Source organism: Lagenorhynchus albirostris, chromosome 1, assembly GCF_949774975.1.
Source record: "Lagenorhynchus albirostris chromosome 1, mLagAlb1.1, whole genome shotgun sequence".
Lineage (NCBI taxonomy): Eukaryota > Metazoa > Chordata > Mammalia > Artiodactyla > Delphinidae > Lagenorhynchus > Lagenorhynchus albirostris.
Window position 1 is genome coordinate 110,701,747 of NC_083095.1, and position 505,100 is coordinate 111,206,846.

Sequence of the window (505,100 nt, forward strand, 5' to 3'; positions counted from 1 at the left end):
CTCTGTCTGAAATGCCCTCCTTGCCCTTGTCGATCTGACAAAACACAATTTAGTTTAAAAGTCACTTAGTAAAACCTTTCTTGTCTAGCCCCAAACACCTTGAGGCTTCTTCCTCTTGAAACACACATATCACATAGCAATCTAACTTGGTTTGTGTCTGTTTCTTCTACTAGAGTTGTAGATATTTCAAGTCAGGATCAGTATCTTATTTTCTCTGTGTCCCAGGTGCCTGAATCATAGTACTTTACTTGTACTGACCTACGAGATTTTAGGGCTTCCCTGGTGGTGCAGTGGTTGAGAGTCCACCTGCTGATGCAGAGGACGTGGGTTCGTGCCCCGGTCCGGGAAGATCCCACGTGCCACGGAGCGGCTGGGCCTGTGAGCCATGGCCGCTGAGCCTGCGCGTCTGGAGCTTGTGCTCTGCAACGGGAGAGGCCACCACAGTGAGAGGCCCGCGTACCGCAAAAAAAAAAAAAAAAAAAGATTTTAAAGTGAATAAGATCACCCAATTTTTCATGAAAAATTTATGGGGTAAAAAAGAACCTGTTAGTATACATGTATTTATTTGTGCGTGTGAAACTGTTTAAATGATTTTCAGTGGTTTTGTGGAAGGAAGTAGTACATACTCATGTTAATGGAGTATACTATGTACAGTATATTGGGTTCTAGGAAATCACAAGTTCTGTATATTTAATTGTATACTACTAACCATGAATAAAGGTACTAAGCCACATTTTTTTTTAAATAGTGAAAATATTGCAGACAACAAAATGCACACACTATGCGTGAAGTACCATAAAGGCAAATACTGGTGCTGCATCTTGGTACTAGCAACTAAACAGCATGCCACAGCATCAAATAAATTTGGGGTAATTCCTATACATACAGTATATATCAGTAAAAATTGGTATAAAGCAAGCAGTTAGATACAATAAATTTAAATAAATTCCTTTATAAGAAGGAACAGGGACTTCCCTTTTGGCGCAGTGGTTAAGAATCTGCCTGCCAATGCAGGGGACACGGGTTCAATCCCTGGGCCAGGAAGATCCCACATGCCGCGAAGCTACTGAGCCCACGTGCCTAGAGGCCATGCTCCACAACAAGAGAAGCCACTGCAATGAGAAGCCCACCCCCCGCAGCAAAGAATAGTCCCTGCTCACCACAACTAGAGAAAGCCCGCACACAGCAATGAAGACCCAACGCAGCCAAAAATAAATTAACATAAAAAAAATTTTTAAGGGAACAATACATACAACAAATTAATAGATTTGAAGAAATTCCAACATCATGTTCATACATAAAGGCAGATATTTTACTAAACAGTAATGCATGTTGAATAACAGAAAAAATGAATATGATATAGACGCTACTGTTTTAGTGAGTAATAGCTGTATACTAAGAAATAAACACTGGGTACTTCCCTGGTGGCCCAGTGGTTAAGAATCCACCTGCCAATACAGCGGACGGGTTCGAGCCCTGGTCCGGGAAGATCCCACATGGCGCAGAGCAACTAAGCCTGTGCACCACGGCTGCTGAGCCTGCACTCTAGAGCCCGCAAGCCACAACTGAGCCCACATGTTGCAACTACTGAAGCCTGACCGCCTAGAGCCCATGCTCCTCAACAAGAGAAGCCACCGCAAGGAGAAGCCTGAGCACCGCAACGGAGAGTAGCCCCCACTCGCTGCAGCTAGAGGGCCCGTGCGCAGCAATGAAGACGCAGACATACATACATACATACATACATAGATAGTTCCCTTAAAAAAAAAATAAATGAACACTGTTTGTAAGTGTCATAAAGAATTTAATCTTCACCCTCAAAACTAGAAACCCATATTTTCAAAGCTCGAAACCCATTGCCACTACTGGATTTTAGATGAGTTTCTTAATCTTCAACTTTTGCTCCATTAGAAACTGAGTCAGGGACTTCCCTGCCAGTCCATTGGTAGTTAAGACTCTGTGCTTCCACTGCAGGGGCACGGATTCAATCCCTGGTGAGAGAACTAAGATCCCGCATGTTGTGCGGGGCATCCAAAAAAAATAGAACCAGACTCAAGGAATTCCCTGCTGGTCCAATGGTTAGGACTCCGTGCTTTCACTGCTGAGGGCCTGGGTTCAATCCCTGGTCGGGGAACTAAGATCCCACAAGCCACATGGCAGTGCAGCCAAAAAAAAAAGAAAACTGAATCAAAACCATTACCAAACAAAAACTTATACTCAGATTTTCAATAGGATTTTTAATTTCACATTAGTTAAACCATTTTACAATTGGCTCTCATTTTACAACGTTCCATGAAGTTTTGGCCCATTCACACAGTTGTGAAATTGGAAGCCTCTTCCTTTTGGTATCAACTCAAAATCTGAAGCCTGCATGTACCTATACCTCTCTTCCCTCATGAATCCTTTAAATGACTTCTTGATAGCAACATCTCAAAGTTGTAACTGGCTGGTCAAGTCTCCTGGAATTACAGCCAAGCCTTTGTTGTCCAATCTGATCAACCAAAACTCATTCCAGACTAATATGGCAAGTTTTCTTAGTAGCCCACCCACTAGGACAGCTTTACCACATTTTGACTGTCCACAGTCATTTCTTCCTTGTTCATCAACATTTTGCATGGACCTAAAAATAAAGTGGGGATTCTTTCTTCTGATCTGGAAATGACTTTCTTTTAAAAATTAGAAACAGTATCAGTTTTGTATCATTAACAAAATATTCCAATACAACTGTAAGGTATGGCTTCTCATGTCCACAACTTTTTGTTTTTGATTGAGGTATAATTGTTATATATTAGTTTCGGGTATACAACATAAAGATTTGCTATTTGTATATTTTGCAAAATGATCACCACAGTAAGTCTAGCTAACATCCATGACTTCACATAGTTATGAAAAATTTTTTTCTTCTGATGAGAACTTTTAAGATCTCTTCCTTTAGCAACTTCAAATATGCAATATAGTATTATTAACTATAGTCGCCATGCTGTACATTGCATCTCCATGACTTATTTATTTTATAACTAGAAGTCTACAAGTTTTAATAGTAACAAATATTGTACCTTTGGGGTTGGGTTTAATGGAACACTGGATGTCTGAGGTACTTAGTTTCCCAGCAGTAATCACATACTCGTGTGCACTAGTTATCAATTACTGTGTAACAAATTACCCCAAAACTTAGTGGCTAAAATCAACAATAAACACAAAGTTTCTGTGCCTCAAGGATTCAGTAGTGGCTTAGTTGGGACGTTCTGGTTCTGAGTGTCTCAAAATGTCAGCTAGATAATAAAAGAAGCTAGACACAAAAGACCACGTACGACATGATTCCATTTCAATTAAGTTTTCTGAAAAGGCAAATCTATAGACATAGAAAATAGATTAGTGGTTGCCTGGGGCTGGTAGTGGAATGGGAAGTAAATGCTAAGGGGCATGGGGTTTCTTTTGGCATGATGAAAATATCCTAAAAATAGATTGTGGTCATGGTTGCACAACTCTGTAAATTTACTAGAAATCACTGAATTATGCACTTAAAATTAGTGAATTTTATCATAAATAAACTGTAACCTCAATAAAGCTATCTAAAAAAGAAGTGTCAGCCAGGGCTGCAGTCATCTGAAGGCTTGACTGAGACTAAAGAACCCTCATCCAAGATAGCAGACTCTCTGGCTGGCAAGCTGATCCTGGTAGCTGGAGGGAGGGCGGGGAGGGGAGGCCTCAGTTCCTCGCTATGTGGTCCTCTCCATAGCACTACAAGACATAGCAGCTGGCTTCTCCAAGAGCAAGTGATCCAAGAGAGAGACCAAAGTGGAAACTGCAACGTCTTTTATAACCTGGCCTCAGAAGTCACACACCGTCACTTCTACCATATTTTATTAGATACACAGGCCAGCCATGATTTAGTGTGGGAGAATATTCCCCCAAAGAGTGAATACCAGGAAATGAGAATCACGTGGTGCCACCTTGGAGGCTGACTACCACACCTAGAACTTAAGGATTTTATCTTCAAGCGTTAAGGGGCATCATTTGTGTCACTCTTCTTCTTACCTTCAGAGGTAATTGGAAGTTCTACTCGTAAATCTAGAATGCTGTAATGCTGACCTTTGATATATCTGTTATCAGCTCTTTATTGGTGAACTATCTGTATGTTTTAAATATTGAATTTCCCAAGTGAGTCCATTTGTTTGATGGGTCTAATACCCATATATTTTTTTTCTTTGCCTTTTTTTTTTTTTTTGCAGTACGCGGCCCTCTCACTGTTGTGGCCTCTCCCGTTGCGGAGCACAGGCTCAGCAGCCATGGCTCATGGGCCCAGCTACTCCGCGGCATGTGGGATCTTCCCGGACCAGGGCACGAACCCGTGTCCCCTGCATCGGCAGGCGGACTCTTAAGCACTGCGCCACCAGGGAAGCCCGCATGTGTCTTTTTGAATTATGGGTTTCTCTGGGTATATGCCCAGTAGTGGGGTTGCTGGATCATATGGTAATACTATTTTTAAGGAACCTCCACACTGTTCTCCATAGTGGCTGTATCAATTTACATTCCCACCAACAGTGCAAGAGGGTTCCCTTTTCTCCACACTCTGTCCAGCATTTGTTGTTTGTAGATTTTCTGATGATGCCCATTCTAACTGGTGTGAGGTGATACCTCATTGTAGTTTTGGTTTGCATTTCTCTAATAATTAGTGATGTTGAACAGCTTTTCATGTGCTTCTTGGCCATCTTTATGTCTTCTTTGGAGAAATGTATATTTAGGTCTTCTGCCTATTTTTGGATTGGGTTGTTTGTTTTTTTAATATTGAGGTGCATGTGCTGTTTATATATTTTGGAGATTAATCCTTTGTCTGTTGATTCGTTTGCAAATATTTTCTCCCATTCTGTGGGTTATCTTTTTGTCTTGTTTGTAGTTTCCTCTGCTGTGCAAAAGCTTTTAAGTTTCATTAGGTCCCATTTGTTTATTTTTGGTTTTATTTCCATTACTCTAGGAGGTGGATCAAAAAGATCTTGCTGTGATTTATGTCAAAGACTGATCTTCCTATGTTTTCCTCTAAGAGTTTTATAGTGTCCGGTCTTACATTTAGGTCTCTAATCCATTTTGAGTTTATTTTTGTGTATGGTGCTATGGAGTGTTCTAATTTCATCCTTTTATATGTAGCTGTCCAGTTTTCCCAGCACCACTTATTAAAGAGACTGTCTTTTCTCCATTGTATATCCTTGCCTCCTTTGTCATAGACTAGTAGGCCATAGGTGCATGGGTTTATCTCTGGGCTTTCTATCCTGTTCCATTTATCTGTATTTCTGCTTTTGTGCAAGTACCATATTGTCTTGATTACTGTAGCTTTGTAGTATAGTCTGTAGTCAGGAAGTCTGATTCCTCCAGGTCTGTTTTTTTTCCCTCAGGTCTGCTTTGGCTATTCGGGGTCTTTTGTATCTCCATACAAATTTTAAGATTTTCTGTTCTAGTTCTATAAAAAATGCCACTGGTAATTTTATAGGGATTGCATTGAATTTGTACATTGCTTTGGGTAGTACAGTCATCTTCACAATATTGATTCTTCCAATCCAAGAACATGGTATATCTCCCCATCTCTTTGTGTCATCTTTGATTTCTTTCATCAGTGTCTTATAGTTTTCTGAGTACAGGTCTTTTACCTCCTTAGGTAGATTTATTCCTGGGTATTTTATTCTTTTTGTTGCAATGGTGAATGGGATTGTTTCCTTAATGTCTCTTTCTGATCTTTCATTGTTAACATATAGGAATGCAAGAGATTTCTGTGTATTCCTTTTGTATCCTGCAACGTTACCAAATTCATTAATTAGCTCTAGTAATTTTCTGGTGGCATCTTTAGGATTCTCTATGTATAGTATCATCTCATCTGCAAACAGTGACAGCTTTACTTCTTCTTTTCCAATTTCTATTCCTTTTATTTCTTTTCCTTCTCTGATTGCCGTGGCTAGGACTTCCAAAACTCTGTTGAATAACAGTGGCAAGAGTGGACATCCTTGTCTTGTTCCTGATCTTAGAGGAAATGCTTTCAGTTTCTTACCATTGAGAATGATGTTTGCTGTGGGTCTGTCATATAAAACCTTTATTATGTTGAGGTAGTTTCCCTCTATGCCCACTTTCTGGAGAGTTTTTATCATAAGTGGGTGTTGAATTTTCTCAAAAGCTTTTTCTGCATCTATTGAGATGATCATATGGGTTTTAGTCTTCAATTTGTTAATATGATGTATCACATTGATTGATTTGTGTATATTGAAGAATCCTTGAATCCCTGGGATAAATCCCACTTGATCATGGTGTATGATCCTTTTAATGTGCTGTTGGATTCTGTTTGCTAGTATTTCGTTGAGGAGTTTTGCATCTATATTCATCAGTGATATTGGTCTGTAATTTTCTTTTTTTGTAGTATCTTTGTCTGGTTTTGGTATCAGGGTGATGGTGGCCTCTTAGAATGAGTTTGGGAGTATTCCTTCCTCTGCAATTTTTTGGAAGAGTTTGAGGAGGATGGGTGTTAGCTCTTCTCTAAATGTTTGATAGAATTCACCTGTGAAGCCATCTGGTCCTGGACTTTTGTTTGTTGGAAGATTTTTAATCACAGTTTCAATTCCATTACTTGTGATTGGTCTGTTAATATTTTCTACTTCTTCCTGGTTCAGTCTTGGAAGGTTATACCTTTCTAAGAATTTGTCTGTTTCTTCCAGGTTGTCCATTTTATTGGCATACAGTTGCTTGTAGTAGTCTCTTAAGATGCTTTGTATTTCTGTGGTGTCCATTGTAATTTCTCCTTTTTCATTTCTAATTTTATTGATTTGAGTCCTCTTCCTGTTTTTCTTGATAAGTCTGGCTAAAGATTTATCAATTTTGTTTATCTTCTCAAAGAACCAGCTTTTAGTCTTATTAATCTTTGCCATTGTTTTCTTTGTTTCTATTTCATTTATTTCTGCTCTGATCTTTATGATTTCTTTCCTTCTACTAACTTTGGATTTAGTTTGTTCTTCTTTCTCTAGTTCCTTTAGGTGTAAGATTAGATTGTTTATTTGAGATTTTTCTTGTTTCTTGAGGTAGGCTTGTATTGCTATAAACTTCCTTCTTAGAACTACTTTTGCTGCATCCCATAGGTTTTGGACCACTGTATTTTCATTGTCATTTGTCTCTAGGTATTTTGTGATTTCCTCTTTGATTTCTTCAGTGATCTCTTGGTTATTTAGTAATGTATTGTTTAGCCTCCATGTGTTTGCGTTTTTTTCCCTGTAACTGATTTCTAATCTCATAGCATTGTGGTCAGAAAAGATGCTTGATATGATTTCAATTTTCTTAAATTTACTGAGGCTTGATTTGTGACCCAACATGTGATCTACCCTGGAGAATGTTCCATGTGCACTTGAGAAGAAAGTGTAATCTGCTGTTTTTGAATGGAATGTCCTATAAATATCAATTAAGTCTATCTGGTCTATTGTGTCATTTAAACCTTGTGTTTCCTTATTAATTTTCTGTCTGGATGATCTGTCCATTGGTGTAAGTGAGGTGTTAAAGTCCCCCACTCTTATTGTGTTACTGTCGATTTCCTCTTTTATAGCTGTTAGCAGTTGCCTTAAGTATTGAGGTGCTCCTATGTTGGATGCATATATATTTATAATTGTTATATCTTCTTCTTGGATTGATCCCTTGATCATTATGTAGTGTCCTTCCTTGTCTCTTGTAATAGTCTTTATTTTAAAGTCTATTGTATCTGATATGAGTATTGCTCCTCCAGCTTTCTTTTGATTTCCATTTGCAAGGAATATCTTTTTCCATCTCCTCACTTTCAGTCTGTATGTGTCCCTAGGTCTGAAATACGTCTCTAGTAACCAGTGTATATATGGGTCTTGTTTTTGTATCCATTCAGCAAGGCTGTGTCTTTTGGTTGGAGCATTTAATCCTTTCATGTTTAAGGTAATTATCGATATGTATGTTCCTATTTCCATTTTCTCAATTGTTTTGGGTTTGTTTTTGTAGGTCCTTTTCTTCTCTTGTGTTTCCCACTTAGAAGAGTTCCTTTAGGATTTGTTGTAGAGCTGGTTTGGCAGTGCTGAATTCTCTTAGCTTTTGCTTGTCTGTAAAGCTCTTGATTTCTCTGTCAAATCTGAATGAGATCCTTGCTGGATACAGTAATCTTGGTTACAGGTTCTTCCCTTTCATCTCTTTAAATATATCGTGCCACTCTCTTCTGGCTTGTAGTTTCTGCTGAGAAATCAGCTGTTAACCTTATGGGTGTTCCCTTGTATGTTATTTGTCATTTTTCCCTTTTTACTTTCAATAATTTTTCTTTGTCTTTAATTTTTGCCAATTTGATTACTATGTGTCTCAGCATGTTTCTCCTTGGGTTTATCCTGTATGGGACTCTCTGTGCTTCCTGGACTTGGGTGGCTATTTCCTTTCCCATGTTAGGGAACTTTTTGACTATGATCTCTTCAAATATTTTCTCTTGTCCTTTCTCTCTCTTCTCCTCTGGTATCCCTATAATGTGAATGTTGTTGCATTTAATGTTGTCCCTGAGGTGTCTTAGGCTGTCTTCATTTCTTTTCATTCTTTTTTATTTATTCTGTTCCATGGCAGTGAATTCCACCATTCTCTCTTCCAGGTCACTTATCCGTTCTTCTGCCTCAGTTATTCTGCTATTGATTCCTTCTAGTGTAGTTTTCATTTCAGTTATTGTATTGTTGATTTGTTTGATTGTTCTTTAATTCTTTTAGGTCTTTGTTAAACATTTCTTGCATCTTCTTGATCTTTGCCTCCGCTGTTTTCCCGAGTTACTGGATCATCTTCACTATCATTATTCTGAATTCTTTTTCTGGAAGGTTGCCTATCTCCACTCATTTAGTTGTTTTTCTGGGGTTTTATCTTGTTCCTTCATCTGGTACAAAGTCCTCTGCCTTTTTATTTTGTCTATCTTTCTGTCAATGTGGTTTTCCTTCCACAGGCTGCAGAATTTTAGTCCTTCTTGCTTCTGCTATCTGCCCTCTGCTGGATCAGCTTATGCCTCTTAAACAATGGGAGCCAAAGGGACTCCCTCTACAGACACACCACAACTAATTTCTTCCGCCTGCAGTTTCTTCTTCCCTCCCTCTTCTCCCCCAGCTATAATTTCACCTCAGTTCAACTCTTTTTTTCAAACCCCAGCTTAAAAATCACCTCCTAGGTGAAATCTTCCCTCCCCAGTGATGGCAAATAAATTGATCCCACCTGTGTTCACAAAAATCTTCATGCCTCCATTATAGGACTTATCACATTATTTCTATTAAAGTATACTTTTTCAAAGAGCTGAAAGCACCACTACTATGCAAATATAAAATGAAATTGTGCCAAATATTTTATTCAGCTCACTCATTAATGAGGAAACCAGTAAGATGTTAAAACAAGTTTATCTTCACTTACGGAGATTTATATGCTCTGCCTGGCAACATTCATTTGCATTGCTATGAACATGAATTATTTGTATTGCTATTAGCTTCCTAAAATTTAACTTCTACTCTCACAGAGTTTTAAAGTAGCCTAGTCAATAGAAAATCAATCAAAAAGAATAAGATAATCCCTAAAGTTCCCCCAACACTCTACTGAAAGGACAGCCAATCATTTTTTTGCCCATTTCCAAGTGTTGGATAATGTTTCTTGACACTTTATCACTTGGATATCTGTCTACAGTCCTGCTAGAAGATGAACTCAAAGCTAGATCTTCAGATACGGGTTCAATACTGAGCTCCTGCTTCTTTCTCTCCTTCCTCCTCTTTCTCCTCCTCCTCCTTCTCACTTATCTCTTTTTCCCTGTGCTTCCCCTCTCCCCTTCATTCCTCCTCCCCTCCCCCCTCCTCCCCTTCCTTCCTTTCCCCTCTCCTTTTCCCTCCCTCCCCCGTTCTCCTCCCCCCCCCCAGTTTCCTCAGCTCCTCCTCTTCCTGCCCTCTGGATCGTCCTCTTCCTTCCCAAGTGTGTCTGGGGTCTTAGAGCATGGGGCAGAGAACCGAGGCTAGCACTGTGCTGAGAGAGACAAGGTTTAGCCAGAGTCGCTTGGAAACATGTTGCCTATGAGAAGGGAAACTCATCCCTAGGCCCTGCTTGGTACCAGGATTCAGTGGTCTTCTGAGGAGGAAAACAAGGTTCTTTAGCAGAAGATGAGAAGACAACATCAGAACTTCTACATCTCCTATTTAAAAAGACAAACAAACAAACAAGTGAAATCAGCCTTCACAAATAGGACAAGTGGCTGAAGAAGATTTCCACAAAGAAACCAAGGTTAAAGTCAACAGTGATGATGCCAGTAGAAGAAAAGAAGAACCGGGCCATTCTGTCATGTCCTCTCCTCACATAGCCTTTTGACCAGCCACCTTAGGAGATGAAAACAATGGTAATCTAATAAGATCTGAAATAAAAGGCAATTGTTTGGCCAAAACCAATTGAAATTATCAAAAAGATTTACAACCCTATTGTTGATACCAACCTATCCCTAAGGGGATATTGTGCTGTGAGATATTAGCTAATGAGAGTACGCAGCCCTCACAATTAGAAAAACATTTTATTTATTTTTTTTGCTTTGGTAACCTTGGAGAATTTATTATTCCTTGTTTACACTCTAATATTTGCTTTATTTCCTTTCCCTGCACTCTTTTTTTTTGTTTACATCTTTATTGGAGTATAATTGCTTTAGAATGGTGTGTTAGTTTCTGCTGTATAACAAAGTGAATCAGCTATACATATACATATATCCCCATATCCCCTCTCCCTTGCGTCTCCCTCCCACCCACCCTATCCCACCCCTCTAGGTGGACACAAAGCACGGAGCTGATCTCCCTGTGCTATGCAGCTGCTTCCCAGTAGCTATCTATTTTACATTCGGTAGTGTATATATGTCCATGCCACTGTCTCACTTCGTCCCAGCTTACCCTTCCCCCTCTCCGTGTCCTCAAGTCCATTCTCTATGTCTGCGTTTTTATTCCTGTCCTACCCCTAGGTTCTTCAGAACCATTTTTTTTTAGAAAAATATTTTAAAATACTGCTCATTTCATTAACTCATCATTTCAAAAATTTATGTTTTGTGTATGGGCATGCTTTACAGTGTGCATGAATTCATTGCTTCACTCAACAAAGCATTGATCTGGAGACCCTGGGGATATAGTAATAAAGCAATCATGTGGCTCTCATGGAGCTTATATTCTCATGGGGAGAGGCCAACAATAAAGAAAAAGCATAGAGAATATAGTGTCCACTATAGATTTTAAAAATTTGGTAACTACAAACCTAGATATTTAAACATGTTCCTTTGTCGTGGATGTTATTTTGAAGGAAAAGTTTGAGAGGTACTAAGATTAAATCTAACTCCAAAATAATGATGGCTTAACACTCACCAGCCTCCCAACCCCTGCCAATGCTCACTTCTGTTCACCCTTCTTCTTTTGTATTAACCTGATTAAAATAAAATTCCAAGAAAAAAAAATACTGAGCTCCTTTGTGCCAAGCTCCAAGCAAGATTCTAGCAGACACAAATGTGACACAAAGGCAGGAAAATATCTTCCCGGATCATAGCAACCCATTTAGTGTATGTTAAATGTATGTAAGCAAATAATTTATAGACAATATATAAGAGCTATATGGTTGAGGAAGATTGATCTGTGACATCAACAAAATGGAGCAGTGAGAGGACTGGGAAACAAAGGACACAGGGTTATTTTTAAGAAAGAAGTGATCCCATGGAACCCTAAGGCAAAACCCACTCATGATTTACCAACCGAGAATTCAGTTCAACCTCACACACAGAAATTTTTGAATGCCACTCGCTATTGGTATGTTGGGAACAGGGAAACTGAAGAAGCTACAAAGAAGAGGAGATAATATTGATAGGTAATATTTACTGAGCACATTATCTTTAAAGCTTGCAAGCACCTCATGACCTAGGTACTTTTATGAATCTGTAAGTGAGGGTAAATTTTCCACCCTACCTCTCTTGAGTTCCTGTGGCTAGACTAAGAATAAAATTGACCCAAGACAGATTAACAGGAGAAAAAGAAACAAATTTAATTTGTGTGTACAGAGGTCTCATAGAAATAGGACCTAAGAACTGTTCAAAGCAGGCAGCTTTTATACTTTTTAGATAAAGAAACAATAAGTTTGTGAGGAATTGACAGGATAGATAAACTGGCTTTGGGTGCTTAATTAGCGAAGAATCTAAACAGAGTTTGGGCTCCAGGTAGTAAATTAAAGAAGTAACAAGGTTTCTTTATATCCAGGCTTGCCTGCCATTTCAGTAAACAAAGGATGTTGTGGGTCCTAAAGCCATCAGCCACTGCAGCCAAGTGCGCCCTGAGGGGAATTCAGGATGGAGAAAAATAGGATACTGGCCCTAGACAGTTAAGATGCATATCAAAGGAATAATTTCAATTAAGCCCAGACTCTTGCATCTTCCTGTACATACAAAAGCACTAAACTCTTTAACTTGAGATGTCTGTTTTTGGTAATTAGCAGTAATCTTTTGATGTTTGACTACATGGGTTTTTTTTTTTTGGTTTGTTCTTGTTGTTTTGAAGCAAAAACTCCTATATATTCTGGCTCCTTCCTTGCCCCTTTACAACAGTCCCTCAGAGCTACCCAAGAGGCTGCCATCCTGGGCTATAGTTCTCAGTAAGGCTGCGGAATAAAATATAATTCCCAACCTTTAGGTTGTACATTTTTTTCAGTCAACACTCCAGATGTGGGAAGTGCACCTTCCATGTGAGAGATTTACTTCCTGCTTTCAGCAGACAGAAAGGAGGATCAAAGTCCCTCTTGCACTGACCACTTCTTAAGTAATTTTAATTCAAAAACAATCAACTTGCCGTAGAGGCATATTTGGGCACAGCCTGTCTGCCAACAAATCCCTCTTCATAGATGAGGAAACAGAAGAACACTGAGGTCATACAATGCCAAACCTTGCCTTCTAGCAGCTGAGAGTCTAATGAATAAAGAAAAAGAGAAAAACCACAGAGTCACACAAAAACGACAATGGTATTAGGAACTACATAGTAATAACTAATTGTGCCAAATATAACAGACATATTTTGGGATGTCAATCTAAAGCATGCTCCTTCTTTGAAATTGCCTCCATCTACCTTCTCTGCTAAAAGGGAAAACTAACTGACCATGCTTGTCCCATCTGACTGCCACAAAGGCTTGCATCAGCTAGTTGGATTGGGACTCCACACCTATTCAAGTGAGAAGCAGCATATAGGCCGGCTGGAACAATCAGAGTCTCTGAGCTGGGAATGTGAAATTGAGACAAGGCGATCCTGAGTTGAATCGTGATGGGTATAGGACTTGAAAAGTTTTGTAAAGATAGGACTGAAGTGAGCATAAGAACAGGCCAAACTATGGAGAAGAAGAACACTAAATGAGCAGAAAACTCTGGGCCACAGAAAGAAGCAGGAAACAAAGTACAGCACAATAGGAAGCAGAGATCAGAGCCATTAGCAATGGAATGCAGAGACTCTGGCCTTGTATTTCCAAGTTCAGATCCTGCATGGCCCAGTTGCCTTTTCTTTTCTGGATGTCCATGAGATGCCTGCTGCATCCATCCTTTTTATAAACCCTCTCCTTGCCTTTCTGTTTTAGGTGAACAGTCCTAACTTGTCAGGCTCATGAAATATTCACCAGACAAAGAAGTGTGAAGAGCATGTGCAAAAACAGAGGCAGCAGGTCCATGGGATGCTCAAAGAAGGCCAATCACCTCACAGAGACTAAAGAGCGGGCTCCATCGTTATCTCTGTAGCTTCTAGACTAAGGTTCTGTTCAATTAGCCTTTGTTTACTTGAGTTGGCTCCTTTTCCCACTGTACTATCCCTTACCTAGAGGTTTTTTCCCATCTCTCTACCCACTACCATGTGAGCGTGTTTCGGCACTTCTATACTCCTTTATTTCCAGCTGGCTGAATGACTTTCTCACTGATTTGAGTTGAAGGTGTGAGGAGTACCAAGTCCAAAGCTAGCAGGCCAATTTTATTTTAGACAGACATATGAACTGTAATTTTACTAAACATTTTTTTATAATAAAAATTGGATAGTTTTTAATTTTAAATAGTTGGCTACTTGCAGGGAGAACGCTAAATTAAGAAAGCCATAATTCCCTAAAACTCTTTCAGCTAAAGAATAAAATCACATTGCCTTTATGTAACTGAAACAGAATTATTATTTAGCCATTGGCCTGTTGCCAGTCATTCCTATGGGACACTTTCTGCCCATTTTCAAGCTACAAAATCAAACTTGGCTTCAGATTCTCCACACTTTAAACTTCTAATAAGATGTTTCCTCTGCATTATCAGCCTCTAATAGACTTTTTACATTTTGTCGTCATTTTAATTTTTGAGTGAGTTTGTGTGGTAACTGACTGGCTAGCTTTATAACCCTTTTCTTGCTTTTGTTTTGTTTTGTTTTTCAATAGTTTTCACTTAGAGTCTGGTCAATATGTCGGCAGGGGTTCATGAATTAATTGTGCATAAAAGAGCAAAGTAATGTTAGTTTGAGATTATCTCACTACATAGAACTTGACGATATTAATGTGATGGGATCTTGCCTGAACCCTAAGAGGAGTCAGCCTGGTGAACTGAACACCGTGGGACAATCACACAGGCCTTACAATAAATTATCTACACCTGTGGCACATAAACTTTCAGCTCAGTCAGTTATTATTCCTGCCTTCATCATCCTCCATCACCCACCCGAATCTCAAACATCTCAACCAAATTGAAATTATGTGAAAGAAAGGGGTGAAAATGAGGATTATTCTGGACTCTACCATCTATTCCTCTGGGTTCACAACATTTCTTTTCACTTTGTAATTTAAGTTCTGGTTTCTTTCCATATGAGAATCCGAGTCTGCTAAGAAGGTATTTACACATCTCATTCACTTATCAGGAACAATAGGATAATTCTGAGGCTCCTCTGGTGGCGCTGTGGTTGAGAGTCCGCTTGCCGATGCAGGGGACGCGGGTTTGGGCCCCGGTCCGGGAGGATCCCGCATGCCGCGGAGCGGCTGGGCCCGTGAGCCATGGCCGCTGAGCCTGCGTGTCTGGAGCCTGTGCTCCGCAGCAGGAGAGGCCACAACAGAGAGAGGCCCGCGTACTGGAACAAAAAAAAAAAGGATAATTCTGAAAGATTAAAGAAACATCGCTTGTATTTCATCTACTCTAAAACATCACCAACTCTAAGACTACCGTTATTTCATAGACCAAAGGAAAGAGCAAAAACTGTCAATTAAACCATTGACTGATGCTGGGCTAATTGCAGAAGCACCACCTGGAAAGCCTGTTAAGATCCAAGATCATGCGTCCTACTCCTAGAGATTCTGATTGAGTAGGGGTTGTAGTTCTCCCCTGGTGTTTCTAATGAACAAACTTCCAAGGGGGAGGCAACGTAGCATGAAGAATAGTGACATATGCTAGGTTCATATCCCAGATCTACCACTTGCTAATTATGTGACCTTGAGCAAGTTAACCATGCCACACCCTAGTTTTTCTAATCTGTAAAACGGGGGTGATAGTAGTGCCTGTCTCATGGGTTGTTGCAAGAATTAATTAACACCTAGGAATTAAATTTTTTTAAAAATACATATATGTATTTAAATATGAAACACCTCAGATACTGCCTAGCACAGAATAAGTGCGATGTGTTTCAGGTCAAATTTAATAATAATAACAAAAAAAATATTATTAAATTTCACCTAGCAAATACATCTGTATCACTGATGTATCACTGTAAAGCCTAAGGACAGTACTGGTGAAAGTAATCAAAAGACTACTTATTGAACATTTACTACAAACCAATAGCTCAGAAAATGGTATCTCTCTTCTGCCTTGTATATTTGGAGAATTCAATAGAAATTTATAATAAAGCTATTATCTGGTTCCTGTTTCCTAACTAAATCATCAGAAAAGGTGTCCCTATTACTGAGTCCTCTCAGGCAAACACTACGTATCTTTTACAATGATAAAACTTCACTTAATAAAGCATGTGATAGGAATGCATAACTTCACTTTTCTTAAATAAGTTCACTCCCCCTACTGGATTCAGTGCTGCTGAAGAGCAGGGACTGTCTTTGGCTTTGGGTTGGGATTGTTTTGTTTTTGTTTAATTCTATGTTGTTTTATTTTCATTTTATCTTGTGCTGTTTCCTTTATTTCTTCTAAATGTACCTCATAAACATCCAGAGGTATCCCTTGATTCTAATTGCCATGTTTGGGTAAATAAGCCTCCAGTCAATTTGTCTTTGTCTGTTGTGATTTTATGTGTCTTTTATTTATTCATCCATTCATTCCACAGACCTTATTTGAGCTCCTTGCTTGGCCCAGGACCTCTGTTAGCAGAGGGTTATGCACAGTCTCTGCCCTTGCTGGGCTTGGAGCCTAGGGACACCATAAACTATATTATTATGTCTATGCCTGACACTAAAATAAGCGCTTAATAAACATTTTTGGCTGAAGCACTGAAACTTCCTTGTTTTTTCTCTCTCAAGATTTGCAAATGGAGAATTTCCTTCTGGTTCTTGAGTCACCCCTGGCTCAGGCTAACATCCAGATACTAGTGAAAAGGGCTTAGCAAACTTAAAGATGAGTTACCACTTTAAACAAATGACTAGCGGAATATAATTTTATGCTTCACACTGCAAATTTGTAATAAATATTGATACCAGAAATGGAAATGTCACTCAGCTCCACTTTTCTGTGACTTAAGATGTACTCATTGAAGAACCAATGATCTTAAAAATAGGGCAGGACTTGTTTGATTGATATAATGTGGAGGTAAGAGCACAGGCTTTACAGTACATCAACTATACATCAATTGAAAATAAATAAATAGGGACTGCCCTGGTGGCACCGTGGTTAAGAATCTGCCTACAAAGCAGGGGACACGGGTTCAATCCCTGGTCCGGGAAGATCCCACATACCGCAGAGCACCTAAACCCAGGAGCCATAACTACTGAGCCTGCGCGCCTAGAGTCCCGTGCTGCACAACAAGAGAAACCACCTCAATGAGAAGCCCATGCACCACAAAGAAGAGTAGCCGCCGCTCACCGCAACTAGAGAGAGCCCATGTGCAGCAACAAAGACCCAGTGCAGAGGAGGAGCTTCAAGATGGCGGAAGAGTAAGACGAGGAGATCAACTTCCTCCCCACAAATACATCAGAAATACATCTATATGTGGAACAACTCCTACAGAACACCTACTGAATGCTGGCAGAAGACCTCAGACCTCCCAAAAGGCAAGAAACTCCCCATGTACCTGGGTAGGGCAAAAGAAAAAAGAATAAACAGAGACAAAAGGATAGAGACGGGACCTGCACCAGTGAGAGGGAGCTGTGAAGGAGGAAAGGTTTCCACACACTAGAAGCCCCTTCGCGGGCGGAGACTGCGGGTGGCAGAGCGGGGGAGCTTTGGCGCCACGGAGGAGAGCGCAGCCACAGGGGTGCGGAGGGCAAAGCGGAGAGATTCCCGCATAGAGGATCGGTGCCGACCGGCACTCACCAGCCTGAGAGGCTTGTCTGCTCACCTGCCGGGGCATGTGGGGCTGGGAGCTGAGGCTCGGGCTTCGGTCGGAGCGCAGGGGGCTAGCGCGCCATGGCTAGCCGGAAGGGAGTCCGGGAAAATCTGGAGCTGCCGAAGAGACAAGAGACATTTTCTTGCCTCTTTGTTTCCTGGTGCGCGAGGAGAGGGGATTAAGAGCGCCGCTTAAAGGAGCTCCAGAGACGGGCCTGAGCTGCGGCTATCAGCAAGGACCCCAGAGACGGGCATGGGACGCTAAGGCTGCTGCTGCCGCCACCAAGAAGCCTGTGTGCGAGCACAGGTCACTATCCACACCACCCCTCCCGGGAGCCAGTGCAGCCCGCAACTGCCAGGGTCCCGTGATCCAGGGACAACTCCCCCGGGAGAATGCACGGCACACCTCAGGCTTCTGCAACGTCGTGCTGGCCTCTGCCGCCGCAGGCTCGCCCCGCATCCGTACCCCTCCCTTCCCCCGGCCTGAGTAAGCCAGAGCCCCCGAATCAGCTCCTCCTTTAACCCCGTCCTGTCTGAGTGAAGAACAGACGCCCTCAGGCGACCTACACGCAGAAGCGGGTTCAAATCCAAAGCTGAACCCTGGGAGCTGTGCGAACAAAGAAGAGAAAGGGAAATCTCTTCCAGCAGCCTCAGGAGTAGCGGATTAAATCTCCACAATCAACTTGATGTACCCTGCAACTGTGGAAAACCTGAATAGACAACGAATCACCCCAAATTGAGGAGGTGGACTCTGGGAGCAACGATATATGTATTTTTCCCTTCTTCTCTTTTTGTGAGTGTGTATGTGTATGCTTCTGTGTGTGATTTTGTCTGTATAGCTTTGCTTTTACCATTTGTCCTAGGGTTCTGTTTTTCCGTTTTTTTTATTATTATTATTACTACTTAAAACATTTTTTTCTTAATAATTTTTCATTTTAATAACTTTTTATTTTATTTTATTTTATCTTCTTCTTTCTTCCTTTCTTTCTTTTCTCCCTTTTATTCTGAGCCATGTGGAGGACAGGCTGTTGGTGCTCCAGCCAGGCATCAGGGCTGTGCCTCTGAGGTGGGAGAGCCAAGTTCAGGACACTGGTCCACAAGAGACCTCCCAGCTCCACGTAATATCAAACGGTGAAAATCTCCCAGAGATCTCCATCTCAATGCCAAGACCCAGCTCCACTGAACAACCAGCAAGCTACAGTGCAGGACACCCTATGCCAAACAACTAGCAAGACAGAAACACAACCCCATCCATTAGCAGAGAGGCTGCCTAAAATCATAATAAGGCCACAGACACCCCAAAACACACCACCAGACGTGGACCTGCCCACCAGAAACACAACATCCAGCCTCATCCACCAGAACACAGGCACTAGCCCCCTCCACCAGGAAGCCTACACAACCCACTGAACCAACCTTAGCCACTGGGGACAGACACCAAAAACAACGGAAATTACGAACCTGCAGCCTGCGAAAAGGAGACCCCAAACACAGTAAGTTAAGCAAAATGAGAAGACAGAGAAACACAACAGATGAAGGAGCAAGGCAAAACCCCACCAGACCAAAGAAATGAAGAGGAAATAGCCAGTCTACCTGAAAAAGAATTCAGAATAATGATAGTAAAGATGATCCAAAATCTTGGAAATAGAATGAAGAAAAGTTTAACAAGGACCTAGAAGAACTAAAGAGCAAACAAACAATGATGAACAACACAATAAATGAAATTAAAAATTCTCTAGAAGGAATCAATAGCAGAATAACTGAGGCAGAAGAACGGATAAGTGACCTGGAAGATAAAATAGTGGAAATAACTACCACAGAGCAGAATAAAGAAAGAAGAATGAAAAGAATTGAGGACAGTCTCAGCGACCTCTGGGATGACATTAAATGCACCAACATTCGAATTATAGGGGTCCCAGAAGAAGAAAAGAAAAAGAAAGGGACTGAGAAAATATTTGAAGAGATTATAATTGAAAACTTCCCTAATATGGCAAAGGAAATAGTTAATCAAGTCCAGGAAGCACAGAGAGTCCCATACAGGATAAATCCAATAAAGAAACACACCAAAACACATATTAAACTATCAAAAATAAAATACAAAGAACAAATATTAAAAGCAGCAAGGGAAAAACAACAAGTAACACATAAGGGAATCCCCATAAGGTTAACAGCTGATCTTTCAGCAGAAACTCTGCAAGCCAGAAGGGAGTGGCAGGACATATGTAAAGTGATGAAGGAGAAAAACCTACAACCAAGATTACTATACCCAGCAAGGATCTCATTCAGATTTGATGGAGAAATTAAAATCTTTACAGACAAGGAAAAGCTGAGAGTTCAGCACCACCAAACCAGCTTTACAACAAATGCTAAAGGAATTTCTCTAGGCAGGAAACACAAGAAAAGCAAAAGACCTACAATAATAAACCCAAAGCAGTTAAGAAAATGGTCATAGGAACATACATATCGATAATTACCTTAAATGTAAATGGATTAAATGCTCCAACCAGAAGACATAGACTGGCTGAATGGATACAAAAATAAGACCTGTATATATGCTGTCTACAAGAGACCCACTTCAGACCTATGGACACATACAGACTGAAAGTGAGGGGATGGAAAAAGATATTCCATGCAAATGGAAATCAGAAGAAAGCTGGAATAGCAATTCTCATATCAGACAAAATAGACTTTAAAACGAAGACTATTACAAGAGACAAAGGACACTACATAATGATCAAGGGATCAATCCAAGAAGAAATAATAACAATTGTAAATATTTATGCACCCAACATAGGAGCACCTCAATACATAAGGCAGATACTAACAGCCATAAAAGGGGAAATCGACAGTAACACAATCATAGTAGGGGATTTTAACACCCCACTTTCACCAATGGACAGATCTTCCAAAATGAAAATAAATAAGGAAACAAAAGCTTTAAATGATACATTAAACAAGATGTACATAATTGATATTTATAGGACATTCCATCCAAAAACAACAGAATACACATTCTTCTCAATTGCTCATGGAACATTCTCCAGGATAGATCATATCTTGTGTCTCAAATCAAGCCTTGGTAAATTTAAGAAAATTGAAATTGTATCAAGTATCTTTTCCGACCACAGCACTATAAGACTAGATATCAATTACAGGAAAAATCTGTAAGAAATACAAACATATGGAGGCTAAACAACACACTACTTAATAACGAAGAGATCACTGAAGAAATCAAAGAGGAAATCAAAAAATACCTAGAAATGAATGACAATGAAAACACAATGACCCAAAACCTATGGGATGCAGCAAAAGCAGTTCTAAGAGGGAAGTTTATACCTATACAAGCCTACCTTAAGAAACAAGAAACATCTCAAATAAACAACCTAACCTTACACCTAAAGCAATTAGAGAAAGAAGAACAAAAAAACCCCAAAGTTAGCAGAAGGAAAGAAATCATAAAGATCAGATCAGAAATAAATGAAAAAGAAATGAAGGAAACAATAGCAAAGATCAATAAAACTAAAAGGTGGTTCTTTGAGAAGATAAACAAAATTGATAAACCATTAGCCAGACTCATCATGATTGTAAGAATTAAATATAAAAATATATGTGTTTAGGATCTAGCACACAATAGACTCTCAGTAAAAGTAGCCATGTTACCTGTTTACTCACACTACCTCTATAAAGTAGTTGGAAGTTTTTTGATGACTTTTTTTCATTATATAAACACACAAAGAGGGACTTCCCTGGTGGTGCAGTGGTTAAGAATCCGCCTGCCAATGCAGGGGACATGGGTTCGAGCCCTTGTCCAGGAAGATCCCACATGCCGCGAAACAACTAAGCCCGTGTGCATGCACTCTAGAGCCTGTGAGCCACAACTACTGAGCCTGCATGCCACAACTACTGAGCCCACATGCTGTAACTACTGAAGCTCGTGCGCCTAGAGCCTGTGATCCACAACAAGAGGAGTCCTCACAAAGAGAAGCCCATGCACCAGAACAAAGAGTAGCCCCCACTCGCCGCAACAAGAGAAAGCCCGCGCACAGCAACAAAGGCCCAACGCAGACAAAAATAAATAAATAAATATTTATTTAAAATGTTTTAAAAAAAAGACAGACATTTTGAACAGAAAAACTACAGTTATATCCTTCTACTTCCACCTCTCACCCCTCACCACCTTCGTTTTTTTAAATATTTATTTATTTATTTTTGGCTGCGTTGGGTCTTTGTTGCTGCATGTGGGCTTTCTCTAGTTGCAGCGAGCAGGGGCTACTCTTCATTGCAGTGCACAGGCTTTTCACTGCGGTGTCTTCTCTTGTTGTGGAGCACTGGCTCTAGGCGCACGGGCTTCAGTAGCTGTGGTTCGCGGGCTCAGTAGTTGTGGCTTGCAGGCTTAGTTGTTCCACGGCACGTGGGATCTTCCCGGACCAGTGCTCAAACCCGTGTCTACTGCATTGGCAGGTGGATTCCCAACCACTGTGCCACCAGGGAAGCCCCTCACCACCTTCTTATTCAAGTACAGAGCATGGTATTTCAAGGCTACTCTTCAGGTAAGAAATCATTAAAAGCAGTTAAAGAAAGTGTGAACAAGAACTACCACATGATCCAGAAATTTCACTTTTGGGTATTTATCAAAACAAAACAAAACACAAACAAAAACAGATAAAACACCAAAAACACTAGCTAGAAAAGATATCTGCACTGCTATGTTCATTACAGCATTATTTCGAACAGCCAAGATATGGAAAAAACCTAAGTGTCCATCAATGGATGAATGGATAAAGAAAATGTGATATCACACACAGACACACACACACACACACACACAAAATGGACTATTACTCAGCCGCCATAAAAAAGAAAGCAATTCTGCCATTATCAACAATATGGATGGACCTTGAGGGTGTTATGCTGAGTGAAATAAGTCAGACAGAGAAATACAAATACTATATGATCTCTTATATGTGGAATCTAAAAATCAAAAACCGAAGCTCATAGATACAGAGAATAAATTGATGGTTGCTGGGAGAAGAAGGAGAAGGAGAAAGGAAGAAGGAGAGGGAAAGGGAGAAGGGGAAGAAGGGGGAAGAATGGGGAAAAGTAGAGGAGGAGAAGTGTTGGATGCGTTTGAAGGAACCTGGAGATTCCCACGTGGAGCTGTTGAGAAGAGATCAGGGAGTGTGAAGAAATGAAGGTCGCTTGGTGTCCAGGGTAAAATGAGGGTTGGATCTTAGCACCAAGGCAGCAAAGTGTAGCAGCAAATACGTAACAGAAAGCCAGAAGAGAGACATTTCCATCTGGATTTATTCAGAAAAGGCTGTTGGAGAACTATAACAATAAAAGCAAATAAATCACCATTGGTTATGTCGGATCAAAATGCAGGACAAATTTAAAAGGGGCTCTTCACATACATATTCTTATTTTGAGACACTCTATACGCTATAAATTATTTTGTAGATAAGGATATATTGTAGCCCTATATATTTAGTTTATTTTTTTTAAACCCAAACACTTCTTTCCACAGAATATCATATCACTTTACTGTTAGGAATAAATATTCCTAGTTGATTTTTGGAATGAAATATAAGTATTCTGGCCTTAACACTGCTTCCCAAATTTAGTTTTAGGAGATGATACAGCAGAAACAATCATGTTGTTCTCTACATATATTGTATAGTTTGAGAAAAAAATTTTTAATTAATTTATTTATTTTGGCTCCATCGGGTCTTCATTGCTGTGCGCGGGCTTTCTCTAGCTGCAGCGGGCGGGGGCTACTCTTTGTTGCGGTGCGCGGGCTTCTCATTGCAGTGGCTGTTCTTGTTGCGGAGCACGGGCTCTAGGCGCACGGGCTTTAGTAATTGTGGGTCGTGGGCATAGTAGTTGTGGCTCGCCGGCTCTACAGCACAGGCTCAGTAGTTGTGGCGCACGGGCTTAGTTGCTCCATGGCATGTGGGATCTTCCCGGACCAGGGCTCGAACTCGTATCCCCTGCATTGGCAGGCGGATTCTTAACCACTGTGCCATCAGGGAAGTCCCAAGTTTGAGAAATGTTGAGATAATTCAGTAACCTTTTGTAGGGTAGTGATGAAATTCAAGACTGGAGGGTGATTTATAGGTCAGTAGAAATATGTTGCTGCTTATTTCTGAATGTCAAGTCCCAGTGACCTCCATTTTTTTTCCTTTTTTGCATATCTTTTTCATGATTTAAGATTTTCAGGCATAAAAGAGAGGCAGAAGTGTCAGAGCCCAGAAAGAAGCTAAAATAGAAGCAAGGGGCAGAGGGATCCAAGGAATGTGGGCATCCTCTAGAATACAAAGAAGTCTGGGAACAGATTCTCCTCTAGAGCCCCTAGAGGCATATAGTCTTTGATTTTAGCCTCACAAGAAGCATTTCAAAGCTTAGACCCTCAGAACTTAAAAAAATAAAGTATGAACAATGAAAGACAATGATGTGCCTCCACAGCCTAAAGATAAAGTTTCCTCTAAAAATGAAATTATAAAAATGTACCTGCAATAGCTGAGATCAACGATCTGTGGAGATCATTCACACTAAGCACTAAGGTCTAAATGGGTGACCAGTGGTCTCCAGCGAGCGCAGCTCTACTGGTATATCTAAAGCCTTAAACTAGTTAGGTGCCTACAGGGGAAGGGGTGTTTCCAGTGGAAGGAACAATGATCCCATACCCAGTAAACCACCTTCCTAGATAATTTGACTTCCCAATTGTATTATATAGAAGGAAAGAATACTGAAGCAGCTGTTTTTGCATGTGTATGATTATAAATGAATACATAAATAGGCAGTTTCTTGTGAATCTTGTGTTTGTGTGAGTTCTTCCTTCTGAACTCAATCACAAAGTTGACAGAAAGGAATCAAGCTTTTGGCCTGTGAAGCACTCTATAGTGGTTCACAAGATTTTTTTGTTTTGGCTGCACCACACTCCTTGTAGGATCTCAGTTCTCCGACCAGGGATCGAACCCACGCCCCTGCATTGGAAATGCAGAGTCTTAACCACTGGACCGCCAGGGAAGCCCAGTTCACAGGATATTGATTGCCCTGGGAAACCAATTCATGAGGGGCTAGCTAGTATTTCCATTAACAATGATGACGACGACGATGATGATGATGATGGTCATGATGGTGATAGCTACTATGCCAGGTGTTATATTAAGCACTTTACAAGAATCTCTTCTTGTAGATAACCAACAAGGACCTACCATATAGCACAGGGAACTCTACTCGATATTCTGTAATAACCTAAATGGGAAAAGAATTTGAAAAAGAATAGATATATGTGTATGTATGTCTGAATCACTTTGCTGTACACTTGAAACTAACACAACATTGTAAAATCAACTATACTCCAATATAAAGTTAAAAAAAATCTCTTCACGTAATCACCATAGCAATTCCCTTTTACAGATTAGGAAATGGGGCTTAGACAGGTTATGGCTGCCTAAGGTGACACATATATGAGCTATGAGTCAAACCAGATCCGTCTATCTTGGAAACAAATACCTGATCATTGTTCTTGATTACATCCCTCAAAAAACAACAAACAAATATGTGTGTGTGTGTGTGTGTGTGTGTGTGTGTGTGTGTGTGTGTGTGTGTGTATATATAGTTATCTAGATAGATATAGGTATAGATATTGATATAGATATATAGATATCTTCTTTGGATCCTTAATAAACTTCTCTAGGACACTTCTAATTCCATAAAAAGGCAAATGCATTTCATGACTCAAACTTGCTTCTTAGTGAGAGATGCCAGAAGGTTTAATGCAGGCAAATGTTACCTTAACTATCTAAAGAGGATAGTGAGATACCAAAAACTACAAACTAGTAAACCTAGAAAAGTCTTTAATAGATAATGGAACATATCTTGTGGCAATTCTTTGAAGGAATATATTTATCAGGAATCAGCCGGGGCTCACTAAGAACAAATCATGTCAAATTGACTTAATGTCTACTTTTCAGTAGCATGACTAATGCCATAAATAACTTATTTTGTTTCAGAGAGAAATTTGACAAAACCCTTACTGGCTTATCATGCCAAAATATACATGCTGATCAAGGTTCCACTTGGTCTCTGCAAAATGACAGATCTCTTGGTAAATTCACCATTGTTGAGATTCTGACCTTCAGCCTGGCCTGCTCAGAAACTCCATCTCTTCATGCTTACGAAATCCATGAGAAACTGATGATTAAAAACAAACACTTTTTATTATTTTAACAGTGCTATACTGAAACGTATTACACATAGAAAAGAAGCCCAGACAGTGGGGTCCATCATAGCAACCTATTCTCTCCCTGTGGATTTATTACACAGGAAGCTGAATCTTCAGAAAGTGTCTGTATAAGACTGGAATCAGGTAAAACAAAGGGAGTTTGTTAGGTGATCCAAATATCCAACTCTGAACAGAGGTATTGTATCAAGAGGCTTGACAAAAGTCTGGATGAGCGAGGATGATACTGGCCTCAGGGATTCGCCTCTATTTCTCCACAGCTGATGCCACACCCTTATGATTGACACATCCTCTCTTTAGACATACTGTTAATCTTAGGCATTTCCCTCTTCGAGAATATGCTTTGAGGGCTTCCCTGGTGGCACAGTGGTTGAGAATCCGCCTGCCAATGCAGGGGACACGGGTTCGTGCCCCGGTCCAGGAAGATCCCACATGCCGCGGAGCGGCTGGGCCCGTGAGCCATGGCCGCTGAGCCTGTGTGTCCGGAGCCTGTGCTCCGCAACGGGAGAGGCCACAACAGTAAGAGGCCCGCGTACCGCAAAAAAAAAAAAAAAAAAAAAAAAAGAATATGCTTTGAATATCTCAGCTGTTGATTTTCGGTTGAATTATCTGAAGTCCCTCCTTCCCTCCACTCCTAGTTCTTGTGTGGAGGACTTCCCTGTAACCCTGGCCTAAAGGATAACCTACAAGATATATCCTGCAAGTGTGGGTTGATGGCACTCCAGCCACCTGGAAGAGTCATGTGGAGTCAGTACCCCTCTCTTCCTTACTCTGCAAGGTTTGAAGGAAGATATTAAATGTTGTCAAATTTGTACCTGGCCAGGATAGCTGGTGCAGGGGCTATCAAAGTACAAAATAATTTAAACAGACTAAAATACAAAACTAAACCAATAATATAAGTATAGGGAATTAGATAGAGGTTCAAAAAACATCAACTACAAGTACAGTTTTGGAGAAATCTGATTTGCCAAAATTCCCATTTGAATACAGTTTTACAGAAAACCACTGTATTAATAGAAGCATCATGTTATTTTACTCTGCATTGATTCAGACTGTATCTAGGGAATAATTTCCAATTCTGCCTACCACAATTTAAAAGAAATTCTAATTCTAGTAAATAACATCATAGAGAGATGACCGGCTAAGAGGTTCTGCCCCCAAATCTGTGTGTGTGTGTGTGTGTGTGTGTGTGTGTGTGTGTGTGTGTGTGTGTGTGTGTGTGTGTGTGTGTGTGTGTGTGTAGGGGGTTTCCCACACCACCAAGCAATTCTCCAACACCAGCTGAGTGTCTTACAATTCAACTCAGTTTTGACACTATACACCTGAGGTAGCATCAAACCGCACAGATTAAGTGCTCAGTTCTACAAGAGTGCACTTCCTCGCTTCTTCAGAGGCCAATCAGAAGTCCAGGTTGTAATCAGAGGTTCCCATGACCATCTCCCTGGGTTCTATTAATTTGCTGGAACAGCTCACAGAATTTAGGAAACCAGTTTACTCACTAGATTACCAGTTTACCATAAAAGATATAACTCAGGAACAGCCAGATAAAAGAAACATAGAGCAAGGTATGGGAAAAGGGTATAGAGTTTCCATGCTCCCTTTGAGAATCACCACTCTCTGCGATCTCCACGTGTGTGCCAAACCAGAAGCTCTCAAAACTGTCCTTTTGGGGGGCTTATGGAGGCTTCATTGCATTAACACAATTGAATAAATCATTGGCCATTGATGTTTATTCAAACTCTAGCCCCTTTCCCACCCCCATACCCTCCTACCCCCAGGTCAGGGGTGTGGGACTGAAAGTTTCAACCTTCTAATGACGTGGTTCTCTTGGCAACCAACTCCCGTATTTAGTTGTGTCCTAAAGCCACTTCATTAACATAATAAAAGACACTTCTGGTAATTCCCTGGCGGTCCAGTGGTTAGGACTCCGTGCTTCCACTGCAGAGGGCACAGGTTCTATCACTGGTCAGAGAACTAAGATCCTGCATGCCGCGTGGCATGGCCAAAGAAAAAAAAAGAGAGAGAGACTTTTGTCACTCTCATTACTTAAGAAATTCCAAAGGTTTTAGGAGCTGTGTGCCAGAAACAGGAAATAAAGACTAAATATTTATTTCTTATTATAAATCACAATATCACACCAGCAATAAATTATTCATTCAAGAAGTATTTGAGTATTTTATTTTGTGCCAGTTTCTGTCATACTGACAGGGTTACAGCACTGAAAAAAAAGGCCAAGGTCCTGCCTTATGGTCCTTATATTCTAGAAGGAAGATAGGAAATAAGCAAATAAAAATATATGTTGGTTCTGGAGAAGTTCAATGAATAAAAATAAAGCAAAGTAAAGGAATAGAGAGAGAAGGGGAAGGCTGTTTGGGATTAAGTGGCCAGAGAAAACCTCTCCAAAGAAGCGACATATGAACAGAGACCTGGCAGATATAAGTAAGGCAGCGGTCGGCTAACTGTGGACTGTGGCCAGATTTGACTAGCTAGCTGCCTGTTTTTGTACAGCTCAAGACCTAAGAATGCTTTTTATATTTGTAAATGATTTTAAATTTCTCGAAAGAAAAACATTACATATATGAAAATCATATGCAATTCAAATTTGTGTCCAAAAATAAAGATTTATTGGAACACATCCACACCCATGCATTTATGTATTATCTATGATTGCTTTTGTACTATCACAGCAGTGTTGAGTAGTTGCAACAGAGATGATATGGACCACAAAGCCTAAAAATATTGACTCTCTGGCCCTTTATGGAAAATGTCGACCCCTCATCTAAGGGAGCAGGTCCTGCCAATATGTAAAGGAAGAATGTTTTGCCAGAGAGAACAGCAAAAGCAAAGGCTAGGACTATGCTTGGCTTGTATTCAAAGAATTGCACAGATGACAGTGTGGCTGGAAGGCAGGGAAGGAGAAGGGGCTGGTAGGAAATGGCAGGAAATAATAGCAGAAAGGAAACTGTGGGCCACTTATTCTTAGGGTAAAGATTTTAAGTGAGATGGGAAGCCACTTAGGGGGTTTGAAAACGAACTGACATGTTCTGACAGCTGGCTGGATAATAGACTGGAGGGCCCAGAGTTCTTAACCTACATCGCATGGATAGGAAAAAGAAACTGTCTTTATTGTCACTAGGTTTTAGTTGCAATTTAACATATCCTTCAGTTATGAATATAGCCAACAAAACACAATGACTTTGTCACCAACAGAAATCACAAATATTTTCATATCAAATCACAGTTGTTTTAATTATCTTGAAATATCACATTAATATTTCCACTTAGAAATTATTACTATACCTTCTACTATATCTTATTTAGTGTACTGATAAATATATATAATATAGATATATTATTTAATATATAATATATATTATATATACATGTCAGTATATCACAAATTTGTTCTTTAGATACTTTAATAATTGTATTTCAAAGTAACTTGTTTCCTGTTTAATGCAATGTGTTTTATTTTATGCATTTAAAAACATTCTTTTGGAGTCCATATGCTTGATCAGGCTGCCAAAGAGGTCTAGGGCCCAAGAAAGTTTAGGAATGGAATCAGAGGGAAGCATTAGAAGGATTAAGTTAGAGAAGGAAAGACTAGGTGGGTCCAACGTAGCTATTTTAATCTACCTGTCACCTAGTAAGCACTGAATATATGTTAATTATTATTGTCATTATTAAAATGTTGATGCATTTGTGGTCTTTTAGCTGTGTGTGATATATGCTGCTTTTGATCTGCATTTTTCACTAAAAAATAGATCTTAAACATCTTCCTGTCACTACACATTTTTAATATCACTTTAATGGTCAAAGCATAGTTAATTGCAGAGGTGTATTATTATTTATTCAATAAATCCTCAATTATGGGACATATACATTCTTGTCTTTCTTGTTATTAAAAAACCACGATAAACATCAACGTTAAACCTTTGCACATCGGGACTTCCCTGGTGGGACAGTGGTTTAGAATCCGCCTGCCAATGCAGGGGACACGGGTTCAAACCCTGGTCCTGGAAGATCCCACGTGCCGCGGAGCAAATAAGCCGGTGGGCCACGACTACTGAGCCTGTTCTCTAGAGCCCACGAGCCACAACTACTGAAGCCCGCCCGCCTAGAGCCCGTGCTCCACAGCAAGAGAAGCCACCGCAATGAGAAGCCCGCGCACCGCAACGAAGAGTAGCCACCGCTCTCTGCAACTAGAGAAAGCCGGCATGCAGCAGCAAAGGCCCAACGCAGCCAAAAAAAAAGAAAACAAAAATGACACACACACACACACACAAAACCACACACACACACACACACACACACACACACACACACACAAAATCTTTGCACATCCACGATTATTTCCTTAGGATAGATTCTAACATTGGAATCAGGATGCATTACTCAGCCATAGTAGATGTACAATTCAGTCCCTTGAAGATTTCCACTTCAGTCTCCCTCCTAGTTGGGATTTCATCTTTCCTCCTTGGCTCACAAATACATGAGCAACTGTCTGAGTTAACCCTCCTGGTTCAACCCAAGCCCCCAAAGTTTCCCCAGAAACACACGCCCATTGCCTGGTCTATTGACTTTTTATACAGAATTAAAGCAACAGGAACCAAAACTAAGTTCCTACCATCCACTGGGTGGCAGTATTTCCTAAATGTTGGGTAGAATATCTGGGAGGAAATAAATACCTTCTGTTATTTCAAGAGTACTTTCCATGTAAACCCAATCCTATAAAGTGATGTCCAGTGTCACGTGAATGGAAAGAGGTAGGATTGTTTCAGCAAATGCTTACTAGGTCAGCACATTGGTATGGTATTTCTAGAAGTTTATTTTGAGGATTGCTTCAACAAATAGCTTCTTTTTAAAAGCTTATAATGTTAATTTTTCTCATTAAAAATATCAGATTGCAAAATTTTTTAATAGGGAAAAAAATCACATATATTTTTATTAACATAACCTGTTAGCATACTATATTCCTTTCTGGTCCATTTTTCTCTAAGTATATTTTTACAGTTGGAATCAAACTATACATAAAATTTACTCCTACTTTCCTCCTAGGATTAATCATACTGAAAATTAATATATTAAAATATTAATACTATTTATTTCTAGGAGAGGTGATTGTTATTTACTGCTTTAAAACTTTTGTATTTTCTACGTTTAAAATCAGAACAAATTTAATCCTAAAAAATTCTCTTTGGTTCCATTTGCATCCTATATAATCCACCATTTCTACCCCTAGATGTATCCACAACAGACAGGCAAAGAAATGTGTTTCCAAAGGCACATACTAAATTGTTTATAGCAACATTATTTCAACTCTCAGTTGATGACCTTGCTTCCTATCCACTGTGAAAACTTAAGCAATCACAAGATGACTTTCACAAGCCCCCTACTATCTCCCATCTCCTAGCACCTATACTCAAACACTGGGCCTTCCTCCTGTTACTATGGAGGATGAAGAGATCATGCTATGGCCAGCCTGTCTGCTTGTGCCCTAGCTAGATCTGAACCCTCTCACCTATTCAAGAGCACAGCTCCAGCAATTTTTACCTCTCTGTCCTACGTCAATTTTTTTTTTTTTTTTTTTTTGCTTTCTACCAGATTGTTCCCATCAACCTACAAATAAATATGCTGTATTTCCCTCATCTTTAAAAAAGCTACTCTGGACCCCAGTTCCCTCTTCAGCTCCTACTCCTTTCCCTCTTTCCTTTACAAGAAAACTCAGTGGAAGATATGTCTCTACTCATTGTTTCCCATTTCTCTCCCCGCATTCCACCTTGAACATGTCTAGTCAGGTTTGACTCCAGTGTTCAAACTGAGACTGTTCTGAAGGTCACCAGAGCCCTCCGTGTTACTAATTCCTAGGTTAACTTCTCATCTTATCTGACCTAGCAACATTTATTAAGTGGATCACTCTCTCTTCCTTGGAATACTTTCTGCACTTGGTGTCCACTTGCTTGGCTTTCTTCCTATCATTTTGGCTGCTCCTACTGAATCTCTTTTTCTGGTTCTTCTTTATCTCACTTTTAAGTGTTTAAGAGCCTCGGAGCTTAGTTAGGTCTTGTCACCTTTCAATCTACACTCACTGAGATGACGATTTCATTCTGCTTCATGGCTTTAAATACCATCCATAGGCAATCAGCTTCCAAATTTACATCCCCAGCCTAGATTTCTCCTCTGAACTCGACCCGTATGTCCAGAAGCTAGCTGGACACCTCCATTTGGATACCTAGCAGGCATCTCAAGCTTTTTTTTTTTTTTAATATTTATTTATTTGGCTGCATCGGGTCTTAGTTGCAGCATGTGGGCTCTTCGTGGCGGTATGTGGGGCCTTTCGTTGTGGTGGGCTTCTCTCTAGTTGTGGTGTGTGGGCTCCAGAGTGCACGGGCTCAGTAGTTGTGGCACGCAGGCTCTCTAGTTGTGGCGTGCAGGCTCTAGAGCACGCAGAGTTAGTTGCCCTGCAGCATGTGGGATCTTAGTTCCCCTACCAGGACTCAAACCTGCGTCCCCTTCATTGGAAGGTGGATTCTTAACCACTGGACCACCAGGAAAGTCCCCATCTCAAGCTTATCGTGTCTAAAACTGAGTTTCTGAGAGTCACTCACCACCACCACCAAACACACACACACACACACACACACACACACACGTGTTTCTCTTGCAGTTTTCCCATCTCAGCTGACAATTCCATCCTTCCAGTTGCTTAAGTAATATTTGACTTCTCTCTCACACCTCACATTGTGTTAGTCACCAAATTCTGTTGGCTCTCCCTTCAAAATACATCCAGAATGTGATCATTTTTCATAACTTCCACTGCTACCACCCTGGTCCAGGCCACCACAGGCTCTCGACTAGGTTCTACAACAGCCTCACTTCTCTTCCTCTTTCTATGCTTTCCTCACTTCAGTCTGTTCTCAAAATGGCACCCGAAGTGATCCTTTTATTTTAAAATAGTGAGTCAGATTCTGTCATTTCTCTGCTCAAAACTTTGTGATGGTTCCCCTATCATTTGCAACAAAACCCCAACTCCTTACTATGACCTGCAGGATCTTGTCTTTACTAACTCTCTAACTTCATTCCATTCCCTTCTACTCCTCTCTCACTTCCTCACTCTACTGTGGCCACACTGGCCTCTTTGCCGTCCTGGAGCAGGCTGGGCACCATCCCAATCCAGACCCTTTTCATGTACTTTTTCCTCTGGAGGTGCCCCCTGTATCCCTAGGGCTAGCTTCCTCATTTCCTTCTCAAATATTTACTCAAAAGTCACCTTGCCAGGACTTCCCTGGTGGCGCAGTGGATAAGACTCCATGCTCCCAATGCAGGGGGCCCGGATTCGATCCCTGGTCAGGGAACTAGATCCCACATGCGTGCCGCAACTAAGAGTTTTCATGCCACAACTAAAGAGGCTGCATGCCACAACTAAGGAGCCTGCCCACCACAACTAAGGAGCCCACATGCTGCAACTAAGGAGACTGCCTGCTGCAACTAAGACCTGGTGCAACCAAATAATAAATAAGTAAATAAATATATAAAAAATTTTTAAAGTCGCCTTCTCATTGGGGCCTTTCAATCCCACCCCAAACATCATATCCCTCTACCTGCTTTATTTTTTCTCCTAAGCACCTGTTACTTTCTAACAATATATATTTTGCTTATCTGTTTTATTTATTTTCTCTTTCCACTTGAATGTAAGCTCCAGGAAGGCAGGATCTTTGTCAGTTTTGCTCACTGATGTTCACTGACTCTTTTGTTTACTAAGACTGTTTCAAAGCCTAGAACATGAATGGCACATGAATGGTGTATGCTCAAAAATATTGAATTAATCTATGTATGAATGATGGTGGCCTGAATTAGGGCAGTGCGGGAGATGGAGAGGAGGGAGATGGATTGGACAAACAGAATGAAAATGATTGGTGAGCTGTGGGGGGTTAAGATGGTGTCAGATATGACCCTCAGCGTCTCAGTGGACAGTTGGCTAACATCCTCTGAGATACAGGAGGAATGAGGGTGGAAGGGGAATGAGTAGTTCCACCTGGTACCCAAGATACTTATAGGTCATTCAGGTGCAAGTAGGCATCCAGAAATGAGGTCAGGGGATTGGTCAGGGATGGAGAGACAGAAGATGGCCTTAAAGTCTAGAAATATAAATAAGATTATACCATGTATTATAATATCAATAAAGAGTATGTTACATATTTACCCATGTTTCCATTGTAGAATCTTAATAAATATATGGCAAAGGAAATGACTTTCTCCTGTGAGATTTCTCAGGATGGCTAATCTTATCTTTGTATGTAGCTGTCATTAAAAACTTTCCAAGAATTCACCAAATGTAAGCCTATCTTTGTTACTTTGTCTTCTTTAATGATGATATAAAGTTTTGAAGTATAAAGAATAGCCTCAGAGACTGTAAAGCCAATTCCAGGCAGACCCCACAAGAACACACAACATATAGAGTTCTGCATATCAACCACAGACTATAAAACTCCTTTAATTAAACTTTTCCCTGTGGAATTAAAGATAATGTCCAGGAGTACTCTTCAAGGTTAGATCTTAATTTTGTAATCAGAGTTATATTACTGCCTCAGGCAGGACTACCTTATGTACCTGACCTGGTGTTCTGAAGGTCCTAAAACCTCATGAAAGCCCAAACCATCCCTTTTTCACGCCTTGGATATACCCACCCCCAACTCCCTTATTTCTTGAATTTTTCCTGCCTCCTTACCTTAGCTACTCTTCTCTCCACTAGAACAGCTAGTCCCCCCATGACGCTAAGCTCCATCAGGGCAGGAACCATATTTTATTCACCACCATAAACTCAACACCAGCACATAGTAGGTATTCAATAAATATTCAGGTATCCAATGAGGAGAGAAGTTCTATCTGAAACACAATCCAAGCTATTACACTGTGGCAGACACTGTTGCTTGCCTTCTGGCAGCCATTCTTCTACCAACCTCTTTGCTGGCAAACCCAATTGTTTTCACCCCAGGAGCTCTAATTGTGAATATTATTGGTCTAAACTGTTAGTTCTCATCTTTAACCACACATTAGAGTCACTTAAAGAGCTTTTAAATAAGACAGATGCCTGGGGTCCACCCCCAAAGATTATTTTCAGTTGGCTAAAATGGGGGCCCAGGCATCAGGTTTCTTTTTACTTTTAGAAAATTGATATATAATTCATATACCATAAGATTCATTCTTTTAAAATGTACAACTCAGTGTTTTAGTATGTTCACAAAATTGTACCACCATCAGCACTATCTAACTCCAGAACATTTTCATCACCACAAAGGAAACCTGTATCTATTAGCAATCACTCCAAATATCCCCCTCTTCCAAGTCCCTGGAAACCACTAATCTACCTTCTTTCTCTATGCATTTACCTATTCTGGACAATTCATATCAATGGAATTGTACAATATGTGGTCTTTTGGGTCTGACTTCTTTCACTTAGCATAACATTTTCAAGGTTCATCCATGTTTTATGTCAGTACTTCACTCCTTCTCATGACTGAATAATGTACTCTTTGTAAGTTACTGTGTGCAGCGCATATCTAAGGCATAAGGAGTGACGCTCCCTCTCCTTGAGGGTGGAGTATCTGCATAAATTATATTGAATTCTTCTCCAAGGGAGAACTTGTCTCTTCTCTCACGTTTATTTAGTTATTCAATCAATCATTTATTTATATCAGTATGAACTCTTGGATAGTTATTTTATACTTTGGATTATAACCCAATACTACCTTTTTTTCTCAAATTGTTTCAGTTTTGGCCATTGGGAGCTCTTTCAGTTGACTCCCATGTCCTTTTGGTGTATCCCATCAATGTAGGGTTTTTATTTATTTGTTCTGAGCATTTTCTTACTTCCTAGTGCTATGAGATGGTCCAAGCTTGTCTTGTGTATTTCCTGCCCCAGTTTTAGAATCCCTACTTCTCTAGGGTGCCCTGGATCCTTTTATTAAAGAGTGGTATTAGAAACCAAGATTTGAGCATTAGGTGTGCTCATTGCTACCAGGGTGTCTTTGCTTCTAGACTCCATATATGTAATTTTAAATGTCCTAAGAGTCTCCTTTTTTTTTTTTAAGGTAAAACAAAAGAGGTGAAGTTGGTTTTAATAATATTTCTTACACAACCTATGTAATCAATACAAAATTTGATTGTGATTTTTACTTATTTTTCATATAGAGTCATTGAAATCTAGTATGTGTTTTACATTTACAGCACATCTCATTTTGGACTAACCACATTTTGAGTACTCAATAGTCACATGTAGCTAGTGGCTGCTGTATTGAACAGTGCAGCTCTAAAAGCTTTATAGTTCCAGTTATTACCATGTGGTCTATTATTCATTTTGAATTAACTTTTTATGTATGAAGTGAGATAAGAGTTAAGATCTAATTTTTTTGATACTCATATCCAGTTGTTCCAGTGTCACTTTTTAAAAAAGACTTTCATTTTTCTATTGAATTGACTTGGCACCTTGGGTCTTTTGCTGGATTCTCTATTCTGTTCCATTGATATGTATCTATTTTTAAGTCACTATCACACTGTCTTGATTATATAACTTTATGGTAAGTCTCAAACTCAGGTAGTGTAAGAACTCCAACTTTGCTTTTTCTTCAAGATGGTTTTGATGATTCAATTCGTTTGCATTTCCAAATAAATTTTAAACTAAGCTTACTGATTTCTTCAAAAGAGCCTGCTGGGGTTCTGATTAGGACTGCATTGAATCTACTGGTCAATTTGGGGAGAATGGATACTTCAACAGTACTAATACTAAAACATGAACATGGCCTTTCTCATTTATTTCGGTCATTTAAAATTTCTCTCTGCAATGTATTGAAGTTCCAGCAGAGGGATCTTGTACATTTCACTAGATATATTCCTAGACATTTGATATTTTTTTGGATGCTGTTATAAATTGTATTTAATTTTTTTTTAATTTTAAGAAGAATAAAGCTAGAGGCACGATATTCCCTGATTTCAAACTATAGCAACGAAAACAGTATGGGATTGGCATAAAAACAGACACATATCAATAGATCAGTGGAACAGAATAGAGAGCCTAGAAAAAAAGGTACACATATATGGTCAATTAATTTTGACAACTGAGCCAATAATTAATATACAATGGAGAAAGAATATTCTCTTCAATAAATGGTGCTGGGAAAACTGGAGAGCAACATGCAAAAGAATGAAACAGAGCCACAATATTATGCCACATACAAAAATTAACTCAAAATGGATTAAAGACTTGAATGTACGACCTGAAACCATAAAACTCCTAGAAGAAAAGATAGGCAGTAAGCTCCTTGACAGCAGTCTTGGCGATGATCTTTTGGATTTGACACCAAAAGCAAAGGCAACAAAAGTAAAAATTTTTTAATTTTAAATTTAAAAATTTAAAAACTAAAGAGCTCTGCACAGCAAAAGGAACCATCAATAAAATTAAAAAGCAACCTACTGAATAGAAGAAAATATTTGCAAATCATATGTCTGATAAGCGGTTAATATTCAAAATATGTGAAGAACTCATACAACTCAATAGCAAAGAAACAAATAATCTGATTAAAAAGTGGGCAGAGAATCTGAAGACATTTTTCCAAAGAAGACAAACAAATGGCCAACAGGCATATGAAAAATGATCAACATTACCAATCATGAGGGAAATTCAAGTCAAAACAGAAATGAGATATCACCTTACACTTGTTAGAATGGCTATTCTTTTCTTTTCTTTTATTTTTTTGCGGTACGCGGGCCTCTCACTGTTGCGGCCTCTCCCGTTGCGGAGCACAGGCTCCGGACGCGCAGGCCCAGTGGCCATGGCTCACGGGCCCAGCCGCTTCGCGGCATGTGGATTCTTCCCGGACTGGGGCACGAACCCGTGTCCCCTGCATCGGCAGGCAGACTCTCAACTACTGGGCCACCAGGGAAGCCCTAGAATGGCTATTATTAAAAAGCAAGTATTGGTGAGGATGTGGAGCCAAGGGAACCCTTGTGCACTGTTGGTGGGAATGCAAACTGGTGCAGCCACTATGGAAAACAGTATGGAGGTTCCTGAAAAAATTAAAAATAGAACTACCATATGATCCAGCATTCTACTTCTGAGTATTTCTCTGAAGAAAACAGAAACACTAACTTGAAAAGATGTATTCCTTGCAGCACTGCTTACAACAGCCAAGACAATGGAAACCACCTAAGTGTCCATCCACAGATGAATGGATAAAGAAGATGTAGTATATATATACATTGGAATATTATTCAGCCATAAAAGAAGAATTAAATCTTGCCATTTGTGATAACATGGATGGACCTTGAGGGCATTATGCTAAGGGAAGTAAGTTAGACAGAGAAAGACAAATATGGTGTGATCTCACTTATATGTGGAATCTAAAAACAACAACAACAACCTCAACCAAGCTCATAGATACAGAGAACAGAATGGTAGTTGCCAGAGGCAGGGGGTGGGGTGGGTAAAATGGGTGAAGGGAGTCAAAAGGTACAAACTTCCAGTTACAAAATAAATAACTCATGAGGATGTAATGTACAACATGGTGACTATAATTAATAATACTGTATTGCATATTTGAAAGTTGTTAAGATAGTGAATCTTAAAAGTTCTCATTACAAGAAAAAAAAAGTTCTGTAATTATGTATGGTGATGAATATTAACTAGTCTTATTGTGGTAATCATTTTACCATGTATACAAATATTGAATCGTTATATCGTACACCTGAAACTAATATAATGTTACATGTCAATTATATCATAAATAAATAAATAAAACCAAACAAATCCTGCTGGGAGGTTACAGCTCTACTTTGAGCCAACAACCGGATATGGATTTTACTGTTTAGAATGGTCTAGGCCATTTACTACGACAACAAATGACCTTTAATTGCTCATTTCTAGTTCCTCTGAAGAAAGTCTTTTGCAGAATAACCACCTTTTGCGGAATTATTGTAACCAAAATTGCAGCAGTATCTGGCGAGGAACACACACACGTTCAGTGCTGACTTCAGTAAATGTACCCTGTCACTTCATGCTGTGAGAAAGGATGAAAGACACAGGCTTTGGTGCTTGAAAGGTCCACCTCTATATCACAGAAGTCCATGTGCAGCTGAACCCACTGTACCAGCTTCAAGCACAACAGGCTCCTCTTTCTCTAAAATGATCTTTTGGTGTAAAAGATGTCTCAGTGTTTAAAAGACCGTTTCCAAAGCTAAGAATAATATTTGGATGACTTAAGTGACTTGAATAAAGGGTATGCACAAGTATGAGAATGGCCAAAAAAAATCATTTTCTAGTTGTTGCAAGTATGTAGAAATACAATAGAGTTTTAACTATCTTAACTATTGACCTTGTATTCTACAACCTTGCTAAGTTCACTTGTTCCACTTTTAAAAAGTAGAATCCTTTGGTTTTTCTATATAAACAATCATGTTATTTATGAAAAATATGGTATTATTTGCTTTCCTTTTAAGTCAGAAATGTTAGCCTAAATTAATTTGCATTTTCTGTCAAGACAGTGTACAGGTTGTCTGATGCAAACTCTTCGGAAAGAAATTTGGCAATATAAACAGGAGCCATAAAAATATTCATATTCTTTGATTCAGTAAATTCCCTCCTAGAAATCTACCAAGGAAACTAATCCTTTAAAAAATGATATACCCACCGTATGTCTACTCAATTAGTAGACATTAAAAATGAGGTTATAGGAGTTTCTGGTTTGGTGAACACATGGAGATTTGGGGACAGTGGTGCACTCACAGAGCACGAAAGCTTCACACTCTTCCCCCATACCTTGCCCTCTGCATCTCTTCCATCTGGCTGTTCCTGAGTTATATCCTTTCATGAAACACCGGTAATCTACTCTTGCTCTCTGAGTAATATTCAATGTTAAGCAGTAATATTCACTGTTTAGCAGTGAATATTAATGTTACCAATGGAAGCTACAGCTGAAAGTAACCTTGGAGGACACCTGCTCTGACTCCTTCATTTTACAGAATTCATCACCCTGATGATTAAAAGCAGCTGAGAGATGTTGTAGCCAGGTCATCTCTGCACCTAGAATAAAACAGTCACACGAAGCCTGAAATAGCCCTGTGCCTCTCACAGCATGGAGTTGGAGCTGCAAAATTACTCTGAAGCTGAGCACATCTCAAAGTTGAAGCCATCCTAGTGGTCATCTCCTGTAATTTTCCATTTTGTCACAATATTCCTCATAGCAAGACAACCATCCGCTGTCTGAACACCTCCAAGGACAGGGAGTTCTCTCTCTCACAAGAGCTCTTATCATTCAACAGCTCTAATCATTAAAATGCCTGCAGTTATATGGTCTCAAATTATGCCTCTGTATGACTTGGGCCATTTTGTCTTCTAGAATCTAGACAAAGTAAGTCTATGTGGCAACGCTTCCAATATTTAAATTTAGTTATTAAAGAGTAAGTCTTAAGTTAAAAAAAAAATGCTCCAATCTAAAATTTCCATTTAAGTTCTTCACTATCCTTACATGAATTCTTGTTTATCCATGTCCACTTTAAGAAGTAAGGCCAGGGCTTCCCTGGTGGCGCAGTGGTTGAGGGTCCGCCTCCCGATGCAGGGGACACGGGTTCGTTCCCCGGCCCGGGAAGATGCCACATGCCGCGGAGCGGCTGGGCCCGTGAGCCACGGCCGCTGAGCCTGCGCGTCCGGAGCCTGTGCTCCGCAAAGGGAGAGGCCGCAACAGTGAGAGGCCCGCGTACCGCAAAAAAAACCCCAAAAAACAAAAAACATACTGGGAACAACTGGGAAAATTTAAATATAGGCTTAGGCTGGGTATTAATCAGTGTTTCTTCAAGTGAAAAAGGTTTTTTTTGCCCAATTTATTGCAGACCATTACATTTGTAAAATAAAATAATTTAATTATTTGAAAAATGAAGTGAAAGAAAGATGTACAACAAAAAAGGTCTTTACGTATTTCTTCACAGACAGGTAGCAGTTTATGGGCCAGCATAACGATCCATGCATCACGTTTTGTGCAGCGCTGTATTGGATGATATTAAGGAATTATCGATATTATTTCTTACTGAACATTAATCCGACTTCCAGAACTACCCATGACCATTGACCCAACATCCAACCTGAGGGGAAGTTTGGTGGGAAGTTGGAGTACAAAGGTCTAAACCAATTGTGTTTTAAAACTTATTTAAATTTTACAAAAATATATAGCTATATGAACAAAAGCTAGGGCTTTTCCCTGGGACTTGGAAGGGGCTTGTACAAGCTTAAGCATGCTTCATTAGCTTCACAGTGATTCTGTCCTTGAGTGTAGCTAACAATGGCTTGACTAGAAGTAGGATAAAATAGCTATTCGTTTTTGATTTGCCACTGACCCTACTGAGAGAATCTATGTACCTCTTCTTCCCCAGATCACCTGAATGATAAGAAATAGCAAAAATGGGGAATTCCTAAGCGGTGCAGTAGTTAGGACTCGGTGCTTTCACTGACAGGATTCGGGTTCAATCCCTGGTGAGGGAACTAAGATCCCACAAGCCACTGTGCAACGAGGCCAAAACTAAAAAGTAAATTAAAAAAAAAAAAGAAATACCAGAAATGAGACAGAAATCTTTGGGTGGACAGAACAGGGGAGGCAACTGGACTATGGAATGCTAGATCAGCATATCAGGAAATTAACAAGTTTCTTTTTTCTTACTGTTGTCTGTTCACTTCTATTGGAATTTTAAGAATACAATGCTTCTAACTTTTAACATATGGTTAAAATTGCTGTTTTTTTGATCCCAATGTAGGGATCAAAATATGATAAAGACTTTTCCTGGTTTGTGACTTTATGTGCATGAAAGTTTTACGTAGGTATAAAAATTAAATAATTATATATATTTTAAATTCCCTTTACTTAAAAAAGAACAGCATTTTATGAAATACAATACAAAATTCAATAATATTTGTGTTGTTATTTTGCCATGCACATGTCTACTGCAGAAGTTGGTACAGCACCTGTACTTTAACATAGAACTCAGAATTGCTAAAAATTATTTATACTTCTTAATTTATTCAAACATCTCTTGGAAAAATCTTTTTTTTCCCTTTTTGCCATTTAATAGCTGTCCCCAAAACTACATAAACATCATTTACTTACTGCACTACACAACCTATCAAATAGTAATAAGCATTATTTTCTTTGCCTGTCTCTCGCCTGTCGATTTTGAGCATAATATATGAAACTGTGTGATGAGGTCATCTTTTCCATTCAGATTAGACAAGTTTCTGAACTACAACCAACTGCACACTGTTTTATAATCCATAAAGTCATAAATCCAGAATGCCTTTCAAAATTCTTACATTTGTTCATTTATGTAATTTTCTTTGCTGTTTTGAAAGATGGTGGTATAGTGCCACCATGTGGCCTTATTTTTATTAGATACATAGTTGAAAAGCTACTTTGGAGCTCTCCTTTTGGTCTACTAATAATTCATTTTTCAACATTATTATTCAAAAGGCATTTTTAAACAAAGAAGGTCTTCACTGTTTCCACCATTGATGTGACTTCACTTAGCTGTTTAAAGATGTTTAGATTGAAGACATATTTCCTAATTTTATCCTCTTAGATTAACTTTGTTAGAAGTATCACAATTCCGTTGCATTAATGATACACACTTGCATATTTCTTTCTTTTTTTAAATAAATTTATTCATTTTTGGCTGCCTTGGGTCTTCGTTGCTGCGCGTGGGCTTTCTCTAGTTGCGGTGAGCAGGGGCTACTCTTCGTTGCGGTGTGCAGGCTTCTCATTGCAGTGGCTTCTCTTGTTGTGCAGCACTGGCTCTAGGCGCGCGGGCTTCAGTAGCTGTGGCACGTGGCCTCAGTAGTTGTGGCTCGCAGGCTCTAGAGCGCAGGCTCAGTAGCTGTGGCGCACGGGCTTATTTGCTCCGCGGCATGTGGGATCTTCCCGGACCAGGGCTTGAACACGTGTCCCCTGCATTGGCAGGTGGATTCCTAACCACTGCGCCAGCAGGGAAGTCCCTTTTCTGATTTTTTAAAAAAGTAAATTACAGACATCATGACATTTCACTCCCTAAATATTACAATGGACATCTGTAAAAATTAAGTATATATAACCATAATCCCTAACAAATTTAACAATATTCTTTTATATCATAAAATACCCATTCTATTTCTAAATTTTCCAATTGTATCAAAAATGTCCTTTCTAGTTGGTTTGCTCAAAATAGCATCCAGCGAAGGCCCGCACGTTGCATTTGTTACATCTCTTAAGTCTTGTGAAATCTGGAACTGTTTCCATCCACACTTTTCCTTCCATTACAATGACTTGCTGAGGAGGCTAGAAGAGTCTGCTAGAGCTTTTCACCTTCTGGATTTGTCTCATTGCTTCTTCATGGAAACATAGAAGTTATTCCTAGAATTTAGGTCTAAAACCTTAATTAGATTCAAATAAACATTTTTTAATTGAGACTACTTCAGAGGTGCTTCAAATTGCATCGTAAGAGGATATTCATATGCCTGGTTGCTCCACTGTTTGTAATGCTAAGATTGATTCCTAGATTTGGATAATGACAGCCTGATTCTTTTTTTTTAATATAATAGCTTTATTGAAATATAATTCACATACCATACGGTTTATCTACTTAAAGTGTATAATTCAGTGGTTTTTAGTATATTCAGAGTTGTGGAACCATTACCATAATCACTTTTAGAAAAATTTTATTACCCCCAGAAGATAACCCATACTTAATGGTAGTCACCCCCCCAATTCCCAACCACCACCAGCCCCCAGCCCTAGGCAAACACTAATCTACTTTGTCTCTAGAAATTTGTCTATTCTAGACGTTTCATGTAAATAGAGTCACACAGTATGTGGTAACATCCTGATTCTTGCATTGTACAATTGCATCCTTCCTTTCCTCATGACTAGCAAGTAATCTGTCAGGTCAAAAGTTACTTAAATAGTGAAATCTCCTTTTCTAGTAGTGTTCATATTAGGCAGTGAGAGGACAGATACACACATTTTTAAAATTAAAATATTATGTCAAAAATCCTTAAGTAACATTTATCTTTGATCTGTAGAATTTCCTGTTCCATCAAACTGGCAATTTCTCATTATGACATGATTTAAAGATACATATTCATTTAAAAATTTATGATAGTGTGAAACAGGAGAGAGACGACCTTTGGAAAAGATAAATTGGCTGAGAGACTGACAAAATCAGGAAGATGATTTTTCATTGCACTTGTGTTCTTCTTCAGATCATTTCATTAGGACTCTCACATGTAATTCCAAAATAATTCATAGAGGTATCGATAGTTACCTGTCAAATATTTAAATTAGTGATTCGCTCCCTAACTTAATTGCACACTAGAATTACCTAGGGAACTTTTAAACACTTACAATGCCAATGTTCAGGTTCTACTCCAGGCCAGATAAATCAGCATCTTTGGAAACAGTATGAACACTTGATAGTGATGCTTGTGTACTTAATTTTACATCCCTTCAAGAGGCACATAATGTCAAGTCCCATAAGGAGTGATGCTAAGTTTCATCACCAAATTAAACTGGTGACTACCAAATAACTCCATCTTAAAGGTACATGTCTTCTTTGCATTAGCAAGTAATTTGTCGGGTAATATTTTAGAAACTTGGCAAATTTTTCACCTCATGGTTTTAGGTGAATTCATTGATAATTCTTGCAATATGAGGTTGCAAAGTGGTGGTTTTCTAGTTCTAGTATTCTTTTCTAAGGTGTTAGTTTGCATTCTTCAGTAAAGAAGAAGGACTTCAACTACCCCCACCCCTTTCTAAGTATCCATTATGGACCCATGGATTATTTTTCCTGTGTGTTACTTTCAGTTATCCTGTGTCATTATTTTGATGATAAAATTGTTCTGAGTTTGTAATTGGGGATTTCTTCAAGCTGGCTCCTGTTTATGTCCTTTGCCCATTTTTCTTTTGGACTACTCTATTTTATTATTGACTATTAAGAACTTTTTATATATTATGTAAATTTATTTTTGCAAGTATTTTCCAAACTTGTTATAACATATTTTATAAAAAATAAATTTTACGTAGTTAATGTATCATTCTTTTCCTTTATGTTTTCTGTTTTGTCTATAATATTTAGAATAGCATTTCTCTTCTCAAGATCATAAAAGTATTCACACAATTTTTCATGTTTTCATATTTAAATCTTTGATCTATACACAACTTATTTCAATGAAGGTGTAAGGAAAACTTCTATCATTTAAAAAACTGCTAGTCAGTTATCCCAAAATCATTTATGAATTATCTTTTCCCCACTGATTTTTAAGTGCCACTTTTATCATACAATGAATCAACATATTGCAGGGAAAACAGTCAGGAAGCTATTGCAGTGATTCTATCTCTGGACTATGGTATTCCATTGCTGTGTCAGGGTCAAAATGTTCTCATTACTGTAGCTTTATAATTTAATATCTGTAAGAGATTTCCCTTTGTTTTCTTTTAGAATTTTCTTGGTTATTTATCTGTTCATTCATTTAAAAAATATTTATTGAGCACCTACTAGATGCCAGACTCTGTTCCAGGTGTTGGAATTTAAAAGAAGACAAAGTTCCTGCCTTTAGAGAGCTTTCATAGCCTGGAGGAGGAGATGGACAATGAAACAAATTTATTAAAGGTTGTAATAAATGCTAAGAAAGAAAGAAATCGAATGATGCAGCAGAAGATAACTGAGTGAGGAAGGGACATCTACCAGAATGAGAAGGAGCTGGGTCTGTGAAGGAGCACTCCAGGCAGAAGCAAGTACAAAAGTCCTGTGTTGAGGGAAATCTTGTCATATTCTGGGAATGATATAAAGGGCCATGCAAGTGGAGCAGCATGAAAGAAGAGAAAAAGTGGATATTTTCGATCTTCTCCCCTCCCCTGCCCCTACCCCAGATTCACTGTTCACCCTGCCCTGTGTCCAAGAAGGCTAACTTCTAAGGACTGTCTCAGTGACTCCCTTGCCCTCTGGTTTCTAGTTGAGTTCAGCCACTGGGGTCCACTTGTAGGAGATGACTGGAAGAGAGGAGAGTGGTAGCAGGAGATTTATTTCCTTGGCTCCCTCCTTGTTAGATTGCCTCCTGTTGGCTGCATCCTCTACTGAAGGCCACAGTCCTGAAAGCTGGCCCTCTTACACAGCTCATACCAGGCTCAGGCCTTGGGTGGTAATGTCTCCCACCTGTGACCAGGCACAGGGTACTGCACCTCTCTATGTTGCTTTGCTCAAGCTCCATCCTTACCCTTGATCAGACTTCCACTTTTTAAAGATCACTCTGGTTGCTTTAAAGTATGAACTGGGGGGATGGAGAAAATAGGGCAAGAGGAAGGGAAGCAGAGAGATATTGACAGGAACAGAGTTAAAACCAGGACTGACTTGAAAATCTTGAATGTATGGTCACTGGCTGAGAAACACAGGACTCTGAGCTCCATTCGTTCATTCAGTGTCTTCAATAACTATGTTCTGGGCACTATTATCGGCACTTGGGACAGATAGATTAAAATTTACATAGTATGTTGAAAGAGAAAATTGGCAAAGAATAATGAAGAAGTAGAGCAAGGTAGAAGGGTAGGGAGTACAGGGGTGGCAGAAGTGATACAATTTTAAATAATCCATCATGGAGAAGGTGACACAAGCCAAGATATGGATGAGGTGAAGAAATGAGCCATGTGGAGACTGTTCCAGGCAGAGGAGGAAGTCACTGTAAAAGAACCAATGCGAGGGCTAGTCTGACCATGCCTGGAAAAGCAGAGGCTGGGGTAGCTGGAGCTCAAAGGCCTGGGGGTGAGTGGAAGGGAATGAGGTCAGAGAGGCTACAGGAGTCATACCATGCAGGGCCTTTCTTAGGGATTTGTTTGGGGTAGAGGGGGCAGAGAAGAGGGTACTCCTTTTCTTTGTGGGTCAACCTACCCTCCACTTTGTGGAGAGGTGAGCACTCTCACACAGCCTCCTCCTGTCCACTGTTCTGTGACAGATGGGAGGGGAAATCCAGCAATCATTCTTAGTTTCTCAGAATGCATCTAATTGTATCTACGCAGTGTCTAGCAAGAAATGCTGGCTTCATTCTCTGATGTCTGTAAAATGTTGACATCCTAGGAGAAGAAAACTGAAATTGTACCACTAATCCTGCAGGGGCATTGGCAGCTAAGTCATCTGGGGTCCCCATGGCAGCAGCATGCCTACAGGGATGACTGGATGATGGGTTTTGGAGCACCAGAGCAAAACTATTGATTTTCTGTTCCACTGAGAAAGTTGTTTAATTGTATTTTCGGATACACCTTAGGGAGAAAGAAGAAAGAAAAATAGTCTCTCTTACCGCTGTCTCTACTGGTGAGCAGTAAATTTAAAATAAACATTTTCTTTTAAAGCTTTTTATTACGAAGATTTTCAAGCTTATACAAAATTACAGAGGATATAGTATACTGAATCTGTGTACATGAACTCATTACCCAGATTTTCAATGATGATCAACTAATGGCCAATCTTATTTTTTCTATTTATCTAGCTAGCTATATATTTTTTCCTGTTTGTTTTTTTTTTCTTTTTTTTTTTTGGTTTTCGGTTTTTGGTTTTTTTCGTTGGGGGTGGTGCCCCAAGTGGCTTGCCGGATCTTAGGTCCCCAACCAGGGATTGAACCCAGGCCCTCAGCAGTGAAAGCACAGAGTCCTAACGACTGGACCACCAGGGAATTCCCATTCCTCGAAATTTAAAGCATAGTCTTGGGGTTTTAAAGCATATTCCAGGCATCAATATGTATTGTGCACTTACTATATGTCAGACACTATTCTAGATGCTTGAAATTCAGCAGTGAAAGAAAAAGTATATACACAAAATCCCTGTCCACAAGAATCTCACAGTCTAGTTGCGGGAGAAAGAGAAATAAAATCAACAAGTGAATTATATGGTATGTTAGATGGTTAGTGCAATGGGGAAATATAAGGCAGAGAAGGGGGAGGGAGCATGTAAGGGCAGGGGGTACAACTTTAAATAAGGGGGTCAGGGTATGTGTGGTAAAGGTTGGGATGCACTGCTCATATGCCAGCCACTTCAGGTCTGAAAATCTTATTTCCCTAGCTACAAAAGAACCGGTGGCGCAGTGGTTGAGGGTTCGGCTGCCGAAGCAGGGGACACGGGTTCGTGCCCCGGTCCGGGAAGATCCCACATGCCGCGGAGCGGCTGGGCCCGTGAGCCATGGCCGCTGAGCCTGCGCGTCCGGAGCCTGTGCTCCGCAGCGGGAGAGGCCACAGCAGTGAGAGGCCCGCGTACCGCAAAAAAAACAAAAAAAACAAAAAAACCCCCACCTCATCCAAGGTTCTGACTTCTTCCCGGGAAGGCTTACACCCAATGACTGATCTATGCAAAAGTATAAAGGCCTACTTTTTTGCTCCAACTCAAGACAGCTCTGAAGGATCATCTCTTTTTTTTTTTTTTTTTTTTTTTTTTGCGGTACGCGGGCCTCTCACTGTTGTGGCTTCTCCCGTTGCAGAGCACAGGCTCCGGACGCGCAGGCTCAGCGGCCATGGCTCACGGGCCCAGCCGCTCCGCGGCATGTGGGATCTTCCAGGACCGGGGCGTGAACCCGTGTCCCCTGCATCGGCAGGCGGACTCTCAACCACTGCGCCACCAGGGAAACCCAGGATCGTCTCATCTTTAGACCTCCTTGTAGGGTTGGCTAAAGCCTCCACTGATATTGTATTGTGGCTCAATTTCTCCTGCTGGTAAATCCTTCCATCTTTTCCCTTCCATAGGTATTGATTCAAGAGAATACCCTAAAAACTTCCTGCCTGCTCATCTCCATTTCAGAGTCTGTTTCCCAGGGAACTCGACCTGAGACAGTAGGCTTTCCTAAGACTGTGACTTCTTAGCAAAAATATGATCTGTGTAAGGGATTAAGCCCTGGGACTATCTGGAAGAACATTCCAAGAAGAGAAAACAGCAAGTGCAAAGGCCCTGAGGCAGAAGTAGGCCTGCTGTGTTTGAGGAAGTCAAGAATGGCCTGGACTTCATGCAAGCTGAGCACATCTTGCAACTAGTACCTTGTGAAGATCCACAAGGAAACACATGCCCTCAGTAATTTAGCAAATCCTCCTAGAACACACCCTACTGAAAGGAATCCCAGGTTGTATGCTTTACCTTCCTTCCCCACAACCCCGAAACCTGTACTACAGAACAGGGGAAAAAAACCTGGAATAATCCCCTATTCCTAATTCCCAGTGCCACAGAGGCCAGCTGTAGAGCCTGGGAGGGTGTAGGATGGGTCCTTGGGAAGCCTTAGCCCACCTCAAGCATGCCCCAGACCATCTAGCAGCTTTGCCCCTGGAAAGGGAGGGTATGGGTAGCGATGATAGAGAGGGATGGTGTCCGGCATAGTTGGGCTACTTGAGATACACCTGCGCCTTGGGAAAAGGTCTCAAACCTCATGTAAGAGAACTACTATGGATAGATTCATAAGGTGATAAAATTCCATTCGACAAAAATTTACTGACTTCCTTGTAATATACTAGGCGCCAAGATAAAAACATGAATCCTGACCAGCCCCTCCCCTCAAAGAGGTCACAATAAAAAGGAAATAAAAACAATGACCAGGCACTGTAAAAATTGTTTAGAATGGCATTCAAATAGTAGCAGAATGTCATAAAAAACAAAACAACCCTTGTACTAGATTTTAATTGCCCCTCTGCTGACCTTATCACAATCTATTCTCATATCCCAGAAGGAGATAATTCATTACAATTGTCTGAAACATAATAGAATATGTTTTTAGTATATAAAATTGAATTATTGAATTAAATATAGATTATATTGCTTTATTGAGTATTTTTTTCTGATTATAAAACAAGTACATATGCATGTTGAAAATTCAAGGAATTCTGAACTGCCCAGTTAACAAAGAAAAAAAGTCCTAACCTGGCAACCACTGTAAACATTATGGGAAATAAAATTTTCAAATCACTATTTACGATCACACACAGGCACACACACACAATTTTTATAATAGGAATCATACTGCTAATAGGCCACTTGATTTTTTTACTCAATAATGTTTAATCTATCTTGAATATCAATACTACATTCTACAGTGTAGTGAGCATCTGTTGTTTTTGTTTGCCTTACACCCTCACCCTGATTCCTTCTGGGAAACTGCTCTACACTTGTATCTCTGGAGAGAGCCCTTGTATGACTCACACATTCCTCCCATGACCTCTGGAGCAAGAGATTGACACAATCTGGTTCAATCATGGTACAAATTAGGTAAGTGAAAAACAAAAATCTTTGCCATCCAGCTGCCTTCTCCTCCTTCCCACTCTCAGATTCAGTGTTGGCACTTTGCACTCTGTAGGTGGCCTATCACATCTTGTCATTTGGGCCCATTTTCTCTATTCATATACTCTTTGCATTTCCATGTTTTTACTTTCCTTGTTTTCGTCTTTTTATTTGCTCATTTCCATCATCCTTGGTTACTTCAACTTTCCTCTGATGGTGAATTTCCAGATTCCACATTTCTCTTTTGAGCTACACCAGTAGCCATCTCTAGTGTTGGCATTCTGTGTCAGTCTTTTCAACAGCAATGGATCCATTCCTATAGCTCTGAATCGGTGTGAGCCTTTGCCAGCTCTGGATCTCTATTTTTAGGCCTTTCAATGAATACTCTTCTGCAAGCCTACTCTTTTGTAAAGAAAATGCTGAGTGGATGATCATGCTGACAGAGTGACTAACAGCTCTTGAAGGAACTGGCAGCTCCTGGCCCTGCAAGACTGTCATGATCCTCCAATGTGGGACAGCCATCATGGTCTCAGCATTTGAAGACCAAAGGTAAACAGGCAACCCTTCATCACTTCATTCATTTACTTAAGCAAATGGATTTCCAGATGCTGTAAGAAGGGCTGAGAAGTGAAGGGTAAGCAAGATAAGATCCTTTCCCTTAAAGAGTTCACAATTTAGTGGGATAGACAGCTAAATATGTAAGGAGATAATTACAGTGAGAGATACGATTTTATAAATATGTGTATATTTTCTTAGAAAAACATGCACCAAAAGGAAATATGCCCAAAGTTAGCAGTGGTTGTCCCTATCAGATAATTTTTCTCCTTTTTACTTCCTGTCTTTTCAGAATTTTTCCTTCAGTGTATATTTATTATTTTTGAAATGAAGAGAAAAGAATCATGTACAAAAAGCAGCACAATGGGATACATGCTACACTGGAAGTGTGCACAGTATTCTAAGGAAGCAACTAACTTGTCTGGGGAAGGGAAAGAAAACCTTGCAATATCTTATACTAATATGGGTCTCTCACATGCCAACCAAATGCAACATATGGCCTTATTTGGATTCTGGTGTAAGCAAACCATCTGTAAAAATATTTATAAGGCAAGTGGGGAAATTTGAACTCTGACTGGATATGTGATGATACTAAAGGAATATTATTATTATGAGATATGATAAAGGTATTACAGTAATGCTAGGACAAAAAAGAACCTAATCCTTTAGGTAAACATACTGACATACTTGTGGATGAAATGATACGAAGTTTGGGATTTTTACACATAAATCATCCATTGGTTGGGAATATAAAATAAAAACAGTGGTCATGGGCTTCCCTGGTGGCACAGTGGTTGAGAGTCCACCTGCGGATGCAGGGGAAACGGGTTCGTGCCCCGGTCCGGGAGGATCCCACATGCCGCGGAGCGGCTGGGCCTGTGAGACATGACCGCTGGGCCTGCACGTCCGGAGCCTGTGCTCCACAACACGAGAGGCCACAACAGTGAGAGGCCCGCGTACCGCAAAAAAAAAAAAAACAAAATAAAAAAACTGTGGTCATGAGTTAATGATTATTGAAGTTAGGTAATGAATTCAAGGAGTTTGTTTCAGTATTTTTACTCCTTTTGTGTTTGTCTGAAATTTTCTGTGATATAATATGCAATAATAATTAATATAAAATTTTTCCTCTAATAAATATAAACAAGTTCAAATATCTCTATCTTCAAGACTCAGCACAAAAGGCATTTTCTATACCAGTGAATGAGCATAAAACAATCAAACCATGTGTGTGTTCATACATATACAAACAGCATTGACAAAGTCACTGTGCATTGTATGTTGTCTATTTCATGATCACCTGATCTGTGTCAATGACACTTGTCTTGCAACTTCAACATATATTTTTATATTATTCAATGTTTATAGTGTGCTGACACACAATAATCAAATATTTTAATTTTTTATTATTAAGGAAAGAGATCTTCTCTTTGAAACCTTTCCTGATCATTCACTCCATTATTTGCACCCCACCCGAACTCTGCACATACAACAGGGAACCCATAACACACTCTCATGTTTATTTGTTCACTTACATTTAAGTGAGATCAATGTGTAGCACATGAAACCTATTCAGTAAATAGTTGTGGTGGTGCTTGTTATAATCACAGTCCTTTCTTTCAGGCTATAAGACCAGCAGTGACCATACCTTACTTATCTTTGTATACCCAGCAATTATCTCAATACCTGGTACATTTTGAGTACTCAATAAATATCTCTTAAATGAATGAATGAATAAATGAAACTTTATCTCTTAAATGAATGAATGAATAAATGAAACTTAGGATTACTCCACTCATAGACCGATACTACGTCTGGCAGAAACATCTGTAAGACTGAGGAATGTAAATGACTCCATGCCTTACAGTTTACTCAGTGCTCCACAGCTCATTTGGTCAGCAACAGAACATGTTCTTAGATTTAACACAGTCACTTTGAGTACAAATGGCGGAGAAAAGTCAAATACCTTTTTCATTTTTGGCAAGCAATGCATCGTGCTCAATAGCCATCCCTTCCCTTAATTCCATCCTGAGTCCCTCCCAGCTGCAAACATACATTGTGGGGAGAGGTAAGTTAAGGACAGGACAAAGGATGCAGTGAGGCTGAGGCGACAGAGTAAATCTCAGTGACTGACTATTTCACCTAATATTTGGTAATGTTTATGAAAAGCTGAAAACACTTCATAGCTTATTTTTTAGGCTGTGTCAAAATATTCCTGGCATCAAAATGATTTGATCCAGACATGTACTCAATTGTTCTCCACAATTACACTGTAAGGTAAACAGAGCCTGCCACCTCTGTTTTAAAGAAGAGGAAATTTGCCCTTCACTTGGCTGGGATTTTAAATTGGGAGACAATATTTTTCATGCAGCCTACTGGGATATTAATGCTATGTCATCACTGCCAAGAAACAACTATTTGTTTCGAAGTAGGTGTTAGAGCAAAAGTACTCTTCAGATTCTTAAAGAAAGTATTTGAGTGATATCCAAATTCAAAGACCTCCAGAATGAGGGAGATGCATCTGTTTATTTTTAGGTACTTGAACAACTAACTTGCTCCTTGAAAAGCCGGGGTGCAGAAATCAAAGGCCTGATTGTGCTGAATTCTTCTCTTTGGTCATTATTCAGACTAGTTCCCAGCATGCCACAGTCCAAAGGAAAGGGTCCAAGCTCTGTTTAAAAATCAGAGACTGAACAGCTTACTCAGCACCCTGCTCACATTAGTGTTGCTTGTATTCATCATTTTAAAGTCTTTTGATAGCTCCTTTTATGCAATAATCTTAGGCTTCTGGGAATATTCTCAAAATATAGGAAGAACCTCCCTGACCTAGTTATGATGAAAAATGCTTTTCATGACTACCCACTCTCTTCAAGGAATGCTGGAACAACCAAGTCCTTAGGCATAATTGAATCCTAGGGAAGAATTTTACAAAAGTGCTGCTTTTTTTTTTCTTTTTTTCCTTTCTTTCTTTGAAGAGGGGTTTCCCACAGTGAGGAAGGGGAAATTTTTTATTGAAACTGGCCCCTATTGCTCACCTACCCTGGACTGATGAGGATATTCACCCTTAGGGGAACAAACGATGATTTTTGTTGTTGTTGTTCTGTTTCCTCATCTAGGAGAGTGAGAGTGTGCTGCAGCAATCTATTTGAAAGAATGTTCCTTAAATATCCCAATTCAAAGGACTCCATAGTGCTGAGACCCAAATAAGAGCACCAAGGGAGCCCTGGTACGTCAACCCAAATCACAAAAGGCACGGCTTTTCTAAGAATATAAGAATTATATCTACCTTTTAGGTACAGAAGGTGGAATGGAAAGAAGGGCTTTTTGGAGACGGTATCCCAGAATAATCTCTAAGCAGAACCCCTTGCACAAGGTTATCCAGCTTTCCTTGACGGGTGCACGGGCAGAGAAGGCATTTGGTCCCTGAGGTAACGTTTACTTGGGAGGTTACGACAACGATGTGCACGTTTACAGCAATCCAGGTGACCGTGAGCGCAGGAGCACCCCTAGGACTGCGGCACCGAAAACACGCTGGCTAGTCTGTCGTCCTCCCCGCTTCCACTCGCTGCGGGGATTGGAGCAGCTTCCGAGTCGCTGACACCACCCCTTCCCGCCTCTGGCTCGCAGGGAGCATGCGCTTCCATCCTCACTTCCTCTCAAGGAGGGAGCGAGAATAAGGTGACGCCCTAGCCTACCCGCTGACCGCTCCGCGTCACAGGAACTTCAGCACCCACGGGGTGGACAGCGCTTTCCTCCACCTGAAGACCTGAGTCCCGAGCGCCCAGAGTCTTTCTCATCCCTTTACTCCGGAGCCGCAGAGAGCGCCACCAGCTCCGAGCCCCCGCCACTCGCCCTCCCTGCGCCCGCCCTCCTAGCTCTTCCTGTTTTTACTCCTCCTTTTCATTCATAACAAAAGCTATAGCTCCGGGAGCCCGGCGCCAGGCTGTTTCTGAAGCCAAGCGTGGAAGAATGGGGTTCCTTTGGACCGGCACTTGGATTGTGGTGTTGGTGCTCCACAGCAGCCCAATTCAAGCTTTCCCCAAGCCGGCAGGCAGCCAAGGTACGTGGACACTTTTCTGCCCACCTCCCTTTTATTTCGCCATGAAAAGGTAAAGCTTGGTATAATCCGCGAGCTGTAAATCACCTTGCCTCATTTTCTGATCACGTCATATCCGTGCATATTGACAGAGAAATCAGTTCGAATTTAGAGCCAGAAGACAGATTTTCCTCCCTCACTTTTTACATGATAGAACAATAATATAAGTTGTTTTGAAAGATCTTATTTTGAAATTGGGAGGGGGTGGCTTTCCCGCCTAATACATGGTTTTTTTGTTTGTTTGTTTTTTTCCTAGTCATCTTACAACCTTTCTCAGATATTCTATTCATAAAACGTGCAGTGTATGAAGAAAGCTTTTAATGTGCCAATAATACCAATCCAGACTATGCTCTGTCTAGTTGAAAACAGCTGGTAAACCAAGTGTTAGAACAATATGTTAGATTTCTGGTCAAAAAAAGAAAAAGGAAAAAGTGTAATTCTATTAACTCAGGAAATACACCAAGATAATAAGCAAGGCAACACTGATAATCATCGTTATTGGATAATCTTGATAATCTCTGTTAATATATATATTTGTTTCACAGTCATCCAAAAATATTTCTTTTTTTGAAAATTTTATTTAATGAGACATATTGTCTTTCCAATGAACAATTAAATTTGTATTTGTGTGTGTTTATTCTAGACAAACCCCTACATAATAGAGAATTAAGTGCAGAAAGACCTTTGAATGAGCAGGTAGGTCGGAAGTAAAATTATAAATGCTATTCCATTTTATTTTAGTTATTATTATTTAATGTAACTATGCCGTGAATTTTTAGCCATTTTGAATTCACAAACCTCAGGAGCTTAATAATAAACATTGAAATTATGATGGGAAATATAATTTTGGTAATTTTTATGTCCCAACAGTTAAATATAGAGAGTTCAGTATAATGCAAAGAGCTGCCTGCATAATAAGCCAGTAAGCGCAACATCACATCCATTCTATTGTAAGATTTCTTTATCAGAGATTTATCTTTTACCAATATTATCAGAGAGGGAATTAATATTTATAGACCATCTGCCCTTTATTTTATCTCATTTAATCCTTATGACATACTTTGAGATAGAAATTATTAACTACATCTTACAAACAAGAAAGCTAAATCCCATGGAGATTGAATTATTGAGCTGTCATGTTTGGTAAGTGGTGGAGTAATGATTTAAAACCAGGTCTATCTCCTGTTTCTTTCACAGATTGCTGAAGCAGAAGCAGACAAGATTAAAAAAACATACCCTTCAGGTAATAAGAAATTACATTGATGTTAATTTAAATAATGTAGGCTATGAGAAGCTTAACTAAAACGGATGTGCCTGGTTTGGGGGCTTTTCTTCCAGAAAACAAGCCAGGTGAGAGCAATTATTCCTTTGTTGATAACTTGAACCTGCTAAAGGCTATAACAGAAAAGGAAAAGAATGACAAGGAAAGACAGTCCGTAAAAAGTTCTCCAAATGATAATAAATTGAACCTGGAAGATGTTGATTCAACCAAGAATCGAAGACTGATTGATGATTATGATTCTACTAAGAGTGGACTGGATCATAAATTTCAAGGTAAATGAAGAAAAAGAAGTTTTGCTACCTATTTTCTCTAATTTGGAGTTTCGCATTATGGGTTAAGAGAAAGTCCTGTATTTTAAAAATATCTCTTACACACTTACAATCCTTTATTAGTCATGTCCAAAATTGAGATAAAGCCCAAACTTACTGATAATGTGCAAAGCTCCAGCTCCACAGAAGCCCAGATTTTATTTTCTCTTTAAAGCTTCCTTTACTGATGCTTTGAAAAAAATTTAAATCTACTCTCTATATTTTATGTTATTGAATTCATTTTAACATTCCAATTTAACTATTAGTACAAGCAAAATATCATAATTCTCAAACAATTAAATCAACAAAATACCCCCCCTCCCCAAGTGGAATATTCGTCACTCCCTTTTCAGTGTTCTCTTCCTAGCTATATCCTTTCTCCCTAGGTCATTCTAACCTTTCCACGGCTTCAGTTACCATCTATATCCTGATGTTTCATATCACTAGCCCAGAATGCTCTGAACTATAGACCTATATCTAGCTAACTACCGACTTATCTTCCCTTGGAAGTCTCAGATGCACCTCAAACTTAACATGTCTAAGATTAAATTCATAATTTCTGTACACCTTACAACTTAGCCCTCTTTCCTCTAGGAAAGGCACTACTATACATCCAGCTTTTCAAGACAAATCTATGAGTCAAACTATTTCTTCTTTTCTTTACCTCTCAAATTCTAATCCACCAGTCTTAGCAATTTTATCTCCTGTGTATCTCTCAAAATCTTTTTCTCTATCCCCAGTCACCTCCATCTTTTTCCAAGCTCCAATCATGTCTCATTTGAACTAGAGCAAAATCTTCCAATGGATCTTCTAGCATTCGCTCTGACCCTCTCCATCTTATCCTTCATGTAGCAGCCAGAGTGATCTTTTCAACACACAAACATGAGCATGTCTCTGTTTTGCATAAAACCTGTTAATAGATTCCCATTTCTCTTAGGATAAAACCCCAAATCCTTAACGTGGCTTCTACAGTCCTACATGGGCTGTCTACTTCTCTAGGTTCATCCAGCGCACACGATCTGATAGAAACCTTATTTCCTTCCTTCATGGCACGTACTGCAGTTTGTAATTTTACGTCCTTGAGTGTGACTACTTCTGATTTATCTTTTTCTCCTAAACTCAACTGAAAACTCCATGAGAACAGAGACGGTATAGTCCAAGTGTCTGGAGCTCGTGAATTTGTTGCATGAATTGAAAAATGAACAAATGCACAAATAAAAGAATACATGAGGGAGTAAATTAACTATTGTACCGAGGCATTGAGGTCTTCCTCAGTGTGTCTTCCATTCTGAGTACTGGTGCTTAGGAGTGACTACAGATTTTCTTATGTGTCTTAATTCTTTTCCACGGACCACAAGAGAATTATACTGATTATCTCTGTCAGAAAACAACTGCCAATTAAATTTGACTTTTATAGGCTATTGTAGCCTGAGGAGAATTCAGAAGTGTGTTTTATATAGATGGCGTGGGGGAGATGGTCTATATTTTGACACATTTCACTTTGTATACTATTCAGGGAAATGTTTTGGGGTTTTTTTTGTGTCAGGGTTTTGTTTTTGTTGTTGTTGTTTTGTTTTGGCTGTGCTGTGCATGGCTTGCGGGATATTAGTTCCCCGACCAGGGATTGAACGTGGACCCATGGGAGTGGAAGCGATGAGTCCTAACCACTGGACCACAAGGGAATTCCCAGGGACATTTTTTTTTTTGAATTCTACTTTTTAAACTAAGACATTTGGGCTAGAAATAAATAGGCACTGGGCATAGCCCCATGAAAAATAGATTTAACCACTTTGATTGAATCGACGACTTGATTTAATAAAATAAAAAAATAGTCTAAAGTTTGTTTGACTGCATTTTTTGGTCAGATGGGCTGTACATGCAAACAGAGGCAGATCTGTTTGTGATCTGATCACTAACTTGAGCAACTTATGTTTAAATTGTTCAACATTTTATTAACATGCAAATAGGTTCAGAACTACCAAGTGCTAGTTTTGATGGTTCCAGGTTTACCCTAGGGGTCATTTTAAGTCCACTTGAGTATACAAAAAAGATTCTTGGAGAGAATGATATGAGTGAATTGCTGATTTTCTCTCATACCCTGGTAATCCTGGAACCAGAAGGTTTGGGACCACTCAGGTGACTAGAACCTCAGAGGTATGCAGACTTACATCCCAGAAGGGAGGGCAAGGGGCCTAACTGCTGCAGGGTGCTTTTATACCTTTAGGAAACCTCTAAATGGGCTTGTGCTATAGGACCCACCAATTCTCCGTCTCAGTGTTTTCTACAGTATGTATGATTCAGGATTTTTGTAAGTTTCTTTTAGGAAATAGTGCTTTGTGGCTCCTGTGTGCACTCACCAAACAAATATCCATTGAGCAATTACTATGTATCAGTCTGTGAGCTAGACAGTAAGCTCTGTGCAGTTAGGGACCACATCTAAACTCCTTATCACTCTCTTTCCAGTCCTGGCCCATATTAAGACTTTAATACAAATATATTGAATACACGAAGGCCAAGTGCCATATTAGATGCCTGGAGATTCAAATGTAACTGAGCAGATGACAACTTTGAACAAGGCCCTTTCGCATCCACTTAGAGTTGTAAATGCTTTAAAAACTTACAAATATTGAACTCATGTCTGGTTTCCCTCTGAGGTCTGTATAGGAGGGTGAAACACCCCTTCACGAGCAGTAGAGAAGCCATTCTGAGTAATTCTGTCCATTGTAGAGGAGCAGGGGAAATCACTGGAAGGCAAGGAGCATTGCCCACCTGCTCAACTATCAACCCCATCTAGCGAAGCTCTGCTAGGGGAGCCTGAAGTTCCTGGCTCAAGAGAATACAGCATTGCAGAGGAGGAAGCTATTTCTTCAGAGTGTTGCTAATGTTCTTCCTGTTGTGAAGTAAATGAACTGAAAAACAGTCATCTCATTTATTTTCCAGCTTCAGCAGGCAACCACTATTCTTCCTTTTTCAGATCCCAAGGGATAAGTGGGAAGGGAAATAAATGCTTCCACCTCTGCATAGACCCAGGGAAGTGTCTGCTCCACATATTCCCGAGAGTCTGACTTGCAACCCACAAATGGAAAAATCAGACCTAAGTGATAGTGAGTCTCTGCTCCTGAAAAACATGGGTGATGAGCCCAATTTTCAGTCAGCCAGGAGGGGAACTGATTTTACAGGGTTTTCTAAGGGACTTTTCTGCTCATTCGTCACGCTGGTACACAGGACTCAAAGGGCTCACAGCTCATGGGTTGGCCAACAATTCAGCAATCATATACTGTCAGAGAACTTCCAGCCCTCTGTGTGTACTCACCCTGCTCATTTTCCTAAGCTTCTTTCCAAACAGCAAGAAGAGGATATTCTGCCTGAGGCTGCACATACTTCCAGCTTCATAGAGTCTAGAAGAAGTCTATGAATCCCCAGGAGCTATGGAAGAAAAGGAGAGAATCAGAATAGAAATATGTACTAGGTTCTTCTTTCTTTGAGTGAATATCAGAATTATTAGGGTAGGATTTGGCTAGGGATGCAATGTCTATTTTCTCTAGAAGATAATTGTAGTTCCCTTATTTCAGGTACAAATCTACGGTTCATAAAACTACGTTAACTTTCATACGATACTTTGCAATTTAAAAGGTGCTTTTACATCTTATTCCATTTGATCCTCACAATCCCATGAAATAGATACTCTTTTTAACTTCCTTTACAGTGGTCCAAGGATATATAGATAACAAGAGGGATCACTGGAGCTAAATTTCTGATCTTTCCAAGCTGCCTAGAAGTGACAGGTTAAGTGCCTTGTAAACTTGCATATATGAATATACTGTTCCATGTGGTATAGATTGGAAAAGACCAGTTAATTCCTGGGAGTGCTCTGTGGACATAGTGCAAAGCGTCCTTGCCACCAACCCTACTGTATCCGTCCTTTCCCTCAGGAAGGGCCCTTGCTTTAGTCTGGAGTAGTGCTGCCAAATGTATTCCCAGGAAAGCCAAGGATACATATCTGCGAGCTTCTCTGCTGAGATTTACATAGATTTACATATTGCTTTGTGCAAACCTGTGATCACATTTCAAAAGCTTAAATTCCAGGCACATAAAATAAGTTCCCCATTCTCTGGAGAAAGAGGCTTGTCACATTAAGCTGCCTTACATAAAGGTGCCCTGACACATACTCACAAGTAAACAGTTATTCCAGGTAAGTCATAAAATCTTCAGTACATACTCTCTGATTCTGGGTGTAAGGCAGGTTTCCCCACCCCCAGCCCAGGAATTTGCCTGCAAAGGGAGTACATTAATACAAATCTACTCTTGTGGGGAAATGGAATATCAAATTATATAACATATAGAAGGGTGCTTTGAACAATACTGCATACTATCTAACAGTATTTTACTTTTTGTACTATTAGTGCTAAAAACGGAGAGGCCTTTTGTGTTATTTTCAGATCTTCCTCCTATAATCACATAAGCAGCTTTCAGAACTTCCATTATCATCCCAGGTTCTTAACTTGAAGTCAAATTTTATTTTAAACCAAGAGTTTACATGGACTAAGCACCACCTTAAACATACTCCAAACATATTTGAGTGTACAAGATATAGATTATAAATCTAATGTAATCCAAGAAATAGGTCTGTGACCACCACAACGTGAAGTTGTGATTGCTCTGTCTAGATGATCCAGATGGCCTTCATCAACTAGATGGAACTTCTTTAACTGCTGAAGACATTGTCCAGAAAATTGCTACCAGGATTTATGAGGAAAATGACAGAGGAGTATTTGACAAGATCGTTTCTAAACTGCTGAATCTTGGCCTAGTAAGTCATATGCATGAGAATGAACCAAATCTTAGGTTGGAATATGCTAAGAAGCCAAGCCACTTCATTCAAAGAGCCAAATGTTTATAACGCATCTACTTTATACCAGTCACCATGGGTCTCGAGGACAAGTAAGACACCACTCTTTCCCTCTAGGAATTTATGGTTTATCAGAGGCACTAGACAAGTACGCAAGTGCTCATGATGCAAGGTGCATAAGAACCATCTGAGTGGTTCCGTGTGCCAGAGGGTGGATTATATCCAGTTATGCAACAAGGAAAAGCTTCAGAGGAGGAGGTGTTTGAAGTGAGCTTAGAAGGATGGTTAGGATTTAACCAGCAGAAGTTTAAAAAAAAAATGTGTTAGATGAGAAGGAAATAAGATGTGCAAAGCCACACAATGATTGGGAAGCCCTAAGCAATTCAAACTGACCCTGCCCCAGCTTGGCTCCCAGATACTAACACAGGCCTGGCAGGCTTTAGGAGAGCACTAAATTTGCCGGTTTCAAAGGTTACCTACTGTGACCTGCAGCTGAGGACTGAGAAACAACCCTCAAGTTGTTTCTCAAATTAAGTATTCTGTGGGTTCCAACAGATAGGACTGATGCTTGCACAATGGGCCCAAAGACACTTCTTCCCAGGAGTGCTGAGCAGTTACTGTGAAGGCCAGCATGTAGTAGAGGCATAATCAAGGGATATTCAGAAGAGGGACCAGAACATTCTCTAGTCTTCTAAAAATATGTGTTCAACTAAAGAGTTTAGTCTAGATTTTTTTTAAATCACAAAAATGGGAATAACAGTTATATGTTTTGACTCTTCATAACAGATCACAGAAAGCCAGGCACACACACTGGAAGATGAAGTTGCAGAGGTTTTACAAAAACTGATCTCTAAGGAAGCCAACAGTTATGAAGAGGAACTCAATAAGCCAACGAACAGGACTGAGAGTCAGACTGGAAAAATACCAGAGAAAGTGGTATGTATATGCAAATGTATATGCATCTATTATGTATGTGTATATGCATGTGCATGGATGTGTGTGTATACTTGTATATAATTAATACAATCTGTGTATAATTAGTACTTCAGTTTGTGCCAAATAAGAATTGGGGTATGTGACATTTTTAGCCCACTTAAAATATATACATTAATGAAATACCAATGAGTTAAAAGATATAAATGAACTCCACTTTGAAAATAGTATAAAGATGCATGTTATATTACATAGTAAAGATTATGCCTTATACCCCAGAGTAAAATAACGCATAATATTACGTGAACCGGTTATTTCACATAACAATTCATATAATCACAGTGCACTGGATCCAAGTATTTCACAACAGAAGTTGGTATCCAACTTCTGTTCACAGTGGATGTCATCATCTGCTCCCAAAGCCCCAAAAAAGAAACTAGGGCTGATTTGATCCTTTTCCACACCAGCTTTTATACTCCTCAGAGCTAGTTGCCTCATGCTGCCTCTCTGTCTACCCTGTGTCCTTCCACCTGCTCCTTCCTCTTTCCATTGGCTCGGAGGCCTGTCTGTCATCCTTTACTTAGACTTGCCATTCACTTGTCCTTGTCCTTGCTGGACTCCTTGCCTCTTCATCTTTTCTTTGGCCTCAGCCAAACTACTAAAATCATTCTCTCCTCCTTGAATTCCTTTTTAAACTTCTAGATGGAGCTAACTATAGGAGGATATAAGAGGATATCAAACTCCTCCCCTCTCCTTTCATTTTCTCCACCAGAGCACCCATACCCCATGGCTGTCCAACATCGTATCCCAAATACAAGGAAAAAGGGTATATAGACCTATGGTCCTATTTTAGGGAAGGCTAGAAAACAGAAATTGGTATGGATTGTTTTTGTTTTGTTTTTTACTGCTAGCCAAAAATTCTCCTTTGCTCTCCCTACATCCAATCCCCACCATCTGCCATTTTTAAAAACAGCTTTTGAAGATCCACCCACCCTAAAAAAAAACTATCTAGATTTATCACAGAACTCATGGCTTTTACTCAAACTTACCAATCTGAACTAAAACTGACACAGCAATTTTCATGATCCTTCACTCCTATTATATACTCCTTACTTCCCATCTCTAAAATGTCCATATGCTTGACCTGCTCACTCATATTATCTAAATGCATAAATGCAAACAAAATATTCTTTCAGCAAATGTTTATTGAGGTACCACCTAGGTACCAAACACTGGGGATAAAATGCTCATTTAAAAAGATACAATCCCTGCTCTCATTATGCTTAAGGTCTAAGGGAAGAGGTAGATGGTCTTCAAATAGTCACGTATTTTATTTTATTTTTTTAATATATTTATTTATTTATTTTTGGCTGTGTTGGGTCTTCGTTGCTGCGCGCAGGCTTTCTCTAGTTGTAGCGAGTGGAGGCTCCTCTTCATTGCGGTGCACGGGCTTCTCATTGCGGTGGCTTCTCTTGTTGCAGAGCATGGGCTCTAGGTGCACGGGCTTCAGTAGTTGTGGCATGTGGGCTCAGTAGTTGTGGCTCGCAGGCTCTAGAGCTCAGGCTCAGTAGTTGTAGCACACAGGCTTAGTTGCTCTGCGGCATGTGGGATCTTCCGGACCAGGGCTCAAACTCGTATCCCCTGCATTGGCAGGCAGATTCTTAACTACTGCGCCACCAGGGAAGCCCAGTCATGTATTTTAATTGTGACTGCGTTAAGTACTCTGAGAAAAGAAACATGGTTCTACTAGACCTCATAAAAAAGGAACCTGTCTTGGACTTAGGCTTGGGGAAGGCTTCCCAGAGGAGGTGACTTGAGCCAAAAACTGAAGGCTGAATAGGAGTTAACTTGTGAATATGATAGGCAATATGTAGAGAAGGATGTGTGGAGTACCCAAGTAACTGAAACAAGGACAGTGTGGCTGCCACACTGAGAGAGCAGTGAGAGATGAGACTGGGGAGGTGGACCCAGGCCAGATCAGCAGGGTCTTATCAGCCATGTACAGATTCTGATCTTTATTATAAGAGCAATGGGAAAACACTGAAGGATTTTAAGCAAAGGAGTTACATGATCATATTTTTAAAAAGATAACTGGCTACAACGTGGAAAATGCAGGGTTGGGAATAGATTGGAAGGTGGGTGGTGTACCAGTTAAAAAGTAAGAAGTGAAGGTAGCTTGGACTAGAGTGGGGTAGTGGAGAAAGTGAGAAATGTACAAATTTGGGATAAATTTAGACAGTATGGCCAATAAGGCTACTGATGGATCGAATGCAGGGAAATGAAGAGGCAAGAAAGGCTCTTACATTTCTGTCTAGTTCACTCAGTGGAGAATGGATCATTAAGATAGGGAACACTGGACACACATCAGGTTTGGGAAAAAGAGTCTTGTGTACCCTCCCAGCCAGCGTTTAAAATGTCACCCAGGAATCACTAAGGTATGATTGTTCTGCTAGTATTAGACATTGTGACAGGCTTTCCTGTATCTTGGCACCATCCCTCTTGGTAGATTCTATAAACTCAAAGCTCCCCTCCTTGGTGAAAGGCAGTTTATGAAGAAACACTCATGAGAACTACTGGAGGGAAACTTGGCCAGAGCAGGAACCTGTCTATTCTCCCCTGAGCAGGAGCCAGGGTCTTCAGGTAAAGCACCTGTCTCTAAATCCCAATGATCTTCCCATGTAACTAGATGCACACACGCCTGCAAAAGAGTTTGATCCTGCAGGAGCTTACAAAGGAAGAGATATTCTTGCACTTCAATTCAAGCGCGTCACAGAGGAAAGAACCATCCTGGATTGTCATCAGTTCTAACAAAAATGTTTATTTTGTATTGATTTTTCCCCCACTGTAGACTCCAATGGCAGCAATTCAGGATGGTTTTACTAATGGAGAAAATGACGAAACAGTATCTAACACCTTAACCTTGACAAATGGCTTGGAAAGGAGAACTAAAACCTACAGTGAAGACAACTTTGAGGAACTCCAGTATTTCCCAAACTTCTATGCACTACTGAAAAGTATTGATTCAGGTAAACATTGTTTTCTGACCATGTGGAACAGAAACAGTAATTCCAGGAAATGTGTGGGTGGGGTTTTTTTCTTCCTGTTTTCAATTTCTAAATTCAACTATCAATGACGTATATTATGGCCTCAGGGAAAATAGTTCACATTGATTTTTTTCAAAAGAAGTGTACTAGCCATGGAAATATTTAGGAAAGGGTAATCAGGAAAGGTGGAATTTCTGGATAATTTAATCTTCATGTTAACAGAGGGTTCATTTATTTGTTCAATTTGTCAGGTATTGAACACATGCTGTGTTCCTGGGATTGTAGTGAACCTTGTACCGATATAGAGATGAATCAGAGTGTTCCTGGCCTGACCCAGTTCAGCCTCAACTTTTATTGCAAGTCTCTTTTCAAAAAGGCTTTATTTTCCTCTTTTAGTAAGAACAGTGTATGGAACATAATTTATTATTTTTAAATGATTCAGAATTTTGTTTAGATATTTTCAACTTGTCTTCAAATGAATTGAACTAAACATTGGACTAATGAAGATCAGGAACCCAAAACACGCTTGGGAAATGTTCTGCTTTTTTTAAAAAAAAAGTCCTTAATGTGTTGCTCTCTTTTCTTTTATATGTGCACCAAAATAAGTTGACTGAAGATTTCAGTTCATGTTTATTTTTGGTTAATCTGCAAGGAGGATAATAATGTGCCAATTTTCTGTTGTTATTGTCCATATAGCTGCCCTGCACTTCCTTATAGCTTTTCTTCTTCCTGTTTAAAGATTCATCGCCAGTTTGAACATTTGTAATAAAGACTTCTGTAATTGTAACATCTTTCCCCAAGAAGTGACCTTAGAGTAGACTTCATTTCTGGGGAACATCCTTTTGTCCTTCAATCCCAGACATTGGCCAGATGGCACCAGCCCCCCTGCTGGTGTCTGCAGGGCTTGCATCTTGAGGGTCTATTCTTGCCCCACTGGTTGGCAGATACCCAGCTCAGAACCTCTATTATCCTGGTGAGTCACTTCTTGTCAGTGAAGTGTATCAGCATAATACCAAATATTTATATGGATGTGACCTTGAGCAAATAATGTGATTGCTGAAGTTATTATTTACCTGCCCTTTTCCAGGATTTCTCTCCCGCACCTCTTCTCCCACCTTCCTCTCTCCCAACTTTGTGACTTTTGTGGTATTTTTAAGATTCCACTGTATGGAATATTCTTTATTTTGTGTGTTTTTATCTTTCAGTTTCCTTGACCCCATTCCTTATTGCCTTTGTTTTTATAGACTTTTAATTTAAATACTTACACTGAGGTCTTTGATAGTACCCATCTTTTTTACCCAGGGTCTGAACCAATTGAGAAAACCAAAGTATCTTTGCTACTGATACAGACCGGGTTGTAGAATGTAGCTTGGTGTGAGAGCCAGCAGTGGGCTTGTCTACTCCCTACCCCCAGTCTAGCTCTTGGAACAGCCAATCCTGGAAGAGTTTGAGTCTGCAGAGCAGGCACATTTTTCAGTTCCCTGCCTTCCACTGTTCCAGGGGAACGGAAAGAAGAAAGATTCCAAATCCCCATCCTTCAAGAAAAGTAGACTAATGGCTGTTGGCTACCAACCTCATCTGTGAGGAGGATGAAGAAATGGGGGGAAAGGCTAGAAGTATGTAGAGAAAATCCTTCCTGGCAGCTGAAAGAATAGGGAAACAGTTCTCTAGCAACTTAGTTTTTCTTTCCTTCAAAAATGGAAATAGCTTTTTTTTTCTGATTTTAGAATTAATATAGCCACTGAACTATTATGGAGTCATTGGCCATCTTGTTCTATCAGGATACAGAACAGTATGTCAAATATGAAGTTTCCAAGAAACTGTTAGTAGTGGTTGCTTATAGGAAGTAGGAGTTGTGGGGAGGGAGAGGAAGAGAATATTGCTTTCACTGTTTACTTCTGTACCACTGGAATATTTTCACTATATGCGTTTATTCCTTCAAATGAAATAAATGTTAGAAAGCAATATATACTACTGTTAAAAAGTCAACATTGCATTTAAAAAATAAAGAAACATGTGTGTCCCTATTTCAAATATTAAGCTTGATTAATGAAAACAGGTCATTGCTTCCCTCAAAAACATACAACCAGAGTAGAGAAAGGTTGTTGGGTTACCAATCTTCTAACTTTCCTTTTGAGTTTATATTATCTCAGGTTGCAAACTGTCTCTATCATCTACTCTATCAATAAAATATTTTAGATTAAGGTAAACCGTTTTGGAGAAGTTATAATTACCCATTTCTGAAAAAGTTCAGTATACCTGTACATTGTTCTGTATTAACAATCAAGTCTTGGGCTTTTCAGAAATTAAATATATTTTAGCTATAAATGGTTTAGCTATATATGTAGGGAGAACTATTTCAATAAGATGCTGTATTTCATAAATGAACATTGAAAGATGAAGCTATACTCCACTAGTCCTTAAAAAATTATTTTGTCCTTTTATATAGAAAAAGAGGCAAAAGAGAAAGAAACCTTGATTACTATCATGAAAACGTTGATTGACTTTGTGAAGATGATGGTAAAATATGGCACCATATCTCCAGAAGAAGGTGTTTCCTACCTTGGTGAGAGTCCTACCTCTTTTGTTTTCACAGTGGTTAGTTTTCATTGTCCAAAATGAATGAGGGATTTGGCAACAATTATTTTACTAATTGGATAATTTATGCCAAAGTAGCCTGAATCATCCGGGTAATCAGAATTGCCCAGCTTGACAACGCATACAAAGAAAATTAACTAGACGTTTTCAGCTCTTTATATTTACAGATCCAGTTCAAATACAGACATTTCACCTTTGTTATATTTTGTCTTATTAACATTTTCTAATAATCTCGCCAGAGATAATATTATTAAAATTTGACTTTTTTTTTTCCCAATTGTGTTTGCATGGTTTGGGACAAAAAGAGTCTTGATTTTAACCAGTGCGGCCTGTGTGTGGTGAGGAGGAAGGAGCACTGGACTAGGCATCAGAAGTTCTGCTTCCTGGTCCCAGCTCTGCCTCAGACCAGGTCTGTCATGCCGGGGAAGGCACTCACCTTTCTGGACCTCAGTTTCTGTATCTGTGAAATAAAGGACTCTGTTACCTCTAACCGGGGCTGGTAAACTACTGGCCATGGGCCAGTCTGTCCCATCACCTATCTTTGTATAGCACACAAGCTAAAAACAGCTTTTACATTTTTTTAATGGTTGAAAAAAAATAAAAATAATAGGGTTTTGTGACATGAGAAAACTACATAAAATTCAAATTTCTGCATCCATAATCAAGTTTTATTGGAACACAGCTGTGCTTCTTTGTTTTAGTGTTGTCCGTGGCTACTTACATGCTACCATGACAACGCTGAGTAGCTGCATATGGCCCTCAAAGCCAAAAATACTTACTAACTGGCCCTTTATAGAAAAAGTTTGTCAACCTTTGATTCCTTGAACTTTACAGATAAGCTTAAACAATCTTTGATTCTGCATGCAAGTTGTTAAAAGAAGAAAAGCCTTTTGTTTTCCTGCTTGGTTTAGTTAATCACCAAATACCATTCATCTCAGAAGTCCTTTGGGCAAGATGAACTCATGGCCCCTTACTCTGATCACTGATGCGGGAGGGAGAATTAAATGGAAGAGAAAATCTCATAGGATAGAGTAATCCAGAGTTGTTCTGTATAAATGCCATTTTTTCCTACATGAAAACTAGTTTTACTGTTTTTTTTCTGATTATAAAAGAACATATTTATTTAAAAAAATCAGTCAATGCAAAAAGATATTAAAAAGACAGTGAAAAAATCACTCATAATATATATATTATGTATATAATACATAATAATATATGCACACATACACATACATACCTATGTCATTTTTTTTCTTTTATCTTGTTTAACAAAAAATGGGCTCTAGTTACACACCGTGCTTTGTGGCCTACGTTACCCACTTAATAGATCTAAAACATTGTTTCAAATCAATCATTGTTTCATATCAATACCCTGTGACTCATATTTCGTACTTAAGTCATTTATTCTATGGAAATAAATTAGAGATGCCGCAAAGGCTTGTGTGCAAACCAGGTATTTCCACTATTATTTATAGCTGTGCTGTCCAGTGTGATAGTCACATGTTGCTATTTACATTAACAGTAATTAAAATTAAGCAAAATAAAAAATCTGGTTTCTCAGTTGCTCTAGGCATATTTCAAGTGCTCACTTGCCACAGGTAGCTTGTGGCTACCATATTGAACAGCACAGAAATGAGTATTTCCATCGTTGCAGAAAGTTCTATTGGACAGCACTGGCTTATAGAAACAAAACAATAGAAATAAACTTGCTACCCCACAAGAGGAGACTATATAAATTATTAATTCTTATTTAGACTAAATTTTATTTTTTAATGTTTGCGTTTTTAATAATTGTATGTTTATAAATTGTGTTTTAAATATTGTTTACAAACAATATTTTATAAACTACTTTTAATAATTATAGTGTTTATAAACAATAAATAAATAAATATTGTTTATAAAGACTAATGATGGGGGAAATGTCCATGATATATTATTGAATGCTTAAAGCCATTTAGAATATGACCTTAATTTTGGTGTTAAAAAATGGATATGCATAAAGAAAGAAAGTTGGGGGAAAAAAAGTTAGAAAGAAATATACCAAAACATTATCTGGGCATAGTAAGTGTTATTTTTTCCTTATAATTTTCTGTTCATTTTCGTATGTAACTTTTACAATCAGAAAATGAGTTGTATGTAGAGAATTTTTCTGTACAAGCATGTTGGCTTTTGACTGTCGCTGCCATGAAGGTACACCCTCAGACCCTCAGGGGCAGCATGGGTAGAAGAGAGAGGATTAACTAATCTCCTCTCCTCCATCTCAGCATGTGACAAACAATGATCAGTGATCTACCCTTCTGTTCTGGTCCCAACAATGTATGGTGACTACAAAGGTTGCCAGCTGTGGTCGCTATTTCAAAGAAGAAAGCAGAATGTGTCACATAATAGGATATACTGATTTTCTTCTCAAAAAGGGGTGGGGTAGGGTAGAAGGAAGAATTTTCTTGGGGAGAAATAATACAAAGTAATAATGGACTCTTTATAGACAAATTGCAAAGAACTGCTTGTTTGCAAATAGCCCTGTCCTATTAGTAAGATGGATATGTGACTGGTTAAATAACTGAATACCAGGGTTGTGGATTCTAATTCATTGACTGCCCTGAGGTGGTCACAGTCTAGATTCCTATCTGGTAACACCTACAAGATGTTACTCCAAAGAGCAGAATTAGGACAAAGACAAGAATACAGATTTCAGCTTAATATGAATAGAGAAATTCTCACCCTTAAGACATCTAACATGAACGAGGTGTTAGCTAACCGTGGTAATCATTTTGCAGAATATAAGTGTATCAAATCAGTATGTTGTACTATACCTTAAACTTACACAATGTTCTATCTTAGTGAAAAAATATTTTTTAAAACTAACAATAGAACTGGCTGCCTCGTGAATTAGTGAGAGCCCTGAATGACAGAAATCCAACTGTTTGGCTTAAGCGACAAGGGAATTTATTTCCTCACGTAACTGAAAAGTCCAGGGGTGGCGGTAGTCTGGCTTCAGGTTTGTGAAGCCCACCACAGTGTGAGGAATCTATCCCTCCCCATCTCACTGACTTTTTGTATGTTGATTGATTCCAGATAAACTCCTCCATTCTGGAAACAAGATGGCTGGTACAGCTCCAATCTCACATCCGCACAGTAGAGCAATCCTAGTGGAAAGAGAGCCTCTTTCTCTTAGCATTGAATCTCACTGGCCTGGCTTGAGTCATGTGCTCCTCCTTGAACCAATCACCATAGCCTGAGGGCTGGAGCAGCCAGGCCTGGGTTATTCAGCCACCAGTGGAGCAAATATGCTGAGAGTGGGAGAGGTCTGGGTTCCCCAAAGGAAAATCAAGGTGTAGTTACCAGAAGGCGTTGAGTAGGCCAAAACCACAGTTGTCCATTATAGGCCTCAATCACAGTGGTCACAGAAATGTGGAAGGGACTTCTGCAGTTAACTGAGTAGGAAGCTGAACTTGAGGACCTCAAATTGTATGCCTTTCCATCTTGAGAGTCAATGAAATATAATCCATATCAAAGCCCCTTACTAGCAGTGCTAATATTGTGGAATTGCTTTTTTGCTATTTCTGGTGAGATTTAAACATTTTTAGGAAAACTTTGAAATGGTCTTTTAGGACATAAAATTTTATTTCTTCTCCTCCCCCCTCCAGAAAACTTGGATGAAACAATTGCTCTTCAGACCAAGAACAAACTAGAAAAAAATGTTACTGACAATAAGAGCAAGCTTTTCCCAGGTATGATTTATTTTAGTATTTTTCCCCCGACTTTTAGCAAAATAACCCTTTTGAGTGGTAAACCATGAACTTCAATAAACATTGATAAAGAATTACAGATTTCAAAAAGTTTGAAAACCTGAAATCCAACCATGGGATTAAGTAGCGATAACCTTGGCCAGTCAGCACAGAAATTTAATCCCAAGAAGCATTGAAAAGAAATGAGGACTTTACTGAAGCGGTGGCTGGTGGGCAAAGGTGAGAGCTATATCCCAAGTTGAGCAATCCTTCCTAAAATTCTCCTTTAGGTACCTTTTTCTCTCCCCAGATCACCACTGTCCCTTACCCTCCGTCCCCTCCTGCTGCTCCCTCCCATACTCTCCCCTCCCAGCTCTTCTTTCTCCTCTGGGACAGTCTGTGCCCCCGTGTGGTATGATTTATGCCCTTCTCTTGGTTTCCTCACTTCTGCATCTCTACTCATCACCCTGCTTAGCATGGCGAACACCACGGAGCAGAGCCGTACAAAGGAGAATTTCAGGGATGAGGAAGGCGCAAAAAGAGAAAAGATCACCAACTCTTTTTTTTTTTTTTTTTTGCGGTACGCGGGCCTCTCACTGCCGTGGCCTCTCCCGTTGCGGAGCACAGGCTCCGGACGCGCAGGCTCAGCGACCATGGCTCACGGGCCCAGCCGCTCCGCGGCATGTGGGATCTTCCCGGCCCGGGGCACGAACCCGTGTCCCCTGCATCGGCAGGCGGACTCTCAACCACTGCGTCACCAGGGAAGCCCAAGATCACAAACTCTTATACTTTAATTTTGTGTCCCTATCACAGAAATTATGTACCTATATTTGATAGAATATACAGCCCTTTAAAATGATGTTTTCAAGCAGTTTTTAATAACATGGAAACATTCTTCCATAATGATGCTAATGACAAAAGCAAGGAACAAAATTGTACCACAAGTATGAAAAAAAATGCATCAAAAAAGTATATATATATACTACAACACTAGTAGTGGATGTTTAAGGAGACAGTAACTGATTTTTCTTTTTTCCTATTTTTCTGTAGTAATAAACCTTTTACTGAAAAAAGAAAAAAGCTTATCATTAGACTGCTTGACATTCCCTATTTTACTGACTACAGGGATGCATTACCATTGTTTTCAAGGGGTTACCTACTTCAAGTTTTATGATTCTTTAATTCAATATAGGATTTCTAGAAGGAAGTATAGTTATTTTTAAGTGAGAAGTGAGCAAGCGTTATTATTGACAGCAAGGGTCCAATACTCTTCTTTGCATTAGGGTGACCAGGGATAAGGGAGTATGAAGAAAGAGGCAGGAGAGAAGTCCAGCCATAGCCCCAAACCCTTAGGTGCTACTCTGAGTAACAGACTGTTCTTCAAAAACAACATCAAGGAGAGATGGGGCAACTACAGAGTTATTTTCATTTGGAATCAAGACTCAAATTTACTTTGCAAACTGACCTATCCCACTTGAATGCCAACACTGATTAAAATAAGGAGAATAATCTACCCTCTAATAACACAGTGTCGCAGAACAGAAAAAAACGCAACCAGAATCTAGAAAGCTGGGGGGGGGGGGTGTTGGCCCAGCTCTTCTGCTAACTCAACGGGTGGCCTTGGGCACATCTCTCCCCGCTTTGGGCCTCAGTTTCCTCTTCTGTGAAATGGTGGGGAGGGAGGAGTCACACTAGATAATCACTAAGATCTCTTTCAGCTCAAAAAATGATCTGACCTCAAACTACACCTTTTTAATAAAATTTATTTCTACACTAGGAATTAATTAATAGATAGGAAATAGGGTTATAATAGTGCACAATCTGATTACAGTGCCATCAGAGAAGAGTCATGAAGAAACAGACAGTACCAAGGAAGAAGCTGCTAAGATGGAAAAGGAATATGGAACCTTGAAGGATTCCACAAAAGATGAGGACTCCAACCCAAGAGGAAAGACAGATGAGCCAAAAGGTATGGAATTGACAGCTCTACATTGACAATGAAATTGGGGAAGCAAACACTTTCACTTGAAGGGTCATCCACAAGTCAAGCCCCACCAAATCGGAGAAATTAACATCATCTGTATACAGAAGATTCAGCACGTGGTACCTTTATTTGAATAGCAATTTTTTTAATGGTCTTGAGTCTTCTGGAATGGCAAACTGGTTTCATCTTTTGATGGACTTTAACGTCCAGTGGGCTTTTGCACTTTGGGAGGAACACTCATGACCATTTGTGCATTGTTCAATGTCCAATTTATGATCTTATGAATTTATTAAGCAATATTCATTTAAACGTAATTGACACTCCTCTTAATAGTCACATACTACTTATTTAACAAAGTCATCAAAATTTATGGATTTAACAAAGCAAATTTTCTTAATCATTTATACTGATTGCAATCTGACACTTTCAAAGACTTGATTAAAAATCATAAATCAAATATATTACATTTCCTTAAATAACCTAAATACCTTAAAAAAGCAAACACTAAACTAGCCCAGTAATTATAAAACTTGTTTTTATCCTTATTCTTACACATTCCTGGGGTCAAATTTTTACTCAGCTCTAGTAAGTCTATATGATATAAATTCACATCTTCCAAGGTTTGAGAAACTTAACTGTGCCCAAAGAAAAAGACCCTATGAAGTTGCAAGTTCAAAGTCATTAACCCTCTGATTTCAGGTCAGGATGCGGGATCTGGTTGCACAGTCCAATGTTTCAAGCCCCTTTAATTACAAAGTGTGCTGGTTACATCATAGAAAATTTATGTCTGTATCTCAGATAGATATTCTTTTTCTGAAACTCAGTGTCTTTACCAGAAGCTGTGAACAGATGGCTTAAACCTACTTTATTTTTTGTCATGATATATTGAACTCTTTGGTATAACTGGAACCCTATTTATATCTTTTTCTGTATCTCATTAGTAGGGTCACCTTGAGGTTTCCTTCCCTGGAAGCTGAGGGAATGGGTCACTGCTCTCTTGGGAGAGGGGGTAGCAAGTGTGACATTCAGCTAATTTATCATCTGGAAATACACCATTGGGCTCCCTTTTCATTGTTTATTACATATAATCATTAGTGGCAATGAACTGAGGGACTTCCCTTATTCCTTGCTGTAATATGATAGGAGACCACAAAAGCTGATCATGTTTATGGTATAGCTCTTAATTTTGAAGAGACTGCTTGGCCCTCATACAAGTTCCCAATCTCTCTTGCTCATACAGATAGAAACAGGTTCACATTCATACTTGATAATAGACCCATGCTTAACAGTGTCTATGTATTAAGTAGAAAAGAAAGAAGCTAGCTATGTATTTAATACCTTGTAACTTAATAACAGCAATAAAAGTACAAACTATTTCTCTCTTATATTACTACTCTCTTTGTTAACACTTTATATTAAATTTCTCCATTTATGTAAGTTGTTCCAGTTAATGATGATAATGACAACGATGATGATTTTTCTGTTTAAATTGGTGTAGCTTGGGCAGTAACCCTGCCTCCAAGTTTCTCCTTTGTCCTTTTTGCCCTGTACCCAGTGGTTTTTAAAGCATCTATGCTCTCTGGCAACAACAGACTATTTTTTTTAATTGAACTATAGAAAAATGTTGTATTAGTTTTAGGTATACAGAAATATATATATATATTTTCAGATCCTTTTCCATTATAGGTTATTACAAGATATTGAATATAGTTCCCTGTGCTATACAGTAGGTCCATGTTGTTTATTTATATATAGCAGTGTGTATCTGTTAATCCCAAACTCCTAAACAGGCTATTCTAGACCTACTCTGAATTTTCCTGTCCCCCCCCCCCAAAAAAAAACCTTGAAATCAATTCTCCTTCAAAGAGTTCTGGTTCCTTTATGTAGAAAATATAGAAAGTCCAACCTGAGTTACATGGGTTCAAATGAGTGGTGATGTTGGCCAAAGGTAATGCTTGTATTCCAGTTATTGGGACTTTTTGACACAGGGCCGAAAAAGAAATTTTTTCTTAATATATCAAGTTCATGTTGATTTTTCCTATCTCATGAAGTTTTAGATTATTACACCCCTCTTCTCTCTAGGATGGATTTCATAGACCACCACTATTTTCTCCTATATTGACATTACTGACATATGAACTCTAATTGTTTGGTGGTAGCCTATGTTGGGAAAGGTTATGAGGTTGCATCTGGACTCAGGAGGAAAGAATGTTGCGATGATTAATTAATAATGTTTGTCATGGGCATGGAAACGGGGAATTGGTGATATATGTGTCACTTTTGCTGGCCAGTCATGCTGCCTTGATGTTTCCAGTCAACCCTAGGCCCACTTTGGATGAGTGGTAAACTTTTTTTTAATATCTTTTTAAAATTATAGTAAAATATACATAACATAAAATTTACCATTATAGCATTTTTAAGTGTACAGTTCAGTGGCATTAAGTACATTCATATCATTGTGCTACCATCACCACCATCCATTTCCAGAACTCTTTTCATCTTGCAAAATTGAAACTCTAAACTCATTAAATAGTAACTCCCCATTCCCCCTCCGTCTTCAGCCCCTGGCAACCACCATTCTACTTTCTGTCTCTAGGAGTTTGACTACTCTAGGTACTTCAGATAAGTGGAATCATGCAGCATTTGTTCTTTTGCTACCAGCTTATTTCACTTAACATAACGTCCTCAAGCTTCATCTATGCTGTAACGAGCGTCAGAATTTCCTTCCTTTTTCAGGCTAATAGCCCATTGAATGTATATACCACATTTTGTTTATCCATCTGTTTACCTATGGACACTTGTGTTGCTTCCACATTTTGGCTACTGTAAATAATGCTGCTCTGAACAAACATCTCAAGACTAAAAAATACTCAATTTGGGCAGGGGGAATATTCCTAGAAGTGGAATTTCTAGATCATACGATAATTCTATTTTTAATTTTTTGAGAAACCAGTGTTTTCCATAGTGCTTTCACCCTTTTACATTCCCACCAACAGTGTGCAGAAGTTCCAGTTTCTCCATATCCTCACCAACACTTTTATTTTCTGGTGTTTTTTTGTTTTGTTTTGTTTTTATGGTGGCCATCCTAATGGATGTGAGGTGGAGGATGAGTGGTAAACTTTTGAAAGACAGCTAAGCAGGAAAAGAGTGGTCCTGTGGCCTGAGATAGAGAGCTAGGAATTGGGCAGCACAAAGGACTACAGCTCAGTGTGCCTGGATCATCTCCTCTGGGAGCAACCCACATGTGATGACCATCCTTCCCTAGAACAGAGCAAGCCATATCTATCTAGGTCAGCTGACTCGCTGAGGCAGTATGCTCATTGCTTAGGACAACACCTTATATCGCCGTGCAAATATCCCTAGGAATGGGTGCTACCCGGTCTCTTACTTGTTTTAGGAAAGCATTATGTAAAAAAGGAATATGAAGGAGTTGATTCTTGGTAGCCCACTACTTCCTGTTTAGGGTGTGAGTGTGTGGAGACTAATGATGAGGTTAGATTTCTCATTAGGATTTCCATCAGGTAATAATGGGGAGAGAGAAGAGTAAAACTCCATCCAGTTAGTGTTAATCTTTTTTTTTTTTTTTCTTTTTCCGGTATGCGGGCCTCTCACTGTTGCGGAGCACAGGCTCCGGACGCGCAGGCTCAGCAGCCATGGCTCACGGGCCCAACCGCTCCGCGGCATGTGGGATCTTCCCAGACCGGGGCACGAACCCGTGTCCCCTGCATCGGCAGGCGGACTCCCAACCACTGCGCCACCGGGGAAGCCCAGTGTTAATCTTTGTAACGGCTCTCCTGAAACATTAGGAAAAGGGTAGGGATTTGGGGCTAAAATTAGTCCCCCCCCTCTAAAAATTATTTAGAGACTTAATTTACTCATGCTACCCCGATCCTATTTACTCTGGGATAAGAAAAACTGATTCTAGTATGGTTTAGAAAACACCAAACTGAGCTTAAGCCAAGGGCCAACATTTCTTGGAAAAGATGTAATTAATGCCCAAAAGGACATATTATGACATACATCTTTGTATTCACAGTTGCTTTATTTGCACTTTTCTCAAAGGCTATTTTGCTTCTTTGTTATAAAACCCAGGGAGAAAACACCTGTTGTCTCTAGGCAGAAAAATAAAAGAATCTACGTGGGTGAAGGCAGGGTTGGCTGGGTTTCTTGAGACATTTATTCAGGAATAAATAAACATTTATTCCAATGGCATGTCTGGCACTGTGCTCAGAAAGCTACAGAAGGAATTTAAGGACCAATGCCTGCCTTTGAGGACTCAGGCAAGCTCTGAAATGACCTAAGAATAGGCCTTAAGTCATATGTAGGCAAATACAACACAAGCCACATATGTGTCTCCCTTACTGATGAGTCAGCAGCATGTAGAACAGGCTCCCTTCAGAGAGGAAGCTGGAGGACGTTACAGAGCAGAGCAAGAGATGAGGTAATAGCTAAAACCACTTAAGGAAATAATTAGAAGCAGGACACATTGGCAGGAATATCTGTAGGGAGTCTGTTTTGGTCTTGTGATGTGAAGTGATGGCCCCATCCAACAAAAGCAAATATTGATTAACCATGCCAAGCATATGCTGAGGCCTGGGAGGAATAACAACAACAGGAATAACAACAACAGACTACATTTATGTCACTCTTCAACTTACAAAGCAAGTTTACATGCATCTCACTTCAGGCTAAATGTAAAAATTCCAATTTAATTACCAGTGATGAAAAATGACACGTTCACCTTTGAAAATATTTTAGACTATTTAAACCCTTGCTTTCTACAGGGACTCACACTAAGAATAATATTTTAATATATCGATTTCTAGTTGGTGCAGTTATTTGAATGATTTGATAATTATTCCTAAATATAGGGATATGCCAATGAAGTCAAATTTACTCCAATTTCAACCATATCTATAATGGTGCTTAATTTTTCAAATAAATTGCTCTCTGGAGACCGAAGAACTTTAAAGTTTTATTCCATGAGCTAAGTGGGGCTCTTTTTGCCAGTTTGATGTTTACACATTCACTTCTGCTCTATGAGTCACTGAAAATCTTTTAAAACACTCATCCAAGGGGTGAAATAAGCATTACAATACCCATAAACTCATTCCAATGCTATCATTTGTCAAGTTTATGGCTAGATAATGGAATTAAGATGAAAAGGTCATCTCTAAGATAACTTTCCCCTAAATATCCTAACATCCCCCTATCTTTTTTTTTTAAATCTTTTAAACTATTTATTTATTTATTTATTTATTTTTGACTGTGTTGGGTCTTTGTTGCTGCATGCGGGCTTTCTCTAGTTGCAGCAAGCAGGGGCTACTCTTCATTGCAATGTGTGGCTTCTCATAGCAATGGCTTCTCTTGTGGAGCACGGGCTCCAGGCACGCAGACTCACTAGTTGTGGCTCGCGGACTCTAGAGCACAGGCTCAGTAGTTGTGGCGCACAGACTTAGTTGCTCTTCGGCATGTGGGATCTTCCGAGACCAGGGCTTAAACCCGTGTCCCCTGCACTGACAGGTGGATTCTTAACCACTGCACCGCCAGGGAAGTCCCCCCGTATCTTCTTTACAGAAGCCAGAAAAGAGAAAGCAGCTTATTTAATTAATAAATTGATAATAAGCTGACTAACTCACGGGGATGCTTTTATTTTTAAAGCAACACAGCAGGGGAAAATTCGTGTCTTTATTCAAGCCCCAAGGCATTCTGTTGGAAATGTCCAAAAATAGTGAGGCTGTCTTCTTCCCTATGAGTCAGCAAGTGTGCCAGGAGCTAAGGCAGGCCAGAGACCTACCACCAACACAAGATTTTCCAGGACAGCAAAGGAGAATTTCTCCCCATATACAGAAACCACGGATCTTCTTTTCAGAATTCACTCCTTAATTTACAAATAAGTAAACCAAGCCTTAGAAGATGAACAGTCTCACCCAAGAGCTCATAGGCAAAGAGTGGCAGAGCTGGGGCTTGAACTTCTGTCCCTTGACTCCCACCAGTGGTCATCCCAGCATCCCATGCTGCATCTTGCAGGCATGTCAAATGGCATCATTTTGCCCAAGTTCTTTTTTTTTTGGCAGTGCCATTCAGCTTGTGGGATCGTTATTATTATTTTTTGGGGGGGTGGGCTGCGTTGGGTTTTTGTTGCTGCGCGTGGGCTTTCTCTAGTTGTGCAAGCGGGAGCTACTCATTGTTGCAGTGCACGAGCTTCTCATTACTGTGGCTTCTCTTGTTGCAGAGCATGGGCTCTAGGCTTGTGGGCTTCAGCAGTTGTGGCACGCGGGCTCAGTAGTTGTGGCTCTCGGGCTCTAGAGCACAGGCTCAGTAGTTGTGGCGCACGGGTTTAGTTGCTCTGCGGCATGTGGGATCTTCCCGGACCAGGGCTCGAACCCGTGTCCCCTGCATTAGCAGGCGTATTCTTAACCACTGTGCCACCAGGGAAGCCCAGCTTGTGAGATCTTATTTCCCTGCCCAGGGATTGAACCCGGGCCCTCAGCAATGAAAGCGCCAAGTCCTAACCACTGGGCCACCAGGGAATTCCCACAAAAATTCTTTAATTGAATGGCTCTGGGGCCCACCTTGACATCCATGATACCAGTATCAGTTGCTTTGTTCAAACCTATAATCATATAATCTTTACTATATGGAATTTTAAGCATTATATCAAACAATTTTCATAAGCACTCTTTTCAAACATTTAATATCTTCAGTATATCCAACATTCAGTAGGTTAAAGCTATTGATTTCTACAGAGTTGTTTGTTTTGTCTTGGTTTGGTTTGGTTTTTTTGAGGGGATGTTTGCAGATCAGGGGAGCATATCAGGATCAGGACAAATTCATGTATAATAAAGGATATTTCTCTTGCAGGGCTGAGAACCAGAACAGCCAGAAAAACAGGGCTGCATCTTGACTCTGGCCCTCTTCCCATCTGCTTCAGCATACGTTTTAAGGCTTGTGCCATATTACCTCAGCCATGAGCTATTTTTTTCCAAAGGAAGCTGAGATTTGAAAAAAATAGGCCAGTTTTCCAAAGTGGACTCTCATGGGCTTTTAATGCACACTGTGTAAATAAAAGATTTGCTTTACAGCTCCCGAGAAGAGAAAATGTAAACAGGAACCAGCTGCTTGTCTCTAAGAGCAGATGAACACCTGCTTTTATTCCCGTTGTTTCCAGGGCCCCAGCAAATATGCGGAGGTCCCAATACTGGTGGCAGTGGTTCCCAAATTTTGCCCCACATTCGAATCATCTCAGGATTGCTTTAAAAAAATCCTGATACTTAGTCCCTCCGCCAGATATTCTGATCTATTTGGTATAAGGAGTTACCCAGGCATCAGGATTTTTAAAAGCTCCCCCAAGTGATTCCAATGTGCAGCCAAGTTTGAGAACCACTGCCTGTTGGACAGTTTGGTAATGACAACAACAGTCACTAAATCTCTAGTCGAAAGGGTGAATTTTACCCAGTTCCACTCATTAGAGGTTCCAGATTCATTCTGGTTCAAGATCAGGCTCTGACCCTTACTCAGCTGTCTGCTTGGGCACATCACTTAGCCTCTCTGAGCCTGAGTTTCCTCATGAGTAAAATGGCAACAATAATGCTTATTTCATAGAGCTCTGTGAAGATTAAGTGACACATGGATATAGTATGTTTAGCACTTTGGTAGGTGTTTTATTTATTTGTTTATTTATTTATTTATTTTTGCCTGCATTGGGTCTTCGTTGCTGCACACAGGCTTTCTCTAGTAGCGGCTAGCAGTGGCTACTCTTCGTTGCGGTGCACAGGCTTCCCATTTTGGTGGCTTCTTGCTGTGGAGCATGGGCTCTGGGTGCTTGGGCTTCAGTAGTTGTGGCATGTGGGCTCAGCAGCTGTGGCTCACGGGCTTACCTGCTCTGCGGCACGTGGGATTTTCCTGGACCAGGGCTCGAACCCGTGTCCCCTGCATTGGCAGGCGGATTCTGCCAATGCAGAATCCGCCTGCCAATGCGCCACCAGGGAAGCCCTCATAGGTGTTTTAAATTGTTTCTGATGTAATTATCATTTAAATTCAGAATCCATTGAATTTCAAGTCTTGTAAATAAACAATTCATTTTTTGAGGAAGGAGGGAAGGAAGGGAGGGAGGGAAGGAGGGAGAGTGGAAGGAAGGAAGGAAGGAAGGAAGGAAGGAAGACTTATACCATTTCTTTTTAAAAATTGTAGTTTCCCTAGTTTGGATGCCATGCTCACCAAACAATCTTCTGATTATGATTAGCTTCTATATAAGAAGCCTTCATCCATTTACTCACTCAACAAATATTTACTGAGTGCCTATTTTGTATTAGGCTTTATTCTAGGCGTGGGAGTACATCAGCAAACAAGAAATATTTCTAAGGGAGGAAGACAAATAATAAGGTTAATAAATAAACTATGTGATACGGTAGAGAGTGATACATACTATGGATAAAAATAAAGCAGAAAATGGGAATGAGGGTGATGGGGGCGGGGGGATTCTATATTTTAAGTTAGAGAAACAGCCCTAATCATGTATGTTATGATCCACAAGATAGTAGTCTTTTAATGGATTACAGTCTAGCTTTCTTTAAGCTGCAGTAAACTAAGTCTTTTTTGTGGGATGATAATGTTAATATGGTGATGAAATTATTTTTCATGCATTTCATACTTTTAAAAATTCAACACCATTTTTATAGGTAATTGGTCACTGAGCAAAAGGCAACCTGACAAGATGACGCTGAGTCCCCTACTTCCAATTGTCTTAGGTTAGGTTCCCTCCAAAGCAGACTGAGAGGAGGATTTGAGGTGGCGTTTTTAATTGGCAGGTGACCCCAGGAAGCTCTACTGGGGGACAGGTCCATGAGACAGGGAAGGGAAAGAAGCCACTGTGGTGTGTTAATGAGCAGACTTCAGCTGTGGGTGTGGGGCTCAGTCCCGTGAGGACCTCTGGGGACCATGTGGACCGAGCCCGAGGAGTGAGGAAGCTGGGGTGTATATCTGCCAATCCTGTCCATCACTGGCTGCGGGCTCCTCTGTTAGCATATCTAGAATACGGGAAGCATGAGGGTGGGGAATCAACAGTGTCTGCTACACTATGGCCAAAACCTCATTTTACTCTCCTAATTCAGAATTTTTAATATAGTGTCTAAACAGAGTCTAAGCTGGGATATTCCTTTTCCCAAATAAGCTCTCCACAGGGTGTGGAGAAAAGGGAACCCTCCTACGTTGTTGGTGGGAGTGTAAATAGGTGCAGCCACTATGGAGAACACTATGGAGATTCCTTAAAAAACTAAAAATAGGGCTTCCCTGGTGGCACAGTGGTTGAGAGTCCGCCTGCTGATGCAGGGGACGCGGGTTCGTGCCCCGGTCCGGGAGGATCCCACATGCCGCGGAGCGGCTGGGCCCGTGAGCCATGACTGCTGAGCCTGCGCGTCCGGAGCCTGTGCTCTGCAACGGGAGAGGCCACAACAGTTGAGAGGCCCGCGTACCGGGAAAAAAAAAAAAAAAAAAACTAAAAATAGAACTACCATACGACCACCAATCCCACTACTGGGCATACATCTGGAAAAAACCGTAATTCGAAAAGATACATGCACCCCAATGTTCACTGCAGCACTATTTTCAATAGCCAAGACATGGAAACAACCTAAATGTCCATCGACAGATAAATGGATAAAGAAGATGTGGTACATCACTCAGCCATAAAAAGGAACGAAATTGAGTTATTTGTAATGAGGTGGATGGAACTAGAGTCTGTCATACAGAGTGAAGTAAGTCAGAAAAAGAAAAACAAATACCGTGTGCTAACATACATATGTAATTTAAAAAACGGTACTGATGAACCTAGTGTCAGGGCAGGAATAATGACGCAGATGTAGAGAATGGACTTGAGGACACAGTGGGGGAAGGGGAAGCTGGGACAAAGTGATGGAGTAGCATTGACATATGTACACTACCAAGTGTAAAATAGCTAGCTAGTGGGAAGCAGCCGCATAGCACAGGGATATCAGCTTGATGCTTAGTGACGACTTAGAGGGGTGGGATAGGGAGGGTGGGAGGGAGGCTCAAGAGGGAGGGGATATGGGGATATATGTATGCATAAAGCTGATTCACTTTGTTGTAAAGCAGAAACTAACACAACACAACATATAAAGCAATTATACTCCAATAAAGGTGTTTAAAAAAAAAAGATATGGGGGCCTCCCTGGTGGCGCAGTGGTTCAGAATCTGCCTGCCAATGCAGGGGACACGGGTTCGAGCCCTGGCCTGGGAAGATCCCACATGCCGCGGAGCAACTAGCCCCGTAAGCCACAATTACTGAGCCTGCGCGTCTGGAGCCTGTGCTCCGCAACAAGAGAGGCCGCGATAGTGAGAGGCCCGCGCACCGTGATGAGGAGTGGCCTCCGCTTGCCGCAACTAGAGAAAGCCCTCGCACAGAAACAAAGACCCAACACAGCCATAAATTAATTAATTAATTAATTAATTAAATTTTTAAAAAAAGATATGGTATGTAAACGGAATACTACTCAGCCATTAAAAAAATGAAAGAATGCCATTTGCTGCAACATGGATGGACCTAGAGATTATCATACTAAGTGGAGTAAGTCAGACAGAGAAAGACAAATATCACTTATATGTGAAATCTAAACTATGACACAAATGAACTTATCTATGAAACAGAAACAGACTTATAGACATAGAAAACAGACTTGTGGTTGCCGGTGGCAGGGGAGGGGATGGATCGGGAGTTTGGGATTAGCAGATGCAAACTATTATATATAGGATGGATAAACAACAAGGTCCTACTATACAGCTCAGGGAACTATATTGAATATCCTGTGATAAACCATAATGGAAAAGAATATGAAAAAGAATGTATATATATGTGTGTGTATATATAACTGAATCACTGCTGTACAGCACAAATTAACACAACATTGTAAATCAACTATACTTCAATAAAATAAATTTTAAAACTTAAAAAAAAATAAGGGGACTTCCCTGGTGGCGCAGGGGTTAAGAATCTGCCTGCCAATGCAGGGGACAGGGGTTCGAGCCCTGGTCCAGGAAGATCCCACATGCCGTGGAGCAGCTAAGCCCGTGCTCCACAGCTACTGAGCCTGCACTCTACAGCCCGCGAGCCACAACTACTGAGATCACGTGCCACAACTACTGAAGTCCGTGCACCTAGAGCCCGTGCTCCACAACAAGAGAAGGCACAGCAATGAGAAGCCCACGCACTGCAACGAAGTGTAGCCCCTGATCGCAGCAACTAGAGAAAGCCTGCGCGCAGGAGCAGAAGACCCAATGCAGCCAAAAATAAAAATAAATAAATTTATTTTAAGAAATAAGCTCTCCATATTAGGATATAATATCATAGGTAAGATTGTGGGAAGAATGCTTAAAGTTATTCAAAGAGCAAGACTTACTTTTTTTTAAACATCTTTATTGGAGTATAATTGCTTTACAACGGTTAGTTTCTGCTTTATAACAGAGTGAATCAGCTGTACATATACATATATCCCCATATCTCCTCCCTCTTGCGTCTCCCTCCCACCCTCCCTATCCCACCACTCTAGGTGGTCACAAAGCGCCGAGCTGATATCCCTGTGCTATGCGGCTGCTTCCCACTAGCTATCTATTTTACATTTGGTAGTGTATATATGTCCATGCCACTCTCTCACTTTGTCCCAGCTTACCCTTCCCGCCCCCCGTGTCCTCAAGTCCATTCTCTACGTCTGCATCTGCCATCTGCGTCTTTAGAGCAAGACTATTTTCACACATCCTCAAAAGTTTCAGAAGCCCTAATTACCTGATGTGCTAATGACAAATCATTATTATCTATTCATTAAAGCAAGCCCTATGAGAACCACTAATGTGATTTAAATTCTTTAAAAATAATGAAGTTGCATTCTTTAGAAATAGTCTAAGATTTCTTTCCTTCTTCAAACTGAATTAATTTGAAATACTGCTGTGTTTTTTGGTTTTGCTTTTTGTTTGTTTTGTTGTTGTTACCAAATCTGATGACCTTCGTAGCAAATGGGCAACAGACAATGAAAATCTTTACATTCATTGTGCTGCAATGTTATAACATCAGTCAGGAGGACATTGGTCTTTCACGTGCTCTAACGTTAAAAGCAAAGAATTAAAATCATTTACACAGGCAATTGAACTGAATAGGGGCTGGAAATTGTGGCTCTCTTCTTTTGTCCACTTACCCCTTTTTGCAAAGGAGTTTCTTTGTGCTTCATTGGGGACCAGGTAACATGGAACCCCAGTGGTGACGTAAGAGTGAGCTCACAAGATCAGGAAGAAAGATGCTCAGGAAGTCACTTAAGTAAATGTTGTGGTGGAAATTGGAACGTCAGCAAATCTTAAGGCAATATTACTGTTCATGGACTATAGTCAGATGTACCCAGGTTCAAGCCTGGCTCTACTACTTACTAGCCTTGTGATCAAGGCTAATAAGTAGTAGCCTTACTTCCTCTCTCTAAGCCTCAGTTTCTTCACCTCTAAAATGGGGATTAAATAGGACTGCATCAAAAGGTTGTTGTGAAGAATAAAAGAGAGAATGTATTTTGGAGCACAAAACACAGCCCCTGGCACACAGTAAGCACACAGTACAGGTAGCTCAACCAAGAGGTCTGGGCAGTAGACTAGGGGTAACAGGGTTCAAAGGGGGTTTAGAACAGGTGGTCACCGCACTGAGCTCTGACAGCCATTGCTTCTGCAAAGGCCCTGGACTTTAAAAGCCTCTTTTCTTAGGCCATCCAGTACTCTCCAGATCAACTGATCTCTTGGTGCAGACACTCTGAGCATTAGGGACCCACCTGATTAAGGGGATGGTTGATTTCTTTGAGACACAACAAAGCTACATCAGTGCTCATGTCTGAATACAAGTCTTATCTTTCAGACAGTGCAGGTAACAGAAACTTGGCCAGACTAGAGTCCAAATTTCACCTCTGTTATTTCCTGTATGGCCTCAGCCAAATCACTTAGCTTCTCTGAGCCTTAGTTTCCTCATCTCTGAGTTAATGATCATACCCACTTGCAGACAACAAGGCATCTAAAGGGTGTCACAGGGCGGGTGCTTCAGTGATGCCTGGTATTCTCCTGACACACTTAAAGTCCATCAGAGAACGTTTACATCCAGGGGAATTTTACTAGAACGGGTCCTAAGTTTCACTATCCGGCCTTAAAATGAGGTCCAGGTCTCTTCTTCATCTAAGTTTTTACATACTCCCTAACAGATTGGGCAGAAGACCTGTATAGCAGCTTACACAAAGCCACAAACTTGGACTTACTTCTCATTTATTTGGTGATGGAGTCTTAAGTGTCTGCCACTCTGATTCAGTTCTTGACTTGATAATACTCTTCAGTTTGAAAGAACCATCCCTAACTGGAAATGACCCAATCTGAGACTGGTAGGGACCCACCCATCCTGTGAACTGAATCAAAACTCTTCTCTGCCAGGACATCAAACTGTATTTATTTGTGTTGGGGGATAATGGCCTCTTGACATTGCCAGCCTGGACCTGCCTCCTGGACTCTTATCCCACCCACCCACAGAAATATGCACACCACCTACTTAGGGATGGTCCCCACCAAGTGCTTGATAAGTCCAATATTTGTTCATGGTCTCAAACGTAAGTGTGGTCTTTAAAAAGGGATGCAGTGATATTTTTATGAGTGTTTAATATGGTTTCTCTTGCCTTTTCCAGGGAAAACAGAAGCCTATTTGGAAGCCATTAGAAAAAATATTGAATGGTTGAAGAAACACAACAAAAAAGAAAATAAAGAAGGTAAGGAATTAGTATTGTTATAAATTGCAAAGTTCTCCAATTTGTCAGGAGCTCTTATTTTTTATTTATTTTATTTTATTTTGGCCGAGCAGCTTGTGGGATCTTAGTTCCCCGACCAGGGATTGAACCCCGGCCCACAGCAGTGAAAGCATGGAGTCCTAACCACCAGGGAATTCCCAAGAGCTCTTATTAAAGATTCCCACAATTGGGCTTCCCTGGTGGCACAGTGGTTGAGAGTCCGCCTGCCGATGCAGGGGACACGGGTTCGTGCCCCGGGCCGGGAAGATCCCATATGTCGCGGAGCGGCTGGGCCCGTGAGCCATGGCCACTGAGCCTGCGCGTCCGGAGCCTGTGCTCCGCAATGGGAGAGGCCACAACAGTGAGAGGCCCGCGTACCACAAAAAAAAAAAAAAAAAGATTCCCACAATCAAATTAGGCTAAAGTCCCCTCTCGGGGCCCAAAAGACCCTAGGTGCTTCTCAGATGCGGAAGGGAATAGACCTCCATTTCTCTTATTTTTCAAATCAGCCTTTCAAGCAAAGGCATTTTCTTTTCTTTTCCATTTTATTATAAAAAATGTCAAACAGGAGCAGAGAGAACAGTATAATGAATTACCATGCATCCATCACCCACCTTCAATAATTATCAACATTTTGCCAATCTTGTTTTGTGTACCCACCCGCCCCCCTTCTCTTGGAATATCTTAAACAAAGACGTTTCCTGAGCACGTATTAGGTGCACCCTGCAGTCACGAAGGTAGTCGCTCACTTAGTTAAAACAAAACACAGAACCAGACTCCGTTCTGAGTGTAAGAGATGTGAAGGACCATAAGATGCAGCCCCTCACCCCCTGCCAGGTTGCTCACACCATCAATAAACCTCCGGTGGGCACTGCTCAGGGCTAACAGATAACATGGTGGTGCAAAGGAGGTGAGAGGAGGGGGCACATCTCCTTACATCGGGAGAAAGAGCTGCAGGAAAGCCTTTGCTGTAAAGGCAAGGAAGAATTTACGTACGAGTGAGGAGAGATAGAGGCAGAGGGAACACTGGTGCAAAGACATGAAGGGACAAAACAGAGTGATGCATTACAGGAACTGGAGCCAGTTTTTCAGGAGCACTGAGGTCTGCAGACAGGGCTGGGGAGGTGGGCAGCGGCCAAGTCAGGAGGAGGCTTGTGCACCCTGCAAAGGAGGTTAATTTTAGCCCAAGGGCTTAAAATTAGGGCTTAATTAGGTTAAGGACTGAGAAATCTCTCTGGCAGCAGTATGGTTACAGATTGAAAAAATAAAACCCCAGGGCTTCTCTGGTGCCGCAGTGGTTGAGAGTCTGCCTGCCGATGCAGGGGACACGGGTTCGTGCCCTGGTCCGGGAAGATCCCACATGCCGCAGAGCGGCTGGGCCTGTAAGCCATGGCCGCTGAGCCTACGCGTCTGGAGCCTGTGCTCTGCAACGGGAGAGGCCACAGCAGTGAGAGGCCCGCGTACAGCAAAAAAAATAAAAATAAGAATAAAAAAAAAAAAACCCCAGAAGCCAAGTGAGAGATAGGAAGTAAGGATCTGGAGCAGATGTAATGCGGCTTAAACCAAGGCAAAGCAGAGGAAATAAAGAAGAAGGGAGAGGCTCAAGAGCTATGTGGAGAGAGGATTCTAGTATGATTCCCAGGTGTCTGGCCAGAGCAGTTGCGAAGTGATGCTTTTAAAATGAGATTAGCATTGCTTTTCAAACTTGAAAATGCATTCAAATCACCTTTGGAGCTTCCAAATATCCTAATGCCCACAAGACCACTAAATCAAACTTGAGGGGCAGGGCCCAGGCATCAGTATTTTTTAAACTTTCATGATTCCACTGTGCAACCAAGTTTGAAAACCAATGAGATAGAACACAGTGGGAGCAAGAGGTATGTATTTTCAGCACCCCTTTAGCCTGTGATCATACAAGTTGAGTGAGATGGAAACAATTATCAGGTCTTCACACACACTTTATTTGGTTCAAAATGATACGAATTTCTGCGCTATCAGCTCCATTAAAGTTCACATGAACCATATTTCATCAAATCTGTCATTGACTGAAAAATGCACCATTGTTTCATGTACCACTACAGAAGAAAAATTAGAACATGCCATCAATTATGGCAAAGGCTTTAAACATTTTTTAAAGTTTATCTTAGAATCAGTGTAATACAGTACGTACCAAAATACATTCTGAAACCAATGTAAATTGTAGGGACCAACCATTTAGAGTATTTATGTTATTTCTTTCACTTACTAACACATGAATCTGACTCCTGGTCCTAATCTGCAACATCCTGCAATTCAGTCTTCCATTTCCAGAAACGACCAACCTAGTAAATCATGGAACCCTAGTGCATGCATATTGAAGGCTCTGTGAGCAAGCTTCCGAATGACAGTGGTGGGTATGAGGCTCCCTTCTGCCTCCAGGAAGTGAGGGTGACATGCAGTTCACCCTTCTGAAGGCAGAAACAGAGAGCTCTTCTTCCACTGCCTTCGTATGTGCTCTGCCTGACTTGGGCAATCTCTCAAAGCCTGTGGGGACCCAGTCCTAGAACCATACAGCTTCTGCAGCTGTGGGAGCAGGAAGTCTTACCATTAGTTCTGACCTTCCTTAACCTCTGCAGATGCCCTTTGCTTGACAGGGGCCTGGGTGACCTGAATCTCCTTCCCAAATCCAGGAAAGGGAAGTCCATGTGATGTGACAGTGAGGAAGATGATGAAATCTTATGGAGCCTTAAAAAGAAAGTTTGTACTTTTAGAAAAGTGAATTACAGCCCTTATCTCTTTTGAGCCTTACAGCCTTCAAACCTCCTTTAAGTAGCAAGTTAGCTACTCCTAGTGTACTCTAACAGCCAGCTAGGGCAGAGCTGGGATGGACTCCAATGGCCTTTCCTCTGCACCATGCCAGTTTTCCCATGGCACACAGTGACAGCCATGCCATCAAGAGACCATTTTTCCATTTCAAAAGAAAGCCAAATATTTTCCCGTTTGTCCATTCAAATCACCTGGACCACTTCACAGCTGTTTGGGGGAGTCTGCCTTTTGTCCCACTAAAGATATTGACCCAGAACCGATTCTGAAGAACCAGTGATGATTAAAAGGTGTCTCTTGGGCTTCCCTGGTGGCGCAGTGGTTGAGAGTCCGCCTGCCGATGCAGGGGACACGGGATGGTGCCCCAGTCCGGGAAGATCCCACATGCCGCGGAGCGGCTGGGCGCGTGAGCCATGGCCGCTAAGCCTGCGCGTCCGGAGCCTGTGCTCCGCAACGGGAGAGGCCACAACAGTGAGAGGCCCGCGTACCGCAAAAAAAAAAAAAAAAAAAAAAAAAGTGCCTCTTTGTGCCCTACGAGTCAGTCAGGAATCAGCTCGGGAGGTGCACACAGAATGTACACTCAGCTTGATTCTCTAACTCGCGCCTGAGAGAAAGGGAAAGAGTCAACAACCAAAACAAAACTGAGCCTTCAAACACTCATTGAATGTTCTGCACGTGTTAGATGCTTCATATTCACTACCTCAAGGCCGTAGAGTGGTCAAGGCAGTGACTACAGACCTGAATTCAGAACCTGACTCTATTATGACCGGAGCAAGTGACTTACCTCCTCTGTCCTGTTTCTTCATCTCTGAAACGGCGACAGTAATGCTTTCCTCATGGGGTTTTGTGAGGAGCAAATAAGATGATGGCTGTAAAGTGTCCAGGACTGGGAGTTCTCACTTCGATCCTCATGGCCGAGCCCAAACTGAAAGGAGCAAATGCCCTCCTGGGTGGAGAGAAAACAATCTCTCTCTGAGCCTCAGCTCACCACGGTATGATAAACACCTGGTGCCTGTACAGCGGTCCTTCAAGTCTGGTTTTCCTTTCATGCAGGGGCTTAAAGATGCCCGAGTGACCCAGGTTCAGCTTCTACTCAGGGTAGCTAAAGGTGGCCATAGAATGCTCTGAGCTTTTGTATCCCCCTCTCTCCTTTCTCCTCCATAGGATGTATTGTATGCAGCCACTAAAAATGGTGTTTCTGAGGAATATCAATGCTCACTGTGTAAACTGAGTGAAAGGAATTAGGTATAAGGTTGAATGTACGCTGTGATCATAACTGTGTTGAGAAAGATACATCCAAAAGCTAAAAGGAAAGAGAACAAAATATCCACTCTGGTTATCAATGATTAATAGATTTCAGGTGATTTCAATTTTATTTTCATGTTTCTGTATTTTCCATATTTTAAAACAATAAGCATATAACACTTAAAGAATCAAGGGAAGATGTGGGGTTTTTTTTCAAGCCTTCAGAAAGATGCCACCAGCCCCCTCCTTACTTGGTTGAGGATCTCTTGGTTTTTTGTGGACGGTTCAATGGTTTACCTAACTTTTTTGTTTAAGTCGGACAGAGGAACCACAAAGAGGTTATGGTTTCGTTTTTCACTCCATGCATGTAATTCAAACAACATGAAAATCAAGGTAATTCTTAATGCGGAAAAAAAAAGTGGGTTGTCACGGCAACATGGGCTTAACCAGTGTAACAAGTTCAAGTCAGAACACCTGGTTCTGATTATAACTTTTATATATATATAACTTTTACCAGCGGCGTGACCTTGAATAAGGCACTTAAGCTTTAGGGTCTTGTAACCCCAAGTGTGTTTCCTGAGCCAGCAGCATCAACATCTCCTGGACCTTGTTTAAAATGCAGAATCTGGGGCACCACCTCAGGCCTACTGAATACACATTTGCAACTTTCCAAAAGCCCCAGGTGATTGGTATAAATATTAAAGTCTGCCAAGGCCTGGTTTATGAGCCTGTTCCCTCTCTGGTCAAATGAGAGCTGTTCTCCCCATCTGAACACCTCGAAAAGTTGTGATGAAGAGCAGGTGGGATAACATAATGCGTGTAAACATGATTTGAAGCTGCAAACTACAGCACAAATGCCAAGAACTAAAATGCCTTCCAACGTGAAAGACAGGGCATGGTAATGATGTTCTACAAAATGCTTCTTCGTTAATGGTAATCACTGTAATGGGCTGTGCTTTCCTTATCTTTGCTCATGATACTCTAATGATATTTTCCAGATTATGACCTTTCAAAGATGAGGGACTTCATCAACCAACAAGCTGATGCTTATGTGGAGAAAGGCATCCTTGATAAAGAAGAAGCCGATGCCATTAAGCGTATTTACAGCACCCTGTAAAAATGGCAAATGACCCAAGAGTCTTTTAACTGTTTCAGAAAACATAGTGTAGCTTAAAACACTTCTAATTCTGTGATTAAAGTTATTTTGACCCAAGGATTATTAGAAAGTGCTGAATTTACAGTAGTTAATCTGTTAGAAGTGGTTAAAACATAGCTTTCTTGCCATAAAACTATCCAAAAAGTAAAGTTGTATGTAAGCTGAGATTTTGTATATAGAATCCTTATTTCCTTATAGATATACATTTTATAAGCAGATCTATGTTGCTTTGGAAAAGCCTGTAATGGACTGAACTTAAAACTGAACCCTCATCCCACTGTGTCACACATATAAGCACCCCCTGAAGAATTAGGGGGTTCTGTTTTCAAGGCATGCCGGGTACCAAAGCACCTCGTAGGATATCTCTGTTATAAGATGTCATTTCCATACCTCTTCCCTTTTGGGAGTTTAAATAAATTCACATTTCCTCATATAGCTTAAAGTACAGCCATCTGCTTTTTTGCCTGCTCCTGCTGGCTCTTTATCAGGCCCAATGGCACAGAAAGGAACCTGAAAAATGGGCATAGGATTTGCTGGATTTATTAACAATTCCCCCCCACTCTCAACATTTTCTATTAGTGAGTTTTCAGACATTGAGTTTTTCTCTTAAGAGGGATACTACCTATGTACTTTCCAAGACAAACGAGGTCATAAACGCTACATAAAGCAAGATAAAAATTGATGCCAGGTCTGAGTTATCTAAACGGAATTTGATCCAAGCCAAGGTTTCTCAACAGAGAGCAAGAGGGCCAGGAAGTAGGGTAGATATAGAGATAAAAATCATTCCCTCCCCTGTGAACCAAGCTGGTAGACGAGTTTCCCTAGAGGACAAGGTTAAAGAATGTCAGATCCCTGCAACCCCTCTTCCTCAGCCACCACCACCAACACAGTCCTGGAAACAACACACAGTGACCCAAGGTCCTCCGGAAACGTTAATGCTTTGAAAATGTATTATTCAGTATAAATTAAGTACATAAATATTTTTCTACACATTTCAGTTGAAAATCATAAAAATAACTTAATACTATGTATATCAGCTGGCACTACTTCAGATGGCTTCTGACACCTGTCTTGCATGGCCCTACCTCATATTCAGTTTTTGGTGAGGACCGGGGAACATACAGGAAAGCTACAAGAGGCTGTTTTCACAGGGAGGAGACCACTGCTGCTCTTCCCTACTCTCTCTAGAATTGCAAAAACAAAAACCACAGCCTGACACACACAGAAACAAAACTCAGTATGTTCTAGAGAAGCCCATACACGTTGGTGAATGGTGAGAGGGAACTAAAAACGTCTTTGCCGGAACTATACTTGCCAAAGCACAACGAGTCAGACTGCATGAGTCATCTTTGATAACATGGCTGACTCGACTTCATCATGGCCTGTAGTCCAAACACGCTGCTTCTGCATTAGACAGAATTAGATGATTATGACTCAAGCATTTTATCCATTCACTTTTCTATAGTTTATCTAAATATCTATGCAGTATTTTTAAAAATAAGACATTTACTAAGGGAGTTCATTGTAGCTTTCAGAGCACATTGACATTCCTTAGCTCCTACTAATAAGCAGGACAGAGGGAGCTCTTCAGTCCTGTTTCATACATGAGGTTCACAAAAAGAGCACTGGGGGCTTCCCTGGTGGCGCAGTGGTTGAGAGTCTGCCTGCCGATGCAGGGGATGCAGGTTCGTGCCCCGGTCTGGGAGGATCCCACGTGCCACGGAGCGGCTGGGCCCGTGAGCCATGGCCGCTGAGCCTGCGCGCCCGGAGCCGGTGCTCCACAACAGGAGAGGCCACAACAGTGAGAGGCCCGCGTACCACAAAAAAAAAAAAAAAAAAAAAAAAGAGAGAGCACTGGACATGCTCAAACTCTGATGGCCAAGAAGTGGTAAAGCCAGGATTAGAACCCAGGTTCTTGTCTTAGTTCCCTCCTCCACAGCACTTCTGTGTGCAAGGCAGCGACTAAAGAACTCTAGTCCAGGACGTTTCAACTGTGGTCTCAGTGAAATCAGTTTTTAGTAACTTGAAGATGAGGGAAGAGATGTTTTGGCTAGGAATTGCTAAGAGAGACCTTAGGCAAAAATAAAAGACTCAGAAAAATGTTTTTGAGATTGTGGTCTTCATTTCAAATTTGAACTTATGTCTTTTGGATAGTGTTTTTGGATTTGTGTCTTTTGCATTACTCTAAAATTTCAGATTATTTTATGTTAAATAGCATAAAAACTATTAACATTAAAAAAAAAAATCCCTGGACTTTTTTTTAGAGGCCTTAACCTTTTCTTACATACACAACTGTTTCCCTTCCTTTATTTTTTTCTTTTAGCTTTCTGCTTTTCCAACGACCTCCCCATAGTTCAGGTAGCGATGGATACAAGAAAATAGCAAAGCATGACAAGGAGATCACCCTACAGCAAAGATGATAATAACGTTAGGAAAAAGAAACATGAGAAATAAAAACAGAGGTTATCATGAGAAAAAATAATGAGGAAAAAACCCCAAAATACAAGGGATTGTGGACGTTATGAACAAACAAGAAATTCAAGACATGGGCAAACAGCTACTGTTTTCCCATTCATGTCCCTGTTAGTCTCAAGGGGTGGATATATGCAGTTCTGGTTCAACAAGTTCTGCTGCACCAACATCTAAGGGCACTTGTTTCCTGCTTAATGGAAGACTTGGAGGAGCAAGGCAGGGAGAAGATAATGAGGAAAAAGAAAAGGGAGAAGAGAAGGGAAACAATGTCCTTCTTGCCCCACAGGACGCAGACTCCTTTTGGGATGTTGGTGAGGGATAAATACAAGGAATTTTTGTGGAAGCTTAAAGATTTATTTAACCTGATACTTGAATAGAAATGGAGATCAAAAAAATTTAATTGCAAATAATACATTTCTTAAACTTTACTGCTGTAACCTGTACATATAAAAAACTAAGACAAATTATGTGAATAAAAACCTAACCCTTCAATTCAAATGAGCATTTGACTGTAAAATGCTGTAAAACATTCTATAAAGTGACTTATCAATGAAATCTAAGCTAAAATTCACCAGTGTGTCCAGTCATGGTGTTGTTTACTTCTTCTTTTGATATACTTCATATTTTCACTATATCTGAAACACACCAAGTCAGATATTATTTAAATGCAAAGGTTACTAGTAATTGCAATGTATTTGCTTTTAGATTATTGAAACCTTTTTCAAAACTACAGTAATAATAATAAAGACCATTAAAGTAGAGGAGAAGCTGTCACCATTTAAAACTATAATTTAAAAATCAATTTAATATTCCCATTTGTTGAAAAAAACTGAAGACTAAAATATGAAAACATAGTTTATTTTCTCATTCAGACTTTTGGAGTTTATTTTTACAAAATAGCAGACAAAATTTGTTTCTTTATAGTAATACAGAATATGTAATACATATCGAAATATATATATATATAGCACTTAAGTTATAAACACATAGCAAAATCAGCATCACTTAAACAGCAACCATGTTTTTCACATAATTAGGATTTCTCAGGAAATAAACATTTTTACCTTGAATATGTAAACAGTCTTTGTGGCTTTATGTCAACTAGTATTTACAAAAGCTAGTCTAAAAACTACCACCGCTTGCAAAAGTGATGAGCTTTAAGATACAATTTTGCTGTCATGCCATAATAAAGACTGAAAATCATGGAAAGCCAGAGGGAGCTAGTCACTTCAGTGCAATTGCTGTAGGTGGAACTACTTAATTGTGATTTAAAGATGTATGCTATGAGAATCCAAAAGGGATGCTTTTGAATCATCAGTTGTTGGTTTCTTTATGATCTAACCATCTCTTAACCCAGGTTAGATTATGCCCCCTGATCATCTAACTGTGATAGAGGGAAGCTGCAAAGAGACTTTCTTCATCTCTGAAAAAAAGAAACACAGCATAAATCAGTGTTTAAAAACTGTACTCAGAAAACGAACACACATATTCATTATACAACTTAATATCCACTTGCCAAAGAAGGGCAGGAGTTATATCAACTTATAATATCATGCATGCCTTGAAAGTTGTACAAAATGCAAACACTCACTAAGGAATATTTCATTGTCCCCATTTTACTGGTGTCTCAGTTATTGGAATAAAGAATGGTACTTGTTATATATTTGTATTTGTTTATATTATATAAGTTTATATTAAATTATAAATTAATTATATTCATATTTATATTTGTCTATATTTTTAATATTCTACCTCTTTCTCAAAAGGATTTGAGGTACCTACAACAAAAGGCATACATATACTATGAATAAAATAGAAATTAAAAATCACGACTAAGGAAAGGAGAAGGATACAAATATATTAACCATCAGCAATATTGTAGTAGTTGAACTGAGGACCAGTTTTGGCTGCGAGCTCCCTGGTAGCCAGGGCAAAAAAGAAAACACAATAGGTTGTGCCATTCTTGGAATGATAAAGGAAGAAGGAAACCAATTCTATAGGAGAGAGAAAGTTTTGCCCTAGTACCAAATTAAAGAACAAAGAAAAAAAGTTCACATGAGATCTTATATAGGAAACACCTGGTAACAAGTAATAACTGTCTGGCAAGTTTTATAAAGAACAGTATTTTACAAGTAATCTATAGGGCACTGCTTCCTCTGACGGTGTCAACTAGATGTCTACTTGGATGCTCTCCAGAACTACTAGCGGGACAGTTATGCTATTAAAGCAAAGAAGTAAACTTTTTATACGAAGTAACAAAAACAAAAGCATTGCAACAGATAAAGCTTTATGCAGAATGCAGTAGCTCTGTTTAGACTTTATACATTAAAAATGCCTGTCTAGGGCTTCCCTGGTGGCGCAGTGGTTGAGAGTCCGCCTGCCGATGCAGGGGACACGGGTTTGTGCCCCGGTCCGGGAAGATTCCACATGCCGCAGAGCGGCTGGGCCCGTGAGCCATGGCCGCTGAGCCTGCGCGTCCGGAGCCTGTGCTCCGCAACGGGAGAGGCCGCGGCAGTGAGAGGCCCGCGTACCGCAAAAAAAAAAAAAAAAAAAAAAAAAAGCCCGTCTAGAATGAAAATCTACCTTTTAAAGCAAAAAAAGAAAAGAGAATTTGACCAAGCAAGGACATCTTAAGAGTAGTTTGTTCAGCCTCTGACATTTTTCCAGCATATTTTTACCTGCTCTCTTCCTTCAGTTTCTTGGCTGCCTGTGTTGATAACTTAATCTGCAAGTCCAGCCTTTGCAGGAAATCTCTGGCTGACACTTCCTCGGGCTGCATGGGCTGAGCATCAGATTCTTGAGGACTGGGAGAGGAAAGGTCTTCCCCAGCCGCTACCAGGTCTTCTTCATGAGAAAAACTATCAACTGTTTCATTTTCTGGAGAATCTATTGAGTTAAGTCCATTAAACAGCAAAGGCTTCTCTGATATAACTGGGATGTTCAAAGTTTTCTTCAGAAATATACAATCATTGGTAAACAGTTTATTTGCCCTTTTAATCTGCTCCATCTAAAATATTTTAAAAAAGCAACAGAGTTACATATAAATAAATCCAAGAGTAGGGTTTATTATACAACACAAAATAAAATATTCATAAGCAAAATGTGTGCAATGCTATCTCTGGATCTGAAATTCTTAATTCGGGGTTAGTCACCTCTCCAGATACCCCCAGTTATTTCAAGAGGTGCCAGAAAATTCTCTTTCACAATTTTATAAGAAGAAAGACTAGTTTTTTCCCTGCTATATTATTTCCCCTACAAGGCAGCTTTTACCAAGCAGCCTTAAATCCCTGAAGTTAAAAAATGTAGGATATTTAGCACTTATTTAATACACTTCAATCTTATTTTAACATTTCTATTATCTGATTTAAAAAAACAAAATTCTTAGTGCTGTGATTTTCCTTATGGAGTGCTTCCCATCTCTAGAATTGCGTTTGGTAAATTTAATGGATACAGGAGGTGGTAAAGAAAAAAGTACAACGAGAATTAGGAAGAATGGTATAGGCTGGGGCTGCAGTCATTAAGAAAGCCCTCACGGAGAAGGTGGGGTTCTGATTTTGATTCTTTTGACTTTAGACGGACCTTGAAGAATGGGTAGAAGTGGGACAGGTAAGGAAAACAGGTAGGGAGCACTTTACATAGAGTATCTTATTTTTTCTACCTTACAGATTAGGTATCTGAAGATCCACTTTTCAAATAAAAGAAACAAAACTCAAGGAGATTATGTACCATGGAATCATCATGCAACTAGCAGATGAAGAAGACAGAATTTAATACAGGTTTCAAAACTTCAAACTCTTTCATACCCTGTGAATTCCTCCAAACCAAAGAAATGGGGATAGCAGGTAGGGGTGAAAGGGGGAATGGAATTTACGTATGTTACCTCATTTAACTTTGCTAACAGAACTGCAAGCTAGATATTATCACCTCCTTTTTACAGATGAAGAAAGGGAGACTCAAGGGAGTTAAGTGGCACGCCTAAGTCCACAAATGTGGGTGAGTGCAGACAGGACTCTTGCAGAGCTGTCGGAGAAATACCTACCCTCATGTTCATCACACCTGACTATCATGCATCTGCAGACTTCTCCACCCAACTAGCCTGGGAACTCGCACCATGCTAGGTTCTTTACATGCACTGTACCATCTAATTTTCTTGTGAGGTATTGTCACCAAGACAGCTTGGTACAACAGCGAAGCACACAGGCTTGGGAATGTGACAGAGCTAATTTCAAATCCCAGCTCCACCAACACGAACTGTCTGAACATAAGCGTGTTACTTCTCTCATTGAGCCTATTTCCTCATGTGTAAGACAGGTATCATCTACCCCTCACAGGGTTGTTGGAAGGATTAAATGAGAGTTTATACATGTATATGCATAGAGGATATGGATGTAGGTGTAAAGATATAGGTGTGAAAGGGAGAGACAGTTTAGCAGTAAATGGTACTTACTGTCCATTTTCCTATGAAGAAATTAAGGCACACAAGAGATGACTGATTTGACCAAGTGCATATGGCTCCGCAACTGGATAAGCCAGAATTTCCGTCTGACTCTAAAGTCCATATGTACAACACCAAGATTAAAGTGCATGACTAATGGAACCCAATTCTGGGATCCTTTAATGCCAAATTGACTGAGTGAAAAAATTAGATTTCCACTTCAAAGAGCCTGAAAAAATAATGGTTGAATAAGATGGGCCCTGCTCCTCCTGCGTTCTAGCTCTAAGGTGAATCCACACAAATAGTACATTCAATGCTTTCTTTTTTCATTTAAAGATACTACTTTAAAGTATCTTTTGTGTAGGGTGGTCTTTTATGTTCTAGTTTCTAGTTAAAAGAGAGAAGGCAAGGGTGAGAAAGAACATGAATAGGCAGGTACACTTTTAGAGACAGAATTAACATCTAAAAATCCTAAGTGTCTCTGGTCTAGTTTAGGCTTAGATGTGAGCAAATTAAAGAACTTGAAAACTTACCCATAGCAGGTTCAGGTATATCCTAATCTGCCTTTAGTACCTCTTGTTTTCACCACCTAGCATCCACGCCCTCCATCTCTCTTAGTATAAGGGCTTCCAGGGGCACTGAGTCCTCCCCTGGCTCCAGGGTAAGCACATGACTCATTCCTGCCCTTTGAAGTATCACAGTGCCCCGGCTCCTGAAAGGTCACAGTCCCATCTCGGAACAATTCAGAGATGCAAGGAGACTTCTGCTGAGTCTGGGAGGTGAGGGACCTCTATTTTTTCTGTGAGAAAGAGACGGGCCTGGAGCTGCTGGCAGCCATCCTTCCACCACAAGGAACCTAACAACAATGCCACCTTGAAGGAGAGCGATCAGACCTCTGAATCAAAGCCTGAAGCCAGAATACCCTCGCACCCTTCAGTTCCAGTAATGAGCCAGTAAATGCCACTCTGTTTTGTTTTTATTGCTTAGGCCAACTTGAGTTTTCTGTCACTTGTAAATGAAAGAACCCTCACTGATACAGTACCCTTGAAATACTTATTGACAGGGGCCTACAACTGCTAACAGACACTGTTTCCTGGGAATGATGATGGAAGACAGAAACAGCCAGGAACACCGGGATCTGATTGCTGAAGCTGGGCTGGGAACATCAGCCGTTAACTGTGAATTCCCTCAGGTCAAGACCGGTTATTTCTAGAGCCTCCCAGGTTTAACAAAGATCTTATGCACACTAAGTGCTTAGGATGGATGGATTAATTAATTAATTAATAATTAATACAGGTCAGAGAAACAGGCATAAAAGATGAACCCAGAGAAGTAACCAGGAAGGGGTGGTAAGTTATCTGTTTTGTTGGTTATTCTCCCTTTAAACCCACCCTCACCTCCCAATCCATCCCCCAGTCTTCTTGAACTTGTTCTAACTGCAGGAGGCTGACCTCTTCAGAACTGCACTCCCCAAACCCCCTTGTTCTTGGAATTCCAGTCAGTGTTCCCAAGGAAGTCACCAGCAGAACAACCACACCATGACTCTGGTGCCTCTACAGCATCCCTCTACAGCAGAGCTCCTACCAGGCAGCCCCTTGTCCACTCCTCCCGTTCTCCTTGGTGTCGGGTACCCCACTCCTTCCCCTGGCTCTCAGGCCTAGCGGTAATGTCTCCCTGCTGTTGCTGCTCTCGGGTGCTGCATCATCCCTTCCTGGTTCTCTTAATCCTATTCACACTTCTATAAATGTCCCTGCATTAAACCCTCTCTGGCCACACCCTTGGAGTGCGCTAAATGTATTCTGTGGGGACACTGATACATCCATCACTCAGAGCAAGACAGGCCATCATAGCCAGGCAAGGGGCCGAAGACAGGAAGCACAAGACAAATGGACTGAGTAAAAGGCTGCGTGTAGTCAGGGAGTCCACAGGGAGTGAAGGGCAGGGCTCTCCTAGCTCTCATGCATGCCATTCTACCATTGATTCACCAATAGAACTGCCTCTTTTAACAAGTCTATGAGCTTCCCAATGTCAGGAACTGCTTCTTCTCCATCTCAGCATTGCCAGCAAGCATTTAAGGTGTATGTTGACCATTATGGTCTAGACTCTAAGATGACACATGGTTGCCAGCATCAAGGACATCAGGGATGTCCAGACATAGTTAGCATCAAGGTGGGAACCAATCTAAGGATGGGCAGATTTGAAACTGAAGGTGAAAACAGATAAAAGAGGTTAATATAAGGTAGTACTTAGAAACAAGGGCTCTGGGGCCATACTTTCCAGGTTCAAATCCTGGCTTTACCACTTTCTAATCATCCCCTATGTCTATTTTCTTTTCTGTAAAGTAAGGAAAATAGTACTTTCCACACAATATGATTATTATGAGAATTAAATGAGTTAATTCATGTAAAACACTTAGAACAATGCATGGCACACAAAAATGTTAGCAACTATCATTAAACTTGGTTAAAAGTGAGAAAACAAGTAAGGGCAGATCCTAACATGTATTCAGCAAATAAGGAGGAAGTAGGTAGGAATTTTCTCTCCATAAAAAATATTTCTGGGCTTCCCTGGTGGCGCAGTGGTTGAGAGTCCGCCTGCCGATGCAGGGGACGACATGGATTCGAGCCCCGGTCCGGGAGGATCCCACATGCCACGGAGCGGCTGGGCCCGTGAGCCATGGCCACTGGGCCTGCGCGTCCAGAGCCTGTGCTCCGCAGCAGGAGAGGCCACAACAGTGAGAGGCCCGCGTACCGCAAAAAAAAAAAAAAAAAAAATTCTCCCACAAAGTAAAAACATGTAAGAAAATTTCATATAAATAAGCCCAGATGAATAACATAATATACTGTCACTGCCCTGAGGTCTGAGCGTTTTTTTTTCATAAGGTATTTAATTTGATCTTAACTCGTTCTCCTTTACAACCATAGGCTCCAAACTCTATTACCAGTAGTGAAGTTAAGGAATGAAACCAGCTACACAAAAAGCCAGGGGAAAAAAAAAAAAAAGGAGTCCTTCCAGAAAGAGTAGTTACAAGGCCCCAGAGCAGGAAAAAGTGGTGTGGCTGAAATAGGGAGTAATGAGCAAGCTGCAGGCCACTCATATAATAAATAAAATTTGGATTTTACTTTAAATGTGATGGGAAACCATTGGAGGGTAAAGGAAGGGAGTGACATGATTTGAATATCACTCCAGCAGCTTTATGGAAAATGGATTGGTAAGAAAGAGGCATTAGTGGAAACAGGAAGCTCAGTTACGGAAGAAACTGCAATAGCACAGATAAGAAATATAAATAATCCCAAACAGTGAAATGATATTTTAATTTGCTTTGGAATGTTTTATGCTTTTATCTGAACTTGGATGGGTCTAATGTTCTGGGAATTTCACCTCACATTAAACTAAGAAAAGTCATGATCCAATACAAGGAAGAGCTGAAAAACTCTACAGCTTTACCACCTGCCCTCTGTTCAATATCTCCTACTACCCAATGAACGCTGAGAATAGAAAGTGTGACCTTTTCAAAGTGATGCAGAACTACCCTCAGTTTCTTGAGAGCAAATGACTAGTGGAGGAGATACAGCAACCAAATGCTTTCATTTTAAAACTGTCTCCTAATCAGGATGGAGTAGCATGATTCAGTGAAATTTACCATCTGCTTACTAAGAAACAATTTATGGAATAATCAAGTAAGAGCTGACAGGATGGCCACAAGGTCTACCCTGGTGAAATCAGGTAGAACAAATACCATCAACAACTTGTTTAAAATGATTCCCCTGTAAATACATTTGTAAAGGTGAATTCACTGGGGAGGGAACTCACAAAACATCCCCACCCCCAAGTTATCTCAACAGCTGCCGCTGGGCATGATCAAGAACTCTCCCCAAAGGCTACTTTCGATCAGCTTCATTAGGCCACCTGCCTAACTGGGGATGCAACATTCAAAGCTTCTTTTTCTTCCTCTCCATTCCTTAAAAAAAGACAAACTGTTCTGAAAACATTTCAGGACACATGATAACTAACATTTACACAGCACTGTGTTTGCTTATGGAATATTTCCATATACACACAACTCTCAGTTGATTATTATCATCATTATAGAGGAAAAGACTTAAACATAAAAGCATTCTCTCAAGATCATGTTCTAGTAAGTGCTGGATTCAACCTCCTCACTCCGCTGTCTCCTATTAAGTGCTAGGTGTTGGTGGCTATCAGCCTCCTCCATTGCCAGGTGCTAATAATAAGGGATAGGATTTTTTCTTCTCCATGCTATCTCAGAAGAATATATGAGATCCCATTTATGAAATGTCCAGAAAAGGCAAATCTATAGATTAGAAAGCTGATTCATGGTTATCTGGGACAATAGAAGAGAATGGGGAGTAAGGGATCTTTTCGGGGTGATGGAACTGTTCTAAAACTGGATTGTGGTGAGGGTTGCACAACTCTGTAAATTTACTAAAAGTCCTTGAATTGTACACTTAAGATGGGTGAATTTTGTAATATGTAAATTATGTATCAATAAAGCTGTTTTTAAACAAAGAATGCATGAGAATCTATTAAAACCTAAAACTACTAAGGGCTACTTTACCATACTTCTTACAACAGGTGGCACTATTTAGTTATGGTTCTCTTCCCTTTGACCAGCAAAGGTCAACAATTTCCAGCAAGAGCAGGAGCTAAAGTTATAAACACAAAAGTTTTATATACACTTATATTTCTAACTCACCGCACTTGTTCCCCCTAAAATGATAATCATTTCACCTTTTCTCAGCAAGGTGACATCTGATAGGAGAAGTGTGAAGAAGCAAGTGGGCTTAGCAGCTCATTGGAGGAGAAAGAGAAGACCCCGGGAATAAAATTGGATAGGAAATGACTCAGGATATGGGGGGCAATGGTCTGGAGAGGGTAGAGGACAGGGAAGTTTCCAGGGGGTAACAAAAAGATGAAGAAAAAGTTTGTGAAAATAACAGTTTCCCTCACTGCCTCTCACCCACTTTCAGTTTATATACAGGGCTTCCTAACAAAAAGTTCACAGCAGCTGCCTGGAGCTGGTCAGTTCCCTCCAGAGGCTTGCCTCCAACTGAAAGGAGCTGGGATCACCACAAAAGACTGGGTTGGGGGAGGAGACTTAATGTCTCAGTGGAGATGAGCAAAGCCCAGGAAATTCCAGCCCAAGCAAGTCTGTGTCTGAGATTTGAATTACACTGAATAGTTTCTCAATTGATCCCCAGCAGTTTCAGTTTCTCTCTGTGAGGTCTTCCACCGCCATACCATTTGAAATTGCAGCTACCTCCAGCAGCCCTGTCTCCTTTCCCTGATTAATTTTTTTTTCATTTTGCTTATCAACACCTGATATATAACATATTTTGTTTACTTACTAACTGTCTCCACTGACTAAAATATAAGCTCCATGAGGGCATGGATTTTTATTTATTCACTAAGGTATCACCAGAAAGGTAGAAGCTGGGAAAAAAGAGGAAAGAAAAATCAGATGAATGATAAACACTGTTGAGAAAACAAAACAGGAAAGGGGGAGGGGCACTGGGATGAGGGAGGGTTGCAGTATGACATGGAGTGGTCAGGAAGGCCTCAGGGAGGAGACATTTATGCAGACTTGAAGGCAGTGAGGGAGCAAGTCACACAGCCAATATCAGCTACGTGATTTGTAGGTCCCAGAGAAAAGTGAAAATGTGGGGCATTTGTTCACAAATTATTAAAAATGTCAACAGTAACAGCAGAGCATTAAGTGCAGGGCTCTTCTCGACATGGGGCCTATGTGACTACACAGGTCCCACATCTGCACGTACCTGGGGCCCTGCATGCAGCTGTCAGGGAAAGTGTTCCCAACAGATGGATGGAACAGCAAGGGCAAAGACCCCAAGAAGGGACAGCATTGGGAAAGAGCAAAGAGACCCTGCTTGTAAAACAGGAACATTCCTGGGCTCCTTTACTGGATATTCTGATCCAGCAGGTTCAAGGTAGGCTCTAAATTTCCAACATCTCATCACCTACTCCTTTAAACACTAATTTAAATACAATGTGGGTGGGACTGCCCTGGTGGTCTAGTGGTTGGGACTCTGAGCTTCCACAGCAGGTGGTGTGGGTTGGATCCCTGGGGCTGGGAGGGGGGACTAGTATCCCCATGCTGCGCAGCCAAAAAAAAAAAAACCAAAAACAGTCTAAATACGATGTGGGTGATCTTGGCAGTCAATATTAGAAACTTAACTCACTCAACTTCTCTCTGTTCAGTCGGGGAATGAAAAAAACCTTTCTGCCTTTTTAACTTCCACCTGAAATATCAATTTCAATGAGTAAATCCGATTAATGTCTGTAGTTAATATCTGCAAGAATATCAGTTCACTGTTATGGTGATTATCTTCACTTTCACTAGTTCTATAGAACCAGTGGAAAGAGTCTCTTACAATTTCATCAACTAGAGTTCAGGGTCCAAAGTAAATGAGAACCAGTGATTCTCAACCAACAGTGAGTGCTTCTCAGGGAATATCTGGCTATTTCTGGATGGGGGGGAGGGGGGCAGGGCTACGGGTATCTAGTGGGCAGAGGCCAGAGATGCTGCTAAACATCCTACAATGCACAGAACAGCCCCCCAAGACAAAGAATTATCCAGTCTAGTATCAATAGGGCTGCAGTTGAGAAACCCTGAAACAGACTGTCTGCGGCTACAGATTATAGTTCCCAATTCATTACACTTGAGCTTAACATCTTAAAATCAAGTCTTTATAAAGGTAATGAAAAACCTGATTTATGCTTTAATGAAAAGGGATAAATTTATAAGTAACAGGATCTACATCAGTGAAAACAGGAATTAGAAAGCATTTGATCAGGACTTACCTGATGGCGCAGTGGTTTAGAATCCGCCTGCCAATGCAGGCGACACAGATTTGAGCCCTGGTCTGGGAAGATCCCACATGCCACAGAGCAACTAAGCCCCTGTGCCACAACTACTAAGCCTGTGCTCTAGAGCTACTGAGCCTGCACTCTAGAGCCTTCGAGCCACAACTACTGAGTCTGTGAGCCACAACTACTGAAGCCTGCGCGCCTAGAGCCTGTGCTCCGCAACAAGAGAAGCCACCACAGTGAGAAACCCAAGCACTGCAACGAAGCATAGCTCCCGCTCGCCACAACTAGAGCAAGCCCGCACTCAGCAATGAAGAAACGACGCAGCCAAAAATAAATTAAATAAATAAATTTATCTTTTAAAAAAAGAAAGAAAGCATTTGATCAAAGGTGGAGAACCTCAGTGAGCAGATGTTCAGGAGCTCTGAGCAACCCAAATGAAGTCATGGAGGGCAGTGGGATGCAGAGAGATTGCTGTGGGTAGGGACCAGGAAAACAACACTTCTCTGGGTATCATGGATTCCTAGGTGCAGTCAGCCTAGCCTAGTAGATAAGATGCACAGAAACCAGACAGAAAAGACCTCCCTTCTTCAGTAATCAAGATGCTAAGAGAGCTCTTGATAAGACTAGGATAAAAGTAAGGATGGAGGGCTTCCCTGGTGGCACAGTGGTTGAGAGTCCGCCTGCCGATGCAGGAGACACGGGTTCGTGCCCCAGTCCGGGAAGACCCACATGCCGCGGAGCAGCTAGGCCCATGAGCCACGGCCGCTGAGCCTGCGCGTCCAGAGCGTGTGCTCCGCAACGGGAGAGGCCACAACAGTGAAAGGCCCACGTACCGCAAAATAAATAAATAAATAAATAAGGATGGAAATCAGAAGTAATACCTAGAGCAAAGCAAATGCTTTGTCACTGTGATAATTCAAGCTGGTCTCAATGAATAAGCATACTTGGAAAATATCCTCACCTCTCATCCACGTTCACATCTGTAAAAAGGAGATTAATTACACCTATCTCCAAGACTTACTAAGAAAATCAAACTGAATAAGAACAAGATGGAACAAGACAAATGCAATGCCTGGCACACAACAGGCATTCAGCAGAAAGAGTAGCTGCTGGTACTTCCCAACGCTGCTTTCCTCTGGCTCTGACTCAAACCAGGCCCCATGAATGCAAATACAAGAATTGAAGTTCTATGTTCACTTTTAGAAACTCCCAAGAGGGCAGAATAGGACTAACCATGGCATGAAGTCTCCAGTACATGCCTGCACAGCAAGATCCCTGCTCTCAAAATGTTGAAAGGATAGAAGGACCTGCCAGGTAAACACATACCAGCATGGGTGTGCAAAGGAGATGACTCAGTCTCTGTCACTGGTGAAGGGCCAGAAAGAGTTTCACTTAAAGAGAACGATAAAGATAAGATCACCTTTCTTCCCATTGCTGTCTAGGGTGCTTCAGGAAGGAACATTGAAAACTGATATAGAGCTCAAATGTAAAAAGGCCATCACATAGTTCAGAGTTAATTATAAGTAATTTTAATGAAACAATATGTTCCCTCAGCTTTCCATGTTCTTCCCAGAGGTGTAATGCAATAGGCCCAAGACACACACACTTATAAATTTATAATAAACACAGCTCTGCAGCTCACCTAGACCACATTCTTGGCCGCTGCTTAGCGACAGGAGTCACATTCACAGTTGCCAGTGAGCCCAGGGGTGTAATTTCACTTCTAAATGAAGAAGCATAATCAATAGAAACAGAACCATCCTGCGGGAACAACTGTACCCTTCCTGACTCATCACAGCGATTGTTTACCCAGAAAACAAAATTCTCTGCCCAAGTCCACACCTCAGTTCGGCTTTCAGGAAATATATAGCAGTACGACCGGGACTCAAAATCGGGCGAATTTGGCTCCCAGGGTGCCAACGCCCTGGTCCTCTTTGACCTTCCTTCCTCACGCGGCAGATCCGGTCTGAGTACAGGCAGGGCATCGAGAACTGGATGCACCCACCCGGGGAGGGAGCCTTGGCGGCCCGCCCCTCTGGCTGCAGGACAGGCTCTGGCGACCGTAGCTGTCCCGGCAGCGCGCGCTGGGCAAGCGCTCGGGGCCGAGCCGCCAAGGACGGCTGGCTACCTCCCCTACGCCCCGATACTCGCTGCGCCCCCGCCCGCAGCCACCAGCACTGCTCACCGAGACTCCGTACTTGAGCGCGATGCCCTGCAGCGTGTCGCCGGGGCGCACCCGATGCTCCACATGGCGCTCGATGACGCCGGCGCCCAGCGGCGCCCGCACGCTGGCCGTGCTGCCGTACGAGCGGGTCTTGGTGCGCGCCAGGCTCAGCGACAGCTCGGCCTCCTCGGCCTCGGAGAGCGAGCGCGACGGTGGCGGCGGCGAGGGGGCCGAGGGCCGGGGCGTGCGGGGTCCGGCTGCCCGCAGGGACCGCTCGGGCGAGGAATCAGCCATGGGTCCTGCGGAGGCCGCCAGGTCGGGAAGCTCGCCAAGAGGGCGGCGCCTCGTCCGCCGCCGCCTCCTCTTCCTCCTCACAGGGGCTGCGGAAGGCCGTTCCGCGGGGACGGCGGGCTGGAGGCCGCGGCGGAAAGCTGCGGACCGGCCATGGTGGGCACCTGCTCCTACGCGTTCCGCCTTCCCCAGCGCACCTGCAGAGAGGAGAGCGAAACGAGCTCCAGCTGCTGCCCCGCCGACGCCCCGGCTCCACCCTGCGCGCCGGGACCCGGCTGGCCCTGCGGTGCGAGGAGCGGGGCGCGCTAAGGCCCCTCGCCGTGGAGCTACTGGGCCCCATCCCTAGGCTCCCTCGGCCCCGGAGGCAACCCCGCGCCGGGCCGACACAGCCTGGTTAAAGCCCTACCCTGTAAACAGCAAAACACCAAAGCTTTGCTCTGACTCCTTTATTGATTCCCCAGCAGGCGCCAGCTTTCTCAGACCTTCAAGCTCCCCCAGCCAAGGGTACTTCCCGCTCCCACCCCATTACCCCAGGACCTCACAGAAAACATTAAGACCATTAAACACACACAGTTTCTCCAGGCCCATCTCAACAGCCTGGAGGGTCTGGTGTGCTCAACACTCCAGGGGGGATAGTGCTTCTAAGGCCGGATGGCTGACCTCAAACTAACCCTCCAGTTGCTTTGCTTTCACTCTCCATTGCACACCAGTGCCAATTTTAGTCCTGTGCTGCCTTGAAAGTCTGCCTAGCTACAGTTCATTCTCCTGGCTCACTGCTTAGAATTTACTATCGGCACCCAATTTTTTCTTATCAGTTTCCTCTTTGATACCCTGAAATCATGACTCCCCAAAGTTTTGTCATTAACGCCATCAGTGACCTCTTATCTGTAGTCTTTTTCTGAACACCCTCTCCTCAACTTTCTGGCTTCCGATCGTATTCTACACAGAGTGGGTGCGCGTTTACTAGAATCTAGCGCTCAGGATTCTGTTGTACTCTGGACAGCTCTCCAGGAGGAAGTACCCTACAGGCAGGTTAGGAGACTGGAGGTTTGATTCATTGGCTGAAGTTTTGATATGTCGCTGTGCTGGACAGAGGCAAAGGAACTAGAGTATAGGAGACAGGACGAGAGTGGGGGAGGAACACGTGGACCCCGAATCACCCTCCCGCTCAAAAATTCTTCAGTGGCTCCCTGTGGACAGCAGTATTAACTCACACTGGCATTCAACTCTTATTTCCATTTTTATTATTCATGCTCTGGCCGTACCCCATTTACAACTCATTCTGCAAACTCCATATACTCCTGCCACTTGAACTTCTTACCCTCATGCCTTGCATATGCTATACCCTCCACCTGTAACCCCACTCTTCCAATACTCTCTGTCTACATTTAGAAAATATTAAGGTCCATCCCAAATGATACATCCCAAAATGAGATCTTTCCTGATTCGTCCCACCTGTCCCCCTCCCCCAACTGCCCAATTGTTATTGTTTCTCCATTGAATATCAAGGTGGTTTGTACCTCTTGTTTAGCATTTAACTCGTGTTTTGTGTCATGTACTTGTCTTATCTCCTCTATACATACTCCTGGGAGGTATAACTAGATCTTACTCATCCTTTTTAGCTCCAGCAGTGCCTACCTAGCTCAGTGCCCTGAATAAAGCGTCAAAAGTGGTTGAATTGAGGTGTAGTAAAAAGATCCTGAAAGCTAAATTAGGTAATGTAGCAAGAGTCTGCCATAGAGGAACTCTTGGGTGGTGTCCAGTGTGGCTATCCCAGGACCTAAGAAAGAGGCAGAACCCCAGAGTTTCAATATATAAATGAGATCAGGTAATACTTCAAGAAAACAGGAGAAATTGCCCTCAGAGTCGACAGTCTAGTAGAGAGATAGCATATAACATGTCTTCCACTAAAGAAAAGTTTACTGAAGAAATGGAAGTTTTTATCTGAAAATTAATGAACTGGGTTCTATGACGTATTATTAGGTGTTGTTTGAAAAGGGTTCCATGATCAATTAATTGGAGAAACACTGCGATATATGCTTCCCTTTTGGAGATTCACAGTGCACATTAGGATACTGAAGGCTCTAGAAGTCCTGTAGTAAAATAAGGTACTGGATTTTGCTTGACACCATATTTCCCAAACTCATTTGACCATGGAACCCCTTTTTTTCTCAGAAATTTTACAATTTGGGAAATGCTGAATTAAAGTGGGGAAAGACAGGCCTAAATAAGGAACCAGGAAGATAGCTTTGGGAGTCAGAGATTCCCAAAAGGCAGAACAGTATACATAAGGAGGCAGAAAATGAGCCAGGAAGGAAAAAGGCTAGGTGATGATCACTTAATTCCTTTACAAAAAGACCAAGTCCTCTGTAAAAGTGCAAGGGAAAAGTTATCACAAGAAACGTATGGCGATTCGAAAGCCATCCCACTTCTCTCTTATCAGAGCTAATTTCTAAGCTGTCCCTAGTTATTTTCAATTTCTCCAGCCATAAGAAATCCTGGGTCAGAAAACACGTCTAGAACAGTTCTAAAATGCTCTGAAATAAATTCAACACAGTTCTCAGAATTTTCTCCACTGATTCCTTTTTGTGATCCTCACTAGCGTTTCCTCTAGCTCTCAGAAATTAATCGGCTTAAATAAGTACTTATTTGATGTTGCATGGTTAGGGTTCTTTGTGAGTTATTTTTTCCTAGATAGATTTGAGCTGTTGTCAAATATCTAGTGTTCCTGGGAATTTTTTAAAATAAATTTATTTATTTTTATTTTTGGCTGTGTTGGGTCTTCATTGCTGCACGCAGGCTTTCTGTAGTTGCTACGAGCAGGGGTTACTCTTCGTTTGGCTTCTCATTAAGGTGGCTTCTCTTTGTTGCAGAGCACGGGCTCTAGGTGAGCAGGCTTCCGTAGCTGTGGCACACAGGTTCAGTAGTGGCTCGCGGGCTCTAGAGCACAGGCTCAGAGGCTTAGTTGCTCCGCGGCATGTGGGATCTCCCTGGACCAGGGCTCGAACCCATGTCCTCTGCATTGGCCAGAGGATTCTTTTATTTATTTATTTATTTTTGGCTGTGTTGGGTCTTCGTTTCTGTGCGAGGGCTTTCTCTAGTTGCGGCAAGCGGGGGGCCACTCTTTATCGCGGTGCGCAGGCCTCTCACTATCGCGGCCTCCCTTGTTGGCGGAGCACAGGCTCCCGATGCGCAGGCTCAGTAGTTGTGGCTCACGGGCCCAGTTGCTCCGCGGCATGTGGGATCTTCCCAGACCAGGGCTGCATAGGCAGGCAGATTCTCAACCACTGCACCACCAAGGAAGCCCTGGCCGGAGGATTCTTAACCATTGCGCCACCAGGGAAGCCCCTGTGAATTTTATATTGATCTCTCCCTAATCCAAAGTTAATATCTACAATTTGTGGCTCAGATTGAATTTTTTGTACATTTATTTTTCCTTCTTCAACCAGAACTTCAAAATTAATTTTATGTATATCTACCTACAACATAAAACAAACCTCATCATTAGTAGTGACCATTAGAAGCACTCCCTCTGAGATCAAGAATAAGAACAGGAAGGCTTCTGTTACTACTCCTGTTTAATTTTGTTCTGGAGGTCCTAGCCAATGCAATAAGAAAAAGAAGGAGAAATGGAAATGAAGATTGAAAAGAAATAAACTGTTATTTACCAATAAAAAACAATACTAAAATGTTTACAGATAACACAGATAATGTCCACATTGGAACTGTTCAAACTATAAGACATAAGACTATAAGACACATTATGCAAATATCAATTGCATCAATCAATCAGAAAATATTTTGTGGAAAAGACAACCTTTTAGATACCAAAAAAAAAAAATCTAGGAATAAACTTAGCAAAAGAGAAGCATGCTTTATATGGAAAAATTATTACATTCTATTAAAGGACATAAAAGAAGATTTAAACAAAAATAGAGATATACCATGTTTATAAATGGGGACATGGAAAATTTTCATTTCCTTCCCAAACTCATATATAAATTCATTGAAATTCCAACCAAAATCCCTATAGGATTCTTCAAAGGACATGACAGGCTTACCTTAAAATTCATATGGAAGGGCTTCCCTGGTGGTGCAGTGGTTGAGAGTCCGCCTGCCAATGCAGGGGATACGGGTTCGTGTCCCAGTCTGGGAAGATCCCACATGCTGTGGAGCGGCTGGGCCCGTGAGCCATGGCCGCTGAGCCTGCGCATCCAGAGCCTGTGCTCCACAGCGGGAGAGGCCACAGCAGTGAGAGGCCCGCGTACCGCAAAAAAAAAAAAAAAAAAAAAAAAAAAAAAAAAATTCATATGGAAGATAAAGGCTAAGAAGAGCCAAGACATTCCTGAAGAAGAATGAGAAAGGGAGACTTAACTTTACAATCATCAAGATTTACAAAAAATGTGATGAGAACTAAACTATTACAGTAGTGATGCTGGGAAAGACAAATAAATGTAAGAAGGGGACAACAAAGAAAGCCCAGAAGCAGACCCACACATATCAGAGAAATGAATCTATGACAATAAATGCTGCTGCCACAATTAGCCATCCACGTGGAAAAAAATTGTAGATCTCTACCTTATACCATATGCCAAAATCAATTATAGACTGATTAAATACATAATTGGGAAAAGCAAACTTTAACACTTTTAGAATATCTTTATAACCTTAGGATAGCAAAGAATTTCTTAAGCAAGATACCAAAAATACAAACTACAAAGAAAAAACTGGCAAATTCTATATATAAACATGAAAACCTCTGTCCTGAAAAGGCACCTGAAAAATTTCAATAGACAAGGTGTAAAATGGGGAAATATATTTGAATACCTATAACTGACAAAGTATTACTATCCAGAGTATGTTAAAATGCCTACAAGTTATTAGAAGAAAAACACCCACTAGAAAAATGGTCAAAAGATATGAACAGACAATTTACAGAAGATAAAACGCAAATGGCCAATAGAAAGATGCACAACCTTACCAAAAAGCAGAGAAATTCCGTGTAAAACTACAATTTCATAGGCATGAGACTAGCAAAAATTAAAGAACTGGACAATTCTAAGTATTGGTAAGATTCCTGTGGAACAACAGAAATTCTCAAACAGTGTTGGTGGCAGTATAAATAGGTGCAACCACTTTGAAGAGCTGTAGGACAATATCTAGTAAAGTTGAAGAAATGCATATCTGGTTCTGGTTCTAGCAAGCTGGAAGTCTAAACTAACTTGAAGTCCTCCTAATATAAGTATTTATAATTTAATTTTTTAATGAAATTCATAATTGAGTTGGCAATAAAAAAGGGACAGGCTTATGTATCAAAACAAGAGGGATTTGTAAGCTACAACCATAAACAACTTGCCGAAACTAATACGTGACAAAATAGAAAGTCTGAATGGTTCTATAACCATTAAAGAAACTGAATCAGTACTAGAGTTAAAAATCTTGTTACCAAAAAAAAGTCAGCATCGGAAGATCTTATTGGAAGATTCTATCAACCTTTCAAAGAACAGATCAATCCAATTTTATGTGAACTCTTTCAGAGAAAAGAAGTAGCAGGAACAATCTTCAACTTAGTTCATAATATAACCATACACCCAATCCCATATCCATCATGGTATAACCATGACCAAAACCAGTTGAGGAAGGTAGCACGCTCATAAAGATGGATATAAGAATCTTAAAATATTATTAAGCCAAATCTAGCAGTGCATAAAAATGATAACCCATCATAAACAAGATGACTTTATCCTAGAAATTCAAGGGTGCCTTCATATTAAGACATTAGTAGATTAAATGACAGAATAGATAGAACAAAGGAATGAATCTAATAAAGGATGGGCAAGACCTTTACAGAGAAAAAAATTTTAATATTTGAAAATACATTAAAGAAGACTTAAATAAATGGAAAAACGACACCATATTCATGGACAGGAAGACTCAGTATCATACAAAATGTCAGTACTCTACAAATTGATCGTATATTCTATGAAACAGCAATGGGTTTGCAAAAAACATGACAAGCTAATTCTAAAGTTAATATGGAAAAGCAAAGACCCACAGACAGCCAAGATATTTTTGAAGAATAAGGAAAGGGAAACTGCCCTACCAGATATCAAGAATTATTATGAAGCTATAATAGTTAAGCCAGGGTGATATTGATGCTGGAAAACCAATGGATAATAGTGCACCCAGAAACACAATCACAAATGTATAAGAACTTCATCTATGACGAAGGTAGCATTGTAGGTCACTGGGAAATGGTCTATAAAACACATGATGTCAGGACAATTAGTTATCCACATGGTAGAATCTCTACTTCCTACCACACACAAAATTTAAGTTCAGTTGAATTACAGACTTAAATGTGAAAGATAGGGCTTCCCTGGTGGCGCAGTAGTTGAGAGACCGCCTGCCGATGCAGGGGACATGGGTTCGTGCCCCAGTCTGGGAAGATCCCACATGCCGCGGAGCGGCTAGGCCCGTGAGCCATGGCCGCTGAGCCTGCGCGTCCGGAGCCTGTGCTCCCCAACGGAAGAGGCCGCAACAGTGAGAGGCCCGTGTACCACAAAAAAAAAAAAAAAAAAAAAAAAAAAGTGAAAGATAAAACTTTTAGAAGAATATAGAGAAAAATATCTTTATGATCTCAGGACAAGAAAAGATTTCTTTAGTAGGATGAAAAAAAGCTCTATTCATAAAAGATTGATAAGCATGACAACGTTAAAATTAAGAACTTCTAACAAAAAAGATATCTTAAAGAAAATAAAAAGACAAATTAGAAACTAAGAGAAGAAACAGGTGTCCTAGGAACCAAAAATATTTGAATAAAATGTTGAATTATCTCATTATCCAAATTCTAGCTAACTTTTATATGAAAATAAAGAATGAAATAGATTCTGAAAACTAGGTATTCTTCATTATTTGAACTCTGGTTATCTGAATTCAGAAACTTCATAAATTCTGGTAGCAAGGAATGTCTATTTGTAACATATGCAATCAACCAAAGATTAATATCTAGAATATTTAAAGAGCTAATTCCTACATAACAATAAAAGACATAATCCAATGGGATAACTAGAATTTTATAGAAGAAAATATCCTAATTGTGAATAAACATATGAAAAAATACTCAATCTCATTAAAATCAGAAAAATTCACATTAAGACCACAAAGAGTAACCCTTTTACACTCACCAGATGGGCAAAATCTAAGTTTGGTAAGACCAGTTACCAGTGAAGATAAGAATTCTATGCAATGCTGGGAGGAGTACAATTGGGTACAGCCACTTTGAAAAACACTCTGCCACTATCTTGCAAAACTGTACATGCACATTCCCTACAAACCAGAAATTCCAATACTAGACACTGTATATCCCCTGTTGAAAATCTCGTACCTATACACCAGGAGACATGTTGTGAAAACGTCCATAGCAGCATCATTCAGAACAACAAAAACTGGAAATGATCAATTATTCAGCAGCAGAACAGATAAGTAAATTGTGCTATAATTATATAATTGCATATTTTAACAGGCTTATTGAGAAATAGTTCACATACCATACAATTAACCCATATAAAATGTTTCGGGCTTCCCTGGAGGCGCAGTGGTTGAGAGTCCGCCTGCCGATGCAGGGGACACGGGTTTGTGCCCCGGTCCGGGAAGATCCCACATGCCGCGGAGCGGCTGGTCTAGTGAGGGCCCGTGAGCCATGGCCGCTGAGCCTACGCGTCCGGAGCCTGTGCTCCGCAACGGGAGAGGCCACAGCAGTAAGAGGCCCACGTACCGCATAAAAAAAAAAAGTTTCACATTACATTATTAGTTTTTTAATTTGTGGTAAAATATATATGTATAATACAATATAAAATTAACCACTTGAACCATTTTTAAGTATACAACTTAGTGGCACAAAATACAATTCACAATGTGGTACCACCATCACAACACTGTCTATCTCCAAAACGTTTTCATCACTCCAAAGAGAAACTATAAACACTAAGCAGTGACTTCCGATTTCTACTTCCCACAGTCCCTGGTAACCTCTAATCTACTTTCTATCTCTATGAATTTGCCTATTATAGACATTTCTTACAAATAGAAACTTAGAATATTTGTCCTTTGTGTATGGTTTGTTTCACTTAACATAATGTCCTCAAGGTTCATCCATGTTGTAGCACGTGTCAGAACTTCATTCCTTTTTATGGTTGAATAATACTTCATTGTGTGGATATATCACATTTCGTTTGTCCATTCATTGGCTGATGGATACTTGTTGGGTTGTTTCCGCATTTTGGCAATTGTAAATAATACTGCAGTAAACACTGGCATATAAGTATCTGTTCAAGTCCCTACTTTAGATTTCTTTAGAAAGATACCTAGGACTGAAATTGCTGGGTCACATGTTTAGCTTTTTGAGGAACCACCAAACTGTTTTCCATAGCAGCTGCACCGTTTCACATTCCCACTTGCAGCAATGTATGCAGGTTCCAATTTCTCCACATCTTTGCCAACAAATATTCTCCCCAGTCTGTGGCTTGCCTTTTCATTCTTTTAACAGTGTCTTTCTCAGAGCAGAAGTTTTCAATTTTCATAAAGCCCAACTTATCAATTTTTTCTTTCCCGAATCTGCTTCTGGTGTTGTATCTAAAAAGGCATCATCAAATCCAAAGTCACCTGGATTTTGTCCTATGTTATTTCCTTTAAGTCTTATAGTTTTGTGATTTGAATTTAGGTCTATGATCCATCTTCAGTTAATATTTATGAATGGTGAGAATTCTGTGTTTAGATTTATTCTTTTGCATGTGGATGTCCAGTTGCTAAGCACCACTGGTTGAAAAGACTATTCTTTCTCTATTAAATTGTCTTTGCGTCTCTGACAAAGATAAGTTAACTGTATTTATGTGAGTCTATTTCTGGGCTCTCTATTCTGTTTCATTGATCTATTTGTCTATTTTTTCACTAATACCACACTGTTATGATTACTGTAGCTTTATAGTAAGTCTTGAAATTTGGTAGTGTAAGTCCTTTGACTTTGTTCTTCGTCTTCAGTATTGTATGACTAGTCTGGGTCTTTTACCTTTCCATATAAACTTTGGAATTAGTTGGTTGATACCTACAAAATAACTTGTTCAGATTTTGATTGGGATTGCCCTGAATCTATAAGTCAAGTTGGGAAGAAATGGCATCCTAACAACACTGAGTTTTTCTCTCTATAAACATGAAATATCTCACCATTTAAATTTTCTTTAACTCCTTTCATCAGAGCTTGTCGTTTCCCTCATATAGATACATATACCTAAGTATTTTTTTCTTTCTTTCTTTTTTTTTTGGTACTAAAATAAACGATGTTGTGTTTTTAATTTACAATTACAGGAAAGCATTTGCCTTTGTCTATTGACCTTGTAACTTAACAACCTTGCTATAATCACTTATTAGTTCCGAAAGGTTTTTAAAATAATTCTTTGGGATTTTCTACATAGACAATCATGTCATCTATGAAGAAAGACTTTCATTTCTTCCTTCCTAATCTGTATATACCTTCCCTCCCCTTCTAGTCACTCTGCACTAACTAGGATTTTCAGTATGATGTTGAATAGGAATAATGAGAGGAGATATCCTTGCCTCGTTTCTGATCTTAGGGGGAAAGCATCTAGTTTCTCACCATTAAGTATGTCAGCTGTAGTTTTTATATATCTTCTTTATCATATCGAGGACGATCCCCTCTATTCCTAGTTTTCTGCGTGCTTTCTATCATGAATGAATGTTGGATTTTGTCAAATGCCTTTTCTATATCCATTGATATGATCATATAAGTTTTTTCTTCTTTAGCCTGCTGATGTGATGGATTAATTGATTCTTTAAATGGTGAACCAGCCTTGCATACCTGGAATAAACTCCACTTACTAGTAAGATTCTTTTTATGCGTTCCTGAACTCAATTTATTAATATTTTGTTGAAGACTTTTGCATCTATTTTCATGAGAGATACTGACCTGTAATTTTTCTTCCTTGTAATATCTTTGTCTGGTATGGGTATTAGGGTAATACTGGCCTCATAGAATGAGTTAGGAAGTGTTCCTCTGCTTCTATTTTCTGGAAGAGATTATAGAGAATTGGTATCATTTCTTCCTTAAATTCTTGGTAGAATTCACGAGTGAAACCATCTCAGCCATAGTAAAGTTAATAAGGATTATAGCAAAAATAAATGAAATGGAGACTAGAAAAACAATAGAGAAAATCAACGAAACCAAAAGTTGGTTCTTCGAAAAGATCAACAAAATTGACAAACCTTTAGCTAGACTGACCAAGAAAAAAAGAAAGAGATGCATATACTAAAATTAGGAATGAAGGAGGGAACATCTCCTAGATCTACATATCACTACTGATATTACAGAAGGAAAAAGGATAATAAAGAAATATTATGAACAACTGTTTGCCAACAAACAAGGTAACTTAGATGAAATGGATAAATTCCTAGAAAGGCACAAACTAACAAAACTGACTCAAGAAGAAATACGTAATCTGAATTCAATCACAAAGACTGAATTAGTAATTTTTAAATTTCCAACAAAAAAAGCCAAGGCCCAGATGGTTTCATTGGTAAATTCTACCAAACATTTAAAGAATTAAAAAAATTAATACCAGTCCTTCATAAATGCTTCCCAAAATTAGAAGAGGAAGCAACACTTCCTAACTCATTCTATAAGGCTAGTATTACTCTGATACCAAAACTAGTCAAAGCATCAAAAGATAAGAAAACTACTGACCAATATTCCTATGAATATGGACACAAAAGGTTTTCAACAAAATACTAGCAAACCAATTCCAACAATACATAAAGAGGATTATACACCATGACCAAGTAGGATTTATCTCAGGAATGAATAGTTAATTTAAGATCTGAAAATAAATGTAATACACCATATTAATAGAATAAATGAAAAAACGCACATGATCATCTTAACAGACACGGAAAAAGTCTTTGGAGCAATCTAACACCCTTTCATGATAAAATCATTGAACAAAGCAGGAATAGACAGGAACCTCTTCAAACTGATAAAGGGTGTTTACCAAAGGATACCATCAAGAAATTAGAAAAAAGAACAACCCACAGAATGGGAGAAAATATGTGCAAATAATATGTCTGATAAGGAATTTATAATCAGAACACATAAAAAACATTTATAGATCAATAATAAAAAGACAAATAGCCCAGTTTAAAAAGCAGGCAAAAGATTTTTTTAAATTAATTTATTTATGTATTTATTTTTGGCTGCATTGCATCTTTGTTGCTGTGCGCGGGCTTCTCTTTGCGGTGACTTCTCTTGTTGCGGAGCACGGGCTCTAGGTGCACGGGCTTCAGTACTTGTGGCACATGGACTTAGTTGCTCTGTGGCATGTGGGATCTTCCCGGACCAGGGCTTGAACCTATGTCCCCTGCCTTGGCAGGCGGATTCTCAACCACTGCGCTACCAGGGAAGCCCAAAATTGTACACTTTAAGAGGGTAAATTTATGGTATTTGGAATATATCTCAGGGAAGCTGTATTTTAAAAATACAGAGATTAAAAAAATAATAATAAATTAAAAAATAAAAATACAGAGATTATTCAGCCGCCAAAAAGAATGAAATCTTGCCATTTGCGACAACATGGATGGACCTTGAGAGCATTATCCTTAGTGAAATAAGTCAGATGAGAAAGACAAATACTGTGTGATCTCACTTACATGTGGAATCGAAAACAAAAACAAAAACAAAAACCAAGTTTGTAGATACAGAGAACAGACCAGTGGTTGCCAGAGGCAAGGAGCGGGGAGTGGGTGAAATGGGTGTAGAGGGTCAAAAGATACAAACGTACGGTTATAAAATAAATCAGTCATGGGGATGTAATGTACAGCATGTGACTATAGTTAATAATACTGTATTGCATATTTGAAAGTTGTTAAGAGAATAGATATTAAAAAGTTCTCATCACATGGGAGGGGGTCAAAAGTTACCAAAAAAAAAAAAAAATGCAGAGAGAATGGTTTAATAAAGCTCCATTACTCAGCTTCAACCATTATCAACTCATGGCCTATCTTGTTTCATCGATACCTCCACCCTGCCACCCTACCACTACTCTCATGCTGGATTATGTGAAAAGCAAATCCCAGATATTATTTCTTCTGCAAATATTCAGTATTTTTTCAGTAATATGCAGTAGTATCTTTCCAAAAGATGACTCTTTTTAAAAAAATAACACGATACCATTATCACATCCAAACAATTTTAAAATAATACCCTAAGATAATCAAATATTCTGTGTTCACATTCCCGCCAGTTGTCTCATAGATGTGATTTTTTTTAACGGCTGCTTTGTTCAAATCAAGATAACACACTACATATGGTTATTTGCCTCTTCTATTTCTGTGTATCTATAAACTCTCCTTCCCTTATTTTTCTTGCAATTTATTGAAGAACTGGGTTGTCATGTAGAGTTTCCCACATTCTGGACTTTGTTGCTTACATCATTGTGGTGTCATTTAATATGATCACTATTATATAGTGATTCACTTTTAGATGCAGCACCAGGGCTGTTATAGTGTTATTTATTATACTATAAATAAGATAATTCATAGTTCATCAAGATAGTCACCACTCCTTTAGTGCTTACTAGACACCATATCCTTTGTAGCATACTTGACACAAATTATCTCATTTCATCTTCATAACAACCCCATGTGGTAAGTATTATTATCCCCAGCCTAGAGATGAAGAAAATGAGGCTTAGAAAGGTTAAAGAAACTTGGCCACAGCCAAGCAAGCAGTAAATATATGGGTTCGACCCACGTCTGTCTGGATTGGAAACCACAATTTAACCATAGTTAAAACGCATACTTCTATCCATTTATAATGGATAATATCCCTAACCTTTGCCTGGGTTGTGGTTGTTGTTTGTTTTTATTAACTCTGGGAAGTAGTCCTTCAGTCCATCCAAAGAATTTACTTTCACATTTCATCTGCAACACTTAGGATTCTTTCAGTTTCAAGTAACAGAAAACTCCATCTCAAATGGGCTCAACAATAAGGATATTTATTATCTCCTACAACAATAAGTCCAGAAGTAGGGCAGCACCAGGGCTGATTGGTTTACTGTCTCAAAAACAACATCACAGACCCAAGTTCATTCTATCTCTTTACTCTGCCATCATCAGTGTGTTGGCTTTGTTTTAAGGCTGGATCCCCTAAGATGGCTATTCCAGTTTGAGGTAACACGGCCAGATGCAACAACATCCCGTGGAGATGGTGGCATGTTTCCCTGTATGCCTCTGTTTAAGAACAAGAAAACCTTTCCTAGAAGGACTTCATCTGACCCCTCCTCAGGCCTCACTTGCCAGCACTGGGTCACATGCCCACCCCTAATCTCTCAGTGGCCAGTCAAGAGGATTGTATTCCCCTTGCCCATGACAGGTCGGTATGGGATGGTAATAGGGTCAGGTTCCCTAATGGGTGAACACCTTTACAGGCTTCTGCAAAGAAGAAGGAAAAGGCGGGAATGGATGTTGAGTAGGCAAGCAACAGTATCTACTACGTGTTCCAAATGATGTATGCTACATATTCCATTGCGAATTTACTGTCGATGTGTCAGCCTCCTCACTGCACGAAGAGGCAAGACAAGATGATCCGTAAGGTCCCTTCCAGCTCGAGGAGTTGTGTTTCAATTTTACATTTTCATATAAATGGGACTGGGACAGTTGGATAGCTCTTGTATCTCTGCTTTGGCTGCCACCTATGACTTTAACCTAAGAAATCATTTCTACACCTGCTTCATTTCACAATCTTCATCTGAAGCAGTGCTCCATTCATTTCATCACATGCAGAACTTTTCCTTTCAGGGAATCACAAGGAAGCCAATGAGAAAGATAGTACACCACTAAGTATCTTTGCTATATCAAACCTTTGCTACACTTTCTTCAAATCTGAATAAAATTGCTTTATTATTTTCAGCTTATGCCTACCATCAGCTTTCTCCGAGGAAGCTACTAGCTTGACCTGTAAGCAGTCCTATTCTTATTTAACAGAAAGCTATAATTTGTGACAAATGTACAACATAAAAAAGTCAAAGACATCTGGTCTGTTACATAGGGTATTTGGAATAACAAACATATAGGAAAACTTGGGAATGTGATTTAAATTGATTTGGTCACACCTCCATTTAAGTTCACTCCTTCCTGCTCAGATTAGTCATTCTGGTGAGGAGGCCAAAACTATAGTTCATTACTATAGTGTTGATAGTGGAAACAACACTGGTATCTCAATCAGCAGCTACTGTATGCCATTGTTCATTTTTATAGTTCCAAGAGCCTTTGAGAATTAACTTTATTTTCTGATTCAGCCCTCTTGCTGGGGAAGGTATGGCCCTGTTTTGAAATGTACAAAGGAAAGCAAGTGCTGTGAGTGCCTCTTTGGGGAAGGTCAGGGCTGAAGGAGAGAAGATGGGCTTAATGACCAGCTGGATGACCGAATAACTCATATCACCTGTGTCTCTTAGAACTCTTAACTGAAGAAAAAAATCCTCACTCTGCCTCTTACAGGGTTGTTGCAAAAATCAAGCTAGAACATGGATAGGAAAGTACTTCCACAAATGCAAAGTGATGCTACTATTTTCAAACATGGAATTCTCTGCGGCACTTTTTCTTTTTGGTCACATGATTACCGCACAGGTCATGCCAGATTATGATACTGTTTCACCTCCATTCACCCTTTGCCTATTTCAGAGATTATGCCAGCAATGGTGCATCCATCTCTTTCGTTCATTTTCCTTCCACCACATCTGGAAGATGCAAATCCCAGCATAATGTGAAATATTGCACTGAAAATATGCAGCAAGGGTTCAAAAAGGAGAGAGATCACATCTGATTAGAAAACATTTCTGGAAGGTAATCCTATTATGCCATATATTTTCATAATTTCAATCTTTGTCCAATGTTACCCCACCCCACTTCATGCTTCAGAGACCAGACAGTATTTTCTCTATCTTTGTAGTTCCCAAGAACCTGGCATAGAGGACACATCACAGTTTACATCCCGGATGAAGTGAGCCTGCTAAACGTGTGACAATAGCAAACCCGGCGGGTTGTAACATTTATTTATCTAGACCAACGAGGCCGACTATCTTTAGCTTAGCATTATACGTAGGGCTTTCGAGGCCGGGAGTGTGCCCGGGTCTCCCCTGCAACTCCCGAGGAAGGAACATTTATTGAGTATGTGCTAAGTGCCAGCCACAGGTGCTTTCACATATGCACCCGCGCATTTGTTGTACTAAAATGCGTTTAGTCCTCACAACACGTCTTCAAGTTTTAAGCCTACCTTACAGATAAGGATGCTAAGGCACAGAGAGGCTAAATTAGCCAGCCTCTCCTCTAGTGACGCCACTGCGTGTGCGTGGGCTCTCGAACATTCTCACCCACAACCCTTAGATCGGCCTCGCTACACCCCACCTCCCTACCCCCAGGCATGTACCCCAGGTACTCCTCCCCACGCCCCGCCCTAGGCCGGCGTAAAGCCAATAAAACCTAGGGCAGGCCTGCTCTGTCTCTGAGCCGGTGTTAACAAGGCTTCCACTTAAAGATGCTCACTCACCCAACAGCTCCTCACGAGCTTGGAGAGCCTTTGCCACCCACCCTGTCCGTAGCCCCGAGCTTCTCCAAAGAGCCCGCACAGCTTGGTCCCAAGGCTGAGGTCCTCCTCGCCTGCACAGCGGTTACGGGGTCGGGACGCAGATTCTGGGCGAGGACACCCTCAGGGGAGGGGTGAGGAAGCCCGGGGTGACAGCCAGTGGGCACGGGGTCCCGCCTCCGCGCGGCCGCCGCACGCCGCCTCGAACTACGCTTCCCAGCCTGCTCCGCAGCAGCCGCGCGCCCCGGCGCCGCGCCCGGCCGGGAGCCGCCTGTTGATTGCCTCGCTCGCCTGGGCCACGGCGCCGCCCTGCTCGCCGGCCCCTCTACCTCGGGGCAGACGGACTGACTGCCAGCACCGCCGGCTCCGGGATGGGTGCACTGACTGGTGAGCGCGCCGAGGGGTGGGTGGGAGCGCGCCCGGGCGAGGCGCCGTCCGCAGCCCCCGGCCCGCAGCGTGGGGCGGCCGCGCCCTCCCTACCCTCGGGAGGATGCTCCGCGGCGTCGGCGCTCGGCCGGGCGGGCGCTCGAGGCCGGGGCCGCCTCTGGCCTCCTCGGCTCGACGGGCGGCTCAGGGCGGCGCGGAGGAGAGGGCGGCGCAGGCCGGAGGCGCCCGGCGGGTGTGGGTCCCACGCCCTGCACTGCGGCTCCGCAGTCTCTGCAGCCCCCGGGCCGCCGCAGTGAGGGCGCGGTCTCTGTCCTCCCTGAGCTGCGGGGCTGGGTTTTTCTACGCTGGGCTTTGTTCCCCATTTTATCCTCTCTTGTTAACGTTTGACAAGGTCCTGAAGTCTAATGCCTGTCACTGCAGCGTTAGAGCAGGCGACGGGGAAGGGTAGACTCCGGCTGGAGCTGTCACCCGCAGGGCGTTTCAGCCTCCGAGAAAGCAGCGTTCCGAGAGCGGCCTGATGCAGGTTCTCAGGACTCATTTTTTTTCTGGTTAAAGTAGTGGTAGCATGTGCTCCCTTGAGTCTTCCAAAATTTTCCCTGTTGACCTGCAGAAATGAAAATTGCTTTTTAATAATAATAATGGCTCCTAAAGGGAGTTTTTACTTAACGTTTTCGAAGGTGGGAAGGTGATGCGGGCAAAATGCAAATTAGCAATGAAGGAGGCTGTGAATGCTACGGGCTTCCTCTTGCCTACTAAACATCTGAATCACCAGGTCCTTGGGAAGGGAATGAAAAGAACATCGGAGAAGGTATTTATAAAACCCATTTCCAGCTCTGCCATTAAGGAGCTGAGGGACCCTGGACAAGTCCCTTCATCTCTCTTATCCTCTTTCTCCATGGTAAAACGGGGCATTCGGGTCACATGATTTCTAAACGTATGTTCTTCCAAGACTCTCATTATCAGGGAACTGAGGAGATGAGGGTGCTGGTGTTCAACACCATTACAAAAACCTGATTGTGACAGAGCAAGCGGCTTTACCTAGTGAGGAGGAAAGATTTTTCAGGGTTTAGGCAACCTGATTTTTTAAAAAATAAAACCAATTTCCTCTATCTACTCTCTGCAGTCTAACCCAATAAATATGCATTACAACTTTTATTTTTTGTAAATTACTGTAAATTCGTAGACAACAACAGGCTGTGGATGTTCCGTGTTTGTTTTTAATTTGCTGAAGGTGAAGTGATGGGATCAGCAGGTAAAGGGAGAAGCAAATGGCTCCCCCGTGCTGGGCAGAGTGGTCAGATGTGGTCAGCAAGGAGGAGGGGAGGAAACCGCAGCAAAAAGTAAGCAGAGAGTACAGACACTGAGGATAGAGAGGATGGGTATTGATGGGTCATTGTTTGAATAATAAATACACAATAGAAGGAATGAGAGAACCAGAAAACCAGTGCTATGCAACCCTAATGTAACTGATTCAGGCAAGGATTCATCCAGGGGTACAAAACCTTTGAGCAAAAGGTTGTTGGGGAATAGGATTTTCACATTTTTTAAAAGTATCTCGGCATTTTTTCAAAGTATCTCGGCACAGATTACCTAGGGAAAATGTGTCCTTACAATGGAGAGATGAGGAAGCCATCACCTTAGCTGAATGATCAAGCTTCCCAACACCTATCTTGCATCTCTTGTTGGGATGCAATAAGAAGGTCATAACTTGACGTGTGTGGTGTTCCTGCCAAAAAGACGGTGGGAATGGGATACTGTAGATTAAAATATTCAAGTAATAACCAATCAGGATGTATGAACTTTGGATCCTAGATCAGAAAAAATAAATAAAAAATAGCTATAAACGATGAGTTGGGGACAATTGGAGAGATTTGAATACGGACTGCATATTAGGTAATATTATGGGATTACTTTTCATTTCCTTAGGTGCAGTGGTGGTACTGTGATCATGTAGGACACTGTCTTTTTCTTTTGAGATGTGGGTATTTGAGGCACAGTGTCATGACATCTGCAACTTTCAGTGGGTTCAGGGTGGAGGGGGATTTGAAGAGTTGGGGAGGACACTCCAGAATGCAGCCAAGTGGTGACAGCTGGTGAATTAAAGAGAGTGGTATACAGGTGTTTATTGTACTATTTTATGTTTTCTGTAGATTTGAACTTTTTAAATAAAAATTGAGGTGATCAATAAAATAGATAAGTAAACAAAGGAAAGGATTGTAGAGGACAGCGTGGTTAGTGACAGAAAAAAGCAGTGGATCCGCGGGGGACTCACAGTGAGTCTGTGGCTTCAAGTTCCCAAGATTTAAATCCTATTGGAGGTGTGAGTTGGGTCAGGGGAAGTTCTGTTTTTTGGTTTGTCTTGACTACTATGAATCATTTATTCTTAAGACATCTCATCCCCTAACTCCAACCTTAAAGTATTAATAATTCCCAAACCTTAGAAATTCTAGCCTTACCCAAGAACCATTCTGAAAGTGCTATCCCTTTCCTCTCTCCGTTCAAGATCTGCACCCATGTGGCTCAAAGAGGCTCATAGAAGGCAGATGGAGAAGAGAATTATTACCTATTACCAGACCAAGAAAACAGAACCAATTCTTAAGATACAGCACTTAATTTTATACAGAACCTTTTGCTGCAAGGATGTTTTTCCTATACCTGAGATTTATATATATATATGCTTTTATGTTTTGCCCCCCTGTTTTGGCATCAAGCCTACCCCATTTCTTTCCTGTGTGTCGCCGGTATTCCTGGGTTTCCCTGGTGACGGCTGAGTAGAGTAGGAATGAGAAGGTCAGCTCTAGGACTGTGGGTAATAGGAGCTCATGAAACAAGGTGCAAGGCCAGCCATGCTGAGCCAGGACATGAGGAGTAAGGAGCCAATCTGAGGCACCAGCCCAGTGAAAGAACCAGGAGGCCTCTTGTCAGAGCAGTGGGAGGGGTCTTGAGGCTAGGGAGCTGGGCTACTGTTCAGCCAGTATATACAGGGTCAGCCATCCCTGTCGTTTATAGCTGACAACCATTCTGATAGGACAGTGCCCATTTCATACCAGTTAAATATTTTGCATATCATCTTGATAAGCAGTCATGAGTCAAGGTACACATAGCACCTGTAAGTCATAACAAAGCTTTGATCAAAACCTAACTGGGATACAGATGCCAGAGAAGGAGAGAAGATAGGTGGGTCAAAGATGCATAAGCAGAGAGAAAAGACAAAAAGTAGAGAACCCATAGTGCCAGTCAGGAAGTGAGAAGCCCATAACTTCCTGAAGCCAAGATGAGGGGACATAGCTAGAACCAATATGCAGTTGAAAACCAAAAAGACCCAGACACCCATGTGGAAGGCAAGGAGTTAGAAGTCAAGAAACAAGAACTCCTCAGAAAACAGAGAATAGGGCCTGACAAAGGGGTAGGGCAGCAGCAGGGAATAGGACCTGCCAAGATAATTAGAAACCAGGTGGCAGTCTGGGCAGACAGTGAGACTTCCATGCTAGAGCCCTTCTGCCCCTGCCAGGAAGCTTCTTGGCAACTTCCTGCCCAGGTGGAAACCTATCTCATACTTTGGCCAGCCTACCCATGGCGGCTTGCTACACCTGGCGGCTTGCTACACCCAGGGCTCCTATAGGGTGCTGCCTCTCCACGTTCAACAGATCCTGACAGGGTTAACAGAGGGAACCACCCTCTGAAATAAGTACTGCTCTTTGCCTGTTTTACAGAGGAAGGGACAGAGACTTGGAGAGTTTGTCACTCGCACATGGATCTGTAACCATCAGTTCAAGGGCTGGCTGACTCCAAGGCCTATGCTTTTTGTCTTCTGTGCTCTTCTGAACCTGGAGGGGGTGGTTACTGGTGGGCACATTATTTTAAAAGGAGACAGTTTTCAAGCACAGTTGGAGCTATGGCAACTTTTGCGTTGTAAGATTGGAAGTTAAGAACAAATGATCTCAGAGACAAACTCTTCATTCTGGTAAGATGTGTTCCTCATTCCCCATTCAGCTTGCCCCTTCCAATTGCCTTCTCATAGTTTTTGCCTGAAATTCCTCCTCAGCACACCCCAGTCTCTGTCCTGCATCGCCTGCAGATATTTCCCAGGATATGGCAGGAGCCATTTGGTTATTTAAAAAAAGAACAAACAGACTTGAATGGGCCATCTTCAGATAGCTAGATTCCAAAACACAGGCTATGTGTTTTGTACACATCTTTGTATTTCCCTGCAGCTAGAAAGGAATTAAATATATAGGATCAATTCCTGTTTTGTTGGAGGATATATTGATAAACTGATTTTTTTTCTAATTTACTAGTTTTAGAAAATGTAGATTTGGCTCTTGTGCAAACTGGTTCACTGATTGCTTAGAGATTACTACAAAATATTGAAGATATATAATACAGAATAAGAACTTCTCACTTACTGACTACCCCTCTTGGGACTAAATCATCATCAGTGCGGTGGAAGCCCAAGTCCTCCTTCCCCAATTAACTCCCCCTCCCCTCGCTACGTGGTGTCTGTCTTTTCCATGTGCAGTCCTTTGTAGCTTTCCCAGATATGTATGTACTCCAGAACAATTTATGGCACTGTTTTACCCATTTAAAAAACTTCTCACTAGGTTTTACAAGTATTTTTTTCTTACTCTTTTGTAAAAATTGGTCTCTGGTTTGGATCAGATTTAATAAATAGGGCTGCTTGTTTTGGCTTTGGTTCTAATCGTGTGGGGAGGGAGGGCCAAAGGCTGGGCACTTCGTGCTGTATCTGATTTTCCTCTTTCATACCACAGTTATACAAATAAGGTAGCGGAAAGAGAAGCGAAGGAAGCCACACTGCTTGTTTTCCTTTTCCGGACAGGTATCTTTGGTAACAGGAAGAGTTATCAGAGGGCCCAAATCATCCTCCCTTCAGCTCAAGTCCTTGCTCCTCTTGTCCATTTTCTAACCGGTTGGTGTACGTACATGCCTACCTGGACTCCTGGAAGCTCTGTTTGGCGCTTGCTTCACTGCAGTGTGCATATTAGTTTCTCGTTGCATGTTGAGAGCTTGCCATGGGACACACTCTGCCGGAGGTGAGGCTGCGGCGGCAACTCTTTGGAAACTTTCCGAAGAGGACAAATATGAACTCTGGGAGGCCTGGGTAGGGGCTAGCGCAGGCTAGCCATGAGCTAGAAATCTGTGATTTGACTTTAAAAGCTATGTGAATAATGTTTTCACATATATCTATAATTGTTATTAAAAATAAAACCAGCTTTCCCCCAAATCTTTAAATCAGAGTTGTGCTCCCGGAGGATACACTTTTTTTTCTCCTCTGGCTTTAAGACACCCCCCCCCATGCACTGGCACAACATATGCAATTTGTTTTAACAGGTACTGTTACATAGTATTAACATGTTATTGTAACTACTTAGTTAAAGTCTCTCTCACTGCCAAACTGTAAGCTCAGTTAGGGCACAAGATATCATCTGTTCTGTTCACTGCTTTTGTCCCAGCATTGGAAAAGGTGGACTTTCAGTAGATACTTGTTGACTGTATATACAAGAAGCCCAGGAATATAAAGAATTATGACATCATCCCTGTCCTCTACGAGTTGGTGGTGTAGTTGGAGAGAGAACCATTTATGTAGCATACATAAAAAGTAATGAGAGAGGGAAGAACACTCAACTGGTGACATAGGCAACGAGATGTAGGAAACAGAGCAACTTCTGTGCGTTTAGGTGGCCTCAGAATGTTCCGTGACAGAGAGTGCAGGCTGTGGATATGGTGGAATGATCTCTGGACCAACGGGTCACTTCACCTCTCTGAGCTCATTTCCTTCTTTTGACATTTGTTGCACAATACTTGTTGGATGTCTTCTCTGGGTCAAGACCTGTGCTGAGAGCCAGGATTATAACAGTGACTAAAACTGATACAGTCTCTACCCTCACAGAGCTTAGCAAGGACGACAGAGATAAAACAAGCAATTGTAATAAAGTCAAGGAGAGCTCTGAATAAGGGGTGTGCCATGGGGTGGGGAGTGACTCAGACCTGCCTGGGGGTCTGAACAAGGCCTCTCTGAGGAACTGAAGCTTACATTGAGACTGGAAGATGAGTTGGCTACCAGTCAGCCAGAGAAAGAGGGGGTAAGAGTGCTCTGAGCAGAGGAAACAACATAAGGCATGATCCAGGAGTTGGAAGTGGTCCAGGGGGCTGAAGCCAGGAGGAGATGGGGAGTGCAGTGCAAGATGAGGCTGATGGGAATGACAGAGGTCAGACTGTGAATTTGAACCTTACCCTCCAAGCGAAGGGAAGCCACTGGAGGATTTTAAATAACTAGGGCAGAGTTGGTTAAAGAGATCACTTTGGCCATTTGTATGGAGAATGGATGCAGATGGACTAAGGCTGGATGAGGCAGTGCAGGCAAGTGACGTAGGCGGATTCGCAACAGTTTAGGTATGGACCAGATTTGGTTATTGGTGGGCGGGGAGGAGACAAGGAAGAGAAGATGTCAAGGATGGCTCCCTGGTTTCTTGGCCAAATTCCTAAAATTGGAAGTTCCAGAGGAGAAGCTATTTGGAAGGAAAGATGATGTGAATACTTCTGACATTTGAGATGGCTGATTCAGCGAAGTAGAGATGTTGATTCGGCAGTAGAAATATATGGACGTAACCCTCAAGGAACAAAGTCTAGATCAAAGATATGGATTTGGGGGTCTTCAGGTTATGGATTATAATGAAAACTTTACAGTGTAAGAAAAGAAATGCTAAGACAGGATCTTGTAACATGCCAGTATTTAAGGTGGAGGAAGAAGAATTGCCAAAAGAGACCAAGGAGTGATCAGAGAGGCATCAGAAAAACCATCTGTGTTGCTGGACTGGATGATCGTTAAGGCCTCACTCAGCCCTGATGTTCTGTGGTCCTGCAGAGCTGAGATCTGAGCCAGGTCTCAAAAGCAGAGCACATGGATTGACCATGAGAATAGAGAAGGGCATTCCAAGTAATATTACCATATCAGCCAAGGTCCCAACAAGAAACAGAGGACACACTCGAACTGAATAATTTGAGGGAATTTTAATAAAGAGACTATTTACAAAGTTGTAGGGAGGGTTTGAGGAATCCAACAAGGCAGAAATCTGGCACTAGTCACATAGGAACCCTTCACCACCCCCAGGCCTGAAGTCAGCAAGGGCGTAGGGACAGCTGTGTAGAGGGGGCTTCCTGGTAGGCAATGTGGCCCTTCTGGACAAACCTCCCTCTCCGCCTGCCCTCTATTTTCCTGCTAGTGCCTCCTGTTGGCCAAACAGAAGCCAGAGAGCAAGGGAGCCTTGATGCTGTGTAAATACAACGTCTTCCTAGGGTACACAGCAGGGTGGGAAGTGAATTGGGAGGGCAAACGAGATATCCAGAACAATTATCTCGGAAAATGGAAGTCTATGAATAAGAGAGTATATTAGTTTCCTGTTGCTGCTGTCACAAATGCAGGGGCCTAAAACAACACAAATTTATTATCGCGCAATTTTGGAGGTTGGAAGTCCAAAGCAGGTTTCTTTGGGCTAAAATGAGGGCGTCAGCAGGGCTGCATTCTTTTCTGAAGGCTCTGGGGAGAATTCATTTCCAGGCCTTTTCCAGCTTCTAAAGGATGCACACATTTCTTGGCTCTCGGCCGCTTCCTTCATCTTCAAAGCCAGCAATTGCATCACTCTGTCCCTGTGCTTTGGTCATCACATCTCATTCTCTGACTCTTCTGCCTTCCTCTTCCATATTTTAAGAGCCCTGTGATTACATTGCACCCACCCAGATAATCCAGGATAGTCTCCTAGTCTAAGATCCTTGATTTAATCACACGCAGTCCCTTTTGCCATGTAAAGTAACATATTCCCAGGTTCTGGGGATTAGCATATGGACATCTCTAGGGGGCCATTATTCTGCCGACCACAGAGAGCGAATAAACAATTTTGGCTGGATTGGAGGGCTCCCTAGGAAAGTAATGAAGACAGAAAACAGAAAGTGCAGACCAAAGCCAAATAATAGGAGTTTGGGATGCTAGACTGTCTGAATTTCATTGTGTAGACAAGAGGGAGCCTTTGTAAGTCCTTAATCAGGGAAGTGGCTTGTTAGCAGTGTGAAGAAAGATGATCTAACCATGGTGCTCTGGGTGGCTTAGAGGGAAGAATAGAATCCTTTCAAGATGCAATGAGAGTACTCCAGGTCTGAAAGAACAAAGATCTAAAGCAAGAGTGACAGGAAGAGATGGTGTGAAAAGTATTGTGCAATAAGAATCCACAGGAGGTGTTAACCAACGACACAGGGAAAGAAGGAAAAGAAACTCAAGTGGTCTGAGTTTTGGCAGTGACTGACTGGTAGATTAATAGTATGATCCGGAAAACCAGGAGAGCAAGTCTGTTTCAGGGGAAGATAAGAAGTTGGGGTATAGTTGTAGAATCCTGGAATAGAACTGCAAATAGAATCTTATCAACTCTTAAGATACCATCAGTTGTCAAATGCACCAGTATTTTACATACCACCGAGAAGAAAAATGCTGCCAATTAAAATGTGACCCTTCTTGGGAATTCCCTGTCGGTCCAGTGGTTAGGACTTGGCACTTTCACTGCCAGGGCCCAGGTTCAGTCCCTGGTCAGGGAACTAAGATCCTGCAAGCCACACGGTGTGGCCAAAAAGAAAAAAAAAAAAAAAAAAAAAAAGTGACCCTTCTTAAAAATATAATTTTTTTACTTTATTGAAGAGCTGTTTTAGACTTACACATAGATTTTTTGAACTGCCATTCAACAAATTGCACATATTTAAACCGATGCAATTTGATGAATTTTGACATATGCATGCACCTGTGAAGCCATCACAATCAAACGCCCAAAATTTCCTCATGCCCCTTCGTGAGCCTCTTCCCCTCCCTACCTCTGTCCCATCCCTAAGCAGCAACTGATTTGCTTGCTGTCATATAGAGCAGGTTACATTTTCTAGAATTTTAGACAAATGGAATCATGCCGTATACATTCTTTTTGATCGGGCTTCTTTCATTCAGTATAATTGTTTTGAGGCTCATCCATGTTACTGTGTGTATCAATAGTTCATTACTTTTTCTGAGTAGATTCCATTATGTGGATATACCACAATTTGTTTATCCACTCACCTACTAATGATCATTCACGTTATTTACGGTTTGGGCTATTACAGATAAAGCTGCTATGAATACACATACCTTTAAAAAAATAATATATCACCTCTGCATACATAAAAAGGGAAAATGGAAATGAATGGGTTAATATTCTTTTTTAAAAAAAACTAATTAATTAATTTTTGGCTACGTTGGGTCTTCGTTGCTGTGCACAGTCTTTCTCTACTTGTGGCCAGAAGGGGCTACTCTTCGTTGCGGTGCGTGGACTTCTCATTGCGGTGGCTTCTCTTGTTGCGGAGCACGGGCTGTAGGCGCGCGGGCTTCAGTAGTTGTGGTGCATGGGTTTAGTTGCTCTGCAGCATGTGGGATCTTCCTGGACCAGGGCTCGAACCCGTGTTCCCTGCATTGGCAGGCGGATTCTTAACCACTGCACCACCATGGAAGCCCCTGGTTAATATTCTTAAAGCTCCTTCATGTTCAGACTCCAGCTTTTGGAATCACTCATATTCATCAGTGTCTGGTCTTTTCCACACAGTATCTCCTCTGTGCCATCAAGAGTGGTAATTAAAAAAAAAAAAAAATCTGTAAAAGAACTAAAAGCCTTTGATGTTGGCTCTTAAATCTACTCTGTAAATTATGTTAGGTTTTAAAAGAGTATTCCACTATTTTAAAAAGTCCCTGAGATATTTTCCAAACTCCTGACACACCTTTTGCTAGTTTTGAAGCTGGTGCTTTTGTTATTTATGCATACACAGGCAATGACAAGTATGACATCTTGACCGCTGCTGGGTCGGCAATAATTGTAGGACCATCAGTTGCAGGACACGCAATTTCTGAGTGTTAAGTATGGGAAACTGTGCATCTTAGAATCTATTGGTTAGGGTAATTCAGTCAGTTCAGGCTAAGAGCCTGGCAGATATACACCTTAACTATCTAGAGCCAGTATCCTGTTCTTTCTCATCCTGAGTCCCCTCAGGGTACACTGCTGGAGATGGCTGTAAGTGGCTGAGGGCATCCTCTGCTGATATGGCAGGCGACATTCTTAGACTCACACAATAAATTAGTGGTAGTTGGGACCAGAACAAAGTGTATATGACCCAGTTGGTTTCTTTGACTTTAGTGGGAGAGGATTTTTGTTTGTTTTGGTTTGGCTTTATTTTTTTTTACTGGAATATTACAATTAAAGCTTAAAAGAAGGTGGGTTGATGGAAGGGAAAGAGAGTTACATTGTATATGGAAAAGACACCAAAATAAAAAATCACAAACTGGAAAATGGTGAGCAGTTGAAGTAAGGACAGAGGAACAACATTCCAATAGCTCTTAAGTGGCCCCACCCACAACCATTCTCTTTCCATGACAACCTGTTTTTCATTCTTACCATTTGAATTACCTTATTGAAAACAGGTCTTCTCAGATCACTTCCTCTCCTTTAAGCACTTGTGGTGACTCCCCATCTCCAACAGAATAAAGCCCAGGTTCTTTGGCAAGACGTATAGGAAAGGCCCTTCACAGTTGTCCCTTCTTCATCTTTAGTTGTTTCCTCTCCTCTTCCCCCTGCTCCGCTCTAGCCACACCAGCCATTCACCAAGCATCATGTACTTTCTTATCTTTGTGCCTTTGTTTATGCTGTTCCATTTTCCTGGAAGGAGCCTTCCCTGCCCACATCCACCTTAGGACCTCTTCCTTCAAGGCTCAAACACAACTTCTTTCCGTGTCAACTCAAAACCCCCATCCCCATCCAAGGATTATTTCCTCATGTGTTTTAAACCTACTGTGGACATGACTTCTGTTATAACACTTGTCAACTGAAAAAAAAAAAAGCACAACCTAAAAGTTGAGAATTATGTTTTCTTCAGCGGACTTTCTGAGGACTCCAGCCCAGGAGGCAGTTTCTCAGATAGCTGTGTATGACAGGAGCCAGGATGTATAGGGGTTTTTGCTAGAAAACCCAGGGAGTCCGAACATCAAAAGATTACTATTAGTTAAAACCAAACATCTCAAGTTAATGAACTCAGCACTTTTCTGTGTAGGATGATAAATGGAATATTTATAAATGGAATATTTCCTGCCATATCAATAAACAGAGGATGTCACAGTCACCAATGGTTGCAGCCCTCCAACGTGAGCTGGTGAGCCCTGAGGAAACTCAGGGCTGAAAAGAGTACCTGCCATCTAGCAGCCAGCAGACTGCAGCCACTCCCTGCGGTGAGCCCTGAGGAAACTCAGGATGTGAAAACACAGGCCCCAGATAGACAAGGTGCATAATCAAAGGAATGATTTCAGTGAGCCCAGACTCTTTCGTCTTCCCATACATAGAAAAGCACTAAATTCCTTAACTTGAGATGTCTGGTTTTCTTTATTTAACAATAATCTTTTGACGTTCCCAATTACCTGCTCTTTGTTGCAAAACTCCTACATATCCTAGCTCCTCCCCTCTCCTCCTTGGAGCAGTTTCTCAGAGTTATCTGAAACGCTCTCTCCCGGTCTGCAGTCCTCATTTTGCCCCAAATAAAATTTAATTCGCAACTCTCACGTTGTGCATGTGTGTGTTTTTTTTAAGTCAACAAGGGGAAGATGCAAAAGTCTGGGCTCACTGAAGTAATTCCTGTGATATACACCTTAACTGTCTAGGGCCAGTATTCTGTTCTTTCCCATCCTGAGTCCCCTGAGGGTGCACCATTGGGGGTGGCTGTAGTGTTTGAGGGTTGCATCCTTTGCTGATATGGCAGGCGGCATTCTTAGACCACACACTTATCCAGTGGTATTATCCCTATGTATGTATGTCTCACTGAGTTGTGTTCTCCTTGGGGAAAGGGTCATATCTTGTTTTATCTGTGTATTCCTGTTTTTTAGAACCATACCTGGCAAATAGTAGGTTGACAGCAAGTATTCATTGCCTTGAAAGATCTGCTTGATATTAATACGGCCAAAGGAGAAACACAATCAGTTAAGTACATTGCTATTTCGTGAATGCAGTATTATCTTTTGAGGGAAGATCTGTAAAATCCTCTGCCAGAAAGAAGGGATTGAGGAAAAATTTTGCTTTGAGTGGAAGTTTAGGAGGGAGGTGATATAAAAATAGGAGGTTGAAAAAAAGAATGGACTAGGGGTATAAAGAATTAGGGAGGATGGCTTAAGGAACAAAAAGGAAATGAGACTAGAAAGAGAATGGGAGATGAAGAAAGAAGAAAAGAGGGGAGAAAAGTGGAGAGAGTACCAGGATTTTAGACTCTTACTTAGCTTAATTGCCGGGGAGTTTCTGGACGATGCTTTCTCACATGGACATCCAAACTCTTTCCTGAATGAACCCCATTTTGTATTCTTCACATCACTCTCCCTCTGAAAAGACACAAGTCTGCTCCTTACACTGCCTGACAATTAGTGCATTGTTCTTCATTGTTCTCTGTAGAAAGCAGGAGGCAGAGTCCTCTGGTGGGAAGGCACTCACTACACAGGGACTCAAGGGCCTGGCACATCCCAGCTCCAGCCCCTCCAGCAAGGCGCTCAGCCCCTTCGACCTGAGAATCTTCATCTGTAAAATGGCATATCGATATCTGTCCAGGCTTCCTTTCCAGGTCATTGTAAAGATCTAAATAAGTGAGATAACATATATGAAAATACTTTATAAGCAGTCGGGCTGCTCTGCGAATGAAGGTGATATTACTTACTTTGTTGAGTTATTCGTCAGGGGAAAGACCCCATCGGCACATAGCATAGCCCTGTCTCCTGCTAATAAGTCCTGTTCACCCAAAGGAGATAACAGTGTTTCTTTCTTCTCAGCAGTATTCTGAAGTCTCGGGAAGCTGGTGCAGTTAAATGTTCATGGCCCATGAGAAAGGCATATAGGAAACCATGGCACTCCCCTTTCAAAAAGACCTGGAGAAATACAAGAACATTGATGAAGATGAGCTTCTTGGCAAACTCTCAGAAGACGAACTGAAACAGTTGGAAAATGTTCTTGATGACCTAGATCCCGAGGTTAGTGACCTGGAACTGAAGCAGGTGATTAGTGATAGGATGGGATAAACGGTGTGGTGTGGTCCTTAAACAATAGTGTAGAAATTCCTGATCTCTAAATGCAAATTATGTGTTCTTCCCTGACTGGCTGTGGGTCATTACTTTTATAAACGCATGGAGAACCTTAGTAGCCATATCTATGATACAGCAATTGTATTTCTCAAAAACCAGTTTAATGTAAATGGGGGAAAATATTTTCCATTGGCTGAAGAAGGACTAGACTGACTTACGGAAAAAGAAGGGAAGAGGGAGAGGAAACAAATATGACTGAGTTTCCTCTACGATTCATATACTCTGCTGGGCCCAGAAGCGCTTGAGATAAATTGTATTATCCTCATTTCATAAATGAGGAGACACACCAGGAGAAGTAATTTACATAAGATCCTATACTGGTAAATGTCAGAGATGGTATTTAAACCAGATCTTTAACCACAAAAGCAGATCTTTTTTATATCTTGTTTCTTTAACATGTATAAACAACTTGAAATCTTTGATGATCCCACAACAGTGGATAGATTAGAGTAAATGTGATGAGAGAGTTCCCTGACTCTCCAGTGGTTAAGACGTCCAGTGGTTAAGACGCCACGCTCCCAGTGCAGGGGGTGCGGGTTCGATCTCTGGTCAGGGAACTAAGATCCCACATACCACATGGTATGGCCAAAACCAAATTTTTTTTAAGTATTAAAAAATTAAATAAATAAATAAATGTAACCATAATATCAGGTAAATTTAAATGGAGGTTCTCATATTTTTATGAGCTCTTGAAAAGGTAATTACCTTGTTATAGTGATTGTTTAGCAAGCACTTTCTTCAGCCCTGCTAATATTATCTCAGACATAGAATAGGAGGCATCTAAAATAGTGATTTTACTATAAATAAAAATGTCACTAAAATATTTATATGATATTCCATTATGCCAGATAATTTGGATATTGTTTTTACTTTAAAAAAATACTAGTATCCTTTTTTTACTTTTTTAAACTTGAGAAAGTTACCTCTATATTTAATCAAGGAGGTATCAGCATCTACCATAATACTCACTTACCAGTTTGGATGTTTCCCAGGAGAGGTTAGAAATAACAGAGTGTGGTCGCATTGGCTCATCCACACGCCTGCCTGGGAGCACAGACCTGGCCAAACCTAAGAGGGATCTACGAAGAAAAAGGTTGTGAAGGGTGGCTGGCCTTTGCTACCACGTTCTAGAAGGCAGCTGCAGGAGACAGGCCGCTCCAGCTGTGTGTGTTCTGCCTGAGCTCACCAGGAGCCCCCGTCTCAGCACAGAATGTTAGAGCAGGTGGGGCCTCAAAGATATGCCAGAGCCCTAGCCCTCAGCTCACACCCACATCTCCCCATACACAGCAGGGGTAGGGGAGGTAACAGGTGTCAGTCAGGCATACACCCTGCTTCCTGCTCACGCTTCTGTCTTGTCAGAGCGCACTGCTGCCAGCTGGATTTCGACAGAAAGACCAGACACAGAAAGCAGCCACCGGCCCGTTTGACCGCGAGCACCTCCTCATGTACCTGGAGAAGGAGGCTTTAGAACAGAAAGACAGGGAAGACTTTGTGCCCTTCACTGGAGAAAAGAAAGGTAAGACCACAGGCAGCATCTGGGAATGTAGGTACGCCTAAGGTATTGTCATGGAAGGTCAAGTAACAGAACTGGCCTGAAAGGGGGAAATAAGACCACGAATTGGATTCAGTATTAAAAAGAACCGTGGCTGGTGGATACATGTCTGTGTACACTTGTCCAGACCCACAGACTGTACACCACCAAGAGTGAGCCCTAATGTAAACTGTAGATTTGGGGTGATAATGATGTCAGTGTGGGTTTATCAGTTGTAACAAATGTACACTGTGCTGCGGGCTGTCATTAGGAGGCTGTGAGTGTAGGGAAGGGTGGGGGGACACAGGAACTCTCTGTACTTTCCTCTGCTAACCTAAAGCTGCTCCCAAAAATAAAGTTCATTAATTAAAAAAAAAAAACCGTGGCAGAATATGAAGGCTGCAGGTATAGAGAACAAACTAGTGGTTACCAGAGGGGAGAGGGAGGAGAGGAAGGGTGAGACAGAGGTACGAGATTAAGAAACACAAACTACTATGTATAAAATAAGTAAGCAACAAGATCTATTGTACAGCACAGGGAAATATAAACATTCTTTTTAATAACTTTAAATGGAATTAATCTATAAAAATATTGAATCATTATGTTGTACACCTGAAACTAATATAATATTGTAAATCAACTATACTTCAATAAATTTTAAAAAAAAACACAGACTGTTTGCAGAGAAATTAAAGATCTGAATAGCCAACAACAACAAAAAAGCTACCAGTTCAAAAGAAAGAAAATTGTCATTAGAAAGGTATGAATCTTGCTTCTGAAACACATGCAGGTAACCATAATTTATAAAAATAATCTGCTTGAGTAAGGGGGAAAGAAAAAGGAATATGTAGGCTAATTAACTGAATACTTAGAGTGTAATGGTACTCACATTAGTTTTGTAAAAAAAATCTTAAGCCCCAAGAAGCAGTTTTGGAAGTGTAAAGTAGCGTCGGGCTTAAAAGAGGGTCTCACGGCATTGGCGTGTTCCTCTTAGCCCGGGGCTTTCCTAGCTTCAGGGGTCTACTCCAGGTCGAGGCGCTGCCTCTATTCCAGTTGCTACCATTAGAGGCCATTGCAGTCAATCATCTGTTCATCCAGCATGCACCAACCACCTCCTGGGTGCAGAGCCCTGTGCCGTGTGCTGGGATCACAGGGAATGAGACCCTGCCCTGCCCTCAAGGAGCATGTGGTCCAGCAAGAAACACTGATAGATCTGGAAAGGCCTGAGGAGTAAGGGGATGTTTCTCCACACAGGGGGTGAGCTCTGAACTAAGACAAGGAAAATCCTCCTCCCTACCTCCTGACCCTGAGCTCCTTTTTGGAGGAAAAGTGAATACCAGTCACCTGTCCAGGTTCCTCAGCTATAAGCAGTGACTTGGGCCCAAAGATATGACTGGAATCACTGATAACTTCATAGTAACTACGGTCTTTTTAAAGCACGAATCAGATCATGTCAGTTCCCTGCTTAAAGTCCCAAATCATTGCCATGGTCCTCAGAGTCCTGGCAGAGCTCACCTTGCCCACCTCTCTGACTGCATCTCTCCTGCCCTCACTAAGCCTGGGCCCCACTGTCCTCACTTCGTTTCCCAAATTGTCAAGTTCTTCTCCCATCTCAGGGTCTTCTTCCCTCTGACCTGCGTCCCTGTTTTTCACCTCCTAAAAGCTCCGGCTTAAATGTCAGGGCCTCTAGCTTACCCTGACCTCTCTGTCTAAAACAGACCCCATTTATCGCTTTCTTAGCACTGTGACAGTGTTCATCATTTTGTTTACTTACTTTAGGATTTGTGTGTTTTCCATAGGAGATTGAGATTAGCAGTGGGGCTGTGTCTCTCTTGCATCACGGCACAGAAACTGACACAGGGGACACTAGATAAACGTGGATTGGAATAAATGCCATCTCTGAGCTTTTGTGCCGTGGCCACGGGGAGCAGAAGCACGGGCTGCTTGGCTGCTGCCTTCTCTATGCAGCCTCCCAGCCGCTCTGAATCATGCACATCCAATGGCTTGTGCACCACTCATAATGTCATTTTATTAAGAAGGTAAAGTTGGGCACTGACACACTGGGCAGATAACCGAGGATTGCTGTAGAAATACGGAGCTGTTTCTGTGGCAGCACGGTTATTGTTAGACTAATTTAATTGTGAAGGAAAAAATAAATTATAATGTCAAATCTTCCATAAAATCCCAGTTAACATCCAGTGTTAGGGTAGTGAAAGAATAATAAGAGGGAAGCTGCTGTTTTCTGTTCTCAGAGCAGTGGTCTGAGGAACAGCTATGGTAAATTACCTCCTGATCCGGGTTAATCTACAGATGGTTCTTAGGGGGTTAGGAGTACAGGAGCAGTCAGAGTAATAAATGGGGGTACAGAAGGGGTGCACAGCTGCACCAGGGAGCTTAGGAGAAGGCTGAGAAGCAGCATGATTGAGCTCAATGAGCAGAGAGCAGGTTTTCCAGAAAGAGCGGAACGATCAGAGCGAGGCATGTGCAGGGCCCCTGGAAGGACAGCGGTGATGCAGGAGCTGTGGTGAGGGCTTCGGGAGAGGGACTGCCCAGCCTCAGTTCTGAATGCCAGGTGCCCTGGGCCTTCAGGTTGCTAGGCTACATTATTCATTTAGAGCTTCTCGTTCGGTGAGACCCCAGGAATGGATATGCAGTAGCAGTTCTCCTGAATACTGGTAGCTGGGCCACCTGCGCACCTAGCATTCAGAGTAATCCTAAATGGTACCAAGGAGTTAGGAACTCAGAAACCCTGTTTCGACTCTGGATCCAAGATCTTGGCACCAGAAAGAACATACTTCGGGCTGCAGACACTATGCAAAAGTCTGGGAGGAGGCTCGGTGTCTGAGATGTTATTGATTGATTGATTTGATTTTTTTTCCTTTTCTGTTCTCTGGCTGTTTTCCTGTTTTGTTTCCCAGTCTGTTTCCCTTCTTTCTGGGAAATGTGGTAGCTTATGTGATGGTCAGTGATAGAGACCTTGTGGTCAGGATACCCCAGACTGACCACAGCAGTGGTGCCTCTTTGGGGTGCCCAGTTCTGCCTGGCCCCCGTTGATGTATCCAACCATTTGAAGGTCTGGTAAACCAGCAGGAAGTCTGTAGCCCTGTAACCAGGGGAGGCTCCTGGAGAGTTTTCATGAGGGAGTACTTGACTTGGGTTATGACCCTTTCCTTTCCCATAAGAGTGGGGATGGCCAGGCTAGCCCAGGAGACCTGGCAAGAGCTTGGGTTCTGATTGTCTGAAGCTGGAGCCAGCTGTCTGTTCTAAGGTGACAAAGAGGAAAAGCAATACAGGGGTGAGTCTTCAGGGACCTCCGGCAATCAAAATGGAAGAGGCCAATTTCAAAGATGATGCCAAGAGGTAAGAGCCTCTCCAACAAAGAGGGAAACCAAGAGTCAAAGCTGGGAGGAATTGGAAAAGAGTGTGAGTAGGTCTGGGGTATCCTATGGTGGCTCTGTAGTGGCCTGGGTTTACCTCGAGGAGCCACTGCACACGTCGGATGTGGCTGTGTTGGCCTGGCTGGAAGTTAGGAGAAGGTCATGTGCCATCCTCCCAGAACTGCGATCATCAGTCCAGAGGTTTGGGCTGGTGGGGGGCGGGGGGCGGGCGGTGGTGGTGCTATAGATTTCAGCATATTCAGAAGTGAGTAGGGGGCAAAATAAATGGAATCAGACTGACAGGATGAAGTGGGAGGTGATGGCAGAGAATGCGTATTTGGGTAGCACAGTGTGTTGCTGCTCAGAACTCCACATCTCTAAATATGACAACCCTGATTTTTCCTTTTAAGTCAGGCAGACTTGGATGTGCTCTAGAAAGGCGACTGTGTCTCCAGGTCACAACACTAGTCAGGTACCCTAGATAGAGCATGCTGGTTGCCTACAATCTCAGTTGGTAGGAGGAAAACTCTAGGAGGGGGATCTCAGGAGCCCCTGGGGCTGTTTGGACGCATCTGCCCCCCATATGCAGGATCCAAGGCAAGAATACAAATAGAAGTCCATGTGCCATTTTTATAAATATGTAAAAGCTAATAAGCTGTTAAAATATGTGCTGTCCTCCTACCTAGACCAATATTCTTGGACTTCCAAGAGTTCCACATAGGGATATGGGTCCACCCTGCACTGCCAAGGCCTCAAGCACCATGGCTGACACCCCAGCCTACATATCCAAGCTTCGTCCTTACTCACTCACAGACGGCATCCTGTTGGCCTGTGGGTACACGCCCCAGCAGTGTGACCTGCCTTCAGGAGGATGGACATGGGGAAGGGACTCATGCAGGCCCTGGAAGCAGGTTCAGGGCTCTTTGGCAGGGAATTGCAGGGCCCCAGGTGCCTGGGGTATAGTCTAGCAGGTGGCCTGTATTCTGGATGGAATGTCCCTTTGTCCCCGTGACTCCTCCCTCAGTGGGATGCAGGCAGTGAGGACGGGTGTACATCCAGAAGAGACCAGAGTTGGGCCCCTCTAGAGCAGAGGGCTCATGGCAGGGCCCCTCTTGCCCAGGTCTAAGGGCAATGCTGCCCATGATAGGGAGGTAGAAGCCCCTGTTTCCCTCTCTGCCGCCTCAGATCTCTGTGTTGCAGAATGCAGGATTCCTCCTCTGACCTGCCTTCCTCTAATAGTGGATTATTGATACTGGCATCATCCCAGAAATTAAGGAGTTCCAGTTAGATGTGCAATGGTCTAATGCTTCAGCTCTTAATGGCCAGAGCTGCATGTTCTCTGGTTAGTTCACTTACCCTACAACAAGGCAGCAGCACACAATGGTTTTTGTTTTTCTTCTGATTTAAAGGGAGAGTCTTTATCCCCAAAGAAAAGCCCATAGAAACTCATAAAGAAGAAAAAGTGACCCTTGACCCAGAACTGGAAGAAGCTTTGGCCAGCGCCTCTGACACTGAACTCTACGATCTTGCAGGTTAGTCCTCAGCTCTGGGAAACTTTCCTGTCTGGCTCTGTGACCTCCAGACGGGCACTGACCCGCCTGGCAGCAGCCTTTGAGCTCCTGTGTAACTATTGATTGTTACTGTGATACCAGGTTGAGTTCAGCCATTAGGCAGCTGTAAGGCTGGATGCAGGTGACTTAAACCTCTCTGAGCAAACATTTTGCTGTATCTCAGCTATAAAATGTAAAATCATATTTCAGCTGTAAAATACTCCCAATAGTACCGGTCGTACAAAATCCGAGAGTTACTGTGAGAAATCAAAGAGAATAAATATGAAGGAGTATTCAGAACTGAATAAAATTACAGTGCTTATGCTTTCTAAAGAGCTTCACATTTGGCTTTTTTTTTTTTTTTTTTTTTTGCGGTATGCGGGCCTCTCACTGTTGTGGCCTCTCCCGTTGCGGAGCACAGGCTCCGGACGCGCAGGCTCAGCGGCCATGGCTCACGGGCCCGGGTGCTCCACAGCATGTGGGATCTTCCCGGACCAGGGCACGAACCCGTGTCCCCTGCGTTGGCAGGTGGACTCTCAACCACTGTGCCACCAGGGAAGCTCCCCATTTGGCATTTTATCATCACAGAATTTCCATTTCCATCACAAAATTTCTTGTTCTTCCCCACAGTCACCGTTCAATTTTGATTCTGTTAGCCTAACCATGGAACAGGACCAATTTATTGTTACATTTCCCCAAGTAAAGTAAATCCATATTCAGCCCACTCTGCTGATTTTTTCTAGTTTTCTTAACAATAGCAACAACACAGTAATTATAATAATTATGTGAATTGGTTATACGTACAGATAGAAAAAAAAACCCCAAATAGTACAAAAGAATATGTAATGAAAAGTCTCTCACCCTCGTTCCTAAGTCCCCTCCCGTTTCTTACATTTCCTTTGAAAAAGATTCCATGCACGTACCAGCATATTTGTGTACTCATTGGGTGGAAATTTGGATTATTAGGGTCATTAGGTCCTCCCAGGATAGAGGTGCTTTGAGAAACAGTCCACAGCTTTGGCAAGAATTCTCACGTTGTTATTCCATTGGAATACGTAAGTAATCATAATCTCCTTCCTCCCAGGAGAACCAGTTATGCCTTATTCTAATAGCATGCCAACCATCTCAGCTACATTTTCATTCCTTCTGTGATGATATCAGTGGTCAGTATTAAGCTCACATATTTGAAACCCTCTCAGAAGTCACTGCAGGAGTTGAGGCACCTGCATCTAACACACACGAAGTCATTTAACCTTTGTGGTAGGTAAAGTGTAATTATTATCCCTATTTTACAGATGGGGAAACTAAGGCTCAGAGGCATTTAACGACTTCTCAAGTCATACAGATAGTACGTGACAGAGCTTGGATTTAAGCTTGGCTGACTGCTCCTGACTGTCACTCTCAACCCCTAGACTCGCTGGTTCTGAGCATTTGCCCTTTCTCAGCTGTACGGGCTGCCCCCCTCCTTCTCAGGTATAGATTACAGTGCGTGAGGAGCTCAGGTGCGCCTCTGCCACCTGTTGGCAGACTCTTCTGGGATCCTTCCCCAGGCGGCCGCCTGTAATTTCTCACCTGGAATTTCCTTAGCAAAGGGAAAGCTGGGCAGTTGGAGTTAGAGCATGCTCAGTGTTGTCACCCCAGTGCTGTCCCCTGCATACTGTACTGCCCCCTGGTGTAAGTTCCACGTAGTACAAGAGACTCAAAAATCTCAGCCTGCTTATCTGACTTTTTATTGTTGACATCTCTTATTTCCCACCCTGGGATGTTCTAGATGGGAAAAGAACCACTCTTTTTGGTACTGACAGATGGGAGAGATGGGGAGGCTTACATTGGAAAAGGCCCATGATCTTTCTGCTCTTTGTCTCTGGAAAAACTACATGCCATAGTATGTATTATGTTAGATCTTAAACTATCCTTAGACTCAGTCCTGCGTTTACATTTTACAGATGAGAAAACATAAGGGATGAATCTACTTAACTAGGACATCTATGCAGATTTTCAGTGTGGAGCTATGACGAGACCATTGTCCCTCAGATCCTACACGATGCTACACGTATAGATGTAGAAAGACATGTGAAGATTGCCAGTGGTCTTGGGAGGAGGGTTTCTTTTTTTTAAAAAATAAGCTTATTTCATACTATACACGTGTCATTCACTTTGCAAGGCAAGAGGGTCTGGAGACTTATCTTTATGATATGAAGAATTGTTCTTCGAGGGGCAAATTAACAATGTGGACATCTTAACACGCTTTCTCAAACTTAAGGTTTATTCACTGATTATCTTTGCTTTCAGCTGTTCTTGGAGTACACAATTTGCTCAACAATCCCAAGTTTGATGAAGAAACGGCCAGCACGAAAGGCGGCAAAGGGCATGTGAGAAGTAAGCTGACGTGAAATCTGTGGTTTTATGAAACTTGGGAGCCTCCGGGTGTTGCTGGTAGGAAAGAGGCCTGTTGACTGGGCCCCCTGGGGAGTCCAGAATTCTTTTAGGCTTTGAAGGTGGTTTTTGCCAGTTCACCAAGGATCACTAGGCTCTGAGCAGTCAAACCAGGATAGACTAGCCAATACTGGGAGCTCTGTCTGGCAGCGTAACTAGTACCAATCAGTGTTTTGCCCAGAACACACTGTCTTGATAGGTCTGTTCAGTCAAAAGAGAAAATTACTGATAAAAAAGGTTGCTTAGGGCTTCCCTGGTGGCGCAGTGGTTGAGAGTCCGCCTGCCGATGCAGGGCACATGGGTTCGTGCCACAGTCCGGGAAGATCCCACATGCCGCGGAGCGGCTGGGCCCGTGAGCCATGGCCGCAGAGCCTACAGGCTCCGCAACGGGAGAGGCCACGGCAGTGAGAGGCCCGCATACCGCAAAAAACAAAAACAAACAAACAAAAAGGTTGCTTAGCACAGAATGCAGAGTTTTATGTTCTTAACGATGTTTTAATCAGCTCTGGTATCAGATAAGTTTCCTACTCTATTCGAGTGCCTTTTTGTCCCAGTAACGGATGTTTGTCATTAGAATTTGAATACCTGCTTCCCCCGGAGAGCATGAAAGACACACTGGCATGGACTTGCTGGCACAGAATGTACCAGACCGCTATCTTCTATGTCACCATTTTCTGGAGAAACGTACAATTCATTAGACTCTCTCACTCATTCGTCAGTCATTTACTAAATACCTGCTGTTGCGGGAATGTTCTAGGCTTAGGTACAAAGGTAAAAAAGGTGGTCCCTGCCCAAAGGAACTTATCTATCCGTGGGAGGGATGGATCAGTAATGAGGTAATTTCAGTACAGTGTGATCCAGGTACTATGAAAACTCACAGAAGATCACAGCTTTTCTTAGATTAATTATATTTTATTCTCTTTGACGGTGGTTTGGGCAATGCTTTCTAGTCTCAGCAGTCTATTTATCAGTTGCTGTTTATACAGGGTAATTTACCCAGACAATGAGCAATATTCCTTTTATTTACCTTCTGTTTTCTTATGCATACAGATGCAAAGTGTTCATCCTTTTAATTTCAGTATCAAAGGGTAACATTCTGACAACATGTTTGTCATTAAAAGTCTGGTGCATAACCTTCTGGGTTTTTATACATACACATACACACACAAATCATTAACTTTTTAAAAGACTTAATTTTTTTAGAGCAGTTTTGTGTTCATGGCAAAATTGAGAGAAAGGCACAGAGATTTCCCATATACCTTCTGACCCTCCACATGCACAGCCTCCCCCATTATCAACATGCTGCACAGAGTGGTATGGTTTTTACAGTTGATGAACTTACCTTGACACATCGTTATCACCGAGTCCATAGTTTACATTAGGGCTCACTCTTGGAGTTGTACATTCTCTGGGTTTGGAGAAATTAACAATGGCATGTTTCCCATTACAGTATCAGGCAGAGTAGTTTCACTGCCCTAAAATTCCTCTGTGCTCTGCCTATTTACTTCTCCTTCCCTGCTAACCTCTGGCAACCCCTGATCTTTTGTCTCCATCATTTTGCCTTTTCCAGAATGTCATATAGTTGGAATCATACAGTATGTAGCCTATTCAGACTGGCTTCTTTTACTTAATAATATGCATTTAAGGTTGCTCTATGTCTTTTCATGGCTTCATAGATCATTTATTTTTTTTATTGAGATATAGTTGATGTACAATATTACATGTTACAGGTATACAACTTAGTGATTCACAATTTTTAAAGGTTATACTCCATTTATAGTTATTATAAAATATTGGCTATATTCCCTGTGTTGTATAATATATCCCTGTAGTTTATTTATTTGTACTTCTTAATCCCCTCCCCCATCTTGCCCCTCCCCTCTTCCCTCTCCCCACTGGTAACCACTAGTTTGTTCTATGTATCTGTGAGTCTGTCCTTTTTGTTATACTCACTAATTTGTTTTATTTTTTAGATTCCACACATAAGTGACATCATACAGGATTTGTCTTTCTCTGTCTGACTTATTTCACTTAACATAATACCCTCCAAGTTCATCCATGTTGTTGTAAATGGTAAAATTTCATTCTTTATTATGACTGAGTAGTATTCCATATATATTATCCATTCATCTGTTGATGTACACTTAGGTTGCTTCCATATCTTGGCAATTGTAAATAATGCTGCTATGAACATTAGGGTGCATGTATCTTTTTAAGTTAGTGTTTTTGTTTTTTTCAGACATATACCGAGTAGTGGAATTGCTGAGTCATATGGTAGAGATAGATCATTTCTTTTTAATGCTGAGTAGTATTCTGTTATCTGGATATACCACAGTTTATTTATCAATTCACCTACTGAAGGACATCTTGGTTGCTTCCAAATTTTGGAAATTATGAATAAAGCTGCTATAAATATCTGTGTTCAGGTTTTAGACATAAATTTTCAGCTCCTTTGGGTAAATATCAAGAAGCCTGATTGCTGGATCTTTCAGCAAGGCGTTTGGTTTTGTGAGAAACCACAAAACTGTCTTCCAAAATGGCTGTACCATTTTGGATTCCCAGTAGCAAAGAATGAGAGTTCCTGTTGCTCCACACCCTCACCAGCATTTGGTTTTGCCAGGGTTCCAGACTTTGGGCATTCTAATAGATGTGTAGTGGTATCTCATTACTTTAATTTGCATTTCCCTGACAAATACGATGTGGAACATCTTTTCATATGCATATTTGTCATTTGTATATCTTCTTTGGTGAGATATCTGTTAAGTTCTTTGGCCCATTTTAAAAATCAGGTTGTTTTCTTATTGTTGAGTTTCAAGAGTTCTTTGTATGTATTGGATAAGTCCTTTATCAGATGTGTCTTTTTTTCTGATTTTTTTTTTTTAATGAATGAAAGATTTTTAAAAATTCTATAGTGCTTTACAAATTTCAAAAGTTTCGTACACACGATTTCAAACAATCCCATAATAACCCTTTTTTCCCCCTCTACCCCTATATTGCCCCTCCCCTCCTCCCTCTCCCTACTGGTAACCACTAGTCTGTTCGCTACATTTGTGAGTCTATCAGATACGTGTTTTTTTTTTTTCTTTGCGGTACGCGGGCCTCTCACTGTTGTGGCCTCTCCCATTGCGGAGCACAGGCTCTGGACGCACACGCTCAGCGGCCGTGGCTCACGGGCCCATCCGCTCCGCGGCATGTGGCATCTTCCCGGACCGGGGCACGAAGCCGTGTCCCCTGCATCGGCAGGTGGACTCTCAACCACTGCGCCACAAGAGAAGCCCTATCAGATATGTCTTTTGCAAACATTTTCTCCCAGTCTGTGGTTCATCTCCTCATTTTCTTGAGAGTATTTTTCGCAGGGCAGAAATTTTTTATTTTAATGCAATCCAGGTTACCAGTTCTTCCTTTCATGGATTGTGCCTTTGGGGCTGTGTCTAAAAATTCATCTCCAAACCCAAGGTCATCTAGATTTTATCCTATGTTATCTATCTCATAGTTTTGCATTTTATATTTAGGTCTGTGATCCATTTTGAGTTAATTTTTGTGAAGGGTGTAAGGTCTGTGCCTAGATTCACTTTTTTTTTTCATGTGGATGTCCAGTTGTTCCAGCATCATTTGTTGAAAGACTATTCTTTTCTCCACTGTATTACCTTTGCTCATTTGTCAAAGATCAGTTGACTATATTTATGTGGGTCTCTTTATGGATTCTCTATTCTGTTCCATTGATCTATTTGTATATTTTCACCAATATCACACTGTCTTGCTTTCTGTAGCTTTAAGTCTTGAATTTGGATAGTGTCAGTTCTCTAATTTTGTTCTTCTCTTTCAGTATTGTGTTGGCTATTCTGAGTATTTTGCCTCTCTATATAAACTTTAGAATCAGTTTTTTGATATCTACAAAATAACTTTCTGGAATTTTGATTGGGATTGCATTGAATCTATAGGTCAATTTGGGAAGAACTGACATCTTGACAATATTGAATCTATCCATGGAATATCTCTCCATTTAGTTCTTCTTTGATTTCTTTCAGTACAGGTTTGTAGTTTTCTTCATGCAGATTTTATATATATATATACACACATACACACATATATGTATATATATATACATATATGTAGTTAGATTTATACCTAAGTATTTCATTTTTCATTAACATTTTTTTCAAGTTGTGATTCTCTTCTCTTATAAATACCTGTAGGTTTACCTTATTCTTCTAATGAATAGATCGCCTTGTATTATGTGATTATGCTATAACTTGTTTACCATTTTTGCATTGATGGACTTTTTTAATTTTATTTTTTTATGTATTTTTGGCTGTGTTGGGTCTTTGTTTCTGTGCGAGGGCTTTCTCCAGTTGCTGTGAGCGGGGGCCACTCTTCATCGCGGTGCGCGGACCTCTCACTATCGCGGCCTCTCTTGTTGTGGAGCACAGGCTCCAGACGTGCAGGCTCAGTGGTTGTGGCTCACGGGCCTAGTTGCTCCGTGGCATGTGGAATCTTCCCAGACCAGGGCTCGAACCTGTGTCCCCTGCATTGGCAGGCAGATTCTCAACCACTGCGCCACCAGGGAAGCCCTTGATGGACATTTTGTTTATCATGTTTTGCTGTCATAAGTAACGTATCAGTGAACATCCATAAATATATATCTTCATATATTCATGCTACTTTTTCTGTAGATTAGACTTTTAGATATAGAATTACTGGGTTGTAAAGTATCCACATTTTATATTTTAATAGATAATGCCGGGTTTCCCTGGTGGTGCAGTGGTTAAAAATCCTCCTGCCTATGCAGGGGACACGGGTTTGAGCCCTGGCCCAGGCAGATCCCACATGCCGCGGAGCAGCTAAGCCTGTGCGCCACAACTACTGAAGCCCGCGCGCCATGCTTCTCAATAAGAGAAGCCACTGCAATGAGAAGCCCGCGCCCTGCAACGAAGACCCAACGCAACCAAAAATAAAAATAAATAAAATAAATTAAAAAAAAATAGATAATGCCAAATTACTTTTCCAGAAAATTTGTACCAGTTTACATTCCCACCAACAATGTATGAGGATGCTTTTTCCTCCACATTGTTGCCAACTCTGAATATTTTCTTTTTACATTTCTTGGCTAATCAAATGGTATCTTATTTTAAAATTTCAGAGCTTAATTACTTATTATCTTTTTTGGTTGACTGATAGAGATTCCTCTGATCATTAGTTGTTCATTTTCGATTGGGTTGTATTATTGACTTGAAGGAGCTCTGTGTATCTTGGGATATGAATCCTTTGTATGTTACACATATTGCAAACATTTTCTGTTAACTGCTTTTGAGAATTCTTCCATTCTTCTTTTCTATTCCTTTCTCTTCCCATACCATCCTCAAAATTAAAGCTCCAAAATGGAACTCAGAGGACGGTGGGCCAGGGGAGGATTAAGGTTTGGGAAATAAAGAGACTCATTTTTGGGCTTCCCTGGTGGCGCAGCGGTTGAGAGTCCGCCTGCTGATGCAGGGGACACGGGATGGTGCCCCAGTCCGGGAAGATCCCACATGCCGCGGAGTGGCTGGGCCCGTGAGCCATGGCCGCTGAGCCTGCGCGTCCGGAGCCTGTGCTCCGCAACGGGAGAGGCCACGGCAGTGAGAGGCCCGCGTACCAAAAAAAAAAAAAAAAAAAAGACTCATATTTTTGCATCTTAGATTCTTTGGTTTGGTTATTATAGTCTGAAAGAGGTCCATGTGGAGCAGCAGTAACTACCCACGGATATTCTTTTGGGTGTTGGAGTTTGCTGTAGGGCCTCCTGCACTTCTGGCCCCATGGAGCATCAGCCACTGAGACTTCTCATAGCAGGTGAAAAACACCCACCTTTGAGGCTGTAACTCAGAATCATACCATTCCTGTGCTTGCTTAGTTGAGAGTAAGCTTACTGTCATTGATATCGGAGTATTATTGGAATCAGAGCATATGAAAGGAAGGTCATTTTGGGGGACGTCATCTCTGATTTTTATGGGAGAGCCCTTACGTTTTATTTTTAAAATTAAAACTTGTGTCTTAGATGTGGTCAAAGGTGAAAAGGTCAAGCCAGTATTTGAGGAACCACCCAATCCCACAAATGTGGAAGTAAGTCTGCAGCAGATGAAAGCCAATGACCCCAGCCTGCAAGAGGTCAACCTCAACAACATTAAGGTATTTTATTACAATTGTTATCCGTTGAGGTCAGAAAACTTACTGGAGATGACTGATTGCCTGTTTTACACCTGTTTAAAATCCTTTGTACTCACTGGATTTTGAGGCACAATATCCTATTTGAAAGAAGTGGGTTTTTAAAAAAGAGTGATTCCTAGAATTCTTTGAAAAGAATCACAGTACTTGTGTTATACAGTGTATTAGCTATCTATTGCTGAGTAACAAATTACTCCAAAACAACAAACAGTTATTATTTCACATAATTTCTGAGTGTCAGGAATATGGGAGTGACTGGGCTGGGTTGCTGTGGCTCAGGGTCTCAAATGAGCCTATAGTAAAGCTGTCAGCCAGAGCTGCACTTGTGTGAAGGCTTGACGAGGGCACAGAAATCCATTTCCAAGATGGCGCAGTCATGTGTCTGTTGGCAGGAGGCCTCAGTTTCTCAGAACGTGGATCTCTCAGTAGGACTGCCTGAGTGTCCTCACATCATGACAACTGGCTTCCCCCAGAGCAAGTGATCCAAGAGAAAAAAAGAGAGACTAAGCTGGAAACCACAGTGCCTTTTATGACCTATTCTCTGAAGTCACACATTGTCACTTCTGCTCTGCCATAAGTCATGTCACTCTCAAAGGGAGGGTAAGATGTGTGTGTGTGTGTGTGTGTGTGTGTGTGTGTGTGTGAGAGAGAGAGAGAGAGAGAGAGAGAGAGAGAGAGAGAGGGCACTGCCTGACATCTTTTTTGTTCATTCTTTTTGGGCCAGTTTCTAGCATTTAATAATATTAACTAATTTTTATTAAGTACTCGCTATGTGCCATATCCTTTGCTAAATACTTGAAATTCATTATCTCATTGAATCCTTAGTGGGACTTAAAGAGGTTCAGTTGCCCACAGTCACAGAGCTGGCCTGTAGTACTCTGTAAACTCACATTAGTCTCTAGCTGTGCCCTATATTGTCTGCCTCCCCAGTGCCCAGTACTAGGCTAAGTGCCGTGGAAGAGGAAGTAAGAGTCACGCGGTATTCATTCTGAAGAACTTAGATTACGAGAAAAACACTAAGCGAATAATTACATGTGATCAGCCCCCACATGTGGAATTGTGGGTAAGGAAAATTTTGATCCTGCCTAGGAGAGCCAATAAACCAAGGAGGTGATATTTCTGCTGGGTCTTGAAGGCTGAGTAGGAATTAGAGCAAAGGATAAAGGAATTTCTAGGCAAAAGGAAAAGCATATCTAAAGGTATGGACGAAAGAAAGACCATGGGATAGTAAAAGAATGGCAAGCAGGTCAGTCTGGCTAAAATATAGACAATGAAAGAAAGAAAGAGGAAAGTGTGCTCTATGCATAATTTGGACAGTAGGGTAAACAGAAGTGATACCAGAATGTCACATTGTGTTAGATTCCCTTATTGGACACTAAGTGGTGCTATTTGGCTTAGGATAGGTTGGTTGCTAGAGAATGGGTGATGAAAGTCTTTTAGAAAGGGTAACATCTAAACATACAAGGTATTTAAAAGCTGTTGGTCGTTAGCTTGGGGTGAAGGTGCTGCAGAATGATTCATCAAGGATCTGTGTCTTCCTCATCTTAGAACATTCCAATTCCAACCCTGAGGGAATTTGCAAAGGCTCTGGAGACCAATACTCACGTGAAAAAGTTCAGCCTGGCCGCAACCCGCAGCAATGACCCTGTGGCGATTGTGAGTAAAATTCTTACAACTATAATGTGAAAATATTTAATTCATTAGAAGCTATTTTAAATTTGTTTTATCAATTAACAATGTTCAGATCAGGTAAATTTATTTTCTGTATAGTTAATAAACAAAATTAGTTATAATGAGACAGTAAAACAAGAACCCAACTATCAGGCACTTTGAATTCACTAGAATTTTGTTAGCACTACACTTTTTGGAGAAAGAGACAAGATTAGATTTGGTATTTAGCTAAGTAAATATTTAGATTTTGTTCTGTGCTTAGTACAAATTTTCTGAAATGTTTGTATCTACAGTAACATTCTGTCCCAGTAAATGGATATTATGAGACACCCCCGGCCAAAGCCTACAGGAACTCGGCCCATATAAAAAATGTTAACATATATTTCATTTTAATCTTTGAAATGGATTACACAAAAACAGAAAGATAGATCAATGGAACAGGATAGAAAGCCCAGAGATAAACCCACGCACATGTGGTCACCTTATCTATGATAAAGGAGGCAGGAATGTACAGTGGAGAAAGGACAGCCTCTTCAATAAGTGGTGCTGGCAAAACTGGACGGGTACATGTAAAAGTATGAGATTAGATCATTCCCTAACACCATACACAAAAATAAGCTCAAAATGGATTAAAGACCTAAATGTAAGGCCAGAAACTATCAAACTCTTAGAGGAAAACATAGGCAGAATACTCTATTTATCATAAATCACAGCAAGATCCTTTTTGACCCACCTCCTAGAGAAATGGAAATAAAAACAAAAATAAACAAATGGGACCTAATGAAACTTAAAAGCTTTTGCACAGCAAAGGAAACCATAAACAAGACTAAAAGACAACCCTCAGAATGGGAGAAAATATTTGCAAATGAAGCAACTGACAAAGGATTAATTTCCAAAATTTACAAGCAGCTCATGCAGCTCAATAACAAAAAAAAACCCAATCCAAAAATGGGCAAAGACCTAAATAGACATTTCTCCAAAGAAGATATACAGATTGCCAACAAACACATGAAAGAATGCTCAACATCATTAATCATTAGAGAAATGCAAATCAAAACTACAATGAGATATCATCTCACACCAGTCAGAATGGCCATCATCAAAAAATCTAGAAACAATAAATGCTGGAGAGGGTGTGGAGAAAAGAGAACACTCTTGCACTGCTGGTGGGAATGTGAATTGGTTCAGCCACTATGGAGAACAGTATGGAGGTTCCTTAAAAAACTACAAATAGAACTACCATATGACGCAGCAATCCCACTACTGGGCATATACCCTGAGAAAACCAAAATTCAAAAAGAGTCATGTACCAAAATGTTCATTGCAGCTCTATTTACAATAGCCCAGAGATGGAAACAACCTAAGTGTCCACCATCGGATGAATGGATAAAGAAGATGTGGCACATATATACAATGGAATATTACTCAGCCATAAAAAGAAACGAAATTGAGCTATTTGTAATGAGGTGGATAGACCTAGAGTCTGTCATACAGAGTGAAGTAACTCAGAAAGAGAAAGACAAATACCATATGCTAACACATATATATGGAATTTAAGAAAAAAATGTCATGAAGAACCTAGGGGTAAGACAGGAATAAAGACACAGACCTACTAGAGAATGGACTTGAGGATATGGGGAGGGGGAAGGGTAAGGTGTGACAAAGCGAGAGAGAGGCATGGACATATATACACTACCAAACGTAAGATATATAGCTAGTGGGAAGCAGCCACATAGCACAGGAAGATCAGCTCGGTGCTTTGTGACCGCCTGGAGGGGTGGGATAGGGAGGGTGGGAGGGAGGGAGACGCAAGAGGGAAGAGATATGGGAACATATGTATATGTATAACTGATTCACTTTGTTATAAAGCAGAAACTAACACACCATTGTAAAGCAATTATACTCCAATAAGATGTTAAAAAAATGAAATGGATTAATGTGTCTCAAAAATATTTTAAACAACCGAATCTTGAAACAATTTTTGTTTGATACTGTTACCCAGAATATGAAAAAAATAAAAAACAACCAAAAGCCCTATTCCTTCTATGCACTTCAGTTAATTCAGGTAAATAAGGAAGCCCCTGAACCCAAGGAAATACTACTGCCATTACCATTATCAGCGTTAACCCTCCTATTAATAGCTCACATTTCTTGAACAATTAGTAAATGCCACTGCTGATCTCTGTGCTTTACTCACGTCATCTCACCTAATCCTCACTATAATACAGTGAGGTGTGTACTATTATTAGTTCCCACTCTAACAGATGAGCAATTTGAGGCTCAGAAAGGTTAAGTAACTTTTCCAAAGTAACACAACCAGCAAGTGGCAGAGCCAGGATTCACCACCAGGTCTTTCTTGTTCCACAACCAGGATGCCTAACCACCAAGCTATGCTATATTTACATACTGTGCCTCACTGTCGTACATTTGCTAAACTATGGCAGTTGTCAGAAGCCTGAGCATCAGGCTACATCAGTGGTTCTACAGCATCTGATTCTCAGCACTTGAATTAAGCCAGAAAAAAGAAAATTTTCTTGACTTGATGATGCGATTTAAAGTAACATGTCTTTTGGAAGATCTAAAAGAGCATTAGGGACTTCCCTGGTGGCGCAGTGGTTAAGAGTCCGCCTGCCAACGCAGGGGACACAGGTTCGATCCCTGGTCCGGGAAGATCCCATATGCTGTGGAGCAACTAACCCTGTGTGCAACAACTACTGAGCCTGTGCTCTAGAGCCCGCGAGCCACAACTACTGAGCCCGCGTGCCACATCTACTGAAGGCTGCGTGCCTAGAGCCGATGCTTCGCAGCAAGAGAAGCCACCGCAATGAGAAGCCTGCGCACCGCAACAAAGAGTAGACCCTGCTCGCCGCAACTAGAGAAAAGCCCGTGTGCTGCAATGAAGACCCAACACAGCCAAAAATAAGTTAAAAAAAAATAGCATTAAAAACGGACAACATGAAAGTAATGACTACTCATCACAGTGTTGGCACAGAGTAGATATTTGAAAAATACTTGTTAAATGAATGAATGAACCTGCCCTCCAACCTCTCAGCATTAGACAATATTTCCATGATGACTACAGCAAATTTGAATTAAGCACTCATGTAAAAGAGGGGCTAAGCTACAGAACTGATGTTTTCACCAGTAATTCTTACATATCTAAATTTGTAGGTTGAAAGCAGTTTTGAATTTGAAACCTATCATTAAAATAGAAAAAGCAGAGCTAGATTATTGGTAAGGTGAAGTTAGCAATTTAAGGGTTCTTATCTGTGTATGATTTTGTGTATAATCTCTGCCCTTTAGTAGGTTTGTTTTCAATAAAGCAAAAATATTCACAATACATTTTGTAAGTAAGTAACTAAAGGGATAAATAAAGAAATGATTTGTCATTTCTGTTTAATATATTATTTATAATAAAATGGCAGGGATGCAAATAGTGTATAGTTCATTGTCAGCACTACTAGTAAGCAGTCTAACTTCTACTCTAAGTCAAATAGATAACTTGCTAAATGGACTAAATAAATTTCAAATATAATAATCTCTTTGTTACTGTTTTTAATCCAACAACTATGTATTGTATGTATGTCATGTGACAAGCAAACCATACAACTTCAAGGAAAAACTGTTATCCTTGAGGGTGTGAAAAGAAAAGCCTCCTTCAGCCTTATGCCTGGATGGCTTCACATGGTCCAGCCCTCACCTGGCTGACCTATAGTCAGGAAAGAACTTTTCTATAGGTTGTAATTTGGTTGATTACCCCACAGGCAACAGAGATATTCAGACTGTTATTTTGGCTGAACAACTTGCTGTTGAGAATTACAAATCAGCATTAAAGCAAGAACTTCAAGACTTTTCTATGTAAGGTTCAGAAACAGATTCAACAAAGTACTTGTGGGATTATTGTGAATGTAGGCCAGCTATGTGTATGTGAGATGACATTATCCCCATTTTACAGATGTGGCAACTAAGGCTCAGAGTTTGAGTAATTTAAGATTACACAGCATGTGGCCAAGCCAGGAAGCAAACTTAAGTGACCTGTAATCAAATTCAGTTTGCCATGCTCCAAGCACTTCCATATAACCACACCTATAGCAGGGAGTATTAATGAAACTTGCCATAGTAATGAATGCCGATGTAGAGAAAAGGCCCAAATATGTAAAAAAAAATGCTATTACATATTATTAACAGGTATGCCACATAAAACTCAGAAGTTTCGGACAGCACTGTCCAATAGGAATAAAATGAGAACCACAAATGTAAGCCACATGTGTAACTAAATTTTCCAGTAACCACATTAAAAAAAAATGGTGAAATTAAACTTAATAATGTATTTTATTCAAACCACCATATCCAAAATATCATCATTTCAAAATGTGAAGATGTAATGAGGTCTTTTACAGTATTTTTTCCATACTACATCTTTGAAGTCCAATGCATGTTTTACGTTTAAAAACATTTAAAATTCAAGCACATCTTGATTCAGAACAGGTGCTATTTAAGGGCTTCATAGCCACCTGTGTCCTGTGGCTACCACTGGAATAGTACAGGTTTGGACAGTGCATGAAACTGCTTTTCCGGGCAATTCTATAAAGTACTGAAAGCAAAACCTTCTCTTTAAAAATGTATTTCTACTCTAATTATTTATGTAACCTTTAAGAAATCTAGTCTTCGTTTTACTAATGTTATTATCCCCAGCACATGTAGTAGATGCTCAAATATTTGCTGAACTGTGGTGAACCTGGGCGTACAGCCCAGGGTTATGTTTGGCTGGATCTCTCTTCCCTGTTTTGTTCAGTATGTGAAAAGTGTTTTCTCAAGTTTAAAAGAAATTGGCAGGATCGTGGCTACTTGCCAGGAGGTCCTGCAACTTTTTTACAAAGACCTAATTGCTCTGACATTTTGTTATTCTAGTAATAGAAGTAAATCCCAAAGCTTGCAGCGTCCATAAGGAAAGGCTTGATGCATTCCCTTCTGGGGCTCTAATTAAAATGCATACACTTAATTCTAACTAAAGACCTAGCACTGAATAAATGCACTTTAATTTACATGGTGTACAATAGCATCAGTCCAAATCCTTGAGCTTCCTGGTAGTTCAAGCAGCTGCTTGACTAATACACAGGATTGTTCTTCTAGTCCAGTGATTGTCAACTCAGGGTGATTGTGCCCTCTAGGAACATTTGGCAGTGTCTGGAGATATTTTGGGTTGTCATGACTGGGAGGGGTACTGTTGGCATTTCGTGGGTCTCAGAGACTGCTAAACCTCCTACGATACACGGGACAACCTCCCACAACAAAGAATTATCCAGCTTCATGTCAGTAGACCCGAGGTTGGAAACCCTGTTCTTGTCCCAAGTTGGATTCCTTCTTCTTGTCTTTTCTGCCATAAAAGCAGTTAAAATAGTTCAGAAGTTCCTCGTTCTACTCCCCAGAGCAATCACTGTTAGCAGTTTATTTTTCATTCTTCTCATTGTATGACTTTAATTAAAGTGGTTTTCAATCCTTGCTGAACATTAGTTACCTGGAGAGCTTTTCAAAAATGCAGTTATAAATCAACTACACTTCCATAACAAAAAACAAAGCAAACAAAAAAAGCAACTGTCCAGGCCACAGCCTGAGATTTTGATTTAATTCTTCTGGGGTGGGGCCCAAGCACTGCTATATTTTTTAAAGCTTCCAGGTCATTCTAATATGCAACCAGGGTAGAAAAGCACTAATATACATGCACTTATTTATTTTTTATTTTTTGGTACGCGGGCCCCTCACTGTTGTGGCCTCTCCCATTGCGGAGCACAGGCTCCAGACGCGCAGGCCCAGCGGCCATGGCTCACGGGCCCAGCCTCTCCGTGGCATGTGGGATCTTCCAGGACCGGGGCATGAACCCGTGTCCCCTGCATCGGCAGGCGGACTCTCAACCACTGCGCCACCAGGGAAGCCCTGCACTTATATTTTTGATCAATTATCTTAGACAATTTTTGATTCTCCATTAGAAAAGATGAGGGCGGTTCTGTACCCACTCTACCTTCTATTCCTCCTTCCTTTCTACCTCTGAATTGTAGTTATTCTATCATTTCACGCATTTGAGCTTTATACATTTTATGTCATTATATTCTGTTATGTATATAGATTGACTCCAAAAACATTAAAACATCACCAGCATTTACAATTATCTGGCTGTATAAATATATGAATCTCTGTTCTCATGGGCCTTAAAATCTGGTGACTAATGGCAGCCTGATTCTTGTTCCTTTGTGAGTAAATTCTTCTTGCGAAAAACTTTTAGGACTCTCTTTTCTCCTGGAGTTCTGAAATTTCATCTGTATGTGCCCACATAGTCTTTTATTTAGTCTGCTGAGCATCCAGCAGGTTCTTTCAGATAAAAACTTGAAGCTTTCTTCAACTCTGGGAAATGTTTCCCTATTATTTTATAGTTTCTTCCTTTCTGTTGTCTTTATTTTTATGGTCCTTCTGAAACTCCAATAAGATGAATGTTGAGCTTCTGGATCTTTCCCTCCACACCTCCTAACATTTCTCTTGTATTTTCTCTTTGTCTTTTACTCTACATTTTTTAAAACATCCTCAGTTCCGTATTCTAGATCACCAACTTGCTCTTCAGCCATGATCATTTTATAATTCTCAATGCCCATTGCTTTTTAACATTTCAATGTAGTACAGATTTTCAAAACTTTTTCTTGTTTGTTGTCTTCTTTTTAAAAATATATGTAATAGCCAGTATTTATTTATTTATTTATTTATTTATTTATTTTTATTTACTTATTTTGTGGTACGCGGGACTCTCACTGTTGTGGCCTCTCCCGTTGCGGAGCACAGGCTCCGGATGCGCAGGCTCAGCGGCCATGGCTCACGGGCCCAGCTGCTCCGCAGCATGTGGGATCTTCCCGGACCGGGGCACGAACCTGTGTCCCCTTCATTGGCAGGCGGACTCTCAACCACTGCGCTACCAGGGAAGCCCCATTTATTTATTTTATGGCTACAATGTTTTTTCTTTCTCCTTTTTCTTTTCTTTTTTTTTTTTGAAGTAGGGCAGGGTGGAGAGAGACTATAGCAATTAGAAGTTTTGCATATTTACGTTTTCTGAATAATCTCTGTTCCCTGTATGGCATGTTCTCCTTTTTGGTCAACTTGGCTTTTCTCTTTCATGGTGTTGGTTTTCCTAATATGTCTAGTAATCATTGGTTGCCTGGTCATATTTTCAGTTAGAGAACAAAACTGATTTGTGTAAACTAGGACTATTTCCTCTCCTGTTATGTCAATCTGGTTCACCAACAGCTCTCTCCCTTATAAGGGAAGCCCCTTTATGTTTCTCTATTTGTTACCAACTGACAGGCCATATATTTTATTTATTAATTACTGACTCTGCCCCTGCTACTCAAATATAAGCTCCCTAGAACAGGGATTTTTGTTTTCTCTACTGCTTGCACACAGTAGAAGCCTGATAAATAGTCTTTTCTGGTTGAATGAATGAATGAATGAGTGAGTGCTATTATAAGCAGGCAGGTGAATTGATAGGTGGACTTCTCTGCAGTGTGTGCATGAGAAGCTGGCAGGCAACCAGGGAGTACTCTGCAAGTGCTCCAGGTTGTAGGGCTTCACTCTGCAAGGGATACATTTCAGTATATTTCCTTCCTGGGCAATGGCCGCCTCTCCTCTCCCTTCTCCGCGCAGTATCTGGTGGAAGATCTGGAGGTGCCTCAGTTTCTGCACTGCATCTCTCTTGGGACCTAGCACCTTCACTAGAGCCTCTTCCTGGGAGATATCTCACTGATGGTTATGCAGGCAGTTGCTCTTTTTCAGGGAAGCGACAGGGAGGGATGGTGTGCTCGCCACCTGCTCTAGCTGATCCACCTGTTCCTAAGGCAGCTCTTTAATGAGGCGCCCTAATCAGCTCTTACCTCTGGCATCTCAGGCAATTTTATGCTAATTTCTCCACCAATCTTTCTGTTTTCTGTGTTTAAGTAATTCTTCAAGATAATGGCCCTCTTTTTTTGTTTTCTTGCACTGTGAGAGTTCCAGCCACTTAAAAATTCTATCTTTTCTTCATGACAGTGGGAAACTTTGGGAATAAAGGGAGCAGATGGGTTCATGTGTGCAGTCTGCTGTCTTGAACTGGGACGAGTCTTCAGCGGTTCTACCACTCTGAGTGTTGATTTTGTTCCAAAAGTTATCTTTGAAAAATCCTGATTTGTGACCACCTGAAGTAGTGCCCAAATGCTAGTCAATGATAAAAATTTTTTATCCATTCATAGTAAAAGGGAAAAAAAGAAATAATTCTGAGATTATGTCCTTTCTACACTTTTCCTAATGTTAAAATGCCTTTTCTCAAAAAAAAAATTGACAGTGATAACAGATGGTAGTGAGTTTTTTTTTAATGTCCTTACTTAATAAAACAAAGTTGTTAATTCTATGTCAGTATCCTTTTTTTTTTTAGTTTTGCATGTATGTGAAATTCATAAGCCTGGACTCCTGAACTGAACTATCTTTATTGCATTTTTTAATTATTATCTTTGTTACTTGGAGGTGAAAGTATGATTTAACTAAGGTTTTCTTTAAGTACTGTAAAAAATATGTATTTAATGTGGGGGTGGGAAGCTTAGTAAATAAATCTTCAGAAACCCTAATGGTTATTTTCTTTTTCACATAATAAGGCTTTTGCAGATATGCTAAAAGTAAATAAGACCTTGAAAAGTCTAAACATAGAATCCAATTTTATCACTGGTACTGGGATCCTGGCCCTTGTAGAGGCACTCAAAGAAAATGACACCTTGACAGAGATCAAGATCGACAACCAGGTGAGTTAATGCACAGGGTACATGTGAAAGGGAGGAATACCACAATGGAGGGAGTTAAAAGACAACGTTCTGTGACTTAACTTGATGTTCTGGCTTTCTGGTAAATTTTGACAGCTTCAGGCGTGTGGAGGGTGTGTGGGAGAGCATGTTAATGATTAAACGGTGCACAGTGGGGAAGCCTGAGACAGAAAGCTCTCCCCAGCCCTGCGCTAGTCAGGAACCAGAGGAGGAAAAAGAGATGGGGGCAGAGGTGTTGACAGCTGCTTTGTTCAGCCTTCATCATCCTTGCCTCTTAGCAGGAACTTCAGCGCAGTCCTGCCCCAGCCTTGCTCTTGCCTCTCACTGGGACTATGAGAAAAGCAGAATGGCCACACCCAGAAACAGACTCCTTGTCCTTGGTTGGAGGCTGCCAGAGCCAAGCTCCTGCTGTCTGGTGCTGGACACAGAGCCTTGTTTCAGGGACTCGGGGTTCTAGTAGATGGCCTGGCTTAGAGTAGTAGGCCACACCCACAGTGTGATCACAATCCCGGCTCTGCTGCAGCATTGCTCCAGGTCCCACCAACAGCCAAAGCAAGCCGCTTTTCCCTGGAGCCACCCCCTCCTGTAACCCCGAAGACCTCTTTTTCCCAGCATCAGCCTACAGTGTTGCTGTAGTCGCTCTACTGGTTTCAGCTGGTTGCTGCTCTCAGACAGCAACTCTCAGTTCTCAGCATGATGCTGTGCCCTTCCCCTTTGGCTACAGGGACGTGTCTGCAGTGGGATTCAGTGAATCTGCGAGGTCTAGACACTGTATAGTTGGAATAAAGGGCCTTGGAATGGACCAGAAAGAGGAGAAAGCAAGGAGACTTGTGCTGTGAGCATTCCCCTGTGGGGTGACGGGATGGGCAGTAGGGGAAGTGAGTGACCCCTGCATGTCTAGGAAAATCCCTGGTCTAGACCCTCCAAGATGTAATGAAGCCCCAGGGTCCCACCCAAGACTATTGCCTAAGCCTGGAGGCCCCCAGCAGATCACATGAATAGTTCTACTCTCCTTTTTTTTTTTTTCTGCGGTACGCGGGCCTCTCACTGTTGTGGCCTCTCCCGTTGCGGAGCACAGGCTCCGGACGCCCAGGCTCAGCAGCCATGGCTCACGGGCCCAGCCGCTCTGCGGCATGTGGGATCTTCCCGGACCGGGGCACGAACCCGTGTCCCGAACCCGTGTCCCCTGCATCGGCAGGCGGACTCTCAACCATTGCGCCACCAGGGAAGCCCTCTATTCTCCTTTTTTTTTTCTAACCAGAATAAGTGGGCTGTTTCAGTGCAGGTCCTCTGTCCCTAGACGACTCCTGAGCCTTGTTGCCGGGGGAGCAGGGGAACCCCACCAGGAGACAGGTACTCCCTCATTCTCACCCTCCCTAGAAGGGATGCATTATCAAAACAGCTTTCCCTTGCAGAGATGTGGAGTGAATCCCTGGGAATGTGCACACGTGGCTGTACACACTTAGGAAGCTTGCTCCTGTGTATCCTAATGTGTCCAGCTGCTAGTAAATTAGGGAGTGGGAGAGTAGGAAAACAAGAGAGGGAAATATTAAGTGAATGAAAAGAAGTGATAGCTCAGGGATACATATCAAATAGGCTAGTGTCAGGAGGAAGTTATGAGGACTCTTCGTAAATATTTCTGGAGTGCTAAGACAGAATTGGATACCTCATTCCAAAGTATGTTTAACTTTCTGTGTTGGTTCAGGCCATTGTGAAACCCCATATCTGAAATAATGTTCCAGGTAATTCGTTACCAGTTCCTTGTAAGATACTACCTAGTTAGGGTTGCCAGATAAAATACAGTTAAATTTGAATTTCAGATAAACAGTGAATTATTTTTAGTACAAGTATGTCCCATGAAACATTTGTGACATACTTATACTAAAAAATTATTTGTTATTTATTGAAATTCAAATTTAGTTGTGTGTCCTGTATTTTTATTTACTAAATCTAGCAACCTTATACCTATTAAATGAGCTGAAATCCTGAAAATTTAGAATAGAGTAGCTTTTTAGAATGCATGTGAAGAAGACCCTGAAATATAAAATCTGCTCTCTTAAATCCCTCTGAAGGATCAAACCTCATCTCCCGTCCTCAGTCATCTAGGGGTGGATTTGTGTAATTTTTCAACTCGCAATATGCCTCTGAAATGGCTTCTCTTTACTTATGATAAGAAAGAGTGTTAAGTTCTAAAGCAACTGGAAAAATTATTTGCTTTATTCCAATAAAGGAAATTCAGACTCAAAACTTCTCTTCCATCCATATTTTCTTCATTGACTCATAGACTGTTAGAAGTAGACCTCAGTTTCCTTATCTGTACAGTGAAGGGTTTGAAATAAAATAATCTCTAAGACAGTTTCCTCGGGAAGGGCCAGCAGCTGAGACCAATTTAGCATCATTGCAGCAGGCAGCTGCACCAAAATGAAGGCCTGCTGAGAATCCAGCACTGGCGTGAGCTGCATAACTAAGCTCCAGGTAAACAAGTGATGATTTAATCAGGTGCCCCTGTGAGAAGAGCAATCAGTGATGCATATTAATGAAATGGGTAACTGCTAAATAAGTTTGAGTAGAGAAAAAAGGTCACAAAAAAGGTGATCTGAAGGACTATGTGCTTAACTTTTGTTTCTTTTTCTTTGTATTTAGTGACCTAAAATTAAAAAGAGAAACATCCAAATTATAAGAAATTTTGGTGCCCATTTGTTGCCCTGGGTTTATACAACACAAAAGATCTCAAATCAAAAAAAAGAAAAGATTCAGGCTAAGAAAGAAAGATGCTCCATGCTATATTACTTTCTCCCCTTCTTTTATATGCCCTCCTCCCAATATAATTTTCTTTGGCTCTTATATCCTTTTATCACCACAGCATGCTCAAGCTGTATATTACCCAAATCTAAGACTCCAAATGCCTAAGATTTGTGAGGGGAAATAGAGGGGTGTTATGTCATCCCCCTCAGTCAGCTACATCCATCTTGAGCTCCTTCTGCCCTTGGATAGCACCTTTGGCCCACCCCGGGGGCATAAGCCATAACTATGGCAGCCCTGGCCTTCGCTCAAGTCTCAATCTCTAATACAGCCCTGTTGTTTGAAAGTGTGTCATGAACTAAAGTTGCTCATGAAACTTTGAGGTCAGTATCACTTACCTTTTTGCTGCCTCTCGCTCCCATGGACCTACACTGCTGAGAACAGTAACCTCTATACTTTGGATACCCAGAATTGTTATTTTCTGACTTGAAATGTCACATTTTGTTCATTTCTTGGGGAGAGACTCGTTTGACAGGTTGCTGGATGAAAAGAAAGAAGAGGAACAGAGTTAAACCTTAGAACTTGCCTAGAACACAAAAATTCCTCCATTAACTTTTCTTCTTCATCTGCCCAATACTTAAATTTTCCAAATTTAAAAGATATATATATTTAAATATATCTTTTAATGTATTACACATTTTAATATATTTAAAAGGTGTGTGTATATATATATTTAATATATTTAATCAAAATTGCATGATTCAGGCACAGACAGAGCTGGCAAAGCTATAGGGTCCAGAAACACACCCAAGTACACCTGAGAATTTTGCAGCAAGGTAGTATTTCAACTCAGCGGGGAAAGAATGAAGTAAAAGATGGTGGGTCTACTCACTAGCATTTTTTTTTAAATTTCTGTTGGCGAATAGTTGATTTACAATGTTGTGACTCACTAGCATTTTGGAACAAAATTAGGTTGGGGCTGTATCTTAATTCTTCTACTAGAATTCGTTCCAGGTAAAATGAAGATTTAAATACTAAAATATAAGAAATCATAAAACAAATGGAAGAAATGAGAAGTAGAGAGGCTTCCTCAACATGACATAAAATCTAAGAGACTAATAAATTTGACTGTATGAAAATGAAAAAAGGTCTTAATCAGAAAGTCAAAAGACAAACTGAGCAAAGTTTTTTTAGCATGTTTGACAAAGGGCTAATTTCCTAATATATAAATTTTAAAAACAGGAACCAGAAGCCGGTAGAAAAATATACAAATGATAGAGGTTGGTAGTTTCCAAACAAAGAAATACAAATGCAAAAGAAAATTAATTGTTCTTAGTCATAATTTGAGAAATGCAAATTAATTAAATAAATACAAGTGAAATAAATTTTTACCCCTTAGATTGAAAAAGGTGAAAAAGATTCATAATATCCCATGTTGGCTAACGTAGGGAACACTAGCTCTCCAACACTATCAGCAGGAGTAAAAATTGTCACAACCTTTGAGGGTAAGTCAGTAATTTATCAAAATTTGAAACATGCTTCCTCTTGGGCCCAGCTATAATTTGCCCTACAGGCACACTGGCAGAAATGCCCCAGGACGTACTTTGTGTGCAAGGGAAGTTCACCATAGCATAGTTTGGAATAAGAATGGAAAGGAATGTAGCAATCAGTAGAGCAAAGCTAAATAAATTATGATCACTTACTACAATACAATGCTGCACAATTGTTTACAAGGATGAGGGAAACATACTTACCTACATGAAAACATGTTCTTAATGTTAAATGAAGAATAAAAACATGTTTCAGAACAATATGCTAGTGTGACCCATTTATGTGAAACAAAGCGTAGATGTACATGTGATTATGTAGACGTATGAATGCACAGAAAATGTTTCAAAGACTACATGCCGAACTGGCTTTCTGTATGGGGAATGGGAGTACTGGGGAAAGGGAGCTTTTATATTTTATATACTTTTTTTGTTTGTCTTTTCTTTGTACTTTCTAAAAAAATTAATGAATATAGTATGAAACAATATACTATGTTCCTTAAATTTAACTGTAAAATCCTAAATGTACATGCCCCATTTTTTAACTCTACTTTTTAAATTATTATTGTATGTCTCAACTTAAAAAGCAAACAGGCAAAAAACCTCTTTCCACCAACTCAAAAAACTTAGGGGATTTTCCTGTAGTCCAATAACCCCTTCAGTGTTCGATAATTCAACTAGCTACAGTTCAAACCACTTTAATAAAGCCTCTTGAGGATCTCCTACTGAGACTGTTGGGAGAGAATGGCCCATCTTCAGTTATTTTTGGATATGAACCCCAGAATAGAAAATTCTGTAATTGGATTGATTGCTATAAGACAGTGTCACTATTAAAAAATAATACCCTTTGTTCAAACAGCAGATACTGGGGTAATTGGAAACACCAAGTATTAGTTTTGCTTTAATTTTACATCTGGAATTGCCTTTTCCTTCATAAATAATTTGCTTAGTCCTTTCAGTTTAACATGCCAGCAGATTCAGCTGTCTGTTGGATTTTGCTTCTCCACAAGGAACAGATCTCAAATAACTGTATGAGAGAAAACACCTCAAGTGATTTTGTCCCTTTCAATTTGAGACTTTTGCCTTTTTGTCCAACAAATAGCCATGCATCTTTCCCATGCGAGTAACTGTTTGCTCTTCCTTCTTGGCCATTCTCTGTATGTGTCCACACGTGCAATCAGAGACAGCAGTTGGGAACAGCCGTAGAGATGGAAATTGCCCAGATGCTCGAGGAGAATTCAAGGATCCTCAAGTTTGGATATCAGTTTACCAAGCAAGGACCACGAACAAGAGTGGCAGCTGCCATCACAAAGAATAATGACCTGGGTAATGCAGCCACAATATGTGCTGTTAGCAATTAGAAGAGCAGGATGACCATTCATTTCTCCACTTCAGATATAACATCTCACAGATACCTTTCCACTGGCCTTTGGTGTCAGCCCTTCATTAGAAGCACATTATTACATGGTCATAGGAATCCTCATCATCTTCACAGTGTTTAAGTTTTATTGTAGCATTCTTTCAAGAGGAACTGTTCTTTTTTTTTCCAGACAGGCTTTGATTTTTGCTTGATTTCCTTTGTGCATTTACTTCTCCTTTACTTACCTCTTACATGTAATCACCCTCTGTTATCTACACCACAAGATGGACACAGTGACATGGAAATTCCTAATTCACTTATGTTTGACTCCTGACTGTGCTTTTGTACTTGGGTTTAAATATGGTTATTGGTGATTTACATGTGAAATGACCTAACAGAGCTATGTTTTTTAAAGGTTAAGCTCAGAAGTAGCTTTTTCAGTTAGCCTCTGTTTAATCTTTCCTGCTACCCACTGTTTGCTGAGGACTTCTGTTAGAATGAGGTGGGGCATGTCCTGGTCAACCACAGCAAAGAAGAATGGGACTGATTGGGAAGGCTTGTTCTGGGGACATCCCAGCCACCTGAAGCAGTGTGGAGCAAGACCATCCAGGTGCAGATAGTCCAGTTGGCAAGCTGTCTGCCAATAACAGAGCTCAGTCCCCAGTTTGAGGTTCAGGGACAGAATGCCAGACCTTGGACAGGGAAACTGGACAAGGTGTCCCACCAAGTATAGTGCTGGCCATGGAGAGGGTTCAGATGGTGGACAAGATGGAAGTTAAGGGTTAGAACCGGAAGGGGACAGGTACATGTTAGTGTCCAGTTTGCTGCCCAAGACCTTGAGGCCCAGCAAAGGTGCAGTGTATGGCACCCAGAGGCTGGCCAGGCATATGACAGTGCTTGGCCTCCAAGGTGCAAAGAGTGAGGCTCAGGGGGCAGCCCAGCAAACAGGGCTTTGGGGAATGATTAGAGCAGCAGTTGGAAGATTCCTGGGAAAACACATGGGTCCTCATCTGAACAACACGGAGAGCAAAGAAAAAAGGCAAAACAAGAGGTCTGAAGGAAATGGAGAGGCAGTCCTGAGACCAGGAGCGGCAGCTGTGGACAACAGCTTTTGTTGAATTTTCTGCAGCCGAGCAGGAGCAGGCTGGGCTATTTAAAGTGGGAAGTTGAGGCAGGGCCACAGCCAGGGCACCTTTTTTTTTTTGCCAAATCCAGGAAGATTGGAGCAGCCCTCTTCCTATCCACCAGAGGAGCCTGCAGGTGGGGTGGTGAAAGGGGGAAGAAGAGGATTGCAGAAACTGGGAAGGCAGTCAGGGCAGCTTCTTTGATACTAAGTACCAGATTAAAGGACGCTTAATCTCTTGAGTTTGTTAGCCATCTGAATCCTACCTTCCTCGGAGGTTGATACTTCGAAGTTTCCATTTAAAACAGATTTAGAAACTTTAAATTTCTGTTTGCAGCTCCTCTTGGTTTTCAATCCAAAATCAGAATTGTGAATGTGTCATCCTGGGGAGTTAGTTATAGCCAGTTGGTGACTGAGTTACACAGAAGCTGAGAAGATGTGTTGTGGATAAGTAAACATGAAAATATTTAGAAGTTCACTGTTTCGTGGGTTTGTTCTGGACCTTCTACTCCATAGAAATGGGAGAGCTCTAACATTCAAGTCCCCAACTATCAGACTTAGCTTTATTTGAAAGTAAATTACACAAGGCCCTGGACTAGTCTGTCATTTCCATTTATTGCCACGGGTAATTAAATGTTGAAATTTTTGATAACTGTGTTCTCAAGTGTGTGAGATTGCTATTCTGTGTGATTATTGTTGTTTGTCTGAAGTTTAAGGAATATGCCTTCATTTTGTCTTTTTAAACCTTTCTTTCTCACCTAGTTCGTAAAAAGCGAGTTGAAGGAGACCGAAGATAAACTTCCACAAGAAGAGGAAGTGGCAATTTCACCATGGTGGCAATTTCAAAACAAAAGCTCTTCTCCTTCTCCATTGGGACCATTTTATCAAAGGTTGTTCATTTCCGTTAACCACACAACTAATAATTTAATTGTTATTCTTTTTTAGCACTACGTATTTGTCTTGGATTTTTAAACATATACGATTGTTTTATTTGCTCATGGGCACCTCTGGCAACTTGCACCAATGGACTTATGCAGATCTTAGTGGGTGACAATTGAAAATGGTTTAGTGACTTTCATATTGGGTGGTCTTGCTTTCTTACATGAACTTTTTTTTTTTAAAGGAAAGGAACTTAGTATATAAATGTGTTTGTAACTATGATTAAGATATAGAGGCCTATCTCTGTTTACATGCATAGCTTTGAGTTAGGCTAAATACATCAGAAGTGTTCTGCTGACCACATACGAAGTTAGTATTGCCAATCTTTCACTGGGTGAAAAAATGTGACCAACTTAACACAAATTCTCCCTTAGTTCCAGAAAAATCACTAAATGCACATGCCCTACTGGTTGAAGATCAGTGGTGTCATCTTCATAAAAAGAAGACAGCATTAAGATACGTAAGCATAGCTTTAGCAAATAGGTATGAAATATTCTTTCACCCACAAAAATAGCTTCAAACCAGACTCACAAGTAGCAAAATGAATTAGCATACCTACTTTTACTGATTATTCCACGTAATTCGATCTTTAACATCACTCTATGGATAACTTTTTACAAAGATGTTTTAAAGTTTTCCAGCCATGATGGCAAATTTTTAAATTTTAGCAAGAGGGAAGCTTTTAAAATAGTACATTCCTAAATAAAACGATAATAATCACACCTTAAGGTTGTCTGTTACACATGATTGCATTATTTTGGCAAATTTTAGAAGCATTTATTGCTTTGTCTTTAGGGCAACAAGATCACAGGATGAAATGTGAACATTCAAGTTAATTATACAGATTTTGTCCACATGGCATGATCCATCCAGACATTTTCAAACATCAGGAAAAAATGTGAATTATCGTTTATCCAGATGTTTGTCATCCCAAGGACAAAGCCTATGAAAGTACAATTGAGATGATTGCATGGTAGATTCATGAATCTTTTCGTCTAGCAGTGCACCAGTGCGATATTAAGCTAAGGAAACATATGACTGCAGCCTTTGACACCAGTTCACAACTGTCAGTGCCTGAGGCTGGACTTGGTGACCCTCTGACATTGCCTTAGGCACCTCTGCCTCCCTTCCCCACCTCCTTTCCTTCCAACTCTTTCTCTTTTTTTCTTCTTTTCCTTATAATTCTGAGCCTTGTAAAGGTGACATCCTTTGTCCTGGTGACAACTGGATCTAAAGAAGTTGCTGACTCAGGCAGAAGGTGGGCCCAATCCAGAATTTACTAAGTAATTGAGTGTTCCTGAGTTGCTTATAGCAGTAAAACAAATAAATGAAAAAACAATTCCTATATTATTCTAGTCAGTTTATAAAGCACGTGGAAACTGTTTAGGATGGAAAGCCCTTATAAAATTGAACATTTACCTGTATTATAAGTGCCCACATCTCTATCTCTAAAATCCTTTGGAAAAGAAAATAGAAGAAAACAAAATAAAATCCTTTGAGACATAAGAATATTTTATACTTTTTGAGGGAATAATGAGCAGAGCATGTTGAATTTTGGAAACCCTAAAAATCCTTTAGCTAGCTTTCTACTGCATCTCCTTATCTATCTATCATCTATCTATCTATGTAGCAACTACTACTGGACAGTTTTCAGTCTGATTTTTTCTTTCCCTCTTACTCATTTAGGTGTGGTATGTTAGAGTCAACTCACAGGCTTACTCATTATTAAATTATCAAGAATTTTGTAAACTGGTTGTGAAACACAACCATTATTAAAAAGTAAATGACATGCACTTACAGTTAAATAAACTATGTTAAAAAACAAAAGTAATACTCAAAAATACACTTTACTATTTTTCATACTCCTGAGAGTATTTGCACTTACTGTGTCTGTATGGCAGAAATACTGTATCATGGTGTGCTCTTAAACATCTCTGCCCAACTCAGTAGTTCTTCCCAACTCAGAAGTTCAGTACTTCTTGTTGGTGGGAGTATTTATACCATGGAAATTAGCAAAGATTACAAATCAGGGCTTTCACCCCATCTCCCCTACCCCTAGTTTGCTGGTTAATAAACATTCAGCAGCACACCACTGGGTAAAATGTATACAGTTCTTCTCCTTCTTCTTCCTCTTCTTCCTCTCCCTCTCCCTTTCTCTCTCCCCCTCCCTCTCCCTCTTCTTCTTCTTCTTTTTGTATACATGTTTTGATTACCATATTGCCAGGGAAGACACATCTCTTAGTTGTCTTTCTCCTATCCCTTTAGATTTGTTGCAAATATGTTTAAGTGCAGAGTCACTGACATGCCCCTCTAAGTAAGGCTTTTTCCTTTCTTTTCTCATTTACTCTCTTTCTTGCCTTCACCCCTAAGAAATCTTGGATCCTACGGAGTGTTCCCTGCAGCCCCAAGGTGCTGTGGACCGGGGGCTAAAGCAATTCTTGGCAAACCGTGTCAGAAAGCAAGAAAAAAAATCAGGACTTGATAGTGACTGTGCTGCAGTTGTCGATAGTATTAAAGCAAGATAATGGGATATTGTCAAAATTTAGCACTGTTTTTAGCTTATAAAATAGTTGGGTCACATGTATATAGAGTCTGTTAAATCAAATATTTATTATTAATCAGTTTATCTTATCATTACCTGTGTTTTTGTAGTAGCTCGAAAGGTGACATTTCCATGAGTATTCATATAACTATTAGAAGATAAACTTACATTTCGGGGAGTTATAAATCCTTTAATTAGCCTAGGACTTCATTTCCCTGTCTGCCAAGTGTGTGTAAGTAGAAGCTCTTTCGTGATCCTGAGCATGATTAATCCCTTACCATCCATCGTGGTGGGGCATAATGTATATAAACTATTTTTATATGTATGCATTTTGCCAAATATTATATCGAGATATTTGGCAACATCTGGACAGTTGATTGAAAGGAGATCATCTCTCCCCAGACCACCTTCTTTCCCCTTTTAGACTTGTACAGGCCCACCCTAAGTGTAAAATCACTCACCTGGACTCGCAGGCTCCTGTCACCAACACCCATCACAGCATATGTGGAAGATGACTTTTAGGAGATACATTTTGGAAGTCTAGAGAGATCATATAATTAGTTCAGCACTACATCTCCCCATCTGCCAGACGTGTATAAGGGAAACTTTTATCCTCATCAGCATGATTAAATCCCTTCCTTTCATCTTGGTAGGGCATAATGTAAGTACGTGCGCGCGCGCGTGTGTGTGCGTGTGTGCATGTTGCCAAATATCCAGATATCTAACTGGGTATTTGACTGCATCTGGACCACTGATTGAAGGGAGATACTGTCTCCCCAGACCCACTTCCCTTGTCCTTTTTAGAGTTGCTTCAGGCCCAGGTGAAATGTGAAATCACTCCCTAGAGTTTGTGACTTATGTCACCAACCACCAAATTTCCCAGCATGAATGGAAGATAACGCTTAGGGAATGAATATCAGAAGCCTGGAAATCATTTCATTGTTCCAGCACCAAATCTCTCCATATGCCTGAAGTGTATGAGTGAAAGCACTTTCATCTTCATCCACATGATTAAGCCCCTTCCTTCCATCTTTGTAGGATATATTGTATATAAATATTTTGTACATAAATATCGCCAAATACTGTAAGGAGGTGTTTGGCCAAAGCTGGACTCCTGATTGAAGGGAGATGCTGTCTCCCAGTCCCTCTCCCCTTTCCTTCTCAGAGTTGCTGCGGGCCTAGGTTAGGTAGAGAATCACCAACCTGGAGGGGCTCATGCAACTCGCCCATCTTAGAGCATGCAGTTCATCTTACAGTAAAAGCCCATCTCCATTTAAAAACTGAGAAAGCATCCCAATGCCTATACTCCTCAAAACAATTTCCCTAAGGGAAGCCTGGCACATCATACCAAAAGAACAGCTGCTTCTCTTCCAGACAGAAAGGTGGCCCCTGGCAGGTCACCAGCATTAGGGAAACCAGTGTGTTCTGAATAACTACCGTGAGAATATTTCAGACAGTCAAACGTGAAACCAGTTTAAGCATCAACATGTTTTAAATGTAAGATAGCCCTTTAAAATTTACAAAAGAGTTTGGGGATATTTTCCCTTTTTTTGTTGGCATGATGTACTTAGCCCTCTTCTAGGCCCTGTGAAGGAGACAGGAAGTGAAAGAACTCTGGATTCATATAATTTGATCAGTGTTTCTGGGTTTTGGGGTAGAGTGCCTTATTGAAAAGCGGATACCATCGTTAGCTCAAGTATTGATTGCATAAGCAAAAACGGGCAGGGGGCAGTAAGCTGTGAATACTTTCTTCTGTGCTATGTTACCTGTACTCGGTGGAACTGTTTCTGGAGTTGGGTTTTAAGTCATGATTCTGAAGCTTCCTTCCTCTGTTCCACTAATGAAGCAATGATGGCTATTTTCATTTTAATGAATAGAGAACTAAGAAGAAATATTTTAGCTCTGCCTTCCAGTAGCAGTTTCCCCTTATTGCTCCTCATGTAAAATATCCCTACCACTCACCATGCCATCGTCAATGCTCAAGGATTGAGACACATGCAAAGGAAAAGTGTGAGAATGCTTGGGAGCCTCAGGTGAGCCCTCTGGATGAAAATCACATGATCAGGCCCCCTGGTAACAAGCTGGAGAGAGAAAAGTACCCAGAACCTTAAGGACGTATTCATTGTCCTTGCTCCCAACTCTAGGTCAGATGGAATTTTGTTTTGTGCTTCAGGAGTTTAGTAGAGTGGAGGGGCTAAGTGCTGTGGGGAAGGAAGATGGAAATTAAAGGTTTTGATTTGCTTAAGGGTAGGAGTAAGCTCTGCTCAGCTTACCTCTTTCCCATCTTCCCCTAACAGCTATAATTAAACATTCATTAGATGGATGGAGGAGTTGCAAGGTTCGAATTTATAACCTGCCTCTGGGCACTATGCTAGGAAGGTTGTACACGTACCAGAGGTTATCCCAGTTTTGTGATGCATCATTGACTTGGGAGAGGGTGAAGGAGACTAGACTTTTCTCTGACATCTTCCATGGTAGTCATTCTGAGCACATTGGCTCTGCTAGTTGGTATGGTGGAAGGGCACCATACTAACAGGTTTGGAGGCTGACTCTTAATCCCATCACCAACACTTAGCAGGTATATGATCATGGGCAATTCATTCAATTGCCTGACAATTATAGACTATATAGGGGGAAGAGCACTGGATTTGGAGTCAAGAAACTTGGACACTTGGCTCCATACTTTCTTAGCTGGGAGACTTTGGGGCAAGCCGCTTAGTCTCTCAAGCCTTAGGTTCTTCAGCTATACTATAATGGGAATAAACTTCACTAACTACCTCACAGACTTGTGGTGAGAATATAATTAGATAATGGGATGAAAACACTATACTGGAAAGGGCTATACAAAAGTGGGAGATCATTTTTATTATCTATTCACTAATGTTTTCCACTGCCTCTGGAATCCATTTTATTCTAACCAACAATTACATCTCTCACATCTTTTTGAATATGAGGAATTAAAACATGGGTATGATGTAGGGGACTGGAATTATTTTACTTTCCACATAGAGGTGGGAGAAGTGGTTGATGGGCGCAGTGGGTGTTAGATATACCAGTGAAGTATGTGGGTGGGCATTTTCCTGGGCCACTTTGACAGTACCCTGGGATGTGATCAGGACCCTTGCAGAGGCACTAAGGGGAAAGCAAACAGTGATGAGGAGTTGAGAGGAGGGTCTGGCGCACTGCTGCCCTCCTGTCAGCTTTGTCACTACTCAGGGGGTGGGGTAGGCTAAGATTCGAGGTGTGATTGGAGGCCTAGGAAAGAAGACTGTCCTTAGGGCCCCAACAGCTGTGTAACAGGCTCGAGCCCTGATGGTGAAGGGGAGAAAGTGTTACTTGTGAGATCAGCTCTCCTGGGCATCAGCTGCTTTGTTATCACCAGCAACCTTAGTCCTGGTCAGTATTATTTTCTGCTAAGAAAGATATTGAAACATAGCCTCAAGGAACTTTCATAAGCACTGGGAAGCAGGGACTGTCTCATCAATCTTTGCATCTTCAGTAACATCTAGTAAGGTGCCTTGTGTATAATAGGTGCTTAATAAATGTTGCTTGAATTGAATTATCCTCCAGCCCCTCAAGAATTGTGCTCAATTTTCCACCAAGTGATATTTTTGGAAAATAGTACTGATTTGTATGTCAGCTATGTGTTCCTTTGGGCAGGTCTTTCCATCTATCTTGTCTTCATTTCATTTGTAAAATGAAGTGAGTTAGATGCTCCCTAAGGTCCCTTCCAGCCCCCAGATGTTACAATCCTGTGATTCTAAATGTTTCCATTGCCTCTGAACGTGGGTGCGGGTGCGCAATGCCTCCCTTGTGGCTCCATCTCTCCTCCATAGGCTTTGTTCAGAGGAAGAGGTCTGAACAATCCACAGAGTTATTTGTTCCTCTGCAGCGGTTTTTACTGTTTTCAGAATAGTTCTGGAGGAGCAGCCTTTTTGACATTTTAAAATGTATGATATTTTCTCCTCATATTTTATTTCTCATGGTGGAGAAAGAGAGGAGGAAATGCAAAGAAAGAAACTGAACACAGTAAACATGGCATGTTTTTCATAGATTTTTATTCAGGGGGGGAGAGAGAGAGAGAGAGAGAGAGAGAGAGAGAGAGAGAGAGAGAGAGTGTGTGTGTGTGTGTGTCTGTGTGTCTGTGTCTGTGTCTGACTGAGCACATATTGACTGGATAACAGAGAGAAGCCAATCAGAATCAGAAGTACACTGTGTGATTGGGAGAAGCTGGTCCAGGATTAAAACTTTCCCATGGATAATCTAAATGTGGATAGATAAGAATTGGCCATATGGTGAAATGAGATGGGTAGAAAATGTACTTTTTAAGGAAATTTTATTTTAGTACCAAATTTTGCCAGTGACAATCTTTAGTTAAGAAAGAAATTATTCAGAACTAAAATTCTCATCTCTGCCACTTTGGTTTTAAAAAACCCCACTGTATTCATGGAATAATATTTATATTTTAATTAAAACTTTATCTTAATTCTGTTTCATCTATTTAAAGAAAACAAATAAGCAGCATTTTCACTGCATTTAAAAATGTAAAATACTTGCATGCCACCAATCTGTAATATCTTACCAGTTCAGATGCCTGTAATGTGTGACCTTATGTGTACCTGTATTGTTTTGAAGAGAACAAAGGAAATAATACTTTGTAAGCTGTTTAAACTTATATTGGCAACATTTATCTGGCTAAGCAGTTATTGATAAATCCACATAGTTTCATTTTGAAACTTTTCACAGGTAGACATTGATTATATTCATTAGGAAATTAAAGATTAATTTGCCTTTTAAATGTGAAATTGAACATTATGTGGGAAATAAATGTGTAAAAAAGCAAAATGTATGAAACGTGAAATACTTTTACCATGATAATTAATAAGGATCCCAGTCGGCACAGATAGGTGCAGTGTTTTAACTTTTGGAATTTGCCAGCCTGACCTAATGCTAAGGTAAAGGTATACTGTTTTAATTAATCAAGATCTTTCTGCTTTCAAAGATGTAATGTATTCATTTGTGTCTGGAATGAAGTTTCCAAGTGAAAGTGTACAGAACATTAGGAATAATAAACTTTTCTTTTAAAATGAAAGTAAAGACTGATTTAATCTAGATAATTTTAAGACACATTGTCTCTTTAAAATAAATGATTGGCACCATGTTCTCATATTAGAAAAGTACATTTGCTAGAAAGGACCATAGAGTGCCCTTATTATGAGGAAGATAAGAAGTAGACAGACAACCAGAAGTAACCAGAGGAGAAACAAGACCTCCTTATTAAAACGAAAATACAGACACACACACACACACACACACACATTCAGCTAAACAGTTAACATTTGTTAGAATAAATGGGAGCAAGAATACAGATATACTTAACCCCAAATGGGTTAAGTGTTTTACCTTGAATTTTTTATATTAACTTTGGAATTAAATTTTTTGTAAGCTATGCTGGGATTCAAAACAGGGAACACTAAAAATAAAGTTACATTGTAAAGGCTTGTCCTGGAAAAACAAGAAAACCTACTCTTTCTGCCACCCTGCTGAACTCTGCCCGAACTCTCTGTCACTTAGACTGATGATGAGGTCCAAGAAGCAGCATAGAAGGCCTGTATCTAATTTCTATATTTGCTGTCTCACACCTTTTCATGGTCAAGGAGGTAAAGTAATTATTTTCTTTGAAGAATTCTCTCAGTCTATGAGGCAGTAATGAATGGGAGTTACAGGTGTGCACTTTGGGGTCAGACTCTCAGTCTATGAGGCTGTAATGAATGGGAGTTACAGGTGTGCACTTTGGGGTCAGACTTGCCCAGTTCAGATCTCACTTCTGTTAGTTGTGTGAAATTCTGCAAATTACCTAGCTTCAGTCTCTTCACCTCTGAAATAGGAATCACAGTCGTACTTCACAGTAGGACTATTATGAGGATTCATGTGTAAAAATACTTAGAGCAGTGCCTGGCATACAGAAGGCACTTAGGTATTAGTATCCTAAATTCTAACCTAAATTAATATCCATGGATATTAACAGCAACAAAGTTCTCCGTTTAATGCTGACAATGTCAGGAATTTAAGGAGGACTGAATCTTACTCATTTTTGTGTTTCCACTGTCCATGCCCTTATGGCCGACAGGCCCTCCCCCCTCACTCCAAGAATCAAATGTAAATTAGATACAGCTGACTCAGAAGTTACTCCTGACCCACCCTCTCATTTAGCTCCTCATGAATTCCCTGATGTTTCAACTTGCTTGTACTTGCCCTGCTTTCTGGGTGCCCTCCTTTGGATTTGGCAGTCTGGCTTTGAGCAGTGACTCCTTGACTTTGGGTCTGTTGTCTATTAGACTTGACTCTGTTATGGACCACCCTCTCTCAGTTTGATCATTCAGCCTTTCTCTGGGACTGTAAGAAGTGGTGCCCCACACCCTCCCTGCCTCAGCTAACAGCTCACTTCCCAGCCCACCAGTCAGGGAAATCAGATGCCCACAGCTTCCTGCAAGTATCCCACATATCACAGGGCCTCTGTAGGAACTAGATGTACATGAGCTTGAATGAGGCGGGGCTGTGCTTTGGCCCAACCAACCTAAGAAGGGAGATGATGTAGGAAAATCAATGCATGACTCAAAAGGCATGGTGGTGGAGGCCAGGTGGAGGTGGGGGAGGTCTCCAAATTGTAGACCACTGAACTTATCAATCCTGAGCAAAATTTCAGAAAAGTATTTCCACTTTAGTGGTTTGTAAGCACTTAGAAGTGAAGCAGTGATCTCTAACAGGTAGCACAGATTCACTTATATTAAATGATAGGAAATCATGAGAGTACAGTCAAAAGAACGTACTGTGTTTGGATTTCATCAAGACATTTGAGAATGTCTCAACACCCTTGAGAAATGTGGGCTGTGTAACAGTTTAACTAAATAGTTAAATGACTGGTTTAAACAGTCTTTTTTTTTTTTTTTTTGACTCATGATCATAAGTAAAGGCTGATGAATGGAAGAATTTCAACCAGGAGGGCTTAGCCACTACATTGGTCTTTCCTTGATGAGTTTTGGTTAGCAGTTCATCAGTAATTTGGATGTGATACCCATAGAATACAGACTGAGTCTTTAACTAATGGGCACTGGGAGAGATAAGGAATACTTCGAGAGGTTCAAAACTATCTGGACAGGCCAAAATCCAAGCCTGTATCTAATCAGATGAAATTGAATAGAAACAATAGTAGTTCTCTACTTTTATATATATATATATATATATATATACACATAAATTTATTTATTTATTTTTGGCTGTGTTGGGTCTTGGGTGCTGCACATGGCAAGCGGGGGCTACTCTTCGTTGCCGTGCACGGGCTTCTCATTGCGGTGGCTTCTCTTGTTGCAGAGCTCGGGCTCTAGGCGCGTGGGCTTCAGTAGTTGTGGCACACGGGCTCAGTAGTTGTGGCTCGCTGGCTCTAGAGCACAGGCTCAGTAGTTGTGGCGTGTGGGCTTAGTTGCTCTGCGGCATGTGGGATCTTCCTGAACCAGGGATCGAACCCATGTCCCCGGCATTGGCAGGCGGATTCTTATTCACTATGCCACCAGGGAAGTCTCTAGTTTTCTACTTTTAATCCAAAAAGTCAACTACAAAAGATAGAATGGGAAAAATGTGAGTTAATTGCCATCTGTGTGGATAAAGACTTTGGTGTTGACGAAAAGCTTAACTGTAAGACGTAGAATGTGCCTGCCTAAAAGCCAACTCTAGCTTCCGTGACAGTAGACAATGAGTCTTGATATTTGTCCAAAAATCTGTTATTTGTCCTGGGCTTTGGGCCTCAGCTTTTGGAATGCCTACTTCAATATTATTCCCATCATCCTTAAACTTTGGCATGGTTGGTGGTAGGTATTTTTAAAGGTAATTCTTATATATAATCAGTCAACAGTGTCACTGATAAGAACAAAGTATGTCATTTAAATTTGCTATTATTTTATGAATATTGATCTTCAGATATAGGCAGGTATTCTAGATTGAGTGAAAAATCTGTTATTTATTTCTTGAAAGTTCTATCAAATATAAATGTATATTGCTAATTGGATAAGTAGTTCTATCAAATATAAATGTATATTGCTAATTGGATAAGTAAAATGCTGTAATAATTGCTGACTGTGAAAGGTTTCTTTTGTCTTCAACATTGATTAAAAATAAATTAATTCAAAAATTATTAAAAAGTATTAAGAACTTTCAAGTAGATAAGTAGGGAAATAGGTTGACAGTTACTACAAATATAAAGAGGGTGCATTAGTTAGATAACTTAGGAAGAACAACAATATCTTTTTTAGTCAATATATGCTTAAAATTTTAAAATAATAATACAAGGAAAGATAAGTAGAGATTACATCATACTATTATTCTTTTTTTTTTTTTTGGCGGTAGTGGGCCTCTCACTGCTGTGGCCTCTCCCGCCGCGGAGCACAGGCCCCGGACGCACAAGCTCAGCGGCCATGGCCCACGGGCCCAGCCGCTCCGCGGCATGTGGGATCCTCCCAGACCAGGGCACGAACCCGCATCCCCTGCATCGGCAGACGGACTCTCAACCACTGTGCCACCAGGGAAGCCCATACTATTATTCTTTATAGAAATCTGTGGTGTACCTAGCATGTATAATTTAAAACCAGAATTGAATTCTTATTTAGTTCCATTTAGGACATGGCTCTGTTCATCCACTCGCCTCTGCTGAAATCTGGCTCTCCAGTGACTGTAGGAGAGTCTAACAGCTCACAGAACTGGGAAATTATTGTTCCTATGTTATACTATGTTAAACTTTACTATTTTAGCACTAACATTTTAAATAATATTAAAACAATAATTTAAATTTTGGCATCAAAATTTAAGTTTATTTGTATATCCAGAAGTTTATTTTTTTGATAGTGATATCTGTGAGCAGCCTTGGCTTCAGCTGAAAATTTAAATTCTCAGCCCTTTGGCACTTAGCTGAAATATGCATTTAATGCACCTTCAGCGGAGGCACAGTAGGGTATGAAAATATGAGGAATGGCAAAACCAATTCCAGCTGATGGCCTTAGGGAAGTTTGAGTCAGAAACAGGCATTTGAGACGGGCAATGAAACATGAGGAAGCTTCTAACAAGCAGAGATGGGGTGCTAGGGCAAGATATTTCAAGCTAAAGGCTTTGCCTGAATCCTTTCTATAAAATTGTGCACCCCAGCTATGGTGTTTGTCTTCTCTGATTCCTCCCTCCCACTGCTTTAACCAACTCCAAGCTCCCAGGAATGAAATCCTTACCTTTTAGTTACAACTTGATGTCTTTAGCTTAAGTTTTCTCAGTTCTCCTATAAAACACATTAAAAAAAAAAACTTCAGTATATCAAGGAAACTATTTCCTAAAGGAACTTTTGATAACAAGAAAATTGCTGCTGGCATTAATTTGCAAATGATGATTCAGTGTGACACGCTTTATGAGTTACTCTGGCAGGAAGTTTAACTATAACACAACTTAGGGCTTGTAATACATTAAGTAAAGTCACAGTGTCATTTTGTCAATCACTTTCACTCTGACAAAACCCTGAAAACTAACAGGATGTGTACTCTGTTTCTTATTCAAATATTTTACCTAACAGTCTCAGATATGTTCTCTTCACTATGTTGAACTTAAACAAACTGTTTTCCATTACTTGAAGTGGGATTAAATGTGTGGGGGAGGGGTGCCAGACCACTTCTATTTCAGAGGATCGCCTGTCATGGAATAGGCACTGCAGTAGTCAGCTTTGCTAGGTCAGTCTATAGTAACAAACAAACCTAAATCTCTGTTTACTTCTTGCTCGCATTACACATCAGCACCTGTGTCCAGCCGAGGCTCTGATTCCATGTGACTTCTCGTTCTAAAACCCAGGCAGAAGGACAAGACTCTATTTGGGACATGCCATTCTCTTGGTAGAAGGAAAGAGTAAGCACACGAGTAGGAAATGGCACTCTTAAAGCCTCCACTCAAAGCTGTCGTATTGTCGCTTCAATTCATTTTATTGGCCAAAGCAAATTCATGTTTGTAAGCTTTGCGATTACAATATGACAGTATTTTTGTGAAGAAAGAAGGAAAAGAAGCCTGAAAATATCTACAGAGAGGCACTGCAAGTCATATAACAGTGGGTAAGGTAGTCTTTTCCTCTACGGGAGAGCAAATAGTTGGGAACAATATCGCAATCCACCACAGGCATTTAGTGGATTAACCTTTTCACTTATTTATGTAAATATAATTTTGAGGTTTTGCCTTTTTTTCCCTCTTCTAGAACTCTGCTTTTTCTAACCGTAAGCTAATAATGGCAACCCATAAAGTGTAGTCCTTTTAAGAGAGCTCTGTCTCCACTTCAGGATGAGTTTCACTGGATCTTGTCCTGTGGAGCCAAACCCTCTCACAGCTGCTGTTTATAGCTGCATCAGGACCTTGGCTGGCATTTACCATGAACCTTGTGGATCTGTATTCCACTCATGCGCAGGAGGGGAGGGAAAGTTATTCATTTATTTACAAATATTTATTGAATACCTATTGTATGTCAAGCATTGCTGCAGATGCTAGGGAGAGAGGGGTAAATGATGCAAACTCCTTAAGCTTACATGAGTAAATAAAGCAAGATGTTAGGGAGTGACAGGTGCTAAGAAGACAAAGCAAGTAAAGAGAAAGGGTAAGAGGATCAGAGAAGACCTTTCAGAGGTGACATTTGAACAGAACCTTCATGAAAATGAGGGCGTGAGCCACGAGTCTTTGGGAGGAAAGCATTCTCCTATGTAGTAGAAAGAACTTGAAGTGAGAAAATATTTGGCAGGATTGAGAAACCTCAGGGAGGCCCCTGTGACTGGAGTAGAGCAAAAGAGTGTATGTGTGGTGGGAAATAAAAATTTTCATGTAAGGACTGGTGGGGGTGGATTTAATTGTAAAGGAATTTCCTTTCCTTTCCAAAGGAAATGTGTTGGGAAGCCCTAAGTGGTCTGGAGCAGGAGGGTGACATGATCTGATTTATTTTAAAAAGGTCATTCTGGCACTGGTATACAGAATAGATTGTAGTTAGAGAGAGAAAGCAGTGAGGAAGGTTCTATTTTTTTACAGTTTTATCCAATACTAGGATGTTATTCTTAATACGTCTGCTACCATATGTGGTATTTAATGTATATGGGTTTAGGCGATTCATATTTGTGCGTCTTGTGATTACAATATGATAACACTTGTCTGAAGAAAAGGAAAGAATCCATCATTACATCACTTTATTTTAGAAAAAAGAATTAGAATAAGATGAAGATATTTGTTAGGAAAAACTTAAAGAGCTAAAAAAGAAAAATTTAATGTATGCCTAATACCCCATATTGGAAGGTCAGGGAGGAAATGTGTCATAGTTTAAATCAGTCAGACATTGAATTAAAAGCCCTCTCTGCTTCTTAAAGAGCAAAGCAGAAGAAGCCATATTGCTGTAAAGGAAAGTCCTTCTTAAAATAAACCATATCTGGATAACCATGGTTCTCTGCTTTGCTTTTTCAGGAACTCTATTTTGTCAGTTTCCCCAGAGGTGTAGGAACTCACAAGAGACTTGCCAGTTAGCATAACACCTATCTATTAACTTATAATGAAATACAGAACTACCAAATGAATCCAGATATTCAGCTCATCCAGTCAGAACACCATCTCCCTGGACTGTGTTAGAGAATTTTTTTTTATGTACCTTGGACATGGTCACAGGTGATCTTACTTTAAAGAATTTGATGAAATTTAGGAGACAGTCTGATCAACAGTGAAAAGCATGCTAGAATTTAAGTCAGGCTTCTTGTACTTCATTTCTAGATCTCCAGTTACTGGCTGTGTGACCTTGCACAGATTACTTAACTTTTCTGGGTCTTAGTTTTCTCATCTGTAGAAATGGAGGATACTAATATATTCTTTGCAGGGTTATTTAGAGGATTGGATGAGATATTATAAAGGGAGTGCTGGCACAGTTCTTGGCGTGGGTTAAATATTCAATAAATATTAGTTGAACCTGAATTCTGAATTCTGTAGGAAATTGCTCTCAGCTATTATCTCCAAGAATATTTGAGAAATTGATTCCCACGAAGATGCTATAGAAAATAAGATGCAATGGCACAAAATTTAATATTAATTGCCTTCTAAGTGTATTTGCATTTTGGAGGGTTTTTTTTTCCTTTTTTTCCTCTTTCTTTCTTTCTTTTTCCTGAAGAACTCCAAATCATCAGTGATCTTCATTGCTAGAATTAGTGGATGTTAATTGCATGAAATTCCAGGGTGTTTACCTGGGGTGCTCCCTGCTCTGAGGGGAAGAAGTAAATGCCAGGGGAGGCTTAACAATTAGTCAGCTCCCACACTGGGTGTAGCTGGAATGTGTCTCAAGCAGGCACTTCAATCCTCTATCTGGCTGTATTCTTTGAGAAGGCGTATCAAAGCTGAGCATTACCCCGGGGAATGGTTTATTCCTGAAGAGCAGGCCAGGAAAATTACCAGTGAGTGATTAAAGGAATGAATGCAAGGCCGTGGCTGTCCCCTATCCTCAGAGCCCTGGACAAAAGGCAGCCATTTCATAGGCCACCCTAGAGCTGCCATCTGAAGTATTCCCGCTGTCTTCCTCTTCGCCTTCAGAGTGCCCACCTGCCCCAGTTCCCCCCTTTAAGCAGCGCTTCTACTTTTTTCTCCCACTTACATCAGCCCAGTTCCACTGCCTGTTGTGCAGCTTGAAGCTGGAATGCAAAAATGGGATGGGGTGGAAACTGATCGCGGCGACATCACCCCTGGTTGCAAACCTAAGGAAATCACTAGGGCCACTATGCGCTTGAGGTGACATCCGCCTGATTTACGTCACTCTCGTGGTTGGCCTGTTTCCTTTTCTATCATTTTTTCACGACGTTTAGAGGTCTCGATGTTATGTCCTCACATTAGCAACGAAGGGTACAACACAAGTCCTGCCTTGCGTCCCTCTGGACTAAAAGTCAAAGTAAAGAGGAAATCTATACTAAGGAGCCTCTAGCTGCTGTTTATAGCTCCCAAAGGGTGCTAGGTAGATATTTCCACTAGTAAATTACGTTTTCTCAGGCTGGTGTAAGGCTTGGTATCCGCAGCCACTTCCAAAGTCCTGCACGTAGAAAAGACCAGAGTCTGCGCAGAGCCGCGCCCTCCTCGCTCGAACTACAACTCCCAGGATGCCCCGCGACCAGGGAGTGCGCACGCGCATAGGGGGCGGAGTGGAACCAGGGCCGTCGAGTTGGGGGAGCTGCCGGCGGTGTTTCAGACAACTCCCTGGGAGGCGGCAGCAGGCAGACGGGCGGGTACTGGGAACTGAGCGGCAGGCCGTCCCTGTGGGTCTGTGAAGGAGGTCGGTGGCCCTAGTGGGCTCCAGTCAGGTAAGCCAAGCCCGTGCTTTCCAGGAAGTACGTCTGCGGGCGCGGGCAGGGAGTCGCACCGGCCATGGTGGCTGAGGCGGGAGAGGTTGCCTTCCAACTGCCAGGCTGTGAGCTCCTTCCCTACCAGTCCCTCTCGGGGAGCGAGGGGACGCTGGGGTCTGCTTCGGGGCTAACGGGCCGGGGTAGCAGCCGTGGGACGCGCTGGGCGTTGCCCGCGGTGGAGGCGCGCGAATCCCGAGTTGCTGATGAATCACTCGGGGGCCCGGCCTTGCCGGGTTCGGGACCGGACCCTTCCCCTCCCGGCTGGAGCCTGCGCGGGCCGCGACCGTGCGAGCTCGCGGTGCCTACCCTTTCCACCTCACCGAGGTGTAGCTCTGGGGACTAGCGTCTGAAAAGGTTTTTTTCACCAAGACTCCTTCAAAGGTTTCTGCTGGGTGAAAGTTGCAAAGAAGAAAAAGAGAAAAAAAAAAGTGGGGCACACCCTTTTCTTTTTGATTGAAATCTGGCTTGTCTTGCGTTCGCCGTTTTGATCTGTCTGCTCTTAGAATAAATTCCTGGCTCCTGCGCAGCACAGCTGGATCCGGCTGTGAAGTTTGTATGTTGGTTTGTTTTGAGAACGTGACTGGGTCGTTACATTTTTGCTTACAGAAATTGGTGTGTTTCCTCTGCAAGCCCGCATTCTGATTACAAACAAATGAGAAACAGCCGCAGGGGGATTTTTGTTCTGGTTTTTGGTTTTTTTATGTTTAGTTAAGAATCATATTTCCAACTTGCCCTTGGCTTCTCTTAAAACCAAAAGTCATCTGGTAATGAACACTGCAGTAAAACTTATCCCAGGAGGTCATACTTGAACAGGAAATAAGCCTGTGGAGATTTAAGTTAGTTATGTGCGGTCTCCCTTGGTTTGTAACATTTTCATGCAGCTCATGTTTCTTTTTCTGAGAATTCCTTCAGATTTATTTTTCAGCAGATTAAATTGATTAATTAATTGGCCTGACCAAAAGTATATTAGGCTTAGAAAAATAGTTGTGTCCAACCTCATTTACCTTTGCCAGTCTCCTCTTCCTAGTCCTAGGCGCCTTTTTACCCTATCACTTCTTTAGGAGCCCACAGTCATTTTATTAGAATACTTAGAATCACTTTTCTAACACATTCCTAGGAAAGGAACAAAAAGGGAAACAGTGAGATGCAGCATATTTTGGCTCGTTTAGCTTGCTTGCTTTTGAATCCCTCAGGATTTCTAGTTTGCTCATCTTTAAAATGAGGTTGTTTGGCCAGATGACCCCAAGATTGTCAGCCCTAGGTATCTGATTGTAAAAATTCATTTATTTTATTCAGTCAGGAAACACTGGCCACACCTGTCATTCCAAGCCCAGTGCTAGGCATGAAGGAACAAAACTGAGTTCTTGAGGATGTCGCTGACCTAATGCTCAATTTCTTTTAATCATGTTGTTATGACTAGTTACAAAGTTTTGTGGCATACCTTCCAGGCCAAATTACTCTCTAATTAATAACTTAACCTAAAGTTAAATACATACAGATCAAATCCAATTACAATAATCAGTTTCCTCTAATCAGAGATTTTTCAATTGTTAGCTACTGGTCCATTTAAATAAAACACAAGTTCAGTACAACAGAAAGGACTTGAATGGTGTAGGTGGTGCTTCTCAAACTTTAACAGCCATAAATCACCCAGAAACTTGTAGGTTTTAAGTGGGGGCTTGGAATCTGCTGGTCAGAAAGGGAATACTGTAGTTGCGGTGCGAGGCCACACTTTGAATATCAAGGGTTGGGAGATATTTTAAGGTGTTTATAATGACAGTTTAAAGACCAGTGTTGATAAATGCTGGAGAGGGTGTGGAGAAAAGGGAACACTCTTGCACTGTTGGTGGGAATGTAAACTGATACAGCCACTATGGAGAGCAGTAGGGAGGTTCCTTAAAAAAGTAAAAATAGAACTACCATATGGCCCAGCAATCCCACTACTGGGCATATACCCTGAGAAAACCATAATTCAAAAAGCATGTACCACAGTGTTCACTGCAGCTCTATTTACAATAGCCAGGACATGGAAGCAACCTAAGTGTCCATCGACAGATGAATGGATAAAGAAGATGTGGCACATATATACAATGGAATATTACTCAGCCATAAAAAGAAACAAAACTGAGTTATTTGTAGTGAGGTGGATGGACCTAGAGACTGTCATACAGAGTGAAGTAAGTCAGAAAGAGAAAAACAAATACCATATGCCAACACATATATATGGAATCTAAAAAAAAAAAAGGTTCTGAAAAACCTACAGGCAGGACAGGAATAAAGATGCAGACATAGAGAATGGACTTGAGGACATGGAGAGGGGGAAGGGTAAGGTGGGATGAAGTGAGAGAGTGGCATGGACATATATACACTACCAAACGTAAAATAGATAGCAAGTGGGAAGAAGCCGCATAGCACAGGGAGATCAGCTAGGTGCTTTGTGACCACCTAGAGGGGTGGGATAGGGAGGGTGGGAGGGAGACGCAAGAGGGAGGAGATATGGGGATATATGTATATGTATAGCTGATTCACTTTGTTATACAGCAGAAACTAACACACCATTGTAAAGCAATTATACCCCAATAAAGATGTTAAAACACACACAAAAAAGACTAGTGTTGATAGCTGTGATATGAGGTGCATAGCAATGGCTTTTTCCAACTCTCAATTTAAAAAAAGTAATCCTACTCTAACAAAAAGAATTTCCTTCACAAGTTTTCTTTTTTCTCTTCTTTTGCTCCTTCCCTTCTCCTTTCTCTTTGATGTATCCTCTCAGCTTTTTTTTCCCCTCTCCTCCTCTTCCACCCTCAACTGTTTTCATTTACGTTAATTCAGTAATTCAACTTGTGTTTTGCCCCATCCTGTTCAAGGTATTGTCTTAGGCTCATGGTGAATACAGACATAGAAGACATGTTTTTTGTCTGGGAGCCTACTCCCTCTGAGATTAGGCATGTGTACTTGTTTATAGTTCAGAGCACTGTAAGAGTTGTCTGTAGGGAATAAAGTCTTGCGGTAGGAGTTCAAACGGAGAGATCTTCTGCAGTTTTCGGGGTAGGAAACAAGTGAAGTCATCTTTTTCCCACTCATTGGTCATCTGTTTTCCCCCAGGCTGTACTCTCTGTACTGTTTGAGTGTGTTTATGACATATCTACATAGAATATAGTACAATTTCATAAATTAATTTATTTGGAACTTTGAGTGAGCTGGCTATATGAAAATCAGTTAGGTCTGAGCAGTATTCTAGGGAGGATGAGAGGTGGTGAAGATGAAAATAAACCTGGATAGAGGCACAGAGGAGGACTCAGTAAAACAATATAAAGGATCTCGGTGGTTTTCAGGTGTCTGTCTGACGTACAGTGCTCTTGTTATTTAGGATGCATTATCTTTTAAAGTTCAAATTAGCTAGAAAATTATGCCAGCTTTTCAATTGTTCTTTTTCCATCCAGAGGTCTTTATTTTTTTAACATCTTCATTGGAGTATAATTGCTTTACAATGGTGTGTTAGTTTCTGCTGTATAACAAAGTGAATCAGCTATACATATACATATATCCCCATATCTCCTCCCTCTTGCGTCTCCCTCCCACCCTCCCTATCCCACCCCTCTAGGCGATCACAAAGCACCAAGCTGATCTCCCTGTGCTATGCAGCTGCTTCCCACTAGCTACCTGTTTTACATTTGGTAGTGTATATATGTCCATGCCACTCTCTCACTTCGTCCTAGCTTACCCTTCCCCCTCCCCATGTCCTCAGGTCCATTCTCTACATCTGCGTCTTTATTCTGGTCCTGCCCTTAGGTTCTTCAGAATCATTCTTTTTTTTTTTTTAGATTCCATATATATGTGTTGGCATATGGTATTTGTTTTTCTCTTTCTGACTTACTTCACTCTGTATGACAGTCTCTACGTCCATCCACCTCATTACAAATAACTCAATTTCGTTTCTTTTTATGGCTGAGTAATATTCCATTGTATATACATGCTGCGTCTTCTTTATCCATTCATCTGTTGATGGACACCTGGGTTGCTTCCATGTCCTGGCTATTGTAAATAGAGCTGCAGTGAACATTGTGGTACATGCTTCTTTTTGAATTATGGTTTTCTCAGGGTATATGCCCAGTAGTGGGATTGCTGCGTCATATGATAGTTCTATTTTTAGTTTTTTAAGGGTCCTCCATACTGTTCTCCATAGTGGCTGTATCAATTTACATTCCCACCGACAGTGCAAGAGGATTCCCTTTTCTCTACACCCCCTCCAGCATTTACAGTTTGTAGATTTTTTGATGATGGCCATTCTGACTGGTGTGAGGTGATACCTCATTGTGGTTTTGATTTGCATTTCTCTAATGATTAGTGATGTTGAGCATCCTTTCACGTGTTTGTTGGCAATCTGTATATCTTCTTTGGAGAAATGTCTATTTAGGTCTTCTGCCTATTTTTGGATTGCGTTGTTAGTTTTTTTGATATTGAGCTGCATGAGCTGCTTGTAAATTTTGGAGATTAATCCTTTGTCAGTTGCTTCATTTGCAAATATTTTCTCCCACTCTGAGGGTTGTCTTTTGGTCTCGTTTATGGTTTCCTTTGCTAACGAAAGCTTTGAAGTTTCATTAGGTCCCATTTGTTTATTTTTGTTTTTATTGCCATTTCTCTAGGAGGTGGGTCAAAAAGCATCTTGCTGTGATTTATGTCATAGAGTATTCTGCCTATGTGTTCCTCTAAGAGTTTGATAGTGTCTGGCCTTACATTTAGGTCTTTAATCCATTTTGAGTTTATTTTTGTTTATGGTGTTAGGGAGTGTTCTAATTTCATTCTTTTACATGTAGCTGTCCAGTTTTCACAGCACCGCTTATTAAAGAGGCTGTCTTTTCTCCATTGTATATTCTTGCCTCCTTTGTCATAGATTAGTTGACCATAGGTTCATGGGTTTATCTCTGGGCTTTCTGTCCTCTTCTATTGATCTATATTTCTGTTTTTGTGCAGTACCCTACTGTCTTGATTACTGTAGCTTTGTAGTATAGTCTGAAGCCAGGGAGTCTGATTCCTCCAGCTCCGTTTTTTTCCCTCAAGACAGCTTTGGCTATTCGGGGTCTTTTGTGTCTCCATACAAATTTTAAGATTTTTTTGTTCTAGTTCTGTAAAAAATGCCATTGGTAATTTGATAGGGATTGCATTGAATCTGTAGATAGCTTTGGGTAGTATAGTCATTTTCACAGTATTGATTATTCCAGTCCAAGAACATGGTATATCTTCTTCATCTGTTTGTGTCATCTTTGATTTCTTTCATCAGTGTCTTATAGTTTTCTGAGTACAGGTCTTTTACCTCCTTAGATAGGTTCATTCCTAGGTATTTTATTCTTTTTGTTGCAGTGGTGAATGGAATTGTTTCCTTAATTTCTCTTTCAGATCTTTCATTGTTAGTGTATAGAAATGCAAGAGATTTCTGTGCATTAATTTTGTATCCTGCAACTTTACCAAATTCATTGATTAGCTCTAGTAGTTTTCTGGTGGCATCTTTAGGTTTCTCTGTGTATAGTATCATGTCATCTGCAAACAGTGACAGTTTTACTTCTTCTTTTCCAATTTCTATTCCTTTAATTTCTTTTTTTCTCTGATTGCCGTGGCTAGGACTTCCAAAACTATGTTGAATAATAGTGGTGAGAGTGGACATCCTTGTCTCTTTCCTGATCTTAGAGGAAATGCTTTCAGTTTTTCACCATTGAGAACTGATGTTTGCTCTGGGTTTGTCGTATATGGCCTTTATTATGTTGAGATAGGTTCCCTCTATGCCCACTTTCTAGAGAGTTTTTATCATAAATGGGTGTTGAATTTTGTCAAAAGCTTTTTCTGCATCTATTGAGATGATCATATGGTTTTTATTCTTCAGTTTGTTAATATGGTGTATCACATTGGTTGATTTGCGTATATTGAAGAATACTTGCATCCCTGGGATAAATCCCACCTGATCATGGTGTATGATCCTTTTAATGTGTTGTTGGATTCTGTTTGCTAGTATTTTGTTGAGGATTTTTGCATCTATATTCATCAGTGATATTGGTCTGTAATTTTCTTTTTTTGTAATATCTTTGTCTGCTTTTGGTATCAGGGTGATGGTGGTCTCATAGAATGAGTTTGGGAGTGTTCCTTCCTCTGCAGTTTTTTGGAAGAGTTTGAGAAGGATGGGTTTTGGCTCTTCTCTAAATGTTTGATGGAATTCATCTGTGAAGCCATCTGGTCCTGGACTTTCATTTGTTGGAAGGTTTTTAATCAGTTTCAGTTTCATTACATGTGATTGGTCTGTTGATATTTTCTATTTCTTCCTGGTTCAGTCTTGGAAGGTTATACCTTTCTAAGAATTTGTACGTTTCTTCCAGGTTGTCCATTTTATTGGCATAGAGTTGCTTGTAGTAGTCTCTTATGATGCTTTGGATTTCTGTAGTGTCTGTTGTAACTTCTCCTTTTTCATTTCTAATTTTATTGATTTCAGTCCTCTCCCTCTTTTTCTTGATGAGTCTGGCTAATGGTTTATTAATTTTATCTTCTCAAAGAACCAGCTTTTAGTTTTATTGATCTGTGCCATTGTTTTCTTTGTTTCTATTTCATTTATTTCTGCTTTGATTTTTATGATTTCTTTCTTTCTACTAAGTTTGGATTTTATTTGTTCTTCTTTCTCTAGTTCCTTTAGTTGTAAGGTTAGATTGTTTATTTGAGATTTTTCTTGTTTCTTGAGATAGGATTTTATTGCTCTGAATTTCCCTGTTAGAACTGCTTTTGCTGCATCCCATAGGTTTTGGATCGTTGTGTTTTTGTTGTAATTTGACTCTAGGTATTTTATGATTTCCTCTTTGATTTCTTCAGCAATCTCTTGGTTATTAAGTAACATATTGTTTAGCCTCCATGTGTTTGTGTTTTTTACGTTTTTCTCCCTGTAACTGATTTCTAATCGCATAGTGTTGTGGTCAGAAAAGATGCTTGATACGATTTCAATTTTCTTAAATTTACTGAGGCTTGATTTGTGACCCAAGATGTGATCTATCCTGGAGAATGTTCTGTGTGCACTTGAGAAGAAAGTGTAATCTACTCTTTTTGGATGGAATGTCCTATAAATATCAATTAAATCTATCTGGTCTGTTGTGTCATTTAAAGCTTCTGTTTCCTTATTAATTTTCTGTTTGGATGATCTGTCTTTTGGTGTAAATGAGTTGTTAAAGTCCCCCACTATTATTGCATTACTGTTGATTTCCTCTTCTATATCTGTTAGCAGTTGCCTTATGTATTGGGGTGCTCCTATGTTGGGTGCATATATATTTATAATTGTTATGTCTTCTTCTTGGATTGATCTCTTGATCATTATGTAGTGTCCTTCCTTGTTTCTCGTAACAGTCTTTATTTTAAAGTCTACTTTATCTAATATGAGTATTGCTACTGCAGCTTTCTTTTGATTTCCATTTGCATGGAATATCTTTTTCCATCCCCTCACTTTCAGTCTGTATGTGTCCCTAGGTCTGAAGTGGGTCTCTGGTAGACAGCATATATATGAGTCTTGTTTTTTTATCCATTCAGTGAGCCTGTGTCTTTTGGTTGGAGCATTTAATCCATTCACATTTAAGGTAATTATTGATATGTATGTTTCTATTCCCATTTTCTTAATTGTTTTGGTTTTGTTGTTGTATGTCTTTTCCTTCCCTTGTGTTTCTTGCCTAGAGAAGTTCCTTTAGCATCTGTTTTAAAGCTGGTTTGGTGGTGCTGAATTCTCTTAGCTTTTGCTTGTCTGTAAAGGTTTTAATTTCTCTGTTGAATCTGAATGAGATCCTTGCTGGGTAGAGTAATCTTGGTTGTAGCTTTTTCCCTTTCATCACTTTAAATATGTCCTACCAGTCCCTTTTGGCTTGCAGAGTTTCTGCTGAACGATCAGCTGTTAACCTTATGGGGATTCCCTTGTATGTTATTTGTTGTTTTTCCATTGCTGCTTTTAATATTTTTTCTTTGTTTTTAATTTTTGATAGTTTGATTAATATGTGTCTTGGTGTGTTTCTCCTTGGATTTATCCCATATGGGACTGTCTGTGCTTCCTGGACTTGATTGACTATTTCCTTTCCCTTATTAGGGAAGTTTTCAACTATAATCTTTTCAAATATTTTCTCAGTCCCTTTCTTTTTCTCTTCTTCTTCTATAATTTGAATTCGACCCCTATAATTGGAACGTTGGTGTGTTTAATGTTGTCCCAGAGGTCTCTGAGACTGTCCTGAATTCTCTTCATTCTTTTTTCTGTATTCTGCTCTGCAGTAGTTATTTCCACTATTTTATCTTCCAGGTCACTTCTCCGTTCTTCTGCCTCAGTTATTCTGCTATTGATTCCTTCTAGAGAATTTTAAAATTTCATTTATTGTGGTGTTCATCATTGTTTGTTTGCTCTTTATTTCTTCTAGGTCCTTGTTAAATGTTTCTTGTATCTTCTCCATTCTATTTCCAAGATTTTGGATCATCTTTACTATTGTTACTCTGAATTCTTGTCCTGAACTCGCCTCTCCCACCTCAGAGGCACAGGCCTGACAGCCAGCTGGAGCACCAAGACCCTGTCAGCCACATGACCAGATATGTGGGGAGTTTCTTGCCTTTTGGGAAGTCTGAGGTCTTCTGCCAGCATTCAGTAGGTTTTCTGTAGGAGTTGTTCCACATATAGATGTATTTCTGATGTATTTGTGGGGAGGAAGATGATCTCCATGTCTTACTCCTCCGCCATCTTGAAGGTCTCCCCTTCAGTTGTTCTTAAATTTAAATGACTCTGTCTTGATAAAAATAGTTGAGAGCCTTTTTCTTTAGGCTGTGATAGTGGTCAAAGCACTGTTGTCCTTCCTTGCTGACATTCGATTTACATGCCTTACTCTTTCTCAGTCATTTTTATATCTGACCCTCTAAAATGACAACTATAAAATCATTGGGAGGAAAATGGTAAAGAAAACAGAAAATTCTACTGAACTTCTCATAGTCCATTAGGTATGTATTGAAATTGTGAAGAATCAAACTTGATTTGCCATTTATGAAAAATTAAACATGAACAGATACATATATCTATGTACCTATGTACATCTGTAATCCATTAGGTGATTTGCAATAATGAAGGAATAGAGATGTCAGTAATCCAAAGTGGAAAGTAATTGAACATGTGGAGGGTGGTATTCTAGAATTTCATTTGAAACAAAATCATTATATCTTGAAGCAGAGTGCTACTTTGTATTGTTTTACTGAGGTGTAATTAACATTCAGTAAAATGCACATATCATGTGTCCAGTTCAAGGAGTTCTGCCAATTTTATACACTGTAACTTCTACCAAAAGAGATAGAAAGTATTTTTATCACCATAGAAACTACCCTCATGCCTCTTTCCAGCCATTTTCCTCACCCACCCTCCGAAAGGTTACCACTTTCTTACTCTGTATTTCTGACACCATAGGTTTGTTTTGCTTAGTCTTGGACTTGACATAAATAGAGTCATACAGTAGTATGTGCTTTTTTATGTCTGACTCTTTCCTGTAACATGATGTTTCTGAGATTTATCTGTGTTGTGTGTATCAGTGGTTTGTTCTCTTTTATTGATGAATAGTATTCCATTGTATGAATATACCACAATTTGTTTATCTCATTTCTTATTTTTTTTAAAAAATATTTATTTATTTATTATTTATTTTTGGCTGCGTTAGGTGTTTGTTGCTGTGTGCAGGCTTTCTCTAGTTGTGGTGAGCGGGGGATTCTCTTCGTTGTGGTGCGTGGGCTTCTCACTGCAGTGGCTTCTCTTATTGCAGAGCATGGGCTTTAGGCACGCGGGCTTCAGTAGTTGTGCCTCCTGGCTCTATAGTGCAGGCTCAGCAGCCGTGGCGCATGGGTTTAGTTGCTCCGCGGCATGTGGGATCTTCCCAGACCAGGGCTCAAACCTGTGTCCCCCACATTGGCAGGCGGATTCTTAACCACTCCACTCTTAGGGAAACCCTACACAATTTTTTAAAAAATTTGTTTATTTGGCCGCACCAGGTGTTAGTTGCGGCACGCGGGATCTTCGTTGCCATGTGCAGGATCTTTTGGTTGTGGCATGCAGGATCTTTAGTTGCTGCACGTGAACTGTTAGTTGCTGCAAGTGGAATCTAGTTCGCTGACCAGGGATTGTACCAGGCCCCCTGCATTGGGAGCACAGAGTCTTAGCCCCTGGGCCACTAGGGAAGTCCCCAAATTTTAATTTTTAATGTTGCCAAATTTTAGTGCTGTTAGCCTTTTTTATTTTAGCCATACTAGAGGATGTAAAATGGTACCTCATTATGGTTTTAAGTTGCATTTTCCTGACGATTAAGGACGTTGAATGCTTTATCATGTGCTAATTAGCTATCCTTTATTTTCTTTTGTGAAGCATCTGTTCAAGTCTTTTGCCTGTTTTTTTCATTGGGTGATTCATCTTTTTATTGTTGTTTGCAGGAGTTCTTTATATATTCTGAGTACAGGTCTTTTGTCTGGTACGTGTGTTGGAGATTTTTTTTAACCTAGGCTTTGGCTTTTCTATTTGTTTTCTTAATGATATGATGAGCAGAAATTTTTTATGGAGTCATTTTATTAACTTTTAATTTTATGGTTAGTGTTTTTTTATGCCAATCCCCAGGGTTGCAAAGCTTTCTTTAAAAAAAGCTTTTCTTGGGCTTCCCTGGTGGCACAGTGGTTGAGAGTCCACCTGCCGATGAAGTGGACATGGGTTCGTGCCCTGGTCTGGGAAGGTCCCACATGCCGTGGAGCGGCTGGGCCGTGAGCCATGGCCACTGAGCCTGCGCGTCCGGAGCCTGTGCTCCTCAACGGGAGAGGCCACAATAGTGAGAGGCCCGCGTACCGCAAAAAAAAAAAAAGCTTTTCTTCTTTAAAGCTTTCTTTTTCTAGGTTTTAGATCTTTGTTCCATCTCAGATTAATTTTTGTGTTATGATGGGAGGTAGGGGTTTAGGTTTATTTTCCTTTCATACAGATATCCAGTCGTTGCAGCAACATAGGTTAAAAAATCTTTGCCATTAGATTGACTTGGCAACTTAATTGAAAATAAGATGAGCTACTGTGTAATTTAGTTTTGCTTATATTGTCAGTTTCTTAAGAAGGGTCCTGTATCTTTAAAACAAACAAAGCAACAACTTTTATGCACCTCTTCCATACTGCAGCTAGACTGAGATTGCTCTAGGGCTAGTTACCATGTATTTCCTGATGGAGGTGCTAATAATGAATTTGAATTTTATTTTATTTATTTTTTAGCCACCCCACCGGGCATGTGGGATGTTAATTCCCGATCCCTGCGCCCCCTGCAGTGGAAGCACAGAGTCTTAACCACTGGACCTCCAGGGAAGTCTCTAAGTTTTAATTTTAAATGGCTTTTCTGTTGGTTGAGTTAATGGAGCCGATCTCATTTCAGTAGAAGTTGCACCCTGAGCAAGCTACAGAGAGCTTAATATTTTCCTGTTTATTGACTTGGTCAAAATAGATGTAAATATATATATACATATAAAACCCATGCATTTTAGTTTTCATCTTTCTACTGCACTACCCCAGTCCAATCTTTTTTTTTTTTTTGCGGTACGCGGACCTCTCACTGTTGTGGCCTCTCCCGTTGCGGAGCACAAGCTCTGGACGTGCAGGCTCAGTGGCCATGGCTCACGGGCCCAGCCGCTCCACGGCATGTGGGATCTTCCCGGACCGGGGCACGAACCCGTGTCCCCTGCATTGGCAGGCGGACTCTCAACCACTGCGCCACCAGGGAAGCCCCAGTCCAATCCTTTTTGACACAGTTCCTGAATTTGTCTTGGAACAGTTTCTAAGGAGACAGGTTGGTTCTTTTTTCTTCCAGATTTTATTGACTGATAACACAATACAATGATAACATTTTTAAAAGAACGTCAGCTTAACCATGTTACTCTAATGTAATTGTTTCATTTTTCCTCATTTCCTTCCAGGCTTTGTTCATCCACATACCTATTTCTGTATGGTTGAAATCATAGTGTACATGTGCTTTTCTGTGATAACCAGTGGACATCGTGTTCTGTATGTGGGTCACCCTTGTTAGTAAAGATAAATAAAGCTGGAGATGGAGATGAGACCACTAGGGGACTTAGCAGTGGGAAATCTTGAATCCAAAGCTTAATTAAAATTGAAGTCGAACAAAGTTAAGATTTTCAGAGACAGGGTTACCCTTCCATGGAAATGCGGGACAACTTTTGTTTCCCTATTCTCTCTCTCTCTCTTTTTTTAATGTATAACAGCTTTATTGAAATATAATTCACATATACAATTCACCCATTTACAGCGTACAAGAAAATGGATTTCAGTATATTCACAGAGTTGTGCAACCATCACCACAGTTCATTTTGGAACATTTTCATCACACCAAAAAGAAACCCCTGGGACTTCCCTGACAGTCCAGTGGTTAAGGCTCCAAGCTCCCAATGTAGGGGGAGTGGGTTTGATCCCTGGTCGGGGAACTAAGATCCTACATGCCACGTGCCGTGGCCAAATAAATAAATATCAATAAATTAAAAGAAAAGAAAAGAACCCCCTTGACCATTAACAGTCACTACCTACTTCCTCCCAACACCCCTAGCCATAGGCAACCATTCTGCTTTTTGTCTCTATGAATTAGCCTCTTCTGGACATTTCATATAAATGGAATCATACAATATATAGTCTTTGTGACGGGCCTCTTTCACCATTTGTGACGGGCCTCTTTCACCATTATACTCTTATAGTTTGCTCTGAGAATCATATTACAAGGTAGGTTCCTCCACAGATGTGCACACTTTTTGACCTGTAGAGAGATACACTCCCTTTGGTACATATGCTCAAACACTTACACCTACTCACTAAGGGAGGAACACAAACACACCAAGACGAACTTACAAACTAAGGTAATTCATACATGGAGATAACCCTTTACAAATAAACAGTTTCATATCTGGGCATATCTAAGCACTAATATCACTACACGTACGCACATGTGAACACAACTCCTGAAGCATATGTGAGAAAATGGGTGAGAATATGATAAACTGGGAGGAAAAGAGGCCTGAGTGGACAAGAGTGAATGAGAGTGTGATGATGGCAAGTTGTGTTTATTTCAAAGTGTATTCTCCTGGTGTTTAAAACACTTTCTAGAGCTCTTCATCTTTTAAACCAGTAGTAATTGTCTGATATGTTTGTATTATTTAATACGTATATAGGCTTGTAGGAAAGATTGTTGTAATTAGCTTATTATATAGCAGTCCTTTTGAGCAGGATGTTATTAACTGTAAAGTAGGGGATTTGCACATGGAAAAGTATAACCAACAAAATATTTTAGTTCCCTGGGTGTGGTGTTATCATTTTAATGAGGAGTTGTTAAGGAATATTTCCTTGATATGCATACCAGTGAAAAGAGGATACACTGTAATGTATACAAACGTATACGTTATAAGTCTGACATCTTCAGGCAACCCTTACCCTGGAGCAAGCGTGGCAAGATTTGATATAACCCCAGGATTTATTTTTGTTTGTGGTGGGCGATTATTAACCCAAGTTAGTATTCTTAAAGAATTGTTCCTTTTTTTTCTTTCTTTTGTCTTTAATGGCCACTGGGATGCTTGCTTGGCTTGAGGGTGGGATTAGAGGGGTGGGGAGATGGGGAAGAAAGTTTAATTTGATTGGGAAATATCAATAAATGATTATTTAAAAGTCAGCCCCCCACTTTTTTTCCACTCCTTTGTCCCAAAGATCTACAGTTTCTTAGAGAAAATCACAGAACCATACACAGAAATGGACCGCGACAGATTTGCACATTTTTATCTCTGCAAAGCCTTCTGTGCAGCTCGGCCCTTCTGTCAGCTGTCAGCACACCCTCTACAGCTGCTTTTTCTTTGCCACTTTTCTGGAGCCCCCATTACTCCTCGTCAAATGATCTCACTTCGTACTCTCCTAAGATATCAGACGACATCGCAAGTGAACTGCTGGATATAGTTTGCTCCCCACCACAGGACAGCCCTTGTCACTGCATTCAGCTTCTTAGCCTTCCCATCTGACATATTCTCTTTTCTATCTTTTCCCACTGCCAGATAGGAATTCTGGCTTATAACTCCTTTTGAATGGGATACCAGGGGAGCCTCTTCAAAGAAATGTTCTAACTGGTCCCTGAAAGATGTGAAAGGATTTGAACATGAAAAATGGTAGAAAAGGATATTTCACGTGTAACGAACAGTGTAGTCTGAGGGCTGGAGGCAGAAGAGCGGGGAACTGTATTTACTTCTTTGGCTATGATCCAGGGTGTGTGAAGGTCATGCCTTCCCCTTTACTTGACTTTTCTTCCTCTTTTCCCTGGCTCCCTTCCCATCCTCCTTCCACCCCTTTTTAGCATGTCCTTTGATGTCTTTGCTTAGATATTGCTCCTCCCCACTTCTCTCTAGTTAAATCTATCCTTCCCTGACCACCCATAGCGATCTCTGAACTTCTGTATCACTAGTTGCCAGTCCCATTCATTTGTCAGTTAAATATGTATTGCCTTGATTTAAAAAGGAAAAAAAAAAAGCTTTATGTGCATGTCTCATTTTCCCAAATAGAGTTTATTAATCAAGGTTCTTAGGTCTCAGGGAACACCACCCATTTAAGCTAGGCTACTAGAAGATATGGCAGCAGGGCTGGGAGTTGTAGTGGGTTTTTACCCTGTTAAGGCAGCTGTGCTCCTTAAAATGAACTACAGCTGGAACCCAGAGCAGGCACTTGGAAAGTCCCTGTCCTTTCTCCCTCTGCCTGCAGTTTTGCATGGACTGTCTTTGGCTTCTTTCTGTGCCTCTGCTTCATTCCAGAACAGTAATTTGGATTTTTTTAAATACTGTGCATAACACTATTACCTATCTTGATTACTGAGTTTCTTGGCATCCTGTTAAATCTTGCACCTGAGGCAAATGCCCCAGCGCTGCTCCATTCTCTCCTTTATAGACTGGCTTTCTCTACTCTCTCTTGCTTTCTTTCTCTCTTCTGCTTTCACCTTAGCTTCAGCTTCAATGTGACTTTATCTTGCTCTGATGCTGCCTCCAGACTGGATGATATATGATCTCTCGGCTTAGGTTTTGTTTCTCAGCTTTCCAGATTCCTGGGGAAGAACTGGATTTGATGTATCTTGCTTGGGCTAGGGGTACTGCCTGTACCGAATATCTGTGAGGGAGGGGCACTGTTATGGTTGTATACTTCACAGGGCCTGGGGTAAGGGTCCCAGAGAAAGCGGTTTAGGGTTGGTCATCCCCAAACATGCTTACTTTAGTACCAGAGGTGAGAGGGAAGTGACCATGTCATTGTTTTTGTATCTGCACTGCATCTGGCAGATTAACAGCTAAAACGTGGGTGTGCCTCTTTAGTACTTGTTTATTGCTGTGACTCCCTGACCATTTGGATTACCTTTTGGGCATAACAGGCTAATCAGAGAAATATTTTTTAAATTTATTTATTTATTTATTTAGGCTGCATTGGGTCTTTGTTGCTACATGTGGGCTTTCTTTAGTTGCGGCGAGCGGGGGCTACTCTTCGTTGTGGTGCATGGGCTTCTCATTGCGGTGGCTTCTCTTGTTGCGGAACCTGGGCTTTAGGCATGCAGGCTTCAGTACCTGTGGTGCGCGGGTTCAGTAGTTGTGGCGCACAGGCTTAGTTGTTCTGCGGCAAGTGGGATCTTCCCGGACCAGGGATTGAACCGTTGTCCCCTGCATTGGCAGGCAGATTCTTAACCACTGGGCCACCAGGGAAGTCCCAGAGATTTTTTTTTTTTTTCGGTACGCGGGCCTCTCACTGTTGTGGCCTCTCCCGTTGCAGAGCAACAGGCTCCAGACGTGCAGGCCCAGCGGCCATGGCTCATGGGCCCAGCCGCTCCACGGCATGTGGGACCTTCCCAGACCGAGGCACGAACCCGTGTCCCCTGCATCGGCAGGCGGACTCTCAACCACTGCACCACCAGGGAAGCCCCCAGAGATATTTTTAATATCAAAAATATTACCAAAATTTGTTTTATCATCATTTGAAAAATTTCTAATTTTAGAGCAAATTAACTTTTTTTAAACATTTTTGAAATTTATTTTCTAGTTCAGAAAGAATAGAGGAGTAGAATATTGATAATCAGGGCTTCCCTGGTGGCGCGGTGGTTGAGAGTCCGCCTGCCGATGCAGGGGACATGGGTTCGTGCCCCAGTCTGGGAAGATCCCACATGCCGCGGAGCGGCTGGGCCTGTGAGCCATGGCCGCTGAGCCTGCGCATCCAGAGCCTGTGCTCCGCAACGGGAGAGGCCACAACAGTGAGAGGACCGCGTACTGCAAAAAAAAAAAAAAAAGAATATTGATAATCAACTAAATAAAAAGTGATAAGTCTTTACAGACTCTGCCCCCCAGTCTTATTAGGATATGGTAAAATCAGGTACTCCCATCATTGATCTCAAATCTTATTGAGTCCCACCCCCTTATTATTTTGTTATATACTTAGTATCTGCTATGTTGCAGGTACTATGTTGGGCTGATAATATAAAAATAAGTGCCTGGGGACTTCCCTGGTGGCACAGTGGATAAGACTCCATGCTCCCAATGCAGGGTTCCTGGGTTTGATCCCTGGTCAGGGAGCTAGATCCCACATGCATGCCACAACGAAGAGTTCGCATGCCACAACTAAGGAGCCCATGAGCTGCAACTAAGGAGCCCGCCTGCCTCAACTAAGACCTGGTGCAACCAAATAAATAAATACTAAAAAAAATAAAATAAAAAAAAATAAGTTCCTGCCCTTAAAGGGCTCACAGTCTATGAAGAAGATATGTATTAAGCAACTGATTATGATGAGATAAATGTGGATAGAAGTGTAGGCAAAGTGGTGACTTAACACCTCTCTTCTTCTGTTGCTTTCTTTGTACACTCATTGTCTCTCATTTTTTTATATTCCCTTTTTTAGTCTTCATTGCTCTCAACCAGTCTTTGCAATTAATTGTCCGGATTATATGGATCTCAGTATGGTAATATCTCATTTACCTAGTATGAAATAATGAAGTATTCCTTAAAAATGAATTTTGAAGATAATGACTTCATTGGCTAAAATTTATTGAACCCTTGCTCTGTGTCAAAACTGTTCTAATTGATTTATATGTATTCATTTAATGAATTAATGTATCAGCCCCATGAGATAGGTACTATTATTATTCTCATTTTAAAAACAGAGAGACAAAATGTAGTTTACTGTCTTGCCTAAGATTACAAAGTGAAATATCTGTAAGAAGGTTGAGATCCTTTTAAAAAATCTATTTTGAATGTCATTTTTGGTAAAATGCATTATAAAACTTTTCCTGGTCTTCTTAAATGAAGTTCTTCAAACTTAATTTAAGCAAGATGATTTGGAGGATATAGAATTTTGAATTCATTGCATGCATCAGGTGTATTATTCTGTGCTACTGAATTGCCTTCGGAGGTTGTTGCTGTTCATGGACTATTGGTAATTACATTAAATTGTCCCACACTTTAGTGCTTTACTTTATAGTTTTTCCTTTGCTTTTGCCTCCAGCTGCGGCTTCTTAATTACCAATTACTGTCATATCAGTAACTTGTTTCTGTTAATGTGTGGTGTGTAGTAACAAAAGTAAAAGCATGGTAGAAACTAAGTATTTTATAGAGGCAGTATGATATAGTATAAAAAGCATGGATTTTAGGGTCAGGTTCAAATCTCACATCTACTGTTGAGAAAGAAGTTATATATCCTTGAGCAGTCTCTTTATTCTGAGCCTTAGTTTCATCATTTATGAAATGGGGATAGCAATATTTTGCAGAGTTATTATGAGGAGATGTATTTGGTAAAGTAAATACCTGGCAAATAATAGGTATGCAAATAAAAATTGATACCTTTATTTTTCTCTTCATTATGTTGGAATATGGCATATGGCCTCTTTGTTAATCCGAGAAACTCAGGTAAATGAAAGAAACTTGTTTCTAAGATGTAAGAAAGATGTAGACACTTTTATTCTATCACTTAAAAATATTAGTTTACAGTTGGTGTCATAAGTGTTAATTTGAGCATTACCCTAAACTTCTGTTTTGGGCCCTTGTACTAAGCTCTCAGTAACCTCCTCTCCTTCTCTGCTTTAAATTAAGTTGCCTTTACTTCTTTCTAGGTGGCTTTCTTGATTTTCCTTGTTTGCTATTAAAGGAAAAATGTCCCTTAGCCCTTTTCAAAAGAACCTATGCCAAGGCAGACCTTATGACACTGGGGGCAATAAACCAAGCTTCTTGGCCAATAACAGTGACTTCTGAGACTTCCTTTCTTTCATCAGTTCTGCTTTTTTCAGCTATCTCCATCTTAAATATGAATTTGTTTTTCTTTCTAGCCCCACCCCCTTCCATTTCTCCCTTCTCAGAAACTATCCACATTAGCTGTATGGTTATTATTTCACTAGTTTTATATAGTTTGGTTTTTATTGTGTGTGTATATGTATTTCTCAAAGGCTATATTTTGGTAATTTTTATTATTTATAGGGAACTCTCCTATCTTAATATGATAAAAAATTTGGCACCAGAGGTTTTGCCTTCTGTCTTGAAATTCCAGTAAAAACCTGTGATATCCTCTCCTTACTGCACTGTCAGATGCTTCACCACATGCAAGTACTCCAGCTCAAGTCACCAAAAAAAGTTTTTGAACAATTTTACCGAGGCATAATTTACATATCATAAAAGTCATCCTTTTTAAGTGTACAATTCAGTAATAGCAAATAACATTTTCCTATCAAAAACTCTTCAGCGGGCTTCCCTGGTGGTGCAGTGGTTGAGAGTCCGCCTGCCGATATAGGGGACACGGGTTCGTGCCCCGGTCCGGGAAGATCCCACATGCCGCGGAGCGGCTGGGCCCGTGAGCCATGGCCGCTGAGCCTGTGCGTCCGGAGCCTGTGCTCCGCAACGGGAGAGGCCGCGACGGTGAGAGGCCTGCGTATCGCAAAAAAAAAAAAAAAAAAAAAACAAACTTCAGTGCTGTCTTTAGTCTATAAAAGGATAGTCATGTTTTTGTTCCCAAGGTCATTTATGGTGGGTTGTGTGGTCTTGCTCCTGGCTGCCATGTGGTTACATACACATACCCCATCTGTTGGTTATTGCTTCTGTTATTCACTCTGGATATCATAGTACTTCATTAACAGTGAGGTTCTCTATAGTTGGGACACTGAGTCAAAGTGGTGGGACACTACCATTTTGTTGAAGAATGGCTCCTTTTGGGCATTAACTGAGGGAACTCATTCTCTCATCTTAGGTATTCTCCACCTGATGAGAATTATACTCCAGGGCCTTCCAAATCTCTCTGATTGGTTCTGTATTCCCCACTTCCCCCTTGAGACGTAAAGACATTATGTAAATTTAGGCATGTGCCTCTCCAAACATAACTGCTTCTCCATGTTACTCTGAAAATTAATTCAATAATTGCTATAGCAAACTTGGTATGCCCCTAGTCCCCTGAAATTGATTAGGGTAGAACGAGTGGTATCCCTAAAAGTCACAAGTGTGCTTTTTCTCCAAAGGTGTATATGAAATACTTCACCGTGTAGGAGTGGGGCATGGTCCACTGGGGGGCATGCATTCATAGCAGGCGGGGCATCAGACACCTGAATCAATGGCAAGTATTGGGGCTAAATGGTGTGGTGCATCCTGAGTGTTGTTGACCTGCGGAGTGGAAAAGAGGCCAAGTAGGGTTGGAGGAGCTAAGAAAGGCTTTGGAGAAGATGGACTTGAGCTAGTCTTTGAAGGGTATGCAAGTTTGGATAGGATGGAGAAGTGAAATTTGGGGTTGGGGTAGGGAGGATTGTTGAAGAGAAGTGCAGACCATATTGGGAAACAAATGAGGCAAAAAGGTAAAAGTGAACTTAGGATATTTGTGAGACCCTGAGGAAACCAGGCTGATTAGAGCTGAGGATTCCTAGTAATTCGTAGTGAAAGTGGAAAAGTGGAGTTTTATCAAAATCACAGGAGAAACTGTCAAAATACAAGCACCTAACAAATAAGAAAAAAATTCTTAGCAAAGGAATGAAATGTAAAAGCAGTGTTTCAGGAAGCATAGTCAGGTGACTGTGATCAAGATCGTTAGAGCAGGAAGGCAAGAGCTCAGTCAGGCAAGGAGTTTGCTTGCCCCTAGGAGGAAGGGCTTGGTAAAGCATTGTTTTTTACTTCCTTTCTTTATGCGACTCCAGAAATTTCCCTAGGTACTGGAACTGTTCCTGGGAAGGGGCAGGGTCCAAAAACTGAAGGCTTTGAAGGCCTGCACAGAACTTCAGAAAAGTTATTTCTCTTTATGTTTCCTTAGGGAAAAGGAATAAAACACCCCAAAACTGGCCCCATCCCAGTTTCAGAGTCTCAGTTATATAGGACCTTTGGGCCCAAGCTGTGGAGCTTTGGAGAATATATATATTTCTCTTTAAATGATTCTTACTATTGCTCTCATAGATTGTTAGTCTTTTTTCCCCTTAATTAATGTTCTGAAATTCTTTTAATAGGACTCTCTAATGGCTGATGCTTTTCCTTGTTTTGCTTTTCCACCAAAGCACTTTTTGCTATTACCTGGGGGTGGCATGCATAAGGTCAGAGGCAATACTTGTTACTGTTTTTTCATACACAGCAACAAAATGCAACAAATGATTGAGTTACTATTTAAATTAAAAATAAAATAAATGCGCATGATACAAAGCTCAAAAGTGACTACTGGATATCTGGTGAACACTCTCCCTGTATCTTTAGCTCTCTAGTTTGTCTCTGGTTCTTGTGGATCTTTCCAGAGTTATTCCCAAGGCACTTATTTTTAAAAGTTGAGTGATCTTAGACTTTTAGATTTGGAAGGACCATAGGGGTCATTTGTCAACCGTTAGTGTTTCTTGTGGTATAGAGAAAAGTGGGCCAGATTTGAGGAATGGACATGGGTGAATTAATGGGGTTGAGTGACTCCTCTAAAATTTCTTAGAATATCACCATCTGAAACTAAAGCCTTTATGAAGCTTGTTTCCCAAAGGTCTCTTTCCTAAATTCCAAATCTATTTTTCCAATCTATTTTCCTTGTTCTAAAGTCTTTTTCCTAATATCCTCCAGTACTGTCCTACTCTTGATTGTCTTGGATTTAATATTTAATTAAAATAGAGACAGTAATTAGATACTTTTAAATTTATTTTAAAAAAAGAAAATGAAATAAAGAACAAGACAGAAGTGCCTGTGCTGCTTTATACTTCAGTAGTTTTACTGTATTACTAAAATTTATATTTAATTTTGTGATTAAAATTCTTTTGCATTCGTTCTTATGATTTATGATGTATTGGGAATTCATGTTTTCATAGAAACAGTTCTAATTTTATTATGGGAAAATAGGAAATGATCTGTAGAAATTTGCTTTATTTGGCAACTTTCAAGAAAGCATTTATTAATATGGTCATTCCACTTTAACTTCTTTTTATCTAGTACATAACAACATAGGCCCATGTTTGACTTCATTATTTACTTTTTTTTTTTTTGCGTTGCGCGGGCCTCTCACTGTTGTGGCCTCTCCCGTTGCGGAGCACAGCCTCCGGACGCGCAGGCTCAGCGGCCATGGCTCACGGGCCCAGCCGCTCCGTGGCATGTGGGATCTTCCTGGACCGGGACACGAACCCGCATCCTCTGCATCGGCAGGCGGACTCTCAGCCACTGCGCCACCAGGGAAGCCCATTATTTACTTTTTTTCATTGTTTAATCTGTTCTGGTTTTTCAAGTCACTTTCCTAAAGTATGTCACGTTATTGTTTTTGTGTTTACCTAGCATAATTCAGCTCTCATATTTTTCCTTTCTACTTATACATTGTTCATGTTGGCAAGTTTGAGTTAGTGTTTCCTTAAGATCATAGACATTAGAGCTACAAGAGACCTGAGGACATTGAGCCTGGGAATGAAGTGAATAGGCTTCATCCCTTTGCCACTTCTCATCTGTTGATAGTGGCTGCCTAAAGACTGAGGCAGAATTTACCCTGACTGGGGAAAAGGCTGTTTTATTTCCCGTGTCTGGACCTGGAGAAGTCTACTGTCAGAACTAGGACATATCTTGGTTATTCCTCATCTAACCCAGAAAACTGAGGAGTGAAGTAACTTGCTCAAAGTCACAGAGCCCTTGAGTCCATGGATCTACTGACCCCCAATGCTAGGAGCTAAGTGCTAGGCCTTTTTTCTCCCTAAGAATTATGGATTTCTTTCTGGATTTTTTGGTTTGTTTTTCCTCTGCGAGTCATAATTGAATTATATTAAGTATATCAACTTGTCACAGTTTGTTGTATCTTCAGGAAAGACTCAGAAGTATTCATCTGGCAGTTTAAAAATAGGCTTTTCCTTTTTCTAGGAAAGAAAGGGGCCTTGAGTTACATAGTCTAGCTAAAACTGAGAACTTTCTTTTCACTTATTTTTTTTTTAATATAAATTTATTTATTTATTTGTTTTTGGCTGCGTTGGGTCCTCATTGCTGCGCACGGGCCCTCTCCAGTTGCGGCAAGCGGGGGCTAATCTTTGCTGTGGTGGGCGGGCTTCTCATTGTGGGTGGCCTTCCTTGTTGCAGAGCATGGGCTCTAGGCACACAGGCTTCAGTAGTTGTGGCACACGGGCTCAGTAGTTGTGGCTCATGGGTTCCAGAGTGCAGGCTTAGCAGTTGTGACACACGGGCCCAGCTGCTCCATGGCATGTGGGATCCTCCCAGACCAGGGCTCGAACCCGCGTCCCCTGCATTGGCAGGCAGACTCCCAATCACTGCGACTTCAGGGAAGCCCCAGCAGGCAGATTCTTAACCAGTGTGCCACCAGGGAAGTCCTCACTTATTTTTAAGACTGAAAGTTTTCCCATTAAACTTTTAAAACTTATCCTCATTACTATCCAACCAGACCCACCCACCCAAAAAGGGAGGAAAAGCAGAATTTTATGAGAAAGAGTGAATTTATTAGAGTGAGATTGTTGGTTCAAACCAAAATCTGGTGTAGAAGGATTAAAACACTAGCAGAGTGAGACAGGGTAGGGAGGTCCTTTAATAACATTTTACTTTCAACATTTATCAACGGTACTATTTGACATTTTGGCCAAGATCATGCATTATTTTGCAATTACGAATACAGGTAACACAATACACAAGACAAATAACAATAGTAGCTGTATTCTGTATGTATGTTAGTATTTATTTTATGATCATTGATTTGGGAAAACTTCATATTAAAAAATATATATTTTCTCTGACATCTTCTACATCTTATGGGCTTATTTTGGTGGTTTAGAATAGTTCTGGTAATTCCTTAGAGCACTTTGTCCCATGTATTACCAAAACCTTAACTTTTTTTAAGACTCTAGAATGCTGGGACAACTTTCATACGAAATATATATATATATTTTTTTGTGGTACGCAGGCCTCTCACTGCTGTGGCCTCTCCCGTTGCAGAGCACAGGCTCTGGACGCGCAGGCTCAGCGGCCATGGCTCACGGGCCCAGCCGCTCCGTGGCACGTGGGATCCTCCCAGACCGGGGCACGAACCCATGTCCCCTGCATTGGCAGGCGGACTCCCAACCACTGCGCCACCAGGGAAGCCCCACACAAAATATTTTGCCTTATTAACTGTTAACCAGCAGGTCTGCAAGTATTGCCAGTGACAGTTATGTACATCTTCATCAAGTCACATTTTGTTGAGAATAGTTGATTTCGCCCGGGATCGTTTCCTCATTTGGAGGTATATTTTTCTATTTAAACACATTTTCAGTTGAACAGTGATGTACTTCTTAATCCTTTTTTTGTGGCACAATTATTGATACACAGCATTTCTAGAGGATAGGGTTCTGCATACCCATGGACGTAAAAAGGGAGTGGAGAAGAGAAGAGACATGCCAGTGAAGGGTTCTTTTCAGTGTGCCACCTGGGCTGTAGTCTTATGATGGAAGGTGGCAAGAGAAGGTGTGAGGGAGAATCAGATTTACTTTCACTATATGCCCAGCTTTGCTGATCACCAGTTTTGCATATTGAGACAGCACAACAGTGTATCCAAAGAAAACTTTAAAGTGTTGAGATTGAATCTGCATTTAACATTACATCTACAGTTGAATATTACAATCTCTGTGCCCTATTTTTGCCATGTCTTTGATTCTTATAATCGTTTAAATTCCAGTTTGAGAAACACTTATAAAGTTGGGAGAGAGAACAACAATCTGTACAATTTTCTCAAATTCTTTTCCTCTCCTTCCCGTGGTCCCTTTCCTCTCCCTATGCCCTACCCTGCTCCAGCCCAATGTCTCCTTTCCCCAGGACAGCACGTTAAATGTAATAGGCACTTAATAAATATATACAAATACATATTGATCTGAAGATGGGGAAATTGGTAAGGTTGAAAAGAATTTTTCAGAATGAAGGAAAAATTCTGGTCTGAAGCCCAGGAAATTCATAAGGGTGAAACTGAGGCAAGATGTTGCCGTTCACCGTTTGTTCACTGCATAAAACTCAACTTGATCTCAGTATGATTTCTTTAAGATCTAGCCTAGTTTATTTTAGGATTTTGTATGTAGTTTTACTAACTCAGTATATTAAGAAAATTCTTGCAAGAGGAAGAATGAGTCATAGCGATACTTCCCTTGGTAGAGAAGGAGAAAGAAAACCCTCAGTCTCTCCATTATATACTTGGAATGGATTCAGCATTTTGATTGATGGCTGAGCACTGATAAGTTTTTCCCTCAAGCCACCTCATGTCATATTTGATTTTGTCCACAGTATAACTGGTAGAAGAATCTTTTAGGTTAACCATCAGAGATAAAGAGCTCTGTAACCTGATTATCGTGAGAGACTTGTTTATGATGTCATTCCTATTTTAAGATTTTTTTGAGTTTGCAATAACTTTTAAAAAAGCTTGAGCATTTCCTCCTCTGCCCAATCTATTAAACAAACAAACCAAAAAGAAGGCTGGAAAACATTTGGTACTGAGAAACGGGTGTGTTAAGGGTGTGGCTGTTGTGGCTGGTGTGGCATTCACCCCAGCACAGAGTGGGTTCCTCTCTGACCTTGCCTTGTACCTCTGTTGCTGCAACTCCACAAAGAATAAATAGAGAGGAGGTGGGCTACGACTGGGAGCTGGTTTGGCTGCTTTGAGCCAGAAAAGGAAATGGGGGTACTCACATAGGAGCCACAAAGTCTCTCGGTAGAGTCTTGTTGAAAGATTGTTTTTGAAGTGCTATGAGTAACCTATGAAGTATTTCTCTTAATAGTCACAGAAATGACCTTGCTGCTTTCTACTTTAAGGTTGCCCTCAGTAACCTGCTTCCAATTAAATCTCTTCTCTGTTCTGTCCCTAACAAGTTTTTCCAGACTGCCCTCAGACTTCAGACTTTATTTTCTTTCCTTGTGCTTTTGGGATCTACAGATCTCATTTTTAAAAAATCGAGACGGCATCAGTTGCAGTGACAGGAAAGACGGGGCTGCTTAGCTAATCTCATACTTAGTGAAGGTTGGTAAGTTTCTTTTACACAGAATAATCAACCACCAGTTTCTCAAACTTCTGTGTGCTGAGCACCTACCTCACTCAGATGTGCCCACATCTGGGTCAACCGTAGCATCCTAAGAACTCCGCAAAAATCATTACTTAATGCACTGCCTTTTACACTTCATTGTATAGAAGAGGCATTGAACAGAACAGAAGGATAGATTTAGCATCCAACTTATTTCCTTTAAAAATGTCTTATTTACTACAAAAGTAATATACATAATATACAACTAAAATAAAATGGTTTTTAGTTTTTAGAAGGTAAATACTGTGTGCATAGTGCTTTGGACGCAGTGAGCACTAAGTACATTTTTTGGTTATAATTAGTGTTATCACTAATTAGAATCATAAGCTCATAAGAAGGAAATGACCTTATGAGACTCTTAAACTCCCTTGCAGTTGAGGAATCTGCTGCACAATATCCCAGACAGATATTCATACTCAGCCTGTGCTTTAGCAATGCCAGAAATAAATAGATTACTTTCTTTACTTCAGCCTTCTCCATCAAAGAGAATGTTCCTCAGACCAGCAGAGATGAAACTAAAGGCCGACATTAAATGGGACAACATTTAGATGCTTTAAATGTTAAAATCTCCAGGTAGAGATAACTTATTTTATAAGTATTTTTTGCGTGTTTATTTTATTATTTTATTTTATTTTTTTTGGCTGCAACATAATACATGTGAGATTCATTCATGTTTTTGCACATAATCATAGTTGCTCTTTAATGTAGAATTGTCTTTTATCACTGTACCACAGTTCATTTGTGTATTCTCCTGATAGTGGACATTTGGCTCATTTTCTATTAGTTTGAAGATATTATGAGTAAAGCTGCAGTGAGCATTTTTGTACATCTTATTTTATTAACACAAACACTATTTCTCTTGGGTAGATAGCTAGGCATGAAATTGCTACACCATTGTGGTATGAGTATGTTTAGTTTTAGTAGATACTACCAAATACTTTTCCCAAGTGGTTGAATCAGTTTGCACTCCATTAGCAAATTATGAGCATCAGTTGCTCCACATCCTTGTCTACACTTGGTATTGTCATTCTTTTTCATTTTAGCCATGCTGGTAGGTATATGTATTTTTATTTTTAAAAAGACAAGTTATGAAGAAAAAAAAAGCCAGGCCATCTCAGCAATTTAATATGAGAAACTTAAAAATACAGAGTTAGGCAGCTCAGTCGAGTGTTAACTTTCCTATTCTTAGCTTAATTTATTTACTTCTTAATAGATAAGCCTCGATTTAGTTCTTAAACAACTTCTTAACTTAGATCTGATCTAGGAAGAAACATCATAAACAAAGCTACTGTCATATAAAGGTAAGAGGTTAGTGTTTCAATAATCTTGAATGACTACAGGTTAACTTAAGTGACTTTAATAAGTTTACACTTAGCCTTGAAATTAGATATATCTGCTGTTTTTTAGTACTTGGCATGTGCCGTGATCTATTCTCTGTTGAGGATGTAGTAGTGAACAAAATAGAGTCTCTGACTGAATATAGTTTAGATTTTAGTGACAAGATATAGATGATGAATCAATAAATATATAGCATGTCAGATAATAATATAGAGGGAAACACAGGGTAAGAAAATAGAGATTGCCTAGTGCAGTACTGGAGGGGCCTGTGGGAGTTGATATTTTGTATATAGTGGACAGGGAAGTCCTCTCTAAGCAATTGATATTTAAGCAGAGATCTTAAAGAAGTGAGGGAACAGGTCATTTAGCTGTTTCAGGGAAGAGTTGTCCAGGTAGAAGGAACATCAAGTGCAAAAGCCCTCAGGCAGGAGTATGCCTGGTTTGTTGGAGGAAGAGCAAGAAGATCAGTGTTGCTGAAGTGCTGTGAGCAAAGTGGAGAATGGTTGGAGATGATTTGAGGCTTAGTGGGGTGGTGGGGATTGTGTACGGCCTTGTGGACCATTGTAAAGCCATTTGGCTTTTATTCTGATTGAGATGAGATGCCATTAGAAGATTGTGAGTAGCAGAAGTAATGGAATCTGGTCAGTTCACACAAGAACCTGTACACAAATAGACATTTTATTTGTAGTAGTCAGGAACTGTCTTTCAACATCTGAATGGTTAAACTGCAGAAAATACATACCATGGAATACAATTTTAAAAGTGAACTATCGATACACAGCAACTTGGACGAATCTTTAGGAATTTATGCTTAATGATCCCTAAGGTTACATATTGTATGATCCTATGTATATAGCATTTTTTTAATGACTTAATTTTAGAAATGGAGGGCAGATAAGTTGTTTGCCAGGGGTTAGAGAAGGAGATGGGTGTGGTTATAAAAGGACAACATGGGGAATCTTTGTGATGTTGAAACTGTTCAGTATCTCGACTGTAGTGGTGGATACACAAACCTAAAAGGTGATAAAATTGTATGGAACAACAATACACACATATACACAAATATGAGTACAAGTAAAACTGGAGAAATCAGAATAAGATCAGTGGACTATATCAATGTCAGTATGCTCATTGTGATGTGCTATAATTTTGGAAAATGTTGCCATCACGGGGAGCTGGACAACGTGTTCAGGGGACCCCTCTGTGTGGTTTCTTACAGCTGCATATGAATCTATAACTATCTCAATAAAAACTTCAGTTAAAAAGAATAAGATAGCTCTGGTACCTTTGCAGAAAATAGACTATAGACTATATGGGCATTAGAGTGGGAGGAGGAGCCCCAGTTAGGAGGAGATTGCAGTGGTCCAGGAATGATACGTTGATGACTTGCACCAGAGTGGAAGCAGTGGATATGGTAAGTCCATGATGTTTTAAAGATAGAGCCAAATGTTTGATGGATCAGATGCGGAGTGTGAGAGAAGTCAAAGTTAACTCCAAAATCTGTGGACTGAGCAACGTAAAGAATGGAATTGCTGTTTATTAAATGATAAAAACATGGCAAGAGCAGGTCTGGGGGAGAAAATTAAGAGTCTGTTTTGTTCATTCACATTTGAGATACCTGTTAGCCGTCCAAGTAGAGATGTTACATAGGTAGTTATTTTTAAGTCTGGAGTTGGGGAGAGAGGTCCAAATTGGAGATATAAATCCAAGAGTTGTCAATGTATGAAATCACCTAGGGAGTGAATATAGAAAGAGAAGCTGTCCAAAGAACTTAACTCCTGGGGGCACTCCCACATTTAAAGGTAGGAAAGATGAGGAGGAACTAGCAAAGGAGAATGAGGTGGGAGAGTCAGAGAGATAAAGGGAGACCAAGAGGAAATAATGTCCCCATGGCCAAGTGAGAAAAGTGTTTTAGGATAAAGGAGGGATCTGTTGTCAGATGCTGCTTCTCATAGGCCTCGTAAGGTGAGGACTAAGAATTGACAGCTGCCTCTGTATCTTGATTGTGGTGGTGGTTGTACAACTCTATGCATTTATCAAAGCTCACAGAACTGTACATCAGAATGATGTACAGTTCTATATGTAATTTATAAAACGTAATAATATACTATAGATAATTAATAAAATATTTTAAAATTTAAAAAAGAAGCATTGACAGCTGGATTTGGCACCATGCAGGTCATTGCTGACAGGGTCAGTTTGGGTGGAGTAAATGCTGGGAACAAAAGCCAAATTGGAGAAGGTGTAAGAGGATAAGAGGGAGGGAACTTGGGGTACCAAAAACAGTTCTTTCAAGGAATTCTGCTATAAAGAGGAGCCAAGAAATTGTCGGGAGGGGGATGCAAAGTGTCTGGAGGGGGATATGAAGTCAAAGGAATGCTTGTTTTTAATTTGGGAGGTGTGTTACAGTCTGTATGCTGATGGGCATGATCCTGTAGAAAAAGGGCCCAATTATTGAAGTGATCTTGTATAAATGAGCATGGATGGGATTTGGTCACAGGCAGTGGGATTGGCCTTAGATGAGAGTCTGGACAGTTTATCTATAAAAACAAGAGAGAAGGGCTTCCCTGGTGGCGCAGTGGTTGGGGGTCCGCCTGCCGATGCAGGGGACACGGGTTCGTGACCCGGTCCGGGAGGATCCCACATGCCGTGGAGCGGCTGGGCCCGTGAGCCGTGGCCGCTGAGCCTGCGCCTCCGGAGCCTGTGCTCCGCAACGGGAGAGGCCACAACGGTGAGAGGCCCGCATACCGCAAAAAAAAAAAAAAAAAAAAAAAAAAAACAAGAGAGAAGATAGAGTATATGGGTACAAATTTAGGTCGGTTGGTAGATGTAGCAGTGGGAGCTTAGTTATCTATCCTTTTATGATTGCTTCTATATCGTCAGTGAAATATTAAGGTAGGCTCTTCATCTGAGAGTGATAGATAAGAAATATTAAAGGTCTGAGGGAAAAAAAGAAGTAAAATAGTCAGATTGTGGGAGAGTGACTGGACTAGGGAAATGCAGTGAGATTAGTAGGCAGCACTCTTTGATGTTAGTGGTGATAAGTATTAAATATGGCTGGTCAGTTGGTGTGTTTTTCTCCTGCTTTATCTGTCACCCTGGTACAGGTGAGAAGTAGGAAGAGCGTTTTAACCAGGATTGGGGTTTTGCTAGAGGAGTTCCAGAGAATTTCCAAAGAAATTGAGAGTTATGGAGGGGTACAATTATTGGTAATGATTAGAGCTAGGTTACAACCATAGGGATGTAGAGCTGAGGTAGGGCAGAGGACGGGACCATCAGAAGAGAGAAGGTCAAGGAACTCAGAGACTAGGTGTTGAGGGTCAGCAGTGTGGATCTTGAAATCACAGTGATTGCTGGGTGCCAAATTCATGATCATCTCTTCTTCAGCAGTTTGACTATAAGTATTAAAAATATTGGAGAGAAAAGTAAGTTTGGAGCAGTAATTGTATAATATTTAAAAAAAAATCATGACAGAACATTTGCTTGTTTCACTTTTTAGTCTCAGCTCTTTGCAAAAGATGATACCAGAAATAGTATTAACATAGGCAGGCACTTTTGTTTAGCCTACAAATATATTTAAAGGCCATAGCCAGCAACTGTTTTATTTAGTAATTTTTAATTGGTTTATTTTGTTTCATTAATTGGTTATTATTATTATGGGTGTTGAAGATTTGTCATATGAGAACAGTTTACAATGTGGATCTCAAAACAAACGATTATGAAAATATTAACCAAGAACCATTTTTTTTTCAGACCTAGAAATAGAGGTGGCATAGGGCCATGTTCAGCTCTTCAGAAAAAATAGGTATGGAACAACAACAACAAAAATTATTAAATACTAACTGAAATTAACACAGAGGTCATCCCTTAGGGCATCTTTTGTCCTTATCTCCTTACAGCCAATCTGTGAACAAGTCCTTTTGGCTTTGCTTCTGAAATATGTCACATGTTTTTTCCCACTTCTGTCTTCACAGCTACAACCTCAAGCAAAGCCACCATTGTTTTTCACCTAGATTGCTGCTGTTAGCAGAGTCCTAGGCTGAGAGAGTTGCGAGAGACCTTTAGATCTTGGCTTAAAAGTCACCTTTAGAACAGTATCTGAACCACTTAAAGTAACTTTCCCAACCCTCACTTCTCCTATAGCATTGTCCTGGGTTTTTCCTTACCATATTTATTGCTATCTGTTATTACCTTGGTTTTTTGTTCATTGTTTTTTGTCTTTCCACCACCTTCAAACTGGAGCAAGGAACTTGTCTGTCTTGTATACTTCTTATGCCTGTTGTCTGGAACAAGTCAATTCCTGTACAGAAGATGTTCAAAAATATTTGTTGAATGACCAGTAAATATATTGGAAAACAAATAATCACCTGGGAATCTTGTGACAGAAAAAAAGAAGTTTCTGATCTGGCGGGTCAGGTTGGTTCAGTACCCAGGGGTCCTAGGAGAAGCCAGTGAGGAAAAGACACGCAGTCTTAAGCCCAGCACATCTGAAGAGTAAGGCTTGGTATCTCCCAAGGAGGAAATTCATTTCTACTGAAAAGAAAATCAAATCATCATCAGGGGCATGTATTTAATTTCAGAGGTCTGGTGACTGATAATCAGATATTTTTCTTTAGTTTTAACTAGGGAAGATTAGGCAGTAGAGAACTCTTAGCCAAAATGGTTTGACACTGAGGGAAGAAAAGATGAACAATGCAGAGGCTGTAAAGGATTAGCAGAAGTATCAAGGACTGATTATCAGTGCCTTTTTAGTTGTGATAAGGGAAATAGAGTGAGGGAGCAAGAGAGATACTAGATACCTGGGGCAGGTAGAGGGAACTACCAAAATAGGGAAAGGAGAGACTGATATATGATCCAATTAAATCAAGTTTGGCTTAACTATGTGTAACCACGTACTGCACCTGTTGATGGCAACCCAGTAAGAAATGAGATCTAGGAGAGAATCTCTCTTCCTCAGGGGGCTTACAGTGTCCAGCAAGAGAGACAGAAGATGACCTAATGCACTGTCATTGTTGGTTTGACATGAGATAGAGGTTGTCTTTAGGAGTAGCTGGCCAGCCATCCTTGGGATAGGATTTCATGTGATGGTCCTCAGCCTTGCTTTTGCAGAGACCTGATTTCAATCCACCAATAGGTGCCTACTTTCTTAAAAAGTGACCCGTACTAACCACACTCATAAAAGACTGGTGCATAAGTCAAAACATCAGTTTATTAATCTACAGTGAGGAAGACTACATGAATAGCCAAGTTTTAATTAGAAGATTACTTGGTGTGAGCATGGAGAGGAACAAGGGGAATTGAGTGATGTAAATGTCGAATGACATCAGGCATTGGCCATCTGATGCTTCTTCAGATGGGACATATAACTGCAGTGGGAACCAGCCAATCACATCTGCTGGTCAGGATATCATGCCTCCTTTGTGCTTCATGAACATGGCCAAATCTTGCTTAATGAATCCCATTGTCTTATATCTGCCTGCTTACTGCCTTCTTTCCATGGTTATGTTACCATCATTCTATAGTCATTTGTTCTGTCTACTTTTTTGGGAAACATTCTCTTGTTGTATGTTGATCTTATCAGTTGAAGATACTAATCTTTCCTGGGGGTCCGATCAAACAGGAGAGCAGGGAAAATTTCAGGGAAGCTATGTATGACATTTTAGCTAGGCCTTGAAGAATATGTAGGGGTTTGAGGACAGAGGTAAATGAGAAAGAGTGCATGCATTGTGGAGAGAGGGAATGAAATAAGCAAATGGCCTAGAGACCTAAAACTTTGGGGCCTATTTGGCCTATAGGCTATATGATGGTGAGCAGCCTGAGATAATATTATAATAGAAAGCTAGCTGGGACCTGGTTGAACTACATATATCATGCTGAGGAATTTGGACTTTATCTTGTAGGTCAGGGCTTGGCAAACTTTTTCTTTGAAGGGCCAGATAGTAAATACTTTAGGCTTTACAGACCATATGGGTCTCTGTTGCATTTATTCATCTTTGCCATTGTAGCACAAGAGCAGCCATGGACAATACGTAAGTGAATGAATGGCACTATGTTCCATTAAAACGTCATTTACAGCCATTGGCAGCAGGCCGAGTTTGGCCCACTGACACTGTACTTTGCCTAACCCCATTGAAGGTACTATGAGTCTATTTTAGATTTTTGAACTAGAGAACAACATGATCACATGTGTGCATTTAAGAGAGAACAGATAAGAGTCTGAACTCTGAGCCTGCCCTGTTGAAATAGTGATGAAATGGGGGTTAACACCTCATATTTTGAGAGAATGTAACTTTGAATCACGTAATTCCAGTTTTTTTCTTAATAGTCAGTGTCAAGACCTTACTCTATAAAAAAATGTGAAACTGAAGGCAAATAAGTGGAGATTGGTTAAATAGATAAGTATTTCTCTTAAAAAATTGTTGTGGATCCTAGTGTTAATTGATTTTCATGAAAACTAAATTGGCATCGATGGGAATATGGTACTGACTGCTTCAGTACAAGTTCTCTCTGAGTTCACTGTGCCTCTCTGACCATCTACCATGTGCAGGTAAAGCTCTTCTACTGTTTTTCTGTTTTGTACAGATTTTTAAACATTTTATTTATTTATTTTTGGCCGCATCGGGTCTTAGTTACAGCACACGGGATCCTCGTTGCAGTATGCTGTATCTTTCGTTGCAGCGTGCGGGCTTCTCTCTAGTGGCATGCTGGTTTTTCTCTCTCTAGTTGTGGCGCGTGGGCTCCAGAGTGCGTGGGCTCTGTAGTTGAGGCATGTGGGCTCTGTAGTTAAGGCGCATGGGCTCAGTAGTTGCAGTGCATGGGCTTAGTTGCTCCGCGGCATGTGGGATCTTAGTTCCCTGACCAGGGATTGAACCTGTGTCCCCTGCATTGGAAGACGGATTCTTGACCAGCGGGGAAGTCCCCTTCTACTATTTTTCTATGTTTGAATCTCAGAGAAACCTTTGGTTACGTAGTGCTGTGTCTCCATTTTGTGCAAGTGCATCATTTAGGTATTAAGACTGCCTCTGTATTAGTTTAGAACAATTAAGGCAGTTCTACCTGGTGCTGATGCAATGATAAATATAAATGTAAATATGGCATCTGAAATCTCACAACAGTGCTTCATTTAAAGTGATCCCAAAGATCTAGAATACAGCTATTTAAAAAGTATCTAAATAGAAAGCTAAAATTTAAAACATCTGTGAAATGAGATGGCTGAGAATCCACCTGGAAATTAACAGGGTCCTGAAAGTCTTGTGTGAAAAATGAGGATTCTAGAGACTAGTAATACATGAAAAGGAAGTTGGTTAATGGAATGAAAGCTTTTGGCCCAGAATACTCCAGGAGTTTCCTTATGTTCCTCGGTATTGCCTCCGCTAACTGAAATCCAGTGAAGCAGTGACAGAGTGAAAAGGAAAGCATACCACGGCAACAGTTCCCATAGACTCTGGGGACTATTTTAACAAAGTTCTTCAGCCAGTGGGTAGGACAAGATAGACTGCCGCAAGAATGTGAGGACTAGTTGTCAGAATTTACAAATTTATGAAGTCAGTTCCTCTAGAGCAGTGCCTCTCAAAGCCTAGTTCCTGACCGGCTGTATCAGCACCACCTGGCAGCTGGTTAAAAATGCAGATTTTCAGCCCTACCCTATACACCTATTCAATCAGGAAACGGGGTGGGGCCCACGGGTGGTGTCCTAACAAGCCCTCCAGGGGGTTCTGATTCAGTCTAAAACATGAAAACCACTGCTCTAAAAAGTGAGTTAAGGATGGAGAATTAAACAGTCTGATCATACCAGAATTTCAAGTTAGAAGATTTTCTACATCTGCCTGAAAGTTTACCTAACTTATCTGGCAAAACTAACTTTTGCTTATATACAACCTTTAGGAAAAAAAAAAGACTGAGAATATTATGCTTAAAAAAATCTATTCCTGTGCTGTGTAGATTATGAAGTGTATTTTTATGAAATGTATTTTACATTAGCTTGGAGATGAAAAAAAGTTCTTGTAGACCCAGTGTAGATTTAAGATAACTTTTCTAGCACACTGGTTGAAACCATTCAGAATTTGTTCCCCTTCCAAGACACAGATGGCAGAGGACAAGCAAGAGAGGACATGTTATCCATGGGACAGAAAGCAGAGCAAAGCACGGCTTCCAGAGCTTCCCTTCTTAAGGAGTTCTGAGCTTCTCTTGCTAATACTTGGCACAGTGTCAGCACACAGATAATCCTCAGTAAAGGATGAGAGTTGAGAGAGAAGGTACAATCAAGTTAGAGACTCTGAGCATGTGAACACTTGTGGTGAGTTTTGAGCAGCATTAAATAGGATGAGCAGCAGTTGTTTGCTTTTTACTGAAGCAGAATTGAAGCTTCTGGGAAACTCTGGTATAGTACCTGGAAGTTCTTGGCAAGATCTCATAATCCGAACTTGAAGGAAATGCCTTTCCATTGCTTTGAAAAGGAAAAAAACAAGCCAAAGAAGTAAATTCCTTAAATAATTAAATGAAAATAATTAAATGATATGTTTCTCCCCGGAAATACCTTAATAAACTAATGAGTTAAAAGAAAATGGAAGAGATTTTTAACATATAACTGACAAGATTAGTATCCAGAATATAGTAAAGAGCATCTATTTTTTTTTTAAAGATAACATAATATAAAAATGGGCAAAGAGGGCTTCCCTGGTGGTGCAATGGTTAAGAATCCGCCTGCCAGTGCAGGGGACACAGGATCGACCCCTGGACCGGGAAGATCCCACATGCCGCAGAGCAACGAGCCCATGCGCCACAACTACTGAGCCTGCGCTCTAGAGCCTGGGAGCCACAGCTACTGAGCCCTCCTGCCACAACTACCGAAGCTCATGTGCCTGGAGCCTGTGCTCTGCAACAAGAGAAGCCACTGCAATGAGAAGACCGCGCACCTCAACAAAGAATAGCCCCCCACTCGCTGCAATGAAGACCCGACGCAGCCAAAAATAAATAAACTAAATAAATTTATTAAAAAAAAATGGACAAAGATTCTTCACAGACTAAGGAATACCACTATGTCTAAGTGACTAAGGCCAAGAACGTATGAAAAGATACTCAACCTCATCATAACTCAGCAAAATGCAAATTAAAACCACAATGAAATATCATTTCACATCCACCAGAATGGGCAAAAAAACCCCACAACAACTGATAATATCAACAATCAGCAAGGATGAACAACATGAAATTGTCATGCATTGAATCTTCTAGGAATGTGAATTGGTACAAATGATACAGAAATGAAAATGAAAGAAGTTCAGCTCTAAGCATGAACTCAAAGCAATGCTGAGTGTAAAAACCAAGTCACAGGATACATACTGTGTGAGTCCATATATATATATATATATATATATATGTGCAAAAATAGCAAAACTAAAACTGTTTAAAGATATGTACATTTAAGGTAAAACTGTAAGGAAAGTAAGGGAATGATTAATTCAGAATTCAGTACAATGGCTACTTCTTTGGAGGGAAGAGATGCAACTGGAAAGGGGAACGTGAGAGTACAAAGTAATATTTTCTTTCTGAGGCTGGGTGGTGTGTTCATGGTGTTCATTTTATTGATCTTTAAGCAGTACTGTAAACATGCTTTGTGTGACAGATTTTACTTTGGAATAAGGAGCCATCTCTTGGAGTAACCTGTTTAGTCACTCTAAGGAATATCATGTTCCAAACCTATAGACCCTGGGTGGCATATAACATTGCCTTTGCCCCTAATACCTCATTCCTATCATATTGCCCATTATAATACCTTATTAGTAGGATGACCGTTGAATTTATGGCCCAAACTGGAACACTTGAGAGTAAAGTGAGGGGATGCTCAAAATAATATGTATTTCTTTGAAATGTTTATTGAACAAGAAGTTGGTTTTATTCTGTGTTACAAACCTCAAAAATAAATTATATTAAACTACATAAAAAACTTTTTGGATTGATTGTCCAAACATTAAAAAATAGTGAAAACTAAATAATTACTCATGGTACCTATTCATGTACTTTTATCAATTTCTTACCCTTATCTGTCTCAAATACCATATCATTGGTATTTTAATAAACGGAGTATTTTTTCAAAATGTTCTATTTATTTTTTCTCCTAAAATTGCCTGCCACCTTCTTTATTTTATTTTATTTTTTTAAGTGAATTATTTATGTATGTATGTATGTATGTTTGCATGGGGTCCTCATTTTTGTGCACGGACTTTCTCTAGTTGTGGCAAGTGGGGGCTACTCTTAATCGCAGTGCGCGGGCTTCTCATTGCGGTGGCTTCTCTTGTTGTGGAGCATGGGCTCTAGGTGCGTGGGCCTCAGTAGTTGTGGCGCATGGGCTCAGTAGTTGTGGCTCATGGGCTTAGTTGCTCAGTGGCATGTGGGATCTTCCTGGACCAGGGCTCGAACCTGTGTTCCCTGGATTGGAAGGCATATTCTTAAACCACTGCACCACCAGGGAAGTCCTGTGCCACCTTCTTTAAAATTGCATTTTACGGTTAATATATTTGAAAGTGCTGGTACCTTCTATTGAATCGTCTCCTCAGACTGTATTATTTTTAATTGAGAAAATTCACTCTCAGGATACTTGGTAAGCTTCTTGTCTTAAAGTTGGAAATACAAAGGATGTTTACCAAACTTAGTAATGACAACAATGATAATTATGTTTTCAAAAAAGCGAAAAAAATCCAGGGTAACTGCTCAACCAATGAAGTGCCAGTAGAACAGGTGTAAGCCAGACCTGTCTTGGGCAATTACACAAAATGCCTGCAATTTAACATCTGCATAAGCACAGCTCTGATAATTTGCTTGTTATTGGTCCCAGATGCTTGCTAGCTGACAGACCCCTGTGGTGAACCTTCCTGTCTTCATAGGAGATGAAAACACATAAAAGGGTCCATAAAATGTTACTAGTTTGAGGAGGAAAATGTATTAGTTAAAATATTAAGTTGGGAAAACTTGGGAGAAGGGAGTAGAAAGTATATCCAAACTTTGAAGTGCTGGGCGTTTTACAGCCAAGAAAAATTTAGCCAAATCAGGAAGTCTAAGGATTATTTCTTATTCACATAGGAACATTTTATGAGGCAAATGATCTACATATATGGCTAGCATTTATAGAAATACTTCATTTTTACTTCATGCTTTTTGCAGTACTTATTTTAAGTATTTTTTTTTTTCCTATAGAATAGTCCTGCTATATCTGGAAAGATACTGCTTTTTGAGTCGCTTCATAGCTGTTTGGGAGGGATGAACATGGTGAGGAAATGGTGAAGATCCTTTCCTACCACCAGACCCTCCTGACCAATCTTGCCAGTCAGTGGATGACATATCCCAGCATGGTTTTGAGTATTTTGCTGAAACCTTTTCAGAATGCTATGTTTTTTTCCTTTAAAAATGCCTTTTCCTAATAAGAATGCTAGTATGTGCTCGTTAGAATACATCGAATATTTCATATTTAAAAAATCAGTGCACTTTCTTCAGAATTTTCTTTTATTTCAACTTGTAACCTAGATTACTTTGCCAAATAAATGTATTGTTTTCATAATGCAACAAAATATAAATTAGAAGAAAAAATGCAAAATTTTTTTTAAATGAACCTTTTCAAAAAATGTTTTTTCCAATGGCCATTCCTCCCATGGAGAGTATATTAATATCTCCCCTATATTAATATTGAGTCAGAAAATAATGTTCTAAGCAATTTATAGGAAAACAAGCATGCCTCAAACATACTGTGCTTAAACAAAGTATTCTGGTACTGGTAGCAATCATTCGAAAGCAATTGATGGAAAAAATTATATTTTGGTACATAGTTCTTCCCCCCTAAAACTCAGTTATCAGGAATCTAAATTCTGTCAAATAGCTGTTTTAATGGATTTCAATTTTCTTCTCTCCTCCCCCTCTTTTTTCCCAGTGTGGCTTTTTGTTTTTGTTTGGTTGCTTTTTGTCAACAAAAGACAAAAGGTAAAGACATTGAATGATTCATAGGCAAGGGTAGTGTGTGATACGTAGTCAAAGAATATATGACACATGGAAATTACATTTCATTTAACCTAAAATAGATCTAACTAGGTGGGGATGACTTAATATTTTAAATGTTTTTGTTTCTTCTCTCCATAGCTTTAAGAAAAAAAATAAGAAGTCACTTCCGACTGTACTGAATAGCAAAAATTAAGTGACTGCAAACCATGGCACTATCGTTCCGGAAGGACTTAGAAAAGTACAAGGATGTTGATGAAGATGAACTCCTTGGGAATCTATCAGAAATAGAACTGAAACAACTGGAAACTGTGCTGGATGATCTTGACCCTGAGGTAGGTGCTAGGCAATAAAGAGAAATGAAATAATTTTTCAAACCCTTTGATACTAAGTAGCTGCCTTTGAACAGTTAGCTTTTCCATGACTTTTCCCTGACACTGCTGTCCCCCTCCTCCTCTTTATCCAAATGAACTTTTGGCCTCCTTTCCAGTACCCCCACTTCTGCCTGGTATCTCTAATGACATGACTGTTCTAAACTGTTTTCTCCAACATTTTTATTTTCAAACATCTCCTGAAATTTTCTTCCCTTTAAGAAATCTTTTCTCTCTGGGCTGGGAAGAATGTTTTTGGTAAAATGCAGCAGATGGTTAGCTCTTTGACATACGCCAGCCTATATGCCTCTTCAGGGCTTCTGTACCAGGATGGCTGCAGTGTAGAGAGTGTCTCTAGAGGGTCCTTCATGACCTTAAATCTAATTATTACCTTTCTGAAAGATGCTGACCAAATTGGATCAAAGTGTCTAGTTACTGGTAGAATAGATCTAAGCAGACTCTGGGCAATACTGCAATCCATGTAGAGCAGACCTGAATATATGTATATATGTTTTATTTTGCAATATGGCTGTTGCTGACCTTATGCATTACATAAGGCTAAGGTGGAGACCCTTGACCCTGGAATTGTTAACCCCTGGTATGTTTGGAGCGGTTGTTGTGGCAGGGCGTGTGCAGCTGGGAGGCAGTCAGGGGAGAACACTAAGGTTGTGGCTCCTTGATCTGAAGGTAGTGGCTATTTGCTAGGCTGCTTTTCTTTACCACATTTTATTATGACAAGACATTGACTTTAAAAAAAAAAAAAGACATTGACTTTTAGTGCCTTTTAAGGACTGTGGTAAGAGTTTGTTTTATGAAAGTGTTCTTGTCACTACCACACATTTATTTCCTGCTAGAAGGTTTTCTAATTTATATTGAGAATTACACTCCTTTTCTCAGCATTACTTTAGCACTTGGGTAATGTGTCAATACCACTGATCAAATCGCTTAACCATAATGGTTACTATAAGGAAGATTTTTCAGTGCACCTGAGTCTGTGGGGTAACTCAGAATAACAGTGCTGTTTTGCATGTCACAGTGGTATCTGCTCCAGGCAATTCAGCCTATCAGACCTATTTGAATCAAATGGTAGGAGCATAAGAGTTCATCTGGTCCAGGGTTTCTCAGCCCTGGCGCTGTTGACATTTGGGGCTGGATAATTCTTTGCTCTGGGGCTGCCCTGTACATTGTAGGGTGTTTTGCAGCATCCCTGGCCTCTACTCACAACATACTAATAGAATACCCTCCTGATTTAAAATGTACCTGGTCTGGTGAGGTACCATACATGGAAAGTTCCTTGAAAGAAGAGTTTATTACTTTCAGTTCCCAACAGCAGGAGGCGCACCAAGCCACGCAGGGCCACATGGGGGAGCAGCTGGCTTGGTCAGGAGGTAGGAGTGAGGTGCAAGTGTGGCCCAGAACTTTTCTTGTGGTTTCCAAGGGAAGGAATAGGTGAGGCAGGGTGGGCAGATTTGAGCAAGTTTAGAATTAGATAGTTTGAATAATTTCAGTGGCTCTGGGCTACAGGAGTGGTCTCTAGTTGTCCAGTTCCTGGCCCTGGGCAGTTTAGGGCAGGGGAAGTATTGGCTTGGTGTGTGAAAGATGAAAGAGGTGGTTGGGGGTGTGGGCTCTGGATTGGCTGGTTTTCATATGAGAGGCACATGGCAGGGGCTGGGGGGGATTTGTTTGCTATCCCTAGGAATTAGTTAGCCCTGGGAGGGGCAGTCTTTCCAGAATTAGCAAGGCCCCCAAGATGTCAAAGCATCATAAAATACAGAAAATTAAAAAAGTGATTAATATGCCCTCCCCCCAACTGTGACAATCAAAAATGTTTCGGGGTATTGCCAATTGTCCCCTGGGGGATGAAAACACCCCCTGTTGAGAAACATTGATCTAGCGCTTGCCCTCTGTTTCACAGATGGAAAACAAAAGTTAGGTGACTTGCCTCAGTTATTACAATTAGGGAAAGAACTGAGGCTAGATCCTTTACTACCTGATTGATCCCTGGCCGAGTCTAGTGGTCTTTCTGTTAAACTACCGTGAATCCCCTTTAACTCGTGCTTTATTTTATAGGTCTAAAAGCTGATGGCTTATATTTTCTTATTTGAAGTCCATGGCCTGCTTCTTGTATGGGGAGGCTTGGGTTCTAACTTCTGGATGTATTTTGTAGACTCCCCAACCCTAGTTGTAACTTCCCCAACCTCAGATACTGTTAGTTGAGACTAGAAGAACAGTGATGTTTACTGACAGCTTGCCACTCGTTGGGTGAAGTTTTTGGAAAGTGTTTCAGTAAAGGACCAGGGGAGACAAGAGGGCCAGGGTAGCAGCAGCTACTTCAACCAGAGGAACACACTGTACCTTCCAAAGTCTCAGAAGGTAGATAAGAGCAGATGAAGTTTGTATATGGTGCTATTTTGTTGTATTTTGGAGGGCTATTTTACTTTCCTTACTCTGCATTCAATATATGTATTTGCTAACTTAACTGTGTTTTCTCAAAACTTCTGTCTCAAAAAGACAGCCAGCCAGCTTAGGCAAAAGGTGTTTTTTCGTTTCTAAGACTGGGAATAAATTATTACAACAAAATTCCACTGCAAGGGAGAAGCATGTAATTTTCAGTGGCAGTCATTTTAATGAGATTTTTTATCTATTTGTTAAGTAATTATGATCCATTAACTTTCTTGATTAAAGTGTGCTTCTAATAAAGCTTAGCTCATAGCCTCCAGAGCCAGTTAGCTCTCATTTATTTTGTGGTCAAAGACTGTTTTTAAGGGCCAGGATTCCAGCTAACATATCATTTAAAACCTGTATGTTTGACATGGGCTTGAACAGGCAGGTGGTATAATGCAACTCCATTGCTACCACCATGAAGTAGCAGTATGTATACATGTACCTTATTGATGGTGAAGGAAAGTAACTTATATTAATTTGCCTTAATGAGCATTTTTCTTTAAAAGTATTCTCAAATCTTTATTCAATAAGTATTGGGGTGGGGGGCAACCTATAGATCTCAGGTACTATGCTAGGCTTAGGGATATGAGAGTGATCAAAACAAATGTGGTCTTTGCCCTCCTGATGTATAGTCTGGTAGGAGTGTGAGGAATTAGACATTAATCAAATAATCGTGCCATATATAAGAGCATATAATGGGAGGTCAGGAAAAGCTTTCCTTGGGGGAATGGAGCTGCAGTCTGAAAAATGAGTTGCAAAAAAGGATGGACAGAGCATTCCAGGGAAAGAAGTATATGGCAAGTACAAGGGAGGAACAAGGGTTGATGTGGTTAGAATCGGAGGGTGTGTGAGATGAGGCTAGGATAACCTTAGGGGGTGGGAGTGAAGGTTGAAGAGTATCAGCAGCTGATCCAGGGAGACCAGTTGGGAGGCTAATGTAATAGTCCATCCCAGCTTGGATCATAGTGTAGACCAAAGTAATGGTATTGGAGATGGAGAAAAGTTAGACAGTTTTTAGGAAGTAAAAATGGATAGGACTTGATGGTTTGTTGAGAATGGATTCTTCATGTACAAGTCTTGTCTTGATTTCAAAGTCTGAGGGTAGAAATCTTGTGTTTCTTTTTTATATTCCTATAGACAATTTTGTGTTGTAGAAACATTTTTGGTGAATGGTTAGGAAAAACCTCTTTTGTATTTCATCTTGATAGGTGAGCTTTCTGTGTTATGCATACAGCATTACATGAGGAAAACACAAAGGCGAATTTTATGAAAATTATTGTGGATTTCAGCAAATGGCCAAAGTTGAAGTGCCATATTTTCTAGTTATAAAATGAGTATTTCTCATTATCATTATCCATACAAGATCCCTCTTTGTAATGAAAAATGATCTTATAACACCTAGGAGATTCAGCATCCTTGCCAATATTGTGAGGTGTTGTAGAACAGAGTTGGCCCTTTTCTGTAACTTTTCTGGCCGCCTCCCATTTTCAAAGCAAAGAATACTTGGGAATTGTGAGACAAGGTAGTATCACGATACTCTTCGGTTTTTGACAAGCAAAAAGATGCAGCTCACATTGTTTAGTCACCGCTTGTTATTCCTGGGCTTAGTGAAAATACAGAGTAGGGACTAAAAGAGACAACTTTAGTCCATTGCCTCTCACCCCTCCCGCACTCTCAGTTACTCCATGCACTCAAAAAGGCTGTACCCAGGTGGAAACCTAGGGATATAACTCTTGCCATGAGAATCTCTGAGTGTCTTGAGTAGCAATGACAGTGGTTGCTGCAGATACGTCCTAGTGCTGATATATACACACATACATACACACAGAAATTGAACCTTTGCATTTAAACACAAACAAGTAAACATTAATATCCTGATAGCCTACTGTATGATGTACATGTTTTTCTTCTGAGAAAGTCTTTATGATGAAATAGCAGACATTATGAAGGACTATGATGTATATAGTCATTTAACATTCTTTTGCAGTGGAATTATTTTCTATGTATACATATATGCTGAGCTGTTATTAAGCATTACAAACTATTTTTCATTACTGTCCCAGGATACTTAAAAAGTAAAGGGTGTTTCCTGCTAGTAGAATACTTTCTGAAGAAAAGGTGAATGTGCCTATTTTAATAATAATGTAAGTGAATTCTACCTAATTTTAAAAAACTTTGTTTGGAACACTTTTATGTTGCTGCCCTAAAACCCTGTAATGAAGTCTTTAATGCCTACATCCCATTCTAGTCTATAAATCTTTCTTAGATGGTAACATCTGGACGTATATAGCATTATGATTCTTGCTGGTCATAATGGCCGATTCATTCTCTTTGGCAGAATGCCCTTCTGCCTGCAGGGTTCCGGCAGAAGAACCAGACATCAAAGTCTGCCACAGGGCCATTTGATAGAGAACACCTCCTTTCATATCTGGAGAAGGAAGCTTTGGAGCATAAGGACAGGGAAGACTATGTGCCTTACACTGGAGAAAAAAAAGGTAAGCACGAATTTTGAAGTCATTATTTGACAGCACTTGATTTTTCTTCTTACAGGTAGGACTGGAGAAAATATTTTTAAAGGTGCATCGTTGATAGCCTCAAAGATATGATACTGTTGACTTTAAAAATTATTAGGGGACTTCCCTGGTGGCGCAGTGGTTAAGAATCCTCCTGCCAATACAGGGAACATGGGTTCGAGCCCTGGTCCTGGAAGATCCCACATGCTGCGGAGCAACTAAGCCTGTGTGCCACAACTACTGAGCCTGCACTTTAGAACCCACGAACCACAGCTACTGAAGCCCGCATGCCTAGAGCCCGTGCTCCACAACAAGAGAAGCCACTGCAATGAGAAGCCCACGTACTGCAGCGAAGAGTAGCTCCCGCTCGCCACAACTAGAGAAAGCAAGTGCACAGCAACGGAGGCCCAACACAGCCAAAAATAAATAAATAAATAAAATAATTATTAGGTAATTTGGGCACTTCCTTTACATTCACCTACTTGGCCAATAAGTTCCTTGTTAATGATTTGTTAGTGGGGTTTTATTACAGTGATTTTTAGTTCTCTTTAGAATTCTTTAGTTCTCAACTGTAACAAATATTAAAAGTGTACTGAGGTAAAATTTTAAATGCACTACTATATTACAAAATGCAGTGATGTCAAAGTGCCACTCAATTCTAACTCCTGTCTTTAAAGTGGAATGCCATAAAAGAATTCAGGACATATTTTCAAAGACTCTTACCCTACAGCCTTCCTTATTAATTGTGATTCATAACCATTATAATTATAATTGTCAGTGCTTCATAATCACTACTTTCAGGAAATTCTTCTAGTCCAAGTCCTTCCCATTGCAGATTTTTTTTTTTAATTTATTTTATTTATTTATTTTTGGCTGTGTTGTGTCTTCATTGCTGTACTCAGGCTTTCTCTAGTTGTGGTGAACAGAGGCTACCCTTCGTTGCAGTGTGCGGGCTTCTCATTGTGGTGGCTTCTCTTGTTGCAGAGCACGGGCTCTAGGTGTGTGGGCTCAGTAGTTGTGGCTTGCAGGCTCTAGAGCTCAGGCTCAGTAGTTGTGGCAGACGGGCTTAGTTGCTCCTCAGCATGTGGGATCTTCCCGGACCAGGGATCGAACCCGTGTCTCCTGTTTTGGCAGGCGGATTATTAACCACTGTGCCACCAGGGAAGCCCCCCATTGCAGATTTTGACCTTAGCTAGCCTCAGTGGAGAAGGAGTACAGCTATAATTTTAAAAGCTGTCTATATAATAACATTTAACATGAAGTAGGTTAAATTTCTCAGCTTTCAATACAGGTTGGCCTAAGAAGCCAGATTCTGCTTGCACTCCTATTTAAAATGCTGTGCATGGAACACTGGGGAATGGTGGCAGCAGTAGAGTTGATCTTCAGCTCTTCCAGGCACTGGTTTTACATCTGAATCCTTAGTAGGCCAGGTGGAGAGAATGGTTAGGGCATAGTGCTTTTTCCTAGTAAGGCTTTAGCTTTTTATTTGGGAAGGAAGCCCTTCTGGCCACAACTCTGTTACATGGCTATCCCTTAGTTGCAGGGGAAGGTGGAAAATTCATTTTAGTATTCCCACCTCTGTAATAGACGAAGGTTGTGAATGGCTTTTGAGTAGGTATTCCACAAGGTCTGCCCATGCCTTTTCAAAATTATCATCCCCAACCCCTCTGCTCTTTTTATCGACCCCACTTCCCCTTATCTCTAGTTGAGAATCACTACCTTAGATACTTGTATTAGTCAGGGTTCTCCAGAGAAATAGAACCAAAAGGGTGTGTGTGTGTGTGTGTGTGTGTGTGTGTAGAGAGAGACAGATTTATTTATTCATTCATTTGTTCATTCATTCCTTTTTGTAAAAATTGAGGTATAGTTGATGTACAGTTTATAAGTTTCAGGTATACAACACAGTGATTCACATTTTTAAAGGTTATACTTCATTTAGTTATTATAAAATATTAGCTATATTCCCTGTGCTGTACAGTATATCCTTGTACCCTATTTATTTATTTATTTTTAAATATGTATTTATTTAGGCTGTGCTGGGTCTTAGTTGCGGCACACAGGATCTTTAGTTACAGCATGTGGACTCTTAGTTCCGGCATGCATGCGGGATCTAGTTCCCTGACCAGGGATCAAACCCAGGCCCCTTGCATTGGGAGCTCGGGGTCTTACCCACTGGACCACCAGGGAAGTCCCTATCCTATTTATTTTATACATAGTGGTTTGTACCTCTTAATACCCTATCCCTATTTTGCCCCCGCCCCCTTTCCTCTCCCCCTGGTAACCACTAGTTTGTTTTCTATATCTGTGAGTCTGTTTCTTTTTTGTTGTATTCACCAGTTTGTTTTATTTTTTAGATTCCACATATAAGTGATAACATGCGGTATTTGTCTTTCTCTGTCTGACTTATTTCACTAAGCATAATACCATCCAAGTCCATCCATGTTGTTGCAAATGGCAAAATTTCATTCTTTTTAATGGCTGAGTACTATTCCATTGTACATACATACCACATCTTCTTTATCCGTTCATCTGTTGTTGGACACTTAGGTTGCTTCCGTATCTTGGCTATTGTAAATAATGCTGCCATGAACATTGGGTTCATGTACCTTTTTGAATTAGTGTTTTTGTTTTCTTCAGATGTATACACAGGACTGGAATTGCTGGATCATATGGTAGTTCTATTTTTAGTTTTTTGAGGAACCTCCATACTGTTCTCCACAGTGGCTGCACCAATTTACATTCCCACCAAGGGTTCGTTTTCTCCACATCCTCACCAACTTTTGTTATTTGTGGGTTTTTTTGATGATAGCCGTTCTGACAGGTGTGAGGTGATATCTCATTGTGGTTTTAATTTGCGTTTCTCTGGTGCTTATGACGTTGAGCACCTTTTTGTGTGCCTCTTGGCCGTCTCTTTGTCTTCTTTGGAAAAATATCTCTTTAGGTCTTCTAACCATTTTTTAATCAGGTTGTTAGTTTTTTTGATGTTGTGTTTTATGAGCTGTTTATATATATTGGGTATTAACCACTTATCAGTCATATCATTTGCAAGTATTTTTTCCCGTTCAGTAGGTTGTCTTGGTTTCCTTTGCTGTGCAAAAAGCTTTTAAATTTAATTACATCCCGTTTGTTTATTTTTGCTTTTCTTTTGCCTTAGGTGACAGATCCAAAAAAATACTAAGATTTATGTCAAAGAGTGTTCTGCCTATGTTTTCTTCTAGGAGTTTTATGGTTTCAGGTCTTACATTTAGGTCTTTAATCCATTTAGAGTTTATTTTTGTATATGGTGTTAGAGAATGTTCTAATTTCATTCTTTTACATGTAGCTGTCCAGTTTTCCCAGCACCACTTATTGAAGAGACTGTCTTTTCTCTATTGTATATTCTTGCCTCCTTTGTCATAGATGAGTTGACCATAGGTGCATGGGTTTATTTATGGGCCCTCTATGTGTCATGTTCCTCAGGCCAAGCCTTAAAAGCCATGTTGCAGTATTGTAGACATGAAGAAGGGCAAGTTTACCTTCAACAACTGGAGAACTTTGGTTGCAGAGCTCTGTTTTGAAATACAGCTAAAAGACGGCTCTTGGCTTCTTAAAGCCACCCTGGAGCTCAGTCTTAAATTGGTTGGCCTTGGTTATTCGTAGTCACTAATATGCCTTCCTTTCTTTGGGTCTCATCCCCAAGATTTTGATGACATTCCAGAAGATCCTCAGAGTAATTCATGTACATCGTATTAACATACCTTCCAATCAAGCTAAATGTGAATCCCCTCCTTAGCTCTGAGAATTCAGAAGCTTGTTTTTTTAAGCTGCCTCTCCAATGACCCTTTAAGCTGCCTCTCCAATGACCCTTTACCTCTCCAATGACCCTTTACCCTCTCCAATGACCCTTTTAAGCTGCCTCTCCAATGACCCTTTTAAGCTGCCTCTCCAATGACCCTCACCTGGGTTGAGTACCAGGTTTCTCACTTAATGGCTTATTTCACAGGAGATAGACTTTCAGATGGAGGATGCCTTCCCAGACAGAAGAGTTTCTCCTGGTTCTTCTTAAAACAGTTTGCAAACCTGTTAAGAAATAAAAGCATTTTACTTTTTTGGTGTGCTCAGACTAGTTAGAATCTGTAAAATGTGCCATTGTTCTCTAAACTAAATCATTTTTCATACTAAGATGACTGGTTTCAGAGTTCAGTCCCCAATGGCAGTATTAGTTTTCTGTACCAGGGAATGTTACAGCGATTCACTCAGTTCCTTGAACTTCTTCCAAGTTATATGCCAGAATCTCATAGGGATCTCTCATTGTAAATTATTTTTAAAGATGACTACTCAATTCTCTTTTAAAAGAAAAATTGGGAACCACTAAAAGGAATAGTTATCCAACTACTTTCTTATATTCTGAGACTAAATGATGATTAATTATACTTGTTATTTTTTAACTTAAAGACACACTCTTTCTGGAGCTAAAATTATACAGAACTGGTATGACAAAAGGGAATACCCATAAAACTGAAAATTGGACATTTCATGATTTTTCTTTTTGACCATGAACAAAAACTACACACTCATGCCAAATTTCATCTTTCTAGATCATCTCTGACTGCCTCGAAAAGGCACTTGAGGGTTGTTATATAGAGATATATTAGTAATTTCATTTTGTGATTTGTGAAATGGTTGTTTATAATTGTACATTTTACGGAATTAAAAGCATATGTCAACATCTGAGAAGGAGGAATTCATCCTAATTAGGTGAAATTCAAGGCATTATGTCTTCGATGCATTTTGGGAACATTTTGTCCTACAGTAATAAATGTGCTCCTTTTAATAACTAATTTTGTTGACAGCAAAAAAGAAGGTATTAGGCAGCTAATAAGGCACAGCTGACAAAAGATATATTAAGGATTGTTTTTAACTGCATTGTTTACAGTAGAATCCACAATATACATCTGTTAAGTTCATCTAAATCTAACAAGCTCATGGTAGGAATGGTATCATGGTATCAAGTAATCTTGGTAGAGATTAATGGAAATGTCTTTGCTATGAGCCTACTGTGTTCAAAATGTTGAGAAACTAAGTGTTTAAGAAAATTAAAACAATAACATAATTGCAATATAATGTTCCTTTTGCTTCAAGATATAATATTAAAATGTTGGGAAGCTTTTTACCCTTTTCTCCTTGAAATGTTGCAGAAGATGTAACTGAGGCATAGATCAAGGGTGAAGGAGAGTATTTATCCAGCTCTTTCTCATTCCTGAGAATGGTGAAAATGCAGAGTTCTGACTGGTTATTATTTCTCATCATATTTTTACATATCTTGAATATTCTGTCTCCAGGATAGATAAGGCTCAAAGCCTTGCCATGGATTTGACAGTTAGAGAAATAATTGGGCCCAGTTTTTAATACTTCTTACTGACTCTCATTTTGCTTTGCTTTGCCAGGAGTCTTCCTCCCCACGTCTAACATCACACTTTACCCTTACCTAGCCGAAGACTTTTTTTCCCCTCATTGTCCCTTATTTCATAGACTAGAGCCTGCTGTACCTTGTACACTCTCTCCTATGCACCACCAAAGAACCCCGCCCTTCGAGCCACTGACACTCCTAGGTTGGGCTCCTCCCCACCTTGAAGAGCATGCCTGTGCTCCCAGTTGGCCCTTGGGGTAGAGCCACCTATTCTTTCTGGTGGTTTCCCTTCCCCTCCTGGATAAAGGAATGCCCTTGGGTTTTCTTCCCAAGAATCTCCTATGCCCTGCTCTGCTTAACTAAAGGTGAATTTAACCAGATTGCCTTAAAGTAAGGGTTCTCATATACTTTCTAGATTATTTATTCACAGTTCCCTTAGCCTTCCAGAAAACTTACTATAGTCACTCTTCTGAAAGATGCTTCCCTCATCTTTCTGAGTACATGATTTCTTTTTGGAGGAAAGGCGGACTTGATTCCTTCAACCAGAAGGATCATAGTTATAAACTGCCTAAATCAGCAGGATTATGTAACTGCGAGTGTGCAGTTGGTTTCCACTAAATTCAAGATAAAGACTGGATCTATTTTTGTACTCAAATTTCATAAATTCTAAATGTCCTTTATATACCTCTAAAAAGTGGTCTTATCAGGCACTGATATGCAGACTGGGCTATTTAAATTAGTCATGCAGATGCAGGCATCTCCTTTGGAGACTAGTCACTGTATCTTTTGAATGATTCACTCACTACTCCTTTGGGGTGGGGAGTTAGCCTGATGGATTGTTCATGTTTTATGGGAAACTTTCCCTGTATAAACATACCCACTCTAGATATTCCTGTCCCTCCAACATGTCTGTATATAATTTGCATACCACAGAAGTTTGATTTTAATTGTTCCACAATCATACACTGTGAGGCTCTGTTATTAGGTTTTTTATTTTTTAATAGATCTTTATTGGAGTATAATTGCCTCACAATACCGTGATAGTTTCTGTTGCACAACAAAGCGAATAAGCCATATGCATACACATGTCCCCATGTGTGCTTCCTGGACTTGGGTGACTATTTCCTTTCCCATATTAGGGAAATTTTCCACTCTAATCTCTTCAAATATTTTTTCAGACCCTTTCTTTTTCTCTTCCTCTTCTGGGACCCCTATAATTCGAATGTTGGTGCATTTAGTGTTGTCCCAGAGGTCTCTGAGATTGTCTTCAATTCTTCTCATTCTTTTTTCTTTATTCTGTTCCTAGGCAGTTATTTCCACCATTTAGTCTTCCAGCTCACTTATTTGTTCTTCTGCCTCCGTTATTCTGTTATTGATTCCTTCTAGTGTATTTTTCATTTCAGTTATGGTGTTGTCCATCTGTTTGTTTGTTCTTTAGTTCTTCTGGATCTTTGTTAAACATTTCCTGTATTTTCTCAGGCCATGCTTCCATTCTGTTTCCGAGATTCTGGATCATCTTTACTATCATTACTCTGAATTCTTTTTCAGGTAGATTGCCTAGTTCCTCTTCATTTGTTTGGTCTTGTAGGTTTTTACCTTGCTCCTTCATCTGTGACATATTTTCTTGCCATCTTTTTTTTTTTTTTTTTAATGAATGGGATTATGTTCCTGTTTTACTGGTTGTTTGGCCTGAGGCTTCCAACACTGGAGTTTGTAGGCTATTGGGTAGAGCTGGGTCTTGGTGCTGAGAGAGGAAGTCTGTGAGATCTCACTCCGATGAATATTCCCTGGAGTCTGAAGGTGTCTGTTAGTCCAGTGGTTCAGACTCAGAGCTCCCACCGCAGGAGCTTCCACCCGACCCCGTGCTAGCAAATCAAGATCCTGCAAGCCGCATGGGGTGCCGAAAAAGAAAAGAACAATAACAAAGTAAAAAAAAAAAAATTAGACTAGGAAACTAACAGATATGTTAGAAAGGATGTAAAAATAAAAATATAGATGAATCAACAAGTGGAAGGTACATCAGTACCACAATAGTAAAAAAAAGAGGAGGAGGGAAAAGAAAAATAATAATAAATAAGAGGAGCGGGGGAAGGCCTTGGCTGTGGAGAGCAGGGCCTAAGCAAGGGCGAGGTTTGGGTGGTGGGCAGGGCCAATGCTCAGGACCCACAGCACTGGAAAAGGCCCTGGGGGCTGTGTGGGGTGGGGCTTAGGCTCAAGGAACTGAAGGGTCCCAGTCTCAGAGGGCAGGGGACCTCACCTGGGAGTGCAGCAGGCTTCCTGGGCTCGAGTGGGTGGGGCAAATGCCCTCCTCTCCTCTCCTGCTCCTCCAGTCTGGGGTGTGGGAGGGCCCCTCCCACCTGCGTCTCCTGATCTCCCTGGCCTCTCTCCTATGCCCCCAGGACCCATGTGGCCTGGAGGGGGCTTTGAAAAGGTGGGGAACCGGCTTGGGAGCTCAGCAGGCTCCCTGGCCCCAGTGGTCCAGGAGATCACCCTCCACTCCTCTCCCGCTCTTCCCAGAGAGTCCCTCCCACCTGCCTCTCCTGATCTCTCCAGCTTCAGGGTTGCCGATCTTGTCTGGCCTCTACTTCTCCTTCCCCCTAAGTCCCCCTACATCCTACTGGTTCACTCTGGGGTTCCTCCCATCTCCTTGGGGGTAGAGTCCTCCATCAGCGGCCGGCACATGCCCTAGTTGTGGGGAGACGCTAACTCCTTGTCCTCCCACACCACCATCTTGACTCCTCCCTCCATGTTTTTTCTTTTTAGTTGATTTAAGCTTGTATATCCTCTTGATGCATTGCCTATTTTATCATTATGGAATGACCTTCTTTATCCCTGGTAATATTCTTTGCTCTGAAATCTACTTTGTCTGATATTAATATAACCAATCTTGCTTTCTTCAGATTAGTGTTAACATAGTATATCTTTTCTATTTGTCCCATCAGTTCTTTGTTCTCTTTCCAACTTTTTGTTTGTTTGTTTCATATCTTCCATGTCTCTATATAACATTTTGAACCTATGGAATATAATAACTGTTTTAATATCCTTACCTGCTGATTTTATCATCTGTCATTGCTAAGTCAGTTTTGATATATTGATTTTTTTTTTCTCTTCCTTACGGGTCGAATTTCCCTGCTTCTTTGCGTGCTGGTAATTTTTTTATTGGATACCAGACATTATGAATTTTAACTTTTTGGGTGCTGGATATTTTGATACCCCTATAAATAGTCTTGAGTTTCATTCTGAGACAAGATTAAGTTATATGGAAACAATTTGGTCATTTGATCCTTTAGGGTCTTGCTTTTCAGATTTGTTAGGTGGGACTGCAGCAGTTCGGTCTAGGGCTCATTATTTCTCCACTACTGAGGCAAGACTCTCCTGAGTTCTCTACCCAGTGCCCTGTGAATTATGAGGTTTTCCAGTCTGGCTGGTGGGAGCACGTTCTATTCCCAGCCCTGCACGAGCCTGTGCACTGTTATTTCTAATTTTTTCAGGTGGTTTTTTTCCTTCGCCCAAGGTAGTTTCATCATACACATGTGCTGCTCTGCTGAACGCTAAAAGGCAGCCCTCTGCATATCTCCAGAGTGCACTGTGTAACTCTGTCCTCTCTGGCACTCTGTTCTATAAACGCTGGCTGCCCTTGTCTTTCTGGACCTCAGCTGTGTCTCTTTGGTTCAGATAGTTCCCCAGGCTCTGCCTGGGTTCTGTTCTCTGTGCTGCAGCCTGGACACTTTCCTCCAGGCAGTAACCTGGGCAGTCATGGAGCTCACTTTGTTTCTCATCTCTCAGGAATCACTGTTCTTTTTTGCCTGATGATCAGTGTCTTGTAAACTTTCTTATATTTTGTCCATTTTGGGGTTGTTTCAGTCATGGGTAAATCCTGACCCTATTACTCCATCTTGGCCAGAAGTGGAAGTCTCCAGAATCATATACAATAGATATCCTGTTTCCCCAACTAGAGTATAAGCTCCTCAAAGTAAAGAATCTCATATTTCATTTTCCTTATGTTATCTTTCTAGCTCATTATCTAGTATATACAGGCTCACTAAACATTTGTTGAATAAAGAAGCATTTTTTGGTGATCATATTGTAGTATTGAGAAGGTGTCATGTGTGCTGTTGGGTCAAACCAAAAATGCCTTTCCAGTATCTGCCCCCTCATCCTTTGGTTGGGTTGATTTGAGGTTTGGGCTCTTCCTGTCAAAAGGATATCCCAAAGCCCCCTGTGGAGATTATAGTGGCCTAGTTCCCTTAAATCTTTTCTGGAACAAGGTAGCTTATAAACATACACATAGTAAAATTAGCTAGGGCCTTTCACCTCTGTAGAAATGAAATAACTAAGAGACTGCTCTGTTTCTAGTTATTGTACTTTTTTTTTTTTTTTTTTTTGTGTGGTACGCAGGCCTCTCACTGTTGTGGCCTCTCCCGTTGTGGAGCACAGGCTCTGGACACGCAGGCTCGGCGGCCATGGCTCACGGGCCCAGCCGCTCCGCGGCATGTGGGATCTTCCCGGACCGGGACACGAACCCGTGTCCCCTGCATCGGCAGGCAGACTCTCAACCACTGCGCCACCAGGGAAGCCCCTAGTTATTGTACATTTTATATACTTAGCAAGGATGGGACCATGACTAAGATAATTCTTAACCTTGTGGTAGCTGTAACTTGATATCAGAGCAAAAGAGATGAAGACTTGTGAAGAAAGGTCCTGGCAATAAAATTGTTAACATGGTTCATACTATCTTACTTATTTTAGAACAATAACAAGGATCTTGGCAAGATATTCCTTTTTTTTTTTTTCTCCTCTTGGCACAAACACAGGTTTGGATAAATGCCATGCATTTAAGCTACCATTATATGAATTCTTATCTTGGTTTATTCTATTTCCTTAGCTGCCATTTTGTAGTTACAGAAACATTACTGAACTCTTTCAACATTCTTAGCAACCAAGAGTCATAGCCCTGTTTTTGTTTTGTTTCATTTGGGGGTGGCAAGCATATCTTTTCATACTTGTCTGAGAGATTTTTTCTGATCTTGTCATTGCTTATTTTCATATTTTGCTACACTGTAAAGAACTGTAATTTCAGTTTTTAAAAAATCCAGTTTTAGATGTTGCTTTGTTAAATAAGGTATTTAGATAGAATGCTGTGTACTGAAGAATAGAAGTGAATAACCATTTTTTAAGACATTATGTTATTTCAAATAAATACAAATATTAAAAGTTATAAGCCAGAGCTTTTAGAACATATTTCAAGGAGAGGAAAAGTAAAATTAGATCAGTACAGGAGTACTCATCCTAATCTTTTCAGAGCTGTAATTATACAGATTAGCACTTTATCAACATGAGTAGGTAAAAATCAGAATCATGTAGGGAGCTTTTTCAAAAATATCCATGCCTAGTCAGTGTTCATTTTCTGAGTTTAGGAATCACTGATATAGGGCTTCCCTGGTGGGGCAATGCTTAAGAATGTACCTGCCAATGCACGGGACATGGGTTCAAGCCCTGGTCCAGGAAGATCCCACACGCTGCGGAGCAACTAAGCCCATGTGCTACAACTACCGAGCCTGCGCTCTAGAGCCCGTGAGCCACAGCTACTGAAACCCGCACGCCTAGAGCCCGTGCTCCGCAACAAGAGAAGCCACCACAATGAGAAGCCCGCACACCGCAACGAAGAGTAGCCCCCGCTCACCACAACTAGAGAAAGCCTGTGCACAGCAACAAAGACCCAACTCAGCCATAAATGAATGAATGAATGAATTTTAAAAAAAGAATCACTGATATAGATACTTGGAACTTTATGGTTTTCAGTCCTCCTGGGTTGTTTGTTTTGGAAAACTCTCTGTGTCTCTCTCACATACACATGCAAGAAATTCCAGAGAAAATAAGAATAACTAATTAACGTGTCTATTGCGTTTACTGTATACCAGTTGCTTTATATATGTTGAATCATTTTATCAGAATGAGACTGAAATTTCTATAAAGAATAATCCATGATTTTTAAAAAAAACATCAGAAGAAAGATGATCATAATAAAATGGTGTACTAATTTTGTTAACAGATGGTTTTGGATAAAAGCAGTATCAAATTTACACATTCCCCTACCCTCTGCAAACACGCGCGCGCGCACACACACACACACACACACACACACACACACACACACACACACACACACACACACACACACACACACACACACACACACACACACACACAATACCTATACGTCGAATGAAAGCTGAACATTTCACTCATCCTGCAAGACATTGAGGGCACAGATCACATTAACCATTATAATGGAGATCTATTTATCAGCATCTCTTAGTAATTAAGATTTGTAACTTAAATCTAATTTATATGAGACTAATTTAAATTAACACACATGTTTAGAAATGCATTTTCTGTTAATATGGAATCAGTCAAGCAGTTTGCTAATTATGTATTTCCCAGAGAACAGCTGATTTTAACTAAGAAGCACAAGCACTATCTGGCTGAATGCGTTTAAGGTGCAACCCACATCATAAAATTTACCCATTTAAAGTGTACAGTTCAATGGTTTTTAGTACATTCACAGAGTTGTATAACTATCACCATAATCTTAAGTTTAGAACATTTTTATCATCCCAAAAGGAAACGCTGTACCTATGAATAGTCTCCATTCCTCACTCTATTCTCCAGCCCCAGAAAACCGCTAATCAACTTTCTGTCTCTAAATTTGCGTATTCTGGACATTTCAAATAAATGGAATCATACAGTATGTATTTATGACTGACTTCCTTCACTTAGCCTAGCGTTTGGGAGTTTCATCTGTGTTTTAGCCTGTTTCAGTGTTTCATTCCTTTTTATGGATGAATAATATTTCATTGTATGGAAACACAAACTTTGTTTCTCCATTTATCAGTTGATGGACATTTGGATTGTTTCCACTTTTTAGCTATTATGAATAATGCTGCTGTGAACACTTGTGTACAGTTTGCTATGTATACCTACTAGTGGAATTGCTGGGTCATTTAGTAACTATTTTTTAACAATTTGAAGAACTGCCAAATTGTTTTCCAAAGTGGCTGCACGATTTTACATTCCCACCAGCAATGTATTAGGGTTCCGATTTCTCCACATCCTGGCCTACTCTTGTCTGTCGTTTTGATTATAGCCATCTTAGTAGGTGTGAAGTGATAACATACTTTGTGGTTTTGATTTGCATTTCCCTAATGACTAATGGTATTGAGCATTTTTTCATGTGCTCTTAGACATCTTATATCTTCTGTGGATAAATGTCTCTTCAAATCCTTTGCCTATTTTTAAATTGGGATGTCTTTTTATTACTGATTTTTGTCAGTTAATCAAACTATTTGATTTATTATTGATAAACACTTTTTATATAGTCTAGATATGTTTCTTATCAAATATATGATTTGAAATTTTTCTTCTCTCATTCTGTAGCTTGTCTTTTAATTTTTTGGTGGTATCATTGTCCCACAAAATTATAGATTTTGATATAGTTCAATTTATGTATTTTTCTCTTTTGTTGTTTGTAATTTTTTTTGTTTTACAATAACCTTTTAAATTTTATTTATTTATTTATTTTGGATGCATTGGGTCTTTATTCCTGCACACAGGCTTTTTCTTTAGTTGCGGGGAGCAGGGTCTACTCTTTTCATTGCGGTGTGTGGGCTTCTCATTGCAGTGGCTTCTCTTGTTGTGGAGCGTGGGCTCTAGGTGCACAGGCTTCAGTAGTTGTGGCACACGGGCTTAGTTGCTCCATAGCATGTGGGATCTTCCTGGAGCAGAGATCGAACCTGTGTCCCCTGCACTGGCAGGCGGATTCTTTTTATTTTTTATTTTTTTTTTTGGTTTTTTTTGTTGTTGTTGTTTTGGGTTTTTTTAACATCTTTATTGGAGTATAGTTGCTTTACAATGGTATGTTAGTTTCTGCTTTATAACAAAGTGAATCAGTTATACATATACATGTATTCCCATCTCTCTTCCCTCTTGCGTCTCCCTCCCTCCCACCCTCCCTATCCCACCCCTTAGGTGGTCACAAAGCACCGAGCTGATCTCCCTATGCTATGCAGCTGCTTCCCACTAGCTATCTATTTTACGTTTGGTAGTGTATATATGTCTGTGCCACTCTCTCACTTTGTCCCAGCTTACCCTTCCCCCTCCCAATATCCTCAAGTCCATTCTCCAGTAGGTCTGTGTCTTTATTCCCATCTTGCTCCTAGGTTCTTCATGACCTTTTTTTTTTTTCTTAGATTCCATATATATGTGTTAGCATACGGTATTTGTTTTTATCTTTCTGACTTACTTCAGTGTGTATGACAGACTCTAGGTCCATCCACCTCACTACAAGTAACTCAATTTTGTTTCTTTTTGTGGCTGAGTAATATTTCATTGTATATATGTGCCACATATTCTTTATCTATTCGTCTGTTGATGGACACTTAGGTTGCTTCCATGTCCTGGCTATTGTAAATAGAGCTGGCAGGTGGATTCTTAACCACTCTGCCACCAGGGAAGTCCTGTTGTTTGTAATTTTGTTGTTATATCTAAGAAATCATTCCCTAACTCAAGGCCATGGATATTTACTCTTAGGGTTTTTTTTTCTCAGTTATAGTTTTAGCTCTTACATTTAGGTCTGTAATTCATTTTGAATTAATATTTGTGTATGGTATGAAATATAGGGGTCCACTTCAACTTCTTTTGCATATAGCTATCCAACTGTCCAAGCACTATTTGTTGAAAAGACAACTCTTGCTCAATCGAATTGTCTTGGTATCTTTGTAGAAATTCAATTGACCATAAATATGAGTTTATTTCTGGGTTCTCAATTCTATTTCATTGATGTAAATGTCTTTCCGTGTACACCATAACACTATCTTGATTACAGTAACTTTGTATTTAGGTTTTTTAAAAAATTATTTATTTATTTTTGGCTGCGTTGGGTCTTCGTTGCTGCGTGCAGGCTTTGTCTAGTTGTGGTGAGCGGGGGCTACTCTTGGTTGCGGTGCGTGGGCTTCTCATCGTGGTGGCTTCTTTTGTTGCCGAGCATGGGCTGTAGGCGCACAAGCTTCAGCAGTTGTGGCTTGCGGGCTCTAGAGCGCAGGCTCAGTAGTTGTGGCACATGGGCTTAGTTGCTCCACGGCACGTGGGATCTTCCCGGACCAGAGATTGAACCCGTGTCCCCTGCACTGGCAGGTGGACACTGGGTCACCAGTGAAGTCTTGTATTAAGTTTTGAAATTGGGAAGTGTGAGTCGTTCAGCTGTTCTTTTTCAAGATTGTTTGGCTATACTGGGCCTCTTGGATTTCCGCATGAATTTTAGAATCACCTTGTCACTTTCTGCAAATAGCTGAGATTTGTTTAAGGGGTTAAGTCTATAAAGAGTTTGAGGAGAACCGTACTGTATTCATAATAGAACAGTACTGTATTCATAATACTAAACTTAAGTTCTGCCTATTTTATCCTTTCTTACAAAAGTAATCTTCTTTACTTTTAATTTTCTATAACAAGATTTTATATATACGCATTGAAGTATAATTCTTACAGTGTATTCATGTTTAATCATGAAGAAATATGAAGTGATTACTTTTTGTAGTGTTAAAAACATAATACTGTATAAGCTAAATACCTCTGCAACACAAATCTCTACATACAGAGAAATTATAAAGAGTATCAGAAGAGGTACCGAATTATTTCACAGCTGTATAAATAGAGCAAACTTCTGTGTCACAGCATTTCCATAAGCCCTTGGAAATTTTGTTTTGCTTTGTTGTTTTTTCTGATGAGATCCATTTTGTATTTGTAAGTATTAGCAAAAGTTTATGTATGGGGAAAAATTAGATAAGAATAATGCCTCGGGACTTCCCCGGTGGCGCAGTGGTTAAGACTCCACACCCCTAGTGCAGGGACCCTGGGTTCGATCTCTGGCCAGGGAACTAGATCCCACATGCATGCCGCAACTAAGAGTTTGCATGCCACAACTAAGGAGCTGGTGAGCTGCAACTAAGGAGCCTGCCTGCCGCAACTAAGACCTGGTGCAACCAAACAAATAAACATTAAAAAAAAAAAAGAAAGAACATGCTGATGGGGGATTGGAACTCCCTTCTGCAAAAAAAAAAAAGAAAAAGAATAATGTCTCTATGGACTGTGGATGAGGATTACAAAAATAAACATTTTAGATTTTTATAGCACTTTAGATTCCATTGGTCCCTAGAATAAGACATAGGCAGCTTTTTGATAGTTTATACAGTTTTGTTTACTAAGTGAATACCATAATCCAATGTTTCTTGACCTTGGCTGCTATGCATTAGAATTCCTAGAGAGCTTTTGAAAATCCAGATGTCCCATACAGCACATCAGACCAGTTAAATCAGAATCTCTGGGGGTGGGACTTGGACATCAGAATTTATTAAAATTTTCCAGGTGAATCCATTGTGCAGCCAACATTAGCCACGGAGATAGACACCTAAAGTGCTGGTAAGATTTTGCTCAGGAAAACGTAATTATCCTGAAATGGCAATTAAAGGCATGCCATCTGAATTGTATGCCGCTTTGTTATATCAGCCACTGTGAAAAGTATTAAGGAATTATCAGAATGTAATGATTTGGATTTGCCTTCATCTGTGAACTAATGATAAAAGGTTATCTAATAATCACCAAAACTCCAAAGTTTGGTACTAAGAAGGTCAGTTACGTTCCACCATATAGATAAGCATTTGTTTGAGTTGAAAAGTCCACTGCTAAAGAGTTAAGTTTGAAAGCCACCAGTTTATTGGAAAAATTACTGGGTTGAGAGTTTGGAACCTGTGTTCTAGTGCTAACTCTGCTGTGTAACTTTGAACCAGGGTATTTATATTATACTTTATACAATGAAGTAGTTGAGCTAGAGGTGATCACCAGATTATTTATTCAACTAATTGGATTGCCTGCTGTGAGCTAGGAAATGTAAGGATGGAACAGAACATTGAAAAGCTCACAGAGGACAGACAAACATGCAAAATGAGTAAGTGTAGCCACAGTGAAATGTTCAGGGAATTAAGGGAGCACAGAAGTGTACTTCATCTGGTTCAGCATTGGGACAAATGTGGTAGTTTTCTATTTAACAACCATTCACAAAATTCCTTCTTCCTTACTGGCAGAATCCATCTCTGAAATAGACTGAAAAGGCCAGATGCTTGCTTTTCAAGCTACCCTTGCAGGTGGGGCATGGACATGTGACCTGGTGCTGGTCAGCGAGACCAGAGAAGAAATCTATCGGACAGTTTTCCTTATAAAAGTCAGCAGTTGAGAAAGTGCCCTTCCTTCCTGCCCTGACCTTGCCGCATGAGGATGTGATATGTAGTATTACAATGGTCATCTTGAGACTAATGGCCTGAGAACAGAGGCTTCCATGCTAGTTATAGACAAAGAGAAAAACAGACCCTGGATCTTTGACGTCAACATTGAGCTGCTGAACCAACCCTTCAGCCACCTACCTGTGGAGTTATTAAGTGAGATAAAAAATACTTATTGTTGGGCTTCCCTGGTGGCACAGTGGTTGAGAGTCCGCCTGCCGATGCAGGGGATACGGGTTCGTGCCCCGGTCCGGGAAGATCCCACATGCCGCGGAGCGGCTGGGCCCATGAGCCATGGCCGCTGAGCCTGCGCGTCCGGAGCCTGTGCTCCGCAACGGGAGAGGCCACAGCAGTGAGAGGCCCGCGTACCGCAAAAAAAAAAAACCCCAAACAAAAAAACTTATTGTTTAAACCCATGCCGCTTTGACAGTGATCTGTGAATCAGCAGTATCAGCATCACCTGGGAGGCTGGTTAGAAATACAGATTCTTAGAGCTCATGTTAGACCTGCTACATCAGAATCTGCACTTTAATAAGATCACTAGGTAGATGACATGCACATTAAAGCTTGAGAAGCACCAGTTTAAACCACTTTAAATTGGGTATTTTGTTATATGCAGTTAAAAGCATCCTTACTAATATAAATACATTGTAGATTGGCCAAGTGCCATTTTTTAAATAAGAAAATACTTGCCTAGAAAGACTTCTGATTCAGATGTAGGAAGTTGCAAGAGACCTCTTATTCTCACCAAAACAAGCAATATAAGCTACATTAATCATAGTTAAAAAAAAAAATCAGAAAGCTTGAAGACACAAATCTTAGTGGCTCCAGAAAGTGGCAAGCCCTCCATAAGAGAGGTGATCCGAAAAAGAAAAAGGTGACCCATTCTGCGTTCTTTCCTGACTGAAATATAGGGAAAAGGAGGAAACTACCAGAGAGAGGAGTAAGGAGAAGTCAGCCTAACTTTTAAACTTTTAATGGCTGTGTATGGGCCGGCATGGTAGATTAGAAATTAGAGAATCCCTAGAGCAGCACCGTCCACTAGAACTTTATGCCATGATGGGAATGTTCAGTATCTGCGCTAACCAGTATCGTAGCTACTAGCCAAATGCGGCTAGTGTGACTGAGAAACTGAATTTTAAATTTTAACTAATTTAAACTTAAATAGTCACATACCATATTGAACATATCATATTGAACAGTGCAGCTCTAGAGATAGGGTGAGACTGCACTACCCTCCAGTTCTTTGCTTCAGGCCTTCATTTAGTGCGAGGGATACTACTCCAAGAACTGAGGCAGTGAAGCAGAGCGGAGAGAAAACTCCTGAGGCATAGGTTTTTAGCTCGGAAAATTGAGAGAGAGACAGGAGAGCTGCGAGAAATCCCTTTCAGGCCATCTCCCACTTCACAAAGTGTAGAGCAGACAACATAAGCGTCGGGCTGAAAGATCTGCCAAGGCCCCAAAAGTGGGAAAGTGGGGGGTGGAACTGGAAAACAGAGCTCCTAGAAATCTGGCAGCGATGACCCAAGTATTGGTGTTATCAGTCAGGAACTTTATAATAAAAATCTCAGAAAATCTGGTGGACAAGGCATGTGTGAAGAGATGAAGAATTTTGGCAGAGAGATGGAAGCTAATTTTTTTTTAACAAGAACCAAGTGGAAATAATAAAGAAATATAATATCAGAAATTAAATCTTTTAGATGGGCTTAGCTGAAAATACTGGACCAGCTTTGGTCAGATTCCTGGGAGCAATCTGTATTGTGGAAGGATTTCTTATGAGTTACACTGATTGATATTTACCTTGAACAAGAATTGTACAACGTTCACTACACTGATTATTAAGCCCACAAATATTTCTTTTGATAGAACACTACATAGATTCATCAGGTCACATATTCTCACACATTTTCCTGGTAATTTTCTGATAGAAAAGAAAATAATTGGAGGTTGTGTGAATCCACACATAGGCCTTCCTAGATCACTTAGTTAGGATTTTCACCTGTCTCAGGGGAAACCAGAGTCAATCTTGGTAACAGTCCCACCATGTGTAAGTACCTCTTGTTTGGTTGGCTTGTGCTGCAGCTATATCATCATTTTCCATTCCCTTCATGTTTTCAGTTTTGCATTGAACATATGGTAATAAAATATGATTTTCACATAATAAATACTGTAGGTTTCTAGAATAACTAGTTCCTTAACAGGTAACCTTGTTAGTGTCATAGAGGCTTAGAAGAACAGTGACAGAAAGGTTCAGACTACCACTCAGGACATACAGGAATTTCTTTGCAATTAGAACTTGAATTTCTGGAATTAGAATTGCCTCTGCCATCCCCCAAGGGACTGTAGCAGTCTTGCTTAAGAATAAGAAAATGAATTCTGTTTTTTCCTTAATTTATAGATTTTTTTATTCATTTATTTTTTGATTTAGTATTTGTAGAATAACTCATAATTACTCCAAAAAGAGCCTATTTTTACTTTCACAAATGGGAAAATTTCTCGGTTCATTTCTTTTTCTTGTTCCAACTTATATGGCCAAAGTGTTGTCTTAGAAACTTATAAATACATACCGAAGATGAAACAAAATTATTGTAGATGTTAATCTTGACCTTTTACTTCAGCTTCAGCTGCACATACTTCTAATAATTTTTGTAAGGATAAAATGGTGAGTTACTAGCAGTAGTAATGAAACTAACAAACTGCTTTATTTTACAGGGAAAATATTTATCCCTAAGCAGAAACCTGTACAGACTTTTACAGAAGAAAAAGTATCTCTTGATCCAGAACTAGAAGAAGCTTTGACAAGTGCTTCTGATACAGAATTGTGTGATCTCGCAGGTATCTCCTAAAAAATTAATTTGTGAATGGTGTAGAGGGGAGGAAAATACTAGCACACGCCTTATACACACTATACAAATGCTTGCTTTGCCCAGCAGAGCGCTGTTGAATAAGTAACTGTACATTTGGCTTTGTTTTTTTACACTATAAATCTGACATAAAGGATTTAGTTTCTTTAAATTCTCTTAATGGTGAAATTTTTATATTAATGGAATTTATTGATTATTGGATGTCTTTTCCCATGTTGCCATCTTTGAAAGTCTTTATAAAAATCTTTCATCAGCTGGTGCTCAGCTAGAAGCTGTCTCCAGGGTCTACTGCTATCCCATTTTATTAGAAGACCCAGAAACGGGTAACTGGAAATTAGATAAAATAGTCAGTCCTGAGCTATACTCACCACTTTCCCAACTTTTCTGAAGATATATGGAACATTCCAAACCTCCCTGTGATTTTCATCATTACCAGTTTCTTATCTGGACCAGTATCTGCCCCCAGCTGCCTCCACCCACACCCATTTTTCTAGATAGAAAAATATGACACATGGGGAGAGGTTAGTACCAAATAACTTTAAGAACTAACATGTTTAAAAGGAGCAATGATGGTTCTTTGGGAAGGACCCAGGGAAGGGACAGTCAAGGTGTGGTACCACAGCTAGAGCAGGTATCTTATTCCTTGGGGCGGGCTGAGGGCTAATGGATTTATAAATGGTACATTTATCAGAGTGGAATGGGCCAGAGGCATACTGTAGCTTCTGCCTTATTTGTGCAAAAGGCCATCAAAAACCAAATCTATTTCTCCTCCTACGTGTCATTTTTGAGGGATGCTACTTTAATCTTAAATATGAGAATTCAACAATACTTTTAGTATTCTACTCTTAGCTAAAATACAAATGTAAATTAATATGAGAGTTAAGGTTAAGTTGAAAAATCTGCCTTTTATCGCATTATGTTTGGAGAAACCCTCTGAGGATGAACAGCAACAATAGATCATTTCCATTTTCTCTCTTGGCCACCAGATGGAGCTAAGCATAGACTTAGGTTTAGGGTTAAGCTGGCTCCAGCCGTGTCTAAATTCAGAAATGTGGGGAGAAAAATTACAAGGGTATTGATAAGAAAGAGATTGTAGGTGGTTTTTAATCATGTTTTCTCTCTTTTTTTTTAAGCTATGAAATATGTATTTAATTGAGTAGGAAAAAGCCCAGCGAGTGTTAAAATCGTTGATAGAAATTTGGGGGCATAACATTAATTCTTTATGTTTAAAATTGATGGACATAAAAATAATTTTCTTTTTCTATGTTTATAGCTATTCTTGGGATGCACAATTTGATAACGAATACACAGTTCTGCAATATAGTGGGAAGTAGTAATGGTGTCGACCAAGAACATTTTTCAAGTGAGTAATTATAATGCTTTGTGAATTCCAATCCTTTGTTAATTATGTTTTGTTTTCTCCATGTAATAGCTTCAGTATTTGCATACCAAATGTTATGCATATGTACTTGAAACCTAAGATTCCAGTTAGATGGTATTGACCTAGAAAACCATTGAGAATAGAATATTAAATATTTTATGCTTAATGTGTCAGCAAATGTAATAGGAACTACTCTCACCTCACTAAATAATACTAATGGTAAACGCTATAAAAACTAGTCAAACTTGGCTTTTACTGATATTTTGTTTTCAGTGTTCCTGATTTTCAAGAAAACCCCAACAGTGCTGGCAAAGAAAGTATATTATAAAATCAGATTCAGGGGAAAGCAAAGAACTATTCAGCCCCTAAACCTTTTAGTCTGACACAAAGTATTAAATAACATAAAGCAAAGCTTTTTAAAAAATTTATTTATAAGACATCTTAAAATCACCAAAGTTGGGCTTCCCTGGCGGCGCAGTGGTTGAGAGTCCGCCTGCCGATGCAGGGGACACGGGTTCGTGCCCCGGTCCGGGAAGATCCCACATGCTGCGGAGCGGCTGGGCCCGTGAGCCATGGCCGCTGAGCCTGCGCATCCGGAGCCTGTTTCTCCGCAACGAGAGAGGCCGCAACAGTGAGAGGCCCATGAACCGCAAAAAAAAAAATCACCAAAGTCATGCCTATTTTGTAATAAATTTAAACAAGACCTGAGGGCACAAGGTAAGCAGTAGAAGTGTCTCTATTCACAGCTGTCATGCCTCCTACTCCCCGTACCCTACCTCCACCCCCTCCCTAAGTGTTAACAATTGAGAATATATCCTTCCAGACTTTGTATTATGCTTATATAAACTTACATATGTATACGTGCTATACACGAATTGTCTTTTCTTTTCTTACAAAATTGGGATCATACTAGAAATATTTCTTGTCCCTGAATTTTTCAATAATAATACTGTTGGCTGATTTTTTTGAATGCTTACCATGGGCCATGTTCTTTGCACAGCTCTTGAATGTAAATTGTTCTCAATCCTCACAACAGTTCTACGAAACAAGTATTATTATCTTTAATATGCCTTTGAAGGAGCTGAGGTTTTAAAATGATTAAGTAACTAGCTTCAATATCCCACAAAATCGATGTTGAGGATTTTAATCCATGCTATATATAGTATATCACTTAGCAATATATCACATTTCCTAGTTAGTACATACAGACTTACCTCATTCAAACATCTGTATAACATTCCATTTTATGAATGTTCTATAATTGGCCATTCCCCTATTTTTTTACTTTCTATTCTAGAAATGTTCAAGCATACATTATAGAAGAGGGAATAATATATCCATCGTCCAGCTTCAGCTGTTTTTCACATTATGCCAGCTGGGTTTCATCCACCGTCTGCCTCCCTCCCACCCCTTCTACTCTTTTCCCTGGAATATTTTAAAGCAAATCCTGTTTGTTTGTATTACTTCACCCATAAATATTTCCATATGTGTCTCTTACAAAGGCTTTTCTTGTAACATAACCACAATGCCATTATCAAACTTAAAGATTACCATCAATTCCTTCATATCATCTAATACCCAGTCCATGTTCAGATTTCCCATTTTCTCTCAAAAACGTCATTTCACAGCTGGTTTGTTCAAATCAGGATCAAGATAAGGGTCACATATTGCATTTGGTTGTCGTTTGGTTTAAGTTCCTCTTAATTTCTTAACAGCTCTCCTCCTCAGCTTCTTTCCCACTTTCTTCATGGCATTTATCCCTTGAAGAAACTGTGTTGTCATGTAGAATTTTCCACATTCTGGATTTGGCTGATTGCAACCTTGTAGTATCATTTTACTTGTTTCTCTCTACCTGCTGTGTTTCTGTAAACTGTTGTTTTCTAGAAGCTTGATCAAATTCAGGTGCAGTTTTTAATTTTTTTTGGCAAGAATGCTTCCTGGGTAATGATTGAATCACATTAGGAAGTATATCAAGTCTGGTCCTTCCTCTTTGGGGAATGTGTTAAGATTGATTAGTGGACTCAAATTTTGGCAACCTGATCCATCCAATTAAAGTTCCCCATGAACCTTTCTTAATGGTTTCCACATCCTGTTGACTGGATCCATTATTTCATTATAGAGCGAGGCTCTTTATACGCATTCTGCAGAGAACAAAAGGAATTTTTTGGTTGTAGAAAATTTAGAATTGAGGAAGAGCTCATTGAATTTTCCATTCAGTGAGGAAGATTTTCTCCAGTACCCTTGATCTACCATGTTGAAGAAGACTGCCTTGCTGATCTTTCAACTGTCTTCAGGAAATTAATTTTCAGACTTTTGTCTGAGCTGATCTCTTCAGGATGCTGTGTGTAGGAGGGTGTCTCTGTGTGTGTGTGTGTGTGTGTGTGTGTGTGTGTGCGTGATATTTGAAAAGAACAAGGTACTCTTAGAGGGAATTTATTGGATGAGTAAGCAATATACTTTGTCTTAAGGTGAGTTTTGCTCCTAAAAGCTAGAGGAGGGCAGCAGGGAATAACTAAGCCAGACTCACTGTGACCCTGTCAGTCTTTCCATGTCACTTGCTCTTAATGTTGTGGTCATTCTCGTCTTTAAGAATCTGATGCTCTAGGTGTTCTCTCCAGAAAATATATCCATAAAAGTTTATCTGTTATAGGTGTTCATGGACCTTCACACATACCTCAGAGCGCATTTACATCTCACTAGAGGGTTCAAGGCTTCTGGGTCCTCTTTCAGTTTTGAATAGCTGTATTCTGGCCATGTGTGTGGGTATAAATGGTGAAGGATTGGGCTGTAGGATGAAGGAGGGCAGGGAATTCCTGTCTCAGTAGTTCTTCTATGCACCATTACCTTTCTCTGTCTCCCCATTCCCTGTTTCTACTCTTCTTCCTGATAAGAGTCCTCTGCCCTTTCCCATTGCATAGTCCTCCCCACAGGAGGAACAGGCAGTGTGTCCTTCTGTCAACTCACTCTTTGTGGAGGCTGTGTTTGTTCATGTCTCTGATTCTTACTGCCTTTGAATTAATTACTAGTCAAACCTCAGAGAAACTGATGAGTTGTTAGATTTTGTCATATGAGAACTTTATCTTGAACATTGCTAAAAATAAATGGGATCACCAGCTTGTGTCATCAACTATATTTTCATGGTAAAGATATCTTGTAATACACCGAGGCAAGAGGCAGTGAAAATACTCATTTTTGAAGGCTGATACACTGCAAACAAATTAAATGAATTATGTTTGGTATTTATATTCAGTAAAATTTTATTTCAGTGCTTTATGTGGGAGCACATAAAGGATCTTTTAGAAATTTGGGGAGGGCTTCCCTGGTGGCGCAGTTGTTGAGAGTCCACCTGCCGATGCAGGGGACGTGGGTTTGTGCCCCGGTCTGGAAGATCCCACATGCCGCGGAGCGGCTGGGCCCGTGAGCCATGGCCGCTGAGCCTGTGCGTCCGGAGCCTGTGCTCCGCAACGGGAGAGGCCACAAGAGTGAGAGGCCCGCGTACCGCAAAAAAAAAAAAAAGAAATTTGGGGAAAGAAATTTATAAATTTGTTCTACTGAATATGTTTGTGTATGTGTGCTGTGTGTTTCCAAGTTAATATATGCATTCACTGTAATAGTATCAACCAGTTACACTCTTGCTCTTTTCATTTGTTGCTACAGATGTGGTAAAAGGTGAAAAGATTCTTCCAGTATTTGATGAGCCCCCAAATCCAACCAATGTTGAAGAGAGTTTACAGAGAATTAAAGAAAATGATGTTCGTCTTGTTGAAGTTAATTTGAATAACATAAAGGTAGGTGTGATAAGCAAACAAAAAGTTGTTTTGAATTGCTTTGAGTCAGTTGGATCTAGGATGAGAGCTGGGCAGTTTTGATATAGTCTAATCCTTTCTACTTAATAGTAAAGTGTTTACTTCTAGTAGTATACTAACATAAATTCCTTCGATTTTAGAAGTTAAAGTATTATAGTATTTTTCTGATTTACTTTTTAAAGGCTATCACATAGAAATATAAACTCTATAGACTGTCAGAGTATACCTCTCGGGCTTCCAAAGTACTGCCCACTTTTAGGAGCATTTTAGCCTTTCAGGTTTTGCTCTTTTAATCAGCTCTCTTGAGCTATAAGGTATATATAGTGAAATTCTCCCTTTCTAGTGTGCAGTTCTATGAGTTAAAGCAAATGGATACATTTGTACAACTACCACCACAGTCAGATGTAGAACATGTCACAACCCTGTGTCATCATTCCCTGCCACCAGCTCTAGCACCTGACAACCAGGGATCTGTTTCCTTTCCCTATCGTTCTGCCTTCTCCAGAATTTCATATAAATGGAACTATATAGTGTGTAGCCGTTGAGTCTGGTTTCTTTCACTTCGCACAGTACGTTTGAGACTCGTCCATGCTGTTGTGTGTCTCAGTGGTTTGCTCCTTTGTGTTGTAGAGCAGTATTCCTTTGTCTGGATGTGCTGCAGTTTGTGTGTCCGTTCACCAGTTGATAGACATATGAGTTGCTTCCAGTTTGGGATGATTATAAATAAAGCCACTATACACATTCACATACAGGTTTTTGTGTGAATGTATGTTTTCATTTCTCTTGAGTAAACACCTAGAATTGGGCTTTGTGGGATCTCACTGGGATTTTTAAAATGCAACTCTTCCTTGGAGTAAAGAAAGAAGAAATGAGTTAGGAGGGCACAGGGATAATTAATTACCAAAGAGTAAACTCAGATGATCTCAACGTATTAGCCATTGTATAATAGCTTCATTACAGATTCCTCATTTTAAATCTTAATATATCTGAATTGGAGGAAGGGAGAACATGTGGAAATTACAAGAACCTAGGGAATAAGACCTCTGTGCTCTTTTTGTGGGTGTTCCTTCCTGTGAGTGGAGGGGGGAAAGCCTTGGGGAAAGCTAATATCCCTAGTTGATCACTAGTCTTATTTTTTAAAAAAATTCAGTTCAATTCAGTGTATGTCTGTCTCTAAATCAATAGTAACAATCTGAAAATAGGCAGGCTATAGGAAATTGAAGTCTTGGTACCAAGGGGAAAGATCAGTGTCTCCTAAAACTATCTCTTTCCTCATTTCAAGAAATGTAGAGTTAATCTCTTAATACCTTGCAGCTTGAGTGACTGAAAACAGTATGTCATCTGCCTCAGGAATCATCATAAGTAGCTTCCCACATCTTTCTCTTTGTAGAAAAGTGGATCCACTTTGAGTACTCAAGGGCTGACTTCTCATAATACAAATAATTAAAAAGAATTTCTTTAACCTCAAAGCTAGAGAAACAGTGATGTATGCTCTGCTCTATGCCAACAGTTTGTACCATAATAGAGAAATCAAAGAAGTAAGGAGGAGGCTGAGTTGTTTGTTTTCAGTTGCAGACCAGCGGTTGTATGTCACATAATTTCTGAATACATTTTAATGCAAAAAAGAAAGTACAGATGTATTTGATTAATGGACTGAATTTCCTGAAACCTAAAATGTAATAATGTTTCACATTTTTGTCTTTCAAGAATATCCCAATTCCAACCCTAAAAGATTTTGCAAAGGCTTTGGAAACCAACACACATGTGAAATATTTCAGTCTTGCAGCCACCCGAAGCAATGACCCCGTTGCTGCTGTAAGTAAGCTAACTACTAATAATATCGAAATTATGGCTGTGTAACACCAGGGCATGTTACAAAGGCGCTTAAACTGATTTTATGAACAAGATTTACTCTCTTTTAATTCAACTATACTTCAATAAAAAATAAATTTAAAAACTAAAATAATTTTTTAATGTAGTTTCAAAACTGTGTTTTAAGATCAACTGTTAGTAACCATGATGTGCAACAATCAATAAAAGCAAATATCAGTAAAAAAAAAAAAATTTACTCTTTTTCAATTGATGTTTACTATTAGGCAATACATTATTTACTACCATTTTATGTTTACTTTTTTCGGTATTTCCTTTCTATGAAATTTTTTAAACATAAATGGAGTCATGCAGTGTAGGCTGTTCTGCAACTTAATTTTTCACTTAACCGTGTATCTCACAGATCTTTTCATATCAACATACAAAGTTATACATCATTCTTTTAACACCTGCAGAGGGTTCCATTTATGGATGTATAGTGTTGAATTTTTATTAAATGCTTTTTCTGTGTCTGTTGAGGTGATCATGTGGTTTTATTCATGTGGTCCTTTATTCAGTTAATATGGCATATTACATTGATTAATTGTTTTAATAATTATTATTTATTTTATTTTATTTTTTTGGCTGCATTGGGTCTTCGTTGCTGTGCATGGCCTTTCTCTAGTTGTGGCGAGCAGGGGCTACTCTTCAGTGCGGTGCGCAGGCTTCTATTGCAGTGGCTTCTCTTGTTGTGGAGCACGGGCTCTAGGCACGTGGGCTCAGTAGTTGCGGCTTGCGGGCTCTAGAACACAGGCTCAGTAGTTGTGGCGCACGGGCTTAGTTGCTCTGCGGCATGTGGAATCTTCCTGGACCAGGGATCGAACCTGTGTCCCCTGCATTGGCAGGTGGAGTCTTAACCACTGCACCGCCAGGGAAGTCCCACATTGATTAACTTTGTTTGTTTGTTTGTTTGTTTTGTTTTTGCGGTACACAGGCCTCTCACTGTTGTGGCCTCTCCCGCTGCGGAGCACAGGCTCCGGACGCACAGGCTCAGCGGCCATGGCTCACGGGCCCAGCCGCTCCGCGGCATGTGGGATCTTCCCGGACCGGGGCTCGAACCCGTGTCCCCTGCATCAGCAGGCGGACTCTCAACCGCTGCGCCACCAGGGAAGCCCCTGATTAATTTTTATATGTTAAATCAACGTTGCATTTCTGGGGTAAATCCCACTTGATCAGGGTATAAACCCTTTTCTTCTTGCTTTGAGGATAGCACTCCCTTTGATTCTCCTCCTACCTCTCTGGTCCCTACACTGGTTCCTCCTCATCTCCCCAACATCTAAACATCTAAATGGCTCAGAGCTCAGTTCTAGTCCTTCTTCTTTTCTCTATCTGCACGCACTTTCTGGGTGATCTCATTCTGTTTCATTGCTATATATTATCTATGCATGCTGATGACTCCCAATATTATTCTCTCTCTCCCCTCAACTCCAATCCCATGTCCAGCTACTGCTTAACAGCTTTACTTGTATATCTAACAGACGTCTCAAACCCAAGTCCCAAACCAAACTCCTGACTTCCGTCCCATACCTGCCTCCCTCACACTCTTTCCTATCTCACTAAATGGCAACTTCATTCTTTCATTTGCTCAAGTCAAAAAGATAATAATAATAATAATGGAGTGATCCTTGACTTCCCTTTCTCACAACTTTGAATGTATATCCAGCTGTCTTCAAATATTTCCTGTATATCCAACCACGTCTCACCATTTTCACAGCTACCACCCTGGTCCAAGCCACTGACTTCTCTCACCTGGATTATGCTAATTGAGCTGCCTGCTTCATCTCTATACACAGCATCAGAAGTGACTCTTAAAACTTAAATGTTCTCATTCCTGTACTCAGAACCCTCCAGCAGTTCTCTGTCTCACTAAGTAAAAATCAGAATCTTTCAGTGGCCTAATGAGGCCTTACATGAGCAGACCTCATCTCCCCTCTTGCTGTTTCTTTCATTCTGCTCCAGCCATACAGCCTCCTTGCTCCCCTCAAACATGCCGTGCATGCTCCCAACTGAGAGCCTTTACACTTGTTCCTCCTGCCTAGAACTTTCTCCCTGAAGATATTCTACGTAATTTTACTTCATCACTTAAATTATTTCAGTCCTTGCTCAGATGTCACCTTCCAGGTGAGGCCTTTCCTGACCCCCGTATATAAAACAGCAACCCCACTCCTACCCCCAGCACTCCCCACCCACCCTCCTGTGCCTTTTTTTCCTCCTCTATAGCCCTTTTTACCATCTGACATTACATTTTGCTTACTTACTATGTGGGCCCCCCACTAAAATGTAAGTTCCATTAGGTAGAGACTTGTATGTTTTATTTCTGAATTTACAGAACAGTACTTATCAAAAATAGGCCATTGTAATATTTTAATAAATGTGTGTACAGATGGATGGATAAGGGATTTGCTCCAAGTCACATAGCCAGTTGTTGCTATTAGAATGTTCAAGTGTGTAGATATCTGTCCCCAGTTCTTTCTAGTATCACTGTGCAGTATTGCCTTTTCTTTAACTTGACTTTAATTTTAAGCTTGATCTTACCCATATTCTCTGGAGTTTGGCCTTTCTTTTGACGCCTCTGCAGGGCTTTGTAAATAAACTCACACTCCTCTTCTTCCTCCTCCCCCCTCCCTTCTCTTTCACCTCTGCTCACTTACAGGCTTTGTTAATTAATCAGTATAGCACTTATTAAGCACTGGGTCAAATGCCTAGCACTGCCATATCCTGTGAGAAATGTAATGGAAGCAGATGGAAAACATACTGTTCTTTGAATATTTAGTTAGCCCTTTCTCCATAGTTTTTGTGCTCTCTTAGTTCCAGTCATCTGTGATCTTTTCTGGCCTTCTGCCTTAGGCAGTCCTTTTGGTCCCTGCCTTGGAAATTAGTCCATAATTTACCCTCATTTGGGCTTCACAGTAACCCAGCTGCAGCAGGACGCAAGTAAGAAAAGATGTTCCAAAGAGAAATTGATGGGACTTCCCTGGCAGTCCAGCGGTTAAGACTCTGCGCTCCCACTGCAGGGGGGTGTGGGTTTGATCCCTGGTCAGGGAACTACGATCCTGAATGCTGTGCAGTGCCGGCAAAGGGAAATAAAAAAGCAAAGAGACATTGATGAAGTTACTCCTACACAGAGACTCAGAGAAAGTATGAGAGACGCAGGAGAAAGAAGCATGAAGTGGAAGTAGGAATGAACAGCAGTAGAGAATGTTACCGATGGGGAATTACACATGACAAAAAAAAAAATCTAAAGTCTGTGACCAAGTGCATGTGAAAATAGATACATGTGAGACCTGTGAGGTGTAGTGTGTCAAGCTAATACAATCTAATAAGAAACATTAAAGCAGTTGTATTGATTTGTGTATTTGTTTCAGGCTTGTTCAGTGTTTATTTACTAGGTGCTGTCAAACTGTAATCTCCAAATATTTTCTTTAATTTCCAGGCTTTTGCAGAGATGCTAAGAGTGAACAAAAATTTGAAGAGCTTAAATATGGAGTCCAACTTTATTACAGGAGCTGGGATTCTAGCACTGATTGATGCTTTGAGAGATAATGAAACCCTGGCTGAGCTGAAAATCGACAATCAGGTCAGTGATGTACAGCAGCAGCTTTGAGGAAACTACAGCCCACACTCTGTGCAGGGCTTGGGGACTCAGGAGGTGGGTGGGAGGACAGCTTTCAGGGAACCCTTCGGAAGGTGGTCCTGAAAAGGGATGAGAGAACATTTGGGGCATCCAGAATATTAACTTAATGTATAGAAAGGTATACAAGCAACTCTCCCTGGTTGGTCTTAAGAGAATTTAGATGGCTGGCTGTTTTGAACTGGAATAATTCTTACAGGTGACAGTCCATCCTCAAATTTTTCAGCTCTTCGGTGGCAAGATCCACATACTAGAATTTTTGCATCTGTAGCATGTCAGTCCCAGACACAGTAGGTGAACAGAACAGGCTCGGTGAAAAACAGAAAAGTCCAGTACCCAGGTTACCCAGAGACACATACTCCTATGCAGCCACATTCAGTGCTGACACTGTAAGATAATGCTGGGTCACCCATGCCAGACGCACTTTTCTTTAAAGAAGCAGAGAAGTATACATGTTAGAGGTGTTTCCATACAGAGTGGTAATGAACTAAAAATAAAACAACATTACACATTTGACTAAAACACTTCAGTCTATTTTATTTGAAAAATAACTTCAGTTATTTTAAAAAAATATGTGGTAAATGACTCCCTTAATCCTTCAAAGTAAGTAAATTTTGTAGATTATGAAGGTGGAAAGAAGAGTTATATCTTAAAATTTAACCAGAATGCTATTTAATCAGTTTCCAATTTTTTTATTGAGATATAATTCACTTACCATAAAATTTACTCTTTTAAAGTATACAATTAAATGCTTTTTAGTATATTCATAGAGTTGTGCAACCATCACCACTGTCTAACTCCAGAACATCTTCATCGCCCCAAAAAGAAACTCCACACCCATCAGCAGTCACTTCCTAGTCGCCCTTCCCACCAGCCCCTGGCAACCACGAATCTACTTTCTGTCTCTGTGCATTTGCCTATTTTGGACAGTTCATATCAATGGAGTTATGTAATATGTGACCTTTTGTGTCTTCCTTCTTTCACTTAGCAAAATGTTAAGGAGGTTTATTCATGTTGTAGCATATATCAGTACCTGTTCCTTTTTATGGCTGAATAATCTATTACACTTGGGTTGTTTCCACTTTTCGAATTGTACAGATATGCTGCTGTGAACATTCATGTACAGATTCTTATATGAATATATGTTTTCACTTCTCATGGGTATATACCTAGGAGTGGAAATGCTGAGTCATATGGTAACTCTGTGTTTAACCTTTTGAGAAATAGCCGAATTGTTTTCCATAACAGTTGTACCATTTTACATTCCTGCCAGCATGCCTAAAGCTCCCAATTTTTCCATATCCTTGCTAACACTTACTATCGTCTTTTTTTTTTTTTTTTGCGGTACGCGGGCCTCTCACTGTTGTGGCCTCTCCCGTTGCGGAGCACAGGCTCCGGACGCGCAGGCTCAGCAGCCATGGCTCACGGGCCCAGCCGCTCCGTGGCATGTGGGATCCTCCCGGACCGGGGCACGAACCCGTGTCCCCTGCATCGGCAGGCAGACTCTCAACCACTGCACCACCAGGGAAGCCCCTATTGTCTGTCTTTTTGACTATAGTCATCCTAGTGGGTATGAAGTGGTTTCTCACTGTAATAATCCACATTTTTTTGATGTCTGTATGATCATACACTAAACTTAACATTTTTGTTTCTTTTATGTATGGTGTAAGACTTGGGAAAATTTTTAAGGAATCAGCATGTACCTGAAAAAGTATTTTGATCTAGCTCATTAATACTATTCTTTATTTTCAATTATTCCAGAGGCAGCAGTTGGGGACGGCTGTAGAATTGGAAATGGCCAAGATGCTTGAGGAAAATACCAATATCCTTAAATTTGGGTATCAGTTTACGCAGCAGGGACCCCGAACCAGGGCAGCTAATGCTATAACAAAAAATAATGACTTAGGTAAGACATATTCGGTGTGAAACTGAATTTCTGAATTGTATCATTAAGCTAATGTATTGGAGGGACTTTTTTTAAAATACATTTTTACACAGGAAGATTATTTGGCTTTTGTTTCTAAAATCCACACAGTCCTTTATAATACTCACTGAATTATAGTTCAGTTTAAATGAGGTTGTAGTGATTATAGGTTAGTGGGTGACAACCTATTTCACAGCTTTTAGTGAAATAGTTTTCTACAACAAACATTATAAAAAATGCTTCCCTAAAAAATATTTTGTTCTCAATTACAAGTCACCTCTTGGAGTTAGTAAAACAAAGATTTCAATGTTATAGGAAAGTTTTGCCCTTTTGATCAAAGGCCTAGATAGAAATTCAGTTTTATATGGTAAAATATAAAACAATTGTAGTTTTTTTAAAAAAATTATTTATTATCCATTTGGTTGCTTCAGGTCTCAGTTGCAGCAGGAGGGCTCCTTAGCTGCGGCTTGCTGGCCTCCCAGCTCCCAGTTGCAGCACGAGGGCTCCTTGGTTGAGGCAAGTGGTCTCCTCAGTTGCGGCTTGTGGGCTCCCCAGCTGCAGCTCGCTGGTTCCTTGGTTGTGGCATGCGAACTCCTAGCTGCAGCATGCATGTGGGATCCACTTCCCGGACCAGTGATTGAACCCGGGCCCCCTGCATTGGGAGCATGGAGTCCCAAGCACTGCGCCACCAGGGAAGTCCCTAAAATAGTTTTAACCTGAGTTTTAAGTTTGGTGTTTGTCATTGAAGTACTTTAAAAAATGCATTTAGACAAGAATTAAAATAGTACTTCTTAAAGCGAGTCACATTTCACCGTTATGCAGTTCTTCTAGGCTTTGGCCATATTTGAGTTTGCAGTGTTTTAAAGATTTCTGGAGCAGAACTACAGCCTCATTCCTTTAATCCAGATCACTGTGAAAAGTATTAGTTCAAACCCTTTCTGTCCTTTGATGACTGTAGTTTCCCATGGAAGATTTTAGCGTCTTGCTTTTTAAAAGAGAAATTTGGTGTGTTTTGGTGTATTGTTGATTTTAGATGTAGCTTGCAAGGTCATGCTAATATTTTAGTGTTGCTTCATTCGTTGGCTTCTATTTTTTTTCCTTCAGGAATTTAATTTTGCTTTTTAGAGCAGTGTTTCTCAAGTCTAACTGAACTTCATAAATAGAGAACCTTAAGAACGTATACATTGTTGGCTCTAAAAAGTTAGTTTTTACTTACTAGGTTATACTTCATTGTAATAGCCTATTTTCAAAGACTTTAAGCTTTTGGAGGTCAGGGGCCATGTGTATCTGGTGAATTCACAACTTTCTTTAAAACCATGTGTGACAATAGTAGGTACTTAATATTTATTAAGTAAAAAAAAGTAGTAGAATTTGAATCCTGGTTAAAGTTGAAATTTCTGGTAACTAAGCAGCTATAAACTTAAGCCAGAAGTGTCTCCATTCTTCCTTTCCTCAGAAACCACCTTAGCTGTCCCAGGATCCCACTGACGTATTTGTAGCCCTAGCCATGTCTGTCAGCTGTGCCCCTCCCCGAGGAGGCAGTGCCGGCGAGCAGCAGAGTGAGAGTCTGCACGTGCACATCCCTGCATGTGAAAGGGACGCCAGCCTTTCAGGGCCTCAGCAGTTGTGCTCTTCTGTGAGCCTGTTATGGCAGGTGCTTTGCCCAGATCTTTCTAAGAAAAGAGGGCCTAATGTTAGAGCAAGGAAGATTTTGGCAGATGGAAGGTGAGGGGAGCAGATGAAAACAGTTCCCTCGGCTGCTTTATGTCAACACTGAGCAGTCGAGGAGCTGCTGTGCATAGGCGTGTGTAATAGAGGATGAGGAGGCCGTGCAGAAGAAGGTGCAGTCTGACACGAAGCAGAGGTGAGAAACGGCACACAGCTGTGTGCTGGCAGCTCTCTAGACAAGCTGCCCGCCCTCCCCATGCTGTTCACTCTGATCCAAACCAGATCTTCAGACATGGGTCTTAGGCATGAAATGAGAATAAGGACATTCCTGGAGTGAGGAATTGCATGAATAAAAGCTCAGATTTGGGAGTAAGCAAGTTATTTATATGCTGAAGACAGCCTGCAGATTTTGAGAAGTGACTCTCATAACAGGATGCAGGATCCAGAATAAACTTTCAACAAGCACTTGCTATTTGAAGCTAACAGAATAAAAAAAATTATTTCAGCGGATTAAGAGGGAATGCTGATAGGCGGCACTAAAATTACGTGGTAAGGAACTTAGCTTCCTTTGGACTTTATGTGGAGGCATTTGAGAGCCATTATAAGCCACTGAGTGCGTGATTAAAATGATACTTCAAAAACACTATTCTAATTACTCTTCTGGAGATAGAGAAGAAATGAGATAGGATTTATTGGCAATGGACTAATCATGAAGTATCGAGAACTTATATTAGTGGAGTGGATTTTGGAAAGAAATTGCCAAAGAATTGTTAATAGGGCCGAATTTATTAGTCTTTCATCCACAGGATGAACTGAAGAACTGCTGAGGTAACAAGTGGGCACAAAGTGAGGAAGAGGGGTCAGAAGTGCTCTTTGCCCGCCTCCCTCTGCTGTGCTGTGTCACAGCAACAGCAGCCGGGCCTCCATCCACCCTCAGCTGGATTTGTTTCTTAGCCCTGCACTTTGATCTCTGCCTGTGGATCAAGGTGGCAAGCCTAAAAACCGTCTTCTTACTTGCATTCTGGTATGCAGTAACTGGACAGAGATATTGGAGCACAAGACTTGAAACCTGTACAGCATCTCTGGGGCATATAATTTTTCTTCACCTTGCAAATGGGGCTACATCAGAGCTTTAGTGTTCTGATTTTGATACTGTCTTTCCCTCTCTCATTGTTTTCTTAGTCTCAACTTTTCATTGAAATAATCCTACCTACTCGCCATCTCTTCAGCTAAGGAGTATCACGGCTATAACAGCAAAGAGGTTATATGGTGTACGTGCAGTATTCGATTGAACTTTGTCTCACGTTACTACCTTTACACTAGCTGACTACATAATTAATTTTCTATACTTGTTTTGTTTGTTCCATCTGTCCTATTGATCTGTTTATAATGTGCATTTTTTTAATAACATGCTTTTTAACATCTGAAATGGTCTGCCAATAACATCCAAACACTACTGCAATTCAAAATTTTCTTGGAAATGTTCTACCCTAAAGAACTATGTGCTTTGCCTTTCAGATATATCCATGTTCTTCAGAGATCCATATACATGAATTAAGTTTGTATTTGAGGACTCAGTTCTCCATTTGATTTCTTCCCCTAATATTTCAGTAAATACATGAAACTTGTTCATTAACATGGAGTGAAATTAGAGTTGGGGTGCGCCTAGTTAAATAAGTATAAAAATGTTCATGGGGAACTGATACTTCAGTCCTCCTGGTTTTTATTTTCTGGACAAGCTTTTATGTGCATCACTTGACTGTCCAGTCTCATCTCTTGAAGGCCAGTGAACAGAAGCCAGCAGTCAGAACAGCATGAGAGCAGAATTCGTAGCCTGGCCAGGAGGCCAGTGCACCTGTTAGCTTTTCATTCCTCTGTTAAAACGGCCAATTCAGGCTGAACAAAGGCAGGTGTCTTCCTACTTGCTTCCACAGAAGAGAGTATAGAAATGAATAGACCAACAATGTAACTTAAACAGAGGAACTTACTGGTTAGAGTATCAAAACCAATTATGTATACATGCAAATCCTCTAGCTTTATAAAAGCTAAATTGACTTTCCTCATCCCGAAAAGATGGCTGACCTCAGGACCATCCCGTGACCCCACTGTGGTGGGTCATGAGGCTGAGTACCCCTCACTGAATGTTTTCTATATTAACACTACACTAAGCAGACTTTACTCGCATAGCCGTGAGGTACAGGTATCATTATCCCCTGTTACAGAGGATGAGTTGGGGCTCAGAGAGGTTACCTTACTTGCCAAAGAGCAAACCACAAAGAGCAACAGATTCCCACTCTTGCTGACTCCAGAACCTGTGTTCGTTTTCTTCTCTAAATAGGAGTTGCCACAATGCTGAGGAGCCCTGACCTGGTGGCTCTCAGCAGATATTCTCTGGTAGCTGACAGGTGAGAGTGAAGGTAGCAAGACCCTGACACTGAAGACTTTGCCCTGCTGCTAGTGAGCACAGCCAAGCGGCTCAGGGTCACCAGCCCGGGAAGAGGCTGGGGGTCCTCAGATGTGCACCTAACCACTGTGGCTTCCCAAGTTTTTGGTAGCGAGATGTGACATCACCACATTACCAGGGTCTAAGATCTTCATTACTTTGCATTTGTTGTTTTCTCAGAGCCCTGAAGTGGCTCATTTTGTAGGAGATAAGAGAAGGAAAATTTGGAGAGCAGTAGCAGCAAGTCACTTACCTTTGAAACTGATAATACTGTTTTTGGTATGTTCTTGCACAAACTGAGGAATTAATCAGAAGAGCATGCAAATAGTTACGTTTAATACTTTCTAATCCCAGCTGCCTGAATGTCATTTCAAAATTTAATACAGTAAGTTAGTCATTTTTTAATGGAGGTATAAATTTTAATACACAAATGAGACAGGCACAGTGGCTTGAAGGTGACTGCTGACCATTCTGTTGTAGATTTCTAATGTTACTGCAGTGTTAAGCACAGCTGAGCTTAGCCCCTCAGTTCTTAACAGGTAAGTAACCATGGTGAAGGATGTGAGTTTTTTATTTTAATGGCCGTCTGAACTGCAAATGGACAATCCATTTTTGTACAACTCTAACTGGATCACACAGAAACTTGTCACAAGCAAATTAACATTGTACAAACTAACAGGGATTTCTAACATTCTTTTTCTCATAGTTCGCAAGAGACGAGTTGAAGGAGACCACCAGTAAGTCTGCCAACATGTAATCTTTGGAAGACTTTGAAAGTTTGCCAAGGGCCCGTGTTGTGATATCAGATGTAAAATTTTCCTCGGGAGAAGGGAAAAGACTGGAAATTCTTTTTTTTTTTAACTACATGTATCTTTTATCTAGTTTAAGTTGTTACCAGTTTCAGATTGTAAATCACTAGTAGGTGATATTTTGTATTCTAAAGCATTATTTCTACTTTCTGCTAAAATCAGTTTTAATTTAGCTTAATTAAATGGTTTATGATGAGTCTTGGGTTAAAAAAAATACAATTATAAAAAAGTTTAGGAAGTCATTTATGTAGAGTAATATGAACATTCTAAGGACCAATCTTTTTTTAAGTCAGAAAGGGACATTGCTGATGTCAGAATTGTTGTTGCATCTCTTAGGTACAAGGAACTTCAAAGCTTTCCTTATTCCACGGCAAGGAGACTTTTCCAAGTTTCAGAACACATGAACTTGGCAAGAGTATGGTTTCTGCTTCTATCAAGAAAGCAAAATGCCAGCATTTTAAAACAGATGACTCAAAACCTGGTCATCTGTTTTGGAGTCAAAGCAGATCTCTAGGAGAGAGGAAGCAGTCTCCTGTGCATTCCATGGCACTGCACCTGTCCAAGGTGTCTCAGCAACACCTACAGTTTTTTTCAACAAAGTCATCAGCTTAGCCAGGTTACACACTTTGTTTAAAAGTATAGTTAGGTCTAAGTTCGTTACCGTTTTTCATTGCAATAATGTGGGCATTATTAAATTTTTGTGAAAGCTCATAGTAAAAAAAAAGCATCTGAGTAGGAAAGCTATTTTTTTCTTCCCTGTAAAAGGCATATAGCCAGCTCTCAGTTATTTAGGGTAAAAGCAAAAAGAAAGCTGTTTTTAAACACATGAAATCAAAGTTAATAAATGGTGGAGATTAAGTCTGAGGAGCATGCAAAACGGTCCTTTAAATTGATGGTTACTGATGGTAAATTAGAAACTGGCCTGGGTATAAATTAAGAGCTGCACAGGATAGTGAGACGTTCCTACATGCAACACAGAATTGTCTGAATGGTATATAATCACCACTCACTACAGATTTTCCCAACCAATAAGGAAAATGGCTGTTAGATAAATCTGTTTCCTTTCATCTTGTACTTTTTGGTCTACATTGTATAAAAGCAATTTCTCATAACACAAGCTGTCTTCCCATCCTTCAAAGTATTAAGGTGAACAGTTAAACGGTAGTCCTGTGGTGGGAAGACTACTCCAGATCCAATAGTATGATCGGTAATTTGGGCCTGCATTCATGTCCTATTTCAGGGCAGCCCCGGAGCAGGAGATGGCAGAGGCGTTACAGCTGCAGACGACAGGGGCAAAGGAGTCTGAGCAGTCCTGGCCTTGACAATTCAGGCCTGGGTGTATCCCTTACAGGGAGATTTTTCTAAAGGAGGAATCTCCTTCCAGAACAGGGGAGAGGTCTATTGTTAATTTTTTTAAACTTCTTGAAATTGAATTATAAAATATCTGCTCCTTTGTCTTGGGTTGGACAGTTTATCTAATGAGCTAGGCAACTCCTTGCATGCTACAGTAATAAGCCTTCTTAACAGGCAAAAGCTTTCCTCATGAGGACTGTGTGTTTTTTTGGAATCAGTATCCATTGTTTGAAAGGGGCCAAAGACTGTCTTTGCACTGTACTGCTATTCCCTTTCAGTTATAGGGTGCTGGAGGTTTTTCCAAGTTAGCAAGTCAAGCTCAATCTCGCTCGCTCTCTCCCTCTCTCCTTTCATAAATGACTTTGGAAATGCACTTGGTTTTAGAGACTGCACAGTTCCAGCAGGGTGGGGAGTCAGCATGGAGCAGCTGTGCAGAGCTACCAGTACACTTCTAGCAAGGCTTCCTTGCTTGCCCTGCCCTGTAAGTCAGTCAGTAAATTGCTAAGTATGTTACCCTTTCCTCCCCAAAGCTTTTTTTTAAATATAGGTAGGTGGGCCCCACCTAAAATTGTGTGTTATACTTGGGGTAATATCTTTTCCACTTATTATTTATCGAAGTATGAAGAAGTTGAGTGATTTCCTTGTACCATTCCAGTTCTGAGCTACAATAGTTCATTATATAATTGAAGAAAAGATTTCTTAATAAATAAGGGTGAACATTGATCTGATTAAATGCAGAAAATCTTTCAAGAATTGTAATGACAAGGGAGAAAACTGATGTTTACTTTGATCTTTAAAAATCTGGCACCTCTTACCCTTTTAGTAACTTTCAGTATTTCTGTATTTATCTAAAATTTTTTATAACAGATTGGAGTTGTGAAATACTCTTGATTTTTAAACCAAAGATTTTCTAAGACTTTAAGTTTTTATAGTGTAACCAATGTAAACTTATCTGGTTATCTAAGCAAAGACTATTCTTTGCATTTTTAAATTGCTGTTTTTTAAAAAGCTTTTAATTTCCCATTTTATAAAATTTTATATTCATATTGGAAGTTCTAATTTTTCCAGTTTGCATGAAATTGTATGTATTAAAAAATCAGTATTAATAATATTGATATTATTAAAATGGATTTTGGTGCTGTATACTTGGAGCTAAAGCCTAGTAGAAGTCTAATTCATAGGTGAAATACATTTTCTAACGGTGCGGTGCCTGTCGTTTAAAAGACCAAATAAACATTTTGTGTTTAAGAAATTAGCAGATTGTTAGAGATCTTAAGGAGAATTACATCTTGATAGTTAAATTGCAGATTCTCGTATTTGAATGAAATAATCCATATACTTGCTTTGTACTGTAGGTGTCCTCTGGAAAAGTTACATGTATAGAGCTTTGTATATTGTTTTTCCGTTGACAGCATCGGATATTTTTTCATTTAAAAAGGGGAGTCCATGGTATACTGAAAATTATAAAAGAAAAAATGTTTTGATAAAATATTAGTCATGTTCTATTGTACATTATATTTAACCCTTGCTACCATTAAAATAAGATTAAAATTCATGAGGTTTCATAAAATCTTTAAATTTTCGCTCTGTGGTCCCAGGACTGCCTCACTTTTTCCTTATAAAATCAGGAATCACTGTTACCTCCCAGCAGATACAAGGATCACTGTTTTTCTAGAATCCATAGCAATTTCCGTTCTCTGTAAGTTCAGTACTGTCCAGTTTTGCTCCTTCATTTCAAATGCCACTTCACTTAAAAAATTTTTTTTCTATTTTTATTGAGATAATTGACATATAACACTGTATTAGTTTAAGGTGTACGACATAATGATTTGATATGTGCACATACTGCAAAATGATTACCACGATAAGTTTAGTTAAACATCACCTCACGTAGTTTTAAAAAATGTTTTTCCTTGTGATGAGAACTTTTAAGATCTATTCTCTTAGCAACTTTCAAATATGTAATACAGTATTATTAACTGTCATAACTATGCTGTACATTAGTCATAGGACATTCTCTTATAACTGGAAGTTTGTACCACTTGACCACCTTCACACATTTCATGCACTCCCCATGCCCCACCTCTGGCAACCACATTCTGCTTGCTGTATCTATGAATTTAGTTTTTTTAGATTCTGATACGTGAGATGATACAATATTTGTCTTTCTCTCTGACTTATTTAGCATAATGCCCTCAAGACCACTCCATTTTCGAACAGTATTAACTAAAGACATGGCACCCACAAGAACCAAGCAAATTGGATGTGTCAGAGCACCTCCTATCAAGGGGCGTGAGTTCTTTAGTCTAAACATCTATAGAACCATCTTTTCCATCAGCTCCCACTGAACGTTAATGTTTCTGGCTGTTTCTTACCATACGACAGTTAATGTTTCTAGCTACTTCTCAAAGGAACTCTTCACAAATTTTTAAATTGAGAAAATTATATTTACAATAAGCAAAGATTTTTATATTTTTATGTCTTTTTTTTTTTTTTTTGCAGTACGCAGGCCCCTCACTGTTGTGGCCTCTCCCGTTGCGGAGCACAGGCTCCGGACGCACAGGCTCAGCGGCCACGGCTCACGGGCCTAGCCGCTCTGCGGCATGTGGGATCTTCCCGGACTGGGGCACGAACCCGTGTTCCCTGCATTGGCAGGCGGACTCCCAACCACTGCGCCACCAGGGAAGCCCCTTATGTCATTTTAATGTCATTCTTTCTTATGTCATATTGATTTTTCTGCATTATAATTTAGTCCCGTAAGTCCCTATAAAAACTGAAAAAATTGGAAATTTTTTTATAATAAAACATTTATAACAGTTTGTTAATGCTGAACTCTAACCTGCAGTCTGATCATTTGGAAGAGCCAATCTTGTCAACCATTACCAAGTATTTTAGACAGCCTTCATTGAAATATAAAGACTTTTACTTAGGACATCTGCTCTAGTGGCTAGATAAGAATAGATTGTAACACTGTGAAACACCACCAGCCATGTCTTGTTAGCATTGTTCAAGTTCGTACACTTTTAAGATAAACTCCCATGGAGTCTACATGTGTGAGGCTTAACTCCCTTTTCTACAGACTATCAATATGTTTTAAGTGCTGCAAAGCGATTAATAGGCCTAAAATTTTTCTGTCAGATATTGTAGTCCACTCAGAGAGTAAGGTTTAAGAACAGATTCTGGGTGCTTCTTGGTGGCTGTGTATAGCAATTTTTAGGAGTTTAAATTTCACCTTAACTCACAAAAGAAAAAAAGTCTTTGATTCAGTTTAAACTTTTTAGATCTGTCTGCTTAAGAATTATAAAACAAAAATCGTGAAAAAAAATTGCATGCATACATGTGCATTTACACACACACATAGCATAAAAACCTTTGTAATTTTGAATAAATGCCCACATTTTTTTCAGTCTTTTGGATGAATTATATTTGGTTTTAGTTATGTTTAAAAGCTTGAAAATTACCTTTATAACAGTGCATCATTCTTTGTCACATGAAATTGGGCATTTAAATACATTTTTTAACTCTAAAATACCAAAATGCTATAAATGCTTTACTTTTTCAATTTTTATAAATACAAAAACTGAATTTTATAATACTGATACTTAAATATTACAAACTATTAATATTATTGGCTCTTATTAGCACAGTGAAAGTTCTTTTGAAAAATATGGGCTATAGGCATTTAGAATTTACCACTTCATATTGGAATAAATAATTTCACTAAATTTATCAAATATACTGTAGACTTGGACTTTTTGGAAAATCCATTTAGTGCCTATGTTTTAAAGTTCATTCCTTACACACCTCTTAAGAACAAGTTTATTAATTTCCCTGACTTATTCTTTCCTACCCTATTAAGTTAAACCATATAAAACTGTCAATACGTGACCATTTATACCCATAAAAATAGTAAGTTCATATGGTTCAATCTCATACCATCAGTACTCCGTCTGGTCTGTCCATAAAATCAAATTAAAAAAAAAAAAAAGGGCTTCCCTGGTGGCGCAGTGGATGAGAGTCCGCCTGCCAATGCAGGGGACACGAGTTCGTGTTCCAGTCTGGGAAGATCCCACATGCCGCAGAGCGGCTGGGCCCGTGAGCCATGGCCGCTAAGCCTGTGCGTCTGCAACAGGAGAGGCCACAACAGTGAGAGGCCTGCGTACGGCAAAAAAAAAAAAAATCGAGTTTTTTAAAAAAAATTGACAAATATGAAGAAACAGGGACCTATGATACAGTGTGTTCTGGGCCTGATGGGAGCCAATCCAGCTATTAAACTAGAGATTAGTTGTGCAGTAAAACAGAGACATCTCTCATCAGTCACCTATATCCACCAACCAAAAGAAAATCAGCACAACGTGTAATGGGTTTGAGGAAACTTTTAGGGATAAACATCAAATAATTGAATTTTGAAACTTGAAATTCCCCTTGAATCTTTAGTGTTGGCTGGCCTTCCAAGCAAGGATGGCTGTTGGGCTTATGTTCACATATGGGAAGTCTTGATGCCTGTTGGAGGCTTGGGTGCTTGGGTTGTCAGGTAACTCTAGCTCCTGTGAGTCTGAGTGGACGTGGTGCCAGGAGCTGTGGCTGTGGGAGATAATGCCCTCATGCTCAGCCCAGTGGCACCCTGCTCCAAGCAGCAAACAATGGGAGGGTCCAAAATCCCCAAACATCTTTTGGCCTTCAAATGTTAAGCTTTCCACCATGTCTACAAGGGTTGAGGGCCTCTAGGCTCGGCCCAACTGCCCTGTTGCTGAAGTAGCAGAGCCTCAAGGCCAGCCCTTATAAAGAACAGCTGACCTACAGATTTAATGTGATCCCTATCAAATTACCCATGACATTTTTCACAGAACTAGAACAAATAATCCTGAAATTTATATGAAACCATAAAAGACCCATAATTGCCAAAGCAGTCCTGAGGGAAAAGAACAAAGCAGAAGGCATAACCCTCCCAGGCTTCAGACAATACTACAAAGCTACAGTAATCAAAACAGTGTGGTACTGGCACAAAAACAGACATACATATCAGTGGAACAGAACAGAGAGCCCAGGAAAAAACCTACACACCTATGGTCAATTAGTCTTTGACAAAATAGGCAAGAATATAAAATGGGAAAAAGATGGTCTCTTCAACAAGTGGTTCTGGGAAAGTTGGACAGCTGCATGTAAATCAATGAAGTTAAAACACACCCTCACACCATGCACAAAAATAAACTCAAAATGGCTTAAAGACTTAAACATAAGATATGACACCATAAAACTCCTAGAAGAGAACACAGGCAAAACATTCTCTGACAAAAATCATACCAATGTTTTCTTAGATCAGTCTCCCAGGGCAACAGAAATTAAAAACAAAAATAGACAAATGGGACCTAGTCAAAGTTAAAGCTTTTGCACAGAAAAGGAAACCATAAACAAAACAAAAAAGCCTACGGGCTGGGAGAAAATGTTTGCAAATGATGTGACCAACAAGGGCTTAATTTCCAAAATATACAAACAGCTCATACAACTCAACAACAACAACAACAACAAAAAAACACAACCCAATCGAAAAGTGGGCAGAAGACCTAAATAGACATTTCTCCAAAGAAGACATACAGATGGCCAATAGGCACATGAAAAGATGCTCAAGATCACTAATTATTAGAGAAATGCAGGTCAAAACTACAGTAAGGTACCACATCACACCAGTCAGAATGGCCATCATTAAAAAGTCTACAAAGAGCAAAGGCTGGAAAGGGTGTGGAGAAAAGGGAACCCTCCTACACTGTTGGTGGGAATGTAAACTGGTGCAGCCACTATGGAAAACAGTATGGAGTTTCCTCAAAAAACTAAAAATAGAGTTGATGTATGATCCAGCAATCTCACTCCTGGGCATATACCCAGATGAAACTAATTCGAAAAGATACATGCACCCCTATGTTCATAGCAGCACTATTCACAATATCCAAGACATGGAAAAACCTAAATGAATGAATGGATAAAGAAGATATACAATGGAATATTAGCCATCAGGAAGAATGAAATAATGCCATTTGCAGCTCAACAGACTTGAGGTTGCCAAGGGGTTTGGAGGGATAGGAAAGGGAAGGAATGGGAGTTTGGGATTAGCAGAGGCAAACTATTATATATAGGATGGATAAAAAACAAGATCCTACTGTATAGCACAGGGAATTATATTCAATATCCTGTGACAAACCATAACGGAAAAAAATGTGAAAAAGTATATATACACATATGTATAAGTGAGTCACTTTGCTGTACAGAAGAAATTAACACAACATTGTATATCAACTTTACTTCAATAAAATTAAAAAAAAAGAAGAATAGCCGACTTTATGATTGAACTGTGCTAGTACTTCTCAGCATTCTGGATGAGTCTCTAAATGGCCTTTCTGGAGCGGGTGCTAATTATGTCTGTGTTTACTGCACAACTATGAAATTATACTTTAAAAATATAAAAGGGAGGGAAATATAATATATATCCAGGTTTTCTGCGTGGTAAGATGATGGGCCATTTCCTTTCCTTTGACCATTTCTATTTAACAAAAGACTTCTAAAAAAACGTATCTAATCAACTCTCAGAGGTAGGGGAATATAAACATTAAATCATGAAGAATTTACATGGTCAAGTCCAAATCCCATCAAGTTGAGCAAACTGACTTCAGAGAAGTTGAATAACTTCCCCAAGATAATATCATTGGCTTGTTCATTCAATAAATACTTTTTATGCACCTATTATGTTCCAGCTACTGCACCAGTCACAAAGCTAGAAGTCAAATCTAGTGTTTTGTTTCCCACTGCTCTTTTTTCTCTAAGCCTTTTGGTGACCATTTCTCTCAGATATTTTGGGTGTCTTTCTCCATAAGGTCACTAATGTATCTGTTCAGCAGTGTGACTGCTGTGCAAATAAGTTCCCGACTCTTGTCTCAAAAATGTTTTTGTTTTTAACTTAAGAAAAAGCTTTGGACAGAGGTCTTAAGTTCTAACTCAGCTTCCATGTCTGTAAAATGAGAATAACAGCAGCTGCCCTTTGAGCTGTTCTGAGGATTAGAACTGGTAAGGCCCATGCAGCACTTGGCAAAGCACCGAGTCTCCAGCGAGCCCTCCCGTGCTGTACCTGCTCGGACAAGGAAACCCAAGACCCAGAGCAAACAGTTACCAAAATAAACTTCTCATTTGGGAAGAATGTATTTTCTAAAGTCACAGACTTGCTTCTGAACATTTTTTAACCACAACTAGGATTATGCAAAAGCAACTCAATTCTCCCCTTCAATCAAAACAAGTCATTTCATCATTGTTTTAAAACAAATAGTTGAAAACCATACTTACAGCAAGCACGCGTTTCATACTTCAGTCATCCTCTTCTTCTTCGCTGCCTGCTTTCCTCTTTCTGGAGGGTTCACCTCCTGAACAGATATGAGAGAGAAGGTGTAAAATTTAATACTGAACGTTTCTGGAAATTTTGTCTTAAGTAGTTCTGAGCTGATGGGGGAGCTAGCCCTTCATGTTAGAACCCTACCCACCAGCGGCGACCTTGTCCACAAACACTGTCTCTACAGGTCAGACAAGGGGAGCCCGGGCTTCCCTGGGCAGCAGTCAGGGCTCAGGGACACCTCACTCTATCCTGACGGGGATTCTGCTCATTATTACTTGAAATACATACCTCTGCTTCCTCAGTACTTCACTTTCTCTATCTAAAATTCAGTATTTTAAAGCCTGTCAATTTTTTTAAAAGGACTGCTTGTGTTTTATGTGCTTTTTCAGTATGCTTTCCAAGTTTTAAATATATTTTTTTCACATGAAAAATTAGTGCTTCCATTACACAGTAAGGCTGATTTCTTTCTTTTTTTTTTTTTTTTTTTAGTAAGGCCGATTTCTATTACTGAGATGTTTCCTCTGATCTGTAACTCTAAACCCATAGCAGAGCATGTTAAGTGTTCAGAAAACACTGGATGAATGAATATGGCACAATGGCAACAACATAGTGATTTGCTTGTGTAATTAAGACTTACATTTTCTTTGCACTTGTGCTCTTATAGGTGGAAAAGGAAATAATTAAAGGAAAATAATTTTAACAACATGGAAACGATCTAACCCTCCACTATTATCATACCCATGATGAAGGCGAGAGGGCCCTTGCTCTACTGTACTCAGCTACTTCTAATTCTCTGGTCGAGCCCTGGTGTCTCAGCCATGTGTCTTTTCTCACAGGTCTCTCCATCCTCTGGCATGTCCACCCTAATGCTCTTCCTTCTGCAACCAGCAAGACGGCACAGGTGTCAGGCCCTCCTCTGGGCCACGTCTAGGCTTATTACTGCATTCATCTCACTGAGTTACAGGGAGGTGTGTAGACATCTGTCTGTGCTCTAGGGCTGTGAGCTCCTCTTCATTCCAGGAGTTGACTTGTGGCTACAGGGCAAACCTCTTCAGACTGAATAAATTTGGTTTTACCCCATCACTGGTGAGCTTCTTTGCTCTCAGCGACCTTTGAGCCTTATCTTCATCTGGTCCCTCATCACTCTCTGAAGAATAGATTCTGGCCCTCTCCTCTGAAAGCAAAGGGACTTTAGATATGGGATTGACCTTCAAAGATGAAGACCCATTTATTCCTGAATTTTTCTACTCTTGAATATTGCTACTTCCCACCATATATTTCCCTTGAGGAGCCAACAATTTTTTAAAGTTTTCATAAAGAAGTATGTACAGCTTTCAAACATGCTTAAGTGACTTAGATTGGAGAGGTTTTTCCTTCGGAGAGATTGTCTGATCATTTTTAAATACCCGAGGGGCTTTGTGCACACATTTTTTAAAAAATTTATTTTATTTATTTCTTATTTTTGGCTGCATTGGGTCTTCGCAGCTGCACACAGGCTTTCTCTAGTTGTGGTGAGCAAGGGCTACTCTTCGGTGTGGTGCACAGGCTTCTCATTGCGGTGGCTTCTCTTGTTGTGGAGCATGGGCTCTAGGCACACGGGCTTCACTAGTTGTGACATGCGGGCTCAGTAGTTGTGGCACGCGGGCTCAGTAGTTGTGGTTCCCAAGCTCTAAAGCGCAGGCTCAGTAGTTGTGGCACACGAGCTTAGTTGCTCCGCAGCGTGTGGGATCTTCCCAGACCAGGGCTCAAACCTGTGTCCCCTGCATTGGCAGGCAGATTCTTAACCACTGCGCCACCAGGGAAGCCCCACATATTTTAAAACTACAAAGTTTAAACACTGGGTCCCTATACAAGCAGGAGAACTGCCTGTTACACATTTTCCTCCATAAGGACAAAATTATTTAATTGATTTTCTTATTCTGGGGGTGCCTTATTTTCCCAGCTAAGCTTTTGTGTGGCAAAGTGGTCCTAGGGAAAACAAAATAAAAGGCCTTGGTACTGTTGTCCTAAGTGAATAACAGCAAGACAGTAAGAGCCCACCAGAGCACAATCGCTCCCACGGCCCTGAGATGGTGAAGCGTGACCTCCTCTCCCTACTCACCTCGGCCATGGTTCTTGCTGGCTTCTCCCTCCTCACCACTGCTGGGGCCCTGGTAGGGGGCACTCGGCCCCCGCTGGTTCTCCTTTTCCCACAGATGGATGGTCTCCTGGTGAGTAGACGCCCTCAAACGTTCTTCTTCTTTCTGTAAAGAAGCAAATAAATTACTGAAGTTTAAAACAAAAAATGAACTCACTTAGTGCCCCCTTGAATCTACTTTACTGTAAAGAACACGTAAATGCCTCGCCCAGGATAACACCAGTTCCTATGTCCTCAGGGTACAGTTCTCTCCACTTTACACCTCTGTTACCACACATGGTCATCATCTTGTTCGTTCGAAGGCGTGAAGACAACACAGGGTGAAGAGGCAAAGGCTCCCTCCCTCACACCAACCGCCCCATCAGGACTGGCACCGGCACAGCCTTGGGAGATGCAGCGTCCCCTGTGCTGCCAGGCAGAGCCCAGAGTGTGGCGACCAGCCTGAGGAACCTCGTTCATGTCCAGTGGACGCCTGAGGGAGGCGGGTTCTCTTCACCCTGAGACAGACACCTGACTTGCCCAGGCTCCACCGAACTACCATGGTGCCCACATATTCCAGTCTGGGGCCCTCAACCCAGAGAGCTCCCCACAGCTCCTGATGGCAGGATGGGGAGGTTCTGGTGGGGAGGGTCCCTGAGCCCCAAAGCAGAGCCTTCATTCCCTTCCATCTGTCTGGCTTCTACACACTGGGGTTCACTAGGCAGAGCCAGTGTCAACTGAGTCAGAATGTCCTCATGACCTTCCCACATCACCTCCTATCTGGTTAACACAGTTTAATGATGTACATCAAGGGTTATATTTTTATATAAAGATTTTTTTAATTAATTTATTTATTTTTGACTACATTGGGTCCTTGTTGCTGCACGTGGGCTTTCTCTAGTTGCAGCGAGCAGGGGCTGCTCCTCGTTGCGGTGTACAGGCTTCTCATTGCGGTGGCTTCTCTTCTTGCACAGCATGGGCTCTAGGTGCGTGGGCTTCAGTAGTTGTGGCTCGTGGGCTCTAGAGCGCAGGCTCAGTAGTTGTGGCCCACGGGCTTAGTTGCTCCGCGGTATGTGGGATCTCCCCGGACCAGGGGTCGAACCCGTGTCCGCTGCACTGGCAGGCGGATTCTTAACCACTGTGCCACCAGTGAAGCCCGGGTTATATTTTTAAATTACTAGTTTCCCTCTGAAATCTCATAGATTGGAGAGAGAACACCCGAGGGTCCGGACTGCTGTATCTCACCATCAGCCATTGACTATGACAATTACTGTGGTTAACCACATGCTTAGAAGGTTAAGCAGGCTCCCTGACAACCACAAGAAATAAAACAGCTGTGACAATAAGAAATGATGAATTAACATTCTGGAAAGCACAGTTCTTAATACCCCAAACAATCCCAGGATAAACCTCAGCCAACATACCTGAACCATCTCTGTGCGCTGGCATTCAGGGTCACGACCAGCCATCGGTAAGATTCTAATCTTCTGTGTCCTCGAGCATCTGTTAGCAAGTAGCAGGGTCATCTTTCTAAGTGTGGCACAGTCTGTAGCATGAGGTCTGCAGGAAACAGAAGAAAACGTCTCACTGTTTACAAAGAATATTTGGAGGCAATCATACCAACAGCAAACACAGTTGCGGACAATGACACACCAGCCCCTGCGGCAGCCCTTTCCTCTGGCGCATGCGCACACCAAGAGCATGCTCGCGATCGGCAGGCTTCCCAGGTAAACGTCCCTGAAGGGAAGGGACACGCTGACCAGCAGAGCAGCACAGACAGTCCAGGCTCTTACCAGGTGCGTCAATCAATGTGAGTTAATAACCAGTCTTCTGGTTTGTATGGCGGGCTCATGTTGGTTTCCATAGCGTGAACTGGCTCCCTGAGGGACAGCAACTTGTTGCAAAGGTGAAAAATAGCATGGGAACCAAACCATGGGCCTTGGTGAGCTGCACCTCAAAATCAGGTCAATCAGGACTGAGGCAGGCTTTGTGCACAGCCAACCTCTCTGCCCTGTTGCTCTTTAACTGCCAAGTAGCTGTGGGTCACTATGAATAGTTACCTGAAGGTGAGTTTGGACTTAAAGATGGCTTGTCCCTGCAGACCAGTGTCTTCCCTAATGAACAGCTGGTTGTGATTGCCCTGCATCGGGGCCTTGTCAACATCAAACACCTCATTGCCTAAATGCAGGGACAGGCTGGAAATAAGAAATAGTTCAGTTATTAGCGTGGATATTTAACAAATCCTACAGCTTCCATTCTACCCTGTTAGCTGTTCTTAAAATGCTGTGGAACTGCAGCATCCTGTCCCCATAATGAATTCATAAGAAAAACAAAGAAAAGATACTGGAAACAACTAACCTAACCTTTCAAAGTAAAAGGTGGTAAAATCCATCTTCCTTTCAACTTCAAATATAATTGTTTTTATCATTTTCCCACTCTCTACCATTTCATTAGTAAAATAGAAACCATTTTTTCAAACATACCAATTTATAATGTCCAATTATCACAAATGGGCACTAAGATTAGGCTTTCATCTCAATAAGGTAGATACTGTGAATTTGATCACATCTTGGGTCTATGACTAGAGTATCCAAGTGCTGCACTGTGATCTTAACCTTATTTATTTCTCCCAGGTTTCCCAGGTAATGCCAGAGGCCTAGATCTTGTTGATTCTTTAATGAAAGATGATCCTAAAATACGGTCCTACGCAGAAAACTTCATTCATCCCAGGCCTCCCTCTGGGCATTTCCATACTCTTCAGGCATTTATGCTCACCTTCCATCGGACCACTTGACTATCCGAGAATTGCTTTCTTTAATTTCATTTCCTTCTTTGTCCCGGCGTATCCTCCATCGTATAGTATTTTCTATCTGTTTCAAAACACAAAGGCATTAGAAAACCAGTGTTACTAACTGCGTGCTCTTTTTTCCTCAAGTGACCTATAATCATGTGCCAAGAGTTCATAGATGGTAAGAGAAATAAGCTCACCACAAAATAGCTGATTAGGCAACATGGAAACCTTCCTGCTACAGATACCTAGAGATATTGGTTGAACTCAACAGACATTTTGTTTTAATCTTCTCTGAGCTCCAGTTCATGGCAGTGGAAGCAAAAACTTCGGGGCCATATGAGGTAGGCGGTTACAACTGAGATCTCTGTCTATTGCAGCCCAACTTGAAGGCTATGAACCCAGAGAAAGAAGGACTGAAAAAGGACCCATTCGCCTAGTAAGATAGGGAAGCTCTGAGTATTAATTTTAAAAAGAATATACAATTAAGTAATAAACAACAGATTAAAACCTGAGACTTTTGCTTTACCCTACCCTTATGGTGCGGAACTCCAAATTACAAAAGTAGCATAAAAATGGATCCTGCCACGGCTACCACTGCGGCCTCTGGCAGAAGCTCATTCAAAACCCGGTTAAAGGCAACGCCATCCCTGTGAGAGCAATGGTAGGGTTTTGCCATCCAGGCCTTCTTGAGGGGGACCACCTAATGACAAGGCCTATTTTCTGTGCATAACCTGAATTTCCATGAAGAGTCTGAGATACTCTTATTGTGGGAAGCTGCTTGGATCTATCCACAATAAAATGTGGAGGCAGTTCAGTATACCTAGCTACATTATTATTTATCCTGAAGGAAATAGCTAACAATTTTCAAGAATTTTTTTTACTTCTGTTGCAAAATTACAACCGCAAAAGAAAGGTTAAAAAAGTGACAATTCTACAAGGATTTTTTAAAAAGGATATATACCTTCTCCTCTAAAAATATTCTGAAAAGATATTTAATTCCTTGTTCTAAGCAGTTATTTGTTGATTGTTTATGACAATAAACATAAAGATCATTTTATAAGCTGGTCTTAAATTGTTACCCCTGTGTTTTACTTTATAAAAGGAAAAACTAAAAAAAAAACACAAAAAACAAAACACAGGAATAAAGTGTGAAATGGTACCTTTAATTTTAACCTGGTTCTATCTTCTTCATCAAGCACTTCCTCATCTTCAAATTCATCTTCATAATACTGAGGATCAAAAGGCCTAAAAGTTGTTTTTTAATGTAGTATTAGCCATCTTTAGTATTGAATATAATTAATGTATAAAATAATCTTTACAACATGCACTAATATGTTAAAAAAATCACAGTAGACAAATAACTTCATGTAAAACTTCAAAAAGTATGCAAATTACTGTACTTCCTTGAAATTTGATTTTAAAACATATTACCTGAAATAAAATCCAAATGTGACTAATAGTTCAAAGTTTTTAAATTATATTTTTGTTCAGTGACGTATGTCCTCTAAAGTATAGGTGACACATGATCTATCTCTTCATATTTTTTAAGAAAAGTGTCATGTTTAATTGCATAAGAGCTTGCAATAGTGCACCATCGTGAATAATACCCATCAACACTATTTTGTTGTCTAAAATTGTGGTCGTTTCTAGATTCACAAAGGCTTTTGCATTGAACATTTGTGATTTCTCTAGAAAACTTTCTCACTCTCATTTTCCAATTTTTCAGCTTTATGATAGTGAAAAATACCTTCATCAGCTATGTCTGCTCATTTATAAGAAAGTGCCAAAGTGCTAGAAGAATTATTAGCATTAAAACTTTCTCACACCAGTAATTCATCATTTTCTACCACAGCACATTCTAAATTTATTTTTTCAGAGTTACATGAGAAATCTCCCACCTCTGTGATTAGCCAACTCATTATAAATAAGAAAAACATTTACATTCCACATGTTTTTACTCAATATCTTGGGGAAAAAAAAAAAACCTTTAATCAGTCCTCTTACTTGGGTTCTATGCTGAGAAATTTGGGTAGTTTAACAAAGTACAATTCATTTCCTAAATCACAGTTGATGCTGGGAATTTCTACTTCTATTTTGGTTTCAGAAATTGGCTCTTCCTCCTGCTGGTCCTGAGGCACTCCACGTCCATCCTAAGAGATAATCAGAATGTGAGAGCCTGAGTTGACATTAGAAATGCTCTAGCTCTCCTTCTGCACTAGGCAGATGCAGGTGTGACCAGAAGTAAACTTGGACACCCCTTCAGAGATAAAGCAGTTGGCAACCCCTCCAGGCCTCTCCTTAAAATTTCATCCTCTCCCCACTCCCCAAAAAAAACCACCGTGCAAAACAAGACCTGTTAGCCTGCATTACCAGAAAAAATGTTGACATATCTAGCTTGCATAAGATATTTAGCAACAGATGTGTGAAATTATTCAACCCCTCAATGCTAAGTAAGTATTAAAATCAGAGAAGAATGTCAAATAGTACACACTTCTTGGCACATGTGTAAATAAGAAAAACTTTTAAATCAAAGGTTTTCAAATGCATCCTCACAGTCTAGCCCCTAAAGTTTGGCATCAAATTCATTCTAAGCAATTCCTTCTATTCCCTTTAATATCCAGAAATTCCCAACATAGCTAAGAAAGTCACCCATTCGTCAGATGTTTCAGACTGCTATTCATTATCCATGTCCCCTCCCTACATGACCCATCAGCCTCTGAAACTTTTTTCTTAACTTTGAACAATGGGCCCAGTTGAGATTTGTTACTGTACTTACAGTAACAGGCTGTCCTGAAATGGGTGGTTGATTGTCCCTGTCACTCTCTGAAGAAATGTCATCTATGTCTCCAAACAGATCCATGGTCCCACTATAATCTTCAATGTTGGGGGAAAAATGCACAGTATTAATTTCTCTCACTGAAGTTCTTCACACAGTTCTTAGCCCATCACTTCAACATATTCCCAAGATTCATAAACCAAACCTCCACTAAGCCACGATCAGACTGGCTCCCTGAGCCTGGCCCTCAGAAGCCTCACAAGAGTGTCTACAGGGAAGGGAAACAGCAAAGTTAGCTGGTGGAAGGCCAAGCTGCTGTGATAGCCAGCTTTCAAGGTGGATCCCAGGGATCCCTGCCTCTGGTATTCTTGCCCTTGTGTGATCCTCTCCCACAGGTATCACGGTTGGTCTATGTGATCAATAGAATACAGCCTCACTTCCAAGGCTCTGCATGACATTGTGGCTTTTTTGCCTTGCTCTTTCTCCCTTGGGTCACTTGCTCTGGAGGAAGCCAGCTGCTGTGATGTGAAGACACTCAAACTGCTGCGGAGAGGCTCATGCAGTGACAAACTGAGGTCTCCTGCCAAGAGCCATGGGAGTGAACCATCTTGGAAACAGATCCTTCAGCCCCAGGCAGGCCTTTAAATAACACAGTCTCAACCAACATCTTGATTGCAGCCTTGTGGGAGACCCTGAGCCAGTGCTAAACCACTCCTGACCCTTAGAAACGGTGAGATAGATTAAATGTTTGTTGTTTTAAGCTGGCGCTCTCAATGAATGTAGTTAGGGAAGGTGGGGGATGGTATGCAAGTCACACAAAATATGTCTACTCTGACACTCCTATCTCCCTGTCTTTGAATTCCCTCTGCACAAAGCCAGGGAAGCTTTGGTATCTCAACTTCATTAAATGAAGGCCACCACTGAGTTTTTTTGGTGAACCAGTCAAGTATAGAGCCATGTCCAGCTATATGTCCTAACACATCAAATCCAGAATATATCCATATAAGTGCACCCGTATCAGTAAATTTGGCCCAAGGTAGTTAGTGTTTGTCCTTCATCTCACATTCTTAGAATCCACGTCCACACACATTCCCCAGGCTTTTGCTCATATTTAATAGCAAAATCTTGCAATTCTTTTGGTGTGTAAGTTATTTCTTCTTCAGTCAGAGTTTGTGCTTTCTTTGCCAGAGTATGATGAGATCCTAGTGATGGGTCTGCTGGTAAAAAGTAGGTCAGACAGCACTCAGCTGGGTGATTCTTGAGGGGAATGCAGACTGCCCCAAGTGATGTTATTACAGCATTTTCAAGCAAGAAGACTAGTTTCACAACCTACTGAATGGGAGAAAATGTTTGCAAACGATAGGACCGATAAGGGGTTAATATCCAAAATATATAAACAGCTCATACAACTCAGTATCAAAAAATCAAACAACTTGATTAAAAAATGGGCAGAAGACATGAATAGACATTTTTCCAAAGAAGACATACACATGGCCGACAGGCACACAAAAAGATGCTCAACATCACTAATCATTCATGGAAATGCAAATCAAAACCACAGTGAGCTATCACCTCACACCTGTCAGAACAGCTACCATCAAAAAGTCTACAAGGGCTTCCCTGGTGGCGCAGTGGTCGACAGTCCGCCTGCCAATGCAGGGGACACGGGTTTGTGCCCCGGCCTGGGAAGATCCCACATGCCGTGGAGCGGCTAGGCCCATGAGCCATGGCCGCTGAGCCTGCGCGTCCGGAGCCTGTGCTCTGCAACGGGAGAGGCCACAACAGTGAGAGGCCCGCGTACCGCAAAAAAAAAAAAAAAGAAAAAGTCTACAAATAGCAAATGTTGGGGAGAATATGGAGAAAAGGGAACCCTTGTATGCTGTTGGTGGGAATGTAAATTGGTGCAGCCACTACGGAAAATAGTATGGAGGTTCCTCAAAAAACTAAAAATAGAACTACCATATGATCCAGTAATTTCATTCCTGGATATATATCTGAAACAAAAACCCTAATTCAAAGAGATATGTGCATGCCAATGTTCACAGCAGCAATATCTACAATAGCCAAGATATGGAAGCAACCTGTCCATCGTCAGATGAACAGATAAAGAAGATGTGGTATGTATACAATGAAATACTACTCAGCCATAAAAAAGAAAGAAATTCTGCCATTTGCAACAACATGGATGGACCTACACGGTATTATGCTTAGTGAAATAAGTCAGAGAAAGACAAATACTGTATGTTATCACTTATATGTGGAATCTGAAAAATAAAACAAACCAGTGAATATAGCAAAACCAACAGACTCACAGATGTAGAGAACAAACTAGTGGTTACCAGTGGGGAGAGGGAAGGGGGAAGGGACAAAATAGAGGAAGGAGATTAAGAGGTACAAAGTACTATGTATAAAATAAATAAGCTACAAGGATATACTGTACAGCACAGGGAATATAGCCAATATTTTATAACTTTAAACGGAATATAATTTATAAAAATATTTGAATTACTATTTTGTACACCTGAAATATAATATTGTAAATCAACTATATGTCAATTTAAAAAAACCTGTTTCCTCAGATATAGGAAGGCAGACTGCTTCTCACAGGCAAGGCAGGCTCAGAGGGACTAGAAAATTTGTTTTTCAGCTTTATCTGAGTCCAAACAGAAATCCCCATTCCTAGTTTCTTTCTCAATCAATACCCTTTCACATGAGAGACTTGAAGAGGCTGTGAATTCAGTTGATGTTGTAGTTCTGCAACCACACAATTACATGCGTTTGATTTTCAGCTACCTCAGCCCTCTGACTACGAGATATGAGATTCCTTTAGGGCTGTCGCAAGTGCTCCCTGGTTCTCTGACCATGACTTGAGCAGAATGTTTGAAGACCTAAGCTTCTGTGAAGTCATAAAGAGAAAGACAAATACCACATCCCTTATATGTGGACTCTAAAATACAACACAAAGGAACCTATCTACAAGACAGAAACAGATTCACAGACATAGAGGACAGACTTGTGGTTGCCAAGGGGGAGGAGGTGTGGGGGGAGAAGGAATGGGAGTTTGGGATTAGTGGATGCAAACTATTATATAGAGAACAGATAAACGACAAGGCCCTCCTGTATAGCATAGGGAACAATATTCAGTATCCTGTGACAAACTCTAATGGAAAAGAATATGAAAAAGAATATATATGTATAACTGAACCACTTCGCTGTACAGCAGAAATTAACACAACATTGTAAATCAACTCTACTTCAATAAAGTTTAAAAACAAACCAAAACTAACCTAAGCTTGTCGACTTTCTGTAAGTGCTCCAGGGCACTCAGAAGCATCCAACCCACACCACAGTCCTTAGTCATCAGGACTGCCTAACAAGTGTAGCAGCCGCTTGAGCCCTCAATCACAGGGGATAATCTGGTTCATCATGATGCCAAGGCACCACCAGCATCCTGTTTCCCATTGGTGAGGAGCTCAGACCCAAACCAATCTACACATCTCATCTTTGAGGATTTGCTTCCTGGACTACCCAGTCAGGTCCAAGTTGGGCAACAGAAAACATACCAGTTGTCTACACAGATAGATCTTAGTATTTTTTAAAAATTGTAATTAGGTTTAAAGTTGTTGATTTGGTTACAAAAAGTACAAAGAGGACTCCCTAAGGGATCACAGAATTATCAAATTCAGAGAGCAACTTCCACCCCCAGAGATGAGGGAACAAAGGGGAAAGTTAGAATTATTATTAAACTTACAAACTTACAGACAGAGACCCTTGGAGCTGAAACATACCTGAGGAAGGGAAGTGTCCTGCTGGTACTGATGTCTCTCGGGAGTACAATGAAGCTGCCTCTTCAAGTCTTGGTAAACTGCAAACCGGACTGAGCTGCTGTGGGAAGAAACTACTGCTGCTGCTGAGCCCCCTCAGAAAGAATGGAGGTCAACAGGAAGCCCCCAGAAAAGTTCCATAAACAAACAGGAAGGAGGAATCTTTTCTTTGTTATTCAGGCTCCCAGTTCCCTCTGGCGCCCCCTAACAGGGGGCAGCTGGCAAAGCTGAAATGTGCTTGCAGAGCCTTGGCTCTGCATAGCCAAGCTCTGTAGAGAAGGGCAGGTTTGGAGACAAGAGACAAGAGCTCAATCACTGTCACATATGTGTCTGCTAGTGAAAAAACAATGTTGCCTTGTAAAGGACAGAGTCAAAATGAAGGCTCTCAAGAGCCAGGCATCGGAGTTTCAACTTGATAAACCAAGAAACAGCAAGGGACTGAAGGTTTCTGAGTTTAGGAGAGTGACACAGTGGTGAGTTAGGACCTTATTCTCTTTCAATGTCACTTCTCTATAACCAGGCTTCAGAAGAGCCTCCCACAAGCCACCCCTCCTAGATTGTATTCACAGGCCTAGTCCGTTCATAAGGGAAAGATTAGGCTGTGTAGAAGAGCACTGCAGAAAAGACAAATACATATCTTAAATATGGATTTCAAATATATCTGCTAATTCTTTGCCATTTCTACCATGGAGAGGAGTCAAACTTCCCTCCCTTTGAATATGAGCTCACATCAGTGACTCACTTCTATTGAACAGAATGTGGTGGATTTTGAAAAAAGATAATACAGCTCTCTTGGGGTGCTCACCGTTGGAACCCAGCCACCATGCTGTGCGAAAGCAGGGCCACAACTAGGACGCAACATGTGAGATACTCACTTTGGTGAAAAATATAAGTGGTGCCAGAATCTTAGTGATCAAGGTAAATAATATTGCAATACATTTTAAACTCCATGCAAAACACTCCCATAAACGAAACATCAAAATTTCAAATAAAGAGACAATCTATCCAGTTCTGTACTTGTGCCACTCTTCTCACTTGGCTTACCCTAATCCCACCCCTGTCAGATCATCTTTATTTAAATTTTTGACATTTTATTCATCATATTTTTACATTAATTTTAATTTTTTTAAATGTTGTATTACGGTATTATTAAACTTGATTGCTGTAGTGGGCTGAATAGGGACACTTCAAAATTCATATCTACCCAGAACCTCAGAATGTGACTTTATTTGGCAATAGGATCTTTGCAGATGTAATTAGTTAAGATGAGGTCACACTGGATTAGGGTTAACCCTAAACCCATTGATGGGTGTCCTGAGGGGAGAGTGGGATCTGGAGACACAGAGCGGAGACACAGAGAGACACAGAGCAGACACACAGGGAAACAAGCCATGTGAAGACAGAGGCAGAGATTGGAGTTATGCTGCTACGAGCCAAGGATTAGTGGGATCCTCCAGAAGCTAGGACAATGCAGGGAAGGATTCTTCCCTTTAGAGGGAGCACGGCTCTGCCGACACCTTTATCTAGGATTTATAGGCTTCAGAACTGTGAGAGAATGTGTTTCTGTGGTATTAAGTCACCCAATTTGTGGTACTGTGCTACAGCAGACCTAGCAAACGAATACAATTACGGAGGCTTTTTGCGCCCCTTTTAAAACTCTGCACCCCAGAAGAATGCCTCACTCGCTTCACCTGGCCCTTGCAAGGCTTCTCTGTGGGGCCTGGGAGGAATTCACTAAAACCTAAGAATTAGTGTAAGGCATTAACAAAATCAGCCTGCTTTGGGAGGGGTCAATTTCTTGAACAGAGACCTGCTTTTTAAATTTTTTTATTACAATTAAAATTACTCAAAAGCAAATCAATTTATTTCAGTCAAAATAATTCATGTTTACATCATATTTATAAAACAAACTGTACAATAAAATACATAAAGTTCTCACATTTTCTACTTCAATCATCATCTTCTTCCTCTTCGTCACTGATCACGTACTTCTTGTGCTTTTTATTTGCTTTATCATCATCTTCTGCTTTTCTCTTTCCAGAAGGCTCACCTTCCTAAACAGATAAAAATTTGAAGAATCTCAAAGTTCATAGAGAATATTTCTAGAAAGGTTTATCAAAAGTAGCTCTGAGCTGAATAACCCTCTGAAAACCCAAAAATAACATAAATTTTAATAAGAACATTTACCAGCTGAATAAAACCAGTGGTTAAAGTCATGGCCAGTTTCCAAATCTACAGGTACTAGAGGCATTCAAAATGACTACGGAGTAATAACAAAACTAACCCTAAAACCCAATTTCAGGCCCATGAGGGCAAACTAAGCAATTATGACCCAGTCTCACAGGGGGAAGAAGCTGTTGTATATAGAGAAGAGCTGCAGGAAAGTGGAAATGGGCTTTGCCCTGGGAAGAGTTAGGGCTCTCCCAAAGAAGTCAGCCTATATAACCGCTTGTTCTGCTGACTATTTTGAGCATAATTAGGCATTTACTTAAACTTTTTTCTCCACTTGCTGAGCATTTCACTTCTTCGTTACCTAAAAAGCATTCTAAAAACTGTCAATTTTTTTTTTTTTTTTTGTGGTACGCGGACCTCTCACTGTTGTGGCCTCTCCCGTTGCGGAGCACAGGCTCTGGACGCGCAGGCTCAGCGGCCATGGCTCATGGGCCCAGCCGCTCCGCGGCATGTGGGATCTTCCCAGACCGGGGCACGAACCCGTGTCCCCTGCATCGCCAGGTGGACTCTCAACCACTGCGCCACCAGGGAAGCCCTAAAGACTGTCAATTTTTTATTATTTATTTATTTATGGCTGTGTTGGGTCTTCATTTCTGTGCGAGGGCTTTCTCTAGTTGCGGCGAGCGGGGGCCACTCTTCATCACGGTGCACGGGCCTCTCACTGTCGCGGCCTTCTCTTGTTGCGGAGCACAGGCTCCAGACACGCAGGCTCAGTAGCTGTGGCGCACTGGCTTAGTTGCTCCGCGGCATGTGGGATCCTCCCAGACCAGGGCTCGAACCCGTGTCCCCGGCACTGGCAGGCAGATTCTCAACCACTGCGCCACCAGGGAAGCCCAAGACTGTCAATTTTTTGAAACAACTATTTCTTGTTTTGGATGTACTAAAAACTCACATAATAAAGATTTTTTTTTAATATTTGAAAAAATAGTTTTGAAGAAATTAAAGGCTTTCATACACAAGTTTCCACTGCTTAAAGTCACGTTGTATAATGTTCTAATAGAAACAAAAAATTTGGTAAGTTTTCTAAAAACACTTCTTACAGATAGAATTTGAACAGATCAACATTAAATAATATCAAAAATTGATTAAAATGAAATGATACTAAATATGATACTCCAGAATTGCCTTAACAAGACTCCTCACCAAAAATAAAACAGGGTGAACAAAGTTTAAAAGTTGAAGTTGGGGAAGGCCAAGCATCTTACTATCCTGTCCAGAGAATGCTTCTGGATGTAGCATACAAGCTGGCATAGCCACTTTTTCTGATGCCTGGCCCTCTGAGGAGAAGATATCAATACTATCTCACACTTGTTTCCTGCCTTATTATCCCAAATGCATCCCCACAGAGCTGAAGTCATAGGAGAATTCAAAGGGGTAAGTTATGAATCCACAGGAAAAGATCCAGAAGTCCTCCTGCACTTACTTCCCAGCTGGCAGCAATAAAGTTACCCCAACAGCAAGCCTGGAGGATGGATCCTGCCCCCAGGCTGTGACAAGCCTCCTTTCTACTTCCCAGCCTTGAGCAAACCTAAACACTTCTCTCCCAACCCCACACTGGCAAAGGCAAGAAGCACATTCACTACTACCACCACTTTTCCTTTATTTTCAGCTGATGAATCTTATCTTAAACTATTTACATGCCAGCCTGGTTTGTGGCAACCTTCTCCAAGTCAACTTCAGTGTGTATGGTCTCTTCAGCTCTAAAGTTCTTTAATAGGTTTAAATTTGAGTGAATAAAAGAATAACGGGCATGGTAGGTCTAAAAGGTGGTAGAGCCTGTCCTAAAGGAACCTAGACAGGGCCAAGCAGCTGGGAAGTCAGGAGCCAGGTCAAAGCTCTCCCAAAGAAGTCTAATTGGCACCGGTTCTAATCCACTGTCTCGGGTAAGATGCTCTGGAATTCTGCTCTGAAAATCCTTCCAGGACTGACTTCCCAGGCGGCTACAGACAAGCACAGTAAAGCCCAGCAAAGGCATGCAGGCCTGCTACTCCCAGGACTTAGAAAGTTGAGTGGCAACCTTCAGGAGACCTCATTTTGTGAAAGCAGGGGTATGGGATTCTGCCTTAGTGAACTTGGCTGGAATAAATCCCTGTGCCATGTAAATGCAACAAATAACAAAAATACTCATATATTAGATGCACACAGGCTGACAGGAGAAGATGGCGAAAGAGTAGGATGCGGAGATCACCTTCCTCCCCACAGATACATCAGAAATACATCTACATGTGGAACAACTCCTACAGAACACCTACTGAACACCGGCAGACGACCTCAGACCTCCCAAAAGGCAAGAAACTCCCCACGTACCTGGGTAGGGCAAAAGAAAAAAGAATAAACAGAGACAAAAGGATAGGGACGGGACCTGCACCAGTGGGAGGGAGCTGTGAAGGAGGAAAGGTTTCCACACACTACAAGCCCTTTCGCGGGTGGTGACTGCCGGTGGTGGAGCGGGGGAGCTTCGGAGCCACGGAGGAGAGCGCAGCCACAGGGGTGCGGAGAGCAAAGCGGAGAGATTCCCGCATAGAGGATCGGTGCCGATTGGCACTCACCAGCCCGAGAGGCTTGTCTGCTCACCCGCCTGGGCGGGCGGGGCTGGGAGCTGAGGCTGGGGTTTCGGAGGTCAGATCCCAGGGAGAGGACTGGCAGCGTGAACACAGCCTGCAGGGGGTTAGTGCACCACGACTAGCCAGGAGGGAGTCCGGGGAAAAGTCTGCAGCTGCCGAAGAGACAAGAGGCTTAAAGGAGCTCCAGAGACCGGCGCGAGCCGCGGCTAAAAGCGCGGACCCCAGAGACGGGCATGAGACGCTAAGGCTGCTGCTGCCGCCACCAAGAAGCCTGTGTGCGAGCACAGGTCACTATCCACACACCCCTTCCGGGGAGCCTGTGCAGCCCGCCACTGCCAGGGTCCCGGGATCCAGGGACAACTTCCCCGGGAGAACGTACGACGCGCCTCAGGCTGGTGCAACGTCACGCTGGCCTCTGCCGCCGCAGGCTCGCCCCGCATCCGTACCCCTCCCTCCCCGCGGCCTGATAGAGCCAGAGCCCCCGAATCAGCTGCTCCTTTAACCCCGTCCTGTCTGAGCGAAGAACAGACGCCCTCAGGCGACCTACACGCAGAGGCGGGGCCAAATCCAAAGCTGAGCCCCGGGAGCTGTGAGAACAAAGACGAGAAAGGGAAATCTCTCCCAGCAGCCTCAGGAGCAGCGGATTAAAGCTCCACAATCAACTTTATGTACCCTGCATCTGTGGAATACCTGAATAGACAACGAATCATCCCAAATTGAGGAGGTGGACTTTGGGAGCAAGATAGATTATTTTTTCCCATTTTCCTCTTTTTGTGAGTGTGTATGTGTATGCTTCTGTGTGACATTTTGTCTGTATAGCTTTGCTTCCACCATTTGTCCTAGGGTTCTGTCCGTCCGGTTTTTTGTTTGTTTACTTTTAAAATTTTTTTTCTTAATAATTATTTTTTATTTTAATAACTTTATTTTATCTTACTTTATTTTATTTTATCCTCTTTCTTTCTTTCTTTCTTCCTCTATTTTCTCCCTTTTATTCTGAGCCGTGTGGAGGACAGGCTCTTGGTGCTCCAGCCAGGCGTCAGCGCTGTGCCTCTGAGGTGGAAGAGCCAACTTCAGGACACTGGTCCACAAGAGACCTCCCAGCTCCACGTAATATCAAACAGCGAAAATCTCCCAGAGATCTCCATCTCAACACCAACACCCAGCTTCACTCAACGACCAGCAGGCTACAGTGCAGGACACCCTATGCCAAACAACTAGCAAGATAGGAACACAACCCCACCCATTAGCAGAGAGGCTGCCTAAAATCATAATAAGGCCACAGACACCCCAAAACACACCACCAGACGTGGACCTGCCCACCAGAAAGACAAGATCCAGCCTCATCCACCGGAACACAGGCACTAGTCCCCTCCACCAGGAAGCCTACACAACCCACTGAACCAACTTTAGCCGCTGGGGACAGACACCAAAAACAACGGGAACTACGAACCTGCAGCCTGCGAAAAGGAGACCCCAAACACAGTAAGATAAGCAAAATGAGAAGACAGAAAAACACACAGCAGATGAAGGAGCAAGGTAAAAACCCACCAGACCTAACAAATGAAGAGGAAATAGGCAGTCTACCTGAAAAAGAATTCAGAATAATGATAGTAAAGATGATCCAAAATCTTGGAAATAGAGAAAATGCAAGAAACATTTAACAAGGACCTAAAAGAACTAAAGAGGAAACAAGCAATGATGAACAACACAATAAATGAAATGAAAAATACTCTAGAAGGGATCAATAGCAGAATAACGGATAGCAGAAGAACGGATAAGTGACCTGGAAGATAAAATAGTGGAAATAACTACTGCAGAGCAGAATAAAGAAAAAAGAAAGAAAAAAACTGAGGATAGTCTCAGAGACCTCTGAGATGAACACAAAGCTTCCTAATACAGCCATGAATGCAGGTCCCTAAAGACACAGGAACAGGCAGCCCAATTGTTGGAGTTGTCTTCCAACAATTTATTTTTTAGACTGATTGTAAAACTCACATTAGAAACCAGCTCTCAGAATTTATTTAACCCAAAATATACCTAAGAATATATACAAATAAGGGTGTATTAAAGTATAAGTGACCAACACCAAGAGTGTCAAGGCTTCCACGGAAACACATTCAGAATCCCAACCACACTGGAGGGGAAGCTGGGACTACCCTGGTTCCAAGTTGCTGATGGCTCCATAAACAGAGGGGCCTCTAACAGGTAAGGCAGGGCTGACAAGGGGGGAAGGGAGGCTCCGCGAGGCAGAGCTGGGGGAGGAAAGAGAGACATGGAGAGGAACCAGACCACCAGCACCACATTCTAGGTAGTCCTTGGCAGGTCATCTCTTTCATCCAAGAAAGCTGAGACCTGGCAGTGATGCCCTTCCTTCCCATTGTCTGCATGTTCCTTTCCACAGCAGTCTTTCCCTTTTCCACAGTTTCTTCTACTACCCATCTTTCCACTTTTGCTGTAATTTAGGTTTTCTAAAGTTTTCACTGCTTACAAAAATAAGGGAGGATAAAAAGTTCTGTTTCTCTCCTTTTTTGTAACTTAGACCCTGTTGGGGAAGGGAAGCTAGCATTCACCCACTTTCATATCTGTTATTTACTATAATACAACTTTACAAGGCAGCGAGCATAAACCCCATAGAACAGATGAGGAAACAGACTTGGAAATGTGAGATGACTTGCTCAAGGCCATACAAGTAGTATAAAATAGCCCAAGATTCAGTAATCCAGTTCATTCTAATCCAGACCCATGCCCTTTCCCCATATCAAGGAATGCTCTGGTGACAACGGTGTTTCTCTGGGGTGGGGACTTGGGGTCTGAAAACTCGCTTTATCTCAGAGGAATAACTAGGCTCATGGCGTGTGGGTAGGGTTTAGTGTGCAAATAAGGAGAGGGACCTAGAGCAGGTCTGACCCCTTTCGTCCTCTCTCCCATAGTGACCCATGCCAGGACTTGAACTGGGGCAATAAGGGGAGGCAGAGGCAGGGGTTGGGAGGTCCAGGCAGAAGTAAAGTCTCTGTTGTCAGGAAAGGGGAAAGGAGGGGTACAGGAAGACTTAACGGCGAGTATTTGGGTGCGGAAGATAGAGGTATAACAGACAGCTAGGAGGCATTTATTTTAAAATAAAATGCCTGTATAACAGACAGCTAGGAGGCATTTGCAAGAGACATTTTTAAGTCAGGAAGTTACAGGTTTGCAATTGCCCAGACTAGAAGAAGACTATTTGATGGATCACATTTAGAAATCTCATTTCTGAGAATACTAGAAATAAACAGAAGTCCCATGGCACTTTTCAAGTTTTATTCACAGTTTCTGCTTGCCAAAAAATAAAACGGCATCTGCTTAGATGAGGATTCCTGTTTGCCAACAGTTCAACATACTATAAATGCATGATTAAGATGTTTCCTATCTAATTTAAAACAAGTATGTTGCAGAATAATTTAACAATTTTTGTCTAGTTATCTTCCATAGCATGCCACTTTCAAGAAAGACTGGGAAATATTAAATGTTGTAATTAACAATAACGCAAGAACAAAATTCTGTTTCACATGAGAAAAGAGCTCACAGAAGCTCACAGTTCACAGGCCAAAATGATCAAAATACATTAAAATCATGAATAACAGGAACACAACAATGTTCCCACAATATGGCAGAACAATCCTTTGAATAACCCTCCCATTGAAAATTACAATGATGAAAAACTATGAACAAACCAAAGTGATGGCAAGAAAATAAGGTGTAATCAGAGACCTAAAATTAAGCAAAAGCAAGAACCCACAGAGATAAGCACAGCACGAAAGCAGGCTTTCTCCTTGAAGACATTTACCAAACTGTGTGAACATGAGCTTGAGGTTTTATGCCTTGCAGGGTGCTGAGGACAGGAGACAAGGGCCAAGTGGAGCAGATTAATAGCAGACCCCAAAGGACTGTATCTTTAGTGTTCAGGTGAAGTAGAAATAAACCCAGGCCCATTTCTCTGAGGCAGGGGTAAGCAAACCTTTTTGGTAAAGGGGCTGAGAATAAATGTCTTAGGCTTTACAAGACATATGTATGATTTCTGTTGCAACTAATCAACTCTGTCACTATAGAAGGAAAACATCCATAGACAAATACATAAATGAATAACCATGGGTGGATTCCTAAAAAACTTTATCTGAAAAAACAGGTGGCAGGCCAGATTAGGTCAGTGGGATGTAATTTGCCAACCCCTGTTCTAAATGCCTGCAGGATAATTTCTAATCTCTAACATTAGAACTAATTAACAGGGGATTAAAACAAAAAATTTAAAATTTCTAGGAAAATTCATAACCACAAGTCAGAACCCATACTTCCAGTAAAACTAAGAAGACCTTATTCCAAGAATATAATTTAAAGTAGTCCCAAGGTACCTGGCAGAAGCAAATATATACCATCTTTGGAGGAATCCATCCATCTAAGCCACAAAAATTCCCATTGATCTGAGCTAAGTAAATCAATTGCAGAGCACATGGAGAAATAAGTCATCATGAAAAAGAGCCAGCAGAAGTAACTGGCTGTAAAATCACACATGTAAAGATTTGAGACACTGGAATTCTCAGACATAAAAGACCATACATGTAGGTTTCAAATATTTAAAGACATTAAAAGGAGAAACTGAAAAATATAATTTAGGAGCAGAATTTTAAAAAATGACCAATTAGAAAAAGAAACTAAACTGCTAGAGATAAAAAACTGAAACAAAGTAAAAATTCAATGCAAGAGATTAACAATGTATTAGACAGCTAAAGAAAGAAGCACTGAACTAGAAGGATCTGAAGAACTGTCCTAGAATGCAGGGAGATAAAGACATGGAAAATATGAAAGAGAGACTGAGGATCTGTCATGGAGGATAAAGTAAGAAGGAATAACATGCATCTAATCAGAGTTTCAGGAAGAAAGGAGAGACAGAATGGTACAGAAGTAATATCTGAAGAATTAATGGCTGAGAAATTTTCAGAACTGATGAAAAATACCAATCTACAGATTCAGAAAATCTAACAAATCCCAATCAGGAAAATAAAAGGAAACACTAAGTAACATACCATAGCAAAATTCAAGAATAGCAAAAATAAAAATAATCTAAAAAGACTTAAATAGGGACTTCCCAGGTGGTGCAGTGGTTAAGAATCTGACTGCCAATGCAGGCAACACAGGTTCAAGCCCTGGCCCAGGAAGATCCCACATGCTGCAGAGCAACTAAGCCCTTGTGCCACAACTACTGAGCCTGCGCTCTAAAGCCCGTGAGCCACAACTACTGAAACCAGCACAACTAGAGCCAGTGCTCTGCAATGAGAGAAGCCACCGCAATAAGCCCACGCACCACAACAAAAAGCAGACTCTGCTCACCACAACTAGAGAGAGCCCGTGCACAGCAACAAAGACCCAACGCAGCCAAAAATTAACTAATTAATTAAAAAAAATAAATAAAAAGACAAAATAAGTAGGCCATGGGGATGTGATGTACAGCAGAGTGACTACAGTTAATAATACTGTATTGTGGCCTTCCCTGGTGGTACAGTGGTTAAGAATCCGCCTGCCAACGCAGGGGACATGGGTTTGAGCCCTGGTCCGGGAAGATCCCACATGCCACAGAGCAACTAAGCCCATGCGCCACAACTACTGAGCCTGCGCTCTAGAGCCTGCGTGCCACAACTACTGAAGCTCGCGTGCCTAGAGCCTGTGCTCCACAACGAGAAGCCACCGCAATGAGAAGCCCATGCACCGCAACGAAGAGTAGCCCCCGCTCACCACAACTAGACAAAGCCCACGTGCAGCAACAAAGCCCCAACGCAGCCATAAATAAATAAATAAATACTGTATTGTACAATTTAAAGTTGCTAAGAGCATAGATCTTAAAAGTTCTCATCACAAGAAAAAAACATATAACTATAACTAAACATATAACTATTGTGGTGTGATCATTTTGCAATATATACATATATCGATCAAATCTTTATGTTGTATACCTGAAACTAATATGCTGTTATATAATGTTACATGTCAATTATATTTTGAAAGAAGACTTAAAATTTCTCAGCACCTGTACTCTTATAATTTGAAAAGGATACTGTCAAAAACATAAGTTAAAATTCCTTTGGAAATTTATTTCAATAATAGATGGGAATTTATTTTCTTGAATTACTCAATACTATTTCAAATATGAGTTCATCTAAATAAAAACAGATTTTTCTACCATAAGAATTATTTCTGTAATTTAAAAAATATATTGAAAATAAAAAGAGAAAAAGAAAGAAGAGATACATGCTCTGATCTACCCATATTAATGATTTCTAGTTCTCTAGTCGAGCCTTGGTATCTCAGGGCCATGTGTCTTCCCCCAGGCCTTTCCATCTACCTGGCATGCCCACCCTGGCTGGTTTGCCCTGCACACCTACCATTATTCCTTCAACACCCAACGAGAGGTCTCCTTCTCTGAGCAGAGGTATCAGACCCTCCTCTGGGCCACCCCTAGTCCTGTTACTGGATTTATCTCTCTGAGCTTCAGTGAAGTGTGTAGACATCTATCTGTGCTCCTGGGCTGTGAGCTCCTCTTCATTCCAGGAGTTGACTTGTAGGTACAGGGTAAACCTCTAGAATTGAATAAATTTGGTTTACCTCATCACTGGTGAGTTTCTTTGCTTTGAGTAATCTTTGAGCCTTATCTTCTTCTGATCCCTCATCACTGTCTGATGAATAGATTCTGGCTCGTTCCTCTGAAAGCAAAGGAAGAAGATTTGTAAGTGACTTTCAAAGACAATGATCCATTCATTCCCAGATTTTTCTTCTGATGAAAGTTTAGTTTCTTTGTACATTTTTTCCAGAGGAAACAAATAATTAAAAGTTTTTAAAACTTAAAGGTAAATGTGGGCTTCCCTGGTGGTGCAGTCGTTAGGAATCTGCCTGCCGGTGCAGGGGACGCAGGTTCAAGCCCTGGTCCGGGAAGATCTCACATGCCACGCAGCAACAGAGCCCGTGCACCACAACTACTGAGCCTGCGCTCTAGAGCCAAGAGCCACAACTACTGAGCCTGCGTGCCACAACTACTGAAGCCCATGCGCCTAGAGCCCGTGCTCTGCAACAAGAGAGGCCACCGCAATGAGAAGCCCATGCACGGCAACGAAGCGTAGCCCCCGCTCGCCGCAACTAGAGAAAGCCCACGCACAGCAAGACCCAATGCAGCCAAAGATAAATAAATAAAAATAAATTTATTTTTTAAAAAAAGGTAAATGTAAGTTTAGATATGTTGAAATGAAGCACTTATCCTCTCAAATACAAGAATGGTTTATCTGACCACTTTTTTTTTGGTATCTGACCACTTTTAAATATTAAAAAGGCTTGTGCAAGCTGATTAAAGAGACAGACACCACTATTTCCAAATAAGTTTTTAAAGTCTGAGTCATTCTTTTATCAGGGTAACAGTTAATTCCAAAATAAGTTTTAAAGATAAAAGCAAGAGGTGGGGGCTTCCCTGGTGGTGCAGTGGTTGAGAGTCCACCTGCCGATGCAGGGGACACGGGTTCGTGCCCCGGTCCGGGAAGATCCCACATGCCGCGGAGCGGCTGGGCCCGTAAGCCATGGCCGCTAGGCCTGCGCATCTGGAGCCTGTGCTCCGCAACGGAAGAGGCCACAGCAGTGAGAGGCCCACGTACCGCAAAAAAAAAAAAAAAAAAAAAAAGCAAGAGGTGGTTTCCTGGTCCTGTAAAGACGGTTTGTTGCCAAGTGGACATTTCAAAGGGAGATGGAGATGAATAACAGCCTGTGCTGATGCCCCAGCCCAGGTGAAGCGCAGGTAGAATAAGAACAGGTGATGTTAGACCAACCCCCTCACCTCAGAACCCAATGCTCTCCCCTTCTCCCCATTCCCTGCCTATCTGACTATTGGACAGAACTGATCACTAATGAACTTCTCCATTAGGTTTTTAATCACTGGGAAACTGAATATTATATAACTCTCCCCTAAAAAATCCTCAATTTTTTCATTTTTATTTAGTGTATATGTGATTTATTTCCACAGTTAATATTTTCTGTGGGAAATCTGCACTAACAAAAAAAATAAAAATAAAAATAAAAGGTCTAGGGGCTTCCCTGGTGGCGCAGTGGTTGAGAGTCCGCCTGCCGATGCAGGAGACACGGGTTCGTGCCCCGGTCTGAGAAGATCCCACATGTCGCGGAGCTGACCGCTGAGCCTGCGCGTCCGGAGCCTGTGCTCCGCAACGGGAGAGGCCACAACAGTGAGAGGCCCGTGAACCACCAAAAAAAAAAAAAAAAAGTCTCTGTACTATAGTCCCAAAATAAATAAAATGCAGTTGCTGTGAAAAAGGAGAAGGGAGTTTCACAGGATGGTCAGAGAAAGGGAAAATTGGGTGTTCTTATAATTTATCATTCTAACAGGGCAAAACCAGGAACATGGTCACCCAAGGTATACCTTACATTGTACAGTGATTCCCAAATCTCTATCAAAGCTAACCTGGGGGGGATTAGATCCTCATTTTATAGATGGGGAACTCAGTATTCAGAGACACGGAGTCACTTGCCCAAAGCCCATGAGTGGTAAGAACAATAACAATAGTTTGGGGTAACATTTATTTAGTACTTGTTATATGCCAAGGGCTGGATGAAGTACTTTATATGTATTATGTCATTCGATTCTCAAAACAACCTCATCATGGTATAAATACTATTACTAATAGGTTGTTCTTTTCTTGATAAGGGTAACAGAAAAGAGGTACTGTAACTTTCCAAAAGTCATCTAACTAAAAAGTAAGAGAGTTGGGAATTCCCTGGGGGTCCAGTGGTTAGGAGTCCGTGCTTTCACTGCTGAGGGTGTGGGTTTGATCCCTGGTTGGGGAACTAAGATCCCGCAGGTCGTGTAGCATGGCCAAAAACAAAACTAAACAAAAAGTGGCAGAGCTGAGTCCAGCCCAGGTCTTCCATCTTCAGGTTCAGTTTGCTTTTTTAAGCATGACATCTTGCTGCAGGCTGTGGGAAACTTCTGGAGATAGACACGTCAGAAGTCAGATCGCCTTGGTTCAAGAACTGTCCATGTACCAACTATGTGTCTTTGGGCAAGCCACTCAACCTCTCAAAGTCTCCGTTTCCTCAGTAAGAACAAGACAAAAATGGACCTTGAGGCATTATGCTAAGTGAAATAAGTCACACAGAGAAAGACGAACACTGTGATCTCACTTGTATGAAGGATGTAAAAAAAAAGGAAAATAAAAAACCAAGCTCATAGATACAGAAAACAGATTAGTAGTTGCCTGAGGTGTGGTGTGGAGGGTGGAGGAAAGGGTGAAGGGAGTCAAATGGTAGGAGCTCCAGTTAGAAGATAAATCAGTCATGGGCATGTAATGTACAGTGTGGTGACTAAAGGTAATAACACTGTACTGCATATTTAAAAGTTGCTGAGAGAGCAGACCTTAAAAGTTCCCACCACAAGAAAAAAAATTCCGTAACTACCTTTGGTGGCAGAAGTTAACTAGACTTATTATGGTGATCATTTCACAATATATACAGATACCGAATCATTAGGTTGTACACCTGAAACTAATATAATTAGTTCAGTGATCAATTTTTTTTAAAAAGAACAAGACAATACTAGTAACTGGGTCTTAACATTGTTATGAGGATCTAATAGGATGCATGTTTGAGTATTTGCCTGGGGGATTCAGTATGTGCTGAATAAATGTTAACCATTATAAATTATTGGTTGTGAAAGAAGGGAATATGCAATGGAGAACTTTGAAAGAAAACACATGTACTCGCTGAAAAACTGAACTTCCTGATTCTTAAAAACTGAACTTCTTGATTCTTAACTAGTAATTTAAAAAGTTGAGAGAAGTTCCAAATATAATCGGCAGACTTTCAAATCAGAAAGCAGAAGCTCAAGGGATGAGTCTGAAAGCGAGAGGGCACAGGCAGCTTCTGCCCTTCCAGGCTGACCTGAAAGGATTCCACAATGAGTCTTTAGCTCTGTAGACCTCAAAATGTCTCACTCATTAACACTGGTTCCTTAAAAACAAAATGTCCAGTGACTGAGCATTCAGAGTATGCTCAATGCAAAGATAAATTCCTGGACCCCGACATGATGACATTTAATTTCTGCCCAAACTCACCTCGAATGCCCCCTTTGTACCGGTTTTTAATGGCAGCCAAGCTGATGGACTCCTCACCTTCCTCCTCCTCATCATATCGATCAGGTTCTAGGTAGCTAGCACTCAGCCCCCGCTGGTGCTGTTTCTCTCTCATGCGGCGCTGCTGAGATTCCCTACGAATAGAAGCCCTCAAACGTTCTTCTTCTTTCTGTAAAGAAGCAAATAAATTACTGAACTTTAAAACAAAAAATGAACTCACTTAGTGCCCCCTTGAATCTACTTTACTGTAAAGAACACGTAAATGCCTCGCCCAGGATAACACCAGTTCCTATGTCCTCAGGGTACAGTTCTCTCCACTTTACACCTCTGTTACCACACATGGTCATCATCTTGTTCGTTCGAAGGCGTGAAGACAACACAGGGTGAAGAGGCAAAGGCTCCCTCCCTCACACCAACCGCCCCATCAGGACTGGCACCGGCACAGCCTTGGGAGATGCAGCGTCCCCTGTGCTGCCAGGCAGAGCCCAGAGTGTGGCGACCAGCCTGAGGAACCTCGTTCATGTCCAGTGGACGCCTGAGGGAGGCGGATTCTCTTCACCCTGAGACAGACACCTGACTTGCCCAGGCTCCACCGAACTACCATGGTGCCCACATATTCCAGTCTGGGGCCCTCAACCCAGAGAGCTCCCCACAGCTCCTGATGGCAGGATGGGGAGGTTCTGGTGGGGAGGGTCCCTGAGCCTCAAAGCAGAGCCTTCATTCCCTTCCATCTGCCTGGCTTTTAGACATTGGGGTTCACTAGGCGGGGCCAGGGTATGAGAAGTCAGGGGTATTTGGTTCCTCATTTAATTGCTTTATTACTGCATACAACTCTAATTCTGTTGCTGGACACTGTTTCATTAAATAGTATGTGGTTGTGCTGAGTATAGAGTAAAAATCACTGTCAGTAGAATAGGGATTAAGAACAAACTAGCTGATTCCTTGTGCATTTCCATGCAAGCTGGGGATGTGAAGGAGGGCTTGGGGCATCTCTCAATGTGGTCCTGGAGTCTTCAAGGTCCCTCCAGCTCCCCTACCTTCAGGAGAAAAGGGGGGAAACTTCTTGTCTATTTATATTCTACCTAGACCAAATCTCTCGAGCATTTCCACTGATTTTTGACATGGACTCTAAACCAGATATAGATGATTTAATCATCCTTGAAATTATCTGTGAAAGTTCAGATTCTTTCAATCATCTGTTTGCCAAACTCTCAGGACCTGGTGGGAGAGAACCCAAGCCAGGGTTTGTTTTCATAGATGATTTAATCATCCTTGAAATTATCTGTGAAAGTTCAGATTCTTTCAATCATATGTTTGCCAAACTCTTAGGACCTGGTGGGAGAGAACCCAAGTCAGGGTTTGTTTTAGGACTATCACCCTATTACCCATTTGCCAAATGCTTAGGAAATGAAACCAGCTCCGTGTTCATGCCAGCTGGAAGGATAAACAGTGGGTCAATAGGAGATGATGAACAACATTTTAGGAAATGCTATTCTTAATATTCCAAAATTCCAGGATAAACCTCAGCCAACATACCTTAATCATCTCTGTGCGCTGGCATTCAGGGTCACGACCAGCCATTGGTAAGATTCTAATCTTCTGTGTCTTTGAACATCTATCTGCAAGTGACAGGGTCATCTTTCTATGTGTGGCACTGTCTGTAGAGTGAGGTCTGCAGGAAATGAACAAAAATACCTCATTGTTTAGCAAATACATTTGTGAGCCAGTCATATCAACATCAAAGGAGGCCAGTGACCATTTCCTATTCTCTAGAAAAAAATAGGCAGGGACACAAAACAGTATACTAGATGGGGATTCTGAACTTTCTTCATTCTGTAGCTTACTAAAACATTCTTATCTCACAAGTAAAGTGAAATACGGAAAGCTGGAGTAAAAAAGGTTTGCACAGCACAATTACCCTCTAGAAGCAGTAAATGGATGGGCTTAAGCAGCACTTACTGAATACTAAGTGCCAAGCACTGTACTTTTATGTTTTATATATTACATGACTTCATTGTCACAGCTCCTCTATGAGATAATTATTACATTTTACATATTAGGAAACTGAGGCAAGGAAAGGTTGAGAAAGTTACACAAGGTCATGCAAGTGGAAATGGGACTCAGATACAGGTCTATCTGATTCCAAAGCCTATAATCTTGACCATTACAATTTTCAAAACTGTAAGTCATAACCAAGAATATTGTGCCCTCTCCAAAGATAAGCATTACCCAAGGAGGATGGTTTGCTTAGAATCAAGAAAAGAAAACCAGGAATGTTTCATTGTAGTGCCTACGCTGCCTAGACAAGGGGGATACTCTCGATAGCTGACCTGAGTATCCTGGGCTGCTTGGGGGACACATCCTTGGAGAGGTAATGGATGTAGCAGCCTAAAGAACAAGATGACCTCAGCCTTCACACCCACCAACTCACTGCCTTTCCTCTGATTGCATGCACACTAACAACCTCTAATTACTGCATTGACCTGCAAGTATTCTTAGGCCTCCCGGCAGTTATAGTAATCACTGGAATTAATAAACTGACATTCTGGTTTACATAACAGTCTCTTGGAAGTTTAGGTAGCATGACCTGGTTCCCTGTGAAACAGCAACTTGACAATATAGCCTTTGAACCTTCAGAGCTGAGAACCAGATCTTGGTCTTTGGGGAACTATACTGCAAGGTTATGCCAATCAGGAGTCAGGCACTTTGAACAACACCTATATTTCACCACTTTTATTGTAACAAATAGTACGTTGATGAGAGTAATTACCTGAATGTGAGTTTGGTTTTAAAGACGGCTTGTCCCTGTAGACCGGTACCTTGTCTTATAAAAAGGTGGTTGTGATCGCCCTGCAGTGGAGCCTTGTAAACATCAAACACCTCATTGCCTAAATGCAGGGACATGCTGAAAAGAAGGAACACTTCACATGTAAGTCAGAAAGCTTTCACTCTATCATTTTACTTCACTTAAAATGTGATTCAGCTGCTGCTTTCTCTCTTTACACATGATTCAGAAGGAAGGAAAGAATAAAGAAGGCGTGATGTGGAAAACGACCTACACAGAAGTACAACACTCTGTATGTTTATGCTTAGAAGTAAAACATGCTGTGACATTCACTCAGCCTCTACCACCTTCCCAGTGAAGGGCAGTTTTACTAAAGCGTCAATTTGTAAGGAGGGAGGGAAGTTGGTCTAACTTCTCCAGACTACTATGCTGGAGCCAAAGAGGACAGTCACATTTCCGGCCTACTTTTAATGTCTTCCACCAGCCTGTATGACCCTCAACTGCCTATTTATATTTCTCTCAGGTTTTCTTTGCAATGCCAGGGACTAAACAATGGAAAGTCTTTAATAAGAGGTGTACCCCAAATAAGCTCATATTCCAAAGCTTGATCCCTCCCAGCCACATTCTGGGCATTTCCATACTCTTCAGGCATTTGTGCTCACCTTCCATCGGACCACTTGACTATCCGAGCATTGCTTTCTTTAATTTCATTTCCTTCTTCATCCCGGCGTATCCTCCATCTTATAGTATTTTCTACCTGTTTTAAAACACAAGTGCCTCAGAACACTGTACCTTGTGCTTCTTCTCTCCTCAAGAGACACAAAATCACAGAATAAACGTGCATAGATAGAGACAGAAAAACAGACACTGAAACCCTCTTGTTTTAATCACCTAGAGATGCTGCATAAAATAACAACAGGAAAGAAAGTATGCTTAAGTGAATTTCTGAGCTCCCAGTGCTAGAACCAGAGACAGAGCTCAGTGCCAGAGCATCTGAGCAGATGCTAAATCTGTGGTAAACTCCAGGAGTTTTAAGACTCAGTAAGAGCTAGGAGGACAAGAAATAAGGCTTGAGGCCATATGAAATGGCAATTTAGGATTGAGACTCCCTGTATAAACAGGTTCTCTCACAGAGCTAAAACTCCAATAAATGTGGGACTAAAAAACTCTGCCAACTGGCCTAGGGAAGCTCCCCACACAGGGGTAAGGAAAAAAAAAAGCACCTTATGAAAATAAAAACCCCAGGTTTGAGCAGGTTTAGAGTCTAACTTTATCTTAACTTTATGGGGTGGGTCGGGGGTAGGAGGTGGTTTGGGGTTGGGGAGAGGGAGCACCAGGCAGATGTGGAAAATATTCAACGGCTTCCTAAAATGAAAACTACTGTTACTGAAATTGAAAACTCAATGGAGGCTTCCCTGGTGGCACAGTGGTTGAGAATCCGCCTGCCAATGCAGGGGACATGGGTTCGATCCCTGGTCCAGGAAGATCCCACATGCTACGGAGCAACTAAGCCCATGCACCACAACTACTGAGCATGTACTCTACAGCACATGAGCCACAACTACTGAGCCTGTGTGCCACAACTACTGAAGCCCATGTGCCCTAGTGCCCGTGCTCCTCAACAAGAGAAGCTACCGCAATAAGAAGCCTGGGTACTGCATCAAAGAGTAGCTCCCGCTCTCTGCAACTAGAGAAAGCCCGCATGCAGCAATGAAGACTCAATGCAGCCAAAAATAAAATTAATTAATTTTAAAAAACAAAACAAAACTCAATGGGACTTCCAGGAAAATACAGCACACTAAATCCACATAGTTTATCCCTGCTGCATCCTGGAAACACACTAAAATGACAGTAAAGAATTAAAAAGGATAAACTCACGAGGATAAAGAAAATGTGAATTAAGATGGCATCAAAGAGAAGCCAACATTTTGAAAACCGATAGATCTAAGCCCAAGCTTCCCTCTGCCTCTGCCCTCACCACTGACCCTAACAGCACCTGCTTCCACTCCCAGTTAGATTTTCTGGATCTCCTCTGTTAACTGCAACTGTCTTTACAACTGAGTCCTAATGTTTTCCCTCCAGTTTCCCCCTTTACTTCTTTATTCCTCACTATATAAACAAACAACTATGAAGCTGGCTGATTAAAAACTCGATAATATTCATGAATTAAATATGATGTCAAATCTGAGATTTGTTTCCAAATAGTCTGGGTAAGGTGGGGTGGGGAATACAGATGAAACAAGATGTCCAACCTGACAACCACTGAAATGAGAGATGGGTACATGAGATTTTATTATACTGTTCTCATTATATCTGTATATGTTTAAAATTTTCCTGAATAAAGGAAACAAAACGAAATGATCTGTCACAATTCCTGCCTTCCCTCTCATACAAAACAGGTTAGCCACATACAGGTATGAAGACACATATGGGCCATTATCAACTGAGAAGCCACTTTGAAAAATGCTTCCTATTATATAAGGTGATTCAAATAATGATGCTATGAAAGGATAAAACACTCCTAGGTCTTACCCTACTGGGATGAAAGACACATCAAAGTACTTCTAAAGCCAGAGGACCTCATAGAGGTACATAAACTGTACCTGGTTCTTTGCCCATTAAAGAGTTAATTATACCACCAACTGACTCTTTAAAAATGGTCAGCCTAGGGCTTCCCTGGTGGTGCAATGGTTGAGAGTCGTCTGCCGATGCAGGGGACACAGGTTCATGCCCCAGTCCGGGAAGATCCCACATGCCACGGAGCAGCTGGGCCCGTGAGCCATGGCCGCTGAGCCTGCGTGTCTGGAGCCTGTGCTCCGCAACGGGAGAGGCCACAACAGTGAGAGGCCCACGTACCAGAAAAAAAAAAAAAAAAAAAAAAAGGTCAGCCTAGTCCCTAGAACGTCACTCAAGAAACCAAGCGTCCATGGTTATTTTCCATCACACACCAAGGTTTTGAAAAACAATCTGGAGAGATTGGTTCCAGATGGTGGAGTAGAAAGACATACGCTCACTCCCTCTTGCGAGAGCACCAGAATCACAACTAACTGCTGAACAATCATCGACAGGAAGACACTGGAAGTCACCAAAATAGATATCCCACATCCAAAGACAAAGGAGAAACCACAATGAGACGGGAAGAGGGGCGCAATCATAATAAAATCAAATCCCATAACTGCTGGGTGGTTGACTCACAAACTGTAGAATAATTATACCACAGAAGTCCACCCACCGGAGTGAAGGTGCTGAGCCCCACATCAGACTTCCCAACCTGGGGGTGTGACAACGGGAGGAGGAATTCCCAGATAATCAGACTTTGAAGGCTAGCAGGATTTGACTGCAGGACTTCAACAGGACTGGGGGAAACAAAGACTCCACTCTTGGGGGGCACACTCAAAGCAGTGTGCACACTGGGACCCAGGGGAAGGAGAAGTGACCCCACAGGAGACTGAACCAGACCTATCTGCTAGTGTTGGAGGGTCTCCTGCAGAGGCAGGGGCCGCTGTGGCTCACCGCTGGGACAAGGGCACTGGCAGCAGAAGTTCTGGGAAGTACTCCTTGGCGTGTGCCCTCCTGGGGTCTGCCATTAACCCCACCAAAGAGCCCGGGTAGGCCCCAGTGTTGGTTCACCTCAGGCCAACCAACCCACAGGGAGGGAACTCAGCCCCACCCATCAGCAGACAAGCAGACTAAAGTTTTACTGAGCTCTGCCTGTGAGAGCAACACCCAGCTCTACCCACCACCAGTCCCTCCCATCAGGAAGCTTGCACAAGTCTCTTAGACAGCCTCATCCACCAGAGGGAAGACAGCAGAAGCAAGAAGAACTACAATCCTGCAGCCTGTGGAACGAAAACCACATTCACAGAAAGACAAAATGAAAAGGCAGAGGGCTGTGTACCAGATGAAGGAACAAAGATCGAGAAGATGCAAGAAATGTTTAATGAAGACCTAGAAGAATTAAAGAACAAATAAACAGAAATGAACAATACAATAACTGAAATGAAAAATACACTAGAAGGAATCAGTAGCAGAATAACTGAGGCAGAAGAATGGATAAGTGACCTGGAAGACAGGATGGTGGAATTCACTGCCATGGAACATAATAAAGAAAGAAGAATGAAAAGAAATGAAGACTGCCTAAGAGATCTCTGGGACAACATTAAACCCACCAACATTCACATTATAGGGGTCCCAGAAGGAGAAGAGAGAGAAAGGACCTGAGAAAATATTTGAAGAGATTATAGTTGAAAATTTCCCTAACATGGGAAAGGAAATAGCCATCCAAGTCCAGGAAGCGCAGAGAGTCCCTGGCAGGATAAACCCAAGGAGAAACACACCGAGACGCACAGTAATCAAATTGGCAAAAATTAAAGACAAAGAAAAATTATTAAAAGCAACAAAGTTAAAGCGACAAATAACATACAAGGGAACTCCCATAAGGTTAACAGCTGATTTCTCAGCAGAAACTCTGCAAGCCAGAAGGAAGTGGCACAATATATTTAAAGTGATGAAAGGGAAGAACCTACAACCAAGATTACTCTACCCGGCAAGGATCTCGTTCAGATTCAACAGGAAATCAAAAGCATTACAGACAAGCAAAAGCTAAGAGAATTCAGCACCATCAAACCAGCTTTACAACAAATGCTAAAGGAACATCTCTAAGAGGGAAAAACAAGAGAAGAAAAGGACCTAAAAAAACTAACCCAAAACAATTAAGAAAATGGTAAAAGGAACATACATATTGATAATTACCTTAATTGTGAATGGATTAAATGCTCCAACCAAAAGACACAGGCTTGCTGAATGGATACAAACACAAGACCCATATATATGCTGTCTACAAGAGACCCACTTCAGACCCAGGGACACATACAGACTGACAGTAAGGGGATGGAAAAAGATATTCCATGCAAATGGAAATCAAAAGAAAGCTGGAGGAGCAATACTCATATCAGATAAAATAGACTTTAAAATAAAGAATGTTACCAGAAAAGGAAGGAAGAGAAAAGGAAGGACACTACATAATGATCAAGGGATCAATCCAAGAAGATATAACAATTATAAATATATATGCACCCAACATACGAGCACCTCAATACATAAGGCAACTGCTAACAGCTATAAAAGAGGAAATTGACAGTAACACAATAATAGGGGGTACTTTAACACCTCACTTACACCAATGGGCAGATCATCCAAACAGAAAATTGATAAGGAAACACAAGCTGTAAATGACACAACAGACCAGATAGATTTAATTGATATTTATAGGACATTCCATCTAAAAACAACAGATTGCACTTTCTTCTCAAGTGTATGTGGAACATTCTACAGGAGAGATCACATCTTGGGTCACAAATCAAGCCTCAGTAAATTTAAGAAAACTGAAATCATATAAAGCATCTTTTCCGACCACAACGCTATGAGGTTAGAAATCAATTACAGGGGAAAAAAACATAAAAAACACAAACACATGGAGGCTAAACAATACGTTACTAAATAACCAAAAGATCACTGAAGAAATCAAAGAGGAAATCAAAAAATACCTAGACACAAATGACAACAAAAACACAACAATCCAAAATCTATGGGATTCAGCAAAAACAGTTCTAAGAGGAAAGTTTATAGCAATTCAATCCTACCTCAAGAAACAAGAAAACTCTCAAATAAACAATCTAACTTTACACCTAAAGGAACTAGAGAAAGAATAAACAAAACCCAAAGTTAGCAGAAGGAAAGAAATCATAAAGATCACATCAGAAATAAATGAAAAAGAAATGAAGGAAACGATAGCAAAGATCAATAAAACTAAAAGCTGGTTCTCTGAAAAGATAAACAAAATTGATAAACCATTAGCCAGACTCATCAAGAAAAAAGGGAAGGGCTTCCCTGGTGGCGCAGTGGTTGGGAGTCCGCCTGCCGATGCAGGGGACACGGGTTTGTGCCCCGGTCCGGGAGGATCCCACATGCCGCGGCACGGCTGGGCCCGTGAGCCATGGCCGCTGAGCCTGCGTGTCCGGAGCCTGTGCTCCGCAACGGGAGAGGCCACAACAGTGAGAGGCCCACGTACCGCAAAAAAAAAAAAAAAAAGAAAAAAAAAGAAAAAAGGGAAAAGACTCACATCAATAGAATTAGAAATGAAAAAGGAGAAGTAACAACTGACACTGCAGAAATACAAAGGATCATGAGAGATTACTACAAGCAACTATATGCCAATAAAATGGACAACCTGGAAGAAAAGGACAAATTCTTAGAAAGGTATAATCTTCCAAGACTGAACCAGGAAGAAATAGAAAATATGAACAGACCAATCACAAGCACAGAAATTGAAACTGTGATTAAAAATCTTCCAACAAACCAAAGTCCAGGACCAGATGGCTTCACAGGTGAATTCTATCAAACATTTAGAGAGGGGCTAACACCCATCCTTTTCAAACTCTTCCAAAAAATTGCAGAGGAAGGAACACTCCCAAACTCATTCTACAAGGCCACCAACCCTGATACCAAAAGCAAAGATACTACAAAAAAAGAAAATTACAGACCAATATCACTGATGAATATAGATGCAAAAATCCTCAACAAAATACTAGCAAACAGAATCCAACAACACATTAAAAGGATCATACACCATGATCAAGTGGGATTTATCCCAGGGATGCAAGGATTCTTCAATATATGCAAATCAACCAATGTGATATACCATATTCACAAATTGAAGAAGAAAAACCATATGATCATCTCAATAGATGTAGAAAAAGCTTTAGACAAAATTAAACATCCATTTATGCTAAAAACTGTTCAGAAAGTGGGCACGTAGGGAACCTACCACAACATAATAAAGGCCATGTATGACAAACCCACAGCAAACATCATTCTCAATGGTGAAAAACTGAAAGCATTTTCTCTAAGTTCAGGAACGAGACAAGGATGCCCACTCTTGTCACTATTATTCAACACAGTTTTGGTAGCCATGGCAATGAGAGAAGAAAAAGAAATAAAAGGAATACAAATTGGGAAAGAAGTAAAACTGTCACTGTTTGCAGATGACATGATACTATACACAGAGAATCCTAAAGATGCCACCAGAAAACTACTAGAGCTAATCAATGAATTTGGTAAAGTTGCAGGATACAAAATTAATGCACAGAAATCTCTTGCATTTCTATACACTAACAATGAAAGATCTGAAAGAGAAATTAAGGAAACAATTCCATTCACCACTGCAACAAAAAGAATAAAATACCTAGGAATGAACCTACCTAAGGAGGTAAAAGACCTGTACTCAGAAAACTGTAAGACACTGATGAAAGAAATCAAAGATGACCCAAATAGATGAAGAAGATATACCATGTTCTTGGATTGGAAGAATCAATACTGTGAAAAGGACTATACTACCCAAAGCTATCTACAGATTCAATGCAATCCCTATCAAATTACCAATGGCATTTTTTACAGAACTAGAACAGAAAACATTAAAATTTGTATGGAGACACAAAACACCCTGAATAGCCAAAGCAATCTTGAGGGGAAGAAAACGGAGCTGGAGGAATCAGACTCCCTGACTTCACACTATACTACAAAGCTACAGTAATCAAGACAAAATGGTACTGGCTCAAAAACAGAAATATAGATCAATGGAACAGGTTAGAAAGCCCAGAGATAAACCCACACACCTATGGTCAACTAATCTATGATAAAGGAGGCAAGGATATACAATGGAGAAAAGACAGTCTCTTCAATAAGTGGTGCCAGTGAAACTGGACAGCTACATGTAAAAGAATGAAATTAGAACACTCCCTAACACCACACACAAAAATAAACTCAAAATGGATTCAAGATCTAAATGTAAGATCAGATACTATAAAACTCTTAGAGGAAAACATAGGCAGATCATTCTATGACATAAATCACAGCAAGATCCTTTTTGACCCACCTCCTAGAGAAATGGAAATAAAAACAAAAATGAACAAATGGGACCTAATGAAACTTAAAAGCTTTTGCACAGCAAAGGAAACTACAAAGAAGATGAAAAGACAATGCTCAGAATGGGAGAAAATATTTGCAAATGAATCAACAGACAAAGGATTAATCTCCAAAATATATAAACAGCTCAATATTAAAAAAACAAACAACCTAATCAAAAAAATGGGCAGAAGACCTAAATAGACCTTTCTCTAAAGAAGACATACAGATGGCCAAGAGGCACATGAAAAGCTGCTCAACATCACTGATTATTAGAGAAATGCAAATCAAAACTACAGTGAGGTATCACCTCACACTGGTTAGAATGGGCATCATCAGAAAATCTACAAACAACAAATGCTGGACAGGGTGTGGAGAAAAGGGAACTCTCTTGCACTGTTGGTGGGAATGTAAATTGATACAGCCACTATGGAGAACAGTATGGAAGTTCCTTAAAAAACTAAAAGTAGAATTACCATATGACCCAGCAATCCCACTACTGGGAAAAGAGAAAAGCATAATTCAAAAAGACACATGCACCCCAGTGTTCATTACAGCACTATTTACAATAGCCAGGCCATGGAAGGAACCTAAATGTCCATCAACAGATGAATGGATAAAGAAGACGAATGGTACATATATACAATGGAATATTACTCAGCCATAAAAAGGAACAAAACTGGGTCATTTGTAGAGACGTGGATGGACCTAGAGACTGTCATACAGAGTGAAGTAAGTCAGAAAGAGAAAAACAAATATAGTATATTAACACATATATGTGGAATCTAGAAAAATGGTACAGATGAACCAGTTTCCAAGGCATAAATAAAGACAATGATGTAGAGAACAAACATATGGACACCAAGGGGGGAAAGCATAGGGGCGGGGTGGAAGGGGAGGATGAATTGGGAGATTGGGATTGACGACATATATACACTAATATGTATAAAATAGATAACTAATAAGAACCTGCTGTATAAAAAAATAAATAAAATTTTTTAAAATAAAAAAGTCTGTTATACACTGACATTTTGTACTCTAAGCACCAAGGTTTTAGAGTAAACTACTTATTTCTAAACTCTGATGCCTACACTACAGTCTGATTTACATGGTCTTAAAATACAGATACATTGACACTTGCTGATGTATCATGACAGAACGTGAGGGGAAAATGCAAAAATCAATAAAAAGTACACAAATAAGGCACTATCACATTAATTTATATAAATGGTGAGAAAGAAAGGCAACAGAATAATGCCAGAGGTACTAAAACAGGCTTGAAAAATTCACAGTGCTCAGCCTAAATCAACAGATACACATGTTCTGAGGAAAGATATTAAGAGATAACCTAATGGAGACCAGGGTGGGGTTTGGGGTGGGGAAGCAAGGGGAAGAACAGCAAAACCTCAAAAACAGTCTAAGTACTATTCTTATTAATTGTCTGACCTTGACCAAGTTAATGGTGCCTGTTTATCTCCATTTTTTCATTTGATTTGCATTTCCATTAAGAGGGAGGAGTAATGACATTTCACTGAAAAGCTTTGGAAGCCCATGGATTTTAGGGAAGCCATCATATATCAAGGTTCTTTAGGTGCTTGTGGATCTATCACACTTGAAGATATGGAATTACTCTAAAATTTCAGCCCCTGAATTCAAAGAATGCCAGACTGCCACTTCTTAATATTTTAACACCATGTACAACATCCACCAGGAAAAAAAAAAAAAAGTATTTACAGGAAATCCTTCAGATTTAAGAATTTTAAATGCATAGCTCCAATTTCAGTATCATGAGTTCAACTGGTTCCTGTTTTTTGTTTTTTAATTAATTAATTTATTTATCTATGTTTGGCTGCATTGGGTCTCCGTTGCTGCACACGGGCTTTCTCTAGTGCAGCAAGCTGGGGCTACTCTTCATTGCAGTGCGTGGGCTTCTCATTGCGGTGGCTTCTCTTGGTGCAGAGCACGGGCTCTAGGTGTGTGGGCTTCAGTAGTTGTGGCACGTGGGCTCAGTAGTTGTGGCTCAAGGGCTCTAAAGCGCAGGCTCAGTAGTTGTGGCGCACAGGCTTAGTTGCTCCACGTCATGTGGGATCCTCCCAGACCAGGGATCGAACCCATTTCCCCTGCATTCTCAGGCAGATTCTTAATCACTGCCCCACCAGGGAAGTCCCAACTGCTCCTTGTTCTTTGCTACAACTCAGCTCTAAAGCATCTGCTTAAACTTACATCCTCCTTGGTTAAAGGAAGATTAGAGGCCGTCCTTGGATAGAGGTAACCAGATAGTACAAGGTATCAAAGAGAAGCATTAGGAATTTAGTACAATAAAAATCTCTTCTAATAGTGAACAAGAACAATCGGAAGAATACAAAGACAGCCATATGGTAAAGTGTTAGGTACTAGAGATAAATTCTCCTTTTGTATCTGATTTGTTTATCCATAGATCAAAGAGCCTAAAGAAATTCCCCTTGCAGGAATTTGTTAGAACTTAACCCACAGTACGTATGGCGATAGCTGCTCTAAACACCAAACCCCAGTACAACTTATTCTGAAGAAAGTAGCTAATAACTTTTTTAAAGCATCAAAAAAGTTTAACACTGAGAAAAGTAACAGAAAAGTGACACCTTATACAGAGAAAAAGCTACGTATTTTCTTTCTAAAGATATTCTGAAAAGGTAGATAATTTGTTTGTTGATAAAACAAGAAACATAAAAAATCATTTTCAAAAGCTCAAGTCCCAAGTTAATATTCCCAGGTTTTACTTTATAAAAGAAAAAAAAGCACAGAATAGTACCTTTAATTTTAACCTGGTTCTACCTTCTTCATCCAGCATTTCCTCATCTTCAAATTCATCTTCATAATATTGAGGATCAAAAGGTCTACAAATTGTTTTTAAAATAAACTATTAATCACATTTTGTAAGAAATATCATTACTGTTATATAATGCAACTCTAAAAAATCACAATAATTAAAAATCATAATGGTCAACTATAAGGAAGCATTCAAATTACTGCACCTTCTTGAAATTTGGTGTTAATACATATTGCTTGAAATAAAGTGCAAGCAAGGCTAAATATTCAAACTATTCTTTATTCTTATATGTCTTCCGAAGAGTAAACCACACATACTCTACCTTTCCACATCATTTTGCTTAGGGAAAAAATTTTAAATTACACAAGAGCTTGCATGTTACTTAGTGAATAATACCCATCAACACTGTTTAACCGTCCAAAACCATTAGTTTTTCTAGATCCACAATGACTGCTACAGTAGACATTGGCAGTTTCTCTAGCAAACTTCACCACTCTCAGTTCCAGCTTTTTCAGGGATCCATTAGTCAGAAACAACCAAAGACTTGTGGTGTCTGTTAATTCATAAGAAATACCAGACTGCTAAAAACAATTACAAGCATTAAAAGTCTCCTTTACCAATAGTCCATACTTTTTCTATCACAGTATATACTTGATTTATTTTTTCAGAGCTACATAACCAGTTTTCCATTTTGTGATTAGTCAACTCATACAAAATAAGAAAAATATCAACATTCTACATATCTCTATCCAACATTAAAAAACACTATTAACTGATCCCCTTACCTGGGCTCTACACTGAGAAAGTTGGGCAGCTTAACAAAATACAAGTCATTTCCTAAATCAGTGTTTACTTTGGGTATTTCTACTTCTATTCTGGTCTCAGGAATTGGCTCCTCCTCCTGTTGATCCTGAGGCAATCCATTTTCATCCTAGTGAAAGAGTCACAGAATTTTAGATCTTGATGGGACCTTAGAGGTGGTCTAGCTCAACTTCCACACTTTAATTGCTTAGGCAGATAAGAAGTATAATGAGACATGACTTTAGGGCTAACATCCATCCCTACCAACCAACTCCCCAAAAACTGCATGCAAAACAAGATCTGCTTGAAGGCATCAATATAAGAAAATATCTCTTTTGTGATAAATCTACCTTCCACATATTCACTGATAGAAGTGTGAAATTAATCAGCACTTCAATATGAAGTCACTCTATCAATTAAAATCAGAGAAGATTATCAACAAATCACAAAAAACATTTAAACCAATGGTTCTCAATTCACAGGTCCTTGCCGTCTAGTCTCTTAAGGTATGGCGCTAACCTCATGCTGGGCAGTTCTTTTTCTTTCTTTCTTTCTTTCTTTCTTTTTCTTATCCATTTTTTCCCAGTGATAACATCTTGCAAAACTATAGAGCAATATCACAACCAGGAGACTGGCCCTGATACAGGCAGACACAGGACATTTCCATCACCACAAAGATTCATGCTGCCCTTTTACAGCCACATCCACTTCCCCCTTGCCCTCATCCCTCCTTAATCTCCATTAATCTCTTCTCCATTTCTACAATTCTGTCATTTCAAGAATGTTATATAAGTGAATTCATACAGTATGTAACCTTTTGGGACTGGCTTTTTCTCACTCAGCGTAATTCCCTGGAACTTCATCCAAGTTGCTAACGTATATCAATAGTTAAATCCTTTTCGTTGCTCAGTAGTATTCCGTGGATGGATGTGCCATGGCAGTTATTTCTAATCCTCCTTATAACCAAGTGTTCCCTAATTAACTGAGAATGTCATCTGTTTGTTGTATTTTCATACTGCAATTCATTTATCGACTTCCTCTTCCCAGCATAGAAGACAGATTTAATACCCTCCTCCAATTCTCACTGGTAATTCTACTTACAACAGGCTGTCCTGGAGTGGGTGGTTTATCTTCCCCATCACTCCCTGAAGATATATCATCTGCACCTCCAAAGAGATCCATGGTTCCACTATTATCTTCCATATAGGAGAAAAAAATGCTTAGTATTAATATCTGTAACAATGATTCTTCAAAGCTATCACTTCAACATATTCCCAAGGTTTCTAGACCAAGCACCCAGAAACCACTCAAACACAACTCTGAGCCTGGCTCTCAAAGATCTGACAAGAATGTCTGTGGAGAGGGAAGGGGGCAAATCCAGTGAAGGGCAAAGCTGCACAGGAGGCACTCCTTTCTCCCTTCACTCATGCATCCTTGTTCTTCCACTTTCCTCTATTCCCCAGGAGCCCAAAAATATCCTCCTACAATCTAGATACTCAAATTTGGGGCTTAAGCACTCTACACAGGCCTATTCTCTATAGAGTCCCTCAAGTTTTAAAATTACAGGTCCATGTCTACCCAGGTCCCCCTCCTTTCAAGCAGAACTTCACCCAGGTATAGGCAAAACAACAACATCAACAACCATCTGTAATAAATCAATAAATCAAGGTGGGGTAGTAGAGGAGATGACAGGAAGATAGGAGGGCAGTCAAAAAGAAGACTGCTTGAAATTGGGGTTATAAAAGAGTTATGATTATTGGTAATGACATGATCTAGGATAAAACCATGGGAGTGAGTTACTGAGACAAGGTGAAGGACAGATCACTGAAAAAGAAGAGGCAACAAAAAAAAAAAAAGAAGAGGCAACCTATTAGAATGGCCAAAATTCAGAACCCTGACAACACCAAATGCTGACAAAAATGTGGAGCAACAGGAACTCTCATTCACTGATGGTGGGAATGCAAAATGGTACACCCACTTTGGAGGACAGTCTGGCAGTTTCTTACCAAACTAAACATACTCTTACCACATGCCCCAGAAATTGTGCTCCTTGGTATCTGCCCAAAGGATCTGCAAATTTACATCCACACGAAAACTTGCACACGAATGTTTATAGCAGCTTTACTCATAACTGCCAAAACTCAGAAGCAACCAAGATGTTCTTCAGTAGGTGAATGGATAAACTGGTACTTCCAGACAATGGAATACAGGAACACCTCAGAGACATCTTGGGTTTGGTTCCAGACCACCACAATAAAGTGAATATTGCAATAAAGTAAGTCACATGAAATTTTTGGTTTCCCAAGGCATATAAAAGTTGTATTTACACTATGCAGTAGTCTGTTAGGTGTGCAAATGCATTATGTCTAAAAAAATGTACATATCTTAATTTTAAAACACTTTAAATTTTAAAATTATTTAAAAATTATGAAATATTTTATTGCTAAAAAATGCTAACCATCATCTAAGCCTTCAGTGAATCATAATCTTTTTGCTGGTGGAGGGTTTGAAATATCACAAGAATTATCAAAATGTGACACAGAGATATGACATAAGCAAAAGCTGTTAGAAAAATGGCGCCAACAGACTTGCTCAATGCACAGTTATCACAAACCTTCAATTTGCAAAGGACACAGTATCTGAGACGCACAATAAACTGAAGTGCAGTATTACAAGGTATGCCTACATTACTCAGTGCTAAAAATAAATGAGCTGTAAAACCATGAACGACATGGAGGACACTTAAATACATATTACTAAGTGAAAGAAGCCAATCTAAAAAGGCTACTTACTATATGATTCCAACTATGACATTCTGGAAAAGGCAAAACTATGGAGACAGTAAAAAGATCATTGGTTGCCAGAGGTTAGGCAGGAGGGAGGGATGAACAGGCAGAGCACGGAGAATTTTAGGACAGTGAAACTATTCTGTATGACATGAAGATGGTGGATCCATGTCATACATTTTTCCAAACCCATAGAATGTACAATACCAAGAAGTGAACCGTAATGTAAACTATGGGTTTTGGGTGATTACAATATGTCATTGTAGGTTCATCAATTGTAACAAATGTACCATTCTGGTGGAGGACGTTGATAGTGGGGCAAGCTATGCATGAGTGGGGGTAGGGCATACATGAGCAATCTCTTGCCCTCAGTTTTGCTGCAAACCTTAAACTGCTCTAAAAAAATTTTTTTTTTTTTTTTAAAAAGAGGAGGAAGGAGGAAGGTCACAAGTATTGAAAAGTTCATCTATATGATAAAATCACCAAAACTACAACTCCATCCAGCAACACTCACACGTCCCCACTTGATTATTTTCTTCTTAGGTCTTATCACCATCTAACATTTTCATTTACTTATTGTGCTATTATTCTCCCTACCTTACACTGACCCCACCAGAATATGGGGTCTACAAGGGAGAAGTCTTTATCTGTTTTGATTATTGCTACATTCTGAGCGCACAGAATAGTACTAGTACAAAGCAGATTCTCAATAAATAACTGTAAACAGATAAAATAATTAATATATCTAATTCTCACAACAACGCTGTTACGTGGTTAGCATCACCTCCTTCTTACAGATCAGAAAATTTAAGTGTAGTAAGTAATTAATTTGACCAAAATCATACAGTTGGAAAGTGCAAAGAACCACAAAGATTCTAACTTGGATCATCTGATTCCGAAGTCCATGTACATAGATCTAAAGATCTTTAAGTAAACCCCAGAGCTTGTTCTGTCCAGCTCTCTCCTTTTCTCCCTAGTTGACTCTCTAAATGTTTCCTTTAGTTATACTGTTACTTGTGATAATTTATATAAACTATTTAACATTAATGCCTAATTACCATTCAGCACAAAATGGTTGTGCATATCAAACTTATGTTTCCTGTAACTTTTATACTAACATCTTATCTTTACTGTATAGTAATTAGCCATTTGAAATGTAGTCACGTGAAGAGGTGAACAGGTAGATCTTTTAACCTTACAACAAACCCACCTTACCTAACACTGGGTTTTTATAAACTCTTCATCTAAACCAGAGCTTGGGGACTTCCCTGGTGGTGCAGTGGTTAAGAATCCGCCTGCCAGTGCAGGGGACACAGGTTCAATCCCTGGTCCGGGAAGATCCCACATGCCAAAGAGCAACTAAGCCCATGTGCCACAACTACTGAGCCTATGCTCTAGAGCCTGAGAGCCACAACTACTGAAGCCCGTGCACCTAGAGCCCGTGCTCTGCAACAAGAGAAGCCACCGCAATGAAAAGCCCGCGCACCGCAATGAAGAGTAGCCCCCGCTCGCCGCAACTAGAGAAAGCCTGCCCACAGCAAGAAAGACCCAATGCAGCCAAAAATAAATTAATTAATTAATTTAAATAAATAAACCATAGCTTGAAGAATATGGTTCTTCATCTGATATTAACCTATTAAGAACTTAAGAACAAGCTAACAGGCTTCCCTGGTGGCGCAGTGCTTAGAATGCGCCTGCCAATGCAGGGGACACGGGTTCGAGCCCTGGTCCGGGAAGATCACACATACCGCAGAGCAACTAAGCCCGTGTGCCACAACTACTGAGCCTGCGCTCTAGAGCCTGCGAGCCACAACTACTGAGCCCGCATGCCACAACTACTGAGCCAGCATGCCACAACTACTGAAGCCTGCGTGCCTAGAGCCTGTGCTCTGCAACAAGAGGAGCCACCACAATGAAAAGCCCACGCACCGCAACGAAGAGTAGCCCCTGCTCACCACAACCAGAGAAAGCCTGCATGCAGCAACGAAGACCCAACACAGCCAAAAATAAATAAATTTACTAAAAAAAAAAAAAAAAAAAAAAAGAACAAGCTAACAAGCTGCGCTGGAACTGTCATTATTCAAACCAAAGAATGGACATTGCCATCTCCACCTCAACCAGAGCCTCAGCCCCTAATAGCAGATTCACTCTGACTATAAATGAAGCAGGTTCTTCAACTAATTAAGTGCAAGCAGTTTCTAATATCTGTACAACTTGCCTGTATACACTAAATGTATCCACACTCTCTTCTGTGCGTCTTGCAGTCTGGGGCCAGTGCCCAGGGTTGGGAATGCACTACAGCTAAATGCAGAGAGAGGGATGGAAATACAGATATATAAAAGAAGTAATTTGAGTACCTTTTGGTACCTCAGTGTCACTATCTGCTTCTGAATCAGATGCAATTGCATTCTTGCGTTTCATTCGTAAAACTTCATCTTCACTATCACTGCCTCTTGCAGATTCTGTAAGAGGAGAATCAGAAGATCTGCATAATCACAGTCATATCATTACTTAGAATTTTGTGTTTTAAAAGCAACATTAGGAAAATAAATAAATAAATAAAAGCAACATTAGGGATAAACGAACTGTGGTACACCCATACAATGGAAAACTACTCAGTAATAAGTAAGAATGAACTACTGATACATATAACGATTTGGGTAAGTCTCAAATGCATTACACTAAGTGAAAGAAAAAAGGTTACATACTGTATGATTCCATTTATATGATGACATTCTCAAAAAGACAAAACTACAGTGACAGAACAGAGGAGTAGTTGTCAAGGGTCACAGGTGGGGAAGTATACAACTACAGAAGGTATAGAATGAGGGAGTTTTCTAGGGTGACAGAACTATTCTGTATCTTGACTGTGGTGGTGGTTACACAAATCTATACATGCATTGACACTAACAGAACTGTACATACACACACAAAAATCAACTTACTATAGTAAATTTTAAAATAAAATTAATAAAAGGAACATTGGTTTCTGTAAGCAGAAAAACTTGGGAGAATGCAAAAAGCAGTACTGAAACTTATAATTAAATGTATATACCACTCATTACAGAAGAAAAAAAAGAGGTAAAAAATATTGCAATGGAAGAGACAAATATATCTGGATGGTACAATTATTTACCTAATTGTAAACTTCAAACATGGACCACTATAATAAAGAAGATGTGGCACATATATACAATGGAATATTACTCAGCCATAAAAAGAAACGAAATTGAGTTATTTGTAGTGAGGTGGATGGACCTAGATTCTGTCATACAGAGTGAAATAAGTCAGAAAGAGAAAAACAAATACCGTATGCTAACACATATATATGGAATCTAAAAAAAAAAAATGGTCATGAAGAACCTAGGGGCAGGATGGGAATAAAGATGCAGACCTACTAGAGAATGGGCTTGAGGACACGGGGAGGGGGAAGGGTAAGCTGGGACAAAGTGAGAGAGTGGCATGAATATATATACACTACCAAATGTAAACCCAGTAGCTAGTGGGAAGCAGCCGCATAGCACAGGGAGATCAGCTCAGTGCTTTGTGACCACCTAGAGGGGTGGGATAGAGAGGGTGGGAGGGAGGGAGACACAAGAGGGAAGAGATATGGGGATATATGTATATGTATAGCTGATTCACTTTGTTATAAAGCAGAAACTAACACATCTTTGTAAAGCAATTCTACTCCAATAAAGATGTTAAAAAAAAAAAAAAAGAACCATTGTAGAACTAGTTAAGAATTAAGCAGAATGACCAGCTACAAGATTCCTAATATGACCCTAGTTTTATATTAGCCTGCTAGTATTTGGGAAGTAGTGCATGAGCCTTAATGATTTTGGTAACAGTACAAATAACTCTACCCAGAACTAGTTACTGAGTACTTACTGCAGTCCTATAGTCTATATAGACCTATATCCATCTCTGGAAATTTTCTGATCTCCTCTCCTAAATAATGCTAAAATGTGGTGTTGAATGCTATCCTGAGGTATGTATTACAGGGGAAAAGACCCCCTCTCTCCATACTGCAGCTCTTAAGAAGACAGGATCAATATGTAATTATAATCAATCACTTAATAGAAATGAAGCAATCCAGATATTAATTACTTCAGGAAGACTTCCAACCTAATCAAAGTGACTTTTATATAATACAAAAAAAGAAGATGGCTAATTGTTTTAATATTCTATATGAGAACGTGTTAACTTCAGGAAAACAGTGTAAATGACTATTATAAAACAGGGTCCAAAAGCCAAAGTTCAGCTCTGTGTTTCCTGCTGTCTTTAGGGAATGAATGTTCTGATCCAAGCACATCTCCCCAGGATGAGGACACATATGTCAAGCTATCATAGCTCATTGAGATCATCCAGCTGTGTTTTCACTTTCTGGATATTATGCTCCCCAGGTCACCTCCTGATTGTTATAATTTGGCATCCAATGTAGATTTTCCCCCAAAGGAAAGGATACAATGATAAGAGAGAAATAACTGATGCTCTTGAAACAAACAATTTTGCAATTCAATTTTTATAGTTTCCTGTGAATTTGATTAATTTGAGCAAACTCCTTGGAGCCTGATTACCTCTGGAGGATGAAATTTTGGATCTCAAATAAACTGAGCTGGAACCTGGTGTTGACACCTCATTATAGTTACCCTATGGGGGAGGTTCAATGGTATTGGGTTTTTTCGCCCAGGCAAATCTATTCTCACCTGAGGCGTGCTCTTAGTTACCCACAAAAATGGACCTAACTATTTGATATCTAGCTACTTTAGCACTATACATCTTTCTCTAAGACTTTCCTCTTTAAATTTTTTTCTTCCTGATCTATCATATATTAAATGGAAGGGGAATAGAGAGAAATAATACATGGATTAGGAAAATGTTTAAAGGCAAAATGTATAGAGTTAGAAAAGGCTAAAATGGAGGGACAGAAGAGAAAAAACAGGGTACTAAAAGTAGGAACGTGAAAAGAATAAATGAGCCCCTGCTGTACCTGAATGCTTCTACTAAACCATTATGGTTCTCATAAATGTATTACCTGACTTATGGTCTTGTTCCTCTTCATCATCTGAATGCCTGTGTTCTTCATCCGAGGCCTGTGGCCTTTCGTCATCAGAATTTTGCATTTTCTCCTCATCAGACATCTGTGGCCGCTCTTCATCATCAGAATTCTGTTTCTCGTCATCATTATCAGAAGCTGCTGGCCGTTCATCATCAGAATTAGCCTTCTCCTCCTCAGACAGTTGTTGTCTCTCATCATCTGAAAGCTGAGGCCTCTCCTCATCATCTGTGTTCTGCATTTTCTCATCATCATCAGAATTCTGCAGTTTATCTTCATCAGATCCTTGTGCCCTCTCCTCATCATCAGAATTTTGTATCTTTTCATCATCTGACTGGTCACTTTTATCTTCTCTGCACCATTTTTCATCATCTGAATGTGCTTTTTCAGAACCTTCCGCTTCTGAGTGATGGCTCCCTCCATCTGATCTATGACCTTCATCGTCATCGTCATTGTGGGCTTCTGATCCACTGTGCTGATCTACATCTGAGGGATCATTGTCTTCATGGTCAGAACGCTCAGAAGCTTCTGATCTATTGTCTGATCCTTCAGAGTGATTATCACTCCCACTATGATGAGAAGCTCCCTCATCCTCACTGTCATCTCCAAACAGTTCCTTATTACTTGGTTTTCCTGAGTCATCTCTTTCATCTTGATCACTTTCACTTCCAGAGGCATTACTGCCAGAAGCAACATTCTCTTGATCAGAATCTGAGCCTGATCCAGAATCAGAATCTATGGGATCATATAAACACAGGGTGATGTAAGCAAAAAAAGCAGAATAAGGAACACCAAAAGTCCATCCCAACATAAAAGCAATGAAAAAACTTGTCAAAAGCTGTTAGCATCTATTTTCTCAGACTCTGGAAACTAACTAAAAGTTGCAGCAACCAGGAGAATGCTTAACAAGAAAAAAAAGCTGAGTCTCAGTAAGAAAAAAGGGGTGTTTTAACATACCCCCCCACCCCCAACCCACCCCTTGGTCAAGGGTACCTTGAAGATAATAGCCCAAATTTCTGGTGCATGTACCATTAATGGAGGAAGCAGAAGGCACCTCATTTGCAAAGAATCATGGTTGTTAGTTTTGATCTGTCTGGTGGATCACTGAAAGGACTGGCTCAAAAGGCTTGACTTTATCTCACCTAACTTGGAACTCTCTTGTTGCTAAGGAAGCTACCTGAGAGTGTTGGTCAAAAACATTTACAGGCAAATGTATTAGTTGCCTCTGTATGGGATAATGGAAAGCAGTTGAGGCAAACAACAGACTAACTAAAAAGCTTGGGAGAAAAGGCTGAGGAATGACAAAATACAAGGGTTTTTTAAAAGCTTCCACAATAAACGAAAAAAAAAAAGAAAAGAAAAGGAAAAACACCACCCATATATTCTTACTGACCTGAAAAGCCATGCACTTGCCCAGGGCTGTGCACATGCTCAAGAAAGAACCAAGAAGGCCCTAAACTCTCACTTCCAGCTGACCTTCAGACTCTGTGCAAGCAGGAAATGAAGGCAAAGACACAGGTTGTAAACAACCTGGTTGAGTGTTGAAAGCATGCCCTAACACACACACAGAGCCAACCTGCAAAGGCTGGGAGTTTTTCGTTATTGTTTTTGTTTCTTTTTGTGGCATTTAAGGAAATCTCTGTCCAATCACTAGCTGACCACTAAGCTAATGGAACAGAGACTTTAGTGGCTATACACAACAGACTGCAGACTTTACAAAATTAGTTCAAAAGAGTCAATAAACAATAACTACTACAACAAAGAGCAACAACAAATGCTGGGGGGGGGGTGGGGGGAAGAGAGTGCTGTCCTGAGTAACCACATTATAATATTCAAAATGTCCATATATCAACAAAAAATTATAAGGCCTGCAAAGAAAGAAGGAAGCATGGCCCATACATATGAAAAAAGGCTACACACTGTCCCTGAAGAAGCCCAGTCAATGAAAATGATGTCTTACAAAATAGAGAATATCAATAAAAAGACAGATATTATAAAAAAAGAACTGAACAGAAATTCTGGAGTTGGAAAGTACGATAACTGAAATGAAAAATTCACTAAAGGGACTAAACAGCAGATGTGAGTAGGAAGAAAAAAGAATCAGGAAACTTTAAGATACATCAAATGAGGGCTTCCCTGGTGGCACAGTGGTTGAGAGTCTGCCTGCCGATGCAGGGGACATGGGTTCATGCCCCGGTCCGGGAAGATCCCACATGCTGCAGAGCGGCTGGGCCCATGAGCCATGGCCACTGAGCCTGCACGTCCGGAGCCTGTGCTCCGCAACGGGAGAGGCCACAACAGTGAGAGAGGCCCATGTACTGCAAAAAAAAAAAAAAAAAAAAGATACATCAACTGAGATTATCCAGTCTGGTGAACAAAAATAGAAAAGAATGAAGAAAGATGAAAAGTCTAAAGACTTGTGAGAAACCAGCAAGTGTACCAATCTATGCATAATGGGAGTTCCAGAAGAAGAGAAAAAAGAGAAAGGGACAGAAAGAATATTTGAAGAAATAATAGCCAAAAACTTCCCAAATTTGAAGAAAGACATCGACGTACACATACAAGTTGATCAACAAATACCAAGTAGGATAAAGTTAAAGAGAGCCACACCTAGACACATCATTATCCAACTGTCTAAGACAAAGAAAAAATCCTGAAAGCAGCAAAGCAACAGGTCCCATACAAAGGGATCTTCAATAAGGATAACAGTTGATTTCTCATCAGAAACCATAAAAACCAGGAGGCGGTGGTATGAAATATTCAAAGTGCTGAAAGAAATACTGTCAACCAAGAATTCTATATCCAGCAAAACTATCCTTCAAAAATGAAGGAATTATGAGCAACAACAACAAAAGATAAATTGGATTTCCTCAAAATGAAAAGCTTTTATGCAAGAAAGGACATTATCAAAAAAGTGAAAAAACAGCTTACAGAATGGGAGAAAATATTTGCAAACCATATATCTGTCAAGTATATGTATATACTTACAGTATAGTATTCAGAATATATAAAGAATGTTTACAACCAAAAGACAAAAACCCATTTGAAAAATAGACATTTCTGCATAGTTACACAAATGAAACAAGTACATGAAAAGATGTATCATTAGCCTCAATATCATTAGCCTTTAGGAAATGGAAATCAAAACCACAATTAGATATCACTAGACACCAACAGCAATGGCTGTATTTTAAAGAGCAGGGTGGGGGGGAAGTAAAATAAGTATTGGCAAGGATATGAAGAAATAGAACACTCAAACACTGCTAGTGGTAATTTAAAATGGTCCAGCTGCTATAAAAAATGGTTTGGTTGTTTCTCAAAAAGTAAAACAAAGAATTACCATATGACTCAGCAATTCCACTCCTATATATATACCCAAAAGAACTGAAAACAGGCACTCACACAAGTACTTGTACACAAATAGCATCACTATTTAAAAGTCAAAAGATGGAAATAACCCAATATCCATCAACAGCTGGATAAACAAATTGGGATATATACACAGAGTGGAATACTATTCAGTCATTAAAAAGATATGAAGTACTGATACATACTACAATGTGGATGAACTTCAAAAACATGATGGTAAGAGATAGAAATCAGACACAAAGGGCCACATGTTAGGAATTCCCTGGTGGTCCAGTGGTTAGGACACCACATTCTCACTGCCAAGGGCCCGGGTTCAATCCCTGGTTGGAGAACTAAGATCCCACAAGCTGCGAGGCGCAGAAAAAAAAAAAAAAAGCCACATGTTTTATGATTCCATTTGTATGAAATGTCCAGAATAGATAAATCCATAAATGCAGAAAGCAGACTGATGGTTCATGGGGGCTAGCAAAGGGAGCAAATGGCAAGTAACTACTTAATGGGTATGGCGTTTTATTTTGAGGTGATGAAAATGTTTCAGAACTAGACAGAGATAGTGGCTACACAAGATTTTAAAGGTACTAAATACCACTGAATTGTTCACTTAAAAATGACATATTCAGGGACTTCCCCAGTGGTCCAGTGGTAAAGAATGCACCTTCCAATACAGGAGACTCGGGTATGATCCCTGCTCAGGAAACTGAGATCTCACATGCCACAGGGCAACTAAGCCCTCGCGCCACAACTACCGAGCTCGTGCACCTCAATGAGAGAGCATGCATGCTGCAAACTACAGAGGCCATGCATCCTGGAGCCCATGTGCCACAACTAGAGAAAGAAAAAATTCTGCAACCAAACTGAAAAGAAGTAAAACTGTCACTATTTGCAGATGACATGATATTATATATAGAAAATCCTAAAGACTCCACCAGAAAACTGTTAGAATAAATAAATTCAATAAAATTTCAGGATACAAAATCAATATACAGTTGTGATTCTATACACTAATAATGAGCTATATGAAAGAGAAATTAAGAAAACAATCCCATTAACGATTGTATCAAAAAAAGTAAAATACTTAGGAATAAATTTAACCAAAAAGGTGAAAGACCTGTACGCTGAAAACACTGATGAAAGAAACTGAAGAAGATACAAATAAATGGAAAGGTATTCCACGCTCATGGATTGGAAGAATCAATACTGTTAAAATGTCCATACTACCCAAAGCAATCTACATATTGAACACAATCCCTATAAAACTTCCAATGGCATTTTTTCACAGAAATAGAACAAAGAATTCTAAAATTTGTATGGAACAAAAAAAAAACCCAAAGAGCCAAAGCAATCTTGAGATAAAAGAATAAAGCTGAAGGCATCATGCCCTTGATTTCAAACTGTATTACGGACACAAAAATCAATGGAACAGAATAAAGAGCTCAGAAATAAACCCACACATATATGGTCAATTAATTTACAACAAAGGAACCAAGCCAAGAATACACAATGGGGAAAGGATAGTCTCTTCAATAAATGGTGTTGGGAAAACTGGACAGCAACATGCAAAATAATGAAACTGGACCACTATCTTACACCATATACAAAATTTAACTCTAAATCGATTAGACTTAAATTTTAGACATGAAACCATAAAACTCCTAGAAGAAAACAGGCAGTAAGCTCCTTGACATGGTCTTGGTTATCATTTTTTGGATTTGACACCAAAAGTAAAGGCAACTAAAGCAAAAATAAACAAGTGTGACACATCAAACTAAAAAGCTTCTACACGGCAAAGGAAGCCATCAACAAAATGAAAAGGCAGGGCTTCCCTGGTGGCGCAGTGGCTGAGAGTCCGCCTGCCGATGCAGGGGACACGGGTTCGTGCCCCGGTCCGGGAGGATCCCACATGCTGCGGAGCGGCTGGACCCGTGAGCCATGGCCGCTGAGCCTGAGCGTCTGGAGCCTGTGCTCCACAACGGGAGAGGCCACAACAGTGAGAGGCCCGTGTACCGCAAAACAAAACAAAACAAAACAAAAATGAAAAGGCAACCTACTGAATGGGATAAAATATTTGCAAATCATATATCTGATAAAGGGTTAATATACAAAATATGTAAAGAACTCATACTATTCAGTAGCAAACAAACAAACAATACAATTAAAAAATGGGCAGAAGACCTGAATAGACACTTTCCTAAAAAAGACAGATGGCCAACAGGTACATAAAAAGATGCTCAACATCACTAATCAGAGAAATGAAAATCAAAACCACAGTTAGAATGGCTATTTTCAAAAAGACAAGAAGTAACAAGTGTTGTAGAGGATGTGGAGAAAAGGGAACACTTGTAATTGTTGGTGGGATTGTAAAGTGCTGCAGTCACTATGGAAAACATTATGGAAATGCTTCAGAAAAAGAACAGAACTACTATATGATCCAGCTATTCCACTTCTGGGTATTTACCCAAAGAACACAGAAATACTAATTTGAAAAGATATATGCATGTCTATGTTCATTGCAGCATTACTTACAATAGTCAAGATATGGAAACAACCTAAGTGTGCATCTAGAGATAAATGGACAAAGAAAATGTGGTGTATATATACAATAAAATATTATTCATGCCACTGTAAATATGACATATATATATAATGGAATATTATTCAACCATAAAAAAGAAGGAAAGCTTGGGAATTCCCTGGTGGTCCAGTGGTTAGGACTGGGTGCTTCCATGGCAGGGGGCCTGGGTTCAATCCCTGGTTGGGGAACTAAGATCCCACATGCCATGTGGCACAGCCAAAGAAAAAAGGAAGGAAATCTTGCTGTTTACAACAACATGCATGGATCTTGAGGGCATTATGCTAGGTAAAATAAGCAGACAGAGGAAGACAAATACCATATATATGATATCACTTATATGTGGGATCTAAAAAAACAAAGCTCATAGATACAGAGAATAAATGAGGGAAGGGGGAGAGGTGGGCAAAATGGGTGAAGGGAGTCAGAAGATACAAACTTCCAGTTATAAAAAAAATAAGTCATGGGGATGTAATATACAGCATGATGACTACAGTTAATAGACTGTATTGCATATTTGAAAGTTGCTAAGAGAGTAGATTTTAACAGTTCTCATCACAGTAAAATAAATTCTGTAACAAGGTATGGTGACAAATGTTAACTAGACTTACTGTGGTGATCATTTCACAATATGTATAAATATCAAATCATTATGTTGTACACATGGAACTAATGTTGTATGTCAATTATACCTTAATAAAAATAAAATAAGATGGTAAATTTTATGTTATGTAAATCTCACCTCAATAAAAACAAATTTAGAGTTTGTTGCCAGTGCCCTACAAGAAATGCTAAAGGGACTCCTTCAGGCCGAAATGAAAGGACAATGGGCAGTAACTTGAATCCACAAGAAGAAATAAAGAACACCAGTAAAGGTAACTAAATAGGTGAGTATAAAGGTCAGTATTAATGAATTTCTAGTTAGTGACTCCTCTTTTTTCATAAGATTTAATTTAAAAGACAATTGTATAAAACAATAATTATAAATCTACATCACTGGGCAGTGTATAAAGATGTAACTTGTGACAACAATAAAAAGTTGAGAGGACGAAGCTATATAGAAAAAAAGTTTTTGTATACTATTGAAATTAAGTTGGTATTAATACAAACTAGATTGTTAGAAATTAAGATTAATTGTAGTCACCAGAGTAACCATTAAGAAAGTTACTAAAACTAAAAATATACAAAGAAACAGGAAGGGAATCGTAACAGTACACTACAGAAAAAGCAGTCATAAAGGAAGACAGTAATAAGAAGAATTGAGGAAGAAAAAACATGATATAGAAAACAAACATCAAAATGGCAGAAGTCCTTCTTACTGGTAATTACTTTAAACATAAGTAAATCAACTTCTCCAATGAAAAGGCAGAAATTGGCAGGATGAATTTAAAAAATGATCCATCCTGTGACTTCCCTGGTGGCACGGTGGTTAAAGAATCCGCCTGCCAATGCAGGGGACACAGGTTCGAGCCCTGGTCCGGGAAGATTCCACATGCCGCAGAGCAACTAAGCCTGTGCACCACAATTACTGAGCCTGCACTCTAGAGCCCACAAGCCACAGCTACTGAAGCCCATGCGCCTAGAGTCCGTGCTCTGCAACAAGAGAAGCCACCGCAATGAGAAGCTCACGCACTGCAACAAAGAACAGCCCCCGCTCCCTGCAACTAGAGAAAGCCCACATGCACCAACAAAGACCCAACGCAGCCAAAAATAAATAAATATTTTTTTTAAAAAAAGATCCATCTATATGCTGTCTACAGGACAGTGTAACAGTAGTTATACTGTTTATATAGTATAACTACATTAGTAGTTATACTAATATCAGGCAAAATAAGTCTTAAGAAAAATTGTTACAAAAGACAAAAAAGGACATCATAAAATGATGAAAGGGTCAATCCAACATGAAGATATAATGTAAAACATATATGCACCTGCATGTAAATCAATGAAGTTACAACACCCTCACACCGTACACAAAAATAAATTCAAAATGGCTTAAAGACTTAAACATAAGACATGACACCATAAAACTAGAAGAGAACACAGGCAAAAAATTCTGACATAAATCGTACCAATGTTTTCTTAGGTCAGTCTACCAAGGCAATAGAAATAAAAGCAAAAATAAACAAATGGGACCTAATCAAACTTACAAGCTTTTGCATAGCAAAGGAAACCATAAGCAAAATGAAAAGACAACATACAGACTGGGAGAAAATATTTGCAATTGATGTGACCAACAAGCGCTTAATTTCCAAAATATACCAATAGCTCATACAACTCAATAACAAAAAAACAAACAACCCAATCAAAAAATGGGCAGAAGATCTAAACAGACATTTCTCCAAAGATGACATACAGATGGCCAACAGGAACATGAAAAGATGCTCAACGTGGCTAATTATTAGAGAAATGCAAATCAAAACTACAATGAGGTACCACGTCACACCAGTCAGAATGGCCATCATTAAAAAAGGCTACAGATGGGCTTCCCTGGTGGCGCAGTGGTTGAGAGTCTGCCTGCCGATGCAGGGGACATGGGTTCGTGCCCTGGTCCGGGAAGATCCCACATGCCGCGGAGCGGCTGGGCCCGTGCTCCATGGCCGCTGAGCCTGCGCGTCCGGAGCCTGTGCTCCGCAACGAGAGAGGCCACAACAGTGAGAGGCCCGCGTACCGCAAAAAAAAAAAAAAGTCTACAGATAACAAATGCTGGAGAGGGTGTGGAGAAAGGAAACCTTCCTACAGTGTTGGTGTGAAAGTACATTGGTGCAGCCACTATGGAGAACAGTATGGACGTTCCTCAAAAAACTAAAAACAGAGTGGCCATATGATCCAGCAATGCTACTCCTGGGCAAATATCCGGACAAAACTATAATTCAAAAAGATAGATGCACTCCTATGTTCATAGCAACACTGTTCACAATAGCCAAGACATGGAAACAACCTAAATGTCCATAGATAGATGAATGGATAAAGAAGATGTGAGAGACATATATATATATATATATGATATATATATAAATATATTTATGTATACACACACACATATATACACAATGGAATATAAAAAAAGAATGAAATAATGCCATTTGCAGCTACATGGATGGACCTAGAGATAATCCTACTAAGTGAAGTAAGTCAGAAAGAAAAAGACAAATACCATAGGATATCACTTATGTGTGGAATCTAAAATATGACACAAATGAACTTATCTATGAAACAGAAAAAGACTCACAGGCATAGAGAACAGACCTGTGGGTGCAAAGGGGGAGTGGGGGTGGGAGAGGATTGGATTGAGAGTTTGGGACTAGCAGATGCAAACTATTATATACACTGAGTTGGCCACAAAGTTCATTCGGTTCTAAGTAAAAATAAAACACACATTTTTCATTTTCACCAAGAACTTTATTAAATGTATTCATTAACCAAACGAACTTTTTGGCCAACCCAACAGAATGAATAAACAACAAGGTCCTATTGCATAGCACAGGGAACTATATTCAATATCCTGTAATAAATCATAATGGAAAAGAATATTAAAAAGTATGTAATATATATGTATAGGTATATATGTATAATATATAACTGAATCACTGTGCTGTACACCAGAAACTAACACAACATTGTAAATCAACTACACTTCAATAAAATATATATATATATGTATATGCACCAAAAGAAAAAAAAAAAACACCAACAGAATTGAAGGAAGAAATAATTCAACAGTAACAAATGGAAACTTCAAATACCCCACTTTCAATAATGGTCAGAACAAAAAGAAGATCAGTAAGGAAACAGAGGACTTGAACAATGCTATAAAACAACCAGACATAATAGACATCAGTAGAACTCTCCACTCAACAGTAGAATATACATTCTTCCCAACTGCACATGCAACATTCTCCAAGACAGACCATAATTTTAGGACACAAAACAAGTCGCAATAAATTTGAAAAGACTAAAATAATACAAAATATGTTCTCTGACCACAACAGAATGAAACTGAAATCAATCACAGAAAAAAATCTGGAAAATTCACAAATATGTGGAAATTAAACAATGCACTCAAACAATCAAGGGTGCAAAGAAGAAATCACAAGGGAAATTAGAAAATATTTTGACATGAATGAAAATGATAACAAAGCCTACCAATACTTAAGGGATGCAGGGAAATCAGTGCTAAAAAGGAAATTTGTAGGGCTTCCCTGGTGGCACAGTGGTTAAGAATCCACCTGCCAATGCAGGGGACATGGGTTCGATCCCTGGTCCGGGAAGATCCCACATGCCGCGGAGCAACTAAGCCCATGTGCCAAAACTACTGAGGTTGTGCTCTAGAGCCCGCAAGCCACAACTGAAGCCTGTGCACCTAGAGCCCATGCTCCGCAACCAGAGAAGCCACCGCAATGAGAAGCCCGTGCACCGCAACGAAGAGTAGCCCCTGCCCGCCGCAACTAAAGAAAGCCCACGCGCAGCAACGAAGACCCAATGCAGCCATAAATAAATAAATAAACAAATAAATTAATTTTTTAAAAAAAGGAAATTTGTAGCTGTAAACACATACATTAAAAAACAAAACAGGGCTTCCCTGGTGGCGCAGTGGTTGAGAGTTCGTCTGCCGATGCAGGGAGCGCGGGTTCGTGTCCCGGTCCAGGGGATCCTGCATGCCGCGGAGCAGCTGGGCCCGTGGGCCATGGCCGCTGGGCCTGCGCGTCCAAAGCCTGTGCTCCGCGGCGGGGGAGGCCACAACAGTGAGAGGCCCGCATACCACAAAAAAAAAAAAAAACACCTCAAACTGATAATCTAACCTTTCACTTTAAGGAACTAGAAAAAGAAAACTATACTCAAAGCAAGCAGAAGGAAAAAAAATAATAAAGATTAGAGCAGAGATAAATAAAATACAGAAAAAATAATAGAATCAATGAAACCAAAAGCTCATTCTTTAAAAACTTAGGATTGACACACCTTTAGCTAAGCTGACCAAGGGAAAAAAAAACCCTCAAATTACTAAAATCAGGAATGGAAGTGGGGATTTTACTACTAATTTTTCAGAAAATAAGACTAAAAGAGAACACTATAAACAACTGTATACCAACAATTAGATAATTTAGATGAAATGGATTAATTCCTAGAAATACACAATCTACCAAAACTGACTCAAGATGAAACAAAATCTGAATAGACCTATAACAAGTAGAGTTTGAATCAGTAATCAAAAAGTTTCCAACAAAGAAAAGCCAGGACAAAATGGTTTCACTGGTGAATCCTATCAAACATTTAGAGAAGAATTAATCCCTATCCTTCTCAAACTCTTCCAAAAACTTGAGTAAAGGGAACACTTCCTAACACATTCTAAGCCAGCATTACCCCAATACCAAAGCCAGACGAAAAATCACAAACAAGGATAACCACAGACCAATATCCCTCATAAATATGTATGCAAAAATAGTATCAAAATACTAGCAAACCAAATCCAACAACATATTAAAAGGATATACACCATGACCAAGTGGAATTTACCCTAGGAATACAAGACTGATTCAACATCTAAAAATCAAAATGAAACACAATATTAATAAAGGAAAAAATTTTGATCATCGTAATTGATGCAGAAGAGACATTTGATAAAATTCAACACCCTTTCATGATAAAACGACTCAACAAACTAGGAATCGAAGGTAATTATCTCAACGTAATAAAGGGCATCTACAAAAAACCCACAGCTAACATCATATGTAGTGGTAAAGAAATGGATGCTTTTTCCCAAAGATTAGGAAAAAGAAAAAGATGTCCACTCTCACCCTTCTATTCGACATTATACAGAAAGTTCTAGCTGGGGTAATTAATCAAGAAAAAGAAATAAAAGGCATCCAAATTGGAAAGGAAGAAGTAAAACCATCTCTACTCACAGATGACATGATCTTATATGTAGAAAATCCTAAAGAATACACACACACCCCAAACAACTATTAGAGCTAATATATTACACATGGTTGCAGGATACAAAATTAGCAAACAAAAATCAGCTGTATTTCTATAATTAGCAATGAACAATCCAAATGAAATTAAGAAAACAATTCCACTTGCAACAGTATCCAAAATGAAATATTTAGGAATAAATTTAACCTAGGAAGTGCAGGACTTATACAATAAAAACTACAAAACATTGTTGAAAGAAATTAAAGAAGACCTGGCACATTTATACATGAAAGAAACACACCGGGCCTAGGTAGGAATTCTACCCACTGTTATACCAAGAAATCTGTCAAGTGTAGTTATTTTCTACGTCTGTCTTAGCCCAGGGAAATAATTAAATATGATGATATAACAGGAGTTACCTTGCCACATCCATCCTAAGTTCAGGACCAACAGCAACCTTCAAGGACAGATTTGGAAGTAAATCCTACAGAGTTCTATAATTTAATGGTAAGAGAGAAGAATGCGGCAGTAGACTTACTTACAAGAAGGTAAAACATGAAGCCCAGAGAAGCAACCATCTCCATACATCACTTCCCCATACCCTGAGTTTGCAATGGGAAAGCACTGCAGGGTACCTCTACTATTGCTTCTACCCATCCAATTATTTATCAAGTATGCATTAAGCACTGACGTAAGCTGAGGGCGGGCGGGGGGAGGACAATCTTTTCATCATTATATCCCCTATATCTAGCAAAGTAGCTGAAACATGACAGGGGATCTATAAATGCTGAATGAACAACTTCATGGAAGTGAGTCACGGGAGGGTTCACATGGTTCTGTGCCTTGAAGGGTGAACGGGATACGGACAAGTACAGATGAAGGGGAAAGGAAAACAACAGCAAAGTGAGTGGAAGAAGAATATACTGGGCTCTATACTTCCAGACATCCTGACTAGAAAGAACATTCTGGATGTCCATCCTGGTAGAGCCCTCACACTAGACTTCCACCTGGTGCTCCCTTAACTATACTCTAAAAAGTATTAATAAACTGAAGCTGGAGAAAGAAAAAAACAACCACGATAATGCACTATGCTAAGGAAAAAAGTAGGTACTACATTACTTTGAGCCTGGGGACTCGCAAGAATTCTGAACTTGGTCTTGGGCCCCTTCTGACTTCAAATATCTCCTATTCATATTTCAAACTCAAATACCCACTCTGTGCCAGAAAGACTTCCTTGCACCATAAACATACTCACTAATTCATTTCTGCATCAAATCCTTCATCCCTTCTCTCCAAACACAGACCTCCTACGCTCCCCAATCTAATACCACCGACTCAAGAAATTATCTAGAGTTTCTGCACAGGCTCTCGGAGGACACATTATCTTCTGCGTGTAACGCCTACATGCAGCCCTACCTCGGTATCCGTCCCAATCTCCTCACCCAGACATCTCAAACTCCCCAACACGCCACGCTCTGGTTTCATTCAAGAGGGCATTCTGAGCCCCTATGCAAATTCGCCCATCCCATCCCCATGTTCCTGAACACCTAATTTCCATTCATTCACAAGAACCCTTACTCTGCGCTGGCCTGTGCAAGGCAGGACAGAGCAGGACTCCAAGGTTCCTCCTCCGGCTGCGCCGGCTTGCCCGGCCTCCACCCCTGCCCCGCGCCCCCTTCGCTCCACACGCTCCCAGGCACGGCTTGCTCCATGGACACCAAAAACCTCGAGGTACACACTCTGCGTCTGTCACTTCATTCCCGCTCTCCAGGAGGAGGCTGGCACCGCCGGGAGTGCAGGGGGAGCTGGGGCAGGAGTGCAGGAAGAGCCATCACTCGCCCGCGGCGCCGGAGCGCTCGCAGACCCGGAACCGGACCGCTGTTGAGCTCCCGCCGCAGAAGCCCCGCCACTCTCGCCTCCACCCAAGCCCAGATGACCCCACCTTTACGCTCAGCATCGCTGTCGGCGTCGCTCCCGAATAGATCCTCCATATCCGCCATTGCCGCGCACGTCAGCTGTCTTCACCGGGGGCGGCTCCGCCGCTGTCTTTACGGCACGGAACCAACGAAACGCGACAGTGTCGCAAAGATTCGCTAAAGATCTTTTAGCTTTTCAGCTACATAGTATAGCGTGCGCAGTGAAGCTGCACTTCTCTGCTCTCTTACGTCAGCAACCCTGCCCTTTCGTCAATATCTGTTCATATTCGTGAGGATTCTCATCGGGGTACACCCGGTCTGGGTATCAGTGGAGCGGGCCGCAGTTGGGGGCTCCCCAGAGGGCCTGGGACCGTGTTAAACCTGCCAGGAGTCAGGCCTGAAGTCCTTTGTTTCGTATTGATCAGGGGTTCTCAAATTGTTACAAACTCCAAAGTGCTTTTGTTTCTGTGGGTTATATCTATTGCTATTTACTGTAATAGTAATTAAGGCAGAAAATTTTTAAACTCGTTTAAAAATAATAAACAGGGTAACATAAATAGCATTTAAAAATTTTAAGCGACTGTATTTTTTCTAAAACAAAACGAAAAAAAATTGAGTGGAATTGTTTTAGTTTTGAAAATATCTTTAGTGTCTGTCTCAAATGAAAACAGATGAATTCTCATACCTGCATCTATATTCAATCTTTTGAGAAAGGTTTTGGTTGAAGCTTATGAAGAAAATCAGACCTAACACACGTATGTATGTGATTGGGAAAGGGAGGGCCTCTCCTACACCCAAAAGGGTCTTCTTCGGTCCACTCTTCAACAACTGCAGCTTTAGAGCAGTGTATTTCAAACATCAAAATTGTCCCATCCTAACCCGGTATACACTTTTATGTATAAAATTGAAATAAATAATTCACAAAACAATACCGATTACTAAGATGCAGTCTGAGATTTCCTATTCTTTTATTCTATTTCAACTTGTTTTTAATGCTGACAGGTGGTGCATCCACTAAATTGATTTCGTGATTTACGAATGGGTTGCAGCTGGCAGCTAGAGAAACACTATTCAGAGGGTTCCATTGGCTTGTTTATTTTTTCGGGAAAAAGTTTAATTTTGCTAGGAAATGTGGCTATACTTGTACCTTGTAAAATCTGACAGTAATAGAATTTTCATAATAGGTCAGTGCTAGATAAACCCTCTTGCTTTACAGAAGCTCAAAGAAATGAAGTGACTTGCACATGTTAAACAACTAGATCGTTTTTAGGAAGCTTAAATTTTTAGTTGTCAAAAATGTACATCCTGGGGTTTCCCTGGTGGTACAGTGGTTAAGAATCCGCCTGCCAAAACATGGGACACGGGTTTGAGCCCTGGTCTGGGAAGATCCCACATGCCTCGGAGCAACTAAGCCTGTGCGCCACAACTACTGAGCCTGCACTCTAGAGCCTGTGAGCCACAACTGCTGAGCCCACATGCCACAACTACTGAAGCCTGAACACCTAGAGCCTGTGCTCCACAACAAGAGATGCCACTGCAGTGAGAAGCCCGCACACTGCAACAAAGAGTAGCCCCCACTCACCTCAACTAGAGAAAGCTCATGTAGCAACAAAGACCCAACACAGCCAAAAATAAATAAAATAAATAAAAAATTTTAAAAAAATGTACATGCTGTGTTAAGATCTTACCTGATTAGCCCAGGTAAGGGTTGGTTGGTTGGTTGGTTGGTTTTCAATATGAGGGTTTTGATCTTGGACAAGCAACAGTATATTTTTAGTTTGGAGGTTATGAGATATATTTTTTTTGCAAATAGGAGTGACTGACAGGGTTCAAATGGATAAGAAGTGGGACTGAGTATGTTATCCTAGAGCTATTGTGTATAAAGTGGATGATGTAAGAGTAGGTAGATGGGATCATGTTAAAACTTTCTGGAATACTGGAAAAACAAGTATATTCTATTTGATTGTGATTCAGTTTCATTTTCATTTGGAATACTATCCTTGAAAAGTGCATTGAGGACTTCCCTGGTGGCACAGTGGTTAAGAATCCGCCTGCCAACGCAGGGGACACAGGTTCGATCCCTGGTCCAGGAAGATCCCACGTGCATGGAGCAACTAAGCCCATGCACCACAACTACTAAGCCTGTGCTCTAGAGCCCACGAGCCACAACTACTGAGCCCACACGCCTAGAGCCTGTGCTCTGCAACAAGAGAAGCCACCGCAATGAGAAGCCCGTGCACTGCAACGAAGAGTAGCTCCTGCTCACCGCAACTAGAGAAAGCCTGCGCGTAGCAACAAAGACCCAACACAGCCAAAAAAAAAAAAAAAAGTGCATTGATTAAATCTTAACAAATTGAATTACAGTGAGGCCTGCTGAATCACCCTAACCATATTCTTGACTAGCAGAATTAATGTGTTTATCCCATATGAATAGTGCAAAACAAATAACTTCTGGTTCTTTGTTTTTGCTATGCTTTGTGCTGACCACTGCTCTTCAAGTTGTCTTTCTTCAGACAGGATATAATACATTCAATTAGATTTCAACTAAATCAATCACAATCATTTTCTGGTACTGCTTGCTTGAGGTTACACCCAGATCACTATCATTGATGTTTAGAGTGTTAAAATCACCTTTTCATTTACTACCAGAGATGGAGAAGTTTATCCTATTGGGTTTGCGTTTTACTAATTTAACTTTGGGTATTAAGATAATCTCTTGCTTTGCTCTCAGGGATGGAGAATTTCATCTGTTAATGTGTAACTGGATAAAACATCTCCAGGGTAGCTTTATCATTTTTCCCAGTTTTTGAGAGTTTGTCTTTTTCCCATGTTCTGCCTTCATAAGATCCTCAAAATAGTGATCAATACCCCCAGTCAAAAAACAAAGATTCAACTAGGTTGATTAACACAATAGAGTATAACACGACACAATTAGTGTACAAACACTTTTATAAGGTAACTAAATATCTTTAAAATGTCTGAAATCTATGCTTACACCAAGTTTTAAAACAGGAATATGTGTTTTAAAAATTTGTATAACATCTTGGGGGCTTCCCTGGTGGCGCAATGGTTGAGAGGCCGCCTGCCGATGCAGGGGACACAGGTTCGTGCCCCGGTCCGGGAAGATCCCACATGCCGTGGAGCGGATGGGCCCGTGAGCCATGGCCGCTGAGCCTGCGCGTCTGGAGCTTGTGCTCCACAACGGGAGAGGCCACAACAGTGAGGGGCCCGTGTACCGCAAAACAAAACAAAAAAATTGTATAACATAAAGACTTAGAGGAAAAACAACTGCTTGATTAAACAATACATTAACTGCAAATTCACTCCATTTATGGTAAACTGCTACTCCATGGGAGGATCATGTGGCTTATTTCTGAGTACTTTGTGGAAGGAGCTAGCTTTTAGAAGGGGCAGATTGATCTGAACTAAAGAGAAGGAGAAGTCCCGAGGTCTTTCTCTACAGCAGTAAGTGAACAACGGGGCAGCTCATTTCTTGGAAGATGCAGAGCATTCAATTATCTGCCTTAACTGAGTCCCTGCAATGGGTGCTATAGGGATATAAAAATAATAGCAAACGTGATTTTTTTCATATATACAGAAGAGCCTGGGGGAAATCTCTAAAACATCTGAAGAATTAAAGTTTTAGAAATAAATTATAAACTATATTCACGTGCTGAAGAATGGGAAACAGAAAATGATTAATATCCCTGGAAGTTAGTCAGGAAAGGTTTCTTAGTACTATGGTCTGAATGTTTGTGTCCCCCAAAGTTCATGTTGAAATCCTAATGCTCAAGTGATGGTATTAGGAGGTGGGACCTTTAGGAGGTGATTAGGTAATTTAAAAAGGATTAGTAGTCTTATTTTTAAAAGACCCCACAGAACTCTTCAGCCCTTTCTACCATGTGAGGACACAGTGAGAAGTCTCTGGCTATGAACCAGGAAGAGGGCTCTCACCAGAATGCAATCATGTTGGCTATTTGATCTTGGACCTCTCAGCCTCCAGAACTGTGAGAAATAAATTTCTGTTATTTATAAGCTACCCAGTCTTGGTATTTTGTTATTAATAGTGAGAACAGACTAAGACAGACAGAATGATTCAAGCTAGAATAATGAAGTAATGGGAGGAAACCCAGTTATCGGGACATAAAATTGAGCGGAACTTAAAATTCAACCAAGCAAGACTTCAGTTAGTTTATCAAATCTATTCCTTGATTCACGTGAAGTTCCAGAACACTGGTGATAAAGAGGTTATTCTAAACACTTGTAGAGAGAAAAATCAGCTGACATATAGAGGATCTGGAATTTAATGACATTCCACAATTCTGAAAGTTATAAAACAATGGAGAATTGCTTACGAAGTCCTGAAGGAAAATAATCCATTCTAGAATCTTATTCTCCCCAAGCTATCATTTAGTACTAGGGAAGAATAATGAGATTCAGTGGAAGCCAGCCTGTATGTAAGCAGTCCAACAGTCCTGAGGCTGCCATGCTTTGAAGAAGCCCAACTAGCCCATGCAGACAAACTACATAGAGCTGTATGACCAGCCCTCAGCTTCTGTAGACCTCCTGCAGTTCCAGCTCCAGTCTGCAGGTCACCAGTGCCCAGCTGAGCCTTTCCTGCATTCCTATCTCACAGAAACCAGGAGATAATAAATAAGTGTTGTGGAAGAGTGCCACTAAGTTTTGAGGTTGTTTGTTACACAGCAATAGCAATTGGAAGAGTTATTCAAAAATTGTACAATTGATGAATGTGGTCCACCAAAAAAGAAGGACTAAACCAAGGAATAGAAAAGGTTTAGAGGCAGGAAACCCAAGATTGGCCACAGGCAAAAGGATACCAAGATGATAGTTAGGCCTGCAGGCCTAGAGGGATGCTGGTCCAGATTGCAACAAGAGGACAGAAGTCTCCGTGAGAGAACAGACTGAGAAGGAAACAAAACTAATAGAATACCTGAAACATTCACTCATCCAATGAGGATTTAAGTGCCTTCTCTGTGCCAGAAGCTATTCTAGGCACTGGAGATACAACAGAGAACAAAATAGACCAAGTATCTTTTCTCAGAAGCTTGCATTTTGGTGGAAGATGGACAAGAAAAGACAGAAATATACATCTCACAATACAATTTCAGCTGTTTTTCAAAATGATAGCACAGGCTTTTGCCAATCTTTTTCTTCTCAGTATCATTAATCTAACTCACTTTTATAAGATTCAAATGTCAGCTCCAAAGCACTAGTGAATAACTGTTCCCTATGCAAACGAGAGTTTGTACAGGCAAATATGAGCTTGGAAAATGTCCCAGTATACTTCCTATGAAAATTGGCACTTGTGTTGAGAAAAATGAACAAGAAAGATAGTGAGTCACTAACTATTTCTTAGGACTGAAGCTAAGGTTGTCCTTTTGAAACCTTTTCTCTTGAATCTAGGGTTAGGTTTAGGCACTGGCTTCCTTGAATAGGTAGGATTTAGGTTCCTCCCGGAAGTTTAAGGGTTACCAGGAAGCCGTGTCCTTAAAAGACCTAAGCTGCAGACCAGATGAGATCGGTGCACACGGCACTAGAAAAGCCGGAACATCAGCTACTGGGGGAAGGAATTAGAAGGAACAAAGAAAGGAGGACACAAGTGGGGGAGGGGGCGTTGTGGGTGTGGATGTTAGTACAGGCCGCTGAATAAGTAAAGTGATCTGCAGCAAGGATACCAAAGAAACTGAAAATGAGAAGGATGAGGAAGGAGAGAAAAGAAGGAAAAATATATTAATGAGACAAAGGGAAAGGAGGAATCATCTACAAGAGAAAAGCATGAAAAAAAACATTTTTAAAAAAAGAACATAATAAAATAGTACTAAAGGCAGGGGGGAATATTGAAACAAAAATGAGAAAACACTCCAACAATATAACCAAAGAGAGAAAAAAGGAGATTTACAGGCTCCTGTGCCAACCAATATTTTTACAAATCAGAAGGAATCACTAAAACAGATTCGGCAAACACAAAAGATAACTGAACATTTCACTTTACAGTAAAACTGCTCATTACATCTCTTCACTAGATTTCCTTACTCAACTGGTTGTTTTAGCACCATGTGAAAACACAACATAAATGCAGGGATATCATCTCACCATAGGGTGGGAACCCTACATGCAGGCAGTTTCTGGCCCTCAGTTTATTTCGTCTAATCCAGAGAAGGATTACCAAAAGGAGGTACACTGTATTTCATGCTTGCAATTGCAAAAGAGCATTATGGTGTTAAACCCCTTAACAGTAATATGGCAAAAGGCCACAAGGTGGTGATGGTATACCCTGAAGAAACCTCCTGCAAAATGAGACACATACACCCACATATACCCTCACCAATTTTTCCTTAACAAAAAATTGACTTGGGGTGTGAAGGAGAGATTTGAAAAACACTAACTTTAGATAGTAATCAAAACACTTCTTATAAAAATATTTAGAAATATCCATTTGTTTTCTCTTTTTTCCCAATTAAAAAAAAAGCAGTACTTTTAAGACTGGCAAACATTAAGGAAATATTTTTCAGCTATAAGCACTCTGATTTTTATGTATCTACTGATAAAATGATACATTTAAATAAAGTAACTGTTACCTTCTGGGGAAATTTAGATTTTTTTCTTGGGTTTCATAATATGAAATTTCCCTAAAGAGTCCAGTGAAGATTTCATTTCTTTGACTGCAATTTATTTCGTTACTCATTAAGGAAATGACAGGTAGGGTTAATCCCATACCTTAAATGGGTGCGACTATGTAAGGTTAATAATGATTCATATAGGGACTTCCTGGTGGAGCAGTGGTTGGGAATCTGCCTGCCAGTGCAGGGGACGCGGGTTTGAGCCCTGGTCTGGGAAGATCCCACATGCCACAGAGCAGCTAAGCCCATACGCCGCAACTACTGAGCCTGCACTCTAGAGATCCCGAGCCACAACTACTGAGCCCACGTGCCACAACTACTGAAGCCCGCGTGCCTAGAGCCTGTGCTCCACAACAAGAGAAGCCACCATGATGAGAAGCCCGCGCACCGCAACAAAGAGTAGCGCCTGCCGCAGTTAGAGAAAGCCCACATGCAGCAACGAAGACCCAAAGCAGCCAAAAACAAATTAATTAATTTAAAAAAATGATACATATATATGTATGGATACATTTAACTTTCCAACATGCAAACACACATGTATATGTTATACTTTTTATTTGCTACTTAACCTGCTACTTAACACAGAAACAAAATTTGGATGGGGGAATAGGGTAGAATCCTGGGCCTAAAATCCCAAAGAAGTAATTAAATGGAAAATAGCCTAAAGGTTATTTAAGAGCCATAAGATTTTATTTCCAAAAACAATATTAGTCATTAGAAAAAAAATTTTTTCTATTTAGCATCAAGTAAATTCTTAAAAAAAAAAAAGACTTAAGTACTAAATACTGACCTGAAGCTAATAATATGTACAAAATGTCATAAAAATATTCTTACCTTTGACTCTGTAGTTCTTCCATATCAAAGAATTTATCTTAGGAAAATAAGAGATTCACCTGAAGATTTTCAAGGGTGTTTGTTATAACATTGTTTATAGAAATGAGAAATACTGTAAACACCATAGTAAGAAATTGATCAAATAAATTATCAGACATTTATAAACTGAAATACTATGCAATCATTTAAATTATGTTTTTCAGGGCATTGTCATACACCAGTGAAGGGAGTATAAAAATAAGAAACCGTTTAAAGGGACTTTGGTATCATCTATCTAAATTGTGGAATACTCTTTGATTCAACATCTCCTGCCTAGAAATTTATCCCAAGAAAATAATTTGACAAATATGCAGATATATATGGACAAAATATTCACTGAAACTTTGTTTATAATAGCCAGAAATTGGAACCAATCAAAACACCCATCAATGGAGAATTGTTCAAATAAATTATAATGCAGTCACAGAGTGAAGTGCTAAGTAGCAAGGATTAGGTAGATGAATGTGTTTTGAAGTAGAGGGGCATAATAATATATTGTTGGATTCCCAAAGCCAATGGGAAAATTGGATGTTTTCTACAGTATGGAGGTGCCTCAAAAAAAATTAAAATAAAACTACCATATGATCCAGCAATTCCACTTCTGGGTGTGTATCTGAAGGAAGTGAAATCACTATCTCAAAGAGATATCTGTACCCCCATATTCATTGCATTGTATTTACAATAGCCAAGACATGGAAACAACCTAAGTGTTCATCAATGGATGAATGGATAAAGAAAACGTGGAAAAATGCACAATGGAATATTATTTAGCTATAAAAAATAAGCAAATCCTGCTATAGAAAACATGGATGAAACTTGAGGGCATTATGCAAGTGAGATAAGACAGACAGAGAAAGATAAATACTGTGTGATCTTCCTTATATGTGGAATCTAAAAAAAACCTGAACTCATAGAGAGTGGATTGATGGTTGCCAGGGTTGGGGGTGAGGGGACACAGCAAGGAGAGAGTGGGTAAGAATGGTCAAAAGTACAAAATTCCACTTGTTAAGTCCTGAGTATGTAATGTACCCCCCATGGTGACCACAGTTAACAATACCATATTGTGGGCTTCCCTGGTGGCGCAGTGGTTGAGATGCAGGGACACGGGTTCGTGCCCTGGTCTGGGAAGATCCCACATGCCGCAGAGCGGCTGGGCCCGTGAGCCATGGCCACTGAGCCTGTGCTCTGAAACAGGAGAGGCCACAACAGGGAGAGGTCTGCGTACCGCTAAAAAAAAAACCAAAAAACACCCAATACCATATTGTATATTTCAAAACTGCAAAGATTGCAAATCTTAAGTGTGCTTACCATACACACACACACACACACACACACACACACACAATTGTAACTATTTGAAGTGATAGATGTGTTAACTAATATTATTGTGGCAGTCATTTTGCAATATACACGTACTAAATTACTGCTTTATACAGTTTAAACTTACACGTTATATATTAATTATATATCAATAAAGCTGGGGGGAAAAAGAAAATTGGATGTTTTCTATGTTTATGTAAATATATATTTAAATATACAGAAAATGTCTAGGAGGATATAGCATAGTGATGTTCTGGTAAAAGTTTAACAACCAGTTTTCCAGGGGGGAAAAATAATCGTTGATAGGTGGTGTTTGCCGATCTCCACAGCGTAAGTACTCCTGCCATGGCTGATTTCAAGCTCTTGATGTACGCACACAATTAGCTTAATGAGCCAGTGTGAGCAGACTCTAGCACATCTCTATACCCCTCGGAGGTGAGATTATGAGAAGACTTTCATGTTCTACCTTACTTACTTCTGTGTTTGTTTGCATTTTTTACATCAAAATTGCACCACTGTTGTAATCCACACAAAAATGAATAAAAATGCCAATTTGACAAAACAAAGATTTTTAAAAGAATATTTAAAGACATGGGAGGATGTTTATGACACTGCCAAGTAAAAATTGTATGTTTCAGAGAAGTATCCTGTATTATCTCAATTTCATTTATGTGCATTCCTTTGCACAGGAAAACGTCTGAAAGAAAATACGCCAAAATGTACATGGTGGTTATGGCTGAGTGATGGGGTTCTGGGTGATTTTATTCTTTGTTTTACTTTTCAATATTTTCCATGTTTTCTACAAATGCTTTTATAATTATATAATGCTTTCATAATCACAAAAGACATCATTATATATAAAATACATAACCCTGCTGTCACTGCTTAGAAAGCAATTTCTTCCCTTTGGGATTGTTATTACTACAATCAGAGCATGTGACTAACTTAAAATGTGGATAAATGGAATCTTTCATCTTTTTCCCTCTCTCAAAGCTAAAAGGAGTAGTTAGTTTTTATTTATGTGGCCCAAGATCTGGAAATATATATATATATATCCTAACTCTTAATAGAAAAATTTCCCAATCTCTTACTTTGTCAGTTACTGCCATAGCCATTACCCTAATTTTTTTTGCCCACATTATTGTAACAGCCATTAGCTTCTCTCTCTCTCTCTCTCTGTTTCCATTTCTCCCCTAAGTCCAGTCCATACTGTAATTAGAACAGAGTAGGGAGATCTACATACATGTTGCCGTAAGATTAATCATCTTACAATATGATTTTCCTTTTCATTTTGCTCAAAAGTCTTTAATGACAGGTGGCAAAAGAATATTTACAGCATATCCCATTTCTGTAATAATTATATAAGCAAGATTACCATATGTACAGAAAAAAATCTGGAAGAATATATGTCAAGTTGATAGCAAAGCTTTTCTCCAGGAGTAGTGGAATTATAGGGATATATTTACATTCTAATTTTTATATCACTGAAATGTTTTAAGAAAAGCCTAGATTACTTTCATACTGCAAAAAGAAATAACAGTGGGGATGCAATTCTTGATGAATTATCACTGCCCAGAGGATGAAATCTAAACTCCTCTCCTTTTGTCCAAATGCCGGCCTTCAAAATCCACCTATTCAATAAAACCCACCCAATTTACTCTATACCCCTCACAGGTTACTCACTTTTCTGAATTTCTACAGCACTTCCTGTCTTTGGTATTTATCTTTGTACTTTAGCGCACATTGGGTCATAACATTATGTAAACTGTTTCTTAATTAATTTACAGATACTTGAGGGTGGAGTTTATGTTTATTCTTTATGTCCCCCCAAAGTCTCTAAACAATGTTAGAGGCACAGTGGATGGTCCCTAAATGTTTATTAAATTGTTTTGAAACCCAACATCTAAATAATTGAAAAGGGTATGAAAAGTTGTTTTCTTAGGGACACCCACAGGAAAAAATCTGTCAGGAAGAAAAGAAAGAACAAAATGGGATATATACATACATATAGGCTAAATAAGGGGAGCAGTAAAAAGAAAATATAGAAACATTTGAGATATAAGATACTGTATTAGTTTCCTGTAACTGCTGTAACAAATTACCACACAGCCTGATGGCTTAAAACAACAGAAATTTATCCTTTCACATTGCTGGAGGCCAGAAGTTCATCAGTTTCACTGGGTTGAATAAAGATGCCAGCAGGGCTGTGCTCCCTCCAGAGACAGTAAGACAACATGTTTCTTGCCTCTTACAGCTTCTAGTGGCTGCTGGCACCTCTTGGCTTGTGGCCACATCACTCCAGTCTCTGCCTCCATAGTCATATTGCCTTCTCTCCTATGTGTCACATCTCCTGTTATCCTATTCTAAGGATGCATGGAATTGCATTTAGGTCCCGCTCAGATAATCCAGAATAATCTCCCCATTTTAAAATCCTCAGTCATACCTGCAAAGTCTTGGAATTTTTTGGTTGTTTGTTTGTTTGCCATACAAGGTAATATCCACAGAGTCCGGGGATTAGGACATGGACATTTTGGGGGAGCCATAACTCAGCCTACCACAGACACCTGTCAGAAGGAGTTCTCTTTCTAAGCAGGAAAGCTCTTCATGGTCCCCAACCCTTCTTTCTCTACTCAGTTCTTCCAATTTCAAGGCATGACATAGAGAGAGAGTCTTAAAATTCATTAAACTTCCAACTCTAAAAACTTGGTGCAATAGCTATCAGGCCACTAGGGATAAACAGAGGTCTAAAAGCAGTAAGAACTTGCAGGAGAAGAACACTAAAAGTCCGTATTTTTGGCTTCTGAACACAACAAGCTTAGAAGTGACGGCCCAGTGAAGTCAAGCACTCTAAGACTAATTTGGTGAAATCATTCATTGCACATCTACAGTATGCTATCATCTCCTACAAAAGAAGGATACAAAAGACTTGGAAGACAACTCCAAGTCAAAGAGTTTACAATCTAATGATTGGCCTTGCAATAAACAGTTAAATGGAGAAAAAAATATGACAAAGCAGCCTAGATTTTTGATACTGCCCTACTTCGGAACAGATTATGAGAATCCAGGCTAAGACCAACACAAAAGAAGCAGGTCGGTCTCCTACTGTAGTTACATAATTCCTGTGGGGAGTGAGGAATTGGGGCCATCTCTCTGCAGGTGAAAATATGATTTTATTCACTATGCAAAGTAATGCATATGTTCTAGGACAATGTCAATATTTAATAATTTCAAAAGTCAAAATGGTGTACCATTTGGGCAGGACAAAAATATAGGCTTGCATAGGCAAATATGAATTTGCTTTGAGATTAGATTGTACCTCTTGGTATACTAATACAACCTATTGCATCATATTGGAAAAAAGATAAACACATTAACTTTCTTGTCCTTTGGATGGTAAAACTAAATATCATTCTCTTCTATGAGGGAAAAAATTTAGGTCTCATGCCAGAAAAAACTACTAGGGAGTTTAATTGTTTTGAAGAGTATACTATGTAAAAAGAAAAATTAATATAAAGTATAGAAACCTTGATTATGTTTCAATCCAACAAACATGTGTAGTCTCTACTATGTGCAAGGCCTCCAGGGAGAAAATAAATGAAAAAGAATGGTACCTGTACCTAAGGAACAAGTTTCCTGTCTCCCAGCAATGATAATATGTCAGAACAGGATCTACGTCATAAATACATACAAAGTTCTATTGGGGTCCAGAGGTGGGGATATTTACAAAGACTTTGGTAGGAGGTAGCACATGAAGTGTACTTTGCAGGATGTAGGTCTTTGACCTTTGGAGAAGCAATGAGATGACAGACCAGGCAGAAGCACCAGCATGAATAAAGGCTCACACGTAGAACAGCCGAGGGCATATTTGAAGAATAGCAAATAATCCATTCTTATTGGGATCTGGAGATACCTTTGAAGTATCTTCCTATGGGAAAAAGTCTAGGAAATTTAGAGGCAACTGAGGTTCTATTTAAACTGACCTAGCAAGATTAACAGTTTTTGATAGGAAGAGAAAAAAAGGAAACAGGGAAAAGAAATTGGAAGTATTAAAGCAAGATATCCTTTTTCTAAATATGCACAACCATATCTATATTATCCCCAAAACCCCACTGAAAAGAATGGTGAGCAACCTGTTGTGTATTGACCTGTGTGAGCCATCTTGTTCTGGTAGAGGAGATGGTGGCCATCACAGATAAGGAATGGGCTGAGCAGGCAGCTTTGGCTCTTTTGGCAAACATGAATTTAACAGACATGACGTCAGAAATAAATCTAGTCAGAAAAAAGAAAAAGAAAAAAAGAAATAAATCGAGCCCCAAACCAAACTGGAAGTAAATATCAGAAAAATGATTCTATTAAAAATGAACTTTAGGGAATTCCCTGGTGGCCCAGTGGTTAGGACTCCATGCATTCACTGCTGAGGGTGCAGTTCAACCTCCGGTCGGGGAACTAAGATCCCACAAGCCACGCGGCATGGCCAAAAAATAAATAAATAGAATAAAACTTTAAAAAAATGAACTTCAAAGAATGAATTAATGGTCTGCCACTTCTTCCTCTACCTTCCCATCCTTTTCCCTCTCCTTTCTGTACAAATCAGGCCAAAAGCCAATTCATGGAGCCAAGCAAGGTTGGTGTCCTTGGTGGGGGTGTGGAACTGTGGTGGCTGAAAGGTGTGAGGAGGGCATCTGGGTAAAAGGTCAGCCAGGTGCAGGTGTCAAAGCCCAAGACAGGTGAGAAGGGCGTCTGTGTGGAGGGTGGCCTGACTGGGATGAGGAGCGTGTCCCCCCCACGGAGAGGGAGACCGGTGTGGTATCCTGAGCATAGTGAGAATGGAGTCCCTGCAGAGGGTTAGCCTGTGGTTGCCAGGCGTTGGAACCCAATGAGGGTAAGATAGCTATCCACATGGGGAAGGGGGAAGGGAGAGGAAGAAAGGAGGCCTAGTGTGGGTGCAGAGATCAAGCTGGGTAAGGAGGCCATCCATTGAAGGAAGGCCATCTGGCACAGGGTGTCAGAGTCAGACCAGGGTGAGGAAGGTGACTGTGCAGGGGATGGTCCAGCTTGGAGCATTGGAGCCCAAGCAAGTCCAAGCATTGGAGCCCAAGGCAGAGCAGCAGCCCAGTGCAAGGTGAGGAGGTGTCCACACAGGGGGAAGGGGTAATCACAGGAGATTATTTATGCACAGAAGGATTGATGAAATATAATAGTCATACTAAGGATAATGGGAGTTACATTTGTTACTGGTAGAGATGGTAGTTACATATATGAATAATGAAAAAACTAGAATGAACTAGTTGGTATTGGATTGAAATTGGAGGTATCAGCATGAACTCATGATTTTGAATATATATAGATATAGAAATATAGATGTAAAATGTGTTTGTGTAAACATAAATGTAAATTTATATACATAAATACATATATACATATACATACATATATTTCATATATTCCCTAGATCTGTCTGCTGAAAGGGCCTAAGAACAGTTGATACCTCAATAGCAATGAGCACATCTAACGCCAAGATCTTAGTTTCTGAATGCCATTCTCTGCCAGAAGGAACCAGAGCTCCTTGGAGAAATGGCTGATTCCAGGGCTGGAGCAGGAAAAGTACAAAATAAGCTTGGACTATCTCATGCAGCAAGCAAGGAAGTGCAAAAGAATGATGGAGTTATGTTAAGAGAATAAAGAAGCCAACTTGAAGAGGCTCCCAGTGACCAAATGTGGAACAGTCTAAGTGTCAAAATAACGACAGTAATGGGTTACTGTCCACTGAATAAAATAGGAATTCCTTGGCTAATAAATTTTAAAAAGAATAACTAGGAAGTATTATGAAGAATGGGATATTTACATAGCCTCAAAGTACTTCCCCACAAAATACTTAATTACAAGGCAGATGCCACCTTAATCAAGTTAGCATCACCAGTGACACGACAAACTGAAGTCATGTGCCACCTAATAGGATACAGTGAGAACGTGGCATCACTTCTCTAATCGTTCCACCAAAGATAACCTATATTTAGTCATCACAAAACCTCAGACAAACCCAGACTGAGGGACATTCTACAAAAATAAGTGGCCGTAATCTTAAAGAGTATCAAGGTCATGAAAGTAAAGCAAAGACTAGGGAACCGTTCAAAATTGAAGACTGAAGAGACAGCTAAATACAACGCACAATTTCTGGGCAGAGGACATTATTGTGACCATTGACAAAATTTGAATGGGGTATGAGGATTATACAGTAACATATCAATGTTAAATTCCTGATTTCGATATTGTACTGGGGTTATCTAGATGAATATTCACTAGTAAAATATACATACTAAAAGTATTTGTGATAACAGGGCATTTTCACAGTTCAGGCTCTGCAGGAAGAAGACTCTGAGTCAGAGTTTAGTGTCCAGGATGTTTATCAGGGAGTGCCTTTGGGATCGACACCTGTGGAATAGAAGAGAAGGAAGCAGGCTTAGACAGAAGGAAAAGCAGGCTGCATATAAGGAAAGCCCAGTAGCCTGAACTGACCCCATGAGGAGCTTTGGGGCTGAAACGGTCCTTCAGCATTGTGCCAAACCAGGCTGAAATGGCTGGGCTTTAAAACCACGCCTTGATCAGTTAATGGATGTAAGCTGTCTCCAAAGGGGTGTGAGCTCTGATAAGGCAGCTCTCTGCTGCCAAAAGCCTAAAGGCTGTCTGCTGACAGTGCCCCAAGTAGCTGGGACAAGAAGTCCCTCTGCAAAGGGAAATCTCAGTGGGTCATCTCCACGTTCGTTCCCTGTGCGGCTCCCGGATCTAATTGTTCATACGCATTGAGGAGTAGCTTCTTCAGGTTTCTGATGAGCCTCTCCTCCTGGGGAAACTTAGAAGAGGAAGGTTTGTAGGACAAACAAACGATAGCCCTCTCTGCTGCAGCTGGTCTTGGGGCTGCAATTGAAACTTACAGCCTCCTTTCTCAACCATCCTTTCTAAATTCCTCTCATTCTCAGCTACCACTCCTCTTGGCCTCAGTGACTTACCTGGCGTCATGATCTAGATTCACATCCCAGAGAGGTCTGGGTTCCTGGTCGCCAGGTCCTTGCTGCATTATTACTATTGCAACTAGGCAAGAGAATAACAAGAAGCACACAAGTAGATCATCCGAGTGCTAAAACAGACTTCCCTACCCTTATTGTATAACAACAGACCTAAGTCCTTCTGATGATCAGGGTTAATACCCCTGCTAAGATGATTCCTCTACTTCCAGCCCACTCATCGCTGGATACTAGGAGCCCAAAGTGCCCAGCAGAAGTTTAAGCTAGTAGTTCAAAGGGACTTTTGCTGTATCCTTGGGTGGAAATATTCCCCTTTTAGAAACAAGATCCTCTGACCCTGCAGGGTTCTGAATCGCAGGAACAGGAAGCATAAATTTCCCATTGGGTCATTGGGAATAATGATAAGCAGGTTTATTCGTACTTCCATAGTTTGCTTCTCAGACCCATGTATTCTTCCTGTTGGGGACACAGCACCAAATAAAGATCTTTGATTCAATGTGTTTAATGTATCCAGGGGGATGGCACTCACAGAGCATTGCATCTCAGCTAACACGTCAGCCATACCTTCAGCATGGCACCCCAATACTCTGTCAGGCCAGAAGCTTCAGGGTGTTGCAGTAAGTGATACAACCAGCAGATACCATTGTCATGGGTCCACTCTCACATCTTTTTACTGTAAATTGGGTCCCCTGGTCTGATGCAATGTTATGTGAAGTCCCCTGCTGGTGGATCAAATATTGTTTAAGCCCAGAGTGAGGCCTGAAGATAAGACTTTTAAATCCTTACCCAGGGCTTCCCTGGTGGCGCAGTGGTTGAGAGTCCGCCTGCCGATGCAGGGGACACGGGTTTGTGCCCCGGTCCAGGAAGATCCCACATGCCGCGGAGCAGCTGGGCCCGTGAGCCATGGACGCTGAGCCTGCGCGTCCAAAGCCTGTGCTCTGCAACGGGAGAGGCCACAACAGTGAGAGGCCCGCGTACCGCTAAAAAAAAAAAAAAAAATCCTTACCCAGAATATTTGTCCATTCCTGTCAGAATGAAACATTCTACCTTTCAGTCAACTTGCCACCAACTTGTTGGTTGGGCTCCTTGAGGAATGGTGCCGTATCAGGAGCTCAGCATTGATCTCTTTTGCTGTCAAGGTGGACATTTGGCAGAGGCAATAACTGATAAGTGGGAACCCATGCTAATGGGCCCAGGATAGCCTCAATGTCTGCCACATGGCCACTTTCTTCAAGTATCCATTGTGCCAGAAATGGTGTGGTCATTGACCAAGGGGGAATCAACTGGCTGAGTCATTTTATATTGAAGGATTTACAACTGCCATTTTGCCTTCTTTTCCATATGCCATAGCTTTTTTGCTCCTCTATTCCTATATTTTGCCATTTTTGTGTTAAAAAGATATTTTCCAATGTAACATTTTAATTTCCCTGTCATATATATATTTGAGTTATTAGTGGTTTCTGGGATTATGATTAACATCTTAATTTATAACAATGTTGTTCAGATTAATACCAACTTAATTTTAATACTATTCAAAAACTTTGCTCCCAAATAGTTCCATTCCCTATACCCTCTTTGTTTTCTTTTGCTTGTACAAACCGATTAGTACCCTTATTGGCTGCCCATCTATTTTTCAGCAAGTGACACCATGTTTTATTAATTATCTCCATAACTCTGCAGGTCAGGGGCCCCTGGTTGCCACTTTGATCTTGCTGCTTATTATCATAATTGCGTCCACATGGTTTCTGACACGTGTGTGACGCCACCTGGTTCAATTATTTCTGGGTTGCATTAACTCCATTGCTAATAAGGAAGTCAGTTTTATAACAGCATCGCCTACCATCATCAGTCCAGCCTGCAAAAGAGAGCCGCTACTGAACTTCATAGTGATTCTGGTGCCCTTTCACCAGCACATTCTTTATTGCTTTGGTAGATGGTGTATCCTCCAGGTCCTCCTATGGAAAAGTCATCTGGTGGGTTTTCTGGCCTGACATAGTATAGCTATACCAACATGCCCACTTCCCTGTGTCCTTTTTCAAAAATTGCGATAGTATTACATACATAAAATTCACCATTTTGAAGTGCACAACTTATAGGTTTTTAGTATGTTCACAAGGTTGGGCAACCATCACCACAAAGAATTTTAGAGTAGTTTCATCACCCCAAAATGAAACCCTGTGTCAGTTAGCAGTCATTCCTTATTCTCCCTACTGACAGCCCCTGGAAACCACTAATTTACTTTATGTCTCTATGAATTTGCCTACTCTGGACATATCATTAAATGGAAGCACACAATATGTGTGGCATTTTGTCTGCCTTCTCTCACTTAGCATAATGTTTTCAAGGTTCACCCATGTTGTAGCATATATCAGTCTCATTCCTTTTTTTTTTTTTTTTTTGCGGCACGCAGGCCCCTCACCGTTGCGGCCTCTCCCGTTGCGGGACGCGCAGGCTCAGCAGCCATGGCCCACGGGCCCAGTCGCTCCGTGGCACGCGGGATCCTCCCGGACCGGGGCACGAACCCGTGCCCCCTGCATCGACAGGCAGACTCCCAACCACTGCGCCACCAGGGAAGCCCCCTCGTTCCTTTTTGTAACTGAACAGTATTCCATTGTACGGGTATAGCAAATTTCATTTACCCATTCAACAGTTGAACATTTGGGTTGTTTCCCCCTTTTGGTTATTATGAATAATGCTCCCTTAAACATTTGTGTACAAATTTTTGTGTGGACGTTATGTTTTCATTTCTTTGGGGAATATACATAGGAGTGGAATTGCTGGGTCAAATGGTAACTTTATGCTTAACTTTTTCAGCAGTTGTCACACCGTTTTCCAAATTGGCTGCACCATTTTACCTTCCCAGCAGCAATGTATGAGGGTTCCAATTTCCCCACAACCTCACCAACACTTCTTTTTCTTTCTTTTCAAAAATTTTTTATTATAGTCATTCTATGGGTGTGAAGTGGTATCTTATTGTGGTTTTGATTTACATTTCTGTAATGACTACTGATATTGAACATATTTTCATATGCTTGTTATCCATTTGTATATCTTTTTTAAAGAAATGACTATTCAAAAAAAAAGAAATGACTATTCAAATCTTTTGTCTATTTTAAAATTGGGTTATTTGTCATTACTGTTGAGTAAAGTTTACATATATATATATATAAATTCTGGATACTAGATTGTTATCAGAATATGATTTGCAAATATTTTCTCCAATTCTGTAGGTTGTCTTTGACTTTCTTGGTGGTGTCCTTTGAAGCACAAAAGCTTTTAATTTTGATGAAGTGCAACTTTGGTTGACTGTGTTTTGTGTCATGTCTAAGAAACCATTGCCTGATACAAGGTCACAAAAATTCACACTTAGTTTTTTCTAAGAGTTTTACAGTGTTAGCTCTTACATTTAAGACTATGATTCATTTTAAGTTAATTTTTGTGTATTTTGGGAGATAAGTGTCCAAACTCTTTCTTTTGCATGTGGATAGCACCATTTGCTAGAAAAAACGATTCTTTCTTCATAGTATTTTTTTGGCATTCTTGTTGAAAATCCACTGCCCATAAATGTGTAGGTTTATTTCTGGACCCTCAATTCTATTCCCTTGATCTACATGTCTATCCTTATACCAGTACCACACTGTTTTTATAGCTTTGTAGTCAGTTTTGAAACTGGGAATTGAACCCTCCACCTTTGTTCTTTTTCAAAATTGTTTTGGCTATTCGAGGTCCCTGACATTTCCATATGAATTTTAGGATCCGTTTGTTAATTTCTGCAAAACAGCCAGCTGGGATTTTGATAGGGATTACCTTGAATCTACAGATCAATTTGGAGATTAATCTTCCAATAAATGAACATGGAATATCTTTCCATTAATTTAGGTCTTCTTTCATTTCCTTCAACAAAGTTTTGTAGTCTTCAGTGTATATGTCTTATTAAATTTACTCCTAGGTATTTTATTATTTTTGATTTCCCTTAGTGTTTTAATCGTTTCCTCTACCATCTGCCAAGACATTTATGGCATTTTGATATCTCTTAGCATGGGTCATCACTTTTTCCATGCTTCATAGGAGCCATCTTACTAGTAAGTTCGCACCAATTCCTGGGGTCTTTTGACGGAGTATAAATCTTATATTTTGGGAGAATGTACCCAAATTGTTTTTGAATCTTATGTTCTATCCCCCTTGATCAAGTACCCTCAGAATCTAGTCCCATGTGTATTCCCCCACCTCCTGCAATCCATGCTGGTTAAATCTTTTCACTCCTTTGGGATATGGTTTCTTTCCTCCCTTCTCAGGCCTAGCATGCCCCCAGCTGGATTATGCTGCCACTTAACCCTAGTTATAGATTTAGTGGACAGGAGGGTTGGTGGGGGACGATCCTGAGGAGACACACGTTGTATTGCAGGAAGAGGCCCTGGTATTGTCTCAAGCTAGGGGAGTGTATGGCTCTTAGTAGAAAAGGGTGGCTCACTTCTGCAGGCTTAGAGGATCAAAAGGAACCTGGGAATATAAGATATTGGGGGGCATCAATTCAAATGTCCCCATCCCATGTGTCAGGGTCTCATTCTTTCCCAACAACAGCCCTGTCCTTGGATTAGGAGACCTAGTTTATTAGTAGTTTAACCTTCTTTGGAGCTTGGCCACACTGATGACCAGTGTGGTCTGGTCCTCAGCCTTCTCTGCACTCCCTCTGCAGGTTATGAAAGCCTCTTTACCAAAGAGACCCTCTGGCTTTCATACTTGGCTTTCAGTTGCCTGCTAGCCACTCTCTTAGCTTTTTGTTTTCTTCTCCTAGAGCTTTAATAGAGCTAAGCAATAACCATCCAATCCCACTGTCCTTATAGTTACTATTTTTTCCATATATGGTATCAACTAATACATTCTCTTTCACTAGTATACTATCCCAATTCACCACTGGTGAAAGTGTTAGTAACTGTACTGTTACCTTATGCCAGGGACTATCTGTGCTCCATCCATCACCAGTGATGAGGTCCTCATACCAGCTGGGTAGTGATCCAGCTTCAAAACCCCATCTTATCATCTGCTTTCTCGATCTCTCCTGGCTCCAACTGTGGCAGTTTGGGTTTTCCAGGAAGCAGACTCTGAGACAGACTTTAGTGTTCAGGATAATTATGAAGGCGAGCTCTTGAGATCCATGTCTATGGGTTGGAGGAAAGAAAACAGAATTGGGCAGAGGAAGATGTTGATCTGAGATACAGGCTGATAAACTCAACTAACCCAATTGGGAGCTCTTGAGCAGAAATGGCCCATTGAAGTTGCCCTCCACAGGGCCAAAATAGCCAGGCCGCTCTATCCTTCCCTTGATCAGTCCTTGGATTTGGGCCACCTGGGAAAGGGGCATCTCCTTGGGCAAGGTAGCTCTCTGAAGATGAGGCCAACCCTGAAGGGAATGACAGTGGACAGATGCTTGTTGACCCCACAGTTGAGCAACAAGTCCTTCCTTGAAGGGTATCTGGTCAATGCATCTCAATTTCCACCACAGGTGTCATGCCAGCAACTTACTCTCGAATTAGTCAGTTAAAAAAAAGTTCATTATGCTATGTGTGCAACTTTTCTGTAAGTTTTAATACTTTCAAAATTTAAAAAAACTTTAAAAAAATGAACATGCTTACATAAATTAAATGTGACTTAGGAAACACCTAGAAGAAAGCCTTCTGTTGCTGATACAAAGAAAGAGGAATGGTGTTGAAAGATGAAAATTCATTTGAATGAGTAAAATATGGATCACCAGAAGAGTTAGTGGGAGGTAAGAATGAAAAGACAAGTTGAGGCTTCATCCTTGCTGATACAACATACTTCAGAATAGGGCGATAACAGAAAATGCTTATTTCATCACAGCTAGACCTGCCTTTAATTTCATCTCACCTCTTCTGAGTAGGTAAAGTCTTTTCCAGATTATCTTTAATAGTTACTGTTTCCTATCTCCCTCTTCCTTTTGCTCCTTTCCTCTCCAAGGCCATCATGGAACTTGGAATGTGAAGATGTGAGTCTTTGCTCAGCTTCCCATACTGGGATGAAGATTATTTTTAAAATTAATCTCTGAGTCACAGAGGGAGGAAGGAAAGAATCATTTTAATCTCTTCCTTTTCCCTCCTTCATAACCTGCTGTACAGCTAAATCATTTTTTAAATCTGTCTTTTTTCCTCTTCTCCAAGAATCACTTGCCTTTTATATTTCCTTTGGAAACAGTATTTATAAACCTTCAGAAGCTTCTAAAACTGGAAGAAATTTTTCTTTGCTGAATGGGCCACCAGCTAAAGGAGATTTCCGTAAGCTGCTTTCATGTAAGTAAATCTATTTCTTATAATACTGATTGTTGGGATCTGAGAAGTTATATACAGTTCCTCCTCCTCCCCTTCTCACTGTGCCATCAGCTGTACCCTGTCTGAACTTTCCCTTCGTGTCTCCTGGAATGCATAGAAGACACTCCTGTTTTCTGTGGGAGATGCAGGCAGAGACTCTTCTGGCCTTCTACCTTTGCAGCATGCTACGGCATGTCTCATGTTTCACTATTTGACCACAATTCTTTGAGGGATAAATAAGCATAGAAACAGTGAAAGCTACATTTAAAAAAAAAAAGTGTTTACAAATTTACATACTAAACGTTGAAGAAAAGCCCTACTTAACTAAGTTACTCAGAAAATGGGGACAAAGTTCTATGTTGGGTAAAGTAGGCACTTAAAGAATATCTGTGGAATGAATTGAATGAAAGAGAGAGCTGCCTTAACTTTAGGAAACCGTGGTTTAAACAGGCAAGCTTCTGGGTGGAGATATTAATAGCACCACTTATTTATACAGTCGTTTAGCATTTTCAGAGTGCTTTCATACACATTATCTCATGAAATCCTTGGAACAAACCTGCAAGGGAGGAGAGGCATTTTTATGATAAGATTAAATGACTTGCCTGTACCCTAACAACTAATAAGTGGCAGAACTGGTGCCAGTATGCAGGTCTGCTGACTACTGTTGGTTCCCCAATACCAGAAGGATTTTTCTGATTTCAGAGTAGAGTCCTCAAGGATTATTGCTAGGGGACTTACTTAAAACTTTTCATAGACTGTTTGAAAGTGGGCTCATATAAGAAAAGTCACAGGGGCTTCCCTGGTGGCGCAGTGGTTGAGAGTCCGCCTGCCGATGCAGGGGACACGGGTTCGTGCCCCGGTCCGGGAGGATCCCACATGCCGTGGAGCGGCTGGGCCCGTGAGCCATGGCCGCTGAGCCTGCGCGTCCGGAGCCTGTGCTCCGCAACGGGAGAGGCCACAACAGTGAGAGGCCCGCATAACGCAAAAAAAAAAAAGAAAAGTCACTAGGCTGAGGTGTCCTTAAGCTCTCCAGAGTAGTAAACACCAAGCAGATCAATCTAAATTGAAGTAAAGGTAAATAAACAAGGCTATGTGAGTGAACAGAAGTATGGCAAATTAGTTTCATTCTGTACTGATTTTGGATAATGCATTTAGGTTGTTAGTCTGAAGGACACTTGAAAGATGAGCTTGGAGCTATGTTTTATTTCAAGAAAGAGAACCATGAGTTATTGTTGACTGTTTCTTAAAGTCATATAGCAATAATTTCCAAGTTCTTAGCCTCCTTGCTAAAAACATGGAAAACAAAACTGAAAGCACTGTTTTGTCCTATATTCAACAAAATGATAATGAAGCTATACCTGGGGTCAAGCATCTAATTCTGCCCCAAAACCTTAAAAAAGAGCCTAGTCAGTATACCAGGTGAGAGAAAAGAGCAACTAAAATAATCAAACAGATCCCCTAAGAAGAAAGTTGCTTTAAAAATAGGAGTAAAGGGCTTCCCTGGTGGCGCAGTTGTTGAGAGTCCACCTGCCGATGCAGGGGACATAGGTTCGTGCCCCGGTCCGGGAAGATCCCACATGCCGCGGAGCGGCTAGGCCCGTGAGCCATGGCCGCTGAGCCTGTGCGTCCGGAGCCTGTGCTCCGCAAGGGGAGAGGCCACAACAGTGAGAGGCCCACGTACTGCAAAAAAAAAAAAAAAAAAAAAAAAGGAGTAAATAAGTGGATATTTGGAGGAAATTCTTATTTACCTTTCTGAAGTTTATGTCATAGAGGGCAATTATAATATTCAAAAACACTTCGTTTTCAACAAACATTTTATTGGGAGGACTCTATATTCAGATACTATGCCCCACACTAGAGTTTACAGTAACACATAGACTTCACAGCCATTGTCAGAGAATACCAGACCAGATGAATCTTTTGTCCAACTCAGCACAGCTTTTCTTGTGTTCTTTATGAATTGGCATCTGGTTTATAGTGCAGTCTCTTGGGTTTGGTTGGTATGTGTTGGTTGCTAGAGACCAATCAACCATGGTGAACCTGCAATCAAGTTCTTCAAGCTGCAAATCTTTAGGACTGGACTCTTCATACCACCCAGAGAATAAAGTGAAGTTATTACTATTAATAACCTTCTCGTTAATGTTGAGTTGTTTATCTGGGTCTTACAGACACCGTCCTTCTCTGTGTTCTCAGCATTTCTTCTGAGCTAAGAAAATAAAGATAGTTCCTGTATGACTGAGTTATGTTCCCAAAAGTTGACTTCTTAGTTGTTTGAAACTGAAAATGCATTTTCCCCAGAGAAACAATGTGACAAATACTGGTAGGTCCTCAGGCTGACTGTTAGAAGCCCATTTAGGCCACAAGCAGCTTGACTATGAGAGGATGAGAACTGTGACCTACAGCATTGTTTCCATGGGAAAATGTGCCCCAGCAGCAGAATAAGGACTTCCTTCCTCCCCCACTTCCTACCTCCATGAGCAGAAGCCAGTGTGTTTACTACAGGAAATGCAGCTCCTGCCTGCGGGCAGCTGGGCACTGCAGCAGCCTTGGATGCCTGATCCATGGGGCAGAGATACTCTCTCACCTCTCCTGACCTAACCCTGTCAGTGAAGACAGTGGAGTCAGGTGTGGAGTCTTTCCCTGATCCACCATCTCCGGAGCAGGGCTGTTGGGATTCTTTGGGGGGGTGGGGTGGGGGGTTCAAAGCTGGCTACATAATTTCTGGGGCCTCTTATTCAAAAAGTAGAAATAAAATGGATGGAGCTAAAGGTATAAAGCCTTTTCCCTTTCTTCTGGTCTCTCTCTCTTGACTTACGGTGTTTAATTTAGATAGTCAATAATCATAACTAATATTTTAAGTACGGAAAAATTAAAAATTTAAGTTGTCAGCATGACTTTTATAATTAATTTTTATATTGTAAGATGCAAATATAGTTTGAAATACAAATATGAGTATTTAACTCCTATGTGAAATCACCAAAATGACACAATTTCTATGTTGCAGCTCCTACATGCATATATATTTTGTTCTCACCAGAGCAGTGGAAAACACTGCAGAAAACTAACTTAACGATTATTACTTCATTTCCTGATACACACATTCAACCAACACTCTCTACCTTTGACTTACTGAGGAGTAAATAAGGGCTGAAAGGACAAAAGAAATGTTTTGGCCTAGGCTGTTAGCTAATATGGGGAAGTAACGCAAGAAAGGATGCAACAGGGTTCCTTGATCATTTGTGCTTCCTAGAACGCCACTGCCTTCTTTCTGCGTTTGAAGCAAGTTCTGGTTCCAGTGGAAAGCATGGCCTCTCAGAGCTATCAGCACCCCCAGTTACTCAGCTGTAGATGTAACAAACCTTATACTCACTTGCTTTGTTTCACTGAACTCCAATGCCTTGTGGGTCCACCAGAATTCTGTGCTCATGGGGCCCTAAGAAAGCTATATGTGAATGGGGTGGCAAGGAACAGTGGACACCCATTGCGCCTCTCTTCTGCTCACATGCATACTCTATTGTCCCATCCAAATGCACTACAAAACATGAGTTCAAAGATAAACTTATTAGGAATTTCAAGATGGCAATAGGAGAGTATTAAACCAAGCATGGGGTGTTTCTGAGCGTGTGGTCCTGCATGATGCCCTGGATATGGGGTGGGGTGGAGGCCAGAGGTGGGGGAGGTCTGTGGTAGCCTAGGGTAGGAATTCACAGGGATAGAGCTACACAGGATGGGCAGATGGATCTTAAGCCTCCTGAGGGTCTGGCCATTTCCCTTTCAGAATACCACTCCTAGGGTATTGCTATAAACAGTGAAGGCTTCAGTCAAGACTCCAGAGATGGGACTTCCCTGGTGGCGCAGTGGTTAAGAATCCACCTGCCAATGCAGGGGACACGGGTTTGATCCCTGGTCTGGGAAGATCCCATATGCTGCGGAGCAACTAAGCCCGTGCGCTACAACTACTGAGCCTGCTCTCTAGAGCCCACAAGCCACAACTACTGAGCCCATGTGCTGAAACTACTGAAGCCCGTGTGCCTAGAGCCTGTGTCCTGCAACAAGAGAAGCCACCACAGTGAGAAGCCCGTGCACCACAATGAAGAATAGTCCCTGCTCGCCACAACTAGAGGAAGCCCGCGCACAGCAACAAAGACCCAATGCAGCCATAAACAAACAAACAAACAAACAAAAGACTCAAGGTGGGTACTGGTCTCTGGGGATGACATCTTCAGGGAAGGTGCTTCCAGTGGTGGTAACTGCCAGCTGGCAAAATATGTCAAATAGAAGGAGATCACATTGTGGAAGGTAGACCTACTGCACCATATTATATACTGGTTGATAACTTGAGCACTCAGAATAACCAATGTAAACACACCTTCAGCATGTTTACTTAGAGTTAACAGATAGTGATTACCTTCTTCCCCAAATGACAGATAGCTTGACTATTTTGGAGTACAAAAAGGAGGGGAATGACCTTGTGTACTGAAAGCTGCTTTGCCCCCACAACTCAAAATATTTATCACTCTGTGGATGGGCTATGGAACACCTTGTCTAATCTTTTATTTGCATTGGTCATGTGCTGGAGGCCCAGGTTGTTCTCAAAAACTGAGGATGTTTATAGAAGACTGTGGTCTCAAGCGTTCAAGTTTCAAAAATACGGACTATCTCCAGAACTCAGGAGCATCTGTTCTCCTTACGCTAATGGGGCTCTCAAGATAGGAGGAGGATGGACAGAGTGAAAATAAGAAAACCTTTGGACCATATTTCCCTAAAGCCAAGAGTGTCACCATCTCTCTGCTCCTCTTAAAAAGTATGCGTGTAGGTGTGTGTATGGCAGGCGGGAGCTACAACTATTGTATTAGTCGTTTAATTCTACCATTTCTACAAATTTATCCGACTTCCACAAAATACTGACTTTCAAGGCAGATAAATTACACGGAGGATCCTTTGATTACTTGTTATTTTTGTAAAATTACCCCAATAGGTATTTCCCAGTACATTTACGTATTTAGTTATATAACCATTATTCAAAAAGTAAGTGTAGGGACTTCCCTGGTGGCGAGGTGGTTAAGAACCCGCCTGCCAGTGCAGGAGACACGGGAAGATCCTGTCCGGCAAGATCCCACATGCCTCGGAGCCTGTGCGCCACAACTACTGAGCCTGCGCTCTAGAGCTCGCGCGGAGAAGCATGCGCGCCGCAATGAACAGTTGCCCCTGCTCGCCGCAACTAGAGAAAGCTCGTGCACAGCAACGAAGACCCATGCAGCCAAAAATAAATAAATAAATATATAAATAAAAAGTACATGTACAGATTGTTTCAGAGATTTTGTTACAAGGAAAGCCAGGTTTTGTCTAAAAAATTTAAGTAGTTTATTGCAGCTTTCCTACAAAATCCTATTTACCATAGCCTAAGAGAATGAAATACTGTTTACAAAGTGTTTACCTGAAACACGTTACTTGATAAATGCTATTACCATTCTCCCAAGGAGTAAGCTCTTTGCTGCCCCATCACGTTAAATGTAGGACCCTTGATCTTCATTTACAGGTGTCTCTCGCTTCAAAAAACCTTCATGTGATCTGCCTCTCGTTGAACTTTAGATACAGCTTCACTGGATCTTGACTGAAAACATTCTCTTCATAATCTTTAACTACAGTCAATCCTCATTATTCGCAGATTGCTTGCGAATTTGCCTACTTGCTAAAATTTATTTGTAACCCCTAAATCAATACTCACAGCATTTCTGACATGCAGAGTGGTGAAAAAATTGTTGCCCTCTGTGCATGTTCCCATTGAGGTTGAATGAGGCAACACTCTGCCTTCTTGTTTCAACTCTCACTTTATAAACAAATGTCCTTTCTGTGGTCTAGTTAGCACCATGTTTTTTTGCATTTTTTGCTTTTTTGTTGGTGATTTAGCTGTTTAAAATGGTCCCCAAGCATAGTTCTGATGTGCTGGCTATAAATGTAAGAAAGCTGTGATATGCCTTTCGGAGAAAGTATGTGTTAGATAAGCTTCATTCAGCATGAGTTACAGTGCTATTGGTCAGAGTTCAATGTTAATGAATCAACAACATATATTAAATAAGATGTCTTTAAAGAAGCACACATAAAACAAGGTTATGTATTGACTGGTTGGTGAAAACATGACCAGAGGTTTGCAGGAAAGTAATCCTGTATTTCCCTTAGAAGCAATGGTTCAGCAGTTACTAATTCAGTGCTCAAAGTGACTTTACAGAACATAATTACCACAAACAACAAGAATCAACTGTACTTGGCAACCAATTTCTTCAGTGGAAAGTTCTTTTGTTTACAAATCAAATTACAATGTGTTCTTTTAGAAACCATGTCTAGGAATGCAATCATTTTAAATTGAGAGTATAAACATCAACACATAGAAGCTTCTATCAATAGTTAGAGAAGACCTCGGATGTTATCACCTCTTTGCAGGTCCCTCCTCCCCCCAGCAATTTCTTTTATAGCATCCCTGACAGGTGGCCATTGTTTTCTGACTGAATGCTTCCAGTGATGTAGCGCTCTTCACCAGGAGGTCCTGTCCACTGTAGCTCAGTTCCAATATCCAAAACTGTCCTTTCTTACACTGAGTCAAAATCTTTCTCTCTGTAATAGCCCTCCTGGTGGTCTTAGATTTGAACTCCAGTGCAACATGGAATAAATCTACTCTCTTCTCTGCATAACAACCCTTCAGCAAATTGCTTTTCTGCAGGTTAAGCAGACCCAATTCCCTCATCTTTTCTTCAGAGAAAAAATGGTTTCCACACTCTTCCTAGATGTCTCTTCCTAATGAATTCTGATTTGTTATGCAAGGTAGCTCTTTTTATGTGGTATCTATATTTGAACACATGAGTTCAGAAATCCTGAGCTGAATAGCATAGGTCTGGTGCCCCCGTGAACTGAACACTGTTTTGCATTAACACAGTCTACATTTTGTTAGTTGTTTGGTGACAGCTCACACTGCATGAATATCTGTAACTTATAGTTACATTATCAGGTCAAGCTGTTCCCCAAATCCTGGCCCCTTTCAAATGATTTTTCTGAACAAAGATACTACACTTTATATTTATTGCAGCCAAATGTCATCTTCTTTAAAAGAAAAATCATGATTTTGAATTACTATTCTGTCATCATATTCTGATCTGAGTTCTATATCTTCCTCAAATTTGATATCTTAACTCAAAACATTGATAAAAATATTGCTCAGGTCTGGACAAAGGAGGACAAATCTGCATTGCTCTTCTTGAGAATTTGAGGCCTCAAGATTAATGTCACTCCAGTAATTAGCACTCTTTGAATCAATTCTCTGCAATTATCTAAACCCATATTTCTCAATCTTATCCACAAAAGTGTCTTGACTTTTTGAAATGACCAACATCTTTGTTTAGTAATGTAATAATCCTATCAAGAAAGGAAGTGGTATTTCTTTGTCATGATTTATTTGACAAGAAGCCATGATGACTCCTATTAACTGTTACATTTTCCCTAACATATCGTGTTCAATGATTTACATTAGAAAATTTCCAGGAATTGGCATCAAGCTTAGTGGTCTTATTTCTAAAATCCGCTTTTCCCTTCATCTTGAAAATCAAGATATTGACAGTTTATTTTCATGGGAAGATGGTCATCAGAATGGAAAAAGATAAAATAAGTAGTCTAATGAGGGAATTTAAACTCAAATAGGCAAAATGGGAGCAACTGGGTAATTCAAGACTTTCCCCTCGTGGAGTCCAGTTGATCTGGCTCCAAGAATATCACTTGTATTGTCATCCCCTTTCTGTGCCCAATCGAGACACATTCTCTCACTTTCTCTCATGCTTAAACCAGAGTTTGGATTGGGTTTTCTGCCACTGTAACAAAAGAATTCTGACTTATACAGGAAAGGGCTCCTTAAAGGACATTAGAGTATTGTTACCAGTGTAAAGCAGACTGGATACAGAGCAGAAAACAACAATGGATCCTCCTGCCCTCTTCCTGTTGCCAACCTCTTGCTCATCTAATCTACCCTTCCCATTCATAGCAGAATTATCACTCTAAAATACTAGGTGAATCATCTAAATTCCTCTCCTTCTGCCTTTAGCATAAATCCAAAAGTTCTGGCATCCAAATAAGGCCTTCTCAACTGGTGCTAACTTGCCTTCATTCCCCCAGGCCTGTAAGACTTTTTACCAAAGTGTGCCCAGCACATTCATGACTTTGTACACTCTGCCCTCTCATCCTGAAATTTCTTTTTTCCTCATACTTCCTGATGGAATCAAGCCCAGCTCAAATGCTCTGTCTTCTTGTTGGAACTTTCCTGATGTTCCCAGTCCTTTATGAACTGTTCCTTCCAACAAGAGCAGGTAATTTGCATCTCTGTTAGGGACGCACTAATCTCAAGCTGCCTTATGGGGTACTTTACCTGTTCCTTTCCTGCATTCTTCCACTACAACAGTGGCTTTCAAACTCTTTTTAACAATAACATAGCTCATAGCAATAATGAGCAATAAACAGTGCCACTGTAATCCAACTGGCACATTTATAGATACCTTATAGTTCAACAATTTTAAGAAGTACTTCCTCCATTTTAATATCTCTGAGATCAGGATGTAGCAATAGGGTATCATTATTTTGAGTTTTCGCTTTCTTCATAGTACATAAAATAACGGTCTGTCATAATTGATGACATTTTAGATTTGTTGGAATATGATACATAACCAAAACAAAAGTTTCACAAAAGTGTTTACCCTTTGTTATAGACTATGGTCTCTAGTTTGGTTTTATTTTCTCTATTTCATTAAGAAAAAATGCAGATCATAATCCATCAAAATGATTTCACTGTGTATGGCAGTTTGAAAAACTGAGAACTTAAGACTACTTACAGCCGCACAATAGGATTAAGAACTAAAACCGACTACCTCAACATGACTTTACAACCCTAACATCTGCATAAACATGACTTCAATCCCAAGAAATTCTTGTCTGAAAAAATGAAGTTGCAAGTAACTTTATTGCAGTTTCAAGAACTTCCTCAAAGTCCATTTGACTGAACAACAGACTACAACCGACCTAGCCTTCATCAGGGTAAACAGCCCCTTCTCAACAAAATTACTCTTGCGTTTATCAAACCATTGTTGACTTTTCTAGGTTTGCTTCAAAACTCTCTCCCTCCTTGTGTCTACTAATCCTAAAAGATTATATAACAAATTTAGTCCCATCTCAATCACGCTTTCATTGAAAGACTTGTCTTAAATTAATCCTGACCCTCTGAAACCATCCCACTCTTGACCTCCCTCTTTGAGATGCTACTAAGACTCTGTCAACACAGTGGTTTCTCTTACCTCCTGTAAGGAATACATTTGTCTTTGCTTGATCAACAGGTTATTTTGGTGGTCTTTGACGGAAGTTAAGAGCTGACACATTATAACCTCCTTGAGCGAAGGCACAGTACTTATCCTCTACCCCCTCCTCCTAGTGATCAAACATTGATGGATGGGGGAGGAAAAGATGTCTTAGGAATCTCAGGGGAGCCTAGAGCAGGGGCTGCAGGGATGTACAATGGTCACAGGGAAGGAGCTCTTGTTGCAGAAAGGCTGCATCCAGAAATAAGAAATCCTGTGGTTAGGACAACCTTCCCCTTTCTCTTGGTTTTGTCTACTCACTGTGCCCTCCACACCTGGTATTCAGATGGTATTGTTTTAAATATAAAAAATATAAAACATTCAAACTCCATCCCAACCACTTAATTTCAAGCCACTATGTTACCTTTGAAGTGGTCTTTGCCTCGTGCTTGAAGCTTCAGGATGCGCATAATAATGGATAAAGGGCTGCCAAACGTTTGGTTCTCATCAGGAATGGTGAATAAGTCATTGAAAAAATATGTTGACCTGCGTCTCTAATTTTATAAATACCTACATACAATTCACATAAACACTAGATGGCTTCTCGGATTCAGTAAGCCATGATGGATAAAATAAGCTTGCTTTTCGTCCAAGTGAGCCCAAGAAGGCACCAATCTACGTTTCCCACTTATCTCACAGTACATTTCTGCTCAAATTCTACACTTCCCTCAAACTGGCCTAGTCCCAGTTCCTGCAACAAGCCAGGTGCTCTCCTCTTCCCTGTCTTTGCTCATTCTGTTCCCTCCGAAGGAACAGCCATCCCCTCACCTCCTCTGGTTTCATGGGCTCCTCATTTAGCTGAAAGGTCACCAGTGGCAACCTCATTTAGAAGCCTTCCTTAGCACCTGACCTTTAACGGTTTGCCTTGTTCGATGGCTGCTGCTTTCTAGCCCATATATCTTCAGGTCCAGCCTCCCAGTTCCCCGGAGACGGGGACAATGGCCTATTCCTCTAGGTTGTCCAGTACCTTGCACGTAGTAGGTACGCAGTAAACGCTCGCAAAGAGTTTGGTCACTTCGCCCTCTAATGCTGGGGCACGTAGAGCGAAGAGGGCCCGTCTGTTTACCTCCGCGCCAGCCCCCCGGCCTGGCCCAGTCCGGCCCAGTCCAGCCCACCCCACCCCACCCCACGCGAGACGCCTGACGAGCCCGCGTGCCTCTCCTGCAGCCCCTGCACCGCGCGGAACCCAAACACCGACGTTGGAAATTCCGGCGCTGGCCGGCGCGCGGGGCTGGTCTGGGGCAGGGGCGGGGGCGGGGGCACCCGTGGAGTGAGCCTGTGACGTGAGAGGGCGTGGCTCCTGGAAACCCCGCCCCCTCTTCCTCGCCCTCTCTCGCGGGTCGGGGTTACATGGCGGCGACTGCGGCAAAGCGAGAGCCTCGGAGACGCCGCTGCCGCCAGCACAGCCGGAGACCTGAGCCGACACAGGGGGCTGTCCGTGGGCCCCGCACTCCCTCGATGAGTCGGAGAAGTCCCGTGAGTATGTGTGTGTACGTGTGCAGGGCGCGCCGGCGGGGCTGCTCGGGAGGGCGCCGCGGCGGGCCCGGCGGCGGCGGCGGAGCCGGCTCCCTCCATTGTGTGTGACCCTCCGGCTGCAGCCGCTCAACAAAGGCGCTTTTGTTCCGTCTCCCGCCCGCCCCCGGCCCGCCCGCCGGCTCGCTAACTCGGGCCTGGCCGGCGCGGCCCCGCGCGGGCCGGCGGGCGGCGGGCCGGGGTCCCCGCGTGGGGCCGGCAGTGCGACCGGCGCGCCCCTCCCACCCGGCACGCCCCTCGCCGGCCGCGGTTCCGGGCCCGGCCGCGACTGCCCGCCCCGGGGCCCCGCTTTCCGGCTACCGCACCGCCGCCCGCGCCCGGGTCAGCGGGTTCGAAGCCCGGCCCGGCCCGGCCCCGCCGGCGGGCCCGGGGCGGCGGCCGGGAAGGGCGGCCCGCCCCGGGAGCGTGAGGTGGCGCGGAGTCTCGCCTTCCTGGCACGCTGCCTTTCGAAATGCTCCCGCGTCTCCTCCCCCATCCCACTCGGGTGACTCGGCCTCAGCTGACTCCGGCCGGGCAAAGTCTCCAGTGCACTCGGCAAATTGCGTAGCGCGCCGCTCACCCGGCTCGGCTCAGAGCCCTGAAGTCCTCTGCCTGAGTTGAGTGTGGCCGTAAAGGAGGTACAGAAAAAGTCGTCTGAATCGGAATTCCTAATTTCCTCCTCCTCTACTACACCCTTGCCTGAGCTGCGTTCGGGACGTGGAGCGGTGGTGGTCCATGAAGGTCCCCAAATGAAAACTTGTTTTGTCAGTTCACTGAAAAGGGGCCTCCTCGCTCCGCTGTGCATTTTTCCCTGACTTGGTGAGGTGCGTTGAAAACTAAGGGCGTTTTGGCCGCCTTTTGTTCCTTGGCTTAGTAAGACTGGTTCAGGTGTTATGTGGGAGCGCCCCGGAGCAGGATATTTTTGATTCCTTTCCTGTTTTATTTTTTCCTTTGCTCGCTCATTGGAAAAGGTCCAGTAAAGGGAAACTGGTGAGGTGGAATTAGAAGCCTACAGCATTTGCAGCAAAATTCATGTTCTTTCCTTCAATGCTAAAAATGCTCCCCAAAGTCAGTCTGAGTGTTAACTTTTTTACAGGTACAAGATGGTTTGTCAAGGGAAACAGAAATTAACAGGGGACAAAATGGAGCGAAAACAGCTTCAGAGTAGTTTTCTGATTGTTTGATTTGTCTAGGCGTGTCATTTTTTTTTTTTTTTTCCTTTTTCGGTACGCGGGCCTCTCACTGTTGTGGCCTCTTCCGTTGCGGGGCACAGGCTCCGGACGCGCAGGCTCAGCGGCCATGGCTCACGGGCCCAGCCGCTCCGCGGCATGTGGGATCTTCCCGGACCGGGGCACGAACCCGTGTCCCCTGCATCGGCAGGCGGACTCTCAACCACTGCGCCACCAGGGAAGCCCTAGCCGTGTCATTTAAAGTTCTGATTGGACACATTCTCTCTAACGTTGGGAAACTGAGATGGTCTGACTAGAAGAATGAGTATTCTGAGCTAGAAGAATGAAGGGACCAAACAGGACTGGGCCCTTGAAAGGGAACTGCCTCTACAGTTTCTTCTTAGCAATGTCAGATATTTATGTTTGAAATATAATTTCTAATTGGGTGGCAGAGACTTTACACTTCTTTAACGGGTCGTTGTTCAAACATGTTTACATGTGCCAAGGAGCGTGGAGTCCTTTTCCATATATGTGTTACATCACTTAATAAGAATTGCCTTGTGAAACTTGGTAAAATTGCTTGTTGGTGTCCTAAATTCAGTAATTGCAGTCATGTAGGAAATATGCCAGATTTGAGCAGGATACGTTTTAATCACCTAAGTATTACTGTTCAGAAAAAAACTCTGGGAAATGGAGAATTATTTAGAAAAACCATTATATATCACCATATTTTGCAGTTCATTTATTTGCAAAAGAGGATTAAAAGTGTTTGCTACTTTCTGTGATTAAGAAGGAATCCAGAGAAGATTGAAGATCAGTTAATTTTGCAATAGGAAAAAAGCACATGTTCTAATGACAAATGTTAGTACTAAAAGTGTTGCAGCATTTTGCATAAGTTCATTTAAGCATCGTGAGAATTCATAACTGACAAAATAGGAAGGTTTGCTGACTCAGGGTACATTGCTGAAGGGGATGGGGTCGGGTAGGAGGAAGCTTAGAAGTGCTGCAAGTTTTGAGTTGGGTGATGACTCATCCTGCCCACGGACTGCTACGTGGCCTTTTTTTTACACACTGTATTTTTTTAAATGATAGGCTAAAATTCTCCTGTACACATTATAATTGTCTCTCTCATAGAGGAGCCACAGTTTCTGTAAAAAAGTAATGGCTTCTTAAATTGCATTTTAAAAGGATATCATTTATCCTGCAGGTGGAATTTTGTAATATTTGTTGAGAGGAAAGGTAAAATTAATTGCTGGTTAGTTGCTGCAATTAAATACTTGATACTAGCAGTTCGTTGGTTATTATTGAGAGAGATTTCTTATGGATTATTTACAAAGGACAGATAGTACTTTTATGGTGTGGATAGAAATTAACCTTTTGTTTTCATTGGTAATGTAAAAGTTATCTTTATAATATCTAGAAATTACTGTAGTTTAAATAAGTGTTGTAAAAGCACAGCAGTGTTTAATCAGATAAAGCTCTTAATATGAACATTTCACTCTGATGGAATTATATTTAGTGCTTTCTCCTGATCTACGTGAATTTGCTGTTTTAATAAAGACAACTTAGAATAGATATTGTTATAGGCACTATTTTTTCATCAGTCTTTTTCTAAGATAAGCTGAATGTACAGCTCCAAATTTAGGACTTACATTGAAATTTGGTAATAAAATAATTTTGACCATTGTAGAAAGCCATTGTTTAGCAGGTTGGCTTAAAGTAAGATTGAGTGAAAAAAGAAGATTGAGATAGCAGTTTGTTTTAAAAGTGAGAAAAAACTCCCCACTCCCAAGTTTTTCTTTGTATATATGATTTATCTTCTCAGTGATTTATTTGAAGGGGTTTGTGGGCAGTAAAGTGTATTAATGAGAATCAGATCTTTGGAGAGATTTTGGAAGAACGTTGTATGATTTATATAGGGGAGCTTTAGTAAAATTTAATTCAAACTTTAAACTGTATTTCCCACTAAAGGAAATCTAAAAATACAAATTTAAAAGTATTATAGATTTTCAAAGCATCCTGTCATTTAGAGGTTGAACATGTATTTCCAGTGTGTGTGTTTTGAGAATATAGGTAATTACCTGTCATGCTTCATTCAGAATTTATAAACAAACTGGGTGTGTTAGCCTATCTCCTTTCTATGAGGTATTGCCTTATGAAACTATGAGCCTCACCACTGCTATCCAGTTCCTTGTTTGCATTGCATGCTCTAGGGCCCATGTTAAAATAGAAGATGCCTCAAAAGTAAATTCTTTCTGGCATTGTTGGCTTCCCACTGTCAGCTCCTTCAGCCTGTTTTGTGGGCCTGTTACATTACTCCACTGCCTGCTAGGGGTATGGGGATTTTGGTCGGTTTTATTGCTCAGAGCCCTGACTGAGACTTCATAAAAACAATAATGTAATTGTAGTTACTTTTTTTTCCTGGGAGTTGCTTGTCATGTGGAGGTGATGCATTTAGAAAGGTTTGTCTTATATACATGTCAGCCTTTTAAATCCATTTCTGAAAAGTAGTACCGAGACTGATTGTCTGTAGCAAATCACATTTTCCCATTGATATTCATTTAAATTTGGTATTTTTTTATGGGGAAAAAATGGTATCACAAAAATTGTTTGTTAGAATCCTAGCATTTACTTCAGGGAAGAGACTGCCTCTTCAAGAGTATGAGAAATCTGTGTGCATTTAATTCTATACAACTATAAAACTATAAAATGTTAGTTTTTATGGAGGGGTCATGGGTATTATCTTCCCCCAGTTACATCATTTGACAGCTAAAAAAACTGAGGCCCAGAGAAATCTAAGACCTTGTTACTCACAGGGTGATTTCTGGACAAGCAGTATTAGCAGCACCTGGGAATTTGTTGGAAGTGCAGAATCTCGACCCCATCTCAAGACTTACTGTGTTAGAACCTGCAGTTTAACTAGATTCTTAGGTGATTCAAATGCACATTCATTTCTGGAAGCATTGCTAAGTAACCATACATAAGTTGCTCAGCTGGTTAGTGACTGATTTGGAAAACTCAGGTCTTCTGAGTTGCTCTTTCCATTGGCCCTCCTGAAAAAAAAAGTCAAAAGGAAGATTGAGGATCTAATCACTGTCCAGCAGAACTTTCTGTGATGATAGAAATGTTTTATTCTGTGCTGTCCAATGAGATAACCACTAGCCACATGTGACTGTTGAGCATTTGACAGGTGGCTAGTGCACCTGAGGAACTGAATATTTAATTATATGTAATTTTAATTAATTTATACTTAAATAGCTGCATGAAGTTAGTGGCTACCATATTGGACAGCACAGATTTAGATGATCTTTGCCCACACTAAATTTAAAATAGTCTAAGCTGTAATTTAATAACTGATTAGGCTTTTAACGTATAATTTTCTTCTAACAGATTTTTTGAAGGAAAAAAATTTAATCTTTCTCCTTGATTCTTGAGAAAAGTATTAGGTACTTATTAAATAGATATGTTATAAAAGCAATTGATAACTTATGAAAAATATGCAATTTATTTTAAAACTGATACGTATGAATTTATGGCATGGTGAGCGTGATCCTAAGATGTACAGTTTGATAAGTTTTGACAAATGTGTCGAGTTGAGAGTTCATATAACATTAAAATATAAAATATTTTTATCACCCCTAAAAAAATAACTGATTAGGCTTAATTTAATAATTTCCCTCTTCATTTACAAATTGGAGAGATGGTAGGTTTCTAACTACCTGCTTTTCTAATATGCCCAGATATTATTTTAGTAGTTATTATAAAACAATGCCAATTATCTGATTGATACTCCTGTGTTCAGTAATGTAGACACTCAAAGTTGCAAGAATATGCATTTTCCCATTTGTCTCAGTAAAGATATTTTCACTTGGATTTAAAAATATTAAAAATAACCTGTTAAGTAAATATTCCTTAATTATCTTGCAAATAGCATTGAGGGGACAGTTTTGCCTCTGGCCTAGTACCTCCAGGCTTTTTTCCACTTGTTGATAAGCTCCCAGATTGATCTGCCATTTGTTATGTTATTTCCAGGCAGAGAAACATTGAGTGGTTCTTAACCTCCCACCTTATGCAGTGGTAAGATTCTAACCCTAGAGTAAGTCAGAGTGGCCTGTGTCCAGATCTTGACATTTACTATATGTGTGATTTCAGTGAACTTGATTTACCTCTCGGAGCAAAAGTGTTCATATTTGTAAAATGTGACTTACAAGGTGTTGGTTCTGAGTAACAGAAGTAGTTGGTTTTAGAAAGTGCCTGTCACTTAATAGATAGTAAATTTGAATTACCTTCCCTTCCCCTTGTGATTAGCTTTTTATAGCCTTCTGTATTTAGTCTTATGTTTAAGATTCCAACCAAACTTAAGGGATATTCTGATTTTAAGTCTTGTTGGTTCCCACCTATTACATGGCTTCCTGCCTTGCTTCATTCATGTTATATCCCTTGTACATTCCTCCACTTGTGCTCTAGATTCCTTCTCTTGACTTCTTAAGGACTCATTTCTTGCCTGCATCTTGAATTTTGCCCTTTCTATTGGGCCATCTTTATTGGTATACAGATGTGCTCTAGAGCTATGCTGTCCAATATAGCCACTAGCCACATGTGGCTAATTAAACAAAAATTAATTTTAAAAAATTCAGTTCCTCAGTCATACTAGCTACATTTCAGTTGCTTGGTAGCCATGTGTAGCTATTGACTCTGTATTGGACAGTGCAGATATAGAATAGAAATCTGCTATAAACCCTCTCCTGATTCCACATTCTTCTCCTCTAGTTACTGCCTCATTTCTCTGATCCTCTTTCAAGCAGATTTTCAAGAACTGTCTTTGTGTGCTCTCTCCACTTTCATTTGCTCTTCAACTCCAGACTGGTTTCTATCACCATCTCACCACTGAAAGTACTCTAGTCAAGGTTACCAGTGATATCCATTTACCAATTCTATCTTAAAGATCTTGCAGCAGCATTCAGTATTATTGACCACAGTTTTCTGCCTATTCGCCTGCTTCTCTTAGTTTATGGGACACATATTCCTGTATTCCTCCTACCTCACACTTTGTCATACTTTTTTTTTTTTTTACAGGCTTCTCTCTCCTCTCCTGCCTCTAAGTATTGGCATATCCCAGAGGTTAGTCCTGGACTTTTTTCCCCCCTTCTCTTGATTCTTTCCATAGGTCTCATTCAATTTAGTTTTTTAAATAGTATCTATATGTGAATAATTCTCAAGTGTTTGTTTCTGGTTTAGACTTCTCACCTAAATAGACTTAATATGTCCAAAATAGACCTCTTTCTCCCATATTGTTCTCCAAGTCTTCCCCATCTCAGTAATTGTCACCTAGGAGTTATCCTTAAAACCTATTTTTCCCTTTATCCACCATATCTAATCCATCATCACGTTTTCTTGGTCTCCAAAATATGATTTTGATTTCTCCTGTTTTACATCTTCATTTCTACCAGCCTAATCTCAGTCGCCATCATTTCATGTGGCCTACTGAAATAGCTTTTAACTGGCCTCTGCTTTCACTTGACCATCTTCTTCAGTGCATTCTCCTCCTGGTAGCCAGAATCATCTTTTAAAAATGGAGATGAAAAAAAAAAAATGGAGATGAAACAGGGCTTCCCTGGTCGCGCAGTGGTTGAGAGTCCGCCTGCCGATGCAAGGGACACGGGTTTGTGCCCTGGTGCGGGAAGATCCCACATGCCGCGGAGCGGCTGGGCCCGTGAGCCATGGCTGCTGAGCCTGCGCGTCAGGAGCATGTGCTCCGCAATGGGAGAGGCCACAACAGTGAGAGGCCCACGTACCGGAAAAAAAAAAAAAATGGAGATGAAACCATGCCAGTTGTCTGCTTAAAATCCTTCAGTAGCTTTCTTAGTTATAAAATTCAGAATCCTGCCTCATGTGTTTGCCATCAGTCCCTGCTCCCTTTGCTCAGGACGCTGTCGCATCTTTTCTTTTCCTCCAGAATACCAAGTTATGTCCTGCTCTAGGTTGTATTTGCTTTTTCCTCTGTTTGGAACACTCTTTTCCCATCTCTTAGCAACACTGGTTCTGTCTTACTATTCAGGCTTCAGTTCCTTAGATGGCCATTTCCAAGTCACCCAGTCATAGCACTTGGCCAAATCTGAAGTTATGTTTACTTGTTAATCTTTCCTCATTAGAATGTAAAGTCTTTGGAAGCAGAAGAACCTTAACTGTCTTATTCTCCACTGTACCAGGAAACAGTGCCTGACACGTACCAAGTGCTCAGTAAATTTTTGTGCACGGTATAAAATGTTTGTTTGACTCCCTTAAACTTCTATAGGGAAAAAAAGTACATTAAAGATTGCATTGTAGTCATTGTAACATGTGATTCTGAACTGGGTTTATTTAGCTCTCAAGTACATTATTGGTACAATTGTAAAAACTTAAATGGGATCTGAGTACTAGATAGTAGTACTATGCCAGTGTTAATTTCCTGACTTTGATGATTATATTTTGGTTATGCAGAAGAATGTTCTGTCTATAAGAAATATACTGTACTATTAAAGGGTTGGGGGGGAATGTGTAGTGTACTTGTCAGTAAATTACATTATTATTTGAGAGACAGTCATGGGCTTTGATTTGAAACCTGAGGTTCAAATTCTGGCTCTCACTGATATGTGATTTTTAATGCATTATTTAAATTCTCTAAAGATCTTAGGACCCATTTTGCAGTGTTGTTAGGAGGATTTAGTGTAAGAGTAGTATGCTTCACACATACTGCGTTCTTAAGCTTGCTATTCTTTATTCAGTTCTTTTAAAATTCAACTATTAAAATTCTATTCTCATGTTCAGTGCTGTGACTTCCTTTATAATACAAATGTTTTTCATTAATTGCTTTTATAAAAGCTGATAATGTAGGATAAATATGTACCAGATAATGTTATTTATATCGTCAACTTAGAACTTTTGAGCTGTACTCCATAATGCAGTTTTTTACTTTTTTATATTTTTTTATTTATTTTGTTTTTGCGGTATGCGGGCCTCTCACTGTTGTGGCCTCTCCCGTTGCGGAGCACAGGCTCCGGACACGCAGGCCCAGCGGCCATGGCCCACGGGCCCAGCCACTCCGCGGCATGCGGGATCCTCCCAGACCGGGGCACGAACCCGCGTCCCCCGCCCCGGCAGGCGGACCCTCAACCACCGCGCCACCAGGGAAGCCCCTCGCAGTCTGTTTTGAATAATATAAACTACTTCACTAACACTGCAAACCTTACGATTGCATGATTCAGTTTACCCCCTTCTAGCACATTGTGCTCTTATGTTTTACTTCTACATGTGCTATAACCGCTACAGCACATTATTATTTTTGCTCTAAACAATCAATAGTCTCTTAAAGACATTTAAACATGTGTTTTGTTTTGTTTTGTTTTAAAGGCTTTTTGTATTTTCCAATTATTTACCCTTTCTGGGGATTTTGTTCCTTTCTGCAGATCTGGGGTTCCATTTGGTGTCATTTTCCTTCACCGTAACCAACTTCTTTTACCATTTCTTGTAGTGAAAGTCTGTTGGAGACAAGTTCTTTTCCCTTTTGTCTCTTTGAAATGTTTTTATTTCATCATTTTTGAAGTATGTTTTCCTAGATGTAGAATTCTGGGTTGATAGTTTCTTTTGGAACTTGAAAGGTGGTGTTCTGTTGTCTTCTGGCTTTCATTGTTTCTAATGATAAATCAGCCATTGTTTCTATTGTTTTTCCCTAGTATATACTTTTTCTCTTTTCCATAGTTGCTCTTCCGCCCTTCCCACTCCCCAGTTTTCAACAGTTGATGATATGCCTAAGTATGGGTTTCTTTGTATTTATCCTGCTTGCTGTTCATTGAGCTTCCAGGTTTGTGAGTTGATGTCTTTTATCAGTTTTGGAAAGTTTTTGTCCATTTTCTCATCACATACTTCTGCCCTGTCAGCTTTCTGAACCTTGGGGCTCTCTACTTTTCAGCCTAGCTGCCAACTCTTTGGATTGCTTGGACATTTTCTTTGCTTCTCAGTACCACCTCAGGTTTTCTTTATTTAACTCATGTTTTTGCCCATTTTCTAATGAAGACTATCTGCCTTACATTCAGAGTGACTTGGAGGGGTTTATCTCATATTCCTGTCTTGGCCTTCACCTTAAGAGGGCATCTGGGGCTTCCCTGGTGGTGCAGTGGTTGAGAGTCCGCCTGCCGATGCAGGGGACACGGGTTCGTGCCCCAGTCCGGGAAGATCCCAGATGCCACAGAGCGGCTGGGCCCGTGAGCCATGGCTGCTGAGCCTGCGCGTCCGGAGCCTGTGCTCCACAACGGGAGAGGCCACAACAGTGAGAGGCCCGCGTACCGCAAAAAAAAAAAAAAAAAAAAAAGAGGGCATCTGTCTTGTACACAGTGGAGACCTATATGCTTCATGAGATTTTCTCTCAGCTTTCCGGCCTTGACTTCAGACTTGTGCCCTTAGTGAGGACCCGTGGGGAAGAATTGGCAGGTGGGGCTTGTAACTGGGCTTCCTCTGAATTCTAATCTGTTACCTGAATCCACATTCAGCTAGTAAAATTTGTTTATAAATTTGGTTGGTTTCTTCTTAGTCCTGTTAGTGGAAAATTTCTTGTTTTCTTGCCACTTTGCCAGGAATGAGAATAGCCATGGTCTCTTGTCTTATGAAGAGCTCGACATTTTCTGGAACTTAATTTATTTAGAGTTCTTTGCAACCTTTCTGGTGTTTTTTAAAAATTTATTTGTTTATTTTTGGCTGCATTGGGTCTTTGTTGCTGTGCACGGGCTTTCTCTAATTGCGGTGAGCGGGGGCTTGTCATTGTGGTGGCTCCTCTTGTTGCGGAGCATGGGCTCTAGGTGCACGGGCTCCAGTAGTTGTGGCTCGCGGGCTCAGTAGTTGTAGCTCAAGGACTCGAGAGCGCAGGCTTAGTAGTTTGGCACACAGGCTTAGTTCCCCGCGTCATGGGGGATCTTTCCCGACCAGGGCTCGAACCCGTGTCCCCTGCATTGGCAGGTGGATTCTTAACCACTGCGCCACCAGGGAAGTCCCCTGATGTTTAAAAACAAAACAAAAAAACTACAATTTTGTAGCTTATTCAGCTTATCAGGGTTTATAGGATGAGAGTGATGGTGTCTTGCAACTTTCTGCGTTCTAATCAAGAGTGGAAATCCTGAGCCTTTCACTAAACTTAAAACATTTTGGAGCTGGAAGAGACCATAGAAATCACGTAGTTTAGCTCCATCATTTTCCTGATGAGGAACTAAGATGTAGAAATCTGAGATGCTTTGATTACAAAGCTAATTTAGCCACAGATCCTGGACTAGACTTCAGATCTCTTCATGTTTCTTTGTTTTTGTTTTTAGTATGGGGTTAGTGAAATCAGACAGGAATTTTTCAGCAGTGCCAAACCATAGTGTGAATCTGAAAGGAAACTTACATGATTTTTTATTTTGCAAGCTTTGTTCAAGTCCGGAGAAAATGAGAAACAAAGGAGGAAAGATATTCCAGAAAAGTTATATGCCATTCTGAATCATTTTTTTAAAATTTGGGGGGACTTCCCTGGTGGCACAGTGGTTAAGAATCCACCTGCCAATGCAGGGGACACGTGTTCGAGCCCTGGTCCGGAAAGATCCCCCATGACGCGGGGAACTAAGCCTGTGTGCCACAACTACTGAACCCACGTGCTATAACTACTGAAGCCCGCGTGCCTAGAGCCCATGCTCTGCAACAAGAGAAGCCACCGCAATAAGCCCGCGGACCGCAACCAAGAGTAGCCCCCGCTTGCCACAACTAGAGAAAGTCCACGTGCAGCAACAAAGACCCAACACAGCCAAAAATAAATAAATAAAATTAAAAATTAAAAAAAGGATATCTCTTAAAAAAAAAAATGTTGGGGACATTCTAACCAAGCATGTGGTTGCCTCCATTTGATGAGGGTCCAGAAATGTTTTCTGTGGTCTTGCACAATGTGGCCTTCTTCAGACCCTCACCAGGATTAGCTCAAAAGTGACAGCTGTTATATTTGATGTATAGTCTGGAAAGCTGTGGTGCTAGATGCCATAGACCCTACTAGGATGGAGTAAAGAACAGTAAAATCAGAGTAATGTCAGGGTCTTGCACATCTTCATGATACCTACTTGCTGTCATATAGGCTAGTAGGACTTTTTATAGAATCCTACTCATCTGGTTATATAGGATACTATTTCAGTGGCACAGTCCCTCTCCACTACCTCAGCAAAACAAACCAGGAGCTATAACAAAGCTGAAGTGTTTTTGTTTCTTCAGTCTGAGTGGGTTGAAATCAGTTGCTTTCTTCAGATGTTGGCAGACCTATGTGTTCACCATAGGGTGAGGCTCTTGGGGGAATGCATGGAAAGGAAAGTACCATATTTAGGAGTCATCACTGATGTTCCCACTTGGTAGGTCAGAATGTGATCAGATTTTGAAAAATTGAGGGTAGAGCTTGTCCAAAACTTTCTACTATCAAGTAGAATATGTTATTTACATTAATTCATTCAGTAGTTTTTAAGGTGCTTACTAAGTACCAGGAGCTATGATCAGAAAATGTCAGTAAAGCTACTTAGTTCCAAACCTTTTATTTTATTTTATTTTATTTTATTATTATTTTATTTATTGGTACGCGGGCCTCTCACTGCTGTGGCCTCTCCCATTGTGGAGCACAGGCTCCAGACGCGCAGGCTCAGCGGCCATGGCTCACGGGCCCAGCTGCTCCGCGACATGTGGGATCTTCCTGGACCGGGGCACGAACCCGTGTCCCCTGCATCAGCAGGCAGACTCTCAACCACTGCGCCACCAGGGAAGCCCCAAACCTTTTATTTTAAAATACAGCTACAACAAAGGGGAAGGGAGTGGTGCCCTAGAAAATGAAGATGGGATTTGAAGATTAGAGATTAGATGAGATTGGGGGTGGATGGCCAAAGACAAAGGAAGGAAAATGCTATTAGAAAAGAGAAGAGAGAAAGAAGGCCTAGTGGGACAGGGAGGAATGTACTACAATGGAGTCTGTTGTTACTGTGATGCTCTAGGAGTGAATATGTGCTCCTTGAGGTTGTTTTGTTTTGTTTTGTTTTGTTTTTTGACCCCTCGTGTACCTTAATGTCTAAAAGAATGCCTGGCATTTGGTAAGCACTAAAGGTTTTGTTGAATAAAAATGTAGTGGATGGGGCTTCCCTGGTGGCGCAGTGGTTGAGAGTCCGCCTGCTGACGCAGGGGACACAGGGGACACGGGTTTGTGCCCCGGTCCGGGAAGATCCCACATGCCGCGGAGCGGCTGGGCCCGTGAGCCATGGCCGCGGGGCCTGCGCGTCTGGAGCCTGTGCTCCACAACGGGGAGAGGCCACAACAGTGAGAGGCCCGCGTACCGCAAAAAAAAAAAAAAAAAATGTAGCAGATGGATGGAAGAATTGAAGCTGTTTTAGTGAAAGCTGTTCGAAACAATCTAGGTTCTCTCTGCTTCTGGGCCATGTTGGGATTGCATTTCCCTACTGCCTTGAAGTAGGTGGGACAGTGTGACCTGCTTTGGTCAATAAAATGTGAGTAGAAGTGAAGTGTATCATTTTTAGACGAAGGTTTAGGCACCAGTGAGATATTCCTTCTTCTTTCCCTCTGGCACACTGAGTGGCAATGACAGAGATGGTAGCTACTTCAAGAGTTTAGATAACAGCTATGTTGGTCTTGTTGCATGAGCTGGACTTAAAAGTTTAAGTCACTGATATTTTAGGGTTATCGGTTACTGTAACACTGCATAACCTATCTTGACTACTACTACAGAAATTTATATTCATTTTTGTTTGGTTGGAGTCTTCAGATTTCCAAAGGTACTTGAAGAAGGAGGCTGCCTACTTGTCTCCTACTTATATATTTGCCTCAAGTGTTTCCTTACCATTAGTTAGGAGAGGAGTCTTAGAAATGAGGGCTTAGGCAGGAAGAGGATAGGAGAGGGATGAAGGGTTATTACAGTCATTAAAAATTTTCCAGCCATAAATTTCTAGAAGGGATCATGTTTGTTTAATGTTAGGTTTATAGTAATTTCAATCACATTTCCACCATTCTGGGCATCCCACCATAATAAGTGGGAGCAAAAACTAGTGAAATAAAAGACTTATATGGTGCTTTCATAAATCATAGACTTTTAGAATTGGAAGCGTCTTTAGAGAGATTCTTTGACTTGTTTATCTGGTCTGTGAAGTTCAAATATTCCAATATAGGTACTTAGAGTAAATTAAATAGCAACTAGAAATGAACATCAAAGTAAACAATGACATTTATTTTATAATGGCCTTTTAAATGGCTGAGTGTTATTTAGGCAAAGTTACAGACAATTTAAGAACAGAAGTTAGGAGTAGAAGAGGAGTTTTTAAAAAACTGGATATTTTATTAGAAGCTATGTAATCATCCATCTTTGAGAGTTCTTCTGTGTAGCTTACAGTAGTTACTGAGAGCAGGCAAAGCCTGTTAGTCTTCAGGGCTCAAGTGTTAAGGTCCTCCTTCCCACACCAGCCAGGTTCCTAAGATGATTCACTGACACTGGTTTGCACTTTGGACCTCCTCTAGGTCTAAATCCTGAGAGGGGTCCCTGGTAACTCTGAGGGCTACCCTACATTAGGAGTGAGGGCTTTGTCAAGAATGTATATAAGCAAGCAGTTAAGCTGTACCCTTTGGCCTTCTCTGCCCTAGAAACTTAGTATCTTCGATGAGAGCTTGAGAACATGATCTTCGGGAAGGGTGAATTTGCTATAACAACACCTCTCTGTGCCAGGGTTAGGAGACAGTCGTAGGTGAATGTAAGCAGAACTCAACCTTTCCCTTCTCTCCAAAAGCAGCTGGGTTTTGGCTGAGGAGATGTGAGGCTGGCTGAATGCCAGTTAACTCAAATTACTCACTTCACCCTGGAAAAGAGCTTAATAGGCAAGAGCTCGGGGGGTGGGGGGGGGGTGTTTGAGTGAGTATGATCAGGCCAGATGACCCAAGTCAGCATTTAACCTCAGAAGCAGCAGAATAGAAGATGGAAGAGAAAACCGGACAAATAACCTTTATGTTTAAGGCCCTCACCTCAAACTTTGTACTTTGTGACACTGACCAGGTTGTTCCTGGATAAGAAAGGAAAGAAAATCCAATTTCTGTAGAATGTGGAGATGGGGCAGAGTGAAGTTATTCTACTGTCTTTTCTTTCTTTTGCATTTTATAACTTTACTTCATACACTTAGGCTTGACTCAGAGTACCTGCATTTCTCTTGGTGTAGGGGTAGGCTAACTGACTGAAAGCAGGAGACAATTTCAGGAAGAAAGGAGAGCTTGAGGCAACAGTTGTGGCTAATGCAGCTTCAGGAAACTGCATGTAAATGTTGGAAACTGGTACCCAGCCTGGGCTACATAGAGAGCTTTTACTTCCATGTTATGGTGAATCACTGAAAGAAAACCAAAGAGCCAGTTTCATCCTTATAAATCATTCTTTGTACTTCATTTTATTTACCAAATTGTTAAAAACAAAACAACATTGATTCAGCTAATTAAAACTTAACCAGTGATCTCTCTCCAAGCAACAAACGCAGTGTCAACCCTGATGTTGGTAGGAACGGCTAATATTTGGAGGCAGAAATTGCAAAGGTGGTGGGAAGGGTCATTTTTAAGTTACTGTCCTGTCATAGTTTTCCCTTTCCTCCCTTGAAGTGTGTGGAAAGTGCAAAAGGAATATAGAATCACAGATCCTTCCAGAGTCTAAGCCTTGAACTTTGCTTTTATGGGGTTAAACGTGAAAGATGGTGGAGAAAATGGTATAAATGAGACATTTCCAGAGGTTGGTGATGTGGATGGAGAATGCTCTGATGAGTAATCTGCTGATCCAGTTGAGTTGCATGTGCATGCCCGTGGAACTCCCTGATGGCTATGAAAGATGGAGGTGATTGGAGAGAGCAGGATTTGGAATATAACTGCCATGAGGGTCAAGGTGATAAGGAAGAAGCTGTTTTCATGGTCACTAAGGAGGAGCATGGGAGACCTCTGGCTTCTTAGGGCTTCCAGAGGCATATATCCTGACCTAATTAGGTCAGATCCCCCAGTGTCTAGGCTCTCATACCATCCTGTACCATGTGGAACCATTTTTCCCTTCTGCATTCTCCTTTTTCATATTGTTAGTTTATTGTTTGTCTCCAACCATACCATAAACTCCATGAGGGCAGGGCCCAAGCCTATTTTTACTTACCATTTTATCCCCAGTGCTTAGTATATTGAGAAGTACATAACATATAATTAGCAAATACTTGCTGAATGGAGTGGGACTGAATTGGAAACATTTACTGGATCTACTTTATCATGCAGAGGTATAACATTACCTCCAACTTACTGTTTAAGGTGAGCTTATTCTTCAAGCTCCTGGATGAAAAGGTGCTAAATAAATAGCTTTTGGTCTAATAGATACTGAAGGACTTCAAAGAGTACTACTCACAGACAGTGAGGCAACTCACTGAGCAAGCACTATTGTAAATAATGGGATATTCTCCTTTACCCCCCCAATTTTTTATTGGTACAGTCCTCACTGTCTAGTGGAATTATAGTTTTGTTGATAAATATTACCTTGTTTCTTTAGATTGGTCTCATTTCTGTAAAGTCTGCTTAAGGCTTTAAATATAGTCATCATCTGAATCTATAATGAGAACTCTGCAGTTCTCAGCGTAGGTAAAACTCCTGCCTTCCCCAAGATGAATTTTTACCCACTCTTTACCCCTGTAAATGCTGACCAGTCATTGAGATTTCTGAAGAGGCATTCTCATCCTTCCACTTGTTTCTGCTCTGTAGTGCTTCTTGGTCTCACTGAAATTGAAAGGGGGCAGTTGTGGTTGGAGGTCTTGAGCAGAGATCTCTCATAATCTGAGTAAAGATGTCTCTCTCATAATCTGGCTGCAGTTCCTACTGTCGTGCTCTTGGATGATAGTGGTGTTTTTTTTCGTGGGGCGGGGGCACGTCGGGTCTTCGTTGAGGAACATGAGATCTTTGTTGAGGCATGCGGGATCTCTTCATTCCGGCGCTTGGGTTTCTCTCTAGTTGTGGTGTGCGGGTTTTCTCTCTCTAGTGGCGCTTGGGTTTTCTCTCTCTAGTTGTGGTGTGCGAGTTTTCTCTCTCTAGTTTTGGTACACGGGCTCCAGAGTGCGGGGGCTCTGTAGGTTGCAGCGCGTGGGCTCTCTTGTTGAGGCTCGCAGGCTTAGTTGTCCCAGGGCACGCAGGATCTTAGTTCCCCAACCAGGGATCGAACTCACGCCCCCTGCATTGCAAGGTGGATTCTTTGCCATAGGACTACCAGGGAAGTCCCAGTGGTGTTGTTTTTAGCAAAGCCTTATTTCTGCTTGCCCATGATTGCTATATTAGTAAACTAGAAGCTTAAGAGAGTACCTAGAGGTTTTACTGTTCTTATGTCAAGTCTGTTAAACTGACATAAAAATGTACCTTTATCAAAAACTTAAAACTTGACTGAGCTTTAAGGAATTGTCTATGTTGGGCAAGAAGGTAGGTGTGAACAAACATTCTATTTCACATGGAGACTAGAAATGTAAATTTCAGAAACAGTGGACAGCCTTTGAAAAATACTTTTTTTAATGAACAATTATTTTATTTTTTTTTAAGAATCATTGTTATTTATTTATTTATTTACTTAGGCTGCACTGGGTCTTAGTTGTGGCACGCAGGATCTTTTAGTTGCCACATGCAGACTCATAGTAGTGGCATGCATGCAGGATTTAGTTCCCCAACCAGGGATTGAATCCCAGCCCCCTTCATAGGGATCATGGAGTCTTACCCACTGGACCACCGGGGAAGTCCTGACGTATACTGATTTTTTTCTAAGATATTTGGTAGGGAACAGGAAGAATCAAGATGTATACAAATAGAAAAAATTGGAGTGGGGGGAGGCACACAATATTAATTAAAGCCCTTTAAAAATCTGAAGTATTTTTTATTTAAAAGTTTATTTGTAAACCTTAATTTAACTTTTAAATGTTTTACTACAAATAGACTGATAAGCTACAAAATTTTTCGGAGTCTGCGTTTATTTTTTTATTTCTGAGAAGCAGACAAAATACTTGCATGCAGAAGAAACCATCTCTGTCATAGTGAAACAAAGAAAGCTATTATGCTATTAACGTCTTTCACAATATTAAGTAGATGTAAGAAACACTCATATTTATTAAAATAACTCAGGGATAGTAAATAATCAGTTTTTATTAAATAAGCTATTGCCATTAGGATCATTTATCTACTTAGTCTCTGAGTTATTAGTGTCATCAGTTTCTCCTTCACACATTATTTTTAATGTTTGTGGATTTCTCAGAATTGAAGCATTTGCTCAAATTGAGGCAAATGCTGTTACCTTATTTTATTTTTCAGAATCTTGTGTTTCCACATGTGAAGTATGTAGGAATGTGAATGAAGCAGGCAGAAAATAAAGGCAGATTCCTCTGTTGTACGAAAGCTTCACCACTGTGAAATAGCTGATGTGTTTGGGTCCTAGCAGTTCTTAGGCCACACCTGAAGGTGATTGTAAGTTGTTACATGTTCAGGTTCGGAATGGACTGCTTTATTTCATACAATGATAAATTTTCTCCTGGCCTTTAAACGATTAGCTCTTTGAACAAAGGACTATTACAGCTGTCCTATTTCCAATCTCTTCAGACCCATTCAGAAAATAGCACTGTATATGCCCCTATACCAGCTTTAAGATCAAAAGTCAGCAACAGGAAGCCAGGGCTTCCCTGGTGGCACAGTGGTTAAGAATCCACCTGCCAATGCAGGGGACACGGGTTCGAGCCCTGGTCTGGGAAGATCCCACATGCCGTGGAGCACCTAAGCCAGTGTGCCACAACTCCTGAGCCTGCTCTCTAGAGCCCGCGAGCCACAACTACTGAGCCCATGCACCTAGAGCCCGTGCTCCACAACAAGAGAAGCCACCACAATGAGAAGCCCGCGCACCGCCACACCTAGAGAAAGCCCGCACGCGGCAACGAAGACCCAACACAGCCAAAAATAAAAAAAAAAAATTTTTTTAAAGCAACAGGAAGCCTTTCCATGTAAGGGTTAGTTAGGCTGTATTACATGCTCATAGGCATGTACATGAGCTACGACATTGCCCTCCTAGTTGCTTCTGGGACATGAGACACTCACCTTAGTGGCTTTCCAGTCTTAGTCCCTCTGTCTACAACAGTTTCTCCCACATAGCATCCCTAAGGCATACCCACTTCCTTACTTCCTCCTTTAGAGCTTTGCTCCAATAACACTTTATCAGAGAGGCATTTCCTAACTACCCTCCCTGTCCTCTTTCTCTGTTTTATTTTTCCACAATACTTATTGCCATCTAATATCTGTGTTTTACATTTTTGTCTGCCTGTATTCCCCCACTATAATGTGAGCTCTTCATTTACATACCACCTATCTGTAACATTCTAATAATTTGTCACACTTCAGTTTTTTTTTAAGAACTAACACATTAAAGATACAGTTGAAGAGTGCTGTGTAATCCTACCCTGATTCTTATCCCTTCCTTCATTCCTCAAGGTAATCATTATTATGAATTGGTTATTAATCAATCTTATGTTTTTTATACTTTTGCTACATCTGTATGCACCCTAAAAGCATCATTTTGCACTTGATATAACTGGTTTCAGCATGCACATTTCTCTCTGCATTTGCTTTTTAAATTTAGTGTGTATTTGGTGATTTCAACCATCTCTATTCATTTTTTACTATTATATAGTAGTTCACTATATGAGTATAACTCATTTATTCTCTTATTGTTGAAAGTTTAGGCTTTTTTTGATATTTTGCCCTTACAAAGAAAATGAACATTTGCATGTTCATTTGCAAGCATTTCTCTAGGGACCTGTCCGTGAAGAAAAATTGCCAAGTCATAGGTATGATCCTTATTTATTTGCTTATGCCAAATTGCTCTTTGATGGTCTTACTGATTTAAACTCTCACCAATATTGTATGAAAGTTCCTGTTTTTCCACATTGCTCTCCAGACTTGATATTAACAGCTGACTCTTAAAAATGTTTTTCAATCTGAAATGTTATCTTCATGAAGTAATTTTTCTGATTACCAGTGACGTTAAACATCATTTCATGGGTTTTATTCATAGGTTTATTCACTGTTTAAGTTCACTCCTATGTAAATTTAAGAACATGCTCGGCAAATTTCTTATTTGTACTGCTACACTTTTGTTCATTAGATATTGTTAGGCAGAGTTAATAAGTAAACATGTTCTTTTTTTTTTTTTTTGAGGTGTGTGGGCCTCTCACTGCTGTGGCCTCTTCTGTTGCGGAGCACAGGCTCCCGGATGCGCAGGCTCAGTGGCCATGGCTCACGGGCCCAGCCGCTCCGCGGCATGTGGGATCTTCCCGGACCGTGGCACGAACCCATGTCCCTGCATCGGCAGGCGGACTCTCAACCACTGCGCCACCAGGGAAGCCCAGTAAACATGTTCTTTAACAAACTAACACATTGCAGACTATTATATATATATTTTTAGAAAAATGTTACTAATGCTTTACCCCTCAAAAATTCTAGAGAATTCTTTAAAAATATTCTGAGCCTTCCTTTGCTCATTGACATTTAAGAAATTACACAAGCTAATGACCTAAATAATATAAAGAATCTAGTATGGTGGGATCTGGAGTCTGAGCCAACACATGTGAATTGCTTACAACATGGATAGCTGTTTTTGATTGAGGGTCATCTTTCCATTTAGTGACTATAAATACGTAAGTTTAATGTACCAGTAGTAGCCTATAGCTAAATGCCCAGTTGTGTCATTTTATAGAGTTGAATAAAAGAGCATGTCCTGGGCTTCCCTGGTGGTCCAGTGGTTAAGACTCCTCGCTTACACTGCAGGGGGTATGGGTTTGATCCCTGGTCGGGGAAGTTCTGCCTGTCACAAGGTGCAGCCAAAAAAAAAAAAGCATTTCCTACAGTGGTGACTCTTTTCCTTCTTTTTTCTCATCCTCCAGGTTGTATCAGAGTAAGATGGACGGTAGCTTTGATTGTGATTGTGGTGAGCTGGAGCCACCTGATCACTAACAAAAGACATCTTCTGTTAACCAACAGCCACCAGGGCTTCCTGTTGAAATATACAGCAACAAAGGAAGAAAAGAAGCAAAACGGAAATAGTGCTTACCAGCACCTTAGAATGATGCTGCTCAGGACCAGTCCAACACTGAATGTATCTGCACTGTGAGGAGAATGTTCATAGAAGCCTGTTGTGTGCATATTTATTCACATTTTTGTTAAATGTTAAATCCTTCAGCACAGTAAATCTGAGTGCATAGTATGTCATTTCATTCCGTTTGAGTTTCTTGAGTGTTTTCTTTAAATGTCTGCAGAGTTGCTGCCCCTTTCTTGAACTATGAGTACTGCAATCTTTTTAATTCTCAGTATGAGTAGAGCTTTTTGAGCTTTAAATCTAAGGGGAACTCAACGGGCCTGGTTGGCATATGCAATGAAACCATCTTGCTGTGGAAGCAAAATTATTTTTTTTCTACCTTTTTGAAAGATCTTTCCTTTTGATGCCAGCTTTCTTCCTTATTTACACAAGTTCAACAATACGAAAGGAAAAGGCAATAGTAAGGGTTTCAGAATGGCAGAGAAATTTGAAAGTCTCATGAACATTCATGGTTTTGATCTGGGCTCTAGGTATATGGACTTAAAACCATTGGGTTGTGGAGGCAATGGCTTGGTTTTTTCTGCTGTAGACAATGACTGTGACAAAAGAGTAGCCATCAAGAAAATTGTCCTTACCGATCCCCAGAGTGTTAAACATGCTCTGCGTGAAATCAAAATTATTAGAAGACTTGACCATGATAACATTGTGAAGGTGTTTGAAATTCTTGGTCCTAGTGGAAGCCAGTTAACAGATGATGTGGGCTCTCTTACTGAACTGAACAGTGTTTACATTGTTCAGGAGTACATGGAGACAGACTTGGCTAATGTCCTGGAGCAGGGCCCGTTACTGGAAGAGCATGCCAGGCTTTTCATGTATCAGCTGCTACGTGGGCTCAAATATATTCACTCAGCAAACGTACTGCACAGAGATCTCAAACCAGCTAATCTTTTCATTAATACTGAAGACTTGGTGCTGAAGATAGGCGACTTTGGTCTTGCACGGATCATGGATCCTCATTATTCCCATAAGGTATGTGGAAAGTCAGCTGAGACAGACCTTTAAACTGATATACATCATCAGATATAAGTGCTTATGTTTCCTTTGTGTGTTGTGGCAGAAATTTTAGTTAATTGTATTAAACTTTACATAGTACCTTTTTTCCATTCACAGTCTCCCTGTGTTTGAAATGAAGGTGGAGTAGAATCCTGATTAAATGCAAATTCTTAAAAGTGTATGGTTATTTATTATATTGATTTATATATTTATATTATTATATAACTGAAATTCTCCCTTATTTAAAAGTAGGATATATCCTTATGTGTTTAGGGCAGAAGGTGGTTCTATCTGAAGGTAATAGGGGTTGCTATTTCAACTTTTATGCCTTTTTTTGGTCCATTCGAGTATACTATTCTGTTTTGCCTTGTTTAGTAAACTTAGTTTAGTTTGAAATCTAAATTCGCATAAAGTAGACAATAAGAATAGCCAGAAGGATTCATAGTAACTTTGCCTTAAATAAAAGCTTGCTTTAATTTTCTGAGCTGAACTCTGGTCTTTTAGTTTTCAAATGAAATCATATGTGGGATCCTGATGTTCAAAATGTAAAAATGGAGCTGCTTTGGTTATAAAGCATCCGTGGGAGGCCTGCTTGCTTGGCTTCCCATAGCACATGTTTCAGACAAATCTTTTCATTTTCATGTATCATCTCACACTGAGTATAATTAATTTAAAAAAAAACAACTTTAACATAGAAATTGAGTACCAAAATGAAATGGATGACCACATCCTCTTTATGGATAACAGTAAAGTATTGTAGATGGAACACTGAACTAGAAGTTACACTATCTAAAATTGAGTTAATTTCTACATCCAGCTAAGCTATATGACCTTAAGCAGATTCTTTAATCTGTGTTAATATCTACCTTCACATTTTCTCAGGGTTGTTTTGAAGATGAAATAAGGCAATATATGTGTAACTGTTTCTGTCAAACAATTCATAAATGTAAAGTAGTAAAATTGATTAGGCATGGGGTATGCAGTAAAGCCAGGTCTGCTGGATTGTCAGTAAGGAGATTGGCAATGCATTTTTATTTTATTTATTTTTAAAATTAATTAGTTTATTTTTGGCTGCATTGGGTCTTCGTTGCTGTGCGCAGGCTTCCTCTAGTTGCAACAAGCGGAAGCTACTCGTTGTGGTGTGTGGGCTTCTCATTGTGGTGGCTTCTTTTGTTGCGGAGCATGGGTTCTAGGTGTGCAGGCTTCAGTAGTTGCGGCACGAGGGCTCGGTAGTTGTGGTGCATGGGCTTAGTTGCTCTGCAGCATGTGGGATCTTCCCAGACCAGGGCTTGAACCTGTGTCCCCTGCATTGGCAGGAGGATTCTTAACCACTGCGCCACCAGGGAAGCCCCAGCAATGCGTTTTTAAATAGCACCTCTGGTGCTCTTTCCTGCCTTTCTCTCATTGATTTAAAGCATACCTGCTCCTTTATTAACTTGAGACTTGAAATGAAAAATAGCTCTTCCTCTGAAACCTGTTTTGAATATGTGGCCTAGAGTTAACACTAAAATTCTTTTTTTTTTTTTTTTTTTTTTGTGGCGCGGGCCTCTCACTGTTGTGGCCTCTCCCGTTGCGGAGCACAGGCTCCGGACGCACAGGCTCTGTGGCCATGGCTTACGGGCCCAGCCGCTCCGCGGCATGTGGGATCTTCCCAGACCGGGGCACGAACCCGTGTCCCCTGCATCGGCAGGCGGACTCTCAACCACTGCGCCACCAGGGAAGCCCTAACACTAAATTCTTATCGTATACTTTGGTTAGCAGACTTCACGTGAACATAATTTTATAGATGGTATATTACAGGGGGAGTTTAACCTCCATTCATGCTCACAAGTGCAAGAGACTTGAAAATAGGCATAGAGATCAACAGTATTGTTTTAGGATTTTACAATTACAGTTTGTTTTTAGATTAAGGATTCTTTAGTGAATCATGTTTTTTATGTACTGTTATTCAGCTAAAGTAAAAAGTATATTTTTGTTCCTTTTTCAGGGTCATCTTTCTGAAGGATTGGTTACTAAATGGTACAGATCTCCACGTCTTTTACTTTCTCCTAATAATTATACGAAAGCGATTGACATGTGGGCTGCAGGCTGCATCTTTGCTGAAATGCTGACTGGTAAAACCCTCTTTGCAGGTTAGAAATTTTAAAATACAGGGGAAAAAATTATCCCAGAGAGAAATAATATTGTATATATCTATGAAGCAAGACTTATGTAAGATTTAAAACAATTTATTGTAGTGTAGAATATTAAAATGAAAAGATAAAATGGTTTTAATATCTAAAAAATTGAGAAAACTTATGTATTCACTGAATTGTTCACTCAGTAAATTTACTCAGAATTCTACTGTTCTTTAGCATATATCTTCTTAAACATAATTTCATATTTTGTAGATCCATAGTATTTGTTAGGTTATTTGTGTTAAATGATACCTGAGTTACCTGATTCTGTCAGTGTTTGTCACTTCCTGGTAAAATTTTTTAGCAGTTGTTGAAAATTCTGTAATTCTTTCTGTGTCCCCTGTCAACCCTGTTGCTTGATTTGCCATATCCTGTTGCCTGACTGCTGTGATATTTCAGAAACAACCAATTTTTGCAGAGTTTGGTGCTATGAAGGAGTCTAAAAACATGCGTGAGAGAGTTTTTAGTTAAGGTGGATTTAAAAAAAAAACCTCTAAATAATGTAATTTTCGATCTTAAACCCTTTAAACTTTAAACATTTAATTAAAGAGAATTTTAACAAGAACTCAAACAAGTGAAATGATTTGAAAGATTCAGTGATAGTTCCCTTCTAAAGCCTCTTCGGTAGGTTTGTGATCCATCCAGTAAAAGCAACATGAGGGAGATCTAAGTGTTGATTAGTATAGGCGTCAATATATTAACAGAGCAATAAAGGCAAGGACTAAGCATTCATTGGAAATCTGTGTATTTTTAACCTATGGTAAGTGTCCTAGCCTTATTTTTCGGTCTTACTCAGTATCTCCACTTGGATGTCTAATGGCATCTTAAATTTAACCTATCCAAGACTGACTTCCTGATATTTCTCCCTCATACTTTCTCTTTCTGCTCTCTTCCTCATCTTAGTAAACCAGACCCACTTCTTAGTTGCTCAGGCCAAAATCTTGGCATCATCTTTCACTTCTCTCAGCACAGATCTTGCAGGCTCTTCCTTCAAAATATGTCCTGAATCTAACTGCTTGTTAGTATCTCTATCACTACCCACCTCCTGCCAGTTCAGTAAACCATTATGCCTCTCCTGGTCTAATGCATGACCTCCTAACTGGCTTTCCTGCTTTAACCTTTGCTGTCTGTGGTCTAGTTACCACATAGCAGTGTAGTAGTTCTCTGAAAACATCGCTCATGTCATTTCTGTGTTCAAAACTCTACAATGGCTTCTTACAAATTCAGGATAAAGTAAACTCTTATTCTGGTACCACTGACCTCATCTCCTATCACTTCCCCCCGAGCCACTCTACTTGAGCTACACTTGCCTAATTGTTGTTTCTTGGACATCCCAAGCCCACTGTCTCCTGTAGGCCTTTGGGCCTTTTCTCATCTTCCTGGAACTCCTTTCCTCCATATGAATGTATGGTGTGTTTCCTAACTTCCTTAATTTTCAGCTTCTCAGTGAGGCCTTCCTTGGTCATCCTTGGTTGTTAATATAAATTAACCCTACCCCCAACAGTGCTCCTGTCCCCCTTAGCTTACTCTATTTTTCTTCATAGCATTTGTCACCGTTTGATGTGAATGTTTACAGAGTTATTATCTGTCTTCCTCCATTAGATTGTGAGCTTTATGAAAGCAGGAACTTGCTCAGTTTTGTTTCATAGATGTATTCTAAAGTGCCTTGCTCATAGTAGGCACTCAAGAAAAATTTTGAATGTTGAATGAATTTCTAGAAATAAGTGGAAAAGCAAATGAATGGTTTTTTTAAAATTTTAGTTGCCCATTTAGCCTGAAGTGTTTGCCCTTTTATTTCTTTAATAGTGGTCCTGAAATGTTAACTGAGCCTAATATATAACTATAAAACTTTTTGTTTCACAAATCTAGTCCAGGCCTCTGTTTTATTGAGAGTGAAATTAAGTCATCACCATGTTAAGTATTCTCAGAGTTACAGTAAGTTAATTAGTGGTATAGTTAGGACTAGATTCTAGGTCTGTAAATCTCAATTCATTGCTTTTTTCACTACTTTATGGTACCTTAATATGAGGCCAGGCTTCAAGTCAATTTCTTATGGAAACAAAGCAGCTAAAACTAAACATATCAGTGAGCAGTAATTGAAATAGATATGCTTTTTAAGCAGGTTGATGATGATATTCAGTGCAGTGAAATCTGCTGATTAATGATTCAGTTAAAACCATTTTCCCCCCAGTGTTCATTACAATATTTAAGTTACTTTCCTATAGCTTTAGAATGTTTATTGCCAATAAGTAAACAGTGTGTTTATTCCTGTTGTATTTGGTGTTTTTTTGATCTCAGGTGCACATGAACTTGAACAGATGCAGCTGATTTTAGAATCTATTCCTGTCGTACATGAGGAAGATCGTCAGGAGCTTCTCAGCGTTATTCCAGTTTACATTAGAAATGACATGACTGAGCCACACAAACCTTTAACTCAGCTGCTTCCGGGAATTAGTCGAGAAGGTATTGTGACTGAAGAGTAGGCATCATGTAATGGTGTGTTTGTGTGTAAGCAGGATTTGTGTAGGGAAGCTTTAGCTTTTTATCCTTAGATATGTAGCATTCTCGCAAATAGTCTTTAGACACTTTAAGATATACCTAAAACTTCAGCACTGGCTTTCCCTTTTTTGGCCTGGCACTTAGGCTGGGATCTGTTTCTTTGCTCTGAATAATTTTCTAGATTCCAGAAAGTAACCCCTCTCTCCTGGTTCTAACTCCATCTACTTTTCCAGCTTAGACCTCTGATTGTCTACGCTAGGTGAACAGATTAATCACTGACTCTCACTAAGCTGGAATGGGGTTCTGTGAGGGTTATATGATACATAAGTGTGGGTGTGAATATAAATGTGATTTAGATATGAAAGAGGGAATTGAGTCAGGGAAAGCAAAGGTTTCAGAGCAAGGAAGAGAAGGAGGAGAGATCAAAACTCCATGTGAGCAAACTTCCTACATAAAAGTTGGCAGATCACTGTTAGTAATATTAGGTGCTAAATGTGAGAGTTTGTGCAGACTTGAAAGTAGTAGGAACTTGGGGAGAATCAAAACTGTTGACCACTAAAGTAATTAATTTCATATCTCAAAATAAGACATATCTTTAGGGTTTGTTGATATAAATAAGATACAAAAGTCTAACTCCTGTAATAGTTATCTGTAATAAGATAACATTCTTTAAAAGAAGAGCATTAGACATGAAAAACATCTTTTGTAAAAGTTGATTGTGTCTCATTATCTTTAAGAATTATCATACTGTATTTAGCTACATCAATGCCAGGATTGTAATAGTTCTTTCATGAATCATAAAGATAGGAATATATACTTTCCTAAACATCTTAAGCTTTTCTCACGTTCTGTTCATGATCATCGGAGGGAAAAAGCAAATAAGATTAAGTACATGTGAATTAACACATTAAGACTACTAGGAACCCTGTTCCCACTAGTGTCGTTAGATGAATACCCAGTCTTAAATTTCCCTCCATTCTTACCTTTCATCCTCCCTTTCTCTATAGTTTACCACTTAATTTCTTTTTTTTTAATGGATCTTTATTGGAGTCTAATTGCTTCATAATACTGTGTTAGTTTCTGCTGCACAACAAAGCGAATCAACCATATGCATAACACATATCCCCATATCCCCTCCCTCTGGAAGCTCCCTCCCATCCTCCCTATCCTGCCCCTCTAGGTCATCACAAAGCACCGAGCTGATCTCCCGTGCTATGCTGCTGCTTCCCACCAGCCAACCATTTTATATTCGGTAGTATATATATGTCGATGCTACGCTCACTTTGCCCCAGCTTTGCCCTCCCACCCCATGTCAAGTCCATTCTTGATATCTACCTCTTTATTCCTGCCGTGCAACTAGGTTTATCAGTACCGTTTTTTTTTTTTTCTTTTTTAGATTCCACATATATGCGTTAGCATACGGTATTTGTTTTTCTCTTTCTGACTTACTTTACTTTGTATGACAGACTCTGGGTCCATCCACCTCACTACAAATAACTCATTTCTTTTGATGGCTGAGTAATATTCCACTGGATATATGTGCCACATCTTCTTTATCCATTCATTTGTTGATGGACATTTAGGTTGGTTCTATGTCCTGGCTATTGTAAATAGTGCTGCAATAAACATTGTGGTACATGTCTCTTTTTGAATTATGATTTTCTTGGTATATGCCCAGTAGTGGGATTGTTGGGTCATATGGTAGTTCTAATTTTAGTTTTTTCAGGAACTCCATACTGTTTTCCATAGTGGTTGTATCAATTTATATTCCCACCAACAGTGCAGGAGGGTTCCCTTTTCACCACACCCTTTCCAGCATTTATTGTTTCTAGCTTTTTTGATAATGGCCATTCTGACCAGTGTGAGGTGATACCTCATTGTAGTTTTGACTTGCATTTCTCTAATAATTAGTGATGTTAAGCATCTTTTCATGTGTCTCTTGGCCATCTATATGTCTTCCTTGATGAAATGTCTATTTAGGCCTTCCACCCATTTTTTAACTGGATTGTTTGTTTTTTTGATATTGAGCTCCATGAGCTGTTTTTATATTTTGGAGATTAATCCTTTGTCTGTTGTTTCATTTGCAAATATTTTCTCCCATTCTGAGGGTTGTCTTTGTCTTCTTTATGGTTTCCTTTGCTGTGCAAAAGCATTTAAGTTTAATTAGGTCCCATTTGTTTATTTATGTTTTTATTTCCGTTACTCTAGGAGGTGGGTCTAAAAAGATCTTGCTGTGGTTTATGTCAAAGGGTGTTTTTCCTATGTTTTCCTCTAAGAGTTTTATAGTGTCTGGTCTTACGTTTAAGTCTTTAATCCATTTGGAGTTTATTTTTGTGTATGGTGTTAGGTAGTGTTCTAATTTCACTCTTTTACATGTAGCTGTCCAGTTTTCTCACCACCACTTATTTAAGAGGCTGTCTTTTCTGCACTGTATATTCTTACCTCTTTATCAAAGATAGGGTGACCATATGTTCGTGGGTTTATCTCTGGGTTTTCTATCCTCTTCCATTGATCTATATATCTGTTTTTGTGCCAGTACCATACTATCTTGATTACTGTAGCTTGGTAGTATAGTTTGAAGTTGAGGAGCCTGATTCCTCCAACTCCCATTTTTCTTTCTCAAGATTGCTTTGGCTGTTTGGGGTCTTTTGTGTTTCCATACGAATTGTAAAAATTTCTGTTCTAATTCTGTGAAGAATGCCACTGCATTGAATCTGTAGATTGCTTTGGGTAGTATAGTCATTTTCACATTATTGATTCTTCTAATCCAAGAACATGGTATATTTCTCCATCTGTTTACGTCATCTTTGATTTCTTTCATCAGTGTTTTATAGTTTTCTGAGTACAAGTCTTTTGCCTCCTTAGGTTTATTCCTAGGTATTTTATTCTTTTTGTTACAATGGTAAATGGGAGTGTTTCCTTAGTTTCTCTTTCTGAATTTTTTGTTGTTGGTATATAGGAATGCCAGAGATTTCTGTGCATTAATTTTGTATCCTGCAACCTTAGCAAATTCATTGATTAGTTCTAGTAGTTTTCTGGTGACATCTTTAGGATTTTCTATATATAGTATCATGTCATTGGCAAACAGTGACAGTTTTACTTCTTTTCCAATTTGTATTCCTTTTATTTCTTTTTCTTCTCTGATTGCTGTGGCTAGGACTTCCAAAACTATGTTGAATAAGAGTGGTGAAAGATTTACCACTTATTTCTATATCTTAGCATACTTCAACACCATTGTAGTAAATAGACCGATTTTCTCCAGAACAGTGCTATCCAATAGCATTTTCAACAATGATGGAAATGTTTTTTCTTTGCATACATTTGGGAGGTCAGCCTGACTACTTTCTTTTTTTTTTTTTCTGCGTTGAGTCTTTGTTGCTGCGCACAGGCTTTCTCTAGTTGCGGTAAGCAGGGGCTACTCTTCCTTGCGGTGTGTGGGCTTCTCATTGCGGTGGCTTCTCTTGTTGTGCATGGGCTCTAGGCACACAGGCTTCAGTAGTTGTGGCATGCGGGCTCAGTAGTTGTGGCTTGTGGGCTCTAGAGCACAGGCTCAATAGTTGTGGCACACGGGCTTAGTTGCTCCGCGGCATGTGGGATCTTCCCGAACCAGGGATTGAACCCGTCCCCTGTATTGGTAGGCAGATTCTTAACCACTGCGCCACCAGGGAAGTCCATCAGCCTGACTACTTTCTTTGTTACCTCTGCCTCTTTCTACCTGCTATCTACTGTTCCCAAATGCTAGGGATTTTAGAGTATATTCCTCTTGTGTAGCTGGATATATTTCCTTCCAAGGATGGTGATTATGCTGAGTCAACCATTCATAACTCTATGCCTCAGATTGTCTCTTGCCTTGAGACACATGGGCCCTGGCCTAAGACTGACTCTTGCAGGAAAACCAAGAACAACAGCTTGTTGTATCATGAAATGACTTCCTAGATAGGGTAATATAATAGAGAGGAGTGGAGAAAAGGTGAAAATATAAATGGCTATATAAATGTCAGCTATTTTTCATGTTAATGAGAGATTGGGAATTGAGAATAGCATCCTTTCTAGAGTGCAGCTTAGTTTTAGAGAGAAGGGCTAGCTAGCTTTTCCTTTGAGACAGAAAGTAAGGTTAAGTAGATGTGTGATAGACCATAGTGAAGAAGTAGGGATTGAGATAAATGTGAAGTAGGTTTATCTGTTGAGAATAATGGAAAGATAGATAGCATAAAGAGATGGTGAGGGGCTTCCCTGGTGGCGCAGTAGTTGAGAGTCCTCCTGCCGATGCAGGGGACACGGGTTCCTGCCCCGGTCTGGGAGGATCCCACATGCCGCGGAGCGGCTGGGCCCGTGAGCCATGGCCTCTGAGCCTGTGCGTCCGGAGCCTGTGCTCCGCAACGGGAGAGGCCACAACAGTGAGAGGCCCACGTACCGCCAAAAAAAAAAAAAAAAAAGAGATGGTGAGGAACATTGCTAAGCAATAGCAGAGGCCAAATTGAAATTCCACAGTATGTATGAATTTGTAGAAAGCTAGATACACATGTGATTTTGCATCTAGTTTTTATCAGCACTGTATGGCTAGGAAATGGAGAAAGTGGAAGGTAGGAATGATTCAGAGTTGAAGATTGATGTCAGTCCTAAGGCATACAAGTGTGTGGTGGTGGAGGGCTGGTGACAGAGTGGTTCAGGCTGGGAAAGGAGCTTAGGAAGGCCTAAAAGATTGAGTGGGAAGAATTGGGTTTCTGGTAGCTCCACCATAGCCCTAAAATGATCAAGTGCATTGTGTGATATGCTGTAGTATGATTGATGTGAAACAGAAATCAACAAATTAGTACAACAGCTAGTCAGTGAGATAAGGGGAAGAAAGGGCTTTATATTAAGCACTAGACACTATACATTTAATTTTTACACCTTGTAAGACATCTATCTATATATCCATTCTACACATGAAGAAACTGAAGTTCAGCAAGTTTAAATAACCTGTCCAGTTCCACATAGCTAGTAATTCAGCTTAGCTAGTAATTCAGCTAAGCTAGTGAGTTGCAGAGCTGAAATTAGGACCTATGTATTAGGTTGAGCCATATGAAATTGCTGTTGTTTGACCATTTTTGACTGACAAAAATGAAAGTTTCACATGGTTCAACTTAATATATTCCTTTTTCTTTATAACTGGCCATAATATGAGATTGGGGTATATTTCAAATATTTACTTTGTTTCTTGGACGCGTGTCTTTTCAATCAGTGAATCAGGAAAGCTAGTTTTATTTCTCTGACAAAACTTAAATTAACTTAACCTTTTAATTGTATAATCCCTTTTTGTTCTTTATGGGTTGGTGGACCTCCAGTATAGTTAAGGTGTTTTATTCCTCTGTTCTGCAGCACTGGATTTCCTGGAACAAATTCTGACATTCAGCCCCATGGATCGGTTGACAGCAGAAGAAGCGCTTTCCCATCCTTACATGAGCATTTACTCTTTTCCAATGGATGAGCCAATTTCAAGTCATCCTTTTCATATTGAAGATGAAGTTGATGATATTTTGCTTATGGATGAAACTCATAGTCACATTTATAACTGGGAAAGGTAAATTGACTCTAAATTAGAAAAAGATTTTTTTTTGAAAATTATTTTATTTTCAATGAACCGTAATATAGTGAGTTTTATTTTTAAATTATAAATGATAAGACAATGTAAAAGTCTTAGAAATTTAGAAATGGTCTTGGGTTTCTGTTGAACTTACTGCTGTCTTTGAATAGCCTTTATGTGATTTAAATATTTAATAATTACTGCTTAGGATATACATAATGGGAAAAATTAAATGCTACTTTGGAACAAGAAGTAGTTAATGTCGAAATTAGTTTGTTCACTTGTTGCATTTTTTTTACTCCTAAAATGTTGAGGTGTTTGAGAGTATGTTTACACACATCTGCCAACCATTTTCTTTCTCCACCTGAACATTTCTACCATCTGTGTATAGTTCTTTCCTCACATACCCGGATGTTTTCCAGTCTCCACATTTTCTGTCATACTTATTAGTTATCTAATCTCTTTTCTAGTCCCTCCTCCTCAACCCCCCATGTTTTCATGTGTGTCTCAGTCTGCCTCTACTTGAGCATGGTGTGGTCACCTTACTGTAATGTGTCAGTAAGAGGATACCACATTCAGTAAAACATATACATGGATACTTTTTGGTTTTTTTTGTTTTTTCTATTCATGGTGATGATTTCCATCAAGTCCTTATCTGCCTTATTACCAGTAGAGTGAAAATCTGTATGACACCTGATTGAAATTAGAGATCTACATTTTGTGGCCATAAAGTATTTTTTTGTGTGTGTGAAACTGTGTTAGAATTGAACTGTACATCAGCCACTCAGATGTTTATATGCATTTTATATAATTATATACTTTATTGGTAATTACCAAATATTGCCTCATATTGCTTTATATAGTAACAGAGCTTACCTATCCGTTAAGATTATATATTATAAATTCCTGGAGGAAGGCTCATGACTTAACACTCCTGTTATCCCATCATAGACCTAGCACGCACAGTGTTTTGATCTAAAAGGCACGCAGTGAATTTGAAAATGAAATCATACACCTGGACTAAGACTAATGTATTAATGTTTTTCAGGTACCATGATTGTCAGTTTTCAGAGCATGATTGGCCTATACATAACAACTTTGATATTGATGAAGTTCAGCTTGACCCAAGAGCTCTGTCCGATGTCACTGATGAAGAAGAAGTACAAGTCGATCCTCGAAAATATTTGGATGGAGATCGTGAAAAGTATTTGGAGGATCCTGCTTTTGACACCAGTTACTCTACTGAGCCTTGTTGGCAATACTCAGATCATCATGAAAACAAATACTGTGATCTGGAGTGTAGCCATACTTGTAACTACAAAACGAGGTCATCATCATACTTAGATAACTTAGTTTGGAGAGAGAGTGAAGTTAATCATTACTATGAACCCAAGCTTATTATAGATCTTTCCAATTGGAAAGAACAAAGCAAAGAAAAATCTGATAAGAAAGGCAAGTCAAAATGTGAAAGGAATGGATTGGTTAAAGCCCAGATAGCTCTAGAGGAAGCATCACAGCAACTGGCTGAAAAAGAAAGGGAAAAGAATCAGGGATTTGACTTTGATTCGTTTATTGCAGGAACTATTCAACTTAGTTCACAACATGAGCCTACTGATGTTGTTGACAAATTAAATGACTTGAATAGCTCAGTGTCCCAACTAGAATTGAAAAGTTTGATATCCAAGTCAGTAAGCCGAGAAAAACAGGAGAAAGGAATGGCCAATTTGGCTCAATTAGAAGCCTTGTACCAGTCTTCTTGGGATAGCCAGTTTGTGGGAGGTGGGGAGGACTGTTTTCTCATAAATCAGTTTTGTTGTGAGGTAAGGAAGGATGAGCAAATTGAAAAGGAAAACACTTACACCAGTTACCTGGACAAGTTCTTTAGCAGGAAAGAGGATACTGAAATGCTAGAAACTGAGCCGGTAGAGGATGGGAAGCTTGGGGAGAGAGGAAATGAGGAAGGATTTCTGAACAACAGTGGGGAGTTCCTCTTTAACAAGCAGCTTGAATCCATAGGCATCCCACAGTTTCACAGTCCAGTTGGGTCACCACTTAAGTCAATACAGGCCACATTAACACCTTCTGCTATGAAATCTTCCCCTCAGATTCCTCATAAAACATACAGCAGCATTCTGAAACATCTGAACTAAAACACTCAGCAGACATTTCTTTTTGTATTCTTCATGAAATGTGTTTTGTCTTCTTTATTACTAGTGTTTAAGTCATTTTTTTACTTGAATCAGATGGTGTCATTTAGAAAGGATATTTTCTTGGTTTTTAAAATCCAGACTTTTTTTCTACATGTGAGATGGTTTTCGTTTTAACTGGCATGTCGTTTGCACACTAAATAAAGAATAGAGCAAAATAATGCAATGCAGGAGGAGACAAAAGAAATGCACTAAGACAAGGAAAAAACATTCTCTCATAGAACAATGATCTGTTTTACAGGAAACAAAAATCTTGCCTTGAAATTTACACAGTGAGACTGTACATAGTTGCATGAAAATATCTATTTTTTTCCTAAAACATTTTTCATTCATGAGTATTTTCAAGTTTTTCATACTGTACACATTTCTTAAAAACACATGATACCAGCAGCAACTGAAAATGAATGCCGAATTTGGTACACATGTGTTATCTACCTCAAGGTAACAAAAGTATGTGGCAAAACATATACCACCCATAGTGCTTCACAATATGCACTTCTATTTAGCCAGCGTTTATTGTAGTAAACTAAATAAGATTCACTCACCGTTTATAAATGTTCTGGTATGCATTCTTTATAGTGAAGTGTTACTACATCACATCTTATTTATTTTAGCAAATCAGTATATTTTCTGTATTTAATTATAAAAAGTTAACGTAGTTTTTGAAATTTATTTGCAAATACACTTTTTCCATTTGGCACTATGGTTTGTTGCCTACTTAGCTGAATATATAATGTCAGCTTATCCTAAGGCTGTCCATGTACTTAATTTACTTAAGTATTCATTTTAAGTAAAGCGCTCACTGTGTATAGGAATTTGTATTTTGGAGGTGCTTGATCTATCTACAAAGAAAAATTAGGAATTACTTTATTATAAAATGCTCCTAGAAGTCTTAATTGTGTTTATTTTAAGAAAAAGAACTGTAATGTTAGACTTGTGTGCATGGACGTAATTAAGGTACATCATTATTGTAGTTTAAAAGTTGTACATGATAAGACATATTTTGTTTTTACTGTATGTTTTTACTGAATGATCTATTCCCCATCCCAAGGCAAGCATGAATAAAATTAGGTTAAATGTAGCATGTGGCATTGCAGTCTCTTAGAATTTGTTTCATCTATTTTATTTTATTGAATACTGTCTGTATCTTTGGTTATCCTGTTTGAAGAAAAAGGACAAATAAATCATGGCCGGCAAATATGGCTCTTGTTTAACTCTTTAGGTAATGAAAATAATTACCTGCTAGAATGAAAACCACTAGCAGAATCTCATCTAGTTCCACTTTTCAGCATCTTTGAACCGTGGCTACAGTTGAAACTATGTTAGGCTAAAAGACTTAAAAGAAAACTCTTCATCTCCACACAAAAATCTCTTGTTGACTTAACCTCACACATTAAAATAGAATAAGGCCTTCATAGATTTCAAAACTTATTATGTAAGATGTGTGTGGAAGCTTTGAACTATGCAGCTGGAGGAAGCTCCTTTAAATGTATTTGCTCTACAATACACCATCTTTCCTTTGCTCAAGAACTTACCCATTTACCTATCCAAATATAACCATTCTTCCTTTAACCTCACTTTTCTGTTTTGTCTTCCATTCGTGTTTTGTACACAGCCAGTTCTCTTAATATCTGGACTTCTACCTTTCCACTGACCTATTTATTAATTTCATGTGGATTCACAAAGGTTTTAAAAATGCATATATTTTCAATGAATTCAGTGATTTCAATGAATATCGTTGTGAATTTAAATGTAATTCAGGTTACCTTAAAAAGGCAAGCTCTTAGAGGAAAAGCTTTCAGTTTTTCACCCTTGAATATGATGTTAGTTGTGGATTTTCATATGTAGCCTTTATTATGTTGAAGTAATTTCCCTCTGTTCCTATTTTGTTGAGTTTTTTAATCATGAAAAGGTGTTGAATTTTTGTCAAATGCTTTTTCCATATTAATTGACATAGTCATGGGAGTTTTGTCTTTTATCCTGAAAATGTGCTATATTACATTGATATTCATATGTTGGTTGATTCTTATATTCCAGGAATCCCACCTGTTTATAATGTTAATTCTTCGTGCTGTTGAATTCAGTTTGCTAGTATTTTTTTTTAGCATTTTTATATCAGTGTACATCAGGTATATTGGTCTGTAGTTTTATTTTCTTAGATCTTTGTCTGATTTTGGCATCAGGATAATGCTGGCCTCAGAATGAGTTTGGAAGTATTCCCTCTTCAGTTTTTTGGAAGAGTTTGAGAAGGATTGATATTAATTCTTCTTTAAATATTAGGTGGACTTCTCCAGTGAAGCCACGTGGTCCTGGGCTTTTTTTTGTTGGGAGGTTTTTGATGATTGATTAAATCTCCATTTCTTCACAGTTCACTCTTACAGGTTGCATGTTTCTAGAGATTTATCCATTTCTTCTAGGTTATCCAATTTGTTGGCATACAGTTGTTCATTGTAGTCTCGTATGATCCCTTTTTAATTTCTGTCTCTTTCATTTCTGATTTATGTTGACTCCTCTTACTCTAGCTAAGCATTTGTTAAATTTGTGTATCTTTTCTATTCTCTATTTCATTTATTTCTGTTCTAATTTTCCTTCTGATAACTTTGGGTTTAGTTTTTTTTTTTTTCCTAGCTCCTTGAAGTGTAAACTTAGATTGTTGATTTGAAGCCTTTTTTTGTTTGTTTTTAATGAACTTTATTTTTTAGGGAAATTTTAGGTTCACAGCAAAATTACGCATAAGGTACAGAGATTTCTGATAAACCTACTGTCCCCACACATGCACAGCTCCCCCATTGTCAATATCCCCCACCAGAGTGGGACATTTGTTATAATTGATGAACATAACATTGACACAACAGTATCAGCCTAAGTCCATAGTTTGCATTAATTAGGGTTTACTGTTGATACTGTACATACTGTAGGTTTGGACAAACGTATAATGATGTGTCCACCATTGTATCATACAGAGTAGTTTCACTGTCCTAAAAATCCTGTGTGTTTTGCCTACTCATTCTTCCTCCACTCCCGCCCTGCCCCAAAACCAATACAACCACTGATCTTTTTACTCTCCGTACATAGTCTTGCCTTTTCCAGGATGTTATATTGAAATCATATAGTATGTAGCCTTTTCAGACTGGCTTCTTTTACTAAGTAATATGCATTTGTCCACTTGATTTTGTCTCATAAGTCCTTTAGGCTTTCTTCTTTTGTTCTTTTTGTTTGTTTCTCTGACTTGATAATGTCAAATGAACTGTGTTCGAGTTCACTGATTCTTCTGCTTGATCAAGTCTGTTGTTGAGCCCCTCTTGTGAATTTATAGTTTCTAAACTTCGTTGTATCCTTACTTTGTTCATGCATTGTTTTCCTGGTTTTGTGTGTTGTTTATCTATGTTCTCTTGTAGCACATTGAGCTTTATTTATTTATTTATTTATTTATTTATTTATTGGCGGTACACAGGCCTCTCACTGCTGTGGCCTCTCCCGTTGCAGAGCACAGGCTCCGGACGCGCAGGCTCAGCGGCCATGGTTCACGGGCCCAGCCGCTCCACGGCATGTGGGATCTTCCCAGACCGGGGCACGAACCCGTGTCCCCTGCATCGGCAGGCGGACTCTGAACCACTGCGCCACCAGGGAAGCCTGTCATTGAGCTTCTTTAAGATGATTATTTTGAACTATTTGTCAGGTAATTCATAGATCTCCATTTCATTTCCTTTCAGTATATGGGGATTTATTTCTTTGGGCCATGTTTTCGTGTTTCTTCATGTGTCTTGTTATTTTTTGTTCTGATTTTTGCATCTGAAAAAACAGCTGCTTCTACCTATCTTTACAGACAGGCTTGTACTGGGGAGTAATCTCACCAATCGTCCCAGCTAGAGATTCTCAAACCTTTTATGGGATTGTGTAATCTCGGTGCTTGTGTGTGTTGCTACACCCGCACCCCCCCAACCCCTCATCCCCCAGCTAAGTTTCTTTTCCAGGAGGTTGTCGTCTCTTGCTTTGTCCGATGTCTGTCCCAGGTACTGCAGGTTCTCTGGTGCTGCACCAATTCCCTGAGCTCTCTTTTGTTCTCAGCAGCCCCCAGGCAGCCAAAGGGGTGCTTTGAGTCAGGCCAGACTGCGATCAATCTCTTGGGCAGCCCCCCAAAACCTGGAACATTGATTGACTGTTCTAGTCCTCCCTGCCCCTCCCAAAGGAGAAGCTTCAAAGTGGGCTTTCCCTCCCAAGCATGAGCGGTGCTGGCTTGAGGAAGGGGCTGACATGGTTGAAACAAAACTGCTTTTCAAATGATGCACTTCAGTGCGTCTGTTCTTGGCTTTGAGATTGTCTGGGGGTTCTGTGACTTCTTAACTAGGATCTGGAGTACTCATAAAGGCTTTTTGGACCATGTATTGTTAAAGTCGGTTTTTCTATGGGGCAGTGAGGTCTAGAGGTTTTCTATTCTGCCATTTTGCTTACGTCCAAAAATAATTTACCTTTTAAATGACTAATTCTAACTTAGAGGAATGTTCCAGCTGTTGGCTTGGCATCACAATTTTTAGAGCTATTTCTGAATCTTAGATATTAGGTTTAATTTGGAAACAGCAACGCCCCACACACACACACACATACACACTTTTTTGGTTATTATTTAAATAAGATTTCAAACACGTGGGAAAACTGTAAAATTTTTTTAAAAAACGTATAGATACTGAAGCTGTGCACCTCAGATTGGGACTTAAACCCATGCTGCTGGGACTCGAACCCAGCCAAAACCCTGATTGCGACTTGAACCCGGCCAAAACCCACAGTCTTCCAACTGACATCACACACCTGGTTTTAGGACTTAAGGAAACTCAGGTTCTTGATGTCTCATTGCAGAAAGAATTCAGTGAGAGACAAAGTGATAGGTAAGAAGTGGATTTATTTAGAGAGAAACACTCCAGAGTGGGGGCCATCTCAGGTGAGAAAGGCACCAGGGTATGGGGTTGTCAGTTTTTATAGGAGTGGGTAATTTCATAGACTAATGAGTGGGAGGAGTACTCCAGCTATTTCAGGAAGGGGTGGGAATTTCCAGGAATTGGGCCACTGCCCACTTTTTTTTTTTTGTGGGGGGGTATGCGGGCCTCTCACTGTTGTGGCCTCTCCCGTTGCGGAGCACAGGCTCCAGACGCGCAGGCTCAGCGGCCACGGCTCACAGGCCCAGCCGCTCCGCAGCATGTAGGATCTTCCCGGACCAGGGCACGAACCTGTGTCCCCTGCATCGGCAGGCAGACTATCAACCACTGCGCCACCAGGGAAGTCCCCACCGCCCACTTTTTGATCCTTATGGTCAGTCTTGGAACTGTCATGGCACCCGTGGGTGTGTCATTTAGCTTGCTGATGTGTTACAGTTAATGTATACTGAGGCTCAAGGTCTAGTGGAAGTTGACTTGCCATCGTGGACCCATTTGGTTCTGATCAGTTTATGTCACTTCCTTGGGCTATGTCATTCTTTCAAAGGTTGTGCCTTGCCTCCTTCCCTCCTGTTTCAATACCACTTGCTTTATCAGTTCATCTAATGTCCATTTGCATCAGATAAACACCTACAGATACAATTGAATCCCTCTCTTTAACCCTCCCACATCTCATTTCCCTACCTCCCTCCTCAGAGGTAGACAACTTTTCTGAATTTTGTTTATCATTCTCATGCACAGTTTTATACTTTTGACACAGGAGGGAAGGGGGCAGGGCACAACCTTTGAAAGAATGACATAGCCCAAGGACATGACATAAACTGATGGGTCCAAGGTGGCAAGTCAACTTCCACTAGACCTTGAGCCTCAGTATACACTAACTGTACACATCAGCAAGCTAAATGACACACCCGCAGGTGCCATGACAGTTCCAAGACTGACCATAAGGATCAAAAAGTGGGCTGTGGCCCAATTCCTGGAAATCCCCACCCCTTCCTGAAATAGCTGGAATACTCCTCCCACTCATTAGCCTATGAAATTACCCACTCCTATAAAAACTGACAACCCCATACCCTGGTGCCTTTCTCACCTGAGATGGCCCACACTCTGGAGTGTTTCTCTCTAAATAAATCCACTTCTTACCTATCACTTTGTCTCTCACTGAATTTTTTCTGCAATGAGACATCAAGAACCTGAGTTTCTTCAAGTCCTAAAACCGGGTGTGTGATGTCAGTTGGAAGATTGTGGGTTTTGGCCGGGTTCAAGTCCCAGCACGTGGGTTCAAGTCCCAATCTGAGGTGCACGGTTTCACTTTTACTAATGATTTTGTAAGCTTGTAATATTGCATGTTTTAAAATCTCATGGCATATTCCTATTTTTTCAACTTGTTTTTCACTCAACATGTCTCTGAAATTTATGTTGATACATGTAGCTCTAATTCCATTTTAATTGCTGTGTTGCAGTGTATCCATTTTTTTTCTTCTTTTGGGGTCGGGGGCTCAGTAGTTGCAGCATGCGGGCTGTAGAGCATGTGGGCTTCGTTGCCCCGCAGCATGTGGGAATCTTAGTTCCCCAACCAGGAATCAAACCCATGTCCCCTGCATTGGAAGGTGGATTCTTAATCACTGGACCATCAGGGAAGTCCTATCCACTTTTTAAATGACACTTGTTTTTAAAATTTTGCTGCTACAAACGCATTTGCAGTAAGAATTCTTGTAAACATGTATAAGAGTGTCTTTAGGGTATATATCTAGAAGTAAAATTGCTGGGTCACAGAGAATGCATATCTTCAAGTCTATGAGATGCTATATTGCTGTCCAAAAGTGAGCATATTGATTTACATTCCTGCGAGCATATGAGAGTTCCTATTCATCCACATCTTCCCAAATAAGAAACCAGGTATTTTCTATTCAATTAACCTTACCAGGCTTGCTGTGTTTAGTTTACTTTAATTACAGTAGGAATCGGAATTTCTAATGCCAAACAACTTCATGACAAAGTCATGACTACAACTCGGGGATCCTTATGCAGCCACTTTGATGATGATGATGATGAGATAGTCTTGTTTCTTATTTCCTGCTGCAGTTGCTGCAGCTTGGGAACAGGTGGTTTGTATCATAAAGACTGAGCCAGTTATATATAAATTTATACTGGGGCCTACATCTAAGGAGTAAAAAGAGCATTATGAATCAAACTTTTTAAAATAAAATTCAATATGGTATCACCTTTGCTTCTAGGTTAAAATAGTGTAGGTTCTGCATAGTATTCCTTACAAAATTATTTAAAAGTATTGTTTTCCATCATATGCTATGGTGTGTAGCACATTTAGTTAGTGGGCTGGTTGTCATGTTCTCTGACTGAACTGCTCACCTAATCTTGGCCTTTTCAGTTCCCATTTACTGTTGAACTCAAGTCAAGTAGACGCTCTACCCTAAATGGGTTTATCACGTATCTAGTATTAGTAATTGTAGTTTTACCATATGCCTGTTCATATTAGGATTGCTTACTATTCAAATCTATTATCTCATTAAAATCTAGATAGAGAAGAAAGAGGACAAATTGGGAATTGGGAGATCAGAGTTCTGGATCCACTTTCACCACTCACTCTCTGTCACTGGGTGGCACTTATCTGTATGGGCCTAAGGTCCTTGTTAACTTAGAAGATGCAAATTACTTGGGCCTAACAATACAGCCTACCTGGGACAACTCTGAACAGGACAGCACCTTGTTGAATTCTAACCCACTATAATAGCCACGATGATTAGCCTTTACCAGTATATACTGCTTATAGCTCGTATTTCTATAATAGCTGCATTGGACTGAGTGCATTAATGTGCCTTTTAAGCAGATTAAGAATGGAATTTGTGTTCAGTGTGTTCAGTTCCTGCATTTGGTGGAAGAAAAGAAACAAAAGTATTGGAAGCCCAAAGTTGTTTACCTTTGAAAGAGCATTGTGAACTCACCAAGCTCTTTCCTGGTAGTGCCTCGGCCAGGCTCCTTAAATAAACCAGGTAAAGAAAAGGATATTTATGAGCTCTTCCAATGCTTAGTATGTAACAAGTATCTTACACAAAAGACATTTGATTACCCATGTTGGAACACTCTCAGTTCCAGTGCAGAGGTCTAACAATCAAATTCCGTTGGATTTGCATGCTACCCTTGATGCCTTGGTATAATACGGTGGCATGGCAGTGTTACAAATCTAACAAATCTAGCTAAGCAGAATACTTACCTTGCATTACAACCGTCTGCATCTGCAATGCCTTGCTTAGCTCTTGGTGCTGCTGCAGTAGGGTGAGTGTGTTGCTGTGTCAGATCCTGGGTTTCTGATTTCAAACTCCAACTTGGATCCAAATTTGTCTGTATACTTGGACTCTGCTTCCACTTGTGCTTACTACTCCCACACCCACCTAACTTGAACCTCTGAGATGACTTCAGCTGCCTACTGAGACATTGAAACTTGCAGTATCGCTCAGTCTTTAAGCTTAAACTCGTGCTGCAGAGTCAGATCCAAACTAAGCTTAAAACCGTGTTCTACTGCTTACCAGCCACGTGTAGGTTATTCACCCTTTTGATTTTCCTCATTTGTAAAATAGGGCTAAGGACACCTAATTCTTGGGGTTGTTGTAAAGATTAAATGAGATGTTGTACTCAAAGCCTTCTCATATTTCATAAATTATCCTTGCTCTTGTCCCGTTTGAATTATTGCCTTTGCCTCCCAAACTGGACTGAAACTCTGAAGTCTGACCTTGACTTTGCTTTCAGTATTGCATCCCCTTATCTAAGTATCTAACATCCGGCCTTGACTTACAGATGGCATTCTGTTCTAGTCATACTGCTCGTCAGCTCTGCCCAACTCTTGGCTCCATTTTTTGATCCTTCCTCATCAGCCCAGACCTTGGCCTGAAGCACTTCAGCACAGGCAGCTCTCAGATCCATAGCGACTAGACTGAGTTCATGTCCACTTTCTGTGTTTGATGTAAATAGTCTGCATTGCCTCCCCGCTCCGCATCCCCCCGGAGGACAAGCATCTTCATTTGGAAGCCAAAAGCCTAGGAGTCATTTTGTACTTTCTCTGAAAACCCACATCCAATCCCTCAGTGAGCCTTATGGCGATATCCAAAATCTGACCACTTCTCACCATCGTCATTGTTGCTACATGATCTAATCCACCATCTGTCTGCTGGACTACAGCCATAGTCTCTTTACTGGTCTCCCTGGATCCCCTACAGTTTATTCTCCATATAGCAGCCAGAGTGCTCCTTTTAAACCATAAGTCAGACCATGTCACTCCTCTAGTTACTCAAAATCTCAATGACTCCCTTCCTTAGAGTAAATGTGAGTTTTTACCAAGGCCTACGAGGCACCCTTCCACCACTCCTTCTCAAGTTCACGTGGCTCCAGCCACATGGGCTCCCACTGGCTCCCACCTTAGGCTGTTTACTACCTCTTCCTTCTGCCTGGAAAGCTTTTGGCCCAGAGAGCTGCATCCCTTTCTCCTTCCCTTCTCGGAAATTTCTATTCGAATGTCACCTTATCACAGAGGCTGTGCCTGACCAATGTATGTAAAATAACACACATCCATTACTCCTATACGCCTGCCATGCTTAATTTTTCTTTCCAGCGCTTACAACAACATGTTACATCCCGATTTTATATTGTCTCTCTCCCTCCACTTAGACCATAAGCTCCTTGAGGCAAGGACTTCATCATTTTTTTTTTCACAGCTGTATCCCCAGCCCCTAACACAGTACTTGACACGTAATAAGCTCTCAATATTTGTTAAATGAATGAAGGCATGAAGGAAATGAATGATGACTGCTGTTTTCTAAATTCTTCTGTATTGATGGGACTCAGGGGCAGTGAGGCTCTATTGATATTTCTGGGGTTCGCTTGATAGTTTTGAGGTTAAGTTATAGTGTTCATGGATCTCCAACTTTTCTGTGATTTGCAGCAGGGAGTGTGTAACTTTGGGGTTCCTGTGACTGTGACTCTCCAGAACCAGCAAGCTCTAAGCCACAGTCCCAAGAGCAGTTAGAAATTCTCAAAAAATGTCTGGTCCAGCATGTTCATTTTCCTGAACTGCATTTTCAAATGTCGGTGCAGTTTAGGTTAATGACTGCATTACTCCTGACTCAGCTGCTTTCCTATTATCCTGTTCTCTTTGTTGGAATGACTATACCTGTCAGGGTTGCGCAGTATGTTCGTGACCCAGTTAAGCCAGTGCAAAGTGGTTTATTTTTTAACTGCCTCTGTGCTATTCCTGTTAATCGTAACCCTGCCAAATGAGCCAGATGTAGATTACATGTTTAGTTAAGGATCTTTGGCAACAGGAAACATGCTAACCTTTGAAAAATTTTCAGGATTCAGGGTGACTCATGGAACCCAAGAACTGGGCCTCAGGAAGAACCGGAACCAGGCCGGAGGGCACCAGCAGCCCGAGGAGGGTTAGGCTGTTTCTCAACTCTGCCTCATTCTAGACCAGCCAGGCTTCCTGGCCCAAAGATGGCTGCTCATAGCTCCAACTTCAAATGTAACTGTTCCGGCTGTCCAGAATTCTTCTGTCTGGCTGTCCATCCCTCTAACTATTTCCTTCACCTAAGTGAAAGTTTCTCTGGAAAAAAATCATATTGCCCCACCTCTACTTAACTATGACCAGCTGGCAGTGTTGTGTTGAGGAAACAGTGCTGCCAGAAGTCAATTCTAGTTAATGGAGAGTGGCAGGCAGGTGGGGGATTGTTTTTAGCTGGCTGTCCCCAGTATGCCTGCAACACATGGTAATAAACTACCTCTTTCCTCTTATATTTTAGTCACCTTTCTATCATTCTGAAGGGCAATGCTTTTCCAACTGGACCCACTGGAGTCCTCTAGGCATTGATTCCACTGGCTTGTCTCTTGTTGGGTTCATCAGAACAATCTATAGCTTTATCAGTCTCAATTCTTTGACTTGTGTATAGTGTTTGATGATTTTTAGAGTGTACTTCTTTTTTTTTTTGCGGTACGCAGGCCTCTCACTGTTGTGGCCTCTCCCGTTGCAGAGCCTAGGCTCCAGACGCGCAGGCTCAGCGGCCATGGCTCACGGGCCTAGCCGCTCCGCGGCATGTGGGATCTTCCCGGACCGGGGCATGAACCTGTGTCCCCTGCATCGGCAGGCGGACTCTCAACCACTGCACCACCAGGGAAGCCCTAGAGTGTACTTCTGTACTTCATGTGAGTTTCACAATAACCCAATGAAGTCAAGCAGACCAGGTATTATTATCCCCAGTTGCAAGTTAAGGATGCAGAAAGAGAAATTAAGTAACTAGCTGAGTTTTGGACAGTGGTGGAATCAGGACAAGGTTCAGGCCACCTAATTCTTAGGTGTTTTTTCAGGGTTTTTTTATTAGAATAAAAATTTCCTTAAATCCTCTGCTGTCACACCATTTAATATATTTCTTTTTTGTTGGTGGTATTAATTACTAAATTACTGATAAAGCAATTTCTTATTTTTAATTTTAAAATATGTGTATATGTTCTTTTAATTTTTATACATCTGTCACTTAATTATCATTAGTTATAATTCTTAAAATTATATTTATTCATTGTGAGATAATAGAAATATATATGTTGGTCTCTGCTCCTGGTTCCTGGCACAGAGGTTTTTTTTTTTTTTTTGTGGTACGTGGGCCTCTCACTGTTGTGGCCTCTCCCGTTGCGGAGCACAGGCTCCGGACGCACAGGCTCAGTGGCCATGGCTCACGGGCCCAGCCGCTCTGCAGCATGTGGGATCCTCCCAGACCGTGGCACGAACCCGTGTCCCCTGCATCGGCAGGCAGACTCTCAACCACTGCGCCACCAGGGAAGCCCTGGCACAGAGTTTTTAAAATCCTTGTAATTTCCTAAGTGATAGACCACAAGGAGCATCTTTTGTTCTAATATTTGGTCTTTGACCCCAGTTCTGCCACAGAGTTCCTAAATCCCTTGGAATCTCCTGGGTGATAGCAGTGTCTTTTGTTCTAATGAAGTGACCCTTGGTGGGATCCTAGATGGGGGCTGGTCACCAGAAAGACCAAGCCGTGCTTAAAGTTTTCAGCCCTACTCTCCATTCTCCAGAGATGGGGGAAGGGCTGGAAATGGAGTTAATGATGGATTGTATTTATGTGATGAAGCCTCCATAAAAATCCTAAAAGTATGGGATTCAGAGAGCTTCCAGGTTGATGAACATCTGTACATACTGGGAAGGTGACTCACCCAACTACACGGGGAACAAACTCCTGTGCTCAGCATCCTCTCAGACTTCACCTTATGCATCTCTTCATTTGGCTGTTTGTCTGCATCCTTCATCACATCCTTTATTATATAATAAACTTGTAAGCATAAGTAGGTGTTTCCATGAGTACCATGAGCTGTTCCAGCAAATAATTAAATCCAAAGGGGAGAAGGTCATGGGAACCCCTGATCTGTAGCCAAGTCAGACAGAAGTTGCAGGTAACCTGGGACTGACTGCTTGTGATTGGCATCTGAAGAGGAGGACAGTCTCAGATCCCCTTAACCTATGGGATCCGATGCTATCTCTGGGAAGACAATGTCAGAATTGAGTTAAATTATGCGATACCCAGCTGGCGTTGCAGAATTGGAAATCCCCCCAACATGTGTCAGACTGTCGTGAGTGTGACAGTAGTGTGAGGGTAAGGAAAGACATTGTGTGTTTCACACACAGTTGTGTAAGTTATGATTTACCAACACATTATGTCTATGGCTTATTACCTTCTGGAATATAAGCTTCATGAAGGTAGGGATCTTTGTCAGAGTTGTTCACTGATGTACCTCAACACCTAAAACAGGGCCTGCATATAGTAAATCCTCAAATATTTGTTGAATCTATTTTTGTTTTAACACAAATACATAAATGTAATTTCCCACATTTTGAGTACATTTTATTTTCTTTGCTTGGTTCTCCCCAGTTGTCTACTTCCTCTCTCTCTCAGAAAGCCCCACCATACATGCCTGGTAATCATATGTATCCTTACAGAGTATACCTATAGTATATACAGACAGACAGATAGATATAGATATACACACAAATGCAAATATACTTTTAGAGTTTAAAAATGATTGTTTTTCAAACATGTCATATTGTTGGAATAAACTTTCTTGTCCATGTTGCTTTAAGACAGGGAACCTACCTGACTCAATTATTTAGCTACCTTCATGCACAATGGGAGAAAAGACAAAGGAGTTCTAAGACTTCTAACAAATTAAAATGTTACCTTATATACCATCTGGACTCACAAATGTCATTTGAGCTCTGTTGTCCATAACGATCAATTAGCATAATAGAACTTTCAAGGTTCAAGTGCATGTTTCACAAAAAATACGTTAAAATTTTGAAGTCCTGATGTCTCAAAGAGACACCTTCGTGATTACTAAGTATGTATGTGACTTAGGAGTTCATTTTTATATATGTTTCCATCACCAACTCTCTTAACATTATCTTCTAAACGGCTTCATTGTTTAGAAACTATCTCCTTTTGCACCCACATCACAAGTCTGTTCAGCTGCTAAGCAAAAAGGCATGAGGACGTTCTTCTATTTCTGTTTTTTTAAACAACTAATAAAAACTCATTGAAAAATTAGAAAATGCAGGTAAGCAAATGGGGAGAATTCCCCAAAACTCCATCACCTAGGTAAAACCACTGTTAATTACTATTCATATATTGTACTTTCCCTGTCACCTTCTCTGCTTCCTTATTTTCTCCTAAGGTAATTGCTTTATTTTTCCATATTTACCAAAGTATAAAAATAATTCACAGGTATATAAAATAATTTCCTTCCCCCCCCATACTCTCTCCCCTCCAAATATTCAATCCTCACAGGTAACTACCATTAACAGCTCACTGTGCATTTATCCAGAATTTTTTCTATGCATATAGAAACATCTATACCATTATTTTTTCAAAATTGCCATCACATTATACATACTGTTCTGTAACTTACTTTTTTTCTCTAGCCATGCATTTCAAGCATCTTTCTATTCAGCAGTGATTGAGTTATGTTATTTGTTTAATGGCTGCATAGTATCTGATGGTGAGGATACATCATTTATATAACCAATTTCCTATGAATGGACATTAATTGTTTACTACTACAGACATAGCTGTAGTAAACATTCTTTGTGTGCCTTTGAAGCATGTCTGAGGATACAGTCCTAGAAGTAGAAATGCTGGGACAAAATTCTGCTTATGCTGAACATTTCAAAAATTCCCCAGGGCTGACTTTCAGTCTGTCTGCCTCAGTGTGGGAGGCTGGTTATTCTCAGCTGGTGCTTCTCACTTAGACTGTGCCGTACCCATTGAAAAGGTTTTGCAGGTCACTCCTGGACACCAAGTTGCCCTCCAATTGGCTGCACTAATTTACACTCACTGTTTCTCCACACGAGTGCCCCTTTCCCCACACTCTGGCCGGCACTGCATGTTACTGGGGAGTTCATCTTTTTCCTAATGATTTTAAAGACTATTCTCTAAATATATTTGTTTCTCATGTTGCAAAAGTTATTCATATATATTTAAATTTTATAGTGTCTTTCTACATTGAAGATTATTTATTCCAATGTACTCAATCTGTCAATATTGTCCTTTATGTATTCCTAGTTCCGTATCATACTTAGAATGGCCTTCCCCACACCCAAATTATTGATCCAGTCTTCTATATTTTCTTTTATTTTTAAGGGTTATTTTACATTTATATATTCAATCCACCTCAGATTATTTATCAGCTTAATTTTGATATAATTTGCATAACATACAATTCACCTTTTCTTAAAGTGCACAATGAAATGCTTTTTACTATATTCACAGGGTTGTGTAACCATCACCACACTCTAATTTCAGAACATTTTATCTCTCCTAAAGAAACTGTGTCCCATTAGCAGTCACTCCCCAATCTCCACCCCCTCTCCATTCCCCTGCAACCACTGATGTTTCAATGCATAATGTTCTCAAGGTTCATCCATACTGTAGCATGTATCAGTACTTCATTTCTTTTTTTTGCCAAATAATGTTCCATTGTATAGATACACCACAATTTGTTTATCCATTCATCATTTGGTAGACATTTAGTTTATTTTCACTTTTGCTATTACGAATGATGCTGCAACATACATTAACATGTGATCTTTGTGTGGAAGTATGTTTTTGGTTCTCTTGGGTATATACCTAGGAGTGGAATTGCCGGGTGATATGGTAACTCTATGTTTAATATTTTGAGAAACTGCCAAATTCTTTTCCACAGTGGCTGTACCATTTTATATTACCACCAACAATGTATGAGGGTTCCAATTTTTCCACATCTTTGCCAGTACTTGTTATTGCCTGTTTTTTTTTTCCCATTATAGTCATCCTAAGTATGAACTGGTGTCTCATTGTGATTTTGATTTCCATTTCCCTGATGACTAATGATGTTGAGATATTTTCATGTGTATATTGTATATCTTCACTGAAAAAATGTCTACCCAGATCTTTTGCCCATCTTTAAGTTGGATTGTCTTTTTGTTATTGAGTTGTGAGAGTTCTTTATGTATTCTAGGTACAAATTCCTTATCAGATATATGATTTGCAAATATTTCTCCGATTCTGTGGGTTGTCTTCTCATAGAATGAGAAAATATTCCTTCTTCTATTTTGGGGGAGAGTTTGTGAAAGATTAGTATTAGTTCTTCTTTGAATGATTGGTAGAATTCATCAGTGAAGTCATCGGGGCCTAGGCTTTTCTTTGTGGGAACTTTTAAAATTAATTACTATTAGATTTATTTTTGTGCGTGATTTTAAGGTGGGACTCTAACTTAATTTTTTTCTAAATAGATAGTCAATTGTTCTAGCATCATTTACTGAATGATCTACCTATTCCTACTAATTGTAAATGCCACAGAAACTTCTTTAGACCATTTTGGATCTTGATTGCAACCTTACTCCTGATGGGGCACAAAACGAATTTGCTTTATCAGTGGCTGTAGTGTTGGAGCCTTGAGAAATTCTTTGTCCTCTCAGCATGTGAGGTTGGAAAACAGAAGGGACCAGGAATGGCTCATGATTCCCCTGCCTCACTGTGAATGTGTCAGTGTGGTCTGGACTGCACACAGAGCCCACCAACACCTGCAAGCCTTTGTCCCCAGGCTGGGAGCACATCTGTGGATGCCTGCCTGCCCACACCACAGCAGAGGTCCAAGCCAGGCCAGGGGCCACCAGTCTGCTGGCCTTGCTCTTGTGGTCTGGATTCCTGCCTTTGGTGATTTCCTGGACCTTGAAGTCAGTTGGGCCCACCCATCTTTCCTGCACCTCTCTGCAATCACATTCTTCTCAGACCTTGGACTTGGTCTTCTAAAGCACATGACTGTCCACTACTCCCTCCACACTTGGGAGCAATGAGCTGTGTTCTCTGCTTTCTTCCTGATCCAGGACATTGACTGTACTAATCAGCATCTCTCCTTTCCCACCCCAGCCCCCATTACATTCTGACCCTTTCCACCTTGACTCATCCCACAGTTGCTCATGGTTCAGTATGAACATGCAGACTCAGCCATGACAGGAGATTGGACCGTATACTTGATTTGACTTGATTCTGGCTCCTCCTCTCTCCCCTGATACTATTATATATATATAACAGATGCATGTGAAGCCATGGGAATAAACGAGGTGGTTGAGAGCAAGAGTGAATAGTGAGAAGGGACCAAGACAAGGCCCTACGGAACACCAACATTCAGAGCCCAGAGAGGCAAGGAGCGGTCAAAGTGGAAGCCGAGAAAAAGTGACCAGAGAGGTAGATAGAAAACTGGGAGAAAAAAAAAAAAGAAAACCAGGAGAATGTGGTGCCTGAGAAGTCAAGACATGAGAATGCTCCAGGGTGGAGGGAGAGAGCAGCAGGACCAAATGCTACGACAAGAATTTACATTAGATGCAGACTGAAAGTACACAATGGATTTGGCAACACAAAAGTCATTGGTGACTTCAGCAAACTTCCATGTCAATGATCATCTAACTCCACTGTTTAAAACCCTCAGAACTTCCCGTTGCCCTCCAGAGAAGGTGGCCTCCACTCCAGCATCGCCTCTCACCACATCCATGCACCCACTCCAGGCTCCAGACAGGCTGAGCTGCTTGCATGGACAGATGCCACATTCTCTCTCCTGTGCTGCTCCCTCTGCCTGGAACCCTCTCCTCCTCTCAGACTCCCGTATGTCCTTCCCAAATAACTCAAGTACCATTTCCTTCAGGAAGCCTTCCCTGACCCCCAGGTTGGGTAGAGGGTGGTCCTCTTCTCTCTTCCAATCACATCGTGTATTAGGATGAGAAAGGTATGTTTTCCCCCAGGGGCATGTCTCGTCCACCTTCGTTCCCCAGTCTTCTGGTCAGGACCTGCCCCACTATGTTCCTGAGCATGCAGGGAAGCAAGCCTTGCCGATGGAAGTGGGACTGCATCCAGCTTCCCTCTGACCAGGTAAGTAAACACTTGCGAGCCAGACTGGCTGGCAGCGGTGGAATGGCTGCGTCAGCACCACGAGCTGCCGGCGTTTCTTTGCTCTTTTGTTTCATGTAGGTCAGGTTTGCTAAGAGACCCGTGGCCAGGAGTGCAATTCCTGGTAACCCCTTCCTCGGGGTCATTAAGTTGCAAAATCTCCAGTACCAGTTCAGGTCAGAGGCTTTTCACAGCACTGTCTGTGCCTCCTGTATGTACTTGGTGGCCTCTGCCTCTGTCTGCTTCTCCACCTGCCCTCCTCCCCCAAAGCCCTTCCCTCCTCTATGTACCCATCTTTCAAGCATCTGATAACATCATGCTTATTCACATTTGCTTCTGCATTGATGAACCTCTGCCAGATCTTCCCTTGCCCCGCAGGTCTCTTCCTCCTCACTGTGAGTTTGGCCTCTTTGGTTGAGTCGTTAACTCTCCAAGGGCAAGGAGCATGTTCTTCCTCCTTGTATTTGCTGAGTCCATACCTTCCTAAACTGTACTTGCTAACTGATTTCAAGGAAGATGGACTTTGATAATATTACTGACCAGGGAGGCAGGTGTTCTAATCTTTCAAGCCACTCTGAGCATGGTTCTTAGGTGTGGAGGTGGAATTTCGAAAAATTTACCCTTTACACATCGCTCCCTTGAAATCTGACTCCTGACTCAGGGCTCAGCTGCCTCATTACTTGAAGGCAAAACTCCCCCTTGAGGAAGAATACAGTCTCCTCAGAAAGGTCAGACCCCTCATGCCTTTAAATCACACCTCCTTGCTCCTTTCAGAAAACCCTTCCTGGGGTTGAAAGGTAGAATAGCTTTGCTTTTTAAAACATGTCATGTTATATATTGTTCTATTCCTGATAATAAACTAGGCCTATTCATGTTATAAAATGTAGCAAATACAGCAAACTATAAAAAAGATAAAATAAAAAATCACCACAATCCCACCTTCCACAAATAGCCACTGCTGACATTTTGGAGTATATTTTTTTTTCTATGAAAATATGAGATACGTAAAGAGACTACATAAGGATATATATTTAGTATAGAAGTTAAAATATAAGTTTAATAGGTGAGGCCATACACGTACTTTTGAACATAGATGTACTCCTCTTGAGAGCAGCATGGCTAAGCCCTATGTCTTCAAGTCTTTGTGCCCCTGTTTAGCCCTGCAACCAGCCCTTGCCCCACCTCTCAGCACTCTGGCTTTCCATCCTGCTCTACTTTTGTTTTCTTCAACACTTATCACCTTTAACCTATTACAATATTTTCTTATTTCTTATGTTTATTGGTGTTGTGTGTCTCTCCCTCACCCCCTCAATGTAAGCTACAAGAAGGCAGGACCTTGTCAGTTTTATTCAATGATGTATCCCAAATGCCTAGAGCGGTGCCAAGCACATAGTAGGTGCTCAATAACTCCTTGTGGAAGGATGCCTTAAGATTATATGCCTTCCATTTTTTTATTACTAAAAATTATAAGCATATGTAATAGAGAAAAAAGTATACTGTTACTGAACTCAGGTCTGGCTGCTCACCACTTGAAAGCCAATACTCGAGAGATGAGTGTTGACTGGAAAGGAAAAATTGCTTTATTCAGAAGGCTGGCTACCTGGGGAGAAGGCAGACTTGTGTCCAAAAACCATCTTCAGGGCTTCCCTGGTGGCACAGTGGTTGAGAGTCCGCCTGCCGATGCAGGGGACACGGGTTCGTGCCCCGGTCCGGGAAGATCCCACATGCCGCGGAGCGGCTGGGCCCGTGAGCCATGGCCGCTGAGCCTGCGCGTCTGGAGCCTGTGCTCCGCAACGGGAGAGGCCGCAACAGTGAGAGGCCCGCGTACCGCAAAAAAACAAAACAAACAAAACAAAACAAAAATAACAAAAACCATCTCCAGGGACTTCCCTATAGGTCCAGTGGTTAAGACTCTGCACTTCCACTATAGGGGGCATGGGTTTGATCCCTGGTGGGGGAAGTAAGATCCCACATGCTGTGTGGCATGCCCAGAAAAAAAACAAAAGACAACTCTGAAGATTCTGCTCAACCATGAAAGTTTTTAAAGGGAGAAACATTTGGGAAGGGTGTCTTTGTTATCCTCCACTGTGTGCAGACTTTCTTCTGATTGGTTGGTGATGAGGTAACAGGGTGGAGCTCCAGGAATCTTGTGCTCAGCCTAAAGTTAACATCCTCCATCTGGGTGGAGGCCTTAGTTCCCAACAGAACTCAAAGGTATTTTGTTATGTATATTCTTTGAGGAGGAACCAGGACCCTGCCCCACAGCTGCATTATTGTTTATTGGCTGCTCCTACCTTGTCTCTGCATCCCCTCTCTTCCCTGATAAGCAACTGTCTGAATCTGACCTTTGGAACTCAGGGAAGGTCTAGGAGGCTGAAGTCTTTTTCTTACAAACAAGAAATGGGGGACATGGATAGGCCTTTGTACCTGGAAGAGTCCCACAGGGTACTGCTCATTTTTAGGATCTGACACTATCTTCAGGTACATAGTGTCAGAATTAAGTTGAATTATAGGACATTCAGCTGGTGTCATAGAGAATTGCTTGGTGTGGGGAAAAACCTCCACACATTTGGTGACCAGAAGTGTCAGAAGTGAAGTGTTTTGTGTGAGTAGTAAAGAAGGTATACAGGAAAGAAAAACTAGTAGGGAAGTACTGGGTTTTTCCCTACTCAGGTGGAAAACTGAGTTTTTCCTTTATCATCTATCATCTGTCTATCTCTATTTTGTTCTAGCTCTGACTAAGGAAAAGGTCTATATATGTAAAGCGCTAAAAAAAAAATCATTTCTCATTCTCTATGGAGTTTACTTTTTATAGCTCTCTTCTCCTGAAAATCTGATGAAGGTAGAATGTCAGCTATGTTACTAGGCAACATTGCTTGTGGTAAAAATGACACACTGCATCTGGACAGTGAGGACTGTGAATGAATTAGAAAGACCTGGTGGAAAGCTGTGGCTTTGAAGTTTCCTGAGAATTATGACTCTTGAAACTGGACATGTCCCTTGAGGGAACATGAAAGCAAGCTAGTCCCATAAAAAATATTGCTAATATTAGGATATTGGTTTCTAACTGGAATATGAGGCTTATCTTCATTGTTTGTCTGAAATTCAAGTTTAATTGGGTATCCTGTACTTTATCTGACAACCTATGCGGGGAGGTGGTGTTGGTCTGCAAACTGGCCCCCACACATGGAACGCCAGGAGAGACAGAAGAAAGAGGCAGACCACTCCAGATTGGTAGGTAGCAGGTTTTAATAAAAAAGATAACTTACATACCAGGCTTGTCTTAGGATGCTGAAAGATGAGTAGATCGCTGCACCCGCCTGCCAGAAATTTTAAAGTTCATACAGTTTTTCCTCAGTATCCTCAGGGGATTGGTTCCAGGACCCCCGTGGATATGAAAATACATGGATGCTCAAGTCCCTTATATAAAATGGCATAGTATTTGCATATAACGTACGTGCATATCCTCCCTTATCTTTAAATCAGCTTTAGATTACTTATAATACCTAATATAATGTAAACACTATGTAAGTAGTTATAAATACAATGTAAATGCTATGTATTCAATAAATAGTTACCAGTCCACTGGCAAGTTTTGCTTTTTGGAACTTTCTAGAATTTTTTTTTTCTGACTATTTTCAATCTGAGGTTGATTGAATACAAGGTTATGGAACCTGTAGATACAGAGGGCTGACTGCCTTAACTGGCTTCAGTCATGTATACCGTTCAGATGGTCTCAACAACACCTTACTCTCTCAAGGCTGCATCCCTGGAACAGCTCCCACTGTGGAAACGGTTGGCAAAACATACATTTTAAGGACAGAGGAGGAGGTGAGGAACCTCTGACTGCCTGGGCCCAGCTTATGGGTCAACTGGCAGTCATGTTCTTTTGATGACCTCCTCGAAGGGCCAGAGGCCGGCAGTACCTAGAGAAATGCCTGCCACTGCCCTGCTGGTGGGCTGTGTATCTTGTCCTGTATCCTTATTCTAAGTGAAGTCAATGCCAAGTGTGGCCTGTTGCAGTGATGTGAGTATAAATGTTTACTAGAGTCTGAAAAGAACGCCAAAGTAGGCATTGTATCCTAGAAAGAATGATCAGCTCAGATGCAACAGTACCCTGAGGACCCAGACTGTGTTCTCAAAATACTATTTATTTAAAGGAAATGGCTGTTTCCACTGAGACAGCAAAAGTACAGGATGAACCTGGAGCAGCTTATCATACCAGGAAGCAGAACCACTTGAAGACCTCTATGTGCAGGTCAGAGAACTCAGAAGCTTGCAATAGAGAGGCTGGGATTTGCTTTTTGAAGTGATAGATTGTAAGGGAGGGTATAAATGAAAAAGGATTGGTTGTGAGCTGATAATAGCTCAAGCTGGATTTTCGGTATGTGAGGATTCATTATGTCATTTCCTCTAAATTTGTATTTTTGAAATTGTCCATAATAGAAATTTAAAAATAATAAAAAGTGGCTGTGCCACATAAAAAGGACCAAGTTGTAAAAAAAAATTGCAGGGATTTAATTGTACATAAAATTGAATAAGTAATTTTAAAATCTAGCTTCAACAGGTAAACAGCTAAGGTTGAAAGAGAATTTCAATTCTCTTCAAAAGAAGATAAGCCAAACAAACCACACTGGCAATTCTGGGATGCATGTTCCTCTGTGCTCATCTATTCTCTCCTCTGGGAGCAGAAAAGAGGCAAACCAAGTACCTTGGGTCCCCAGAAGACCCAAGCCTTCCCCATGAGCCTAGAGGTGAAGGCAACCTTCCTGCCTAGGCACATCCAGGGCCCGCATCCCTCTGCCTCACCACCAGGGGACCCTCAGAAACCCCCCACGAAGAGAGAGCCAGGATTACCAAGAATTACTGTTTGAGAGCCTCCTCTCATCTCCTCAGTGCCTGTGAAAGGAAGTCATGTTGGGAGACCAGCAGAGAGCAGGGCTGTTTCCGAGTGCACTGCTCAGGCAGCATAGATGCCAGCTCACCCCGCACAGTGGGGCAGTCAGCACAAGGTCACCTGCTGCCCTTAGCCCACCAGGTGCCTTCTCCCTACTTCACTACAGTGCCACTCGCTGTCTTTTGGCCCCTTCTTTTATTCAGTCCCCACACCCCTTGACACCTCCCTCCCCCCATCTCCTTATGGAGCAGGCCCTGGTCACTAGGACAGCTGCCAACCTTGAGGGCTGTTCACAGTTACTGGAAAGCAGCTTTAAAAATATAAATAGCTGCAGTAAAGACCAGTCAGAGCTGTCAAACCACAGTAAACCCAACTTCTCTTTCCTGAAAACTGATTTCTGAGAAATAGTCTTCTCCCATTGAATAGCTACTGTGGTCTCCAGCTGTGGGAGAAACTTCAGTTCCCAAAGGTACAGAAGATCCTGTGGTGGATGATGGCCCTGAACCCCCTTTACCTGACCCTGCCTGATTTTTCAGCAGGAAATCAATTTCATAGCCAAATTGAGCCTTTTCTGGATGTACAATTGGTGCTTAATACATGTCTTTTTTTTTTTTTTTTTTTTTTTTGCGGTACGTGGGCCTCTCACTGTTGTGGCCTCTCCCGTTGCGGAGCACAGGCTCCGGACACGCAGTCTCAGCGGCCATGGCTCACGGGCCCAGCCGCTCCGCGGCATGTGGGATCTTCCCGGACCGGGGCACGAACCCATGTCCCCTGCATCAGGAGGCGGACTCTCAACCACCAGGGAAGCCCAATACATGTCTTTTAAATAAAATTTACTCTTGCTTTAGCTGCTTGTTTTTTTAGGGTGATGGAAACATACAATTACAATCATGCCAAAATGCATTTGTTTCTAGAAAGCTTCAATGTCTGGTTTTTAGAATGAAACAAGCTTTATTTCTTATGCCATTCTTTTGCTCCCTGTTAAAAGTCTGATTCAAGGATGGTCTACCTTCGGAGCACAGATTACAGTGTAATTATTATTTGGGTTCAATATATATAACAGGCAAGAAGCACAAATGGATATGCCAGTATTTTAGTTAAAACCAAGTGTTCCTCTGCCAGAGCTTTTAGGTCTTTTTCCTCTCTTGCTACTTTAAGAAATGCTACCCTACTGTCCAAACACTATAATTCTCTAAGCTTGTGAAGTGTGTGCAGTGGAGTTTTACATGCTTTCTCAGAACCATGACACCGATCTCTTCTCACTTCCCCCAAGCACCTTTTGTATCTCTGCCTGCTTTGATCAAGTTCCTCTTTTTTACAGAGGTTTTGAAGACACCAAGAGAGACTTGGGTACTTTTCTTTCTCAGTTTTCTCCCTTGGAGAAGACACAGTTTCACATATGACACCTATGAGCGCAAAATCTTTCCTCCTCTCTGTAGAATTCAGCCAAACAAATGTTTATCAAACATCTACTGTCAGCAGGAATCTATCAGTTAGGAATAAATTTGGCTGCACGTAACAGAAAAACCAACCTACAGAGTTTTAAAAAAATAGAGATTCATTTTTCTCATATTAAAAAAATTCAGGAGACATGCAGCTTCTGGTATTGGTTCAGTGATAAAAAAAAAATATCAGAGATATATTTTGCCTTTCCCTCATGGGTTCAAGATAACTGTTACAGCTCCTTTTTTTTTTTTTTTTTTTTTTTTGGCTGCACTGCATGGCTTGTAGGATTTTAGTTCCCTGACCAGGGACTGAACCTGGGACATGGCAGTGAAAGCACCAAGTCCTAACCACTGGACAGCCAGGAGTTCCCTACAGCTCCATTTTTATCCATATGAATCCATATTCAAGACAAGCAGAAAGAAGAAGGGGTCATGCTAGCACTGTCTGTTAGGGAAGCAAAAGATTTCCCAGAAGTCCCGACAGACTTTTGCTAACACTTCTTTGGCCAGACCATGTCACATGAACACTTCCACCTGCAAAGGCAGCTGGGAAAGCAACTTCCACAACTGGAGGACACATGTTTCCAGACTGAAAGGACTCATCTAAGTGCCCAGCACAATGGATGAAAATATACCCATATATCATTGTGAAATTTCAGGATCCTAGGGTCATAGAGGAGATCCTTCAGGCTTCTGGAGAGAAGAAAATGGGCCACCAAAAGAGGATCAGGAATCAACACTGCAAGCTAAAAGAACATGGAAGATTGCCTTTAACACTGGGAGCTAGAAGAAAATGGAGAAATGCCTCTAAAATTCTGAAGGAAAATAATTTACAATCTAGAATTTTATACCCAAAGTATTAATCAAGTGTGAGGGTGGAACTAACACATTTTCAGACATGCAAGGCTTCAAATTTTTTACTTCCCACATACTCTTTCTCAAGAAGTTACTGGAGGATGTACTTCAGCAATATGAGGGAGTAAACCAAGAAAGAGAAAAGGCAGAGAGAGCTACAGAAACAGGAGATATAACAGGCAATAAAAGCTAAGGGAATCCCAGGATGATGATACTGAAGGGATACTGCAGGATGACAATTGTGTACCAGGTACAGAGGGCAACCAGACCAGATTTGAGCAGGTCAGAAAGCTCTGGGAGACAGTTCTTCAGGAAGATGAAATTTATAAAATACCTGATGTGAATAAACAACTAGTGGAGAATTTAAGGATGGATTAATGAAAAGTTCATAGAAAGCTAATAAAAAACTAATCAAGTGAAAAATTAAGACGAATATTAACTCAAGGAATTAAAAGAAATGTATAAGAAAGGAGAAGTAATCATAGTTTGTTACATGGCTCAGCTCTGAATGGTATACAAAATCATAATAATGTAAAAAATGAATATTTATTTAAGCAAAATTATATTTATTTAAGCAAAATTATTATATTGGGTGGGGGTAGGGGGACAGAAATCTCTGTGTGGCAGGAGATGGTGGGGATGAAAGAGATAAATCTTCACTATCATGGTGTGAAGACAATAGATAATATCCCAAACTGAAAATCAAGAAATAGCAATCCAAGCATTCTGTTTAAAGATATAGAGTCAAATACCAAAAGAACCAGTTAAAAGAGTTAAAAGGAGTTGTCTCTGGGGCTGGGAAATGGCAGGAGGGGGACTAGGTACTGTTGTTTTTCTGAACAGACCTTACTGAACTATTAGACTCTTTAAATTATGATTATATATAACTTCAAAACAAGTAAAAAAAGAAATTTGACACTCATCATATTCAAATGGACATCTTTAAGTATCTTAAGATTTAATTGAAGTCATAACCGGATCAATTAACTTGATTGAGCTCAAATGGAAGTGTATTATCATGAAAGGTTAACTGTCACGTACTCACTCACTTAATGTATTGGTTCTCAACTCTGGCTGCACATTAGAATCACCTGGGAAACTTTTAGAACCTGCTCATGCTGTGCCTCACCTAAGCCAATCAAATTGAGCCTCCAGACTGGCAGAGGCACCCCTAGTTTTACTTGAGGTGATTCTGATGTGTATCAAGATTGAGACCCACCAGTCTAATGACAACCTGAGGAACATATTTTAAAATTTACCCTATTTCCTTTAAATGCAGCTCATAGGATACTTGATCAGTGACCCCGTTTCCGGAAGAAGGAAGTGAGGTAGAAGATATAAGTGAAGGCTGATGTGCAGACCCAGCATGGAGGCAGGCCCAGGCCAGGGTATCTAGGCTGTATGGAGAAGTCAAGGTCAGTGTCACTACAGTCCTAAGGTCAGGAGAGCAGTGGCCTCCATTGTCTCAACACAGGATAAGGGTGCAGGCTTGAGATCACAGATTTCTTTACTTTTTCCTTTCTTTTTGCATTTTCAATTCCTGAAAGCCAAGAGACTTAAACAACTGGTGCAGAATTTCCACCAGCTGGGAGGTTTCTTCTTCATCAGGTGATCAGAGCACAAGTTAGTCAGTGACCCCTGCAAGCACAAAACATATAAAATCAAACTCTCAAAATGATTTTGTTTAGCAGATGATTAGTGCAAACTGATGACCCCTTTATGATCCTGTACCTCCCTTTGGGCTGCCAGACTATCTTTTTTTTTTTTTTTTTTTTTTGAGGTATGCACTGTTGTGGCCTCTCCCGCTGCGGAGCACAGGCTCGGGACGCGCAGGCTCAGCGGCCATGGCTCACGGGCCCAGCCGCTCCGCAGCATGTGGAATCCTCCCGGACCGGGACACGAACCCGTATCCCCTGCATCGGCAGGCGGACTCTCAACCACTGCGCCACCAGGGAAGCCCTCAGACCATCTTTTGTTAGTCTTGAGGCAGCATGACTTCATGATTCATTAGGTCTGCATCCTATTTTTAAAAACACGTTTTATGGACAAGCATTAGGTCAGCAGAAACGTCCTCCCCACTTGGCATTCTTCATAAATTGAATGTAGAAAACACTTGGAGGCAAGACTGTGCCAGGATATCTAGGACCCTATCAGGAAATCAAGGTCACTGTCATTATAATCCAAGGCAAGAGCAATGGCCTCATTGTGTCTTACCTCTTAGGATATAGTTTCGGCAGTTATGGGGTCCCCTTATCTGAGGCATAGGGTGGAAACTGGCTTGTGAGCAAAATGGAGAGTCCCACTCCCCTGAAACAGAACCTCCCCCCCAACCCCACCCTTCCCTCTAGGCTTTGCTAGATCTGTCTGAGGCTGGCCTTGGGATCAGGAATGAAGATGTAATAGCAATGCTCTAAGTGCTTTGTGTGTACTGTCATCAGTGAGGTGTTTGTATGAAGGGCTTCTGGTAGTTACAAACAAGAGTCAGAATTCAAGGTAGAAGGCTCAACTTTGGGACAGGACTGGGTTCAATATCCACAGGGCAAATGGGACTCCAGAAAAGAAGCCAGGAGGGCTGCTGGGAGGCGGCAGAAGGTGGAGGTGGCCCCTCCTTCATGGCTTCTCTTTCCTCCTCATTCAATCCTCCCATCCCAGCTCATCTTTGCTGCTTGCCCCCTCATCCTCACCTTGGAAAAAACACGGGGGGCCAGGTAAGGCCTGCAGTACTCCAGCGTTATCACACACCCCTGGCCTGACGTGTAAGCCTGTCTCAGTGTGTAGTGGGAAGCACCTGGCTTCCCGCCTGGCCCCGAGATCCACGAGGCAGCTAACTGGGAAGAGGAGCGCACCTGGGTGGCGTGCAAAGCGCTTGCGTGAGAGCTGCGCTTGCGTGAGAGCTGCGCTTGCGTGAGAGCTGCGCTCTCGGTGGCTGCTTTACAGAGCCTTGGGGCTCTGTGGGAGCTTGGGAAGGACGTTGAAATGGGTTAGCGTGGCAGAGGAAGGCGCTGTCTGGATCTGTGTGTTCAAACTCTGGGTACCTTATTAAATTGGCGACCAAACTCGGAGAGCTGTAGCAGGTAAGTCATAAGCATAACCCCAAGGGTGTGCCTAACCAAACATGGAACGGCAGTGCCTTGTCTCAGGGTTTTTGTTAACTGTGGTCACCTGCATTTTCAATTCCTTTGAGTTTTAAATGATATTAGAAGAGGTTTGGCTGAGAAATGTAAACTGACACACTTTGTTAGCTCTGTGAGCAGAACTTGTAACAGCAGCCGAACGGCAGACAAACCAAGATGGAGGCCTTGGGGCAGAAGTGGCGGAGTGTTGTGGGTTAACAGAAGCACCTTTGGCTCTGTACGGGGCACAGGGAGGATCCAGCAGCTGACCTCCGACCTTGTCTAGGAGAGGTGCCCTGCCCGTCAGCTGTGGGGTTGGCAAGTGAGGATGGGTGGCCGTGTGGCATTGGAAAAGTCAGGGGGCAGGGGGCACGGGTCATCGGGGTCCTCTCTGCATTTTAAAGGCACAAGGTGTGGTTTCCTCAGACTGTCCCCAGGCAGCTCTTTCGCTTTCCCCTTCAAAACCCTGAGGTTTAAAAGCTGAAGAAGTTAAAACTCTCCTATGCTGCTGATTGTAATGTTAAATAGTACGATTGCTTTGGAAAACAGTTGGGCAGTTCCTCAAAATATTAAATGTAGAACTACTGTATGACCCAATAATTCCATACCTAGGAATATACCTTGAAAATATATGTCCACACAAACACCTTGAAAAAGAATCTTCATAGCAGCATTATTCATAATATCCAAGAACTGCAAACAACCCAAATGTCCATCAACAGACAAATGGATAAAATGTAGTATAGCCATACAATGGAGTATTACTCAGCCAGAAACAGGAATGAAGTACTGATACATGCTACAACATGGATAAACCTTGAAAATATCAGGCTGCATGAAAGAAGTCAGACTCTAAAAGCCACTTGTATAATTCCATTTATAGGAAATGTGCAGAGTAGGCAAATCCAGAGATAGAAAGTAGATTACTAGTTGCCAGGGGCTGGGGGAGGGAGAATTGGGAATGACTGCCTAACGGATGTGGGGTTTCTTTTTGAGGAGATGGAAATGTCTGGAATTGGTTAATGGTGATGGTTGCATAACATTGTAAATACACTGAACTGTATACTTTACAATGGTTAAAATGGTGAATTTTATGTAAAAATTAGTGGAAGCAATGCCCAGCAAATTCATTTCAGTAATATTTTTAATTTTCAAGACGTTTATCCCAGGAAGATTTTTATATGGCTTCCAAGTTGAGGCATTAGTGTTATGTTCTGGTTTCTCCTTTACTGTTCCTGCTCCCTTGGAAATATTCTTTCTGCCTCGTTTGTTACCTCTGGCGTGCAGTTGGAGTTTTCTTTCAACGTTTGGTGAATCTTGGGGGTTAAGTAATAGTTAATGATGAAGGTCTAGATCTCATGTAATTCTGGCTGCTGATTAGAATCACTTGGGAATGCTGTAGTTGGCATGTAGACAAACTACGTCAGAATTTTGAGGGAGGTGGGAGAGGCCCTGGGCATTGGTGTAAAGCTCCCCCCAGTGCTTCTATGTGCACCTGGAGTTGAGAGCTACTAATCGAGATTAACTGATGGGCTGGCTCCATCCAACTCTGAGCCCGTTTCCTGGTAGGAACTTTTAGCTCAGGTGATAGTGAGGGCCCAGGGAACTCGCACTGTAGGTGATTGTGGGCCCAGGAATCCCTAACTTAGGTGATTGTAGGGGGCTGGGAATCTATGTAGATGATGGTGAGGTTAGGTAACTCTAGATAGGTGAAAGTGAGGGCCCGGCCAACTCTACTTTTCGTGATTATGGTCCCAGGAAGCTCTACCTTAGCTAATTGTACCTTAGGTGATTGTGGGTGCCCTAGGAAACCTACCATAAGTGATTGTGGGGTGCCCAGGAATCTCTGCTTTAGGTGGTGGTGGGGCTCTGGGGGACTGTACCTTAAATGACTGTGGTGGGTGCTTAGGAAAACCTACTTAATTTGCTGTAGGGGCCAATAATTCTATTTTAGTGATGGCAGGGGTCCAGAAAAATGGTACGTTAGGTTATTGCAGGGGCCCAGGAAACCCTGAAGTAGGTGATTGTGGCCCAAAGTCTACCTAGATGGATGTGGTGGGCCATGGACTCTACCTTAGGTGATTGCTGGGGGCTCATGAAACCCAACCTTAAGTGATTGTGGGCCCAGGAAACCCTGCCTCAGCTGATTTGGGGCCTGTGACCTCTACCTCAGGTGATTTTGATATCCAGAACACCTACCTCAGAACACTTTTTTATGTTTTGTTTTGTTTTTTGCGGTACACGGGCCTCTCACTGTTGTGGCCTCTCCCGCTGCGGAGCACAGGCTCGGGACGCGCAGGCTCAGCGGCCATGGCTCACGGGCCCAGCCGCTCCGCAGCATGTGGAATCCTCCCAGACCGGGACACGAACCCGTATCCCCTGCATCGGCAGGCGGACTCTCAACCACTGCGCCACCAGGGAAGCCCTCAGACCATCTTTTGTTAGTCTTGAGGCAGCATGACTTCATGATTCATTAGGTCTGCATCCTATTTTTAAAAACACGTTTTATGGACAAGCATTAGGTCAGCAGAAACGTCCTCCCCACTTGGCATTCTTCATAAATTGAATGTAGAAAACACTTGGAGGCAAGACTGTGCCAGGATATCCAGGACCCTATCAGGAAATCAAGGTCACTGTCATTATAATCCAAGGCAAGAGCAATGGCCTCATTGTGTCTTACCTCTTAGGATATAGTTTCGGCAGTTATGGGGTCCCCTTATCTGAGGCATAGGGTGGAAACTGGCTTGTGAGCAAAATGGAGAGTCCCACTCCCCTGAAACAGAACCTCCCCCCCAACCCCACCCTTCCCTCTAGGCTTTGCTAGATCTGTCTGAGGCTGGCCTTGGGATCAGGAATGAAGATGTAATAGCAATGCTCTAAGTGCTTTGTGTGTACTGTCATCAGTGAGGTGTTTGTATGAAGGGCTTCTGGTAGTTACAAACAAGAGTCAGAATTCAAGGTAGAAGGCTCAACTTTGGGACAGGACTGGGTTCAATATCCACAGGGCAAATGGGACTCCAGAAAAGAAGCCAGGAGGGCTGCTGGGAGGCGGCAGAAGGTGGAGGTGGCCCCTCCTTCATGGCTTCTCTTTCCTCCTCATTCAATCCTCCCATCCCAGCTCATCTTTGCTGCTTGCCCCCTCATCCTCACCTTGGAAAAAACACGGGGGGCCAGGTAAGGCCTGCAGTACTCCAGCGTTATCACACACCCCTGGCCTGACGTGTAAGCCTGTCTCAGTGTGTAGTGGGAAGCACCTGGCTTCCCGCCTGGCCCCGAGATCCACGAGGCAGCTAACTGGGAAGAGGAGCGCACCTGGGTGGCGTGCAAAGCGCTTGCGTGAGAGCTGCGCTTGCGTGAGAGCTGCGCTCTCGGTGGCTGCTTTACAGAGCCTTGGGGCTCTGTGGGAGCTTGGGAAGGACGTTGAAATGGGTTAGCGTGGCAGAGGAAGGCGCTGTCTGGATCTGTGTGTTCAAACTCTGGGTACCTTATTAAATTGGCGACCAAACTCGGAGAGCTGTAGCAGGTAAGTCATAAGCATAACCCCAAGGGTGTGCCTAACCAAACATGGAACGGCAGTGCCTTGTCTCAGGGTTTTTGTTAACTGTGGTCACCTGCATTTTCAATTCCTTTGAGTTTTAAATGATATTAGAAGAGGTTTGGCTGAGAAATGTAAACTGACACACTTTGTTAGCTCCGTGAGCAGAACTTGTAACAGCAGCCGAACGGCAGACAAACCAAGATGGAGGCCTTGGGGCAGAAGTGGCGGAGTGTTGTGGGTTAACAGAAGCACCTTTGGCTCTGTACGGGGCACAGGGAGGATCCAGCAGCTGACCTCCGACCTTGTCTAGGAGAGGTGCCCTGCCCGTCAGCTGTGGGGTTGGCAAGTGAGGATGGGTGGCCGTGTGGCATTGGAAAAGTCAGGGGGCAGGGGGCACGGGTCATCGGGGTCCTCTCTGCATTTTAAAGGCACAAGGTGTGGTTTCCTCAGACTGTCCCCAGGCAGCTCTTTCGCTTTCCCCTTCAAAACCCTGAGGTTTAAAAGCTGAAGAAGTTAAAACTCTCCTATGCTGCTGATTGTAATGTTAAATAGTACGATTGCTTTGGAAAACAGTTGGGCAGTTCCTCAAAATATTAAATGTAGAACTACCGTATGACCCAATAATTCCATACCTAGGAATATACCTTGAAAATATATGTCCACACAAACACCTTGAAAAAGAATCTTCATAGCAGCATTATTCATAATATCCAAGAACTGCAAACAACCCAAATGTCCATCAACAGACAAATGGATAAAATGTAGTATAGCCATACAATGGAGTATTACTCAGCCAGAAACAGGAATGAAGTACTGATACATGCTACAACATGGATAAACCTTGAAAATATCAGGCTGCATGAAAGAAGTCAGACTCTAAAAGCCACTTGTATAATTCCATTTATAGGAAATGTGCAGAGTAGGCAAATCCAGAGATAGAAAGTAGATTACTAGTTGCCAGGGGCTGGGGGAGGGAGAATTGGGAATGACTGCCTAACGGATGTGGGGTTTCTTTTTGAGGAGATGGAAATGTCTGGAATTGGTTAATGGTGATGGTTGCATAACATTGTAAATACACTGAACTGTATACTTTACAATGGTTAAAATGGTGAATTTTATGTAAAAATTAGTGGAAGCAATGCCCAGCAAATTCATTTCAGTAATATTTTTAATTTTCAAGACGTTTATCCCAGGAAGATTTTTATATGGCTTCCAAGTTGAGGCATTAGTGTTATGTTCTGGTTTCTCCTTTACTGTTCCTGCTCCCTTGGAAATATTCTTTCTGCCTCGTTTGTTACCTCTGGCGTGCAGTTGGAGTTTTCTTTCAACGTTTGGTGAATCTTGGGGGTTAAGTAATAGTTAATGATGAAGGTCTAGATCTCATGTAATTCTGGCTGCTGATTAGAATCACTTGGGAATGCTGTAGTTGGCATGTAGACAAACTACGTCAGAATTTTGAGGGAGGTGGGAGAGGCCCTGGGCATTGGTGTAAAGCTCCCCCCAGTGCTTCTATGTGCACCTGGAGTTGAGAGCTACTAATCGAGATTAACTGATGGGCTGGCTCCATCCAACTCTGAGCCCGTTTCCTGGTAGGAACTTTTAGCTCAGGTGATAGTGAGGGCCCAGGGAACTCGCACTGTAGGTGATTGTGGGCCCAGGAATCCCTAACTTAGGTGATTGTAGGGGGCTGGGAATCTATGTAGATGATGGTGAGGTTAGGTAACTCTAGATAGGTGAAAGTGAGGGCCCGGCCAACTCTACTTTTCGTGATTATGGTCCCAGGAAGCTCTACCTTAGCTAATTGTACCTTAGGTGATTGTGGGTGCCCTAGGAAACCTACCATAAGTGATTGTGGGGTGCCCAGGAATCTCTGCTTTAGGTGGTGGTGGGGCTCTGGGGGACTGTACCTTAAATGACTGTGGTGGGTGCTTAGGAAAACCTACTTAATTTGCTGTAGGGGCCAATAATTCTATTTTAGTGATGGCAGGGGTCCAGAAAAATGGTACGTTAGGTTATTGCAGGGGCCCAGGAAACCCTGAAGTAGGTGATTGTGGCCCAAAGTCTACCTAGATGGATGTGGTGGGCCATGGACTCTACCTTAGGTGATTGCTGGGGGCTCATGAAACCCAACCTTAAGTGATTGTGGGCCCAGGAAACCCTGCCTCAGCTGATTTGGGGCCTGTGACCTCTACCTCAGGTGATTTTGATATCCAGAACACCTACCTCAGAACACTTTTTTATGTTTTGTTTTGTTTTTTGCGGTACACGGGCCTCTCACTGTTGTGGCCTCTCCCGCTGCGGAGCACAGGCTCGGGACGCGCAGGCTCAGCGGCCATGGCTCACGGGCCCAGCCGCTCCGCAGCATGTGGAATCCTCCCGGACCGGGACACGAACCCGTATCCCCTGCATCGGCAGGCGGACTCTCAACCACTGCGCCACCAGGGAAGCCCTCAGACCATCTTTTGTTAGTCTTGAGGCAGCATGACTTCATGATTCATTAGGTCTGCATCCTATTTTTAAAAACACGTTTTATGGACAAGCATTAGGTCAGCAGAAACGTCCTCCCCACTTGGCATTCTTCATAAATTGAATGTAGAAAACACTTGGAGGCAAGACTGTGCCAGGATATCCAGGACCCTATCAGGAAATCAAGGTCACTGTCATTATAATCCAAGGCAAGAGCAATGGCCTCATTGTGTCTTACCTCTTAGGATATAGTTTCGGCAGTTATGGGGTCCCCTTATCTGAGGCATAGGGTGGAAACTGGCTTGTGAGCAAAATGGAGAGTCCCACTCCCCTGAAACAGAACCTCCCCCCCAACCCCACCCTTCCCTCTAGGCTTTGCTAGATCTGTCTGAGGCTGGCCTTGGGATCAGGAATGAAGATGTAATAGCAATGCTCTAAGTGCTTTGTGTGTACTGTCATCAGTGAGGTGTTTGTATGAAGGGCTTCTGGTAGTTACAAACAAGAGTCAGAATTCAAGGTAGAAGGCTCAACTTTGGGACAGGACTGGGTTCAATATCCACAGGGCAAATGGGACTCCAGAAAAGAAGCCAGGAGGGCTGCTGGGAGGCGGCAGAAGGTGGAGGTGGCCCCTCCTTCATGGCTTCTCTTTCCTCCTCATTCAATCCTCCCATCCCAGCTCATCTTTGCTGCTTGCCCCCTCATCCTCACCTTGGAAAAAACACGGGGGGCCAGGTAAGGCCTGCAGTACTCCAGCGTTATCACACACCCCTGGCCTGACGTGTAAGCCTGTCTCAGTGTGTAGTGGGAAGCACCTGGCTTCCCGCCTGGCCCCGAGATCCACGAGGCAGCTAACTGGGAAGAGGAGCGCACCTGGGTGGCGTGCAAAGCGCTTGCGTGAGAGCTGCGCTTGCGTGAGAGCTGCGCTTGCGTGAGAGCTGCGCTCTCGGTGGCTGCTTTACAGAGCCTTGGGGCTCTGTGGGAGCTTGGGAAGGACGTTGAAATGGGTTAGCGTGGCAGAGGAAGGCGCTGTCTGGATCTGTGTGTTCAAACTCTGGGTACCTTATTAAATTGGCGACCAAACTCGGAGAGCTGTAGCAGGTAAGTCATAAGCATAACCCCAAGGGTGTGCCTAACCAAACATGGAACGGCAGTGCCTTGTCTCAGGGTTTTTGTTAACTGTGGTCACCTGCATTTTCAATTCCTTTGAGTTTTAAATGATATTAGAAGAGGTTTGGCTGAGAAATGTAAACTGACACACTTTGTTAGCTCTGTGAGCAGAACTTGTAACAGCAGCCGAACGGCAGACAAACCAAGATGGAGGCCTTGGGGCAGAAGTGGCGGAGTGTTGTGGGTTAACAGAAGCACCTTTGGCTCTGTACGGGGCACAGGGAGGATCCAGCAGCTGACCTCCGACCTTGTCTAGGAGAGGTGCCCTGCCCGTCAGCTGTGGGGTTGGCAAGTGAGGATGGGTGGCCGTGTGGCATTGGAAAAGTCAGGGGGCAGGGGGCACGGGTCATCGGGGTCCTCTCTGCATTTTAAAGGCACAAGGTGTGGTTTCCTCAGACTGTCCCCAGGCAGCTCTTTCGCTTTCCCCTTCAAAACCCTGAGGTTTAAAAGCTGAAGAAGTTAAAACTCTCCTATGCTGCTGATTGTAATGTTAAATAGTACGATTGCTTTGGAAAACAGTTGGGCAGTTCCTCAAAATATTAAATGTAGAACTACCGTATGACCCAATAATTCCATACCTAGGAATATACCTTGAAAATATATGTCCACACAAACACCTTGAAAAAGAATCTTCATAGCAGCATTATTCATAATATCCAAGAACTGCAAACAACCCAAATGTCCATCAACAGACAAATGGATAAAATGTAGTATAGCCATACAATGGAGTATTACTCAGCCAGAAACAGGAATGAAGTACTGATACATGCTACAACATGGATAAACCTTGAAAATATCAGGCTGCATGAAAGAAGTCAGACTCTAAAAGCCACTTGTATAATTCCATTTATAGGAAATGTGCAGAGTAGGCAAATCCAGAGATAGAAAGTAGATTACTAGTTGCCAGGGGCTGGGGGAGGGAGAATTGGGAATGACTGCCTAACGGATGTGGGGTTTCTTTTTGAGGAGATGGAAATGTCTGGAATTGGTTAATGGTGATGGTTGCATAACATTGTAAATACACTGAACTGTATACTTTACAATGGTTAAAATGGTGAATTTTATGTAAAAATTAGTGGAAGCAATGCCCAGCAAATTCATTTCAGTAATATTTTTAATTTTCAAGACGTTTATCCCAGGAAGATTTTTATATGGCTTCCAAGTTGAGGCATTAGTGTTATGTTCTGGTTTCTCCTTTACTGTTCCTGCTCCCTTGGAAATATTCTTTCTGCCTCGTTTGTTACCTCTGGCGTGCAGTTGGAGTTTTCTTTCAACGTTTGGTGAATCTTGGGGGTTAAGTAATAGTTAATGATGAAGGTCTAGATCTCATGTAATTCTGGCTGCTGATTAGAATCACTTGGGAATGCTGTAGTTGGCATGTAGACAAACTACGTCAGAATTTTGAGGGAGGTGGGAGAGGCCCTGGGCATTGGTGTAAAGCTCCCCCCAGTGCTTCTATGTGCACCTGGAGTTGAGAGCTACTAATCGAGATTAACTGATGGGCTGGCTCCATCCAACTCTGAGCCCGTTTCCTGGTAGGAACTTTTAGCTCAGGTGATAGTGAGGGCCCAGGGAACTCGCACTGTAGGTGATTGTGGGCCCAGGAATCCCTAACTTAGGTGATTGTAGGGGGCTGGGAATCTATGTAGATGATGGTGAGGTTAGGTAACTCTAGATAGGTGAAAGTGAGGGCCCGGCCAACTCTACTTTTCGTGATTATGGTCCCAGGAAGCTCTACCTTAGCTAATTGTACCTTAGGTGATTGTGGGTGCCCTAGGAAACCTACCATAAGTGATTGTGGGGTGCCCAGGAATCTCTGCTTTAGGTGGTGGTGGGGCTCTGGGGGACTGTACCTTAAATGACTGTGGTGGGTGCTTAGGAAAACCTACTTAATTTGCTGTAGGGGCCAATAATTCTATTTTAGTGATGGCAGGGGTCCAGAAAAATGGTACGTTAGGTTATTGCAGGGGCCCAGGAAACCCTGAAGTAGGTGATTGTGGCCCAAAGTCTACCTAGATGGATGTGGTGGGCCATGGACTCTACCTTAGGTGATTGCTGGGGGCTCATGAAACCCAACCTTAAGTGATTGTGGGCCCAGGAAACCCTGCCTCAGCTGATTTGGGGCCTGTGACCTCTACCTCAGGTGATTTTGATATCCAGAACACCTACCTCAGAACACTTTTTTATGTTTTGTTTTGTTTTTTGCGGTACACGGGCCTCTCACTGTTGTGGCCTCTCCCGCTGCGGAGCACAGGCTCGGGACGCGCAGGCTCAGCGGCCATGGCTCACGGGCCCAGCCGCTCCGCAGCATGTGGAATCCTCCCGGACCGGGACACGAACCCGTATCCCCTGCATCGGCAGGCGGACTCTCAACCACTGCGCCACCAGGGAAGCCCTCAGACCATCTTTTGTTAGTCTTGAGGCAGCATGACTTCATGATTCATTAGGTCTGCATCCTATTTTTAAAAACACGTTTTATGGACAAGCATTAGGTCAGCAGAAACGTCCTCCCCACTTGGCATTCTTCATAAATTGAATGTAGAAAACACTTGGAGGCAAGACTGTGCCAGGATATCCAGGACCCTATCAGGAAATCAAGGTCACTGTCATTATAATCCAAGGCAAGAGCAATGGCCTCATTGTGTCTTACCTCTTAGGATATAGTTTCGGCAGTTATGGGGTCCCCTTATCTGAGGCATAGGGTGGAAACTGGCTTGTGAGCAAAATGGAGAGTCCCACTCCCCTGAAACAGAACCTCCCCCCCAACCCCACCCTTCCCTCTAGGCTTTGCTAGATCTGTCTGAGGCTGGCCTTGGGATCAGGAATGAAGATGTAATAGCAATGCTCTAAGTGCTTTGTGTGTACTGTCATCAGTGAGGTGTTTGTATGAAGGGCTTCTGGTAGTTACAAACAAGAGTCAGAATTCAAGGTAGAAGGCTCAACTTTGGGACAGGACTGGGTTCAATATCCACAGGGCAAATGGGACTCCAGAAAAGAAGCCAGGAGGGCTGCTGGGAGGCGGCAGAAGGTGGAGGTGGCCCCTCCTTCATGGCTTCTCTTTCCTCCTCATTCAATCCTCCCATCCCAGCTCATCTTTGCTGCTTGCCCCCTCATCCTCACCTTGGAAAAAACACGGGGGGCCAGGTAAGGCCTGCAGTACTCCAGCGTTATCACACACCCCTGGCCTGACGTGTAAGCCTGTCTCAGTGTGTAGTGGGAAGCACCTGGCTTCCCGCCTGGCCCCGAGATCCACGAGGCAGCTAACTGGGAAGAGGAGCGCACCTGGGTGGCGTGCAAAGCGCTTGCGTGAGAGCTGCGCTTGCGTGAGAGCTGCGCTTGCGTGAGAGCTGCGCTCTCGGTGGCTGCTTTACAGAGCCTTGGGGCTCTGTGGGAGCTTGGGAAGGACGTTGAAATGGGTTAGCGTGACAGAGGAAGGCGCTGTCTGGATCTGTGTGTTCAAACTCTGGGTACCTTATTAAATTGGCGACCAAACTCGGAGAGCTGTAGCAGGTAAGTCATAAGCATAACCCCAAGGGTGTGCCTAACCAAACATGGAACGGCAGTGCCTTGTCTCAGGGTTTTTGTTAACTGTGGTCACCTGCATTTTCAATTCCTTTGAGTTTTAAATGATATTAGAAGAGGTTTGGCTGAGAAATGTAAACTGACACACTTTGTTAGCTCCGTGAGCAGAACTTGTAACAGCAGCCGAACGGCAGACAAACCAAGATGGAGGCCTTGGGGCAGAAGTGGCGGAGTGTTGTGGGTTAACAGAAGCACCTTTGGCTCTGTACGGGGCACAGGGAGGATCCAGCAGCTGACCTCCGACCTTGTCTAGGAGAGGTGCCCTGCCCGTCAGCTGTGGGGTTGGCAAGTGAGGATGGGTGGCCGTGTGGCATTGGAAAAGTCAGGGGGCAGGGGGCACGGGTCATGGGGTCCTCTCTGCATTTTAAAGGCACAAGGTGTGGTTTCCTCAGACTGTCCCCAGGCAGCTCTTTCGCTTTCCCCTTCAAAACCCTGAGGTTTAAAAGCTGAAGAAGTTAAAACTCTCCTATGCTGCTGATTGTAATGTTAAATAGTACGATTGCTTTGGAAAACAGTTGGGCAGTTCCTCAAAATATTAAATGTAGAACTACCGTATGACCCAATAATTCCATACCTAGGAATATACCTTGAAAATATATGTCCACACAAACACCTTGAAAAAGAATCTTCATAGCAGCATTATTCATAATATCCAAGAACTGCAAACAACCCAAATGTCCATCAACAGACAAATGGATAAAATGTAGTATAGCCATACAATGGAGTATTACTCAGCCAGAAACAGGAATGAAGTACTGATACATGCTACAACATGGATAAACCTTGAAAATATCAGGCTGCATGAAAGAAGTCAGACTCTAAAAGCCACTTGTATAATTCCATTTATAGGAAATGTGCAGAGTAGGCAAATCCAGAGATAGAAAGTAGATTACTAGTTGCCAGGGGCTGGGGGAGGGAGAATTGGGAATGACTGCCTAACGGATGTGGGGTTTCTTTTTGAGGAGATGGAAATGTCTGGAATTGGTTAATGGTGATGGTTGCATAACATTGTAAATACACTGAACTGTATACTTTACAATGGTTAAAATGGTGAATTTTATGTAAAAATTAGTGGAAGCAATGCCCAGCAAATTCATTTCAGTAATATTTTTAATTTTCAAGACGTTTATCCCAGGAAGATTTTTATATGGCTTCCAAGTTGAGGCATTAGTGTTATGTTCTGGTTTCTCCTTTACTGTTCCTGCTCCCTTGGAAATATTCTTTCTGCCTCGTTTGTTACCTCTGGCGTGCAGTTGGAGTTTTCTTTCAACGTTTGGTGAATCTTGGGGGTTAAGTAATAGTTAATGATGAAGGTCTAGATCTCATGTAATTCTGGCTGCTGATTAGAATCACTTGGGAATGCTGTAGTTGGCATGTAGACAAACTACGTCAGAATTTTGAGGGAGGTGGGAGAGGCCCTGGGCATTGGTGTAAAGCTCCCCCCAGTGCTTCTATGTGCACCTGGAGTTGAGAGCTACTAATCGAGATTAACTGATGGGCTGGCTCCATCCAACTCTGAGCCCGTTTCCTGGTAGGAACTTTTAGCTCAGGTGATAGTGAGGGCCCAGGGAACTCGCACTGTAGGTGATTGTGGGCCCAGGAATCCCTAACTTAGGTGATTGTAGGGGGCTGGGAATCTATGTAGATGATGGTGAGGTTAGGTAACTCTAGATAGGTGAAAGTGAGGGCCCGGCCAACTCTACTTTTCGTGATTATGGTCCCAGGAAGCTCTACCTTAGCTAATTGTACCTTAGGTGATTGTGGGTGCCCTAGGAAACCTACCATAAGTGATTGTGGGGTGCCCAGGAATCTCTGCTTTAGGTGGTGGTGGGGCTCTGGGGGACTGTACCTTAAATGACTGTGGTGGGTGCTTAGGAAAACCTACTTAATTTGCTGTAGGGGCCAATAATTCTATTTTAGTGATGGCAGGGGTCCAGAAAAATGGTACGTTAGGTTATTGCAGGGGCCCAGGAAACCCTGAAGTAGGTGATTGTGGCCCAAAGTCTACCTAGATGGATGTGGTGGGCCATGGACTCTACCTTAGGTGATTGCTGGGGGCTCATGAAACCCAACCTTAAGTGATTGTGGGCCCAGGAAACCCTGCCTCAGCTGATTTGGGGCCTGTGACCTCTACCTCAGGTGATTTTGATATCCAGAACACCTACCTCAGAACACTTTTTTATGTTTTGTTTTGTTTTTTGCGGTACACGGGCCTCTCACTGTTGTGGCCTCTCCCGCTGCGGAGCACAGGCTCGGGACGCGCAGGCTCAGCGGCCATGGCTCACGGGCCCAGCCGCTCCGCAGCATGTGGAATCCTCCCGGACCGGGACACGAACCCGTATCCCCTGCATCGGCAGGCGGACTCTCAACCACTGCGCCACCAGGGAAGCCCTCAGACCATCTTTTGTTAGTCTTGAGGCAGCATGACTTCATGATTCATTAGGTCTGCATCCTATTTTTAAAAACACGTTTTATGGACAAGCATTAGGTCAGCAGAAACGTCCTCCCCACTTGGCATTCTTCATAAATTGAATGTAGAAAACACTTGGAGGCAAGACTGTGCCAGGATATCCAGGACCCTATCAGGAAATCAAGGTCACTGTCATTATAATCCAAGGCAAGAGCAATGGCCTCATTGTGTCTTACCTCTTAGGATATAGTTTCGGCAGTTATGGGGTCCCCTTATCTGGGGCATAGGGTGGAAACTGGCTTGTGAGCAAAATGGAGAGTCCCACTCCCCTGAAACAGAACCTCCCCCCCAACCCCACCCTTCCCTCTAGGCTTTGCTAGATCTGTCTGAGGCTGGCCTTGGGATCAGGAATGAAGATGTAATAGCAATGCTCTAAGTGCTTTGTGTGTACTGTCATCAGTGAGGTGTTTGTATGAAGGGCTTCTGGTAGTTACAAACAAGAGTCAGAATTCAAGGTAGAAGGCTCAACTTTGGGACAGGACTGGGTTCAATATCCACAGGGCAAATGGGACTCCAGAAAAGAAGCCAGGAGGGCTGCTGGGAGGCGGCAGAAGGTGGAGGTGGCCCCTCCTTCATGGCTTCTCTTTCCTCCTCATTCAATCCTCCCATCCCAGCTCATCTTTGCTGCTTGCCCCCTCATCCTCACCTTGGAAAAAACACGGGGGGCCAGGTAAGGCCTGCAGTACTCCAGCGTTATCACACACCCCTGGCCTGACGTGTAAGCCTGTCTCAGTGTGTAGTGGGAAGCACCTGGCTTCCCGCCTGGCCCCGAGATCCACGAGGCAGCTAACTGGGAAGAGGAGCGCACCTGGGTGGCGTGCAAAGCGCTTGCGTGAGAGCTGCGCTTGCGTGAGAGCTGCGCTTGCGTGAGAGCTGCGCTTGCGTGAGAGCTGCGCTCTCGGTGGCTGCTTTACAGAGCCTTGGGGCTCTGTGGGAGCTTGGGAAGGACGTTGAAATGGGTTAGCGTGACAGAGGAAGGCGCTGTCTGGATCTGTGTGTTCAAACTCTGGGTACCTTATTAAATTGGCGACCAAACTCGGAGAGCTGTAGCAGGTAAGTCATAAGCATAACCCCAAGGGTGTGCCTAACCAAACATGGAACGGCAGTGCCTTGTCTCAGGGTTTTTGTTAACTGTGGTCACCTGCATTTTCAATTCCTTTGAGTTTTAAATGATATTAGAAGAGGTTTGGCTGAGAAATGTAAACTGACACACTTTGTTAGCTCCGTGAGCAGAACTTGTAACAGCAGCCGAACGGCAGACAAACCAAGATGGAGGCCTTGGGGCAGAAGTGGCGGAGTGTTGTGGGTTAACAGAAGCACCTTTGGCTCTGTACGGGGCACAGGGAGGATCCAGCAGCTGACCTCCGACCTTGTCTAGGAGAGGTGCCCTGCCCGTCAGCTGTGGGGTTGGCAAGTGAGGATGGGTGGCCGTGTGGCATTGGAAAAGTCAGGGGGCAGGGGGCACGGGTCATGGGGTCCTCTCTGCATTTTAAAGGCACAAGGTGTGGTTTCCTCAGACTGTCCCCAGGCAGCTCTTTCGCTTTCCCCTTCAAAACCCTGAGGTTTAAAAGCTGAAGAAGTTAAAACTCTCCTATGCTGCTGATTGTAATGTTAAATAGTACGATTGCTTTGGAAAACAGTTGGGCAGTTCCTCAAAATATTAAATGTAGAACTACCGTATGACCCAATAATTCCATACCTAGGAATATACCTTGAAAATATATGTCCACACAAACACCTTGAAAAAGAATCTTCATAGCAGCATTATTCATAATATCCAAGAACTGCAAACAACCCAAATGTCCATCAACAGACAAATGGATAAAATGTAGTATAGCCATACAATGGAGTATTACTCAGCCAGAAACAGGAATGAAGTACTGATACATGCTACAACATGGATAAACCTTGAAAATATCAGGCTGCATGAAAGAAGTCAGACTCTAAAAGCCACTTGTATAATTCCATTTATAGGAAATGTGCAGAGTAGGCAAATCCAGAGATAGAAAGTAGATTACTAGTTGCCAGGGGCTGGGGGAGGGAGAATTGGGAATGACTGCCTAACGGATGTGGGGTTTCTTTTTGAGGAGATGGAAATGTCTGGAATTGGTTAATGGTGATGGTTGCATAACATTGTAAATACACTGAACTGTATACTTTACAATGGTTAAAATGGTGAATTTTATGTAAAAATTAGTGGAAGCAATGCCCAGCAAATTCATTTCAGTAATATTTTTAATTTTCAAGACGTTTATCCCAGGAAGATTTTTATATGGCTTCCAAGTTGAGGCATTAGTGTTATGTTCTGGTTTCTCCTTTACTGTTCCTGCTCCCTTGGAAATATTCTTTCTGCCTCGTTTGTTACCTCTGGCGTGCAGTTGGAGTTTTCTTTCAACGTTTGGTGAATCTTGGGGGTTAAGTAATAGTTAATGATGAAGGTCTAGATCTCATGTAATTCTGGCTGCTGATTAGAATCACTTGGGAATGCTGTAGTTGGCATGTAGACAAACTACGTCAGAATTTTGAGGGAGGTGGGAGAGGCCCTGGGCATTGGTGTAAAGCTCCCCCCAGTGCTTCTATGTGCACCTGGAGTTGAGAGCTACTAATCGAGATTAACTGATGGGCTGGCTCCATCCAACTCTGAGCCCGTTTCCTGGTAGGAACTTTTAGCTCAGGTGATAGTGAGGGCCCAGGGAACTCGCACTGTAGGTGATTGTGGGCCCAGGAATCCCTAACTTAGGTGATTGTAGGGGGCTGGGAATCTATGTAGATGATGGTGAGGTTAGGTAACTCTAGATAGGTGAAAGTGAGGGCCCGGCCAACTCTACTTTTCGTGATTATGGTCCCAGGAAGCTCTACCTTAGCTAATTGTACCTTAGGTGATTGTGGGTGCCCTAGGAAACCTACCATAAGTGATTGTGGGGTGCCCAGGAATCTCTGCTTTAGGTGGTGGTGGGGCTCTGGGGGACTGTACCTTAAATGACTGTGGTGGGTGCTTAGGAAAACCTACTTAATTTGCTGTAGGGGCCAATAATTCTATTTTAGTGATGGCAGGGGTCCAGAAAAATGGTACGTTAGGTTATTGCAGGGGCCCAGGAAACCCTGAAGTAGGTGATTGTGGCCCAAAGTCTACCTAGATGGATGTGGTGGGCCATGGACTCTACCTTAGGTGATTGCTGGGGGCTCATGAAACCCAACCTTAAGTGATTGTGGGCCCAGGAAACCCTGCCTCAGCTGATTTGGGGCCTGTGACCTCTACCTCAGGTGATTTTGATATCCAGAACACCTACCTCAGAACACTTTTTTATGTTTTGTTTTGTTTTTTGCGGTACACGGGCCTCTCACTGTTGTGGCCTCTCCCGCTGCGGAGCACAGGCTCGGGACGCGCAGGCTCAGCGGCCATGGCTCACGGGCCCAGCCGCTCCGCAGCATGTGGAATCCTCCCGGACCGGGACACGAACCCGTATCCCCTGCATCGGCAGGCGGACTCTCAACCACTGCGCCACCAGGGAAGCCCTCAGACCATCTTTTGTTAGTCTTGAGGCAGCATGACTTCATGATTCATTAGGTCTGCATCCTATTTTTAAAAACACGTTTTATGGACAAGCATTAGGTCAGCAGAAACGTCCTCCCCACTTGGCATTCTTCATAAATTGAATGTAGAAAACACTTGGAGGCAAGACTGTGCCAGGATATCCAGGACCCTATCAGGAAATCAAGGTCACTGTCATTATAATCCAAGGCAAGAGCAATGGCCTCATTGTGTCTTACCTCTTAGGATATAGTTTCGGCAGTTATGGGGTCCCCTTATCTGAGGCATAGGGTGGAAACTGGCTTGTGAGCAAAATGGAGAGTCCCACTCCCCTGAAACAGAACCTCCCCCCCAACCCCACCCTTCCCTCTAGGCTTTGCTAGATCTGTCTGAGGCTGGCCTTGGGATCAGGAATGAAGATGTAATAGCAATGCTCTAAGTGCTTTGTGTGTACTGTCATCAGTGAGGTGTTTGTATGAAGGGCTTCTGGTAGTTACAAACAAGAGTCAGAATTCAAGGTAGAAGGCTCAACTTTGGGACAGGACTGGGTTCAATATCCACAGGGCAAATGGGACTCCAGAAAAGAAGCCAGGAGGGCTGCTGGGAGGCGGCAGAAGGTGGAGGTGGCCCCTCCTTCATGGCTTCTCTTTCCTCCTCATTCAATCCTCCCATCCCAGCTCATCTTTGCTGCTTGCCCCCTCATCCTCACCTTGGAAAAAACACGGGGGGCCAGGTAAGGCCTGCAGTACTCCAGCGTTATCACACACCCCTGGCCTGACGTGTAAGCCTGTCTCAGTGTGTAGTGGGAAGCACCTGGCTTCCCGCCTGGCCCCGAGATCCACGAGGCAGCTAACTGGGAAGAGGAGCGCACCTGGGTGGCGTGCAAAGCGCTTGCGTGAGAGCTGCGCTTGCGTGAGAGCTGCGCTTGCGTGAGAGCTGCGCTCTCGGTGGCTGCTTTACAGAGCCTTGGGGCTCTGTGGGAGCTTGGGAAGGACGTTGAAATGGGTTAGCGTGACAGAGGAAGGCGCTGTCTGGATCTGTGTGTTCAAACTCTGGGTACCTTATTAAATTGGCGACCAAACTCGGAGAGCTGTAGCAGGTAAGTCATAAGCATAACCCCAAGGGTGTGCCTAACCAAACATGGAACGGCAGTGCCTTGTCTCAGGGTTTTTGTTAACTGTGGTCACCTGCATTTTCAATTCCTTTGAGTTTTAAATGATATTAGAAGAGGTTTGGCTGAGAAATGTAAACTGACACACTTTGTTAGCTCCGTGAGCAGAACTTGTAACAGCAGCCGAACGGCAGACAAACCAAGATGGAGGCCTTGGGGCAGAAGTGGCGGAGTGTTGTGGGTTAACAGAAGCACCTTTGGCTCTGTACGGGGCACAGGGAGGATCCAGCAGCTGACCTCCGACCTTGTCTAGGAGAGGTGCCCTGCCCGTCAGCTGTGGGGTTGGCAAGTGAGGATGGGTGGCCGTGTGGCATTGGAAAAGTCAGGGGGCAGGGGGCACGGGTCATGGGGTCCTCTCTGCATTTTAAAGGCACAAGGTGTGGTTTCCTCAGACTGTCCCCAGGCAGCTCTTTCGCTTTCCCCTTCAAAACCCTGAGGTTTAAAAGCTGAAGAAGTTAAAACTCTCCTATGCTGCTGATTGTAATGTTAAATAGTACGATTGCTTTGGAAAACAGTTGGGCAGTTCCTCAAAATATTAAATGTAGAACTACCGTATGACCCAATAATTCCATACCTAGGAATATACCTTGAAAATATATGTCCACACAAACACCTTGAAAAAGAATCTTCATAGCAGCATTATTCATAATATCCAAGAACTGCAAACAACCCAAATGTCCATCAACAGACAAATGGATAAAATGTAGTATAGCCATACAATGGAGTATTACTCAGCCAGAAACAGGAATGAAGTACTGATACATGCTACAACATGGATAAACCTTGAAAATATCAGGCTGCATGAAAGAAGTCAGACTCTAAAAGCCACTTGTATAATTCCATTTATAGGAAATGTGCAGAGTAGGCAAATCCAGAGATAGAAAGTAGATTACTAGTTGCCAGGGGCTGGGGGAGGGAGAATTGGGAATGACTGCCTAACGGATGTGGGGTTTCTTTTTGAGGAGATGGAAATGTCTGGAATTGGTTAATGGTGATGGTTGCATAACATTGTAAATACACTGAACTGTATACTTTACAATGGTTAAAATGGTGAATTTTATGTAAAAATTAGTGGAAGCAATGCCCAGCAAATTCATTTCAGTAATATTTTTAATTTTCAAGACGTTTATCCCAGGAAGATTTTTATATGGCTTCCAAGTTGAGGCATTAGTGTTATGTTCTGGTTTCTCCTTTACTGTTCCTGCTCCCTTGGAAATATTCTTTCTGCCTCGTTTGTTACCTCTGGCGTGCAGTTGGAGTTTTCTTTCAACGTTTGGTGAATCTTGGGGGTTAAGTAATAGTTAATGATGAAGGTCTAGATCTCATGTAATTCTGGCTGCTGATTAGAATCACTTGGGAATGCTGTAGTTGGCATGTAGACAAACTACGTCAGAATTTTGAGGGAGGTGGGAGAGGCCCTGGGCATTGGTGTAAAGCTCCCCCCAGTGCTTCTATGTGCACCTGGAGTTGAGAGCTACTAATCGAGATTAACTGATGGGCTGGCTCCATCCAACTCTGAGCCCGTTTCCTGGTAGGAACTTTTAGCTCAGGTGATAGTGAGGGCCCAGGGAACTCGCACTGTAGGTGATTGTGGGCCCAGGAATCCCTAACTTAGGTGATTGTAGGGGGCTGGGAATCTATGTAGATGATGGTGAGGTTAGGTAACTCTAGATAGGTGAAAGTGAGGGCCCGGCCAACTCTACTTTTCGTGATTATGGTCCCAGGAAGCTCTACCTTAGCTAATTGTACCTTAGGTGATTGTGGGTGCCCTAGGAAACCTACCATAAGTGATTGTGGGGTGCCCAGGAATCTCTGCTTTAGGTGGTGGTGGGGCTCTGGGGGACTGTACCTTAAATGACTGTGGTGGGTGCTTAGGAAAACCTACTTAATTTGCTGTAGGGGCCAATAATTCTATTTTAGTGATGGCAGGGGTCCAGAAAAATGGTACGTTAGGTTATTGCAGGGGCCCAGGAAACCCTGAAGTAGGTGATTGTGGCCCAAAGTCTACCTAGATGGATGTGGTGGGCCATGGACTCTACCTTAGGTGATTGCTGGGGGCTCATGAAACCCAACCTTAAGTGATTGTGGGCCCAGGAAACCCTGCCTCAGCTGATTTGGGGCCTGTGACCTCTACCTCAGGTGATTTTGATATCCAGAACACCTACCTCAGAACACTTTTTTATGTTTTGTTTTGTTTTTTGCGGTACACGGGCCTCTCACTGTTGTGGCCTCTCCCGCTGCGGAGCACAGGCTCGGGACGCGCAGGCTCAGCGGCCATGGCTCACGGGCCCAGCCGCTCCGCAGCATGTGGAATCCTCCCGGACCGGGACACGAACCCGTATCCCCTGCATCGGCAGGCGGACTCTCAACCACTGCGCCACCAGGGAAGCCCTCAGACCATCTTTTGTTAGTCTTGAGGCAGCATGACTTCATGATTCATTAGGTCTGCATCCTATTTTTAAAAACACGTTTTATGGACAAGCATTAGGTCAGCAGAAACGTCCTCCCCACTTGGCATTCTTCATAAATTGAATGTAGAAAACACTTGGAGGCAAGACTGTGCCAGGATATCCAGGACCCTATCAGGAAATCAAGGTCACTGTCATTATAATCCAAGGCAAGAGCAATGGCCTCATTGTGTCTTACCTCTTAGGATATAGTTTCGGCAGTTATGGGGTCCCCTTATCTGGGGCATAGGGTGGAAACTGGCTTGTGAGCAAAATGGAGAGTCCCACTCCCCTGAAACAGAACCTCCCCCCCAACCCCACCCTTCCCTCTAGGCTTTGCTAGATCTGTCTGAGGCTGGCCTTGGGATCAGGAATGAAGATGTAATAGCAATGCTCTAAGTGCTTTGTGTGTACTGTCATCAGTGAGGTGTTTGTATGAAGGGCTTCTGGTAGTTACAAACAAGAGTCAGAATTCAAGGTAGAAGGCTCAACTTTGGGACAGGACTGGGTTCAATATCCACAGGGCAAATGGGACTCCAGAAAAGAAGCCAGGAGGGCTGCTGGGAGGCGGCAGAAGGTGGAGGTGGCCCCTCCTTCATGGCTTCTCTTTCCTCCTCATTCAATCCTCCCATCCCAGCTCATCTTTGCTGCTTGCCCCCTCATCCTCACCTTGGAAAAAACACGGGGGGCCAGGTAAGGCCTGCAGTACTCCAGCGTTATCACACACCCCTGGCCTGACGTGTAAGCCTGTCTCAGTGTGTAGTGGGAAGCACCTGGCTTCCCGCCTGGCCCCGAGATCCACGAGGCAGCTAACTGGGAAGAGGAGCGCACCTGGGTGGCGTGCAAAGCGCTTGCGTGAGAGCTGCGCTTGCGTGAGAGCTGCGCTTGCGTGAGAGCTGCGCTCTCGGTGGCTGCTTTACAGAGCCTTGGGGCTCTGTGGGAGCTTGGGAAGGACGTTGAAATGGGTTAGCGTGACAGAGGAAGGCGCTGTCTGGATCTGTGTGTTCAAACTCTGGGTACCTTATTAAATTGGCGACCAAACTCGGAGAGCTGTAGCAGGTAAGTCATAAGCATAACCCCAAGGGTGTGCCTAACCAAACATGGAACGGCAGTGCCTTGTCTCAGGGTTTTTGTTAACTGTGGTCACCTGCATTTTCAATTCCTTTGAGTTTTAAATGATATTAGAAGAGGTTTGGCTGAGAAATGTAAACTGACACACTTTGTTAGCTCCGTGAGCAGAACTTGTAACAGCAGCCGAACGGCAGACAAACCAAGATGGAGGCCTTGGGGCAGAAGTGGCGGAGTGTTGTGGGTTAACAGAAGCACCTTTGGCTCTGTACGGGGCACAGGGAGGATCCAGCAGCTGACCTCCGACCTTGTCTAGGAGAGGTGCCCTGCCCGTCAGCTGTGGGGTTGGCAAGTGAGGATGGGTGGCCGTGTGGCATTGGAAAAGTCAGGGGGCAGGGGGCACGGGTCATGGGGTCCTCTCTGCATTTTAAAGGCACAAGGTGTGGTTTCCTCAGACTGTCCCCAGGCAGCTCTTTCGCTTTCCCCTTCAAAACCCTGAGGTTTAAAAGCTGAAGAAGTTAAAACTCTCCTATGCTGCTGATTGTAATGTTAAATAGTACGATTGCTTTGGAAAACAGTTGGGCAGTTCCTCAAAATATTAAATGTAGAACTACCGTATGACCCAATAATTCCATACCTAGGAATATACCTTGAAAATATATGTCCACACAAACACCTTGAAAAAGAATCTTCATAGCAGCATTATTCATAATATCCAAGAACTGCAAACAACCCAAATGTCCATCAACAGACAAATGGATAAAATGTAGTATAGCCATACAATGGAGTATTACTCAGCCAGAAACAGGAATGAAGTACTGATACATGCTACAACATGGATAAACCTTGAAAATATCAGGCTGCATGAAAGAAGTCAGACTCTAAAAGCCACTTGTATAATTCCATTTATAGGAAATGTGCAGAGTAGGCAAATCCAGAGATAGAAAGTAGATTACTAGTTGCCAGGGGCTGGGGGAGGGAGAATTGGGAATGACTGCCTAACGGATGTGGGGTTTCTTTTTGAGGAGATGGAAATGTCTGGAATTGGTTAATGGTGATGGTTGCATAACATTGTAAATACACTGAACTGTATACTTTACAATGGTTAAAATGGTGAATTTTATGTAAAAATTAGTGGAAGCAATGCCCAGCAAATTCATTTCAGTAATATTTTTAATTTTCAAGACGTTTATCCCAGGAAGATTTTTATATGGCTTCCAAGTTGAGGCATTAGTGTTATGTTCTGGTTTCTCCTTTACTGTTCCTGCTCCCTTGGAAATATTCTTTCTGCCTCGTTTGTTACCTCTGGCGTGCAGTTGGAGTTTTCTTTCAACGTTTGGTGAATCTTGGGGGTTAAGTAATAGTTAATGATGAAGGTCTAGATCTCATGTAATTCTGGCTGCTGATTAGAATCACTTGGGAATGCTGTAGTTGGCATGTAGACAAACTACGTCAGAATTTTGAGGGAGGTGGGAGAGGCCCTGGGCATTGGTGTAAAGCTCCCCCCAGTGCTTCTATGTGCACCTGGAGTTGAGAGCTACTAATCGAGATTAACTGATGGGCTGGCTCCATCCAACTCTGAGCCCGTTTCCTGGTAGGAACTTTTAGCTCAGGTGATAGTGAGGGCCCAGGGAACTCGCACTGTAGGTGATTGTGGGCCCAGGAATCCCTAACTTAGGTGATTGTAGGGGGCTGGGAATCTATGTAGATGATGGTGAGGTTAGGTAACTCTAGATAGGTGAAAGTGAGGGCCCGGCCAACTCTACTTTTCGTGATTATGGTCCCAGGAAGCTCTACCTTAGCTAATTGTACCTTAGGTGATTGTGGGTGCCCTAGGAAACCTACCATAAGTGATTGTGGGGTGCCCAGGAATCTCTGCTTTAGGTGGTGGTGGGGCTCTGGGGGACTGTACCTTAAATGACTGTGGTGGGTGCTTAGGAAAACCTACTTAATTTGCTGTAGGGGCCAATAATTCTATTTTAGTGATGGCAGGGGTCCAGAAAAATGGTACGTTAGGTTATTGCAGGGGCCCAGGAAACCCTGAAGTAGGTGATTGTGGCCCAAAGTCTACCTAGATGGATGTGGTGGGCCATGGACTCTACCTTAGGTGATTGCTGGGGGCTCATGAAACCCAACCTTAAGTGATTGTGGGCCCAGGAAACCCTGCCTCAGCTGATTTGGGGCCTGTGACCTCTACCTCAGGTGATTTTGATATCCAGAACACCTACCTCAGAACACTTTTTTATGTTTTGTTTTGTTTTTTGCGGTACACGGGCCTCTCACTGTTGTGGCCTCTCCAGTTGCGGAGCCCAGGCTCGGGACGCGCAGGCTCAGCGGCCATGGCTTACGGGCCTAGCTGCTCCGCAGCATGTGGAATCCTCCCGGACCGGGACACGAACCCGTATCCCCTGCATCGGCAGGCGGACTCTCAACCACTGTGCTACCAGGGAAACCCGCTCAGAACACTTTGTGGCCCAGGAAAGTCTACCTAAAGGGACTGTGGAATCTCTAGCTTAGGTCATTGTTTGGGCCCAGGAAATTCTACCTTAAGCAATTGTAGGCAGACAGGAAAATGTAGCTTATGTTATTATGCAGGCAAGGAAAATCTGCCTTAGGTGATTTGATTCTAGGAAACTCTATCTTGGGTGATTGTGTAACCAGAAAACTTGAACTTAGGAGATTGTGGGCACCCAGGAATCTACCTTAGTTCATTGTGGGGGAGAAGATACTAAATTTAGAGATTAGGGGGCCCAGGAAATTCTACCTTAGGTAATATTGATGACCCTGAAAAATCTACATTAGGTGATTTTGGAATCAGGAATCTTAGGCGATTTCGGGAACCCAAGAAACTCTAACTTAGGGATTTCAGGGGGCCAGGACACTATACCTTAGCTCACTGTATGGGTCAGAAAACTATATGCTAGTGATCTGGGGGCCCCGGAAACTGCCTTAGAGGATTTTTGAGAAAAGGAAACCCTAAACCTTACTCATTTTGGGGGGCTACAAGAAATTCTACCCAGGAAAACCTACAGTAGGTGATCATGGCACTAAACTCATGTTATGTGATTGCAGTGGGACATAAATCTCAAACTTAGGCGATTTTATGTCTAGGAAGTGCTGCTTACGTGACTTGGAAGTTTTAAACGCTCGAGCTTAGGAGATTGTAGACACCCAGTAAACTATCTTAGATTATTGTGGGCCCAGGAAACTCGGGCTTAGGGGATTATAGGAGCAGGACATTCTACCTTAATTCCCTGTGGGGGCCATGGAAATATACAGGTGATTTTGTACCCTAGGAAGTCTAGCCTTAGGTGAGTGAAGAGGCCCAGAAACCTAGCTTATGTGGATCTTGGGGGCTCAGGTTACCCTAAGTTGGGTGATTATGGGGGGTCAATTCTACCTTAGTTGATTGTGCGGGCTCAAACCCTAGCACAGGTGATTCTGGGACCCTGGAAATTCTAGCTTAGGTGATTGTGGGTGAACTGCCTGGAAGGTCTACCTTAAGTGATTGTGGGGAAAGGATATCTACCTTAGTTGATTTGGGCCCAGGAAAATCTATTTAAGGTGATTGTGAAGGACAAGCAATCTCTAGCTTAGGTAATTACGGGGGCCTAGGAGTCTCTGTTCGGTGCTGTTGGTCTCAGGAAAGTCTAGCTTTGGTGATTGTGGATGCAAAGGTAGTAGCTTATGTGATTGTGGGGGCCCAGGAAAGCATACCTTAAGTGATTTTTTTTTTTTTTTTTGCGTTACACAGGCCTCTCACTGCTGTGGCCTCTCCCGTTGCAGAGCACAGGCTCCGGACGTGCAGGCTCAGTGGCCATGGCTCACGAGCCCAGCCGCTCCGCGGCATATGGGATCCTCCCATACCGGGGCAAGAACCCGCATCCCCTGCATCAGCAGGAGGACTCTCAACCACTGTGCCACCAGGGAAGCCCTACCTTAAGTGTATTTGATGGCCCAGGAACTTCTGTCGTAAGTGATTGTGGGCCCAGAAGTCTCTCCCTTAGGTAATTGTGGGGCCCTAAACTATTAGTTAGGTGACTGTGGGCCCAGGAAAGACGGCTTTAGGTGAGTGTGGAGCTCCAGGGTATAGTACCTTAGGTGAGTGTAGTCCAAGCAAACTATACCATAATTGATGGTGGGGACCAAAGAAACTCCACCTTAGGTGATTTTTAGGGTCCAGATAAAATCTAACTTAAGTGATGCTGTGTCCCAGGAATTCTTCCTTGGTGGGGGTAGGGGGCAGGAAACTCTAGCTTACGTGATTGTGGGTACACCAGAAAATCTATTTTAGTTCATTGTGGGGTCCCAAATTTCTACCTTAGAATTGATGGTAGGGGGTCCAGAAAATTCAGCCTTAGGGGATTGTGGGAGCCCCGTAAACTCTAAAGTAGGTGACTGTGACCCAAACTTTACCGAGATGGACGTGGTGGGCCAAAAACTCTACCGTAGGTGCCTGTGAGCCTAGGAATCTCTAACTGAAAGGAATCTCTAGCTAGGCAATTGGGCCAGGTAACTACCACAGGTGACAGCGAGGGCCCAGGAAACTCTGCCTCGGCTGGAAGTGGTCCCAGGAAACTTTACCTTAGGTGATTGTGGGCTCAGGAGACTCTTACCTTAGGTGATTTTGCTGGGACTAGGAATACTTACCTTCAATGACTGTGGGCCTGGGAAACTCTAGTTCCGGTGATCGGTGGTTGTGGACCAAGGAAATTCTACCTTGGGTGATCGTTTGGCCCAAGGTAATTGTACCTTAGGTGACTGTGGGGACCCTAGAAAATCTACTGTGGTTGTGGTGCCCGGGAAGGTCTAGTGTATGCGATCATGGGGTCTCTGAAAACTCGACCGTAGGTGATCATGGTAGTTGGGGTAACTCTAACTTAGGTTATTTGGGTGGCCCAGGAACCCTACCTGAGTCCATTGAGGGACACAGGGAATTTACCTTCGTTGATTGGGGGGGTGTACCAAGAAAGGTCTAACTTAGGTGACTGGGGCCGGAAAACTCTAGCTTAGGTGGTCGTTGGTGCCCAAGAAACTCTACCCTATGGGAGTGCGGAGGGCCAGGAAATTCTGTGTTCAGTGATTGTGGGGGACCAGGATAGTCTTCCTTAAGTAATTGTGTGGGGTTGAAAGCTTCTTACTTTAGTTGATTGTGGCCTCAGGAAAATCTAGATGTGGTGAAGTTGGGCCCAAGGAACTCTACCTAGGTGATCTGGGTGCCTGGAAATTCTGTGTACGCAATGGTGGGGGCCTAAAGAAATCTACCTTTAGGGCATTGTGAGGCCCCGGAAACTTGACCTAGGTGTTGGGGGGTTCACGAAACTCTACCTTACGCGATGAGGGTAGCAGAGGAATGTCTATGTAGGTGATTGTGGGTTCACAAGGAAAGTCTAGCTGTGTTGGTTATGGGGCGAGGATACTCCACCTTAGGTGATTGCGGGGGTTGGAAAGCTCTACGTTAGGTGTTGTGGGCTTCAGAAGTTCTAGAGTGGGTGATCATGGCCTAAACGCTACCTGAGGTGATTGTGGGGTTTCAGGAAACCCAGCCTTAGGGGACTGTGTGGTCCCAAGGAACTCTACATTAGGTAATGTTGGGAGCACAGGAAACTCTAACTGAGGTGATCTGGGGAGTGAGAAACTCGATCTTAGGTGATTGAGGGGACCCGGGAAATAACCCCTTAGGTGACTGTCGGAGCCCAGGAAACTAGCATGTGTTTGTGGGGTACCAGGAAACTCTCCATTAGGTGATTTTTCGAGACCCTTCTCTCTAACTTAGGGGATTTTGGAGGCCCAGGAAACAAATCCTAGGTGATTGTGGGTGCCCAAGAAACTATATCTTACGTAATTATGGGGGGGGGCCTGGACATTCTACCATATGTGTTTGTAGAGGCTCAGGAAATAATCTTAGTTGATTTGGGGGGCCTAGGAGTCACTAGTTTAGATGATTGTGGGGTCCCAGAACACCCTACCTTAGGAGATTTGGGGACCCTTGAAACGCTGGCTTAGGTGATTGTGGGGGCCTAGAAACCTCTACCTTAGGTGATTGTGGGTCCAGGAGAGTCTACCTTAGGCGCACGTTGGGTCCCAGGATGCTCTGGCTTAGGTGATTGTACGGGGTCAGGAATCTCCCCTCAGGTGATTATGCGGTCCCAGAAACCTCTAGGTTAGTTGTTTGTGAAGGCCCGTGAAACTACCTTAGGTGATTACGGGGGCCAGGGAACCGTAGCTTGCACGTCTGTGGGTGCCCAAGGAACTCCACCTTACTGCTTCTAGGGGCGCAGGGAACAGCTTAGGTGATTGTGAGGTCAGCAACCTCTATGACAGCGATCGTGGTTCCCCCGATAACTCTACCTTAGGTGGTTGCGTGTTCCCAGGAAACTGCGCATTAGTTGATTGTGGGCCAGGGACCTCTGCCTATTAGTTGACCGTGGGGGCCCAGGAAATCATACCTTAGGTGATGGAGGTGGCCCAGGAAACTCGACAGTAGGTGACTGTGAGACCCGTGAAACTTGACCTTACTTGATTGTGGGGGCCCAGATTATTGAACCTTAGGTATTTGGGGACCTGAGGTGTTCTACCGTAGGTGATCCCAGGGGCCTTGGGAAAGTCTATGTTAGGTGATTGTGAGGGCTCAGGAAACTCTACCTTAGGTGTTTGTGGAGGACCGTGCATATGGATCTTAGGTGATTGTGGGAGGCCAGGATGTCTGCCTTAGTTAATTATGAGGGGGCCAGGAAAACCTGCCATAGGTGATTACGGGGGCCCAGGAATCTCTACCTTATGTGAATGCGGGGTACAGGAAGTTCACCCTTAGGTAATCACCTGATCCTGAAGTGACTGTGGGAGCCAGGCTGATCTGTCATAGTCGGTCGTGGGGGGCCAGGATTGTCTACCTTAGTTGACGATGACCCCTCGGAAACTTGCCTTAGGTGATTGTGGGGGCTTAGGGAAGTCCCCCTTAGGAGATTGTAAGGCCCTATGAATATCAGCCTTAGGTGATGTGTCTCTACTCACCTGGAAACTCAGCCTTAGGTGATCTTGGTGGGGGCTGGTGTCGGCGAGGCTAGGAATGTCTACCTTTGGTGATTGTGTGGGCCCAGAAAACTCAACCTTAGGTGATTGTGGGGGCCCAGAATGGTTTACCTTAGTTGGCTGGATCATGACGGGGCTAGGAAATTCTACCCTGTTATTTGTGAGGAGACTACCTTAAGTGATTGTGGGGGGTCCATGAAATCACCCTTAGAAGATAGTGGGGGCCTGGGAAAATCTCCCTTATACGATGATGGGGACCTAGGAAACTGTACCTTAGGTGTTTGTGGGCACCTGGGAAATTCAACCTTAATTGATTGTGGGACCCATCAAGTCAACCTTAGGTGGCAGTGGGGTGCCAGGAAACTCTTCCTTGGTGATTGTGGTGGTGCTGAAGATTAGACCTTAGGTGATTGTGGGAATCCAGGAATCTCTACGGAGGAGATTGTTGGCCAGAGAAACTCTATCTTGTGTGTTTGTGGGGTCCCCCCAAACTTGACCTCAGGTGATTATTTGCCTGGGAAAGTCTACCTTAGGAGACGATGGTGCCGAAGAAACTGCCCACTAGGAGACTGTGGATGCCCAGGAAACTCCTTCTTGGTGAGTGTGCGGACGCTGGAGGCTCGAGCTCTGGAGCTCGTGGAGGTGCTGGAAACTTGACTTCGCTGATAGTGGGGCCCCCAGAGACTCGACCTTAGGTGTTTGTAGGGGAACGTATATCTGTTCTGCCAAAGGTGATATTGGGATCCATGAATCTTGACCTTAGCCATTGTTGGGGCCCAGGACACTGGACCTTAGATGATTGTGGGGGCCGGGAGAGTGTAACGTAGCTGATTTTGGGGGGCATCAAATTTTACCTCAGTCGACTTTGGGCGCCCAGGAAACTCTTAGGTGATTGGGAGCCCAGAAAACTCTTAAGTGATAGTGGGGCCCCAGGAAACACTAGCTCAGGTGATTGTGCTTCTTAGCTTGCCCTGTCTTCATTCATGGGGTGGGGTGGGGTGCCTCGAAATTCTTCCCTATGTGATTGTGGGGGCCAAAACCAATTATTTAGGTGATGGTAAACCCAAGATTACCCATCTTAGGTGATCGTGGCCTCTTGAAACTCTGCCTTATGTGACTGTGTGGGCCCAGGAAGGCTAACTTAGATGATTGTTACAAGAAATCCTACCCAGGAAACGCTATAGTAGTGGCCCCAAACTGTACGTCATGTGATTGTAGTGGGCCATAAATCTCTTCCTTAGATGATTGTATGTCTAGGAAATGCTGCGTTTGGTGATTTGTGGGTCTTAAACACTCGCGCTTAGGAGATTGTGGCCACCCAGTAAACTATCTTAGGTTATTGTGGGCCCAGGAAACTCGAGCTTAGGGGATTATAGGAGCAGGACATTCTACCTTAGTTCCCCGTGGGGGCCGTGGAAGTATAAGAGTGGTTTTGGTGCCCCAGGAAATCTTACTTTACGTTATTTAGGAGGCCCAGAAACCTAGCTTATGTGATTCTTGAGGGCTCGTGATACCCTATGTTAGGTGATTATGGGGGCTCAGGAATTCTACCTTAGGTGATAGTGGGGGCTCAGAAAACCCTTGTGAAGGTGACGGTAGCACCGTGGAAACTCTAGCTTAGGTGATATGGGGGCCCCAGGAGCCTCTATGTTCGGTGCTCTTGGTCTCAGGAAAGTCTGGCTTTGGTGATTGTGGATGCAAAGGTGGTAGCTTATGGCATTGTGGGGACCCAGGAAAGTGTACCTTAAGTGACTTTGATGGCCCGGAAACTTGTACCATAAGTGACTGTGGGGTCCAGAAATCTCTCGCTACGGTGACTGTGGGCACGAAACTATTCTTTAGGTGACCGTGTGTCCAGGAACGATGGCTTCAGGTGAATGTGGGCTCGAGGGGATGGTACCTAGGTGAGTGTCGTCTAAGCAAACTATACCATAATTGACGGTGGTGACCTAGGAAACTCCACCTTAGTTGATTTTGACGGGCTAGAAAAAAATCTATTTTAAGTGATGCTGTGTCCCAGGAGCTCTCCCTTGGCGGGGGTGGGTGGAAGGAAACTCTAGCTTACGTGATTGTGGGTACACCAGAAAATCTATTTTAGTTCATTGTGGGGTCCCAAATTTCTACCTTAGAATTGATGGTAGGGGGTCCAGAAAATTCAGCCTTAGGGGATTGTGGGAGCCCCGTAAACTCTAAAGTAGGTGACTGTGACCCAAACTTTACCGAGATGGACGTGGTGGGCCAAAAACTCTACCGTAGGTGCCTGTGAGCCTAGGAATCTCTAACTGAAAGGAATCTCTAGCTAGGCAATTGGGCCAGGTAACTACCACAGGTGACAGCGAGGGCCCAGGAAACTCTGCCTCGGCTGGAAGTGGTCCCAGGAAACTTTACCTTAGGTGATTGTGGGCTCAGGAGACTCTTACCTTAGGTGATTTTGCTGGGACTAGGAATACTTACCTTCAATGACTGTGGGCCTGGGAAACTCTAGTTCCGGTGATCGGTGGTTGTGGACCAAGGAAATTCTACCTTGGGTGATCGTTTGGCCCAAGGTAATTGTACCTTAGGTGACTGTGGGGACCCTAGAAAATCTACTGTGGTTGTGGTGCCCGGGAAGGTCTAGTGTATGCGATCATGGGGTCTCTGAAAACTCGACCGTAGGTGATCATGGTAGTTGGGGTAACTCTAACTTAGGTTATTTGGGTGGCCCAGGAACCCTACCTGAGTCCATTGAGGGACACAGGGAATTTACCTTCGTTGATTGGGGGGGTGTACCAAGAAAGGTCTAACTTAGGTGACTGGGGCCGGAAAACTCTAGCTTAGGTGGTCGTTGGTGCCCAAGAAACTCTACCCTATGGGAGTGCGGAGGGCCAGGAAATTCTGTGTTCAGTGATTGTGGGGGACCAGGATAGTCTTCCTTAAGTAATTGTGTGGGGTTGAAAGCTTCTTACTTTAGTTGATTGTGGCCTCAGGAAAATCTAGATGTGGTGAAGTTGGGCCCAAGGAACTCTACCTAGGTGATCTGGGTGCCTGGAAATTCTGTGTACGCAATGGTGGGGGCCTAAAGAAATCTACCTTTAGGGCATTGTGAGGCCCCGGAAACTTGACCTAGGTGTTGGGGGGTTCACGAAACTCTACCTTACGCGATGAGGGTAGCAGAGGAATGTCTATGTAGGTGATTGTGGGTTCACAAGGAAAGTCTAGCTGTGTTGGTTATGGGGCGAGGATACTCCACCTTAGGTGATTGCGGGGGTTGGAAAGCTCTACGTTAGGTGTTGTGGGCTTCAGAAGTTCTAGAGTGGGTGATCATGGCCTAAACGCTACCTGAGGTGATTGTGGGGTTTCAGGAAACCCAGCCTTAGGGGACTGTGTGGTCCCAAGGAACTCTACATTAGGTAATGTTGGGAGCACAGGAAACTCTAACTGAGGTGATCTGGGGAGTGAGAAACTCGATCTTAGGTGATTGAGGGGACCCGGGAAATAACCCCTTAGGTGACTGTCGGAGCCCAGGAAACTAGCATGTGTTTGTGGGGTACCAGGAAACTCTCCATTAGGTGATTTTTCGAGACCCTTCTCTCTAACTTAGGGGATTTTGGAGGCCCAGGAAACAAATCCTAGGTGATTGTGGGTGCCCAAGAAACTATATCTTACGTAATTATGGGGGGGGGCCTGGACATTCTACCATATGTGTTTGTAGAGGCTCAGGAAATAATCTTAGTTGATTTGGGGGGCCTAGGAGTCACTAGTTTAGATGATTGTGGGGTCCCAGAACACCCTACCTTAGGAGATTTGGGGACCCTTGAAACGCTGGCTTAGGTGATTGTGGGGGCCTAGAAACCTCTACCTTAGGTGATTGTGGGTCCAGGAGAGTCTACCTTAGGCGCACGTTGGGTCCCAGGATGCTCTGGCTTAGGTGATTGTACGGGGTCAGGAATCTCCCCTCAGGTGATTATGCGGTCCCAGAAACCTCTAGGTTAGTTGTTTGTGAAGGCCCGTGAAACTACCTTAGGTGATTACGGGGGCCAGGGAACCGTAGCTTGCACGTCTGTGGGTGCCCAAGGAACTCCACCTTACTGCTTCTAGGGGCGCAGGGAACAGCTTAGGTGATTGTGAGGTCAGCAACCTCTATGACAGCGATCGTGGTTCCCCCGATAACTCTACCTTAGGTGGTTGCGTGTTCCCAGGAAACTGCGCATTAGTTGATTGTGGGCCAGGGACCTCTGCCTATTAGTTGACCGTGGGGGCCCAGGAAATCATACCTTAGGTGATGGAGGTGGCCCAGGAAACTCGACAGTAGGTGACTGTGAGACCCGTGAAACTTGACCTTACTTGATTGTGGGGGCCCAGATTATTGAACCTTAGGTATTTGGGGACCTGAGGTGTTCTACCGTAGGTGATCCCAGGGGCCTTGGGAAAGTCTATGTTAGGTGATTGTGAGGGCTCAGGAAACTCTACCTTAGGTGTTTGTGGAGGACCGTGCATATGGATCTTAGGTGATTGTGGGAGGCCAGGATGTCTGCCTTAGTTAATTATGAGGGGGCCAGGAAAACCTGCCATAGGTGATTACGGGGGCCCAGGAATCTCTACCTTATGTGAATGCGGGGTACAGGAAGTTCACCCTTAGGTAATCACCTGATCCTGAAGTGACTGTGGGAGCCAGGCTGATCTGTCATAGTCGGTCGTGGGGGGCCAGGATTGTCTACCTTAGTTGACGATGACCCCTCGGAAACTTGCCTTAGGTGATTGTGGGGGCTTAGGGAAGTCCCCCTTAGGAGATTGTAAGGCCCTATGAATATCAGCCTTAGGTGATGTGTCTCTACTCACCTGGAAACTCAGCCTTAGGTGATCTTGGTGGGGGCTGGTGTCGGCGAGGCTAGGAATGTCTACCTTTGGTGATTGTGTGGGCCCAGAAAACTCAACCTTAGGTGATTGTGGGGGCCCAGAATGGTTTACCTTAGTTGGCTGGATCATGACGGGGCTAGGAAATTCTACCCTGTTATTTGTGAGGAGACTACCTTAAGTGATCGTGGGGGGTCCATGAAATCACCCTTAGAAGATAGTGGGGCCCTGGGAAAATCTACCTTATATGATGATGGGGACCTAGGAAACTGTACCTTAGGTTATTGTGGGCACTTGGGAATTTCAACCTATATGATTTTGGTACCTATAAACTCAACCTTAGGGGTGGCAGTGGGGTCCCAGGAAACTCTTCCTTGGTGATTGTGAGCACACTGAAGAATTGGACTTTAGTTGATTTTGGGAATCCAGGAATCTCTATAGAGGGGATTGTTGCCCTGAGAAACTCTATCTTATGTGTTTCTGGGGTTCCCCAAAACTTGGTATCAGGTGATTATGAGCTTGGGAAACTCTACCTTAGGAGACAGTGGTGTCCCAAGGAACTTGACAGTAGGAGATTGTGGAGACCCAAAAAACTCCACCTTAGGTGATTTTGAGGGCCTAGAAAAAAAATCTAACTTAAGTCATGCTGTGTCCCAAGAAGTCTCCCTTGGCGGGGGAGTGGGGGGCAGGGGAGGAGCAGGAATCTCTGTCTTAGATATTTGTGGGTCCAGGAAACTTGCTTAGGTGAACGTTTGTCCCAACACACTCTGTTACAATTAATTTGATTCTTCCTTATTTGATTTTGGTGGTCAAAAACTATTACTTTAAAAAGAAAAAACAAACGATTACTTTAGGTGAGGTAATCCTAGGAAATTTATTTCAAACGAGTGAGGCCTTATGCAGCACTACCTTAGGTGAGTGGGCAACGCTCAAAACATTGGCTTAGGTGTTTCTAGTGCCCCAGGGGATCTCCATTGGTGAATGTTGGGGGCCTATGAAACTGTACCTCAGATGATTATGGGGGTGGCTAAGAACTCTAAATTAGGTGATTGTGGGGGCATGGGACACTCTGGCTTTGGGGATTGTGGGTGGCCAGGAAATCCTATCTTAGATGATGGTGGGGGATAGGGAAACTCTAACTTAGGCGATACAGGAGGCTAGGAAATTCTTCCTAAGTTGACTGAGGGACCAGGAAAATCTACCTTAGATAATCGTGGGAGCCCAGGCAATTCTACCTTAGAAGACTGTGGAGATGCTGTAAACTGTAACTTAGGTGATTGTGGGGACCCAGTAAACTGTAACTTATGTGATTGTAGGGACCCAGGAAACTCTAGCTTGGGTGATTGAAGTTGGGCAGTGAATCGTCCTCATGAGACTGTGGAGGACCTAAAACTATTACTTGAAGCTGTTGTGGGCCAAGGAAATCTATTTTTGGTGATTGTGGACCCAGGAAATTCACCTTTAGGTGATTGTGGGCCTCAGGCAAAGTCTGCTTTAGGTAACTGTTGGGTACCAGGAAACTTGAGGTTAGGTGACTGTAGGTGCCCAGAACTCTACCTCATTTCATTGTGGGACCCAGGAAACTCTACCTTAGTAAATCTTGGGCCCTAGGAAACTCTACTTCAGGTGATTGAGGGGCCCATGAAACTGTACCTTATGTGATTTTTGAGGCCTACGAAACTCTACCTTAGGATATTTGGGGGATCCAGCAAACTCTGTGTTAGGGGATTGTGGGAATTGAAGAAACTCTACCTTTGGTAGCCGTGGGAGCCTGGAAGTTTCTCCTTATGTGATTCTGGGGGGCCGAAAACTATTACTTTAGGTGACATGAGCCCAGGAAAATCTACCTAAGGTTGTTAGGGAAACTCTAGCTTAGGTCATTGTGGGGGTCCTGGAGACTCTAGCTCAGGTGATGGTGGAAGGCTGGAAACTCTTCCTTAGGTGATTGTGGGGGACCAGGAAGCCTATTTTACAATAAACTCTTAGTTGATTGTAAGTCCCAGGAACTCTACCATAGGTGATTGAGGGGGCACTTGAAACTTACAAAAATTGGGGGCCCAGGAAACTCTAGCTTCTGTGAATGTTGAGGGCCCATGGAACTCTACCTTAGGTAATTTGGGGGGACCCTGGAAACCAGCTTAGTGACTATGGATGCCCAGGAAACTAGCTTAGACGATTGTGTGGGCCCAGGGAAATCTACTTTATGTGATTGTGGGAGCCAGTAAACTCCCGTTTATGTGATTTTGGGGGCCCAGGAAACTACCTTAGGGAGATGTGGTACCTCAGCAAAATCTAATTTTAGGTGATTTTGGAAGACCAGAAAACCTATCTTAGGTGTTAGTGGGGTTCCAGGAAACTCTTTCTTAGGTGATTGTGAGTTCTCAGGAATCTCTACCTCAGTTATTTGCGGGTTCCCAGAAAACTGTGTCATTTCATTGTGGGGGCCAAGAAAATACACTGAATTTAGGGCCCAAGGAAGTTCTACTTTAGGTGACTTAGGGGGCCAATGACTGTACACTTTGTGGGTTTTGAGGCCTGGGAAACTACCTATGGTTGTTTTGGTGCCCAGGAAACTGTTAGGTGATTGTGCGGGGGAGGGTGTCAAAGAAACTCTAAGGCGATTGTGGGGGACCGGGAAAATCTTCCTTATGTGATTCTCAGGAGCCCAAATCACCTACTACTTTAGGTTATGTGGGCCCAGGAAGTTTACCTAAGGGGACTGTGGAGAAAATTACCTTAGTGGATTGTGAAAGCCAAGGAAACTACCCTACATGATTGTGGGTGCAAGAAACTATCTTCGTTCATTGTGGGGGCTAGGGAACTCTACCTTAGGTTATGGTAGGTACCCAGGACATACTACAATAGATGACTGTGGCCCAAACTCTACTTTAGGTGATTGTGGGGGCCTGGAAACTATATCTTAATGATTTTAGGTCCCCAGAAAATTCTATCTTAAGGTCTTCTGTGGCCAGGAAACTCCACCTTAGGTGATTTGGGGGGCCTAGTAAACTAATTTTACCTTAAATGATTGCGGGGGCCCAGGAAACTATCTTAGGTGAATTTGGGGGGGTCCAGGAAAGTCAAGCTTAGGTGATTTGGGGTCTAAGAAACTCTAGCTCAGGTGATTGTGGGGGTTCCAGGAAGCTTAGATGACTGTTTTGGTCCAGGAAATCATCAAGCTTAGGTAATCACGGGGTGGCAGGAAATTCATCCTTAAATGATTGTGGGGAAATTCTACCTTAGTAATTGTTGCTGCCTAGGAAAATGTATCTTAGGTGATCAATTGTAGGGGTCTTAAGAATTGTATGTTAGGTAATTTGGATCTAGGAAACTACCATAGTTTATTGTGGGGAATAGGAATCTAACCCTTAGTGATTTGGGGTCCCAGGAAAATCTACCTTAGGTGATACTGGGGGCCCTGGAAACTCTATATTAGATGAATTTTGGGGCCTAGGAAACTCTTACCTTATGAGAGTGAGGGTGAAGAAAATCTACATTAGGTTAGTGTTGGGGCGGGGCAGGAAATTTTTCCGTATGTGATTCTGAGGGACTGAAAACTTACTTTAGATGAATTTGTTTCCAGGAAAATCTACCTTAGGTGATTGTGGGGGCCCAGGAAACTCTATATGGTAATTGTGCAGGCCCAGGAAATCTGGCTTATTGTGAGGGGACTAGGAAATTCTACCTTAGTGATTGTAGGGGGCTCATGAAATTCCACTCTAGGTTATTGTGGGGGTCCACAAACTACCTTTTGGTGATGTTGAACTAAAACAGACTGTCAGTTATTTCTTCAGCAAAAGAATAGGTTTATTCAGGATCTGCACAAAATTAAAATTCAGGGTGTGCAACTATGTGGAACTACTTGCATGTCCCCACACAGCAAGGCAAGGAGAGCTCTTACAGAGGAGAAAAGGAAGTTGGGAGGACTACAGTAAACAGAGTCCATAGCTTTTCATTGGCTGAGTCCTTGCCAGGAAAGAAGTCTTCTTCCTGTTGGGCTCTGTTATCATCACAGGACATGAGAGTTCCCCCTTCTGGTTTCCTGACTCTATCTGAGGTTTCTCTATTTTTTTCAGTGTTGATGGAGTCAGGATACTCTCCACCTTAGGTGATGTGAGAGCCCAGTAAACTGTAGTTAAGATGATTGTGTGGGCCCAGGAAAGTCAAACTTAGGAGAGTGCGGGGCCCCAGGAAATTCCTCCTTGGTGAATGAAGGGGCTCTGGAAACTCCACCTTAGGAGATTGTGGGGGCCAGGAAACTCTACCTTATGTCAGCCTTAGGTTTTTTGGAGGGTGGGGTTGAGAAGAGAAACCACGCCAGGGGTCCAGATAGCCTGCCTACACATCTAGGTTCCCAGGTGTATTGTGACCTCAGTTCTGCTGCTTCTCTGGCTTCAATTCTAACTGTGGTGGCTCCCTTGCCAGAACTCTAATTTCAGGAAACTGTAATTAAGCTTTTATCCACTGGAGAATAAGCTAGAGTCAGATGTTTGGGGGTTTGAAACTGGCCCTGGTGCTTCACTCCTTATTTAATGCCCAGCCAACTTTCAGGCACTACTCCCTCTTTATATATATATATATTTCTAAGAATCTTTCTTCTTTATTTTTCGCTGCATTGGGTATTCATTGCTGCATGCGGGCTTTCTCTAGTTGTGGTGAGCGGGGGGCTACTCTTTGTTGCAGAGCACAGGCTTCTCATTGGGGTGGCTTCTCTGGTTGTGGCGCACGGGTTTAATTGCTCCGTGACATGTGGGATCTTCCTGGGCCAGGGCTGGAACCCGGGTCCCTTGCATTGGCAGGCAGATTCTTAACCACTGTGCCACCAGGGAAGCCCACTAGTCCCTCTTTAGATGCCTTTGCTGCTTCTGATCTTGGCATTATTCCATAGTTTTGTTTTGTTTTTTTTTCTGCAGTTTTCATTTTATTTTATATTTTGGTATTGGAAAATACATAATGAAAGCAGCAGTCTTAATGATGTACCTATATTTATTTTTAATGTTTATTTTCTTATTAGTCATCCATTTTACACACATCAGTGTATAAATGTCAATCCCAGTCTCCCGATTCATCACACCCCCCACCCCCCTGCCACTTCCCCCCTTGTGTCCATACATTTGTCCTCTACATCTGTGTCTCAATTTCTGCCCCGCAAACCAGTTCACCTGTACCATTTTCTAGGTTCCACATATATGCGTTAATATACAATATTTGTTTTTCTGTTTCTGACTTACGTCACTCTGTATGATAGTATCTAGATCCATCCACGTCACTACAAATGACACAATTTCGTTCTTTTTCATGGCTGAGTAATATTCCACAACTTCTTTATCCATTCGTCTGTCTATGGACATTTAGGTTGCTTCCGTGACCTGGCTATTGTAGATAGTGCTGCAATGAACACTGGGGTGCATGTGTCTTTTTGAATTATGGTTTTCTCTGGATATATGCCAAGTAGTGGGATTGCTGGGTCATATGGTAATTCTATTTTTAGTTCTTTAAGGAATCTCCATAGTGGCTGTATCAATTTACATTCCCACCAACAGTGCAAGAGGGTTCCCTTTTCTCCACACCCTCTCCAGCATTTACTGTTTGTAGATTTTTTGATGATGGCCATTCTGACCGGTGTGAGATGATATCTCATTGTAGTTTTGATTTGCATTTCTCTAATGATTAACGATGTTGAGGATTCTTTCATGTGTTTGTTGGCAATCTGTATATCTTCTTTGGAGAAATGTCTATTTAGGTCTTCTGCCCATTTTTGGATTGGGTTGTTTGTTTTTTGATATTGAGCTGCATGAGCTTCTTGTAAATTTTGGAGATTAATCCTTTGCCAGTTGTTTTATTTGCAAATATTTTCTGCCATTCTGAGGGTTGTCTTTGGGTCTTGTTTATGGTTTCCTTTGTTGTGCAAAAGCTTTGAAGTTTCATTAGGTCCCATTTGTTTATTTTTGTTTTTATTCCCATTTCTCTAGGAGGTGGGTCAAAAAGGATCTTGCTATAATTTATGTCATAGAGTGTTCTGCCTATGTTTTCCTCTAAGAGTTCTATAGTGTCTGGCCTTACATTTAGTTCTTTAATCCATTTTGAGCTTATTTTTGTGTATGGTGTTAGGGAGTGATCTAATCTCATACTTTTACATATACCTGTCCAGTTATCACAGCACCACTTACTGAAGAGGCTGTCATTTCTCCACTGTACATTTCTGCCTCCTTTATCAAAGATAAGGTGACCATATGTGTGTGCGTTTATCTCTGGGCTTTCTATCCTGTTCCACTGATCTATATTTCTGTTTCTTGCTAGTACCAATTACTGTAGCTTTGTACTATAGTCTGAAGTCAGGGATCCTGATTCCTCCAGCTCCATTTTTCGTTCTCAAGATTGCTTTGGCTATTTGGGGTCTTTTGCATTGCCATACAAATTGTGAAAATTTTTTTATTTTAGTTCTGTGAAAAATGCCAGTGGTAGTTTGATAGGGATTTCATTGAATCTGTAGCTTGCTTTGGGTAGTAGAGTCATTTTCACAATATTGATTCTTCCAATCCAAGAACATGGTATGTCTCTCCATCTATGTGTATCATATTTAATTTCTTTCATCAGTGTCTTATAATTTTCTGCATACAGGTCTTTTGTCTCCTTAGGTAGGTTTATTCCTAGATATTTTATTCTTTTTGTTGCAGTGGTAAATGGGAGTGTTTTCCTAATTTCACTTTCAGATTTTTCATCATTAGCATATAGGAATGCTAGAGATTTCTGTGCATTAATTTTGTATCCTGTTACTTTACCTAATTCATAGCTCTAGTAGTTTTCTAGTAGCATCTTTAGGATTCTCTATGTATAGCATCATGTCATCTGCAAACAGTGACAGCTTTACTTCTTCTTTTCTGATTTGGATTCCTTTTATTTCCTTTTCTTCTCTGATTGCCACGGCTAGGACTTCCAAAACTATATTGGATAATAGTGGTGAGAGTGGGTAACCTTGTCTTGTTCCTGATCTTAGTGGAAATGGTTTCAGTTTTTCACCATTGAGGACGATGTTGGCTGTGGGTTTGTCATATATGGCCTTTACTATGTTAAGGAAAGTTCCCTCTATGCCTACTTTCTGCAGGGTTTTTATCATAAATGGGTGTTGAATTTTGTTGAAAGCTTTCTCTGCATCTATTCAGATGATCATATGGATTTTCTCCTTCAATTTGTTAATATATTGTATCACATTGATTGATTTGCATATATTGAGGAATGCTGGCATTCCTGGGATAAACCCCACTTGATCATGGTGTATGATCCTTTTAATGTGCTGTTGGATTCTGTTTGCTAGTATTTTGTTGAGGATTTTTGCATCTATATTCATCAGTGATATTGGTCTGTAATTTTCTTTTTTGTAGTGTCTTTGGTTTTGGTATCAGGGTGATGGTGGCCTCCTAGAATGAGTTTGGGAGTGTTCTTCCCTCTGCTATATTTTGGAAGCGAATGAGAAGGATAGGTGTTAGCTCTTCTCTAAATGTTTGATAGAATTCACCTGTGAAGCCATCTGGTCCTGGACTTTGGTTTGTTGGAAGATTTTAAATCACAGTTTCAATTTCAGTGCTTGTGATTGGTCTGTTCATATTTTCTATTTCTTCCTGGTTCAGTCTTGGAAGGTTGTGCACTTCTAAGAATTTTTCCATTTCTTCCAGGTTGTCCATTTTATTGGCATACAGTTGCTTGTAGTAGTCTCTTAGGATGCTTTGTATTTCTGCGGTGTCTGTTGTAACTTCTCCTTTTTCTTTTCTAATTTCTATTTTATTCTTTTCTAATTTTATTTTCTAATTTATTTATTCTCTAATTTTATGATTTGAGTCCTCTCCCTCTTTTTCTTGCTGAGTCTGGCTAATGGTTTATCAATTTTGTTTATCTTCTCAAAGAACCAGCTTTTAGTTTTATTCATCTTTGCTATTGTTTTCTTTGTTTCTATTTCATTTATTTCTGCTCTGATCTTTGATTTCTTTCCTTCTGCTAACTTTGGGTTTCGTTTGTTCTTTCTCTAGTTCCTTTAGGTGTAAGGTTAGATTCTTTACTTCAGATTTTTCTTGTTTCTTGAGGTAGGCTTGTACAGCTGTAAACTTCCCTCTTAGAACTGCTTTTGCTGCATCCCATATGTTTTGCATCGTCCTGTTTTCATTGTCATTTGTCTCTAGGTATTTTTTGATTTCTTCAGTGATCTCTTGGTTGTTTAGTAATGTATTGTTTAGCCTCCATGTGTTTGTGTTTTTTCCCTGTAATTCATTTCTAATCTCATAGTGTTGTGGTCAGAAAAGATGCTTGATATGATTTCAATATTCTTAAATTTTCCAAAGCTTGATTTGTGACCCAAGATGTGATCTATCCTGGAGAATGTTCCATGTGCACTTGAGAAGAAAGTGTAATCTGCTGTTTTTGGATGGAATGTCCTATAAATATCAGTTAAATCTATCTAGTCTATTGTGTCATTTAAAGCTTCTGTTTATTTATTTTCATTTGGATGATCTGTCCATTGGTGTAAGTGAGGTGTTACAGTCCCCCAATATTATTGTGTTACTGTTGATTTCTTCTTTTATAGCTGTTAGCAGTTGCCTTATGTATTGAGGTGCTCCTATGTTGGGTGCATATATGTTTATAATTGTTATATCTTCTTCTTGGATTGATCCCTTGATCATTATGTAGTGTCCTTCCTTGTCTCTTGTAACACTCTTCATTTTAAAGTCTATTTTATCTGATATGAGTATAGCTATTCCAGCTTTGTTTTGATTTCCATTTGCATGGAATATCTTTTTCCATCCCCTCACTTTCAGTCTGTATGTGTCCCTAGGTCTGAAGTGGGTCTCTGGTAGACAGCATATATATGGGTCTTGTTTTTGTATACATTCAGCAAGCCTGTGTGTTTTGATTGGAGCATTTAATCCATTCACGTTTAAGGTAATTATAGATATGTATGTTCTTATGACCATTTTCTTAATTGTTCTGGGTTTGTTTTCGCAGGTCCTTTTCTTCTCTTGTGTTTCCCACTAAAGAAGTTCCTTTAGCATTTGTTGTAGAGCTGGTTTGGTGGTGCTGGATTCTCGTAGCTTTTGCCTGTCTGTAAAGCTTTTGATTTCTCCATTGAATCTGAATGAGAACCTTGCTGGGTAGAGTAATCTTGGTTGTAGGTTTTTCCCTTTCATCACTTTAAGTAGATCATGCCACTCCCTTCTGGCTTGTAGAGTTTCTGATGAGAAATCAGTTGTTAACCTTATGGGATTTCCCTTGTGTATTATTTGTCGTTTTTCCCTTGTTGTTTTCAATAATTTTTCTTTGTCTTTAAGTTTTGCCAGTTTGATTACTATGTGTCTTGGCGTGAGTCTATTTCCATTTTGTAGATAAGTTCATTTGTGTCCTATTTGACATTCCACATATAAGTGATATCACATGGTATTTCTCTTTCTGACTTACTTCACTTAGTATAATCTCTAGGTTCACCCTTGTTGCTGCAAATGGCATTATTTTTTTATGGCTGAGTAATATTCCATTGTATATATGTGCCACAAGTTCTTTAGCCATTCCTCTGTCAGTGGACATTTAGTTGGCTTCCATGTCTTGGCTATTGTAAATAGTGCTGCAATGAACACAGGGTTGCATGTATCTTATTGAATTAGTTTTCTTTGGATATATGCCAAGGAGTGGGATTGCAGGATCATATGGCAAGTCTATTTTTAGTTTTCTGAGGAACCTGCATACTGTTCTCCATAGTGGCTGCACCAATTTACTTTCACACCAACAGTGTAGGAGGGTTCCCTTTCTCCACATCTTCTCCAGCATTTGCTATCTGTAGACTTTTTAGTGGTGGCCATACTGACTGGTGTGAGGTGATACCTCATTGTAGAAGAGCAACTGACTTTAGACGAATCCCCTCACCCCTGAACCCAAAGCCCTTCTACTCCCTGCTTGTCTGACTACTGGGCAGAATGGTATGCTAATGAACTTGTCTTTTAGGTTTTTAATCTCTGGAGAACTAAATATTATTTACTTCTCACCCTAAAAATACAATTTTTTTTTGTTTTTATCATTTTTGTGTGGCCTATTTTATTAGCATTAACAAAAATATAAAAAGTCTCTGTACTGTTGTCCCAAATACATAAAAGGCAGATAGCATGTAACAGCTTCCCAGAACAAATGCAGTCACTGCAAGAAAAGGAGTTTTGTGGTATGGTCAGAGAAAGAATGATGAATGCTCAATTTTCCCTAATAGGGCAAAACCAGGAACATCATCCCCCAAGGTATACCTTACATGGTTCAGCGATTCCCAGAACTCTATCAAAGCAAATCAGGGAAGTGGAACATGATATTTAGAGATGTGAAGTCACTTGGCCAAAGCTGATGAGTGGTAAGAACAATATTTTTTAGGTAAGGTATACCTTACATGGTTCAGCGATTCCCAGAACTCTATCAAAGCAAATCAGGGAAGTGGAACATGATATTTAGAGATGTTAACCAGTCACTTGGCCAAAGCTGATGAGTGGTAAGAACAATATTTTTTAGGTAACATTTAGTTAGTACGTGTTATGTGGCAGGCTCTAAGTACCTTATATGTTTCATATAATTCAATCTTCAAAACAACCTTATGTTGTAAATCTATTAATAGGTATTTTTCTGTACTAATGAGTGTACTAATGAGGTAACAGATGTTACAAAAGGCTAAATAATTTGTCCAATGTCATTCAATTAAAAAGTGGCAGAGCTGAGATTAGACCAGGCAGGGTCAGGGGGCCAGCCAGTCGTCTTAGTTTGCTTTTCAGCACGTCATTGTGTTAATGGCTGTGGGGGAAACTCTGAGTGATAACCAGGTGGGTGCAGTCTTGTGGCTGGGATAGAGGTCTTGGAAGTCATATGACCTTGGTTCAAGAACTGGCCCCTTACTTATAATGTGTCTTTGGACAAGTCATTCAACCTCTCAAAGTCTGTTTCCTCAAATGAGTACAAAGCATAATGAATAAATGTTAATTAACTAGTATAAATAGCTGTGAAAGCAGGCAGGAGTGAATATACAGAGAGGAGAGCTTAGATCATATTGTACTTTGAATAATTTTTAAATTCCCAATTAGCCCTGAAAAAGTTGAGAAAAATTCCCAATTGATAATGCAGAGTTTCAAATCAGAAAGCAGAAGGTCAGGGATAAGACAGAAGATGGGGACAACAGCAATTTCTCTTTCTGGCTCAGACTTCTTTCACTTCTACAGTGACTACCACATTGGGCCTTGAAATGGACCACTCATTAACACTGAGTCTTCAGAACTAGAATGTCCAGTGACTTGGCATTCAGATTGCTTTGGATATAAAGATAAATTCCTGAACCTGGAAATGATCAAGTTTTGCTTCTATACCAGTTACTTGAGATGCTTCCTTTGTATTGTTTTTTAATGGTGGCCAAGTAAAGTGACTTGCCTGCCTTCTCCTGCAAAGGAAGAAGGATGATCTTAAGGATCCCATTCTGGGTAAGTAGTGCTCAGCTCCTGCTAGCACATACTTTCTCCTCCTGAAACCTCCAACACCTTCTCTTCCATCCTTACTCTGGATAAGGATCTTGCTTCTTATTTCACTGAGACAATGGAAGCATCTGAATAGAACCACCACATGCTCTCTCCACCACATCTCCCCCATGCTGTGTATCTGTGTGCACCCTCGTCCTTCTCTCCTCTAACCAGGGAGACCACTCTGCATCTACGTAAGGCCACTCCTCCATCCGGGCATAATAAGGCCCCATCTCCTGGCTCAGTCCCATCAGTATACACACATGCTGTTATTTTTCCCTTAAAAAAATTCTCTTTTCTATTGGAAAAAGATAAACACAGATGAGTTATGCCATTAAGGCACTACTGTTAATGTTGTCACTGTGATTATAATTTTTAAGTTCTCATCTAAAAAATATATATACTAAAGTTATTAGAGGTGAAACAATGATTCTTTAAAATACTCCCATCAGAAAGTTGTAGATGAAACAAGACTGTCAAAATATCAATAGCTACTGAAACTGGGAAACGAGTACATGTATCAATAGGTCCATTTTACTTTTCCCTCTATTCTTGTGTATGCTTGAAAATATACATGGAAAAGGTTAAAAACATCATCTTAATTCCACTTTCTCTCCAGCTATTACATGCTTTGCTTCCCTTTATGGTGATACTCCTTGAAGTATATTCACTGACTCTGATTTTTTTCCCTCCTATTCTCTTGAACCTCCTTTATTAGGCTTCTTTCCCTTACCATTTCAGCAAACTTGCTTAAGACCACTAATGACCTCCACATTGTTAAATCCAGTGGTCATTTCTCAGTCTTCATCCTACATGATGCATCAAGCGTGATTTGACAGCTGATCTCTCCTTCTTCCTTGAAGCACTTTCTCCACCTGACTTCCAGGACTGCAGCCTGTGGGGGACTTGCAGTTGTCAACAGTACTGGTATTATTCTTTTAGCTCATTAACTCCACTGAGTAAAAATGGTTTCTGAATAGATTTGATTTCCATCTGGTGTTAATTACATACAAGGAAAGGATGTGCTCAAGGGCACAATGCAATGCTGGTAGCTGGTCACAAGAGTGAGGCTGGGAGTGAGGGCAGTATCATGGTGGCAACAGTTGTTACTTTTTTTCTCTCCCCTTCAACTATTAGACATCTGTAACAGAAAGTGCCTCTGCACACACACCAAGACACGCAAGAGATGCATCCACCTGTGCATCTGAAAGTGGATGGGTTGGATCTTGGAGAAGACCACAGAGCCAAGGGAGTTGCAGTGGTGGTGGCAAGTCTCTCTGGCAGAGGAGGTGGAAAGTGAAAGGGGTGACAGTCTGCCTGGCAATGTGGGTGGCAGCTGGAAGGCTCTGTTGTTCTGTAGCAACACCTGAGTCCTGAAGAGAGACCTCTGTAACCAGGAGGATGGAAAGGAAAGAAGGCAGCCAAAGACAACCGAAGGTATGGGTTTCCTGCCATGTGTCCTGGAATTCAATCAAGAAGTCCCCCTGTGCACTGCTGGAGCTCCCCCAGTGGAAGATCCCCCTACCAGGCCATGGGCATACTCAAAGCTCCAAGTGTTTATTATATACCCCCCCACCCCCCAGTCTGTCACCAGCCTTTGTTCTTTTTTTAACACCAGCTTTTTTATGCACATGCTCCCAACTTAGCTCCAGGAAGTCAAACTTGTGCTATATTGCCACCTTCTGGAAAGCAAAAGAAAGGCTTCTTATTGCCAACCTGTTTATTAGAATCAAAGCAAACAAAGCCTTACCTAAGTAAGAAAGGTATTTGTTACTTCAAATGAAAATGTGCAGAGGCACATTTCATCAAACACTATGAAAAACTCGTCGTAATATGGCAAAAGTAAAAATAAAATCACAGTTTTTCAGCAACTGAACCCAAAGACACAGAATACTGTGATCTACCTTATAAAGAATTCAAAAGAGTTGTCATGAAGAAATTCAACGAACTTTCAGTGAACTGAGGAATGAAATTAATGAACAGAAGGAATACTTTACCAAGAGAATGAAGTTCTAAAGAACCAAACAAATTCTGGACCTGAGGAACTCACACAGGAAATGAGATGAAGGCTGCATTAAAAACACTGGAAATAGAGCAGATCGCATGGAAGAGAATTAGCAAGCCAGAGGATAGGACTTTGGAAATGGGAAGCAGTCAAGATGGTGGAGTAAAAAAACCCTGAGCTCACCTCCTCTCACAGGCACACCAAAATCATAGCTATCTGCAGAACAACCATCAATGAAAAAGAAGAACCTAGCTAAAAGGTCTTCTATAACTAAAGATATAAAGAAGGAACCACAACAGTTAGGAGGGGGCAGAGTCGCAACATAGTCAAGTCCCCTACATATGGGTTGGCAACCCACAAATGGGAGAATAATTACAATTTTTTTAATATCTTTAGGTACAGTTGCTTTACAATGGTATGTTAGTTTTGCTGTATAACAAAGTGAATCAGCTATATGTATACATATATCCCCTCTCTCTTGCAGTTTCCCTCCTACCATCCCTATCCCACCCCTCTAGGTGGTCACAAAGCACCGAGCTAAGGGAGAATGATTACAATTGCAGAGGTTCTCCTAAAGGAGTGAGAGGTCCGAGCTCCATATTGGACTCTCTAGCCCAGGGATTCTACACCAAGAAGATGAGCACCTACAGCATGCGGGTTTGAAGGCCAGCAGTGCTTAACTTTCAGGAGTCCCAGAGTCTGTAGGAAATGAGAGCCTTCACTCTTAAAGGGTGTGCACAAAATATCACACACTCCAGGACCCAGGGAGAAGCAGTAATTTGATAGGAGCCTGCTGATCTTGGAAAGTCTCCTTGAGGCAAGAAACAACTGCAGCTCATCCTGGAAACATAGACACTGATGGTAGCCATCTTTGGGAGCTCCTTCTACCATGTGGACACTGGTGCTAGCAAGTGCCATTTGGGAATCCTCCCTCTAGCTCACTAGCCCCAAGATCCAGCAACTAACTGGGTGTGACCACAGTCCCACCCACCAGTGGACAGGCTGCCTTAAGACCCTCTGAGCCCACAGCTGTCCATGAGAGGGCCCAGGACCCAGCCCTGCATGCCAGTGTGCAGGCACTAGCCGAGGCCCCCCAGGACCCACTCTCTAGGGCACAGACACCAGCTGCAAGAAAACTGTAGCCCTGCAGCTTGCAGACCCAGCAGGCCAGACTCTGCCCAGGGACCAGCTGGGCCCTGGCCACCAGCAGGCCAACATAAGCTTCAAAACACCCCAGATCCCACAGCCAATTGTGTCAGGAACTGGCCCCACTCACCAGCTATTTGACCCCAGTTCTGGGACCCCTGGGACCTGCAACCAGACCCCAGGACCCAGCTTCACATGCAGTGGGTGGACAACAGCCCTGGGGTCTCCTGACTCTGCCCACCAGTAACCCAGCATTAGCCCAGAGAACCTGTGGGGTTCCACAGTCAGCCGCCTCATGACCCAGTCCTGCCAACCAGCAGCTGGCAGCCTCCACAAAAGGTAGGGCCTGGCAACCAACCAGGCTAGGGGCCAACCAAGCCTACCAGACTGACCACACAGTCAGCCTACCAAGACAGAAAGCCCCACACAGCTCTCTAGGAACCCCTAGCACATATAGCTCTGGTGGCAAGAGGGGAGTGCACTGCTCGGATGCATAGGACATCTCTTACAAAAGGCCACTTCTCCTAGGCTGGGAAACGTAAAGAACAAATTAGGCAAAATGAGGCAACAGATGAGTATGTTGCAAACAAAGGAACAAGAAAAAACTCCAGGAGAACTAAGTGAAGTAGCGATAGGCAATCTACCCAAGAAAGAGTTCAGGGTCATGATTGTAAAGATGATCAAAGAACTTGGGAGAAGAATGGATGCACAGAGAGAGAGATTAGATGTTTCTAACAAAGAGCATATACAAAGAAAAACAAAACAGATGAAGAATATTGTAACTGAAATGAAAAACACACTAGAAGAAATCAACAGTAGACCAAATGATACAAAGTAGTGGATCAGTGAGCTGGAAGACAGTAGTGGAAATCACTGAAACTGAGCAGAAAAAAGAATGAAAAGATATGAAGATGGTTTAAGAGACCTCTGGGACAACTTAAGTGCACTAATATTCGCATTACAGGGGGTCCAGAAGAAGAGAGAAAGAGACTGAACATATACTTAATGACATAATGGCTGGAAACTTCCCAAATTTGGGAAAGGAAATAGATATCCAAGTCCACGAAGCTCAGATAGTCTCATACAGGATTAACCCAAAGAGGAACACAGCAAGAAACATTTAATATTCTCTCTTTTTAATTACAATGGCAAAAATTAAAGGCAGCAAGGGAAAAGCAGCAAGTTACACACAAGGGCACTCCCATAAGGCTATCAGCTGACTCTTCAGCAGAAACTCTGAAGGCCACAAGGGAGTGACATGATATATTTAAAGTAGTGAGAGAGAAAAACCTAAAACAAGAATAATCTACCCAGCAAGGTTCTTGTTCAGATTTGTTGGAGAGATCAAAAGCTTTAATGACAAGCAAAAGCTAAAAGAGTTCAGGATGACTGAAGCAGCTTTACAAGAAATGTTAAAGGAACCTCTAAGTGAAAAAGAAAAGACCATAACAAGAAAACATGAAAATTACAAACGGAAAAAGCTCACTGGTAAAGGCAAACGTATAGTAAAGGTAGGAAATCGTTCACTCATAAAGCTAGTAGGAAGGTTAAAAGATACAAGTAGTAAAATAATCTATATCCACATTAAGCAGTTAAGGGAAAGACAAAACAATCAGATGTAAAATATTATATCAAAAACAGTAATTGTGAGGGGAGAAGAATACAAATGCAGGGTTGTTAAAATGCATGTAAAATTAAGAGATGAGCAACTTAAAACAATCATGCATATCTATCTATCTGCTAGCTAGCTGTATGTGAACCTCACTGTAACCATAAATCAAAAATCTATAATAGGGATCTTCCCTGGTGGCACAGTGGTTGAGAGTCCACCTGCCGATGCAGCGGACATGGGTTCGTGCCCTGGTCCGGGAGGATCCCACATGCCGCGGAGCAGCTGGGCCCGTGAGCCATGGCTGCTGAGCCTGCGCTCCGCAACGGGAGAGACCACAACAGTGAGAGGCCCACGTACCACAAAAAAAACCCAAAAAACAGGTACACACAAAGAAGAAAAATGAATCCAAACATAACACTAAAGATAGTAAAATCACAAGAACAAAAGACAAAAGGAACAAAAAAGGAATGTCAGTAAGAACATATACATCAATAGTCATTTTAAATGTAAACGGACTAAATGCTCCAATCAAAAGAGAGTGGCTGAATGGATACAATAATCAAGACCTATAAATATGCTGCCTACGAGAAACTCACTTCAGATCTAAAGACACACACAGACTGAAAGTTGGATGGCAAAAGGTATTCCATGCAACTGGAAATCAAAAGACAGCTGGGGGTAGCAAAATACACTTTAAAATAAAGACTGTTATAAGAGACAAAGAAGGACACTACATAATACCTAATGATCAAGGGATCAACCCAAGAAGATATAACATTTGTAAATATATATGCACCCAACATAGAAGCATTCATAAAGGAAATATTAACAGACACTAAGGGAGAAATCAACAGTAACACAATAATAGTAGGGGAGTTTAACACCCCAATTATATCAAAGGAAAGATCATCTAGACAGAAAATAAGGAAACACTGGCCTTAAAAGACACATTAGATCAGGTGAACTTAATAGATATATATAGAGCATCCTATCCCAAAACAGCAGAATACACATTCTTTTCAAGTGTACATGGAACATTTTCCAGAATAGATCACATGCTAAGGACACAAAGCAAACATCAGTAGATTTAAGGAAATTGAAATTCTATTAAGCATCTTTTCTGACCACAACAGCATTAGACTAAAAATCCCACTAACATGTGGAGGCTATACAATATACTACTACACTACCAATAGATCACTGAAGAAATCAAAGAGAAAATTTAAAAATACCTGTACACAAATGAAAACAAAACCAAACCTCAACAATCCAAAATTGTATGGGAACAACAAAAGCAGTTCTAAGAGGGAAGGTTATAGCAATACAAGCCTACCTCAGGAAACAAAAAACCTGAAATAACCTAACCTTACACCTAAAGGAGCTAGAAAAAATAAACCCCAAAGTTAGTAGAAGGAAAGACATGGTAGAGATCAGAGCAAAAATAAATGAAATAGAGACAAAAAAATTAAAACGATCAATGAAATTAAGAGTTTTTTAAAAAAGCTAAACAAAATTGACATACCTTATCCAGACTCATCAAGAAAAAATAGGGCCCAGATCAATAAAATCAGAAATGAAAAAGGAGACATTACAACTGACACCACAGAAATAGAAAGGATAAGAGACTACTACAAATAACTGTATGCCAATAAATTGGACAACCCAGAAGAAATTCCTGGAAATGTACAATCTCCCAAGACTAAACCAGGAAGAAACAGAAAATATGAACAGACCAATTAAAAAACCTCCCACAGAACAAAAGTCCAGGAACAGATGTCTTCACAGGTGAATTCTACAAAACATTTAGAGAAGAGTTAACACCTATCCTTCTCAAACCATTCCCCCCAAATTGCAGAGAAATGAATGCTTCCAAACTATTCTACAAGGCCATGATCAAATTAATACCAAAAACTCAAAGATATCACAGAAAAATGAAAATTATAAACCAGTATCACGGGTGAACATGCAAAAATCCTCACAAAATATGAGCAAACTGAATCCAACAACACATCAGAAGGATTACACACCATGATCAAGTGGGATTTATCCCAGGGATGCAAGGATTTTTCAATATCTGCAAATCATTCAAAGTGATACACCACATTAACAAATTGAAGAATAAAAACCATATGATCTTCTCAATAGATGCAGAGAAAGCTTTTGAGAAAATTCAACATGAATTTATGATAAAAACTCTAGAAAGAGGGCAGAGAAGGAAGATAATAAAGGCCATATATGACAAGCGCACAGCCAACATATTCAAAAGTGAAAATCTGAAGGCATTTTCTGTAAGCTCAGGAAGAAGACAAGGATGCCCACTCTTGCCACTTTTATTCAACATAGTATTGGAAGTACTAGCCACAGGAATCAGATGACACAATTAAGGGGAATCCAAATTGAAAAGGAAGAAGTAAAACTGTCACTGTTTGCAGATGAGAGATACTATACATAGAAAATCCTAAATACACCACCAGAAAACTACTAGAGCTCATCAATGAATTCAGTAAAGCATGATACAAAATTAATATATGGAAATCTGTTGCATTTCTATATAGTAACAATGAAATATTAGAAAGAGAAATCAAGGAAGCAATCCCATTTAAAACCACATCATAAAAAACCTATAAATAAACCTACCTAAAAAAGGTAAAAGACCTAAACTCAGAAAACTATCAATATAAGACACTGAAGATGACAAGATACACTGTGCTTCGGACTTCCCTGGTGGTCCAGTGGTTAAGAATCCACCTTCCAATGCAGGGGATGTCGGTTTGATCCCTGGTCAGGGAACTAAAACTAAGATCCCACATGCCATGGAGCAACTAACCCAAATGCCAAAACTACTGAGCTTGCGTGCTGCAACTACTGAGCCCGTGCGCTCAGGAGCCCGCATGCCACAACTAGAGAGAAGCCCAGGAACCACAACTAGAGAGGAGCCAATATGCTTCAATTAAGACCCCATGTGCTGCAACTGAGACCCGATGAAGCCAAAAATAAATGAAAGATACACTGTGATATTGGAAGAATTAATATTGTTAAAATGACCATACTCCCAAAGGCAATCTACAGATTCAATGCAATCCGTATAAAAATACCAAGGGCATTTATCATAGAACTAAAACAAAAAAATTTTTAGTTTTTTAAAAAAATTATACTACAAAGCTACAGACATCAAAACAGCATGGTACCAGCATAAGAACAGAAACCTACATCAATCAAATAGAGGGCCCCCAAATAAACCCACACACTTATGGTCAACTAATCCTGAACAAAGGAGGCAAGAATATACAGGGGGAAAAAGTCTCTTCAGCAAGTGATGTTGGGAAAATTGGACAGCTGCATGTAAATTCATGAAGCTAGAACACACCCTCTCACCATATACAAAAATAAACTCAAAATGGCTGAAAGACTTAAAGACATGACACTGTAAAACTCCTAGAAGAGATCATAGGCAAAACACTGTCTAACATAAATCGTACCAATGTTTTCTTAGGTCAGTCTCCCAAGGCAATAAAAACAAAAATACACAAATGGGACCTGATCAAACTTACAAGCTTTTGCACAGCAAAGGAAACTATAAAAAATAAATGAAAAGACAACCTACAGAACAGGAGAAAATATTTGCCAACGATAAGAACAACAAGGGCTTAATTTCCAAAATATACAAACAGCTCATACAACTCAGCAACAGACAACCCAATCGAAAAATGGGCAGAAGACCTAAAGAAACATTTCCCCAAAGAAGAAATACAGAGGTCAATAGGCACATGAAAAGATGCTCAACACTGCTAATTACTAGAGAAATGTAAACCAAAGTACAATAAGGTACCACCTCACACTGGTCAGAATGGCCATCATGAAAGAATGTACAACTAACAAATGCTGGAGAGATTGTGGAGAAAAGGGAACCCTCCTACACTGTTGGTGGGAATGTAAGTTGGTGCAGCCACTGTGGAAAACAGTATGGAGGTCCCTCAGAAAACTAAAAACAGAATTACCATATGATCCAGCAATCTCTCTCCTGGGCATATATCCAGACAAAACTCTAATCCAAAAAGATACATGCACCCCATGTTCATAGCAGTACTATTCACAATAGCCAAGACATGGAAACAACCTTAATGTCCATTAATAGATGAATGGATAAAGATGATGTAGTACATATAAACTATGGAGTACTACTCAGCCATAAAAAGAAATAATGTCATTCGCTGCAACATGGGTGGACTGAGAGATTATCATACTAACTGAAGTAAGTCAGAGAAATACAAATACCATATGATATCACTTATATGTGGAATCAAAATTTTACACAAATGAACCTATCTATGAAACAGTAAGAGAACTACAGACGTAAAGAACAGACTTTTGGTTGCCAAAGTGTAGAGGTTTGGGAGAGTGATAGATTGGGAGTTTGGGGTTAACAGAGGTAAGCAATTATATATGAAACAGATAAACAACAAGTTTCTGTGGTATAGCACACAGAACTGTATTTAATATCCTGTGATAAAGCATAATGGAAACAAATATAAAACAAGAATGTATATATATGTATAACTGAGTCACTCTGTTGTACAGCAGAAATTAACAGCACTGTAAATCAACTATACTTTCATAAAAATAAATTTTAAAAAAGAAGATAAAATTGTCATTTTTCTGTTGATAGCAATTTATCTATGAGATGATGTCTGTAAACTTCATGGTATATCAGAGACACAAAATACTAAAAAAGTGGATAATGAGCAAATCATCATGAAAACCAAAAACTTACAAAGGTAGAAACAGAGGAATAAAACCAATGGAGCAGGGGAGGAACCAAGATGGCGGAGTAGAAGGATGTGCTCTCACACCCTCTTGCGAGAACACCAGAATCACAACTAGCTGCTGGACAATCATTTACAGGAAGACCCTAGAACTCACCAAAAAAGATACCCCACATCCAAAGACAAAGGAAAAGCCACAATGAGACAGTAGGAGGGGTGCAATCACATTAAAATCAAATCCCGTAACTGCTGGGTGGGTGACTCACACAGTGGAGAACACTTATACCACAGAAGTCCACCCACTGGAGTGAAGGTTATGAGCCCCACGTCACGCTTCCCAACCTGGGGGTCCGGCAACAGGAGGAGGAATTCCTAGAGAATCACACTTTGAAGTCTAGTGGGAATTGATTGCAAAACTTCGACAGGACTGGGGGAAACAGAGACTCCACTCTTGGAGGGCACACACAAAGTAGTGTGCACACTGAGACCCAGGGGAAGGAGCAGTGACCCCATAGGAGACTGAACCATACCTATCTGCTAGTGTTGGAGGGTCTCCTGCAGACGCGGGGGGGGGGGCGCTGTGGTTCACCGTGGGGACAAGGACACTGGCAGCAGAAGTTCTGGGAAGTACTCCTTGGCATGAGCCCTCCCAGAGTCTGTCATTAGCCCCACCAAAGAGCCCAGGTAGGCTCCAGTGTTCGGTTGCCTCAGGCAAAACAACGAACAGGGAGGGAACCCAGCCCCACCCATCAACAGTCAAGCAGATTAAAGTTTTACTGAACTCTGCCCACCAGAGCAACAGTCAGCTCCACCCACCACCAGTCCCTCCCATCAGGAAACTTACACAAGCCTCTTAGATAGCCTGTCCACCAGAGGGCGGACAGCAGAAGCAAGAACTACAATCCTGCAGACTGTGGAACAAAAACCACATTCAGAGAAAGATAGGCAACATGAAAAGGCAGAGGGCTATGTAACAGATGAAGGAACAAGATAAAATCCCAGAAAAACAACTAAATGAAGTGGAGATAGGCAACCTTCCAGAAAAAGAATTCAGAATAATGATAGTGAATATGATCCAGGACCTCGGAAAAAGAATGGAGGCAAATATCGAGAAGATGCAAGAAATGTTTGAAGAATTAAAGAACAAACAGAGATGAACAATACAATAACTGAAATGAAAAATACACTAGGAGAAATCAATAGCAGAATAACTGAGGCAAAAGAATGGAAAAGTGACCTGGAAGACAGAATGGTGGAATTCACTGCTGCGGAAACAGAGTAAAGAAAAAAGAATGAAAGGAAATGAAGAGCCTAAGAGACCTCTGGGACAACATTAAATGCAACAACATTCACATTATAGGGGTCCCAAAAGGAGAAGAGAGAGAGAATGGACCAGAGAAAATATTTGAAGAGATTAGTCGAAAATTTCCCTAACATGGGAAAGGAAATAGTCACCCAAGTCCAGGAAGCACAGCAAGTCTCATACAGGATAAACCCAAGGAGAAACACGCCGAGACACAAGGTAATCAAATGGGCAAAAATTAAAGAGAAAGAAAAATTATTGAAAGCAGCAAGGGAAAAATGACAAATAACATACACGGGAACTCCCATAAGGTTAACAGCTGATTTCTCAGCAGAAACTCTACAAGCCAGAAGGGAGTGGCATGATCTACTTAAAGTGATGAAAGGGAAGAACCTACAACCAAGATTACTCTACCCAGCAAGGATCTCATTCAGATTCGGTGGAGAAATCAAAAGCTTTACAAACAAAAGCTAAGAGAATTCAGCACCACCAAACCAGCTCTAACAACAAATGCTAAAAGGAACTTCTCTAAGTGGGAAACACAAGAGAAGAAAAGGGTCTACAAAAACAAACCCAAAACAATTAAGAAAATGGTCATAGGAACAAACATATTGATAATTACCTGAAACGTGAATGGATTAAATGCTCCAACCAAAAGACACAGTCTTCCTGAATGTATACAAAAACAAGACCCATATATATGCTGTCTACCAGAGACCCACTTCAGACCTAGGGACACATACAGACTGAAAATGAGGGGATGGAAAAAGATATTCCATGCAAATGGAAATCAAAAGAAAGCTGGAGTAGCTATACTCAGATAAAATAGACTTTAAAATAAAGAATGTTACAAGAGACAAGGAAGGACACTACATAATGATCAAGGGCTCAATCCAAGAAGATATAACAATGATAAATATATATGCACCCAACATAGGAGCACCTCAATACATAAGGCAACTGCTAACAGCTATAAAAGAAGAAATCAACAGTAACACAATAATACTGGGGGACTTTAACACCTCATTTACACCAATGAACAGATCATCCAAAATGAAAATAAACAGAAGCTTTAAATGACACAATAGACCAGACAGATTTAATTGATATTTACAGGACATTCCATTCAAAAACAGCAGATTACACTTGCTTCTCAAGTGTGCACAGAACATTCTCCAGGATAGATCACACCTTGGGTCACAAATCAAGCCTCAGTTAATTTAAGAATATTGAAATCATATCAAGCATCTTTTCTGACCACAACACTATGAGATTAGAAATGAATTACAGGGAAAAAAATGTAAAAAACACAAACACATGGAGGCTAAACAATACGTTACTAAACAACCAAGAGATCACTGAAGAAATCAAAAGGAAATCAAAAAATACCTAGAGACAAATGACAATGAAAACACAACGATCCAAAACATATGGGATGCAGCAAAAGCAGTTCTAAGAGGGAAGTTTATAGCTATACAAGCCTACCTCAAGAAACAAGAAAAATCTCAAGTAAAGAATCTAACCTTACACTTAAAGGAACTAGAGAAAGAAGAACAAACAAAATCCAAAGTTAGTAGAAGGAAAGAAATCACAAAGATCAGAGCAGAAATAAATGAAATAGAAACAAAGAAAACAATAGCAAAGATCAATAAAACTAAAAGTTGGTTCTTTCAGAAGATAAACAAAATTGATAAACCATTAGCCAGACTCAGCAAGAAAAAGAGGGAGAGGACTCAAATCAATAAAATTAGAAAAAGGAGAAGTTACAACAGACACCGCAGAAATACAAAGCATCCTAAGAGACTACTACAAGCAACTCTATGCCAATAAAATGGACAACCTGGAAGAAATGGACAAATTCTTAGAAAGGTATAACTTACCAAGACTGAACCAGGAAGAAACAGAAAATATGAACAGACCAATCACAAGCACTGAAATTGATACTGTGATTAAAAATCTTCCAGAAAACAAAAGTCCAGGACCAGATGGCTTCACAGGTGAATTCTACCAAACATTTAGAGAAGAGCTAACACTCATCCTTCTAAAACTCTTCCAAAAAACTGCAGAGGAAGGAACACTCCCAAACTCATTCTATGAGGCCACCATCACCCTGACACCAAAACCAAAGTTACTACAAAAAAAGAAAATTACAGACCAATATGATTGATGAATATAGATGCAAAAATCCTCAACAAAATACTAGCAAACAGAATCCAACAACACATTAAAAGGATCATACACAATGATCAAGTGGAATTTATCCCAGGGATGCAAGGATTCTTCAATATACGCAAATCAATCAATGTGATACAATATATTAACAAATTGAAGAATAAAAACCATATGACGATCTAAATAGATGCAGAAAAAGCTTTTGACAAAATTCAACACCGATTTATGATAAAAACTCTCCAGAAAGTGGGCATAGAGGGAACCTACCTCAACATAATAAAGGCCATAAAAGACAAACCCACAGCAAACATCATTCTCAATGGTGAAAAACTGAAAGCATTTCCTGTAAGATCAGGAATGAGACAAGGATGTCCACTCGCACCACTATTATTCAACATAGTTTTGGAAGTCCTAGCCACGGCAATCAGAGAAGAAAACTTACTAAAAGGAATACAAATTGGAAAAGACGAAGTAAAACTGTCACTGTTTGCAGATGACATGATGCTATACATAGAGAATCCTAAAGATGCTACCAGAAAACTACTAGAGCTAATCAATGAATTTGGTAAAGTAGCAGAATACAAAATTAATGCACAGAAATCTCTGGCATTCCTATACACTAATGATGAAAAATCTGAAAGTGAAATCAAGAAAAAACTCCCATTTACCACTGCAACAAAAAGAATAAAATATCTAGGAATAAACCTACCTAAGGAGACAAAAGACCTGTATGCAGAAAATTATAAGACACTGATGAAAGTAATTAAGGATGATACCAACAGATGGAGAGATATACCATGTTCCTGGATTGGAAGACTCAATATTTTGAAAAAGAATATACTATCCAATTGGCTCGGTGCTTTGTGACAGCCTGGAAGGGTGGGATAGGGAGGGTGGGAGGGAGGGAGACGCAAGAGGAAAGACATATGGGAACATATGTATATGTATAACTGATTCACTTTGTTATAAAGCAGAAACTAACACACCATTGTAAAGCAATTATACACCAATAAAGATATTAAAAAAAAAAAGAATATACTATCCAAAGCAATCTACAGATTCAATGCAATCCCTATGAATTACCAAAGGCATTTTTTTTTTTTTGCGGTACGCGGGCCTCTCACTGTTGTGGCCTCTCCCATTGTGGAGCACAGGCTCTGGACGCACAGGCTCAGCAGCCATGGCCCATGGGCCCAGCCGCTCCGCGGCATGTGGGATCTTCCCAGACTGGGGCACGAAGCCGTGTCCCCTGCATCGGCGGGTGGACTCTCAACCACCGTGCCACCAGGGAAGCCCCCAATGGCATTTTTTACGGAACTAGAACAAGTCGTCTTAAAATTTGTATGGAGACACAAAAGATCCCGAATGGCCAAAGCAGTCTTGAGGGAAAAAAACGGACCTGGAGGAATCAGACTCCTGACTTCAGACTATACTACAAAGCTGCAGCAATCAAGAGAATATGGTACTGGCACAAAAACAGAAACACAGATCTATGGAACAAGATAGAAAGCCCAGAGATAAACCCACGCACCTATGACAAAGGAGGCAAGGATATACAATGGAGAAAAGACAGCCTCTTCAATAAGTGGTGCTGGGAAAACTGGACAGCTACATGTAAAAGAATGAAATGAGAACACTCCCTAACACCATACACAAAAATAAACTCAAAATGGATTTGAGACCTAAATGTAAGACCAGACACTATAAAACTCTTAGAGGAAAACACAGGAAGAACACTCTTTGACATAAATCACAGCAAGATCTTTTTTGATCCACCTCCTAGAGTAATAGAAATAAAACCAAAAATAAACAAATGGGACCTAATGAAACTTAAAAGCTTTTGCACAGCAAAGGAAACCATAAACAAGACGAAAAGACAACCCTCAGAATGGGAAAAATATTTGCAACCGAATCAACGGACAAAGGATTAATCTCCAAAATATATTAACAGCTCATGCAGTTCAATATTAAAGAAACAAACAACCCAATCCAAAAATGGGCAGACGACCTAAATAGAAATTTCTCCAAAGAAGACACACAGATGGCCAAGAAGCATATGAAAAACTGCTCAACATCACTAATTATTAGCGAAACGCTAATCAAAACTACAATGAGGTATCACCTCACACCAGTTAGAATGGGCATCATTAGAAAATCTACAAACAACAAATGCTGGAGAGGGTGTGGAGTAAAGAAACCCTCTTGCACTGTTGGTGGAAATGTAAATTGATACAGCCACTGTGGAGAACAGTATGGAGGTTCCTTAAAAAACTAAAAATAGAATTACCATATGATCCAGCAATCCCACTGTTGGGCATATACCCAGAGAAAACCATAATTCAAAAAGACACATGCACCCCAATGTTCATTGCAGCAATATTTACAATAGCCGGGTCATGGAAGCAACCTAAATGCCCATCGACAGATGAATGGATAAAGAAGTTGTGGTACACATATACAGTGGAATATTACTCAGCCATAAAAAGGAACGAAATTGAGTCATTTGTTGAGATGCGGTTGGGTCTAGAGACTGTCATATAGAGTGAAGTAAGTCAGAAAGAGAAAAACAAATATCATATATTAACACATGTATGTGGAACCTAGAAAAATGGTACAGATGAACCGGTTTACAGGGCAGAATTTTGAGACAGAGACGTAGAGAACAAACATATGGACACCAAGCGGGGAAAACCGCGGTGGGCTGGGGATGGTGGTGTGCTGAATTGGGCAATTGGGATTGACATGTATACGCTGATGTGTATAAAATTGATGACTAATAAGAACCTGCAGTATAAAAAAACAAACACACAAACAAAACAACTAATACTAAACTTTCTTTGGGTTATTTGTATGGCAATATGTTAATATAAATGTTTCAGACATTACATGAAATTTCAAAAAATGTTATATGTTCTGGTAAAATGTTATAAGTCATAATTCTAGTTATTACTTTAAAGTGTATATCTCAGAAATAACTAAATTTCCTTGTCAATTGCATTATTATGAACTTTCATCAAATCTTTAACTGTGGTCATTTTTAAGTCTTTTGTCATTTACAGAGAGTTCTGGGTGTACCCTGATGCTTTTGCAAAAATATTCCTATAAAAGGGTCTCATCTTCAAGGAAATCATGGAAAAGACTCTGACACGTACACGTTTCTGGTAACTGACTATACTGGTGAACTGAATGAATAAGCATTTTCAGAACTCTAATGGAAAACTGATGAATTCATAAAAGTGCTAACAAAAGATCAAGATGAAAACAAAATTAATTACATGGGACTGAGTGAACTGATGAGGATGATTATAATTTTTGTGACTGTTTGAATAATAAAAAAAAAATCCCACACGTACTCAGAGGCAAAAAATATACAAATCAATTTCACTGCAAAGTAAAGGAGCTGTTACAGTGGAGGATTACTGGACTGAATGTCAATATTATGACATAGTATGAGTGTGTTTCATGTTTGGTAATCGCAACCATTGTTGCTTTTGTTGTGGTCATCCATTTACAATGCTTGGTGTCAGTTTATTTATCTCTTGTAAAAATAAAATAGTGTGTGTGTGTGTGAAAAAAAATGGCTGGAAGACCTAAACGGACATTTCTCCAAAGGAGACATACAGATGGCTAAGAGGCACATGCCAAGATGCTTAACACCACTAATCATTAGAGAAATGCAAAGCAAAACCATAATGAGGTATCACCTCACACTGGTCAGAATGTCCAGCATCAAAGAATCTCCAAACTATAAATGCTGGAGAGGGTGTGAGGAAAAGGGAAGCCTCCTACACTGTTGGTAGGAAGGTAAATTGGTATGACCATTATGCAGAACAGTATGGAGGTTCCTTAAAGAACCAGAAATAGAGGTACCATGTGATCCAGCAGTCCCACTCCTGGGCATATATCCTGAGAAAACCATAAATCGAAAAGATACATGCAATGTTCACTGCAGCACTATTCACAATAGCCACGACATGGAAGCAACCTAAGCGTCCATCAACAGAGAAATGGATGAGGATGTGGTACATACATACGATGGAATACTACTCAGCCATAATAAGAATGAAATAATACCATTTGCTGCAACATGGACGAAACTAGAGATTATCATACTAAGTGAAGTAAGTCAGAGAAAGACAAATACTGTATGGTATCACTTATATGTGGAATCTAAAAAATGGTACAAATGAACTTACTTACAAAACAGAAATAGAGGGACAGATGTAAAAAACAAACTTATGGTTACCAGTGGGGAAATGGAGGGAGGGATAAATTGGGAGGTTGGGATTGACATATACACACTACTATATATAAAATTAGATAACTAATAAGGAGCTACTGTATAGCACAGAGAACTCTACTCAATACTCTGTAATGACCCATATGGGAAAAGAATCTAAAAATGATTGTATATATGTGTATGTAAAACTGATTCACTTTGCTGTACACCAGAAACTATCACAATATTGTAAATCAACTATACTCCAATAAAAAATTTTTTAAAAATTAAAAATAAAAAACGGAGTGACAAAATAACCAGAAGGAAAAAGATTCAATGGCAGTAGTAAGTTCTTACATATCAGCATCACCCTAAATATAAAGGGATTGAACTCAGCAATCAAAAAGTACAGAGTGGCTGGATGGATTAAAAAAAATGACCCAACTAGATGCTGCCTAAGGAGACTCATCTCAGCTCTAAAGACATATTAATACAGAGGCTCAAAATGTAGGGCCAGAAAATGATATTCCAAGCAACTGGGAACCAAAAGAAAGTGGGTGTAGCAATATTTATATCAGACAAAATAGACTTGAAATAAAAAATGCTAAGAAGTGACAAATAATGACAAAAGGGTCAATACACCAAGAACATATAAAAATTATAAACATAAATACACCCAACATAGGAGCACCAAATACATAAAGGAAATATTAACAGACATAAAGGGAGAAGCTGACAGTAACACAATAATTGTAGGGAACTTTAACACCCCGCTTAAATCAAGGGTAGATCATCCAGACAGAAAATCAATAAGGAAACATGGCCTTAAAGGACACATTAGACCAGATGAACTTAATAAATATACATAGAACATTCCATCCAAAAGCAGGATACACATTGTTTTCAAGCGCACAGGAAACATTCTACAGCATAGAGCATATGATAGGTCACAGAACAAATCCTAGTAAATCTAAGAAGACTGAAAGCATACCAGCTACCTTTTCTGTCCCCAATGGCATAAAAGTAGAAATCTAGATCAAGAGGAAAGTGAGATCTACAAACATGTGAAAACTAAACAATACACTTTTAAACAACCAATGGGTCAAAGAAATTGCAATAAAGTTATTTAACAAAAGAAAATGCAAATACAACATATCAGATCTTGTGAGATGCAGCCAAAGAGGTTCTGAAAGGAAAGTTTTAGCAATCAACACATATATAGTCTAGCTATCTTTTCAAAGAATTAGTTTTTAGTTTTGTTGATTCTTCCTTTTTTTATCTGGTTTCCATTTCTTTCACTCTGATCTTTATTTCCTTCCTTCTACTAATTATGGGCTTAATTTGTTCTTTTTCTAGTTCTTTGTGGGACCGTTAGCAAAACAGCTTACAAGCCTGGGCCAGCTAGTAATATGGCAGCATAATCAGTAAGAAAGGATGCCCCCATGATCATCTGAACAGGAATCCACAACAGCCTCAAAAAGAGCTATTTGCTTAAGAGATGGAATGACAGTATCTGATTTGCATCACTGTTCAAATAGTTCCATAGATTTCTTCCTCTATGTCATTCCAGGCACTGTGTGAAGTGCTGGGAGTACAGATGGAATAAGTAGGACACAGTCCCTGCCCTCAAAGAGGTTATGGTTCAGATGGGGTGAGACAAGCCAAGAGCCACAGTTTGAGCTATAAATATGAACACAAGACAGGATGTTGTACAGGAGAGTGTCCTGTAAAGAGGCCTCTAGAAGAGGAGACACTTGAGCTGAGTCTTGAACAACAAGTAAGATTCAGCTGCATAAAGGATACAGATAGGAGAGCAGATGGAAGCGCACAGGATAAAACCTGAAGGTAGCAAGTTATAATCACTTCCATAAAGGAGGAACACGGTGGAGAAGGGGTAGGAAAAGGCAGAGCATTGGGTGGGTGGCTTGTACACAGCAGGATATAAGGTCAGAGCTCAGCAAGATGCCAATGGCTTAGACACTTATGGGTTAATTTAGATAGTCTAAACTGTATCTGAAAGCTGGGAAGCTGGACACCATTAGGCCGGCTTTTAAAGAAAGAGCTTTCTGGCTGCCCATGGAAGACTATTAGGAGGGTTGAGCTTCTTGGGTCCTGCTTCAAAGGGAATGAGGAACTGACAGTTGTTATGGACTAAATTGGCCCCCACAAATTTGTATATTGAAATCCTACCCCCCACCCCCAATGTGATTATATTCAGAGATAGGAACTTTAAAGAGATAATTAGCGGTAAATAAGGTTATATGGGTGGGGCTTTAATCCAATAAGACTGGTGTCATTATGAGAAGGGAGAAACCAAGGATGCCTGTGCAGAGAAGTCCATGTGAGGACATGAGGAGATGGCCATCTGCGAGGAGAGGGGCCTCAGGAGAAACCAATGCTGCCAACACCTTGATCTTGGATTTACAGCCTCCAGAACTGTGAGAAGTCAATTTCTGTTAAGACATCTAGTCTATGGCATTTTGTTATGGTAGCCCATGCGGACTAATACAACTGTTTACTCTAAGTTTTAGATGTTGTAAATAATAATCATGGACATAGGCCTTAATCCATGAAGGCTGAGCACACTAATCAGGTGAGTGTTAGATAACTGACACATTGCAAAATACATACAATCAATTATATGTGCGGGGGATCAATCACGGTGTGGAGTAAGAGGATGTGGAGCTCACCTTCCCCCATGAACACATCAAAAATACATCTACATGTGTAACAATTCTCACTGACAACTAACTGGAAACTGGTAGGAGGACTCCTATATAACCAAGGACGTTAAGAAAGATACACGTGTAATCAGGTAGGAAGGGAAGAAGAGAAATTGGGTAGGGACCTATGCCCCTGGGAGGGAACTCAGAGGAAAAGGGAGATTACATGGGTGGACACCCACCCTAGGGAGTGAGTGGTGAGAGCCACAGATTGAGCATCCCAGTCCTGGGGTCCTACACCAGAAGGAAGAGAACAGCCTCCTTTGCTGGTTGGAGGACTGCTGGGACTAATAGAAGGCCTATGGGAAGCCTGGACTCCACTTGAGGGGAGCACACATGTGCTGGCTTGCCCCTGAGGCAGGGCAGAGAGAGATCTTCTCCAGCAGCTGCTGGGTTTCCTGAAACCATGCTGGTGTGCACCCCAACCTGAACCAAGTGAATGGTCAGCCCGCTGTTCATTCCATGTCACAGTGCAGCATTGGATCTCGGGTGGCCATCACCAGGGAGAAGACTTGACTGTGGGATATAGAGGTGACCTGGTCCTGGGGTGGAGCCTGGGTAGGGCAGCGGTGGCCACTGTTGGTGCTTACTCAAGCGGCATACCAGAAGCAGCCCAGATTCTGATGGTGCTGCTACTCCACAGCTTACCCCCCAATACATGCTCAGAGTCCACGTGGGCCCCTCCTGCCCTGCGCTGTGGCTCTACATGGGCCCCATTTGCTTCAGCACTCCCTTGCTCTGGGGCAACTGTCCCCATCTGGGAAGAAGGGACAACACACACTTAAAGGGAACACAACCAGGTCAGCCCAACCCTCAGGGCTTCTGCTCCAGCACCTTGGGATCAGACCCTGCCCGTGAGAGGGTGGTGACAGCCACTGAGCAGAGGGGAAGTCCTGCCTTATATGAAGCTCCAGCTCCAGGACCTTCATCTCCAGCCCCACCCCCTACCAAGGTGATAGCTGCCAGCACACCCTGAGGAAAGAGGGAGCATGCATCCATGTCTAATCCAGCTTTCCCATCAAAGACATTGGGCACACACAGTCTGTACAGGGACACTCCCACTTAATAACACCCCTTCAAGATGCAATAGGTAACTGTTTCACCTAAACTCATAGAGGCAGAGAAAGTTAAGCAAAATGGAAAGGCAGAGGAATTGCTCTCAATTGAAAGAGCAAGAGAAAACCCTTGAAAAAAACAATGAAACAGAAATAAACAATTTACCAGATAAAGAATTCAAAGCATTGGTAATAAAAATGTTAACTGAATTAGACAGAAGAATAGATGTACACAGTGAAAAATTTAACAAGGAACTGGAAAATATAAAAAAGACCCAATCAGAAATGAAGAATTCAATAGCTGGAATAAAAAACACACTAGAAGGAATGAATAGCAGACTAAGAGATACAGAAGTATGCATAAATTATCTGGAAGACAGAATAATGGAAATCACCCAATTAGAACAACAAAAAGAAAATTAAAAAAAAATGAAAACAATTTAAGAGATCTCTGGGAAACATTAAGCATACGAACACGTGCATTATAGGGGTCCCAAAAGGAGAAGAGAGACAGAAGGGATTGAAAATGTATTTGAGGAAATTATGGCTGAAAACTTCCCAAACCTGAAGAAGGATATAGATACCAGGTACAGGAAGCACAGAGGGTCCCAAACAAGATGAATCCAAACAGACCCACACCAAGGTATATCATAATTAAAATGGCAAAAGTTAAAGCTAAAAAGAGAATTCTAAAGTCAGCAAGAGAAAAACAGAGTCATACACAAGAGAACCACCCCTGCTAGAAGGCTATCAGTTGACTTATCTGCAGAAACACTGCAGTCCAGAAGGGAGGGGCATGATATATTCAAGTGCAGAAAGGGAAAAATCTGCAACCTACGATACTCTACCCAGCAAAATTATCATTTAGAATAGGAGAGATAAAGAACTTCACAGACAAGCAAAAACTAAAGGAGTTTATCAATACTAAATCTACTGTTAAAGAAGTGTTAAAGGGCCCTCTCTACATGAAAAGAAGAATCCAGAGGAAAGGGAAAATGCCAATAGGAAAGGCAAATATAGAGCAAGGACTCAGGATCAACCACTTAAAGAAGCCAGCCTGAAGACTAAAAGACAAAAAAAATGTAAACGCAATTATAACTACAGTAAACAGTTAAGGAATAAACATGGTGTAAAATACGACATCAAAAAAAAATGCGGTGGAGGGGAGTAAAAAAAAATGTAGATCTCTCAGGTGTGTTTGGACTTAAATGAGTACCAGTTGAAAACAAGTAGATATAGTTATAGGTCAACATATTATCCAGGGTTTTGAGAGAAGACGGCGGAAGAGTAAGACGCGGAGATCACCTTCCTCCCCAGAGATACATCAGAAATACATCTATACGTGGAACAACTCCTACAGAACACCTACTGAACGCTGGCAGAAGACCTCAGACCTCCCAAAAGGCAAGAAACTCACCACATACCTGGGTAGGGCAAAAGAAAAAAGAATCAACAGAGACTAAAGAATAGGGACAGGACCTGCACCAGTGGGAGGAAGCTGTAAAGGAGGAAAGGTTTCCACACATTAGAAGCCCCTTCGCGGGTGGAGACTGCGGGTGGTGGAGCGGGGGAGCTTTGGAGCCGCGGAGAAGAGCGCAGCAACAGGGGTGCGGACAGCAAAGCGGAGGGATTCTGACACAGAGGATCGGTGCCAACCAGCACTCACCAGCCCGAGAGGCTAGTCTGCTCACCCGCCGGGGAGGGTGGGGCTGGGAGCTGAGGCTGGTGAGAGAACACAGCCTGAAGGGGTTACTGCACCTCGGCTAGCTGGGAGGGAGACCGGGAAAAAGTCTGGACCTGCCAAAGGGGCAAGAGACTTTTTCTTCCCTCTTTGTTTCCTGATGCGCGAGAAGAGGGGATTAAGAGCACTGCTAAAAGGAGCTCCAGAGACGGGCACAAGCCATGGCTAACAGCACGCACCCCAGAGACGGGCATGAGACGCTAAGGCTGCTGCTACCGCCACCAAGAAGCCTCTGTGCAAGTACAGTTCACTCTCCACACCTCCCTTCTGGGGAGGCTGTGCAGCCCAACTTCCGTGGGAGAACGCACGGCATGACTCAGGGTGGTGCAAAGTCACACTGGCCTCTGCTGCCAAAGGCTCGCCCAGCACGCCGTACCCCTCCCTCCCCCTGGGCTGAGTGAGCCAGAGCCCCCCAATGAGTGACGCCTTTACTCCGTCCTGTATGAGTGAAGAACAGACGCCCTCCAGCGACCTACACGCAGAGACGGGGCCAAATCCAAAGCTAAGCCGTGGAAGCTGTGCGAACAAGAAGAGAAAGGGAAATCTCTCCCAGCAGCCTCAGGAGCAGCGGATTAAATCTCCAAAATCAACTTGATGTACCCTGCATCTGTGGAATACCTGAATAGACAATGAATCATCCCAAATTGAGGAGGTGGACTTTGGGAGCAAGACAGATTATTTTCTCCCCTTTTCCTCTCTTTCTGAGTGTGTATGTGTATGCTTCTGTGTGAGATTTTGTCTGTATAGCTTTGCTTTCACCATTTGTCCTAGGGTTCTATCCGTCCATTTTTTGTTTTTACTTTAAAAAAATTTTTTCTTAATTATTTATTTTAATAACTTTATTTTACCTTACTTTATTTTATTTTCTTTTATCCTTCCTCCTTTCCTTCCTTCCTACTTTTTCTCCCTTTTATTCTGAGATGTGTGGATGAAAGGCTCTTGGTGCTGCTGCAGCCAGGAGTCAGTGCTGTGCCTGTGAGGTGGGAGAGCCAACTTCAGGACACTGGTCCACAAGAGACCTCCCAGCTCCATGTAATATCAAACGGTGAAAATCTTCCAGAGATCTCCATCTCAACACCAACACCCAGCTGCACTCAATGACCAGCAAGCTACAGTGCTGGACACCCTATGCCAATCAACTAGGAAGACAGGAACACACCCCCACCCATTAGCAGAGAGGCTGCCTAAAATCATAATAAGTCCACAAACACCCCAAAACACACCACCAAACGTGGACCTGCCCACCAGAAAGACAAGATCCAGCCTCATCCACCAGAACACAGGCACTAGTCCCCTCCACCAGGAAGCCTACACAACCCACTGAACCAACTTTAGCCACTGGGGACAGACACCAAAAACAATAGGAACTATGAACCTGCAGCCTGCAAAAAGGAGACCCCAAACACAGTAAGATAAGCAAAATAAGAAGACAAAAAAACACACAGCAGATGAAGGAGCAAGATAAAAACCCATCAGACCTAACAAATGAAGAGGAAATAGGCAGTCTACCTGAAAAAGAATTCAGAATAATGATAGTAAAGATGATCCAAAATCTTGGAAATAGAATAGAGAAAATTCAAGAAACATTTAACAAGGACCTAGAAGAACTAAAGATGAAACAAGCAACAATGAACAACACAATAAATGAAATTAAAAATACTCAAAAAGGGATCAATAGCAGAATAACGGAGGCAGAAGAACGGAGAAGATCGAATAGTGGAAATAACTAAAACAGAGCAATATAAAGAAAAAAGAATGAAAAGAACCAAGGACAGACTCAGAGACCTCTGGGACAACATTAAACGCACCAACATTCGAATTATAGGGGTTCCAGAAAAAGAAGGGAAAAAGAAAGGGACTGAAAATATTTGAAGAGATTATAGTTGAAAATTTCCCTAATATGGGAAAGGAAATAGTTAATCAAATCCAGGAAGCAGAGTCCCATACAGGATAAATCCAAGGAGAAACACGCCAAGACACATATTAATCAAACTGTCAAAAATTAAATACAAAGAAAACATATTAAAAGCAGCAAGGGAAAAACAACAAATAACACACAAGGGAATCCCCATTAGGTTAACAGCTGATCTTTCAGAAGAAACTCTGCAACCCTGAACGGACTGGCAGGACATACTTAAAGTGATGAAGGAGAAAAACCTACAACCAAGATTACTCTACCCAGCAAGGATCTCATTCAGATTTGACAGAGAAATTAAAACCTTTACAGACAAGCAAAAGCTGAGAGAGTTCAGCACCACCAAACCAGCTTTACAACAAATGCTAAAGGATCTTCTCTAGGCAAGAAACACAAGAGAAAGAAAAGACCTAAAATAACAAACCCAAAACAATTAAGAAAATGGGAATAGGAACATACATATCGATAATTACCTTAAATGTAAATGGATTAAATGCTTCCACCAAAAGACATAGACTGGTTGAATGGATACAGAAAGAAGACCCATATATATGCTGTCTACAAGAGACCCACTTCAGACCTAGGGACACATACAGACTGAATGTGAGGGGATGGAAAAAGATATTCCATGCAAATGGAAAGCAAAAGAAAGCTGGAGTAGCAATTCTCATATCAGACAAAATAGACTTTAAAATAAAGACTATGAGAAGAGACAAAGAAGGACACTACATAATGATCAAGGGACTGATCCAAGAAGAAGATATAACAATTGTAAATATTTATGCACCCAACATAGGAGCACCTCAATACATAAGGCAAATACTGACAGCCATAAAAGGGGAAATCGACAGTAACACAATCATAGTAGGGAACTTCAACACCCCACTTTCACCAATGGACAGATCATCCAAAATGAAATAAATAAGGAAACACAAACTTTAAATGATACATTAAACAATATGGACTTAATGATATTCATAGGACATTCCATCCAGAAACAACAGAATACACATTTGTCTCAAGTGCTCATGGAACATTCTCCAGGATAGATCATATCTAGGGTCACAAAGCAAGCCTTGGTAAATTTAAGAAACCTGAAATTGTATCAAGTATCTTTTCGGACCATAATGCTATGAGACTAGATATCAATTACAGGATAAGATCTGTAAAAATTACAACTACATGGAGGCTAAACAATACACTACTTAATAACGAAGTGATCACTGAAGAAATCAAAGAGGAAATTAAAAAAATACCTAGAAACAAATGACAGTGGAGACATGATGACCCAAAACCTATGGGATGCAGCAAAAGCAGTTCTAAGACGGAAGTTTATAGCAATACAATCCTACCTTAAGAAACAGGAAACACCTCGAATAAACAACCTAACCTTGCACCTAAAGCAATTAGAGAAAGAACAACA

The 505,100-nt window shown here is 41.1% G+C and overlaps 7 protein-coding genes and 1 long non-coding RNA gene across 24 annotated transcripts; 4 read left to right on the plus strand and 4 right to left on the minus strand.

The window, feature by feature from the left end:
- Positions 1-54,436: 54,436 nt before the first annotated feature.
- Positions 54,437-92,872, plus strand: SCG3 (secretogranin III). The gene is made up of 12 exons (XM_060169209.1): positions 54,437-54,675; positions 55,355-55,407; positions 55,909-55,954; positions 56,050-56,265; positions 60,969-61,111; positions 61,937-62,086; positions 64,932-65,109; positions 67,577-67,693; positions 71,373-71,456; positions 73,285-73,422; positions 87,144-87,224; positions 92,288-92,872. The coding sequence occupies exons 1-12, from the start codon at positions 54,585-54,587 to the stop codon at positions 92,404-92,406; spliced, it is 1,416 nt and encodes a 471-aa protein (XP_060025192.1). The 5' UTR covers positions 54,437-54,584; the 3' UTR covers positions 92,407-92,872.
- Positions 92,873-95,804: 2,932 nt separating this feature from the next.
- On the minus strand, positions 95,805-108,834 carry LYSMD2 (LysM domain containing 2). 4 transcript variants are annotated; one of them, XM_060169250.1, is made up of 4 exons: positions 108,390-108,523; positions 107,847-107,927; positions 97,596-97,924; positions 95,805-96,340 (listed from the first exon to the last, which is right to left on the minus strand). In XM_060169250.1, the coding sequence occupies exons 3-4, from the start codon at positions 97,922-97,924 to the stop codon at positions 96,298-96,300; spliced, it is 372 nt and encodes a 123-aa protein (XP_060025233.1). In that variant the 5' UTR covers positions 107,847-107,927; positions 108,390-108,523; the 3' UTR covers positions 95,805-96,297. The 4 variants fall into 4 exon arrangements, with proteins under 4 accessions (XP_060025233.1, XP_060025223.1, XP_060025206.1 ...); XM_060169240.1 differs by lacking the exon at positions 108,390-108,523 and adding an exon at positions 108,047-108,311; XM_060169223.1 differs by lacking the exon at positions 107,847-107,927 and having other exon boundaries at positions 108,390-108,834.
- Positions 108,835-124,584: 15,750 nt separating this feature from the next.
- On the plus strand, positions 124,585-172,950 carry TMOD2 (tropomodulin 2). 2 transcript variants are annotated; one of them, XM_060149975.1, is made up of 10 exons: positions 124,585-124,692; positions 137,567-137,761; positions 139,232-139,388; positions 144,190-144,312; positions 146,623-146,709; positions 152,798-152,928; positions 154,513-154,620; positions 163,299-163,442; positions 168,931-169,075; positions 170,995-171,171. In XM_060149975.1, exons 2-10 carry the CDS (start codon positions 137,636-137,638, stop codon positions 171,027-171,029), a joined length of 1,056 nt encoding a protein of 351 aa, XP_060005958.1. In that variant the 5' UTR covers positions 124,585-124,692; positions 137,567-137,635; the 3' UTR covers positions 171,030-171,171. The 2 variants fall into 2 exon arrangements, with proteins under 2 accessions (XP_060005958.1, XP_060005950.1); XM_060149967.1 differs by lacking the exon at positions 168,931-169,075 and adding an exon at positions 136,637-136,729 and having other exon boundaries at positions 124,605-124,692; positions 170,995-172,950.
- Positions 172,951-186,930: 13,980 nt separating this feature from the next.
- TMOD3 (tropomodulin 3) lies at positions 186,931-271,350 on the plus strand. 4 transcript variants are annotated; one of them, XM_060150077.1, is made up of 12 exons: positions 186,931-187,089; positions 206,676-206,770; positions 217,773-217,824; positions 226,146-226,339; positions 231,159-231,315; positions 250,765-250,887; positions 252,190-252,279; positions 255,955-256,085; positions 257,811-257,918; positions 261,406-261,549; positions 263,365-263,509; positions 268,345-271,350. In XM_060150077.1, the coding sequence occupies exons 4-12, from the start codon at positions 226,214-226,216 to the stop codon at positions 268,377-268,379; spliced, it is 1,059 nt and encodes a 352-aa protein (XP_060006060.1). In that variant the 5' UTR covers positions 186,931-187,089; positions 206,676-206,770; positions 217,773-217,824; positions 226,146-226,213; the 3' UTR covers positions 268,380-271,350. The 4 variants fall into 4 exon arrangements, with proteins under 4 accessions (XP_060006060.1, XP_060006041.1, XP_060006051.1 ...); XM_060150087.1 differs by lacking the exon at positions 186,931-187,089 and adding an exon at positions 205,984-206,082; XM_060150058.1 differs by lacking the exon at positions 206,676-206,770.
- Positions 270,827-286,288, minus strand: LOC132521024 (RNA polymerase-associated protein LEO1-like). 2 transcript variants are annotated; one of them, XM_060150110.1, is made up of 10 exons: positions 285,922-286,288; positions 284,859-284,956; positions 284,087-284,232; positions 283,243-283,327; positions 282,067-282,161; positions 281,352-281,486; positions 280,716-280,851; positions 279,277-279,418; positions 277,130-277,206; positions 270,827-271,254 (listed from the first exon to the last, which is right to left on the minus strand). In XM_060150110.1, the coding sequence occupies exons 2-9, from the start codon at positions 284,940-284,942 to the stop codon at positions 277,151-277,153; spliced, it is 879 nt and encodes a 292-aa protein (XP_060006093.1). In that variant the 5' UTR covers positions 284,943-284,956; positions 285,922-286,288; the 3' UTR covers positions 270,827-271,254; positions 277,130-277,150. The 2 variants fall into 2 exon arrangements, with proteins under 2 accessions (XP_060006093.1, XP_060006085.1); XM_060150102.1 differs by having other exon boundaries at positions 284,859-286,288.
- A 4,236-nt stretch (positions 286,289-290,524) lies between these two features.
- LOC132531461 (RNA polymerase-associated protein LEO1) lies at positions 290,525-339,738 on the minus strand. The gene is made up of 12 exons (XM_060169262.1): positions 339,613-339,738; positions 325,799-326,554; positions 323,121-323,225; positions 319,079-319,173; positions 317,962-318,107; positions 317,159-317,243; positions 307,071-307,165; positions 306,394-306,528; positions 305,160-305,295; positions 303,606-303,792; positions 300,106-300,203; positions 290,525-290,736 (listed from the first exon to the last, which is right to left on the minus strand). The coding sequence occupies exons 1-12, from the start codon at positions 339,668-339,670 to the stop codon at positions 290,632-290,634; spliced, it is 2,001 nt and encodes a 666-aa protein (XP_060025245.1). The 5' UTR covers positions 339,671-339,738; the 3' UTR covers positions 290,525-290,631.
- A 12,899-nt stretch (positions 339,739-352,637) lies between these two features.
- LOC132521029 (uncharacterized) lies at positions 352,638-372,219 on the minus strand. Of its 3 annotated transcripts, none has more exons than XR_009540694.1 (3): positions 372,119-372,219; positions 360,388-360,601; positions 352,638-354,852 (listed from the first exon to the last, which is right to left on the minus strand). It is a non-coding gene; the product is annotated as an uncharacterized LOC132521029 (long non-coding RNA). The 3 variants fall into 3 exon arrangements; XR_009540693.1 differs by having other exon boundaries at positions 371,516-372,212; XR_009540692.1 differs by lacking the exon at positions 372,119-372,219 and having other exon boundaries at positions 360,388-362,667.
- On the plus strand, positions 361,677-407,670 carry MAPK6 (mitogen-activated protein kinase 6). 7 transcript variants are annotated; one of them, XM_060149998.1, is made up of 7 exons: positions 372,490-372,627; positions 378,909-378,953; positions 392,819-393,999; positions 396,011-396,155; positions 398,499-398,663; positions 404,061-404,262; positions 405,314-407,670. In XM_060149998.1, exons 3-7 carry the CDS (start codon positions 393,445-393,447, stop codon positions 406,413-406,415), a joined length of 2,169 nt encoding a protein of 722 aa, XP_060005981.1. In that variant the 5' UTR covers positions 372,490-372,627; positions 378,909-378,953; positions 392,819-393,444; the 3' UTR covers positions 406,416-407,670. The 7 variants fall into 7 exon arrangements, with proteins under 7 accessions (XP_060006000.1, XP_060005981.1, XP_060006028.1 ...); XM_060150045.1 differs by lacking the exon at positions 378,909-378,953 and having other exon boundaries at positions 392,819-393,041; positions 393,769-393,999; XM_060150017.1 differs by lacking the exons at positions 372,490-372,627; positions 378,909-378,953 and adding an exon at positions 361,677-361,747.
- Positions 407,671-505,100: the final 97,430 nt, after the last annotated feature.

Excerpts from the sequence above, each read along its gene's own strand:
- SCG3 (XM_060169209.1), top strand. The coding sequence starts at position 54,585 with ATGGGGTTCCTTTGGACCGGCACTTGGATTGTGGTGTTGGTGCTCCAC. Across the intron at positions 55,408-55,908 it reads AAAGACCTTTGAATGAGCAG|ATTGCTGAAGCAGAAGCAGA; the intron begins GTAGGTCGGAAG and ends TTTCTTTCACAG. Across the intron at positions 87,225-92,287 it reads CAAAAAAGAAAATAAAGAAG|ATTATGACCTTTCAAAGATG; the intron begins GTAAGGAATTAG and ends GATATTTTCCAG.
- LYSMD2 (XM_060169223.1), bottom strand. The coding sequence starts at position 108,662 with ATGGCTGATTCCTCGCCCGAGCGGTCCCTGCGGGCAGCCGGACCCCGC. Across the intron at positions 97,925-108,389 it reads CGCTCAAGTACGGAGTCTCG|ATGGAGCAGATTAAAAGGGC; the intron begins GTGAGCAGTGCT and ends AAAATATTTTAG. Across the intron at positions 96,341-97,595 it reads AAACTGAAGGAAGAGAGCAG|AGATGAAGAAAGTCTCTTTG; the intron begins GTAAAAATATGC and ends TCTTTTTTTCAG.
- TMOD2 (XM_060149967.1), top strand. The coding sequence starts at position 137,636 with ATGGCACTCCCCTTTCAAAAAGACCTGGAGAAATACAAGAACATTGAT. Across the intron at positions 137,762-139,231 it reads TTGATGACCTAGATCCCGAG|AGCGCACTGCTGCCAGCTGG; the intron begins GTTAGTGACCTG and ends CTGTCTTGTCAG. Across the intron at positions 144,313-146,622 it reads TGAACTCTACGATCTTGCAG|CTGTTCTTGGAGTACACAAT; the intron begins GTTAGTCCTCAG and ends CTTTGCTTTCAG.
- TMOD3 (XM_060150077.1), top strand. The coding sequence starts at position 226,214 with ATGGCACTATCGTTCCGGAAGGACTTAGAAAAGTACAAGGATGTTGAT. Across the intron at positions 250,888-252,189 it reads AGAATTGTGTGATCTCGCAG|CTATTCTTGGGATGCACAAT; the intron begins GTATCTCCTAAA and ends CTATGTTTATAG. Across the intron at positions 261,550-263,364 it reads AGCTGAAAATCGACAATCAG|AGGCAGCAGTTGGGGACGGC; the intron begins GTCAGTGATGTA and ends CAATTATTCCAG.
- LOC132521024 (XM_060150110.1), bottom strand. The coding sequence starts at position 284,942 with ATGGATCTGTTTGGAGACATAGATGACATTTCTTCAGAGAGTGACAGG. Across the intron at positions 282,162-283,242 it reads GAACCAGGTTAAAATTAAAG|ATAGAAAATACTATACGATG; the intron begins GTACCATTTCAC and ends GTTTTGAAACAG. Across the intron at positions 277,207-279,276 it reads CAGCAAGAACCATGGCCGAG|GAGGTGAACCCTCCAGAAAG; the intron begins GTGAGTAGGGAG and ends ATATCTGTTCAG.
- LOC132531461 (XM_060169262.1), bottom strand. The coding sequence starts at position 339,670 with ATGGCGGATATGGAGGATCTATTCGGGAGCGACGCCGACAGCGATGCT. Across the intron at positions 323,226-325,798 it reads GGAACAAGACCATAAGTCAG|AATCTGCAAGAGGCAGTGAT; the intron begins GTAATACATTTA and ends CTCCTCTTACAG. Across the intron at positions 300,204-303,605 it reads GTACAAAGGGGGCATTCGAG|AGGAACGAGCCAGAATCTAT; the intron begins GTGAGTTTGGGC and ends CTTTGCTTTCAG.
- MAPK6 (XM_060150017.1), top strand. The coding sequence starts at position 393,445 with ATGGCAGAGAAATTTGAAAGTCTCATGAACATTCATGGTTTTGATCTG. Across the intron at positions 394,000-396,010 it reads ATCCTCATTATTCCCATAAG|GGTCATCTTTCTGAAGGATT; the intron begins GTATGTGGAAAG and ends TTCCTTTTTCAG. Across the intron at positions 398,664-404,060 it reads TCCGGGAATTAGTCGAGAAG|CACTGGATTTCCTGGAACAA; the intron begins GTATTGTGACTG and ends TCTGTTCTGCAG.